Below are 536716 nucleotides of genomic sequence, written 5' to 3'. Positions count from 1 at the left end.
TCTCTTTCAATTCACTTCTTTATCGCTATTCTCTTTTTCCTTCCCTCTTTTCCCCCACCCCAAAGAGGCTCAGGACTTCGTGGCCTTAATTTAATATTTAAAATTAGGCATGAGGTTCCTCATCCTGCTACTTTCTGAAGACTTAAATGTGAAATTGTATCCAGTATTTTTTCTTACACAATACTAAAAGATGTTTTAATAATTTTTTGTTTGTGAGAAGTCAGTATACATCATTATTTTATAATCAAAATCTAAAATAAATGGTCTTTTATGCAAAAATTACAAATGTAGTTTATTTTTCCTTTCCATGTGGATAATGAGACATGCATCATGTTGTAGCAATTAGCTAACTACAGGGTCCAAAAGACCAAAGTCTTAAGTTTTAACCTCTGACACCTACTAGCTAGGTGATCCTGGACAAGTCACTGACCATCTCAGGGTCCCAGGCAACTCCCTAAGACTAAAACTTATACATGAGTTTCTCATCTGGAAGTTTCCACCTAGGGGTTTCCCCATGCCAATAAAATCACAGATAAAAATAGTAGATGAGGGTAGGAATAAATATTAGAAATATGTATTACGGATGTCTGTGTTCTAGTTCCTTGCTAAATCATACACAAAGTAAATTGGACACAGTCAGCCTTCTCTCATAACTTATGGTCTTTGCACAATGAGGAAAATAGCCTCAAGGGCGACCAGAAGTATTGTTCTTATATTGTGTAGATGCAAGAATTTCAGTTCACTTAATAGAGTTATGATTAAAAAGGGGGACATGGGCTGCACATAAGGACAAATTGCTGTCTCAGTTAGTGGAGATTCCACAAAAGAGGGATTTCAGTAGCTGTTTGAATGAAGGATGAAAAGAGGCTAAGAGATCTGGTTAAGTGAAGGAAAGGTTGGGATGTTTCAAAAATAGTGTACTACTTGAGCAGAGAGTTTGGAGGTAGAAATGTTATAGAAAGACTGTCAAAAAAACGTCAAAGAAATTGTTGTTTGTTGTTCATCCTTCATTCTTGAAGAGGACTGATGACAGCAGGAAGGTGATGTCTTGACTTGCAAGTGAATTGGATTTAAGTGAGGCAGAGCTGTGCATAATCATTGGCTTCACTCTCTCCTCCAGCCATCAGAGTCCACTGGCAAGACATAAGTCAGGATGACTGGCAATGGCCCCGGATGCAGTGGGAGACCATCTGAAGCAACACCCTTTAAGTAGTTAAAGGCTAGGTAAGAATTGAGGCAAATGAAGGCCAAATTTGCCTTCACAGAAGAATCAGTCTAGGTAGAGGAACTTAATAATAAACATATAAAAGAGAACGATCTGAGGAGTCTGGGAATATAAGGGATAGGCTGCTGTGAAGGGCTCCAATACCAGAAGATCATGCTAATCTGTCCTTTATGTTTCACATATGTCTAGAGAAAAGGGGAGGTTAAGCCTCAACAACCAATAGAGAAAATCATGGTGACTTTAAGGTAGAAGGTGATAGGTGGACAAATTCAGGACATCAAGTTGCACTAGTTTGAACTAGGGGTCTTCAGCCTCCAAATAGGAAGTCTTATGATGAGGATGAGGAGAAGGTGAGGAAGAGAAGGGGGGAGAGGGAGAAACAGACAAACAGACAGGCAGAGACAGACACAGAGAAGCAGAGAGACACAGAGAGAGACAGATAGACAGAGACAGAGAATGGGAAATCACTCATGGGGGGCTAGACTTAATCCATCCAGGAAAAATCCTCAATGACTTTTGGGTTTTTTTTCATGTGTATATAAAGGAAAGGGGGAATTTATTATGACGAAAGTAGATTATTTACAAAAGTCTAGGTTTTCAAAGCAAGACAGAACTTTATGCAGAACAGAAAATGTATTAGCAGTTTATCAAGTCAACCTCTGTGGAATATCAGCTAAAGTATCTATCATATTTCCCTTTAGTTTGAAGTTAATTAAGATAGAATATTATTACATAGGGAATATGACTTTGAAATTTTAACAACTTTTAAGGTGTCTGGGACTGAGGGCTGCTTTGTTTCCATTTGATCTGGCCAAAAAAGAAAAGGAAACAAATAAGCAAAGACAAACCATCACCTAGTGAACAGCCTTCTGGTTCAGAACTCTCTACCTTATTGATCAAGGATGAACAACAGGAATATGGGTCACCAGGAGTACATTCAAAGTTTCTTCAGTTTAGCAGAGACTATCAGAACATATACTCTGGTGGCACAACCTTGGAATACCTAGGATCACTGTCATGCTACAGTGAAGCATCAGAATAGGATTTTAATAGAGATCTCTACTTCCATGTTGACTGGCAAAGACACACCAGAGAGTGCTAAAGTTCTCGTAGGTTTAGGCAGTCTACAAACACTTACTTAACATAAACATAAGCAAATATAAAGATAAGGAAGAAGAGAGGAAAAGAGGAGGAGGAGGAGACAGGCACTGTGCTAAGGAGCTTAACAGGGAGACAATATGCAAAAAATTATGTACAATACATGATAATAGAATAGATTGGAGATAATCTCTGAAGGTTGAGAGTGGGCTGAGCAAGGCTTCTTGCAAAAGGCAGAATTTGAATTGAATCTTAAAGGAAGCTGAGAGGAAGTGAGGTGAGAGGGCATTCTAGGCATGGAGAAAGACTAATAAACTGAACAGAGTTGGGAAATAGAGTGCCTTGTACAAGAAATAACTAGAGAAAAAACAAAGAATAGCTAGAAAGGTAGTGCCCATGGATAGTAGATGATGTAGAAGGGAGAAAAATATAGAACACTAGCAAAGTGGAAAAAGCCTAATTGTGAAGGGCTTTAAAAACTCAATAAGATTTTATCTTTTAATTGTGAAACAATAGGGAGCCACTGTAATTGCTGAGTGTAAGTGTGCAATGGCAAGACCTGGGCTTTAGGAAAACCATTTTGACAGTTGACTATAGGATGAACTGGAGTGAAGAGGTATTTAAGATGTTTAAGGAAGACTAGCCCAGCAGGCAATTGCAGCGGTCTAAGCATAAGCTGGTGAAGACCAGCACCAGAGTGACAACGTCAAAAGAGAGAAGGGGATGTACTCAAGAGATGTGAAGGTAGAAATGATAGGACTTGGCAACAAATTGGATATGTAGGGTGAATGAGAGTGAGAACTTGAGAATGATGACAAGATTACAAACCTAGGTAACTGCAAGGCTGGTGGTACCCTCAGCAGCAATAAGGAAGTTCAAGAGGGGAAGGTTTGGGAAAGAAAGATGAGTTCCATTTTGGAGATGTTGCTTTTAAGATGTCTATGGGATGTCCAATTTGAGATACCTAATAGTAGTTGGTAATGCAAGACTGGACCTCAGGAGAAAGGTTAGGGCTGGATAAATAAAGCTGAGAATATTCTGCATAGAGATGATAATTGATAAGTGATACTGAGATCACCAAGTGAAGTAATATGGAAGGAGAAGAAAAGAGGACCTAGGAGCTGTGGGGGATACCTACAGTTGTCGGTCATGATAATCCAGTAAAGGATGTTGAGAAGAAGCAGACAGAGAGATAGAAGAAGAATCATAAAAGAGATGTTTTAGGAAAAACTAGAGAGAAGTATCTAGGAAAAGAGGGTAATTGGCAATGTCAAGAGCTGTAGAAGGTTAAGAAGGATGAGGACTGAGGAAAGACTATTGGACTTTGCAATTAAGAGATCCCTGGTAACTTTGGAAAGAGCAATGAATATCTGTTGCAGAGGATAAAAAAATAGAAAAATTCAAGCAGGAACTTAGCAAAATCCTTCATACTATAGAAGCACGCATCTAAATAATTGTGCTTCTAGAAAGACTAAATCTCTTCAGAAGTCTATGTGTAAATTAGGAAATGCTAACATTCAAAACTATGGGAAAATGTTTCTATGGGAAAAGATGCTGTCCCTAGGCAGGATAATGGAAAGCACTTGCCCAAACTTGAACTATGCCTTTCTAGAATATTCTAATCACAATTTGGTCACTGTGTCCTGCTACTTATGGCTTCATTAACCTCTTAACTCTGTATGTCCCTTGTTAGTAGTATACTACCCTGCCTTCACTTTTTAGCTGTGTACTATCTCCTATTTATTCTTTGTCTCCTCAAACTACGTAGGAGAAAATACATTGGCCAGTCATACTCCATTCTGGGGACAGAACGTGGCCATGAAATCTGCTGATGTGTCTGTCCATGGTTCACTTCTCCCCTTGTGTTATTTTCATTCAGTCAGTTCAGTCACATCCAATCTTTGTTATCCCATTTGGAGTTTTCTTGGCAAAGATACTGAAATAATTTGCCATTTTCTTCTCCAGCTTATTTTATAGATGAGGAACTAAAGCAAACAAGATTAAGTGACTTGCCTAAGGTCACATAGCTAGTAAGTGTCTGAGACTAAATTTAAAGATGAAGATGAATCTTCCTAACTCTAGGTTGAGCACTCTATCTATTGTGCCACCTAGCTGCCCTGCCTTGTGTACATAAGCAATAAAAATGATTTACCTAAGCCATGAAAATAAAGAATATTAAATTATTCCTTTGACAAAAATAAATTAGAATATGCCTAATGTTCAGTGACTTCAATGTAAAAGTCTGCTTAGGGGATAACAATGAAAATTAAGTTAGAAAATGTGGTTATCAAGTGATGAAAAATAATAATGAATGATGAAAATTAATTGCTTATACGTAGTGTTTTAATAATTATAAAGTTATTTTTCTCATTTGAAAAAGAACATACACTTTATAACACTGATTATCCTGGCCCCCATTGCCTGAAGACAATTTCATCTCTCCTCAGGGTTCTCTGGTGCCCTTAAAGAGATGAAGGTGTCTAGGATCTCTGCAAATGTCTCCAGCTCCCAATGACGGCATTCCCTCAAATACAGGGCATAGTCCCCTGTACCCCAGCTCCATTTAGCCACTAACAGATTAGCTTATGCAAAAGAAATACTTAATTCAAAAGGTATAAGCACAAATATATAAATGTCCTGCCCAACATGTGGGAGGTGTAATTCAAACCCCATACTACCTCAGTTTCTGAGGAGAATGGGATATGCTCAGAGTTCAACTCATCTCCTATTGAGCATAATATCTGTCCAAAAATCTCCCTTCAGGCTTAAGTTCTGGGTACCCTGGTTTCTCTGGGCTTCCTTGCTAGGCTGTGTGGCTTCAGTATCTTTTCCAGAATCCTGACTCCAAGGTTATAAGGCTTGAACTCCCTCATCTGGTTCTGTGAGGATCACCTGAAACTGAGACTAAACACCACAAAGTAGAAACAAACACCTCCAGGCCTGTATCTCTGGAGCTGAAGAAAAGCAGGGGAAGGAAGTTCACCAGCTTCAGACATGGCATCTATTCTGTGGATGAGCTGTAATCTTTGTCCTTTGGATGTAGCAGGAAAGAGTATTTAGGAAAGAGGCAAAGTCATAAAGAATGACTGTCTCAATCTGGTCAGTTCTAAAGATGCAGACTTTTCAGTTGTTCAGCCGGTCAAAGGAAGCTATGACAAGGAAGGGAATGCAGAGTGCTTCCATCCTAGCAGATTTGGGTATGCCCTGCCAAACCCTCGTAGAAATACTTCCAGGGCAAATCAAAACAACTCTGAGGTATGACATCACTTCTATCAGATTGGCCAACATGACAAAACAGGAAAATTATAAATGCTGAAGAAGATGTGGGAAAAATTGGAACAGTAATGCATTGTTGGTGGAGTTGTGAACTGATCCAACCATTCTGGAGAGTAATTTGGAACTATGCCAAAAGGGCTATAAAAATGTGTATACCATTTGACCCAGCAATGCCACTTCTAGGTCTTTATCCCAAAGAGATCATACAAATGGGAAAGGGACCCACATGTACTAAAATATTTATAGTCACTCTTTTTGTGGTGGCCAAGAACTGGAAATCAAGGGAATGTCCATCAGTTGGGGAATGGCTGAACAAGTTGTGGTATATGAATGCAATGGAATATTATTGTGCTCTAAGAAATGATGAGCAGGCTGACTTCAGAAAAACCTGGATAGACTTAGATATGAACTGATGCTGACTGAAAAGCAGAACCAGGAGAACATTGTTCTCAGTAATAGCCACATTATGTGATGACTGACTTTGATAGACTTATCTCTTCTCAGCAATGCAAGGACCTAAGGCAACTCCAAAGGATGCATAATGGAAAATGCCATACATATCTAGAGAAACACTGAGTCTGAATGCAGATCAAAGTAGACTATTTGCTCTGTGTTTTGTTTTGTTTTTTCTTTCTTGTGGTTACTTCCATTCATTCTAATTCCTCTATACAACATGACCAATGTGAATGTATGTTTAATAAGAATATTGCCTGCTGTCTTGGGGAGTGGAGAGGGAAAGAGAGTGGAGAAAATTTAAAACTTAGGGAAATGAATGTTGAAAACTAAAAAAAAAAAAAAAAAGAAATACCTTCATGTCAAGGGGTCTGGGCCTGCTCCAAAGGCCTCTTTACACATCTTCCCATTGGAAATTTGCCATCCCCAGCACGTAGTCAGGAGTATATTTTCTAACACAGTCCTCATGCCAAATACAGGTCTTCATGCTAAATTTAGACTAACTCTCTGTGGTCCCTAGGGAGGCATAAGCAAGGTCCATTTACTTACTTCCCCAATTTTGTACAGTTAAAGTCTCAAAATAGCCAGTGCTCTGTGATGATATACAATCCCACATGTACAGATGAAAATAAAAATTAGCATCAAATACAAAGTTCTTCAGATTCAAGAAAACTAGAGGCATCTTACAAAGTTTGCCAAGTATTTGTGCTTGATTTAGCCATCACTTTAAAGGACTTTTTTAATCCATAAGTGAAAGGACTGGTAAAACCAAAGAAAACCAGCTGCAGCAAAGTTGAAATTTAATACTGCAACCACACTTCCCTTAGGTATTCTTTTTGGTGATTCCTCTCACAAAAACACATGTACAGAACACATAAGATTCTGAAGGCAATCACAGTATAAATCTCCAAATGGTGGTGCTACATGCTTGGCATTTCCTGAAACTAAAAAGTGAAGTACTTTTGTAAATTCTTCCAATCCAGAACAAAGATCCAACATAATCTGGGGTAAAACATCTGGCAAAACTAGTTATTTTCAGGGAAGAGGCTTCACCGATTTATTGGTGAGCATCTTAAAGTCTCCTAGCAATATCTAGAAACTCCCAAATTATGAGACCATATTCTTCTTATGAATAAGATATTCTTATGAGAAGAATTCTTCTTATGAGACCATGTTCTTATGAATCCCCAAGGCTGAGCATAAAATTTTCTCTTCATATTAATAATCAGAACTCTTTTAGTGTCTGCAAAAAATAGGCTCCAAACTCTTTCTGTAATGACTACAATTGTGCAAAAGAATCTTTACCTTGATTATCCCCAGGATATTAAGGCCCTTTGGGAGACTGCTGAACAAATATTTTACATTCACCTCAGACCTCAAACTCAGAGCAACTAAAAGGTATCAATTTCCTGGCCAGCCAGGATAAGGCTTTCTTTAGCCCTTTAGCTACAGGATGCTCCTTGGGGTAATCATCTTCTCCCCCTAGGATTGTGCTATTAAGGAAATTTCATCTCTATATTACTGATTAGTGTTTAAATCCTGAACTTTGGTTCTCTGGATCCATGTGGTAACTGCAAGGCTGGAAATAGACGTTACTCAGGATCACTAGTGGCTGATCTACACTCTGGAAAGAAAACAGTAAGGCAGCCCAGGACTTCAGGTCCAGTTTCAGGCCTGCCTAAATAATCCCACTGTCATGTACTTGTAAGCTGCTGTTCCTGCTGTCTCAACAGAATTTAATAAGGGTAAACTGAGGTGTGGGCAGCTAGATAGTGCAGTGGATAGAGTGCTGGACCTCAAGTCAAGAAGATTCATTTTCATGAGTCCAAATCTGGCCTCAGACAAGTACTAGCTGTGTGACTCTAGGCAAGTCATTTAACCCTGTTTGCTCAGTTTCCTCAGCTGTAAAATGAACTGGAGTAGGAAATGGCAAATCATTTCTGTATCTTTGCCAAATGGCAAGACAAAAGTCAAAACCCATGATGCATCATCGATGTCTGACCAAGTTCTAAATGCTCCAGAGCACCTGCTTCAGCCACTTTCATGGATGTTAGAACAATTGTTCTTATCTACCCATTCTGCCAGAGGAAGTCTTAACATGCTTGGGGTAGATAACCCCCAACTGACTGGTGGGTTTGAGTTCTATTTATTACCCTCAATCTGGTTTAGCCTACTTGTCACGATGGTTTTACTAGGGTGGATCCTCCATGCATGCTATAGCTTCTTGGAGCCACAGGTGACAGCTGGGTGAATCAAATGGACATCAAAGGTGGACGAACAGCCCTGAAAAGGGCTTGGCAAGCTCTCACATTAGAGGTGCTAATACCCCCTGAAGACCTCATCCCCCCCCAACACATACTTCTAAACTTCGCTTATAGGCAAAGAGACGAAGAAATGCAGCTTGAGCAATCATACAGAATGGGACAGTAATACAGAATAGGATCAGCTGCGAACAAAATCAATTAAAATGATACAGAATCATTTTAATTTCTTCACTTCTTACTGCCATGCTGGAAAACAACATTTTTGAGAAGGAAGGACGAAAAAGAAGAAGGAGGGTGAAGAAGAGGAAGAGGAAGAGGAGGAGGATGTGAGGGAACTATATAATTAAACAAGCATTTATTAAGTACTGTGTGCAGAACAATGTGCCAAGTTCTGGAGGAGTTATAAAGTTTGATAAGGCATAGTCATTGTTGTGGTGGAGCTTGTTTGCTTGTATGTCAATGTTTGCATATTTTCTCCTCCAGTGGACTGTGAATTCCTTGAGAGAAGGGACTATTTTTTATCCTTCTTTGTATTCTCTATGCCTGGCACATAGTAGGCATTTAATGAGGGTTTGCTGACTGACTAGAAGATGAGTAGCAGCAATCAGAAATTATTTTTAAAAAACAGCAATGAATGATGCACTCATAAAAGAGTGCAGTGTTATATGTGAGATCTGGGGAAAAGAAAGTTAGAAAACTGTAGAAAGTAGGTAAACCCTCATTGAGAGAGTAGTATTTGAGTCAAGTTTAAAAAAATGAATCCCATTCAAAAGATGGAGAGATAGGTTAAGGGAGTTCCCCAGCACAGGGTATGGGATGGGAAAGTATAGTTTATACACATGGGTTGGCAAGTGGTTCAGGATGATTAGAAAGTATTCTCATATCTAGAGGAGAATAGTGTGTGATAACTCTAGAAGTGTAGGATCAAACAAATTTGTGGAAAATATTGAATGCCAAATTGAAGAATATGAGCTGCATCTAACAAGCATCAGGAGCCATGAAAGGCTTTTAATGAGAGGAGTAACAATTATGAACAAAAAGATTTCTTAGATAAGCAGTATGAAAAGATCAGAGTGGGGAGGAAGTGAAAACACTTTTAAGAGGTTGTTGCATTTTTTTCATATATGACTATAGATGGGTTTGATTTCTTCATCTGAAAACTGAAAACCTGATCATATCCTCTATTTATAAATTGAGGAATGAGTTATATTCTTATAAATTTGACTCAACTCTCTATATATTTGAGAAATGAGACCTTTACCAGAGAAACTTGCGGGAAAATTTTTTTTTCACAGTTATGATTACAACTGTATATTTCCATCCATCCTACTTTTTTCCTCTGTTTATACTTCTCTCTGTCTTCTCAACATTTCCCTCCTCAAAAGTGTTTTATTTCCAACTACTGCCTCCTGCAATCTGCCCTCCTTTCTATTAGACATTCCTCCTCCCCTCCTACTTCCCTGTAGGGAATACAATATATTTCACCCACTGAATGTGTATGTTATTCTCTCTTTGAGTCAATTTTAGTGAGAGTAAGGTTGTATCCATCTTTCCCTCTAATGTAAAAACTCTCTGACAACTCTTTTTGTAAGATAATTTACCCCATTCAACCTCTCCCTTCCCCTTTCTCCCAATGGATCCCTCTTTCTCACCTCTTAATTTTATTTTTTGGATATCATCCCATCATAGTCAACTCACATCTGTGCCCATTGTCTATGTAGACTCCTTCTACATTAGGATTATGTAGAAATATCCAAAAATGATAAAGTTCTTAGAAGTTATAGTTGCTATCTTCCCATGGAATCCATTATCTCTTTCCTGATGACCTTTTTCTACTTCTTGAGTCTTGTATTTGCACAGCAGAATTTGTGTTCAGCTCCGGTCTTTTCATCAGGAATGCTTGAAAGTCCTTTATTTCATTCATTGACTATCCACTTTTCCCTCTCAAGGATTATACTTGGTTTTGCTGGGTAGGTGATTCTTGGTTGTAATCCTAGCTCCTTTGCCCCGCAAAATATCATATTCCAAGTCCTCTTATCATTTAATGTAGAAGCTGCTAAGCTTTGTGTTATTCTGACTGTAGTACCATGGTATTTTAATTGTTTCTTTCTGGCTACCTGCAATATTTTCTCCTTGACCTAGAATTTGACTATAATGTTCATGGAAGTTTTCATTTTTAGATCTCTTTCAAGGGGTGATTGGTGGATTTTTTTCCATTTCTATTTTACCTTCTGGTTCTAAAGTTTCAGGTGAGTTTTCCTTGATAATTTCTGTGATGTCTAGGCTCTTTTTTTGACCATGGTTTTCAGGTAGTTTAATAATCCTTAAGTTATTTTTCTTTGATCTACATTCTAGGCCAGTTGTTTTTTCCAATGAGATATTTCACATTTTCTTTTATTTTTATTCATTCTTTTGATTTTTTAACTGTTTCTTGATGTCTCATATAGTCATTAGCTTTCACTTGCCCAATTCTAATTTTGAAGGAAATATTTCTTTCGGTGAGCTTGTGTGTCTCCTTTTCCATTTAGCCATATCTGCTTTTGAAGGAGTTCTCTTCAGCAGATTTTTGTTTATTTTACCATTTGACCAATTCTATTTTTTTAAGATGTTATTTTTTTTAGTATTGTTTTTGCTTCTTTATCAAGCAAGCTGTCGACTCTTTCATGATTTTCTTGTATCACTCTCATTTCTTTTCACAATTTTTCCTCTACCTCTCTTATTTGATCTTCAAGATCATTTTTGAGATCTTCCAAGAATTCTTTTTAGGCCTAATTTACATTTTTCTTTGAGGCTTTGGGTGTACACACCCCTAATCATTTCTTATAGCATAATAGTACTCCATCATCCGTTACCCAATTGATTGGCATCCCTTCAATTTCCCATTTACTGACACCACAGAAAGAGCTGCTATACATATTTTTGTACAATTCAATCATTTTCCTATTTTTTTAAATCACTTTGGGATACAGACCTAGTAATAATATTACTGGATCAAAGGGTGTGCACAATTTTATAGCCCTTTGAGTATAGTTCTAAATTATTCTCCAGAATGGTTGAATCAATTCACAACTCCACCAACAGTTCATTAGTGTACCTATTTTTCCACATCCCCTCCAGATTCTGTTATTTCTGAAGGGTGGGAGGTAGTATCTCAGAGTTGTTTCAATTTGCATTTCTCACTTGTGGCTCCAAGAAGCTGTAGGATGCCTGGTGATACCCCAATAAAACTATTTCATACATGGATTAAGTCAGGTGGAGGATAACTGACAGTACTCAACCCCATTGGGGAGTTAGGAGATGTCTACTACAAGCATATGAAGACTTTCCCCCAGTAGAACAGGTGAATACGAGCATTTGTTCTAATGGCCATGAAGATGGTAGAAGCAGGCACTGTGGAGCGCTTAGAGATCAGTCAAGCACTGAAGAGGCCAAGGTCATCCACTGCAGCCCAGGCCATCGCTAGTCCTTCCTAGTGGGTTTTGATGACTATGGAAGAGAGTGAGGCTGATGACTTTGCACATCTGTGTCTTATTTAAATCCAATTTACATGCAAGTCAAGACATCATCTATACTACTTTCCCATTTTATTATTTTACCATGTTATAATTTTACTATTTTATCTACATTAAAGTCCTGTGGTAACATGTGAATGATGAAGAAGCAGGTACAGGTACACTAGGGAGCCGTAGTCATAATCCTGCACCATGTGGCCCAGGGCATAGACCCATCTTCTGATTTGACTGAAGAAGCTGCAGTGGGATTCAGCAGCCCCTTGAACGTCATAGCAGTCTTTTTTAAAGGACCACACTCTTCACCTCCTGGTGCAAGTAAAGGGGTTCCTTAAAAATTGTTTGCTTCACCTAGCCTTAGCCTGCTTACTGCAGCAAGTGGGGATTTCACCTTGAGGCCAAAACACCAAAAAATGTATACAGATTTTTGAGAAGATGATTCTATTGACCATTGGTACATGGAATGTGCACACACTCATGGGCAACCCAAAATCCAGTAGATCTGAAAGATGAATAGCTCTTGTTGTAAGAGAACTCAGAAAGGTAGTTGCACCCAAACAGCAGCCCTGAGTGAAACAAGGCTGCAAATGAAGGCTAGCTTACCAAAGTAAGATCTGGATACACATTTTTCTGGAGTAACTACTTTATTGAGGAATTCAGTGAAGATGATGTAGGTTTTTCAATTAGCTCTAATGAAGTCAGCAAGTTTATATACCTCCCAAAAGGAGTGAGTGAGAGGTTCATAACAATACAGTTGCCACTTGCAGGTATATGCTCCCACCATGATGAACCTTGATAAGGTCAAAGAAAAATTGTATGAAGGCCTAGGGACCCTCCTCATCAATATGCCAAAAAAGGCCAAGCTTATAATTCTGGGGGACTTTAATGCCAGAGATATGGCAAAGAGCTCTTAGGAGGAATGGAGTTAGAAACAGCAATCGCAATGATCACTTGCTACTGACGACTTGTGCATCCCATGACCATCTCATGCCTTCACCAATGCTGTCTTCCATTTACCTAAGCACAATGAAATGTCATGGATGCACCCTTGCAGCAAGCACTGTCATTTAATAGACTAGTGAAAAAGGCAGACAGGATGTGAGAGTGATGAAAGGTGATGTGTGGTGTAAAGTACTGGTCTGCTTATGTAGATTTATCCTATCCAAGCTAAATATTCACATTCAAAAAAAAAGCAGCAGTCCAAGGCAAGACAGGTATCAGGAGACTCAACTTCAGTAGATTAGAGAAATTTTTCATGCATGAACAGTTTATTGCCTACCTAAAGAGAAAGTTGAGTCAACACAAAACAGTGGAGCAGAAAAGGAGTGGACAGCTTTCAGAGATTTGGTGTATAGCACCATATTTACTCATCTGGGTTAGAACACTCACAAGCTTTAGGATTGGTTTGATGAAAATGATTGGGAAATTCAGAAGCTACTAAATGCAAAACAAAAACTCTGCAGGGTCTACCAGCAAGATAGTTCATCAGTCTCTAAGGAGGCAGTGTTTAACTCCATCCAAAATAAAGTGCAAGCAATTCTTAGAGAAATGTAGGATTCTTGGCTCAGTAAGAAGACAGATGAGATTCAATTTTATGCTAATAGCAATTATCTAAAGAGCTTCTATGATGCCCTAAAGGTTATTTATGGGCCAAAGACCTATCGTGCATCTCAATGACTCAGGCCTTATGGAGCCACTTTGACTAGTGATAAGTGATGGTCTGAACACTTCCACAGGGCTCTCAACACACTGTCATAAGTGGCTAAAGTCATTGATTAAATAGTTAATGTTGACTATTTAGTTGAAGGTACCTGAGGTTGAAGTCAATCCCTCTCTAGTCAAACTTTCAGCTGAAGAAGAAGTAATGAATGTCATTAGTCCCCTTTTATGGGATTCTTACATTATCTCTTCTGGATCTATTTTCCAGGTCAGTTGTTTTCCCAGTCACATATTTCACATTTTCTTCTATCTTTTCATTCTTTTGACTTTGTTTTTTGCTTGTTTATTTCTTGAACTCTCATGGAGTCATTGGCTTCCACTTGCCAGACTGTAATTTTTAAGGAATTATTTTCTTCAGTGAGTTTTTGTACCTTCTTTTCCATTTGACCTATTCTGCTTTTAAGGGAGTTCTTTTCTTTAGTGAATTTTTGTGCCTCTTTTACCATTAGGCCAATTCTGGTTTTTTTAAGGTATTTTCTTCAGTATTTTTTTTTGTGCCTCCTTTGCCATACCTTTCTCTTTTCATAATTTTCTTGCATCACTCTCATTTCTTTTCTTAATTTTTCTTTACCACTCTTAGCTCTTTCTTTAGGTTTCCAAGAATTCTTGTTAGTTTTGTGTCCAATTTACATTTCTCTTTGAAGCTTTAGCTTGTAGCTCTTTTCACATTGTTGTCTTCTTTTGAGTTTTTCTTCATCTTCCCTTCCACTATATGGCTTCTTATGGTCAAGTTCTTTTTGTTCATTTTTGCCAACCTATTTCTTGGCTTTTGAATTATATATTAAAATTGGGCTCTGCTCAGTTGGGGACAGAGTGCCAAGCTTCAGGTTTTTTGTGTTACTGTTTTCAGAACTAGGTCTAAGGGTCTACAAGTTTTTATGTTTCCAAGGTGGTGTGACCCAGGGAGAGGCCAGTGCTCTCTTGGTTTTTCGTCGGGTCTTTACCTCTGAAGCTAAGAGTGTCGGCACTCCTCTCTGCCACGGAACTGTGACCAAGTCCCCTGCTCTCCTGCAGTTACAAGTGTTAATACCATCCCTGTCTTAGAGCCTACTCTCCTGTGACTAACTACCAGTGCTCCCTTCTGACCTGGAATTGCCACTCAGAACTGCATGTGGGCAATAGAGGTGCTGATCAGTACCAGCTGCACCCAGTGCCAGCAAAAGGGCCCCTGTAATCTCTTTCTGGATAGTTTTCCAACCCCCTTACCGTCTTTGGACTGAGAGTTCCCCAAGCTGCTGCTACCACTGTTGTCTCCAATGCTTACCAACTGATATTGCAGCCGCAGGTGTTTCAGACTGGACCCCAACCTGGTGTCACAGATCTTTCCTGCTGACTTACTAATTGTCTTAGGGTAGAAAAATGCATTACCTTGACCTTCTGCTGTCTCTGCCACTCCAAAATTCCATTTGAGGTGTTATTTTTAAGTTGTTTGGAGAGGAATCTTGGGAGAGTTCAGCTGGGTTATCACCTCTGCTCTACCTTCGATACCTCTAACACCCCTATTCTACTGATCTCAAATGAATTTGCCCCATCTGCCATTTCTTTGCCTGATTATGAACCATTAAACAAAGAACTCTCAGAGAGTGAAAAACTCTAGATAACAGAATACGTTAGACAGAACAAGAATGTTTGAGAGGTTTTATGTTCCTAGAAATAGCCAGTAGATGGCACCATTGGCTTCTGTAATGTGGTCTTGCTATATGTGCCTGTCCAGATAAATTGTTACACTCAAGTTCAGGCTGGTTTCTCCAAAAGCATATGGAATAATACAAGGCAATTGGTCAGTATGGCATATATGAAGGAGGAAATTTTTTTCATATTAAAAATAATTATTTAATTTCTGTGGGCATACCATAGATAAAATAGGAGGAAGGCATATGAGGTCTCTTTTTTGAATCTCAAAAGAGAAAAGGGGGACTTCATGTGAAATAGTTCTCAGTACCCTGAGAAATGAACACCTAAATTTAAAACCTAGGGAAAGTATAAATACGATCCAGGTAGACCTTCTATTCTATATCCAGTTCTCTGCTGGAGTGCTATATATTTAGAAATGAGATTAAGAATAAGAGAGTTCTTGTTGAAATATTATCTGGGGTGGGGAGGGGCTTGCAAAATGTAAACTTCAGCTACGGAGCACCTGCTTTATCTCTTAGCATGGTTTGTTAAGTAAATTAGACAAGGATTCTCTTAGGGAATCAAAGACTCTAGATGCTGACTCTCCTATAAATTCATGGTGATTTATTACTCAGATCATAATCTATTAACAAAGGAATTATATGACAGTGAAAGATGGATCAGTTTCTTTTTAAATTCATGGGGAAAATCTCTGATACGTACCTTCTTTGTCATGTTCAACAACCAGGAAATTTGTGGTTTTGTCACCCTCTCACTTCATTAAAATTCTATCATAATTATCCTGTACAATCAACAGTTATTTTGGAAAGAGGAGCAGTACAGTGCAGATACAATAAAGTGATTTATAAGCCTTTAGAAAACCCATATGACGAGGAAAATTCAACATTAGATGAATAAACTGGGTGCAGTAGCACAGGCCTTTAATCCTTGGTGATAGAGTAGGCTGAGGCTGAGGCTGGTGCCTAAGCTCAGGAGTTCTGAGCTACAGGAAAGCTAAAAGCCCACACTAAGTCTAATACCAGTAGGATGAGCCCCTGAGGGCAAGGGGTCACATGCTGTCTAAGGAGGAGTGAACTGGCTGAGTTCTGAAATGCAGTAGGTCAAACAAAGCTTATGTGTCATTGAGCTGTGGGGTTCGGCTGTGAGTGGCCAGTCTATCTCTAGCTTAGGTGAGACAGAGAGATGAGGGGAAAAAGAAAGTAAGAGGGGAGGAAGAAAGGAAGGAAGGTGTAAGGAAAGAAGGAAAGGAGGAAGGGAGAGAGGATGGAAAGAAGGAAAGAAGAGAAGAAAAGAGGGAGGAAGGAAATAAAGGAGAAAAGGAAGGAAAAAAGAAGGAGGAAGAGGTGAAAAGAAAGAAGGGAAGGAGGGAGAAAGAATGAAAGGAAGAGGGAGAGAGAGAAGAAGGGAGGAGAAAAACACTTTAGGAGAAGAATTCTTGCAAATTCTGTTTCTGTCTTTCTTTTTCTTCTTTCTTTCTTTCACAGACTTTGATGAGGCTGAAGAAAACTTCTAAGGGAAGATTTTTAAAGACGAGAATTTTGTTAGTTAGTTCTCTGAAACATATTACCTCTACCTAGGATTGTCTTTTAATATTTTTATAAAAGTTGTTTTAAAGTTACCCAAGTCTTTTAACAATTAGACTTAAGAGTTAAAGCTTGAAACATGCAGCTGTGCTATTAATCACCATTACAGATGCCAGTTCAGCTGGAGCAGGACAGATACTGGATCACAAGATCTCCCTCAAGTGAATAATATGGAAAAACAATTTATAAATAGCAAGAATATCCATTATCTGCCAAGAAACAAGAATTCCATTTGTGACCACACAGAAAGGAAGATATATCCAATAAAGATTTTTTGATGAGATAGGTGGAATCTTCATATAGCAATCATCAGTGGAAATATTGTAGTTTACTAGTAGACACTGAGGAATTAACTCCAACCTTGGGAAAGATCATTGTTTCCAAGCTGTAAGGGACCCTAGAAATTATCTAGTCAAATTCTTTCATTTTATGGATAAGGAAATGAGGGCCAAGAGTGTTACAGTGATTTCTCCAAAGCCACACACATAGTAAGTGGAAGAACCAGGTCTGAGTTCTAGTATCCACTTCATCTTTCAATTAAATGACTTCTCTAAGTTCACTAAGAAGAGGAAAGTAGAAACTGGGAAATTTCAGGTACCATACTGATTAGATGTGTGTGATGCATTTGATACAACTTAAACAACTGGTTTTATCCTTTTCCTAAAAGCAAACATACATGGCAATTGAAAGGTGGTTGATTGACCATTCCCATCTGCAAGGAAGAATTGTCATTTAAATCAGTCAGGATCCCCTACATACCAAGAACCATTCATTTTCTTCTTGTTCCAGAGGTGACAAGGAATCAGGGTAACTGGAAAGTTTTTTCTCCACTGTAGTGAACTCAGGTAGAAATGCCAGCCTGATCTTATGCAGCTTTCCTATCACATACACTCTTTCCAAACTCACTGTTTCCAAATTTGTCCCATCTTTTAACATTGTTTAAACACAAATGTTCATAGTCAAACAAAACAAATGTATACAATGGCCACATCCAAAAATAGATGCCTCATTCTGTGTCTTGAGTCTATTACCTCTCCATCAGGAGGAGGGTAGCATGCTTCATTAATGATCCTCTGGAATCATGGTTGGTGATTGTTGATGAGAGTTCTTAAATTTAAATCTTTTAAATTTGTGTATCTTTACAATATTGTTAATATACAAATTGTACTTTTGGTTCTGTTTATCTTACTCTCCATATCAGTTTTCCCAGGTTTTTGTGAAAGTTCTCCTTTCATCATTTCCTATAGCACAATCATATTCTGTTACATTTATGGACCATAATTTATTCAGCTGCATTTGTCTGGTAGCTAGGTGGTGCAGCAGATAGAGAGCCAGACCTGGAGCCAGGAAGACCCGACTTCAAATACAGACTTACAAGACTTAAGTGTGGATAAGTCATAACCTCAATTTACCTCAGTTTCCTCATCTGTAAAATGAGGATAATAATAGCACCTACCACTCAAGATTGCTGTGAGGATAAAATGAGATAATATTTGTAAAGCACTTTGGAAATCTTAAAGAGCTATATAAATGGTAGGCATCATCATTATTTACTCTCCTTTTGAAGGACACCCTCTTAGTCTATAGTTCTTTGCCACTATGCTAAAAAAAAAAAGCTTTTATAGTTTTCATTTTTTTACTTATGGATCCTTTTTCTCCTTGTTTGATCAGATAATAAAGCCTTGCAGTGGTATTAGTGGGTCAAAGGAAATGTATGCAGGATTTTTGAAGACATAGATGTAAATTGGCAGGACCAATTCCCAGCTCCACCAACAGTGTGGTGGAGTCCCTGTAGTCCCTCTAAAATTTGTCATTTTCCTTTTTTGTCAACTATGCAATTTGATGACTATGAAATGGAACCTAAGAGTTACTTTAATCCATCTTATCCTTTTTAATGGGCAGCTAGGTGGCACAGTGGATAGAGCACTGGGTTTGGAATCAGAAAGACTCATCTTCTGGCCTCAGACACTTTAGCTGGGTGACCTTGGGAAAGTCACAACACCATTTGACTCACTTTCCTCATCTATAAAATGAGCTTGAGAAGGAAATGCAAAACACTAGTTTCTCTACCAAGAAAACCTCAAACAAGGTCACAGGGAGTCACCAAAACAACAAAAATCCTTTCCAAATTCTACATTCTGTCTCTGGAATGTCCTCTCCCTGTCCCAGCTCTGCAATATCCGTCATCCTTTTGAGATATTAGCAGTCCTTCAAAATCTAGTTCAGGTGTGAAGCTTTTCTTTATTCTATCCAAACTGTAAATATCTCTACGTCATAATCAAAATTTCAGAGATTTAGCTCTATAGGTTAGAAGTTCCTTGCTCAAGATGACACAGGTAATAAGTAGAAAGGCTTAGATTTGAACCCAGGCCTCCTTGACTCCAAATTTAGTGGTCTTTCTACTGTATCATGGTATCTCCTGCCACCCTAAGGCTTCCTGTATTATCCCACAACATTTTGCCTGAACCTCTTCTATGCTCTCATCGTATTCTACCTTACTATAGTTTATTCATGAATATATCTTTCTTTCCTACTAGACCATAAGTTCTTTAAGGGAATACGCATTTGTCTCATTTTGCATTTTGTATTCCCCACAAGACTAGTATAGTTCCTTACATTAACAGATCCTATAAAAATATTTTTACAACTGAATTGGGGGCAGGGAGTAAAAGGGTAGGAATGGTAGCTTTGATGTGGGGTGGCCTGTACTCTCAAATAAGATTAAAATGTAACTGAGAAATATTTAACAAAATAATAGATATGCAATAAAACACAGATAATATTAAATATGTTGGTTTCTAAGTCAATATGTTGCCTGCAGGAATTCTTATGAATGATTTAATGGCCTTCCTTTCTATTTGAGTTTGACACATTGCTTTACAGAATAGATATATTGATGAACTAGGAAATGCCTGTGGCAGATGGACCTTAAAGAAGTTAAACAATTATGAAGTGCAAAATGGATAATTTTGGTTACACTAAAATGAAAAGTTTTTGCATAAATAAACCCAATGTAACCAAGATTATGAGGGAAGCAGAAAATTGGGAAAGAATTTTTGCAACTAGTGTCTGTGATGAAGGCCTCATTTCTAAAATATATAGAAAACTGAGTCAAATGTACAAGAATACAAGTCATTCCCCAATTGATAAATGGTCAAAGGATATGAACAGGGAATTTTCAGAGGAAGAAATTAAAGCTATCTATGGTCATATTAAAAAAGCTCTAAATCACTATTAATTAGAGAGATGCAAATCAAAATAACTCTGAGGTAACCGCATCACACCTACCAGATTGGCCAACATGACAAAATAGGAAGATGATAAATGTTGGAGAAGATGTGGGAGAGTTGGAACACTAATTCGTTGATGGTGAAGCTGAGAATTAATCCAATCATTCTGGGGAGCAGTTAGGAATTATGCCCAAGGGGCTACAAAAATGTGCATACCATATAACCCAGCATCTAGGACTGTATCCCAAAGAAATCATAAGAATGGAAAAGGGTCCCACCTGTACAAAAATATTAATAGCAGCTCTTTTTCTCTTTGGCCAAGAACTGAAAATTGAGGGGATGCCCATCAATTGGGGAATGGCTGAACATGTTGTAATACGTGAATGTAATGGAATACTATTGTGCTATAAGAAATGATGAGCAGGAAGACTTCAGAGAGGCCTGGAAGGACATATATGAACTGATGCTGAGTGAAAAGAGCTGAACTAGGAGAACTTTGTATACAGCAACAGCCACAGTGTGCAAGGAATTTTTCTGGTAAACTCAGCCCTTCACAGCAATGCAAGGACCTAAAACATTCCCACAGGACTCTTGAGGCAAAATGCCATCCATATCTAGAGAAAGAACCGTGGAATTGGAAAGCAGAATGAAACAGAATATTTTCTATAGTGTCATGTTTTGTTTTGTTTGGGTTTTTCTCATGGTTTCTCCCATTAATTTTAATTCTTCCATGCAAAATGACTAATGTGAAAATATATTTAATAAGAATGTATTGTAGAACCCATATAAGATTGCATGCCATCTCAGGGAGGAAGGGAGGAAGAAGGGGGAGAAAATCTAAGACTCATGGAAGTGATTGTAGAAAACAAATACATTAAAATAATAAAATCCATGATGCCAGTGAGCCTGTGAGATGCTGGTATGAACTGCAAAGGGGTTAGGAGAACATCTGTTCAGTCTGAACTGAGGTAGTATTCTCCTGACTCAATTTCCCCACTGAAACCTGACAGACTTTAAGCCTGGATGGATGCCATTTCACAATCTACTTCTGCCTGGAATTGACATGAAGTTAGGGAGATGTTGTTTCCCTGAAATGTCCCTACTCTTAATGGCAATTTGCTATAATCAAAAGTTTTGTAAACATAATACCAGATCTACTAAATAATAGATTGTTGGTAGGGGAACATCTGAGGTTAAGTCTAAAATTAAGCTATTAGGCTTAGGATTTTAGACCAACAACAATAAGTTAGGGTCCTTAAATTCTTAGTATTAGCATAGAAACAGACTGAGGACCTATAAGGTTAGCATACATAGTCATTATTATTTTTGTCTTAGTTGGTAAATGTTAAAAGAAAAATGGTTTGTGGTCTATATTGTAAATGCTTTAAAAGAAGCATCACATGACCAGAAGTTGGAATTGTTTTTTGAGGTGATATGTACTGTGTTCAAAATGATATTTTATTGTATTTATGTAAGTGCTGGAGCCTATTATTGGCTCCTTAGAGAAATCTTATCCCCTTGCTGGGGGAAATGAATAGTGAATTAATGTAAAATGTAAAAGCAGGGTTCTAGTGCAAATTTTTAAACATGACAATTGGCTAAAGTTCCAATTTTGATTTTGTAAGAGTGATAAGTATATAATGCTTAGGAATGGTAATCTAAAATTGTACCAAGGTCAGTTTTGTAGGAGAGTGGACATCTGGATTTCTACAAGAAGATAAAGGGAAGAAGATGAAGAGATGTTGTGTTGAAGACAGCCTGAACAAGCATCCAGACCAGAAAACATCAGATGATGTTCCTCCACAGACTGCTGAATGAGATGGAACTTCTAAATGAACAATTCATTAATTTACCTTGTTCTTTTGAATCTCTGTATCTGTACATATAACAAGGGGACTGTCCCCTTGTAATTTGTAAATGTTTCAGTCAACTTTGCTCCCTTCCCATATTCATATAAAGGGGAGATAAATGAAGGGAAGAATTCATAGAGGAAAGAAAGTGAGGAGGTATTGATTGGATTTAGGTATGGAAACAAAAATTTTAATAAAAAGAAAAGGAGGGAGTTTGTGGGAAACAGGAAGTAAGTTTATTTCTACACTTCAAGTTGATCGGGAGTGTGACCTAGTACAGTGAGGTGAAGGTCAGAAAACTACTGCGCGTGTTCAATAAGTTGTTTGAGGGAAAGCCTGAGGAGATCAAGAAGTTACATGGCCAGGAGATGACAGCCCGAGAGATTAAAAGTTCGGAATTCCATAAGGGTCCTTCTTCATCCTCACCTGGTCATAGTCCTTCCAGTGATAGAAATGATGACAGGTTGGTTCAATTTTTCATTCATTTACTATCTTCTTGACTGTTTCATCTGTGAATGTTTTTGTGAAGAAGGGACTCCTTTGGGTCTTGTATAAATTTTTCTACAGACTTATTTTCATTTCCATTGCTTTTCATGGTTTTATGAGGTTACACACACACACACACACACACACACACACACACACACACACACACTGCTTATTAGCAGTATGATAGTGTAAAGAGCACTGTATTTGTAATGGGAAAATCTGTTTGAATTTTGACTCTGCTGATTACTAATAGTATGACCTCGGGAGAAATCACCTAACTTTTCTTCATTACATTTTCTTAAACTCTAAAATTAGGATATTAATACTTGTATTACCTATCTCCCAGGGTTGCTTCTAGAAAAGCATTTTTTAAAAGCATTATATAATTACCAAGAGGTAGTATGATATAGAAAGTGGAATCAGGAAGTCCTGGGTTCAAGTTTGACCTCTTTCACCTAAAGGCTGTGTGACACTAGGCAGATCAGGTAGCTTCTCAGTGCCCTAGGGAAATCTTAGGGAATAAAGGTTGCAGAAGAGTTAGACTTTCTTCACTGGGAATTCTCTATACCAATTCAATCACAGGTCCAAGGTGTTCCAAAAGTCTTAGTGCAGTTTAACGTATTAAAGCTTAAAATTATACACACACACACACACACACACACACACACACACACAGCCCTCCCTCACTCGAAACAAAGTCAAGTGCAAGTCATAATATTATTTCTCTGATGACATGGTCTTCTTCGGCAATGAAGGATGAACACACACACACACACACACACAATGTGACGTGTATATTTGTCAGCAGTTATTATAAATACACTGCCAAAATGTAAGCATGTTCAAATTGCTCAATAGAATACAACTATAATCAACTAGAATAAGAAACAGTTGATATTAGTAATAAAAAAATGTTTATAAGAACACAATAATTAAAAGCATCTTGTCAGAAAGTGGTATTTCTGTCTTCCACAAGGCAACTCAAGAATCATCTTCAACCCTTCACTCTCACACAGTCTATTGCCAGGGTCTGTCATCTGTCCCACTGTAACATCTCCCACATACACCACCTTCTGTCCTCCGACACTGCCACCATCTTGGTGCAGGACCTCATCACCTCATGCCTGGAATATTGATTGCAATAGCCTGCTAGTTGGTCTCCCTGCCTCAAGTCTCTCCCCACTCCAATCTATCCACTGCTCAGCTGTCAAACTGATCTTCCTAAAGCACAGGTCTAATCATTTCAGCCCTTTTCCATAAATTCCAGTGGCTCCCTACTGCCTCCAGAATCAAATATAAAATCCTCTGGTTTTTAAGGCTTTAAATGACCCCCAAAGATCTGCCACCCCCTCCCCAGGTACTTTCAGTCTTCTTACATCTTTCTCCTCTCCATATATTCTGCAATATAATGACACTGATATCCTTGCTGTTCCTTGCACAAGACTCTCATGCCTGGAACTCTCCCTCTCTCTTTATCTTACTTCCTTGCTTTCATCATGTCCCAGCTAAAGTCCCACTTTCTACAAGAAGTCTTTCTCAGTTTTTCTTAATCTTAATGCTTTCCCTGAATTTAGATGACTACAAATTTATCCTGTAAATATCTTGTTTGTACATAGTGGTTTGCATGCTATCTCCCCTATTCAACTATGAACACTTTGAAAATATGGTTTTCAATAATTGAATAAATAACTAATTATTCACTGACAGCAATCTATGATTCCCTCACTCCATCCGGCCCAGTGTTCTTTTCATATGCCATGCTGTTTCCAGGCAGGTGACCATATAGGCAGCCTGGTAAGGTAAATCCCATCTTTAACATCACTCAAATCCTATGCAACATTTTGGAACCAAGGGCACTTCACCTATGGCTTGAGTACCCACCCTAGTATAAAATTGGGAGCTCCTACAGTCAAGTCAGGTTTAGAAATTCAATTATTACTGTGCTAATGAAAACACCTAAACACATCACAGCATAGCATTTTTTAAAACATTTCATTGAAACAGAAAAAGAAATAAAACAAATATTAAAAATACTCCGAACATGCATTTTCTAAATTAGTACATTCTCACTCCTTTCTTCCCCAGTACAATCTGAAAAGAAAGCTTCCCTTTGTCCAGGCTCCCTCCTTGGATTCTTCCTTCTTCCTGTACAAAGTTGATTAAGGAGCTAGAAAATAATATGCACAGTAACCATAACAAGGTAAATGGCAAGAAAATACTAACTATGTGAAATAATGCTGTGAAATCGTAACTAACAAGTTTATCCTCAAAGAAGACATAGGATGATGCATTTCCCTCTTTTGTAGAAGTTGGGGACAATGGGCATAGAGCACTGAAGATGTCAGATATTTTCAATGTATTTGTGGAACTATTTTTTTTCTTCTTCATGAGGGATGGTGTTCTGGGAGAGGAACATAATAAAAAATATACGTGATATAAAAAACAAAATATAAGAAATATTTAAACATTTTTAAAGGAAGGTTACGGATAATAGAACTATGCTACGAGACTTCAATTTTCAAAGTGAAGAAAGAGGAGTCTTCAAACCATAGGCCAATGACCTTGACTTCATTTCCTGGAAAAATATCAGAATATATTATTAGAAGGATAGTTAATAGATATTTAGAAAAGTAATTAAATTAATGAGTTAATCAAATGCTCTATGTCTCCAATTACTATCCTTGTGACTTCCCAGCCTAAACCATCCCTCCATAGTAACCATTCCTCTATGTACATTGTCTTCTTCCATTAGGATCTAAGCTCCTTGAGGACAGTTTCAGAAGAGCCTTTCCCCTAATGAAAAGGCTTAGGATTTGTTCTGTGAAGTTTGGATTCAGTCAAGGGGCCACACTTGAGGACCTAGAGGGTCATGTGTGTCCTTGAGGACAGGTCCACCCCTAGGCTCTCTTCTTTTATGATCTTCAGTTTATATTCCCATCCCAGAACCCTGGGTATGATTTGCTTAAGCTTAGGTTTGGTCAATGTCTAGGATTCTAGGACATTCCTAAGGTAAGGAGCAGAAAAGCATTCAATATAAAATATGAATCAGGTATGGTACAGGTATTTATTTCTTACACACAAAAGAAATGGTAAATACAAAACACAAGCAAACATTGAGAGAGACTTAAAACAAAATTCAGTACCTTAACTCATAACTACTATTACACTCTCTTATAAAGTTGGATGTAAACTTCATCAGACGATAGAGTAATTTTTAGGACCACTCACTAGGTACTGTTTCATTTCACCTTGGCTTTGGACTGCCCTCTCAAAAATATGTATCTTTATTGACAAATATGGAAAGGTTTTACATGATTGCATATGTATAAACTATATCAGATTGCTTATTGTCTCAGGGAGGGAAGAGGGAAAAGACGAAAGGAGGGATCGAATTTTGAGCTTAAACATTTAAAAAAGTTTAAAAATTTTTTAAATATATATTTTATTTATTTTTCAGTTCTTAGCATTCACTTCCACAAGAATTTGAATTCAAAATTTTCTTCCCATCTCTCCCTACCCCTCATCCCAGCACAGCATGCACTCCATCCTCCCCTTCCTCCAGTCTGTCCTCCCTTCTATTACTTACCCTTCTTCCATCCCCCTTCCCCTCTATTGTTCTTTAGGGCAAAATACATTTCTATACTCCATTGCCTGTATAACTTAATTTCCAGTTGCATTCTAAAACAATTTTTAACATTCATTCTTAAAGCTCTGAGTTCTATATTCTCTCCTTCCCTCTCCACTCACCCTCATTGAGAAAATAGACAATTCAGCATAGGTCATACATGTATGCCAATGCAAAGCACTTCCATAATAGTTATGTTGTAGAAGACTAACCACATTTCTCTCTGTCCTATCCTGCCCTTCATTTATTCCATCCTCTCCCTTGATCCTCTCCCTTGACCTGTCCTCTCACAATAGTGTTTGCTTCTGATTATCCCTTTCCCCAATTTTCTGTGCCTTCTATTATCTTTCCTCTCCTATCCTCTTCCCTCTGGCTTTCCTGCAGGGTAAAATAGATTTCCATAATCCAATGGAATGTGTGTTATTCCCTCCCTAAGCCAAATTCCATTAGAGTAAGGCTCAATTATTTCCTTTCATCTCCCCCCTTTTCCCCTCCATTCTAAAAGCTCTTTCTTCCCTCTTTTATGTGAGATAATTTGCTACCTCTCCCTTTCTCTTACTCCTAGTACATGCCATTCAACAATAATTTTTTTTTAGATATTCTCCCTTCATATTCAGCTCACCCTGTGCCCTCTGTCTATGTATACACACACACACACACCCACACACCATCACACACACACACACACACACACACACACACACACACACACATACATATATTCCCTCTAACTACCTTAATACTGGAAAAAGTCTCATGAGTTACAAATAACATCTTTCCATGTAGGAATGTAAACAGTTCAACTTTAATGAGTTTCTTAAGGAACTTCTTTTCCTTCTCTTTCCATGTTTCTCTTGATTCTTGTATTTGAAAGTCAAATTTTCTATTCAGCTCTGGTCTTTTCAACAAGAATGCTTGGAAGTCCTCCATTTTTCCCCATAAAGTATTATACTCAGTTTTGCTGGGTAGGTGATTCTTGGTTTTAATCCTAGCTCCTTTGACCTCTGAAATATCATATTCCAAGCCCTTAGATCCCTTAGAATCTGCTAAATTCTGTGTTATCCTGATTGTATTTCCACCATACTTGAATTGCTTCTTTCTGGTTGCTTGTAATATTTTCTCCTTGACCTGAGAACTCTGGAATTTGGCTACAATATGCTTAGGAGTTTTCCTTTGGGGATCTTTTTCAAGAGGTGATCAGTGGATTCTTTCCATATTTATTTTACCCTCTGGTTCTAGAATATTAAGGCAGTTTTCCTTCATAATTTCTTGAAAGATGGTGTCTAGACTCTTTTTTTGATCATGGTTTTCAAGTAGACCAATAAGTTTTGAATTGTCTCTCCTGGATCTATTTTCCAGGTCGGTTGTTTTTCCAATGAGATATTTCACATTGTCCTCCATTTTTTCATTCTCTTGGTTTTGTTTTATAATTTCTTGGTTTCTCATAAAGTCATTAGCTTCTATCTGCTCCATTCTAATTTTTAAAGAACTATTTTCTTCAGTGAGCTTTTGAACCTCTTTTTCCATTTGTCTAATTCTGCTTTTTAAAGCATTCGTCTCCTCATTGGCTTTTGGGGCCTCTTTTGCCATTTGGGTTAGTCTATTTTAAAAGATGTTATTTCCTTCAGGAATTTTTGGGTCTCATTTAGCAAGCAGTTGATTGTCTTTTCATGATTTTCTTACATTGCTCTCACTTATCTTCCCAATTTTCTTCCACCTCTTTTCTTTGATTTTCAAAATCCTTTTTGAGCTCTTCCATGGCCTGAGAGCATTGCATACTTTTTTTGGAAGTTTTAGATGTAGAAGCCTTGACTTTGATGTCTTCCTCTGATTGTATGCTTTGTTATTCCTCATCTGAAAGGATGGATGAAAATAACTTTTTGCCTAGAAAGTAACCTTCTATAATCTTATTTCTCCCCCTTTTTAGGCATTTTCCTAGCCAATTACTTGACTTTTGAATCCTTTGTCAAGTGGAGGGTATACTCTAGGCACCTGCAAGTTCTCAGTTCCTCTAAGGCCACACAATCAAAGAAGAGGAGTTTATTCCTCTCCTGGTCTGTGCTCTGGTCTGTGAGCAACCACAAGTATTCTTATCTGCCCAGGATCTACAAGTAGGTTTCCCTCTCCACAGTTATCACCAGCTCTACCATGCCAGCACTATTTCTCACCCCAGAACCACCACTCAGAACTGAGACCCAGATCACCCAGATCACTTTATTCCCCCAGGATCTTTAGGCCAAGGGCTCCAAAAGTGGATGCTGTTGCCTCAGTGGCTGCCACTGCCGTGGTGCCAGAGCCAGATAGCACTTCCCTCTCACCCAGGTGAAAGAGCTTTCATACTGACCGTTGAAGCTGTTTTGGGCATTTGTGGATTGACAAATCTGGGAACTGCACCTGCTGCCCATGATTCCATGTCCAGTAGCTTGCTCCAGTCCTGTCCACGCCCCACAGCCGAGGCTGGGCTACAGTCTGCTCTGCACTGAGCCTGGTGTGACAGACCTTTCCTGTTGATCTTCCAAGCTGTCTTGGACTGGAAATCTTTCACTCTGTCATTTTGTGGCTTCTGCTGCTCTAGAATTTGTCTAAGGGCATTTTTTACAGATATTTTATGGGTTATGGGGGGAGAGCTAGAGTAGGTCTGTCTTAGTACTCTTCCATCTTAGATCTGCCCCCTAAAATTGTTTTAACATTTAATTGGAGAAAATGAAATGTTTTTTCAAAAATCTTTTAAGTGGATACAAAAAATTATGTTTATTGGCTAATCACGCAAGGGCTGGAGTGCCTAGACCTCTTATCAACAGTCATCTTCTCCTATGCAGAAACTAGCCCTGACACCAGTTAGTTATAAACAATGGACATAGACCTCTAGACCTCAAACTTTCAAGGTCTCTCCCACGCTTGGATACGCATATCTTGAGAACGATGTTCAGCCATCTATTCAGGAAAAAAAATATAAAGTAGAGAGAGTAGCCAAGACCCAGGCCCAAGCATGCTCAATTGAGTACCCTTGCTCTATTGGCCATTTGGGAGTGATTGACGTGGCTCCTGGGGTAAGGGATCATCCTTGTCAGGGCAAGTTTAGAGAAGGAGAGCTTCGTTCTTTCTGTTCAGTATCTACAAAGGGATGACTCCTTGATGCTCAAAGCACCCAAGTATGTGTGTGTGTGCACATGCACTTGGGCACACACACACACACACACACACACACACACACACACACACACACACTAGACAAGGCAACTCTGCCAATGCCTTATTTAACCCCCAATTACACCTGCACCTAAGCACAGGTCTCCTAGAAAATAAATGTCTAGTTACGTAGCTCTGTTGCTTGGAAAAGGATACTTGCTTTTGTATAAGACTATCCCTCTTCCATCCCTCATTTAAGGCCAGCCTAGGTATTGGTGCTTTTAAATCTTTTGTCCCTATTTGAACCTGATTTTAAGTCCTAAGTGATCTTGACATTGCCACTTTATGTATATATTCAGATGTTAATATGAACTGGCAAGCTTAGAATTCAAATGCTAAAGCAGATCTTTGCCCCATCCTCACAGCAATTTGGCAGGCAGGCCAGTTAGTCTATATCGCTGTCTTTAATAAGATTTAAAATGACACCTCTGCCCTGACTCCAGAAACAGAGAAGCAGCCACAGTTCATGGTCAGCCTCCACATAGCACAGTAAGTGGACCATGAAACATCCTGGGCCAGCATCAGACACTGTCATTTAGAACTAAAGGAGATCTCAGCTGCAATACAAAGCTGGTGGTAGTGGGGACCCTGAATTCTCTGACCTATAAAATAATTTTTCTTATAAACAAAAGATAAATCAAGGAGAGAAAAACAACTTCCTTTACATAGACATCAATGAAATCTGGGTCAGCTACACTGGTGGTCCAGCCCATTCCAAATGCTGTGTTCACAGCAAGGAGTCACTGAGCGGTCACCCTTCATTTAAGAAAGAAACAGGGGGAAAATTTCTATGCTGCTTGTAAAGCTGCCTGGAGCAAATTTCTCACAGAGGAATCAATGCAAATATAGCTCACCACGATGAGAGCACTGTTTTTAAGGCCACATTTAGGGTCTGATATTTGTTGTCAGTCATAGCTTCATCTTTGTAAAAGCTCTCCTCACTGTTAGGTACCATTCCTGTCTAAGCATAAGGAACAAGGAGCTGGGGCACTACATTCCCTCTCTCTCCCCATGGGCTTCCTCTGTTCTGGACCCAGCTACATCCGCTGGAATGATTTAAGTTCTGTGGAAGCCAGAACTTAAAACAGAAACCTGGCTTCTAAGAGAGAGAAGATACGCTTGCATTTCTTACACTGTTTGGCTCATTAAGCCCCCATCCTGTTAGTTTGGTATATACTCTTTAAAGTTTAGGTTCTGTCTCATGTCTAGGTCTCCCCAAAATCAAAGAGTAGAAAGGTAATCAATATGAATTATCAGTCAGGCATGGGGAAGTATCTACTTCTTTCACAGAAAAGTAACACTAAAGAACATAAAAGACTCATGGTCCAGATTGATAGAGTAATTGAAAACAAGAGTCAGTAATAGCTACAATCTCTCAAGAAACTGATAGCTAAACCTCATCAGACCACTTAGTGGTTTGTGGAACTACCAATAGGCACGAGCAAATTTCACCTGGCATCTGCACTGTCCAAATAAGCTGTCAGCATTTTCTTGTTGGTAGTCAACTTCTGGAACGAAGAACTCTTCTGATCACCGTCAGCTACACCTTATGCCCCTCATGGACCACCAGACTTCTCATACTCATTAGGTCACCTCCAAGTCTGGACACATTCAGCCCTGAGCTAGTATTTGGTCACCTATCCAGGACAGAAAAATAGAAAAGGCAGTCAAGGGTCCAAGCGAACTATGGCGTATGACTGAGAAACCCTGCTCTACCTTGTGGGCACAGTCACCATGATGCCAAGATGGAGAAGTATCAATTGTAGAGGGTAAAACCTCTCAATGTTCTCACCATTCTCTCCCCTCATATATGTGATAATACCTTGAGGTTAAAGAAAGATAAACCTGGAAGCTGTCTTTCCTTTTTAAAGTTTCACTGAGATAACTGCTTCTTGCTCAGTGACCAGTGAGGGGGCTGATTTGTCATTTCAAAGCACCTATGTTTTTCAGTCCTGAGATACTCCACATGACCCAAAGGCAAGAAGGTTAGTTTTATTCATGTAGAGTGGCCTTCACTACCCCCTGGAATTCAAGAAGCTGCCAGAAAATGGATAATGGTTCCATAGTTATGACTTCATAATCAGAAGAGGTAAGATTTCTAAAAATGTGGTAAAGGTTTAGTATGTCTCCACCTAATTATATTTTACTGCGTTTGTGAGGGGTAATATCATATAAAAGGGCACAGGGCACAAGCATAGGAAGGAGGTACCTGGGTATGAATCCTGCCTCTGATCCCGGAATTATTAGCAAAATTCTCTGACCTATAAAATATGATTGTGTATTGTGTAGGTAAACTAACTGGGTCTATGACACACTCAGTGCTTATGGCATACATATTTTATTGCCACAGTGCTTGTAATATTCAAATATCCAGTCTGGCCTGTAGGGAAATTCCATTCAGACAAATGTACCCCTTCACTCTTACTTGTTTGCCCAGGGCCTACCACCAGGAATTGTCACTTAACTGATGTATTGACTGAACAAAGATACTCTATAAACGCAGGATGGGCTCCTAATTTAAAAAAAAAAAATGGAAGGGAATAAATTCTGCAAAATTTAGGCCAGTGAGCTTGACTTTGAATCTTAGGAAGTCTCTAGAAAGGATATTTAAAAACATTGTTGGTGAATATCTGGAAAGGAAAGAAATGATTTCAAAAAGTAAACTTGTTTTCATCAAAACAGGTCACAGCATATTCTCATTTCCTCTTTTTTTTTTGTAAAGATTACTAAACTAGTGGTTGAGGAGGACGCTATGAATACTGTTTAATCTAGATTTTAGCAAAGCATTTTGAGAAAGTATTTTATACTACTCTTGTGAGAAATATAGAGAGAATGGATTAGATGATAATAAAAATCACAGGGATATAAAACTGGTTAGTTGGCTGGACTCAAAGAGTTATTGTTAATGTCTCAACGTCAACTTAACAGAAGGTTTCTGATAGAGTAGCCCAGGAATCTATGATTGGCTCCATGTTGTTTAACATTTTTATCAGTGATCTGGATCAAGGCCTAGGTGCTCTGATCATTATATATACAGAAGATACTAAGCTAGGGATAGCTAGCACAGTGTATGAGAAAGTCAAGATTCAGAAGGATTGTGTGGGCCTCCCAGTAATGTCAAACTTAAATAGAAATGGATTCCTGTGCTTCACACATTGACTGTTCAGTTATTTTTCAGTCATGTCCAACTCTTCATGACCCAATTGGGGATTTTCTTGACAAATGTAATGGAGTAGTTTGCCATTTCCTTCTCCATCTCATTTTACAGGTGAGAAAACTGAGGCAAAAAATGACTTGGCCAGGGTTACACAGCTAGTAAATGTCTGAGGCCAGATTTTGCACTTAAGAAAATGAGTCTTTGAGGCTTTAGGCTTGGTGCTTTATCCATTGCGTTATGGCTGCCCACATATTGACTAAGACAAAAATTAATGTCATCTATGTCATATTGTATTATTATTTGTTTGTTAACTATTTGCCAATTTATCATGGGTTTATGACTTGACATCTCTGAAGAGTGTAGGGCTAAATCTACAAAGATGAAATGTAGGAGGGATATGTGGAAAGTCTTTTACCTGAGTACAAAAAAATCAGTCCCACAAAGACAAGATGAGGGGGGAACGGAGAGATAGCAGTAATTCTGAAAAGAATGCAGGAGGATTGTAGTATATGAGCAAGCTCGATGAGTCAGCAGTACCACGTGGCAGCCAAAGAAATTGATGCAATCTTGGAGAACATGAAGAAAGATGTAGTTTTCAGGAATAGGGAGGTGATAATCTCACTGTAGGGTTGCCTTTGTCAAATCTCATTTGGAGTATCTTATTCAGTTCTAGGCACTAGGATTTAAGAGAGACAATGATGATCTGGAAAGTGTCCAAAGGAAGATGACTAGGCTGGTGAAGAGCCTTGAGGTCATGAAATATAAAGACTAACTAAAGGAACTGAAGAAAATAAGACTCAAGGAGCCATAATGACTGCAATGAGGCAGAGAGATTCTACCCCCAGAGGGTGGAGTCAAGAGCATTGAGTGGAAGGTGAAGAGAATCAGATTTAGGTTTGACAGCCTGAAAAACTTCCTAACAGAGCTGTTCAAAAGTGGAAAGATTTGCCTCTAGAGGTGGTGGTTCCCTTGCATGGAGGTCTTCAAGAAGAGGTCAGGTGACCTCTTGGCCAGTGCGTTATGGATTCCTTTCATGTATGAGTTGGACTAGATGACTACTAAAGGTTCCTTCTAAACAAAGGTGTGTTAGGAACTGCTCAAACCAGTTAGCAAGAGCTAATTGTTTACTTTCAGTGGGGATATTTATCCTTTGGAGCTACAAATCAGGGCTTGGTTTATTGTTTTGTTGATTGTCTAGACTTTAAAAAGTGATGGAGAACTGTTAATAATGCAGATTAGGCTTAAAGTATGTTATGTGTACATTTTCTTTTTGTGGAGATCCAGCTGTTAAGCATTTACCAGTGTACCCCAGGAAAGACACACTTAGAAGCCCACTCTCACAAACAGGCTAAATATTCCTATGACTGCTTTTGCTGATGTCCACAAATGGTCTTGGTCATCTTCCCCCAAAGTCCTACCAACCTTCCAAGTATTCAGGGTTTCTGTTTCTTTTTCCTTCAACACTGAAAAGTAAAGCAAGAAAATTTCTTTCCCACATGAGCATCCTTTTCTGATTAAATTTTTCTTTCACTATACCTACAATATAGTTTTCATTTGTATAGTAGTTAGGCTATTGGTATAACCACACCAAAATGCTTCAAAGAACTTTCACACAAATTTTCGCAACCTTGAGAAGCAGTCATTACAGAGGTTCCCACTTTACAGAGGATAAAATTGAGAAGTTGAGTGACACTTCAATGTCTTAGAGTGATTTGATTTGGAAGAGGTCTTAGAGATCATTCTCATTATTTTATAGATGAGGAAACTGAATCCCAGAGAAGTGAGACAATTGACCCAAGTTAGAAGCAAAGCCAGAACTAGATCCCAAGTCTCCTGATTTCCCTAACCAGGAAATTTGGATTGTAAGATGTAGAGCTGAAACAGCAGTTAGAGCCTTATGATTATTCATTTTTTTCTTTGATTCTTTGCTCTTTGGAGCTACAACTTGTGAGGCTTAGATTTAAAAATACTACTTAAGTTTATTCAGTAACTACTGAAGCTGCAGTGATACTCTGATCCTTAAAATAGGCTATTCAGCCCACATAACAATCTTTTAAAATACATTGAATACAAGGTTTTTGAAACAGAGACAGAAAGTTATTCATCACAAAGTGAGTGGTTAAAATTGGTCTAAACCTAAATCTAGATCAGTCTAAAATTGGTATCCCATAAGGCTTTCTGTACTTGGTTCAGAATCCTAGAGCACTGTGTTCTACAACCATTGATTATGAACCACTATCAGGAAAAAATGTGACTAAAATATTAATCTTTTAAAATATTCTTTGTTACTTTTGGAAATCTTTGTTTAACACTAATAAAGTGACTCAGAGGGCTATTTCTAATGACTGTGTTTTAAATGATCAAAATGAAATGTTGCGAAATTATAAAGACCAGACTTGGCCCCAGATAAGAGATATGAAAAGATATCTTTCTTCATTGCTTTGCAGAGGTAAAGGTGGAGTAGGAGGAGAAGGGAGGGGCAGGCCAAGGGTATGAAATCTAATCTTCAATGTATTCATCAGTATTGCTAAATTTTTCTTTCTTCCACTTTTCTTATTTTTAAAAAATCTGTAAAAGAAATGAGAAGAGAGGAGGGGAGGGATACAGAAGGAAATCTAAGAGATATACAAACAAAATATATAAATAAAAATCTCTTTTAAAAAGAAAATTCTGGGGGCAGAGCCAAGATGGCAGAGTAGAAGGATGGACTTGTAGAAGCACTTCCCATATAACCCATAAAATAGCTGTAAAAAATGACTCTAAACAAATTCTAGAGCAGCAGAAGCCACTAAATGACAGAGTGAAAGAGATTTCCAGCACAAGACAGCATGGAAGGCCAACAGGAAAGATCTATTGCACCAGGCTTGGGGCAGAACACAGTCCATGGAGCACAGCCCAACCTTGGCTAGTGATGTGTCTCAGACAGGACTGGAGCAGTCTTCAGGGCATGAAATCCAGGGAAGCAGCTGTGGTTCCCAGATTACTCAATCCACAAATGTCAAAGACAGCTTCAAAGGTCAGTGAGAAAACTCTTTCACCTGAATGAGAAGGGAGCCGGGTCCTGCCCTAATCCTAGTCCCAGGGCCCCACCTTTAAAAATAGACTAACCCAAATGGCAAAAGAGGTGCAAAAAGCAAATAAGGAGAAGAATGCTTTAAAAAGCAGAATTAGCCAAATGGAAAAGGAGATTCAAAAGCTCACTGAAGAAAAGAGTTCTTTAAAAATTAGAATGGAGCAGATGGAAGTTAATGACTTTATGAGAAACCAAGAAATTACAAAACAAAACCAAAAGAATGAAAAAATAGAAGACAATGTGAAATACCTTATTAGAAAAACAACTGACTTGGATCAGTTCCAACTTGGAACAGATCCAGGAGAGACAATTTAAAAGTTATGGGACTACTTGAAAGCCATAATCAAACAAAAGAGCCTAGACATCATCTTTCATGAAATTATCAAAGAAAACTGCCCTGATATTCTAGAACCAGAGGGTAAAATAAATATTGAAAGAATCCACTGATCACCTCCTGAAAGAGATCCATAAAGAAAAACTCCTAGGAATATTGTAGCCAAATTCCAGAATTCCCAGGTCAAGGAGAAAATATTGCAAGCAGCCAGAAAGAAACAATTCAAGTATTGTGGAAATACAATCAGGATAACACAAGATTTAGCAGATTCTACATTAAGGGATCTAAAGGCTTGGAAAATGATATTCCAGAAGTTAAAAGAGGTAGGATTAAAACCAAGAATCAACTACCCAGAAAAAATGAGTATAATACTTCAGAGGAAAAATGGTCATTCAATGAAATAGAGGACTTTCAAACATTCTTGTTGAAAAAGACCAGAGCTGAATAGAAAATTTGACTTTCAAACAGAAGAATCAAGAAAAGCATGAAAAGGTAAACAGGAAAGAAAAATCATAAGGGACTTACTAAAGTTGAACTGTTTATATTCCTACATGCAAAGACAATGTTTGTAACTCTTGAAACTTTTCTCAGTATTTGGGTAGTTGGAATGATTATAAATGTATACACACACATATGTATATATATATATGTATATATATATATACATATATATATATACATATATATATATATATATACATATATGAGAAAGGGAGAAATGAAATGCGTCAAATTATCTCTCATAAAAGAGGCAAGAAAAACCTTTTTCAGTGGAGGGAAAAGGGAGTATATTGAGAAGCAAAAAGTGAATCTTACTCTCATCACATTTGGCTTAAGGGTGAGAACAACATGCACACTCCAATTGGTATGAAAATCTGTCTTATACTACAGGAGAGTAGGGAATAAGGAGATTAGTGGGGTGGAAAGGATGATAGAAGGGAGGACCAATGGGAGGAGGGAGTAAATAGAGGTAAATACTTTAGGTGAGGGACAAGGCCAAAAGAGAGACTAGAATAAATGGGGGCCAGGAAAGGATGGAGGGAGATATAGTTAGTCTTTCACAACATGACTGTTACAGAAGTCTTTTGCAAAACTACACATATATAGCCCATATTGTGTTGCTTGTCTTCTCAGTGGGGATGGGTGGGGAGAGAGGAAGGGAGAGAAGTTGGAACTTAAAGTTTTAGGAATGAATATTGATAATTGTTTTTACATGCTACTGGGAAATAAGAAATACAGGTAATGGGGTATAGAAATCTACCTTGCCCTACAAGAAAAGAGAGAAGATGGGGATAAGGGAAGGGAGGGGTATGACAGAAGGGAGGGCAGATTGGGGGAAGGGGTAATCAGAATGCAATGCATGGTGTTTTGGGTGGGGGAGGGGAGAGATGAGGAGAAAATTTGGAACTCAAAATTGAGTGGAAATGAAAGTCGAGAATCAAAATTAAATAAATAAATTGACAAAAGGAAAAAAGAAGATTCTGCATCCAAGCTTTGAGAATGTATAGATATGAGACTGTCTCAGTGACACTTTTATATTGCTTTCAGCAGTAAAAAGATATATTTAAGGGTCTTGATAACAGGATGGCTTCAGACTATCCTTACCCAATATTTCAAGGTACAATGTATACTTGGAGTGAGATTCATGATTATTAGGAGGCATATAAATTCATATTTCAAGTCATTTTCTGGAGAATCTCAAATGAGGGAGAAGGGGTTGAACTCATCCGATCTGATTAAATTATTACCACTCACAATGTGGCTGATAATGAGCATGTACTAAGAGCTGGAATAATGTCATCTATGCTATTGTCCCATCATTTGTTCCAGATTATTTCATTCCTATTATCTCTAATCATCTATTTCGTTGCAGGAAACTTTTTAATCTACTTGTCAATTGAGTAAAAAACTGGATAATATAAGCAGTTATATTATCCAATTATGTTGGTGTATATAGTATATAACAATATATAATCCCATGTAAAACCACTTAAATGAGCAGCAAGTTGCAATGTGATTTATCTCAAAATGCTGAAAGTGAATGTACAAAAACCCTTCTTCATTGTGGAACTCCCCATTCTTCCTTCAGGATAGTTCTCTAAGTCCTATAAATGATGTATGATCATTTAGCATGGAACCCATATAAGAGTGCCAATGCATTGTATATACTATTAGTAATCCTTAATTTTTTAAAGATAAAACATAAATATAAGTAGTAGGTCTAATATTTTCTTCTCATACCCCAATAGATAACTTCTTCCTCCCCTCACGCTATGGAAAAATTACTCTAGTATAATGACCTCCAAACATTTTTGATAGCATACCCCATTAGTAAAAAATTTTGAATGTGTACTTTTAATAAGTTCAAATCTGGCATCAGACACTTCTTAGCTATGTGACCCTGGGAAAGTCACAACCTCTGTTTGTCTCAAATATATGAAGGATTGTTTTGAGAAGCAAATGAAATATTTGTAAAGTGCTTAGACATAGGTTCTGTATAAATGCTTATTTACTTCCTTCCCCTAACATATGTATACTTACTAATTTATAAAACATCTACAAGTGCTTCTGTATTTTAAAAATTCTGCAATTTAAATGTAAATTATGTAATTTAAAAATTAAAATTAAAAAAGTTCAGATACAATAAAATCATATTTAATCCTAACTTTGACAATAGAGAGTCACTGGACTTCACTGACTAGGGGAGTGACATAGTCCAACCTTCTTTAAGGACAAACATTTTGGCAGCTGTATACAGGATGGATTTGAAGTAGAGAAATTTGAACCAGGGAGATCACTTAGGAGGTTGTGGTGAAGGTTGGAATAGGATGGTAACTGTGTAAATAGAAAAAAGAGGCCAAATGCAAGATTTGTTATAGAGATAGAAATGACAAGATTTTGAAAGTGATTAGATATGTGGGATGAGGGAGACTGAAGATGACATTAGTTTTGGAAGCCTAGAAAACTAAAAGGATAATGGTGTCCTTGATGCTAATAGAGAAGTTTGGAAGAAGGAATTAGGGTGGAAAACGATGTAATGAGATTTCCATCTCTCCATACTTGCTCATCCTATAAAACTCATTTTGTCTCACACAAAACAAAAAGTTAGGAGGTGAGGTTCTTATTCATGTTCACTGTCGTGGAGAGCAGATCTCACACCCTCAGTGGTGCCTGCTGGAGGCATGAGGACAAGAAGTGGGTAAATTGAGGGAGGATGGGGAGATGGATACAATGGTACTTACAGCTGTTACTAAGTTATAACTGGCTAGAGGAGCTAAGGAGTGCTCAGAATTGGGGGAGGGGCTGTTAGAAAACTTTCATAATAGAGGAAGGGGGCAGTAGGGAGAAGTGTTGGGAAATAAAGAAAGGTTGCTGTGGGTGTGTTGGAAGCAAGCCCCATGATTGGATACCAATGGGAGAAGGAGATGCAGTCCTTCCCACCCTCTAATTGATTGATCACACATCCTTTCAAGTCAAGTCACAGCCCCACTTGAGAAAACAGGGTTTAACAGACCCTGAAACTAATTACGTTTAGTGTTGTCTTCCTAAGATAGCCCTCAGATTTACTAGGGTCGTCTGAATCATAATGTCCAAGGCATCCTGAGTAGCTATTAAATTGATGTCAAGTTTGATTAAGGGAACCCAAACTCCATATACAGTAACTGAGGGTCACACTGTATTGCAGAAAACTTACAAGACCTATTGATTCCTCATGTATATGCTGGAAGAGTTCTAGTTCTTCCTTAGAGAACATAAGATGGTAGAAGAAGGCATTTGAGGTACAGTGGGAAATTCCAAAGCCCACAGCATGTCACTGATATAATACCCCTCACATGCTTTTCCAATCTAGAGATCATTCTAGTCAAATATAATACATATACATTCTGAATTGCTGTATGCTACTAATATATTGAAAAACAACAATAATAATAACAATGGTCCGTTGTTATTTATTTTTAGCTCTGGTGAACTGGGTCTTCTAATAATAAGGATCTTGTTGGACAGCAGGAACAGGAAGGCTCTGATGACGTGACAAATATCTAGAATTATCACCTCTAGCAGTGAAATCAAAGAATGGTAGAAGTAGTTCTAGAAATATTGATTTTTGACTTACAAATAACCAGTGTGTAAGATCATTGATTTAATACTTGAAATGGACTTTAAAGATTATCTAATTCAACCCCCTCATTTTACAGATGAAGAAACTGAGGCCCAGGGAGGTAAAAGGGAGAGGAAAAGAAGCCTCCAAGGTCAGAAAGTGTTCAAAGACTGAGGAATGAGAAATTTCAGTTAAATTATACCCTTCCCATACCCCATGACAGAAACACAGAAGCCCTTTGTGGGTGGGGGGTAGTGAGTTTGGGGGGTGGGCTTTAGGTATTCTTAAAGAATCTGTGAGTTTATCTGAGGTACCACATCATACCTATCAGTTTGGCAAACATGACAAAAAAGGGAAAATGATAAATGTTGGAGAAGATGTGGGAGAGTTGGAACACTAATTCATTGTTGGTAGAGCAGTGAGCTGATTCAACCATTCTGGAGAGCAATTTGGAACTATGACCAAAGGGCTATAAAAGGGTGCCTACCCTTTGACCTAGCAATATCACTTCTAGGGTTTTATCCCAAAGAGATCATAAAAATGGGAAAAGGACGCACATGTACAAAAACATGTGAAGCAGCTCTTTTTGTGATGACTAAGAACTGGAAATCTAGGGAATGCCCATTAATTGGGGAATGGCTAAGCAAGATGTGGTATATGAATGTAATGGAATACTATTGTGCTATAAGAAATGACGAACAGGTGGACTTCAGAAATACCTGGACAGACTCATATGAACCGATGCTGAGTGAAGTGAGCAGAACCAGGAGAACATTATAGACAATAACAGCCGCAGTGTGCGAGGACTGTTTTTGATATACTTAGCCTTTCTCAGTAATGCAAGGACCTAAAACATTTGCAAAGGCTTCATGACACAAAATGCCATCCATATCCAGAGAAAGAACTATGGAGTCAGAACGCAGAATGAAACAGATTATTTTCTCTTGTGTTATGTTTAGTTTTGGTTTGGTTTTTCTCATGGTTTCTCCCATTTGTTTTAATTCTTCTATGCAACATGACTAATGTGAAAATGTGGTTAATAAGAATGTGCATGTAGAATCCATATAAGATTGTATGTCTTCTTAGAGTGGGAGGGGAAGAAAATTTAAAACTTACGGAAGTGATTGTTGAAAAATGAAAATAAATTAATTAATTAAATTTTTTTTTAAATAAAGAATGTATGTGTAGAGCCCATATAAAATTGCATGCTGTCTTGGGGAGGGAGAGAAAATTTAAAAGTTATGGAAATGATTGTCGAAAATTGAAAACAAATAAATAAGTTTGGAAAAAAGTAATTGGTGAGTTTAGAAATGGAAGAAAGCAAGAAGTTGTAACTAAGAACAGCTTAGAAAAGCAAGTTTCAGGTTGGAAAGACTTTGGTGGGTGTGATGTGATGGTGGGACTTAGGACTCTGAGTGTCTGGTAGCTGAGGAAGAAGGATTTAGAAATGGTGGTGAGAGAACATCAAAAATCTACTTTGCCTATTTCAAAATTGTGCCCAGGGCCACAGTCCTGGGCATTATGATTTACACAATACTTGGTGAGTTAACCTGGGAACATAAATGCCTCATAAAGTATTAATTCTAGGGGGAAAATTGTCCCAGAAAAAACTTTTGGAATACAGCCTCTTCATAAATTTAGAAACTGCTTCAGTCTCCTGAGGCATAAAGCCACAATTAGGGTAGTATTGACGAGACTGTCCTCACTGCCAGGAACAGGTTAACATGGAAGTTTGGTTTATTTTTCTTCAATTTCCCCCTAACTACCACGAGGGGGAGTGCTTGAGCAAGGCCAAGAGCCCTCCAGATCCAAACTCAGTGATGGTGTCCCCAAATAGAGTTTGGCTAAAGGTGGCATGCTTAACTGGAATTCTTCAGCTTCAAACATGCAAGAAGTCACTGCCCTTCACTCACAGGCGAAGCTGCTCCATCCCCAAAGTGTTCTCAGAAAAAAGTGGCTGATTTCTTCAGTACACAGGTTAAATATATGAACCTTTCTTTTTATATTTAGAGTATGATATAGAACTAATAAGAATTCCCAAAGAGTTCAAAAAGTGTTACAAATAACTGTTCTCTTCAGTCTACCCCAACCGCACTTCAGCTTACTGGCAGCTTCCTTTCACTTTTAGTTGGTCCATTCCTTCTCACTCTCCCCTCACTTAACAACCAATTGTAGCTCCTCCTCTGGGGATACCCTCCCAATTCACATTCCTGGCATAGGTGAGGTACCTAGCGGGCAATCATCTCGTATTCAAGGTACTCGGTTGGTCCAAACTACTGAAACTACGTAACTCATAAGTCCCCATTGGGGTCTTTATTTTAAATAAAGTTTAAATATTTAAGTATTAAAGTTGAAATAATTAACTCAAAGCTAAAGCACTTACAAAGAGGGTACAAAATGAGTAGTAGTAATAAAATGCTCTCCCCATAAATCTGGGGTACACCTATCCACTAATACACATTGTACATATTAGTGGGGAAAGTGGTCACGCATAGAGAATTCACAGGTAAAGAGGAACAGGAGACCCTTGGGATCAAGGCAGCTCATGTGTCTGGTGCTGCAGGCTCCCAATGTCCTTCCTTTCATCATGGTGTCTTCATGCTGCTCTCCACTGAACCCAGCAATCTCTGCTGGGTAGTTCACTTAGGTAGACTTTCTGGGATTGTATACCTCTGCAGTTCAACTTCTGACTGCCAATATTAATACTAACTTCCTGTCTCTGTCACCCTGTCTGCCTCCTCTGCAGCTGGACTTTATGGGCCTGCTTTCTGCTGACTATAGTGTATTCTACTGGAGTAATTACAAGACTATTGTCAATTTGGGGGCAGGGAGATGAGGGAGGCAGAGAAATCCTCTCCTTCTTCACTGTGGAAGCTCACACTTTTAAAGTTTTTTTTTTTTTCCTACCTTAACTGACTTCTAGAGAGTATATGTGTTGGGAGAGCTGGCTGCCTGGTTCCAACCTAGGGAATATGACTGATCGTTTGGTCAGCATTGACTACCTGATCAGTAATTTCCATCAAATTGATTGGGACTTCTTCATACTTCTCAAAGAAATAATAAAATGTAAACACTTCTTTATAGTCAGTCAGCCAATAAACAGTTATTAATCACCTATTATATGTCAGACATTGTACTAAGCACTAGGGATACAAAGAATCACTAACACTGAATTGGAGCAGTTAGTGGGTGCAATGGATAGAGCACCAAGCTAGCAGTCAGGAAGACCTGAATTCAAATCCAGCCTCAGACACTTACTAGCTGGGTGACCTTGGTCAAGTCACTTAAACTTATTTGTCTCAGTTTCCTCATCTGTAAAATGAACTGGAAAAAGAAATGGCAAACCATTCCAGTGTCTTTGCCAAGATGTGAAAAACTCCAAAAGGGATCATGGAGAGTCTGACATGACTGAAAAACAACTAAAAAAAACTCTGAGTTGTCTCTGTTACCAGCCTTTTACATTCTACAGTTTCACTGAGTCCAAAGGAATTCAGTCGATCAAAGTCTTTGAATACACACTTTCCTCTCATCCCACTCCCAAACAGTACACAATGCAAACTTTTAGGGTTGATGGGCATTAAGTTTTACAGCAACAATTTAAATAGCATAGACATGAATGTAAACAGGGAAATAAAAACAACTCCCAGACCAGTTGTTTTGCCTAATAGCTGAGGAGGGGGAGAAAAGGTGTTGTGAAAAGATTGATTTTCAGGTTGGGAGAAGAAACAAATAAACATGACTTCTCCTTGGCCATAGAGGGACAGAGAAAAGTTGATATTCCTCATTAGCCCTAAAGCCTTAAAGTTACCACTTTACTCCTCAAAAGGTACAATGGACCGGAACAAGTGTAGTGGCCCTATGAGTGAAGACAATGGGAAGGGTGCAAGAGATCTGGAGAAAAAAAATCAATAATATTCAGCAATTTATTGGTGATGGAACTTGAAGGAAAGTGATAGTGTAATCTGTGATTGTAAAGGTGGGTGACTGAAAGGATAGAAAAAAGGAAGTCAGAAAGAGCAGTGTGTTTCAAGAAAATAGTAGCTAATGTTTATGGTGTTTAAGGTTTGCAAAGCAATGTACATATGTATCTAATTTATTCCTTATAACAATTTTATTTTTTGTAGAGGAGGAAACTGAGTCTGAAAGCTCTTAAATAATTTGTCCTGAATCACACAGCTAGCTGAGCAAGGACTTTAACCTAGGTGTTCCTCACTTCATTCACTATGCAATGGTTGCCTCTGTTTTGGAGGGATGGAGTGGAAGGTCCCTGTGGAACATTTAGGTGTTTTCTAGCAGATAGGCACAGTGTGAAAAGGTAAAGTGAGAAGTGAGGGCTGGATTACATAAATCTGGGAGTTATCTGCATAGAAATGATAATTGAACCCATTGGAGCTTATTAAATGAATTTAAAGAGAAAGAAGGACCTTGGTAAGAGTCTTAGGGCAGAAGTTAGACAGGGATCATGGATGATGATCCAAAAAGAATATTGATAAGGATGAGTTAGATAGGCAAAAGGAGAAACAGGAGAAAGCAAAATTATGAAAGCCCAGGAAGAAAAACATATTCAGAAAGAGGGTTAATCAAAAGGGTCAAACACTGAAAAGAGGTCAAAAATGATTTTTAAAACTCAGAAAAAGTAATTGGATTTAGCAATTAAAAGATTATTGGTGAGCATTTTCAGAAAAAGAGAGGAATTAGAAGGTAGATTGTAAGAAGTTGGAAGAGTTTGAGAAGATAGTGAGATGGGAGAAGGGAAAGCAATAAATATAAACAGTTTTTAAAAATTTATTTTGTGATGGTTGAAAAAAGACTGGGAGAGGAGAGAAAGAAAGGACTAAGAGAACTTACTTTCTGAAAGAACCAAGTTTGACTCTCATCTTGTAAGGAAACTCCAGTAGATTTCTTGAGTCTCTTCCTGAGAAGAAACTTTGGTATTGAAAGAACTGAATAGTGGGTTTATGTTTCCAAAATTGAAAAGTCAAAAATTGCATTGAGTTAAAGGTAACTTTGTCTATGATCTTTCCCATAGCTAATATATTATAAACATTTTTTTTTGGTTTAGAAACTAGGGTGCTAAGATATGTATGTTAAAGAGTTATGTTCTGAAAGCTTCATGTTAATTACTAAAATTGGAACATTATTCTCATGAATCAATTAACTTGAATTTCTAATTCAATATTATCTATGTTATATATTGAAGGGTTTACTTTCTTTTTCTTTTTAATTAATTATTTTTTTGTTGTCAACATTCATTTTTATAAGATTTTGAGTTTTAAATTTTTTCCCTTCTTCTCCCTCCCCCTTCCATAAGACAGTAATCTGATGTAGGCTATGAAGGGTTTACTTTTTCTCACACATATTGAAGCTGGTGGTACTTTTGGTTGTTGGAAGTTGTGAGTATTGAATTTAGGTTACTTCTTCTAGGAGTTTAACCATGTCTCCATGTTCTGGAAAAAAACAGAACAAATTCTATGATTTTCCAGTAGTAATAGAACAACCAAACATTCACATAATATTCTACAATAGCCCTTCACAGTAGTAAGCGATAAGTATCATTACTCCCATTTTACAGCTGAGGAAAGTGACTGAAAAGGAGTAAGTAACTTTCCCACTGTCTCATGGTAAACTTGGACCTAGGTGTCAAGCACTCTTTCCAGTACCACATACATCATAATGACTAAATACAAGTGAGTTTTGAGCCATAATTTTGAGTTTTCTGGCTACTATGGCATATACAAATATAATACTACAATATCATATGCTTGAGAAAGAGAAAAAGTCAGAGGATGGACTTTGGAATATAGAGTACTAGTGGTGCGATGACATCCCTCGCTCAGACTTATTTTATAGGAAATGGCAAAATAGGAAAGAGGATTTTTTTTTAAGCAGACCCATGAAGTGTCCTGGGGTGACCAGAGTATAGCTGTCTGAGAGGAAAACATTCCTGCCTCTTCATTGACTGAACACATTTCCTTCCTGACAAGATGTGGATTTGCAAACTTTGCCCTTCCTTTCCAGAGATGAATGTATTAGAAAGTCCAGTAACAGGCAATTTAGAATCAACTTTGCAGTTTGTCTATTTCTCCTGTCCCCTAAACTGAATCAATCAATAAATAATTCATTAAGCATTTTCTATGTTCTTCTTGACATCAAAGCATGAGACATGGTCTTATAGATCTCACAACCTAGTTAGGGAGATAAGAGTCACATGGGGGTGTAGAGTATAATTTCTACGTCCTTCTTGTCTGCCATAGTATCTGAGATAAGGTGAAATAGAGACAGCAAATAATAAAATATCAAATGCTGTGAACCCATAAACTCATCCGAAAACTCACTAAAGTCTATTTTCAGCCATGCTGGCAAAACCCCGTCTTCAATTAGAAGAGAATTTTCACTATGAATTCTCTCTGCACCCCAGGGAATAGTGTCTGAATGTGTTACTTGGCCATGTATGGGGAAATAACCAATTTGCTGAAGTCATTTATGATGCAGGATATCCTGTGTTTACTATCAAGGAAATACTCCATAAAGGTTTGGGATTTTCCTCCTTTTAATATTATTTTAAATTGAGATTTGTCAGCTAATCCAATGCTAGTAATCAGAATGTTTCCAGAAAAGGACAGTTGTAGCAAATCTCAATCTCATTTTCCAAATGGTTTGACACAATCCCTTCTTTCCAAGAGACAAGTAAATCATAAAATTCTTCAAAGATTCATTTCTTAAATATTGACTTTCTGCCCCATGAGTATGTAAAGGGTGCATGGTTGACAAATGCCATAGAAACATATAGTTCCTGTCTCCTTGGAGTTCAGGGTCAACCTATGGATAACTCCTCCCTGCATTCCTTTCTCCAAGAGGAAGATAGGTTCACTAAGCATATGGGGATGAGAGAATGGTAACAGTTTTCTCACCAAGAAGATAGAGGTCTAAAAGAAGTCTCTTCCAGGGCTTATGAGAAGGAAGGAGCCATGAGCTAAGTGCGTGGCAACATCAAGATCATGTAATGTGGAAATACTCATAGCATCAAGTCTATAAATCTTTTGTTGATCAATGATTCTCCTTGCTTTGGACTGTTAGTATGTAGAACAACTGAATAATGAGGCCCCAAAACTATAGAAGATTCCAGTTTTCTGAGTTAGGAAAAAAGTGATCCAGAGCTAGGTAAGTTGCCATTAAAAATATCCATGAGTTGAACCAGAATACATGAAGGTCCATAGAGAGTGAAAACATAATAAACCATTGTTAGTACTCATTTGGAAAGGTACTGTGCTACCTTGAAGAACTTAGAAGAGAATGATAGTAACCCAAACTCTATAGTCTAGGAGAATATAGCTCATTAATATCCAATAATATAGGGATGTTAATCCCTAATGAAATACCACCATGGAAAGTAGTCTGAATAAAAAAATCTCATGCATGTAGTAGTCAATAAATAAATTTTTTTGAATTGCATATTCCCAAAAGATAATTTCTGAAATACAGGATGAAAGGCAGGAGGTTTGAGGATTATAAATTTAGAGTTAGAAGGTATCTTAGAGACCAGGACTTTTTTAACCTAGGGTTTGTAAATTTGTTTTCTGAAAACATATTTTATGATGAGTAGGCAGATTTCAGAAAAACCTGGAAAGACTTACATGAACTGATACTGAGTGAAGTGAGCAGAACCAGGGGAACATGGTACACAGCAATAGCAACATTGTATAATGGTCAACTATGATAAACTTGGCTCTTCTCAACAGTACAGTGAATAACCCAACACAATTTCAAAGGACTCATGATGAAAAATACTATCTACATCCACAGAAAGAACAGATAAAGTCTGAATGCATATGGAAGCATACTATTTTTACTTTCTTTGTTATTTTGGTGTGTGTGTTTCCTTTTGCTCTGTTTTTTCCTTCACAACATAACTAAAGTGGAAATATGGTTAACGTGATTGCACATGTGTAAACTATATAAGATTGCTTGCTCTCTTGGGGAGGGGGAAGGGAGAGAGGGATAAAAATTTGGAACTCAAAATCTTACAAAAAATCAATATTGAAAATTGTTTTTATGTGTAATTGGAAAAAATAAAATATGATTTACACACATAGAAAAGAAAATATATTTCTAAAATAGCTATTTCAATAAAATGTGTTTCCTTTGCAATCTTTTGTATTTTGTTTCATTCATTTAAAAACGTTAATCACAGAGGGGATCCATAGACTTCTCTAGACTTATCAAAAGTGTCTATGATGCACAAAAAAGTTTAAAAGTCCTAAATCTAGTCCAAATCCTTGTTCTCAGGGGAAACTTGAGAGTCAGAGGTTAAGTAATTCTTCAAAGGTCACAGGAGTAGCAGGTGGTATAGGATTTGAACCCATTGTCTTGTGTTCATCCTTCATTGCCGAAGAAGACCATGCCATCAGAGAAGTGATGACATGACTTGCACTTGACTTTGTTTTGAGTGAGGGAAGGCTGTGCAGGTCACCAGCCTCACTTCTCCTCCAGAGTCATCTGAATCCAGTGACAAGATATTCCTCAGGATGACTGGAGATGAGTCAGTATGCACTGGGAGACCTTGGGCCCTTTAGGCCAAGGTCTTTGCAAGTACTCACTTAGGGTGAGGCAATGCCCATTCATTGAATAGGCCTGTTTAAGGAAGTAGCCAGGGCATGGCCCCTTTAATGAGGCCAAGAAAAAGAAAGACATCAGGCTGTCTTATGATGATAAATTACACCAAGTCTCTTCTATGAGATCTATGAGATTATATAGGAGTCATGCATACAATACCGTAAAGGTGACTCACTCAAATGGAACAAGCCCATTAAGTGGGACAGCAAAGTAGCATTGTATGTTAAGAAAATTTACCTGCATGGAAACATGTAAATCTGAAAGAGAAAGTATGGTGAAGAATATTTGGATAAGGATAAAAAGAGACGTGATATCATTGTGAGCACACAATGTGGCCTATCTGACTAGACAGAGGATATGGAAGATGACTCAGAAAGAGTGGGAGGCTCTCAAAATTGAAATGTTGATCATACCATTATAAGTCCATAGGATCAGTTACTTAATCAGCAAACATTTGTTCAGTGCTGGAGCTAAGCACTGGGTCTACAAAACCAAAACCAAAAGAGTATCTGCCCTCTACAGTCTATTGTAGATGTGGCCTAGAAAAGTAGGCCAGGCTGTGAGGGGCTTTAACTATAAAGCAGAGGGATTGGCCTTTTGTCCTAGAGGATATAGGGAGTGACAGAGAACTGCATCTTTAGGACTATCAACCTTAGCAGCTTTAAATAGGAAAGAATGGAGAGGGGAGAGACTGGAGAAGTGGTAACCATTAGAAACCTTCCTCAGTCATCCAGTCAAGACCTGATGGAGTGTCATATTTGACAACTGGTTGAGTGAAGGAGAGAAAAGAGTCAAGGATGATGACTCCAAGCTGACAAACTGGAACTAGAAGAATGGTGGTGGCCTGGACAGAACTAGGGAAGTTAGGAAAAAGGATGAATTTGCAGGAAAAGATAAGTTCTGTTTTGGACATTAAATTTCAGATGCCTAAGAGGCAGAAGGGCAGCTGAAATATGATCCAATCAAATTCTTTCGTAGATGAAGAAATTGAAGCCTAGACATTTAAAATGAATTGCAGAAGATCACACAGCAAGAAAGTTTCTGGAGCCAGGGACTGAACCCAAATACCGAGTCCCAAACTCACTGTTCTTGACTCTGCAACCACAGCATTGATGAATTCGGGGAGATCATGCATGAAAAGCCCTTCATAAACTGGCCCCCACCTGCCTTTTCAATCTTGTTGCACATTACTTCCCTTGGGTTCATCAGTTAGGGATGACTGACCAAGCTAGGGTATATAAATAGAAGGGAATGCTATTGTGCTGCAAGAAATGATGAAAGGAATGGTTTCAGGGAGCAAGTGTTTTTTTAAGCACATACACCAGGGGTGGAGAACCTGTGATCTTTAGACCACATGTGGCTCTCTAGGTCCTCAAGCATGGCCCTTTAGAATCAGTCAGAGGGTTGAGCTTGAGGACCCAGAGGGCCACATGTGACCTCGGGCCACAGGTTCCCCAGTCTTGGCCTATGCTGTGTCAGGCACTGTGCTAAGTACTGAGGATACAAAGAAAAGCACCTAGGTAATGTCATGGATGTGACCTCAGACACTTACTGGCTGTGTGACCTTGGGTAAGTCACTTAACTACTGTTAGCCTCAGTTTTCTCATCTTTAAAATAAGGACAATAATGCCATCTACTTCCTAGGGTTGTTGTAAAGATCAAATTAAAATTTGTAAAGCACTTAGCACAGTTCCCAGAACATAGTAGACATTTAGTTAGTTCTTCCTCCTTCCCTCTCTTCCTTCTGTCCTTCCTTTCTTCTTTCTTTCCTTCCTTCCTATTTCCTTCTTTCCTTCCTTTCTAAATTTTCTTCCTTCCCTTTTTCCCTGTGGTTCCTGTCACCACTTTCTAAATGGAAACACCTTTCCTTGGCCATGACTCCCTTTTGTGTTGTCTATCCTTATTAAAACATAAGCTCCTTGAGTATAGGCCCTGTTTTACTTTTGTATTTACATCCCTAGCACAGTAAGTGCTTCATTAATCATTTTCACTCATTCATTCACTCATTTATTCTTTTCTCCATTTCAAGTCTTTGATTTTATGAGTAGCTATTTCAAAAGCAAAAAGAATAAAGCTTCACATGTCAATTATTAATCATCTGCTATGTGACAGGTACTTTGCTAGGTGCTGGGGATAGAAGGTTTTTTTTTTTAATTAATTAATTCTAGGTACACAAGATACAGTAGGCAATGATTATAGAAATCTACTGTTTGCTAAACCCAAAGACCCCAGCTTCTGCGTAACACAGTATGGCAGAAACTGGCATTGACCAACATCTGACACCAGGTACCAAAATAAAGTCCAAATGGGTACACAATTTAGGCATAAAAGCTGATACTATAAAGAAATTAAGGGAGCAAGGAATGGTTAATCTATAATATTTATGGAGAATTTATGACCATAGAGAACATTATGAAATGCAAAATGGGTAATTTTGACTACATTAAATTGAAAAATTTATGCACAAAAAAGACAATGCAGTCAAGATTAGGAGGGAAGCAGAAAACTGGGAAATAATTTTTGCAGCCAGTATTTCTGATAAAGGTCTCACTTCTTTTTTTTTAAATATGTAGTGTATTTATTTTCAGTTTACAACATTCACTTCCACAAGATTTTGAATTCCAAATTTTCTCCCAATTACACCCTAATTTTCACCCCTAACCCCAGGACAATGTGCATCTCATCCAAACCTTCCCCCACTCCCTTCTCCCATTCCCTTTCCCTCTATTTTCCTGTAGGGCAAGATAGATTTCTATGCCCCATTGCCTGCACATCTTATTTCTCAGTTGCATGCAAAAACAATTTTTAATATTCATTTTCAAAGCTTTGAGTTCCACATTCTCTCCCTTTCTCCCTCCCCACCCATATTTATTGAGAAAGCAAGCAGTTCAATGTAGGTCATACATGAGTAGCCATTCAAAACACTTCCATAACAGTCATGTTGTGAAAGACTAACCACATTTCCCTCTCTCCTGTCCTGCTCACCATTTATTCTATTCTCTCCCTTGACCTGTCCCCTCACAAAAGTGTTTGCTTCTGATTACCCCTTCCCCCAATCTGCTGTCCCTTCTATTATCCTCCCTCTCCTATCCCCTTCCCCCTACCTTCCTACAGGGAAAGATAGATTTCCATACCCAAGTGAGTGTGTGTTATTCCTTCCTTAAGCCAAATCTGATGAGAGTGAGGCTCACTTATACCCTTTCACCTCTCTCCTCTTCCCCTTTTTCTTATCTCTTTCGAGTGAGATAATTTGCTAAATTCTACCTCTCCCTTTCTCTCCCAGTACATTCCTTTCAACAGTTCATTTTATTTTTTAGGTATTCTTTTACATTCAGCTCACACTGTACCCTCTGTCTCTCTCTCTGTCTGTGTTTCTCTGTCTATCTCTCTCTCTATATATGTATATACACATGTACACACATGCACACACATATATACACACATATATAATATACACATGTATACATACACATATACACAGACATATGGGGTAGCTAGGTGATGCAGTGGATAGAGTACAAGTGAAGGAGTCAGGAGGACCTGAGTTCAAATCTCACCTCAGACACTTGACACTGACAAGCCATATGACCTTGGGCAAGTCACTTAAGCCCAAATTGCCTCATCCTGGGTCATCTCCAGTCATCCTGATGAATATCTGGTCACTGGATTCAGATGGCTCTGGAGGAGAAATGAAACTGGTGACCTGCACAGACTTCCCTCACTCAAAACAAAGTCGAGTGCAAGTCATGTCACTATTTCTCTGATGGCATGGTCTTCTTTGGCAACGAAGGATGGACACATACACAGATACACATATATATATATATATATATATATATATATATATATATATATATATATATATATATATATACACACACACACACACACACACACATATATATATATAAAGATATATATATGTATATATGTGTATGTATGATACATACACACATACATACAACTACTCTAACTACCCTAATATTGAGTTAGTCTATTTTAAAGGTGTTATTTTCTTCAGTATTTTTCTGGGTCTCCTTTAGCAAGCTATTGACTCATTTTTCATTATTTTCTTGTATCCCTCTCATTTCTCTTCCCAATTTTTCCTCAGCTTCTTTCACTTGCTTTTCAAAATTCTTTTTGAGGTCTTCCATGGTCTGACACCATTTCATATTTTTTAGAGGCTTTGGATATAGGAGCCTTGACCTTACTGTCTTCCTCCAGTTGTATGCTTTGATCTTCCTCATCTGAAAGGTTGGAAGAAAATACCTTTTCACCAAGAAAGCAACCTCTATAGTCTTATTTTTCCCCTTTTTGGACATTTTCCTAGACAGTTATTTGACTTTTGAGCTCTTTGTTAAGTAGAAGCTGTACTACCCCAAATTTCAGAGGTTTTGTGCACCTATTTTCAGAGATATTTATAGGGGCCTGTAAGTTTTCAATTCTTCCAAAGTAGTATAATCTAGGGAGAGGTGTTAACTCCTCTCCTGTACTATGCTGTGGTCTGTGAGCAACTACAAGCACTCTTTTTTTGCCCTGGAACTACAAGTAGGATTCCCTCTCCACAGCTGCCATCAGTTTTGCCACACCAATGCTCTCCCTCACCCCAGGACCACCACTCAGGACCACAACTCAGATCAGCCACTTAATTCCTGTCTTTAAAATGAAAGTTTCAGGAGCAGTCACTGCTGTGGCAGTGGCTGCTACTATCCTGAGGCTGAAGCTGGGGTCAGACCACACTTCCCTCTCACCAAGGTGTGAGAACTTTCTCACTGACCTTTGAAGCTGTCTTTGGCATTTATGGGTTAAGATGTCTAGAAACTGTAGCAGCTGACAGTGATTCAGCACCCTGAGGCCTGTTCTAGTCCTGTCTGTGCAGTGCAGCATGGGCTACACTTCGCTCCAAGTAAGGTTCAATAGACCCTGTTGGCCTTCCAGACTGTCTCAGGCTGGAAATCTGTTTTACTCTGTCATTTTGAGGTTTCTGCTGCTCTAGATTTGTTTAGAGCAAATTTTTACAGGTATTTTGCTTCTGCTCTGTCATCTTGTCTCTGCCCCCAAAGGTCTCATTTGTAAAATATATAGAGAACTGAGTCAAATTTACAAGAATACAAGTCATTCACCACTTGATAAATGATCAAAGGATATGAACAGGCAGTTTTTAGAGAAAGATATTAAAGCTATCTAAAGTCATATGAAAAAATGCTCTAAATCAATATTGATTAGAGAGATGCAAATCAAAACAATTCTGAGGTACCACATCACATTTATCAGATTGGCTAACATGACAAAGCAGGAAAATTGTAAACGTTGGAGAAGATGTGGGAAAGTTGGAACACTAATCCATTGTTGGTGGAGTTGTGAACTGATTCAACCTTTCTGGAGAGCAATTTGGAATTTCCCAAAGGGCTATCAAGATGTACATGTTCTTTGACCCAGTGACACCATTTCTAGGGCTGTATCCCAAAGACATTATAAAAATAGGAAAAAGACTCACATGTACAAAAATATTTATAGCAGTTCTTTTTGTGGTGACCAAGAACCGGACATTGAGGGAATGCCCATCAATAGGGGAATTGTTGAATAAATTGTGGTGTATGAATGTAATGGAAAACTGTTGTGTTATAAGAAATGATGCGCAGGGTAAACTTCAGAAAATCCTGGAAAGACTTATACGAATTGATGCTGAGTGAAGTGAGCAGAACAACCACAGTGTGTGATGATTGATTTTGATAGGCTGAGCCATTCTCAGCAATGCAAGTACCTAAAACAATTCCAAAGGACTCATGATGGAAAATGTCATCCAACTCCAGAAAGAGAACTATGGAGTTGGAAGACAGAGTGAAGCCAACTAATTCCTTTTTTGGTTTATTTTGTTTTTTTCTCTCATGGTTTTTCCACTTTGTTATAATTCTTCTATCCAACATGACTAATGTGAAAATATTTTTGATAGGAATGTATGTGTAGAGCTCATACCAGATTGCATGCCATCTTGGGGAGGAAGGGAGAGAAAATTTAAAACTTATGGAAGTGAATATTGAAAATTAAAAATAAATAAATTGAAAAAAATAAAATTAAGCAATTCCTACTCTCAAAGTTTAGACAATGTGCCTCCATTAGTGAATGCAAAACTATTCAGAATGAGGAAATTCCTGCTCCAGGAATATTTATTTCTGTTTAGTCTTGACTGACATTTTGTGGCCTCATTTGAGTTTTTCTTCACAAAGACACTGGAGTGCTTTGTCATTTGCCAGCTCATTTTATTGATGAAGAAACTGAAACAGAATTGAGTGACTTGCCCTAGGTCAAGCTAGTTAGTTTTTAAGGCTATATTTGAACTCAGGTCTTCCTGACTCAGGCCCAGTGCTCTATTCACCTAGCTACCCCCAGGGATATTAGCATTCTCATATTAATGTCTTCCCCAACCCAGCAATATAAACATGTCACATTAGGATCTGGGACAACTCTTTTATCGTGAAGTATTAACTACTTCAGAGATAAAAGTGTTTCCTTTATCACGGGAAGAAGATTGAGTAGAATGATTGGGTACTACACAACTAATCCTTAGTTCCTGAAGGTCTCCCTTCCTATGGACGTGCATATAATTGTGTCTCCAACAGTTAGCACAGGGTCTGGCACATAGTAGGCATTTAGTAAGTTCTAGTTGACTGACAGATTGACTAATCCAGAAGGTCATGTGATGAGGAACCATAAGCCACAATAACACAATTTCCAGATCTTCTACCAGTACTGAGGGGACAGTAGGGGGAGGGTGGGTGCCCTTCTTTTACCCAGGCATTTCCAATCGCATGGCTGTAGAATTGGCATGTTCCTATACGCAAACGGGAATTTAACCACTGCTTCCTTATTTGGCTATCACTCCAAAGATAAGTAACAAGATAACCTGCAGAACAAGTCTTAATAAACAACTTAGCCTCCAGATTGCCTCTCATCCACATGTGCCCCATATGACCTTAAGTTTTACTTCATGCCTTGCACAACAGAATTAAACGTATATATATATACTCTAAGAATATTCTGAAATTCTTGCTCGGAAATTTGTTTGTTTGGACAAAATCTAAGGCTAAAGTTATCCCAGGTAACTAAGGCTTCCAACTTTCTCTAATTAATAACATGGATGTCCCAGAGGATTCCAAAGAACACAGAGTACATGTCTCTGGAAAGTAAGCCCCAGGGAAAAGAACCTAAGGTCATTATGGAAAACTCATCCCATATATTCTCACAGCTGTTCCTGAGGTCATTGGGAAGGGTTACAGGAAAAAAGAGTCACCCATGCTGTCAGTGAGATACATCCCAGTTCACATCGTTAGTGGTGTAACAGATGGTACCATCTGGTGGTTCAATTCAATGCATTAGACATTTTGTCAAATGCCCATAGTAAAAGGCACCATACAAGGTTCTGGGATAGAAAGGCCAAAACAATTCAACCCAGTCTTTGCCTTCAAGGAGTTTACACATTTACAATATAAATAGATAATTAAATTCAAGGTTAGATGAAAAAGAAAAAAGTGTTAATCACTGGAGTTGGTTGGTTGTCCTTTGTCCTCAGAGAGGATCAAATTGACATCACTGTGCTAGAGTCAAGTTTCAATGTGTCCAACTATGACTGATCAGACCAATATGAGCTCAGAATGCTCTATCACAGGTCAGGCACCCGTAGTCTGTACGAACATTTGGAGTGGGTGTAAGAAGATGTAGAAAGGCCGAAATTGAGCCTTGAGGGAAGCTAAGAATTCTAAGAAATGCATTCCAAGAATGAGGGATGACTTGTGCAAATATATTGAGTTAGAAGATGGAGTACTGAATTTGGGGAGCAGCTACTAATCAAACGTTTCTGCAAGTTAGAGTGTATGAAGTGGAATAATGAGGTATAAGTCTGGGAAGGTAAGTTGGAAATGTTCTGTGAAGAGCTTTAAACGTCAGTATTAATTTCATATTATGCTTGAAACAGTAGGGAGCCACAAAAACTTTTCAAGCAGGAGACAACCTTGTCAGGACTGGACCTCAGGAAGGTTATTTCAGCTGTATGGAAATTAAAAAGAAATTACTTATTTTAGGAAGCTAATGTAATATAGTCCAGGTGAGAGGTGAACAAGTGATGAGGACCTGAATTAGGGTATTTGCTCTATGAGTAAAGAAAAGGGGAATATTAAAAAAAAAACCATAAAAGATGAATAACAACAACACAACGCTCCATCCTGCCTTTGTGCCTTAATACTCATCATTCCTCCATGCCTGGAATGCACTCATGTATGGGTAGTGTCTAATGAGCTAGTTTGGGAAAATTATGAGAGGGAATAATATAAGATCCATCTGGAAGTATAGGATGTGAAGGACTTTAAATACCAAATAAAACAATTTGTATTTTGTCCCAGAGGCAATAGGGAGTCACAGCAACATTTTGAAAATCAGAGTGTCAAGTTCAAATACGTACAGATTTCTAGCAAAATAACTCTGGGGTCTACATGCTTACTAAGGACCCTGTGAGTAGCAGGAATGGCCAAGCTTCTGTAACAGAGTAGCCATGGGAACAACCTTTCTCTCTTTTACCCATCCTCAACTACCTTTGATGTAAACATCTAAAAAGCTACTCTTCTAAGATTTACAATAATCCTTTTTGCTTACTTTGCTATTCTAATTAAATATTTTTTATTGAAAACAAAAAGAGAAAAGGGGATCAACTTGAGATGGGCTGTGGAGGTAGAATAAGGAAAGCCTTGGTGACAGATTGAAAATGAAGGTTTAGGGAGAGCAAAGAGAGAAGGATACTCCTAAGGCTGCAAACATGTGTGACCTGAGGAATGGTGGCAATTTGAAAAGAAAAAGGAAAGTTAGGAAGAGGAGGTGAATTTCATGGAACAAGAATGAGTTTATTCCAAATACATTGAGTTTCAGATGCTGATGAAACATCTAGGTGGGGATATCCATTTGATCATTTGATCTCCAAGACTGGAGCACAGGAGAAATATTAAGGATTGACTTATAGATTTGGGAATTATCTGGTAAGATTACTAAAAGAGAGAGAACAAAGCAAAAAGAGGGACCAGGACAGACCCCTGGGGGATACCCATCATTAAAGGGTAGGAAATGGATGGTGAACCAGCAAAGGAGGTCAAAAACCTGTTTGATTGGACAAGCAGGAGGAGAACCAAAAGAAAACAACCTTTGTCAAGAAAGTCAAGAAAAGAGACAGTATTCAAGAGGACAGGGTAATTAAAAGCTACAGAGTTCAAGTAGTATGAACGTTGAGAAAAGATCATCAGATTTAATAGTTAATAAATTGTTGGGAACTCAGGTAAATTTCACTGAGTGGTAGGGCCTCTATATCTGTCTTATATCTCTCTAACTTGTCAGTCAGTCAACAATCATCTGACTGACAGGTAAGCAAGGTATGTAATGATTGCTTGAAGGGTTGGTGGAGTCAAATGAAGATTTTATGTACATACATACATACACACACACACATATATGAGAGACTGGGAATGTTTGTAGGCAGCAGAGAAGATAGACTGAAGATAAGAATCACAGAAGTTCTTAGAGCAGATGGGAAGGGATCAAGAACAAAAAGAGAAGTTAGCCTTTATAAAGATGAACACCACAGAGACTTGAGCAAAGGAGGAAAGGGTAGGTGAAGACAGTTTATCTTTATAAAGTTGGATGTGAGAGCATCTGCTGAGACAGAAAAGGTAGCGAAGGGATATGGGGGTTTGAAGAGAGAGGAGGTAGTCTAGAGTGGCATGATGGCCAATCTAGAAGGATTGCCATACAACAGTGAGAGCCCAATTGAGATATATTTATAAATATAAATTTATAATGAATGTATTAAGCATGGATGTTTGGGTGACTTCCTCTAGAGGCATTTAGTAGCATCAGAGAAGGAAAATTATTATCATCTATAATAGATTTTGTGTATATATATATATATATATATATATATATATATATATAGCTGATATAATATAATGATAGGTTTTCATCTATCATTGAGGATTGTCAAGGTGTAGAAGGCCGTCAATCAAGTGCAAGTGGCTAAAGGGTATAGGCCAACATATAAGAGAAACCATCAACTATGGAATAATAGACTGGGAGATCAGCAAGAGGTGAGGACAGTAAATGTGATGAAGATGAACAAAGTTAGGAAGGATGCAGCAGCAAAAGAGATAGATGGATATATTTTTATTAGAAAAAGAAATTTCAGAGTGGGAATTCATTGATTTGGCATTGCTGTAGATCCCTGAAAGCACAGGTCCTTGTAATCTTGTAATGACCTGACATTAAGGACCTCTAATGAATATCTTTCAATAATCTGATATATGTAAGTTATCTTTTCTTGTCTTTCTTTTTCCTTCCCCCTCTTTTTTTCTCTCTGAAGTCTTGGACCTTTGATTGCATTAAGATCCTGGAAGGTGGCAAATATGAACTTTAGTGATTATGGGATTGTGGGCTGAACTTCTACTGGTACCAGCTCCATAGCCTCAAACTGGTAGGAAATGAGACATACTCAACAGGTACCTTATGCATGGTGAGATTACTTGGCTCCCAACCTGAGTCCCTAAAAACCAGGCCCTCTAATGCCTTTGGTTCCTTTAGGCTCAGGATCTCTGATGGTTCAGAAACCTGTGCCAATCACATAACTTTCTTTAAAAAATATAGTACAATACCCTTGAGTCATTTTCAGGGAAAAGGAGGACAGGTGAACCATGGACACAGACTTATTGTCAATATATGCCATAAAGAATTGAAATCTTACATACAATGCAAAAATATCAATTAGGATTTGCTTTGCAATGTGTAATACTTATACATATATAGAAAGACAAGAGAGAGGCGAGCCTGAAAAGTAGGACAAAGGATGTCATGCTTCTAAGCCTTCTTTAACAAGACTAGTCCTTGTCATTTGCATAGAAAAGAGGGGGATGATGTAAGAGGTTAAAAATCATCCTAGGGACATTTGTGTAGCCAAGGGAGTAAAGCCTGAACTCAAATAGATTTCTGATCATAAGTCATAGGAGAACTAGGCAGACGCTCAGAAGGAGAAAATAAATGACAAATTAATCTAAAGAAGAATTCAAAGAAAAATTTAGAGAGCAGACATAATCTTAATCTGGGTCTATCTATTCACTTGAGTGAACTGGCTGGTTGAAAGAAAAGTTTTTATTACCATTGACTGACTGGCTCCCTATAAGAGAAATTAACCACAGCAATCCCCACTGGATGAAAGCCAAAATAGTATGTGATTATGAAGGGTTTTTTTCAGTTGTATCAGATTCTTTGTGAATCTTTTGAGGGTTTTCTTGACATAGATACTGTAGTAGTTTGCCCTTTCCTTTTCCAGTTCATTTTATAGATGAAGAAACTGAGGCAAACAAGGCTAAATGACTTGCCTAAGGTTGACCAGCTAGTAAGTATTGTAGATCAAATTTGAACTCAGGTCTTCCTGAATCCAACTCTGGTGCTCTACTTGCTATACCACCTAGCTCCCCATCCCAAAGATGGCGTCTCAATTGTAGATAGCTGAGACAGAGTAGGAGTGTGAAAGCTGTACTGCCTTCCTCTGAAAGAAAGATCACTAATCGCAACATTTCTAGTGGATACTGATCAGGGTATTAGTTGATTCTGAAGATAATTGGAAAAGCAGAGTGCAACACATGGTGAAGAGTTGGTCAAATACAGAGCCTAGAGAGACTCAGTAACATCACCAAAAAGCAGGCATCATTGCAGAAGTACGAAGTGACCTTCTACATGTGTGCTGTGACCACATGTTTCCCACATGTGTATACCCTATGTATGATTCCTTTTCAGATGCAGTCTACCATCTGAGTGTACATGTGGGAAAAGGAGCTTAAGGTTCATAGAAGGAATGCTTTGTTTTCATTTTATTACAGTGTTGTTTCATTAAATGCCTTTGTTTTTAACTGTATTTGCTGGCCAACTAGTAAAAGTAAACACATTGGTGGGGACTTGTGAACTTTGCTTTGGAGGATATCATGATTTATAAAGTTCCTAGAACTTGAGGGAGTTTTCTTGAGTAGCTTGGGTAAAAGGTATACCAGGTATTACAATACATGAGACAATAGATTTTATAAAAACAAAGCTCCAAGGGGATTGGCACCATACTTTTTTTTAACAGAGTTCTTGAATCATTTGGAATGAACTTTAGAGTTTATCTAGACCAGCATCTCTGTCTTGTAGAAATCTGTTTTCTATTATCTCTGACAGATGGTACCCAGCTTATGTCTAAATACTACCAGGATGGAGAGCTCACTATATACCTCAGTTCAATTATTGGATAGCTCTACTGTAGTTAGAAAGCTCTTTATATAAAACCAGAATCCATCTTCTCATAATTCTGTAACCCTACCCATATGTTCTAGATTGTCTCTTAGGACTTAGTCCTGAAAAAGCCATCTACACATGATATTTCTACTTCTGCTCCTTTCTCAAATCTTTTGCATTCTGGTCTTTGACTTAATCACTTCACTGAAATAGTTTTCTCCAAAGTTGCCAGTGATCTCTTAATTGCCAAATCTGAGGCTCCAAAGGAAGGTATGAGAGAGAAGAAGTATTATAGACTGATTACTAAACGCAAAGTCTACAGAGCCGTTATGCTGGCCTCATTGTTGTGTGCCTGCAAAACCTGGACGATATACCAGCGCCATGCCAGGAAAATGAATTGCTTCCATTTGAACTGTTTTAGGAAGATTCTGAAGATCATCTGGCAGGATAAGACACCAGACACTGAGGCTCTTACTCAAACTAAACTGCCAAGCATTCAAACTCTGCTTCAGAGAGTGCAACTTCAATGGGCTGGCCACATTTGCATTTCAAATGCAAAATATATGCTTTCCAAAAAGACTGTTTTATGGAGAACTCACACAGGGTAAGCATTCGCATGGTGGTCAGAAGAAGTGATACAAGGACACTCTTGAGATCTCACTTGAGAACTTTGGAATTGCTTGCTTGACATGGGAGACACTAGCGTAGGACCGCTCAGCATGGTATGCCTTTATCAGAGAAGGTGCTTTACTCTGTGAGCAAAGTAGAATTGAAACAGCTCAAATGAAATGCAGGACATGTAAATTTAGCGTATCCACCCCAAATGTTCACATGGACTATATGTGCCCGACCTGTGGTAGAGCACTCCATGCTCATATTGGTCTGATTAGACACAATCAGACATACTGAAACCTGACTCTATCATACTGATGTCATTTTGGTCCTCTTTGAGAATGAAGGACAACAACCAACAAACTGAGCATCTTCCCAAATTTCATCCTTCTTGACTTCGCTGAAACATCTGACACTGTTGGTCTCCTCTTAGACAATTCACTTCTCTTGAGTTTTCATGATAATACTCTTGCCCTTGTCAGGTCACTTTTCCTGTCTCCTTTGCAAGACTATCATCACTATCATCCTGGTCTCCCTATATCTACAAGGGCATACTCAGAGCTCTGTTCCAGTCTTTCTCATTCTTTTTTACACTTTCCTGGTGACCTCATCTTCTCATAATTTCAGCTATTACTTTTATACCATCAGTTCCCAAATACAGTCTCTGTCTTTCTCTCCTAACATCTAGTACCATATCACCAATTATATTTTATACCTCCAACTCCATGTCCTGTTGCCATCTCAAATTCAACATTTTCAAAACAAAACTCATTATCCTTCTCCCCAAACTCTCTCCTGTTCTTAATTTCCATATTCCTATTCAGGGTACCACCACTGAGGCAGGAACCCTCACCCTTCCCCATTCTACCCCATTCATCACCACAAATCAGGCTCATTTTGCCTTAAAAAGTATAGAAACCATTCCTGAATCTTGGCTGGCTCAGGGAACTCAGGTTGTTGACATCACTTTTTGGTTGCCCGAGTATAAAGCGGCCAAAAAGACCTACAAGGGTATTGGATCCTACTCTGCTTGCCATTACAGCCAGCCAACCCTATCAAGTGCTAATCAGCTGCCACACACAGGCAAGGCAAGAAGCTGAAGAGACAAGATGTCATGCTGGAGAGACAGGAGGCAGCATGTGCCATGCAAGTCAAACCACCATCTCCCCTCAGACCATGCTGGAGATAGCCCAGCACTCTGAATCCAAAGCCTAAGGAATAGCAATGATGACTTGCAGTGCCTGCAGTCATCATCCTTGGTAGATGTGGCCAGGCTACTGCTCTACTGATGACCCAGAAAAGAAACCTTTTGCCACCAAAGTCCTTGGCACTGTCACATGATTCAAAGCCAGAAAGTGATATCATTCTATCAGTGGAAATGACATGGAAGAAGAGACATCACCACCTGATTTCCTGCTTACATTCTAAGGACTATGGGACCTTTCCATCTGACTTTTAACTAGAACCTTGTCTCTAAGTTGTTTCCCTCATTTAGAATGTGAGATCCTTGAGAGTAGATCCTGTCTCACTTTTCCATGTATATCTCTAGCACTTAGCAAATGTTTTGCACATAGTCAGTCCTTGACAAATTAGGGTTTTTTTTTTCATTCATTCATTAATTCACACTATACATTCTAGTCAGACTGGCCTGTTTGCAATCATCCATGCCGGGCAATCCATCTCCTGAGTGTCTTTGCTTGAGCTTTTCCCTTCTCTGTGCCTGAAGTACACTCCTTCATCTCTGGTCTACTCTTCAAAGTTTAGCTCAAGTACCAATTCCTATAGAAAGTCTGCCCTGATCCTACCAATTGCTAGTATCCTGGAGAATGAATTTGCTGTAGGTAGCAAAGCTTGACTGATTTCCATGTGCTGCTGTGAATCTGAGAATGACTGGTGGGTGAACAAACACATAAAAAAGCTAATTTGTTCTACTGTCCTTAGTTTGGACTGGCACCCAACAGTGTTTTACTGACTGCTGGATCCTGTCACTTCAAATACAGAGGTTGTTTTTCTTTTTTTTGCCTACATTAGTTAATGAAAAGCCAGCCACAGCTTTTTGGTACCATAATACCATGGGGTGCCATCATGCATTTTAATCAACCAATGTCAGAGTTTGGTGATACTGGAAGTAATGATCAAGTTCATGGGGTAAGTTTCTCTTCCAGTGGGAACTGCCTTGCTTGGGTCAGCCATGATAGTACTCTATCAGGTGCTGATGTCTCCAAAAACATGATGATCGCAAAGCTGAAAACAGAGTTTCTGCTATTTTTGAGTGTACTGTTTGTCTATGAGAATAGCTAGTTGGCCATGATTGCTGCCCAATGCTATTTAATTATGATGATCATGACTCCAAATTAGACGTTCCAAAACTGAGTATCCAGTGAACATCTCTGCCACAGAACACTTCTGCAACATAGACAGGAGGGCCACAACTGAGGATCACAACATTCTTCTACACACACGACAACAAAACAATTGTTGCTCCACTTTTGTTTTTGAAGAGAAACAATGACATTATGGGATGATGTCTTGACTTTCACATGAATTGGATTGAAGTGAAGCAGTATTGCACAATGTTGTCAGCCTTACTCTTCCAAGGAATTGAAGTCCAGTGGCAAGACATAGGTCAGAAAGACCAGAAATGAACCAGGAGGCAGTTGATGACCTTGTGTTTGATGACTGACCAATCATTATCATTGGAACAAATTGTTCTTGTGTGCCCGTTACATCAGGAAAAGTCTTCATATGCTCTGGGAAGATATCCCCCTAACTCACCAATGGATTTGAGGCCTATCAATTACCTTCAACCTGGATTAATCTGTCTGCCAAGATGGCTTTACCAGGGGGGTAGCTGAGGACTAGCATCTCTGGTGTGAAGGCTGCTGAGCTCTTTTCAGGGCTGCTCATCCACCTTTGGTGTCCACCTGATTCACTCAACTATCACCTGTGACTCCAAGAACCAAATCAGTACCACCCAAGTATCTATCTATCTATTTCTTTATTTTTTTAACCACAGGCAGTTTCTTTATTGTACACGGTTTTAGAAAACAAGTATTTGTGTAGCGTGGGGAGGGACTCAGGACCGGATAGTCAACACAAGTATTAAGTCAAAGAATGGAGAGAGGTATGTACATGGTGACTAATGTAATGATACAATTTTAAAGTAAATTATATATGTGTATATCCTTCAGAATCCTCAGGAAGACACAGGTCTACTTCAGTGATGCAATTAATCCAAACATTTTTAGAATTCCCTATAGAGCCGTATAAGAAAATCCTTATCATTACTTTATAATCATCCCTCATTTTTTTAACCACATAAAGATTACTGACCTTACATAAAAGATTACCAACTTTACTCATTAGACATTAAACTCTGGCCATTTCAAGGGGAAAAAGTGAACTTTGACCTGTAAAAATAAAAACTTGCTGCCACTGACTCGATATCTATGTTTTAAAAGGTGTCATTACCTCCAAATCCAAATTCCAAAAATGTCTTCAACAATCGCATCCATCACTGGAGTCTGTGTAAAGACTCTGGAGATAAAATTATAAATGAATATTCAGAGTAGTTAAGTGCTGCTGCCTGCCTTAAAAAAAGTGTCATGTTAATTTATAGTCACACTCCATAAAAGGCAGCAAATCTGAATGACAATTTGGAGGAAATGTATGTAGATTGTGATCATTACAACAGAGAACCTTAATGTGTGAGAGATGGTTGTTCTAGTGGAAGTTTGAGCAGTTTTCGAATTGGTGAGGCTTCCAATTGCTGAGCAGTCCTTTCTCCAAGTTGCAAGGAGATCTTCTTGAAGAATTGTGTAGTATCTTCCATAAAAGAATTCAACAGTCTTATTGATCCTTGAAGTTCATCTATCACTCTCTCCATTCAGTTAAAAACCTCATTCTGGCTATCTAATATTTTCTGGTAGTCAGGCTTTGTGCTAAGGATTTCACTTTGTGAAGACTGAAGATACAGAGCAGGGTCCAATTCTATATCGATAACTTTGGCTTCCTCTAACATCCTGGATAACTCTTCAGCTTCTTTCTGGTGATGCAGCAATAGTTGACCCCAATTTGTACACTCCGAAGAAAGCCTGGCTATATATTCTTTTATCTCTGTCATTGATGCTTCCAAGGCAATATCTGTTGACTGCCCTTTTGATTCATCAAAGCATTTCTTTAAGGTACCATCATCTTCAAGTCTATTTGTAAAATGCTTGAATTCTTCAGAAATTGAAGATACTCTGGCTTTAAAAGTATCAAGACTGATGCTATCAACGTCTCTCAGAAAAGGTTCAAGTTTCTGTGCAGAGAACTGAAAACTGGAGAGTAGGAGACAGCCAAAGCGTTTGCTTTCAGCCAAGTCTATGCTGATAGATCTGCTGAGCTCTGTGATACCCTGATGAAAGGGAGGCAGTGACTTCCGATGGTTTGTTTCTTTCATACTAGACCTACGCCAGGACTGACACCTAGTTTTCTGATTGCTGTTATATTCTTGTTGGGCCATGTTCATGGGGCTGAGATCTTGAGTTTTTCTTGTTTCAGGGCTGTCCTCAGAATTCTTTCTTTTTCTTGAGACATTCTTAGTAGTATTGAGAAAGGCAGAAGATGCAGCACAGACTTCCAGAGACAGATGGCTTGATGTTAATTGATGATCTTGAGTCTTGGGAACCACTACTTCCTCTTCAGGCACTCTTGCTGCCCTAGTATCATTCAATGAAGTTGATCTGGGTGGAGAAACTTGGGGAATCTGTCCATCCAGGCTGGAGCTTCCACACCTCTTATCCCTGAGCTCTGAGTCCCCAGGCTGGGACATTGCACCAATGCCACCAGCTCCGAAATTCCCGCGCAAGGCCCCAAGTATCTATTTATAAAGTGAACAAACAAGACTACCACAAATTTTGAACCATTGGCATTGATGGAGCAATGAGAATTTGGGATTTCAAGACTTTAGAGTCTTTGATCCAGGGGTTATGAAATATATGAAGCTGAATTTCTATTCTCTGATATGATGCATACTTCACAAAATGAAGCTTCAGCATTTGCATGAAGAGAGGAAAGACCACAAGTCAGCACTGAGAAAATACCCTTTGCAGATGTTTAGTTTTTTTCTTTGAACATAATTTAGGAATGTATTAGTTTTTTTAATCAGCAGTAATGCTTTTTGATGGGTTATTTCATTTCATTCTTGACCAAAGTTGCTCTTTAAGTAGTTTATTGTGGGAAATTGTCACATTAAAGTGGTACTTTTGTATAAAATGCCAGTTAGAATTTTTTTAAGTGCAGGAAAAAAAAGAAGGTTGGATTTTAGTGGTCTTGAAGGAAGGTGAGATAGCTAAAAGGTGGAGGGAAGGAGTGAGTTTATGAATGAGGAAGTTAAAGTGGATTAACTGACTAGACATCACATCATATGAAATGTGATGGCAAAGGCCCAAATTAGAACTCATTTTCCTTGGATTTCCAATTTCTGTTGCTGAGAAACTGGTTGACAGGAACAGGATAGGCAGATTGTAAGACAAAAAGAGGTTTTCTAGATCAAGTTGTAGGGACTCATTCAAAACTAACCTTCTTCCATCCAATTCTTCTTCTAAGGGGTTGGGCTGTGTTAAATAGAGCAGGCAGAAAGGGGAATAAAGGCTAAAGAGAAATAAAGTAGATAGTCTGTGAGGTTCAATATAAATTAAGTTTACTTGCAGTCAATGTGTTATACTTTGACTTTTAGAGGGCTTCATGTTAGAGCCACTCAAGGACCTCTGTATTGCTATTCAATGACCAAAGCCCAAGACAACATGCTATTCAGGTGTTGTTGTTGTTCAGTTGTTTTCAGTTGTATCTGACTCTTCATAACCTCATTTAGGATTTTCTTGGCAAAGACACTGGAATGGTTTGTCATTTCCTTCTCCAGTTCATTTTACAGATGAGGAAACTGAGGCAAACAGGGTTAAGTGACTTGCCCAGGGTCACAAAGCTAGGAAGTGTCTGAGGCCGGATTTGAACTCAGAAAGATGAATCTTCCTGACTCCAGGAAGTCTACTCTAAATTAAGAAGTAAAGGTTTGTTTTAATCCTCTTTATAGTAACAAAAAAATCTGGCTGACCCTACTACCTAACTAGCTGTAGGTGTGTTGTAGATACTGAAAGTACAAGTTATTGGTCTGAACTTAATAGCTACAGAAATGTCAGATCATGAGTAATCGCTCCTTTTCAGTGTTAAGTATCCTAGTTTCAAAGTCCAATATGCACGTATGTGTGTCTGTGTGGGTATGTGTATATGTATATGATGTATATGTATACACACATACACACATGTGTGTATACATATACATATACACATGTGTGTGTGTGAGGCAACTTAGCATCATGAATATGGAGCCAGCCTTGAAGCCTGGAAGGGCTGCATTCAAATCCTGCCTCTGGCACATACTGGCTGTATGACCCTGTATAAATCATTTAACCTTTTGATGTTCTGGCCGCTCTTTAACACTGCATTGCCTGGATTTTCAAGAATCAAGATGGCAGATTAAGCAATAAATTGCCATAACTCTCCCATATTCACCTCCAAACAACCCCAAACAAATCCTAGAACAGCAGAACCAGAAAAAAGGCAGGGCAAAGCAATCTTTTAGTCTAAGAAACTTGAAAGATCATCAGGAAATGTCTGTCTCACTCAGATAAAAGGACAATATAGTCCAGGACAGCAAATGTCCCAGCAAGCCAGCAGCAAGTTCCACTTCAGAAAACCAACAGGAGATTCTGAGACCTGCTGTGGTGGAATAGGCAAATCCCAATATCAGGACCCACCACAGAATAATCAGGGGAAGGGACAGCTTCCAGTGTCCAGATCTCCATGTGCTTCAGCATAGTTCCAGGTAAATAGGCAGCTACCAGACCTCCAGGTGCTTCAGTGAAGCCCTGGGGAAGTGCAAAAACACCCGACCAGTTCTAGCATACACTAAACACCACCACTAGGACCCCAACTCAGCAGCAGGCAAGCTGTCAGACTCCTATGGCCTCCACCAGTGTCAGTAATGCTCTCCCCACCCCCTCAGAACAGCACCATACACGAGGGTCCCCTGTGGGCCTCAGGGCAACATCAATGGTGCACTAGGTAAACAACCAGGGCCTGAAATCCCTTGAACAAGAAACCTGAAACAGTGCCCCTTCCACTCTGGGAACCAAGCTCAAATTTCAAAGAAAGGAAAGCCAAAAGGCCAAAAAAGGTAAGCAAAAAACAACAAAAAAGAATCTGACCATAGAAAGTCATTATGGTGACAGGAAAGATCAAAAACTCAGAAGAGGACAACAACATCAAAATACCTATGAACAAAGCCACAAACAAAAATAAGAAGTGGTTGTAAGCCCAGAAAGAACTCATAGAAGAACTCAAAAGGAAGCTTAAAAATCATATAAGAGGTAGAAGAAAAATTGGGAAGAAAAATGAGTGATGCAAGAGAATTATAAAAAAAGGTTAATGCTTAGAAAAAGAAAACAACTGCTTAAAAAGTAGAATTGGACAAATGGAAAAGGAGATACAAAAATCCATTGAAGAAAACAACTTCTTTAAAAATACAATTGACTAAATGGAAAAGAAAGTACAAAAGCTGAGGAAAATAAATCCCTAGTTAGAATTGGGCAAGTGGAAGCTAATGACCCTATGAGATATCAAGAATCAATCAAATTCAAAAGAATGATAAAAATAGAAAAAAACATAAAATACCTCATTGGAAAAACAACTGATCTGGAAAATAGAGACAATGTCAGAATCATTGGATTACCTGAAAACCATAATCAAAAGGAGGATCTGGACAGAATTTTTCAAGAAATTATCAAATAAAATTGTCCTGATAACCTGCAACCAGAGGGCAAAATAGACATTGAAAGAATCCACCAATCAGTTCAGGAAAGAGATCCTCAAATAAAAATCCCAAGAAACATTATAGTCAAATCACAGAACTATCAGATCAAGAAGAAAATACTTCAAGTGGTCAGAAAGAAACAATTCAATATTGGGGAGCCACAATCAGGGTCATGCAGGACTTGACAGCTGCAACATGAAAGAATCTGAGGTCATGGAACATAATATTCTGGAAGGCAAAGGACCTAGGACTAAAACCAAGAATCACCTACCCAGTGAAATTAAGCATAATAATTCAAAGGGGAAAAATGATCAATCAATGAAATACAAGGATTTCAAGTTTTCATAAGGAGAAGACCAGAACTGAACAAAAAAATTTGATCTCCAATATCAAGACTCAAGAGAAGTCTACTAAGGGAAAAAGGAAAAGGGGAAAGAAAATATAAGGGATCCAATGTAACTGAACTCTTTACATACCTATATGGGAAGATGATACTTGTAATTCTCAAAAATTATAACACTAATAGTACAGCTAGAAGGAATATACATAGACAGAGGGTACAAGTATAAGGTGAAACATAAGGGATGAGAAAGAGGAGCACACTAGGTGTAGAAGAAAGGAAGAGATAGAATGGGGGTAAACTATTTCACATGAAGAGTCATGAAAAACTTACAACAGTGGAGGGAAAGAGGGCAGAGTCAGCAATGAGCATCACTTGAACCTTACTCTCATTAGTATTGGTTCAAAGAGGGAATAATATACTGAATCAGTTGAATAAAGACATTTATCTTACCTAACAGGAAAATAGGAAGGGAGATTAAGTAAAAGAGTGGCAGGGGGGACTGACAGAAGAAAGAGCAGACTGGGGGAGGTGGTAGACTGAAGCAAAACACTGGTGGTGTTGAAACAAGTAAAAGGAGAGAGAGGATAAACAGGAGGAAAAATAGGATGGAGGGAAATATACAGTTATTATAAATGTTAATGTAAATGGGATGAACTCTCCTATAAAATGGAGGCAGATAGAAGAGTGGATCAAAAAACCAGAATCTTCCAGTGTTGTTTACAAGAATCATACTTGAAGCAGAGAGACACACAGAATCTATTATGCTTTAGATTAAGTAAAATAAAAACAAGGGTGACAATCCTGATCTCATACAAAGCAAAAATAGACCTAATTTAAAGAAGTACAGAAACTATACCTTGCTAAAAGGTGCCGTAAACAATGAAGCAATATTAATATTCAACACATATGCACCAAGTGATATAGCATCAAAATTTTTTCTCAAATATGATTATAACTTCACTTTGGCTAAGCAACATTTTTTGAGGCAAATCTTAAGTGGCTTACGTGCCTTTCTACACATGTTCTAGTTCCTGATTAAATAGAAATCATAAAATCAAATTTAACATTAAAATCTTAACTTTCCCATCAATGCCAAATTTTACCCAAGGTTACCTTCCTCTAGGAAATTTAGACTAAAATTCTTTTCTCCAAACTAAAGATGTCATTGATTTATTCTCAGTAATTAATTCAGTTAATTGTTTTAATACTAATTGCTTTTACCTCATTTTGTAGTATGTCCAATTTTTCTCCTCATCACTCCTCTCCCCTCGCTTCCTAATACCTTGTATTCTGATTACTCCTTCCCTCAGTGTATCCTCCCTTCTATCACACCCCACCCTTCCTTTATCTTCATCTTCTCTCTTTTCTTGTAGGGCAAGATAAATTTCCATATCCCATTCTCTGTAGTTCTTATTTCCCAATTATATGCAATGAAAATTCTCAACATTCATTGCTAATACTTTGAATTCCAACTTCTCTTCCTTTCCCCCTCCCTCCCCAACCCCACTGAGAAGGCAAGCAATTCAATACAGACTAAATATGTGTTGTTTTACAAAAGACTTCCATTATAATCATGTTGTATAATACTAATCATATTGCTCTCTGTCCTACTCTATCCCTTCTTATTTTTCCCCCCACAATTGACCTTGTCCCTTCTCAAAAGTGTTTATTTCTAGTAACTCCCTTCTCCCATTTGCCCTCCATTCTATCATTCCCCTCACACCACTTGTCACCTCCTCCCCTACTTTCCTGTAGGGTGATATAAATTTTCATATCAAATTTAGTGAGCATGTTATTCCCTCCTTCAGCTACATGTGGAGAGAGTAGGTTATTTTTTCCCCTCTCCGCTTCTTCCTTTTCTCCCCCATTGAACATGATTTTTCTTATCTCTTTTGTGAGTTGTAGCCTGCCGTGTTCCATTTTTCCTTTTCTCTTCCTGGTATTTTCCTCCCTCACCCCTTAATTTTTATTTTATTTTATTTTTCATTGTGTGGATATCATCTCTTCTGATTCAACACACCCTGCACTCTCTATCTGTGTGTGTGTGTATGTGTGTGTGTGTGTGTGTGTGTGTACAATCTCTCCATCTACCTAAATACTGAGAAAAGATTCAAAAGTTATAAATATTTTCTTTTCATGTAGTAATATAAACAGTTCAGCTTTAGAGAGTCTTTTATGATTTTTCTTTCCTGTTCATCTTTTTATGTTTCTCTTGATTCTTGTCTTGGGACGTCAAATTTTCTATACAGATCTGGTCTTTTCCTCAATATGAATGATTGAAAGGCCTCTATATCAGTGAATGACCATTTATTCCCTTGAAGTATTATACTCAGATTTGCTGGGTAGGTGATTCTTGGTTTCAATCCCAGTTCCTTTGACCTCTGAAATATCCCATTTCAAGCCCTTCAATCCCTTAATGTTGAAGCTGCCAGATCCTGTGTTATCCTGATTGTATTTCCACAACACTAAAATTGTTTCTTTCTAGCTGCTTGCTTGATAAATTCAACCAAAAAAAAAAAGAGAAATAAATTAAGGAGGTATATAGAATGTTAGAAAAGTTAGATATGACAAACATCTGGAGAAAGTTGAACAGAGACAGAAAGAAATATACCTTTTTCTCAGTAGCACATGACACCTACACGAAAAGCAATCATATATTAGAGTATAAAACCCACAAAATTCTGGAAGTCAAAGGGGCTAGAATTACCTACCCAGCAAAACTGAATGTAATCAATGAGTGGGGGAAATTGATTTTCATTGACATAGAGGAATTTAATGCATTCTTGAGAAGCCAGAGCTAAATAGAAAATTTGACTTTCAAATATAAAACTTAAGAGAATCATAAAAAAGTAAACAGGAAAGAGAGACTGTAAGGGAGTTATTAAAGTTGAACTGTGTACATTCCTACATGGAAAGATGATATTTTTAACTCATGAGACCTTTCTCAGTATTAGGATAATTAGAGGGAATATATACATAGACAGAGGGTACAGGGTGAGTTGAATACAAAGGGATATCTAAAAAATACATTAAGGTGTGAGAGAGGAATGTCCTGGGAGACGAAGAAATGGAGAGGTAGAATGGGATAAATTATCTCACATAAAAAAGGCAAGAAAAAGATTTTACAGTAGAGGGGACGAGGTGGGAGGTGAGAGGGAAAGAGTGAACCTTAACCTTACTCTCATTGAATCTGGCTTAAGGAGGGGATAACATATACACTCAACTGAGTATGGAATTCTGTCTTACCTTATAAGAAAGTGGTGGGGGGGAAGGGGATAAGAGAAGTAGGGTGATGATAGAAGGGAGGGCACACCATTATGGGGCAGGAGGAGGGAAGAAATGGGGAGAAAATTTGGAAATCAAAATCTTGTGGAAATGAATACTGAAAACTAAAATAAATAAATTGAAATATGAAAAAAATATAAATTACCTAGATTAACAGATCAGGAAATAGAATGCCTAAATAACCTCCCCTTAGAAAAAAAAATTGAGCAAGTCATTATTGAACTCTTTAAGAAAAAATCCCCAAGGCCTAGCTTCAAAAGTGAATTCTACCAAATAGTTAAAGAACAACTAATTCCAATACTATATGAACTTTTCAGAAAAAATAGGTGAGGAAGGAGTCCTACCAAACTCCTTTTATGATACAAATATGGTGCTGACATCTAAACCAGGAAGAGTTTAAAAAAAAAGAGCTAAAAAAGAAAAGAAAAAGAAAATTATAGACCAATTTCCCTAATTAATATTGATGCAAAAATGTTGAAGAAAATACTAGCACGGCAATTACAGCAATATCTCACAAAGATTACACACTATGACTAGGTGGGATTTATACCATGAATGCAGGGTTGGTTAAACATTCAAAAAACTGTCAACATAATTGATTATATCAATAACAAAATCAACAGAAATCATATGCTTATCTCAATAGATGCTGTAAAAGCTTTTTGACAAAATATAGCACCTATCCATATTAAAAACACTAGAGAGCATAGGAATAAAGGGAGTATTCCTTAAAATGATACAGGAATACTCCCTTAAAATGATAAACAGTATCTATCTAAAACCATCAGGAAGTATTATCTGTAATGGGAATAAGCTAGAAGCCTTCCCAATTCAATTGGGGTGAGGCAAGGATTCCTATTATCCACCACTATTATTCAATATAGTACTAGAAACATTAGCTTTAGAAATAACAGAAGAAAAAGAAATCAAAGGAATTAGAAAAGGCAATAAGAAAACAAAACTACCACTCTTTGAGAATGATATGATAGTATACTTAGAGACCCCTAGAGAATCAACTAAAAAACTATTGAAAAAATTAACAATTGTAGCAAAGTTTCAGAATATAAGATAAGCCCATATAAATCATCAGCATTTCTTTATATGACCAACAAAGCCCAGTAACAAGAGATAAAAAGAGAAATTACATTTAAAATAATAGTTTTACTTGGTAGTCTGCCTGCCAAGACAAACCCAGGAATTATATGACCACAATTATAAAATACTTTACACACAAATAAAATCAGTTCTAAACAACTAGAAAAATATCAGTTGTTCATGCATAGTCCAAGTCAGTATAATAAAAATGACAATTCTACCTAAGTTTATTTATTTATTCAATGCCGCACCAATCAAACTACCAAAAAATAGTTTATAGAGCTAGGAAAACTAACAACAAAATTCATCTGGAAGAACAAAAAATTGAGAATATCAAGGGAATTAACACAAAAGAAACACAAAGGAAGGTGGCCTATCAATACCAGATGTCAAACTATATTATAAAGCAATAATTATCAAAACTATCTGGTACTGGCTAAGAAATAGAGTGGTGGATCACTGGAGTAGGTTAGGTACACAAGACACAATAGTAAATGACTGTAGTAACCTAGTGTTTGATAAACACAAAGACCCCAGGCTTTGGGATAAGAACTTGCTATTTGACAAAAACTGCTAGGAAAACTGGAAAACAATAGGGCACAAACTAAATATAGACCAATATCTTACACTGTGTACCAGGATAAGGTCAAAATGATTATATGACTTAGACATAAAGAGTGATACCATAAGCCAATTAGAAAAGCAGGAATAGTCTATTTGTCAAATCTGTGGAGAAGGGAAGAATTCATCACCAAACAAGAGATAGAGAGCATTATGAAATATAAAATAGATAATTTTGATTATATTAAATTTTTAAAAAAACTTTTGTATAACCAAACCAATGCAACCAAGATTAGATAGAAAGTGGAAAGCTGGGGAACAATCTTTACAGCAAGAATCTCTGATAAAGGTCTTAAATCTCAAACATATAGGGAACTGAATCAAATTTTTAAGAATTCAAGTCATTCCCCAATTGATAAATGGTCAAAGGATATTAACAGGCAGTTTTTAGCTGAAGAAATCAAAGCTATCTATAGGCAGATGAAGAAGTGTTCTAAATCACTTTTGATTAGAGAAATGCAAATTATAACACTACAAAGTACCACCTTACTCCTATCAGATTGGTTAATATGGCAAATAAGGGAAAATGATAAATGTAGGATTTAATAAATGAGAGGATTTGGGGGAAATGGGACACTAATGTACTATTGGTTCAGTTGTGAACTAATCCAACCATTCTGGAGAACAATTTGGAATAATGTCCAAAGGGTAACCAAACTGTGCATACCCCTTGATCCAGTAATACCACCACTAGGTCTGTATCCTAAAGAGATCATAAAAAAGGGAAAGGACCTACATGTGCAAAAATATTCATGACAGTCTTTTTTGTGCTGGTAAAATATTGGAAATTGAAGGGATGTCTATCAATTGGGGAATGACTGAACAAACTGTGGTACATGAATATAATGGAATACTATGGCGCAATAAGAAATGATGAACAGGTAAACTTCAGAAAAATCTGGAAAGACTGTACAAATTGATGCAAAGTGAAATGAGCAGAATGAGGAAAACAGGATTAGCAACATTTGTGCTGCTAACAGCTCATCTCAGCAACACGATGATCCAAGACAAGTACAAAAGACTCATGAAGGAAAATGCTATCCACATAAAGTTAAAGAACTGATGGTCTCTGAATGCAGATCAAAGCATACTGTGTGTGTGTGTGTGTGCGTGTGTGTATTTTCCTTTTGATCTGTATCTTCTCTCACAACTGTGACTAATGTGCAAATAAGTTTTACATGATAGCATATGTATAACCTATATCAAATTACCAACCATTTTTGGAAGTGTGTAGGGGAGTGAGAGAAAAATTTGGAACTCAAAATCTTGTAAAAACGAATGTTAAAAATGGTCTTGACATGTAATTGGGGAAAAAAATAAAATACTATTTTTGAAAAAGACTACATTGCACAAAAGGTACTGGTTTCCATTGGTTCAAAGACAAGTTTTCTCACCCAAGAATTCCTTATTACAATGAATTACAATTACACAGGCCTGGTTCCTAGCCTTTTTCTCAAGATATCCAGACAGACATGTATTAAAGCTTATTTTAGATATCAATATTTTATTTGTATTTTATTTGTATTGGTGGCATCACTAATTATGTGAGTTCTGAGGAGGAGTTTGTTGGAAGATAAATCTGCCATTCCATGTCCTTGGATGAACAATTTAATAACTTTTGGGGCATAGCTATAAATGACTTTCCAAAATGGCCATACCATTTCTCAGTTCCATCAACAAAATATTTGTCTTTTCCCCTAAAGGTTTTTCCACACTTGTCATTTTCCATTTTTGTCAAGGGGTTCTCTTGTTCCACAGGAGGAACTGGAAGGGAGACAAAATAGATTTGTTCATTGAAAAAAATTCTAAAAAATAAGTCTGCACTTGTATTTTTTTCAAGTAGGAAAACTAACACCTGAAATTATTGTAGCCATTTAATTTGAATTGCCAGGAGAACATTTGTACAATGATGAACAAACTCTTCCTTTTCTCTTCTCATGCTTCTTGTATTTCACCATCCCTTCCTCAAAGGTAGCATGTTACAATGTCTTGAGTTCTTAGTATGGAGTTGTTAGGACCAGGACTTCCTCAAATACTTATTGAGCCATTTGACCCTGGGAAAGTCAACCCTCTCTTTGCTGTTGCATCGTTGCAATCATGTCTAACTTTTTGTGAGTCCATCTGCGATTCTCAAAGATACTGGAGTAGTTTGCATTTTCTTCTCCCGCTTATTTTACAGAAAAGGAAACTGAGGCAAATAGGGTGAGATGACTTGCTGAGGGTCACATAGCTAGTAAGTGTCAGGCCAGATTTAAACTCAAGAAGATTCATCTTCATGACTCCAGTACTGGTGTTCTATCCACAATTCCACTCCTTTTAATCTCTCTAAACCTCAGTTTCATCATCTTTAAAATGGAGATAATAGCACTTACTTCCCAATGTTGTTGTGAGGATCAAGTGAGAAAATGCTGGTAAGGCAAATCTTAGAACTCTACAAATGTGAGTGGCTATCATTAATGTCTTCAATCAAGACTGTTAATATGTGAACTCCTTTGAAAGAGAGAATGAGAAAATAATAGCAATAAAATGAGACCAAAACATAAGTTAAATGACTAACAGCTTTGAAAGTAAGAAACAGTAACAAAATGAAGCTGGAACAAAGTCCTGCATTTGACAGGGCTGGGTAGTCTCACAGGCAGATCAAACCTTGGGTCTTTTTTCTTTGTTCTTTTATTTATAAACTAGAGGAGCAAGCTGCTCACTGGTGTCCTAGTAGCACAGGGCTCAGAGTGACAATCTCCCTCTCCTTGGGAGATCTCTGTACATAGTTGTGCCTACATCAGGATTTGCTCACAAGAGACAGATATTAATCCCTTGCGTCTAGAGAAGTCAATGACCATACCAAATACAAGGGGAAAGTGACAAAGAGACAGCAGTATCATGAAGTACAATTCTCGCTCAGGATTGGTGAAAGACAAATTTTCTTCTTCCCATTAGAATGTAGTGTGAGATGATACGATAAGTATAATAAAATTAGAAACTACAATCAGATGAATTTCAAACAGGTGAAGGGCCAGATTCAAAAGGCCATTGATGCTTTACTGTCAACATGACAGGTGTCCAATGGAGTTCCCTGGGGATGGAGGGTTTGCTTCATGCTGTTTATCCTATATAATAATACACTAGCAACTAAATGATGCAGTGGATAGAGTGCTGGACCTGGAGTAAGGAAATTTGAGTTCAAATTCGACCTCAGACACTTGTTTAGCTGCGTGGCCCTGGGCAAATTACTTTACTCTGTTTGCCTCTGTAAAATAAGCTGGAGAAGGAAATGGCGAACCACTCCAGCATCTTTGCCAAGAAAACTCCAAAAGAGGTCACAAAGAGTCAGACATGACTAAAAAATAACTAAGCAAAGTAATATGTTAGCAGGCAGGTGATACAGTTGGTAGAGCACCAGGGCCGAAGACAGGAAGACCTGAGTTTTAATCTAGCCTCAGACACTGTGTGACCTTGGACAAGACACTTAATCTCCATTTGCCTTAGTTTTCTCATCTGTAAAGTGGGGATAATAATAGCACCTACCTGAGGTAAGGATCAAATAAGGTAATAATTGTAAAGCACTTAGCTCTGTGCCTGGAATTCAGCAAGCACTTATATAAATATTGGGATTAGTATGCTCATCAGATTTGCAGATGGCAAAGCTGGGAGAATATAGCAAACACTAGATGACAGTGTTAGGATCCAAAATTACTTTGACAGCAGAAGTTTGGTTCTTGATCATAAGCGGTCTGCTTTCTGCCGGAAACTACCAGCACAGCCAAGGAAAACATGCCTTGCCAATACCCAGCATTGATATCAGGGCAAAAGAAAGAACTCTCTGATAAAGCTCACCCAATTGTTGCTTTGGGCAAGAGAATCTTGGCAGCAGATGAATCCACTGGTAGCATTGCAAAGAGGCTGCAGTTTATTGGAATAGAGAACATAGGGGAAAAACATTGCCTCTATAGGCAGTTGCTTCTGACAGCAGATGATTGAATGAACTCCTATATTTATAACACAAAAGTGTTATCCTTTTCCATGAGACACTCTACCAGAAAATCGATGATGGTCGTCCTTTCCTCAAAGTCAAAATGGAAAAGGTGGCATTGTGGGCATCAAGGTGGACAAAGGTGTTCCTGGCAGGGACCAGAAAAGGACTACCACCCAAAATCTGGATTGGCTGAATGAGCGCTGTGCCCAGTATATGACGGATGGAGCTGACTTTGTCAAGTGGTGTTGTGTACTGAAGATTGGGTATATTATACCTTCACCACTTGCCATCATGGAGAATGTCAATGTGCTGGCCCAATATGCCAGTATTTGCCAGAAGAATGACATTGTCTCCATTGTGGAGCCAGAGATCCTCCCTGATGGAGAATGTGATCTGAAGTGTTGTCAGTGTGTCACTGAGAAGGTCTTGGCTGCTGTCTACAAAGCTCTGAGGGACCATCATATATGTCCATCTGGAAGGGCCCCCTTGCTGAGGTCTAACATGGTCACCCTTGGCCATGTCTGTACCCAGAAGTATTCACAGGAGGAGATCACAATGGCAACTGTAACTCCATTCGCTGGACTGTGTCTCCTGCAGCCACTGGTATCACCTTTCTCTTTGGGAGTCAGAGTGAAGAAAATGCCTCCATCAACCTCAATGCCATCAACACCTGCCCCTTGCACAAGTCATGGGCCCTGACCTTTTCTTATGGCTGAACCCTGTAGGCATCTGCCCTGAAGACCTGGGGTAGAAAGAAGGAAAATGTCCAGGCTACTCAAGAGGAATATATTAAGCAGGCCATGACTAACAGCCAAGCTGCTCAAGGCAAGTGTACTCCAAGTGGAAAGTCAGGAGTTGCAGCCACTGAATCTCTCTTTATCTCTAACCATGCCTACTAAGTTTTCAAGGCCTTCCACTTGGGTGTGCCCTTACACTCCAGGCCATCCTTCATAGTCCAGGAAGAGGCTGAGATCCCAGAGCTTTGTGTTGACCTCTCCCATCACTCCTAACTTGGGTGATATTGTTGCTGTCTGGTGAATCTAGTGACCCCTCCTCAGCTCACTTTTTTCTAATAAACAACCATTGAACAAGGAAAAAAATTACCTTGACAGCTAGCCACAAGAGCATGGGGTTAAATCTGAAAAGATAAAACTGAATAGGAATAAATAGAAAGGATCCAGAAAGCTGACTTCATAAATCCAGACAGGGGAGATATGATTAGAGAGCACTTTATCAAGAAAAGATATTAGGGTTTTAGTTGATTGGAAGCTCAATGAATCAGCTGTGTGATATGGCAAACAGCATATTAATAAAAAACTGAATTCTCCTTTAGAATGCATTGAGAGGCCAGGAAAAAAAAAAGGTAGAATCCCTATTTTGCCCCAGTCAGGTCATATCTGAAATATTGCGTTCACTTCTGGGTTTCACAGGTGAAGAAGGGCACGGATAGAATTTGGAAAAAGCATAGAGAATGGCAACCAAGATGGTGAAGGATTTCAATCCATATCATGTGATGAATAGATGAAGAAACTCAAGATGTGTAATCTGATGAAAAGACTGAGGGTATGGGGGGAGGACACAATAGCTGTCTTGAAGTCTGAAGAGCTGACATGTATAAGGATTACATTTTTCCATTTGTGCCTAGACGACAGAAGCAGAAGGAGTGGGTACAAGTTAGACAGAAACATATTTAGCTTTGATGTCATGAAAAATTTCCAGACAGTTATAGGTAACTCTACGTGAAAAGGCTGTATCAGAGGCATTAGAGGTCTCCAAGCAGAGGCTGGGTGATCACTTGTCAGGTATGTTACACCGAGGGATTGCTTTCGGGTGCAGGTTGAAGATGGCCCCTGGGGTACCTTCCAGCTCTAAAATTCTATGATTTTGTGCATTGGAAAGCAAAGGAAATAAGTAACTCTAATTTGAAGGAATAATTCTATAAGGGAATGTGCCATACAGGTCAGAGAACGAGCTTCAAAGCCTGGAAGACTTGACTTCTAATCATGTGTCAGTATGACATCAGGAGAAATCATTTAACCTCTTTGTATTCTAGTTTGAGACTCTAAATTACAGAGATGTCCACTGCATTGGTAGAGGGAGTTTCTTCTCTCAGGAGTGCCCCATAGCTGTGAAATCAGATTAAAGTCCCTATCTTACCTGAATTCAGTACGAAGGTTACTCCCCAAATCACTTCCTAGTAAGCCACCCTTTTTTCTTTTCTTTTTAAAAAAATCTTCTTTTATTGTGATTTTGACAAACATCAAAAGTACGTTTCTATACGTAAAGAACAGAAAAGAAGATTGCAAGTGAAACTCTTGGTTTTTAAAAGAATACAAATACATATACATAGATGTATAATAATAATAGTTAGCACATATAGCATTTACCCTACTGTGCTTAGTGCCTTACAATTACAATCTCATTTCATCCTCACAACAACCCTGAGAGGTAGGTGATCTTATTATCCCCATTTTACAGTTAAGGAAACTGGGGTAACCAGAGGTTAAATGACTTCTCTAGGGTCACACAGCTAGTATCTAAGGCCAGGTCTTCATGACTCCAGGCCCGCTGCCTATCTTCTGTGTCACCCTGCTGCCCCTATATACATAATACACATATACATGTGTGTATATACATGATAAATACAATAACTAACATTTATGCATACATAATAAGTAGAGCAGCTAGCATTTATATGCATGTAACAAATAAGCAGTCAGCATTTAGTACTGTGTTTTCTCTTTGAGTTGGTAGCTCTGGATTTGGCTATGATACTCTTTGCTATGTTCTGTTGGGGGTTCCTTTCAGGAAGTGAATAGTGGATTCTGTTTTTATTTTGCCCTCAGCTTCTAAGAGATATGGGCAGCTTTTTGAAATATGTACGTCATCATTTGGCCATTGTTTTCAGGGGATTCAGTGTTTTTTAAATGATCCCTCCTTGACCCATTTTTCAGGTTTTTGGTAGTAGATATTTTACATTTTCTTCTATTTTTCCCGCAGTCTTTTGAATTTGTTCTTTTCTCCTTGTTTGCTTCATTATACTTTTCAAAGAATCCATAAATTGGTTTTCTGCCATTTCTTCAAAGCTATTTATTTTTCTTCCAATTATTTTTTTCCTCCAGAGCTCTTAGTTTATTTTTTTCCTCCAAGGCTCTGTTTATAGTTACTGTAATTCTTTTCTTACTTTATCTCTTAGGCATTTCAATGCAATCGTATTTCCATATTTTGTTAAGCATGTTAGGTTTTCTGGTATCTCCAGTCTTAGTTTTCTGACTGTGATTTTGTGCCAGGGTCAGTCTCTGACTCCTCCTGCACTTTCATATAGGGTAATGAAATCCTGTTTGATCTTATCACCAGTTTCTGGCACTGCTGGCATTAACTTCTACCTTCCCTGGCTTAGCTGTGCTCAGAGCACTGACTGCCTTCAAAACACTTCCTCTGCCCTCCTCCTCCCCACCCCAGCATCCCTGGGAGAGATCTCTGGTCTTCCCCTGCCCTTCCCACCCTGCTAGGACTGCAGGGCTCAAGTACTTCTGGAATGTTCCTAGTCAGGAGACTGACAAGCTTTGAGCCCATTTACCTAAGCTGGTATTGGCTTTACTGACAGGATTCCTCAGAGTCCATAGGCTTTTGACTTTTTGTGCAAAAGTGGGCTGACAGAAAAGCTTCCTGTTTTTTTTTTTCTTTTGGAGTCTTTGAACGTTATTTAATCTGATGCCCTTTTTAGAGCTTTGCTGGAATATATGTGGGATATTTGGGTTTCTTTATGACCTTTCATGTTTAAATGAAAGTTGTCCTTTTCATTAACAAAGGTAAATCTTACCTTTAACAAAGGTAAAGGTCTCATTTGAAAACAACCTTGCTCTTTCCTTATTTCTGTGCACATGTGATTTAATGGATACCATGGCAACACAATTTTGTGATACACACCAGGGAAAAAGCTAAAGAGAAAATTTGGTATTTTCTCCAAAAAGATGAGGTAGAAGCAATTCTCATAGGTCTTTATGTAGTTTGAAACATTGGATTACATTACAAAAAAAGGCTTGAAATCACTGGCTCTACATCCTATAGGACCTCTATAGAATAAAATTATTCCCCAAAGAGAAAATTCAGAAGGAATAAAAGTAGTTCACATCAGCTAATTAAATCCATCTCAGTAGGATTCTCTACTTTTAATAGAACTCAAGATTAAAAAAAAAGATTATCAACAGATTCTAAAACTGTGGCATTTCCACAGGCAAATAGTGAAAAAAAAAATAGTGGTGACAGTATACCAGGGGTAACAATTGGGATTCCATAAACAGTTCCAAGGGAGAATGATTTTAGGTGCCCTAACCAATAGATCTCAAATTTAATACATCAACAAACTTTTATTAAACTGCCATGTGCCAGGCACTATGGATACAAAGACAAATATAAAAGTCCCTGTCTTCAAGAAGCTTGCATTTTTCAGAGAAGACTTACCTACGTAAGTATATAACTTTATATACAAAATAAACACAAGATAACTTTTCAGGGGAGACAAGAATGAAAAGAATCAGAAGAGAATTCATGTAGGAGGTGTTTTTCTATGGGAACAAGGGAAAAAGAGGAGGTGAAGAGGAAATGTATTCTAGGTATACAGGAAGACCGGAACAAAGGTGTGAAGGTGGGAGATGGAGTGTTTGTTATATGTAAGGAACAACAAAGGGGCTAGTTTGGTTAGACATTTTAGTATGTAAAGGAGAGTAATATCTAAAAAGGTTGAAAGGGTGGGTTGGAGTCAGAATGTGATGGGAATCAAATGGTCAAACAGAAGAGATCATACTTGATCCTAAAGGCAGTAGGGAGCCAATCAAGACTATTGGCCAGGTCAGACCCATGCTTTACTAAAATCACTTTGTCACCTACGTGGAGGGTGAAGTAGAGAGGGAGGAGTCTGATGGCAAGGACACCAAGTAGAAGACCATTACAGTAGTCTAGAAAAGAGAGGGTAAGGGTCTAAACTAGGTTGCTGGCTATTTGAGTTCAGGGAAGAAAATAGACATGAGATGTCGTAGAGGTAGAAATGACAAAAATTTTGAACTGCCTGGATGTATGGAGTGAGGGAGCATGAGGAAATGAGGAAGACATCAAGGTGACATAAAGGATAATGGTGTTTTTAGAAAGAAACAAGGAAGTTAAGAAGAGGACTGGGTTTTGGGATAAAGATAATGAGTTGTGCTGAATACATTGAACTTCAAGAGAATTGTGGGTCATTCCATTTGAAATTCCAATACAGATGGTAAGACCAGAGTTCAAACGAGAGACTAGGGATGGATATATAGATGTGGAAGTCATCTGAATAGAAATGATAATTAAATCCATGGGAGTGATGAGGTTGCCAAGACAAGGAAGAAAAGAGAAGGCCCAGCAGAACCTTGGGGAGCATCCTTAGCTGCATGGTTCTACCCCTTGTCAAAGCTATGAGGACTGAGTAGCAACTGACATCAAATAGTTAAAACTTAATAGTTCTGGTTTTGAATTTCAGTCCAATAAGAGACAATGATATTCCCACTGTTCCTTGCATCCTAATTATGGTTAGGAATGTCAGGGGTGGGGAATCTTGATTTATTTAAATACGTTATTAATCCTCACAGCTCTTGCCAGCAGCTATGGGAAATAGCATCCAAGGTAGCTAAAATGCCTACTTTTTCCAGAAATATATGACTGTGTACACTGAGGCCCATTCTTCCCCTCTCTCATCCTCATAATACTGACAGGAATCTCTCCTCCTTCACCCCTTCCCAAAGGGTCTTTGGATACACAAGGGGCCAAGATGTCTCAATCTCTTCTGTTCAGCCATATGTCATCATTGACACATGGCCAAACCAAACTTTGGGGAGCAGACTCTTCTGTTGCCTCAGTGAAGTCTCACCATGTTTGCAAATCCACCCCACTACCCTCTTCCTCACTCCCCCTGTAGTCTTTTCCCACTATTCCTGGAAATGGCAGCTTTAAGAAACCCTTGTCTCTTGGTAAAGCTCATGTTAGGATTGCTTTATGACCCAAATACTTGATAGAGGAATCCAGGAATCTGCTTACACTCCTACACTTCACCTTAATGCATTTCTTTTTCTTTTCAAAGTATTTTAAAAATCTTTAAAGTTTTATATGTTATATTATTTTTTCAATTATCAAGCACTTGTTTTTTTTTCTTCCTCCTATCTTCCCCCTTTCATTAGGGAAGATGGGGTGGGGGTGAGGGGAGCAGGAAGAAAAAAAGCAAAGCCCTTCTAACAAATATTTCTCATCAATAAAAATAGATTCTGATATTGGTGATGTCCAATTAGTCCAGCACCCACTTCCTGTCAGGAGGTGGTAGCAATCTTTATTATTGGTCCACTGAAATCATGATTGACCATTGTGTTGATCAGACTTTGTAAGTCTAAACATTTGCTTTTCTTTTACAATGCTATTATAAATTATATATATATATTATACATGATAAAAATACACATATATAATGACATATATAAATTAGTTATAAATAATTCTCCTGGTTCTGCTCATTTCTCTGCATCAGTCCAAACAAGTCTTCCTAGTTCTCTGTGAAACTGTCTCATCATTTATCGCATTATTTTATTATATTAATATACCATAATTTGATCAATCATTCCCTAATTGATAGCCATCCTTCTTAGAGTTTCTACTTTTTTGTCACTATAAAAAGAGCTGCTATAAATATTTTTGCATTTGTAGGTTTTTGCCTCTTTCTTTGACTTCCTTTGTGTATAGGCCTGGCAGTGGTATTGCTGGGTCAAAGGGTACACACAGTTTAGTCACTTTTAGGGCACAGTTCCACAACTGCTTTCCAGAATGGCTGTTAAGTCATTTCAGTCACGGTTGACTCTCCATGACCTTATTTGGGTTTTTTTGGGCAAAGATGGTTTGCCATTTTCTGCTCCAGCTCATTTTACAGAGAAGAAACTGAGGTAAACAGGGATAAGTGATTTGCCTAAGGTTATGTAGTGTCTAATGCCATATCTGAATGCACCTCTTGACATTAGGGTCAACACTCTATCCTCTGCACCACCTTGCAGCCCCAATGAATAAATGACTACCAATTTACAGCTCCACCAGTAGTTCATCAATGTACCAAGTTATTTTTAGGAGTGAAGAAATAGGAACTAAATAAAACCAGGACACCAAATACAGTCCATTGCTTTCCTTGGAGGGGTTTTTAAAAAGCATTCTCAAAATGGGTGACTGATGTAAATATTATGACTCCAATGTCTTGTTAAGAAGAAACAGTTTCTTTGGAGGACTGCAAGGTTTAAAAAGAGAAAAAAGTATTACTGTTCAGAAAGGATTGTGCTTGTATTTTGATGGATCTGCAGTCTTGTGCACAGTGGAATTCCCCTTACTCTTAGAGTCTGTAGCTTACCCATGTCTCCTATTTTGTTTAATTCTTGTCCATGTTCTTCTCCAAATCCTTTACAAATTCTTTATCCAGTACACGAGAGGCCTTTGTTTAAGTCTTCCTATTTCACGAATCCCTATTAACTCACCATGGAAATTCAGAGACGTGATTTTATAAACAGTAGTCCGTATTCATAAATACAAAAGGGCTATGTGGGAATCTGTGGTAGTAAGCTGAAAATTCTGCCCAACATTACAGAAACATGGTTTCATCTCTTCAAGCACCATCTGTATCAAGTAATACTCTTTTGGGTCTCATACAGCTTCATGTGATGAGAAGAAAAAACAAGTTTGTTCACATCTACTTTATTTCCTCATTTTAATAGAATGTAATCATCACGGCCATTCCAAAAGTCTGAGGGATCAAAGTATGAGTATGCCTCAACTTGATGTTGTTGGCAAAGAATAAAGCTTTGGTAAACATTGAAGAAAGCAAAGCAGACCCATGATTTAACTTCTATCCTGAATATCAGTTCATTGACATGACATTTCTTCCCCCTTATCATGGTTGTTCAAATAGGCACAAAGTCAGAAATGGAGGGTCTGAAATCAGAGAATTTGAAAATGCAGAAAAGATTTTTAAAATTGCTCTAAAACCTATTGCTCTAAAATTAGGTTTCTTGGGACCGCTGATAACTACAACCACTAGACACAATTTTTATGGTGCTGAGAAACATTTGCTTTTTAAACATTGGGATGTTATATGAATATGAGTTACCATTATTTGCTGAGGAAAAATCTAGGAACAAAATAAACTAGAAAAAGGTTATTTTACTGCAGAGTCCTTCACTCATTTTCTCAGTTCTGTCAGATTACATCCCTCTTCATCTTTGAACAGGTTCTGAGACAAAGTAGAAGTGGCACTACTCTATAGTATATGTGTTTAAGGGCTAAGAGAAGCAATAAATGCTCACTGTGCAATTTTGCTGTGCAATTTAACCTTGTGACAAATGAAAAATCATTGCCTTACCAATTGCAATACATATTGCAATATATATCTTCTTGAAGACTGGAGAACAAATTCACTGGCAACTCACTTTAAAAAGAAACTCTGCTCTGAAACCTTCTGGGAAGCAAAAAAAAAAAAATGCCCCTTTAATGTATCATTTTCTTAAGATCAGTTTTCTAAAGAGGAATACACATAATGATTTATAACAGAAAAAGCAATGCATGGGGGAATGTGGTGAACAAATACTTTAATTGTTTGGCTTCCTAGATATCTGTCCTCTGCTACCATTTTCCCCCTTTTCCTCAGTTCTGTAGCCTGGACAAGATCTATGCCTCAACTAGTATTAAGACAACTGTTCTTGGCTTGATTGTAAGCTGGGGAGGCTAGCAGAGAAGGGAACCAAAGACAAGATGGGTAACCCCAGTACTTTCAGGGAAAATAGATCATAATTGTACAGTTATACTAATTCTATCCTGGTGAAATTCTACATGCTATAATGCCTTGCCTATACAATTATTTTTAAAATTAGGACTCCTCCTCCCCCAAAATATTAAAAACATATTTATTTTATCTAATTAGGGCAAAAGATCCTTTTCTAAGTCTCAAGCAAATCATCTATTCTGGAAGAACACTACACAAGATAAAGTTGATGATGAGTCATCCACAAAGGAAATAATAATAAATACACTAATATCTTGAAACACATAAAATATTACTGAATGCTGTCACAACTAAATTCTGTGAACCTGTGGGTTCTTTTAGCATGAAATAAAATGAAAATATTTAGCTGCAAATTTGTGTTAGTAATGAGTTTGCAAGCATAAAATTCAGAGGTTCACGGTGACAGCAGGTTGATACTTAAAAAAATAACTCATGAAAAGCATATATGTATAACCAATGGGAGTCATTTCTTTATTGCATTTTGCCATTTAAAAAAATGTACAATCTCATAACATATTCATCATTTTATTTTTGCTTGCTACACTAAAAACAGCCTTGCACCTAAGGACTAAATTGTTCCAACTACTACGCTCAGAAGGCTAATGACATATATTTCAGTTTACAAATTATTACACTCTTTCTTTTTGGCATTAATTAAAAAATCTTTAATACACACACCATGACATATACTTAAGTTTACAAATTACGCTCTTCTTTTTTTTTGGCATTAATTAAAAAAAAATCTTTAAAGTACATACTCGAGAGAAAAGTGGCTACTTACACCAGCACCAATCTAAAAGGAGCCTTTCTACCATGGCACAAGAAATTACCTGCACACAGACTTCTGGGGAAGAAACCATAAGAGAAATGGTAAATTCAGCCCAACAAGGTGGTCACCTTAAAGTGAGAATGATCTGACCGGCAAGAGGAACAAAGTACCGGCAAATCTGCTCCTTTCGAGATTGTACATGTCCTCCATTTTAATTCTATCTACATCTGTCTATTCCTTAAGCCATTAATTCATACACAGGCCATTTTAAAATGCCAGTTTCCTCAATCCAGTCAGACCAAATTGCTTCTGTTATAAATAAAAATATAAATAGAGGCACTTTAGTTAAAGAAAAAACAAAATCATCTCATTACGCATGCCCTCCCCACCCCACCCCTTGCACCCCCCAATTTTTAAGCAAAGTCTTTGAGCTGCACCTTTAAATCAGTTTGCAAACACATGGAAAGTAAGTGTGGGTATGCTCGGTCTTTGCTTGGTATTTATTACTGTTTTATCCCCTATTAAGAGTTTTACTTACAGTGCGTAGAAAATTGCTAAGTTGCAATAAGGAAAACATGTATAAACCACAGCTCTTGATAACTCTCAGAACAAAATTTCACAGCTTTCACACAGCACAGACACCTCACTGTCTGTGCTAAGAATCATAGTTTATGCAAATTATTTTTAAAACAGCATGTTTGTTATACAGTACATGTGAGAAAATGGCATCCTGTCCCCACTATGAAGCCCCTTTACATGATATATTCATTTTAAGGACCAAGAAAATTTAGTGCAACAGGACAAACTACTCTCTCCACAGGAAAACCAACCATAGCAGTACTGATGGAAAAACAAAAAATTTAACCACCACCCCCCAGACAAATAAATAAAACAAAAAGTAGTAACAGTCCTCCTCATATAATGTATAACTTAAGGATATTAAGGGTTGCTACATTAATGGTGAGCATCCATTTTTTTTATTTTCCAATTTTCTTTGTTTTTTATTAATTTCTCCCTGAGAGGTTTACTTGTTTTTGGACTGAAATTTTACAGGTAGCTTTACTTACAAAAAAATTCAAAATGACAACATATAAACAGCAAACCACTTCAAACGTACACAGAGACAAATAGGTCTTGGCATCTCAATGAACAATGCTAACATTTTGTGCATTGGTTAAACACGGTCTTTAGTTCTGACCTACATTTACAGAGGATGCAGTTCGTCCCACTAAATACAACATGTAATATACAACAAAACTTTAGGATCTCTCTCCTTCAGAGAATTCCTCTTTTCTGGTCTTGGATAGAAAATTTTTGTTTGGGGGGAAAATTTTAAATGCATTTTTGTGTTGTTGTAGTAATAAGCACATTCTGGTGACCTCATTCGTCAACAAGAGCATAGGTTGCAGTTAGAGAAACTGAATTGTTTTCAAAAGCAATTTAAAGGAATGAACATGTTGTAGAACTCAAAGGAACCAGTGCAGGGGCACAGATGATGTTCAAGTTTGGAATATTTAAAAAAAAAAAAAAGTTTTCCACTTGATGGTCTGCATGATTCAGTTTGTGTGCAAGGCATTCCTAACAAACATTAATCCCCTACTTATTCCTAACAAACAGACTGTATCCTCACACTGACTTTGGATACACAAGACTGGTCCTCGCAGTCACTTTGGAGGATGTACCAACATCAAATTGTCAAATGTCAAAAACCATTGTAAATCTAGATTCGTCAGCACTAGTCACACTAGTGTGAAGAATTTCAAAGTATATCAAGTGTGGAAACTATAAAATGATTCTTAATACTTTTTTCTTTCTTTTTTCTTTTTTTTTAACTATAAGGAATGTCTCTGTCATTTTTTTCTCAGTAGACAATGTTGTGCTTCTGAACAGTCACCAGCATTAAGGAAAGAAAAATAAAGCCACACTCAATGTAAATGTACACATGTGTACTTGCAGTACACAGAACACACACATACTTGTCTCCAGTCGCTCCCACAATGAAGATCTCTTTGTACATTTTATACATACATACAAACATACATACTTTCATTCACAGATGGGAAATACATACATACATACATACAAACATACATACTTTCATTCACAGCCACTGTTTGGATTACAAGGCAGTGTAATGAAAAGTTCTAGCCACTTCAAAAGACTGCTAATGAGCTTTCTGAAAAACGTAAAACGAAAATTTAGAAATTGAGTTTTGTGACTGGTCTCTCCCGGCTGCTGTCCGTCAACTGGTTGGTAATGCGCTTGCGATTCCGTTTCAATTTAGAAAGGTCTTTGTCAAAAACTTCGCCTGAGCGTAGAGCTGAAACAAGGTCATCAAACTCTCCTCCTTCTTCGCAATTCTCTTTTGTCTTTCTTGCCTTGCGTTCTTTTTCACGCTGTTCTTTGAGCTGTTAAAAGGAAGGAAGGAAATAAATATTTATTAAATGTCTACTATACGCCAGGCACTGCTCTAAGCATTTTACAAACATTATTTCGTTTAATTCTCACAACAACCTAGGAGGTAGGTTCTACTGTAATCCCCACTTTGCAGCTGAGGAAATTGAGGCAGACAAAGGTTAAGTGATTTGATCACTAATACTAATAAGTATCCGAGGCTGAATTTGAACTTAGTTCTTCTTGCCTCCAAGTCCAGCACTCTTATCCACTGCGCCACCTCAGTTACCTCTTAAGAAATATTTTTTTTAAATTTCGAAGGGTATGTATTGTTATTTTTGTATAGTATTTTATTTTTCCCCAGTTACATGTAAAACAATTTTTAACATTTGTTTCTAAAACTTCGAGTTCTAATTTCTCTCCCTTCTCCTTACTCACCCTCCCTCCATTCAGAAGGCAAGCAATTTGATATAGGTTATACATGTGTAGCAGTACAAAACATTTCCATATTAGTCATATGAAAGAAAACATAGACAAAACCAAGAAAAATAAAGTTAAAAAAGTGTGCTTCAATCTGTCCGCAGACACACCATCAGTTCTTTCTTTGGGGATGGATAGCATTTTTCATCATAAGTGCTTCAGAATTGTCTTGGGTCATTGTATTCCTGAGAATAGTTGTCATTCACAGCTGATCATTGCATAATATTATTGTTACTCTGTACACAGCATGTGTCACTTTGTATGAGCTTTTATAAGTCATTCCAGGTTTTTCTGAGAGCATCCTACTCATCATTTTTTATAGCACAATAATATTCCATCACCATCACATAAGGGGTATGTATCATATTTGAATTTTGAAGGGTACGTATGAATTGTATTTTGAAGGGTATGATTAAATTAATTTTGTTTTCTATTTTTAATGCAGATGAAAATAGACAAAATCCTTTGATACACTAGGTACACCAGCTATGGACAGCTATTGCTGCTAACCACCCCTATCTAGGCCAGGAAAAAAAGAGAAATTGTGATATACACAAGGTCTTATGGGAAGTCTGGGTAAAAACATAGATAGTAATGAAATAGTAAATTCCTCACTTTCTATGTATAAGTTGGGTCTCACAAGTGGGAATTAAAGAAAACCTTTAACTACTCATTTAAGAATCGGGGAATTGTCTCAGAACATAAGTAATTTTTTTTAAAACCACTGAACACACCCATAACAGTACAGGTTTTCTTCTTTTAAGGAAAAGGGCTGAATTATACAGACATCAGATGATGGTTGCTGAAATGGCCTTCTCAAAGCAAAGATCTCCTACTGCTCATGTCATATATTCTTTCAGCTTTTTTCCAGATTATATTATTCTTTTCCTTTAAGAATTCCCATAAGATTGTCTGATGGGGGGTGGAGGAGAGGAAAACGAAGCAGAAAATTCCTCTTACCTGTGCTTCCATACGAGCTCGACGCTCTTCCTCCTCCTTCCTTTTCCTCATATTTTCATTCTCTTGTTTAGCTTCGGAGACAGCTTGAAGGAACTGGTCGAAGATACCGAAGAACTCATCTGGCTGTATTTTGCCTGCCTCTTCCCCAAAGTGTTTCACTGCCTTTGTAAACTGCAGGGAGGAAGGATTAAAGTGTTTGGGAAGGTAATAAGACCAGTCCTATAACACTATCACTGGAAAGAATGAGCTTAAGGAGAGCCTTCACATGCTCTTCCACCTGAATAATCTGATGAAGTGAAGTGAGTGCAACCTTAACCTTCTGACAAACATGTTGGCTATAACTCTAATGTGAACACTTTAGTCTAACTCATATTTTCTTGTTTCTGTACATTTTGTCCCTGTACTAGGTTTGTACTCTGGGGAGAGGGAGCAGGGTTGAGTTTTTATCATTGCTAACTCCAAACCCCTAGCATTAGCTTTAGTAACCTAGTAGACATTTAATAAACATTTGTTGATTTCAGAGTATCTAACACTTTTTAGAACCTTTCATACCTTTACTTCAGGGGAATAACCATTATTCAACTCAATATTGTTTAACTCAATGGATTAATTGAACGGATTTTTAGTAAGGAAATATAAAATAAAGAAGTAAAATAGTGTGGGATGGAGCACTAAAGTATCATAAAACAATAGGGCAGGGAATGAGCATCTATATAGACCCTATCATGTGCCAGGCACTGTACTAAGGGATTTTTCATTAAAAAAAAAATGTTATCCCATTTGATCCTCATAAACAACCCTGTGAGGAAGGTGCTATTATGATCCCCATTTTGCATCTGAGGAAACTGAGGCAAACAGAAGGTAAGTGACTTGTCATAGGTCACATAGCCAGTGTCTGAAGCCAAATTTGAACTCAGGTCTTCCAGACTGCAGACCCAGCACTCTATCCACTGTGCCGCCTAGTAAGGTATAGCAAAAACAGCAGGGGCATTAATGACCACACTTAGTGGGCATGATTTGGATGCAGATCCAGTAAGACAGACTGAGAAAGAACAGTAAGTCAGGCAGGAGAAAAATCAAGAAAACATACATAGTGTTACAAAAACCAAAAATGGAGTGCCAGGAGTAGAATGTGGTCAGTGTTAAATGTTTCAAAGGGGTCATTTAATTAGAAAATAGAAACTTGGCCTTGGAAAAAAGTTGGGAGAATGTATCTCCCTCCCTTTACTGCAGAAGTGAGGGATAAGGGTATGGAATATTGTATATCCTGTCAGCTGCTTTTTTCCTGCTTTCTTATTCTATGTTACAAAGGATAACTCCCTGGGAAGGGAGTCATCTATTTCATGTTTCATGAACGTGATTTAAAAACAAAAGAAATCAAAAATATAAATTAAAGCTATTACCAAAAAAGAAAAGGGAAAAAAATCCAGAAAGAAATCACATTGTTCACACATGACACCTAGTTTTCCATTTCCTAAAGAGTTCAAGGATGTATCAAGATAGGTACAGGCAATCTATGGCTGAATCACTAAAGTACTAGAGTCTGGTAACTTCTAGCAGTCCTAAATAACCTCTTTATCTAGTAATCCCAGTATTGTGGAAATCTGGGCCCAAACCCAAACACACACCCATTCCAAAGTTGGTCCGGTGGATTGGATGTTGTTTCTTTAAAGATTAACTCCTCCACCATCTCCTGTCCAGTTGCATTTCAGAGCAGCAACAACCATTTGGGCATGCTAAGTTGACTCTGGCACACACAGCATTTGTAGGGGGTATGCAATGGAAATTAAAGCTGGAATCATGACTGCTGACACTAGCTAATTTCCAAATATGTGTCTGAGGAGCCAATAGATGGCATTGAGTCAGATGGTGTTGATAGCAGCAGTCTTGTGATAGGAGTGTAGTGTAGTGAGATAGGACTGGGTTTAATCTGAAGACCCAGATTCCAGGCCCTGCCCTGCCATTACCCCTTGTGTGACCAGGGCAAATCTCTTTACTTTCCGAGTCTTATTTTCTTTTTTCCAGGTCCAAATTCTTTGACCTTTTGCTATATTAGCTTTTTCCTGTCTTATCTAATTGTAATTATGACAAATTATCATGAATATTAGCCACAGATCTTCTAGTTCAGGGCTTCTGAAACTTTTTTCTACTGGTAACCCCTTTAGTGCCCACATGATCTTGGGCAAGTCTCAACTTCTCTCAGCATCAGGTTTATGGCACTGTGTGACCTGAGGGCATGTGCAGAACAAAATGTGCATGCTTTCTGTTCAGAACCAAGGCTGCAGGAAGTTGTGAGATGCAACACAGGCAAGGGCTGCTAGAAACACCTTGGATTTGTCACACATTTGGTTTTTAATTAATTTTTGATCATTATAGATCCAGAAACCTTTTATTGTTGCCAAACTTTTTATGACCTGCAGTGACCCACAGTTTAAGAAGTGCTGCAACTCTGTTCACCAGGCCCCAATATTATCTTCCTCCTTTACTAAAATTCTACTCTGATCCCACATTGTGGTATGAAGGTAACTCTGGATCCTTAAAGATTACGTCCAGGGTTAAAGGGTTAAAACTACACCAAGCTGTTGGGACCTCATACGACTGACATAATTTAATAACAGATGACTATCACATATACTTTTTCATTCCTCTCCAGGCTGCACTGCAGAATTCCTCTATCATTCCCCAGATTTTCAGTGCTGGAATCTACACATTGGAAGTATTTTCTCTAACTGGATGTTCCTCCCAGAACCTGCATTTAAGGAGGATGCTCAAGCAAGGTGCAGTTCATTCCTATTTAGACTGTACTCTGAACTTCTACTCCATCCCAGTCTGGCCACTCCAATCCCCCACCCCCTATCTAGGCATCTTTATCTCCCTTTTTCAGTTTCCTTTTAGGTGTCGCCTTCTTAAATAAGAATGCAAATTCCTTGTATTTCTTTCTACTGCTATTAGTATTTCCATACTAGTGCTCAACAAATAGTAAACTTTTATAAATGCTATTTATTACTGATGTGAATTAAGCCTTCTTCCTCCCTTCCACAGTTTGGAAGGAGTTCCTGGAGTTTGCTGTGAAAGAGTAGAGGTTATAGGATGATAGTTTGAGGGGGTCATGCCTACAGGCAGTACAGAGGGAATCATTAGCCAGAGTTTCACTTCTCTTTTTTCTTCAAATTAATGAAGAGAACAGTACAGACAATTTGCTAGAGAGAATAGGAGAGGATGACAGAGGGGTTGGCCTTGTGAAGAAGTTATTTCTTTATCAGAGAATGAAGTATGTGATGAGGAAAGCACAGAGGATGATGCCAAACAGTTGTAATGTAAAGAAAGGGGAAAGAAGGCACCTATAGTGAGTGGTCTGCATTTTCTCAATAAAGTATGAGGTGAGGTCCTTAGCTAAAAGGATGGGAGAAGGGCATGGTGTGGGAAAGCATAAGGAGAAAAAACAAAAAATTAAAATATAGTCTATGGGGAGGGGAAAAGAGAATTATTAAGGAAGGGGTAAAATGATTGCCTAGTATTGAAGGCCCTGTTGAGATTAGATAATATAAATTTGTAATATACACACACACACACACACACACACACACACACACACACACACACACACATATATATATGTATATATAATTTATAATGGACTTAGTTGCCTTAATTTTGTGGTTTCCTCTAGGTCCTTTCAACAAAATGTGAGCAAAAGCAGGGGGAGAACATATGGGTGGAATGATCCGGAGTTGGAGTTTGGTTAAGGTGTAAACGTAAGGACTGTACATGTATAGCCTATATTAGATTGCAGGCTGTTTTGGGAAAGGGGGAGGGAGAAACAAATTTAGAACTCAAAATCTTATAAAAGTGAATGTTGAAAACTATCTTTACATATAATTTGAAAAAAAATAAAACATTATTAAGTAGGAAAAAAGGTGTAAGCATAAATAGGACAAGGAAAAAAAAGATTTGAGAATAGAGGACAGGGTGATGTTGAATGGGTTAACAAGGAATAAGGTCAAGATTGGGACAGAACAGAAGTGGTATCAGCAAGGATGAAAACTTAGGAGTTTTGAGGGATGGACATCTTAGAGGTTCTAGAGAAGATAGAAGAATGAGGTAAAGATGAGAAAGTCTCGGTAGAAGTTGATAGGGGACTTTCAGGGACCTGGGGTTGTCTCCAGAAATTCATTTACTTAAAGTGCTTTGCAGGGAAAGTTCTATAGAAATCTAATATATAAATGAAAATTAAGCAGGATTATATCCAGAAATTATTGATTTATTTCAAAGTAATCAGAGTCAAAATGCTTTGTGTTCTAAAATGAAATGCTATGTAAATGCCAGCAATCTTGCAGTTAAGAAGACCTAAGTTCAAATCCTACTATGTGACTCTGGGCAAGTTACTTTGACTCAGTTTCCTTATCTGTAAACTGGGGATAGTAATAGCACCTAACTTTTAGGGTTGATGTAAGGATCAAATGAGAATATTTTTTAAGGACTTCACCAATCTGAAGTGATATTTTTATACACACACACATACATGCACACCCATGTGTAAGTGTACTACAAATTAGCTGTCAATACTGTTAATATAATATAGAAATATAGTTATGAAAAAAAAATTTTAAATCAAATTCATAGATCCCATGTTAAAAATGCTTGCTCTAAAATGACTAAGGGAAAAATGAACATAGCATTAAAGTTGTTTTAAGTTGCTTAGAGCTTTCAATCTATAGAATTAAAAAAGATTGTCAGTGAAGCTCTTTCCTCTGATCACTGATTTCAGGCCGGAAAATGAAACCAATCTAAGTTGTGTAAGTCTACTGATTTAGGGAAAGAATCAATTGTCACTTTCCTTCCTGCCTCATAGCATTTGGGTCATAGTCTTATCCCTGCTTAAACACTCTTCAACAGGATCAAGCCTGTAAATATCTCATAACAGAAAAGGGGATTGTGTTGTGTGAGACTTACCAGTTCTTTAGCTTCATTTAGAAGGTCTTCAACATCAGAAAAGCTGAAGCTGGCTACTGCAATGAACTGGCTAACGACAGAGACGAACTTGTCTCCAGGCTGAGACAGCTGAGATTTCTGGTATTCCAGTTCCTTAAACACACATAATTTTGTTCTCCATGTTACTCTTCAAAGTCACTGATAACCCTTTTCTTCTATCACCAATCCCAAATTTAACCAAACCTGTCCATGCTTATTTATTCACTTACATACTTTTCCCCACCCTTTCACACACAGAGATACTTTGATGTTCTGCTTTTAATGCATATGCATAGATAATGCCATGTCTTTCCATACAGTGGTTTTTTGACCTGGCATTTAAGGCCTTCCACAGTCTGGCTCTAAATTATTTCCAGCTTTTATTTAGTACTATTTCCCCTTAATGTAGTCTCTATGTTCTAATCATTTATTGTTCCTTAATCTCATGTCCCTTCCCCGCCCTTACTTCTCAATTCATTATTTATTTCTGCCATTCTTTTCTTTTGGAACGTTAAATCTCAAATTCTCTCCCTCCCTCTTTCTTACCCACCCACTGAGAAGGCAAGCAATGAGATCAATTATACATGCGAAATCATGCAAAACATACTTCCATATTAATCATATTTCCAATAAAAAGCCAGAAAAAGTGAGAAAATGATACTTCAATTTGCACTCAGTTCATCAGTTCTCTTGCTGGAGGTGTACAGCATTTTTTCATCAAGAGTCCTTTATTATCGTCTTAGATCATTGTATTGATCAGAGCACTTAAGTCTTTCACGGTTGATCATAATTCCTGTGCACGATAATCTAGTTCTTCTCACTTCACTTTGCATCGTCTCATAGAGATGTTGCCATGCTTTTTCTGAAACTATCCCCCCCTCATTTCCCACAGGACAATAGTACTCTATCAAAATCATATGCCACAACTTGTTCATCTATGCCCCAATTAATGAGCACTCCTCCCTGGATATATGAAGGTCTGGATAAGCTTTTCCTACATCTTTAAATACTGCACTATACTGAGTGGTAGATTGACACAGAGTGCTATAGAGCATGATGAATGGAATGAATACCCATATGAGGAGTCAGAGGAGTTCAGTCCTAGCTCTTTCATTAACTTGCTATATGAGCTTGGGTGAATTATTTTATTCCTGTGAGTTTAAGTTTCCTGATCTGATAAAATTATTAGATTGACTTTGATATCTCTTCTAACCGAAGCAAATTTATGAATGCCCTCCCAAATGGCAATTTTTTCCCCTGTAAAGTCTTTTATGAAGTGCTGCCTTCACAATCACCCCACTAAGCATATAGTTTCAGTATAATTCCCATTTTGTTAGTGGGAAAACTGGGGCTAAGTGTAATTCCCATGTTCTTGCCTACACCTTATAATTGTTTTAAGGGGGATGAGGTGCCTTCAGATTTTGAGTATGAGACTTTCTTTGCACCATACTATTCTGAAAAAGGGAGTGCGGCAATTCCAGGGGGAAAAAAAGGTTCTAATTAAGTAGAAATTCCATCATTAGAGCATTCAAATTTCCTTTCATCTCCTTTACAGGCCACATTGAATCAGCAGCTCAGACGCAAAGGACAGAACGTGCCGTCTTCACACAGGCCTTCGGGTTTAGGTTCGTTCCTTCATTACTATTCCCATGAAAGCCTTTTACTAAACAGAGATGAAACTGCAACAGCATCGGGCCATAAAACAAGATGATCTTCAGACTGACCCTTCTACAGAATGACCTAAAAGAAACTTCAGAAATGCCTTATGTGCTCATCTCCTGATGCCTGGGGCCACTGGGGCCAAAAGAAAAATATTTCACCAAATGAGGTCATCCTCTTTTGTTACTTAATTGAACAAAAAAATAAAGATGATTTGGGGGTTATGCACACAGTCTCTCCTTTTTCCTTTCAATGCACTCCCCTTATGTTATAAGAAAATAAACCAAAGGTTAGGCATTATGGCATGTTATTTATAATTAGATGTTAAGGATTAGGACTGGTGCTGTGATTTAACCCGTATGGGGAGTTCCCTGACAGGAACTTCCTCCACCAATGTAGGTCAGCATTTTTTCTGCATCTTATAGAGTATTGCAATGAGCACTGTGAAGTTTAATAAGTTATGCAAGGTCATAATACCAATATGTGTTGAAAGTGGGACTCAGACCCAGGTCTTTTTGCTTCTGAAGTCAATTCTTTATCCACTACATGCTGTCTTTCTTAAATAGATAAGTGTCTTCAAAAACCTGGGCAGCTACATGGTGCAAAGACTCCAGTGCCAGACCTGGAGTCAGAAAGACCTGAGTTCAAATTTGGTCTGAGACACTTACTAGCTGGGTGACCCTAGGCACGTCACTTAACCCTGCTTGCCTCAGTTTCCTCATCTGTAAAATGAACTGGAGAAGGAAATGGCACACCACACTAGTATCTTTGCCAAGAAAACCCCAAATGGGGGCATGGAGAGTTGGGCACAATTGAAACAACTCAACAACAACTTCAAGAAACTAAATTATTTGTACAAGTACAGCCTATATCAGATTACAAGCCATGTTGGGAAGGGAGGAGGGGAAGAGGGAGAAAATTTAGAACTCAAAATCTTATGGAAGTGAATATTGAAAACTAAAAATAAATAAATATATTTTTTTAAAAACCAAAATTAGTTTAAATAGCATAATTTTATCATTTCCTAAGATCCTCATCCTGAAGTGATTTCTTCAGCCTTGCAGTGTTGAAGAAATTTGAGTTTAACATTTATTACTGAGCATTTACATGCAGAACATTCCAAGTGAAGGGGAGATACAAAATTTCGATCAACATGGCTCCTACCCTAATGTGGTCTGGAATCCAGCTGAGGGACACAATATGTATATACAGAATAAAATAGTGTATAAATTCTTGGGATTATCTAGCTGAATGAGACACAAATATTTCAAAACTTTACTCCATGTTTGGTTCAATTGATTAATTATGCTTTGTTGGAGAGGGGGACTTTTACATTTATGGTATAAATAATACATTTTAAATAAAAAACTTTTTGAAAGTTCATAACCAGCAAGATGGAATTTGCTACCTATTCCTGACAGAGAGGATGGACTCAGTGCAAACTGAAATGTGTGTATGTGTGTGTGTGTGTGTGTGTATGTGTATATATATACACACACAGACACAGACACACATATATATTTGGATGGGAAAAACAAAGGAATCTGGTTTGCTTCACTAGGTGTATTTTTGATGAGCTTTGTTTTTCTTTCCTTTTCAATGGAGAGGGAGGGAGTGGGAAGGAAAGAAAGCAGATTTGTGTTAACTTTTAGAAATACAATTAAAATTTCATTGAGGGAGGCACAAGATGAGTATTACATAAAATTGAGATGAAACTGTCATTAATAAATACAATAGTAGTGCAGAAGGGAGATAAAAGGAGAAAAATCTTTCAAGAGGATGCAGCATTCAGATAGACTTTGAATAACAGGAATTAAACAGAAATCCAATCTAGAACTCAGGTCAGACTTTCATCCCAGATTTCTTTCCATAGTTCCACACTGCTTTGGAAAAAATGCTCTGCCCTCCACCCCTCTACATAAACATATTCTTTATCTCATTGCCAGATAAAAATGACTAGAACCCAAAATAGTGAAAATAGCTTAGGAACCTAACCAAGGAATACTCACAGCCTCCACAGCTTTCAGACCGCTCCTCAGCGTGTTTATTTCTTTGTCCAGCTCAGTCATGCTGTTGTAAATAGCAACACTTCAGTAAGAAATCCTTTCATAAACAGTAACAGGCAATGTTCATATACATCCGACCAGTTTACTTTATACTCCTTAATTTTTTCTATTTCAAGATTTCTCTCACAAAAAAAACTACTGGCAATAAAATAAAATCTGCAAGTGGCTCAATATTTGCTTCTTCTTAAACCCTTCTGATTTTTTTTTTTTTTAACAACCCACAGGAACACTTGTAGATTCAAACCTTGTAGATTCACTTACTGGATATAACTACAATCAACATTCTATCCACAATGGAGGTAAAAGGCTAATTTATGTAAGCCCCTCCATACATGGTGATGAGTATGCTTTGCTGTACTTGGCTCCCTTCATACAACTAAATAAAATGGGTTGAGTTACATTCTGTGCTCCTAAAGCTCAAACACTGCTATAATTCTAGAATTATAAATGTTACACTTTTCAATTCCAACCAAAATGAATTCTGTTGAGCTGGTTTTCACAAATTTTGTATGTAAACTGATTTTTTTTTTTTTTTGGACTTCTTCCTCAACTGTCTGAGTCTTTTACTAATGACTAGAGTTTTTATATAGCAGACTGGAGAATTTACCCACAAGTTTACTTCATTTAGACTATTTTTTCATGTTACTATTCCAGACTTTGCCATTTGACTTTTACTTGATAGTCAGTGATCCAGTCTTGATATCAAGAAGATCTGGGTTCAAATCCTGTTTCTGACACCTTCCAAGCTGCTTAACCTGGAACAAGTCATGTAACTTCTCAGTGTTTATCCAGGCAACTCTCTAAAACTCTAAGTTGTGGAGAAGGTATAGACCTGCTCTGGGAGAGGAAGTTTCCTTACTTGGTAGCCATAGGAAAGGTTCAGCCCATATCCCTAAAACATTACATACTCGGGCAAGAAATTTACTTTTACTCATTATGTCAAACTTGCAGCTTGATTGTAAGGAGATAAACGTGGTGACAATTTAATATAAAGAAAGAAAGCTCCAAAATAGAAAATATAAATGAAGGTTTGGAGGAAGGCAGTGAGAAAGAGCCAAATCTATGAATTTTCTGAAACTCTTTTGCTATAAAAGTTGTTTTCTTTGGTGGGTATTCCCTACCACCTCCCTTTTCAGCTTTGTTGCTGCTTATCACTAAGGCTTTTGTCTTGGGCTGAAGGAGGACATGGACAGTAATAAAAAATTAATCTTAAACATAGGCCCTATATTTGTTCAGCCACTGACTCTCTTCTGCAGGAGGACGCATAGGCCTGCCTGCTTGATTTTTCAATAATGTCCCCTCTCTCCATGTTATCCTAAGATATAACCGCTCTGGGCCTCCATTCCTTCATGAGGAAGTTCGTAACCTCTAAGGTCCCTTTCCATCTCTAAATCTATGTTCACAGACCAAAACACACTTGTTCCTCTATATATTTCTTTAAACAAAGCCACTGACTTTTTAAATGTCATTTTTCTTTTATGGTATTTGCTTAATACAAATTGGGATATTTAAGACTCCTTGAAATTAATTCTGTGAGTTTAGAGTAAATTTTTTAAAAATGGAGGGGTAATTGACAGCTTGAGTCACCATCTAATGATGCTTAAGAAAATTATAAAGGAAATAAAAAAACAACAGTGTCCTAGCTCTTCTAAGGAATGTTCTTGACCTTCTTCTAAGCAGTAGGCTTAGTGTCTACGCAACGCCAAAACGAGTAACTAAGGCTACACTTCATGGGTGCCAGAAACAAGGGGGCACAGCTCAATGTTTACATATTGGCCTCTGGAAAGCAAATAGAAGGAATCCCAACAGGCAAAGCCAGTGATTTCAGAGGATGAACTATTTTATAAGTGAGGTGCAAAACTAGAGAAAAACAAAGAGCCAGATCACTGCCACTGAACAAGCCCAGCACTTACTTCACTTTTGCTGCTTGTGGAATATCACGTAATTCCTCATTCAGATGGAGTACCTTGGGATATTTCTTTTCCACAATGGTTATAAGATAGTGCAAAAGGGTAATGTTCCTATAATGAGATCAGAGAGAGTGTTAGGAATGATCACCATTCACCCTTGATTCATAGAATTTAACTGTCTTTAGTAGATAATAAAGATATTGAATATATATACATACACATATGCATAATTCTATGTGTATATGCACATGTGTATGCACACATATATACACATATGTGTGTACAAACACACATGAAAAAACCACCCTTTAAGATGAGGTGTCCCAAAAGTCTTATTGTAGTTTGAAGCTATTAGAATCTCTAAGAGCAGTGTAGCTCCCACTCTTTCAAAAAGTTTACACTTCCTAAAAGGGCTGGACTAAAGTGTACTTTTCCAATGTAGTTATCAAAAAAAAGGGGGTTTGCTAGGAAACCTAATATTACGATGGCAGGATAAGTAGGTTAAATATTTCCCCTTAAGAACAAACTATATTTAAGGCTCCAGTAACCCAGTTGCATACAATTGATTTGCTATCTATAAATCATTCCTGTCAAAGTTTGCCTTCTACTTTTAAGATTCTTTCATTAAATACCTCTATTTGCTGCTGTCTGAGAAAGGCAAGATGTCCTAAAGTGACCTGTAGTTATGACACTGTGTATGTATTGGAAACTCTGCGATGATCTCATGCGTCAAGTAGTCCTAGGACGCAATTTTTTTTTTTTTTTTAGCTCCAAGACAGACCAATTGAATATGTAAGCAGCTTCCATGCTAATGGCTTGATGGGTAGCAGGGTAGATGGAGCACTAGACTAGGAATCAGGAGGACTAGATAGCAATTCATGTAACCTCTCAGGTTGCCTTATCTATATGATAAGGGGTTGGATTCAATTGCCTCAAAGATGCTGTCAGTCTCTAAAGCTCTTACTTTACATAAATTAAAAAGATGAGAATTTGTAACTCTAGGCCAGGTACATACAAAGGCTTTCCATACTGAATCATATAATCAGAAATTAATGTATAGGCTTCATGACTTTAGCTATATAACTAAATTGCACTTGAATTATAATTCATCTGTGCCTGTTAGAATTATACCTAGCAGTAGTCAGTCACACAATGATAGTAGTGGGCGATGTTTAGCTCTACTGACCCATTAGCTTATATGTGTGAACAATTAAGTTAGCATGTCTTGCCTAAAGATCTCAGGAGAGTTGCCAAGAGCACATAGACATATCTGGCCCACAGTTTGCAGGTTAGATCCTTGGGTGCTAAGCAATACTCTGTTAGCTCAGAGTTACCGTATGAACTTCAAAATAATATTTTAAAAGATTTACCTTTTAAAAAGTGATGATATGTTGAATAACAATGTATATGTAGAGCCAATATCAAATTGCACACCATCTTGGGGAGGAGAGGGAGGTAGGTAGAGAAAATTTAAAACTTATGAAAGTGAATGTTGAAAACTAAAAATAAATTTTAAAATTTAGTTATTAAAAAAGAAAAAAAGTAATGATTCTGTTTGATCCAGATACATCTGAATCAGTAAGATTTCACTATAGTATTCAAATAATGTTTCTACTAACATGAGTGAATAGACAGCTGGAATTGAAGTCAAGATGGATTCAAACCCTGCTCTGTTATTTTTTAGCTGGAGGACCATAGGCAAATGTCAACATCTGCAAGCCTCAGTTTTCTTATCGGCATAATGGGGATAATATTATTCACAGTATTCCTACACTTCACTGTGCTTTAAGTTTCAAATAAGATATAAAATGCCTTAAAATTTTTCAAATGTTAAATGCCAGGGATTATTATTATAATAATATGTAAGTCTGCCTCTCTCTCCAATTATAATCAGTTCAGATGGAAAGTATTCTGCTGGGAGCCAGAGTCTCATTATGTGGTGATCGCTGGCTCATGTCATTTTGACTATCCCAGTCTTTCTCCTTTCCATATTTTTCTGAGGTCCCAATAATCAGAGCAAACTGATCAGCATATGATAATGAATATGTATGAAGTACCTGGCACCTAACAAAGCACTTTGGATTTAATTTAAATTTTCTTCTTATTTCAAAGCCCAAACACATTTGTCAACATCATAAGGAATGAAGCAAATAATTACTTTAAATATTTTAATCATAATTTTGGATGATGAATGTCTATAAATCTTGATTGCATAAGATGTGGCCTGTTTATCCAATTTCTGTCCAAACATAGGCTCATCCATCTAAGCACTGATTCTTGAAGACTGGTAACGGAAGAAAAGTGAATATTGAACAGCCATAGACAGACAAATAACCCAATAAGTCTATGCTTTAGTTAAGTAGCCAATAACTTGACTTTTCTCAAAGCTTCCTTTCGTACAACATAGCAATGGCACTGAGTACAAACCAACCTACCATTTATAGGGAGTTCTTTAGTTCAAACTTCATGCCATAAAAAGAGCAAAATAGCAAGATTTGTTAAAACATATTTTAGACACATAAATCTTGCTGTAGTCTCACTGACATCTCATAGCTCCACATTCATCTCTCTTACATGCATACTATACTTTCAATTATGATCACTTGTGCATATGTATTAATTTCCTCTATCAGGCTGCTGACTGATTCAAAGGAGGACCTAATTTTCCTCTGCACCTCTCTAAGACCAATTCTTACTTCTACTCATCACACCCTGTAAGTAGCAGGTACTTATTACATATTTATGGAATAAATGAATGAGCATTAGACTAAGGAAAGGCAGCACATAGTGGAAGCTGCTGTATAAGAGGGATTTATTAGGAGCCAAAGTTGGGATTTGGTTTGAATTCTACCTGCTAGTGACATGACTGGATGTGTTTTAGTTTCATCTGTAAAATAAAGATAATACCTCTTGCCCTGTTTAATTCTCAGGGTTATTGCGAGGTTCGAATGAAATAACAGGTGCAAACCAACTCACTGAAGACCATGTAAGTATGAAATACTATTATTACGTAACATGGGTAAAAATACCAAGTGAAGGAAAAGTTGCTGAATTGTCTGTCCTTCAACAAACCACACCTTTCAAATGTGAACAGCGGGGATGTATCACCAAAATTTGAGATAGTTACAAAGACACTATAGCAATCACCTCTTCTAGAATGGATTTACAACGTGAGCTGTGTAGATCCAGAGACCTTTCCATCCCAAATGTTCTAATGGACTACTTGTAAATGACCTGGGGTAAAGACTCTCGAACTGATATTAGATTATTAGACTGATCAGCCACAGCTGGACACACTGTACCTTGACTACAATATCATGAAAACATTGGTTGCTTTGAAAATGAAGGATGAACAGCTTCTAGAGTTAACATTTGTGTGCTCCACATAATTACAACATATACAGAGGAGTGTAAATATACTAAAATATATTTTTATGTATATTTATATAATGTATATATTCATAAATATATTTATATATACAAATATTTATTTATATATTATATAATATATATAAAAATATACTAGAAATAATTTGGAGGTGGGGCTGTGATTCTCAACACTCTGTTTAATTCAGTAAGTGCTTGGTATCTATTAGGCTGGGCAGCTAGGTGGTGCAACTGGAAAGCATGCCAGTCCTGGAAGCTGGAAGACTCATCTTCCTGAGTTCAGATCTGGCCTCAGCTGTGTCACCCTGAGAAAGTCACTTAATCCTGTTTTCCCTCAGCTCCCTCATCTGTAAAATGAGCTAGAAAAAGAAAGGGCAAAACCTTCCAGTGCCTTTGCCAAGGAAATCCCAAAAGGGGTCACGAAGAGTCAGAAGCAACTGAAAAACAACTAAATAACAACAAAAACAAAACTAAATAACAACAAAAAAGGACTTTTTACTATGTTCAAGGCATTGCACTAGGAACTGGGTATACAAGGACAAAGCAAAGTCCAGTCCCTGTTCTCACAGTCACTTTCAGCTATACAATTCTATGGAGGTAGCAGAGGAGATATAATATATAAACAGATACGTATAAGCACAGTAATTTGAAGAGGAAGAAAGAACTAACAATTAGGGGCATCAGGAAAACCTTAATGTTGGGGGCAAGTTGAAGGAAGCTAGAACTTATAAGAGGCACAGGGGAAGAGGTAGCGCAGTTCAAGCACAGAGAACAGTTGGTTCAAAGACTGGGAGGTGGTAGATTGTAGGACCACAGAGCTGGAGGCCACCTATTTCAACTCCATTTTTTTCAGATAAGGAAATTGAGGCCTAGAAAGGTTAAATGATTTATCTAAAGACATAGAGGGTTAAATAGCACAGTTGGGATTTAGAATCAGAGGTCTTCAGATTCCAAACCCAGTGCTCTTTCTACTGTATCAGATAAAAATTGAAGTGTCCTATGTTACTATACTAGAAATATAACATATAGAGTATAGATATCCTAGCAATGACTGTTCACCAAGTGTACTAACTGTTGCTGTCATTCAGTCATGTCCAAGTCTCCCTGACACTATTTGGGGTTTTCTTGGCAAAGATACTGGAGAGGTTCGCCATTTCCTTCTCCAGCTCATTTTTCAGATGAGGAAACTGAGGCAAACCGGGTTAAGTGACTTACCCAGGGTCATACAGCTATTAAGTGTCTGAGGCCAGATTTAACTCAGATCTTCCCGACTCTTAAGTCCAGTATTCCACTCACTGCACCACCTAGCAATAAGCATTTACCAAGTGTATAACTACAGGAAGGGACTTATCTACTTCGTACTGCATACAATCATGTCTACATGTGAATTTTTGTAGCTTTAACAGCTAAGGGGCTTCAGTGGGTCTGTAATCTTAACATATGAATACACACACTAACAGGATAAGTCATAACCTACCCATACTATCTCATCTTGTTTCATTCTTGTTCACGTTTTCCCTGGTAAATCCTCTAGGGGCTGGGAAAATGTGGTCTAACCTATGTTCTGGATATCTTCATCCAGATCTTTTCACATCATGTTGGTACATGAGTTTATCAGGTGTCCCTTGCTCAGAAGACTAAGTATTTCATCCTCAATGAAGAACTCTGTTTTGGACTATCCAAAACAGTGCCCTGAGCATTGAACCTTTTTATTTTCCATGAATGAAATAGATAGTAGAAGACAAAAATTACTCAGAGAAAAATTTAAAAACAAGTCTCTAAGTGACAGCTTTCTCAGGCATCACAGGTACTTCAGGGACCAACCAAAAGCCTGGCCTCTTGGCTGTCTGCCTATATGAAATTATGGTCTGTTCCTGTGAGAAAAGAGCTTATTCCAAGAACTTTTCAACACGCAATCATTAGAAAACAGGTAACCTGTCCCTCAATCTCTATTATGAAAAGTGCTCCAAATCCCAGAGTTTAACAGTTTCCCAATTTCATATTCAATACTAGAATAAGCTTCTCAAGACACTAAAAATAAACTTCTCCTATCAGATGGTAGAAAAATTAAACAGAATTATAATGGACTTTCAACTCCAAATGGCAAACATTAGGGACTTCATGAGACAGGAGAAAATGGTTAACTTCATTTTTAAAGAATGTCTGCGTCATATAATATAAACTTGGCTTCAAAAGAACAATAATCAGCTGCTGCCTTTTATGAACAGATGTATGCAATAGGATTCCATCAAATGTGAATTAAAAGACTAGTCAAATGCCCCTGCTCTGTTATCATCACTATTAACATCTATTACACCACAGAGAAACTCATTAAATGATATCAATGAGATTGCCAAATACTCTGCTGAGAGTAGATGGTTACCAACTTTATGAGGGGGAAGGATATATGGGTGCATCTTATTGAGGTTTGTGCACTCAGACAATACTCCTAAACCACAATATTCAAATGAGTGTTCAATAGCATTAGAATTGTGGCAGAGGAAAGAGAAAGAGGAATGTAAGAAAAGTGAAGCCATGGAACCAGTCCTAAAGCATCTTTCCAATCCAGGTGAAGTTATGTAACACACATTAAAAGTGAAAAAAAAAAGGCAACTTCTACATACAATAATGAATTTAAAGTAATATAGTATAGGTACTGTTCATAAGGGTTGAGAGGATGGTCAAGTGAAAAAGAAGCTTTCCTGAGGGAAGTGGGTTTTGAGCCAGGCTTTGAAAGCAGAGAAGGAATGATGAATGATATTCCAGACTGGGGAAAACTCAGAGAGGGATGAACAAGCTATGTGTCCGTGGTAGCAGAGGAAGTCAGCAAACAGATTTCTGAAGTAAAGGTGAAAATATGGTTGAGACAGGCAAGAATTAGAGTTAGGTCTGAAACATCGGGTAAAATTGTTTGGAGATATTGGGCAAAGAAAGTGACTAAAGATCCTTAAGAGCAAGAAAGAAAAATGATAAAAACAGTATTTCAGGTGGAACATAATCAACAAAGGAAGACTGGCACACTAAGAGCCAGAAGGCAAGGATTCTGTGGCAGGAACCCATACACAATGTCAAAAGAACTTACATTAATGCTGTAACCACAAACAAGGTGTTGGCTTGAGAGACTAAGGAAGCAATATGCTTAACTTGGTGATGAACTGGGTGTAAAAGGTGGGTAGAGATAAAGCAAAGGAAAGAGTCAAGGGCTCTGCTTCTCAAAAGAATGACAAAATGGTAGTGCTTTTGAAGAGCACATGTGAAATCAGGAATTGGGAATTGTTGGGAGGCAGGAGTAAAGAGGACACATTAAGCTCAGTCTCTGTCATGTAGAGTTTAAAAATTTCTATGTAGAGCCATCTTATAACTAGTAACATGGGCAAATATAAGATGAGAGAAGTCTATACATTGAGATTTGGTAGTCCCCTGCACATAAGTGGCAATTAAAACCATATAAATGGATAATTGTTTTCAGGTCAGAGTTTAGAGAAAGCAGTAAGCCTTGCGAAATAATGATTAGGGTTAAAGGTTGAAGAGGAGCCAGGGGAGGAGACAGCAAAAAATGTCAGTGATAAATGGAAAACTGGAAGAATCTAGGATCATGGAGGATATGGGTCACAGGAGAGAGTATAAAAGGTAAAACCTCAAACCAAATATCAGAGGGTACTTACTTGTCGATGCTAGATTTTGTATCAGCAATCTTATTGAGGCTGGAGAGCTTGAATCCATATGCGTTGCCTCTCTGGCCTTTATTCATGTAATTTCCAAAAGCCAGGACTACTTCTAACAATTGCCGCAAGGCAGGGCTTTTCAGCACCTCCTTGGAACCAATTCGAATCGCTTAAAAACAAAAGACAAACTATATAGTTTCAGTGCTTCCTGTACTTCATCCATATGAACAAAATACTTTTTTTTTTTAAATCTGGACTATTGTCCTGTTAGTGGGGTATGTAGGTGGTGAAGTAGATAGAGTGCTGGACTTGGAATTTGGAAGACTCATCTTCTTGAGTTCAAATACAGCATCATACATTTCACTAACTATGTGACCTGGGCAAGTCATTTAGCCCTTGTTTACCTCTGTTTCCTTATCAATAAAATGAGCTGGAGAAAGAAATGGTAAACCGCTCCAAACTACTGGTAACTACTTTTGGAAATTTTAAAAGCCAGAAGAGGAAAATGTTTAGGGAACGAGGGAAAGGGGATAACGAAGATCACCTGCCAGTGCTATTGATGTCAACACTAGAAATACTACAAAATTTGATCTTAACTTTCTACCCCAAGCAGTGATTACCAAATGGGAGAACACCACTTACAGAGATGGTGTCCTCTATTTTCAAATTTATTAATAAACATTTTCTTGTCCTTCTGAACCAGATAACATTATCCCCAACCCAAAGAGGCAGATTTGTCTCACACAATGTTGCTAGTAAGTGTTAAGACTGAGATTTTCCAAAGGATTCATAATTTTAGACCTCTCTTTCAGTTATTTGACAGGCAGGTGGTCTTACACATATTTCAGATATTTAAAAACTGTGCATGGATTTTCTTTTCCTACTAGCATTATGGAGATCACAGTATTGCCCTTCAGAAAAAGACACAGGAATAGGACCCTGCTATGATGTAATTCATTACGTAGTTTCAGACATATGGTAGACTAAATCATGTACCTCTCCCTTTCTCTCAAACTCCCAACAAAAGTAAACAGAGGAAGAAGCTATAACACTGTTGATCCATGAGGTGGGTCCTGTCTCCTAGCACGATCATAAAAGGGTTCTACTGTCCTTGTAAACAAGTCTATCCATGGCAGAGTCACCAGGGTTTCTATTGCTTTCATCATAAATCAGTAAGGAGCTCATATTCACTATTTGCACTCTTAAAAAAAATGACACAAAATACCTGGCTCTGCTAGGAAATTGATAATCACCATCGCTTGTCTTTAGGCCAGACCTATTCACTTACCTTCAACTTTGGGTTTAACTTCAGCCACACGCTCCGCAAACTTCTTTTTGAAGTATAAGGATTGTAACCTCTGCTGATAATGGTTTATTCTGTAAAAGTAAACACAGGCTAATTAACATTTATTTGAAAGCAGTATGAGGACAGGGAAAGACTAGGGAGGGTTTGCCACCAGACATCCACAATGGCTCTCAGGCTCAGGTGCCAAAGGCAATCTGCCAAGTTTGCTTTGAGAGGATGTTTTCCCCACTGTGACCTGGGTTGGGGCAAATAGTATGCAAACCCCTCTGATCCAACAGAACTGAGGGTACTAAATGGTTTTCAGAAGAAGGAATATTAGCCATTGTCAAAAACAAAAGTCATCATCACACACGCAGAAGTTAGAAACATTTGGCCATTTCTTTTACACAGAGGGAACAAAAAATCATAATGCACTGCTGCATTAAGTAAGATGGGAAAATTCAGTAACCTGTGAATTACAATCTACTGTTTGATGCCACACAGAGTTATCTCTTGGCAAAGCTGTTTAGTGTCTTCAGTACGCCCTCATTACTCTTGGTCCTTCACCCTTAGAACCCCATTAGCTCAGCCTGCTCCCCAAATACACAGGACTTCTCTCTCCCTACCCATACTGTAAACATATAGCTGAAAAATCAATCTGTGTTTAGAGGACATCTCAAAAAGTCACTCCAGGTAACAATTTGCATTTTATCAATAAGAAAACTTTTGTTGTCTATATTAGTGAGTCTAATGGGTTGATTTCAGGCCTAGGAGGAGTACGACATACCCCAAATCATACTGTGTAGGTGACCAATGACTTTTCCTAACTATTCATTATGTATATATCGATATATAATTTGAGCCATGATAGTCAAGAATTTGGATGGGAAAAAGTAAGAATTAGGTTCATTTCTGTTTCTTAGGTTGGAAGAGGCTCCTGAGAACCTATGAGTGACAATGAACATGGATCTGAGCCTAGGGCCCACCTCCTGCTTGGTCTGGGAAGAAACCTCTAGAGTATCAACATTGTTAAATGTGATCCCACATATGTGAGAAAGGGTAGAGAGGGAAACATTATTTTAAAAAAATTCAGTAATGGTAGGGGAGAAAAGTGGTACTGACTGACATGGGGCAGATGTTTTGAGATTCATCACTAGCATGATAGGCAAGAGAATTATTTCTATGTTTTAAGAAAATAAAATCAATTCCAAACAATTTTGAAAGAGGAAGGATTTAGAGCACTGAGAGGCGTCAAATGGAATTTCCCACTTACATAGTCAAGCTGGTTCTATAACACGAATAATTTTACTCTAATTTGAACTCGTAAGACGATCTAGGTCTGCCTACAAAAATACATCCCTGCACTAAAAGCAATTATTCCTTAGTGAAAATATCACACTAAGGAGATAAGTGACAACTGAACTCATTGTAAGTAGGCTCAAACGTACCGGCTCATCTCAAAAAGGAACCTATCAGCTTTGGCCATCCGATCCAGCTCATGCTTGTGTTCCTCCAGTAGGTCAATATCACTTTTTTCAGGAACAAATTTCAGGAGCTAAGAGAAATACATCAAAAGACAACTTTAGAAAAATTTCTCCCCTACTTGCATTTTTCCATCTCTTACTTCCTTGAATTTCTGATATCCTTGTGGTTTGCATCATCCTTGACAGTCCTGACACTTATCCTCTAACTGTTTATAACGATAATAATAGACAGCATTTACACAGTTCTTTAAAGTCAGTATAGTACTTTACATCTCATCTGACTCACAAGTATGTGAGGTTTGTATCATCTTCCTCATTTTACAGATGAAGAAACTGAGGCCAAGAGAGGCATACAGACTTAGCCAGGGTCACACAGCTAGTACGTTTCTGAAGTGGGATTAGAACTCAATCTTTCTGACTCCAACACTTTTCTATTCATTGAGTCATTCAAGTATTTTCTTTCCAAACCACAGGGACTAGGTCTTGCTCTCCTGTATCTGACATAATTCTAGACCAGATAACAATAAAAAGTATTTGATTTCTAGTCACAATTTACAGTAAATGTTTAAAAAAGGGGGGGATGGAGTTTGTCATTCATAGAAGTCTCCAGCCATTCAATTCTGATTTTTATGATCCTGAATAAACCTTTTGAGATATTACAAGTAGAAATGGGTGTACCTCTTGGAGCATTTGCTTTGGAAAGAATTTCTAAATAATTATCCACAACTTTTTACATTCACACAAAGAACAGACATTAGGCAAGAGAAAAGGCTCTCTGAAAGCCTGTATAACTCCTTCCTTTGGAAACCTGTCATTATAGACCTAGTGCTCACTACATGACAAGATAACATGTTGGATTTTGGAAAAATAAAGGTGAAAAACCCAATCCCATCCCTCAAGAAACTTATATGTGCCATATCAAAGAGATATAGCATTTGTAAAAAACAAAGAAAAAACAAGGAAATAGATAATGAGGTAAACAACAAAGCACTTTAAGAAAACCTGTAGGGGAAAGATCATTTTCAGTTTGGGAAGAGGAATGCTCAAGGAAAGCTTCATGGAGTTAGGCCTTGAAGGAAAAGAAATAATGCAATAAGCAGATATGAGGAAGAAGTACTTAATAAACATGAAGAAAGGACTGTGAAAATGCATTGGGGTAAGTAAATATTGGATAAGGTAAAGGGATGAAAGTAGTATGAACTACGGCTAAATTGGAGTCATATTGAAGAAAGCATTAAATGCCACAATATGATGATTCTCATGGAAATGTTCTCTCCCAAATAAAGAAAACATTAACATCCCTTAAAAGGAAGAATAAATTGAGATCCTTTGCCACCACTTTTATTTCAGAGTGGCATTGTTGGTTTCATACTACAAGTCCCATGGGCAGATTCACTATCCTTTTCCTGTCTTACTATGCAAGGTTAAGTAAACTGCTGGTCTTTCTCCAACGTCTCATACCTGATGCTTTTGGAAGAGCTTTTGGCTGCTTCTCACATTCAACCCAAACATATGCACAGTCTTTCAAAACTTCAACAAATCACTTTAGTCCCTTTGCGCTATCTAGATCTCTTATGTTGCTGTTGGTTTTGTTACCACTGTGTTTAATTTAATATTCACTAAAAAAACTCCAAAAACTATGTATAAAAGAAGTTCAAAGTTTCATATAAAATGATTTTGTCTATTCTTTTGTATGTTTAAATGTTCATATTTGCTGTTTATAATAAAAAAGAAAATTTAATTTTTTGTGAATTTTCATCAGGGTTAATTCGTACCACTAAACTCATTGAGAAGACAAATGGCCATGTAAAAGCAAGCTTGTCTTCGTAAGAAAGGACTCATAAGCAAAACTTGTGGCTAAAAGAGCATTTTGGCAACACTTAGGTTTAAGATCTCTGTATGTAATCTAGTGGTTCACTTAGCTACTCAAAGGAACTGGTACTTCAATAAGTTTAGGACTTTGGGAGATGTTAAAAATGAATTTTCTAGAGTCTCTAGAGCTAGGTGAGGCAGCTAGGTGGTATGGTATATATAGCACTGAACCTGGATTCAGGAAAGCCCAAGTTGGAATTCAACCTTAAGTCACTTACTAGCTATGCGATTCTGAGCAAGGCACTTAAAAACTCTGTCTGCCTTAGTTTCTTCAACTGTAAAATGGGGGTAATAGCAGCATCCAACTTCTCACCTTGTAAGAACTACATGGGATATTTGTAAAAAGGACACAGCACATAGTAGATGCTTAATCAATGCTCATTTCCTTCCTTCTTCCCTCCCTCCCTTCCTCTCTCCTTTTCTCCCTTCCATCCTTCTGACAGGTACTTTTCTTACCAGGAAACATGGATTGCCAGGGCTCTTCATTGCAAATTGCTTCACCATCAGTGACATTAGAATCAATTTTCCCAACTCACTTATTTTACAGAAGATGCATCTGAGGCCCAACAAGGAAGTAAATTCTCTTTGCTTAAGGTCACATAGCTAATTAGTAGCAGGGCAGTACTTCACCATCTCAGCCTCCTAGCCTAGAGCTCTTTTGAACAGATAAAACTGCACTGATTATGTGTGTGCCTTCCACTAGGCTGCCCCCCCCCCCCCCATCCCCAACTATTCAGTGCAGAGTTGGTGACTATAGTTATAGCTAGATTTTTAGATACTCTAGTTCACATTTCCCAGTTCACATTTTGGGAAAAATTGCTTCTCTCCCCCACTGCCCACAGAATATAAAAATAAATATGGGGCTGTATATGTGTATGCATGCATAAGTATATACACATGTGCATGTTTGCATAGCCACATACAGGATACAAGCAGAATAAATAAACAGTGATTTGAGGGTGGGAGGACACAGACAAACAGAAGAGATCAGAAAAGGCCCTCTTGAAGGAGGTAGTAGCACTTAAGGTGAACCTTGGAGGGAGCCGGGGACTCCTAGCAGCAAAAGTAAGAAGGAATACCATGGGCAGGTGGTAGGAAGTCTTACATGAGGATTAAGCCAAGTAGGCCAGTTAAGCAAGAGCATTAGATGAATAACTAGCTTAGAGATATACAAAGACAGAATCCAAAATAGATTCTATCCTCAAAGAATGTTGTTACATTTTACTGGAGAATATAACATATACGTATATATATTTACCTCCATATATATGTCTGTGTATATATATGTATGTATACATATATATACACAGACATATATATGGAGGTAAATATATAATTAACTTGAGAAAGGAAAGATACAAGAAGGATCAGGAAAGACTTCCCATAGAAAGTACTACATAAGCTGAGACTCATGGAAGATATTAGAATTTCTAAGAAGGAGGGAGGGGGTGCATTCCAGGGAGGAAATGGGATGCCAAGTTTAGGCATTAACTAAGAAGCCAGTCTGGCTAGAATGTAGAGTGCATAAAGGAGACTAATAAAAAGTAAGCTTGGCAAGGTTGATCATTACAGTGCTGTGGATAAATGGTCTCAAGTTTAAGACTCCCTCCACTTTCAGGTGAGATGGAGGAAGCAACCTGCATGTTGCTCACTTTGAATAAGATTGATGAAGAGATAGGAACTAAGGAAAATTAAATATGTATCCTATTTAATGGGCATACAAGACTTATCTGGCAGAGAAGCAGGGTGGTAAGGAATGGGATGAGTTAGACCTGGATATATAACCTAAGGCGGCCTAAGACAAAACCTAGTCTGGAAAGCATGAGGTGAGAAAATAAGAAGCTTACGTAAGAGTAGAAGCAGAAATAGGAAAATAAAGAGGGAAGGAGAAAATTAGGGAGATGACAAAACAAAGATAAAGATAATTTCAACCACAAATTATCACAAGGGAACAGATATAAAATGTGTCACTTGGGCAGATTACATTTCACTGTACTGGTATCCTGACAAGTGTCTTTTTGATGTGTATTCTATTTGCATTTCATGCTCTTTTGGCAGGGTTTTTGAAATACTTTCACTCAAGGAAGAATTTTGCTGGATATAGTTTCACTGTAAATGGATCTTGTGGAATTTTAAATGGACTACCTTGTTCATAGTGGCTGAGAGTCTTATGATGAAAACAGCTTTGCAAATAGTCATTTTCTCAAGACAAGTAACTTTTTTATCAAGGAATTGGAATGCAGTATCCTCTGTAAAAGCAGGAGAGCCTCCCAAACCTGTTTATTTTTATTTGAAAAGATTGATTCATGTCTGTCAGGTCATAGCTCCATGCTTTGATTGGTAAGGGAAACTTAGAACCAAAAAAGCATTGTAGAAAACTACATTTTAGGTTCAGGAATGAACTTTTCCAAGCTATTCACACATAAGGAAGCCAGTGAACTTGCAATTACATTTAACCATTTGGCTAACTGACTCAAAACTTAAAGTTGGAAAAGATCCTCAAGATTTAGTCCAATTCTGCCATTTTCCAGGTAAGAAAACTGCCCAAGGAGATGAGGTAACTTGTCCAGGATTCCACAGGTTTTCTAATTCCAAAGTCAGTATTCCTTCTATTATGCCATCAGACATGTTAAAATTTCTCCAACTGATGGTTGTCAGAGCTTCTGTTTCTGGCATTTTCAGCCAAGGTAATTGCAGGGAGTGGTGGTATGCTGGGACTCTAAAGTCACAAAGGATGGGTGACTGTGACACCCATTTTTAAAGGCCAGGTCAATTTTAGGTGTGGCAACTTCATGCCTCTTTACCACTCCCTGCTGTCTTTTATGAAACATTTTATGATGGCACAATGAAGAACTAAAAATAAGGCACACATGCATACAAGCACACGGACAAGTATGCACACACACACGGGCGTTCTTACACACACACACACATGTGCACACACATACACAGTGGATGGAGCCAATTTATTTATATATTGTAGGCTCAATATTGAGCAGCATAAAACTGCTTCTAGAATGAAAATGCCTAGGTTGCTAACATAAAGTGCTAATAAGACCATCATGACAGCCTGGACATAAGTCTCACACATGTCAATGTTTAGGTGTGGGACAGGGTAGGAGAACATAGACAGCTAAGTCAAAATATCACCCATTTCTGCCCCCCATCCCATGCAAAGAAACTAAAGATGATAGTCCCAGGAGAACAAATCAGTAGCTTCTGTTGCTACCAAAAAAAAAAAAAGATAAATCCTCTTGAGAATTAAGTAATACATAAATCTGCTTACATAATGCTGATTTATTCCACTAACACTGATGCCTTAGAGCATTGAAGGGACTCCAGATTCTCAACTCTCTGCAACAACCTGGAAAGGCCTCCATTACAGAGTCAGTGTTATTGTGTCTCTTATTAGCGAATCAGCCTAAGTTCAGAGAAGTTCATTAGCCAGGAGGCTGACCACCAGATGAAATGTTTTTTTAAAGTTATAACAATTCAAAAAGACTGTCCACCAAGGCATGGAAGGTTTGTGATCGCATCAGGAAAGAGAGAGGCCCCATACTGGTGAAATCACAGATCTTTTGAACTATACAGCTCAAGAGAGCAAGACATGAGATACTCCTGTGAACCAGCAGTGTTCCACTACTCACAATCTAACAGGTGTTAGGTGACCTACAAAGGCCCCCTGGACTCCACGGCCACTTCAGGAATCCCTGGAAGTCCCAATTCTTAAATCTCTTTTTACAAACTAATAAATTTCATAGAATTGTGAATTTAGCACTAGAAGGAGCCTCAGAAATTCTCTAGGCAAACCTCTTCCCTTAAGAGATGAGAATGCTCAGGTCAAGAAGAGCGCAGTGACTTGACACAGTGTTCTATAGGTACTTAAGATAGTAACAGGGTTTTGAACCCATGTTCCTTATCTTAAAATCCAGGGCTCTTTTCCTTCCAACTTTACATCATCTGCAAAATTGATAAGCGTGCCATGTATGCTTTTTATAATTGCACAGCAATAGCACTGTGGAGAAGACAGGAAAATCTCATTCATTTAATAAAACAGGATAAATGGTAGGAGATACAAGGGATTTAATTTCTTATCATCCATCATTTTAAAGAGCAATGATAATAAATGTAAGGAAGCATTTGCGTAGCAACTTAAGATTTGCAAAGTGCTTTACATGCTTTGCCTGATTGTTAGAATAACCCTAGGATGTAGATGCTACCATTATCCTCATTTTACAGATGGGGAAACTGAGGTATGGAGTGCTCAATTGATTTTCTCAGGGTCTGAGCAAGATTTAAACTCAGATATTCCTGACTTTAGGCTCAGCACTCTATACACTGTGCCAGTTAGCTGCCTCATCTAGCTCTGAGTAGCATAACAAATTCATTTTTAACATCTCTTAAGGTCCTATACCTACTGAAGTACTGATTCCTTTGAGTTACTAAGTGAATCATCGTATTGTCTGCATGGATCGCAATGTATTCATTGTACTACCTAGTGTAATGAGTATGCTGAGGAAGTCTTTTACTAGAGTTGGAATGCACTTTGGTCCAACCAGCCCATCGCAGGGATGGACCTTTTACTAAGAAAGGTCAGATTTTCTCCATCTCCCAGTCCCTGTTGTAAAGTCCGGTTGAAACTCGTGCTGTGAAGTGCATGCATATGACTCACTTGTTCCAACATGTCTTTTGGTAGGTCTTCTTGTTCATCCATTGTTAAAATTGCCCGTTTGATTTCATCATTGGATAATTTCAGCCTATGGAAGAAAGATCACAGATTTTTTAAAATATCAAGAAAATTGGTTTGAATATGCAAAGTTAAGAAAGAAGATCTTTAGTCTTATGCCTTAGCTAGTTATGTTTAAGTAATTGTTTTTCTTTAATGAATTCAGGGATCCCTGAGCAAGATCATTTCCTGAAAATATTACATTTAAAATGGTATCTTGAAGCTGTTTTAATTTTATTTCAGGGCTTTATCTTAGAGAATTTTGCCACGGAAAACAAAACTTTTACGTTCCACCCATTAAGGTCACAGGGTTATTATTAACCTATCCAATGAACTTTAAAAAAAATCTTTATAACTACTTCAATATTAATTGGCTTTCTAGGTAATTTCACATATTTTACTTTATGCAATTAAAAACATTGTGAGAAAGGTTCCACAGGATTAAATGGATTAGAAAAGATATTCATTATTCAACAAAAAAAAAAGGTTAGGAACTCCCTTCTATTAGGTTTGAAGTTAAAAAATACACAGTTTTATTGTCCAAACTTGATGATTTTGAGACTAGGACACCACTTCTACATAAGGCCTGAGAAATGCACATAAGGACATGAATGGAATCTGGCAGCTTTTTGCTCATTTTCATCTTGGGTAATATTTACAGCTCCTAAAAATGAATTTTAAAAAATTAAAACCATGTTATCTTGTTAAGACCGAACATTAGGAAATTTTCGAAGCAGAGAATGATAAATTCATGAATTCAGCTTCTGTTTGCCCATTTGTGAATCACAGAGTTCTATCATCATAAGTTGACTTAAGATGTTATGCTTTGATTATCAATTTATGAAAGTTCTACCTGGCTCAAAATCCTGCTGTGAAATAAAAGTCATGAAGTTCAAACATTTGTGGAAATTAAAATACTCAAGTTTTGTTGCTATTAAGTCATTTTACTTGTATCTGATTCCATTTGGGATTTTCTTGGCAAAGATAATGGAATGGTTTGCCATTTCCTTCTCCAGCTTATTTTTAGAGATGAGGAAATTGAGGCAAACAAAATTGAGTGACTTGCCCGGGGACACACAGCTAGTATTTGTCTGAGGCCAGATTTTAACTCAGAAAATACTAAAGCAGGACATCTCAGATGACTAGTTTCAATAACACAAGCGTTAACAGAATTCGTGAAGGTGCTAACTGTTCTGTCCTGTTATAGACAAGGCATTGCGATCTATTTGCCTTTTTATAAGTCTAGTGAATTACTCTGTCATCTGTACCAAGGATCAAAGATTTGTACTTTCATAGGAAACTCCCAAAAAGGGATCATATTTGGGACTGGCCTTCATGGGAGAAAAAAGAGCAACCATACAACAACTCTTACAAGTTTGAAAGTAAATTTTCTCCTTTTAAGGGAGGAGAAAAATCCTGGTATTTGCAATATTCTCATGCATGGTATACATGAAAGTATTCACATGAATAAGATCACAGATCTCAAGTAACCTGATACTTCCTCCATCAATTATCCGGAAATGTCGCTACTTTTTAGGTTAATAATTAACACTAATACAGTATTTTTCATTTTTTCAAAGTATTAGCCCTCTGTACACAATACTGAGTTGCTATATAGGAAACAAACATTTCTTCTCCTTCTTTTCCTGATTTTCCTTATAAACCATCAAATCAGTAATGAAATCTTAAACCTTAAGACTTCACAAAGCATTTAATTCACATTTCTCATGGCTCAGTGGATAGAGTGCTGGGCCTGGAGTCAGGAAGACCTGAGTTCAAACGCAGCCTCAGATACTTAGGAGCTTTATGACTATGGTCATGTAACTTTACCTCTGGAGAAGGAAATGGCAAACTCCTTCAGTATTCTGTCCAAGAGAACTCCATAGACAGTATTGGTGTCATATGGTTTACAGGGTCATAAAGAGTTGGATATAATTGAACAACATATTTTATAATATGGCTATTTACGCATGTGGACAACATCACTGTACAAATAAGTAAAAATCTCCTTGAGATAAAAGACTGGTTTTTTTGTTTTTGTTTTTATTTGTTTGGTCCTTTTGTATCCTCTGTACTTAGCATAGTGCCTGGTACAGCGGTGGGGAACCTGTGGTCTTGAGGCCACATGCAGCCCTCTAGGCCTTCAAGTATGGCCCTTTGACTGAATCTAAACTTCCTGTGAATTCTGGATTAAGTCAAAGGGCTGCACTTGAGGACCTAGAACATGGGACCTCCTGGTTGCAGGTTCCCTACCCCTGGCCTGGTGTACAACAGGTGCTTTACAAAAACTAACTGACTACCTATCTAAACTTAGTGTCTCCTCCCAAACCCTACCTACCTGCCACTACATACCATATTCTATATTTAGGTACCTAATAATTTTTTTAAAAAATTAATTGCTGTAACCCAAAGAAATATATAAGAAATGATTGTGAAGCACAATCAACTAGACTATATAGATGAGCATCTAAGAAAGGAAAGACAAGGAAAGGAGACATAGGATTGTCAAAGGGTAGTCTAGGGTAGATAAGTCAGTGCCATGCTCAGTGGAGATTTCTCTGACTTTTGGACCAGATTTCATTAAAAGAGATAAAAAAAAAAAGCTCATAGCTTTTAAGCCAGAGCTGACATTTAATTCTATTTCACCCTTCAACAATTGCTCATGTGACAAAGTAGGCAGACAGCTGCATTTGTCAGTTCCTTCCATACCACCTCTATATCATTCTCATAATCAAAGCAGTGAAGCAGAGTATAAATTTATTTGCCTTAAAGAAAATGAACACACAACATCTCATTGTGAGAGCGTTTGTTAACAAAGAAAGCAGCAATGGCAATCCCATAGTTCTGGACCAGGACTGACCTTTTTACTTACCAGAATTCCCCAGAAATTCTTACCTCATCAACATGTTCATCAGATCATCATACTGGGAAAACTTTAAACTTAATGGCTAAAACTGAGCAGAGTTGGTATGGGCAGTCATGACAGGAAAACAAACTAATATATGTCACAGAAATGGGCTCAAATCAAATCAATGGACTCTGGAGAACTACTGTTATGTACACACTAATCAAGTCAACAAGCATTTATTAAGTGCTTACTTGAAGTCAGGTAATCTTTTCATGTTGACATACAGCAAAAAAGAAACACTCATTTTTGGAAGGAGGTAGAAAAGGCAGCTGGGCAGTGCAGTGGATAGAGTATTGGGCCTTAGAGGCATCTTCCTGAGTTCAAATCTGGCCTCAGACACCTTACTAGCTGTGTGACCCTGGGCAAGTCACTTAACCTATTTGCCTCAGTTCCCTCATCAGTGAAATGACCTGGAGAAAGAAATGGCAAACCACTAGCTGTGTGATCCTGGGCAAGTCACTTAATTCTGCTTGCCCAGTTTCCTCATCAGTAAAATGAGTTAGAGAAATAGCAAACCATGCCAGGATCTTTGCCAATAAAACCTTGGGGTCATGAAAAAGACTGAACAGCAAAAAGAAAGTAAAGGAGAAACAAGTCATTTAATTTAAGGAAGGTTTAACTTAATGAGAATCAACTGCATATGGAAATGTCTATAACCATCATTAATAGTGTTTTGCTTATGAGGAAAAAAAAAGATAGTTCTGTGTCCTTTTCACGCAGAACTAGAGAAACCCTTTTATGGGTTAGCTCTGGAAAGGCCTTCTGCTTTGCATTTAAAAGAAATGGAATCAAAAAAAATCAGAGAGTAAGAACAATAAGTACTAAATTTGCATTTCATGAGTTCCCCATATGGACCACAGAATTTCTTGCTTTTGAAATTGTATATATCTGACCTCCAGAGACTGTGTCTGGACTGAACTCAACCTGAGGAACAGAGAACAGTTTGGGTTTCTCTAAAAATGAGGAATACAGAACCACAAGAGCTCCAGAAAAGTGACCCCATCGAGTTAGACTTATAAGCACCCCTATAGCCTGCTGATGGAAGACAAGCAAATGCCAATGCTACATTAATGTGGATTGGTAGTCAGTTCTAAATAGAAAGGAATGACTTGGTGTGAGTGACAGCTCAAAATTTCTAAGCTTCATTCTTCTAACTTAATACATGGCCCAATTTCAAGAAGGCAGAAGATGACAACTTTTGAAAGAGTGTTTTCTGAATCCCCTTAATGCTAGTCTTTCCTCTTTTGATTTTCTCCAAATCATCGTGTTACAATTGCAAAATAACTTATGTACAAACAAAATTCATGTAGATATAGATATAGCTACATCTAAGATATACCTGTAGATATCTCTATATGATGCATGGATGCATCTCTATCTAAATATATCTTGTCTGTACATAGGTGTTTGCAATTATGTTTCCTAGTAGACTGCGAACTCCTTCAGAGTAGAGACTACTTTTGTGTTTCTTTGTAGCCTCAGTTCTTCACACATGGTAAATAAATTTTTGTTGACTTGATGGCTTACAGTTCAACTTATTTATAAAACAGGAAGATAAAAGAAACAGTTTCCAATGGTATTTCATGTACTTAATAGTTCTTGTTGGCCAGTCATTTCAATCATATCTGACGTAATGACCCCATTTGGGGTTGTCTTGGCAGAGATAATGGAGTGGTTTGTCATTTCCTCTCCAATTCATTTTACGGATGAGGAAACTGAGGCAAATAGGGGTAAGTGATTTGCCCAGGGTGACACAGGTAAGGGTCTGAGGATGGATTTGAATTTAGGTCTTCCTGGCTCCACTCGATCCACTCTGCCACTCAGCTGCCCATACGTAACAGTACCAAATGTTTTAATAATTTACCATGAGGGCTGAAATATAAAGGCCTAATTAAGTAAATGAGTCACCTCAGTGTTCTGCTCTTAGGTTTGTATCAGAGGTCTGAAATTTAAAGTAGCTTGATTCAGGTTCTTCTATTCTGTTACGAAAGTTTTCTTCCCAGCATCAGAATTGGAAAGGACCTCAGAGAACATCTAGTCCCATTCTTTATTCACTGCATGAGCTCTGTATAAAATCTCTGCAGGTAAGGTAAAGACCTGCTCTCCACCCCTATAAAAAAGTGAAGGGAAAGAGAACAATGGGGCACTTTTATGGTTTACTGTGCTCAAGTTGCAGATGTTAAGTTGTGCATCTGGAAAAAAAAAATATGGTAGGACACTTCATAAAAAGATATTTTATGTGGTTTCATTTTGCAACATAAACCTTGTTTCTAAATTTTTTTGAAAGCTGTTTTAGGCAAAGGCCAGACAAATAAATACTTGTAGTTTACCAACAGTTGTTAGTCACAGCTTTTCTCCTATCCACGTTCAATTCTTTTTTGATCTCTAATACTATAGAGATGACATTTCAAATCTATGTCAATCTCTTTCTGTACCTGTAAGTGATCATTCCCCTTAGAGAGGCAACCCGCTAGAAAGGAAAGGAATACAAAGAGCTTGGTTCAAATTGCCTTCTGTTACTTACTCCTAGTTAGGACCTTGGGTAAGTCACAGTATTTGTAGTTGAAAGGACTCATAGAAATGATTTATTACAGCCCCTGAAGAGGTCAGGACTAGAGAGTAGAGACTTTCCCAAGGTTACTCAAGGAAGACAAATGACAGAATCTGAATTTGAACCAAGTCTTCCTAAGTCCAAATGCAGTGTTCTTTTCCACCATGATGCTATGGGTCTTAGTTTCGTTATCTATAAAATGGTGGGTTGGAACGGATGATCTCTATAGACCTCTTCCAATTCAAACATTAGATGAACCTCCAGTGTAAACATGGCCTCACCTTCACTGCTTGTAGTCTCTTGCTAAAGATATTCTTTTAAGTTAGGGAGATGAAGTTACTTATGGATACAGTTTTGACTAATTATTCTCTATCTCTGGACAATAAACACCTTCAAGGGGTCACCAAATATTAGACATGCTTGAAAATCATACCTGGCACAATGCTATATATAGTAGTAGGTACATGATAATATTTCTAGAATTGGCCCCATCATGCACTATATGATACATACTCATTATTTTGTTCTGGTGGAACGTAGAAAAGTACACTATAGGAAATCAAATCCTAGGCTACTAGAAGAGAAAAAGAGCTAATGTTAAGCCTCAGGGTAACAAACTAAGTGAAAAGACATGAGATATATCATTCCCATAAGTTTCTGTCTCCAGAATCATTAATTTCTATTGATTTTTTTAAAAAAGTATTCCTCTTTTCTGTATCTTTTCTTTTAAACTCTATTAATGTCAGTTCAGACTAGGTCCTTATCACCTCTTTCCTAGGTTATAGCAGTAATCTCTTACCTGACACATCCTTGGCTTTACCTCTCCTTTCTTCAAGTCACCCTGCCCAAGGTATACCAAACTAACTCTCCTTAAGACACTGCTCTCTTGGACCTTGTGAACACAGTAAAACTGACAAGGCTACCTAAATTAATATACAGATTTTTGTTGTGTTTGTCCTTCATTGCCAAATAAGACCATGCCATCAGAGAAATGATGACATGACTTGCATTTGACTTTGTTTTGAGTGAAGGAGGGCTGTGCAAGGTCACCAGCCTCACTTCTCCTCCTGAGCCATCTGGATCCAGTGACCAGATATTCATCAGGATAACTGAAGATGACCCAGGATGCACTGGGAGACCTTGGCCCCATTAGGCCAAGGCCTATTCAGTACTCACTTAGGGTGAGGTAAAGCCCATTCAGTGAATGGGCCTATTTAAGAAGTAGTCAGAGGATGGCCCCTTTAATGAGGCAAAGAAAAATAACTTAATCAGGCTTGGAGGGAAACAGCAACAGTTACTACTGATAATCACTCTTAAGCCTGGAAAATCCAGAAGAGAGGGAAAGGGAAGGGAACTAGCCAATAAATCCCAAGTTACCTGGGCATCCTCTGGCCATCCAAATTTACCTTCATTTGGACAGGAGAAGGAAGAGGAGGGGCAGACAGACAGGAGAGGAGGAGATGAGTTACCTAGCTAGCTGGGTCCCCATTTAGGCAGCTGGGTCTACTCACAGGTTATTGTGTTTAGTGCTATGCTAAACTACCAAAGGGTACTTCCCAAAGCTGAACAAATTAATAATAAAATTCACTTAGAGAAACACTTAGATTTAGATCTTCAAGGGAAATGGGGAAGGGAGGGGAAGGAATAAAGGGGTACAAATGTTTCTAGACTTCAAATTATGCTATAGAAAATAGTAATAAATCTATTTGGTGATTTCTATTTTTAAAAAGTAGATTAGTGGAAAGGATTGGGTAAGGCAGAACAAGAAACAATTTAACAAAATATTAATGGTCACAGTTGGGGTGGGAGAAGAGAGCAGAGGAGAGGAGAGAATTCATCATCGTTATGATAAAGAGTCTTCTAACAAGGAATATAGGCAATCACTAAAGATAAGACAGGTAAGTTTGATTATATTACAATGAAAAGCTTTTGCATAAACAAAATCAATTCATTTAGACCAAGAGGAGAAACTGTTATCTATGCCAATTTGCTTTGCATTTTCTCTGATTACTGGTAATTTGGAACAATCTTTCACGGGAAGGATGGTTAATCATTTGCAATTCTTTTTAGAATTGTTTTTTCATATCCACTGGGGAATGATTCTTGGTCTCACATATTGACTTAAAGGAAATTGGCAGGAAGAGCTGGAAAAGACTTGTCAACCAACAAGCACTTATTAAGCATCTATTATGTGCCAGGCCACAGGGGCTACAAACACAAAGAAGGGAACAATCCCAATTCTCTAGAAACTTCAGACTTCAAAATCTCTTGGTCCAGTCTCCATAATTTGGCCCCATTCTACCTGTCCAATTTGACTTCTCACTACTTACAAACACTGCTTCAATAAGACTGGTGCTAATCCACCTCTGTACCTTTGCTCATACTTGTCTTGCCCCATTCCAAATTTCTTCTGCCTCTTTAAATTATACCATTTCAGGGAACTAGTCTGTTCTGAGGCTTCAAAGATTCATAAAGTTATATACTATAAACTGCTTTGGATCCAGATACATCCCTTCCCCGCACAGGTAAATCATCTACACCTAGAACCTTTCATTCTAGAAACTTACATGTCCCATGCATTTTTGATCATTGCTACCTTCCTGCCTACATATGGCTGCAGGAGCATAACATCTACCAAGGAACCTTTTCTCCCACAAACCTACCTTCTACCCCCAACCACACCACTTCTTTCCTCTTTTGCATCACTGAGATGTCTTTCTATAAAGGATCCAATCTAAGTGTTCCTGAATCCAGACAGGATGAATGAGGAGAGTTTGTAGTAATCTGAGTATTAGGCTGAAAGTGAGCATTTTGTATTACTATAGTAGTACAGAGATCATTCTCTTTTCAGGTTTGAATGTCCCCACCACTCCATTGGCTGAGTCCCATATGTAAATACCTGTCCTCATGAAAGACCTAATTGTATTCTTATCTTTATGGTGACTACAGAACTATATCCTTTGCCCTTAATTCTTCATGCCCACCTCCTATGCTCTTCAATGTCTCAAAGAAACAAGTCTTCCCATGCATAAGCTGAAACATATCCGTTAAAAATAAAAATTAAAACCCCATGCAAAATTTTAGCCTGACTGGCTGATCTACCCTTCTGTGGCAACCTTTATGTTTTCTAAAACAGCTATAAAGGACTGAGATTGAAATCCTGGATATCCTTTGAGATTTTACTCAAGTCATTCCTCTTCTAAGAGGGGACCTTTCCTTTCCCAGAAACCCTATAGCACTTAAAGAGCAATATCACTACTCAGTTGATACTTAATCAGGGACTAACTTGTTAAAAAATAACTTTCAAGTTTTTATTTTATTTCTCCAATAAGATAAGCTCTTTGTCTCCTGCTTCACACCTTATATAGAACTAAGCACATAATAGACCCTCAATAAATGTTTTACTTACAAAATACCTTTAACCTGACCTTTTTCTTCTGGTAAGTAAACTTTTAGATTACACAGAATTGTAGAAAACCAGAGTTGGAAGAGACTTGAAAAGCCATCCATTTCAACTAGAACCTAACAAGAATTTCACTCAAAATCCCTGCCAAAAGGAGTTATCCAACCTTAGCCTGAAAACTTCCAATGATGGGGAACACTCACTCCTCCAAAGTAGCCCATTCCACTTGGGGGAATTTCTAAATGTTTAAAACTTCTTCACTCACACAAAGCCCAAATCTGCCTCCCTAAAATTTCCACCTATTACTCCTTGTTCCATCCAGACTCAAAAGTCTGACCTGTCTTCTATTAACAGACTTCCAAAATACTTAAAAACAGCCACTATATCCCAACTAAGACTTTTTTCTTCTAGTCAGTCTTCTCTAGATTTCTGCCATTTTATCAATGTTCTCCCTCAAATGTCAGGACCATAACTGAACATAATTAATCAAGCATTTATTAAGCACCTACTACTATATGCTGGGCACTGTGATAAACACTAGCAATACTCAAAAGAAAACCTGATGAATTAAGAATTATTACTATTTGGACAAGCAGAATATGGCACATAGTTGTGTTATACAGTACCGAGTCCTTTTAATCCTAGAACCTTAGAATTGTAAGAATCTTCAGAGATGACTGATTAATCCAACCTGTACTTGAAACCAGAATCCCACCCGCAACATTTTCAGTTAATAATTACAGCACCTTTGCTTAAAGACCTCTAGTGAAAGAGACCTTATAACCTCCCCAATAGCAGCCTATTACAACTTCAGGGTAGCCCTAATATGTCACAAAAAGTTTTCCCTTCTGTGAGAATTGATGCTCCCTAAAGTGGAACTTCGCCTCTATCCGTTATTATGTCACAAACTGTATGGGTCAGATTTTAATTCATCCCCTTTGAAAATGACTAAATTTAAGTTTGACTACTTCAAGGGAGTATTTGTGGAGAGCTCCAATCCTAAAAAACACTTTAATCTGATACGTTTAGAGAGAATAAATTATACAGTATTAGAATATAACAACTTCTTTAAAAATTGGACAGGAAAAGTTATGAGTTTATCTCTAAAGCTCAGTAATTGTCTCCACTGGCCCCTGTTAAGTACAATGTGTCTGCAAGGAACTGGATCAATTACTCTCATAGGAATTTTAACCCTATGGCATAGAAATAAAAAATGACAGTAACCTTTTTGAAAAGTTTTAAAAATAATTTCTTCTGCACTTCAATGATATTAAAAATAAAACCCACAATGGACAAAATGTGGGGAAGAAAAGAATTAAAAGATTAAAAAAAATTTTCAAAAATCTTCATTTACTTCAGCATTTATATAAGAATACATTATTTGTCAGGGGCAGCTAAGTGGTACAGTGGATGGAGCAGTGATGTAGAACTCAGTTCAAATCCAGTCTCAGACACTTACCACCTGTGTGACCCTGGGCAAGTCATTTAACTCCTATTTGCTTCAGTTTCTCATATGTAAAAGGGGGAAACATTGAAGAAGGAAATGGCAAACCACTCCAGTATCTTTGCCAAGAAAAATCCCATACATGGGGTCACACAGAATCAAAAATGACTGAACAACAACATTATTTTTCAAGGGAGGAGGGGAACCTTAAATATATTCCATCATGTATATAAATTGTCTTAAAATTATTTTCAATGGTGACTTCCTGAGGAAAATTTACATTCTTCTTTAGTACAATAGAGACTGTGAAATAACCTCAAAGGGGCATTCAGAGGATAAAAGTGGGAATATGTGAGTTGAATGAATCCCAGGCGATCACAACCATGTTTTTCAATTAGACATTGAACTGAAATGTTCACATCAATTTTTCAAGTGTTACCAGATTAAAATTTAGCAATCTAAACTCATTTCTCCCACACCATGAAATAATTTATCTCTAAAGTAACAAGTAATAATAATCAGCCTTCGGTGTTACAAGATAGAGCATAAAATTAGCTCTTTGCATTACAAAGGTCTTTTCTCAAAAGTAGTTTTTAAGACCATATAAAAAAATTAATGAATTATTATTTGTATTCCTGAAAAATCCTCTTTATGATGTTAGTCTATATGAAGTTTTCATGGCAGAACTTGCCACCATGACTCCCCTAATACATTAAAAAAAAATTGTAGATTTTTAAAAATATTTCCATTACTCCTCACAATCACTGCAACAATCCTTAACTTGAATTCACATGAGGAAAGAAATAAGAAACCAAGCTGCTAAATGGGATAGCACAAGCCAATCGAACTATGGCTGAGGGAGAATTTGTAATGAGAATTTTCCATTTTCCTTTCCTCTGTTCAAGTCCTTGAAGACTAAATTTTAAAAATTAACATTTTAGTTTGGTTTGATCTTTCTAATTAGCAAACAAATAGCAGCAGAAGAAAATGTTAAAACAAAATGCCAAGAAGGAACTAAAGCTTGAAGGAATAGACCAATGACATTTAAAAAGCTAACATTCTAATATTTGTTGTAGTATAGTGATATAGCGAGCTACCCCACAAACATCTGTATGACAGGAAGATAAAAAGGCCAAGGAAAATAAACAAAAGCTTGGTTTTGTTATGTATATAACCTATATAAAATCACTTTTTGAATGTCAAGGATCAGGAGTGAGGAATCTGTGGTCTCGAGGCCACATGTGGCAAGGTGAAAACAAATTTCTATTTAAGGTTTTAAGTGATTTTGTATTTTTATACACAGATTATAAAGAAGTTTCAAATTCATCCCTAGTTGTTTCACAGAGGGAGGCATAAGTATCACTTACCCAAATTAGTATTACAACAGAGAAACAGATTTCTCAGCAGGCTTACAATTTTTAAAGTTTACAATGTATTTATATTTACAGATATAAACAGTTGTGAGTCACACACCAAAACCATTCACTGCACTGAACGGTTATATTACAAATGCTTCTTTTTCTCAATATTGACAATACCTTGAGAGAAGAATGTTGCAGTTCTGGGCCCTCCGACCATCAATCACTGAAAGTTCTTTCACTTTGTGTCTGGAACTCAATGTGTCATCAATGGCATCTGTTTCTTTCTATAAAGGGCATGATAGGAATCCATGAAAGTCAAACAATGACATTCTGACCACACACACACACACACACACACACACACACACACACACACACTCGTAAAAATAAGGTTTCCTCATATGTCAAAAGATGAAATCAGAAACAAAGACTACAATCTGGCCTTCAAATGAAAAAACACTGAAGAATGACACATTTTAAAAACTATTATTTAGAGGTACAGATAGTTTGTGATGACAATACGATCAAGCATAAATTATTAATGAGCATTTCCCCCTCTGTATATGTGTACTGGCCCCCCAAGCTCCCTCCCTGAGAGAACTGCCACAATGAATCAAGATCATTTCGGGTCTTCTATTGGCCACTTGAGACATGTGCTGTCAGTATTCATTCATTCATTCATGCTAGAATTATTTGCATCACAAACACCCAAAAGGTTGAACAATAAATCCTTGCAGACTATTTTACATGCACCAGGAGGTTACCAAGTATAACTGGCACCTTATCATCCTGGAACAGGACAGACTGTTCAAGGGATCAGTTCAAACTTTTGATTTCCAGAGCACATTTGTTGCCTACTCTTCCTGCACAGGTAGCCAAAGACATCAGGGATCAAATAAGAGGACAGACACAAGAAACACAGTTTTTTATTTATTTCGCCACAGTTAAATAAAGAAGTGTTAGAAGAATCGGCAGAAAGAGCTTATGAACGAAAATACGCAATTTTTACGTCATTAAATTTCAGGATCTGTAAAGGCTTTCTAGGATGTTTCAATGAAATGCAGGAAAACAAGATAGCTTTATTACTAAATATCAGTTTAACTTAAGAGGGAAAATGTTGAAGTTGCTTCAATTGTCTTCCAGGCATCCTGAGATTCAGAGCACACATGCAGTGTCTGAATGAATCCTGCTACAGTTAAGCATACAATTTGATTTTCAGCAGGCACTGCATTTTTGTCTACAGACAAACATGACTAAGAATTTTCAAGTTGGCTATGAGCCAGTTACATTAAACAAGACTTTTGGCAATTGTTCCCTTACCTGCTTGGAGTTACTGTTGATAAAGAAATCCTACAGCCATAGCAGAAGCATGGAAAAGGCAATCAAAAACATGCAGTTTAGTAGTCACAGAAAAAATCCCCAACAAGTCATCAAGTGTTCAGGAAAACTGGTAAGAGTTACATGATACGAAGGCATCTACCATCATCCCACACGCTGTTGGAACACGGACCTTCTTACATAGCTCCCAGTTCTTGCTCTCTCACCATCATCTAGCTCTTTCAGTGCTACCTTTCCTCAGTCATTTGGAAACCTTCTTTCTTCATTAAACAAAGTCTCTTTCATCCTAGACTTCTTTTTTATTCTTCTGAAAACCTAGCTCCCCCTCTGACAGACTTTGCATCACAGATTAGCCTTCCTAGTACTGGATGTGCCTACCCTCATGCTCCATGACACACTGGTCCAGGGGAAGGAAGAAGTATAAATACTCTTTGCTTCTCCTCATTGTCATTACCAGTAGCCATCATTCAACCTATTCACTCTGAGGTTTCCTCCATTTGTTGATACCACCTGTCCAGATCCATGTTACAGTCATCAAGTGGCTTTCATTCATGCAAAAGGAGGTCATTCTTCCTCCATTTTCAAGGAGATCAGGAGCTCAGAGTCTTCCTTTCTATCTATGCTTTGTTTTTGATAGCTACGTTATGCGTTGATTTCTCTTTCAATGCCCCATTCTCTTGGTACAGTCACCTTTACAAATCCCATGACTCACATCTTCATCCCACTTCAGTATCCTCATTGATGTTCATACTATGACTCAACATAGCTGAAGTACCTTCATTTCACTGAGCTTTGACATTCCTCTGGCTTATGACCTATGACTCAGTGAACCAAGAGAAATGGAACTGAGATGGGAACTAGGTGGATCTGGTTGAACAACTCGATCAAAAAAAGGATGATGTCAACATGGAGAAGGTTCTCTAGGAAACAGTCCTTTTCCTCATCCTGTTCCACAGTTTTATTAAGGGAATAGTTATCAAATTAGCAGATAGCATGAAGCTATATGCTGAACAAAATTAAGACTTTAAAGGTTCTCAATAAGATGAGACCCCTAAGTTTTCCACACATTATTCAATTATTCAACAAACATTTATTAATAAAGGAAACTGAACAGAAATAGATTCAAAGTCCTTAACTTAGGTCAAAAAGTCACCATGGCATAGAATGTGATTCTGACCCACAATTACAGCAATGGGAAGGATATACGAGACCTGTGAGTGCCTCTAAGAGATGAAAACAAAGAACTCTTAAAATGAAGGGAAGAAAGTCTCCAATAGAAAGAAACATCATTGGCATTGTTAGAGTCCATTTGTCTCAAATGTTATTCAAGGAAGCTATTACGAGAGATTAATTCCTAATTTAACATACAGAAAACATTTGAAGCAAGGGAAAATGGAAAATAAAGAGGTATCTCACATAAGGAAGTCATAGCTTTGGTTGAATTATTTTTCAAAGCTGGAAGGACTAAAACTTGGTTGTAAGAAGTCCATCGCAGTTTTCAGGCCAAAAACTTGCACAAGGAATATTTGCTCATTGTATTCCTTACGGTCTCATTGGTCCTGGCAATACTGCCAGGGTCAGTGAGCTGTTTCATAAAATTCCTCTAGTGGGAAGCAAAACGTTTATCCTCCTCCTATCCCACGCATCCAAGCAGTGATAGCTTTCCTAGAATAGCATTATTAAATGAGTCAATAACCAACAAACAACTTTCCCTCTCAATGATGTCAGTTTTCCTTTGTCCCTGAAGGAATAGCAGTTTTCCTCTAAATCCCCAAGACTCCCCTTCCTTTCCTTATAAGAGTGCATTCCTTTCAAAGGCAGAGAAAACTCCATATAGGAATGGGCCCCAATAGTTCCTCTTAAACTACTCCCTCACCTTCAGGAAGGACCACACCTACAGCACTTCAGCCAGATGTAAATAGATCCTTTGTTTTTCATAGGTCTCCAAAGGAGAAGCTTCTAAAAATTTCTGATAATTCATTTTCTGATGTAAAAATCTCACAGCAGGAAATCAGAATTCTAGCCCATGCTCTTCATGCTGTGTTCTTTATATGAAAATTTAAGCCCATTTTTTTCTGCATTTAGCACCATGCCTGGCACATAGTAGGTGCTTAATATTTACTGATTGAGTTGGTTCAGCTTTCAAGGCAGTTATAAATCAGCAAGTCATCATTGTCTATCCTTAATCACCAGCACATGAAGATGAAAAAAAAATGCTGCATCTATAAGACAAAAATGCTACCCTCTTATTTTCTCAGAAGATAATATACTAAGAGTGGGCACAGCTTCATGAGAAAGTATGATTAATTCTCTAAGTATTCTTTGCCTTTGAAGATAGTGACACTACACAATATAGCCTTTCAAATGTTCATTTGAAAACTAATATTAAAACGAATGTCTTCATCCAGATGCTAAAGATTCAATTTTTTAACTCTTCAATATTCTGATTCTTATGACAAATGATATGTTCTATACTAGGTCCCTACCCATCTAAATCTAGTTAGAAAACTAGACTTTTTTTTTTTGTTTGGCTACTCAGTGGGAACACAGGCAAGAAGAGGACATCTCTATGTACCCTGTCCTAGGGGAGTTGTTCATACAAGCTTCTACTGTAATAATATATGTACCATTTCATAAATATTAACATCCTCCTTGATGAGGTGCTTCAAATTTGTAATTATTTGTAAGCCTCAGTTCGACAGCAATGCATCACACTAAAAATGAACTAAAGTTCATACTAAATGAAAATCACATTTTGAACTTTTTGAAATATAAAAGTTAGTAGTATTGCAATCAGTTGTAAACAAGAAGAAATTACCAGTAAGTTCACCAAATGAGTTTCCATCACTATCTAAAAAGCACTACTAGAGCAGTCAATGGTATCTCTTGTGATACTTAGGAAGATATATGTTCCACAAAACTTCAGATGACCAAAAATGTCCACATCAAACAGTCCTTGACTGAACCTTTTGTTTTGCTTGTCAAAGAAAAGCTGCTCAAGCTTTTCTCTGTAATGTAAGATGTTTAAAAAACAACAAAGTCCTCTTTCCTTCTTTTTTTGCTACATTCTCTCCTCTAAATCTAGACCTTCATCCCTACCTATTCTCTGTGAGCTTCTAGGTCCAACTGCCTACATTGACCTCCACAGGTACCTCAAACTCATCATGTTAAAATTGAGCTGATTAACTTTCCCCCTAAACTTACTATTTCTTTTTGACTTTCCCATTTGTCTACAGCATCACCATTCACCCAGGCTCCCATGTTCTTAACTATTTTTTAATCTTTCATTTTTTCCTCCTCCTTTAACTCATATCCAATGAACTATCCATCGTCAATTCTGCCTCCACACCAGCTCTCATGGTCTACTCCTCCTTTCGAGTTTTACTGGAATCATCAAGTAGGCCCCCTCATTACCACTTATGTGAACAACTGCAATGACCCATACCAGACCTTTCTGCCTCTGCTCTCTCCCTTTTCCAAACAGTTCTCAGACCACTACTAGAATAATCTTTCTTTCCTATAAATATCACATCATACTGTTCTGCTCAGAAACCACTTACAACTTTCTATTTCCAGACAAGTGACCTTCAAACACCTTTGCTTGCTATTCAAGGACACCTATAGTCTAGTATTCTATCCCACTACCCACCTTTCCAACTTTTCTCATTATCTCCTTCCACATACTCTATGTCCCAGCTAACACAGACTAATCTGTGTCCCAACTCAAAGACCCCTCTCCACTCCATGGAGCTTTTCTCGTCCTTCTCTTGGAGGCCTATTTCTTTGGATCTTATCTAGCATTGCTTGTAATTCTTTGGGATCAATCAATCAAAATTTATTAAGCTCCTACCATGAGCCAGGCATCACAGTATTTGGCTGATATTTGAAAGAGACCTTAGAAATGATCTAGTGCAATCCCTCTTTTTTGTTTTTCTTCTTTACAGATGAGGAAAATAAGACCCAGAGAAGTTAAGTGACTTGTCTCAAGTCATAAAAGAAAATAAGAAAACCAAGGTATTGGGTTTCCTAGATTCTTTCCACTGACTAAATGCACTTATTATGTAATGTCATATATTACAATTATCTGTGTCTTATCATCTTACAATAGGCTATAAATTCCATAAGGATAGGCTCATATTTTATCCCAATGTTGTCTCTCCCCACAGCTGGCAGTGTATAATTTTGCTGCTGAATTCTGAACAGGGAACAAAATGGTCTTGAACATACTGCATTTACTACTGAGAAGTGCTTAAGTAGGGCACAAAATGATCATTCAAGAGTAGATTTAAATCACGTTTCTCTTGATTTGAATAAAATGACTTCAAGGAACTTTTATTTAAAATCATACTTTAAATGTTGATACTATTTTACCACTTTAACCACTCAGATCGGCTCACATCCTTAAAACAGGAGCCATAGAACAAAATGCTATTTGCAAGGGCCCATCTTAAAGATATGTGTTGAGGTAACACATGAAGTCACTGGATCTCTTTTAGTTCTTCCCATTGATCTCCAATTGAGATTAGATTCTGTCAAACCCACCTCCCTGTACTGATAATTCCATCATTCTGAAATCTTGTGAGATTTTTCTAAGTCTGAAGATTTCATCTGGTAGAACCCTCCCATTTTACAGAAAAAGAAAACAAGGGTCAAAGAGATTAAATGCCATCCCTAGACAAATAGTATGTCAGAAGAGGGATTAGTAGAGAATTCATGTGTTCCTGTCTCCATCATACAGCCTCTTTCATAGGTGACAATACCAAATTGTTCCTTTTCCTCTGTCTTTGGAGATGGAGGAAACTAACCTTTCACTATAAATCAGAGGGTAAGTGACCTGCTCGTTCCAAATAAATGAGTGACTACACCATGGGAAATTACATCTTTAACATGGGAGCAGTTTTCAAGGGTGATAACAATTAAGTGGTACTTGGCAAAGACTGAAGGGTAAATGAGTTCTGTCTTTGGTGCTGTTATTAATCAGAAAGATGTCACGAGGGCCAGAGGAGGATGATTCAGCTAATAAGCTTCCTTTAGAATATCTTAAATATTCTGTCACAGAAAGGGCCACTTATTTCGGTTCCTCCTGTAACAAATTTATTCAAGTGGTTTAACTTTCCCTTCTGGGATATTAAAAATTATATTTAAAAAAAATCATCCCTTCTCAAAAGCACTGTTTCAATTTCACTACTCATCTGTTTTAAAAGGAAAACCAGACTTAATTATTTAAGCTAAGCAGCTGTGTTGAAACTTCCCTCCAAAACACTGTCTCAAAATGTGCCAATGCCTCATGCTTGGAAGTGTCAGGAAATAGCAAGATTTACTCCCTCTTTCCAAGCTACCTTAGTGTTTAAACACATCAGGAGTTTTCTTATCTGGTCTAGTCCGTGACTACTACAGATTACTTAAACAGCAATTAGTTGCTATGGCAATTACCCAATTATAACACTTTCTCCACCCTTTCTTTTTACCAGATCTCACATACTGTCTGTGTACCCATCCCAGAGCTTTTTGGCACAGGAAGACATCATCCTACACCTTCTGCTGAAAGCCAGTTAATTACAAGTCTTGTAAACTTGGGCCTTTTAACCACCTGCCATTAAAATAAATGCAGCCCACATGCTCAGACATGAGGAAAACCATTATAAGTGTCCAGTACTTTTGATTTTTTTTAAAAACTCTCTTCTTGAAATTGCCAGGTAGTTGTTCATGCTTTTTGATCAAAACAAGCAGTCATTACAGGGGTCAGAAATGAAGATAGTACTTGGTATATCTAAATAGGTGCTGGGACTCTCTGAACTGTCCCCTAACAATATATCTGAGTCTTACTTCATTCTGTGATATTACCTTTTATGTAAAACAGCTTTTTATATAAAACCACCTTTTAATGAGATGGTCTGGTAACCAAAAAAAAAAAAAAAAAGTCGGTGTGTCATAATGGATAGAGAAGTAGCCTCTCTGCTAGGAAGGCCTAGATTCAAGTTCTAGCCTCTGACATATACTGACTGTGTGAGCCTGGGCAAGTCATTTACCATTTCCAGGCTCTAGGAAGCACTTTTAAGATTACAAGTTGACTTGCATTGCTAGAAGGAGGTTCCTTCACCCCGAAGTTCTTTATACCAATGAAATCACAGATCTGGTCCTTGACCTTACACTTTGGTAATCAAAATCACTTGGATGGTGTCTGAGATTTATTAAGCTATACTGAATTTGCTTTATAGTGACAGATATTATACAGTGGTATGGTATCCTCAGCATCTGCCATGTAATCATAAATAGCATCTGGATAAATGTTAGTTTTTAAATAACACAATTTCGTTTTATCTAAATTCGATGATTCTCTTGATTGCCAAAGCAGAAGGATATCTTTATAGTACATCAGAGAGATTGCTAATGAAGCATTTTGAACTCCAAGAGTTTAATATTTTTAGAATCAATGCTCTTTAAGAATTCATTTCCTTTTCCCTCACCACCTCTCTTGTTTATCATAGAAGTGCTCTAGTTTCTGGCTTCATGATTTGAAAAAAAGCAGCACCACTTACCACATTTCATTTAAATAATTTTAAGAGTTTCATCTTGTATTTACACAAAAATAAAAGAGTGTAACTTGGGATTGGAGAGAAGTCTTCTATTTATAAACTGAGAGGTATTCTTTCTTTATGGAATAATTCAAGGCATTTGATCTTTGGTGAATTGAAAGCAATATTTAAAGTGATAAACAAGGTAAATCTGAAAGAATCCTAGTTTATCTTCGGGTGGTTACTGCTTTGACTCCTGCAGCTTTCCAGATACCCTTATTGACCATCCTGGATAATTAAACCAGACCTAACCAAAACAGGAGATCCGCTGCACTCCTGAAGAAAACTGATCACCGTGTTGAATGATAGGGCCAGCAACTTATCTGTAATTCATCAGGAAAGCAATATGCTCTCAACTGAGCGGTCCCATAACTTCTACAATTACATTTAATTCCTCCCTGTATACATATTCCACAAGTTCATTCCCACTTAAGGGGCACCACGATTCCCTTTCTCAAGTCCTTTAGTTTTTGATAATTTCACTTATTAGTTCTTCTCAAACTGTTTGACTTTTCTTTTCTGAGCCTCTGCTTTTCTACTCCTTTGCAATTTTGTCATTCTGGCTTATGTTTTATGATTTAATACTAAATATTCATATTTTATCATTTTGCTCAAAACTACCTCCCAAACTACCTTGAAACCACTTTATTTCTACAACAACAAATAAATTCTGTTCAAATGTATTTGAGGTAAAAGTAGAAATTCCAGAATCTGAGTGTGAGGTGCTTGGCGACCATGACTACATAAGTCTGGCACAATCCAGAATGTAAGTTTTTGTTCTGTTTTGTTTTTTTACTAAGATCATAATTTTTGTCCTGTTGCTGTGACCAGACTACTTTCCTTTTTCTAATAGCAGCTTTGGCTTCTCTTATTCTGCACATTTAGTGTCTCCTTACTTCCCAGACTCTTCTCAACCCTGTTTGTCATTTGTAAGCCTTGATGACAAAAACTCTTTTCTCTCCATTTTTTTCTCGTCCATCTGTCTGGCAATAAATCTTCACCAGAATCCAGTTCCTTGATTTCTCACACACTTCTAACAGACCCCATCTGTTCCACCAAATATCCCAGCTAGGAGAGTCATTTGCTACATGCACAAATCAGCTTAGAGCCATGCAAACCAAGGTTTTCAAGAACTAAGTGCAAAACACTCCTCAATCTTTTGCCAGATTTCTCCTCCTTTTCATAGTCAAAGACCTAGAAAAAAATTCTCTATTCTCGTTGCCTCTACTTTTTCTCCTCTCACTTAGCTATCAATCCCTTGCAATTTGATTTCTAGTATCATTATGATTTGTTTGTTTGTTTGGCTTTTTATTTGCATTTTCTTTACTCCCACAACCTAGCCAAGTGTCTAAAACACAGTAAGGAGTTAATAAATGCTAGCTGACTGACTGGAATTCTGAGTGTCATACAACTGAAACTGACGTCTCCAAGATTGCCTATGATCTCTTAATTTACAAAATCTAATAGTCTCTTCTCAATCTTCATCCTCCTGATTTGCCCATCTCCTCTTTATTTTATATATATCCATATATGTACGTTTTCTCCCTTTATAGAACGAAAGCCCTGGAGGGCATTTTTCTCCTGTCCAACCAATCTTTGATATTTGACAACGTTTACCATCCTTTCTCTTCCTGGGTACATCCCTCTGGGTTTTCATGGTACTATTCTCTTAATTCTCCTTCTGCCTGTTGGATTATTTCTTCCCAATAAGTTTTGCTAGATGACCATACATGTTCCACACTGCTAACTGTATTAAAATCTCTTTTTTGGATCCTTTCCTACCTGCTCTCATTAGCACCCATAGATTCTATTATCTCTATGCACATAACATATATATATATATATATATACACATATATATACACACATATATATGTATATATATGTGTGTATATATATATGTATGTATGTATATATAATTATATTCAGTCCTGAGCTCAGTTCCTTATCACAAGCTATCGATTAGATATTTCCAATTGCATGTCCCCCGGACATCTCAAATTTGACATGTCCAAAACAAAAGTATATTTTTCCTCCAACCCATGCTACCATGCTTCCAGGCACACAGGGTCATCCACAATTAGAATCATCCATAATTTCTCATTTCCACTCACAGCTGCTAAGTCTTGTTTATTCCACTTTAATAGCATCTTTGGCATTCATCCTCTTCATTTTACTCACAAGGGCACTCTTCCCCATCTGAGTTCAGATTCACATCACCCATTAGGTTATAAGCTCCTTGAGGGCAGGGAATGTCTTTATTTTATTCATAGCTCTAGTGCTTAGCACAATGACTGGCACATGGTGGGTGCTTAGCAAATGTTTATTGACTGACTCATCGGCTCTCACCCGTACTATGGCAGCAGACTCCTAAGTGGTCTCTCTTCTCTCTAGTCCATCTTCTAAACAATGGCAAAAGTGACATACCTAAAGCATAAGTCTGATCATGTCACCTCACTGTTCAATAAACAGCAATGACTCCCTATTACTTCTAGGATCAACTGAACTTTTCATTGTGTATGGCATTTCAAGTGCTTCATAGCATGGCCCCAAGATATAGTTTATACTATTCACCTTCATGTACTCTATATGCCAGGGTGGGGAATCTGTAACCTCAAGGCCACGTGTGACCCTCTAGATCCTCAAGGGGAGCCCTTTGACTGAATCCAAACTTCACAAAACAAATGCCCTTAATAAAAGGATTTGTTCTGTAAAATTGGACTCAATCAAAAGGTTGCACCCCAGGACCTAGAGGGTCACTTGTGCCTTTGAAGCCATAGATTCCCCACCCCTGGTCTAGTCAAATCACCCATCTTAACGTCTTTCCCACATGACATTCCACATCTGTGCCTTTGCACAGGTAGTCCCTTGACCCCATGCTTAGGATGAATTTCCTCCTCTCCTCTGCCTCTTAGAATCTCAGATTTCACTCAAGGTTCAGATCAAATGTCACCTCTTACATGAGGCCTTTCCTGATCACTACCCACCATGTTAGTCCCTCATCCAATGGCCTTGTGCTTATTTTACATACACTTCAAGCATGATACATGGTCGATCACAAGAGGGCAAAGACCATTTCATTTCTGTCTTTGTATCTTCAGCGCACAGGGCCTGGTACATAACAAGAGCTTAATAAATGCCTGTCAATTGATTGATACAATGTGTGTTCCTTTTATGATTAACACTGTCCTACAGGTGGCCCATCTTCAAAAGTCAGAAATGCTCATGTTGCATAAATCGAGCATCTGCTTAACCTAGGCACACAGGCTCTTCTATGCATTTGTGTGCTAAGCTATGCAACAAGTAAATCTTTTGCAGAACTAAAGATGTTCAGGAATGAGGCTGCAGTTACTGGGTCTGAATTGATCTAATATTCCTTTCATTTCATGTTGTGGTGATGGATGATAGCCACAAGTAGTGTGGCTAATTCAGTGGCATCAGGGAACACATGTTTCTGCTTACCTGCTGTCTCTGGTAAGCTGAAAAAGTCCTTTCTAGGTCTTCAAGATCGAGGTTTTTAAATACTTTCAAATCATCAATTTCGGTCCATATGGTTCCTTCCAGTTTGTTCTGAAAGTATCAAGATGATAAAATGCTACATTTCCTAACACACCAAAAAAAAATTTCAGTGACAATTGTATTATAAAGATTGCTGCTGTATTGACTCATTCATTCTGTTGAATGTTGAAAATGTACTTATTGGTCTGGATAAACCAGGTGTCATTCATTCTGAGGTTTTTATCTCTTAAATCTCTGTGGAAGCAAGGCCATTGAATTCACACTGAGAAAATCAAACCATATAATAGTCAGGGTCATTTTCCTTTACAGTGAGAGAATCATATTGCCCATTAGGCACAAAATAAATGGCTTACCTCAGGGAGCTTTGACCAGTTGAAGGATTTCAGGGCATTTGTGGGCTGGGGAATGTTTTTCTTCTTGAGGGCCAGACCAAGAGGAGCACCTGGAGGTGGCATTATTCCTCCTAAAGGAGGAGGTCCTGGTGGGGGAGGAGGACCACCTGGAGGAGGTGGTGGGAGAAGATGACCTCCACCTGGCAGAGGTGGTGGTGGAGGGGGAGGAAGAAGAAGAGATCCTGGGGTAGATGGGGGAAAGGGACTGCCCGGCGCTCCAGGTGAAGGGCCACCAGGAACTGAGGCACAAACCGCTCTCTGTAAATGTAAAAGAGGAAAGGAAGGGTGATCAATAAACAATCTTTCAAGGAAGTTTGTTTGAAGTACCTTTTGTAGGTAACCGAATGGTATAGTAGATAGTGTCTGACTTGGAATCACCAGAGTTCAAATTCGGCCTCAGAAAAGTTAGCTGTGTAATCTTGGGTACATCACTTCTCTCAGAAAGTTTCTTGTTGTAAAATGGGCATAATAGTAGCACTTTCATACTGCTGCTGTGAGGCAACCTACATAAAGCATTTTGCAAACCTTATATCCTAGCTGTTATTTTAGGCTTTGGGGGCTAAAATGGAGATTCTATCATTATGTAATAAAATGTCGGTTAATATGAATTAAATATTTCCAAAGATCAGTAGATTAGTAATGATTAAAGTAAGTGAATAGACAAATCAATCTGAGATTTCTTCAGCATGTGGAACTCCTGGGATACAACTCCTTTTACTAAGAGCAGACAGGCAGAGTTATGAAGGGAGTACTCCAGAGTCACACAAACTCCAACTGAAAGTATCTGAATCTGATGCCAAACCTAGCACAGCATCCACCACACCAAACCCCTCAATATACAAGGTGTCTACAAAAGGTAATCACTGTGATTTTCCTGTGACACTTCTTGGATCATTCATTACGTTTTTGTTTCACCTTATATTTAACATTATAATGTCCATGTTCTAAGTACTAAGTCCTTGGCCCTCTTCATAACATTCTTCATAAATTTAGCTTTTGGTTTAAGAAAAAGGAGCCTGAATCTCATTAATGTGTATTAAACTTATAAAAACTCAACTGCAAATACTACCACCCTTTCTTTTTACGCCCCCTGCCCCAGTAAATTAACTTGCCTTTCACATTAACTATGTCTACCTTAAGGGCAGGGACAGTCTACACCTCAAGCTTCATAGTTATTGTGATGGTAAATAAGATGACAGTTCTTTCATTTTATTCCACTAACCAGAAATCTAGTTAGGTATAGATGAAAAACTCTGGACATCTACTGGATCAAAGTCAGATCTCCACATTTAACCATAAATGGAAAACTCCACAAAGTCCCCTCACCCTGCTGAGTTCTTGGAGCTGTTCTGTGAGGTCAGCCACCTGTTGCTTGACTTGCTTATGTTCAGAGGACTCTTTTTCAAGCTTTTCTTTCATTTTATTTAAGGTCTGCATCATCTCTTCTTTCTCTTGAGTCTTGGCATCACATTCTCTTTCTTTCTTTTCCAATTTCTGCTGCAGATCACTATGTTCTACAAAAATACAACATGAAATCATTTTGTCAAAGGGACTCTTTGAAATTATAGAATTTTATATTAAAAAAAAGTCATGTAGGGAAGATGAGAAAATATTTTCTATTTGCTGGTTTACTTACCCAATTAACATGAATCAGTCAGTCAACAAACACTTACTAAATGCCTTCTATATGCCAAGCATTGTGCTAAGCATAGGGATGCAATGAAAGGTAAAAGAGAGTCCCTGTTCTCAAGGAGCTCACAGCCTAATAGAAATATTCCCCTTGACTGTAAGCATTAATATAGTTAGTAGGACCATAGAGAGGAAGGATGGCACACTGGTTAAAGAGCTGATTTGAGGAATTAGGAAGATCTAGATTCACAGTCCTGGATCTGACATAAGCTGGTTGTGAGACCTTGGGCAAGTCACCTAACTTCTTTTTGTCCCTAAGTGCTAAGGCAGCAAAGTAAGCAAAGGACAGAGCACCAAGCCTGAAGTCAAGAAGACCTGAGTTCAAATCTGATTCCAAGCATTAGCTGAGTAACTCTGGACAAATTTACTTAACCTCTATTATTTCCTCGACTATAAAAGCAGGGATAATAACAGTGACCTACCTCACAAGGTTGTTGTGAGAGGTAAATGTTTGTAAACTGCTTATCACAGAATCTGACATACAGCAGGTACTTAATAAATGCTTGCTCCTCCCTCATCAGGCAAGTAAGACTAAGTTATGAAGCCAGTTCCAATCTGCATTGGCAAGGAGTTTTTCCTCATATGGAGTTCCCTGTATCTGTCATCATTGCAATTATAGGTCCAGTACAGAAAAGCAGCAAGACCCTTAGATCACTTAGATGTACATTCCATTTTGAAGAAGTCTTAAGTTATATCTGACTTATATAGCACTTTGAAGGTATGCAAGTCTCTTTTCACGCATCAGCCCATTTGCTCTTCTTGTGAAATAGGTTCCACAAGCATTATCTCTATCTTAGCCATAAAGGGACATTCAAGAGTGCTTTTGCCTCATGTCACCTGGCAGGGAGAGTCAGGTCTTTTGGATTTCAAGCCCAGCATTCCTGCCACTACCATCCACCTTTTGGCCTCTCCGTCCCACTAGAAAATGTCTCAAAAAAGAAACACTAAGAAAATTATGGGTGGGTGACGACAAATTAAGCACTCTTCTGTCAGAATTTGAACTCAGTAAGGCCTGAGGAACTCTTGAAAAGAACTTGAGGAAAAATAAATGCTTAATTTTGCAATGCAAAAGTGGAAACCAGAGAACTCCAATTCATAGGAAGTAGATTGCTGGGTTTCATCTAACAAGCTAAAGGACCCTCAGGAAAGTTTTTGCAACATGGAGAAGGACCGCTACTGCCAGACCTAGTGTTTACTCATTAAATTATTCTCTTTTTCACCACTAAGTTATCCTTTTCATTCCTCTTAAAGGGTTCCGTAGATGTTAAGTATCTTACATTGCAGGCAAACAGCAAATTAAAATGACAGAAAACAGCATGCTATATATTAACATTTCAAAGTCTTGTCAGAGAAAAACATAGGTAGATATTAGGAAAAGTTAATCATTATGATTTAGGTTGAAAATTTGATCCTAGCCAATACACATTTTCCTGGCTTCAGTATTATGTAATAGGTCTTTGAATTTAGAATAAGCCTTATTCAAATTACTGTGGCACCAGAAGAATGCTGAGCTTTGAAAGGGTGGTAGTTTTACTACACTCAGTGCTCTGGTCAGTTCAGATCTGACCTAGAACATTCAGTTCCATCCATCACATTTTAAGAAGGACGTGGACAAAACTAATTTGTGTGCAGAGCTAAGTAACGAGAACAGTGAAATTCCATGCCATACAAGATTTGGTTGAATAAACTTCGGGAGTTCAGCCTAGAGAAGACTCAGACAACATAACAGCTGTGTTCTGAAGTATCTTGGAGGTTGTCAGGTGTAAGAATTAGACTTATTCTGCTTGGCCCCAGAGGGAAGAATAAGAACCAAAGGGTAACAGTTACAGAGGTCCATCTGTAGCACATTCCCAGGGTCTATCTCAAAGTTTAAAAATGCTATTTTTAATCATTTCATTATTGTTTGCCTGCAGAATGTAATAACTCCACATAAGGAAAACTAACAAAGATGTCCACAAATGGAATGGGTCACCTTGGGAAATTACTAGATCCCTCTGCTACATGCCATCAAACAAGATCTGAATGGCTACTGGTGACATTTGTTGTACAGGAGAGTAATATTTTGGTTAAATCAGATGATCTCTAAAGTTAGTTCCTTCCCAGTTCTATGATAGTAATAATAATAATGGTTCACATTTATATGGCTCTTTAAAGTTTACAAAGCATTTTACATTTTGTCCCCACAACAACCCTGTGGAGTACTATTATCATTCTTATCCTAAAAATGGGGAAACTGAGGTTCAGAGAAGTCATTTGTCCAAGGTCCATTCTAGGGCTCAATAGTCTATAACTTGAATCTACAACTTGAGCCCAAATCTTCCTGATTTCAAGTTCCATAGTCTATTGAACCATACTACATACACATTGAACCATACATACTACATACACATACCATACTACTTTTCCCATGCTTTATTAAATTTGGTCTATAATCCTATTTTCAAATAATTTCCGTTTTCATATTTTTTTGTTTTGCCAACCTCCATTCCCCCCACCCCCAACTATTAAATTGGGAGATGAAAGTAATGATATCGATCAGTGACCTAGATTCTAACAAAGAATCTGATAGAGTGTGATATGTTCCACACTCTTCCTGTGGAGAAGATGGAGATGTGGAATAGATAATGCTACAAGTATCTAGACACAGACGTGGTGGAATGAATGAACTGAAGGAGTGGTCATTAATAGTTCAACATTTATGGGGCAGGAGGTCTCCAATGGAGTGCCTTAGGGATTTATGGTTGGTCCTGGGCTGTTGAATAGTTTTGGTTTTTTTTATTAATGGTACACATGGCATTCTCAAATCTACAAATTTGCCAAAGCTAGAAAAGACACAACACACTGGGGTAAGAGAATCAGGATCTGAGCATAGATTGACCAGCTACAATTTTGGATCAAATCTGAGAAAATGAAACTCATAGGGATAAATGTAAAGTCTTACAAATGGGTTCAAAAAAATCAATTCTGCAAGTACATGATTGAGGGAGCTATGATTAGATAGTAGTTTGGGTCTACCTGAAAAAGATATGGGCAGTTTGACTGTAAATTCAGTATGAGTCAGTGGTATTCTATAGTAAAGGAAAAAGTTAATGAGATCATGAGATGCTTTAAGAGAGGCAAAGTTTTCAGGGTTTAGGATATATTCCTACTCTTGCTATACTTTGCCCTGACCAGGCTTCATTTGGAATATTGTATCCAGTTCTGGATGTCATAGTTTAAGGAAGACATTGATAGTCAGAAGAGCATCCAAAGGAGAATAACAAGGAAGGTGAATGACCTTGAATTCACATCACATTTTAAAAAATTTTTAAATAAAATTTTATTTTTTCCCCAATTTTAAACTTTTTTTTTTACCTTGAGTTCCAAATTCTCTCTCTCCCTCTCTCTGGGAAGTCAAGTGATTGCCCATGGTTCACATAACTGGTATCAGAGGCAGTTTGTGCCAGAGGTAGTACTATAACCTCAATGTTGTTAATTCTGGAGTTATCTCTCCATCCCAGGGGTGGGGAACCTGCAGCCTTGAGGCCACATGTGGCTTTCTAAGTCCTCAAGTGTAGCCCTTTGATGGACCCAGAGGCCACACGTGACCTTGAAGCCACATGTTCCCCACCCCTACTATACCATGATGCCTTTCACATTATATATTTAAAAACTATGTACTTCCCCCCACCCCCAATATGCCATAATCTCCTATTCCCAAATTTCCCATTAAATTCTGTCAGAAGGAATCAGTTCTTCAGACTTCCTACTTACGGCTGAGATTCCCCACAGTCATTAAATTACAATTTGTTGAGGTCATATTGTAACATGTCTCCCCTCTGACCTCACTACATTCAGTGTTTCCATGTCCATACATATATATTATTTTGCATCAGAGTCCCTGCTACAATGTAAGTTACAAGAAGACTATGATTTAGCTCCATTGTATACCTCATCTAGCACAGTATTTTCCACTCAGTAAGTAATTCATTAGTGAATATTGTGTTCAGAGTACTGCGGGGTTTTTCTCTGTACTATGTTATGCTCTACTACCCAGAGACCATAAAGTTCCTTGCTTTCTATTTCCCTATTACCAACTATCCTTCCAAATCTTTTCTTTCCCCTATCTCTAAGAATTTCCTGTGTTCCCTTCATCATTCATTTTACCAACATCACTTTCTCCCACTCTCTCTTTCCTCCCTTTAACATCTCTCATTCCTTTTCTTTATCATTCTCATTCCCTTACATTCCACACCCCACATTCTCTCACTTGTGATACTAAAACATCTTCTGCTATTAAAACTTTTCTCCTATGTATATGTTCTCTTTCCTTTCTCCTTAGATAGTTCTTCTGTTCCTTTAACAACAAGTTTTCTGGTTTTCTAGTAGGGTTTACTATAAAAAAATTGAAAAAAAGAAAAGACCATCATTTATTTATGTACATGCAAACGCATGCGCATGCACATGTGCGTACACATACACACACACACACACACACACACAGACACATACACCTTCCAATCTGAAGATGACTGGGACAATAATATTTTTCACTGAGTAACTATTCAGAACCCTAGTGGTTCTACTTCTGTTTACTTAAATTGGAGCTAGAAGAATATGATAGAGGGTATTAGGTGCTCTTGAGAATCAGTTTGTCAACCACAAATTTAATTTGGGGCAGTTAATAAACTCAACGAGAGATGATTCATGATGAAAGAATAGTCTACTGAACATAATGATTTCCCTTTTGTATCCCTGGTGTTTAGCACAGTATTTTGTATACAGTAAATGCTTAATCAATAACCTTCTTCCCTTCCTTCCTCATTCCCTCCCTTCCTTCACAAAAGAGGGGTTAAGGTCAAGGAGGAGCTAACTTTGGACTGATTCTGTGTCAGTCACTCACAAAAATGGAGGCCACTATTTTGTTGATTTTATAAATGTTGATCCTTCCCCCTCTTTTGTGAAGGAAAAGGGAAAGGAAGTCATTTGATTTCTGAAGGATAATACCAATAATATATTCAAAATGCCAACAGCTCACCCACTAACGTTTTATGCCTCCCAAATCTCCCAAATTTACTGGCTTTCTATACTTAAAAAAATTATTTAAAGCTCATGTCAGATGAAGGTGATGATGCAGATATTCGGAGGCTGCTAAGACTTACAAGAGGCACTTTTACTGTCTCATTTGAAATATCACAGACAAGTCTGCCTCCTCCTCAGTACCTAACTGTCTTTTATTTAAACAACCAACAAAAAATCCTATCTAAAGAGACTAAGTGAAGGAGAGGCCCTGGGAGAAAGAGGGAAGGAAGCAGAGATAAATTGGAATTACTGAGTACTGAAAGGCAAATGCTAAATTGCTTTTCAAAAGAACTCATGTGAAATCTAATGAAAAACAAAAAAGGGTGTCAGAAATATGCCAGTTATAATAGCAGATTTTTAAGAAAAAACAACGCAAAGCACCCTAAAAACTCACAGGTTTAGTCATTCAACATACAAATAGCAACATATAACATCATAGCAAATTTACAAAAGAATTCATTTGTAACATTTAGAAATATCTAATTACATTTCAAAAGCTTCATTACCTTTTCTCATCCTTTCTGCTTGTTCTTTCCACTGTTTAACTTCATTTTCATTAACCAACCTATATAAGCAGAGCAAGATGTTTAATGCAGCATTCATTACTAAATAAAAATATATAAAAGTTTCCTTGTTAAATAAATATGTAAGGCCAAAGGCGTGTTAAAAATTCACTTTAGAGAAATTATCAAATTGCCTAAATTAAAATGAATGTGTAAAAGGTCTTTTGAAATCATCTATAATAGAGAGGCAATACAGTATAGTCAACAAGGAACCAATCTTGAAGCCAGGAAGACATGAGTTCAAGTCCTACCTCTGACACGCCATTGCTATGTAACCTTGGAAAAATCCCAACTTCTAAGTTCCCTATACCATTAAAATCACAAGTCCAGTTTCTGACCCCTTTTCCTTGTTAAAAGAAAACCTATTGTATTTACTAATATTTTGCAATGAACAAAGTACAAGTGTTATGTGTATGTTCATTAAGAGACCACAGTAAAAATCAGTATGGCATGTAAAAAAAAGTAAGAAACTTACATTCGTACAACATTTTTGACATTAAAGTTTTCTAAAGGAGTAGAATTGGGGTCCTGCCCTTTGTCATTCTGTATAACAATCTGTTGTACAATTCTATCTAGTAGCAGCCAGTATTGAACTGTGTTTCCACTTCTCTTGTCTAAAAGAGGAAGAGAAAGAACATAAAAGAAAAATTAAATGTGTAATTATGCTAACTTCTCATTACAGAATAAAAAACTGTCACTTCTCATGAAAGGGAGACTGGCATAGTAGATGGGGTGCTGAATTTGAAGCCAGAAAGACATGCAATTCCTGCCCCTGACAAGCATTCTAGGCTAGAGGTGTCAAACTCCAATAGATAGTAAGGGGAAGAGGATATTAAAAAGTATTTGTATTATCTATACCAATAACCCTTAAAGTTTTTGGAGGTTAGGGAATTAAAGATTTCCAGCCTGAAGGAACCCAATCCATCTTATAGATAAGGAAACCAAAGGTTGAATTGGCCAAGATGGTGACACCTTCTCTGGTGTTGCACTTTCCAACTTTCTTCTAAAAGGACTGTGAGGTATATATTCACTTTTAAACTTAATTATAATTTATTTATTTTTGAGATTTTCATAGTACCCTTTTAAGTAACTGAAAATACCTAGGGAGGGGGGTGTCAAACTATGACCTTAGGGCAAATTCCACCTTCCTCCATCCAGCTAAGAATGGTTTTTACATTTTTAAATACAATACAACTTTATTTTAAAATGTTTTAAAAAACCCCACTCAGTTTAGCCAACTATAAAAAAACAAACAGGTGGTGGCTCTAAATTAGATTGTCACCAAACCAAGATTGGAATCTCTAGTCTCTACTCAACAGATCAGGGCTATTTTGGAAAAGGGTCCCCTCTGATAATATCCAAAACATTAACCATATATTTTATAATCTTAGTCCACATGAAAATGGCCTCTACTCACAAGGCATTTGGAGACAGTGGTACAGGATAGACATGAAGTGAGGGTAAGCTTCACTATGAGTCAACCTCTTCCTTGTCAGCTCAAACATTTGTGTTGCACTTTTTGTGTCTATATGAACCTATTTCAAATAAAAAGCAAATCTAAGTCAAACATTCAGGTCCTCTGAGGCCATCTGGTATTTTTATAGGATTCCCTTAATGCAAAGTAACCAAATTTACATTACACAACTTAATTCAAACATTTTAGTACCAGGGTAAAACGAGACAGAGGGTGAGAGAGGGAAAAGAAAAAGAAAAGAGGGAAAGGGAGAAGAAAAGGAAGAAAAGGAGAGGGAGAGAAGGAGAGGAGGGGGAGATGGAGGAACAGGAAGACAAAGAGGGAGAATACATATATACATGCACACATATATTTATACTACACGTATGTCATATCTATATCAGAATCATCAGATATACACATATGTATGTATGTGTATATATACATATATACGTGTTGATTGCAGAACAAAGAACATTTCTCTCATATATGATGAACAAGCCATTCACCAATAATCAAAACAGTCATGCATATACACACCAATTCAAATCTTTTGGCAAATTCCAGCTCATCTTCATTTCTGAGCATTTCAAAAAAGTCTAAGTGCCTGACAAAATAAAATAAAATAAAAATTTCAAAGAAATGCAATTGAAAGTCAAAACATTCTAGGAATGCCTACAATTAATTGCAAAGGTTCAGACCCTGAACTTGGAGAGTGTCTAAAGTACTAAAAGGAATCAAGATAAATACAATCACAATAAAATTATAGAGAACATATACAACATAGGGATGAGATGACTTTTCCTCATTTGGGAAATACAGATTCCTCCAAGATTCCCTTAAAGAGAATACAAATTGAAGAAGGAAACCTATTGCCTAGAGTTGGCAGGAGGTCAGAGGACTTGTTTTAGAAACAGTGATAAGATTGTAAGAGACAGAGGACAAAAGAGGTAAAAGTGAGAACGATCAATACTTAATGGTTTAACTTGCCTGTCTAATGTCAAGTTTTCATGTTCCCTTAATTTATCTATTACAGGCTGAATTCCTAACATCAAAAATTCATATCGAAGATGAAGTCTAAAATCCAAACTTTCCTGAAATGAAACACAATTAAATACATTTAGAGTTTTCTGAATATGGACATCAAATAGATTTTGCTAAAAATTTTATTTAAATGCTATAACACAAAATGTTCATACCATTCCAGCCCCTTGGCTTAGTACTGCATTAATGAAGGACATGATGGCTGTCTTGAGGTTCACTTCATCACGGTATCGGCCTGTGCTTTTATCCAAGTCATTAATTAACGTCTGTCAAGTGCACAAATAGATAACAAATAGGGTGGAATCAGAGCTAGCACAGTATTAATCTCACTAAACTTGCTAGTACTTCGAAGCTTAAAAAAATCTAATTTTTACTTATTATAATTATATTGAAAGACCTTGTTAAAATTTAAGATATTTTATGTCCCTAAAAATGCTACTACATTTAAATCTGTATAGAAAATGCACATGGTTATGTAGGTAGAGATGTATTCAGTCCCTCAATTTCTGCTCTTTATGAATGGTTAAAAACAATGGTCACATCAACTTTTCCAAACTTGTTCCCTTAAAATCAAATGGATGATTGGGAGTTTCTCAAGGAAGATTCTTCCTTTTGAACAAATAGACAATATTTATTATAAATTCCATAGATAGTACAAAGTCCATTAAAAAAGCAATGTTGCAATTCACTAAGCCTGATATCTTTGATTTGGTCAGTGACAAGCATCATCTTTCATTGGGACCAAGACAAAAATGACTGAGAGAACAGGACTAGACTCTTAAGTGACATTAAGTATAATCATCTCCAAAATGGAAAGGAATAATTTATAGTCCTACTTTAAAAACAAGTCTATTTTGCAAGGATGTGACTTAGAGATAAATTAGAGACAACATACCTGAAAACGAGTTCTTTCACTGGCATACTTCTGGTAATGTAGCATGGCCTGCAGAACTTTTTTGTGACCCCCGGGAACCAGGCACACAGCGCCCATGATTTCCAGCACTGCCACCTTTGTCTTAATGTTTTCGGTGCTTAGACTCTGAGCAATTACATTAATACTCTCCGAATGCGCCATAACATGAGCCCGGCCTTGAGAGTTATTCATGAGCGCTTTTATACATCCAATAAGTGAGGTATGTATTTGAGACTCTGATGTCTCATAGTCCATGGTTTTTAGAAAGTTCAGAATACATGATAAACCATCTAAATCAATAAATCTGGTTACAAACCTGTCAGGAAAATAAACAGATTAAAATGAAGCTAGCCAAAAGTCCTTTCTGTTTGCTCCTTTCCCTGCCCCCAACACGGACACAGTTATTAAGCAGAAAATCTGTCTAATCCTTAAAATTTGACCAATATTGGACCTTTGTTCTGCTAGTTTTCACTTTGGATCCTCACCATTACTCACAGGTGCTCCATTTTTCATAGTAAGAAATTTGGACATTCCTCTATATGACTGCAACCTTCTATAATGCTTTTTCTTCCTGTATCTCACTTCTCCTAAATCTATCCTTTGTCCTCACTGAAGCCTCCAATTCTTTTATTCCTCAGGCCATTACCCCGTCTTCTGACATTATACTCTTCCCTTGCCAAACTTAACTCTATATTTAACCAATTAGGTTTCATCCAAAAAGGATCAAGTTAATGAAATATCAAAGAGAGTTTATTAAAATATCAATAATAAGACTATTCCATGGCCTAGACTGATGTCTTAATAGTGAAGCAACAGTACAGCTATGGAAAATCTCAACTGATGTACCTTCTCTCCTAATGACACTTAAAGATAACAAGAATCACACAGGAAATAGGAAGTTGTAAAAGAAATAATTAATTTTCCCCCCAGATTGTAATTATCCATTTAGTTCTTCATTATACCCAGTCTCCATGTAGTCTGGTATACTACTGAACCCTGCTTCTCTACTATTCCACTGCCTCCATATAAATGGTGGAATAAGAGTATTTATATATACCAGGCCATTTTAGTGCTAAATATATGGAGTCTAAATGGTTAAGCCATAGATATTCAAAGACCAGGGTACCAGTGGAGCCTGAATTTCTTCCAGAAAGCTGTGAAACATGGTTGTTAAACTTGTGTCCAAAGCATTCCATAACCCCTAAGCCTCTCAACTAAGACACTAATTCTTCAAAAAGTGTACCGGAAGACAGTTTCTAAGAGGCAGCAGAGAACATATAAATTTTTATGTATAGATTTATATTATATAAATTTATAAAAACTTATTTATATGTGAATATTGCTTTATATATGTATAAATTTCATGTATTTTATAGAGTGAGGAGGTATAAATTTTTAGCACCATTTCACAGTACATAAGTTTTATGATTAAAAAAAAAGGTTCAAACATTTGACCTAGAGTTTCCATGAGAACTAGCAGATGCAATTCCCTTGTCCACATCTCACCAATAAAGAAAAAAAAACTGACAGAATTGTGTACAACAATCCTAAGTGAAGAATATCCCACTATTTTTCATAAAATGAGTTTTCCTATTGCAGAAACCAAGACTGTACTTTGGGGGGCGGGGGGTGAGAGGGGAAGATGAGAAGTGAAGACACAGATGGACTTTATATCTTGCACTTATCTAGCTCTTTTTTACATTATATTTATTTGTATATGTATCATAGTTCCCTCAAAAAGGGTAAGCTCAAAGAAAGCAGTGACCATGGCTTACTTATATTAGTATAGCTGCTGGTGCCAAATGCTATGTACAGAAAAGGGGTTTAATAAATGTCTACTGAACTGAAAGGGAATTGGATGAATACGGATAAATGACTAGATAGTAGGGACAGCTAGGTAACATAGTGGATAGAGTGCTGGGCCTAGAGTCAGGAAGACTAACCCTCCTGAGTTCAAATCTGGCCCTTAGATACTTCCTAGTTGTGTTACCCTGGACAAGTCACTTAACTCTGTGTGCCTCAGTTTCCCCATCTGTAAAATGAATTGAGGAAGGAAATGGCAAACCACTCAGCATCTTTGCCAAGAAAACTCCAAATGGGGTCACAGAGAGTCAGACACAACTGAAAAAAAAAATGACAAGGAGGTGCTAGAACAATGGTGAGAATAGCCTTCTCCTACAGGACTTGTTGGATCATTTGGGATCTTACACTGACTTTTTCATATGCCTGACTTCTCTTCAAGACTATCTTTAGAAACTCTGAAGAGAAACAAGGCTGGATTAAGTCATTGGAAGACTTATTTTCATAATTTCTTCCCATAGAGAATGAATATATGATTAAGCAGCCCTCTGCCAGACACCAATCAACAGAAGGCAAGTTAGATCCTACCTAATTTATATTTCACCATCAGTTTCTTCATCTTACAAAAAGGTAATAATAATACTTGTCCTAACTATCCCCATAGGGTTGTTGTAGGGATCAAAGGAGATAATGGGAAAGTGCTTTGTAATCATAAACCACAGTCCTAACATAAACTATCTGATAACGGGTGAATGTTCTTATTTTCCAGTTATCTGATGCAGACCAAAGGATGGAGATCTAAAAGAACTTGATGTACCGGCTATGCTTGATTTTGAGCACCTGTGCTCATGAAATGCACCTGGACAATCCTCAATGACTATGAAACTCCACGGGAGCTCTTGGAAAATGGAGGGGGATGCAGTTTTGCAGTGAATGAAAGGCAGAAGAGATGAATTCTCAATACCAGAGAACCTCCTGCCAAGTGCCAACCCAAGGAAAGATAGGGAAAGAAAAAAACAGACCCGAGAAAAGAAGTACCTCATGGGTTTTGTCCTCAGTGCAGTCTTCAAACTTTCGATTGTTTTACTTCTTTCCTCCTCTTCTTCTTTTTCTAAAATTAGCAAGGATTTTCTCTATAAGGAAGAAAGTGAAACAGAGGTAGAATCAAAAGTTGGTTCTCCTTACAGGTCAATTAAATCATGACAAAGTCACAAGTCCCTAGCAGGGGTGACAGCTCTGCTATGGACTCGGTTGATGAAAATATGCCTCGTGAAAAATTTATAATCAAGATTTTTTTTCTAGATCAAATCCCATGGTAACCAACTCTAAGGACCATCCACATACTCCTGTTACATTAGGCTTCAGTCATTTTAAGAACTTTGTAAGGACAAACTACAGTCTCCGAAGAACAAAGATGAAGCCCAGTATCCATCTCTTGCCAGAGAGGCAAAGGTCTTAAAATGCAGAATGAGACATATGTTTTTGAACACAGCCAATAAATATAAGAATTTGTTTTTCTTTATTATGCTTATTTTCTACAAGGTATTCTTTTCTTCTTTTTCCTCTTTCTTTCTTTGTTTCCTTCTCTCTGTCACTGATGATTTCCTGTGGCTTCCATTTTGAGGAGTGACCCAAGCTGGAAACACTTCGTTACCACTCCTGGAGTACCTCTTTTTGTGTGCTGTCTTTTCTTTTTAGAAAGTAAGCTCCTTCAGGGTAAGGATTTTTTTTTCTTCTTATATTAGCCAATATGGCCAAGCACAAGGCTTAGTACATAGCAAGCATTCAATAAATGCTTGTTGCCTACCTGCCCTTGGTTAACAAAACTTCACTTTGCAGGGAGAAGAATGAAAATAAATGCTTTTTCATTGGAAAAGTAATAAAATTAAATATCAGTAAAAAGATGTTAGTCATAGTAAATATTTGAAACAAGTCAGAATTTGGAAATATTTTGTATATATGAAAATAGATACATAAAACATGCACCTGACAATCATACTGCAATGAGGATCTTCTGATTGCACAAAATGGAGATTAAATCCATAGTCAGATACTATATTTCTAGCCACTGAAGTCTAAAAAAGAATTCTACTTAAGACTGTGGGAATACAGGCAGCAGTCAAAAAAAAGGTCAAGAGGGTACCTGAGATCAGAGGGATTTTGTTACAAAAGTTCAGAGAGGTTCCTTTAGAGTTTTCTTTGACTCTTAAAGTCACTGAGCCCCAGAGGAAAGCTGGGGAAGTGAAAATACATATATTCAAATACGCTTGCTCTCTTGGGGTATAAAAGCTCTTTGTGAATAGGTAATAAGTCTCATTCAATCTTTGTACAGGGCCAAGTATACCATACAAAATAGATAAATTAAATTTAAATACTTTTTAAAAAATCAAAAGAATAGTTAAATTTGGCCTCATACATATAGTCCCCATGGAGGACTACCCTGAGGGTCACCTTCTTCACTTGAAGATGTTATTCAGGCAATGATACTTCTGGCACTACTTTTCAGGGGTTCTTTTGAGAGCTAACTCAAATAAATAAGCTGATAAATGACTCCAAGAATATGATAATTAAATATGCAGATCTATTTTTAATGCTCATAAGTTTGCAGACTTATTGACAGATCTGTTCCCTTCCCTTCCATTTTATAGGGTCTATTTTTTCGTTTTTACAAATGTTAATTCCCATTCTCTCATAAGCTCTTACTGACGCAATATAATCAATTACTTAAAGACTATGAAGCTACTAGCTACTATTTTTTATGCTTCAACTCAACCTATGCTGGACTAAATTCAGTTTTACTACTTTTATTAGTATCCTGAGAAAATATTTGCTTGAGGAAGAAAGAGGGAAGGATAGAGAGGACTTCACTTAATTTATGTAGATTTCAATAGCCCATATCATCTTTTCTTCTCCATTGCTATAGGCCACTTAAAGGATGAATATAATTGTTTTTAGTAAATCTGTGTGATGTATTTACGTACGCACATAAGTAGTGGCAGTGTCAAATTTAAATAATTTAAAGTCAGTAATTCAAAATAAATTTAAATAATTTAAAGCACATTCCCTGCTCCTCTTTAATACCAGTATTTCACTTCAAAATGGGGAAGAGATGAGACCTGAAGGAAAGGACTACAACCTCAGAATCCATAAAAATGGCAAATAATGTGACAGCAAATTGAGAAGACTGCTCTGTTATGTTATTATTTCTGTTAAAGCTGTCTTGCCAGTGATGCTGTCAGATAGCTAACTGTCAGTGTGTTACAGAAAATGAAATGTGCCCTGCAGAAACAACCACTGAATTCCATCACTGTTTCTTGAAGCTCATCCACTGGAAAATTCAACACATGTCTAGCCAAGAACATTTACTCTCCCCCACAACTGAGGCAGTTTTAGATACTGAAGCAACAACTCTGAATTTGTAGCTGAGAATCAATTTATTTGTGAAGATGACTTAGCTGTTCCTAAGACTGAATTGAACCCACAGAGTATTAACAAAAACAAGTCATTTTAATAATTCATTTGAAAATCAAATATCACAAGCAAACACTTTGCATTGTTGGCCATGAATATTGAATAAAAAATGTAACTATTTATTATTCTCAGAATCCTTAAGCTGAAAAGGATGGCTGAAGAAGAAATTTGCTCTTGCCTTGATGGAATTAGGGGCTTTAAGAAACAGTTTTTATTGACAGAGAATTTAGAACAGAGCATTGCTGACTTTCTCTTAACCCAGGATAATGGGTCCTCTTTTGTATACAGGAAGCTAATGAACTGACATTTAAGACACAACCTGTTCAGTACAAACACTCTGGGGCAGGAGAGGGTAAGGGATGAAGTACACACTATTCTAACATCTCTCTAGGAACAAAAGGATCCCCCAAAAACTCATTTGACAGTTTCAAAAGTTGGCAAGCTTCACGTTAAGAACTTGGTTTAAAACACAATTTTTCATGATTTGGGAGTGTTGGGACAAGCACCCAAGTCATTGGGACCCATGATTGCTTAAGAGATACTCATCTCCCAATATAAACTGCTACAATAATCAAATATGAATGTGTGTGTATGTATGTGTACGTGTGTGTACGTGTGTGTGTGTGCAGTCAGACTTTATGGCCCTTTATTCTACAATAACAAAATGTCTGGATTCATAAGCAATGGAGTAGCTGGCAGTCAGATGAAAGGAACTCTGGCAAAAACATTTTGTTGTCAATGCAGAACCAAGCAAATGTGTGAGCTATGGGCAACTGAGGCACTTGCCAGCTCTCAAAGGCTCTAATGACTACTCCTAGACTATGGAATGGGACTAAGCTCCTGTAAAAATTAGCTAGAAGTTAAGCAGTATTTCTTCAGTTTTAAATAAAACATTCCTTAAATATTCCTGTATGTAATACCATCTCTTATCTTGCATAATGAGACTGTATCAAGAATCTAGACCAAGAATGGTGCACATCAAAGCTACACAAGAAGGCACACACCAAACCTACACAGTTGAATTTACTATACTGTTCTTCAGTCTTGAAAAGGACCCCTAAATATGTTGTTTTATAAAGGATGAAACCTTCTTGTTATAAAGCTTGCATAAGTGTCACCATAAACTTCACTGGGAGCAATTCCATGCCCAATCCATGAGACATACAAGTAGGAAAGCAATAACACCACCACCAGATCTGAAGTCACTCTCCAGGGATGTAGGGTCCTGAAGGTTCTCTGGTCCTAGAGAATAAGCTCATTACAAAGACCTGTTTTATGTTTCTCCTCACCCACTCCCCACTAGTATTCAATATGAATCTCAGGTAGTCCTCAGATAAACCAGAGTTGTTTAGAGTTTTAGATAACCTGAACCAAAAGGTATAAATCTTATCTCGTATCCTCTGATTTCATAAATGTTTTGTATTTGGTTTAACAACATGTCAGAATGGAAAATGTACTGGATAGGGCAGGAATTTAACATCCAAGTCTTTCCTTTGCCACTTGGTTCTTAGGAACCTTAGGTTCTTGATGTGAAAAAATGGAAGATGGGAAATTGGACTAGATTATCACTAAAGCTCCTTTCCAGCTCTACTGTTTTACAGTACTATTATGACAGGGAGCTCCAGGCCTCATCAAGTCACGAAAAACTGATTCTCTTTGTTGTCTGGTTAGCATATAGAGCTGACCCAACCCATTAAAAGGCAGTGATGTATGTTCTAGGCAGGATAAAAAAAAAATAAAGAGGGAAACAGGGTAAACAAAACAGTGGATAACCACTTTAACACCTCTGATGTGTCCTTTGAAGTATCAATAATATTCAATTCCAAGATTTTGAATCAAGCACCATAATATTGAAAGCACTCATAAGAGTGTGTAATAGGTACCCAAAGAAATTGGGCAAGAAGCAGTGGGTGTTAAAGAATGAAGACATTTCAATATATTGCAAATTGTCTAATATAGGACTTAGCACTCATCTGTGCCAGAGGGGGCATAAAATAACCCATCTTTAATTTTACTTTGCCTAAAATTTTGAATAAAAATTCTTAACTACAATACTGAGTACTTTTTAAATCACAAAATTTAGCAAGCAATTTTAAATTCCTTAAATTTTAAATTCTTACTTATCAAAAAGAAATGTTCACTGTTGATGTTAAACAACATTGTCTTCATAAGAAAGCTATTTTCTATCCATTTCTTTTGTCGAGCCTAATCTGAGAATTATGAAAATCTTTTTTAGAAATATAAAATGTACAGAGCAATACTTTACTACCGTTCCCTGGGACAGGTGTAGAGACCTTTCTGATAATTACTTATGAATCTGTCACCCTGTTGAAGCCATAACATGCTGAAATCATTCCTTTCTGATCTTTTTTTCCCCCTCTTAAAAAAAAACAAAAAACACCATAATGGGGGTGAGGGGATTAATGATAATTGCAAAAGAAATAGGTTTAGTCTTCACTTTCTGTTTTGTTCTCCTTTAGCTTTTAGACAGGAAACCCTCAGAGTAGAGGCTTGGTCTTTTACTTCTCCTGGTATTGCTCACATTTGCCAGACTAAAAGTTTCATACACAATATTGTCATATATTATTGTATAATATTACATATTGCTATATATTACATTTAATATACAATGTACAACAGCAATCCACAAAGAGGAAAGCAGAACACGTAAAAATTTAAATCTTCTAAACTCTAGCAAAAATGTGAATAGTTCGTCTATCATACTGTAGTCTGTTTTAAACTTTTGCAACAGCAGCAAAATATTGAGCTTCTAAATAAGGGCATATGAAGATTTGGTGAGCGTAATGTTCAGAGCTTCAAATAATAAGAGTTATAGGTAGGAAAATGAGTTTAAAGATGACATTTCAATGGTAGAGAACATTTTTTTTCTCCATAGAGGATTTCAAAGATGCAGGGTGAAAATGGGAAAAGCAACTTTTACATAAGCTATTACAGAAGGATGTGTTATAAACTACAAATTGTCTGATAGGCAGCCACTGAAAAGCTGGAGTAGGCTGGGAAGGCAAAAAACTGTATTCTACAATTAGCAACCACAACATTTATTATTGGTATTTTCATTTAAGCTACCAAACATGAAAAGTTTTGCCAGAACATTTCTGTTGAATATTTTACACTTAATTAATAATATGCTTCTTCAGCTACTGTAAAACCAGAATGGAGACATCTACATGCTCAAAATACATATTTTGGGCAAGCTAAGTACATTGTACTAGGAATCCATGCTCCAAGAGGATTCCCAAGGACATTTCAAAACTATTCAGCTGACTTCTAATTTTGTCAGTCATCCTGACATTTCTATGTGGAAATATCTCCTGGAATATACCTGGAGAGTACGTTGGCATTCTTGAAAGAAGAATCTGCCTGCTTCTTTAGAGGGCAGAAGGATAAAAAGATCAGAAATCTATGAATGGATGAGACCTTAGAATTCACTCCAAGTAATAAAGGAAACATGAAGTATTAGTGTAAGAATTAAACCCAACTATATTAAAATTGTGTTAATTTCCCCAGTGTTGCCATGTATGCCAGACGAGTAGCCTCAGGGATGCAAGCTAAAGATGAATATAAACCAGATTTCAGGAGATTAAATTTCCTGTTATAATATTAAACTCATATTTTATTGCATGCTTTTACTTAGAACATACTGGAGAAATTATTTTACTGACTTTTTTTTTAAGAGGATCTTAACATGGGTTGTTGAAAGATAATGGGATTAGAATGTCTTACCCAAGTGAAAATCTTCATAATTGATTCTAGGCTATTTACTGTGCGTAATAGTGCTTTGGACCAGACTTGTTTTTCCCCCACAGTGTCAATAACACATAAAATGTACCTACAGCAGCCATAGAGTTTAGCTGATCAATATAGAACTCAGGCCAACTTGTAGCTCCCTTGTTTTCTTCCTGATCCTAAAAGGGGAAAAAAAGATAGCAAAAATTAGACAACAGGAGAACAATAATATCTAATAGATGTTTACATGTACATAACTCCAGGGCAATGCTATGAGATAATTCCTTTTCCAAAACATCCAAGTAATTTAGAGTAAAGCACATGTATCGAGCTACTAAATTGATCCTCCAAAATGCCCATCTGACTGGGAAGATGTTCCTAATGCCATCCACTCAGAGATATCTACAAATGTGCATAGCATAGCCCCTGAAGTTCACTTTCTGGTTCACATAGCACACTGAAATAACATGAATACATTTTAGATGGTAAATCAATTATTGTTGTTGTCTTTTGTTTTCAGAGGACCAAAGTGACATCACTATGTCGGGGTCAAGGTATAGTGTGTCCAACTGTGGCTAGTCATACCAATACTTGCTCAGAATGCCCTACCGCAGATTGGGCATAAATAATTCATAGCACCATTTGGAGTGGAGATGTCTCTAAATTTGTACACCATGTTTCTTTTGAGCTACTGCATGGTAAAGCCATAACCTGAAAGATGATTTTCAAATGACAGTCCCCTTAAGGCAATAAGTTTTATCGAATGGTCGAGTGGTCCCTAGGTTCTGAACCACATCAAGTACAATAGATTGCCTGAATAAACACTAATAAAACTATAAACAGAAAACTTGTCCTAAATTACACTTCATTTTCTCCATCATCACCACCACCACCGCTACCACCACCACTACCACCACCACCATAATCTACATTTAAATAGTGCTTGAGTGGTTTTCAAAGCACTTACATATAGTTTTTAATTAGTCTTCATAATTCTATAAATAGAAAAGACAGATATTACCACCATTTTACAAACAAGAAAACAGAGAGATATTAACTGATAAGCTTGTCACCTGGGTAGAAAGTGGCAGAGCTGAAAATAGAGTATTCTTTTCATTACTGAAGGTATTACCTACTTATTCCCTTGAGAAAAAGAATTTTTATATTGGTTATTCAGCCTCCAGGTGACAACCAAAAAAAAAATTCATTTGGAATTTTGCTATCCCTCAAATGAAAAGCAGTGAGTTCCCTACATCTTAGTAAAAGGTTTAAGGGAGAGGCATAGTATTAGATTGACTAAAGCAGATCTGGGGTTAGAAGTGAGCAGTCAAGGCCCTCATTGAGCTACCTGTTCCTAATCTTGACATAAATCCCAAACCTGCTTCAGTCTTCCTTCCCAGAGATGGAAACTAAAAATGGCCTAAGGATAACCTTAGTCCCTGGTGCTAGTGTGAACCACTGGGAATCACTGGGGCTAGGGCCTGAATGGGTGCTAGGGATGACTTAAATGGGAGTTAAATGCATTGGTCTATGGTTCCAAATAGTCCAACAATCATTTATATTATAGATGCATGTTTACACATAAAAGTTACATTAGTAAAATTATCTATCATATTAGAAAATAATACTACTTTTGGGGATTCCCGGTGACTAAAATCAGAAGTACAACTGGAGGTCTTCTCCAGGCTCAAGAGTAGCATACAAACTTATAGCTTGGAAAAATGGAACTCAGATATTCCTTTAGTTTGATACTTCTATATTTTTGTTTGTTTGTTTGTTTGCTCTTTTTAAAATATATTACTTTAACTTTTTTTTAAAAAGATATTTGTGTTCCTAATTTTCTCCCTTCCTCCCTGGTCCATTGAGAAGGAAAGCAATATGATATTATATGTATAAAATTATGCAAAACATAGTCTGATATTCTCAAAGAACAGTTAAATAGTTTCTATTAAACATTTGTGAGGGGAAATAGAACTGTGCCAATTGTTTACTATTTAATAATGGAGTAGTAGATACATTTATAACCTTTGATTTAATGGCTGACAATTAAGGGCAACACCATGAAGGAATGTGGCTAGGAACATGTTTTTACTATTATCATCATCCAAATCCAATTACGTATTGTAGTTATTTCAAGTTAGAGCATTTTATTCTCTTCTGACACGCCAGGCATATTTCATCAATAAAACACTTTTCTGGCCATTTTTTGGATCATGTCTGAATCTTTGTGACCCTATTTGGAGTTTTCTTGACAAAGATACTGGAGTGGTTTGCCATTTCTTTTCCAGCTCATTTTACAGAAAAGGAAGCTGAGGCAAATAGGTTTTTAGTGACTTGCCTAGGGTCACAGAGAGTATCTGAGATCAGATTTGAACTCATGAAGATGAGTATTCCTAATTCCAAGCCCAAGATCTATGTACTGAACCACATAGCTGCCCCTAAAACATTTTACTATAAATAAATCTTTTGAGACAGATCCAATCTGAGAGGGAGGAAAATAAGTTTCATATTGAATTATTATGCAGTCTCAAGTAAATGGGGTAAGCATATGACTATATTAAGCTGGTTAGCAAGTCTGTATTCAGAAAAGTCCATGAACTTTATTTAGAAAGTAGGTCCTAGATGATTGAACAAACACTAGAGAAATACTTTTGATGTTGGACTCCATTACACTTCAGACTAGCACTGGACACAATTTTTACATAAGTAAACAAAATGGCTGGATTTTTGGCCTAGATACCAGTCCATAGCCCCACCCCCTTTGTCTTTTTTTTCCCCTCTCTCCAAAGGATTACTAGATCAACTTCAACATTACTCGAGTATTTAAGAAGCCCAAATCCATAGCTATTCATGGGAGTTTGGAGATACAAAAGGATAAAATGGTGCTGAGCTGAGGCAAATTTCCAAAAGTCAACCAAAATCATTTGTACATCAGAGATCATGTGAAGGCCTGCCCAAGTTAAGCTCTACTAGTCATTGTTATAGGAGAGGCTCTAAACCAGGTAAGCAAGATGAGTGTCTGTACGGAGATTCCTTTACATGTTGTAAGCATGCACTAATCTAAACAGATTATCAAAAAGTTAACTAGATACTGTAGTCAAAACAGAAAAGAGGGAAGGGAGGGAACCCTCAGTAGCTGAATTGGAGGTTGCAAAACAAAATAAAGGAATTTGGAAGGAAATCTTAATATGACTTTCTCAATAACTTGCTTTGTTGAATGTGTATGTCCAATACAAATTCTTCATGAGCCCATGCCTTCCAAATTTTTTGTGAATGGCAAGGAATCTCATAACTAATGCCCTCTTAGAAATGACAGAAGTTCTATCCTTTTTCAGTTTGATTCTTTTCCCCTCCTTCACCTCCTCCTAAATCTCATCTTCCAAATCATCAATTCTCTCAAAATATCCATTCCTTTAATCTATCACAACCAAGGTGAGTGACTAAAGGAAGGAGGAAAAAAAAGACCATGTTTTGCCACTCAAATATGAAAATATTCTGGTCAAGTCTATATACACTCTCTATTTTTTGATTCAGGGAAAAGGGATCTATCCTTTAGGTTGGGCTTGGAGATTACCTCTCTGAGGAAGTATATTTATATTTGTCTAAAGAAATCACATAGTTGGTGTGTGCTGCCCCAGGGCTTAGATGAACAGATATCCCATTTTTATAGGGTTATGTTGTTCTTGCTAACTTTTGCTTAATGAATGGAAAAGTTCTAGCATCTTAATAATGTTTCTCTTTTTAACAAGTTTTATTGATGCCTTTTCTTTTTTATATCAGAGTGATCTTGGAATTTGCCCTTTCCCTTCCTCCTCTACCCAGTGACCCTTCCTTTATGTCAAATGGGAAAACAATTAAACAAAAGTAAAAAAAAAAAACATGGACTACATCTAACAATAATTTCCCACCTTTCTAAGGAAATGAAGCATCTTTGCATCTTCTGCCAAGAAAAGCTAAATCATAGCTGAACAATTTCCTTTTAGTGTTCTTTCCATTTCCTATATTACATATGCAGGATTCCTCCCACCCCCCAGGTTCTGCTTACTTTACTCTCTGTGAATTCATACAAGACTTCCCATGGTTCTCTAAATTTCTCATATCAATGAGCAGGATGATATCAGAAAAACCTGGACTTAACATAACTGATGCAGAGTGAAGCGAGCAGAATCAGATCATTGTATACAGTAACAGCAACATTGTGTGATGGTTAACTGTAAATGACATGGCTATTCTCAGCACTTCAATGATTCAAGACATTTCCAAAGGAATTATGATGAAAACTACTCTCCATATCCAGAGAAAGAACTGACAGTCTGAATGTGGATTGAAGCATAGCATTTTTTATCTTTATTATTTTATGGCTGTGTCTTTTCACATGACTAATATGCAAATTTCTTGGATGATTGTGCATGTATAGCCTATATCAAACTGTCTTAGGAAAGGAAGAAGGAGGGAGATAATCTGGAACTTAAAATTTTTAAAAAATAAATCTTAAAAAACTGTATGTATAATTGGGAAAAAATAAAATATCATTTAAAATAAACAATAAGTGAATGAATGGATGGATGAAGTTCTCATATCAAGCATTGTCTGATGGCACAATAAAATTCCATTATATTCATTTAGCTATTTTCTAACCAATGAGCAGATATTTTGTTTAGAAGGTAAGTAGGTGGTTTAGTGGGTAGAGCACTGGGTCTGGAATCAGGAAGACTCAAGTTCAAATTTGTCTTTGGACACTTACTAGCTTTGTGACCCTGGGCAAGGCACTCAACCTCTGTTTGCCTAAGTTTCTTCCTCTGTGAAATATGAGTGGTACCTACATCATTGGTAGGTGCTAAAACTAAACTCTTAAAAAAGAGAGATAATACTAAAATACAAGAATTTTCCCATTGATTAGAATTTCAGTGAGGAACAAATCAAATGAGTATTTATAAAGTGCTTAGCACAATGCCTGGCACATAGTAGGCATTATATAAATGCTTACTCCCTTCCTCCTTGTTTTTGAGTTCTTTTCACCACAAAGAACCATTATGAATAATTTGGAAAATAGATGGGAATTTTCTTTCTGTCCATGATCTGCTAGGGGCATATGTTGAGCAATGTGATATTTGGGTCCAAAGTTAAGGGAATTTATGTAAGTATATGAATGTGTGTATGTACATAGGTGCTGTCTAATTCCAAAATATTTCTCAGAACGTTTAGACCAATTCACAACTCCTCCAAGGGAGTTCCTCTCTTTCCATGGCTCCTCTACTACTGACTGTATCCATCTTTTGTCATCTTCCCAATTTGCTGGATATTAGGTGAACATCTTCAGAAGTTTTAATTTGCATTTATATCATTAATAATTTGGAATAATTTTGTATATGGTAAATATTTTGCAATTCTTTTAAAAACTATTTGCTCATATCCTTTGATCACTATGACGTATCTCTTTCAGCCAATGTACAAAATGCATCATTCTACACAGAAGTACCAGGTTGGTGGCAATACAGCATTACTAGCATACAGAGTGGTATTCACATCTGCTTATTAAGCCTTTTGTTCTCTATCACATGGTTGATACAGCCAATTCTCTTAAGAAAAATAAAAAATGCAAAGACCTATGGCTACTGCAAGAAAAAGAGTCACAAGAATTTACAAACAAATAAGCAAAATGGCAGTAATGATCAGTCAATATTCATGCTGATGAAACAAGTGAAAACACTAACATTAAGTGAATGCTACTGAAGTGATTTAAAAAATTTTTTAAAATATTTTAATAGAATTTTTGGAGAGACCATACCTGTGTTTTCATTAGTATAAGGAACAAATAGTGAGGAAACACCTTTTATCAATGGAACTCAGTAACTGCTCTTCTAGTCTTAAGAGAGTCCCCCTGTGGCACTCACAGTTCAAGTGACTTGTCCAGAGTCAACCAGCAGAGACTGGTTTTGCCTATTTTTCCTTGTTATAGGAAAAGGGTTTAGTAGTTGCAGGGAGAACAGAGGTATCATGGAAAGTCCCACTGGACTGATATGGCTGACGTATTTAACATTATAGTTCTCAAACTGGCATAATCATGTCCCTAAAAGACAGAGTATGCAACAATACAAAACAAAATAGCTCACACAGAGCCAAGAAGTGCAAGGACTTGAAGTCAGATGTTCTTGGCTCCATAGTTGGCTTTCTATCCACTATGTCACATTGCCTCTAGGATTTATGGTATATATAAATAGAATCCCATTTATGATTTATCTTAAAAATATCAGAACAATTACTCCTTTTCTATCATGTGATCCAATGAACAAAATTTAAAACCAAATGACTTTCTAAGGCTCTTCATATATACTGCTAAGAATTCCGCTAATCACTTACTTGTTTCAATTGACCTAGAATGAAGAAAAGAAAGAAATACCAGGAAAATCTACACAGGACACCCCAAAAGTCTTAGTGCAATTTTAAGACTTTTATAACGGCCACATTTCTGGAAATGAAAGCAAGATGCAGCAGAACTCAGATGAAAGGCAATGGAGACAATTTGTTCCCCCAAAAAGGATGATGAAACACAACTCTATCTTTTCAAACAATAGGTGTGTGAGGGAGGAGAGGGTGTTGGTGGCAGTAATAAATGCAGAATGTTGCACATGTTGTCAGATATGATCCATATTGATTTGGTTTTGCTTAACTTTTTCTTTGCTATATGTAAGGAAGGATCTGGAGGGTTTTGGGGTGGGGTTGAGGTTTCAGAAAAAGTCCCACTGGACTGACAGCTTATAGAGTTAGCACTTTGTTGGCTCACTCAGTCAAACAAGCATAGCCACATACCCAGCAAGCACTTCATAAGGCAATAATATAAAAGAAATTACTTCATCATACCTCATCATGTTTTGTCAAATCTTTGACATGTTTGGCATGTTTGCAATTTTTAGCCTAGCTGAATAGTAAATTAACACATTTTTAACATATTTATAAACTCTTAACACCATGTGGAAACCCAATCAAAGGCATCAACGACCTTTGCTGCCTCACATCTTGCTCCCAGATTTGCTGCTACCAGATCAGTTTGTCAAAATGGTAAGAATGCAGGTTTTGATATAACCTGTTCTTGGGAAAACTATCAAAGTGTGTTTATGACTTGCAATATAATGCTTAATGTGAGACTATAAAGGAGAACTCTGCTAGAAATCAGTATTTACTGATCAAGGGAAGTGATAGGCAGATTCTGGGATTTCAGTCGGGAAAATATTCTTAAGATAGGTAGGAAATACACTAACGAGAACAGTATTCATTATCTTCTAGAAGAAAGTTATTCTGTTTTTCCTTACTCATAGAAAGAACTAACAGCCATATGTGATGTTAAAATCATGTCAAAATCATAGGTTGAGGAAGTTGACTGCAGTTCAGTATTGAGTTGAAAGACTTGCAAAGAATATCGAAGACTGCCAAATTAGTATGAGATCCTTCAGTACATTTTCTACAATAATCTGCTTCATGAAATCAAAGTTTCTGGAGGGATCATATTTTCGGAGTGAGTCAATTTTTTTTTGTATCCCCAGTACTATGTTTCTGGCAAAGAGTAGGTACTTAATAAATCTTTACTGACTGACTGATTACAACAAGATTACAGGACAACATGCACAAAAACAGTGTCGGGCTTAAAGTATCTTCATCACTAAGATGACAGGACTGCAGGGCTGCTAAAATTTCTTCAGCTGTATTTATATTAAGGAACAGGGAGAGAGAGGAGAGAGCCCCTGGACATGGTGCCAGGACAATGAGGATTTCCATCTGACACCTGCTACCTGTGTGAAGTCATTTAACCTTTCATTTTCTCATATATAAAATGAGGATAATAATACCCTCAGTGCCTATCCCACAGGGTCCTTGAATGAGAATATATGTACAGTACTTTTCAAACCTTAAACATCAATGATTACTATCTGCATAAAACCTGAAGGAGAATCTCATAATTTTGTAAAGACATACTTATCAGAAAAAAAGAGGGAAGATAAATGCCAGTTAAATAAAGAAGGACTGATCAACCTAAAATTATTAGTCCTACAAACATGGCTTATTTGTGCAGATGTGATACTTTGTACTTTACACCTGCAATTTAGTCATGTATGGGAAATGATGAATGATCTAGTGCAGTTTCCTGTGTTTTGGTGATGGCAGGATATTCACGTACTCATCAGTCAAGGGTCTGCTAAAGATGGAAACATAATTTGCTTGAGTTGGCATGGAAGCCACAGGACAATGAAGTTCAAAGAGGAGATAAACGGTGTTACAGAATGAGCCATAGTTGTCCTTTGTCATCAGAATAAGACATAAGTGAACTTATTATGTCCATGTTCTTATACTCCATAATGTTAGTGGGGTTTTGTCTCCTCCTTATGTGTACATAAGCAGATTATTTTTCATTCTCCAAAATCTATCTATGGTGCCCTATAATCTTTAGTACAGTGTATCTTTCTTCCATGAAGCTCTTCATAAGACCCTCAATAAGGTAAGCTAGGTGGTACAACAGATAGCATGCTAGACCTGGAGTCAGGAAGTCCTGAGTTCAAATTCAGTCTTAGATACTTCCTACCTGTCTGACCATGGGCAAATTATTTAACCTTTGTCTGCCTTTGTTTTCTTGTCTGTAAAATGGGGATAGCAATGGTTTCTACCTCCCAGGGCTATTCTAAGAGAACCCAGACCTAAATTCCAGAACAATCCATAGACTTGCTAATTGAGAGAATACTTTTTTTTCCTTTGATTTTTGACCCGCTAGAAATTCATAGCAATACTTAGATTAACATAATTCTCCACTGTAGAAGATGTAAGAATCTTGGGATACGAGGATATCACTTAGAGGAAATCCCAGGAGACAATTTGGATCCCATTGAACTAAGACATGATATTTAGCATTTACATAGGACTTTGAGGTTTGCAAGTGCTTTACATATGCTAGTCTTGATTGTCATAACAACTCAGTGAAGTAGGGACTATTATTATCTTCATTTTCCAAACGAGGAAACTGAGGCACAGAGAATTTAAGTGACTTGCTCAGGATCACACAGCTACTAAATTTCTGGGGCAGCATTCAAATTCTGATCTTCCTGACTTCAAGTCCAGAGCTCTATCCACTGTGCCACCAAGCTGCTGCATTTTTATCAGTATTATTTATGTGATGTTGGGCTTCGTAAAAACTACTATCATTAACACTTCCTTCACATTCTTATCTAGCTCCTGAGCATCTGATATCATTCTTTTTTTCTAGATAAACTAAATAACATGCCACTTCACACTTGTAATATTTATAGTTGATAACCCTAACTCTAAATGTTATTTTCAGATATGTATGATGCTGCCAAATTAGAAGGGGCGTTCTTTAGTAGGTTTTTATTATCTGCTGGTAAGAGTTAAAAGCTTCCTTTCAGACTCAGGGCTTTCCTCCTGAGTTTACTAGTATTCCAAGTATTGAAATTACCACTAATGATCTAGGGAAACAGGATATTACTTAAGTAATGGCAATATGTTGAATGAATAATACCTAAAAATAGAATCCTGACAGGTTCCGCCACCCTGAAACAAAGCCTTGTGTCTTCTTCATGGGCTTTTCCATAATAATCTCCAGGATCTTGGCTGGCATTTGTCATCAAGGGAAAATACCAGGGTCCCTCAGTACTTCCTCCCAAATTGTTACCTGGACTAAATTTACTGAAGGAAAATATCTTCATAAAGCATACTGCTGCAGTTAAGAACAGATGGAAGAAAGGGTGAAATACAGGAACCTTGTGCAGGATCTATTCTAAACTGAGATTTCTGGAGGTGATTCTCTCTGTGGTGCACTGACAGGAGGGATGTAGTATATGCTTCAGAGAAAGGAATGATGATGATATCACAGGACCAAAGGCAAAAGGAAAGCTCTAGCATTTTTTCCCAGGCTATCTAATTTCTTATGAGTTTCTTTCCTCTGCCACCAAGTATATAGAAGAAACAACATCTTCACAATTACCAGTTAACCTGTGAAAGACAATTGGATTGGCCTAGTGGATAGAGAACTGGTTCTAGAGTCCTGATTTCAAATTTGGTCTCAGATACCTACTAGCTATGAGATAAAATCATTTAACCTCTTAGTTTCCTCATCTATAAAATGAGGATGGTACTTAGCACCTGCTCCTGAGGGTTGTTGTGAGGCTCAAATGAGAGAATATTCATAAAGTGCTTTGAAAACTTTATAGTACTTCATAACTCTTAGCTTTTATTGTTAATAACCATAGCAATAATAATAGCAAATCTGTTTAAAGTTATCCTGTAGGCAAATCTAAAGGATTCATAAGTCTATCATTCTTCCAGAATTAAGATGTGCCTGATAGTTCAATACACAAACATTTATTATGTTCAAATCTTTTTACATGACTATTACTACAGAAAAGACCAAAATATAGCCCTCAGGCAGCTTAGGAATTTAAGTTTCACTGTGGGAGAAACAAGTCAAAAATATAAAACAGCAATGAGGTACTGAAAGAAGAGCGCTAGGTTTGAAGTCAGAGGACCTGGGGTTGAATGTTGGCTCTGTTTCATTAGTCCGCAGCTACATTATCTTTAAGATGAAGGGATTTGAAGACAAAGAATCATAAAAATTATCCAACTCTGATGCCTATGACCGAGTATACACAGCAATCAGAAAAGGGAGAAAATGCTTAAAACACCAGGAAATGTTGGGCATGTTCTCCACAAACACTGGATACTTATTTTTATAGCACTGGCCTTTGAAAAGTTATAGAATTATGAGTCACCAAACTGAGTTTCTTCTATTCATGAAGATGAGAGAAAGAAATGAAGTGAAAGCTGGAATAAGGTTTTAATATGCTTCTGTAGAAAGTCTGCAGGCTATACTGGAACATTCATCGGGTCTGAGATCAGAACAATCACACAGTTACTGCCAAAACAGATGATAAATGGTATTACATAGCTTCACAAACCAGTCTCCTTTATCGTGAACTTCACCAAAGCAGGAAATGAGGTATTTTTGCTCATTTGGAAGGGGTAGAGATTGGATGCTGATTAAAACAGAAAAATTATATTTAACCTCTTAATATAGTCACTAGCTGAATTTTAAAACTAATACCATTAGCTCTTTTGCTCCAAAGTGTAATGACAATTAAAAAAAAAACTGCTCTGAAAATGTTCTTTTAATTTCCTTGTTGTTCTCTCCATCCCATTCCCTAGTGCTAACTTATTAAGTAGAAGAAAAGTCTATCCTTACTCCAATAACCTGTCATTTGTACGATAGATAAATCCATTTATGTTGGTCTGTAGACAGTCACATTCTAACATAAAGATAAAAATAAATCATTTGTATATGTAATGTGTATTTTTATTTGTATGCATTGTATCTTATCTCCCTCAATTACTCTGTAAGCTCTTTAATTCTCTGAGAGCAGCAGCAGAATTCATTTATCTGCCTCCCCCAGGGCTTATCTTAGCATGCTAGCACTTAATAAACATATAATGCATTCATAAATACAACAAAGGCTTTCTATTGACAACAACATGGTTTTACTTCAAGGTAGGGATAAGGGTGTGACCATGGGAATGAGATGGAGTCCAGAGGAGATGCTACTACTTCCTTTGGTAATCTATTTCTACACTCAAGGGTTAAGAAATTCTTAAAAATACTTGTTCTGGAGGTTCTAAAGAGGTAGAATGATAGGATGGAAAGAATGTTGGAATTAAATTCAGAAGACTTCCGAGTTTAAAATCCATCTTGGTCACAAAGTTGCAATATGATACTAAATAAATCACAACCTCATTGAGTCTGTTTCTTAATCTGTAAAAATAGAATAACAATCATTGTCCTATTTCCCTGTTTTTTTAAGCAAAGTGCTTTGTAAATTGTAAAATCATAGGAAAATGTGAGCTACTATTAATAATACTGGCATCATATCTAGTCTATGTGTATCTGATTACTTTAGATTTTAAACAGCTGATTTGTGTTTTTTTAACCAGCATATTGCTCACAATTTGATGTAAATTTTAAGCATCCTGTAATTCATTAACTAATTCTCTCCTGTCTACTCATTGCAAGTAATTAAAGTTCAGTAATAAAAAAAAAAAATCTGTTTTGCTATTTAAGACTGACTCCTCTTATTCTATAAGTTTGATAATAGTAACCAACTGTTCTCCATCAATACCTGTTTATATACTTGAAAATTTAAGTCAATGACCTCTCAACCTTCTTTTCCCAAACAGCAACAGTTCCCATTCAGCTGACCTTTCCTCATAGTTTTCATCTTTCAAATGTCCTTAATCCTATTTACAGCTTGCCCAATAAAGCCTCTACCTGTTACATGTGAGAACTGTAAAGGAGACCAGACACAGAGGCTGAACATAGGATTGTTAATTCCAAGCATGGAGGCACCTCAGAAATCTACTCATTTACAGATGAGGAAACTGAGGCCCAGAGACACACCATAGTGCTTTAGGACTATATCCTCTCACTGTAGTCTTGTGTGTGTGTGTTTATATGTCCCCAATAAGCACATGCATGTGCATTCCTATGTATTTTATGGATTTAAAGAACCATTCTAAGAAAGGGTCCATAGGCTTCACCAGCCTGCCAAAGGGACAGGAAGAAAAAACCAACACCATTAAGAATTCCTGCTCAGAAGCATTTCCAGCAGTAGCTATTCCAGCTCTTCTCAATTGTTCTCTTTCCTTCTCAACAGAAGACCTCTCCTAATCCAGGCAACTGGCGCCTGACCTTTCTTGTCTTCTCTAATCAAAACCTTGACCCTATCCACCATTTTCTCAATCTTTCCTACAGTCTTTGAGGAAGAGGTTACCCTTTGTGCTGCACCAAAGGTGAACTTTCACCCCAATCCCTCTTCTCCCTTATCTTCATTCTTTCCCTATCTACTGGCTCTATCCAGCTACTACAAACCCAAACAGCAAGTGTCTAAAGTCAAATTTGAACTCAGGTCTCCCCTACTCCAAGTCTAACAATCCATCCACTACACCACCTAGGTGCCTCAACAGTTGTTCAAATGAAAAAGACTTGAAGAGGGAGCCAGGCAACTTCTTGTACTCCAAGTACATCTAGAAGAGATGAACAAGGTCTGTGAGTGCCCTTGCATTGGAGCTATGACATTCCTGGGTGTTTTCAGTTCAGGAGTTCCTTTCACAGAGGTTACTAGTCAATTCTTTCTATTTTCTCTTTGCCCTATGGTTCCAATATATTCAGTTAGTTTTCTTTTATTGTTGTTGTTTCGTCATCTTTTAGCCATGTCAGACTCTCCATGAACCCCTTTAGGGTTTTCTTGGCAAAGACACTGGAGCAGTTTGCCATTTACTTCTCCAGCTCATTTTACAGATGAGGTAACTGAGATAAACAGGGTTAAGGGACTTGCTCAGGTCACACAGCTAGAAGTATCTGAGGCCAGATATGAACTCAGGAAGATGAATCTTTTAGGCCTGACACTATTTACTGTGCCACTCAGCTGCTCCTTAGGCTTTGAGGGAAAATAACATCTAGATTTTGAGTTTGATCATGGTTTTCAGGGAATTTTATAATTTTAAATTATCTCTTGACCTCTTTTACATGTCAACTACCTTTTTTTTTTTTTTTTTTTTTTGAGGCAATCTGGGTTAAGTAACTTGCCCACTAGGGTCATAGAGCTGGTAAGTATCTGAGGCCAGATGAATTCAGTTCCTCCTGACTCCAAGGTCAGTGCTCTATTCACTATGCCACTTACCTACCTGTAGAGGTTGATTATTTTTTACAATTTTTTAAAAAATCTTTAGACTTTGTGGTAATGTGTGAATCTGAGTTCTGTTTCCTCTGTTCTGTATTTTGAAGGAATCCTAGGTAAGGTTTTCCACCTTTATTTCTAAGCTATTTGTTCTCCTTTCATTTTTTTCTTCCCAAACTCTTATTTCTAATTTGATTTTATTATCTCTTCTTTCATTCCTTCTATTTTTCCATCCTTTTGGCCAAGCTCCTTTTCCCTCTGAGGCTCTGCTTGTAGTTGTCGGGCAGTTACACTCTTTTTCCGAGTTCACCTCTTGGGTCTTCTCTTAATTCACAGTGTTTCTTCATGGTGCCTCATGGGTTTTTTTCTTCTGTTAACTCCTATTTTCAGCCGCAGTTCCAGGTTTGAGATTTTGTGCTTGGTCAGTCTCCTTAACACCCTTGCATGGGATGGTTTGGTTCTACCACTTCTGGAGTATGGATGCTTCTGCCACTGTCAATTCAGATGAGATATCTGGGTCCCACCCTCCTTCAATGCTTAGTTCCTGTTACAATGTCCACATGGTAACATTGCAGATCTCTGTCCTCAGTGAGATTCTATTGTCATCTCTTTCTATGATCCCCAATCTAGAGTTAATTCCATTCCCTGCTGAGTACTAGGTGAGGCCAGCCTCAGGTCTTTTCCAATATTCTTCTAGGACCCCACCTACCCATCCCCTGAACTGGTTGCTAAGTGCTAACTTTGCCCTGCCTCCTCCTATGAATTCCAGTGCAACTTAAGTAGCACACAGTTGTGCCCCCTTTCCCTGTGCAGGGGGTTGGTTTCATCCCTGCTTCTGTTTCCATAGGTCAAAGTCAGGATCTAGCTTCAGGTCCCCCATTACCGGAGTTCATGATGGCTTGCTACTCTCTGCTTAGAGCATTGTCTAATTAGTTTCAGGTCTATTTGTTGGAGTTTATCCAGACATCCCTGGCTCAGCTCTTAATCATACCTTGGCTAATCCATTTGCCTACAGACCTATCCATACTGATTTCCCTGGTGACTCCTGTTTCCACTTCTGCCCAGTTTCCTTGACTTTATGATGGCTTGACTCTTCTGCCCATCTCTGCTGGTTTATGGATTTCTTTTTGTGCAGATCCAAACTGGAGAGAGAAGCTTATTTCTGATCTTTTGAATTTTATTGTTGATCTTTCTAGGATCAATTTGAGATATTTGCTAGGTTTTATATGGGACAGTTTCTCTACAACTTTTTGCATCATGATCTTAATCAAAAACCACATTGATAAATAAGCAAATAGAGCTCAAGATACCTTTTATTGTTAGGTACGTCATCGTTTAAGAAATTTCAGTTTAAAATCCAAAAGATTGTTAACAGATGCAGTTTCTGGCTTCAGGATGGGAAAAAGCTCCCTTAAACAAAAGAGTATGTTGTGATTGGAAATCTTTTAAAAGTGAATTACCTTTAAAGATAAGAACCACAAATACTTTCTTTTTGAAAACAACCACAGTCATATAGACAGAAGATTTTCTTGACTTTTTAAGAAAGTTATAACGGTTGTTGTCCAGTTCTCAAAGAGGACCAAAATGACATCACTATGTTGAGGGTAAGGTACAGTGTTAAAGTTATAATATTGTCTGTTGAACTTCCTATGACAGACACCAGTTATCTACCCCATTAACATTTGCTGATTTCTTTGGCCTTCAAAGTCACAAAAATGTATTTGTGTTCCTCTGTGTTTCTCTCCCTGTCTCTGCTATTCAATAAGGAAAAAGTTCAAGGAATTCATTCTGGGTGTTTGCAATATTTTCTCCTTGACCTGATAATTCTGGAATTTGGCAAAAATATTCTTTGGAGTTTTCATTTTAGGATCTCTTTAAGGAGGTGATTGGTAGATTCTTTCAATGACTATTTTACCTTCTGGTTCTAGGGCAATTTTCCTTGAAAATTCTTTAAAAGAAGCTATTAAGACTTTTTTTGATAATGGCTTTCAGGTAGTCCAATAATTTTTAAATTATCTCTCTCCTGGATCTGTTTTCCAGGTCAGTTGTTTTTTTCCAATGAGGTATTTTACATTTTCTTCTATTTTTTCATTCTTTTGATTTTGTTTGACTGACTCTTGAGATGTTTCATAGAGTCATTTGCTTCCACTTGCCCAATTCTAATTTTTAAGGAATTATTTTCTTCAGTTAACTTTTGTACCTCCCTTTCCATTTGGCCAATTCTACTTTTTAAGGAGTTGTTCTCTTCAGTGGATTTTTTTTTTCCATTTGGTCAATTCTGTTTCTTAAGGAATTTTCTTCAGTCAATTTTTTTCCCTTCTTTTTCCAAATTGTTGACTCTTTTGCATAACTCATTTCTTTTCCCAATTTGTCTTTTACCTCTTATTTATTTTAAACCCTTTTTGAGTTCTTCCAAGAAGGCTTTTGGGGCTTGAGACCAATTCATGCCCTTTGAGGTTTCATATATAGGCATTTTGACATTGTTGTCCTCAGAGTTCGTGTTTTGATCTTCCCTGTCTCCATGCTGGTTTTCTATAGTTGTGGCTCTTTCCTGTTGTTTGCTCATTTTAAAGTCTATTTCATGACTTTTAAAGTTGAACTCTGCTTCTCAGGCACAGGAGCACTGTCCCAAGCTTCTTGTGCTGGGGGGGTCTGAGTGCAAGTCACTGACTTTTTGCAGCAGGTGCTGGCAGCTTCCCCACTGTCCTGAGGTGGTCCAGTCTAGTTGCACCTGTTGGGCTAGGGATTCTGGGGCTGGTGGCCTCACACCTGGTCTGCTGAGCCAAGTTCAAGGGGCCTCAGTTGCTGCTGATGAACTGTGTTGTGACCAAGAGCCTCCCACTGCCTTGCCCTGACACCATCTGTGCTGGGCAGCATTCCCCTTTTACCCCAGTGAGACAGACCTTTCCTGAAGTCCTTCTAAGTTATCATAAGCTAGAAAATTGTTTCCCACCACCTTTTTGTAGATTTTGTCATTCCAGAATCTGTTTAGAGGTTTGATTTAATGTTGCTTCCAAAGGATACTGGTGAGAGCTCAGGCAATTTTCTGACTTTGCTCTGCCATCTTGGCTCCACCTCCCAAGTGATTCTTTCATGTCATTTTAGCCTTAGAAACAGTTCTCTCTGCCTTCATTTTGGCACATTTGAAGGAGATCTGGTTAGCTAAGTGTTACAGGCAAAATTATGTTATCAGTCAATTGGCCGATAAACATTTATTAAGTACCTACCTTGTGCCAGGTACTATACTAAGCACTGGGGATATAAAGAAGGAAAAGATAGTCTTTGTTTACAATCTAATGGGGGAAGAAAACAAGCAAACAAGTACATATGAACAAGCTATATACAGGAAAAACATGCAATCATTAAAAGAGAAAAGGCACTAGAATTAAGAGGTATTGGGAAAAGCTTCCTGTACAACATGAGAAATGAACACAACATGCTTTTCTAGGAAAAGTCACAGATCAGATCACAAGTTATTATTAGCAAAGGAGGAGAAACACTTGATTGAAAAAAACAACAGACTGGTCAGTCTTGCACTCTCAGCTTTACTTACCCATGTAGTTTAAGCTTACTTTTTTTGCCTTAGAATTTTTGCCTATCACCAACACATATTGTATGTTTTCATTGGCTTTAGCTAGGAACTTACTTCATATGTTCAGTATGTGTGAGAATTTCCCTAATTCTCCAGTTCTTAGTCTTAAAAGACTGAGAAATTTGTGATTTCATAAGTTTACCCACAAAATGAAAAGTTTACCTAATTCAACTTGCTTGGGATAAGCTTGGTTTGAAGGGTCTCTAAATTCATTATTTTCCAACTAAGAGGTTCTCTCTTTACTCTATGACTACTATAAGACTTGTAACTCTTCCTGACCTTAGAAGATGGAAGCACATGGGCAAATATCACAAGCTCTAATCAAACATTCTTTATCCATCCTGGTTTGCTTCAAATCCATCCAAATTTCCTACTTAAATATCATAAAGCATATTCTGATTTTATTAATCTGACTGCTTTTAACCATAAATATCCTTTTAGTCATCCAGCTACCATCCATTTATAAGTGAGGCAGATCCATGAGCCCCATGTGACTCCTCAAAGGATTTAAGTGAGCTCTTTTTTTGTCTTCCAAGTCACATAACAAATCCGAGCTGATGGAATAAGGAGTCATTGGATAGTAAAAGTCTCTGCATTCCAAGATATCTAGTGAAAACTGGCCTCTTACCAGTAAGACTAACTCATTTATCAAGAGATGGAACTCAGTAGCTAGTGTCCACATCCATTCTTTTTTCTAAAAAGCATCCCCCATCACCAGCACGTGAAATGGAATACTACAATGGGAAACTGTAAACTGGCAGGTTGAAAAATGGGCAGCAGCTGTTGGTCTGAGGTCATTACCCTCCAGAGGATGCTTTTTCCTCATGTGAAGGTCAGTAGTTTCCATGATTAACTTTCAATTATTGTCATGGGTGTAATAAAAAAAAAAAAAACCTGAAGAAAGAAGGAAACTTTCCCCTCTCTCAGTAACCTGCTCCCATTTTCTTTCCTTTCCTATTCCCTTGCCAATTCTTGACCTCAAACTTCATTCTATATTGCCTTAAGTGTAAGAAAAAAAAAATTCATAGCACAATGAAGAGGAGATCATATCTTCTGCATACGATATAATTCAACAAGCATTATTAAGAATGTAAGACACAAGATTTTAATAATGAGGCTCTGGCTCAAGTATAGTCACTCTATTTTTAAAAGAATGGCATTGTGACAACCTATATTGCTTCCAAAGTCAACACAACCTGATTACCTTGAAAATGATCATTGAATATTTGTCAAAAAAGTGTCACATACTTCCCTTTCATTCTTGAAATTTATTTTTGATAATACTCACAGAACATAAAACTCATTAGTTAGGGCAACCAGGTCATTGAAATAGGATTGTTGAGTGGTTAGATATGTATGGATAAGAAGTACTGCCACACAGTTAACATAAAGGAAGGAAATGACCAGAATGAAATTGTATTGATCATAAATTGATTACTCAATTTAAAGATTACAACTTGGTCTGATAATATCAAGGAGTAGACTGAGAGACAGAAGGAGTGAGCAATACATTTTTGGTTCCATTTACTATTGCTGAAAGTTCTCAAATATACAGCTTTTTAATAAATTATCTCCATTCAATTAAAAAACTGTGCTTCAATTTTTTATATTATTTTTTATTTTTATACTAAAAATATTTTATCTTAAAAATACTCTACAAAGGTATAAGGTCATAAAACCATATGGGAGGTAATGGCTTCATTTTATATAGCGAAAATCCTACAACTGGTGATATGACACACCAGCAGGGTCTCTAACGCTTTGTCTTGCTAATTTTTGTCACAGTTTTCCTGGTTCGGTTTCTGGTGTTCTCCTAGATCAGCTTTTGATAAAGCAGGAGATGGAACTGGAAGGCAAGGGGAGTTGGCAGGCAGGAGTATTTCTAATATTGGGCATGGGAAAATGGTGGGGGGGCAGAGAGAAACAAGGTAGGAAGGAGGGACAGAAAAGTAGGGAAAGCAGAGAAAAGAGAGATTCTAAAAAATGGCAGTGTGTACTTTTACAAAAGGTAGGCAAATCCATGGTGCTAGATAGATTTTTTTAAAGAAGAAGGTAGAATTTGGAAAAGACTATAAAAATCATCTAACTCAAGGCTTCTTGACTTGGGGTCTCCATGGATAGATTTCGGGGATGAGTGAATTCAGATGGGGAAAAATTTTACATCTTCATTTTCACTAACTTCTAATTGAACGTTATCATTTCCTTCAATTATGAATTTAAAATAACAGTATGTTAAGAAGGGGTCCATAGACTTCACCAAACAGCCAATGGGGACCACTACACACACAAACACACAATTTTAAATCCTTGTTTTATTTCAACCCACTTAACTTTATAGATTAGGAAACTGAGATCCAGAGTAGTAAAATTATTTTCCCCAACCTCATACTTCAAGTTAAGGAAAAGATTCAGCCATACGTTAAGCGAAAAGAGGGAAGAACACTGTTATAATGGTATATTCATATAACTAAAATATAAGTAGGTGGTATGTCAGATGCTTTCATCAGACTTTTAATATGAAGAACTGCCTCCTGGTAAAGTGTTTAATGAGAGAGATTTAAGAGTTCTAACTCTTATTTTTTAAATAATGTTATTTTTCCCAATTACATGTGAAAACAATTTTGAACTTTCTAAAAAAAAAAAAAAGTTTTTAAGTTCCAAATTCTTTTCCTCCTCTTCTCTCCCAACTTCTCCTTAAGATGGTAAAAGATTTGATACAGATTTTACATGTGCAATCATGCAAAACATATTTCCATATTAGCTAAGTCAAATTTAAAAAGAAACATCTATCTCTGACCTTTTTCTTGCTGCAATATATTTGCCATTTCTTCTCTGCTGGAAGTGCAAACATGGCTTCTCTGTGTTTGTCTGTGAGGTCAAGTTCATCCTAAGAAGAAAGGAGATGTCAAATGGTCAAAATATTAAATTCCAAGCCAAAAAAAGTTAAGCCAATATCAATAATTTGCCATGAAAGAAGACATTAATACGGTAATTTAAATCTCGAAAAGAACTTTAGGTGTATTGTATCACTAGAGATATTACGGATGCCATTCATCCCACAGTATTGTTAAGGAACTGAGACTCAGAAATTTAGTGACTTATCCAAGGTAAACAAGTGTCAGAGGTAGGTTCTGAACCCATCTCTCTACCAAGTACAAGAATCAAGTGTCTTTTTTATAATACTTCCTAAGAAAAAAGAACTTACCAAGTTTATTTAATTCATTTTCATTCACAAAACTTTTGTTAAGCTCATAATAAGTACAAGGTACTAGGGATACAAAGACAAAAACTCGTGTGCTCGTGGGTCTACTGTTCTATTCAGGAAAAGCAACCTAAATTAAAATACATACCAAAAAAACCTGTGGGACCACAGCTAACAACTGGAGGGATCAGGGAGAAGGGAACTGGAAAGGTCTCCAACAGAATGGGGAACTTGATTTACAGACTAGATTCCCATGAAACGTAAGCTCCTTGAAGGTAGGGACTGTTTTGTTGTCATTGTATGTCAAGGGCCTGGCAGACAGTAACCACTTATTTGTTACGTGTTGCATAAATGCTTTGAAGGAAACTAGGGATTCTGCAAAGAAGAGATGAAAAGGGACTGCATTCTAGCTATATGGGACCACCTGGACAAAAGGCACAGAGATCAGAGATGGAGTGACATTAGGGGATGCAGTCAACTTGACTGGCATGGAGAGTTCCTAAAAGGGCTGCTTTATCCAATTTCTCTGCACTTTATTTGCTTAAATGAGAGTCCTCCTGACTTTTAGGTACTGTGAGGCCAAGCAAAATAGGATCTTTTGCTGTTTTTGTTTTAGTATAATCAAGAAGTATAATGCCTCTGTTTGAATGTGATTAAAGAAGATCTGCCCCAACATGGATGGGCCTGCCCACAGAGGGAAGCTTGATTAGGGGAGCTGTTCTGTAGCAGGGTCCCAAGTACCTTTTGTTTTTTTCTATTGAGGCACTCGGTCAGTGTCATTCCCTCTGGTTCTGAAAAGTATATAAATACTCTGAGGGTGAGGTTTTACTTTGGGGCTTAGTTTGTGGAAGAAGGTTTGTGTGCCAGATGAGATGCTGGGAAGCTAAGCAGCACCCCAGCTTTGAAAACCCTGATGTTGGTGCTTCCCTCTCTGGTAACTATGGTCAGACAATTGGACCTGTCTGTTGATTTGTGATATATGTGATTGATTATTATTGATTATGGTCAGACAGGGGAAGCCATGTCTGTTGATGTTTGATTTCTCTGTATTTTCTCTGAAGTTCAGGGTGCTGACTCCTCTGAACAAGGTGAATGATATATGTGCTTGGTTAAAGTGATTGTTAACCCCTCAAAAGTTGCCTTTCCTTTTATGAATGCAGATCTAAGAACCTGTGATAGCAGGCCCCCTTGTGTATGTTGGGGTGCTTACTGACAGACACCTATTTGTTCCTCTGATGAAATTGAAAGTTCATTTTAAATCAAACCTCAGACTCCAAATGTTTACCTTATTTTTCTTTTTACTTATTCTTATTTCTCTTTGGTCATAAACAGTTACATGCAAATGAACTTGCAGCTCTGAAGGCTTCAACTTAGACCAATATCTCTTTGGTGTCCTTGTAACTGTTTCTTTACACACATTTCTCCAGCTTTCAATAAATAAAAGATAATTCTCTGCCTCTCTATAACACTAAACTGCTCCCACACAAGTGAATTATCATTCATTTGTTCATTCACATGCATAATGTACATTCACAAAGGAATTTGAGTCTTTACACTGTACACCAAAGTACACACACACACACACACACACAGTAACCGTGTACCTTCCAAGTAAACCCAAACACAAGTGTTATAATTACCACAATCCCACAACCATTATCCACCTTCAACATTCTAATTGCTAACAGTGCCTGGCACATAGTAAGCACTTAATAAATGCTTGCTGACTGTTAGACTATTTTTGATGTTAATTACTGTGGCTTTTTTCTTGTCTCCCCCCTTAGAGTCAGGAAGCCCAAGGAATTCCAGAATCTGAGTTAGAAGAAATCTCAGAGGCCACCTCATTCAACCCATACCCAAATAAGACTACCCTTTGCAACATACCTAGCAAGCAATCACTCAATCTCTGCTGGAAGATGTCTAGTAAGAGGTAACTCCCCACTTCCTAGGGGGACCCATTCTATTTTTGTGGATAACTGATAGCTAAGAAGGTTGATTTTCCTCATATCCAAGCTAAATCTACCTCCAGGCAATATTACTCTAAAGATCCTGATTCTACCCTTTGGAGACAAACAAGTCTATACCTCTTCCATTATAAGAGACTTTCAAATTCTTGAAGACAACTATGATCCATCTCTCAGGTCTCACCCAAGTCACAAGCAAGCTAAGTAGCTTTAGTTCCTTCCAGTAAACATCCTCAGTTCAACAATATGAATTCAAGATCTTTGATTCACTTGGTCATGAAATCATAGAAGAGAAGAACCTAGACACCAGTAAGTTTAACCTCCTCATACTAAGGATGAGGCAACTGAGTCACAGGGAGTTGAAGTTATTTGCTCATAGTCACACAGCTAGTAAAGGTCTGAGATGGGAACTGAAAACAGGTCTCCTTGACTTTGTCTCCCTGGTCACCATCGTCTGGACGTCTTTTCCAGTTTATGGATGTCTTTTCCAAGACCAGAAGCACCCAAAACTAAACATAGTACTCCAATGTGTTTTGACAACAGTATCATTCTACAATGGATCACTATCTTCTGTGTTCTGAACACTGTACTAATGTGGCCTAAATAACATTAGCTTATTTTGGTTGACATATCATCATCCACTAAGACCCCCAGATCTTTTCCAGCTAAATCATTTGACCATGATGCCTCTTATGCTTGTAAAGCTGATTTTTTTTTTAACCCAAGTGTAAGAATTTACCTTTACTATTAATTTTTAGGTTATTCATTTCAGCTCAATATTCTGTCAGGATTTTTGGTATAATTATCCAATGTCAGTTATATGAAAAATTGCAGTGGTTACAGAATGCTACTTTAGTGGAAGGCAAAGATTAATTGGGTTAGATAGTCACTCTCTCCTTTGAGTTCTTCCATGTGCTCTGCCTCCTCAGAGTTTCCGTCTCCCCACCACACCACTCTTTCCAGGTCCCCTTAAATTCTTTAGGTGTAGAAACCATCTTGTTTTCTGGTTCATATTCTCAGAGCTTGGCACAGTGCCTGGCACTGCATTCTTTCTCTAGAGTCTAGAAGAAGGGAGGAGAGGACAAAGAATTTGGTTTGGGACATGCTGAACTCAAAGTATCTTCTCAGTCTATGAGAAAACCATTTTACAAATTTGTACGAACATATAATAAAGAATACAGAAAGATTTAGTGATAAGCACTGCATTTCAATGACCACAGAGGATGAAGAGAAGGGAACAAGTATTTAATTCAGCATCAACTATGTACCAGGCAATGTGTTAAATGCTTTACAAATATTATCTCATTTGATCCTCACAACAATCTGGGATGATAGGTCTTATTATTATCCCCATTTTACAGTTAAGGAACTTGAGACACACAAATTAAGTGACTTGCCCAGGATCACACAGCAAGCAAATGTACGAGTCCTTATTTGAACTCAGGTTAACTTCAGAACCAGGGCTCTATCGACTCCTTCATGTTGAGTTAAATGTTGGTATAGCAATAATTCTGTTTGACGGTGACCTGGTTTGCTTATTATGTCTCATCTCTCTCAGGTTCTTAGTAGTAGTGAAAATTCCATCATTAATCAAAGGAAACAAGGAAAAAAAAAACCTCAAATAAATATTAGCTAACTTGAAAGTCACTCTAAAAAACTGACTTTCTCTCTGAAATAATTCCAAAAGAATATCAAAGGCTTGTTTTATATTCCTCAGTGATCCATATGCATATTCTCATCGTTTATTTGTTCAGTTGCTGAGCAGCCTAATTTTTATAGAAATACTATTAAAATGCCATAGGATTATCAGTATTTGAAAAGAAAAGTGAGATCTGCGTTGGAGGTCTAGCAAAAATAAAAATAAAAAATTCAAAGTGTGACCACCACATTAGTGGGCTCCATCTCCAATACAGATGAACTTAACCCTGAGGCCAACTGAATGACTGGTCAGCGTCTGCTTGGACCTGCCATTATCATGGCAAAGTCCAGCTGAGATGTTCACTCTCTCAATACCCCACCTCTTCCAAGTGCTCTACCTCCACAGAGTTTCCATCTCTCTCCCACCCTACTCTTTTGTCCTCCTTTTTTAGAATTTAAGTTCATTGGGAGAAGGAACCATTTTGTTTTCCAGCTCTAGTATTCTCAGAGTTTAGTACAATGCCTGGTACTGCGTTCTCTTTCTAAAGTCTAAAAGAATGGGGTGGAGGGTAAGGGAGGGAGGTGGAGATAAAGAATTCAGTTTGGGACATGTTGAACTCAAGCTGTCTTCTCAGAAGTGGAAAGATTGCTCAGTGGAGAGAGGGAATGAAGTCAAGGAGTGCTGAAGGATAAAGGTAGATGTAACTGTGTTGGGAACAAGTCTCACTATTGGCTACTATAGGAAAACGTCATCTCTCAAGCTAAGAAAGAAAAGGGAATACTGATTTGAATGTTGAGTAATCAGATCTTCAGCTGAAAAAAGACATTAGAATTAACTGAATTTCTCTACATCACTTCATCACTTAAGTCCTTAAGGAACCTTTTTCTCTCTCAATTTGCCTCTGTGTGGTAGTTGACTAGAAACTATAATTTTCTAGGTAGTATGACTTCTCTATCATGTTTATTAACTACATGCAAATATTTTCATCTTTGGAGATATAGTACCTGCTCCTGGAACTCTCTTTATACCTTCAGTTTTGCAGAAATATTTATTTGTGGAGAAGGATTGATTTTGCTTGTTCTGAAATATGTTTTCTAAAATCAATTAAAGGAGAATAAAACTTGTGCTATGAAAATAAAGCATTATCAGAAGGTGATATTTTTTTTTTTATTTTATGCCACGAATCCTTTGGAGTTGTAGTAGCTCATTGTATTGATCAGAAATGTCTTTCCTAGTTGATTATCCCCACATCAACTGCTATGCTAGTAATTATGTACATTATAAAATTTACACAAAAATCAAAATTTTTAGAAGAATGAGATAAATATGAGTTAGTATCTGGTCCTAGAGTCAATAGGGAGTCAGTGGAGTTTACTGAATGAGAAACATATCATCAGGCCTGAGTTTTAGGAAAGCCACGAGAGAGCTATATGGAAGATGGAACTGGAAAGCAGAGAGACTTAAATAGAGAAAGTAATTAGGCTTATTACATTAGTTCAGACAAGAGGTGACAAAAGTTTGAAGCATGATGGAGGCTGGTGAGTAGAGAGAAGGGGACAAATGGCAAAAATGTGGAGGTGGAAAATAACAAGATTTAGCAACTGACTGGATATGTGCGGTGAAAGACAATGGAGAACAGAGAACAGTGATGAGGTTGTAAACTTGAGTGACTAGAAGAAAGATGACAGTGCCTTTTGATATTCATAGGTAAGTTTAGAGTAAGAGTGAGTTGGCAGTGGGGAGAAGTAAAATAATATACTATCTACCTGTACCTGCTCATCTCATGTGACTTACTCAGTTCCAACCAAAACAAAAAAGGGGCTTCCAGGGATCTTATTCTAGAGTGTAAACCCAACTTTCTGAGAAGCACCTATTGTAGGCAGGAGGTGATCTGGGAAGCAGAGTTAACAGAATTTTACAACACACAGGTACAGCAATCGCTTGAGGTACCTGGGTAGTAGTTTGTAATCAAAGAGCAAATATTTATTAAGCCCCTTCCCCATGAGAGGAAGAGATGCACGTGTTGAAGACGCAAATATGAAAACCAAAATAATGTTTATTTGAAGTTACAATGGGAGAAAGAAATGCATATAAGTACATATAAAAATATGAACAGCATAAATATAAAGTGAACAGACACCAAAATGTACAAAGTAGCAAACGCAAGACAGTTTAGGAAGAAAGGCACTAGGGAGAGAGTTCATGCAGAAGATGATGAGCCTGGAGCATTCTTAAAGGAAAAGAGGCGAGTTGGTAAAAGAGAGTGCATTTCAGGGAATATGGAATCGTTTGTGCAAAGGCAGAAAGGTTAGGTAGAGTGTAGAAGAAGCAAAAAAGGTGATAGGAAGCCCCTGGAATCTACTGAGAAGTGGAGAAATATGGTCATATCTGTGCTTAAGAATGAATTTGGCACCAGTGTGGCGAATGGACAAAGGTATGGCGAGACCTGAGGCAGGGAGAACAATTAGGATGTTGCAACAACCCAAGCAAGAGGTGATGAGTGCTTGACTAAGATGGTAACTGTGAATCAAGAGACAGGATCAAATATGAGACATGTAGTGAAGGCAGAAATGGCAAGATCTGTAAACTGATTGGCTATATAGGGTGAAGGTGTTGAAGGAGACTCAGATAATGCTGTTTTTATGAATCTGGGAAACTGGAAGAATGGTGGTGTCTTTGACAGAAATAAGGATCTAGAAGTAGGGAAGTTTGAGGAAGGGAGGGGAAGAAAATAATGAATTCAGTTTGGGGCATGTGTCTTATTAGGGTATCATTTCAGAAGTGAGGAGTTTGCTCAGTGAAGAGAGAAGAGAAAGTGGGAGGGGGTGTTGAGGGATAAAAGTAACTGTTCTGGGACTATCTCACTGTTGGCTACCATTAAGAAAGGTGAGAATATCTCATCCTACCTTCCAACTGATTGGAGGGGTCAGGCCATGGGCCTCCATTTAATAAACATGTATTAAGTTCCTACTATGCTCAAGGCATTGTACTAAAGGCACAAAAGAGGCAAAAGTCAGTCCTTACCCCCAAGGAGTTTACAATCTAACAAGGGAGACAAACAAAAATGAACAAACAAGTTTTATACAGCAAAGTAGGAAATAATTAATGGAGGAAAGGAAGGTATTAGAATTAAAAGGGTTTGTGAATATCTTCCTGTAGGCCTTTGGTCCAAGAAAAATGGCCAAATGATCATCCTTTCATTTATAATTTGCTGGCCTTAGTAATAAAATGATTACTCAGGAAAAAAAAGAAAAAATCTTCTTGTAGAAACCTCTACTTTGGAGGAAACTGGTGTAGAAAATGCCCACAGTGATGGAACCATAGTTGCTTTTAAGTATGCAAGTAAATGTGTCTGATTTCACAGGAAGATTTTAGGTGATTTCTTATGGCCCCTTACATCTCTGAGTGTGAACAAGTAACTAGAATAAGAGAAGCTACCAAATTGGGGGAGTAGGGTAGGAAGAACTGACATAAATATATAGGTAAGCCATTCCTAAGAGATAAGGAGTCAAAGAATATGAAAATCTCATATAAATTGAAAATTTATATAATTGAAAATACAATTTGTCCTTTGCAACTTCCTCTGTTCCTTGTCTGCTAATGAATTTCCTCCATAACCATCCTTATACCAGTGATAGTTGGCTGTTCTCTGATTTGGTGATCTTTTATATTTAGATTACTTGTCCACTGGCTGAACTCGATTTTCAACTAAACTATCTTCCAATTCTTAGCAATTTTCCTCCAATGAATTATGTTTGTAACTTTTAAAAATTTTAATTTAGTTTTAAAAAAATTAATAAGTTTGTTTGTCTGGTCAGTTCTACTGATCTACTTTTATATTTTTTAACCAGCACCAAATAGCTTTAATGATAGTTATTTTATAATAGAGTTTGAAATGTGGTCATTCTAGGCCATCTCCATACCTCTCCCCACTTTGTCCTCCAATTTCCTTGAAATTATTCACTGTGCTCATAGTTGGATTATTTTAACAGGTCACTAAACTCTGTAAAGTAATTTCTTGGTAGCACTAAGCATGTAGGTTAACTTTTCCCCATTGATATAGCTAAACTATGAAAAAATTCTCTCCAACTGTTTAAGACTTCTCTCATTTCTATAAAGTGTGTTTTGTAGTTGAATCTATGGGTCTTGGGCTTTTTTTAAGTAGGTTAACTCAGATATTTTATATGCATTTTGTAATTTTACTTTGAATTTTTTTCATTATTGTATTCTGTTCATCTCTTTTTTACATCTTTTAAATTAGCCCTCAATCCCTATGGATTTGTTTTGCTAAACTGAACTGATCTTAGTTTCCCCTCCCATAGACTCTCCCCTTCACCCCTCTAATTATTTTTCCTTTCCTAAATTCTTTGTTTTTACCTTAACTAATTTTTTTTAACCCTTTCCTTTCCCAGCACAGATAAGACCATGGTAAGAAATGCTCTCTATCCTCATCTCACAATGATAGTTTGAATCATTCATTCCAAGAAATATTCATTTAATTCATTCTCCTCTTTACTCTTTTCCCTTTCCATAATACTTTTTAGAATATATCCCAATTTCACTGGCTTCTCATTTAGTTCTTTATTCGATGACCGAACTTTCAGGTAAGGATAGGACTTCTGAAAGACAAAAACAAAATTGTAATCCCTTATCTGTTTCACAACTGTTCATACAATTACAGATCTCCATGTCTCCTCATCTGGTTTGAAGACTCTTTAACTGAGAAACCTCTTCCCAGAAACATCAATGAATGATGGAGGAAGAGTGAGGTGTGAGGTAGACCTTGGACATCACATTCAGAACTGCTTTCAAGGCTTTTAAGTTACTACCTGCTCATGCTGAGACCAGTGCCTCATTCCTCAATGACCTAATTGATCTAAACTTCCTTCTTTCCTGTCTCTTCTCAGATTTATATAAGTCCACCTATATGTGGAGTTAAGGTGGAAGGTGGCTCCTGAGAAGGAGGAATACAACATAGAAAAGACCTCTTGGATTAATTACCCTTTCTTCCCCCAACCAGGGCCCATTTTTAAGTCCCCTTTGCATCTCTCTCTCTCTCTCTCTTTCTCTCTCTCTCTCTCTCTCTCTCGGGAAACAAGTATTCACCTTCCATGTATATGATCCAATTCCAACTCTAATACTGGAGGCTTGGCTCCTCAGTGCTCTTTCCTTTCCTTCTCAAAAGATCTTCAGGCAGGACAAGAAACTAAAAACATAAAACCTTACAGGTCCCACTCCCTTTCTTCTAGGGCCAAGATCCTATCTTCCTCCTCCCCTTACTTCCCCCAAACACATTCCTTTCTGTTTTCCTTTTCCCTATAAAAATTAGTCAGCCAATCAGGAAATGGGGGTACTAGTCTAAGAAACACAGAAATATTAATACGATTCTTCCCCTTTCTATCCTCCCAATTCTTTTGACATTCTCCCCCTTGAAGTCTGACCACAGATCTTTTTTTTACTTCAAAAATGAGTTTTAATTACTTTGATTAGTTTTATAAATACGAAAATACTGAACCAATTACTTAGTCTTTTGCTTGTAAAACCAAGTAAACTAGGAAAGTTTAAGTTAACAATCCCATCTCCAACAAAATCAGCTACTAAGACTTGCTGCAAACAAGGAAGTCATAGAGCTGGAGCAGTTTGATTTAACTTTGTCCTCAAGTGGACTTCTGTGTGATCCAGCTGTGGGGCCTTTTGGGCAAGAAAAGCATAAGGGTGATTGCTGCCCAGGAGTTCTTGAAATCTTAGGGGAAATCCTTGCTGACTGCTTTTAACTTTCCTGCCCCTCTCCTTTGACCTGCTCATATCTTCCTGAATTGCTTCTGATTGTCTTAGGAATTGCTTTTACCTAGGGGAACTGAGGAAATTTTTAGAAAAATGAATTTGGCGTTTGAATCCTTAGTCAAACCATTCATTGAACCAGATGCAGAACCAAAATCTAGACAATCAATTTTTCTTCCACTTCTACAAATGAATTTCAATTCTGCTCTTCTGTCCTTCTGGGGATCTACTGTCACTTGCTCTAAGTGCCCTGTTCTCTTTTTCTTTTCTTTTTACTTCTGAGAAGAATTTTCATCTTACATTATACCTGTTTTATCCTTTAAATTGGTCTTTGGAGCAGTCTAATAGTATAATTTTTCAGCCATTTCAAGAGATAGAGTGGCTGCAGCACTTTCTCTTTCTTCAGAATTGTTTTTGTGGGGGATGGAATTTCCTTCCACCAGTAATTTTTATTCATTGTATTTTTTGCCCTTTTTTCTTCTACTATTGCTCTACTAGATTTTCTGGGAGTTTTGTCACAAGTTCTTTCAAATCCCTTTTTTTAATCATTTGTGGTCAGTATTTTACTCTATCTTGTAAGTTTATACCTAATTTGAGATGGAGGGGAACTGGACTTATCTATGACTCCACCCCTCAACATCTTGCGGAAACCCATTTCCTTTCTGTTTTTAGTTTCTTTCCCACCATGGAGTTTTTCAGCCTCCTTTCTCAGGAGTTCAAGTCACGAAGTAGCAAAATCTCACAATTTCAGTAACAATAAATTTTGCAAGTAACCAGGAATAAAGACCTTTATAGATAAAGGGGTGTCAGTTCAAATAACCCCAGGTTTCTTTCAGTCACCAGAAACCAGAAGGAAGGGAAATAACACATTTCAAAAGTCAAAAGAGGTCAAGCTACATGATGAGTCTATTTGTCAATGAAAGTTACTTGAGGCATTTCTATAAAAAATGAGAGAGAATTCATACAATTATCAAGAAAAAGGGGGAGAGTAGGTAAGATCTATAAATACATAACAAAAAAAAATAGGATAAAGAAAGGAGATTCAATCTGACATCCTAAAAACTACTTCAAGGAGTGACATAGAGAGAATAAAGAAGTAATTTAAAAAGTAAAGGAAAATTTAAGAGGGAGAAGAATACCTCAAAATAATGTTACGGATAAAAATGAAGAAAGAAAGTAAAATGATTAAAGCAAGGAATGAAGGTACAATCACAGATAAGATAGCCAGGTTAACAGATCTAAAATAAAGATAAACAATCCTCACTAAGAAAAAAGTATACCATAAAATAACTACCAAAGTGGACAGAAGGGAGAACCTTGGTCCAAACAGATTTACAAGTGAGCTCTGTCAAAATCTTAAAAAGTAATACACCAATTATTCTCAAGTTATGGCAAATACTCAATGAACCTTTTTGTGACATTAAGAGAGATCACACAAAGAAAAAGAAATATAGGCCAATATTACTAATTAACATTAATGCAAAAACTTAAAATCCTAACAAAATTATAGTAATATATCTAAAAATATTCACCATGTCTTTAATAACTACTAAGTGCCTACTATATGCCAGATACTGGAGACATAAATAAGGAAAAGACAGACAGTCTCTGCTCTCAAAAACCTTACAATTTAATGAGGGAAGATAATGCTCAAAAGGAAGCTAAAAAAGGGGAGCAAGGTAGGGTGAGGGGAGCATAAGACACGATGCTCAAGAGGAACTGACCAACTATTAGAAAGTGAAAAGATTTCTGCTAAGTTCTGAGCCCTCTATAACAGAAAGCTTTGGGAGGAGTTTATTGCTCCATCCTCCAATCAGAGGAAAGGGGCAACTGAGGATGCTGAGAAAGTGTTGAGCATCAAAAGTCAGCCTGCATGGCAATGAGATTTCAGATGATCCTGGGCAAGGTGAATTTAAACTAGAAATATGAGAATGATTCAACATTGGGAAATCAACTAATATAATCAAATTAAAGACAAAAATACCTCAAACCACAAGGTCAATAAATACAGAAAAAGCATCTCAAAGTACACCACAGATTTATTTATGCTAAAAAAAAAAACAAAAACAAAAAAAAACCCCTGATTTTTGTGGATTTACTTTGTATCCTTCTTCTTCTGAAGCTATTAATTGCCTCTTTTAGTTTCTCTGATGAATTTCTGGGTTTTTCTAAGTAAATCATCATGTTAACTGCAAATAGTGATGATCTTGTCATCTGCCTGTTATTTTATTTTTCTCTTGTCTTACCGTTAAGAGTTTTAGAAATGTCAAATAATAATATGGAGAACGATTATTCTTATTTCACCCTTTTCTTTCTTAAGAAAGCTTATGGTGGTTTCCCCATTACAATAACATTAGCCTTTGGTCTTGGAGATATGCTTATTATCATACTAAACAATGGTCCATCTGTTTCCAGGCTTTTTAGATTTTATATAACATAGGACTTTGTATTGGACTCCACAGTGATGGAACACAATCCATGTCAAGATGAAACATAGTTCTGCAAACACTAGCTAAAACTGTGACTTGACCCCGTTGCGAAATTTGTACACATATATGCTTCACAATCACTTGTATTGAGAACCCTAAGTGAGGGGTTATATGCAGTTTTCAAGTTTCCATAATCTTTTAGTAGTATTAAATTCAAATAGAAATGGGGGCCATTAAAATGTACATAAGGACTTCTATGGGCCACATATTGACTTAGTTTTAAAACATGTTATATTCTATTTGTATTTATTATTATTAATATTTTCCAATTATATTTTAATTGGTTCAGGCTGCACTCAGCAGTGTTGTGGGGCTACATATTTGACACCTCTGTTTTAGAGTATCCAAATTTATATTAAAAAACTCTCCACTAAAGAGAAGACTGTATGCAAAGCTGTGTGGGGACACAAGGTAGGACACAAGATTCTTCTTATTGCCAAATATGCTGATTTTTTCTGTCAAAGTCCTTCAAAATAAGTGGTTGTGCTAGAAAAAGAAAGTGGCATTGTTCTTGGTGATAAAATGAAACAAATTCACTTTGCTTCATTTTTTGTCAAGTTTTTTGAAAAAAACTTCTTCCCAAAACTTGCAAATTGGGTGGATATTTTTGAAAAACTGGATATGCTAACCCAGAGGTATCTGTACTTTTAATTATCAGTAAAAAATTCTCTTATCATTAGAGAAACTTTAAGTATGCATTTCCATCCTATGTACATTTATTTTTCAATTATAAGCATATACTATTAGCCAAGAGGCAGTCATGACAGTAGTTGGAGAGCAGGACTCAAAAGGTCCTGGGTCCTATACAACACAAACAATGGTTGTATGACCCTGGGCAAGTCACTTGACCTTTTAAATATAGGCAATTCTCTAAGACTGTAAAGTTGCTGAGGAGGTGCTAACTGCATCCATAGAGGTAGTTTCCCCATTCAGCAGGTCCCTAAATTAATGCAATTCTAGGTCCGGTTTCTATCCCTATCCTGCTATTACATTAATGTACAATGTTTATTATAAAACATCCTCCCAAACAGGAAATTTTATTAAAATCAGGGGTGGGGAACCTGTGACCTCCTAGGTCCTTGGGTGAGGCCTTTTAATGGAGTCCAAGTTTTATGCAACAAATCCTTTTATTAAGGCGATTTGTCCGGAGGAATGTGGATTCAGTCAAAGGGCCTAGAGGGCCACATGTGGCTTAAGGGCTGCAGATTTCCCACCTCTGGATTAGAAACATACAAAACAAGTAACATATTAAATATTTTTTTATTAATTACACAGAAACCATTTTGCTCTTAAGAACAATTTAACTGAATAGGTTTCATTTGAGGATGGTAGTGGTGGAATTTCAGGAATGAAGAAGACTTGACAACATTGTTTGTTAGTAACTAGTAAATTAATTTGATTTACTTAACTAGCAAGTAAGAGAATTTCTTTTAAATGTACAAACAATAGGTTTCATTCATTCATTCACTATCAGTGAATATATAGTATTGTTTTGGGTTTTATTTTTTAGTTCTTTCTCTAGAAATATGTATTGACCACACAGCAAAAAAGGTAACCCAAAGTAATTCTCTCATTTCAACTCAGCAGAGTTTTTATTATAAATATTCCTGTTTACCTGGATCTGTTTAATGGATGGAATCAGATCTTAATTTTCCATTCATGCTTGAATACATTACCTGTGATTTTTATGACTGTGAGGAACAAGTACAGCCAGTTTAGCTGGACTATAGAGAACAGGACAAAAATATGAGGCTGGAGACCTAGGCTGGGGGCATGTTGTAAAGGGACTTAAAAGTCAAGCAGAGGAGTTTATATTTGATCCCAGAAGTAATAAAGAATCAGTTAAGTTTGCCAAACAGCAAAGTGACTTTGTCATACCTATGTTTTGTTTTGATCATATATCTCCTACTTTGGACTGAAGTACTTTAGAGAGCCCCTTCCCTAAACAGATCAATAAGAAGTCCCCAAATACACACTCTGATCAAGAAAGAGCATGACTGAATCAAAATTATACTTATGTTTCCTGATTTTGAAAAATTCAACCTTAAAATGAAATAGAAGAAAAAAATGACATGCTTGCTAATCACTTGACCAAGCTACAGGAAAAATTTCCATTTTATTTTTGAAGACCAAAATCAATTTAGTGCCAGCCATGTGCTAGGATACAAAGCCAGAAAAGATCCAGTTCTCCTCAAGAAGCTTATTTGAGAAACAATCCTTGCCTTCACAATGTTGATGTTCAAATGAGACTAGAATGAAATCACTTTGCAAACTCTTAAGTATTATCTAAGGGTAAGTTATTACATTTATTATTACTGGACACCCACATAATGTTCTTTTTGACAGAATGGCACCTATATGAGCATGTGTAATCTCAAAGGAATTTAATACCTGGAGTGCCGTTATCTTAACCTCAAGACAAAAATGAGGTGATAGAGATGGAAGAGAAAGCATTGTTAGTTATGAAAAGCAAGAATATGAGATAGGATATAAACAAATGAGGAAAATGTTCTGACTGATAAGGTATCATTGAGATGTTTCATGGAATTAGCAAACATTTTTCCACACAACAGCAAAAAACTAGTCATGCAGTGTAGTCATGAATAACTCAAACCTCTACCGAAGTCTAGGTAAAATAGCCTGTAGAAAATTTTATATTCATAGCAGAGGGCTAATGGAAAGCTAAAAACTTTATCTACTGAAGACTTGCAAATTTAACAGAGTGAATTAGAGAAATAACTGAATAAACTGTTTTTGAAGTCAGAAAGAATAAAAATCAAATACAGATCGCTTTATTTGTATATAAAACAAGTCTTGGATTTTTAGTTCTGAAGTATGTTAACAAAAAAGACTGACTTTAAAAATGTTAAGCCTATAGAAGAGGTGTATTTCTTCCAACATAGTTAGTCATGGCAAAAATGCCACAGTTTCACTCACCACCAACTGTGTAGCAATATATAGGCTACTATAGAGAGCTGACCCTGGAGTCAGAAAGACCTGAGTTCAAATCCAGGTTCAGACACATACAAGCTGTGTAACCTTGGGCAAGTCACTTAACCTCAGTTTCCTCAACTTTAAATGGGGATAACAGTGCCTACATCACAGGGCTGTTGTGAGGATCAAATGAGCTGATATCTGTAAGACACTTAGCACAGTCTCTAATACATAGTAGGTACTACATAAACGTAACTGTTGTCATTATGTAGCAATAGTCTCTATTACAGTGCATTGATATTTTGTTGTGTTTGTTAAGAAAACCAGTCGCCCTAACTCACCCAGGCTGGAAAGTGCTGCAGCCTCTTCTGGGCCCCCTCCTGACCCACTCCATTTCTGATGGGTCATTTTGTACCTCTTTATACAGCCTGTTGGTCCCCTTTTCTCAACGGCTCCCCATATTTGTGCTGAACTTAGCATAGGCACCCATTCAAGCTTAGGCCACTGCAGCTCAGAACTCCCAAGCTCCAGCAGTTCATTACCCTCACCCTCAGCCTCCCCAGTAACAGGCATTGTGACATGTGCCACCATTCCTGCACAATGTGTTTTCCACAAAACCAAAATTAACGAGAATTTCCAGAAGCATTAATTGAAAGTAATTTTATTATTATCAGTAGGAGGCAATGGAATACTGGGGCACAATATCTGCATGTGAAATTATATGACTTTCTTTAATATCTTGGTCTTCTTGCTATTATTAAAAACAAAGGATCGTATATTTAGAGGTTGGAAGGGACCTCAGAGACCATGTAGTTCAACCCCCTCATTTCACAGATGACCAAACTTTCCTCATCTGTAAAATGATGGGGTCTCTGTAAAATCAATGGTCTCTGAGGTCCCTTCCAACCTATAAATCTATGATCCTATGTTTCAAATAGTCAGATGTCTTCTCCCCAACTGATTGGCAGGAAATACAAGCTGTATCCAGTTAACACTGTTGCTGTAAAACTTGCAGACTTTGGATTTAGCTTTGTTTCTTCTTCAGTTTAGACTGGTATCTTGCTCCTTCGACCCTTATGTTACATCCATATAAGCTGTTTTCCAGGTCAGGACCTTGTCACTTTTGCCTATTCATAACTTTTTCCTTCAAAGTAAAGCTCAGGGGCTACCTCCAGGGAGAAGGCTTCCCAGATATCTCCCTGAAGAGATCATAAAATCAGAATCACTTCCCCCTCCAAAGAGCACTTTGGCCTTTGCTTTCATCACTATCTATCTTGTACTTATCTGTATAATCTGTATACTTCTCATCCATATTGGATTGTAAGCTTCTCAAAGGCAGGGATTGTGCATTTAAAAAAAAAAATCTTTGTACTAAAATGTCAAAAGGGACTTTTGCACATAGTACAGACTTAAGATCAGTTAGGTGGCAGGGTGGGCAGCAGGTTTCACAGGCGTACAACAATGAGGTCAATACAACAACTCTATAGATCTTTAGTTTGGTAGGCAGTCTGGGGCAAGTAGGCAACATAGTGGATAAAGTACCAGGCCTGGAATCAGAAAGACTAGTTTTCTTGAGTTCAAATCTGGTCTCAAACAATGACTGGGCAAGTCATTTAACCCTGTTTGCCTCCGTTTCTTCACCTGTAAAATGAGCTGGAGAAGAAAATGGTAAATCTCTCCAGTATCTTTGCCAAGAAAACCCTAAACGAGGTCCCAAAAAAATAGGACAAAACTGAAAAACGCATGAACAACAAAAGGTGGCATGGTGGACAGTGTTGGATTTGGAGTCAAGAAAGACTTTGGTTAAAATTCAGCCTCAGACACTAGCCCTGTGATCCTGGACAAGGCACTTAACCTCTCTCTGTTCATTCCTTCATCTTTAAAATAGGAATAATAATAGCACTTAACTCCCAGAGCTGTGAAAACAAATTAGTATTTTAAAAAGTACTTTGCAAGTTTTACTACATAAATACTATTAGTACTAGTAGTTGTAATAGTAGTAGTAATAGTAGTAGCAGCAGTAGTAGTAGTAGTAGTAGTAGTAGTAACATTTACTGAATTATGTTGAAAGACCACTTGAGAAAGTGTCATGCTCTAGCACTTAGAGCATTCTCCAATGTGAATCCTTTTTTGAGCAAAAGGCCAGACCAGTTTTCAAAGGATCCTAGAATTTTAGAGCTTTATCTATCCCTCCCCCACCAGTGTTTTACAGATAAAGGAAATAAAGCCCAGAGAGGAAAAATGACCTGATTAGGGGGTAAAGGAATAAAGCCAAGGTTTGAACTTGTCATTATTTTCCATGTGTAACAGGGTGTTGGAGGTCAGTGGCTGCTGGCTGGTAGAAAATCACTATCATTCCTCTCTTCAGGCCCCCAAGGAGCTGCCCTAACTTTCTGACTGACAGCCAGACTTTGACTTATAAGCTAACTCCCCTAATCTAATGGAGAGGAAGAGCAGAAGCCCTAATCGTCACATACCAGAGAAGAGGGCAAGCCTAGGGCAGCCATGCAAAGAGTCTGCAGCTTCCCAGAAGTCATGGAGGGAGCATGCCAGCCATGTGCCCTACAGACCTGGGCTATAGAGCAATGGCTATGTGAGCCAGTCATGCATCAGAATCACAGGTGGGTCTGGGGAAAATGTTTGAAGAGTTGGAACTAAGACTGGAGATTCCTTCATACTTCTCCATCCTCCTCTTCACATAAGGAGAGTTTGTCTTCTGTTTTAAAAACAGACACACCAAGGCAAATGTGTTTAACCATTACACTATTCAGTCAGTCAACAGGATTTAGTTAACATTTACTATGCCATTTATTCTGAGGATAGAAAGAAAAACAAGAATACACCGTACCATCAAATCACTTAACCTGTTTGCCTCAGTTTCCTCATCTGTAATGGCAAACCACTTCAGTATCTTTGCCAAGAAAATCCCAAATCATGAAGAACTGGACACAAATGAAATTGCTATTATATAAAAGATACATAAAAAATAGAAAGAGAGACTAGGAAAAGTCTCCTGAAAAAAAGGGGGGAGGGGGAAGGATGGGGTGGGTTAGGGCTAATTATTCAATAAAGCTAAGGATTCCAAGATGCAGAAGTAAGGAGGAAGAGCATTCCACACATTATTTTTACTGTTGTTTGTCCTTTGTTCTCAAAGAAAACCATGACCTCAGGGAAATGATACCATGACATGCAAATGAATTGGATTTAAGTGGGGCAGAGTTGTACAAAGTCACCAGCCTCACTTTCTCCTCTGGAGCCATTTGGGTCCAGTGGCAAGATATAGATCAAGATGACTGGAGGCCCAGGACACAAGGGGAGACCTTAGCCTATTTAAGCTAAGGTCTTTAACAGGTCTGCTTGACTGAAGCAACACCCCAAGGAAAAGCATATAGTATAAGTATACTAAAATACTTATAGTAAAAGTATAAGAAGACTGGAAAGGAAGATTGAGGCCAGGTTGTGAAGAGTAATAAATTCCTATATGGAATTTAAATTTGATCCTATAGATAATAAGGGGTCACTAGAATTTATTGATTATTAATAATAAAAGTTCACAGTTTCATATGTGATCAATCCTCTTTTTGTATAGTGAAATGTTCATATTTGTTGATATTTAAGTTCATAGGAAAAATGTGTAAGTCCTCCTCTGGAGGAAGGAGGGAGCTATCTTTATGCCTAGGCACAATAAGTCTTTTTGGGGGGAGAAATGGAGGGGTAATACAACTATGAATCTAATTGAAAAGAAGAAAATTGAAAAATGTTTCCAGAAAAGACAAAAATCTCATTAAAAGGTCACTGCTTATCTTTCATTTGCTAATCTTTATGCTCAGGAATTTTTATTTTCTGGCCACAAATGATATCTTGGCAAGGGGACCCAGGCAAACCTAGATCAGCACGAACTCATCAGCATTTAGAAACCAACCCAAAGCACATGTCCTTCAGATAGGAGGTGCCACAGGACCATCATCCTTTATGGAAGTCAACACATAGGAAGAGATTGTCAGTGTGATGAAAACTGCTATCATTCCTGATGATGACACAAAATCTCTTAGCCTTTAATTTCTTCATGTCCAAGTACTTTCTAACCTTTTCCAAAGCTAAAAAATGCCAACCTTTTCCAGAAAACAATGAACAGATTTGTCTCTAAGTTAGCTTTTGGACATATGGTTTCATTTATTAAGGACTGCTTTGTGTGAAGAAACAAACAGCTGGCAGCTGTAGGCGAATCGGTGAACTTACTGAGAACTGACCAGGAGAAAAACAGCAATTGGTAGGCAATGGTTGATTCCTCAAAGGGACAAAGCTCTCCCGCAACAAGTCAACAAACCAGAACTTTAGCTGGAAACAGAACTCATGGTATGAACATATTTTAATTCTTTTAAAAATGAAATTGCACTATTAGGGACTGGTGGGGAGAAAAATTAGATGAATGAGGGAAATGCACAAAGACAGTTTAGAGCTTAATTAAACACTTTAATACTTTGATCCATTTGCAGCCACACTGGTTTAAGCATATCTAACACTACGTTATGATAGGGATAGAGACTGGCGCTGCAATTTCATAGGTGTAGGCAACTCTGAGATAGTAAATTCTACCAATACAGGTTGGTACCTCCTCTGTAACTTGTCATCTTTGTTTCCTAGGGTATTGAGAAGTTAAGTGACTCGCCCAGAGTCACATAGCCAGGATGTGCTGGAGACAAGACTTAAACCTAGGTCTTCCTGGACTTGAACCTGGGCCAATTCAAAATAATTTCATTTGTAAAAGTAGTGTTAGTACTAATAGTCAACATTTATATACAGCTTTAAAATTTGCAAAACGCTTTTTGTGTGTTAGCTCATTTTGATCCTCACAAGACTTTTGTGAGACAATAATATTATCCTCATTTTACAGATGGGGAAACAGAGGCTGAAGTAAAGTGAATGAATTGCCCAGGGTCACAGAGAAGAATTTGAACTCAGCTCCTCCTGATCTACCACCACAACTAATATTAAATATTAAAAGGGATTTTTTTTAAGAGCCATGAACAGTGAAGTTTTTTTTACATATCTCTTTAAACATTTCTAGCCATCAAAATTTTTTTTAATTAGTGTGGTTTCGATAAAAGTCCTGGTGAAGTTATAGAAATGAAGCCACAAAGATCTTTTAATATCTATGTTAGTCCATATTAATATGAGAAAAGTCATGCAGGGTATCATATTTCTACAGTTTGTACATGGTAAGATTGAGCACTACTAAACTAAATGATAATTTTTTGAAAGACAGAGAGTCAAAATAGAACTCATCTGCGGAGGCCAGATAAAAACCAGGGAAGTTAGAGTTAAATCATACTTGAAGATGCATATTAAGCCCCAAATGACTACTTTTTTATATCTCTGGACAAACACTTGTATATTTTTTTAAAGCACACATTTATGATTAGGTTACCAAAGACATAAATCCTATTAAATAAACTAAATTAATATGTTTGTATTCTAGCTACATTCTCTCTGGGTGCCAGGTCTAAATTGTCATTGAAATGCTTAAGAGATTACCTAGAAAATTTTAACTAATATATGAGAATTACATTCAGAAGGGAGTTATAATTTCTTATCACCATAATAATTTCACAGTTGACATTACAGCATTCTCACTTCCAAATATTTTATATTCCTTTTCAACTCTCTTAATCTAATAAGGGGGCGAATGCACTCAGGCATTCAAGGCTCAAATGTATTATGAAAAAGCATCTACCACTAAGAGCAGTAACTAAGGTCAACAGTTTATAAACCAAGAAAAAAAGTAATCATCCATAGAGAGCTCTCCATCTGAAGTGCTTTACTGGGAACCTCATGAGGGAAAAAAAAAACTCTTGGAGCTTCATTTATATTGCAATGCATTTCTATGGATCTTAGAAACATAGGAGGCCCTCAGTTGGTCATTCTGTCCAGGTCCCGACTTCTGCTTCAGACAATCACAAGATTAGATTTGGAAGGAACTTCAGTGACGATGTAAGTCCAAACTATTCCCAAAGGGAATATCCCCTATATCACAGCCCAGAAGTAATTGACCAGTGTCTGATGAAAGGAAGGGAAACTCACTACTTCTAGAGGCAACCTATTCCACTTTTTGACAGTTGTTAAACACACACACACACACACACACACACACACACACACACACACACAGAATAAATGTGTCTTTTGATAACTTTCAGCCACTGTTCCCTGTTCTACAATCTAGGACAAAACAGAACACTTTAAATCCCTTTTCCCCACATAACAGCCTTTCAAATGCTTGAAAACAGATACCAAGTTAACCCCTCAATCTTTTCTTGTTCTTCATGTCCAGTTTTTTCAGACTGTTTTCATATGGCATGGATTTAAGGCTCTTCACCATCCTTATTATCCTCCTCTTGATGCTCTCTAGCTTACCAATGCTCTTTGCGGGATATAAGAGCAAATGTTTAACAGTCAGCTCTCCAAAAACAAAAATGCATAATATACTTTTAACTTGAATCTGCATTATTAGAATCTTCATCATTTTCTAAAGTTTCGACAATGAACAAAACTATAAATCAAGCTCTAATATGTAGTAATTGTCAACTTCTGAGATGCAAATACTAACAATGTAACAATATGATCTACATTGGCAGCTACCTGTAGCCCATCGCTGTCTGTGGTGGCTAAAGTTGATGTGGTCTGATCAGGGCAAAATACACTATTAATACAACTTTATTCCTGAAAGCTATACCTCTTCCATTGTAGCCCCAGATGGCATTAGTTTGTTTTTTGTTTTGCTTGCTGCATTGAACTTGTAGCCCACTATAACCATTGGATCTTTTCAAACCATGCCTCCATTTACCACCACGTTGAAAAGCTGATTTTTTAACCCAAATGTAAAGCATTTATCCTCATTAAACGTTATCTTATTAGATTGTGACAAATGCTCCGGTTTATCAACATCTTCTTGGAGTCTGACTTTGTCATCCATGTCTTGGCTTCCTCTTGCAGCTTGTGTCTTTTATAACTTTATCCATGTTATCAAGAAAAGTATTAAGCAGTGCAGAGCCAAGCCCAGATGATTAGGGCACTCCAACGGAGACTTCTTGCCAAGTTGACAATGAACTATTAATGACAAGGTCCAGACATTCAACCAAATTCTCTAATTGTATTATCATTTAGCCCACATCTTTCCATCTTTTCCCACTAAAACGGTATGAAATACTTTATCAAATGCTTTTCTAGCCAATCCAGACAAATATATTCTCTAGGGGACGGAGGCCTAGTGCCAAAACTAATTGATTTACTGAAACACATTGTAACAATAAGATTAAAAGTACAAGCAGATGCTTTGCCCCTGCCCCCATCCCCACCCAGAAAAGCAAAGTAGATCATCTGAATGTCAGCCTACATTATCAACCTATCCGTTGCTCTTAAAATCAAAACAGCTTTTTGTTTAAAAAGTCTCAGTCTTAGGATATTTTTACTCTCTTGATATTTGTCATTTATTGGCAATGCTTCACATTTACAGCATAAAAATTTACAAATACTTTCATTCAAGCCCATATCTCAAATTATCTACTTCCTTTTGTGGTACATTTACATATTTTCAGTTCTTTCCAAGCCTGTTCTATAAATTCATCGATGTGATTTATATATAAACACTGCAGTGTTAAAGGAAGATCCAGTCTACATTTTTCCCTTCTACTTCAGCTAATGTCCTTTCACTCAACAAAGTTTCCTTGTGACCTTGAGGACCACGTCTAACATAATTTTTTTTAAATTTTATGTAAATGGAGTGTTCTAAAAAATCACTCTATTAAATTCCAATACTGTCATCTGCACTAAGAAGTGCTTCCACACAACTGAGTCAATTAGGTGGCACAGTGGATAAAATGCTGGCCTGGGGTCAGGAAGACCAGACTTCAAATCCAGCCTCAGTCACTCACTAGCTATGTGAGCCTGGGCAAGTCACTTAAAATCTACTTCAGGTTTCTCAACTATAAAATGGGCATAATAACAGAATCCACCTCAAAGGACGGATGTGATGATCAAATGATATAACATTTGAAGACCCCTTAACACAGAGCCTGGCACACTTTATAAATGCTTATTCCATTCAATTATTCCAATTAGAAACAAGATTGATCTAACTCAAGGGTTCTAAAAGTCTCCCCTTCACTCCAAGATGTCAGGAGGTTCATAAACTTGGATGAGGAAAAAATTACAGCAGTATTTCAATATAATTATTTTTCCTTTGTAATCCTATGTACTTTATACATTTATAAACAATCTTAATAAAGGGTCCAGACTGCTACTATGACAACTCAATGTAATTATAATAGCCTAATTTTCTCCATTTAATAATTTGGAACTCATTAACATTCTAATTTGAAGAACACCACATTCAAGTTCTACGGTATTCTCAGAGGGAAAATTCACACCCAAATTTCCATTGCTTGTGTCCTTTCTGAGGTACTGTTTCAGGTTCTAGTCCTGGTCATGGTTTTAGTTTAAAAGTTTTTTCAGAGCATGAGGGAAAAAAAAAAATTAGATTGAGACAAAGGAAAAAAGCTCAGTTTACCTTAAAAAATGAGATTCTAATGGAACACAGATAAAATGAATGAAGCCAGCATTCCTTGTTACGTGCTTGCATACATCATTCTTTGTCCTGAGAGAGTGAGCACATAACTATGTTGCTAGCACAGGGAATGAATAAAACTGTACCGTACTAGATACTTGAGACTGATTTCCTCTAGCTCCTTTGGTTCCAAAGGGTTCACAGTACACTCTGAGTAATGAGGAGGTCACTGATGTAGTTTCCCAAGTGAATTAATTTGGTGCTGCTTATCTTCAGTGTGAATTCTTTTCTCTGACACTGATCAGCTGAATTCCTTCAGTCATACTGCATTCCTTCCTCAGCTTCTCCTCTCTTCAGCATTAAAAAAAAAAACAAACCAAAAAACACAACACAAAAAACCCAGACTTGGTCTATCACTTAAACCATAATTGTTATTAGCAAATTAATTTTACTTCTGCTGTTGCCCAACTGAAATATATTTCTACCAACAACCATTACTGCCTCCTCACTCCTATTTTTATTATCATCGTTTCATTGGCAATGGTCAGTAATAAATATGGCTGTTTCTTAGTACTTAAAATATCATTAATGAAGAGCAAGAATCTTTCAAAAATAAAAAAATAAGATGTACAATTACTGGGAGGTAAAGAATTGTAGTTTTTTCTTAGTATTTTCTTTTTTTCAATTTCATGTAAAGAAAATTTTTTAAATTCAACTTTTTATAATTTTGAGTTCCAAATTTTCTCCCTCCTCTCCCCTTCCCTCAGATGGAAAGCAATTTGATATAGATTATATATGTGCAAATGTGTAAAATATACTTCCATATTATTCATGCTATGAAAGAAGAAGCAGAAATAAAAAAATGAAAAAAATTAAGTAAAATAGTATGTTTTGATCTGCATTCAGACTCCATATCAGTCCTTTGTGAGTCTTTGGCACGGTATTACTGAGAAGAGCTAAGTGATTCATAGTGGCACAATGTTGCTATGACTACGTACAACATTCTCCATATTCTGTGCACTTCATTTTGCACCATTTCATGTAAGTCTTTCCAGGCTTTTCTGAAAGCATCCTGCTCATAATTTCTTACAGCCCAATAGCATTCTATGACATTCATATGTCACGGCTTATTCTGCCATTCCCCAACTGATGGACACCTTCTCAATTTCTAATTCTTTGCCAAGAATTTTACTGCTTAACAGACCAAAGAATTAAGAGCTACAAGCCAAATATGCTGAGTGACTAAGTATGGCAGTTGGGAGAAGGTAACCAACTTCAGATTCCATAGAAAACAGATGAATTATTGAACTGGATTCACATAGCACACTTCATACAAGTTACATATTCACATGGAGGTGCTGTATGGTACTAAGAATAAAACATTGCTAGGAACACTTCATTAAGTAATATTTTTAGAAATAACCCTTGAAAAGCAAAGATCATATGATCATGGATGGACAGATAAGAAGGACTCAGAAGTCACCTAGTGCAATGCCCTCGTTTAACAAAGAAGACCCAAGAAGGGTACTTGTCAAAAGTCACACAGACAATAAATATCAGAGGAAGGATTTGAATCCAGGTTCTCTGACTCCAGAGTCAGTTATTTTTCACTTTGTCCAAAGGAAAAATTAATTCTCTATTCCTTTTTTGTGGCTGCTATGCTACTCTGAAAATAGAGGAAGAGATAGTTTGGGCATGGGTAATAGTAAGGGAAAAACATACTACTTTACTATAACATTACATACTTGAATCATCAATAAATATTCTTCTCCATGGCACAGAAAGGTTTCTTTTGCCAACATTCAGACTGGGGAAGTCTTTTGAGCAATGACAGGTCTACCACTGAACACATAGGTATTGAGAGTACAATTATCAGAAGGTCTCAGGGTAACCAAAACTACAGGGAATCCAAAAGATTAACTAAGGATCTTTGCCTTTTGGAAAGAAGGAATAAAAGTGAGGCTAAAACTTTTCATTCCACTAGAGTATAGTTTAAAATGAGCACTGGCATTTCTCCATGAGCTTTTTCCATAGGTTTCCAAAGTAGGTAATACCACCCCTGGGGGGTACTAGAATGAGGGTTGGGGAGGCAGTAGTAGCCTTGGGTGCAATTGGGGGGCATTGAATAAAAAATAAGGGGGCAGTGGAAGCATAAGGAAAGTAGAGAAGAAAACTTTGAAAACCATTCGTACATGTATGAATCTGTTGCATAACATAGTTAAAGTTGTAGCAATCACATTATTTTCCAAATAAACACACAAAATGCAAGTTATAATTAATCAGTGGTCAAGTCTGCCAACAGGTCTTAACAAACAAGTGTTGGCAGGTATATTGCCCATTGTTGGGAAGGCCAGCATGCATTGGAAGAAATATGTGCATGTAATGATTTGTTTACATTACACTACTACATGGTTACATGATGTGATATCATATCAAAATTTACAATAAATTATTAAAGTGTGTCATTTTTTTAAAAAAAAATAATTTTTTGAAATGATGCAAATTAAAAAAAAAACTGCTAAAGGGTTAAAGAAAGCAGATTTCCAAGGGGATGCTGAGTAATTTTTATTTTTAAAGAGGGTGGCAGGCCAAATGAATTTGGGAACCTCTGATTTAGAGGATTACCAGAGACAGAATTTAGAAGGTGGTATAAGAGTCAAAGGAGAAGATCGGAAGGGAAAAATACACAGAAAATCATTGCTGTTGGAGGGATAAAAGACATGAAGAATTAACTTCAATTTGGTATAAGAAAAAAGGAGAATCTCTACTCACAGCTAACTCAAATCATCCAGTCTGCACAATGAGAGATTAGAAACTAAAATTATAACTTGAGAATTTCAATAGGCACACTCATGCATGGAATTTGGAATCAGATTAGTAGCTGTGACTTAGGGCAAGCTATACATGCCCAGAATCACACATTCAATTGTCCAGGTACAATCTCTGGGCCTCAGTTTCCTCATCCACAAACCAGAAATAATCCATAGCACTGCTATATGTTTCTCTCCAAATTATTTTATAAATAAGCCTATTTGCACACAAATGTTTCCATGCTGAGCCCTTCTCCCTTCCCCCATCAGACTAAAAACTTACTGACAGCGGGGACTATCTTTTCTTTCTCTCGCACTTAGCACTTAGCACTTAGGAGCTAGAACTTAGTTTATGTTTACTGACTAACAACTGAAACCCATTTAATAAACCATAAAGCATTAAATAAATTAAAGGTTTTCATTAATACATCTTATAAGAAAAATGTATGTTAAATAAGTGGTCACCGATCAAAGAGAGATGACAAGAAAAGCCCAAAGGTTTTTAGCAAACTATAAAATGAAATAGGAAAATTTCAGACACTACTGCCAGTGTCTGATGAGTACACTGGAAAATATGGAATTCATAGCTCATTGATATTGCTTAAGGATTTAGGTGGTTGAGTGAACCCTACCTTACCGAACCCTTCCTGTATAATTCATGCAGAGATAAAACTGCTATAGGAAAGTCTCAAGCAAACTTGGTGCCACTTTAAATACACACACGCACACACACACACACACACATGCACGTGCACGCGTGCACACAAGTACACACTTATCTAATAGAGCAGAGGAAAAGGCTTATAATATCAGACTCCAGTATGATGATTCAAAGTTTCAGAAGGCTAAATGGAGGTGAATGTCAAATCCTACATTAGCTACTTCATATGCGCATGTGACTTTCCTAAGAAGGAAGAAGCAAGGGTATTGGTGCTCAGGGTTTTATAAATTGATGGCTCCCCACTCAAAGTGGTAAAGAACACTGCAGTTCAGGAGGCCCAAGTTCAGTCCTGGATTCTAATCCATCCTAATTACATAAACAGACAATGCTACTTCTATAACTTTCAGTTTCCTCCTTTGTAAAATTCAGCCAATTAACTTTAAGCATTGAGGCATTGTGCTGGGTACTGGGGATACTATGAATCTTTAAAGTATATGGTACCCCTGTATCAAATAATACAGGATAACTTGAGGAGGAAGACAGCATTAATGACTGAATGGAGTGGGAATCAGAGAAGGCTTCTTGGAGTTGGCACTTGCATGAAGCCTTGAAGGAAGTTAAAGATGTGGGAGGCAGATAGGGGAGAGGGCATTGTGAGTAAGAAACACAGTCTGGACAAAAGGAAGTAGGCAGGAATGGAATGCTGTTTGGGGGAGAGCTAGTAGGTTACTTTGCCTAGGCAATAATATGAAAGAAAGGTTGGAAAGGTATATTGAAACCTGATTTTGGAGATCCTTAAAATGTCAAGTTGAGGAGTTGGCATTTTATTCCAGGGAGAGACAAAAGAGACTCACAAAAAGTTTCAGTATAGGTAAGTGACATGATCAAACCTGTACCTTAGAAAAATCCCTTTGCCAGTTACGCTGAGGATATATTAGTGAGGAGAAAGGCAATGAAGATGTGTAAAGAGCAGAGGAGAGAAAAGAGGAAGGCCAGAACTGAGAGGTTAGTTTTGTGAGTGGAGAGAAGGGGGTGGATTTGAGAGGCAATGGAGATGATTGTACTTGTACTACCTGACGTACAGATTTGCAGTACAGAAATCATGTTATGAACAGTCATCACAATGAACATAATCATAACACTTAAGAATGATCACTTATTTGTATGTCACCATACCAGAGGGTGTCACCTCTGCTGACCATAGATTTACTTAGTATGGTTGATGTGAATATTGAGCAACTTTTCTCCTTGCCTTCCTCGCTCTGCATCCCATGAAACAGCTGAGTCTTGTGACTTTAAACACACACTCCTCGCCTCAGCCTCACACATTAAAGCCATGGGGTTTGTAAAAGGGCTTGTGGTTGGTTCTGAGTGAACTCAAGCAGCAGTCAAGAGTCAGTTACTTACCAGAAAAGTTGCAAATCCCCAAACAGTTTGTCTTTTCAATGGTTTAGGACTAAAGCTCTGGTTTGGCACTAGCTTAACAACTAACAGCTGTAGGCAATGTTCTCTCAGAATTAAGACATCAAAAATCTAGAGCTCAGAAGATTTCCCCCTTCTGACTACAAGACAGTGCTCTGTCTTTGAGATTTACTCATCTACTACCAGGCCACCCACTTCTCCCAATCTCAGTCTATTACAGGTAGAGTGACCTAGAGGTAATATAGGGGATACTCTAAGAGTTCCTGCTGTTTGCTCAAGGGACTCTAATGCTCAGAAAATGTGGGTGCCATGCTGATAGAAAGGTACCCCCAAAAAAGCTTTTACAGAGCCTGAGGCAACACCTGATTCAACTTGACTATGGTTTTAAAACTCATTAAAACTCAGAGGGCAAAATGGCACTTTGGCTTAGGTTTATTTCTTTCCTTCAAAGGTCTAATATTTTAACTATCGCCACTTCCTTCCTCTACTTAAAAACAGTATTCAAAAAGTATAGTTCCTCCTTGTTCTTCAAGTCCACTACACCCATCACTCATTGCCTGTACTATACTGATTTACACTTCTATGCCTATACTTCTATTCAGATGGTCTTCTTTTAGGCAAAGATCTCTCTCTCTCTCTCTCTGTCTCTCTCTCTCAGCAGAAAGAATGTTGGATATGGAGGCAGGTGACCTGGTTTTCAATACTGGTTTTGCCACTTATTGCTTCTGTCACCTTGGGCAAGTTACAACCTAAGTCTCAGTTTCCTCATCTGAAAAATGAGGGTATTACACTAGGCAACCTCTCTGGTCTCCAGCTTAAGGTCCTTCTCTTCTATAGAACAAAAATGATTCCTGCCCCCACAAGCTAATAACATAAATAGTTCTCAATCTACGAACCTTTGCGCCTCATAGCACCAGGTATAGTACTTTCCATAATGATTGATCAGCATCCTGTTTCTACATTAATCAACACAAAAAAGAAGTGCTAACATCGCCTTGGCTGCTCCCTACCAAAATCCAAGTAAGAAGAGGAAACACAACTTTACTTAGATAAACCAACAACCTGTAAATATTAGCTCATTTGTGATGCCCTCAGATTGACTTATTTCTATTATTAACAGATTCATTTCATTGTATAGATCCATTGGATCAACATGGTTTGTTTGAATACAAACCTTTAGAAACCAGTCTCTATAACTTTCTTTTTCCTAATTATTACCTACTTAATGGTATTATATAATATTTGTTAATCACAATATTAAGAACCAAATTCTTTGCAGAAGGCATAATATGATCGAGGTACGGGAAGTTCTAGAACTAAAACCACTTTTTCTTTATCACAGACCAGGGCTTTAATGCCTATATATTTCCTTCTACTTGAGTTTTTTTTTTTTTCCTAAACAGACCAGAAAGACTTCAAAGGGATTTTTAAAAAGAAATTGAGCAATGCACTTGTATGATGGGACGAAGACAGATATCACTAAATGTCACTTATTTCAACACGCTGCTTCTCAAATAAGATAGTACCTAGAAAAAAAAAGTTAACTTCAGCAGTTACTGCTCAAAACCTATCATTATACTACATAATGATGCTAAGGTTATATCTTCCAAAGAGTTTCAAAAATAAGTTTCCTCATTTTTCTGTTAAAGGAAAAAAAAAAAAGAAAAGGAATGGTATGTTTAAACTGTCCAAAAAAATCAAAGTACATGGGAGGAAAAGGCCTTGGGCAATGCCCCAGGATGCAAGAAGAATGTAGGGTATTACTCAGTATTTTCAAGTCTCACCAAAGGTCACTATGGTTGGCCATAAGGGACAATAAGGCAGGATGCAATATGGTCTCCTCAAGGGCCTAGATCCATTCTATTATTTTAAAACAACTTCAAAACACTTAAATACATCTATTTCATCTTCCCTCTCTCTTCCTACTTTTCAAACTCAGTGATGAGGGAAAGGAAAAGAATGAAAGAGGATCACTTAGGGTAGGGTACTGCCATGGAGAAAGAGAAGCCAATAGGCATTGTTCAGTTTCCTTCTTGAATCCTCCTCCGCCTTACTACAGTGCTGATTCATACCCAAAACTCACCACAAGTTCACTGAACATAACATCCAATTCTTCCACAGGGGGCATGGGAAATGCAGGTTCCATCGTCTGAAGCGCAAAATTGCTGTCATTGCGTAATCGATATGTGATCTCTGGGGGATCGTTACTTTGGAAACAACAAAAGACGAATGAAATCCGTCCACTTCTTTTCCTTGGGGTCATAGTTAAAATTCTTTATACTTCTTGAATGACAACCCTAGAGAGAGAAAATGGGAGAAATGAGGACTCATATTCAAATGAGAAAATATATCAAACCAAATTACAGATATGCAAACAAGCAAGAAATTGTGCTAAAGTGCAGTCAGCTATATAAAAGAATAAAATAGACCTTTAATTAGATATTTTCAGGACAAATTCAAGTCTTAACCGGTCTTCCCAACTCCCATCTGTCAAACATAGAGGCCAATTTAATATTCCTTTGGCACTACTTTGACCATATTATTTCCCTGAACCAACTCAGCTGGGAAGATTTTTTTCTATACTCCCTTGCCCAAACAATTAAGGTCTCCCCCTTCCATGGTCTCCAAAGTGATGGATTGTTAATGAAGTCACAGGACCTGTGTTGGAACACCTTGAATTCTTTTTATTCAGAGCAGGTCAATTCCAATATGGCATCTGGGCCTTCAACCAATGGACTTCTGCTCATCTCAGCTTCTGGCATTTGCTCAGAAGCAAAAAGGAAATCTCTGGTGTATCTAAAATGCAGTTCATCTCAAATATTGCAGGTAACTGCTATACACTGCACAAAGAAACAATTAAGTAGCTACTTTGGATTCTGGAACAGGTGCATTTTGCTTAGCAAAGAATAAGCCATTCTATCAATACTATTTTTTTTTCAATTAGTCAGAATAGCTTACAGTGCCCTTTTGCAGGGAGGTGGGGGGGGGGACTCTTAAAATGTCATTAACTCAAAGAAAGGGCCCAATGGAGATCCTGCAGGTGCCCTATAAAAGAATGCTAGCTACAGGACACTAGAAAAACAGCCTATACATTTTCTATTATTAATACTCTACCACAACACAAACAAACCTGTTTTTAAGTTTTGCTTTTCCTTAACAGAGGTGAAGCTATTACATTCCAAGAAGTTTGTAGTGATCTTTTCAAGGTATTGATAATGAAATGGGCTTTCATTCTAGCAAACCCAATCCCTCAACTAAACCTCCATTCCAAGCAATACAACCCATCTTCAAGATGGCTGGCTGCGTACCCAAGGTAGAGCTATCTCCATCCAGACTCACCTTATCCACCAGAGGAATAAGACCTTATACATTGGCCACATGTATACCATATTCTAACACGTGAATTGTCAGCTTCTCACCCAAATTCTCACCCAGTGTTTCAACTCTATTCCTTCTAGCCTGCTGGGGAGATTGCTGTTAATCATCCTCAAGCCTTTGACTTGCAAAGTCCTGCTAAACTATCTCTCTCCAGTTAATAAAAATTGATATGTGTCATATTGTAGCAGAAAGGCTGTAGTACAATTTTGCTAACCCCTGGTTAACAGAGCTAAATGATTACCTAATGAGAGTCTAAGCAATGAAAGTGTTTCCATTCTAAGATTACTGTGCTGGTAACTACTACAAATTGGTTTCAATCTTGTCAATTAAGGTAACATTCTCTAAATAAGAGCTACATGTAGCATTCATTCAGGTTGAGAAGAGCTGAATGTGCCAAATATGAGTAGAAATTTTTTGTGATGGGCTTGCCTGTATTTGCAAGCTATGTTAAGAACTAGATTTGGGTGTCTACTTGCATTTCAATCAAGATAATCTTTCATGTTTAATTCTACAAAAATGCTCCAATAAAATGCTGACATCTTAACAATGAAATGAGGCTATTTTTTTTTTTTGTTACCCAAATGCCAGAAGGCATTTGTCTGATCCCTAGGCTTCCAGGAGCAATGTAAAGTTATCAGAGTGGTAGTGTAGAATGGCATTTATATAGCGCTTCACCAATTTACCAAATGCTTTTATTTTTATGTGCATGGTCTCATTTAAGCATCACAACAAACATGTGAGGTAGTGAAAAAGACAAGAGAAAGTCTTTGATAAAGGACAAATCTAAAGAAAAAAAGGAAGGCCATTTCAAACAAATCTGACAAAATTAATGCTGATATTCAAATCATAAACTTTTCTTTAAAAGATCAATATTTTAAGAGATGTTTGCCTCTTAGAGGAAAAAATACACTAAAAGATACCTAATTGCTTCCTTCTTCCTTTAGTATAGATAAATTTAAAGGGAAGAAAAAAGGTAAATCATGGGACCAAGAAGATGGCAAACTAGAAATTTTTTTCAGATTCCATCAATTCTCAACAATCTCTCAAAAAAGGAATTACATGTCAGACGTCGAATGAGTACAGCTAAATTCACAGGACAAAGAGAATCTAGCAAAGTAAAAACTTTATAACTTAACACTGCAAAATGCTAGTCTTTATGTTCACTCAGTACTCCTGTTCACATCAACCTCCAGTCTCCTGCAAATGATCACAACCAACCAACCTGCAGAATGATGTGCCTGCAATGGGATCCTCTCTTCCTGCAGAAACTTTGATGGAACACCTCAGCCACTATTGACACCCTCCTCCCATGCCTCCACAAGTGGTAAACATTTATTGGATTCAGCCACATGAGGAGAATGGACAGTAGTGGGGAGAATGAAATATGCTGCTTTCTGAGAGCAGCCCTAGGTTTGGAACCCCACACCCCATAAGGCTGCAGAAAATTTATACAAAACACCCTTCCCATTCTCCCCAATCCCGAGGGGGAAAAGGAATAAATTCTCATTCAACCTAGCCAAAGAAGGAAAGGAAGAGACAAGGAAGGACAGGGAGTCAGTATGAATGGTTACTCTGGAGTGAAACTCAGGGTTCCCCTTATCCTGTCCTCTGACTACTCAGGGCAGGGAACCAGGCCACTAAATACTCAAGCAAGGGAGAAAACAGAAACAGCTATGAAGCCCAACTCTAGGGCTGTATGTACCACAAAGTGGAAGGAGTCGGAAAGCAGCACCAAAATATTTATAGCAACTCCTTTTGTAGTAGCAAATAAGAGAAAACAAAATAGAAGTCTGGACTGTGGTACATATGTGTAATGGCATTCCATTACATTCTAATTTTCCAACATTTTTCTCCCATGTACTTTACTCTTGTGAGAAATTATGAATTTAAAGAATACAGAGAGAATAATACAGATGAATTTAAAGAACCCATGGAAAAATATATGAATTGAAGCAAAGTGAAGTAAGTAAAACAATATATAGAATAACTGTAACTACAAAAATAGGGGGGGGAAACCAATGAAACAATTGTAATTGAATACTGAGAAATTATAATGACCAAGCTTAGCACCCAAGGAAGAGATAGGAAAAGACTTGATTCTTTGCAGAGGTAACAACTATGAATGGGTGCCAATCACTGCACATGTCAGCCTTGATACATTGGTTAGTTCTGCTAAACTTTTTACCTTTCTGTTTTCTTCCCAGTTATGAGGGATGGCTTGCTGGAAGGAGAAAAGAGGAATACAGTGGGAAATGGAAATGAAGTGAAAACAAAAGCTAAGAATTTTTAAAGATCAAAAATGTGTTTCAAGTTGCACAAAGTGGACATAACAGAAGATTGAAAACTGTGAGTTTTGCAAGTTTCTAAAAAGCTCACTGATGTTCATTTTGGATTGTGATGATAGTATGTTAACCAAAATTATCTTATCAAGAGGAATTTAGGGAAAAAATGCTTTGCCTCTTTCCTAGCTCTTTCTATTCGCTTACACATTCCACATGTCTGGTTTTATTTCCCAAGAACATCAGATGCCAAATAAGATTTGGAAACAAAATAATACAACACAGTCTAAATAAGCTGGGGATAGTATAACAAGTACCCCCTAGAAACACAAAGGGAATTTTGTTTTCCTCTGATATAGTCACATCCTCTCAGTCAGGAAACTGTGAAAAGGCATTTCATAGCCATCATTCCCAATGGGGACAGTTCTTCCCACACTTGGTTTCAAAAGTATATTAAGGCACTTTTTGGAGTGGATTCTGGAAACTCCACTTAGCCAGAAGACACTCCTCCCAACCGAATGACTTCCTCAATGCAAAGTAGAAAAGTGTTATTGCCCTGTCAACTTAAAAAAAAAAAAAAAGTCTCACAAAAGGAGTTTCCAGATTATTACTTCATCTTGGTAGCCATACATCACTGCTAATATGACTACTGGCAATCAGAACCTTTCTACTTTCTCTACTTCAAGCAGTATTCCTGCATGCCCACAAACTCAAATAAGCCTTTGCCAAAGAAAGCCTTTATTGATGGTATCCTTTGAAGAAGTGTAGCATGCTCTTTTAGCACATGCACATACACACACACACACACACACACACACAGAAAAAAAAAATCCTGAGATATTACTGCAGAATTGCAAGCTATCGATGTACCATCATTCCAAGTTTCCATCTCAAAGACTGCCAGCAATTGTTCTGTTTAGCAATCTAGGACTTTAACCAAGAGCTTAGGATATAAATCCCCCAAAACCCAACATAACAAGATTCCTCCATGAGGAAGCTTGGGTTGGTCAGAGAGAGAAATTGGAATTGGTAAGTCAAGTCATGTACTCAAATTATCCAAGAGGGATTCCCCCCCACCCCAAACAGCCAACAGTAAGCTGAGTTTATGAAAGAAAAAAAGATGAATTTTGCAGTTTGCTACCCTGCCCTGTGATTGGACTCTGAATGAAAATGTTATTTTGAAAAAGTCCATAAAACAATCACATGTGCTCTAACTGCCTACTATATGCAAAGCATTGCCTTAGTCTCAGAGAGCAGTATAAATAGTAAATAAATCCCTGTCCTCAGGAAACTCTATCTAGTAGCCTGTCAAACACTTAAAAATAACTACCACAAAACCCAATCACCTTAGGATATGGAGCAGAAGGAAACTGAGGCCAATGATACCCAGGTAAGTTGGCCAAGTCCTCCAAGTCTGGTGCTCTTTCCCATTACAGCCTTGAAATGATACTGTTAACATAGTACCTCAATACATAAGAGAAGTACAGACAAATACTTTTCAGAATCTTAACTGGGGGGAAGGAACCAAGCAACACTTCGGGGAGGAAGCCTGCACTTCAGATTGGTCTTAATACAGGAAAAGGATGTCAGTAGAAAGTAAAGATATCTCAGATACATGCAATGATGTGAGCAAGTGAAGCCGAACAGGACTAAATACAAGGAATGGCAAATGATCTACTTTGCATAACACACACTGCATGTTTATGAGGTTAAAGAAAAAGCAGTGTGGTTATAAGATATAGAGCTCTGAATGCAAGGAAAAAGCTATTTTTTCCAAGTCCTTGTGAGAAGTAGCTTTTACTAGAGCCTTTAAGAGTCAGTGGAACAGAGATCAGTGAACAAGATATAATAAACATTTCTTTTAAAAAAAAACAATATTTTCCATTAGATGGGGAGTAGGGGTGGGAGAGGAGAAAAGGAAGAATTAAACAGTAATGTTTCAAATACTGGGGACACAATGGTTTGGTGCCACTAATAGAAGGAAGTCATAAAGGAGAGCAGGTTTAAGTCCCAAATCCTGGGGGCAGGGAATAGAAAGGGGGAAACTGAAAAAGAGGTCTGTAACAGAAATGCAAAAATCTATCTTTTCCTTTCAGGTTGAAGTTTCCATCTGAACTCAAAGACCTAAAATAGAGGGTTTCTTTCAAACATTAATGTTAATATTGAACAATTAGGTGGCACAGTGGATAGAACACTGGACTTAAAGTCAGGAAAACCTGAGTTCAAATTTAGCCTCTGACATTGACTACCTGTGTGACTCCAGGAAAGTCACTTAACCTTTGTCTTAATTTCCTCAACTAAAAAATGGGGTAAGTAATAGCAACTATCTCCCAGGGTTATTGTGAGGATAAAATGAGATAATATCTATAAAGTGCTCTACTAAATTTAATATGCTAGTTAAATGCTAAATATTATCATTATTAATGGACTATGCACATAACCACATGAGCAAGAGGACTCAGAGGTCTATTCACCTGGAAGGATTTGCTTCTTAACATGTTCTTAGTTTTTAATCTTTAATTCATGCTTTTTTTTTAAAAAAAAAGAATTCTCCTTTATTATAAAAACTAACTCACACAGCATTTGATATAACTCATAATATTCTTTCCTTATAAGCACTTATTTTAAATGGCAAATGATCTAGAAACTCAGAAAGGAAAATAAAATAAAATGGTCGTCATATCCACAGGGAAAGAATACTTATGAGTGAATGATTAAGCATTTCTTAAGCGTTTACAACATATCCCACATTGTGCTAAGCAATGCAGTTGCAAAGACAAGTAATCAAGACAGTCCTTGCTCTCAAGAAGCTTATATTCTAACTGGGAAAGAGAGATAAAGGGGAGTTCCAAGGTGGGGTGGGAGTACATACACAGCAGTGCACTTTGGAAATATCTGAGAAGGGACATGCAGGGCTGGCTCCAGGAAAGATTAGGCAAAAGCTTGCCTATCAGAGCCTGGGATTCTAGAGATGGTTTCCAGAATCTACTAGGAGGGGGATGAAGAAGATAAGGAGAATAAGAATAGAACACAGGGGATACGGTTTGTAAATACCTGGCAAGTGATGTGGAAGCTTATTTCCAGGCAAGACAGGGCAAAAAGCTCACCTACGGGAGTCTAAGATTTAGTGGGAGGGGGGAGAGGAGAAAAAAAAAAAAAAAAAAAAGGTTGGTCAGAGGACAATCATGTATGGCATAGAAATGGCTAGTTAAATGACCTGTCTTCTTAGCCACTATCCCCTTCTGCCAGTTCTCCAAGGACATGAGTACTTATTCATGATTTTCCCTGGATTCTTTTGGAATCTTTCCCTTCCTTGATGATCTGGTACTTGCAAAATGGGTACTGCTTCTGGCACAGATTTCTTCTGAGAGCATTTGGTTAGGTCCAATTATCTTCCCAACTTATTAAGCACCATTACATTTAACTAGGTTCAGATAAAGCCCTGTCTGACCAGGTTTCCTCACCATAGCACACCACACGCTATTTTTGAGAGACTCCAGTGACAAGCCACCCCTTGGGCACTTCTCTTGCTTCAGAAAATAGTTGATTATTATGAAGGAGATTTTGAGTGTTTGAAAAAAGACAACTGAAACAGTCATAGCCTATAAGTTTTGACACGGCTTACGTCTGGAATAGCTCTGACCTAGTTCTAGGGGAGAAGGACCAGGTCATATTCTTAAACTCACAGAACATTAAAACTTGAAGGCAGCATAGTGATAAGCCCTCTCATTTTTATAGATGAACACACTGACACGCAAGAAGGGGGTTAAATGATCCTCCTCAAGATCACACTATCAATGGCAGAACCAGCACTAGCCACCGATGTCACCTAATTCTCCAAATGTCAGCATTCTTCCTATTATAGCACACTACCTTGCTTGGTTGTTGAAAAAAAATTATTTGCTCCTGTCATTCAAGAAAAAGATCCTGTACAGGAGTATAAAGTCTGAAAATACAGTTTTGTGTACATTTATCTGCTGGACCTGGAGTCAGGAAGGCCCGAGTTCAAATCTATCCTTGGTCCTTATTAGCTGTGCGACCCTTGGCAACTTAGTCCACCTCTGTCTGCCTAGGTTTCCTTTTCCATAACATGAGGTTAATAATAATATCACCTCCCTCCCTCCTAGGGTGGTGGTAAGGATCAAGTGAGTTAATAACATTTATAAAGTTACCTTGCAAACTTTGAGGCACTAAAGAAATGCCAGCTAATAAATAAGCTAATATGCTTACTATTGTTATTATTTATTATAGGATTACGGCTATCATGCTTAAACCCTAACAATTGTTATGTTCTTATCTTCAATAAGCTTCTATCTCACAGTCATAAAAGTATATAATTATTGTGATTTTTCTGGAATAAACACAGAATGTCATTAAAATCCAAATTCACACATAGGTCTAGCACACGCAGACATCACAATTCAACCTGGTAAGTAATAAGAAGCTTTGGTGAAATAAAGGAGCTAGCTTTTCGAGAAAAAATAAGATTATGTTCACATGAAGAAACCTATGAAGGAAGATAATAATGAAAAAAGACAACTATTTCAGCAATAAAAATTCCTCTTTTTGATAAGGCATGTAACAATATAATATTTGATATCAATATAACCTTAACCTGCCTTTCCCACCTTATTATACATGCCTGCTTTTCACGTACTCCAAAGTCAAGCCAAAGTGCTTGCTTTGTTCCTCATACACAACACTTCATTTCCCCTCTGTGACTTTGGACTAGATTTCCACCATGCCTGGAATGCATTTTCTCCTCACTTCTGCCTTTTCGGAATCTATGATTCTTTCAACATTTATGTCAAGGACTGTCTTCTATATACACAGCCTTTTCTGAGTCCCCTTCCCTCCTCCACCTGCACTCCACTCCAAGCTCCTAGTAGTCTACCTCCCCAAATTACCTTATATTTGTATTGCATATTTTTATGCTATTCTTATGTGCACGTCATCTAACTCATTAGAAAGTAAGTTTTTTCAGGGCAGGGATGTTCCATGTTGCTTTGTTGACTGGTTGGGTTTCTGTCAAAGACATAAAACAATATTGCCAAAGATTCTTATTAGTGAGTAGGTTTGATTTTGACTTATACACAAGACTCATTATGTAACTTGGGAATATAATGACATTTGGCATTTATTTCAAGAAAAATTACAATTCTTTGCAAACAGAAAAGAAATGAAGACTAGTCCAGATGGTCCAATAGCCTCATGTTTACTCAAAACAAATAAAAGATTCACTAAATGACTTCTTTCTTTCATGTTTTTACACTCCTTTTATGCCAAGGCTATTTTAATATAATTGTAAAAGAAGAAAAAGAGTCACTATGTAGAACAAAGATTCTTGGTTAAAATTAAATTCGCTCTCTGGTAACTATTAGCAGACCTCTATCCTTTGTCTCATAGCAGATGTCAGCACTTTTCACTGAGGAAAAACTGATTGATGGACAAAATCTTATAAGATAAGACAAATCACTTGACTTTTTTTAGGCTTCAGGTACCTTGTCTGTAAAATGATGAGGTTCAAATGACCTCTAAGGTCTTCCAGCTCTAAAATCTAAGGCTCTAGAACTCTTCAACTGAGTATCACAAGGGTATGGTAAGAAGCAGGGGAAAGGAGAACAGGTTCAAATTTAAGGGCTGGTGTTAGTGAAACATTTCAACCAGATTCCTTTGCAGTGACATTGTTATGTATATCAGCAGAGCAAATTCCTGGAAGGAAGGCTGGTCTAGACTCTATAGCGCAGTTGTCATCATTAAATCAAGAGCTTTGTAAGGTTATTCAGCTTATCTACATGAGATAGGAAATTCTCAGTGGATTCTGGGGGAGGAGAGAAGCATTATTTAAAAAAAAAAACAAAAACAAGAATCTGTAGTTTCCCTGCATTTTGAAATACCCAAGAGATTTCATATTCTAAGCTAACCACTTCTACAAAAAAAAAAATTCCCATTGTGCATCTAAGCCAGTTTATTAATTACTGCCAGGAAGACAGCATTTAGGAAGAAGTGATTTTTCCTTCCTTTCCTCTCACATTTTTCTCAGTCACTAACTTCTTCATTTACTGATTTCATTCTTTAGGCCTGAAGGCATCATGCCTGTCTAGGCAATTTGTGAAACTGTCACCAAAAATAGGAAGAAAAAAAAAAAAGAGGGCAAAACACCCAAGTGGCTTGGTATGGGGGATCCCTGACTCTCCCATACTTTTCATCCCAGACACAAAACATGCTGGACATTCTCACATGTACACTGACACTGTTTGTAGTTGCAAGTGCTACACATGTTTATAGAAACCCAAGGGCATGGTAATTTGGGGGTTTAAAATTATAGCTGTGGCAAGTTGTTTACCAGGTTCAAAAACTCATGCATTCCTCAAAAAGGGATGGGCTATATTAGTTGCTTTGCTTCTTTTCCTTCAAAAGGTCACTGAAGAAAGAATCCTATCCCTATGTTAAAGGTGGTTCTTGCTTAACAGGCTTTGATCGCTGGAAAGTGAGGAAAACACAGAGCAATCAGTCTTGGTTGTGTACAGCAACACTACAAGAACGTAAAACTGGATTGGGCTACGTAAAATCCCTGTTTATAATCTCAACCACTCCTATCCATCAGTTCTATTACATTGAGGGAAGCTTATGAAAAATAAATCATAATGGAAATGAACTAAATAAATGAAGGTTGAGTTCAGAATATGACCATTTTTGTCTCCTGTTCCTTATTGCCTTAAACGCAGATCACTGAATCAAGAGTGCTTTTCTTGAGAGCATCTGAATCCTCTAAAAATGTGCATATAACCTGATTTGTGGCATATATTTGATAATTTATTATGTCAGCCTGTAAAATTAATTCTAAATGTATTTTTTAAAACTTTTAATTAACGAATTATGATGTTTTCTCTAAAGGTCCTCATTTAGTTCTTATCTGTATCAGAGAGCACTCTCTGTCAACACGAATTTCACTTTTTATCATACTCTCTCTGCAGTACAGTCCAAGTATTGTCCTCATTTTACATAAACAGTCTCTGAATGGCTTAGTGACTTGTTTAGGAACACACAGAGTTAAGACTGGAATCCAGCCAGGTATTCTGAACCAAAGATGAGTCTTTGCAGTAAGTTTCTTGTCACAGAGCACAGCTGAAGGTCAGGAAAAAACTTTCCCATATGTGGGAGGAAAATTATTTAGCAGAATCTTTATTATATGGGCTAGGTTACTTTTTTCCTCTTAAAATCAAGGGGGTTGTCCCCGAGATTTGTTTGGTTCAGGGGACTAAGGCTCTAGAACCTAAAACACCTTACCTATTCAGCTAAGGGCATAAAATCTGCCAGCCTAAGATAAATCAGTGGTGAAGGACCCACTTCTGTTCAAGTCATTACACACATTTCTACAAGGAGAAAAGAGAAGACACATCTACTAGAAACAATGGCGTAGCTTCGGTGACAATCTGTTCTCTGCTATGGCTAATAAAGACATGACTGGTTCTTCCCCTCCATCTAAAATAGCTCAAGTTTACCTGAGTTCTCATCCTACATATCATGTTATAGCAAGTCTTTTAACTTTTCTGGGCCTCTGCTTACTCGTTAGTAAAACCAAGACTTGGGACCCTTAGGTCCAGTTCTACTTTTCTTTGTTTCTTTCAGTACTCCCTGGATCTCTCACAAGGGTAAGTGTGATTAACACTGAACAAGTTGTAATATATGACGGTGGTGGAATACTACTGGGCTGTAAAAAATGATGAGCTCAATGATCCTAGGAAAACATGGACAGACTCACATGAAATAATGGAGAGAGAAATGGGCAGAACCATGAGAATAGCAATATTGTTTTTAGAACAACTTGGAGAGTTAATAATCATTTTGATTATTAAAAACACCTAAATTAACTTCAAAGGACCTATGAAAGAAAATACTATCTTCATCAGAGAAAGAACTGATAAACAGAAATATAGATTTATGTATGATTATATCTATATAGCTTATATCTATATCTCTATACACACATATTTGTGTCTAATGGTAGCTATCTCTAGGGCGGGGCAGGGAAGAAGAAAAAAGAAAAAAAGAAAGTTATATGATAGCTTTATTATTTATTTAAAAGGAATAGCAGGTTGTATATAATAGATTTGCAGTTTCATGCACAATCATCTTTCTATTATTCTACTATGTTATGGAAATACCTGTTTTATTTCTTAAGTTCAGAATAAAATAAAATGAGTGAATGAAAAACACAAAGTACCAAGCACATGGTATGCTGTATTATTATATCATCTTGTTCTATCTTAATTTATGTCATATAAAAGTTTTTATATTTTTTGTCATCAACCTACTTGGACTTACGACTAATTGAGCAAATTAACAAATGTTAAATTCCTGCTAGGTAGACAAAAACAAAAATAATGCTTGCCCTCATAGATTAGTAAATATAGGGCAATCAGAGAAAAGAAAGAACACTAACACAATAGCAGGTTGTTGTGTTCGCCCTTCATTGCCAAAGATCATGACATCAGAAAAATGATGCCATGACTTGCACTTGACTTTGAGTGATGGCTGTGCAAGGTCACCAGCCTCACTTCTCCTCTGGAGCCATCTGGAGCCAGGGACAAGATATTCATCACGGGGAGGGCGAGGGAATGAGGGAAAACTTCATAGAAAAGGTAATCCTAAAGGCTCAACCAGACTAGTTTCAGAGGAATATAGGAATGATAATACCTAGATTTAAGAAGAGTGAATTCTAGGCATGAGAGGAATCTATGTGAAAGCAGAGACATAATTACAGTAGAATGCCTACACAATTCAATAGAGTAATTTGGCTAGAAATAAAACTACAGGATGTAAAGCATGTGAAATATAGCTCTAATCCATCTTTCCAGACTGATTTAGGGAAGGCTTTAAATGCAATGAGGAGCTTAAATTTTATGCTACAGGCAATAAGGGAACACTGAGAATTTTTTCAGCAGGTGACTGACAATCATCAGATATCCCTCAAGATTTTGGCAGCTGTGTGAAAGGTAATTTGAGGAGGGAAGAGCCTGGAAACAGGAAGACCAATTAGGAAGTTATTGTAACAGTCCAGGAAAGAGGTAGTGGGTAAGGTAGTAGAGATATGGGGATGGATATAAGCAATATTGGGAAGACAGAATCAGTCAAACTTGGCAACTGATTGGATGGGGGAAGAGGAGGGAGAGAAAATATGATAAGTGGGAGAGAGAAAAATCAGGGATGAATCAGAGGTGGGGAGATACTGAGTCTGATGTATCCAGTGGGGAGGCAGCTGTTAACAAGTATACCAAGAAAGATATTAGGAATAGTCAACTGTGTAAGGACTAAAATTTTGGAAGCTGATGAAATGGAAAAAAAATGCCCAGAATGGAGCCTTGAGGGATATACCCTATTTGGGAGGTGGAAATGGATGACAAATGAACTTGCAGGAGGGAAAAGATTAAGACAGGTAGGATAAATGATAATTGGTGTTAAAAAAAAATGATGAATTTAAGGAGCCCAAGAATTAACTAAAGGCCACTGTAATTAAGATAGGAGAGGAAACCTTGGAAAAAGCAGTTTTAGTAATTAGGTTAGACACATGATAAAAGGTTGAGAAACAAGGAAAGCATGTCAGTCTTGTAGCATTCAGTGAGAAGAAATTAGACAGTGATTAAGGGAACTTTAAGATAAATAAGGTAAAGAACAGCCATTGTGGTTTGATAGAGATTCAATAGGGAAAACAATGCAGTAGTAATGGCCCAACAGAGATTAAGTAACAAATTTGCAGTAGACCCAACTGTCTTGGTAGGGTGACTTTCACCAGAGGTGTTCAAAAGTATGTGAAAAGAAATGAAAATGGATGTTGGGGTGACTGAGGATTGAGGTTTGGCAAGGCATGAATCTTAATAGAACGTGGCGGGGGCGGGGCAAGAGATTCGAGGATATAAGGATAGTGTAGGGTTACATTGTTAAGAGTGAAAACTCAATAGGGAGAAAAGACTATGCATTGGGCAGTCGTAAGAAATCAGAGAGGAAAGTGTAGGAATATCATAAAAGTTTTATGCTGATGTATCCAAGTTTACGTTATTTTCAGTATAACTAAATGCTTGTATAATTTTATCTAGTTGTCTTGTCTCTGGAAGTATCCATCTATGAAAGTGTGTATTCCCACACTCCTGAACGAGAAATTTCATTATTTTAATCCAGCACTTTTTATTTTCTAACCTCTCCCTCTATGTTTAGCTTTAATTGCTATAGTTCTAGAACGCTTTATATAATGGAATCCTATTTGTGCAGAGTGCCATAATTATGTCCACTGAAATGAAAAAGGTCATTGGCCCTACTGAAAAAAAAAATAAACCTAAACATATATATCGAAGTCTCACTAAAAAGTGGGGTACTAACCTTTACATTTTTTTCTTAGAATCTGTCTCATTTAGAGGAATCCAGTCTCTATGATGATGACAACTTCATATCAGACTACAGGCAAGGCAGTCACAGTGACCTATTTTAAAGTTAACCTATGAAAAAAATGTCTATGGGGAGAGAAATTTTGAACAGGCCTTGAAAAAAGACAGTGTTTATTTCTTTTTTTTTTTCTACCTTAATAAAGGACTTCAGATACGCTAAGGCTTTTGTCCTATTTTTATATATTTGCTCAACTGACTGTTTTGACAGTTACAAAATTTGCAACAAAAATTTAAGTTCAACTAAATCTTTAGCTTTCTTAAGGCTCTACATCTAGGATTATAAAATGTGTCAAAAGCTACTAATAGGCAATTCTGGGTACAGAGGAGAAAAAAATCGTGTTACAGTTGTATAAGAGTTTTGTAGGGTCATAGATTTAGAGAAAAAAAGAATATCAACAAGATCAGCTAATTCAACATTCTCCTTTTGCACATGATTGAATAATTAAGCCCCGGAGAGGTTAAACAACTTGCCTAAAGTCACACAGCTAAAGTGGCAAAGACAGGATTTGAATTCAAGTCTTCTGTCTCAAAATCCTATACTCTTTGACTACACCATATCACCTTAGAATTCTAAATGTAGGAAATGGCAAATGTAAAATGAGAGAGCTGAATTGAATGCTTTTCATTTCCAGCTCTAAATTTATGGTCCATACGGTTTAAGTTTAAATGACATCAACCACTAGAAGAAAAGAGGATTTTAAAAAAAATTTATTCTAAATTGATGCTGTCAATTATCTGACTCATTCAATTCTCAACCCTGTTACAATGTAACATGAATCACAGGGTTCAAGGATACCTGTTCTGCTACAAAAATACCAAAGTCCAGGAGTCTTTACTAACTTGTAAGTGAATATGTTTCAATACCTATATTTTTAGCAACCCATAATCCACACCCTTGCAGTTATATTTTCAAAGAAGCCATTGCAAATTTGTTTCTGGGGTTCAACTACAGCAATTTTGAGGTTTACCTCTGTTGTGAGGTTGGTTTGTTTGTTTTTTAAAGGAACCTTTTTGCCTGCTAATCATAGAAACTTGAAGTTATTACCCTCAAACACATGAGCATTACTTCTTCCTTACTTAATCAAGCAATATAACAAAAGAGCCACTTTCTCTATGCCACTTCAAACTTGCATTCCTCAGAGGAATTATGCACCACATATAGGGTACTTATAGCTGAATTCACAAAAGATGACAATCCAAGACCAAGAAAAATCCTTTAGGAATTTACAATAAGTCCCTCCTTGCACTAGTCTCTGGGGGCCAATGGCAAGAGAACAAGCAAATTCCCAGTGTTGAGCCAGTCCTGGCTCAAGGTGAAGGATGGCTGGCAGCTGCAGTGAATCCACAAGGACAACTTCCCTCCTTCCACAGGCAGCAGACTATGACTGTGCCCAGCCACAAGAAGTAAAGAAATACAAAAGGGATGAGAGAATTAAATGTGCTGCCTCTTATCTATTCCTGGCCTTGGGGTAGGGAAACCAACAAGGTTTCAGTGACTACCAAAACATAACCCCAATTCCCCTCACCCCACAAGAAGGAGCTAAAGCAAATTCTGCTTGACCTACATTAAGCCAAGCAGTCTGTAGCCCAAGTTCTGTCTGACTAGAAAGTGTAGAGACCCAGACTAGTGAGTCTTATAACCTGCATCATGGCCTGAAGTAGGTTTGCACCAAACTCTCTGCGGCCTACCTGCTGGCAAAGGTTCAGGGTCCAGAAAGTGAGTGTTGGAGGATTTTTTTTTTTTAAGTCTGAACACCTTGGGAGCAGGGAGGAGAGGGAGAGAAGAGAATACTAAAACTATGGCTTTTTTTTCCAGAGTGGGGGAAAGGAGAGAGTTTCATATCTAATATCTCATTTCATTGAACAAAGCCCAACGTGATATTAGAAAGGCTAAGGAGAAATCTAGCAAATTCTATTTCCAAGTAATAGATACTCTTAGCAGTTATATAGCTAAGGAAAAATATTCTGAAACTCTAATACTAGCAGGGACTACCAGCATAGTGAAAGAAGAAAGTTCTTTATTAGATTTTAATTACTACATGTGAATTGCCACAATCTTAATGCAAGTGTTTTAAAAGGCAACATCTCTGGTCATCAACAGGGAAACAAGAAGGAAGCTGATTTGATGCCCGGTAACTACTCCACCCTATTATGTAATTTTCTATATAATTAGTCATATGTGTGATAATTGCTTTATTGGGTAATTGGGTAGAGTTAGACACCAAGGACAGGGGCTACCTCCCTTGAAAACTATGCTTAGGAGAAGACCCAGGAAAAAAAAAATCTGCACTGAAATCTCACTCCCAGCTTTTGGACGAAGTCCAGGATTGTTCCCCTTAATGTCTGTATTTAGGCTTGTCTCTCTTGAAATGTTGAATTTGAATTAACAAGCAATTTTTCTTTCATTTTCTGGAAATCTCAGAAAATAGTCTCTCTCTTGGTCTCTCTCTACATAGCAGTTTCTGTCTTAGTCTGTCTCTATTAATATAAACATCACAAAAAATAGAAACTCACATGAGTATTCTATACAGTAGTGGGTCAACCTTGCTTTCAGAAAGAATTTGGGTTCATACCATGCTTTGCATCCCTAAGTTACAGATGATCTACATCAGGTGATAGATCCAGAATTCTTTTTCCCCCTGAAAAATTACGCACATAAACACAAACAACACACACAACCTATTAGAAAGGAGATGTAGAGTCTATGGCAAAAGTTGAACACAGGTTTTTCTGACTCTGAGCCTGGAGACTGATTCAGTACATCATACCATTGTACATACACACGTGTATACATATATGCATGTGTGTAATATGTACATGCACATATGAGTGTAGATATGTGACTGTGTATGTATGTATATAATAGGATCACAAATTCAGAGCTGAAAAGACCCATAATAGTATCACACACTTAGGAGCTCAGAAAAAACCTTAGACATTCATCTGGTCCAACTCCCATTTTGTAGATAAGAAAACTAAGACCCAGAGATATTAAGTGACTTCCCTAAGGTCACACTAGTGACAAATGATAAGGATGGAATTGAATACGAGATTTTGATACAAAATACTTTATATCATACTAAGTGTGTGTAAGCACATATTCATACACATACACACACTCAATCACTCACACTCTCTCTTGTTATGTATTGGGGGAAGGATTAAAAGGGGGTAGTCAAAATTCTTTAGCTAGGTAAACCCTACTTTCCCAAAGCTCAAGTTTCATTTCACTGTAGTTTTCAAATAGGGATATTCTCAGTGAGGCACAGTAAATCAAGAAATAGATCCAGGGCAGAACCAAGATGGTGGAGTAGAAAGATGCATATACACTAGCTCTTTCCCCACAGCCCATAAAATACCTGTAAAGAAAGACTCAACAAATTCTAGAGGAGCAGAAGACACAGAACAACAGAGTGGAGGAGATTTCCAGCCCAGGGTGACATGAAAGCCCGAAGGGAAACATTGCACCAGACATGGAGCTGAGCCCAGCACGGCATGGGGAGGAGGATGTAAGCAGGCCTTGGGGGCAGAATCCCCAGCCACAGTAGCAGCAGTTCCCAGATCTCTCAACCCACAGGTGCCAAAGGTCAGTGAGAGTTTTTTCAGCTGGCCAAGAAGGGAGAAGGGCCTTCCCATAGCTACAGCTTCAGGCAGCAGTGGCAGAAGCCTCATCTGGCAGCACATGTGGCTCCCACAGTGGCCCCTACAGCAGCCGGCATCCTCGTAAAGCCCCTGGGGGCAGCTGATCCTACCTCAGCACTGTGTGTGGGCCCTGCCCCCACCTAATAGTCCTGGGGGATTTGAGCAGCTGATCTTTATCTCACACTGAATGGCAGCCCTGCCCCTGCAGCTTATCTGAATCTCAGCCCCTAGTGCTGGCTTGCTGGAACTGGAGGCCAGATGGCTGTGGAGATGAAACTCTACTACTCAGATTCTGGGCACAAAAATTTCTTCTTGCTCCAAGACCAGTGTACACGCTTGATTGTGCCACCTTGAAGGAACTAAGATCTTACAGATAACCCCAGAGTATACCCTACTCTTGACAAAAGAACCCTAAAGTCAAGTAACTGATTGGGGAAATGTTCAAAAAAGGGGAAAAAAATAAGACTATAGAAAGGTTACTTTCTTGGTGAACAGATATCTTCTCCTATCCTTTCAGATGAGGAAGAACAATGCTTACCATCAGGGAAGGACATTAAAGTCAAGGATTCTGTATCCCAAACATCCAAAATAAATATTCAATGGTCTCAGGCCATGGGAGAGCTCAAAAAGGATTTTGAAAATCAAGTAAGAGAGGTGGAAGAAAAATTGGGAAGAGAAATGAGACATGCAAGAAAATCATGAAAAGCGAGTCAACAACTTGCTAAAGGAGACCCAAAAAAATGTTGAAGAAAATATCACCTTTGAACATAGGCTAACTCAATTGGCAAAAGAGGTCCAAAAAGCCAATGAGGAGAAGAATGCTTTCAAAAGCAGAATTAGCCAAATGGAAAAGGAGGTTCAAAAGCTCACTGAAGAAAATAGTTCTTTTAAAAATTAGAATGGAACAGATGGAGGTTAATGACTATGAGAAACCAAGAAATCACAAAACAAAACCAAAAGAATGAAAAAATGGAAGATAATGTGAAATATCTCATTGGAAAAACAATTCACTTGGAAAACAGATCCAGGAGAGACAATTTAAAAATTATGAGACTACCTAAAAGCCATGACTGAAAAAAAGACCCTAGACATCATCTTTCATGAAATTATCAAGGAAAACTGCCCTGAGATTCTAGAACCAGGGGCCAAAATAAATATTGAAAGAATCCACCGATCACCACCAGAAAAAGATCCAAATAGAGAAACTCCTAGGAACATTATGGCCAAATTCCAGAGTTCCCAGGTCAAGGAGAAAATATTGTAAGCAGCTAGAAAGAAACAATTTGAGTATTGCGGAAATACAATCAGGATAACACAAGACCTAGCAGCTTCTACATTATGGGAATCAAAGGGCATGGAATACAATATTCCAGAAGTCAAAGGAACTAGGACTAAAACCAAGAATCACCTACCCAGCAAAACTGAGTATAATACTTCAGGGGAAAAAATGGTCTTTCAATGAAATAGAGGACTTTCAAGCATTCTTGATGAAAACACCAGAGCTGAAAAGAAAATTTGAATTTCAAACACAAGAATCAAGAGAAGCATGGAAAGGTAAACAGGAAATAAAAATCATAAGGGACTCACTAAACTTGAACCGTTTACATTCCTACATGGAAAGACAATATTTGCAACTCTTGAAACTTTTTTCAGTATCTGGGTAGTTAGTGGGACCGACCACACACACACACACACACACACACACACACACACACACACACACACACACAGAGAGAGAGAGAGAGAGAGAGAGAGAGAGAGAGAGAGAGAGAGAGAACAGAGGGTGAATTGAATACGATGGGATCATATCTAAAAAAATGAAATTAAGGGGTGAGAGAGGAATATATTGGGAGGAGAAAAGGAGAAATGGAATGGGGCAAATTATCTCATAAAAAGAGGCAAGAAAAAGACTTTTCAATGGAGGGAAAAAGGGGGGAGGTAAGAGAGAAAACATGAAGCTTACTCTCATCACATATGACTCAAGGAAGGAATAAAATGCACACTCATTTTGGTATGAAAACCTTTCTTACAATACAGGAAAGTGGGGGATAAGGGGAAAAGTAGGGTGGGGGGATGATGGAAGGGAGAGCAATGGGAGGAGGGAGCAATTAGAAGTCAACACTCTTGAGGAAGGACAGAGTCAAAAGAGAGAATAGAAGTAATGGGGGGCAGGATAGGATGGAGGGAAATATAGTTAGTCTTACACAACATGACTATTATAGAAGTCATTTGCAAAACTACAATTATATGGCCTATATTGAATTGCTTGCCTTCCCAATGGGGATGGGTGGGGAGGGAGGAAGGAAGAGAAATTGGAACTCAAAGTTTTAGGAACAACTGTTGAGTATTGTGCTTGTATACAACTAGGAAATAAGAAATACAGGTAATGGGGTATAGAAATTTATCTTGCCCTATAGGACAAAAGAGAAGATGGGGATAAGAGAAGGGAGAGATGTTAGAAGAGATGGCAGATTGGTGATAGGGGTAATTAGAATGCTCAGCATTTTGGAGTGGGGGGAGCGGAGAGATAGGGAGAAAATTTGGAACTCAAAATTTTGTGGAAATGAAGGTTGAAAACTTAAAACAAAAAAAAAAAAATAAAAAATAAATAAATAAATAAACAAAAAGAGAAATGGATCCATAAGGAAAATTTGAGTTCAAGTCCCACCTGTGATACATATTGGCTATGTGACTATACGCAAGTCACTTAAGTTCTCAGTGATCCAGGAAAATTACTAAGACCTTCTAGAAGGCTGGAGAGAAGGTGCTGACTTCCCTTGATAGAAGGCACTTCCACCCCTTGGGAATGCCCTCTAGTAATAAATTCATAGGACCAGTCCCCTGTCCCTACATTTTATATTTGCAGGTTACAATTCCATTTAAATAGGCAAATGCATTAAATATAAATTACTGTGTGACCCTGAGCAGTGGAGTTCATTTCTCAATGCCCCTGGTAATTCTCTTAAAGTTAAGGTTATGGAATAGTTGCTTATATGTATTAGTAAAAGCCATAGGTATAAATAAAAGTCAAAGATGTAGTCCTAAATAAATAAGACCTAAAATTATGAAGAGGAAGCAAAATAAAATAAAACATCAAAAAATCAAACAAGTTTCAAAAGACTCTTGAATTTACACAGTTAACGCTTCACACTTAAGGTGACTGGAAGGAAGGTGCTCTCTTCAGATAGGACAGTTAGAAAGGCATCTTGGTTTGAGGGGAAGGATAACATGCTTGGTTTTATATACGTTTAATTGGAGATGCCTGTGAGACATCCAGTTTGAAATATTTTAGAGTCAACTATACAGAAATTATAATTAAACCCATAAGAGCTGATGAAGTCCCTAAATGAAAGATTGTTAAGAGATAAGAATGGTCAGGATTGAACCTTGGATCGCCACAGAGAGAAGACATAATATTGAAAATGAACTAGCGAAGAAGACTTTGCTGAGAAGGAAAGATCACATAGGAAGGAAGAAACCAGGAGGAGAGTAAAAAACATAAAGTACCCAGGAGGAAATAAACAGTGTAAATGCCACAGAGAGGCTAAAAAGTTGAAAGAAGCTGACTGAAAATTGAAACATCATTGGTAGTTTTGAAAAAGACATTCTAATTGAATGATAAGGTTGTAAACTAAAAGGCAAAGGGTTTCGAAGGGAGGTTAGAGAATAGAAGCAACAGGTAAAGACTTTTTTTTCTAGGAATTTGGGGGATGATGGGCTAGGTTGAAGTTTAACCACTATTACTGACTGTGTGTAGCTAGGCAAGTCAGTTCAATTCTTCAGGCCTCCATTTCCTCATCTATAAAATGAGGCCAGGGGAGTGGGGTTGAACTAGATTTCTGAGGTTCCTTCCAGCTCTAAATCTATGATCTCTGGCTCATGGTATGCAATTTAGTACTTGCCAAAATGTGTCAGTGGATTGTTGCCCAGCCATAGTTGGAATTCTGCTCTGTATAAAAATAGTCTCAGAACTTATCAGTGATAGCTCACATTGAACTCCATAAGAACTCCAACTTGTATAGGAGATGAGTCTCAACGAATTCTGTATCAGAGGATACAATCGGCCAGAAGGTGGACATTGCTTATCTGGTATAAAAATACATTTTATACCAGCCCTCTAGGCTAGTAGTCCCCAAAGTGGGAAACAGGGCTCCCTATGGGACCATGTCCTTAACTTCTCCTCCCCTTTTTTCACCCCCCCCCCTTCTTGACTGTCAAAGGTACCATCCTCCTAGTCATCAAAGCTCACAACCTAGGTGTCTTCCTTCATTACTCATCCTCTTACCCTCATATCTCATTTGTTGCCAAGTCCTATTGATTTGACCTTCATAATATCTCTCGTATATGACTCTCTCCCTTCTTACACTGAAACTACTCTAACACAGGTATTCATTAGTTCATATCTGGAGTACTACAGTGGCCTCAGCCTCAAGTTGCTACTCACAGTAGTCTATACTCCACTCAGTTGTCAAATCAATCTTCCTGAAGGCAAAGATCTGACCACACCACTAATCTATTCAACAAACTCCAGTGCTATCACCTCTACAACCACATGTAAATTCCTGTTTGGCATTCAAAGCCTTCAACTGCCATCCGAATCTTTTTACCTCACTTCCCCCACATACTCTGCAATCCAGTGACATTGGCTTCCTTGCTGCCTCTAGAACATCTCCAGATATATGAGGCTGAGGATGGGAGGAAGGATTTCATTAGTTATCCCCCATATATAGAATGCTGTTCCTCCTCATTTCTACCTCCTGACTTCCTTCAAATCTCAGCTTAAATTTCAACTTCTACAACAAGCCTTTCCCCATCCTCCTTAACACTGGGGCCCTTCTCTCTGTTGATTATTTCTAACTTGTCCTGTATATAGTTTGTATACAGTTGTTTCCATGTTATCTTCCCCATTAGACTGTGAACACTTCAAGACCACGGACTATCTCTTGCCTTTCTTTGTACCTCCCGTAGTTAGCAAGGCACCTAGCCCACAGTAAGCACTTAAGATATGTTTACTTACTGAGCCATCAATCAAGTTAATGATGGGAAGATGGGTCTCCTCTTCCCTATGTCGCAATAGCCAACTGTAAGGTTAGCCAACAAAACCTTCTGAGCTCAGTTTCTGTCTCTCAGGGCTCTCAGCCACCCACAGCCAACAGCTGTGCATGTGCCAAAGGGGAAATCCTGCCCCAATGCTACCACCACCCAGTTCACCTCAAAGCTGAGAGGGCCTGCTCTGCAATTGACAGCAGGAATATGTGGTAAGAGCCCCACCTCTCTCTTCAGTTTAAGTAGGACAGAGTTACACAGGATGAGAAGCCCTGGATGGATTGTGGTCTTCATGGCAGATGTCATTACATCATTTTAAACACACATACACACACACACACACACACACACACACACACACACACACACACACACACACACACACACACACACACACACACCCTTCTTCCAAACTTCCTTATTACTTTTGAACCTATCACCCCTTTCAATAACTTAAGTTCTCCCAGCTTTGGCATCATCTCCTGTGCCTCACATTCAATCTTTTGCTATGTCTTCTTTGTTCTACCTCCACATCTCTCTCAACTGGCTCCTTCTCTCTACTCAACCAGCTGACAGCCTCGTTCAATCCCCATCACCACTCACTTGTGCCATTTTACAAGAACCTAAGTGGTCTGCTGCCTCAAGTCTTTCCTTTCTCTAATTCATTTCCACACCATGCCATTCTCCTCTTTAATCAACTCCAGTCTCTTCTTATCGACTTTAGGACGAGATATTTCATCTTTTTCGATTTCTAATAAATACAGGTATATAATTTGTAAATCAGTCAGTAAATATACACGTAATGGAGGTGCAGCTCAAAACGATTTTTTTTTTACTGATAAGAATGCAGAACCAAAAAAGCTTGCACCCTAGCTCTAGACTATCTCATCACTGCATAACAAAGGGCATCCTTATATGCACTAACAACAACTTGGTGAATGTGAAGCAGCTGACATTGCTCTCTCACTGTATAATGTCTGCACAATGTAATTCCATTTTATCACCAAATAGCTTACACATGCAAAACTTCACATTACTTAGTGTCATTCTTAATGACAGGTATTTCCATGAGCTTATGTTTTAAAATAATGTAAAGATATACTCTATATAAAATGGGAAGCTAAATGACCTGCTGGTTTTTGGAAAAGATAACTCCATACATAATGGAAAATATAAATTACAAAAAGCACCATCAGCTTAATATATGCACAGATCCTTTTTGGTAGATACTCTGAATCAATACCTTTCAATACTCACTATAGAAGTCAGGCAGAAGTGATTGCACTGCAGTAAAGTTACCTGGGGAAGAATCTCCAAATACTTCCATTAAATTCTATTATGCTACAAAAGTTCCTGACTAATCTCAAGTGAGCAACATAAGCACAGTTCCTTTTAAAACTTAAGTCATCCATATGAAAGTAAGCCATTTGTGCTTTAGTTTTTAGGTCAGTACAGCATTCAGAAAATGTTCAAAATCCCCCAAATACACATGAAGTTCACTTGAATCCTTATTTATGTATCCATAATCAACTATAAAAAAAGGATCTTGCCAAACTTTGTTTGGATGCTTTCTATATTTCAATAAATAAGGCATTTTGTAAGCACTTTTCCCATATACACAGTTGACAACTTTTACCATGTGCCAGTACTTTCGTCTTAACCTAGGACTAAAAAACAAAACCAAAAACTGTTAATAGATACCAGAGGGTCCACGAACTCATATAGGAAAAAAAAAATTGCACCTTTATTTTCATTAACCTCCAAATGAAATTTGACATTTCCTTCAACTGTGAATATAAACAAACATCAGCTAAGAAGGGGTTCATAAGCTTCACTTCATTTCCAAAGGGGTCTATGGGGGGGCGGAGCCAAGATGGCGGAGTAGAAAGACGCACATACACATAGCTCCAAACCCACAACCCATAGAACAACTACAAAGAAGTAACTCACGGCGAATTCTGCACCCAGAGGCCACAGAACATTGGAGTGAGGGAGATTTCTGTTCCGGAGAGACCTGCAAACCTCTCGCAAAAGGTCCTTTGCGCTGCAGACTGGGCGCCAGGACTGGGAGCTGAGTACACCCCTGCCTCGGCCTCGGCACCGAGAGGAAAAGATCCGAGCGGGCTTCAGGGACGGGATCTCCAGTGGCCACGCAGGTCCCTCCACCCACAGAGGGACCTGCAGACCTCTCGCAAAAGGTCCATCACGCTGCAGACACGGAGCCCAGCCCAGACCTGCCGCAGCCGCGGCACCAAGAAAAGCAGATCTGAGCAGGCTTCAGGGACGGTATCTCCAGAGGCCGCACAAGTCCCTCCACCCACAGGTGACGGGGGTCGGTGAGAGAGTCTTTTTGGTGGGTCGAGGGGGGAGTGGGGTGCCCCCATGGCTCGGGCCCCCTCAGGAGACAGAAGCTGAGGGGCGGCGGCAGACTGGGGCTCCCCAAGCAGGCAGGAGCCTGGATCCATTGTTGAAGGTCTGTGCATAAACTCCCTGAGGAAACTGAGCCTGAGAGGTGGCCCTGCCCCAACCTGAGCACCTGAACTTAATCTCACACTGAATAGCAGCCCTGCCCCAGCCAAAAGCCCTGAGGCTGGAAGCAGCATTTGAACCTCAGACCCCAAACACTGGCTGGGAGGATCAGGAGGCGAGGTGGGTGTGAGGAGAATATTCAGAGGTCAAGTCACTGGCTGGGAAAATGCCCAGAAAAGGGAAAAGAAATAAGACTATAGAAGGTTACTTTCTTGGTGAACAGGCATTTCCTCCCTTCCTTTCTGATGAGGAAGAACAATGCTTACCATCAGGCAAAGACACAGAAGTCAAGGCTTCTGTGTCCCAGCCCACCCAATGGGCTCAGGCCATGGAAGAGCTCAAAAACAATTTTGAAAATCAAGTTAGAGAGGTGGAGGAAAAGCTGGGAAGAGAAATGAGAGAGATGAAAGAAAAGCATGAAAAGCAGATCAGCTCCCTGCTAAAGGAGACCCAAAAAAATGTTGAAGAAAATAACACCTTGAAAACTAGCCTAACTCAATTGGCAAAAGAGGTTCAAAAAGCCAATGAGGAGAAGAATGCTTTCAAAAGCAGAATTAGCCAAATGGAAAAGGAGATTCAAAAGCTCACTGAAGAAAATAGTTCTTTCAAAATTAGAATGGCACAGATGGAGGCTAAGGACTTTATGAGAAAGCAAGAAATCACAGAACAAAGCCAGAAGAATGGAAAAATGGAAGATAATGTGAAATATCTCATTGGAAAAACAACTGACCTGGAAAACAGATCCAGGAGAGACAATTTAAAAATTATGGGACTACCTGAAAGCCATGATCAAAAGAAGAGCCTAGACATCATCTTTCATGAAATTATCAAGCAAAGGGGTCTATGACACAAAAAAAACTTAAGGACCTTTATACTTGTGAGTGATTTTATGAGTTGTCAGCACCAAAAAACAGTTCATCACAACATGGCCAAACTTAAAGTTTGGAGATACTCCACAGCAACTAGGCTGGAAGACCACCTGAATGTCAGGCAGACCTAAAACATGGTAGGATCTGCTGGTGCATGTATTTTCAGTATCTGAGACTCTGATCATAACTCTGTCTGCTAAGTGAACTAGGCTAGTTTTTCCTTAAAAGACATTAAAACCACCTTGAAGAATTATCTCCATCCTTAAGAACTGTCTCTGGGAATTAAGGCTCAAACCAATTACCTTCCTGGCAGTATAAGTACAAAAAACCAATTTACTCCTATAGACTTCTGGTCATCTCACAGCATGTCCCATACAGAGGCACAGAAGCTGTGCCCTATTGACTCATGCTGTATCCTGTATGAATATCCTTTTCTTGCTACAACTTATTAAAACCTTTTAACTATTCAATGTTCCAGAAATGTCTCATTTCAATTCAATCTCAAACCTAAACTACCAGATTGGCCTAAACTAGGCCTGGAGATCCTGATTCAAGATTACCTCCACACATACAAATGTAGGATGTGGAAGCTTTAAATGCGTATTCGGCTATATACCCACGATTCAAAACTTAAAAGTTTTACAGCTCTTGATCTGGCACTTGCTAACACCACAGATAGCAGTGCCTCTCTTATTTGTCACATAGTCACCAATAGTTGCTATGGCCAAAAAAGTTATTATTCTATAACTATCCTAGTGAGGAGGGTCTCTAAACTTGATTAAGCTGATCTTTAGAAGGGAGAAATACCATCTATCACCGCTGTACATGGAGAGGGAAAAGTCTCTGTGCAAGGGACAGCTTAAAAGAGAAATCTATTGAGAATTGTTCTTGACAGGTAAATATAAAGGACAAGAAGGAAACAGGGCACAGATATTACCAAGCAGTTAACATTAGTAAACAGATCAATAATATTTCAAAACAGAGGCAAGTTCAAAACAATTACCCTTTGCTCTGAAATACTGGCTTTGATTCTACATTGGAATAGTTATAGTGTATGATGGATCCAAAGTGAGTCAGAGTTGGGGGGAGGAAGTTAACAACTTTACCAAAAAAATATTTTTAACTTTAAAAAGGTTCTCAACCTAGGAAAGTATACAGAGTAATGAGTCCCAAATATAGGACTTCAAGTTAAAAATAACTTTTTACTGGTACAAAAGTCTTTTCCTTTTTTGTATTAGGAATGTGTGAGAAGCCAGAATGTTCAAGATTAAGTGGATTTCCAGATTTCATTGAAGGTTAGTTCAAAAATACAAATGGCAGAAAGTCACTTAACAGTGAGTAGCAGATTTCCTTTCCTTCTGCTAACTTTTGCAAAAATAAAGGACAAACACCAGGATAGCAAGAAAAGTTCTGTCCCTAGGTTTTTTGTTTTGTTTTAATGAAGCAGATGGTGCCCATAAAACATCATTATATATGGCCTTAAAAAGAAAAACTGGGACTTTATTGGGAGATCCATCAGAAAACTACTACCAATTATCAGCAAGGAACTGAGAAGTCAAGACATTTGCCCAGAATGATACAACCAGTATATATCAGAGGCAGGACTCAAACCCCACTTTTCTAGAATTCCAGGTTCTCTCTTTAGCCATTAAGCTATTGCTATTATGCCATGTTAAACTGATGGGAAACTTTTTTCTTTAATTAGTGAAATTTCAACGTTATAAGTGTCACAGAAAGGTATGACACAGTGGAGGGAGTAAGGAAAGGAAGAAGAGAAAAAGGAGAGAAACAAGCATTAAGTGCCTACTGTGTGCTAGGCACTATGCTAAGCACTTTACAAATATTATCTCCTTTGATCCTCTAAATAGCCCTGGGAGGTAGGTGCTCTTATTATCCCCTTTTACATTTGAGGAAACTGAGGTAGAGATCAAATGACTTACCTGAGGGCATACTGCTAGTAAGTCATATTTTAATTCAGCTCTTCCTTACTCTGGTCTAGGATTCAGAAATGGTCTAGGATTCAAAAAGACATGGCTTCAAGTCCCATCATACTGGCTGTGTGACCTTGATGAAGTCAGTGACCTTTAATGGCCTTGGTAACTTTCTGAGAACTAATGAATAGTGACTAAAAGCAATTAGTTGAAAATAACTCCAACATTGCAAACTTGGGTGACTGGGAGGATTATGGTACCCTCAGCAGAAACGGAGACATAGTAAGAGTTGAGTTTGAGGAGGCAAGAGTCCTCTTTTGGATATTCCAAGTTCAAGGGGTCTACAGAATATCGTTTATCCAATAGGCAGGTGATGGAATAAATACATCTGGCAGTTGTCTGGATGGAGATAACGGTTAAACCCATGGGAGCAGAGAAAATCAGAGATTAGATGGAGAAAAAGAGAGAGGGAGAGAGGCAGAAAGGGAGGGAGAGAGGAGGAGTAGACAGACACAGAGGGGGAGAGGGCCAGTTTAATTCCAGTGGTAGAAATGGAAACCAGATTTCCAGGGAATGAGGAGTGGGAATAAGAAAGTGAAAGCAATGTAGATTGAGTGCAGTTTCTATGAAAGGGCAGAGAAATATAGGAAGATAGTTTGAAAAGATGTTAAGGTCAAATGGTCTCTTGAGAACAGGGAGATGTTTGAAAGCAGTAGGGAAGAAGTTCATAGAGAAGGAAAATGTGAAAATTAGGACAAGCCTACAGTTTCAAAACTATCATCTTTCCAAAGAATAATCTAGCATAATTTCTCACTTCAGAACACTACAAACATGCAGTTTTAAGAAGTCCAGGAAGTACAGGTTTATTGCTTCAGTAAAACATTAGATTAACTGTTTACAACTAGTTTACAACAAAGACACAAAAAATGAATTTCTCTATTTACTGAGAATGTTACATTTATCATTAGTATAACTGCATATCTATGCTATACGTACATCTACACTCAATAATTTGCCAGTTACCAATTCTAATTTTCCAAATAGCAGGTTACAGGGGTAGGGGGAAAAGAATAATTTTCTTTAATAAAAAGGGGGGAAAAAAGTAAGAAATTCTTGTAAATCTGGGATGAAAAGGGGGAAATGTCCTTAGACTTTAGGATGAGTTATTGATTCTGAGAGAAAGAACAAACAGAAGTTACAAAAGTTGGAAGTTTCCAGAGCACACAGTAGCAGGCAGTTTGAGAAATACAAACCCAGAATTTACCATATCAGCTTTCCCTTCTTTGCCAAATCAGGGTGAGAAGCTAACTATATGCCTCATGGCGAAACAACAGATTATTTTTTTGTTGTGTTTCAGGCTTAACTATGCATGCTACCGATTTGAGCAGTCAAACATGTAGTGATTAGAAAAAAATTAAACTACCAACAATCTACCAGAAAAATGTTACTAGAACATAAAATTATCTCATCAGACCTTGACCTACTGCACTTGGGCTTAGGAAGATCTGGGTCTGAATTTCAACTTACTTGTTTAGGAAGAGACCTGGATCTGAATGGTTTACTAGCCATGTGATCATGGCCAAGCTACTAATTTCTGAGCATGACTTTTCTTTGATAAAACAACGACAATAATGTTTAACTTACAAGACTGTTGTGAAGATCAAACTAGAATATACTTAAAGTGTTTTATAAATATCTGCCATTATTACCCAGAACCATTATGATTACTATATATCTAATAAAGACCTGTAATGAGAAAAATACATTGCACTGATGATACATGCTGTTTTCAATTTTTACGAAAATACTTGCCTTCAATCTGATATGTTTTGCCTCCTTTCTAAGCTGTTACATGCCACAAGTCCCTACTGGTATTAAGCATTGTCAGACAAATTTGGAACTAAAAGTTTCTCCCTAAAATGTAGCTGAAGGAAAAGTAAATGTTCTATAACATAATAAGCCAAGAAACTCATGTCCTAAACAATGTCTTATCACGCATGGAAAGACAACATAAAGGCATTAATCAATGCAGAGCTAGAAAGAAATCAAAGCTATAAGTACTTTTCTCTAGTTATAAACTATTATTATAAAAAATGATGACATACAATCCAAAAAACATGCAGTGCTGTACAATGCACATAGTTTCAGATGTTTTTGATCCCTTCAAAATCTAGTACCCTCCCTCTCAAATTATCTAGTATTTAATTACTTTGTAATTATTCTCTTCATATTTATTCTTCATATGCACCTGAATACACACATTTCTGTTTATTGGTTGGAGGGCCTAGACTGAGAGGACAAGTTTTTGCTCTAGAAGAATAACCTCCAGGGCATTCTCTTAATTATCCAATACTACCATTCCTATTTGAAAGAATGTCAATGTCCCCATGGCCCAACCCACTATCCTGGTAACTTTTCAAACCAAAATACTGCTTTGTGGCCACCACTGTCCCTTAGTGCTCTCTCCTTCACTCAAAATGTAAGCTCCTCTAGTGCAAACACTTTCTTTCATATCTATCTCCAGCCGTGTGTGCTTAGCACACAGTAGGCACTCAGTAAATGCTTTTTCATATATTTATTACTTTCTCAATGATTTAATACCTATTTACTTTACCCTCTTCTCTTTCACCCTTCGGGATTTTAAGATTCATGCTTAAATACTAGGAATATGATTATAAAAATTTTCAACCTCCTTAACTTTATGAAGAAGGGCACCAGGGGAGAGAAGGAATGATGAGAACAAAGCAAAGAAAAACTTTATAGAAGACAGTTTGAGTGTGTGAGAAGTAGCACAGTTTCTTCTAATCAACATTTTAAAGTTTTTAGACTGAAGAAGGTGCAGTACTGAGAAATGGTTGAATTCTAAAGCAAGAACATTTAGGTATGTGGCTGGTGAGGTAAAAAAAAAAAAAATCTAACAAATTTCTTCATTTCTACATCAATATATCCCATATCTATGTTTTCCCCACCACCACTCATACAGCTACTAACCTCAGTTGAAGCTCCCAAAGCTATCCATACCCCACCCCCCCCAAGAATGATGACTTTTTTTTACATTACATTCCCCATGGGTCTCCCTGCCTCAAGTCTCTCCTTTTTCCAGTTTATCTTCCACACAGTTGCCAAAGAGTTTCACCTGAAGGGCTGGTCTGACCACATCAGCTCCATACTCAATAAGTTATCACAGCTCTTTATTAGTTCAAGGATCAAGTGCAAACTCTTCACTTTGGCATTTAAAGCCTTTCAAAACCTGCACCCAACTTACCTTTCTAGTCATATTATGTATTTCTCCCTAACACACTCTAAATCTAAATACACTGGTCTTCTTGCAGTCCCTCAGATGTGCTACTTTACCTCCTTTCTCTGTGTGTTTGCACCTGGGTTTCCCCCATCCCTAGAATGCATTCTGTCCTCACTTCCATTTCTTGAAATCTCTGGTTTCCTTTAACACTCAGCTGAAGTGTTATGTTTTGCACGACACCTTTTGAGGTTCTCTCATCTGTAATTGTTCACCACCCCCCCCCCCCCACTTCCCTAGAATTCTCTAGATTTGTGCATTTTATATGTCCTTTGTGTCATGGGGATTCTAAGGTAGGGACTGTTTTTCTATTTTGTTTACAATATATGCATCTCTAATGCATAAAGCTGTGCTCAGCACAGCTTAATACATGTGGATTGATGGATTCCCAGAGGACAGAAACTCATTAGCTTTTGTGTTTCCATATCAAACACTAGCACAAAGTCAGATACAAAATAGGTGCAGGTCAATCCAATCAACCCTCAGCTAGCGCACCCACCCCAAATAAGCCTTTTTACTCTTCCAGGCTTTGGTCTTTTAATGCCGTTGCCTCCCCCTAAAATTCCCTCCCCACTCCTTTTAAAGTTTCATGCAAATACTAGTTCTTTAATTAAACAATCCCTTATAGTTCACCCCAAATCACTAGCTTTCCCCTACAAACTTCACATATTTTTGTCTCTATAATACACAATATCGTACAATTTGTGTCTTATACCCCAACAGCATTATCAGCTCCCAGAGGACAAGCATTTTGTTTAAACACGGCATCTCCCCTAACCTAAGCACAGTGTTCTGCAAATGGTGGATATTTTCAAAGTTGAGAGAATGCTCAGAGGATAACGCTGGGAACCGAGGTTGGATGAAGCTGGAGATATTGTTTCTTCTGAGAAACTTTCTCTTCAATCCTCAGCATCTCTAAGGAATAGGTTTCAGGCAGCTGTGTCTAAGCCTTGCCCTCCAGGGAACTTTACAGGTGTCTCACAACAAGGAATTTTTAGCTCCTTCCCTCTGGAATTATCAGGCTCAGTCTCAAAAATAAGTGTGGTGGGACAACAAACAAGTGTATGGAATTAGTTTAAACTTCGTGCCCCTCATGAACTTTTGAAAGAATACTTCTTAATACCACATTTGTTTCATTAAAGAAAAAAGATATCTAGAAACTTTATGCTATTCCTTTTTTTTACTTTATTTATTGTTTTAATTTATTTCACTTATTAATTTAATTTAATTTAATGATGATAATTAATTTACAAATTTATTTAATTTATTGTTTTAATAAAATAGATTTCACCATGCCTTATAATTAATCAACAAGCATTTAATTAAAGTGTCCACTCTGTCCCTGATCTGCTAACATTAAAATACTACGTACACACTAGCTATTGTAATTAGTTGTTATGTGCTCAAGGAGCACACATAGTGTAGCCAAGAGAAATAACATGCATCTATACTGGCGTACGGGGGAAAGGAAGGAGGAGGGAGGGGGTTGAGGGAAGGGGTAGAGAGAGGGGAAGGGAATGAGGGGGAGGGAGAGATAAAGACTTCCCCTAGAAGGAGTAACTTGAATAAGATCCTAGGGATGCTAAGATATAGAAGTGAGGATGGAGCTTCATTACAAAAGACATGATGAAAGGAGACAGTAAATTGTGTATAAGGAATAGTATGTCCAGTTTGACTTGAAGTGCCCATGGAGGAGAATAATACATACTAAGGCTGAAGTAGGTTTGAAACAGGTTGGGAGAGTTTAAAATGCCAAACGGAAGAGTTTATATTTGTCTCCAGAAGTAATAGGAAACCACCAGAGTTAACTGAGTAAAGGCTTGACTCAACCAAATTTGCACTTGAGGAAAATCATTCTGGCAGCAATGTGAAATATCGAATGGAGAAAGAAGAGGCTTCAGGCAGAGAGAACGCTTGGGAGGCCACTGAAATGTCCATGTAAGAAGTAAATCTAAGGCTGTGAAGGGCAGAGATAGGAACAGATGCAAGATGTTTTGAAGGTGGGGATGGGGTGGGGAGAAAAAAGGAGAAACATTTATATAGTACGACTACTAGCTAGCCTCTGTGTTAAGAACTTTTTACAAATATTATTTCTTTTGAGGTAGAAATATGATTTGGATACGTGGGGTAAGAGAATAGGGAGTTGAGAATGACACTGAGGTTGCAAATCTCAATGACTGGAAGGATGGTGATCCCCTCAACAGAAACAGGAAGATTTGAAAGGGTCATGGGCTTAATGGGAAAGATGAGTTCTATTTTGAACATACTGAGTTTGAGACATCTTTGATACATCCAGTGTGAAATGGGTAATAGTCAGCAAGCTGGTGACATGGCACAGGAGATTACAAGGAAGATAAAAACTGAAGGAATTAGAGAAGAGATCCTGGCCCAGAGCCTTGGGATATATCCATAGTTACAGAGCATGAGATGGATGATATTGCCATGGAGACAGAAGAGTGGTTAGTACGAGGAGACAGCCAAGCAGAAATAATGTTAAAAACAAAAACAAAATAGATCAAGCAGGAGAAAAGGGTGAGAAAGAATGACTGCAGGGATAATATGCAAGAAAAAACAGGTAATGGGATTGAGGGTAAATGGACAAAGGCTATCTCTTCATCAGAGATGGGAATAAAAAAAAAGAAAGAATAGGTATGATTACAAGAGGTTTTGCAATATAGATAAGGGGGAAATGATAATGACAATCAAATCAATAAATACTTATTAAGTACCTACTATGAACCAAGCACCCTGCTAAGTAGCGGGGATATAAAAAGAGAGAAAAGATAGTCCCTGCCCTCAAGGAGGTTACTGGGGAGACAACACGCAAACAAAAATATACAAAGCTAGCTATATACAGTATAAATGTAAAGAATTCTAAAACAAATCCATATTTAAAAAAACATTAAAATTTAAAACAAATCCACATTTAAAAAAATTAAAACAAATCCATATAAAAAATCCCTTAAAAAAAAAAAACCTGTTAACTTTACTGTAAAGTATAATGTACAGTACTGTCTCCCACTCCCCTCCACCTTGGTTAGGTACTCTGTGACTTCCTAGACTGGTTACTCCACCAAAAAAACAAACAAACAAAAAAAAAAACCACTTTTAAAAAACCTTTCAAGTGAAAGCAAACAGACATGTGGAAAGACCATCACTCCACCCCCACCTCCAAAGCCCCTTTGACCCAATGCGGGTTGGCTTAAGGCTTTTGCCCCACTTTTCCCACCTGCCCACCATAGATACCTTGGCCTCCATCTCTTTTCTGTGTCCATTTCTGGATCCTACATGTTCTTCCTCTTGATTCTGGCGAGGCCCATACTTGGCTGGCCCCAACTCCATGTGTTTCTTCTCCTGTGCTCTCTTCTCTGTCCTCCGCCCCCACAGGTTTTGGGGCTTCACCTGTCCTTGAACCTACCTGGCACTTTATCCCTTTTCTCCCTCCTTCCCTTCCTCTCCCACTTCTGTGGGCAAATTCACATTATGTGAAAAATCATTTTAGATAAAGGTCTACAGACTTATAACGAGAACTGAAATATAAAAGGAGAGGAGAAGACAGATCAGGACAGAACATCAAAACAGTTATTATTAGGTGGCATGATTTGGAAGAGGACCCAGCAAAGGAAATAAAGAAGTAGACAGGCAGGAGAATCAGGAGAGTGTGGTATTTTAAAAACCCAGAGAGAAGAAAGTGAGGATGATGATGATGTTAGCTAGCATTTATATAGTGTTTTAAGATGTTCAAAATGCTTGACATATATAATCTCATTTGATTGTCATAACAACCCTGCAAGGCAATTGCTATTATTAATCTCATTTATAGGACACTAAGGCTGAAAAAAGGTTAAGTGACTTGCCTAAGATAACACAACTAGTAAGCATATGGCACAGGATTTGAATTCAGGGCTTTCAGACTTCAAGTCCAATGCTGTATTCCAAAAGTGAAAGACCTCTCTTTTCTTGGTAAAGTACGAGCCAAAGGTATTCAGTTATGAGGAGTAAGGAGTAATATGGTAGCTTTAAGCAGAGAACAGGATCACAAATTCACAGATGGAAGAGATCTTAGAATCCATTTTACAGATGAAAAACTTGAGGCTCACAAAAGTTAAGTGACTTTTCCATGGTCATAGAGGGAGTAAGCATGATTTGAATATAGATTCTATGACACCAAAGAATATATAGCCACTGAAGGGAGTGGGATAAATAAAGGATTGCCTTGCTTCTGTAAGGGCTCATTTAAGCTTAGATAACAAATTTATGTGGACTCAGAGCAGCTGTGTGACTTTCAGTACATGTTTAAATATGGAGAAGACAGATGGCACAAGTAATTTAAGTTGGATTTTGTCAGCATGTAAGCAGTTATAAAATAAGAGAATGAAGGAATAGAGAACGCTATACAATTGAACTAGTTAACTTAAGAGTTAAGAATGGGCAGGAAGAAAAGTAAAAAACAGAAGTAATGATGTGGAAAAGTACTGGAGGGTGAAAGGAATGGGGATCTCAGTGAGAATAAATGATAGGTTAGGGAAAGACTGGATGATAAAAGTTATGACCAGATAAAGGAATGTCAGAGCTCTTGACCTTAGAAGTAAGGGGAAAGGAAGTAGTCATGGGAATCGAGTACATTGAGAAAAAGTGAGGGTGACTGAGTGAAAAATCAGGGTGTGTATTGAAGGAAGACTGAATCAGGTACTGAACTATTTGAGAAAAGAAGAAAAATCTAGGGGCTGGAAATAATAATAGTCATCAGAATCTGAATTGGGAGATAAATTCGAATAAAATGAACCTTAAAGGGGAAAATGTTAATGACAGATGGTGGCAGGTAAGTCTGGAAATGGTAGTGGGAAACAAGAAATCTTTCAATTCCACCTAGAAGACCACAAGGAAAGGTCTTAAGAAATAAATCTAATTCAACAGATACAGTTTACTACTATGATTTGTCTTGGGAATAATGGGAAAACTGTCTTATGTTGTGTGTAATTAGGGGTACTTTACAACATTGTAGTACATAGTATATGCAGTATATAGACATGGTAGCATGTATATGTAGTATATGCACATTGGAGCATGTACATGTAATATGTTTATATAGTACATACACAGTAGCATGTGTATGGAGTATATACATATAGTACAGACACATAATATACTTCTTGAATGCATTTAAGAAAATAATACATCTCAGTTTAAAAATGCCAAGGAGAACCAAAGCAAGAAAGAAACTAGTCTCCTTGTTAGAAGACTGCCTTTTGTCATAAATCATCCTCTTTCTGTTAACACTCGGGAACTAGCCTCTTGATTGCTGAATAGTGGAATAGACCTGTGGTGGGGTACATGACGTCCTGGCTTTAGATTTTATCCTAGGATCCTATGAGGAACTTCATCCTGGGTGTCACATCGTGTTTGACTGAAGCATTATTCTATGATGGAAACATCTTTTTAAAAAAATTTTAAAAAGTAACACAAAACCCTTAGGTGGTTAAATGGCTAAAAATACCTTGACAAGTGTCAAACTGTTCAGACAGAAAGCCATCCGTCATGTGTGGTTTTCCCCCTAAAGATGCACAACTCAAAGACTGAGCCAGTTCTCAAATAAATTGAGTTAAGACATAAGAACATGGCCTACATGGCAAGATCAGATGAGGGCTAGGAACATTTTTGCCTGCTTTCTGAAAGCAAACAGTCAGGACAAAGTGGGGGTGTTGGGAGAGTGCAGTGGATTAGGTGAAAAGTGAGATAATGGATGAAAGTCACACCACACCCTCTTGAAATACATGCAAATCAACTTCTGTACAATAAGCCCAACAGGCAATTTTTTGAAAGCATAACAGTGTCCTTAAGAAGATCAGAGAAAAGAAACAGCATATTCATTAGATTCTTGAGAAGATTACAGAGAATATAGATACACCTCATTTTATTGTACTTCATTTTCTTGCACTTCTCAAATATTGTGGGGGGAGTTGTTTTTAATTTGAAAGTTTGTGGCAATCCAGCCTGGAGCAAGTCTGTCAGCACCATTTTTCCAACAGTATATGCTCACATTGTGTCTGGATCACACTTCGATGTGCTGTATTGTGATGTGATGTGATATTTCATATCATATTACTATGGAGATCTGTGACCAGTGATTTTTGATGTTACTATTGTAACGTTTTGGGGTACCACGAACCACACCTATGTAAGACTTAATCAATAAATGTTGCATGTGTTTTGGCTGCTCCACTGATCAGCCATTTTGACCTCTCTTCGTCTCTGAGGAAGAATCTGAGAATCTCCTTATACCCTCAGACACAATAATATTGAAGAATAAATTTAGTGGATAAAGCAGCAGCAGGATCTGAGAGAATTGATTCCAACTCTGAAAGAAGTTCTATTGTGGATAAAATGCTATCAAATAGCATTGCATGCTACAGAGAAATGTTTTGTGAAAGGAAAAGTCAGCCAATTAATATGATGAACTTGATCGTTGTTTTATTTTAAGAAATTGCTATGGCCAATTCAACCTTGAGCAACCAAAATCCTGATCAGTCATCAACATGGAGGCAAGAAATGCCACCCAGAAAAATGATTAAGACTGATGAAGGCTCAGGTGATGGGTAGCATTTCTCAATCAATAAAGAATTTTTAATTTAAGTATGTATATTGGTGTCTTTCTTAAGACACGATACTATTGCACACTTAATAAACTACATAGTATAGTGTAAATATGACTTTTATATGTACTGGGAAACCAAAAAAAATTGTGCAGCTCACTTTACTGCAGTGGTCTGGAATCAAATCTGAAATATTTCTGAGGTCTGCTTATATACTAAGACCCTTTAACTAAGGTGAGAAAAAAAGTTGAAGAGACTGACAAATACTTCAAGACAACACAGAAAATTTTCCCATTGCTTAGCAAAGTTAATACAGAAATTTTGACATACAACACTTCCATAGGCTCACAGACTCTGAGTCAAATTGATATTTGTCCTAAATATAAAATGCCATGCCATAAACAAATGAAAGGAAAAAGGAAGATTACTTTCACAACTACAGAAAAGGGAGAAGTCTTTGACCAAGAAAGGATAAAGATGATCATAGAACATAAATGGGACAATTACGATCACATAACATTGAAAAGCTTCTGCATAAACAACATTCATGAAGTTAGAACTGGAAAGGAAACAATTCCTTGGGAGGAAAAATATCTTTATGGAAAATGTCTCTTGTAAAGATCTGATATACATGATATTTAGGAAACTGATACAAATGAAAAAAAAACAAAAAGAAAAAACAGGAGCCATTCCCCATTAGATTAATGATGAAGCAAAAACAAGGCAATTTTATTACTACTTTGCCAAGTTATATATTCTTTAAAAAGCACAGTACAAAAGTTTATAGCTTCTTATATAATGTACTCTAGTTTGTTGATGATTAAGTTTATAACAAAAAGCAAAATATAAAACAGAGAATTTGCCATACCTCTGCCTCCCAATCAAGTCTCCATCCTCAATTATCTCTTCAACCACTAAACCTTTAGGGTTGTTGTTGTTTTATTGTTGTTGTTGTTGTTGTTGTTAGTTTTACGTAAAGAAGGAAGTAATTGTTGAGGGGGTAGAATTAGCCCACAAGATTTGCTTGTCCATTATTGCCAAGGGGGTATCTTTAGCTATCTGGTGCTGGGAAGGTCATTCTGATCAAGTCTCAAAGATCTCAAGAAGAAAGGGGCAGAAAAAGTAGTCTTAGTATTTCATTATTACATGGCATTTTTTTACTGTAATTTTTTTTTTACTTATTTTATTGAACATATACATCAGTTTACCAGGTACCATGCACACTCCATGTATGAAGTGCCAATCTTGCCGAACAATTATTCCCTGAGATCACACTGGGCAGAGGAGGGAGGGGAAGTAGATATGCCATCTTCAATCTTGAGGTCATTCCTTTAATTTTTTTAAGACCAGGGTGCTATCAAGTTGGCAATTCACTCCTAAAAGGCCCTCAAGTAAACAAACATGTCCAATATCGTACCTCAAAAACTTCATTTCTCCCCTTGACCCTTTGAAACTAGGTGTATGAGAATACCTATCTATCTTGAGAATCCACATATGCTAATTGTGCCAATTAATGTTCAAGTGGTAAGAGCTGACTGATAGTTTTTGACAGTTTTATACTATCAAAGTTTTGAGTTGCTAGTCACTTGATCAAGTGGGCATGCCAGATTTAAGTCCTAACCAATGAACAGATTGTATGAGCGCTAAGCAAAGAGAATTTCAAAAACAAAGGTATAGAATAGCAAAGGGAAAGAATTAGGAGTGTGGGACGTAGTGAGTAATTTGGGGTACTTTACACAAAATACTCCATCAATTGGGAAAAGGTTCCATTTTTTCCTTTCTCCCAGCCTCTCCCACTCTCTTTGTGCCCTCTAATCACAAGGCTGGCAAAAGATATGAAGCCATTCAAATTCATTTGGCAAAAAGTAGGGTCTAAAAATCCACCCAGGACTACTTAGTACCCCCTTCCCAGTCTTACCTCATTAGCTACACTCATGTATGATGCCATTAGAAATATTAACTATCAATGATAGTATTAGAGGCAATAATGAACGTGTTTAAGTGAGAAGGTAAGACCTAGACAATTCATAATTTGGAACAAGTTATTATTCAAAATTGGACATAGCTTGCTCTATTCTAGCAACTCGTAAGACCTTAGCATAAAATGGTTATTGACCATGGATCAGAGCCACTCAACTAATAATTAATAATTATTATAACTAATAATTAATAACTAATAATAATTAACAACTAGGTACAAGGTACTGTGGAAATGCAAAAACAAACAAAAAAGTTTAAGTCATATTCCCACTATTAAAGGAACTTAGTCTAGTTAAGAATTTTAAAAAAATTGGAAAGCATTCCTCTTCAGAAGATGTTCTTGCCCCTTGAAAGAAACCTGGATTAGAAATTCAGGAAGAGGAATAAACTCTGTGAATAAGTACAGAATTCTAGCCAGAATGTCTCCTTTTCTGAGGAACCAAAGGAGGAGAAATTCATTGCATCATGAAAAGTCAATATATTTGTACATAAATAGCTGCTTCTACATCAGATGTCACAATAATTAAATATGACCAAAGCAGGGTCTCATGCAAAGATACCAGACTACAAACCATGTAGAGGAAAGCTCTGAGTCTGTGCCATTCATACTAAATGAATCAGAAGAACAGTCCTGGGACTTCAGATTGTGATACATCATCAAGAAAGAACAATTCATTCAGAACATTTCTGTGCATCTGAACTGAGCTAAATAAAGAATGCAGTCTGTAGTGTCTTTCCTAGATTTGTGATTCGTTTCTGAACAGTTGTAACTCCCACGCTTTACTACTGCTGCCAACCATTAGCTTCGAACAGATTTGAAAGCTAGAGAAAAGGGTAATCTAGTTCTCCCAATTTAAAAGCTAGAAGAGAGGGCAGTATAGTTTCTTGGGAGGCTCTGTTCTCCCAAGAAAAGATAAACACGGTCAATCAACAAAACATTCCAAGTCACTGTGCAGAGCAGTGGGGATAAGAATAGAAGACATGAAACAAACTACACTCTCAAGAATCTTACTTTGCTAGGGAACACTTTGTTGCCCTCGAGAAACGAAAGTCACCTGACCCAAATGAACTACTTTCTTGGGTCCTGAAAGAAATGGAAGATATGACTGATAAGTCACTGTCAATGCTATCTAAAAAATCATGGGAAATGGAAAAGGTACCAGAAGATCAGAGTATGGCAGATGTCCCAATTCTGAAAAGAATGAAAACGAATTTATAAAACTATAGGCCACTGAGCATGACTGGGGTAACTCTAGAAAGGAATAGTTGTCTAATATCTAGAAACATGGTTATTCCATAGAATCAGCATGGCTTCATCAACAACAGGTTATGCCAGACTCATTTCATTTCCTTTTTTGATAAGATAACTAAACTGGTAGGTAAAGGGAACACTGTGGTTAGATTTTACATAGAGTTTAGTTTAGCTTTAGATAAAGCATTTCATATTATTCTTGTAGATAGAGGAAGAGATTTGGATTAGATAATAATATATCCAGAACTGGGGATTAATGGGTTAATGTTAACATGGCATATGGAAAGCATTGTGACCCAGTGAAATACACTCTAAGGACCCATCCTTGGTCAGGTATTGTTTTCAATTTTTTTCACTGACCTGTATTTATGTATCTGTATGTATGTGTATATTTGCATATATATCTATACACACACACACACACACACACACAGAATATAAAATAAGCACAGGGTAATTAGGGAGAGAACTAGTAATGGGGGGATGGCTTTGTACAAGTGGTACTTGAGATGTATTTTGAAGGAAGAGAGTATTCTAAAGAGGCTGAGGTAAGGAAAGTACAGATATAAGGCGCAGCCAATGCAAAGACATGGATATTGGTGATTGAGTGCTGCCGTATATGAAGAACAGACAGAAGGTCCGTTTGGCTAGAATGGTGAGCGAAGGAGGTACAATAATGAACAATAAGGCTGGAGAGGATGAGGCCAGGTTTTAAAGGGCAAAGAAAAGAATTTTTATTTTACTCAAGAGCAGGTGCTCTTGGGTCCATGGGGTGCATGCACTTGGATATTCACTAACTGAAATTTAGCATTTCCTTCCATTTTGAATATGGGCAAACCAGAGGAGTATTAAGCTTCACCATAGTTCACCAAAGGGCAAAAGAAAAGTTTAAGAAATCCTGTTACAGAGGCAATAAGGAGCTACTGGAATCTGAATAGGGGAATGGACAGTTAAGGAAGAGGATGGACTGAAGTATAGAGAGATTTGAAGCAAGAAGATCAATTAGGTTGCTGATGTTCAGTCATGTCCAACTCCTTGTGACCCCATGGTCCATAGGATGCCAGGCCCTTCTATTCTCCACTATCTCCTGAAGTCTATCCAAGTTCATGTTCATCATTTCCATCACTCTATCTATACATCTCATATTCTGCCACCCCCTTTTCTTTTTGCCTTCTATTCTTCCCAACATCAGTCCTGTCTTCTCATCATGTGGCCAAGGTGCTCAAGCTTCAGCTTCAGCATTTGACCATCAAGTGAAAAGTCTGAATTAATTAGGAAGTTGCTATATTTGTCCAAATAAGAGGTGATGAGGGCTTTAACTAAGGTGATGGTTGTATGAGTATAGAAAAGATACAAGAGAGGGTTGTAGAAGGGGACAAAGCAAGATTTGGTAACTGAAAAGATATAGTCAGGTATACATAGCCAGATATAGCCAGGTAAAGTCAGGAAGACCTGGGGTCAGTCCTGTCTCTGACACATCAGTGTCCCTAGTAACTTAATAGTATATGGAGAGGGAGGAATGTAGAACAGCACAGTTGTCCATTCATTCACAGAGGAATCTATAACAGTACCAAGGTTGCAAACATGGGAGACTAGAAGAATGGTGATGCCATTGACAGAAATAGGGAATTTGGGCACGTAGTGGGTAATGAGTTCTGTTTTGGACCTAGCAAGTTGTAGATGTATCCAGGACAACCAGTTTGAAATGCCCAGTAGGTAGTTGGTGATTCACGATTGGAGCTCGGAGAAGAAAATCAGTGCTAGGAACTGAGAGTAAATTCTCATGTGGTCACTTAATTGGTAGAAGCTTTACACCATGAGAAGAGAGGAAAAATGACAAAGAAATTAAGCTGAGCAGGGGAGAAAAGGAAAAAAACAATTCCTTCTGGTTGCTATGACAAGGGGAAAAAAGTGTTCTTTTTTTCCTAAGGCATTAAAGGAAACTGGGCATATGCAAAGATGGTGAATTTAAATACTTACTCATCATGGTATTTTTTTGGCTTCCAAAAGATTTCATACCAGAGGCCAATTACAATAAAGTAGGATTTTTCAGCCACTTAGATAATAACTGTTCACCCTCTCTACCACCTGAGTTTTTGAAATATGGGAGTTAAATCCTTTCTCAATGTTCCAGGTTTAGCCCTATGCTTTGACAATACAGTGCTCTTTAAGCTATGCATGTAAACTATCACTACCAATATTTATCAATGCCAATATTCTCCAGAGCATAGTAACATCCTCCCTGCCTATTAGGCCTACAAATCTATGTTACTGAAGCCAAGTTATATTTGGTTCAGAAACATATTTTGAAGAATAAAATGCCTTATTTCAGCCAACTACAAAGAACATTCATTCTAACTTGCTGAACATAAATTTGGAACACTGATTCACTTCTGCTTAGTTTTAAGTTGTTTCAGAAATTGCCAGAATATGCTAATACATTTTTGTATCTGTACTACATGGAGTACATTGAGTTTCAAGCACCAGATATCAACTTGTATACACCTATGAATAATAAATGTGGGTTTGAGGTTAAGGGAGGGTGGTCTTAATTATAAATTTATAACTAGTAAACCCAAACTGTAAGATGAACCCCTACTTTTTCAATAGACTACTAAATCTCTGAAGACTTGCAAGACTGACAATTTATACCAAAATTAAGCATAGAATCCATTGAATAGAATGAGAATAGAATCCATTGAACAAATTAAAATTCAACAACATACTGTGCAGTCTTTGGTTAAAAAAAAAATCAGATGCAATTAGAACAAATGCTAATCTCAGGAAGCTTATGAATAATACACAGTAGTATGTAAGTATATATTTTGGAGAATATATTGAATTTTCTTTTGAAAACTGATATATCTGATGGAGGCAGGTAGCAGAGCCAACAGAGGGCCAGGAATAATCAGGAAGACCTGGGGTCAATTCTGTATCTAACACCTCAGTGCCCCTCGTAACTTATAGTACATGGAAAGGTAGTTTCAGGAAGACCCAAGTTCAAATTGTCCCTCAGAATTAACTGCATAATCCTAGACAAGTCACAATCTCTCTCAAGTCAGTTTCCTTATCGGAAAAATGTGGATAATAATGACACTTTCCTCCCAGAATTGCTGTGTGGATCAAATAAGGTATTTTTTTTTCAAATCTTAAGTGCTATATAAAAGCTAGCCATTATTAATTACAAATGGATTACTACCTACATGGATAGAGGGGAGTTTTCACACTGACTCTCCTACTCAAGTGAAATCAGAGATTTGAACAACAGTGGAAAAGTCTGATTATGCAGGATTTCATGATACTTTAAGTAAAATATTAGAACCACTCTGGGGACCCCACTCATCATTATAAAACTCCAAAAGTTGACTGCATAGCCATATCGATATATGTGTATTCTAAAAAAAAAAAAAAAAACTACTTTTTTAAAAAAATAGCGTTTTGCTCAAAACCAATCAACTCTGACAATAGAACAACAGATATCCCATGTCTGAGACCACCATGGCCTTCTAACTTCATGGCCTATCACAACGTGCTAATGTTGGATCAAAAGTTGTTTTAGTTTGAAGAAAGGAATGCCTCCAACACCTCACTCAATGCCAAAATCCTTTAGACCGTCTCTTCACTGCTTCAGTAGAAAAAAATAGCTTTCACATTTTCTCACATTTTGCCTCAAGGAGAAACCATCTAAATTCTTAATATTCATTCCATAGATTTACTAAGAGTTTCTAGGCACTGCCATTTCAAAGTCTTTACTCTTGATTATTTCCTTTTTCTTTCAACTATACTCTTCCTTCTTTTATTATTTCTCTGATCTACGTCTCTCATGATGAAGAATTGTCATAATGGATGAGGCTAGTTTGGTTTTTTTTGCCAAATTTTCACTTATCAATGCTTTTCTCCTCTTTGAAACAAGGATCTTACTCGAATGCTTCTATCAGTCATGAATGGAATTTTTTTTTTCTTACAAAGGTCCATTCCAGAAGCGAATATCTAGGAGTACTGTTATTCTGAGAGGCCAATGAGCCAATCTTTTTCAAAAGATTCTTTCTTCGGTGAAGATATGTCAGAGAAAAGCTGCCATTTGAGGATTAAATTAATTTTGATTACGTTCTCCATTAGAGAGGGAGAAGGAAGGAGAAGAACCTTCCTTGGATTGTCTCCATGTCTACAAATATTTTCCTCTCTCCTGGAATTGTGATTTAACAATACTGAAACAAGGAAAACACAAATTCTTCTAAATTTGCAAACGTAGTTCTCATGTCCTTGCTTGAATGAGTACATATAAGCTATTTCATTAATCAGATTATGTGATTGAAATCTGGAAGACACCTTTGAAATGATCCCAACACCCATATTTCACAAGTGAGAAAACTGAGCTATAGAGACTGCCCCAAATCACATATTTGTTAAATAAGAGAGCTGAGATTATATAATTAAAAGTCACTCTAAACAATATTATATGGTGATCTTTCAAGATTTTGATTAAGGATTTCCAACTATCTTCCTCCTCTTGAGATTCACCATTGCTCTCCTGATACACCCACCAACAACTGTGAGTATTTTATTTCCATGTCATTTTAATAATTCTCATTCTAGACAAAAGAAATTCACAAATTTTTATGAACATGGTATTCTACAAATAGTCCATCTCTGTTCCTTCAAAAACAGCTCTTAGAAGACCAAGGTTTCCTATTCACATCTGGGTATGCCTCTTGAGTCTTTCATATTCACTCACATCAGCCTTTACTTTAAGTTCAGTTGATAAGTCAATCAAAATGTCATGTACCACAAGACAACTCTTCATAGGTACCTTTTGTGGCATGGCTTATAGGATTACTGAGCATATGGATGACTAAGATTTGAAAGGCAACAGTGTATTTATTACATTTAATTTTCTAGTAGTTAACAGTATGTGGCAAATACTGAGAACTAGGCAGGAACACCAATAAATTTCAGCCTGATAACTAGCACTCTAAATATGAGAGCTTTCTCTAACAGACAATGAGTGGACATATGGCTGGACGATCTCACTCTTGACAATGAGGCTAAATAGAAGGACAGCTCACAGACACACCTGGAAAAGGCAAGAAAAGGAATTGGTACAATGGTTTTCTATCAAATACCCCAAGGCAACAGAAAAATATTTCATGGAAAATTTGATTGTCACATATTGAAGTATGGAGATAAAGATTTGCAAAAAGACCATTATGAAAGTGAGTGTAGCTAATGCACCAGCATTGGCTGCTGAGGATAATGTAGTAGAGAAATTCTATGAAGAACTTGAATGGTCCCAATTACATCAACATACACTGATGCTTGGTGATTACAATACAAATGGAGGAAAAGGAGAGAATAGAAAGAAATAAATGAGGATGTTGGTTCAGGAGAGTGTGAGAAAGGCCAAAGAATTACACATTACACAAAAGGCTCATGCTTTCAGATCATGAATGTTTTCTCTGAATAAAGAACTAGTAGGCAACAAATATCATAAAGAATGCACTAAATTGCATTTTGACAGGAAAAACTTGTTATTGGTAGGAGAGTTATCCTCCAGTCAATTTTCTGTGTATATTCAGACCCATCAACTCAACGTTAAGAATAAACAGATGAATAAATAAATGAAAATGACAAATAGGCAGCAGAAATGACTAACACTGACTATTAACAATTTTATTCTAAAGTTTAACCAGTGTAAATTAACTGCTTCAAGGAGTTCAAAAAGGCTAGGACAGCACTTTGGTCATCAAATATCTGATTTACATACCAAATGTGATGGCTTCCAAAGACAACAGCAGGTTAGATATGCAGTTTGCTTGTAAAATCTTGCCTGTAAGTTACAGGCTACACAAATAACAAACAAGTTTGTTCTTCAAGGATGGTGGAACCATCATAGCTGGCACCTAACATCACAGTCTTAGATGTACCTGTAGAGAAGGTTGAAAAAGGCAGAGAGGAAAGGTGGCTGAATTAGACTGGCTGTACACACATGAGAGGCACGTAAGAGTATTGAGGGACTGATATCCAAAGAATCTAAAGAAGAAAAAGATAGGAAGAAAAAAAAAATCTGGAACCTTGTTAATACACAATAAAGTTGACCAAGAGAATATCAATAACTATTTATCAATATGCCTACCCTCACATCTGTACAAAATCTTCATGACAGATAAATTAATCAAGGACATTCTCAGTGGGGATATGAGCAGTGAAGAAGTAGTCTTTCACAAGTGAAATTCCATAATTAACAGAAAGAATATAAGATCCCACTGTGTAAATTTATTGATTATGAAAAGAACATTCAATTCACTAAAACAACACAGCCTTAAAGACTCTTTCACAACCAAGTACCTCCCAATCATTCATGATTATTTGAAAGATCACATAAGTGAAAAATACCTATAGCACAAGTTATAATATACATTTAGAGAGATTCCCTATGGAGTTTGTCCAATGGTATGCAGAACTGAAAAGGGTAGTACAGATGGACAAGTTGGGCCCATAGTTGAAAGTTCCTTTGAGTGCTCCAATGAAGGCGATGCATACTATCAGCACTGCTATATATGGCAGCAAGACAGAGAATAAAAACTGTCCCCGAAGAATTAAAACTCAGTATCACACAAAGGGCAAGTGTGTGCATTGGGTGTGAGTAGGTTGCAATGAAGAACTCTAAAGAAAAGGAATAAAATATATTCGATGAATTATATCCTAAGAAGAGATGGGCAAAGCAAGAGATAACAGAGTGACAAAGTAGACCATTGAAACTTTCATCATGTCAGAAGAAAGTGAGGATGGCCTCTACTTGGTTAAGACCCATACATCCACAAGGCAAGCTTAACAAATAAGAGTCATCGACAGACAGGCATGGATGGGTTGTGATCTGAACCACTGGAGGGAACTTGCAAAACAATGAGACACAAGTCCATCTGAGTTTGGGTATTGATGGCCAGCACTCCATGTTAATCCTTTTTTTTTTTTTCCTAATACTACAGTGAATCCTTCTCTACAGATTAATAGGACTTCTCATTTAGAAAAATTGCTCATCATTCCAATCCCAATAATACTGCAAGAAAGGAATCACTCATGTATAAATTTCATAAAATGTGAAGATGTACAAAAAAGCATTTTCCTTATAATACTCTTATGGTAGAGGAATCCAAGTATCACTTTTGTTTCACTAATGAGAAACCTGAAAGTTGTGACTAGAGGGTGACAGGGTCACATACCTAATATAGAACCTCCCTAAGCTAGGAATCCTAAATCCAGATCCATTGCTTTCTACAATAGCATATTGATGATAATGGCCAGAATACAGAGTTGCTCAATTCTTACTTTGCTTCTGTTTTCATTGTCAAGATGACCTTTGAACTGAAAATGACATGAAAAAAATGGCAAACAGGAAGCAGGTCTCAAGATAAATAAGAAGATAGTAAAAATACCTAGTAGTCTTTGATGATTTCAAATCACCTGGTTCAGATTAACCACATTCTTGGGTCCAGATAGGACTGCTGAGTCATATCTAGATATCTAAAAGACTGTGGGGAAAAATAAAGAGGTAATCAAAACTGGAAAAAGAGCAAATGTTCCTTTTTTCCTTCAAAATAAGAAGAGAATCCACATCCAAAGAAAGAACTATGGAATTGGATCACAGAATGAAGCAGACCATTTTCTTTTGTATTATGTTTTGTTTTGCTTTATGGTTTCTCCCATTCATTTTAATTCTTCTATGTAACATGACTAAGGTGAAAATGTATTTAATAGGAATGTATGTGTAGAACCTATATAAGATTGTACACCATTTCAAGGACAGGGGGAAGGAGGGAAAAGAAATCTAAGATATATCGAAGTGATTGTCAAACACTGAAAACAAATAAAATAATTAATTAAAAAATAAGAAGAGAAAAAAGTAAGTCAGCTGTTAGGCAATGAGTTTGACTTCTTGTTAGGAAAATTCTAAAATGGATCATTAAAGAGATGGTCATCTAGAAAAGGAAATGAATTGGGATTACAGAGTCAGCATGGTTTCATTAAAGACAGGTCTTGCTGGACTTAACTTTTTTTTAAAAATGGGATTAGATTTGGTGAAGCATTTTACAAAATATTCCATACTATTCTTATGGAAAAGATGGAGATCTAGGCCAAACAATAATATGCTTACAGAAATTCAAACTTGTTGAAGGGCCAAAGTGTTCATAATTGGTCCAATGTAATTTGGCACATAGTAAGCCTTAAATAAGTGCATGTTGATTGATTGGCAATAGATCTCCTGGGCAATACTCCAGGCACCTGTGCTTGAACCCATGCTATTTTAACAATCTTTAACAATGATTTAGATAAAGGCACAGATACAACATTCACCACACTTGTCAATGGCACAAAACGAAAGGGGGAAGCTAACCTACTGGATACCAAGATCAAGATCTAAAAAGATCCTGACAGATTAAAGCAATGATCACTAAAACAAAGTCTTCACTTTTGTTCAAGACAATACCTTAAGACTAATGCAAGGCATTACCTTCAGGGAAAGATGGATGAGATGTATACCCTACCACTCATGTGCCTGAGCACACTGAAAGAAATCCAGGACTGAGGCTCTTCCCAGGTCCAGATGGGCAGGTTAGCCTAGGTGAGTGGAAGCAAAGTATTTTCAAAAGATGCAAACTGCTTGCTTCCCAAGGTGGCTCTTTCTCCTAACTTCTCATATCCCCAAGAGAACAACAGAGGCTCCTCAGCCCAGGATTTATATCAAGAAGAGCCCAGAACCAGCAGACATAATCATGGGAGCTGCAGAAAGCAGCAATCAGCAAATTCAAGAGATCAGTCAACAAACACTGATCAGTTACCTGCCATGTGCCACATAATTTACTAAGTGCTGGATATGCTAAAGCAAAAGATAGTCCTTACTCTCAAGGTCCCAGACTTCCTGGGTGGAGGCAGCTACCAAATACACAAGTCCTTGCAAGTAAGTCAACAAAATCAATGAACATTTATTGAGTGCCTACCATGTGCTAGGCACTGTGCGGAAGTGCTAGATATAACACTCTCAGATCAGCAACCCTCCTAAGACCTCTTCCAAACCCACTGGACAAGTTGGAAGCAAGTGAAGAAGCCCATCCATTCCAAACCAAGGAAACCAATACCAACCTGGGCATTTTGCCGCTTGCTTTATGCCCCTCATTGCTCCCTGCCTTTCAACTGAACCACCCCCAGACCTGAGACCTCACTTTGTGAGACCCCAACATCACAGAGAGTAGAAATTTACTAGGTCAATTACAACAAAAACTTTTCTATCGATGAGATGGATACAACTGAAAAATGAGTATCATTATTTACCTGACACATAGTAAGAACTTAATAACTACTGGTAGATTGACTGATTTTAAAGGGTAGTCAATGATTCACTTCTTCCACTTAGATTCTCATATTTTTGTTGAAGTATCTTTTTCAAGTATGATAGCCACTACAACCACATATCAAATAACCTAAATTTAGAACCTGATCTTCAAGTCACTGTATCATAATGTATTAGACCAAGACTTAAAAAAACAGTGCAGCACATCCAACTCATTGTCCTCACTTTTCTAATACTTTTGTTGAAAAAAACTTTGGAGTATTAAACTTACCCCCCAAAATTTAAATATAGTTTATTTTATTTTAGTTCATTCTTCCTAATTTTATTGTCATGTATAGTAACATATTATCTAATTTGAAGATAAATATTAATGGACCACAACCCAAAAAGGTTAGAGACTTGTCTAGAGAACTGGACTGAAACGAAAGTGAATTCTAGTCTGATAAATGTAAAAAGTCTTATAATCTGACTTCAAAACAATCAATTCTAGAAATACAAGATGATTGTTAGACTTGGTTAGACAGTCACTTGTTTGAAAAAGAGCTGGGGGGTCTTAGTATAATAGAGAAATCAATAAAATTAATAGGCTACACTAAGTGATGTAGCTTCTAGGAACATGGCAATAGTCCCTCTGCACTCTTCTCTATCCAGCTTGTTCAACATCTCCATCAGTGGCTTTAAACGTGATTGTGGTCCAGTAATGTGACCAGAACCAGATTTCAATATAACTGGGAAATATTTACCAAAAATAAATAAAAACACCAAGAACATTGGTAATGTTGATATAAAGTTAACAACGTCAATATGCAGCCCACAGGGTATCATTTAGTGGTCCATTTCTGCTTGATTTTGGTATCACTGAATTGGACTACAAGATACACGGAGATCCCTTCCACCTCTAACATTCCGAGATATTTGTGAGGCTAAATACATTTTCCAGGGCAGCTAAGTGGCGCAATGGATAGCACACCAGAATTGGAGTCAAGAAGACCCAAGTTCAAATGTGACCTCAGACAGCTTAACAGCTGTGTGACCCTGGGAGAGTCACTTAGCCCTGTTTACCTCAGTCTCCTCATCTGTAAAATGAACAGGAGAAGGAAATGGCAAAACACTCCAGTATCTATGCCAAGAAAACCCCAAAATGGGGTTACAAAGAGTCAGACAACTGAAAAACAGCTGAATGACAACAAAAATACATTTTCTACCACAGGATATAAAATACAGGAGAAGTTTCTAGAACTCTACCAAGAGCAGAAAATATGTCAAATGAGTATTCTAATAAATCTTAAAGAACCCAAACTGTTCAATGGTGACACTAGAGGAGGAAGCCAGCACTTTAAAATGATGCATTAGAGCTTTTTGACTTTTTCCTTCCCCTTGCAAAGAGACTAATCAGAGGCTGAACAGTAACACAAAGCAATGACATAGGCAGACCAGGTCCAACTCCCAGGCTCAGCAGGCAGCTACTTAACCTATCTGAAATGTTCAGCAATAACTGGGGATAATTTTCTTCTATTGCACAGGAAGATGCAGCTGGGAAGGAAGCTGTTGACCAGTGGGCAGGGACCCTTCCAGGAACATTTTCAGGCCCCTCCTCCTCAACTCCCCAATCACAAAAGCCCCAGTTATCCCAAGCTCAGGAACACCAGATACAAACATTAGCATCCTGTGCATGAGGCAGTTAAGGAACAACACAGAGAGAGCGTGGATTGTTGCTGTATCGCCAGCTGCCTGGAGCCAGCTGACCAGCATCCAGCTATAGTCTTTCAAATACTGACTGAACAGACCTTGATTCAGCTCTAAAGTTACAATCCAGTGAGCCACAAGGCTGAAGAAACACCAAGAGAAGGATTTTGGAAGAGATCTAGGGACATAAATTGAACATGTGGCAATACAGAACAGAAGGTGGAATTTTCATAGTATGAAGGCAAGACCTTAGCCAAATATAAAAACAAATAGTGAGAAACTCTCCAACCGCAGCAGCTGGAAAAGTCTCCTCCAAGAGATGACAACAATGAAAATTAAAATTCAACAAATTCTCATTAAGTGGTTATTATGCATCAAACATAGGGCTCTAGGCATGAGGGGGAGAGATGAAGATAAGTAAGACATGCTCCCTTAACTCATGGAACTTAATTTTGTGTGTGTGTGTGTGTGTGTGTGTGTGTGTGTGTGTAGAAATGGGGACCCATCCACAAAGAAATATAAACCCTAATATAAGTTAGATCCTAAGAACCTCAGAGGTATAAGGTCTTGTGAAGGGTGGGTAGAAAAGGAACAGTTAACAGATGAGAAATGAAGCTTTTCTAGGTAAATACTAAAAAGGTAAACTCTTGTTCTTTCCACACATGATACTGGACTCCAGGCTGTTACATGAACAAGACCATCTGTCTCTTGGCTCCATGCATTTTCTCTAGCTCTGTCCTCCAAGCCTGGAATGTTCTCCTTCCTCTATTCTAACTACCGACTTCCCTGGGTTTCTTTAAGTCCCAACCAAAAAAAACTGCCTTTTATTGGACACCTTCCCTAACCTCTAGTAATTCCAATGCTTTCCCTCTTTTAATTATTTCCTATTTATCCTGTATATAGCTACCCTTTGTATATATTTGTTTGTGTGTAGTCTCCCCCATTAGATTATAAACTCCTTGAGAGCAGGGATTGTCTTTTGCCCCTTTATTTCCAGCACCAGTGTTTATTGATTGGTTGATAGGCAAAGTTGGGAACATACTAAGCCAAGAAATAATTTTAATAACAAGAATGGTGGTCATTACCTCCTCCCTTTTCTATTTACCACTCAGATCCCAAAGGTAAATTATCTTTTAGTATTCTGGAAAGAAACTGCCATCCAAGCCAAGAATTAATAATATAAAGAAATCTCAAACTCAGGACTATTTCCCTAAAGTAGATCCAGTGTTGGTGACATGCTTTGACAACTAAAAGTACTAGATAGGCAAAATCTTGTCATTAAACCTCTCAATTCATTCCTTTTTATTTGTTTCTTAAAGACTTCTTTTTTCTTTATGGCAACTTTTTTTGCCCTTCCAGGTGACAAACATAAAGGATGTTAAAACTCTGAATCCAAAGAAATTTCTTTAGATATATTCACAGGGTCCTGTTCTTATCGTATCTTTATTACCCTTAAAGTTAATTCTCCATTATTAAATTGGAGAAGGACAGTACAAGGAAAAGGCAAGGAACCACCCAAACTCAAAATTAGTGAGTTAAATCTCATTACTAGACCTGTTGAAAATTTTGGTTGTAATAAATAAATAGAATAAAAAGGTAGCACCTAGTAACTAAAATACAATGTTCTTTTTGCATCTATAAATCAGAAAATAATAAACCATCTTTCATCCAATAGAAACAAAGCTGAATTTGCAGTCAGAGGCCTTGGGGTCAAATGCTGGCTGGTTCACCCCGCCTACTACCATAAGCAAGTTACAACCTCTCTGGGTCTCAGTTTCTTAATCCATAAAATGAGGTTAGATTATATGACTTCTAAGGTCTACCTCAAGCTCTAAAATTATGATCATGAGAGACATTTACTGAGAAGACAGTCAAAAGATACTGATATTGCTGGCAAGAAAAATAAAGCAACCTAAAAGACATTTTAAGCAAATTTCACCCCTTTGCTTAGTTAAGTCAATTACACCAAAGTTTTGAAACATGGAAAAAAAAATAAACAGTCCCACTTCTCTTACAAAGGCTTGCATATAAGCCATGCAGTTCTAGCTTTCCTGCGTCAACTACATTCCCAATCTGAATACATAAACTGGCATAAAGATACCCTAAACATCAAAGTGTACTTCTCAATGAGGGATGACTTTGGGAAGATCCCAGTGAGGCTGAAGTTGCCAAACCAGAATAAAATTTAGCTTAAGTATCATGCTCAGCAGACACCTTGACACCATATTGATTTAATAATGCTGATAAAGTACCATTGCAGAGGACTAATCACAGATGTTTCTGGTAGACTATAGTTCCCAGGAGAGGAGACCAAGAACTTCCTGAACTTAGGACAAATTGAGGCATGCTACAAACATAACTTAAGTTACAGCTCTAGTAAAAGAAAGACAAAAATGTACGAATATTTTTGTACAATTATATCAGTTACCAAGGGAGGTTGGATATGGATAGGAGGAATGGATAGTGATAGTACAAAAACAGAGACATATACTGAGAAACAGACACACACAGAAAAAGACACAAAGACACACACACACACACACACACACACACACACTCCACATAGAAAGGAATATCAATGAAATTTTAAAAAACTATACAAGAGAGCAAAAAAGGAAGTTAGGAAAGGGACACAAATAAGCATGGTGGTTTTGGGTAAAATTTAATATAAACTTAAAGAATTGTATGTAATAAAAGTTCAGAGCTGAGTTTCTTTTTCTTTTACATAGTGAAGTGCTCATTTGTTGATTTTTTGAAAAAGTTAATAATAAAGACAATTTTTAAAAAGGAAGGGCAATTTGGGAGCAGCTTGGTGACTCAATAAATAGAGCACCAGCCTTGGAGTCAGGAGGACCTGAGTTCAAATTCTACCTCAGACACTTAGCTGTGTAACCCTGGGCAAATCACCCGACCCCAATTGGCCAAAAAATTAAGAATTAAAAAAAGAAGGGTAACTTGCTCCTAACATTCAGGCCACCTTTGTACCTCAAAATTAGTGAAGAAATGCTATAGATAAAAAAAAAAATCAAAAAAAATAGAAATTTCACCCATCCCTATAGTCATTTATCTAAGAATGGAAGTAGATTTCTCTTAAAATTACAAGCTTCTCGTTACACAAAGATATGATCTTCTTACAGTCACATAAGATCTATTAACAGATCCATTTTGTCCTATGAACAGCAGTATGATGTATGAGACAGATCACTAAATGCAGGTGGGGGAAAAGGGAGCATTATGTTCAAGTCCTGACTCCTTCATAAATTGTGCAAACTTGGCCCAGAGGTTCAGCTTACTAATTTTATAGTAAAGATGACCTTAAGTCACGTACAACTCTACAATGCTATGATTTTTAGGTCTGACTGTATGAAATAGTGTTGAATACCATCCTTCCACAAAAATAATTTTCACCTCCAGTCATTTCTCCCATCTAAAAACTTTTGCGTTCATAAACTAGCTAACATTGCCTACTCCCCTATTTTACATGTACTTTGTATTTTCTTCTGAAAAGGAAGAGTTCATGCTTTAAGGAGAAGGTAAATGTGAAGACCATTAAAGTCCCTTTCATATTAAGGCTCCCTCACCCTGCTCCCTGTACCTCATACTGTTGAATCCAGTGACACTGGTCTCTGCTGTTCCTCATACATGATACTCCAGCTCTCTGCTCCAAGTGTTTTTACTGGTTGTCCCCCCATGTAACTGTCTCCCTCATTTCCATCTCCTGGTTCTTTCAATTCTCAGATAAAGTCCACTTTGTACAAGAAGACACTCCCAAGACCCCTTAATGCTAGTGTCTTTCCTATTGAGAATCTCCAATTTGTCCCATAGTTTGTTTGTCCAAGTAATTATATGTCTCCCTACTAAACAGTAAACTCCCTAAAAGCAGGGGCTGCCTTTTGCCTTTCTTTGTATCTCCAGTGCTTAGCACAGTGCCTCACACATAACAGATACTTAATAAATGCTGACTGGCTAACTAAATCAAGTCAACCATTTATTTATTTATTGACTTACTAGCATTTTTTTTTTTTGGCTGTCTCATATTGAACTTGTAATCCACTAAAACTCCCGGATCTTTTTTGCACACAAATTGCTGTCTAGCCACAACTCTGTCTTGTACTTGGAGATGATTTTTTTTGAACCTGAGCAAATTTTTCCCCATCAAAATCCTCTTAAAGTCTACAGATTCTCGAGCCTAGAGGCTGGCAAACTACAACCAGTGGGCCAGATCCCTTCCCACTTCCTGTTTGACCAATGAGCCAAATAAAGTTTTATCATATTTTAAAATGTAAAAAAAAAAATATATATTCTTAACTCTTGGGCTGTACAAAGAAAAGGGGGTTGGAAGTGGCCCCCAGGCTATAGCTTGCTGACCTTTGCTCTAGATTAGAAATACCTTTTTGGATACTGTCTCTCTAGCATCCAGTGATAGCTATGCCTCCCACAATTTTTGTCACTTGCAAATATGATAAGCATCCCATCTATGCCTTTATTTAGAAAAAAAAAATTGAAAAAGATGCTGAACTGCACAGAGCTAAACATAGATATTCTGGCTCTTGATGTCACTACTTCCTCCCCTAACGATGTCTTCAAATGATCCACTGTAATACCCCTGGTATCAGTCAGACTCAATGGTCTACAGCTTGCCTATTCTTTCCTTCCCTTTTTTGAAAAAAACAAGAATCAAAGCAACATTTACCCTTCCTCCAGCTCTACAGTGCCTCTTCTATTCTCTATAATCTCTCAGATATCCCTGGCAGTGGCTTCACCGTCACATCTGTCTGTTACCTTAGTACCTAAGAAACCCTAGACCAGGCAACTTGAATTCGTTAAGGGCCCTCAGGTACTCTTACCACTTCCTTATTTATCTTAGGTATCAACTTCAGGTTACCATTTTTATTCTGTTATTTCCAGTACATATTTATATGTTTATTTATAAATTATAAATATATATAACATATTATAACATATATTTAGATATATTATATAATAACAAATAAATTAAAAATGTATTTATAAATTATAAATAAAAAAATGATCAGCCAAACTCAACAATTTCTCCATGTAATTAATGATTCTGAAACAGCTCCCACTCCCAAAAGATTTTAGTAGAAACCTATCAGTCTAGGCTAAATGCAACAGAACTTCTAATCAACAACCCTACAGCCATCTGCAATAGTCAAAAGAATCATGGTCTAACAATTTCACACCACCATCAAATTAACCACTATTATATTTCTATATCACTATCCTAGTGATCTTGCATTAAATAAAGACAGACTTCAAAGAGTCATGTAATAATAGTTAGCATTTATATGGCATCTATACGAAAAAAACTTCAAAGGTTTTCAAAGTATTGTATCCACACCATCTCATTTATACCTCACTATAAGCCTGGGAGGTGGGTACTGCTGTTATCCACATTTTGCAGACAAGGAAAATGAAACCACAGAAATAACGTGATTTACCCAAGGTCACCAGCTAGTAAGCACCTGAGGCAGGATTTGAATTCCAGTCTTCTTGACTCCAAGTCCAACAGTCTAGCTGCTTCATAGATTACAGTTCTTTTTGACTTCAGTCAGCACTAGATCCTGACAGCTTTCCAGTTCTCGATCAATTGGCAATATTTGCCTAAGAAAGATCAAAAATCATAAATCATATCTAAGGGAGATAAGAGGCAACTAGGTGGCACAGTGGATAGAGCTCTGGATCTGGACTAAGGAAGACCTGAGTGCAAATCTGGCCTCAGACACTTATTAGCTGTGTGATCCTGGGCAAATTACTTAACCCTGTTTGCCTCAGTTTTCTCATCTGTAAAATGAACTGGAGAAGGAAATGGCAAACAACTCTAGTAGTTTTCCCAAGCAAATCATAAAAGGGGTCACAGAGTTGAACACAAGTGAAAAACCACTAAACACAAACAAAAGGGAGATAATGTTATTGGGAGAGGGGAGACAGAAAGGAAGAACCTCAATTTAATCAGAAAACTTTTAAAAAGTCATACTCACATGAAAAACATGTGAAAGGTGATGAGGTTGGGAGAAGGGGGAAGAATCACCCAAATGGCTCAAAGGAGACAGGAGGATATTCCACTAGTTGTGAAGGGAAAAAAAGATGACTAAAGTTTTTTTTCCTAAATCACCACCTAAGTCAGTTGTTGTCCTTTGCTCTCAAAGAGGACCAAAATGACACCACTATGTTGGTGTCAAGGTACAGGGTGTCCAACTATGGCTGATCAGACCAATACAAGCTTGGAAGGTTCTACAACAGGTCAGACACGAATAGTCCATACAGGTAAAAATGGTAAAATGGAAAGGGTGATATCTTTTGACTTGCACATAATTGTGTACATGAGGCAGAATTGTACTAGGTCATTAGCTTCAATCTCTACTCCAGATACTTCAAAGTCCAGTGGCAAGAAAAAAGACAAGATGACTGGCGATGGCTAAGAACACAGTGAATGACCTTGGCATCTTCGATCTCTAACCGAGCTCTAAGTGCTCCATGGTGTCTCCTCCTGTCACCTTCATGCCCCCCATAGGAAGAAATTATGCACATCCATCCATTCTGGCTGGGCAAGTCCATGTGCATGGGGTAGACACCTCTCTAACTCACCAATGGGTGTGAAACTCCTTGGTTACCTTAAATCTGGTTTAGACCATCTGCCAAAATGGTTTACCTGGGTATGGCTGCTGCACATACTACAACTTCTTGGAGCCACAGATGAGAGTTGGGTGGCAAGTGGAATGGTTTGGGCTAGCCTTCACACCAGAGGTTCTAGTCTTCCCTGACACCCTCACACCTCAGTAGAGGACATGTAATACAACTCAGTAGTCTTCTGCTTAAGGCATCACTACACCATGGTCAAGAAAGAAAGAAAAGCATAGCAAGCAATCTAGCCCAACCCCTCTCTCATAAGGAAGAGAGGAGGAACTTGGAAAAGGAACCTGCCTTAAGGGAAAAAGTGGGAGAAGACAAGTCACTCTGGGTACAGGAGGTTGAAGAAAATTAAGAACGCTCAGCTCATGTAGCAGGATTCTAGTGCACCAGGGTTGGAGTTAAGAAAACCAGAATTCAAATCTGGCCTCAGATACTTCTTAGATATATGATCCCAAGCAAGTCATTTATCCTCTGCCTCAGTTTTCTCATGTGTAAAATGGGGAGAGTCACTTAATCTCCTTGAACAACAGTTTTCTTATCTAGAGCAGAAATCAGACCTCATTTTCTTCATTTGTAAAAAGTGAAGGAATTCAGCTACATGATCTCTGAGGCCTCTTCCAACTCTATGATCCTACTTTAATATTCTCCTTTTTACAGGATGAGGAGCCAGAGAGGTTTAGTAACTTGATAAAGTTCCCTAGCTCTGGGAGCCAACAAGAAGGCTTTCTTCCTCTGATTTGCAAAAGGTATGTTGCCCTAAGTGAAAAACCACTCCTTATTTCTTCGAATTTCAATAATAATAATAAGCTCTAAACTTTAACATGTATACCTCTGGAACAGAAAACTTTTTAAACAGTTTGATACTATAGGAGAGCTTGTCCTAGAACAACAGAAGCTTCTTTGTCTCAGGTGCAACTCGAGTTAGATTTTGCATTCATCTATCTGCTTAATTCAGGATTTAAAAGTGTTGCTTCAGTAGAACAAAATCAGGAAAAAAAATTATTAATTTTTAGAATCTTCCTAAACCTTAGAAAATGCATTTATATATACTTTTTAAGATTATAATTTCAACATACAAATTCTCAGGTAAATATTATGTGCCAGCTTTTTTAAAAGTTTCTTGAAGTATTTATTCATTTAAGAACAGATTTTTGTAAAGCCTTTTGATTTCATAGAAATTATTGTTCACTACACAGAACATCCCTTAAACTTCCATAATAAAAGTCAATAGGGTAGAGATATAAACAAGAGAATTAATATTTACATATTTCAAGAACATATTTTTAATTATGTCTAAATGAGAACTAATTCTTTGCTATTAAGAAAAAAACCTGGACATTAATTTTTAGGCCCCAAACATAATATGTAGCCTGCTTCCCCTTTTTTCTTTTTCACATTATAGTTATTCCTGCAAATTTAGCTATTGGAAGCCTTGCAGACTTATGGTAAACCCTGTGGTCCATTTCACACCTTCCTCTAGAAGGTACAGTGACTATCCTTGGATCTCGATGCAAAAAACATTTTCTTTGGTATTTTGTTTTACCTCTTAAACCAATTTTACAATGAGTCACATCATTCTCAGATTTGAATGACTCCTAGGAGTAGGTATTTATTCATGGAGGACTAGGGGAGAATCAATTAATTAAAATGTCTTTTAGCCCAAATGACTTATCGTCTTTCCCAATGTATCTACCTTACTTCTTGCCAGAAGTTATAGAACAGAATTCTATTATGACATTCTTGGTCAATAAAAAGAGCTGATATATATATATAAGATTTGCAAAGCATTCATCTCATATGAACCACATGACAAAAGGGGGTGGTGGTGGATATTCAGGTATCATGATCACTTTACAAGTGGGGAAACTGAAGCTAACACCTTAAGTAACTTGTCCATGGTCATAGAGAGCCAAGATGGAAATCCGTGCTTTACCTGATTCCAAGTCAAGCACTCTATCCACCATGGAGCACTATGTTTATTAACTAATTCTGATATGTATTTGATTATATCCTCTAATGTAATAAGGTATAGTAAAATCCCCCCAAAACAATTTATGAGGCAGATGTTAATCTGAGCTTACAAATACAACATTATCATAATATAAAAGGGTTTCATTGTCTAGAATTTCCTTTAAAAAAAATTAGGAAACAGCAGGAACCAAGAAGGAAGCATTGACATCTAATGGGGTAAATTTCTTTCTCCCCATCCCCACCCACAGGACAAAAGAGAAACCCTTTATCCCAAACAGAGTTGGGCTGACATACCCCCAAGGTTCCTGAGCCATTAAGCCTTCCTCCCAGATCTGCCTTTCCAACCTACTACAACTCTCCACTCATCTGAACAAGCACCAGGTCCTAGAATTCTTAATTACAATTCTACTAAGAACTACAGTTTTTAGAACTACACCCTAAATAATCTGAACAAAGGTACGATCAAATAGAGAAGTGCTTATAATGATAAATGGATTTCCTTCAAAATATTCTGGGAATGTAACATTCTGTTCTAATAGAATTAAAGATGCATCTGCTTAAGGAGGGTGAAAAAACTGCATATACTTCCTGAGGTAATATTTAAACAAGAACTTCTTTGGCGAGCAACTTATGTCTACATTTCACACTTTATTTTAAGCACTTTATAATACTATTTGGCTAACAAAAAATGAAGAAAAAATTGGCAAATATGATTTACTGTTCTGACTACTGTAACAGCCTAAGGGAAATTAGGAGTAGGCTATGCTTTTAAACATATTGGAAAAGAAGCTTTATGTATATACTGTTTTGATAACATTTTCACAAAAATACATAATGGATATCACATATTCCTTTCTCACATAAACTACTCATAAATTTCTGCATCTCTACACCTTAAAATATTTGGAGTATTACACCCCCTCATCCTCCCAAGTATAAGTACGATTGAAGGGAAATAGTGAATATCATTAACTTCCCACTCAATATTTTTTGTCCTTTCAGAAAATTCATTGTTACAATAATTTTGGGGATTTATGGGATGTCGTATAAAAAGCCAGATTGCAATAATTCAAGAATTTCTGCTCCTGACACTTATTCTGGCTTACAGTGGACCAGATTTGGCCTATGAGTCTTAGTTTGCTAAACCCTACTCTAAATCATTCTAATGAAGTTTCTTAATTTGTTTTATTATACTTACTAAAGATATCATCACATGTGAAATATAAGACAGGGTATGGGGAGTGGGGTGGCGCTTGAATTCCACATTGGTCACTTGCTAATTATGTGACTAATTTCTTCCAGTTCTCAGTTTCCTCATCTGCAAAATGGGGATGGCATATAGAAGAGTTGGACTAAATGACTTTTCCCTAAGGTCCTTTCCAACTCTGATTTCACAGATTTCACAAAAGATTAAATCACAGGACATTAATCATTTTCAAAGAGATCTAGAATTTTCAATGAATTTGGAATGATCTTTAATTATTTCTATTTTTTCCTACAGTTAGGAAAAACTATGTAAAACACACTTAAGTTTCAACTGGTTCAAAATCAACCAATAATTCATGAATGGATATTTATCAAATGGATCCAAGTGGTTTATCATAACATGATTTTATCCATCAACAGATTTTAATGGTAATTAAAGGTGAAAATGGGATAAATCTCTAAATCTATTGCATTCATTATTTTCCCCAAATGAGGAACCATAAGAAATGAGCTCCCAATTTTAACAGGATCATAGGATCAAAGATTTATTTAATCAATTATAAGGGATCTTAAAAGATAAAGAAATAATAACAGGAGGCAGCTATGTGGTACAGTGGATACAGTATTGGCCCTGGAGTCAGGAAGATTCAAGTTCAAATCTGGCCTCAGACACGTGACACTTACTAGCTGTGTGACTCTGGGCAAGTCACTTAATCCTGACCGCCCCAAAAAAAGAAATAAGATCACAAAGATTAAATGTGTACCTAAGGTCACAAAGATAGTTAAGTGGCAAAGTAGGAATTAAAATCCACTTCTACTGACTCTAAATTCAAAGTGGGAAACTACATATCTATACACACATACATACACATACATATGTATACACATATGCATATATATGTGGGCAAGCACATATCCGCACATATGCATATACACACGTGTATACATATACACATGTGTGTGCATGTCTGCATGCGTACATGTGTCTATATGTACACATACGCATATTTATATGCACATGGACATATGTACAGGTTGCATGTCTATATTCATATATATGTTTCTTATTAGTACTTTTAAATTAAGGGATCTTATCTAGCACCACATAGTTATTTTACTTTGGAAAAAAAAAAAAGGAAAACTGAATATTCATCAAGATACATAGCTGAAACTACCTTAACTACACACAATGTGTTTCACTAATTACTTAATTCATTTTTTAAACTTATAACACTCATGTTAACTTTTTCTTAAAATAAAGGAAATCTTCAAGACCTGATTGTCAGACTTTCAGAGTGTGGATTCACACTCAAGATCAGCCAAGTCTATAAATCAGAGCTTGACTTATTGCTTTAATTATTCTCTAGACTTAAGGTAATGAAAGAAATGCTAATAATGCAGATTGGCCTTTACAACTTGTATTTATACATTCGCCCTCCCCCCCACCCCAGATTGTTAAATATTTTCCAGCACATCTCTGCTTTAGTACTTTCTCACCATTTTTCTTCTCTAGTGTTACAGTGTACAATTAGAGAAACAGAGAACAAAAAAATACATTAAATTTGACAACAGAAAATTATGTGTAACAAGAATATCAATTCCCATTTTTTAGTATTTTGAACAGTAAATAACATATATATGGACATATCACAGTATTCCAACAGTGAAAAAGCAGGAACTGTTGTTTTTTTTTTAAATTAAAGAGGTATAAGGACCTAGATATTTTGCAAAAAAGAAGCAACACTGGTTTCTAATAGTCTAGAGAAGAAGAGGCAAGAGAGGGGAGAGAGGGATGAATGAGGAGAGGGGAGGGAAAGGTAGGGAAAAAAGGGAAGGGGAGATGGAGAGAAAGAAAGAGAGGGAGATTGAGACAAAGGAGGAGGAAAAGGAAAGGAAATAAGCTTGTGATTTGCATTTTTCATCTTTTGTCTCCTTTCTCTTGGATATATCAGGTGCACATATTGTTCTGCTTGAAAATTTTGTCCAATCAAGATCTGAAGACAACCTTTTAGTTCAAGAAAAGGGAATGATTTGACCTTTAGCACCTAAAAACATCTAATATTAGAAAAGATGGGATTTAGGGTTACAAACTGCTGCTTATTAGTTTGACAGTACTCTTTGCATTCCTTTGCTAAGAGAGGCATGATGTATAGATGGAAAACATGAAATAACTTGCCTGTCAAAGTAAATAACCTTTAATTGGTAAGTTCTTATTCATCTATTGCATAATGTGTGTTTTCTTCAGAAACAAACATGCTATCTACAGTAAAAAACCAAGATCTGGGATAATAAAGAAGAAACCCAGGTTTCCGTTTCAGCTATGCCATGACACAGTTGTAAGATCCTGGACAAGTCTCTTAATCTCTTTAGGTCTCAGTTTCCATTTTTTTGTCAAGTGAGAGGGCTGCACCACATGATCTCCACTGGACATTCTAACATTTATTGAACTTATATCAGATGCATGTGAAGTGTGAGTGAATACCATTTTTCATTTATTTAAGCACCTATGTGCCAGACGCTTCTAATGATAAAAGAACAACAAAAAAAAGATGAAAAAAAAAAAAGCAATCTCTGCCTTCAAGGGGTCTACACTCTTTTAGGGGAGAAAATATGACATCTACATTCTAAATCTATGCTATCTGTGGCAGCCATTTCTTTTTGTCTGGGCTGACCAAAGTATTTTCTGGGGTCTTTTGATCTTTTTATTGCATCAACTAATCTACATGGGTTAAACTTCTAGAGCCAGTGTCAATGTCATTTCTGTTGTCCATTCCATTTGGGTTTTCAGTTACTTGCTTAAATAATTCAAGGATAACTCATTCCCACCTTATACCATAGCTTTTTAATTTAATTCTTCTTTGCTTTTTAAACTGATTTCCATCTTAGCTCTGACAAGTCAATAATCTGTCTTTAAAAACAGTTAATTCGAGTACATATCCTACATCAAAAACAAGTCTGTTAAAATACAATCTATTTCATTCTTCATGATTTTATTTAGCACTCACCATGTCCAGTACCTACCAATTCTTTTTTCGGAAAAAGTATTCATGACATAAAGGCATGAGGCTTCTATGCAATCTATGGCTTTGTTCTCTCTCATTTCTTCATTCTTTACCATGCTTTCTCCCTATTCTTACCTTTTCCCATCTTTGTATTTAAGTCAGTAAGTCCCGGAATATTTGATTTGATGAATCTTATACAGTTCTTCATGGAACTTCTCTATCACCAGCAAACAGTTGTTGCATGATTACAATTATTTTCATGGTGGTCTCTTTGCAAACTTTATTGTTAGTCTTATAAAATATGTTGACTAATTAAACTGTGAAATAAGATATCTTGTTGCCTCTCAGTGTAGGATAAACTCTACCTTGCCAATTCCTTTCCTTACCTCTTGAAGGAGCACCTACAAGCCTGTTTACATTAAGCTACCACCTTCCTTCTTCTAGTTTCATTTATTGAAAGTATACGAAAACTGATGTGATTCAGATCCCCCCAGTAACATGCTGGTCACTGGACAAGAATTTCACCTTTAGAGTACCAACAGTCAGTCAGTCAATAAGCATTTATTAAGCATCTACCACATACCAGGCAGTGATCTAAGCACTGAGGACACGGATGGACACACACACACACACACACACACACACACACACACACACACACACACACACACACACACACACACACACACACACACTGAAGTCCCTGGCACCTGAGTTCACAATCTCAAGTTCTCAACAGTCAAACTGAAGTTTAGTGATACTCCAAATATTGTGGGATTCTTAGTAGCCTTTGTCTTTTTGTACAGTGCCTAGCATGGTAGTAGGTGCATAATGTATATTAATTTATTTCTTGCAACTATGTTGTCACTGAAGAAGTAGAAAGGAACTGTACAGGATTGAGTGACATTTTTTTTATTTTTCCTTGTTTCATGTATTCCCTTAAACTCCCAAAAATTAATCCCCAGGTGGCCAGCCTTCTGATGAAATTTAATATGCATTCCCATAAAAAAAAACTGGATGGAGATTCACAGTTTCATATAAAATTCTTTTCTTCTTTGTATATGAAAATGTTTATTGAAGCCATCATAAAAGGAATTTTTAAGTAGTAACAGAAAAAAATACACTGAATCTTAAATAAGATAGGCAAGGAACATAGAAAAGTCATTACCTACCTTGTATTTCCTTTTAGTCTTTACTATATGTAATGGGGGGTAGAGGGAGGAACATACCAGGAGAATAAGTTGAAGGAGGGTAGAAGGCAGGGACAATGGCAATTACAAAATATTCTAATCACTCCAAACTCCATCTACTAAAACCATGGAAAATTCTAACATCCCTCTATCAGTAAATACTTCTATTAAACAGATCATCTAAAATTTTTCATTTAAGGACTAAAGTACTCAGGAAAACTGCTAACTAAATATGAATAAATTACAAATAGAAGGATTAATTTTGCTCCTCATTGTACTCACTCTTATTAAAAAAAAAAAATTAACACATTTTCCTAAGTTATCTTTCCCACCATATTTTCACTAGAAAGCATCTCAAATTATTTTCATCTTGAAATCAGAAATATTCAGGGTTTATGTGCCTATGGCATTTAATGAAACAATTTCAGTGTTGGAAGTGACTTCCAAGATCATTTAGCCAAACTTTTTCATGAATCAGAAACCTCTACAAAATCCAGAACAAGTAGTCACCCAGATTTAATGTAAAGGCAGGGAGGTGGGGTATGTGAAAGACTGCCTTTTCCCCAGGGTATTCAAATTTGGAAGACAAGAACATTTTAATCCTTTATTATCATAAAATCAACTCATTTCAGCATCCAGTTAACAAGAATTTGTTAAAATAGGAATCTACCAGATGGTAAATTTGCAGGCCTGACCCCATCCCCCGCTTCTCCTCCTCAGTTCACTAGCAGAGCTACATTTTCCTTCCTTCCTCCCCATCTCATGGTGTGTCTTCATCATGGAAAGGCATCCCAAGTTCTCCCTCACACTCAATTCAAATGGTCTTTAAAAACTGATGTAAAGGTGCCTATCACAGTGTTTGCTCCAGCAGCAAAAACTGCCAGGTGTACTTCTGATCCACTTTTGGACAGCACTAATACTTCAAAGAGGTTTTCTTTACAAGAAGCTTAGATAATGTATGTTTCTTTGCCTCTCTCACTCCTGTTTCAACCTAATGACTGCCTATTAAGTACCTGAAAATTGTCAGGATGCTGCCCAATCACATCTCCTCTGAAAGCCATCCCTAGTCTCTTATGCCATAATGCATAAGCTCAAGGCCTTTCACCAACCTGGGCACCTTTATTTGGATGCTCTCTAGACTTTCAATGGACTTCCTAAAGTAGGGCACGCAGAATTGAATACTATCCAAATGTGGTTTGATCCGAGGACAGTACTGTTACACTGTTGTTTCCTGTATCATATACACTCCCCCACCCCATTCCCCCACTACCATGTCTGGCTGCTAAAACAATGCTGCATAGTGGCTAGGGCTAGGGGGGCCAGCTATAGACTTGGGTTCAGGTTCCACTGACTATGTGTCTCTGGGAAGTCCGTTAACTTCTCAGTACCCCATGGCAACTCTCTGGGATTAGAAATTGTAGGGGAGGTGCCTGAATTGTTAAAGGGAGTTCCTTCCTCATAGGAAGTTCCCTATATCAATGAAGTCACAAGTCTAGTAATGAGAGGGGGAAAAAAAATCTCAATGCTGACTCATGTTCAGCTTACTAACTATTAAACTACCCAACTCTTGTTTGGATGAAATTCCAACCAACCACACCATCTCCATTTTGTACCTGGAAAGTTGATTTTTAAAAACTCACTTGTAAGAGTTTGCTTTTATTTCTACTATGTTTCATTTTATTAAATTTGGTCCTCTGCTCTAGCTGAATATTGCTTTTTGGATCCTGACACATTTAACACGTTAATAACTCTTCCTTGGAGTTCTGTGTCCTCTACAAATCTGATAAATATAACATTCGTGTCATCTGAGTCATAACAGAAATTTTAAACAAGACAAAAAGGACTGCTGGCTGTAGAGATTAAAGTCTCAATCAGCAAGGACAGCCACAAGAAGGAAGACAAGATATTAGTATCTTTATATGTCAAGCATGTTTTCAGTTAAAGAGATTCCTGGGCTGTGGAGACAGTATAAACAATAACAACCCAGAGGGAACCAAGTGATAAGATACAAGTGTAACCTAAGAACTCGCTCTCCATACTTTTCTAACTTATTCCACATGGAGAACTTGGAGAATTCTAATATAAGAAGTTCTCTCTATGCCACAATAGGCTCCTCTTTCGTAAACTAAAAGGCAAAGGCGGAGTTACGTTTTTAAATGTATGCTTGGTATTCAGAGGTGTGCAAATGTGAATCCTAGCAGTCTACATTGTCTCACTAGGCTATGTGAAAGTAATGAAAAACTCACAATAAAGCAGTTCACTGATACCTTGAGCTGAAATTACATTCTGAGGGTAGAAATGGGTAGAAATGAGGCATGGGAGAAAGGAAACTTCAGCTACAGAAAGGATGCTGAAATGAAATTAGGTCAAACCAAGAGCATATATTGTCTAAAATAAAAGTCAGTCTCCCAATGGGAGTTGGCATAGAAAGGCAGTGGGTACTAACCACAAAGAATTGTTACCTATTCTCCATCCCTGGAGGTCTGTTCCCCATCAAGTGGAGGCTGGATGACCACTTCTCACCGTTAGGGATGTTAAAAAAGAATTTTTCTTCAGCTATGAGTTGGACTAGGCAATCTCTGAAGTAGAGACGAATAAAGGAATTTTTCATCTTTTTAAGACATTAAGACAAACTTAATGGTGGTTGACTACACTTACAGCTACACACTCTGCTCCTCTACCTCCCTCTTTTAGTCCAAAATACAAATTCGTTCTGAACAAGAAGAGAAGTTATATATACAAAGCAAGTACCTCTTCCCACAAAAAGAAGGGGTGATGGGAGAGATACCTGGATGCAAAGTGAGCTGACCTATTCTAGCAAACAAAACAGTATCTTTAGTATCATCCCTAAACTAATCTATCACAAAAATTCAATTAATGGCCACTTGTTAAAAATTCCTTATTTGTTTGCCTTGATAGAATAATTATCACTATTATGGCATGGAACCAACCAATAGTTACTTCTGGCCACTCTTCCTCTCAGCAGGGCTTTCAGGCTGCATTATTTTCCAAATCATTGAACTCACCAAGAGAAATTAAAATGTGGCCAAATCAGATTTTATATCTATTACGTATAAAATACATAATATATATATTTTATATGTATACATATTTATATATAATATAATAAAATATGTCTACTATATAAAAACTAGATTTTATATCTAGTTCAAATCTCTTATTTTACAAATGGAAAAACTGAGGTTCAGAGAGATTAAGAAATTTAATCAAAGTCACACAGGCATGCAAGTAGCAGGTTTATTGCTAAAACCTGCTCCTGATGCCTCTCCATCACTCTATACTTCCTCTAACCTACTTCAAGTTGATTTAAATCACTCTCTTCTGTTGCACAACTTTTTTCAGCTCAGGCTTTTACTTCCTTGCATTTTTCCACAATCACTTTTTAGTCAGATGTCTCTGGATTTGGCACCGAGTTCATGGATTAGTATCTTATCTCAATATCCCCTCTACCAGCCTACCTGGTTTTCTTATCACTTCTCTGCTCTGTTATCAGGTCTCTATTTAAAAAAAAAATTTACTCCCTAAAACAAAAACCACAAAATACAGACACTGAAATGCCATCTTCAGTTTTGATATCCTGTGTACAGCTAACTTATCCATTTGCTATAGACAAATACCATTATCTACACTTAGCATTTCAAGCTCTCTTTTAAGAACTTCCTCTAGGGCCATTGCAATCACTGACATAATTTGGCAGTAATTTTCATTTAGAATAGCAAAACAGAACTCAAAAGTGTTTTTCCCCCAGCTTCTATCATCATTGCTAAATTAGAAGCAACTCCTTCTAATGAAAAAAGAACTAAAACTAAAAGCATGAATGACTGGCATAGAGATTTTGCTGAGTCATTTTTCAGTTGTTTCCAACTCTTCATGACTCCATTTGGGGTTTTCTAGCCAAAGATACTGGGCTGGTTTGCCATTTCCTTCTCCAGTTCATTTTACAGATGAGGAAACTGAGGCAAGCAGGGTTTAGTGACTTGCCCAGGGTCACACAGCTAGGAAGTGTCTGAGGCTGGATTTGAACTCTGTCTTCCCGACTCCAGGCCTGGCACTCTATCCACTGCATCATCTAGATGACATATAGAGTAAGTAATTAATAATGTTTGTTGATAACAAAATTTTAGCAAAGAGAGAGAACCAACACTTTTCCTGACCCAAACTCTACCAGAGAAATTATCCAACTCTCTCCCCTACTGTATCATTAATATCTGCTTATGAAAGCAAACATCTAGCACTTGTCTGACCTCAGGTTAATATGAGGGACCATATTAAAAGCTGGTTCTACTTATTACAACGTTATTGTACTTCTATCATAAGATATCATCTTTTAGATTTCCCATTGCCCCAAATACAAATGAGAGATTTGCACCCAGCAAACTACAACGGTTTCATACAGTTCCCCTCTGGACTGGCTTTAAGGATTTGATCAGTCTGTGTCCAAGGAGAACTCAGGACCCTGGCCTCATTAGCATGGAAGTATGCCAACCAGAATAAGAATCTATCTAAAAAAGGTGGGGCTCAGGGAGTAGGGGGTACTTTCCAGATTAGGGCTAAAAATTGCCTCAGTGGGAGAAGCAACCAGACCACTGAAACCACAGGTGTTTAACAGAAAATGCACAACTCTTTATGAAGAGCACTTTTCATTGCTTTTGAATTTATAAATGAATCCAAAGTATGAGATAACAATTTTTTGTTCCAGAATAGGGTATTGTTAACAATAGCCAAGAGCTTCTAGTGTGATACGTAGATTGTCAAAGTCTCCTTTGCCTCTCCTCATGTTGGATCATTCTAGTAATGATCATTCATCTTTCCCCACAAAGTAAGGGTTCTTAATCTGAAATCTAAGTATTTTATTTTTTTTTAAGTATTGTGACAACTGTATTCCAATATTGGCTTCCTTTGTAATCTTATGCATTTTATTTTATGTATCTGTAATGCACAGGCCCTTCCTGCATATGCTGGGGTGCTTGCTGTTACAGTATCAAAAACATTGTTTTGAAAAAGTGTCAACAGGTTTTTGGAGCAGTTTTTAGGTGACTCAGGGATAGAATTCAAGGCCTGGATTCAGGAAGACCCGGTTTATATGTGGCCTCAGACACTTACTAGTTGTGTGACCCTGGGCAAGTCACTTACCCCTATCTGCTCCAATTTCCTCATCAGTAAAATGAACTGGAGAAGGAAATGGCAAACCACTCCAGTATCTTTGCCAAAAAGCACTGCAAATCACAAAGAGTTGGACGTGACTAAAAGGACTGAACAGTGACAACAGATCTTGCCAGAGTGCCAAAGAGGTCGATGAAACAAAAAAGGGAAGTATCCCTGCCATATAGGAAAGTCTATTCTATGTCCTTTGCACATCTAAGAAAATCCTAAGGAGTATGTTACGTTTTATTCTTTGACCCAGCAATACCACAAGTACGTCTGTCTCCCAAGGTGATCAGAGAAAAAGGACAAAAACCTATATGTTCTAAGATATTTATAGCAGCTCTCTTTGCAGTGGCGAAGAACTAGAAATTGAGGGAATGTCCATCTATTGAGGAATGACTAAACAAGTGATGGTATATGATTGTGATAGAATACTACTGTACTGTGATAATTTGAGAAAGACATGGAAAAGACCTACATGAAATAATTAAAAGTGAAATTAGCAGAACCAAGAGAACAATGTATGCAGCAATATTTTTTGAATAATAATCGTGAACACCCAAGTTATTCTGAGTATTGTAAATACTCAAACTATAAAGGACATATGAAGGAAGACACTGTCCACCTCCAGAGAAAGAACTGATAAACAGAAGTATGAGTAGTATGGTTTTATACATATTTCTAAATCTGCATCAAATGGTGGCCTTCTCTAGCGTGGGGTGGGGAAAAGAGGAAAAGACAGTTCAAAACTTAAAATTTCACAAAATAAATACATAAAATTAAGTTTTAAAGAAGAGTAGAGGCTTTGAGCCGTTAGTTTCTTGAAAGCTCTGTCTTGCATCTTCGAGGTGTTGGAAAGTTAAATAAAAAATGAATGACTCAGAATGCCTGGTCCATTCAAAGAAAAATTTCCCCCAAAACTCCAAATGAAAGAATTTTAGCTTGTGGTTACTGGCCCCTATTGAGAGAAAAAGTTTACTGAAATAAGTTGGTTACTTCTCACTATGTAAGGTCAAACTTAACACGTGGAAATATGACAAGTAAGATAAAAACCAGAGGAGGTCTCGGTAGAAGTTACAAGCACTAGTGATTACCTCACAAATCAAACACCTAAGGCTCCCAGTGGTTACCAGCTTTTGGGGTAAGCTTGTGTACATGCTGATCTAAGTAGCTGCAACCTTTTAAAAAATGATTGAACAGCAGGCCAAGATTCTTCAAGCCAAAGCCACCAAATCTTTATGCCACCACAAAAAATATTTACAAAAGGTAACTTTCCTATATTTTGATAGCTATAATTCCAGCAATAAAAAGCAATTTGACAAACAGTAGCTTAAATAAAAACCACATTCACCGAAAAATTCTTAGCACACTAGATTATTCCACAAAGATAAGAATTGAAATTCCTTGGCACACCTTCGTTCAACTCTTTAAAATTACCAGCCAACTACATAACCAATGGAGCCATCTTCACCATTGACATGCCTCTCCCTCTGACTCCACTTGGTAATTTATATCCAGAACCATGGACCACCATCTCTAACCAAAAAGTAACATCAAATATCAAGTAAATGATACTGTCATTCTTCAGCACACCTTCCTTTACCACAGACTAGAAGAGATGGTTTTTTGACTGCCTAAAATGGAGAATACTAAAAACAAAATACAATCACTCACTTCACTCATACTTCCAGTGTCTTATGAGCCTTTAGTGGCCTGGCAAAGGTTTCTGGTAGACTCTGCCTCTTGTCAGCCTTCCATTGGCTTTCTCAGTGTTCTGTTGTACAACTTTTATCTGAGAAAACTGGTTAAATTCCAGGAAAAAAGTCTCCTGTACATCAAAATATCTATACCTAACTATGTATTTTTTTGTGGGAGTAAAGAACAAGAAACAAAGTAGATGCCCAATGATAGGGAAATGACTAAACAAATTGTGGTACATGAATATCATGGACTACTGTTCACTAAGGAATGACAAGATGAGAAATTCAGAGAATACATAACTTGTACTCACTAAGGCAGAGAATTAAATTGAACCAAGAAGACAATGAATCGCTATATAATTATAATGAACAGGCTTGGCCAGGAGAAGTTGAGAAAATGTTCCTCCCTCCCTTTTTTTTTTTAGGGGGGGTAAGGGATTGGGGAAGGAGATAGCAACTTGTGGATATGCCATATTTCATATTGTCAAATATAGAAGTTGTGTTGGTTAGTTTTGCTAAACTGCCTCTTCTCCCTCCCAATTCCTTCTTAAATCATCGTTACAAGGAATGGCTCATTGAGTAGAGTAAAAGGACATAAAAAACAAAGAGATAACAAAAATAAGGACTTTTTAAAATGCTTTTTCAAAGCTAGAAGACTGACAAAGGAATACAAAAAGCTTTTTTTAAAACTACAACTGTCCAAATTGGAGCATCAGCCAGAGGAAGTTCAAACTAGGAAAATTGCCTAAAATAATATTAACTGTATAGCTAGAAGGGTCCCAAAAGGTCATGTGGTCCAAGCCCCTCACTTTTCCGGAGAAGGCTGAGGCTCAGAGAGGTTAAGTAGATCCAGCCAAGATCATGCAGGTAATAACAGTGTAAGTGGCATTTGAACGCAGGACCTCTGCCACCAAATCCTATGCCCTTTCCACTGCAGCAAATTGCCTCATCAATGAGCTGAAATCAATTTCACCTAATGCATAGGGCAGCTCAGTTAGTCCTGATTCTGGATGTTCTGCCAAAAGCAGCATGGAAAAGAACTGAGTTAGGTGAAAGAAACAGAAATGCCATGTTTTAAATCCAGCATTTATCTAGATGTTCACATATATCTAGCCTGGACAAGTCACTTAACCTTTCAGTGACCCAGGTAACTCTTAAGACCATAAGTCATCAAACAGACACTGAACCACATTGGTAAAAGAGTTCCTCATCTGGGGAGCTCCTTACTCTGATGAAATCATGGGTCCACTTATTAAAATAAATGAGCAAATGCATGTGCACACATATAAAATTAATAAGTGAGTTGAATTTCTCTTCCCTTCTGTAACCTTTAATCAGTATTTTCTATATGATGTACATATTTCAACATGTATAGATAAATATTTAGCACATACATGATAGATGAATAAAGTTATGAAATGGCTATTTCATGACTACATGGTTTAGTGGACAAAGTGACAGATCTAAGAGTCAGGAAAACAATTAACAGACATTTATTAATTTTAGGAAATGCCAGGTCCTGTGCTAAGTAGTAGGAATGCAAAGGAAATAGTTCAAACAAACCCTGCCCTCATGGAACTTACATTTGGACAGAAGAGACAACATATATATAAAGAGGTATATATAACATAAGGAATAGATACAATAGGTTTTCTGGGTCATGCCTAGTCAAGGCCAGCCCAGTGATTCAGGCTCTAGGTTGAACCTCAAGGTGACATACTTATGCAGCATAAAACATTTAACACTAAGACCATATTTTTATTCAACCATAAAAAGGTTCAAGCCCAAATCACATGACCCAATTAAATCCTAAGGACAGTCTTCTAGCTTCTTTGAAAGAGAAACTGGTCCTACCTAAGCAAAACAGGTGCTACTCCTACAAGGTAACCTTAGACTACAGTAAGGTACTAGCAGGTGGTCTTCTAATGGGTGGGGAGGGGGGTGAGGGCTACAAAAAGCCTCCTGCACAAGGTGGAATCTGAACTGAATGCTAAAGGATTCTAAGGGGTGGAAGTAAGAGGCAAGGTGAGAAGAGACAGCATTTCAGGCAAAACCAGAGAAAAAGAAGCAAAGTCACATGTGAGAAACCACACTTCTATTCTCACTGTTAATGAACTTATACTATGAAAACCATTGCCATGGGCAAATAAGATGAATTTTGCTTTTTGGGAGAATATGAAATTTGGACAATTTTAAAATGCAGACAGTTTCAATTTACCAAAAGGGAAAAACTCAGCAAGTTGCTTTTAGGATCGAAGAACAAAGAAAAGGACAATAAATGAATTTGTTACACAGGCCAACACAAGACAGTTTCAGTGCAATAGAAAGTGTCTGCTCCTTTTGGACCCTGCTAAGTTTGTTCAATTTGCAGCTCCAGCTATTGTTTTAAAAATGTTTTCAGAAAGATTTAACTAAGCAGTCTTTGTATATACCATTCAGAATTTTAAAAACTGAAGTACAAGTCTAAGAAATTAAGAATTTTTTTTAATAGAGCTGGAGGATCACACTCCAGTGCTGTGGTTTTAAACTCCCATTTGCTTCCTCCCATGTCTTCTACAGGATTGTGCTGGCACAGGCCCATTTCCCTTCTCCAGATTTATCTAGTCTCTGTCTGATCTCAGACATTCTCTTTCTAATTTTTGAGTGAACTGCTCATTTAAGATATGATGTGCCCTCTTATTCCATAAAAGAAGAAAGTCACAGAAGTTGGTTACTTGATCAGGATATAGCAATTTAATGGTAAAGCTGAATTAGAACTGCTTTAATATGTTGTCCACTGAAAGAAAACCCTTTAAATTAGGTTATATATATATGTGTGTGTTCATCCTTCGTTGCTGAAGAAGACCATGCCATCAGAGAAGTGATGACATGACTTGCACTTGACTTTGTTTTGAGTGAGGGAGGGCTGTGCAGGTCACCAGCCTCACTTCTCCTCCAGAGCCATCTGAATCCAGTGACCAGATATTCATCAGGATGACTGGAGATGACCCAGGATGCAATTGGGATTAAGTGACTTGCCCAGGGTCACACAGCTAGTGAGTGTCAAGTGTCTGAGGTGAAATTTGAACTCAGGTCCTCCTGACTCCTGCATTGGTGCTCTATCCACTGCACCACCTAGCTGCCCCAGTTATATATGTAGTGCCATTTTAAATGAACAATTCGGTTGCATTAAAAATAGTTCATTTCTATAGCAGCTCAAAGTTTACAAAATGCATTCTTCAAAAGGCATTTGAGCATCTTGGTTGGTAAGTAGTACAAATAATATCTGCATTTTACAGATAAGGAAGCTTAATCTCAATTTGGCCATAATCAAAACTTGGATTGGAATCCAGATATTAGGATTCCAAACCTAGCACTTTCCCCAGAAGAGAAGACATTTTCATTAGTTATTATTTGGGGCCTACTCTTTTCCCAATCAACTTCACAGATGACAAATTAGATTAAAGACACTGAAATTTTCTTCAGTCTCACAAAAGAAGTACAAGCTCTCAAATGGGCTGTCTGCAACATTATTTCCTTACTTAGGCTATTGTCTTGAAGAATACAGTTCCTTACCAAGGCAGAGAGAGTAGACTGTTTAAAAACCTAAACATCAGGACTGGTTTCAATAATCATGTCTTCTAAAGCAATTTATAAATGGATAAGGACTTCAGGTGACACACACAGGTGAAAAAAACAAAGAGGAACGAAGGCTCAAATACAAGTCTCTAAAACTCCCATGAAAAATACAGTAGAGAAAAATTTCCTAGGGCAGATGGGGAAATGGGGGGAGGCAATTATATGAGCAGCTCGATGGGGGGCAAGCATTTGACCACGCCCACGAAGTCTTGCCTTCCCGGGGGCTAGCAAGCCAGAAACGAAGAAAACCGGGAGAGATATTAAGACTGTACTAACAGGGTTACCATAGCAACGGAATTCATCCTCCCCCTCCTTCGGAGAGGAAATTTCGCTTCAATTCATAGTCCAGCATCATTTTCCAAGAAACTACCAATCCAATTAACAGAGCAAACCAGTTGACAGGGGTAAACAAATTCTAAATATACTGGGTCGGGTCGGGTCGGTTAGGGTGGGGTGGGGTGGGGGTGGAGGTAACAGTAAAAATGGAAGGAATAATACTTCATTCGGGAAAGATCTAGGTGCTGGGTTAGGAAACAAAGTATTTAGGACTGGAAAGCCTTTCTGGTATTAGTCCCTTGACCTCCAACACTTTATCCAGAAGGGTGGAAACCTGGCCAGCTCAACACCACTTCCTCCTCAGGACATTCAGAGAATGTACCCGACAAGTCCCCGCGAATTCCCCGCGAAGAGACAGCAACAAATCACCCAGCTGAGCTGGTGCCTCCGGATGCAAGCTTGGCCCAAGTGCCCTTCATCTCGGAAACCGTGGAGAGGGCAAGGGCGGAGATGCGCACCGCCTTGGGGATGGGGACGGGAACAACCAGCTAGACAGCTCAGTGGCTGGCACCACAACCCACTGCGGTGGCTTTAACCACCATTCGTTTCCTGCACTGTCTCCCGCCCTCCCAGCTGTAGGGCTCTTCTGCCAGACTCATTTCCACAACACCCTGCCGTTCTCCACATACATAGTCTCCGACATTCTGCTTCGAACTTTGCACGGATCTCAGCCCTTAAGATTGGGGCAAGAAATGGTGATTTCTATTTGGAGATGGGGAGGGCAGGGGGAGAGTTAAACATTTCGCCTTCCCCACAGCCACTCCTCTACTGCTAAGAGTTCAGAGCAGCCGAGATAAGGATCCCTCCTTTCTCATAACCTACGCTTTGTTACCCCAGTCCCCCGACCACAGGTTGCCCCCGCAGCGCCCCCAGGGCGAGGGGGCATTAGGTGAAAGGAAGCGAGTCTTTCGGTAGCAGCGCTGCCCAGCAGCACCAAACAACTGGGGCCAAAATTTCTCTTGCCTCCCTCTCCCTTGCCTTCACTGAATCCCCGAGGTGAGGAGGCGCACTGGACATGATCAATTTACCTCGTGCAAAAACACATCTGAAAACACATGAAAGAAAAGGGGGGCGTGGAGGGATGTGGGTAACAAGCCTAATATTTTTCCCTAAATCCCCTTCTTCCCTGCTCGCCTCAGTTTTGCATTGAGGTGCAGCCATTTTTCCAACCCCCACCCCAGCCCAGGGGCAGTTAGACTTCTCAATCCAAGCCCGAAAGCCCAGAACTGTCTCGTTTCACCACCCACCCATACCCAACCAGAACGACGGGTTTAAAATTTACCTACTTCCTCCCGCAGCTTAAGGAAAAGGAGAGGGCGAGAGAGAGGGAGAGGGAGAGAGAGGAGGAGAGGGAAAGGCAGAGAGGAAGAGCAAACCCCGCAAACCTACCGCCCTTTCCGAGATGAACACGCAGTCTGCTCGCTTCCTCACCGTGCCCTCTGTGCCACTTAATGAATGAGAAGAAGCTGCGTCCCCTTGAGCTAGAGGGAGGGACAGACGTGCAGCGCGACGTTCCCTCCTTACCTGGGTAACCTCCGAATGCTGCGAAAGGCAGTTCGGAATACAATGGGATCCTTTTAAAGAGTTTCCCCGTAGTGGCTAGTATGTTACAAGCTCGCAGGTGACATCACTCCCAGCCTAATAGGATACAATGTAGCGCTGACTGCGCATGGACTTCCCGGCTGGGGCCCCGGAGAGCGCTGGGAATTGTAGTTACTTCCTAGGGATTCAGTCCCTGGACAGCTTCTCAGAGACTGGATGCCTAGGACTACACTTCCCAATGCAGTCCTCGGGAACCTCTGCCTCCTCCTCTCAAATCCTCCCTCACTTGGACACGCCTCCCTCCCTCTTCTCGCCCCCTCCTCATCTCCTAGGCTCTCCCCGTGGTCATTCAGATAAGGAAGGAGTGTCTTGGCGAAAGGGAGAGTAGGTCTAATGACCCTAATCTCTTTTTCCTGGACCTTTACTGTAACCCAATTTGCGACCTTTTGATCTCCCAATTAGACTTTTTCCCTAGTTCGTTTCCGGACTTCTTTGGGAAAAAGGGAGAGACATTTACTTGCCCCAGAGAGGGGGCATTGTCCACTCAGGAATCTTTTAGTTCCAGTCGAGAGAACAAAATAGACTCTCGTTCTATTCTCCATAGTTGAGGAATCAAAGGGTTCGATAGTTTTTTCTCTTAAACAGCGTCAGACATATGCTTACTCTAAGTTGATTTAAATGACCCCAAAATGCTGAGTTTCCTCTTCTCTTTTCTCCTTGGCCCCTGTCTCCTTGTCCCTGTATGCAAGAGAACAGGACCAAGCAGAACTCGGTGGAATCAGTCAGTAGAAAAAACATGGTGACACAGTCCCTGTGCTATTCCCGGGGCTTAGGTGGACTTCCCCATCTGCTGAAGTGCCAGTCCTTATTTCCCATGGTAATGTGTAGCCAGGCTTTTGTTCAATTCTGGAGGTAGTCTTATTGTTCTTGCTTTGAACTCCCTTTTAAAAACATTCTTAAAAAAAAAAAAAAAAACTTCAAATCAATTCCCCCTCCAAGATATTTCCTTTCTTTTTCTATCACTTTCCTTTTTTTTTATTTTTTAAAGCAAGTTCCTAATTCAAACAACAAAATCAAGATGGGGAAGTGCTAGAATTTAACAGGATTAAATGTCACATTTGCAATGAGATCATTTTGGAATAAAATTTGGCTAACCAAAAGTTAGAGAGCACAGCATATCAGAATTTAGCTGTAATAATAGTAATAATAATAGCTAGCTAGAATTTGCATAGCATTTTGTAAATGTCTTATTTCCCCCCTCACAACTAGCCTAGGAGGTAAATGCTATTATTATCCCCTTTTTATGGATGAGAAAGCAGAGGCAGACAGAAGTTAAATGACTTGCCCAAGATCACATAGCTAGGAAGAGCCTGAGGTCTGATTGGAGCTTGTCTTTCTGACTCCAGGTTCAGCACTATCCATCCATTGCACCACCTAGCTGCCACTACTTCAATATTTGGCTTCTAGGTTTTTAGTTCTTTACGTTTAGGTTCAATGCCTAGGATTTGGTGGGAAGTTAAATACTAAATCTTACTGAAAACTAAGAGGTTATTGATGAGCCTTCAAAATATATTATTATATATCCACTTAAAGAGGTGTTTCTTTGCTATAGTACAAAAATGTTGGGCTGCAAGATTAATGCAGTCATTCTAGCTCTATAATCCTATGATCCTATTTTTTTAAAAGATTTTTTTTTAACATTTGCTTTAGTCTAAAACAATCTTGGATTATTTTGTTTCCCAAAAGTCTTACAGCAGGTTGAAGAACTGCACCAAGACTTTTGGGACACCATGTATTTCAGAACCTCAGAATGCACCCCACATGTTCACAAGGACTATTTGTGTCCACCTTGTGGCATAACATTCCAAGGTCATCTTAGTCCAATCAGTCACAGTCCAACACACTGACACTTGACTCTTTTGATCTTCTTTAAGAATGAAGGACAACAATAACCTAGCCTACAAAATGGGCTGTGTCTTTTTCAGAAGGGGCTAATGGAGAAGTTTTCAAAAACCAAAAGAAAAGGTTCCAATGGTAATCTTGGTATATCAAGAGAAACTGAGGAAATTGAACCTCTTTTGGTGAATTTGTGGTAGCACAGGGAACACCACAGGATGGTCAAGCATGATTATGGTATGATCTACATGTTGTAAGGAACATCCAATGGTCATAGATATGTTCCACAAGAAGAGAATGTCCTCTTTTATCTCTAGTAATTGGCTAAAAGTTAAAATTTTCACGTTCAAATATTTTAAAGCCTCAGGAAAGCAAATTACTTATATGCTGAGGGAGCAATTTTTATAGAGTTTAATTTGCTTTAATATAACAGACACTTTCCAGCATACATCCAACACACCTACTCCACAAGAAAAGCACATTCACTTTAAATTGTCAATTAAAACTATGCAATAGCATTGTTTCAAATGATTGAAAGCAAATTTTTCTACTTTTGCACGTTACTGATTGTTTTTTATTTGTCTATTCATTATTGAATTTGTTTCACTTTGCTTTTCAGTAGGGACATATAATTTCATAGATGTAGGCAATGGAATGGAAATTTTACCAGTGCAAATTTCCATCTCATCTACAATTTCTTGCCCTAGAAACTAGGACACTGAAAGGTTAACTCAGTGGTCTTCAAAGTAGAAACTGTGGAACAATTCCAAGGGGAGTCATGGCTTGATCCCAAGGACTGTGTAACCAGTCAGAAGACAGAAAGATGGGTCATATCCCATTCATTCCTATGGCCAATACTGAGTCTGTCTTTAACATAGCTATACCCCTCACTCTGCCTTCAGAAAGCCTGCTATGACTTTCCAGATATGGCCTCAGAGGGCAGTTATAACTTAACCCAACCCAAGAAGGTAAAATTCTCTGCCTCCTCTCCACCCCACCCCTATCATTTCCATATTTTTCATCCCTCCCTCACCATTCCTCACCTTATTGCTACTGAAGGTCACCCCTTAGTGGTGGCTAAAATCTAAAAACATGACTACTTCCAACTCACATTCTCTATTTTTCATTTTTCCCTATGAAAGAGTAACGCAGAGTGAACTGGTATTGTTGAGTTTTAATTACATTATCTTTTCTCCAAAACCTACTCTTCTTCTAAACTTCCATTATTCTATTGAGGGCACACTCTTCTAGCCACCCAGGTTTGCAACATTGACCTTATCCTTGACTCATCATCTCTCTCTCCACAGATCCAATTAGTTGTCAAATCTTGCTATTTCTACCTTCACAATATCTCTCCCTTTTATCCCCTTCTCTCTACTCAGCTATTATCCTACTTCAAGCCCTTCTTATTTCTTACCTTACATTGTAATACCTTACAATGGTCTCCTAGTCTTCCTGCCACAAGCTGAGTTTGGCTAAAGCCACTATGGTAATTCAGACTTCAGAATGGAACAAAAGGAGACACTCAGAGATAATTAATAAAAGAAAGTTAACATCAGTATCAGGGGAAGAACATTCAGAGATGAGAAAGAATATTCAGTGAGGAAAGAGTATTGATTCATGGAGCTATTGCTTCCCTGTGCCCAGTATTGATCATACAGGTCTGTTGGTAAAAACCCTAATGGAGGAGCACTGTGGCAATTTTTGCCCAGGCTTTTTTTTTTTAGGATACCAGAAAACTACGTCAACAAGATAAGCCTATAGTTCTCTGTACTAATTAAGTCTCATTAATGGTTTCAATAACTTTTGAGGAAAAATTAGCCTAGATTGTTTAGGGCAGGACCTTTCATATTGCTCCTACCACAGCACTCCAATCTATCCTCCACACACCTTCCAAAGGAATTTTCCTAGAACACAGGAATGACTATGTCAATTCCCTACTCAACTCCACTGGAATTCTAGTGACTCTAGGATCACATTTTATTTAATTTTGTTTCATGTTTTTTAAAATTTCTTTTTTATGTACATACTTATCAATGTATCAATACAAGTATATCACGTATAAATAATTAAACACACACCTACTGCGTTTGTATGCCAAAAAATTATCACTGAAAGGAGTACATGCCCAAAAAAGTTTGGAGAGCACTGAATTGTCAATTGCCCAGAGTTACACATTAGAGGCAAACTCACAGAGGATGATGTCAGGGACAGAACTTGACTCCTGACTCCAAGAACTGTCCTTCCCCTAGACAGGTCCTCTCACTTATACAATATTTCCATTCTTAGTTCCTTGCCTTTGCACAAGCTCTCCGAAGCTTAAAATGCACTCCCTTCTTATCTCTACCTTATAGTATACCAAAATTCCTTCAAAACTTATATTAAGGCATATCTCCTATATGAGACCTTTCTTGACTCCTTCAGCTACTCGTTTCCCTTTTAAATTAATTTGTATTTTGCAGAATCATAGAATTTGAGAGCTGGCCATTTAGTCTGACCAATAAATGAACAAAACCTCCTATAAATATGTCCTGCAACTGTTGTCTAATTTCTGCTTAAACACCTCTAAGGAGGGTGAACCTTCTACCTCTCTAGTCAGCCTACTCCACTTTTAGACAACTCTAATTACTAGGAAGTTCTGCCTGAATCTGCCTTTTTGCAACTTACAACTATTGCTCCTGTAGGGTCAAATAGAACAAATTATATGCCTCTTTTATATGAAAGCCCTTTAAATAGTTTGAGACAGTTGTCCTATCCTCCCTGAATTATCTCTTTTTTATGCTATGCATCCACAGTTAATTCTATCCATCCATTTTCATTCCATTCTACCATGCTCTTCGGTCCCCTCTGAGTAATCTGTTCTTCAGGTTAAACACTCCTATATTTCTTTAATTGATTCTCGTATGTCAAGAACCATCTTGGTTACTTTCCTTTAGTCTAACTTATTAAACCATAGCACTCAGAAATGTACATGGAACTCCAAATGAAGTCTGACAAGGTCAGCATACAGTGGGATTATCAACTCCCTCCTGTAACTGGGTCCATCTTTTTCTGTTACTCATTTGCCTAAGCTTAGGGTAACATAAACCCAACAGATACAGCAAAAAACAACAATGCCTTGTGTTCATGGCTACATGGCAATTAGGTTTAAAAAAAGTGAGCTTGAGGCTCTTCCATCAGTTCTTCTTCCCCCTCACTTAAAAGCCACCAGGGAAGAAAGATTTCTTCTGTCCATGACTTGTACAGGCACATTAAATTCCTGCTTAGCAACCAGTTAAAAGACTTCATGATTTCTCTGTAAACTGTCAGGAAACAGTAAAAGAACAGCTCCACTACTTCCACTATTACAAACTCCCAGAAGTATGATCATGAAGCCTCCATGTTGTAGTCTGCAGGAGGCAGAAAATAATTGCGTATGCTATCAGGTCTATGTTTCCTTCTCTTTCCCCTACCAATCCCTGTTACAGAAGAAGTAGTAAAAACTCTAAAGAATGTGATAAAGCAGCAAAGTCTGACAAGAAAACATTAAGATGTTCCCTAGACTTTAGTCTCTACTGGACTAAGGGTGAAATATACATTTTAAAACATTTATACTCATATTCTGTCCCCTTGCTGAAGGATATATGCAATCATCAGAGATTATCCGATTTAGAGTCAGGAGGGACCTGCATTCAAATTCTCCCTCTAACTTGCTTCCTTGATTTCTATGATAGGGGATTTAAGACAGATAAATTTCTTGTTTGGTATCTTTACCTTTTAAAAAACTCTTCCCAATTTTGACTCTCCAAAAATCAATGCTCGAAAGCCATCAATTCTGTAAAAACATATTCCCCTAATTTGCAAAATAAGTTGTCCATGTATGCCAAGTCACTTTCCTTTTTTATCTAAAATATTCCAATCTTTGATTTCTTGTCATTGATGAATGTTATTGGACAATTCCAACTGGTATCCCTTGGTAAACGACTTATCTCTTCTTGGATACTTACAAGATGTTTTCTTTTACCAAATATCTCTAGAGCTTGAAGACTAACTTTCTAGAGAGTTAACCTTGAAACCTTGGATTTTTTCTCTGCTGACATCTTACCTATTCTACTGATACATACTCTGCTTTCTATTTTCAAAATATCCAGGCAGTTTTCTTGTATGATTTTTTGAAAATATAATATTCAGGCTTTTTGTCTCATTGTGTTTTAATAGGGGGCCAATAATTCTTAGTTATTATTATTAGTTGTAATTCTTAATAATTCTTGCCAAGCTCTATTTTCAAGGACCGTTAGTTGCTTTGGTATGTGTTCTTTCCATTCTGTTGTATTTTGATTTTGATTTAATGTTGCATGCATTTGTGCATTTTTAAAATTCTACCTTTTTCTATTCTCTTTTTCATTTTGTTCAGGGCTATTAAAATTTCAAATTTCTGTTACAAATCATCAATTAATTTTTTTTCCTTAAGTGCTCTTATTTTTCTCCCTATCTCTTCCTTTATTTCTTCTAATATGATTTTTAGCTACTCTGGAGGTCTTTCTGCTTGAAAGAATCTAATTGTAGTTTTGCAGAATTATCCCTTTCTTCTGGAGATTTCACCTCATCTTCCTTTATCTCATTGAATTATTTAATTATATTATGATCTCTTTTCTGCTTATTCATTTTTTCAGTCACTACTGGTTTTTCAGTGGAGTTTTCCTTGTGAGGTTTTTCCTCTTTTTTTTTTTTATTGTGGTTCTCTTACTTCATTTGACACATTCCTTTTTTTTGAGATGATGGAGATTTTGGTGTAGATATAATTCAGCTATCTTATTGGAAGTTCCAAGAAGGGTTTTAATACTTAGTTCTGATATTTTTTTAAAAGTCTGACTATTGCTTATAGAAAATGAGCATAATTCTTCAAAAATAATTCCTATGCCAATTTTTAGGTTTCAAAATTCTCTATCTACATGATGTGTTGTGTTGAATAATTTCTAGAAAATAAGATACTTTCTATTTATTTAATAGCTATGTGGTATGATCAAGGGTATGATCAGTGACATTATATGTAATACACTTAACGTATTTGATGTTCACAAGAAAAATATTCAGAAAGACGTGAACTGAATAAATCTAAGGAATTTTATCTATTTATAACCATGCTGAATCTTTAGATGAAAAAATAATCACTTGTTTGAAATTCTAGGATCTAGGTTCTCAGTCCCACAGTGATGTAAGTGAGGGTTTGTCATTAGAGATAAGCTTGTTCTTGGAGTCCTTAAGGTTACAAAGACAGCTTTGTAACCTTGCAACAAGGTATTTCTTATACTTTTTTGATTGAGACAGAGTCCAATTACCAAATTTCACTATTTTAATATAGAATTATATAGTAAAGTTCCAATACAGCCTAGCTGATCTAAGAAGGAGAATATGTATATAACATATATATTTATATATGTACGTAACATATATTACATTTATATAATATATATATGTATGTGTATATGTGTTGTACTTCACATTCAAAGATGGCTTGCACAAAAGGGATATACATTGAAGTTTTTTCTAGTAGTAGTGATGGATTTGAATTCATCTTCCCCAAAGTCTCCTTTGTCATAAAAGTTGTGGGACCAGAATAAATACCAGAATAAAATTAACTAGCTTATATGAAGATCAAATGAGGTATACGTGTATTTATCTAGAGACATACACATAAAAGCCTATACTTGCACTTGTATGTATGCATGTTTTTAATTTTGTGACTAAGTTAAAAATACATAAAATAATCTGTTCTGTCTAGCTTAATTTGTCTTTGTAAAGAGAAAATAATTTCTTTTGAAAATTTACTAATGTTTTTTCTAATAAATTTATAAACTGGCTACTGAGATCTCCTTCCTCACTACTTAATCCAACTAATCATTGAATAAGACATATCTAAGAGATTTTGGAGCTAGATGGCACAGTGGATGAAGCCTTGAGTCAGGAAGACTCAAGTTCAAATCTGGCCTAAGACATTCACTAACTGTGTGATTCCAGACAAGTAACTTGACCTTATTTGCCTCAATTTCTCATCTGTAAAGTGAGAAAGAAGTGGCAAACCACTCTAATATCTTTACCACAAAAATCCCAAATGGGGTCAGGAAGAATTGAATATAACTGAAATAACTGAGCAAAAGTGATTTTCAACAGAAGGGGAGGGAAGAGACACAAAAGACAGTTTTATAGATGACCTCAAATTTATAGTTCGGTCAATTTCAGATTCAAGAGTAAATCTTGTGTGACTAGAAATAGAATTGAGAGATTCACTTAAAACTATTTTTAAAGATTCCCGACTTACAATACTCAGAGAGCTATATTAGATGTTTGAGCTGAAAAGATGAATAAGAAATAGTCTTTGCCTTCAAAGTTTTTATAATTTAGTAGACAAGATATCTTAAGTGCTATAGGAAAGGTTCCCAAAAAATGTCCTATGGGAGTTTGAAGGAGAAGAGATCACACTTGATTGAGGCAGAGCAAGGAAGGTTTAATAAGGTGACTGAAAAAAAGTGACAGTTGAGATAGGACTTGAAATCTAGGTAAGAATTTGGCAGATAAATATAAGTATAAAGTGAAGGAGAGTGTTAAAAACAGAAGGAATACAATAAGCAAAGACACAGTGATAATAAAGCATTGGTTTTATTCAGGAGAGTAAATAGTCTAGCTTGGTTAGAATATAATTAGGGAAAGAGAGATAAACCTGGGAATGTATCTGGCAAAAGAGAAAGTGTTTTAGAGTTAGGGAATCTTACACATGCTTATTACAAAACTATTCCTATTGGAAGAGGTCTTTTTTTCTCCTTCAGGATAACCTCACCCAGAACTTTCAAGCCCAATTATAGAAGAAGAAGAAGATGTTAAAAATTAGTTATAATTATTCCCTGTGGTAGAACTTGATAAATATAACACTGCACATATTTTCTGATTTTCTATTTTGTGGAGGACAAAATATAATTTGTGGGTGGAAAAAGACAAATTAAAAAGATTAAACAATCCTCTTTTATTATGAATTACAGCCTATGCCTGCTCACACCCACATCCACATTTACATGCAAACATAGTTTATTAAAAAGCCTAGTGAATCCTTTGTTGTCTCAGCAGTAAGAGTACATTATTTTTAAGGAAGAGAGGGCTTTTTCTTCATTCTTATGTAAACCAACCAATTTAATGATTACAGAAATAATGGTTCAAAATAAAAGAATTCATTTGGATATTTGGAGCAGCCTTCCCATCCCAGACACAGTGAAGAAAAGTTGCTACAATCACTGGGTATTTTTATGAGATCTGACTGATTTCATTGTCAATCAACCTAATTAATTGGCTGCAGACAGTGAATCTGTAACTATAATGAGTCTACCCAAAGAATGATGTTTCTTTAATGATAACACTGAAAATAGTATTGTATGGTAATAGAAGTGTATGGTAATGAAAATAAGATTGTCCCCATTTTAAAGATGAAAAAGCTGAGGTTTATGTTAAATGATCTATATATAAAATAGATGATATGGGAACTAAATAATGATCAGCTGCCTCATTACCTTTCTCCCTCCATGCTGTTTCTTGAATAAAAGTCTGAAAGTAAGAGCTATCATGATTTATAGAGTATAAATCATCAGATTTGGAGTCAGGAAGGGCTGGGATTCAAATTCTACCTCTACTACCTAACTGGATGACCATAGGCAAGTTGTTTACTCCCTCTGAGCCTGTTTCTTCATCTCTAAAATAAGGATAATAATATCTATAGCATATACTTCAAATGAAACAATACACACAAAGTGTTCTAAAAACTTTAAAGTATTACAGAAATATCACTCATTGTGTTTGTCCTTTATTCTTGAAGAGGACTATAATGTCTGGGAGATGATCACGTGTCTTGCAATTGACTAATTTGAGTGAGGGAGAGCTGTGCACAGTCACCAACTTCACTTTTTTCTCCAGAACCACCTGGGTGCAGTGGCCAGATATCTCTCGGGATAACTGGAGATGGCTCAGGCTGCAGTGGGGAGACCTTGGCCCTTTTAAGCTAAAGTTTTTTAGGTTCTCTCTATGAGTAAGGCAAAGCCCATTCAGTAAATAGGTGTCTTTAAGAAGTGAATCTAGGGATGACCTCTTTAATTAAAAAAAAAAAAAATTAAACTGGAAGGAGAAAACTCTCAGGAATGCTGGCCAGAAGAGAAACAGTTGCTATTTTCATTCACTCTGAGCCAGGAGGGCCCAAGAAACTACCATTAAGTGGTGCTTGGGCTGGGACCTATTGTTGTCCAATACTTGAGATCCAGAGTGAAGTGAATTTAAGGCAAACCTCAAGTTTTATTGGCAATTAAGTCATATAGCTATGCTAAAAATTTACCAGATAACTTGGGAGAGGAAGGGGAGGGTCAGCCCTTCTTCCCCCAGGGAACAAAATTTAAAAACAAAACAATTCAAAACTGTGGTACTTTGCTTTTAATACACAATACTTTATTGATGGTTTTACATAAATGGTTAACTCCAAAAACAGAAGTAAAGATCCATCATGGCTTATTCATCTTTACCTCCTCTACATGCTTATTTCAGGGTCCTATGCAAAATTGGCATTAAGGAAGATTTGAATCATGTACTGAAAGAAACAATGGACTTCTGGAGTATTAGGAACCCTGAAAAGTCAGTGGCTGCAAAAATTACCAGCTAAAAATGAGCACGGAAAAGGAGAAAGGAAAAATCTTTCATTTTCCAGAGTTGTCTGACCTGCTGGGATATTCTAGCAACCAAATAAAGAAAATACACCTGAACTAAACCTTGGTCTCTACATACCAGCACTAGCATCTTAACATTGTTGTTGTCTCATGAATGCTATGTTGGTAGCCCACTAAACATCTGTTCTACGGATAGAGTTAGGTCCTCACTCTGAAGAGATGGCAACCTGAAACTGTCCAAGAACCATGGGAAAAGAAAACATCAAGTTTTCCATCTATTAACTGGAAACCTTAGTTATGTTTTGCTCTCAGATATTTAAGCATGAGAACTTTCTGTCAGGTTTTGACTATCTCTGTGACTAGATCATCTAGTTGTTACCATCATTCTTAATTAAGGCCACTTGTAGGAACTGAGTTCTAACGTTTGTCTAAAACAGAGAGCATATGCTGTTCAATTGTTTCAGTTGTGTATGACTCTTCATGATTCTATTTGGGGTTTTCTTGGCAAAGATGGTGGAATGGTTTGCCATTTCCTTCTCCAGCTCATTTTTTAAATGAGAAACTGAGGCAAACAGAATTAAGTGACTTATCCAAGGTCACACAGCTACTAAGTATCTGAGACTAGATTTGAACTCAGGAAGTCTTTCTTTTTCCAAGCCTGACTCTCTATCTATGTTGCCGCTTACCTGCCCAGAGAACACATAGAAATGTAAGAAATTGGGTGGGGGGTAGGGAGTTTGAAATGAAGGTGACTTCTACCTGGAACATGCACTTCCCCCAAAAGTCTGTCTTAATTGGCCCCAGATTTTTAAATGCTCACTCTGAATGAGGAATTCTCAGCCTTCCCTTTGTCAAAATTATCTGCTAAATTCTCACATTATACTTTATAGCTGAATCATCTCAGTTTATCTTTGCAAATACCTTTCCTGGGTAGTTTTTAAAAATTTATTTTAAGTTTCTTTTCCTTTTCAAACACAAAATCTCAAATGGATATTCCAATCTTAAAGTAGACACATTAGTGTGTTGTCAAGAGAGAGAGGAGAGAAATGGGACTAAGGCTTGTCAGTAAGAAAAATATGTGCTGAATATATTTTGTAGGGGTCTTCAGTAGAAGAAGTCAGATCTATCTAGTTTGCTGGTGGCTGAAACCTCTTTGTTGCAAATTGTCTTGGCAGATTTATTTTCCTTCATTGTTGGAGTTTGTTAGGTAAGAGTTCAGTTACACAGCAGGGCATGTTAGTGCTTACTTTCTGGATTGGTAGCTTAGGGATAACTTTGGTCCTGTATTACATGTGAATGCTAGGATGTGGAATTTCTCATGGAAAGCTACATTTCAGCACTTTATGGCATGGTATGTTTTCCTTTTGAGAGTATTTTCCCCTTGCCAAGCTGTGGCTTTAACCTTCACTGTTGGGTTCTCAGTGCCCTCTCCTTGTGTCTCAAGCTGCTAAAATAATATTTTGGAATGTCAGAAGACTAGCCACCCAGATAAAAAGAGAAAGGAGATATTGAAATGCCTTATTCTCATTTTGCTTTCCTTTGAATGACATGTTTTCTTCTCTGGGATTTCTTTAATTGATTTAGAAAATTATACTTATTTTAATGTAAACAGTATAAAAACAAGTAGAAAACCATTCCCATTACTTTTCACACATGCATAACAGCAATTCAGAATAATTCAGAATCACTTCCCATTAGATCCATTCAGTAAGGGAGATAAATGAGTTCTGCTTGAAGTTATGCCGCCCCAGGCTATGAGCCCTTAAGATTTTACAAGTTGGGCAGCTTTGAGTTGGTTGACACATGAATGAGAAATATCCAGAGAAACTCCAGATGTTTCTTAGAGGAATGCAGGGTTTTACCAAATATGCTTTTGTCTCTAATTCAATAATAGTTGGTCTCTCTGCAGAGTGCATCAGTAATTACCAGTATTATTTCATCATATCTGCATTAAACATCTGGATATATAATCTGTGCATGATTGTTTTCTAAATGTGAAATGATTTAGTTTTTTTAATGCATTTGCATCTAGAGCTTTCATATGACTTCAGTGTTAGTGGCATCTAGCATTTTTAAATGCAATCCCTTTCCAAACACAAACCTCCTTCCCAAAGTCCAAATTTTTAGAGATCAAGTGCAAATTGGTTTGAGATGTACAAGGTTGCTGCCTTCAATTCAATGAAACAAATTTGAAAGTAGTTCTCTCACCAGAGAAATCCAACCTTAGTTTCTTAATGTAAATATCATCAAAAGATAATGTATTATGAAAGGAAGAATTATTTCATTAAAAGAGCCTCAGTAGCCAATGAAATAAAGTACCTCTGGCTTTGTTTGTAAAGACAAAGTTTGAAGCATCTTACCCAAATTCTATCAAATCAATGAGAAGAACTAAAGCTATCCCACACTCATGTCAACTACAGGCATACGCCATTCAATTTCATTAATGGGTTTCAAAACATAGCATTAGGTCAATAGTAGGGGGGATGGTAATTCTATAATAATTAGCCAGAGACGGCTAACAGGATGGTCAAAGGGTAAGACTGCTGGACTTTCTGAATTAGGAAGTCCTCAGTTCAAATCTCACCTCAGACATTAGTTGTGTACCTAAGGCAAACTACTTAACCTCTCAGCATTAGTCTTTTTATCTGTATGAGACAGGCTTAAAAACACCTACCTCACAGGGTTGTTGTGAAGAACAAATGAGATAACAAATACACTGCTTTACAAACCTCCTAGCTCTATATAAATATTAGCTATTATTATTGTTATAGCAGGGATTGGCAAAGTTATACTGATAATTCATTAACAACATTCATTAATGGTATTATATATAATATATAGCTATATGTTATATATATACACACACATACATACATATATACGTAATTGATAGTTCATTAACAGTCAGTAGTTTCCCATGGATCTGGTTAAAGAGAAGTAGAAGGGCAAAGCAGTTTCTGATTATATTGGGGTGTTCACTCTTCCTTATGGTGTGTGGGAAGCAAAAGAGGGCAAGTGTTTTAGTGAATGAGTACTTGAAAAGGCTAGAAGTTCCACAATAGGGTAAAGGTACATGTAATCTATATATCATGTTGTCCCGGGCTGGCTTCCTCTTTTCTTTCCACTGACCTTAGATGAGGACTTCCTGATACCATGAGAGCAATGGAGACTAAATGGCCACTGTTAATGAATTTATACTGCCAGGTTTCCATAAACTGGATAACAACTAAGGCTATGGTTATAGTGATTTCTGCTACAACTATTTTCACCCATGCTATGTTCAGGGATATCAGTAAACAATGAGTGGAATCCTGAGAGAATAGGAGAAGAGATTCTGATATTGGAGGAGCAATGGATATAGCATGTGGAGTCTTTAGTTCTTGAGACTACCCACTTTTATGAATAATACTGCCAGGTAAGCTGAGGGGAAGAGGAGGGAGACCAAATGCTTTCATTACTTTCCCTACTTTCTCCTATTTGAGTCCATGATGCTGATACAGGAACAGATATCACCTTCTCTTATTCCATTTCCTGATCTGTAAGTAGATGTGGATATAGCCACATCGAAAGGTCTATGAAAGTAAGCAGAAAGAGGAGATACAGGAGCTAGATGGAGGTGCTTATCTTCACAATACAATACTTGATCTGTTTTGTTTTTCTTTACCATATGGGCAATTAACGATGTGGTCATGCAATGCCAAAACTCTGAATCTATGATTATAGGTGATTAAGAACTGAAAGATGGGAGCCCCAACAGATGGGATGAGTGCTGTTGGATTGGATCTAGACCTCATGTTTTAAGCTTTAACATTTTGAGTAACATTCTATGTCTTATTCTAGTCTTGTTCTACATAAATTCCAGACTCAGCAAGTAAAGGTTGAATCAAGATCTGGGTATGGTGGTGAATGACCAGATTAGATATCTGCAAGCTAACTATTCCCTGGTGGCCAGTAGAGATGCTGCAGACTTTTAAGAAGGTTATCCAGCCCAAGTGCCAGAGACTAACTGATGAGACCACTGGGATCATGGCTTAAGTAGAATGCTGCCTGGTAGGGAACTTTAATTGCATTTCCTCACTGAATAATTAATACAGGAATATACTATAATCCTTGATGTTAGTGTCTTTCCTCTCTTAGCATCAATTTATCCTTCATATACCTTGTTTGTGGACTTTCCTTGTTATACTCCAAATGGGCAGCACCTCAGTTTCTTTTTCTGTATTATCTTCTCCCATTAGAATATAAGCTCCTGAGGCCAGGGGCTATCTTCCTCCTACTATTTGTATATATCTTCTTGTATTTTGATTTTTTGGAACTTAGTACAGCTTCTGGCACATAGTAAATACTTAGTAAATGCTTGATGACTTGACACCTTGAGAGTAGAGCTGAGGGTTTTTGCCTTTCTTTGTACTCCAGCATAAGGCATAGTGCTAGGCACAGGTGGTACAGGGGATATAGTGCTCGGTCTGGAGTCAGGACACTGTTGTTCAGTTGTTTCAATCGTGTTCAATTCTCCATGACTCCATTTGGGGTTTTTTTGGCAAAGATATTAGAGTGGATTGCCATTTCCTTCTCCAGCTCATTTTACAGATGAGGAACTGGAAGCTAAGTGACTTGTTCAGGATCACACAGCTAGTAAATGTCTGAGGCCATATTTGAACTCAAGAAGATGAGTCTTTCTGGATTCAGGCCTGGTGCTCTGCCCACTGCATCATCTAGCTGCCCCCAGGAGTCAGGAAGACTGGATTTGAAATCAATAGTGCTAGATTGCTAGCTGTGCCTAACACTAGGTAAATCACTTAACCTCTGCTTGCCTCAGTTTCCTCATCTACAAAATCAGGATGATAAAAGCACCTACCTCTCAGGGTTGTTGTGAGTATTACATAAGATAATAAATTATAAAACACTTAGCATGGTGTCTGAAAAAGAGTAAGCACCATATAAATTTCAATCATTATAGTAGGTGCTTAATAAATACACATTGGCTGACTTACTTTAGGTTTATGGTAGGCAGTATTCCAGAATAGGGATGCTTGCACACTGCACAATTGCCACAGGTGTCACAAATACATTAATGATTATTGTAAAATGATACTGGTTGGAGCAATGTTATTTAGTGTATGTCTATACTTGAATACATTAGACTTCCAAGCCTCTTTTTTTCTCTATTATGGGCAAGTACATATCAGTTCTAGTCTATAAAGAGAATCAACGCACATGTACAACCTATATCTGATTGCTTACCCTTCTCAGGGAGTGGGGAAGGCAAAAGGGGAAGAAGAAGAGATAGGATTTGGAACTCAAAATGTAAAAAAAATCCAAATAAAAAATCATTTCACCATGTAATTGAGGAGAAAATAAAATAATTTTTTCAAAAAAGAGAATCAAACTTCATATTTAGGTTGCACAGGATGTGAGCCCCACCAACTCTGGGCTATGAGGTTGGTAGATAGAAGATTTCATTTCAATATAACTTTGCCAGTTTAGGGGTTGAGCTTCTGATTCAATAAAATTTAACAAATTAAATTCAACAAGAATTTATGAAGTAGCTGTAGTGAATACTACCATGATTCTGGAAGGGCTTTTATTTCTCTCTCAAGCAAAGCATGTTTCATAGCCTTTCATAGGCCTTTGGGGCAGAGGGAGATAAGTTTAGACTTTTTAGAGGTCTCAGATGTAATCTAGTCCAACCTCCTATATAGATAAGGAAACTGAGTCCCCGAGAATTTAGACAATGTGGCTAATGTCACGCAGGTAGTAATTAGCAGAACCGAGATTCAAATCAATATCTTCTAACTAAATCTTGCTGCACTCCCTGTTTCCATAATAGTGGAAAGTTGGGACCTGAGCAATCCATTTTATTTCTAATACATATTCCAAATAGAAAGAAACCAGCCAGAAAAAATGAAGAGGTGATAATATTAAATGAGCCAGTAATGTGGCCACCTAACAGGCTTCCTGTCTTTGCTTGGCGCACTTCTCCATAAATGTACCTTCAGAAGGGAGTTTGATTCTTGCTTCATCTCTAGTCTGTGAACCAACTCTCAGGGAAGTCTTGTCTAATGTGATTTACAACAGGCAGGAAGATGTTATGAGGTTACAAACCATATGTAGGCAGAACCAAACTCTAGTTCTTTTCCAAAATTTAACGTGTAAGTCAATTGTTTGGAACCGGGGATATAGTCTCCCATAACAGCAATACTGTCAATGGTGATTTGTTTCCCAGGTCAGTCCACAAATGCCTATTTAATCTATGTTAATCTATACATAGCAATAGTAAGAATAAGATAATAGTGAGTGAACAGTGATGGCATCTATATCCCAACAGTTTTATTTGATTAGAAAAAAAAATGGGTATTTTCACCCTCCCACCCTCATAGTTCACAGAACAATAATTATAAAAGAATTATAGCAGGATGCAACTATCCGGTAAAAATGTATATTTAAGCTCTGATGAAAAAGATGAGGCAGTAATAATAACAAGGTTCCACAGAATGAGCAATCAAAACCATTGTAATATCCCTCTTAATGTGCACTTTTAGAATAGAAAATGGACAACAGATTTATAAAAATATCTAAATAAAAATGTGTACAATATTAGCAAAATAGAGAGCCCATCATCACAAAGTTACTATAGACAGATTAATACTTCCTCATCAAAAATAAGGGTGGGGATTGATAAATGTTCTCAGACTACATGATAAACAGGTTCAAAATTTACTCAAATACTTTCTGAATAAACACCATTTTACAGAGAAAAGATTGATCAAAGATAGATCCTACCAGACGTAAGATAGAATTGATCTGATCTACCATTACATGAAAAAAGGGATGCAAGATTGGATTCGAAAAGCCCTCTACGAATGATATCTTCAGAAATTCAGCCACATATGTGTTAATAGCTGTAAAACAACCAGCTTTCCTCTCTAAAAATAAGTACCCAAGATGATGATGATGATGACGAAAATTAGCATTTATATAGCACCTGCTAAATGCCAGGCACTGTGCTAAGTGCTTTACAATTTTATCTCATTTGATCCTCACAACCACACTGGAGGGTAGGTGCTGTTATTATTCCCATTTTACAGATGAGAAAACCAAGGCAAACTAAGATTAAGTGACTTGCCCAAGGTCATACAAATATTAAGTGCTTGAAGAGAGATTTGAATTCAGGTCCAGTGCTCTATTCACTGTGCTACCAAGATATACTTTTGAAAGTTTAATATGCATTATGAACATGATCTTAAGTCTAGAAATCAACAAAATAATAAATCAAGCTTTGATTTGTAGCATTTGGTCATTTCTGAGGCATAAATGATCACACTGAAAATTTAGCAATTGGCTCTCCCTCTATCTGGCTTAAGCTGGTCCTAGCACACCCCTGAATTCAGTCAAAAATATTTCTTAACAAAGAAGAATCAAACAAATGACTGAGTCAAAAGAATTTGTTTAAAGAAATAATAGAGGTCATGATCACAAAACAATACCGAGTTATTGCTACCAGAAACTACAAGAGCCCAAACTTAGTGACCAATGGAGATTTTTTTGAGAAATGCTAGAACCTGTGAAATCACTTGAATTCCTTGATGAAATGGAGCTTCTTGGGCAACTTATGCAGCATTACTGTCTTTGTTGGGCAACTTAAGGTGGAAACAACCTGGATCTCAAAGATATCATCTATTAATAATTTCTTCAAGGAAGTTTTGAACCAGAAGCCAGAGCTACCACTCTTTCCATAGAAGAAACACTTTCAAGCTTTCTGCAGTGAAAAAAATCATGCATGTATACACCTCACTCTTTCAGTGTCACCCACATCCCACAAAGACTCAAATAACCAGTGTTGCTGGAAATGTTTCCTGGTGGTTTATTGTGTAAATAAATCTCTATTGCCTTAAAAAAATAAAGATTCTAAGCAGTTAGCACCTGCTTTATGTCTAGAAAGAGATAATCAAGCAGCCAAAATTATATACCAAAAGCCGATTACTTCAATAAAGTAACAAATAAAAAAAATCTCCATACTACAAATGTTTACTCCAAAATGTCCTTTAGAATTCAACAAACAAATCATACTAAAACTAGATCAATCTCACCGACAAAATGATGGCACATAATTGTGCAGAAGTAATATTGATTCACAGAAAAAAACCCAAATCATTAAAAATTTCTAAACTAAGTGAAATGAAAAGCTTTCAAAATATAAAGACACTAGAAGAAATCAAAACCACATGGGGGGTAGGATGAAATAAAAATCACATATACAATCTACTACTTTGTTGCTGTTCAGTTGGTTTTCAGTCGTGTTTGATGCTTTGTTTGGGGTTTGTTGACAGAGATAGTGGAGTGGTTTGCCATTTTCTTCTCCAACTAATTTTACGGTGAGAAACAGTGAGAAAACTGAGACAAACAGGGTTAAGTGACTTGCCCAGGGTCACACAGTTAGTAAGTGTCTAAGGCTGGATTTGAACTGATGAAAATGAATCTTTATGACTCTAGGTTCAGTACTCTGTCTACTGTGCCACCTGGTTATAAAGACTTTTAGAGTCCTAAAGATGACTTCTAGGTGGCTAGATGACTCAGTAGATAGGTGAGGAGTCAGGAAGACCTGAGCTCAAACCTGGACTCAGACACTCCCTACCTGTGTGACCCTGGGCAAGTCACTTAACTTGCTTGTCTTAAACCCCTGGAGAAGGAAATAGCAAACCACTATAGATGACTTCAATGAACCTACAAAAGATGATCTTGTATCATTACATTTTTAGTTGGTTGCCCTCCCAAAAATATTAATTATTTTATCAACTTGCCCAAGAGTTTGCTGGTTTGTTGAATGTTAGACGTAAAAGAACCATAGTAGGATAGAGCTTGTCCCAGGACAGTTTCTGTCTGAACTCCATCAAACAAAATGTGAGAATGAAAACAATTTTAAGAATTTTATATTCAGGGAACAAAGGGGCAAAGGAGGTTGGAGGAGAAAAAGAGTGTGTCGTTCCTTTCCCATGGAGATAAACTATATTATGATCCTCAGGAGAAGAGAGAGTCATTTACAAATCAGAAATTTGCAGTTCTGTGATGATATGTACAAATAAGCAACAGCAAGTAGGAAGGGAAAATTAAGATGTGAGCTTTGCTCACTTTAGCAGATGGGCTCACTAAGTCCCCCAAACCCAGAACTTCTGTGTCTAATGTTCATGCCTACACCATGTGTGAGGGGAACTGCAGGGGGACCTCCTCAAGTAAGGCCTTTTGACTGAGTTCAAGCACCACAGAACAAATCCCCTTAATAAAAGGATTTGTTCTGTAAAACTTGGATTCAGTCGAAAGGCTGTACCCAAGGGCCTGGAAGGCCACATGTGGCCCCAAGGCCACAGGTTCCCCACCCCTGGTCTAGACTATTATAAGCTAATCATTTTTTATTTTCCCAGTTTTACTCTTATGTAAAGTGGGAGTAAGGGAGGAATGGGGATCATGTCCTCTGAAAATAGGGGCAATATTCTCTTTGCAAAAAGCATCTTCCAGGGAGGAGTCTGTGCATGGGCTCAGCATGTGATAGTGTTGTGTTTCAGCATGAATTATAGTTGGATGAGTATGCTTCTAGCATGCCTCATTTGCAAATTAGGTCTCATGAGGGATGAAACGGAGATTGAGGGGAGGGGGAAGAGAAAAAAGAAGAAAAGGGAAAAGAAAAAGAGGAAGGAGAAGGGAAGAGGGAAGAGAAGGAGAAGGGGGAAGAGAGAGAAAAAGTCATGCAAATTAGAGTACTACTGTATCTCCCTAGTAGAAATGGATATGATACATTTTCTTTCTCCCCAACCCCACCCAGTTCCCCATAAGAAGCAATAAGTCTGTCTACAATACTCTAAAGTTGCCATGCCAAGACATAGTACTTTCAAGGTATTGAGGCTTTATTGTTTGTCCAGTTGGCAAAGAATGAAATACCTTTTCCATTCCCTAACCTGAAAAGCCAGTGGATACTTGTAAATGCTAACCTCTGAAACTGACTTACATTGGAGTAAAGCTGTCTTTGTCCCTTTCCTGTTATATTGAAGATACCAGGAAGTGCAGAACCACCATGGGTGGTGGGACTTTTGGGAAATGAGTGGTGACAGTGCTTGTTGCTTAATTTAATTCTTTGTCGTTTACTTTGCATTCTGTTTTAAGAAAATGTCTTTTACTGTAAGAGCTTGTGTTTTTCTCTGACTTAGTAAAGGGAGATCCAGTGGAAATGGGAGCTTGTGGGCTATGGATTGAGACAGATCTTAGCATCACAAATTTAGAGCTAGCTGTAAGGGACCTCAAAAGCCATTTACTCCAATCCTTTCATTTTATGTATAAGGAAACTGAAGCCTGGGGAGATTAATGTTTCACCTATAGAGCCAGAGGCAGAATTTGAACCCAGGTCTTCTGGCTGTAAAGCAAGACTTCTTTCCCCTATACTATGATGTTTCCATTATGACCCTTGAGTACACTGAGAGTAACCAACAGTGTTATCATTGTATGGTTGCAGGGGTAATCAAGTACTACACTCCTGTTTTCTTTTGGTACAGGCTGAGTTCCCCCAGCTATCAACAAGTTTTTAGGGACCAGTTTCTACTGAACTAAATCTTTCATTCATAATTGTGTTCTAGTGGGTACCTTTATGCTTGATTTCCCCTTTGAGCTACGGAATTCAAAACTTGCTATTTCTCTAAGAAAAGTGTGTAAGGTATCTTATTTATCCATTAACAGGCCACCCTTAATACTTATCCATAGTCATTCAACATACAAGAAACCAATAGCAGCATGATTCTATCCCCTGGATATTACACTTGCAAGGCTCATGCAATCGAGAGTATTGTCCCCAGATGGTGATAATTGCTATTCATTAAACATTTATTTTACAGCCACACTGGGTAAGAAAACTATGCAAAACATTAAAATAGACATGGTCCTGACCTTGTGGAACTTATAAACTAAAAAAAAATAAACATACCCACTTGACGCATTCCACAACTCTTACAGTAACCAAAATGGAGCTCAGTAGATGGAATTTTTCTCTGTTCTGTTATCATCTAGGCTTGAATGTGAAGGGCACAGAATTTGTTACAACAGTAAGAAAGCTGGTAGAACTTTCTCATGTGGCTTGATTAGAGTCATGTACCAGTGGGTTTTCATATTGTTGTTAAGTCATTTTTCAGTTATGTTCAATTCTTCATGACCCCTTTTGGGGTTTTCTTGTCAAAAATATTGAAGTGATTTGCCATTTACTTCTCCAGCTCATTTTACAGATGAGGAACTGAGGGTCTAAGTGACTTCTTCAGGATCACACAGCTAGGAAGTATCTGAGGGAAGATTTGAACTAAGGTCTTCCTGCCTCTAGATCTAGCGCTCTTTCCACTGCACCACCTAGCTTTGGGGTGTTTCATATACTCTAGTACTAATAGTTATAGTATGCAGAGCAACTCTCTTACTTTCAGTTAGGAGGCACAGAGGAGAGAGCTCTGGATCTGTAGTCAGAAAGATGGGAATTCCAATTTGACCTCAGACACTGGCTGTGTGACCCTGAGCACGTCACTTAGCCTTGGTTTGCCTCATTTTCCTCAATTGTAAAATGGGAATCCTAATAACACCCACCTCTCAGGATTGTTGTGAGGATCCAATGAAATAATGTTTATAAAATGCCTCTCACATATTAGATGCTTAATAAATACTTGTTTCCTTCTTCCTGGCAAAAGTTCTGGAGGCAACAAACAAATGCAGACTTATACTAAGACACAGAACCTCTTTGGAGCTCAGATTTTGTACTTCTAAAATCAAGGGACTGAACTAGATGGTTTCGAAGATTTTTTCTCAGTCTAAATCCAATGCTCTTATAATTTATTTAAATCAAGGATACCCCAAAGTCAAGTTTGAAGGTGCATGTGATTAATATAGATGTTCTTAGTATTAGAAGAGGTTACTAAACAGTCTCAAACAAGATTAACTTTTCTAATTATATAGAAGAGGTAGTTTCTTTGCATTCTAGGATATTTCATCTGTTTCCTCAAAGTTTAATTCAATTCAACCAACATTTATGAATCATCTATTACCTACAGAACCTAGGATACAAAGAAGAATATTTAAAAGAAAAACCCTCCTCATTTTCAAGGAGCTTGGAGTCTCCTAGGGAGGATGAGACACATACATAATAGCAAGAATACAAAGTAGAATACAAGGTCAAGACAACATGCCCGTGAGAAATTTGAGGGAGAGAACACTTTCAGCTGAGGGAACAGGGAAGCCTTCATAGATGATGTGGCAGCTCCATTGGGCCTTGAAGGGAGATATTTTAATAGGCTGATTGGATGGGGTGGGAAGGAGTAAGAAGAAAGTGGGGATCTATTTTGGGCACAGGGAATGATATGAAAAAAGCCTTGGAAATGGGAGAGGACAAGATAGGAGCTGAGCCATGGCAAGCAGTCAAGTTCGCTTGCATTGTAAAGTCTGTGAAGATTTGCAACAATAAAAACATTTGTATAGTGCTTATTTCGTGCCAGACACTATGTTAAGCACTTTACAATCATTACCTCATTTGATCCTCACAACAACCCTGGAAAGCAGGTGCTATTATTATCTCCATTTTACAGTTGAGGAAACTGAGACAAAGAGAAGTCAAAAGACTTGACCAAAGTTACACAGCTACTAAGTGTATGAGGCTGGATTTGAACTAGTGTCTTTCCTGACTCCAGGCCCAGCACCATATCCATTATGCCACCGAAACTGGAGTCAGACTTTTAAAATCAGAATAAGGAGTTTATAGTTTATTTATTTGATGATAATAAGATGTAATGGTAATTTAAGGTTAATGGTGGGTGGGGGAAAGAGTTAAAGATCTTCCTTGCCCATTAATAGACCTCAATACCTTTTGTTAATTTCTGTTGAGGCAGAGAGTTGATTCTGAAAAGTGTATAAATATTCTGAGGTGAGGTTTTACTTTGGGGCTTACTCATTGAAAGTGTTTGTTTGGCTAGAGGAGACTCTGGGTAGATGCTAAGGAGCCCCTTGACTTTGAAAACCCAGATGCTGATGCTTCTCTCTCTGATAACTATGAATGTATGTAATGGTCAGACAGTTGGATCTGTCTGTTGATCTGTGATGTATGTATTGCTAATGGTCAGACAGCTAGAAGCCCTATCTGTTGATCTTTGTTTCTCTGTTTGTATTTTCTCTGAAGTTCAGGGTGCTGATGTTTTCCCCTGAACTAAGTGAATGATATATGTGCTTGATTAAAGTGATTGTTCACCCCTCAAAAGTTGCTTTCCTTTTAGAAAAGCATATCAAAAAATCTGCATAGCAGACTTGTGTATGATGGGGCCCTTGCTGTTACATAAGGAATCAACTAAAAGTTGTGGAAAGAGGAGATTATGAAGGCTGGATTAGAGACAAGGGCAGAAAGAGCAGTTGGGAGATCTTTACAAGAGTAGAGAGGAGAGATGATGGTGGGCAATCAAGGTGGCAAGAAAGGCAAGAAAAGAATGATCAAGACACAATGCAGCCTCATGGCCAGATTTCTGAAATGGCAGAACAAGCAATAGTCTATGATAGTATAGGGTTAATGGAATATAAGATCTTCCCTGTCCATTAATAGGCCAATGTGACCACATGTGTTCCTTTTCTCCCTTGAACATGGGCCATGTTCCCAGTTCTAAAGGTATACACGTATTTCAATCACGGATATCTTGCTGCTTTGAGCTCTGACCCAGTTCACAACTGTGATACGTTCTGAGTCACATAGAACCCTGAAAGGTGGTGAGCGAATTAAGAGCTGAGGCTTGTAGATTTCAAGCTTTTCAGTGCTAAGCCAATCAGGGGCTGAGTCTTATATATTCTGAGAGGTTGACATTTTGTTTTGGGGCTCACTCCTGGGAAGAATGTATCTTTGTGATTTCCAGATGAGGCTCTGGGTAGCTGGTGTTAAGGGGCCCCTGGGCTATTAATGTAAATGTAGACCCATTGGTTCTCCCCCATCTGGTCATGTAACTTTATTTAACAGTTGGAGCCCTGTCTATTGGATTCTTTCTTGGATAGTCACTTCTCTGTACTTACATATCTTTATTTTTCTGCTTTGTTTAATTAAAGTAAGATTATTAACCTCTGACACTGTCTTTCCCTTAGAAAAGCAGATCAGGAGCCTCTGTTAAAAGCTTTCCTGTGTGCTGGTGTTATTGGTCTCACACTTCCACAGAAGCTGCTAGTGTCCTTACTGATACAGATTGTGACACACACACACACACACACACACTCACACACACACAATATTTTCCTCTTAACAGAACTGTGATGATTGTGGCATGAGTATTATCCCTATTTTACAGATAAGGAAACTGAGAGACAGAAAGGTCAAATGAATTCCCCATGGTCACTTAGCTAGTAAGTCTGAGGGTTGGGACACAAACCACAGCCCTTCACATTGAGCCCTTTTCATTATTATGTGCTGTCTCTTTGACCTTCCTCTCTGCTTCCCAAACCATATTCACCCCACCTTGCAGATTTCCCTATTTTTGTCATGGGTATATGTCCAGTTGACCATAGAAGCAACCTTAAATCTTCCCTTTTGCTCATCCCCCAGATCCAATCAATTCTGTTTGTCTCTTCCTTGTCCTGATTCCCAAGATCTTTCACATCTGCCCCCTTCTTTCCATTCACCAGCTTAATTCAAGCCCTCCAAACAACTCACCTGGAATATTGCAATAGCCTTGGACTTGAGCTCTCCACTATTCCATCTATCTTCACATCCTTGCCCAAGTGATATTACTAAAACACACATCTGACCACATTAGCTCTCTTCTTCCCCCAAACTCCAGTGGTTTCCTTTTGCCATAAGGATAAAATAAAAATTCTTCCCCTTGGTATGAAAGGGCTTTACAATCTGGTTATAGTTTATCACTCTAGGTTTATTACTTATTACTCCTCCTTGCTTGAAGTCCCAGCCTACTTAGGGTCCCTGAAATGACACATTGTCTGCCATCCATCAGCCTTTGCTCAATCTGTCTTTTCATGCTTAGAATGAAGTACTTCCTCATCTACCTTCCTTCAAAACTCATCTCAAGGGCTTCTTCCCTGATTCTCCCCTTCCCATGGTTAGGGTCTCCAACCCCACCCCTGGAGCTGTATTTACTTTGTATATATTTTGTATCTATTTACATGTATATATGTTATTTTCCTCTTACAAGGTACGTTTCTTGAGGGCAGGGATGGTTTTGTCTTTCGTCTTTGTATCCCTAGAACCTAGCACAGTGCCTGACCCAGAATAGAAGCTTAATAAACGTTTGTTTGCTGATTAATTGTTTAATTATTAGAGAATTAAATCTGATCTTCTAATGGGAAGTAGACTACTGAAAGAGGGAAAATGGTGTACAAATGTACTTATGAAGGTTCAAAGGACAAGTTTTTTTCTGCCTGCCATTTTTTTTCAGAACGTTGGCCCTAGGCTTGTCCATCTGACATATAAATGTTTTTCCCTTCAAAGAGAAAGAAGCACTTGTTAATTCCTCACCAGGGCAAGAAAGCCCAATTCATTTGGATGAATGGCCATTTACCTTATGATAGCTGGAAAATGACCTCATCCTGTGATCAATCAGATGTTCCATTTCCTCCTCCATGTGTCCCTCTGGGTACTGGGAGAAACTTTCCCCAAAATAGGGCTCTTGGACTTGCTTCTAGAAACCCTAGTGAGGCTGGTAAATGAGGTAAAGCTACTTTGCTCTCTCCCCACCTTCTCCTGTTTGTTGAAATTACAGTCAGTTTGCTGTTGTGGTTGTTCAATTGTTTCAGTTGTATCAGACCCCATTTAGGGGGTTTCTTGGCAAAGATACTGGAGTGGTTTGCCATTTCCTTCTCCAGATCATTTTACAGGTGAGGAAACTGAGGCAAACAGGATTAAATGCCTTGTTCAAGGTCACACAGCTAGTAAGTGTCTGAGACCAGATTTGAACTCAGGAAGTTGAGTCTTCCTGACTTCAGACCTGATACTCTACCCACTGTGCCACCTACCTGCCCTTGGATTCAGTTAGTTCTATTTTATACTATGAGGATGGGTACTATAACCTGCTTGATGTTCCCTGAATGAGACACTGAATCACTCAGCTCCAGGAATTTTTCTCTGACTGTCCTCCATGCCTGGAATGCTTTCCCTCTCCTGTTCCAACTACTGACCTCTCTGGTTTCCTTAAAGTCCCTATTAAAATGCCGCCTTCTACTAGAAGCCTGCCCTAATCCCTCCTAATTTCAGTGTTTTCCCTCTTTTAATTATTTACTATTTATCCCATATAGAGCTTGCTTTGTAGATATTTGTTTTCATATTGTCTCCCCTATTAGATGGTAAGTTCCTGGAGGCAGAACTCTCTTTTGCCTCTTTTTATATTCCCAGTACTTAGCACACTGACTGGCACATACTAGGTGCTAAATAAATGTTTATTGACCAATTGATTGAAAAGGAGAATGGAAGATAAAACTATTACAGAAGTTTTTCTTTAAATTGATATTTCATCTGTTAACCTTAATGAAATTACCCATGTTTATACCTAGAATGCATTGCTTTCTCTTTTTTAAATCTCTCTGAATTTCTTTTTTTTCAAGTCTCAGCTCAGTGTCACTTTTTTCATGATCCTCCTTCCTAGTATTAACATCACCTCCACCCCCGCCTAACGTTCTTTTTCTTATCAAATTACTTTGCATTTACTTCTCTTCATGCAGGTTTCCCACCCCCCCCACCTCCCAATAGAGTATAAACTTCTTGAGAAAAGTAACTATTTCAAGGTGGTTGTTTTTAAGAAAGTATTTGGATCACTAGAACCATCATGGTGATTTGAGGAAAGCAGGCACTTGCCTAACTTCTGGTTAAATGCCTAGAGCCTCTCGTAGCGCAGGGACTGGCACATAATAAGTGCTAGATAATTGCATTTTGACAATGACCAAAAACAATTCCAGAGGAATTCTAATCCCATTAGAAGATCATGGTGGAAACATGCTACCACCCATCCCCTGGTAGAGAGATGATGGACTTAGAATGTAGACTGAAATATATTTTTTTGGATAGGACCAACATGAGAATTTGTTTAGCTTAACTATACATAGTTTTAACAGGAGTCTTGTTTTTTTACTCAATAGAGGGAAGGATGGAGGCAAGAAGGGGAAAAGGGGTATCATCATAAAGATAAAATTTAAAATAAAGGCTTGTTGAAGACTTGACCTAAAAACTACTCTAGAGGAGCCCAGTTCTTCCACTTTTATTCCAGAAATGGAAAAAAAAATTAGACTGAATAATGACCAAGAAATCTGAAAAGAAGTAGTAATAAACTCCATTCATATCAGAAATATACAAAAAAGATTCAGGATATGCAGACATTAAAAAAGAGATACTTCCAGAAAAGTTCATATAAGCATCTGTAAATAGGCTAGAAGCTTGCAGCAGCATCTCTAACAATAAAGCCCAAGGTAAGTTGGGAAGCCCTGATCAAAAAATTGTGAGAGATAAGTAGAAGGATGGAAATGGCAGCACTCTGATTGGGGAAGTCCCTAGGAGAAACAGAAAGGCAGTGCAATCATGGGGAAACCTTAGGAGGAAAGAAGCAATAGCACCCCAACTGGGATACCAGAGGAGAAAAGAAGGACCATGGCAGTGTCCAGATCAGAGAAGTCTGAGAAGAAAGGTGGTGGCAGAATCTTGACCATGAGGGCCCTAGAGCAGGGGTGGGAGCAGAAGGGGCAGCACTGCCTGAATTCCCCATGAAGAAAGCCCCAGTAAGGATAGTAGATGAAAAGAAGAGCCAATAGCTCTGCTGCTAGTGCTCTGATTACAAACACTCCAAAGGAAGTGAAAGATGGAAACAGGAATGCAAGAAGCCTAGATCAGGACTAAACAGTGTCTTTGAATTCAAGAGTGTGGAGCAAGGTAAAGCCTAGTCCTGATGCAAAGTTTCAAATCAAGAATGGAGGCTGGAGATGTGAGTAAACAGAAGAAAATATCTAATACTATAAAGAAAGATTATTGATCCAGTAATTTCCAAGTAATAAACCCAGAAAAAGAGAATAACACCATAGTGACTATAAGCAGATACTCAGAGGGAAAAAAAATGGCTCAGGAACAAGAAATTACAAGAATACTTGAAAGAAATGAAGAAAGTTCTTTAAAAAAATGAAATGAGAGATCTGAAAGAAAAAAATGAAAGAAGAATAAATAGTATGGAACATAAGGTTGAGAGAAACAGAATAATAGAATGGACCAAATCAAACTCAATGATTATATGGGAAAATAAGAAATAGTGGAAGAAAATTAAAAGAAGAAAAATACTAGAAGAAAATAGAAAGTATTTGCTATAATAAATGACTAACCTGGAAAAGGTATCAAGGAGAGACAATTTAAGAATCACTGGATTCTCTAAAAACTATGAGCATACACAATCCCTCCATAACATGTAAAAAAAAAGAATCAAAACAAAATTACCAGACATAATAGAACCAGAGGGCATAGAGAAATCAGGATCCACTAGTCATCTCCTGAAAGAAAAATGAAAAGGGTAAACTCCTAGAACTGTCTGTCATAGTTAAAATGTAAAGTTTTCAGGTCGAAGAAAATATAATGAAAGGATAGCAGTCATGATCTCAGAAAAGGCAAAAAATAAAATAAATGTGGTTAAAAGAGACAAATACAGAAATTATAGAATACTTAAAGGTACCTAAGGCAGTTAAATGTACCTGGAGTAAGGAAGCTCTGAGTTCAAATTTACTTGTGTGACCCTGGGCAAATCACTTAACTCTGTGTGCCTTTTTTCATCTGTAAAATGAACTGGAGATGGAAATGGCAAATCAAAGAGTCAGAAATGAATGAAAAAATGATTAAATAACAGCAAAGGAACCAAATAAAGTGAGAGAAAAGCTTAATATACAGGCATCAAATGGCATAGTAGTTCTGTGCTTAAAAGGAAAATTTTAACTAAATAACAGAGAAATATCCAAACGACAAGAGTTTTGGACTCAATGTACTCCTTTCAGATGCAGACAAAGCTAACAAAAGATGAACCAGAAAGAAGTTGCTGATTGGAACTTTAGAAAAGTTAAATATGATAGATCTGTTATAATTGCTGAATGGGAAGAGAATAGGGCATTTACAATTTTAAGAGACGCATGATATTTTTTTAAAAATTGACGATGTTTTAGAAAATAAAAATTTCATGTTAAAACAACCATTTCTGACCACAATACAATAAGAAATTTTAAACAATGAAGAACTTTTAAGGAAGGGATTCAAACTGAAATGGAGAGCAAATAATTTAATCCTAAGGAATTGGTGAGTCAAAGAACCAGTCATAAAAGCAATGGATAGTTTCATTAAAGAAAATGACAACAATAAGACAATATTCCATAACTTGTGGGATGGAGTCAAAGAAGTCCTTAGGAGAAAGTGTATATCTGTTATACACTTTCATTAACACAAAAGAAAAAGATCAGATCAATGAATAGGGTATGTACCTAAAAAAAAAGATCTAAAACTAAAAAAGTAAATAAATGTCACCTAACACAAAAATGCAAATTATAAAATCAGTGATCAATAGAATATCAAGCAAAATACTCCACATTGAATTGACAAATAAGTTGTTTATAAAGAAAAACAAATAAAATAGATAAACCATTAGCCAAAATGATTAAGAAAAAAAGAGGAAAAACAAATTACCAATGTCAAAAATTAAAATGAATAATTTTAGCAAATGGAGAGGAAATAAAAGGATTTAGAAACTATTTTGCCCAATTGTATGCCAACACAACTGACAGTTTAAATGGAATGGATAAACATTTACAAAAATATGAAATGCTCTAAGAGTAGAAGAAGAGATCATTTAAACAACTTAGTCTCAGAAAAAGATATTGCTTAAGACATGAATTATCTCCCAAAGGAATATCCAGGAACAGATTTTAATAAGTGAATTCTACAAATATTCAATGAACAGTTCTATAACTTTTGTCATTTCCCATAGGGCAATGCTATTTCATTATATTTATATGATATAATTTTTCAGCTTTTCACCAGTTGGTACCTTTTTCAAGCCCTAAATGTGTTCATCCTTCATTGCCAAAGAAGACCACGCCATCAGAGAAATAATGACATGACTTGCACTTGACTTTGTTTTGAGTGAGGGAGGGTTGTGCAGGTCACCAGCCTCACTTCTCCTCCAGAGCCATCTGAATCCAGTGACCAGATATTCATCAGGATGACTGGAGATGACCCTGGATGAGGCAATTGGGATTAAGTGACTTGCCCAAGGTCACACAGCTAGTGAGTGTCAAGTATCTGAGGTGAGATTTGAACTCAGGTTCTCCTCACTCCTGCAGTGGTGCTCTATCCACTGCACCACCGAGCTGCCCCCAAGCCCTAAGTAACAGAGTAGATAAAGAAGGGGTCTTGAAATTAGAACAGACCTAGGTTCAACCTCCCTGCTAACACAAAGTGGTTGTGTGACCTCAGGTAAATTATTTAGTCTCTATGTATCACAGGCAATGCTCTATGACTAAAAGTTGCAGAGCAGATGCATTGGCAATTTTTTCTCCAGGCTGCTTTTCCCATCAGTGAAATTACTGATCCAAAAAATAAAAGTGAAAAAAAAATCAGTGATTTAGTGAGATAAGTAGTATTTGTTTGGTAGTGACTTCATTAAAATATTTCCTGGTTAGTGTTGATAGAGAGGTACTTTTAAAAAGTTAAGTATTGTAAAGTAACTTGTTTGTGAATCTCATGTAATTTTTTAAAAAATAATTAATTTATTTTTAGTTTTCAATATTCACTTCTGTAAAATTTTGAGTTCTAAATTTTCTCCCTCTCCCTTCCCCCCATCTTCTCAAGATGACTTGTAATCTAACACATGGGCTCTACACTTACATTCATACTAAAAATATTTTCACATTAGTCATCTTATATAATTTTTATAGCCATGATCTGAATTGCCTTTTCAAGCAAAGTGTAACCCAGGCTTTTGAGCACACCCAGTTTACCTAATGTAGAGCCTACTTCTGTCCCATACCACATAGGTGGGGGTGGGAGATCAGTCTCCTTTGATTGGCTGACTATGTCCTCTTTTCTATACCAGGCTGGCTTTCTCACTTCATGTGGAATCCTGACTCCAAGGTCACCATGGCTCAAACTCCTGGTCCTGTGAGAAACCCCTCTGCCACCTGAAACTTAGGAGGCAGAAACAAACACTACCAGACCAATTTTTTGGAGCTGGAGTAAAAAGAGGCAAGCAAGGGAAGGCACGTCCTTTGCCTCTCACTAGTTTAGGCTGGAGTCACAGAAATGAGCCAAATGAAGAGAATATGGAAAAGAGAGCAACTGGCTTGGTTTCACCGGTTCTTAAGATATAGGCAGCTAATCAAAGGAAGTCAACCCCACTCATGTGGTAGTAGATTCATCAGGCTCTATATTAGACAAACTAGATGTTCTCAAGAGCCCAGGTTATAAAAGTATCTTAGTGGCCCTTTGCCCATACACCAAACCATGAACACTGACAATGAGATGGGACAGGAACATGGAGATCTGAAAGAAACTGCTTGTAGTTTATGTTAGAGTAGTGGAATAGAATAATATTTGCAGTAATTCTCTGGGGAAAAAAGAGGGAAATAGTATCTCAGACCTCATTCCAATTAATAAGAGTTTTTTTTTTTAAAATGTTATCTTGTACACTATTCTCCAAAGCAGGAGTTGACTTTTGATCGGTGTAAAGCCCAACAAACATAGAAATATAAAGCTCTATTTCCATGTTTTCAGATAAATCAGTAGGAGGTCAAAGTGGCACTTTGTTATTTCAGGCTAACAAAGACCTGGATAAAAACTGCATTCCAGATGACTGAAAAAAAAATCTACTAACTGAAACCAGAAAAAGGAAAGGAATAAACATTTATATAACATCTGCTATGCCCCAGCCAGTGTGCTAAATGCTTTACAATTATTATCTCATTTGATCCTCACAACAACCTTGGGAGATAGATTATATCCCCATTTTATAGTGGATGAAACTGAGGAAAACAGAGGTTAAGTGACTTGCCCAGGGTTACGTAGCAAAAGAGTGTCTAAAGCTGGATTGAAACTCAGGTATTTTCTATCTCCAGGCTCAGCATTCTATCCACTGTGCCACCTCGCTGCCACAACCAAAAATATTACGTAACCACAGAGTGCTCCCCAAAACCTTTCTAGAAAAAGCTGTCTGCACTTACTGCCTCCACTTCCTTCCCTTTCACTCTTTCTTTAATCCATTTCCATGAGGCTTCTGTCCAAAACACTCAACTGAAATTGCTTTTTTCTAGGGTTACCAATGATCTAACTACTAAGTACGATGACCTTTTCTCAGTCCTCATCCAATCTGACCTCTCTGCTGACCTTCTTTTCTTCTCTAGGCTTTCATGACTCTGCTCCCTCCTGGTTTTCCCTTCTTTTTTCTTACTATTCCTTCTAGATTGCCTTTGTAGGCTAAACACTTAAATCATTATCTCCAATAGTGGTTGCTCCACTAGGACTTGTCCTGTGTCCTCTGCTCTCATTACAATCTTGTTTTTGGTAACCTTAGCAACTCTCATGGGTTTAATTATCATCTCTGTGTGGATGACTCACAAATCCATATATCCATCACTAGTTTCTCCCTTGAGCATCAGTGCCACATCATCAGCTATCTATTGGACATTTCAAAATGCCCCAGATGGGAATATTACCCTTCCCTATAAATCTACTGTTTTCCCTTACTTTTCTATTGTGGGCGCTACCATCTTTTCAGTCTCTCAGGTTCATCATCTCAAATTCTTCACTCTGGTCATTGTTACAATATTCATTACTTGACTCTTCACTCTTATGTCACATATCCAATAAGCTGCCAAATCTTGCCATTTCTGCCTCCGCAGTATCTCTCCTACATGACCCTTTCTCTCTATTTGCACAACCCCTATTTTAGTTCAGGACTTGATCAATTTCTTGCTTAGATTTTTGTAATGCACTCCTAATTGTTCTTCCTGCTCCAAGTCTCTACCTACTCCAGTGTATCCTCAGAACATCTGTCAGGGAGATTTTCCTTAAGCACATATGATCAAGTTATTCCTCTATTCAATAAACTCAAGTGGTTACCCAATTTTTCTAGCATAATGAAGGACTGGTAATTGGGGTCCCAGTGCTTGAAGCATGTGAATATGTTCTATAAGATAAACTTTGGAGAGAAAGACACAAGTGTTACATAGAAGAGCACTTCTTTCATCCTCGGTCTTCCTTATGCTGAAAAAACTAGCTTGAATCTGCCATTCCATTATTATATCCTGTCCCTCTTCTCCCTTTCATAGGCAAACTTGCAGACAAAGCCATCTACTTTCAATGCTCCCCCTCCTCCTTTCACTCACTTCTTAACTCTTTGAAATCTGGTTTCTAAACTCAACTGAAATTGTCCTCTCTAAAATTACTGCATGTGTGTGTCCATCCTTCATTGCTGAAGAAGACCATGCCATCAGAGAAATAATGATATGACTTGCACTTGACTTTGTTTTGAGTGAGGGAGGGCTGTACAGGTCACCAGACTCACTTCTCCTCCAGTGCCTTCTGAATCCAGTGACCAGATATTCATCAGGATGACTGGAGATGACCCTGGATGAGGCAATTGGGGTTAAGTGACTTGCCCAAAATCACACAACTAGTGAGTGTCAAGTGTCGGAGGTGAGATTTGAACTCAGGTCCTCCTGACTCCTACTCTATCCACTGCACCAGCTAGCTGCCCCTTCTCTAAAATTACTAGTGGTCTCTTAAATACCAAATTTGATAACCTTTTCTCAATTTTCAACCCTTCTTGATCTCTCTTAAGCAGTTGGCACAGTGACCACCCCTTTCCTATACACTACTTCTTTTTTGGGCTTGTGTGACTCTGCTCTTTCTTCATTCTTCTCTCTTCTATTTGATAGTTTGTTCTCAGTATAATTTTCTGGACTGTTAACTAGATTGTACCCCTTAACTACTATCCCAGATTCTACCCTGGCACTTCTTTTCTTCTTTCTCTTTCCCTTGGTGACCTCTTTAGCTTGATGGGTTTATGTATTATTCTTCACAGTTGGCTCCCAGATCTATATATCTAATTTAGTCTCTCCCCTGAGCTCCAGTCAGACGTTGCCAGCTCTTGGACATTTCAAGCTGAATGTCCCAAAAATCTGAAACATGTCCATGATAGTATTCCTTATCTTCTCTCCATAAATTTACCCCTCTTGTGAGCTTCCCAATTTCTGATGCAAGCATCACAATTCTTCTAGTCACAACCTCAAACTCATCCTCAATGCCTTAATTTCCCTCATCTCTCACATCAAGTTAGTTGTTAAATCTTTTTGACGATCCCTCAGAATATTTCTTGCATATATCCCTTTCTCTGAACTCATATGACCACCACCTTAGTTTGGCTTTCATCTCCTCTTGCCTGAACTATTGCCATAATCTTCTAATTGTCTTCCCTGACTCACCTCTCTCTTCTCTTATCTATTTTCCACACAGCAACCAAAACAATCTTTCTAAAGCACAGATCTTACCATGTCACCACCCTATTCAATAAACTCCAGCAGCTCCCTATTACTTCTAGGATCAAAATACACACTCCTTAGATTGGTATTTAAAACCCTTCTTATCCTGGATCCAACTTACATTTCCAGCCTTATACATTATTTCCCTTCACTCACTTGGTTGTTGAACCTTGCTATTTATTCCTCACACATGTGTCCATTTCTGTACCTTTGCACAGATTGTCTACCATGACTGCAATGCATTCTCTTCTCAATTTCTCCTCTTAGAATCCCTCATTTCCTTCAAAGCTCAGCTCAAGCATTTTATCTCTGAAGTTATTCTTAATCTCCTCAGCTGCCAGTGCCTTTCCTTCTCCCCTCCAAATTATGATTTGATTAAAAAATTTTTATTAAGTGCTTGCTATGTACAGGACACTACTCTAAGTGCTGAGGATACAAGACAAAGCCAAAAGAAATTCTTGCCCTTAAGCTTATATGGGGAGAAGAAGGGGAAGGGTGAGACAATATGCAAAAATCATATATATATATATATATATATATACATATATATATATATACACACATATATACATATATGTATATATATATATATGACATATGCAATACAATTGAAGGTAATCTCAAGGGGGAAGTACTGACATTAATAGTGATTGGGAACAGCCTCATGTGTAACTTGAACTGAATTTTGAAGGAAGCCAGGAGATGGAGGAAAGGAAGGAGAGCATTCCATGCATGAGGAAGAGTTGATTAAAAAAAGGGGGACATAGAGCCTGGAAGCTGAGTGTTGTGTTTGATTTTGAGGAACATCAGCAAGGAGAGTTTCATTAGATTATAGGATACATGGAGGAGAGTAAAGTGTATGAAAGGCTGGAAAGGTAGGAAGGTAGTTTGTGAAGGGTTTTAAATGCCAAACAAGGGATTTTGTATTTTATTCTAGAGGTAATAGGGAGTCATTGGAGGTTATTGAGTACGAGGATGATATGGCTACACCAGTGCTATAGGCAAATACTTGAGCAGTTGAATTAGAGATACATTGTAGTGCGGAGAGTTTTGAGGAAAGGAGAACAACCAAAAGGCTATGAAAACACTTTAGGTATGACTTAGGAAACAAGATGGCAGCTATGAGTGGAGGAAGGGGAACATATGTGAGAGATATTGTGAATGTAGAAGTGGTAAGACTCATCAAGAGACTGGATATATGGTGTGAGTGCAAGCAAAATTCAGAGTGTGGGTGACTAGAAGATGCCCTCAACAAGAGGAGTTGAATTAGAAAGAATTTGTTTGCCAGGAGCAGCAAGGAAAAAAAGAAGGAAAAAGCATAATAAAGAGGTAGGCACTGGTTTTACTTAACATCGTTATTCTAACTCTTCCACTGAGGGGAAAATTTCAAGAAAAGGTCTGCTCCTTTCCCCATTTTCTTTTCCTGGTGTCTATCCACTAACAGACCCTAGAATATGGATTGATTGCTTCTTTTCTCAAACACTCCTGGTATCTAAATTTTGCCTCAACTATAAAGAAGCCAGGGTATAGCTAGAAATAAACGCACATTTAAATTGAGGCAGGGAGCCAAATGTCTACCTAAGTGTTAGGTTTACTATAACTCCATAAAGTAATAGAGGAGGGAGCCATGTGGACCTAAGGGGCTATTTTATTGCATCTAGGTTTAAAAATGACCTAATTGTTGTAACAAGTTATGGTTGATTAAATCTCTGGAGACAAAAAGGGTAAGAAGGAAAAGTCAGCAGTAGCAGTAGTGGTGTTGGAAGCTATCTATCACTGATCACTGATCATCCAGTACCCATGGAAGGGACATCCATATCCACTCACTGGTGTTACACTTCCATGTAAGTTGTCTTATATTTATTTGAACTGGTGAGTTAATAAACATTCATTAAGCACCTACTATGTGCCAGGCACTATGCTAAATGCTAGGGATACAAATACAAACAAACAAAAAGACATTCCTTGCTGTCAGAATCTATAATGTAATGGAGAAAGACAACACGTGAAAGGAAGCCAAAAAGAGATGGGTCAAAATAGAGAGATAAAGACAGAAGGGAAATGAAGAGAGAGCTGAGTTAGGTGACCTCCTTAAATGGAGGTTCTTTGAGGAACTATCTGATCTGTTTGCTAATCAGAGGGAGCTCAGGGGCAGAGGACACTGATCAGATGTGAGTACCAGAGCTCATGGGATCTTGCAGGATGAAGAGATTCCTAGAAAATCGTGGAAAAGTCAAAGAAGTGCAGCAAAATGGGACCATAATGCATTTATTAAGTGCTTACCATGTAGTAGAGGTGTACTATGTACGATTCTGGGGATACAAATACAAATGTGAGACCAGTCTCTACCTCAAGAAGCTTACATTTTACTGGGAAGGGGGTGATAGTCAACATTCCTTCACAACTATATTACTGTTCTCATTCTCCCTTCCCAAACTACCCCATCAAAACAAGTTTCTCACTCCATCTGAGGATCATAAACCCTGTGGCTAATCTTGACAGCCATACCAAATTGATCACCAGTGTTTAGAAACTGTCAATATTCTTTTAAAAGTCTGAGGGAATTGTTGACAGCTAAAAGAAGGTGTGTGTGTGTGTGTGTGTGTGTGTGTGTGTGTGTGTGTGTGTGTGTGTGTGTGTGTGTGTGTGTGTGTGTGTGTAGCTTCAGGAATGTATCATCTATCATCCCCTTATCATCATCCCTAGGTTTAATATTTGGTAATGTGCTATAGTCTGCAAACATTTACAAAGTATTTTTTGCATAATGACTCTTTTGAGTCCCCTGAAGTTTCAGTTCTGAGCTCGTGATGCTCCATGATTCACAACTAAATAGCATGATCAGGAGAATAGTTAGTGGTATTTTTTAAAAAGATAGACTTTTGTGGTGGGGACCACATTCAGTATTTTTGAATGCTTTATGCAATTTCTTAAACACTATGTATCCCAATTCTTCTTATTCAACTCTGAGCCTTGTTTATTGCCCATCTGAAGCACTTAATTTTATCTGATTTTCCTTGATTCATCCAATATTTACTCTTTTCTTCTCCTGGGACTTTATATTTGTGTTTCTAAGTACTGTGATTGGAGGACTGAGAGGCAGAAAACTTGACTTCTAACTTTGTCATTCACTGGGTATGACCAAGAGCAAGTCAATTCCCCTTTCTAGACCTCAATTTGCTCATTTACAATATAAGGTGGATTGATGACCTCTGAGCTTTCTTATAGCTCTTCCTAGTCCATAATTTTCTTTTTCTTTGGATATGGAAGCCCCAAATAGCTAATGAATACACTTCCTTCCCCACACCCTAGTTTAAATGTAGCTCATCATAAAACACTTTTGGGTCTTTAGGGGGAAAACACTCTATAAATTATCACTTTTTCCCTTTACTATTTAAGGAATTCTTTCAACACCTTCATTTACCAAAATATTAAATTCCCACTACAAGAATTTCTTGGAAATGTCACTTTGTTATTCAGCTAAGAGGCAGATGTCACAAACTCCGTGCGTCAAAATGCTGCACATGACAATTGTAAGTGTTTTGATTTTTGCCCCAATGTCTTTGGCAGACATCTTCTTCATTGTGGGGATGAGGAAAACCTTTCATGGGTCAATTAGAAAATGTAAATCTAATCCATCTAGCGCATCCTGGCATGTTCATGATTTTCTCCTTGTTGTTGTTTAAAAATTTTTTTAATTTAATTTTTCTTTTCAGTTCCAAATTCTCTCCCTCCTTCCAGTCCCTATTCCAACCACTGAGAAGGCAAGAAAAATGATACTGTATACATATGAAGAAATGACTTTCTTTTGATGTTGAAAAGATAACCTAGCCTTTTTTCTTTGAAGAAATTGTTTATATCTACAATGAAATTAACTCGTGGCTTATTATGGTTATTAGTTTCCCCTCTACAGCCAAACAAAAGTTATAGCTTACTTCTTTCCCCTCCATAAAAGCACAGAATGACAATTTATTACTCTCCCTCTCCCTCTCCCTCTTCCTCTTCCTCTCTTTCTCTCTCTCTCTCTCTCTCTCTCTCTCTCTCTCTCTCTCTCTCTCTCTCTCTCTCTCTCTCTCTCTCTCTCTCTCTCTCTCTCTCTCTCTCTCTCTCTCTCCATCTCTCTCTCTCTCCTCCCTCCCCTCTCCACACCACCTCAGTTCTTTGATGAAAACTCAAAGCATGGAGACACTGGTGTGTTTTCTACTTGATTGGTAATTCTCAGAGGGATTCCAATGAGTGCCCCCTCCACTTCTCCCAGAATTGGTTGCTCCAGTGACAAAGTTATGACATTGAAAAGGCCTGCTTTTTATTCCCCTAATATGCTGAATGGGTGAGATCTAAGTAGTTAGACAGAATCACTAAATTTCAGAACTAAAAGTGTACCCATTTGTCACTTAGCCCAATCCATAATTAAGAGCAAAACAAAATCCTTCTAACCCTACCTGATAAGTGCTTATTCAGTCTTTTCTTAAAGACCTCCAATGATGGGGCTTCCATTACCTCCAGAGGCAAAACATTTCACTTTTGGATAGTTTTCATTGTTAAGAAATTTTGCTTGACATCAAGCTTTAATTTGCAGCCCTTCAACTTCCCATCCATTCCTCCCATCTGCCCTGTGGGATCAAAGAAGACTGGTTTAATCCCTCATCTAGATGACAGAGATCATAAATTGAGCGACTACTTTTCTGTCATGCACTGTGCTAAACCCTGGGGATACAAAAAAAAAGCAAGCGTAACAGTCCCTGCCCTCAAGGTGCTTACATTCTAAAAGGGAAAGACAAGACATAAAACAGGAGCTAGAAAACAGGTGGAAAAAGAGAGGACAGTGTAGCAGGACAAGAGGAGGAGTTGAAGAAAGCATGAGGGGAAGGTCCTGGGCTCTCAGGGCGGGAGTTGCCAATCTGGAGAAGAAGGCCTGCATAGTGACAATATGTCAGGAGAATATAAAAAGGAGACTGGGAAGAATTTGTCACATGCTGCCTGTCTCTTCTCCAGACTCAGCATCCCTTGTTCCTTCAGTTGAACGTCACCTTTCACAATGCAGTAGGAATTCTTACTCCCTCTAGGATGAGGAGTCTTTTTTTTTTTAATGCAAATAGTGTTTTAGTTTTTTATTACATGCAAAAACAATTTCCAACTTTCATTTTTTATAAGATTTTGAGTTCCAAATTTTTCTCCCTCTTACCTTCTCTTCCCCCTCCCCAAGATGGCAATCAATCTGATATAGGTTATATATGTGCAATCATGTTAAACATATTTCCACATTAGTCACATTGTGACACAAGAATCAGAACAAAAGGCAAACACACACACAACCCCAAAGAAAGTGAAAATAGTGTGCTTCTGTCTGCATTCAGACTCCATCCGTTCTTTCTCTGGATGTGAATAGCATTTTCCATCATGAGTCTTTTGGAATTGTCTTGGATCATTATATTGCTGAGTTAGGAGAGCTAAGTCAGTCATAGCTGATCATTGTACAATGTTGCTCTTACTGTGTACAATGTTCTCCTGGTTCTGCTCACTTTTCTCAGCTGTAGTTCGTGTAGGTCTATTTAAGTTTTTCTGAAACCCACCTGCTCATCATTTTCTTCATTTTCTTAATTAATTTTTAGTTTTCAACATTGACTTCCATAAGTTTTAAATTTTCTACCCCTCCTTCCCCCTTCTCTCCCCAAGATGGCATGCAATCTGATATAGGCTCTACACATACATTCCTATTAGACACATTTTCACATTAGTCATGTTTTGTAGAAGAATTTTAACTAATGGGAGCAACCATGAAAAAGAAGTAAAACCAAAAAAAAAAAAAAAACTTGCTCATTACTTCTTATAGAACAATAGTATAGCACAGCAGACAACGAATCCTTAACGTTTTTTGCATATCAATAATGCTTCTTTGGCTGTCTGATGAAACTTCTGGGCTACTTCTCTAATGTTTTTCAATGCTTTTAAAAAAATGCTTAAAAAAATGCTTTGTAATCCATTACAAAGGAAATTGATTATATAGAAATGCAATGATCAAAATACTCAAAATAAAACCCAAGTTCCCAAGCTTAAGAATCACTGCTCTAGGAGAACTGAAATATTCCATTTCAGCAGTGGCTTGAGAATCTTGATGGAATCCTTTCAGGGCTTTGCCTCATCTAGTTTGAGAAACACTAACAGCCAGACATTTTGAATTTCGATGAAAGAATAAAGAATAAGCCCCTTTGGCCACATTACATGTCTCTCCAAGAAGGAGCAGGTGAACCTAATGTAGACTGTTCCATCAGACTCTGGCTTGTTTCCAATACCTACCTTCCAACACACACGATGACATCAAGAAATCTTGGGAGACCTTAAAGAGAATGTGGTTTTTAAAATATTTTATTTTATATATATTTGTATATGTATAATTATAATATATCCAAATAAAATAAAATATTTCCTTCTTGTTTTTGAATTATAGTTACTATAGTTACCCTGAAGGCTTCTGAAAGAAGGAGAAAATGGAAGCTTTTTTTTTTTCAGGAATGCTTTGCATAGTATTTTCTTTCTGAACTCCAGTGGCATTTGGTGTCAAGTCAAGGTTGTAGATTTTAATTAATGGTTAAATAGGAATTGCAAATGAATCATAATCGACCACCTGACTTTAATAATCCACAGGCCCAGAAGGAGAAATTGAACACAGTTATTTTCTGACATATTGAGCAAGACACACCTCACAAAACTAATTAGGAGGTATTTTACATTTACCTCCCATTTTCAAACTTTATATTTATATTACTTTTTAGTCTGACCTAAATAAATACCCTTGGTGTTTTAGCCTACTTGGCATCATTTTGAGTAGCAATTTACACCAGTATTCTTTCTCTCGGTTTTTATAAGATTAGACACACAGCTTGTTATATCATTAGATAGGCTAAGATTAAAGAGAGAAATAAAGGGGAAGGACTTATATAGAAAAGGAAAGGTCTCACACTGAGCCAGAAAATTCGAACTCTTCACATTATTAGGTAAGTTTTTTTCCCTCAGTGGTCGGCATCTCTTCTAACCATCCATTAAAAACTCTTAATTCCCTCATTTCTGCATTCCGTTTAGACCACTGAGGACATACTAACTGGGGAAAGGAGATTAAAGCAGAGTAGGTTGGGCCAATCCAACAGATAGGTTAGTGAGACTCGATGGAGCCCACTCATTAGCACTTCTCTTCCCCTTGTTTTCCTGGAGTTCTGTCCTCTATTTTCCTGCCTTACTGCTCTCTTCTTGTTTCCTTCTGACCAGCGGGTAGGAGAGAAAAAGGGGAGAAGATAATGCCTTGCTTGACACCATCAGAGTCTGCATTTGGAAATGTTCTTCCTTTCCAGTGCTTTCACTTATGCTATTTGAAACTACTATTAAAGTATATGGCCAGTTACAATGGTTTTTGTTCAAATATGTAAGTACATAGTTAGAGATGGAGAGAAAGGGAAGCTAAAGCAAAGGAAGAAGAGAGTTCTCCTAGTTCACAATGGGATAGAAATGGAACAATTTTATTAGTTTCTGTGATTTTTAGTATTTCCCTAGACTGCCTTAAGAAAACCCGAGAAAGACTTAACAAGGAAACAAGAGGGATTTGGCGGGACTCTGCTACAACCCCCACTAAAACTCAATTGCTGTACATAGATCTAGATGAGGAAGTACCCCAAGGGCAGTGGGTATGGTAAGAATTTAACTAGGTGAGAGCAAGGAAACAAGACTGAAGGGGGGGAAAGTCCAGAAAAACAAGGTTGTAAATTAAGGGAGGGGGAGAGTCCAGAGACTAGCCCTAAGTCATGGAGACCCTGTTTTGACAAGTGCTTAAACAACACCAGGGATAACATAACATCCAATGTGGGGGGATAAAAGCAATGGCAGGGAGGGGTGGGGGAATGTGGTTCCTGTGACCTAATGAAACCCATACACCATGCTGTTATTAGAATTTGGGATAAGCCCTTTAGAGAGGTAACAGGAGTCCATACCATGTCAACTATTATTGGGTTCAATTTTGCATCATGGATCTTGATTTCTGCATCTTCTGTTAATTCTTGGTAAAGATATTTTAACTTGGAGGTGTCTCTGTGGAGAGCAAAATAGACTCTCTCCTGTCTTTCTCTTTCTCCAGGGAAAGGGGACAGAGCAGTATCCTTCCAAATCAGGCCTTTCTTCTCTTGTTAAGGGATTGGGGGAGGCAGTTAAGTGGTTCAGTGAGTCAAGTACTGGACTTGGAATCCAAGAGACCCAAGTTCAAATACATCCTTAGATAGTAGCTTTCTGACCATAGGTAAGTCCGTTAACTTCTGACTGCCTCTGTTTTCTCATCTCTAAAATGGGCATAGCAACACAGCAGATACTTCCAAGAGTTATTGTGAAAATCAAATAAGTTAATATTTGCAAAGTGTTTAACATAGTACCTGGCCAAGTTTAATAAATGCTTATTCCGTTCCTATAGCATATTGGGCAGTTCTCTCTCTCTCCCTATTTCTCTTTCCCCTCCTTCCTCAGTACCCTTTCTCCCCATTTCCTTCTGGTCCATTCCTCCATATTGCTGATTTAGCAAATCATTCCCATGTTACGAAAATAAGCTCAGTACTCTAGAGGTAAAACAAAACAAAACAAAGCAAAATATCCCCATCAGATTCAGCTTGAAGTTCTACCGATGGAAGTTTGGAACACCGAGGTAGCACAGTAGATAGAGTGCTGGTAGAGTCAGGAAGACTTCTCTTCCTCAGTTCAAATCTGCCTTCAGATACTTACTTAGCTGTATGACCTAGGCAAGTTATTTAACCCTATGATAGATTAGTTATAAAAATAGCAGTTCCTCATGTCCCCAGGTGGTACCTAGCTGCCAAGATGAAAGGTAACTTTCTCAGACAGTTGAATTTTGTAGCCAAATAAATCAGAAGCTTCTCCATTTGCCCTCTCTGGAAGTAATCAAAGTACACACAAGAAATATACATTTCTGGGTCAAAACACAGGTGTTTTATGTGAAGAAGAACAGAATTAGAATAAAAAGAACAGTTTAGAATATAAGTGGGAAACTAATCATAAACAGACAACTTATTATTCTCAAGCATGTAAAGGGGAGTGAGGCAGAGAGAAAGAAACTCAATTGGTTTTTTGGAGCTGATATGCAATTCAGTGCATCCACTTTCCCTGAAGAGGTATAACCAGAGGTGTGCTGGTACAAGCTCATAATGACTCCTAAGGGCAGATTGTTTAAATTTTCAAAAAGAGCATTTACTCGTTGGAAATTGAATACTCCAAACAAAGACTTGATTTATTGTTTTGTTGAGTGTGAATAAGTGAAAAAGTGGTAAAGAAAATGTTAATAATTCAGATTAAACTCAGAAGAGTTTCATATCTATGTTCCACCAACCTCCCTCCCCAGTGGTTAAATATTTATCAGCGCCCCACTGAACAGCTTCATAATTAGAAACTCAAGCCAAAAAAAGACAATCTTCTATGACCAGGGGCTGTCTCTCTATTTTCCATCTGCAGTGTTGTCTACTCTTCTGCTAAGCAGGTGCCAGGGAAGGGAAGGCACCAGCTGCTACTGCTCATCATTTTCCTCCTGGCTGCTCCAGCTGCATTCTCTCCTTCACACTAAATTCAAAATTTCCCATGGGGTTACATAATCTTTTCCAGTTTAGTCCAAACTGAACAACAGTTCTTCCATATTTTTGTAGGAAAGGGGGGCACTCTAAGAGGGAAGACTGGAACTACACCCACCGCCCAGAATTCTCAGCCCTTGCTTTTTTGGGGGTAAGGGGAGAAGGGGTGGAAGGGATTCATCTTAACCCATTCCAACGCTGGTTACAATATCAATTAGCATTATTGTCTTATGAGATCCTGTTCATCCTAAACAAATTCCAAACCAGAAGTTCCTTGGGGCTAACTCACAAGTCAGACAGGTGAAAATTGGTGTGTTATGTTGTGAGTCCCAAAGTCAAAGACTTTAGTGTAGCCAGTGAAATAGAAGTGGATGTTTGTTTTTTTTCCTAGAACTCCCTTGCCTTCTCCATAATGCAGAGAATGTTGTCAATTTGGTCTCTAGCTTTTCTTTCTCTTAGAAAACCAAAATGTACTTTTGGTAATTCTTGCTTCACATATTGCTGAAACCTGGTTTGCAGAATCTTAAGTATAATCTTGCTGGTATATGGAAATGAGTGCAATTTGAACACTTTTTGTCTTTCCCAGTCTCTAGGACTGGGATATAAACTGATCTTTTCCAATTCAGTGGCCATTGTTGAGTTTTCCAAATTTGCTGGCCTATTGAGGGAAACACTTTAACAGCATCATCTTTTCAAAAAATTTTTTTTCTTTATTTAATTTTAAATTTATGGAATAAAGCAAGCATTTCCATAACATAGTATAATAAAAAGATTGCACATGAAACAGAAAATCTATTATGTCCAACTTGCTATTCCTTTTAAATATATAATAAAGTTATTGTGTAACTTTCTTTTTCCCCTTTTTTCTTCCCTATACCTTCTCCACACTCTAGAGATAGCTATCATTAGATACAAATATGTATATGGATATATAGATATATGAATATATATGTAAGTAAAATCATTTTATACTTATTTCTATTTATCAGTTCTTTCTCTGGATGCAAATAGCATCTTCCTTCATATGCCCTTTGTGGTTAATTTGGGTATTTATTAAGAGTCAAAATGACTTTGTAGCTCAAAGTTCTTCTTAAAACATATTGCTACTACTGTATACATTGTTATCTTGATTCTGCTCCTTTTGTACTTCATTATTTTGTGCGAATCTATCATGTTTTTCTAAGATCATTGAGCTCATAATTTCTTATAGCACAGCAGTTTTCATCACAACTTGTTCAGCTATTCTCCAAATGACAGGCATCCCTGCAATTTCTAGTTTTTTTCTCCCATGAAGAGAACTGCTATAAATATTTTAGAACATGTAGATTCTTTTCCATTTTTCCTAATCATCTTTGAAAACTGACCTAGTAATGGTATTGCTGGGCCAAAAGGTATGAGCAGTTTGATAACACTTTGGGCATAATTCCAGATTGCTTTCCAAAATGATTGGATCAGTTCACAATTCCAATAATATATTAGTGTCTCAATTTTTCCACATCCCTTCCAACATTTATTGTTTTTCCCATTAATCATTTTACCCAATCTGATAATTATCTATTACTTCCCTCTCTCTCATCCCCTTTCCTCCTACTTTCTTGTAGGGTAAGAGAGATTTCCATACCTAATTGAGTGTGTATATCATTCTCTCCTTAAGCCAAATCTGATGAGAGTAAGGTTCATTTATTCCCTTCACCTCTCCCCTCTTCCTCTCTGTTGCAAAATATTTTTTTGCTTCTTTTATGCCCCATCCTACCTTTCCCTTTCTCCTTCTTCTAGTCCATTTCTCTCTCACCTCTAATTTTATTTTTAGGTACCATCCCTTTATATTCGACTCACCTTCTGCCATCTATCTATATATATATTCCCTCCAACTATCCTAATAATGAGAAAGGTCTCATGAGTTAGAAATATCAACTTTTCATATAGGAGTGTAAATGGTTCAACTTTAATGAGTCGCTTGTGATTTCTCTTTCCTGATTCCCTTTCTATGCTTCTCTTGAGTCTTGTATTTAAAAGTCAGTTTTTTCAATTCAGCTCTGGTCTTCTCATCAAGAATGCTTGAAAGTCCTTTATTTCATTGAATATTAATTTTTTTTCCTTGAAGGATTATACTCAGTTTTGCTGGGTAGGTGATTCTTTGTTTTAATCCTATCTCCTTTGCCCTCTGGAATATCATATTCCACACTCTCTGATCCCTTAATGTAGAAGCTGCTAAATCTTGTGTTATCCTGATTGTCATTCCACTATATTTGAATTGTTTCTTTCTGGTCACTTGCAATATTTTCTCCTTGACCTGGGAACTCAGGAATTTGCATATAATATTTCTGGGAGTTTTCTTTTTGAGATTTCTTTTCAGGAGAATATCAGGGCAGTTTTCCTTGATAATTTCTTGAAAGACTCTCTAGGCTATTTTTTTGATTGTGACTTTCAGCTAGTTCAGCAATTTTAAAATTCTCTCTCCTGGATCTGTTTTCCAGGTCAGTGGTTTTTCCAAAGAGATATTTCACATTGTCTTCTATTTTTTCATTCTTTTTGTTTTGTTTTTATAGTTTCTTGATTTATCATAGAGTCATTAGTTTCCATTTGCTCCATTCTAATTTTTAAGGAATTATTTTCTTCAGTGAGCTTTTGTATCTCTTTTTTCATTTATCTAATTCTGCCTTTTAAGGCATTCTTCTCCTCAATGACTTTTTTGAACTCTTTTCTCATTTGGGGTATTCTATTTTTTAAGGTGTTATTTTCCTCAGTATTTTTTTGGCTCTTCTTCAGCAAGCTGTGGACTCATTTTTTCATGATTTTCTTGCATCTCTTTCATTTCTTTTCTCAATTTTTCCTCTGCTTCTATTACTTGGTTTTCAAAATACATTTTCAGCTCTTTCATGGCCTGAGACCAATTCATATTTTTCATGGAGGCTTTGGATATAGAAGCTTTGACTTTGTTGTCTTCTTCTGAGTATATATTTTGACATTCCTTGTCACTAAAGTAAGATTCTATACTCTTGAGTTTTCTTCCCCACTGTTTGCTCATTTCCCCAGGCTATTGCTTGATTTTTTAACTCTTTATTAAGTCAAGGCATTGCTTCCATTGTGGAGGGTGTACTGTCCTAAGTTTCAGAGGTTATGTGCAGCTGTTTTCACAGATACTTCTAGGGACCTGTAAGTTTTCAGTTCTTCCAAAGTGATATGATCTAAGGAGAGGTGTTTACTCTTTTCCTGGTCTGTGCTCTGGTCTGTGAATGGCCACAAGCACTCCTTTCTGCCTGGAACTGTGGGAAGGGTTCCCTTTCCACTACTGCCACAAGCTCTACCACATCAGAGCTCCTCCTGACCCCAAGACTGTGACCCAGATCTGAATATGGGCAAACTAACAGAATCCTGCCTCAGTGCCAGCAAAGATATCTTCGTAATCTCCTTCTGATCAATTGTTTGATCCCCTTAATGTCTGTGGGTTGGGAAGCTGCTGCCTCTGCCACTGCCCCTGCTGCTGCAGGTGCCACCAGTGCTGTTGCTGTCCTGGTACTGTGCTGGAGATGAGGCTGTTCTGCACTTCTCTCTCACCTAGGTCTCACAGACCTTTCCTACTGACCTTCTAAGCTCTCTTTGGTATTTGTGTTTTGAGAAGTCGGGAAACTGCCTCAACTACCAATGATTCAGTCCCCTGAGACCTGCTCTGGGTTTGCTAGGTCTCAGTTTCTCCTAGTGCCCATGCTGAACTGCCCTCCTCTCCCAGTCTGGTACATAAGATCTTTCCTGTCAGGGTTGTTTTGAGCTGGAAATTTGTTTTACTCTGTCTTTCTCTAGGTTCTGCTACTATAAAATTTGTTTGAAGTCATTTCTACAGGTATTTGGAGGGGTTTGGGGGAGAGTTCAAACTGTCCCTGCTTTTACTCTGCCATCTTGGCTCCACCCCTCCCCCTAAGGGATGTTATTTAGGTCATAATTATATTTCTGATGGTTTTCCCTACTTTCTTCAATTTGTCTGAATTTTGCAATAAACTCATGGGGACTTCTGGGAGCAGTTCTTTTCGTGGTGGCAAAATATTGGAAATTGAGGGAACGCCCATTAATTGGGGAATGGCTGAACAAGCTGTGGTATATAAATGAGATGATGAACAGGCAGATTTCAGAATAACCTAGAAAGACTTGTATGAACTGATGCAAAGTAAAATGAGAAGAACCAGGAAAACTCTGTACATAGTATCAGCAGCATTGTGTGTTGATCAACTATGAATGACTCAGCTTTTCTGAGCAATATAAGATCTAAGACAAGTTTGTTGTTGTTATTGTTTTTCCTTCATCTTCAAAGAGGATCATGACATCAGGGAGGTGATACTATGACATGCAAATGAATTGGATTTAAGTGAGGGAGGGCTGTGCAAAGTCACCAGCCTAACTTTCTCCTCCAAAGTCATCTAGGTCCAGTAGTCAGATATAGATCAGTATGACTAGAGATGGCCTCCCACTTAGACTTTTAAAGTCAAAGGCTTAAAAACAAACCTAAAGATCTGTCATGATGATAAACATGAAGAATTCAAGGAAGCACAGGAAGATGCATAAACTAAAGCAGAATCAAGAAAACAATGTACATAATTACCACAATAAGGAAATAAACATTTATTGAAAGAATACCACAAAAAGGAGAGTACACATTGTATAATTATAGTGACACAGTTTGACCTGCAGAAGAAATGAGAAATTACCTCTTCCTTTGTTTGTTGAATAGGGGAACTATAGTTTTGAAACATTACATATTCTCCTGAAGTGGATATGATCAAAGAACATCCCTGGTAAGAAAGAATAAAAAAGGAAAAGAAAAAGAAGTTCAGCAAAATTCATTAGTATAAAATCCAAGACAAGTACAAAGGACTAACAAAGGAAAATTCTATCCATATCCAGATAAAAAAACTGATGGACTCTGAAAGCAGATCAAAGCATACATTTTTCATTTACTTTATTCTTTTTTGTGGTTTTTTTCCTTTTGATCTGTTTCTTCTTTTACAACTGTGACTAACATGGAAATATATTTTACATGATAGCACATGTATAATCTATATCAAATTGCCTACCATTTTAGGAAGAGGGGAGGGGATGGGGGAAGGAGAACAATTTGGAACTCAAAGTCGTGTAAAAACGATTGCTAAAAATTGTCTTGACATGTAATTGGGGAAAAAAATCTTATTAATAAAAAAAGAAGAAGATCATGATCTGAGCCATAGTCAGCTCCATGTCTTGTTTTAACTGACTGTGTAAAACTTCTCCATCTTTGGCTGCAAAGTATATAATCAATCTGATTTCAATATTGACCATCTGGTGTTATCCATGTATAGAACTGCCTTTTGAGTTGTTGAAAAACAGTGCTACTATGATCAGCATGTTATTTTGGCAAAAAAATCTATTTGTCTCTACCCTGCTTCATTTTGTATTTCAAGACCAAACTTGTCTGTTATTCTAATTACCTTTTCATTTCCCATTTTAGCATTCCAATCCCTTATGAAGAACATGACATCTTTTTTTGATGTTATTTCTAGTTGATGTTGTAGGTTGTCATAGAACTGAGCAACTTTGACCTTTTCAGCATCAGTGGTTGGAGCATAGATTTATATTAGTGTGATGTTAATGAGTTGTTCAGCTTGAATTGAAATAGCATTCTGGAATTTTTGAGATTAGACCTCAGTACTGCTTTCCTCACCCTTTTATTGACTATAAGATCTATTCCATTTTTAAAAGGGATTCTTACCCACAGTATATGTAATGATCACTTGAATTATATTCACCCATTCCCATCCATTTAAATTCAAGGACACCCAAGATGTCAATGTTTAATCTTTCCATCTCCTGTTTGATCACATCCAGCTTACTTTGGTTCATAGATCCCTATGCAATCGATCTTTATAGAACTGGACTTTACTTTTGTCACCAGATAGCTGAGCTTCCTTTTGGCTTTCACTCAGTCATCTCATTCTTTCTGGGGCTTCTTGTAGTAGACATCCTCCCACCTGAGTAGCTCATCTTCTAGTGCCATTTTTTTTTTTATCATTTTAATATTGTCCTTAAGGTTTTCTTGGCAAAGATACCAGAGGGGTTGCCATTGACTTCTCCAGTGGATCACTTTTTTTTTTTTTCAGAACTCTCCATTATGTCCTGTCTGTCTTGGCTAACCCTGTAGCTATACAGTACATAGTTCACAGTTTCACTGAGTTAGGCAAGCCCCTTTGCCACAACAAGGTAGTGATTCAGGAGGATTTATTAAGTACCTCTTATGTTTCAAGCACTGGGCTATGCTGGGAAATCAAAACAAGCAGCTGGGGGAATTGGCAACTCCCTAGGACTTATCTACTAACTCATATATTGTAGGTTATGACCTGCATGGGGAAAGGAGTTCCTCCACCAGGATCTCCTATAGAAAGACCATTGGAACTAGACTGAAATCTTGCTTCTGATACTTCCTGTATCACTGTGGACAATAACTTAACCTTCCTAGACTTTAGTTTCCTTAAATGTAGAATGAGGCTATTGGACTAAATGGACACTGAGGTCCTGCTGGTGGGTCCCCCTGCTTCAAATATCTCCCTACTCCAATGCATCCTCCATTCAGCCACCAAAATGATTTTCCCAAAGGGCAGGTCTGATCATCTCTAGCACCTCCATAAACTCCAATGGCTCCCTGTCTTCTCCAGATTCAAATACAATATCCTCTGCTTGACAATTAGCCCCCTCCCACCTTTCCATTCATCTTATACCTTATTCCCCTCCACATATTCTTTGATCCAGTGACATTATCTTCCTTGCTATTTCATAATCTAGACTCCATCTCTTGGCTTGGGGAATTTTCTCTGGCCATCTCCCATGCCTAGTATTCTCTCCCTCCTCTGCTCCAACTATCAACCTCCTTGGCTTCCTTTAAATCCCAACTAAAATTCTGTCTTCTACAGGAAGACTTCCCCAACTCTCACTTTTTTATTTCCAATTTATCCTGTGTGTAGCTTGTCTGTGCATATGTGTTGATTGTTATCTCTCCCTCATTAGATTTTGGGGGCAGAGACTCTCTTTTGCCTCTTTTTGTGTTTCCAGAACTTAGTACAGTGCCTGGCACATAATAGCTGTTTAATAAATTTTTATTGATTGGTAGATCTGTGATTCATGAACTTTTGTTGTATGCACAAATCCTTTGCTGTTGGTATATAAATAGTACTTTTAAATTTGCAGAGCATTTTACATACATTATCTTATTTGAGGCTCACAATAACCCTGTGACAATGAGAAGTCTTATTGTCTTTATTTCATAGAGTTTGGAGATCAAGGCTCAGAGAGGTTAAGGGCTTGTTTATAGTCAGCTATTAAGGATTACAGGTAATATTGAATTCAGGTCTTCCTGATTCTCAGTCCAGAATCCCATATACTTTATCTCCTGGCTTACTTTGTATCCCCTGCAGCAAAATGTTCAATAAAAAACTGACACATGATCATTGCTGTTATATTAGCCTTTAAGAAATCACCAACTATACTTCAGCCACATAAAGAACACAGCCCCTAGCCTTTTCTCTATAGCGCTACATGTATGCATGAGGTGTATAGGGTGTTCAGGGAAGACTGGAACCTCTGGTATAAGGGCTTGCTGAGCCCTTTTCAGAGCTGCTCATCCACCTGATTCACCCAACTCTCGCATGTGGCTCCAAGAAGGTGTAGCATATGAACAGTGGCCACACCCTAGTAAACCATATTGGCAGATGGACCAAACTAGGTAAAGGGTAATCAACAGGTCTCAAATCCATGTGTGAGTTAGGGAGATGTCTACCTCAAGCATGTGAAGACTTCCCCCAGTAGAATGAACAGATGAGAACAATTGGTTCCAAAGGCCAGAAAGACAGCTGAAGCAGGCACTAGGGAGGACTTAAAGTTTGGTCAGACATTGAAGATGCCAAGGTTATCCACTGCATCCTGGACCATTGCCAGTTGTCTTGACTTTTGTCTTGCCAATGGACTCTGATAGCTTTGGAAGAGAGAGGTTAATTATTTTGTGGAACTCACTTAAATCCAATTCCTCCGTGAGTCAAGGCATCACCTGTGATGTCATTGGTCCTGCTTGAAACAAAGGACAAACAGTACATATGGAGATAGTATGTAACTTTCTAGGATATTTCATTATATTAACTGCTCACAGAAAGCTTTTTTTGATATCTTCGATCTTTTTTTTTTTACTCTGGCAATGCTAAGTTGTAGTGGGTGAGTCAGGGGGAGGACTGAGAATTGTTAGAAGAGAATCCTGGCCCCTCTTCACATGACAACCACTGAATTGAAATGTATACTGGCTGCTCAAATCCTACAAAAATGCTCTTTATGCAGTGGGATAAGTTGTGGGAGAGAAACTGTGAAGATTAGATTATCTTCTAAGAAGACACATGGTGAAAGAAAACCCATGATGATAGAATGACATCAACAGTTTAGCCATTTTGAAATATGAACTTTCATGGAATACTGTGAATCCTTCTAGGAACTGCAAATCTCCTTGATCTCCCTGACTGCCAAGTTTGGGAGATTTTTACAATAAACACATAACATCCTACTTTCCTTTCAGGAAACAGGTAACCTGTAACCCGATCCTAGAATATTAGAACTTGTTCTTCATTTGATTTTTGAGCAGCGTGGTATGTGAAGGATTTGTTTGCCATCATGCCTCCCACAGAGGGAGTTTTACTTTATATGCTTTAGAAAATGTACCTACTATCCATCTGTCCTGAAGTTATGACATATACCCCCAGCTACAAAGCATATGTGGAGTTAGGAAAGCAAAAGCAACTTTGTAAGTTGGGAGGCCCCTTGCTTCCTGACTGGGGAAGCTTTCAGAGTAAAGAAATGAGGTTAACTTATTTGACCAGATCCTACATTTTCTTAAGACTCTTTATATTCAGAGGATTTTTCTGCTTTAGTGTAGGAAATAAGGTGACTAAATAGTGCTTTGGATGTTGAGCATGCACCTTGGATGCCAATATGCATAGCCTAAATTTTATGTACATTTATAACTCTACCAGGTTAAGGATACCCATCACACTCTTAACAACTTTTATGCTACAAAGGGTAGTTTAGTTGCCGACTTCAGAATAGTTTTGGTGAATCATCATATTCTTTGATTATTAGTTTGCTTGATAGAAGCTAGTTAGCATTTACTTTTCTATTTCTTAGCCAATGTCAAATAGTTTTGATAGTTACTATTGATCTGTTACTGCTAAACCTCCTTTTTTACATTTTTTTCATTATTTCCCTGGATATTCCTTTCTTCTTTGAAATGAATCCTGTTATTGTTTTTTTCTAATTCAGTAAAATAATTTTTGGTCATTTAATTGGGATGGTGTTGAATATATAAATTAGCACCGTAAAATTGTCATTTTTATTATATTGAGTTTTCTTCTTTTAACTTTTATATTTTCCAAATAATTTTTTATTAAGTTGTCTTTCCAACTACATCTCACCCAAGTAAGTAAATTTTGAAAAATCTAAAAATCAAACCTCTTTATACATATCTATGTAGTCTCACAGAACAAATTTCCACATTAGCCATGTCTGAAGATATATGTTTCATTCTACATTTTAAGTTCATCACTTCTATCAGGAATCATGATATGATCTCATCTTCATTCTTTTGGATTCATGGTTTTATCATAATAAGAATTCTAAAGTCTCTCAAAATTGTTTTTCTCTATTACAGAGTTGTTGTTGCATACATTTTTCTCCTGGTTCTGTTCACCTCAATCTGGTATCAGTTTGTAAAAAGTTCTCCCCAGTTTCCTCTGAAATTTTCCATGCCATCACTTCTTGTGGCATAAATAGTATTCCATTCCATTCACATGTCACAACATTGTTAGCCCATTCCCCAACAGGATAGCTCTTTAGTTTCCAATTTTTGTTGTACTACAAAAAAGTTGCTATAAATATTTGGGTACACATAGATCCTTTTCCTCTTCTTTGATTTCTTTGGGGCACAGGCATAGTAGTAATATACTTAGACCAAAGAAGATATGTAAGTTTGGTAACTTTCTGGGCATAGTTTCAAGTTTTCTAGAATGGTTGGACCAATTCACATATCTACTAATAGAGTACTAATGGGCTTGTTTTCCTAGAACTAGTTCAACATTATCATTCTCCTCTTTTTTCCTCTTTGAGTTTGATAAGTGTGGAATGGAGCCTCACACTTCCTTTAATTTGCATTTCTCTAACAGTGATTTAGAATTTTTTTAATTGGATTGTTGATAGTTTGAATTTCTTCCTTTGAAAACTTCCTTTTTAGGGTGGAGCCAAGATGACAAAACAGAGGCAGCAGCCCAGCTGAACACACCCAAATATGTACATACATACAGATAGGTAGATAGATAGATAGATAGATAGATAGATAGATAGATAGATAGATAGATAGATAGATAGATAATCAGTTGGGTATAGAAATCTATTTCACCCAACTGGCATGGGGGTGATAAAAGGAAAGGCAGATTAAAGGAGGCAGAGATCAGAAGCAAAACAATCTTTTGAAGAGGGATAGGAGAGGCGGGGGGAGAATGGAGTGGGGAGGAGAGGGAGAGACAGAGACAGAGAGACAGACACACACACACAGAAGCAAAAATTGAATAAAATAAGGTAGAGGAAACTATAGATAATAAATGTAACTATAAATGTGAGTAGAATGAACTCACCCATAAAATGGAAGCAGATAGCAGAATGGGTTAGAAACAAGAATCCAACAATATGTTATTTACAAGAGAAACACTTGAAACAGAAAGAAGCACACAGAGTTAAAATAAAGAGATGGAGTAGAATCTATTATACTCCAGCTGAAGTTAAAAAAAAGAGAGAGAGGAATAGCAGTCATGATCTCAGACAATGTGAAAGAAAAAATAGAACTAATTAAAAACTAATCAGGGAAACTACATTTTGCTAAAATGTACCATAGGCAGCTAGATGACTCAGTGGATAGAATGCTGTGCTGGGAGTTAGAAAGAAAGTTCACATCTGGTCTCAAACACTTACTAGCTATATGATCCGGGACAAGTCACTTAGCCCTTTTTGTCTTAGTTTCCTCATCTATAAAATGAGCTGGAGAAAGAAATATCAAACCACTCCAGTATCTTTGCCAAGAAAACCCCAAAAGGTGTCATGGCAAGTTGGATGTGACTGAAAATAACATAAAAGTTTTTTACAGCAAGTTCCTCTGATAAAACCCTCTTTTCTTAAATATATAGGGAACTGAGTCAAATTTACAAAAAAAAAAAAAAGAGCCATTCCTCAATTGATAAATTGATATGAATCTGATATGAATGAACAGGCAGTTTTCAAAAGAAGAAATCAAAACTACCTATAGTCATATGAAAGCATGCTCTAAATCACTATCAATTAGAGAAATGCAAATTAAAACAACACTGAGGTACTACCTCATATCTATCAGAAATGACAAATGTTGGAAGGGATAAGGGAAAATAGGTATACTTCATAAGTGTTGGTGGAGTTGTGAACTGGTCTAACCATTTTGGATAACAATTTGAAACTATACTCAAAGGATAATAAAACTGTGCTTACTCTTTGGCTCAGCAATACCACTACTAGGTCTGTACCCCAAAAGGATAAAAGAAAAAGTAAAGGGACCTATCTGTACAAAAATATAGCAACTCTTTTTGTGTTGTCAAAGAATTGGAACTCAAGAGGATGCTCATTAATTGGGGAATGGCTAAACAAGTTGTGGGATATGATTGTGATGGAATACTATGGTGCTATAAGAAATGATGAGAGAGATAGTTTCACAAAAAAAAAAATGGGAAAACCTATAAGATCTGATGCAAAGTAAAGTGAGCAGAACCAGGAGATTATTGTAATGATGGTCCACTGTGAAAGACTTGGTTACACTGTTCAATACAGTGATCAAGACAATTCCAAAGGATTCATGATGAAAAAATGCTATCCACCCCCAAGAAGAGAACTGATGAACTCGAGGTGCAAATCAAAGAACATTTTTCTCACTTTCCTCATTTTTCCTTATTTTTTGCAATATGGCTAATATGGAAATATGTTTTTGCATGATTTCACATCTATAATTGGCATCATATTGCTTGCCTTCTCAGTGGGTGGGAAGGAAAGAATTTGGAACTCAAAAAAATTTTTAAAGGAAAGCTAAAAGTAAATAAAAATATGGAAAAGAAAAAAGAAAACTTCGTATTTATATCCCTTGTCCATTTAATCTATTGGGGAATTACTTATTATTAATTAATTATTGGGGAATTAAAATTATAAATTTGAATCAATTCCTTATAAAATTTGGAAATCAGATCATTATTAGAAATATATTCAAATATTTCTCCCAGTTATCCATTTCCCTTCTAATTTTTAAAAATATATTAGATTTGTTTGTGCAAGAATGTTAAAATTATATATTATCAAAGTTGTCCATTTTATCTTGTGTGATCCTCTCTATGACTTGTTTAGTGATGAACTCTTCTCCTGTCTATAAATCTGAAAGGTTTATAATTGCTTTCAATCTCACTTTATTTGATTCAGATGAAAGTGAGGTTCATGGGATGCTGGCTCCACTGACCCTTTCATTCATGACTATATATTCTTTATTTTATGCACCTCTATTATGCAATAGCAATTTCTTTTTCCTTTCTCTTCCTTTCCTCCCTAGTATCCCCTATTACCCCTATCTTTTCTTCTCCTAAGGTCATTTAAATAGAACAAAGCTATCCTCAAACCCTCTGTCATTTTAACTTTTCTCTATGATCCTAGAAGATATTAGGGCCCTGAGAAAATATTCATTTCCTATACCTTTAGTAACATGTAAACAAATCACCTCCAAATATTCCCTTTCATTTATATAGATATGTCTTTCTATTCTTCTTTTGATATCTGAATTTCCATTTAAAAATATTTATTCAGTTCTGAAGTTTTTATCAAGGATGCTTGGAAATCCTCTATTCCATAAAAGATCCATTTTTTCCCTTTAAGATTATACAGGGTGCCCCCAAAGTCTTAGGACAGTTTTAAGGCTTTTTTAAAAAAGCTATTTAATAGCTTTAAAACTTAGCTAAGTCTTTTGGATCACCCTGTATTTTGTTTTGCCAGATGGATTATTTTTGATTGTAAACCTTTATTTCTTGTCCTTTGGAATAGCATGTATTCCAAGCTCTCCTCTTCTTTAGAGAGGCAGATGCTAAATCTTCTGTAATACTTATTACGACTCCTTGGTATTTGAACTTTTTTTTGGCTATTTGGAGTAATTCTTCCTTGACCTGGAAGCTCTGGGATTTGGTTACTGGGAGTTTTCATTTGAGGCTTCCTTCTGGTAGTCTCCATTGGATTTCTTCTCTTTTTACTTTGTCATCTGATTCTAAGAGTTCTGGCCAATTTTTCATTTACAATTTCCTGAAATACTGTATCCAAACTTTTTATTTTTCAGGTTCTCAAAGTATTTCCTCTTGGTGATCAGAGTTTTCCTTGGTTTACTCATAGTGGGAGGGTAAGGGTAGGTCCTATACTTGGGTCAATTTCTGCCACTGAATGGTGTGGACAGGAACTGCTTGATCTTTAGTGGGACAGTCTAAGTTCCTCCTTCAAAGGACTCCTGAGCTCCACCTTCAGGCTACCTCTTGTCTCCAATTCCAGGACCTCTCCTTACTGTTGGCTCCCCCTGGAATCTTTTTTCCTGTGGTAGTGGATTTAGAGCCTACTCCCATACTGGGCTCCTACCACAGGCTTCAGTGATTGCTCAGGTTGTCTTTAATTATTGCTTTTCTTTTGAAGCCTGGGTCACTGGTACCCCAGAACACCTTGAGGCTGCTTACTCTGTTAGACCAGCCTCAGAACGTTTCCAAAAATGCTGAACTAAGCAGCCTGCTCTGCCCTGAGGTTGCTCTCTGCTAGGCTAGATCCTGGAGATGGCCTTAATGGCACCGGACCAGCCTTAGGCTCTGTTTCCAGGAATGTTAAGTTGGTCCTTCCCAGGATGTTTACCAGTTCTCAGCCTTGACTAAAGTGGTCAGCATGAGTTTGGGGAAGGATGAGGCTCCTGATTTGCTTATTAAAGAGTGCTAGAACACCCTAAAGCCACTCTCCTGCAGCCACAGGCTTCAGGGAAGACCTAGGTCAGCTTGTTCTTGGGGCAGTAGAACTCAGGCTGAGAGTTCTTGGAATGCCTAGAAGGTCCCAGGAGTGCTGCCTACTGGACATGGTTCAGTGGAATGTCTATTCCAAGATCTCAGAATGATTCTGATGGTCTCTCTGTGGATTTCTATATTGTGCTGGGGAGTCTAAATTGATTCCCTCTTTGGCCAGTAGAGTGTTATATCTCTAATTTTCCATGGAGCACTTGCCATGGGATGCCATCTTTCCATGATCTTCATGTAATATTTTCAAAATGCTTTACATATGCCATCTTAGTTAAATAGACTCATAAAAGTCTTGATTTTCAACTAAGAAAAAACATTCACTCAATCATTTTCCTCCAGGTGTTAAAAAAATAATCAAGTACTTATGAAACTGGACAAATCTGCTAAAAAATATAGAATTAGATGAATATTCCAATATAAGATTGGATGAATCTGACTTTTAATAATATAGAACCAGATAAGCATTTCAAATCAGTGGAATAAACAGTTGCCCAATTTAATTTATATCAATTAACATTTACTATTTTCAAGGTACTGTTAGTGACATAAAGATAAAAAAAAACAATATTTTTTGTATGCTCAAGAAGCTTATAGGAGGGAACTGTTCCATGCACAATAACATGAAGTAGAAAGTGTAGAGGGGACAAAGAAGAGGTCCAAAGTGCATTAGGACAATTTGAGAAGAAAAGGAAAATTTTTAGAAGATAAAGGAAAGCTTCCTAGAAGTGATGAGAGCTATCCAAAAGCTATGGACAAAGAATAGAATTTTGACCAGAAGAAAATGTAATATATTCTAGAAGTGGAGGATATTTTACATGATCTGGATGTCAATGTGGCTAGAGTCTATAGTATTGGGAGGGGGAGTATTCTCTATTATTACTTGTAGTTCACCTTCATCTTCAACCACTATGTAACACCTACTGTGGGTTAACTATTCCAATTCACACTTCCATTGCCTAATTAGGAAACAGATCAGAAACTTGACAAAGAAGTATATTTGCTGAAGTTTCCTTTTTTTTCCCAGAGCAGATCAGCTAATTTGATTCTTCAAAACTGAGAAACCAACTAGGGAAAATTCTCAGTGATTTTCATCAATAGAGAGGAATTGATTACTTTGGAGGAAATGATGGGAATCCTGGAATGAAGTGACTACACCTTTATAGAATTTGTAATAGAGGTAGGAAAATTTATTATGTACTCTAGATTTTGGAAGAGCAGATTTCAGAGTGTAGAGGAAAAAGATGAGTAGGAAACTATGGACTAAAATGCCCTGGGGGAAGTCAACCCAGGAAGGATGGGAGATGCACAAGAATGAATTTCTGATGAGACAGAGGATGACACATCTAACAAAAAGAAAAAATAAGGTTTTTCAGAGAGACCAATATGGCTTCCCAGGGAACTTGCCAAACAACTTAATTTTAAAAGTAATGTACAGAGAAGATAAAAGCAAGACCTGATAACAAGATTGTGGCTTAAATGCTATACAGCTCAGAATGAGCAGAGGTTTATGAGGAAATCTAAGGATAATAGTATTTTTAAATTTAGCTTTGTTGGGAAAAATAAAAAAGAAGGGTCAAAAAGGGGGTAAGACTTTTGCTTGGTGATAATCGAATGACAATCAAAATTCAATTCAATAAACATTTCTTAAGTACCTACTATGTGCCAGAAACTGTGCTAAGTGCTGGAAAATAGGGAAAAGGAAGAGCTGCTTAATTTTTATTTTGCTTCCTTTATCTTTTGCCACTGGCCTTTCCAAAGGAGAAGATATGACAAAAATGATTTACAGGGAGTTGACAATTAAAGAGATGGTTAAAGGGTATTTAGCTGTCCTTGAAGAATTCAAGTCATCTGGCTTAGATGCACTCCATCCTCACATAACTACATCCTGAAAGAAATGGCACATGTGATTACCGAACTATGGGATAACACAATGTGTGAATATTTGAAAGATTATGGAAAGCAGGCAAGGAGCTACAAAGTTAGAGAAGGGCAAATGTCCCCATTTTCCAAAAAGAAATAAGACAGAATCTATAACCGATAGGGTGGTAAACTTTGGTAGAGTAAAGAAAGAACATTTTAGTAGTGATCATTAAAGAGAGGTCTGGTGAACATCTAGAAAGGGACATGGTGATCACCAAAGACCAACATGGCTTCAACAAAAGTAGATCCTGGCAGACTATAACTTAATTTCCTTTTTGGCAGTAATACTCAATAGGTAAAAGAGGAGAATTCTGTGAATATTCATTTCATTTCTATTTTAGCGAAGTTTTTGCTCAACTATTTGTAGCTAATGTTTTTTTTTAGTTTCTTGGAAAGGTTGCAGATATGGAACAAGGGGAAATGGGAGCAGAGGGGATGTCAATGGACACCCTACCTTTCTTTTAGCATACCCTAAACTCTGAGAGATTCCATACTTTCCCTGAGGGCAAACTATTCAGACTGCTTTTATTGTTTGACCCTCCCTTTGAAAGGAGAACTGTAATATATAAAAAAAAATCAAACAAGTGAGAGAGAGAGAGAAGCAAACAACTTGGAACAAATGCTGTGACCTGCTAGAGTACTTATATTGTCTCTGATTAATTCAAGCCATTTCACTCAGATGAGCTCTATCTTTGGGTATAGAAAGACCTGATGATATGATTTTCCCCACAGAGGGGAAAGTCACTGCAAGGCAGGTCTCATCATTGCCTTTCTTTCATCCCAGAGGGCCACTGGCTCTTTCTGACATTCTGTCCCTGACTTCTGGGTGTAGAGTTCAGCACATAAATGCCAGCTGGGATTCTGCTCTGGGTCTGTCCTCCCTTGTTCTCCACCTATTTACCAGGTCACAGCCTGTATTCTGCTTTTCTTATTTTGGCATCTTTTGCTTGCTTGTTTCTTCTTTCTATACAGGCATACCTTGTTTTATTGCACTTCATTTTATTGTACTTTGCAGATATGGCACAGGTTTTGTATTTGTTTATTTATTACAAATGGAAGATTTATGGCAAGTCTGTTGGTGCCATTTTTCCAACAGCATGTGCTCACCTCGTATCTCTGTGCCACATTTTGGTAATTCTGGCAGTATTTCAAACTTTTTCATTAATATTATATGCGTTATGATGATCTGTGATCAGTATTCTTTTATGTTATTATTGTAAATGCTTTGGGACACCATTATCTGCACCCATGTAAGATGGGGAACTAAATGGATAAATTCGCGTGTTCTGGCTGCTCCACCAACTGGCTGTTCCCCCAGCTCTCTCCCTCTCCTCAGGCCTCTCTATTCCCTGAGATACAACAATATTGAAATTAGGCCATTTAATAATCTTACAATGTCCTCTAAGTGTTCAAGTGGAAGCAAGAGTCTGTTGATGCAGCAAATGTCATTGTTGCCTCATTTTAAGAAATTGCCACAGTCACCCCAACCTTCAGCAACCACCCCCCTGGTCAGTTAGCAGCCATTAACACTGAGGCAAGACCCTCCACCAACCAAAAGATTACAACTTGCTGAAGGCTCAGACGATGATTAGTATTTTTTAGCTATAAAGTATTTTTAATTAAGGGATGTACTTTTTAAAAGACATAATACTATTGCACATTTAATAGACTACACATTATAGTATAAACATAACTTTTATATGAACTGGGAAACCAAAAATTTACTTTATAGTGATATTCACTTTACTGTAGTGTTCTAGAGCTTCCACAGTATCTCCAGAGTATGCCTGTATTCTATTTCAGGTCCAAATAGCAACAAAAATCATCATGGGTAGTTTGCCCTTAGGTGCAGTATGGAAATCTTTGGAGCCTGGAAAAGGGGCTTGCCTTCCCTTAGTCAGTTCTGTTCCTCATTCTATGTCCAAGCACCCTTTGAAGAACTCCAAAAAGATTGACTCCATTTGTAATGCTTTTACAAAAAAAGTAAAAGATGGAAAAGATGGACAACTTGGACTAGTTGACAGTATAATCTGATGGATCCAAAGCTGGTTCGATAGCCAGAGGTGTTGTGTGCCATGGCTACATACCAGGGGCTAACCAGTGCAGATACCCAGGAAACTGTGTTTGACCCTGTACCATTTTTTTAGCTTTATTTCCCCCCTGCCCTTTTTTACATTAATACATATTTATGGAATAAAACCAGCATTTTTACAACATAGTACAATAAAAAAGTTGATTGTATATGAAACTGCACATCTACTAAGTGCATCCTCCTAGTGCATCCTGGGTCATCTCCAGTCATTCTGATGAATATCTGGTCACTGGATTCAGATGGCTCTGGAGGAGAAGTGAGGCTGGTGACCTGCACAGCTCTCACTCACTCAAAACAAAGTCAAGTGCAGGTCATGTCATCATTTATCTGATGGCATGGTCTTCTTCGGCAACAAAGGATGAACACAAATCCTTTGTCCAATTCTCTCTCCACATATTTATCAAGTTGATATTCCAAAAGGGCAGGTGTGACCCTGTCACTGCCTTCCTCAAGAAGCCCTAGTGGCTCCCTAGGTTAATAATTCAGACTCTTGTATTTGCAGTTACAGTTTGGCTCCAGTTTCCTTTTCTAGACTTGTAATACTTTTTTATCCTTATGTACTCTAAGTTCTAGTCAAACTTGTCTACTGGATTTTCCTATATTTCTGTGTTTTCACATAGGCTAGTCCATTTACCTAGGGTATTCTTTCTCTTCTCTGCTTCCTAGAATCTCCAGCTTACTCTAAAGTTCAGCTCAAATGCCAGCTATCTCAAAAGGTCTTTCTCAATTTTTCTAGTTGCTGTTATGCCCTCTGAAATTACTTTGTATCTGCTTCATTTATATTTATATATCTATATCCATCCATACAGATATTCCACAAAATGTAAGCTCCTTGAAGTAAGAAACTGTTTCCTTTTTGTCTTTGTGTCCCCAGGTTCTTGCATAGTACCTGGCACATAGGTGTTTAATAAACGCTAGTTGAATGAATGAATTAATAAATAACCAAAGAGCTTACAGTTTAGGTGGAGAGGAGAAATAAGGCACATACATGAAGAACTTGGTTGTAAAGCTTAATGTGATATGTACCATAAGAGAAAAACAAACCACAGTCTTGATTCTGTTTTGCTAAAGCCCTCTCTCATAGGCCCAGACACATGTTTAAAATATGAATCCATTCCTTTATGTCATATTGGAAAATAAAGAAGCAACCTTTAGGATAGCAGAGAACTTCTTGACTTACTGAATTTGTAACTGAAACATAGAAATAATAGCAAAAAAAAACCCCCAAAACGAAAACAAAAAAACACTTCCATGGTCCTTCCAATTCTGCTCAATAAAAGTTGCTTCATAGCTTCATACAAGCAAATACTAGCTTATTACATGTTAGAGGACTATTTGATTTGAATTCAACAAGAAACCACAAACATGTGCAAGATGGGAATTCTGCTTCCCAAAATGCCTTGCAAGGATGTAGTTTAACTTGAGCATGCTTATGAATGTGAGAAGGTGGTTATTTGTATGTTTTCTCTCCATGGATTTTTCTCCCCTCAATTTATTTCTAGAATCTAGAAATGTAGAGACATTCAATTTATTGGGCATCATCAAGAAATGAATAATACAGCCAAGTTCTCATTGTGTTCTGTACACTGGATTTCTGAGAAATGGCACCTGGAAGGTGTCCTGAGGCATGGTGGTAATTGAGTTGGACACACCCTCGGTTTCTAATATCATCATCATCTAATAGAAATTATGTTTACATTTGAAAAACTAGTACTAGACATCTACAGGAAAGTTTATTCTAAAGCATGGAGAAAGACAGAAATCACTAGTGTCTCAGAAGTAAGGTACCAAGTTGCTTGCCCCTGTTTGGGGGTTGTAGGGACATGGCCTAGAGTAGGCAAAAAAGCTAGGAAATCTCTCTCTCTCATTACTTACATTAACTAGAAAAGTAACTAGGGTTAGCATTTTCCTCTTTCAAAGTAGTAGTATTCGTTGAAGAGTCAATCATATCAGTCATTTATACCTTAGTGTGAATTATGTTACCCAGCAAACTATCTTTCTTGTCTCTAACATCTTGTGAGAGGAAAGAAAGAGAAGAGCATTTTTGGAGCATGTAAGAGAAAAAAATGCAAGAGAAGCATGAGGACCCTGAACTGGTGGCAAGGTGGAAGCAGGAAGCCAAAAAGCAGAAAGAGACAATTTTACAGTTTCCCTGAAAATCCTGGTCAAAGCAACTGCCATATAGACTGCTGAAAAATCATTTGATTTGTCAAGCACTTCAAGAACTGGCAGATGTTCATTTAGTATGAGTGTTGGGGTATTTTCCCCTTGCCTCTCTCTTTCCTATTTTAGTAACTAGGGAAAATAAAGGATGGGTGGGGCTGGTAACTGGGAGAGAATGAAGAAGGCAGAAAAGAAAAACAGTTTATGGTGTAGAAACAGTGGCAGTACAGGGAGAAGAGAATTCTTTAAGAATGTACCTTCATATTTCACCAGGAAGATGTTTCTGCAAAGTTGGAAGAATTCTAGAGACCCAACTAAACCTGGCCAAATAAGCACGGTTCTTTGGGTGCAATGGAACTTTGAATGTATATGTGGGGTGGAAGGAAGGATGAAGGGGAGGGAGAAAGTCAGTTAGAGAGAAGGGAAGGGTTTTAGTAAGGGGAAGGATGAGGAGCAGGGAGGGAGAAGGGGAGAAAAATGGGGGGAGAGGAAGAAAAGAAGAAAGAAATGTTAGAAATATAGGGAATGGTGAACCCAACCATATGAAGACTTCCCCCAGAATGGGTTTCAATTTGTTTCAATGTCCATGAAGGTGGAGCACTTAGAGCTTGGCCAGACATCAAAGGTCACCCACTGCATCCTGGGCCATCGTCAGACATCCTAACTTTTGGCTTGCCACTGGACTTTGATGACTCTGGAAGAAAGAGTGAGGTTGACAGCTGTGCAACTCTGCCTCATATAAATCCAATTCACAGTCAAGTCAAGACATCACCCCGTGATATCATTGGTCTTTGAAAATGAAGGATGAACAGCAAACTAAATATCCAAAGGTTTTACTTCTAAACTTGGCATGCACGATCTCTATCTAAACATGTCAAATTAAGTAGGTAAAGTAAATACAACTTCACCCAAAATTTTGAAGTATGAGATCATAGGATTTAAGATTGAAAAGAACTTTAGTTATTATCCAATGGTGAAATCAAGCCGTTCAGAGAGTCAGGATCATATCTTAGAGCAATTATTCTCATATATATATATATATATATATATGATAAATTCATTATTCATACTTATTTTTAAAAAAAGAGAATATGCCTATTAGAAAGAATATTGAATAAGTCTCAGGATTAGCTTCTACTTATGGCCCTGTAACTTAATAGCTATGTGCCTATGGGCGTTACAATTCTTCTTTTACTTACCTGTAAAATGAGTATGTTATTTGTGTTATCTTCCTCATAGAATTATTGTAAGAATCACAAATCATGTTATCATGATAATCTCAGTAAGTCAGAGTGGGTTCTTTAAAAAAAGTGCATTTTCTCAGTCTTCTCTGGTCCTTGGTCCTTATAATAGCACATCATCCAGTTCCAATTGTTATAACCATTGTTGTATATTGTTTTCCTAGTTCTGTTTAATTCATTCTGTATCAATTCATATAAGTATTCCCCTATTATCCTGAATTCTTTATGTTCATTATTTGTTATGGTGCAGTAATATTCCCTCATGTTCACATACCACAATCTGTTTGGCCGTTTAAAAAAATTTTTTTTTTAAATTTAATTAATTTATTTGTTTTCAGTTTTCAACAATCACTTCCATAAGTCTTAAATTTTCTCTCTCTCCCTCTCCCCTTCCTCCCGGAGATGGCTTGCAATCTTATATGGGTTCTACACATACATTCTTATTAAACACATTTTCACATTAGTCATGTTGCATAGAAGAATTAAAACAAATGGGAGAAACCATGAAAAAAAAACAGCATAACACAAGAGAAAATAGTCTGCTTCATTCTGCATTTCAATTCCATAGTTCATCCTCTGGACATAGATGGTATTTTGCCTCAAGAATCCTTTGGGAATATTTTAGGTCCTTGCATTGCTATCAGAAACAGTCCTTGCACACTGTGGCTGTTACTGTGTATAATATTCTCCTGATTCTGCTCATTTCACTCAGTATCAGTTCACATAAGTCTTTCCAGGTTTTTCTGAAGTCCAACTGTTCGTCATTTCTTATAGCGCAATAGTATCTCATTACATTCATAGACCACAATTTGTTCAGCCATTCCCCAAGTGATGGGCATTCCCTTGATTTCCAGTTCTTGGCCACCACAATTTGGCCATTTCTAAGGGATGGAAATCTACTTTGCTTCCATTTCTTTGCAACTACAAGGGGATAGAAAAGGTTAAATGAATAAACACTTATTAAGCACCTACTGTTTGCCACATATTGTGTTATAAGCACTTTGTAGATATTATGTCATTTGATCCTCAAAACAACCCTGGAAAGCAAGTGCTATTAGCATCACCTTTTTACAACTAAGGAAACTAAAAAAGAAAAAGGTTAGGTAACTTGCTCAGGAACACATAACTAATAATATCCTGACCCTGGGTTCGAACTCAGATCTTCCTGACTCCATGTTCATCTCTGTATCTATCCACTTTGTCATCTAGCTGCCATGGATAGTGAGATACCAAGAGCTGCTGTGAATACTTTGTCTCTGTGACTCTTCTAGGTTTGATCTCTATGGAATTATATGCCTCATAGTGGAATGTTTGAGTCAAAGGATATGTAAAGTTTTGTGACATTTTTGGTATAATTCCACATTTCTTTCCAGAATGTTTAGATAACTTCACAGTTCCATGGTGCATTAGCTTTTCTGCAGCCCTTTTCACACTATTTCCATGTCTTATCATCTTTGCCAGTTTGTTGGAGGAGAGTTAAAACCTCAGAATTGCTTTGATTTGCATTTCTCTTATTAGTAACTTGGAGTTATGGTTGTTAGTGGTTTGTAATTCTTCTCTGGAAAACTAGTATGCAAAAAGAGCATTGTATTTGTAGTCAGGAAGACCAGAGTTTAAATCCTGCCTCAGAAAGTAGTTGTGCGATCCTGGACAATTTGTTTAATTTCTTTGACCCTCAGTGAAACATTTGTAAAAGAAAGTACTAGGACTCAGAGATCTTAAGTTCCTTTCTAGCTTTAAATCTAGACTCCTATGGTCCTGTATCATATGCTATATGGTATTCATTGCCCATTCAGGATTACACATTTTGTATTAATTCTCCATATATCTCAAATGTAACTTTTATCAGAGATATTTGATGCAAAGGGTTTTTTTTGTTTTTTATTTCTCCAAAGTAATTTATGTAATGACATCTCAATTCATTACCACTGTGTTCTGTGTAGTCACAGCCATACTGTGTAGTTTTTGAACTATTTTATTATGCTAGAAATGGGTTTGTTTAAACCAATGATAGATTTGGAAAACTTCCCTTTTTGAACTATGAAAGACAAATTTGTTAGAGACTGAACCTGTGATTTCATAGTGAAGGGAATTGTATGAGGAAACTCCCTTTACTAATTCATGTTGGCAGCTTCTCTGTCTTAGAGAGTTGCCCTAGAGCACTGAGAAGTTCTTTGTTTAAGGTCACATAGCCAGAATGTGTCAAAGTAAGTCTTGAAAGCAGGTCTTCTTGTCCGTGAGGCTGCCTCTTTCTGGTATGCCACAGATACTTACTATGGTAAAGGTTTAATTTAGACCTTGGTTCCCTATATATCTGTATCTATTATATAGAACACAATTTAAACCCATTGAAGGAATGCCTTTTGAATCCCAATACAATTGAAGGAATGTAATTCAATCCTATAAACATTTGGGAAATATTGTGGTTTGGATAGTAGTTTCTTTGCTTTTCATGGCCAAAGGATGAATCACCAAATGGTAATACCAGTATCATACCAGTATTAATGTTAGGGCCTGAGTCATGGAATCATCTAGTCTCTGAATAGCTAAAAATGAGTACAGGTAATGGGAGATGGAGAGGCATAGGGTAGGTGTGAGTCAGCTACAACACATTATGAGGAAAAGGAAAACTGAAGTAAAGGATACCATGAAAGAAATGTATAATTGGAAAAGAAAATACAATGACCATCTGCTGAGAGAATGAGAGATAACTAGTGGATGGCTTATGTGCTCCACTGGCACGTTCATGATGTCAAGAGAAAGCCCAGATTGGGGGGAACTCCTTGGGTGAACTTATGGAAAGACATTGATAGGAATGGCAAAGATGGATAGACATGAATAGCCTGCAATCTGTAATACTGAAGAAAACATCCACATTGATGAAATCACAGATACATTTGAATATTTGAGTATGAAATGCAATGTACTAGGCTAGAAATACAAATAAATAGTTCCTTTTTTTAAAAAAAAAAAGAGTTAGTCTAATACTTGGGTAAGGTGTATTAAAACGAATATGATGTGAAATAGAATGTGAAGAAAAGTTAACCAATAGAAAGAAATATGAGGAAGTGGAGATCACTTTTAGCTACGGGGGAAAGGAAGGTATCAGATAAAGCTTATGGCAGCCAGGCTTTGGGGAGCATGCCCTGTTTGCCAACCATGGAGGCCTCTATATTCCCTACCATGTGAGTGAGGGTAGTCTCCTTAAATTGGCTCCTTGAGTCTTTAAAACTGGTAAAACTGAGCAGTCATCCTCTTTTATGTTTCTCTCTTTGGTCATAAGAATGTTCCTGTGTTTTCCTTCCTGTTGCCCATTCACCCACAGCATGGATACCATAAACTAAACCAATGAGAGGGAAAGACTTCTTTCCCCTGTTCTCCCTCTTTTACCCAGGCTCTAAGCAATGGGCTTGGGGTTTTTGTTTCTGTTTTATATCATCTGTATTTCCCAATTTCAGGTGCCAACAGATACCCATTGGACTTGGGAGTTGGAGCCATGATGTCCTTGGTACCAGTACTCTTGGAGAGATGTTACAACCAGCCTTCCCAGTATGGGAACCCTGAAAAGTCTCTGTTCTTGGTATTCAAGTCAGAGCAGTGCTTTGAACTAAGAACTGTGAAGGTGTTTCATAGGAACTGAACTAAACTATGAATTTGATCCCCTTTCTTTCCCTTGAACCAAGGGAGAGGTGGGAGTTTATGTCTGGGGGAGAGTGAAAATCTAAACCTGACTTTCCAGGCACTGATGGCCATGGTAGTCAATGTTATACTTACACTAGGTCTTGAAGGAGTGGAGTAATTTCAACAGGCAGAGTAACAGGGTAGGAAACCATTCTTGATATAGAAGATAGTTCTAGGGAAAGTAGATTGAGAATAGGGGATTATAAATAGTCCAGTATGGCTGCAATATAGAAAATATGAAACTGGTGTAAGATAAGGCTAGAAAAACAGATTGGAGAGAGATTGGAAAAAAGCCTTGAGTTCTAGAATAAGCAATTCATATTCTCCTTAGGAGGCAATGAAGAACCATGGAAGATTTTTTTAAGTTGATGAGAAACATGATCACAGTGGTACCTTACGAAGATTACTCAGGGAGCAAAGTAAATGATGAATCAGAGAACTTTCCTATTGGAAACTTTCCTGATCCCTTTAGTTTCCTGAGTTCTTTCTTTCTTCAGAAAATTTACTAGTTACATAATCCATCAATAAACATTTGTTAAGTGTATCCCATGTGGTGAGTACTATGCCAAGCACTGGGGACACAATATGAGACAAATACGTGAACTTCCCCTCCCAAGAGCTCACATTCCAACAGGTAAGACAACACTCAAATAACTGCATATAAGACAAATTTAGAGAAAATGAAAGGTGGTTTCAGAGAGAGGGCAGCTAGGTGGTACTCTGGATAGAGTGCTAGGTTTGGATTTCAAATATGATCTCAGACACTCACTGGCTATGTGACCCTGGGCAAGTTACTTAACCCTGTTTGCCTCGGTTCCTTGTCTATACAATGAACTGGAGAAGGAAATGGTAAATCGCATCTAGTATCTCTGCTAAGAAAATCCTAAAAAGGTCACAAAGAATTGGACATAGCTAAAAACAACTGAACAATAATGTTCTCAGAGGGAAAGCACTCATGGGGGAGGAAGGGATAGAAAAAAGAAGAAGCAGAGAAGAAAGTGGGCTTACATATTGACTTCCCTTTTCAAGCAGAGCAAGGACTGGATTTCTTGTTGATTCTTCTTTATTTCCCAAGAATTTAGCACTATTCCCTGTACATAACAGTGGTCAATAAACTCATCTCAGATTGGATTGGGGTTACTGGAGGCACAAAGAGTGATTTGGAAGGTATTACCATAGCCTAGCCATCAAAACCCTAGATATAACTACAGGAGATCTTCCCATACCTAGCTGTAGCTCATCTGCAGGAGCAGCCCAGGTACCAATGGCTCTTGAGGGCCCAGTTGAAACAAGCTACAGAGGAATTCTTCCCTTCCCTTTGCCCCAGGTTCAGTTCTCACCAAGTGCTCAATTATCCTCTTTCAGATGGATCTCCACCTGATTTAGAGATAACCCCTGATCCCAGGGATCATTACTTCTTAGCCAACTGTGGGAGACATGTCCACTCTCACTGCTTAGAAGAGCAAGGAATCATCAACTACAGTCCTTCTGGTAAGATAATGGAGCACTAGGTTTTACCACCTACTTCACCATTGCTCCCTAAGATCTACTGAGCTTTACCATCTTCCCTGTCACTATGCCCTCTGGGGCATAAGCCCTTACTGCGCTGTATCATCTACCTTTCCCCTGTACCCTAAGGATTAATGCCAAGCATTCAAACTATGCTTCAGAGAGCACATCTCCGATGGATTGGCCATGTTGTTCAAATTCAAAATGTACGCTTGCCAAAAAGACTATTTTATGGAGAACTCACATGGGGCAGGCAATTACATGGAGATCAGAAGAAGTAATACAAGGACACTCTCAGGGTCTCTCTCAAGAACTTTTGATTTGACTGTGTGACATGGGAGACAATGGCGCAGTATTGCTCAGCATGGAGTGCCCACATCAGAAATGGTATGTGCTCTATGAGCAAAGCAGAATTGAGACAGCACAAAGAAAACACAGAATGCACACATTTGGAGTAATCACCCCAAATATTCACATGGACTATCTGTGCCCAACCTGTGGTAGAGCATTCTGAGCTCGAATTGGTCTGATGAGCCACAGTTGGACACACTGAAACTTCACTTTATCATGGTGATGTCATTTTGGTCCTCTCCAAGAATGAAGGACAATAACCAACCAAGCAATAACTAAGGATCAATGAGCCTTTCCATCTGTCTTGAAGTTGAACCCTGCTATATGTGTTGTCTCTGTTACTTAGAATATGAATTCTTTAAGAACTGGGCCAATCTTGCGTTTCTGTTTGTATCCCTAGCACGTAACACGGTGTTCTTGTGCTTTGTAAATGCTTTCACATTCCAAGAAGTGACATAGTCCTGAACTAGGATGGTTGTATTGGGAGTGGAAAGCAAGGAACAGATGTGAGATATTGTGGGAGTAGAATTGATCATACTCAGCAGATAATGCGATGTGAGGGAGAGGGGAAGGGAAGCCTCAAAGGTGATTTTGAGGTTGAGAGCCTGAGAGGATAGTGGAAGTTAGTGGGAGAGGCAGGTTTTGCGGAGGGGGAACAATAAATTTAGTTTGGAACATACAGAATTTGAAAGGCCATGTGTTTAGTGCTACTTTGGTAATGTAAAAAATGCTTTGACTGAGGAGTTAGTGCCTGTCACGCTAAGGGAAGTCCTATGAAAGAATGTGCGGGGGGTGGGGGGGGGAGAGGGAGGAAGGGAGAGGGAGGAAGGGAGAGGGAGAGGGAGGGGGTTCTCACCTAGGGAGTGGGAGCCAGAACCATAAGACAGACTGGGGGAAGTTGGGAGTCACAAGGAGTAAATGCCCAAAACAAGGAGTGGGGTTGTGTGACTATGCAAGAGGGCCAGGGGCAGAGAAGAGCTGCATTCTGAAACTATATTGACACACGAGACTGGAGCTATTGATTCTTTTATCTTCCTCATCCCTTTTCCTAGTCTTTTCTAGGGAAATGTGTCTGTCTTCCAGAAGCTTATCTCTGTCTCTTAAGAATTAGTTTACCTTAACCCCAATTGCCTTGCCTTGCCCCCTCCAAAAAAAGGGGGACATCTAGGTGGTGCAGTGGATAGAGCACCAGCCCTGGAGCCAGGAGGACCTGAGCTCAAATCCAACCTCAGACACTTGATACTCACTAGTTGTGTGACCTTGGGCAAGCCACCCAACCCCAAATGCCTTTCCTTCCCCCTCAAAAAATAGTTTGCCTTTTCTGCTTCTCTGACTTTAAAATGGGTTTTTATGATAAACATGGTTAAGCATTGCGTTGCTACCCATGTGCTGAACTGTAGTAGAAAGAGAAATAATAGAGCACCTGAGAAGGAATAAATTGAACGCCACAGTATCTGCCATCAGACTCTTCTTTTGGCAAAGGGGCTCAAAGTGGGATAAAGAGAATTATTGATGAATATTTATAACTTTTTAGAGCACAAAGACATACATTTTGATCTCTCTCTTTCTCTGTGCCTCTCTGCCTTTGTTTCTCTCCTTCAATTTCTCTCTCCCTCCACCCCCCAGACTGTGCTGTTCTTTGTAATGAAGAAAAATAAATTTAGCAAGAAATATATGTATGGTGACCATATCTGATAAATACACCCCCCTCCAGCTCCTCTGGTGAAGATGGTGATTTATTTTCTTTTCTCTGAGGCATTCACTGGTTTTTCTTTTCTTCTCCACTTTCATCATACAGTTATTTCCTCTTGTCTTATGAAAATCTTTGGGCTACCCTGTATTCCCTTAGACAATGATGTGTTTCTCTTCTCCCTTCTCTCTCTCTCTGTCTCTCTGTCTCTATCTCTGTCTGTGTTTGTGTATATGTGTGTGCACGTGCACACACAAGCATTTATTTGTTCCTACTCTTTAGTGAATTGTAAACCTGATGTCAGGTTTTCCAAACACAACTGAAGATTTACTTTTGGGGAGGGTGGATTCTCCTGAAGTTGAAGAAAAATCAGTCTTTCTTTTCTCCTCTCTTTAAAAAACAAAAACGATCATCATCAGAAAATTATCAGACTGGAAGGAAACTGTGTGAGGTTCTATCTAGTTCATTCCCTTGCCCGTAATTCAAGACTAAATCCTGTTCTTCATCATATTTTTCTTTGTGAATTCAAAACCCTACAAAAGAGTATCATTATCCCTATTTTTATAGCAGGGGAAATTGAAACTTGGGAGAGTTGAAGTAATTAGGTTGCAAAGCTATGAAGAAACTCCAGACTCTTCATCCAGTGCTTTAACCCACCTCCACCACACGCCACTACTATTACTCATGCTTTTTAAAAGCCTTCCCGTTTGGCTGTCATGTGGTCATTAATCAGTGAGGGTCTGTAGAACTGGTATCTCAATGAAAAGCTTCCTCTTGCCTAAATGACTGTTGTTAAATACAATTTCACCAAGTCCCCCAAACGACTAGCTTTTTTAAGTTCAAAGAGCAGTCACATTTTCTCTGATTATAGATTTATAGCTAAATATGCTCTACGTAGTAATTCTGTTTTTAGCCAACATCAAGATGAGTTGTGCCTTAAAGTAAATATTGGCCTTTGTTCCATGATATCTAGCAGTCGCACATATACTTCTGAAGAAATGGCTAGTTCTGTAACACTTAAGTGATCAGCTGGTCAATATGTCCCTGGATAAGGAGAGGGAGGTAGGCGAATTTGAGGAGGTCAAGAAATCTGCTTCTTTCTTTTCCTGATTCAATCACTGATTTAAAAAAAAATCATTCAAGTCAACTGTTGTTTGTTCAATTTATTTAACACAAAGCATTTTGTAGCTTATAACAAATCTTTTGCTCTCTCAGTACCTCTGTCTTATCTACATACTAGAATAACATACTCTTTACCAATTTAATACCCCAAGCACATATTAGGTGTCAGCTCTGTGCTAAGTACTCTACTCTGGGGTCAAAAAGTGAAAAATGAAATGGTCTCAGCCCTCAGAAAACTTGTGTTCTACTGACCTAAGGATTTTATTAAGAATTGCTTGCTTGCAGATTCATAATGCCATTGGTAAAGGTCCTCTCTCCACTAACACAAACCCTTCTACAGCCTTTTAACTTGTCCAGTTTTTGGCCATGTTTTCCCACAGAGCCTCCAAAGAGGATCCATATAACATGCTACAACTTTCATTCTTTTAATATCTCAGTGTACCACTGCCCTCATCTACCTACTGGGTGTCATTCTCACTACCCAACCAGATTGCCTCTCATTCTGGCCTAATTTCAAAGCTGTTTTTTAAACTGTAGTCTGTTTACACTCACCAATTCATCTCAGTTAAATTCAACAAGCATTTATTTAGGCACCTACTACATGTAAGGTACCACATGCAAGATACCATGTGTATTTCCATTGCCCAGTGGGACTAAATGAAATTGTAATTCTTCTATAGCCATATGGAAACATCAGTAGAATACTGATGTAAAATAAGTGGGTTTTTGCAGTGGTGGACAGTTTAGGAACACTGAAATTACTGTATAGTTTTCGAAATTCAGTCCAGGTTGATATCTTCTTCTCACTCAATTCTGGCTCATCACCCACCTGTAATGCTTATCTAACATAGATGTAGTCACTTTTATTTGACAGGATATTCATCCGGCTGCATGGCATAATCTGTTTTCATTCACTTTGTTTTTCTAGTGTGAATAATTATACTCAAATTTATTCACATTACTGTAGATTTCTATGAATAATCTTTGGCATGTTATGCATAGAATGTAAGTAGTTTGATGTCATCTGCAAAGGAGCATTTGGAAACCCTTTCCATCAATTGGAAATTTTTCTTCTGTTTAGACAGTAATTCAAGATACTTGTGAACATGTTTGTATATATACATGTACCACACATATATGTACATATACCTATCGGTTTATGTACATGCATGTATAACTAATTAACTAGATATATATGCATTTATTAACTTGATGTCAATTTACTTATTTACTTAGAATTTACATACAGTTACAATTTACTTACTTGATGTCAGTACTCAATAGGCAGTCAAAATTATTTTTTGTAGTGGAATCTTTCAGGGAGCCCTGTGCACACACACGTACATACACAACTAGTCCAAGGAAAGTGTACAAAGCTGTGTTTTGCTTTATTAGGACAAATACTTTTTTTGAAATTAGTAAATAAACACAATGGAGTCTTACATATTATAAATATCTCAGTCACTTAAGTGACTGAAAAGATGCAATCTTCTGAAGAAAATTACCTCCAAAACCTAGTATCCTCACATTTCCTTCATACTCTCAACACATGCATAGGATACTTCAAAAATTCATAGACATGAACAATTATAAGACCATAGTTGCTGGTATCTTTTCTTTAGATTTTAAACAGTTCCATCATCTGTGATATTTTCCATTGTTTTGTGATTTTTTTCACTTTGAAATATCTTAAAAGTTGATGCCTGAGTGCCTTTAAAATTATGTCACCACAAACACAGATTGCACCTGTAAGTACTTGGCTAAGCCCTGTCACTCTTCACAGCTTCGTCTTCTTAATAACCATTGCTACTTTCTTCCCATAGTACATCAGATACAAGGTCACTAGCCTCACTTCTCCTCCAGAGTCATCTGAATCCGGTGACCAGATATTCATCAGGATGACTGGAGATGACCTAGGATGCACTGGGAGACCTTGGGCCCTTTAGACCAAAGTCTTTGCAGGTACTCAATGAGGGTGAGGTAACACCCACTCATTACAACGTCAAGTGCAAATCATGTCATCATTTCTCTGATATCATGGTCTTCTTTGGCAATGAAGGATGAACACAATCCTGTGAGTAGACGCAGCTGGCTGAATGGGGACCCAGCTAGCTGAGTAACTCAGCTCCTCCTGTTCTGTCTGCCTCCCCCTCCCCTTCCCTCTCTTCTCCAAATGAAGGTTAAATTTGGATGTTCAAAAGATGACCAGTTGACTTGGGTTTTCTTTCCTTTCCCATCAATTCCCTTCCTTTCCTTTCCTGTCTTTTCCTTTCCCAAAACCTTATACCTGCTGCACTCTGAAGCTGGGACACCAATGGGACTCTGCCTAAGGGCTCTTCTGGACTGTCCTGGATTTACAGTGATTATCAATAGTAACTGTTGCTATTTCCCTCCAGCCTGATGTCTTTCTTTTTCTTGGCTTCATTAAAGGGGCCATGCCCTGGCTACTTCTTAAACGGTCCTGTTCAATGAATGGGCATTGCCTCACCCTAAGTGAGTACTTGCAAAGACCTTGGCCTAAAGGGATCAAGATCTCCCAGTGCATCCTGGGTCATTTCCAGTCATTCTGATGAATATCTGCTCATTGGATTCAGTTGGCTCTGGAGGAGAAGTGAGGCTGGTGACCTGCACAGCCTTCCCTCACTCAAAACAAAGTCAAGTGCAAGTCATGTCATCATTTCTCTGATGGTATGGTCTTCTTTGGCAATGAAGGATAAACACATCAGATACATACGTGAGAGAGGTCAAATGGAATGGTTCTATTATTGTGACAGACGAGAATAGATCATTATCATGATGATGGGATATTTATTCCATTTCATGCCTGTTGTCTTCCCAGTTTCATCTACAAATTCTCTTGAGATGATGGAGTTTAGCCAGATTTCATGCCAAACAAGTTCGTTTTTCTCTTCAAATGTTTTTCATCTTCTTGTCAAGCAATACTATTCTCACCCTTCCATCATCTTCCTCTGCAGTATTTTGTAAATGATCGAGTACTCTAAACTTGGTTTGCCCTCAAGTGTCATGTCTCACTATTTGGTGTGGAGATAAGATTTTGTTAGCTGAGGCAGTTTCTGGGGGTCTTTCAATCTTTACATTTTAACCACTCTTAGTTATTAATTAAAATTTTCCAAGAGATGATAGAGACAATCATTTTATTGTTATCTATTTCCCATTTTCCTAGAGTAATAGCTTGTTTGAAGGTCTATTTGGCACTATTGTAAATACATGTATCTTCTTATTTATATTTTTTTACATCCTATGGCATTTACTCTAATTTTCATTATAACCAGTTGATAGTCTGAATGTGATCAGACAGCTGATTCTGAACCAGTTGCTTTCAGTCTATGAAGGCACAGTAGATACTGGTAGGTAAGGATATAGTTCTTGCAGTAGGTGGGTCAAAAAAAGGTATTTGTTTGAGGATGAGAAATGCTAATCTTTCTTGTCTAGCACCTACCCTCCTGTGGTAGCAGCCTTTATTCCCCACTTTAGGTCCTGTCATTTTATAAAGATATTTGGTGCCCTCAGCCCCTGCTCCTTTGGGGATTTACCTTCTTCTTCTTCTTCTTCTTCTTCTTCTTCTTCTTCTTCTTCTTCTTCTTCTTCTTCTTCTTCTTCTCCTCTTCCTCCTCACTCTCTTCCTCTTCCTCCTCTTCCTTCTCCTCCTCCCTCTCCTTCTTCTTCTCCTTCTTGTCCATCTATCCCGTCTCACTGCCCATTCCCCATCTCAGAGAGCCATCCCTTATAAAAAGTTTAAGAAAAAGAGGAAGAGGAAAAAATTATCAATACACAAAATAATCAATGATCAATAACACAGAAAAAAATCTGCCAACATACCCACTCCCATGAACCTTCATGTCTGCAAAAGATTTGAGGGAAGATGTCTTTTCCTATATCTACTTTAAAACCAAACTTGACCTTTTAAAGTATGTAACACTCATCTGTGCTTCTGGACAGTAATTTTCAAAGACTTTATTATCTGAGTAATTGTGTTGCAATTTCTTAGCATTCTGCTTACTCATAGGAATGTTCATAATTGTGTAGCATAATTTTTGTAGATTTACCATCTACATTTACCGTGCCTTGCTCAGCTGTCCAAGTGATAGTCTTGTAGCACTCTTGTAGCATACATCTATAATTTTAAGTTTAATGCCATGAAGCCTTCTATTCAGCTAACGAATAAGATGTTGGATACTTTTCTGTGGCTACGTTTTGTTATAGTACATAAACTTTGAATTTAAAGTGACAACTTCACTGTCGCATTTGGCTGTTTCTTACAGAAAGGAGTGAAAAATAAACATAGACCTGAAATTCCTGAAAAATATGTTTAAAGTGAACTAGTTGGAAATATTTCTAAAATGTCTTAGGAAACAAAGTTTCCATGCCCAACCTTGCACAGAATTGTCTGGGTTGATTCCTTAAGTCAGATTCTTCCATAATAAAGCTGACTTTACTAATCCACGTCTTTTTTGTGAACTTCTTTGATAACACTGCAGAGTGTTATCTATCAGAGGCAACTCTTAACATTGTAAAGCCCAACACTGGCCACATGAGGCAACCAAAAAATCTGAAAAAAGGGTAAAAGTCAAGAGAATTTGATACTTCTCTTTAAATATCATCAAGAAAGCAGAAAAATAGACATAATTTAAAAATGTCACACTAGCAAATATCCAGGTTTCTAAAGAAATTAGCAGAAAAGAATGTTTCAAGGATATTTATTGGCATGGCAGGTGTGTGTTTTACATCTGATGAACAAAATATATTAAAAAATGAATTATATCTACCTATATATGGATAAAAAAATCCACATTAGTATATATTAGAGCAAGCAGTTAGCAATTTTGGTTCCTAGGGAAAGTATACAATACACAATACAAAATTGATTTCACAACTCTAGGGTAGCACTTCACACCTATCAGATTGGCTAATATGACAAAAAAGGAAAATGTTGGATGTTGAAGGGGAGTTGAGAAAACTGGGGCACTAACGCACTGTTGGTGGAGTTGCAAATTGATCCAACCATTCTGGAGAGCAATTTGGAACTATACAACTGAGCATACTCTTTGATCCCACAATATCATTGCTAGGACTGTATCCCAAAGACATCCCCCAAAAGGAAAAGGAACCTATTTGTACAAAAATATTTGTGGTCGCTAAGAATTGGAATTCGAAGAGATGCCCATCAGTTTGGAAATGGCTAAACAAGCTATGATATATGATTGTAATGTAATATCATTGGGCTGTAAGAAATTACAAGGATGATTTCCTAAAAAGCTGGAAAGACTTACATGAACTGATGCATAGTGAAATGAACAGAACCAAGAGAACATTATATACAATAAGAACCATGTTATTTAATGAAGAAACGTGAATGACTCAGATATTCTCAATGATACAATGATCCAAGACAATCCCAAAAGACTAATGATGAAGCATACTATCCATCTCCAGAAAAAGAACTGATATTGTTCAAATACAGATTGGAACATGCTATTTTTTTTGCTTGCTTTCTTTCATTTTTTCCTTTTGTTTGAGTTTTCTTATAGAAAATGACTGACATGAAAATGTTTTACATAATTGCACATGTACAATTTATATCTGATTGCTTACTGTCTCAGGGAGAGTGGTGGGAATGGAGGGAAGGATAAAATTTGGAACTCAAGCTTTAAAGAAAACTGGATTTTTAATGGTTTTAAATAAACTTCATAAAGCATAGTCATTTGAGCATGGTAGAGTTGGTAGGTAGGGAAGTGACCTCAGAGAGATCCCAGGTCACCTCAGAGTTGGTGCTGTGAAACCAAGTTTGACCTGAGAAAAACTCAGTTCGTGAATGGGGCAAAGGGAGGAAGAATGTTGTCTGGTAGCTTTCTAGTTTATTTATTTATTTTTTTGCTGACTAGGTGAAAAATTCAGTATTTCTACTTGCTGAAGTATAAGAGGGTCCTAGCTGCCCCATCCTAGTTATTGATTGAGTATCCACTGTAGTCCAAGGAAGACTTTATTCAGCTGGATATTAAAACAAAAGACAATTTCATCTCTGCTTACTTTTTATTGTGAGGCAGTTGGGGTTAAGTGACTTGTCTAGGTTCACTCAGCTTGTAAGTGTCTGGTAATGACCTCAAATAATAATGTTTTTGTTGTTCATTCATTTCACTCATGTCTGACTCTTTGTGACCCCATTTGGGATTTTCTTGGCAAAGATACTTGAATGGCTTGCCTTTCATTTCCTTCTCCAGCTCATTTTACAGATGAGGAAACTGAGGCAAACAGGGTTAAGTGACTTGCCCAGAGTTACACAGCTAGTAAATGTCTGAAGCTTGGTTTGAACTCAAGTCCTTCTAACTCCAAGGCCAAGGCTCTAGCCACTGGACTACCTAGCTATTCCTGCTTACTTTTAAAAATACTTTTAATTTTCTGATGATGACCTTTGAAAGTCTTTTGAAAACCTTTTTCATCCTTTTTCCCCCCTCTTTTCATGACTGTTCTCTTTTCATCTCTTGCCTCTCTTGCTCCTCCTATAAACCTTCTCTTTTCATTGGTAAGTCAAAGGCTGTGGTTTAGCATTTTGCCAATAGCTTCCATTTGTTATTATGAACTAGTACCAGAAGGAGTTTCACAGTTACATTATCTGGCCAGTTTATGAGGTGTGTTCAGTTTATGTTCTGCCTGTGAAGCATAGGATAACTTCCAAACTGTATAGAAAGCCTCATTAACTTTAAGAGAACGTATCCCTATGAAGCAAAACCTAAATTTATAAATAAGTTGCTATGAAGCAAATTCCTGTTGATTTTTTTGGTTCAGCCCTTAGTTTTCAAATGCTAAGAAGAATAAAAATATTAGTTTGTTTGACTTTATCTGTTAACAGATCCCCCTCTTAACAAACAGGGTTAAGTGACTTGCTCAGGGTCACATAGCTAGTAAGTGTCTGAGGCTAGATTTGAAATCAGGAAGATGAGTCTGTCTTCCTGACTCCAGGTCTGCTGCTCTAACCACTACACCACCTAGCTACCCTGTTATTCCCACCCACCCCCCCAAGGGATTACATGCATTTATTGGGTTGTTAGCCTATCTCTCTTCATTTCCAACTAAATTCTTTGTAAATAGTTCTGCAGTCATAAATCATTCCAACTGAATGAGGTCTGGGATATTCAGGGCTATATCTCATTGCTTGAACAAAATTCTTAATCCTTACAGCACTGTACTTTATCTGTGAGTCCTAAATTACTTTTGTCTCTCCTATGAAAGCTAAAGTTGGTGTCTCAGCATGTATGTATACAAGAACTTCTCATGTTCCTATTTAGGTTTGAGAGATTTCTTTACATGCCGAAAGACTAATTATGTTTATTTTTTAGGAGTCATGTGATATGGCTGGAATCCCAAGATTTCTCATAAGCATTTTCAATGAACTTGGGAGTCAGAACCATTTCATAAAAGTGAGAAGGAGGTCTTCCTTTAGGAAGTTGTCATACCACTTCCTCCTTTGGGGCAGATTAGATGATTTATCCATTAAAATAATACTTGAATAGCACACAGTTTAAGAGGAGATACTCTTTATTTTGAGCAAGACACATCTGACCAAGCCACAGAGTGTGCGCACTGAGGGAAGTGAGCATTTTTCAGTCTGAATAATATTTCCTTAATAGGGGTCAGAATTCATGGTCCTTTAAAAAATCAAGTGGTTAAGAGAAGTGGGCTCCATATTTTTCTAGTGAAGCAAAGTTATACAATTTGGTCGTATACATAAAAATAAATCTGCCCATGGTGACCAATTTCTCTTCACTGAAATGAGAGAACTCAGAACTCTCACTTTCTTGGCAAAGAAATTTTTATTTCATGAGGAAAAGGAAGAGCTACTGATGTATTATTGAACATGGGTTAAAGCTTTCAAAGTAACAGGCAGGCATTCAACAGAAATCCATTTGCCTTGGCTTATAGAAACAGACAATCCTGGGGGTACTGCTGATCACTGGGAAGAAACATGTCGGGGAAAGACATCCACTAGCCAATCAGGAGTAGGAGAAGTCAAATTGGTTTTAAAATGATCCAGTCTCCACTCAGCAGTATTTGATAACATCCAAGCCATAAAGATGGTGTTCTTTCTCCTTGTGTCACATGTGTTTGCTTCTTACACACTTACCATCTGTCTAAGCCACTATTTTCAGAGTGAAATTAATATTCACGAGATGCTCCAGAGTGATAGGTCTGGTAATAAAAGTCCTCTCAAGGGCTCAAGTGAAGTGTCTCATAGAAAAGGAACCCTGACATCCCATGTCTGGCTTCTGTCTTGGCATGATTTATAGGAGTGTTCTTTGGCACAGACATTTTTCTGATTAAAATCATTAGGAAGAAAATCAGTAAGGCAAAGAGCGTTAATTAAGTACTCATTATATATCAGGAACTGTGCTAACTGCTTTACAAATATGTCAATAGATGTTTACAACAACCCTGGCATGTATGTGCTATTATTATTCCCATTTTACAGTTGAGGAAACTGAAACAGTAAATTGACTACCCAAAGTCACACAGCTAGCAAGAATCTGAAGCTGGATTTGAACTCACATGTTGCTGACTCCAGGTCAGTGCTCTATCCATTGTCCCACCTAGCTGCCCATTACTATAGAAACTTTGACTCCAAGTTCAGAATTCCTCCACCCCTGCCCCCACTACGTATCAATTCATTAAATTCCATCATGTACAAGGTCCTGCGCTAGGCAGTGAGACAGTTACAAAGACTAATAATACATGGCCCTTAAGGACTCAAGAAGTTTGGGATCTTGAGAGTCAGTAATAAGAAAATCATGGGACTTGGAGGAAGGAGACCTGAATTTCACTCTTGGCTCTTAACCTAACAGCTATGTTTGGGCAAACATTCTACCTCACAAGAGTCTGATAAGGAAAATGCTTTGTAACTAGAAAACATCAATATTTCAGTTTAGCTCTGGCCAAATATGTCCTTGACTTTGCTGCTGCTGTGTTTTTCTCTTACTGGACCCTGTGCCCTCTCTGTCATGTGTCCAGCTCAAAGTCTCTCTCTTTCATGAAACCTTTCTGATTTCTTTGGTTAACCAGTCATCTGATGATCTCCTAGCCTTTGGATTCAATTTCTATTATGTGTGTGTATACATACATGTAGATACATATATGTGTTGTTCAGTTGTTTCAGTTGTATCTGACTCTTTGTGACCCCACTTGGGGTCCCCTTGGCAAAGATACTGGAGTGGTTTGCCATTTCCTTCTCCAGCTCAGTTTTACAGATGAAGAAACTGAGGCAAACAGGGTTTAATGACTTACCCAGTGTCATACAGCTAGTAAGTGTCTGAGGCTAGATTTGAACTCAGGAAGGTGAGTTTTCCTGATGCCAGGCCTGTTCCTCTGTCCACTGGTACACAGTGCCACCTAGCTGCCCATACATATGTATACATATATGCATAAATATGTAGCTAGGTGGTACAGTGTGTAATGGATTAGGATCTAGGAAAATCAGAGTTTGAATCCTGCCTCAAACACTGTGTGACCCTGAGTGAATTTCTTGACCTCTTATGGCCTCAGTTTCCTCATCTGTAAAATGGATAATAATTGCACCTACCTCATAGGGTTGTTGTGAGGATAAAATGAGTTAACACATATACAGTGCTTTGCAAACCTTATAGCACTATATACATGCTAGCTTATATATGCATATATATAAATATATTTGTATATACATATATTTTTCTCATGCCTCTTTTGATATAGTTATTTCTGAACACTTCTGATAGTAACAACTCACTGAAAAGCTAAATTGTACCTATCATCAGTTCAAAAGGAGTGAGAGAGCTCATTCCATGGTTTTCAAAACTAAATTTAATTCGCTAACCAGAGGTAATGTGTCCCATAATTCAATAAGTTCAGGGGACCCTCACTTTCTGTTTGTTTTTTTCTGCTTACTTCCTGAATGTTCATTTCTAAGAAGAGAAATAATAGTTTTTTTCTCCCCTAGAGGAGAGAGAGAAAAAAGTGTTCATAAGAGGGACTGATGGATGCTTCTCAAAAGTGATTAGTCATCTACTATGGCAACCAGGTCATCTTTTATAGTGGAAATATAGAAAACTCAATGCTGTTTGTAAAATGATTGAAGCCATCTTAAACTATATGCCACAATAAGCTCTAGATGACCTAAATATAAGGATCACATAGTAAAAAAATTAAGGAGAGTGAAAGGAGAAATTAAGGACTGACTAGGAGGAGATCTATAAGCTAAACAAGGAATAGAGGTGAGTAGAAAAGTTAAATGGTCAATAAACTTAAAAAGTTTTTGCATAAGCAAAATAAATACCATCAGAATTAGAAAAACTTGGAAATATCTTCATAGGTAATATCTTGGATAAAAGTCTGATATTCAAAATATATAAGGAATTTATATGAATATCTAAATGCATAGCCTAATTCATAAGAGTTCAAAGGATATATGAACAGGTAATTTTCAAAAGAATGTGAGCTATCAAAAACTGTATTAAAAAATGTTCTAGATCAATAATAATTCAGATTAAAACAGTTCCATAGTTTCCTCTCACATGCTATAGGGTTAATACTACAAGCGCTGCTATGGAGGTATAAGATCAATAACACCAGCATACAGGAGGGCTGCTAAACATAGGTTCTTGGTCTTCTTTTCTAAAGGAAAGACAGCATCAAAGGGGTTAGTACTCTTCCTCTTACTTTAATTAAGCAATGCAGATAAGTAGAAAGAAGTGAATATCCAGGAAAGAATCCAATAGATAAGGCTCCAACTGTCTAAACAAAGTAATAGATACATAATCACCAGACCAGCGAGCACCAATGTCTGGGTTCAAAGAGCCTGGAGGCTCCTTAACAAAAGCTACCCAGAGTCTCATCTGGCCAAATCATAAAGAAACATTCTTCCCATGAGTGAGCTCCAGAGTAAAATACCAGCCTCCCAATATATATGGTCTTCAACTAACAGGCTCAGAGCCAGAAGGAATCAAAATCCACATGACTCAGTGCCTAATTGGCTCAGCACCCATCAGGGCTCTATGTGACTCAGAATCTATCACAGTTGTGAACTGAACCAAAATTCAAAGCAACAAGACATCCATGATTGAAATAACTGTGTAACTTTAAACCTGGGAACACTACTCTTATTCCAAGAGAAAAGAGGACATGTGGTCACATAGACCTATTAATGTACAGGGAAGATCTTATATTCCATTAACCTAACACATGCATCATTGAATCATAGATTGACAGCTACAGTCATGCTTAGAGGCCATTTGTCCACCACTTTCATTTTGCAGATAAGGACACTGAGGCCCAGAGAAACTGTCACTTTTTTATTTTTCAGTTGTTTTTCAGTCATGTCCAGTTTTTCATGACCCCAATTTGGGGCTTTCTTGGCAAAGATACTGGAGTAGTTTGTCATTTCCTTCTCCAGCTTATTTTTACAGATAAAGAAATTGAAGCAAGCAAGATTAAGTGACTTGCCAAGGGTCACACAGTTAGGAAGTACCTAAGGTAAGATTTGAACTCACAAAGAAGAGTCTTCCTTCTTTCAAACCCAGCACTCTATCTACTGTGCTACCTAACTACCTTGAATCACTTACCCAAGGTCAAATCAGAAGTACTGTTTTCATCTAGCCCTCCTCAGACTCTAAATCTTCAGAACTGCAAAGGTAACAAAAGACCAAAAAGATGGGAAATATTTGTTGGACCATAGGAAAGCATACATAGTAACTCACTGTTGGTGGTAGCAAGTATTCTGGAAATAATTTGGAATAATGCCAAAAACATCATTAAAGTATAGATACTCTTAGACCAGTAACACTACTAGTAAGCCAGCAGGGGAAGAAAATAAACATTTAATCATACATTATATGCTAGGCATTTTGCTAAGCACTTTACAAATATCATCTCATTTGACTCTCCCAACAATCCTGAGAATTGGGTGCTATTATCATTTTATCAATGATGAAGTAAAAGCAAACAGGACAAATGACTTGTCCAGGCTCACACAACTAGTTAAGTATCTGAAGCTGAATTTGAAAACTCAGGTATTCCTGCCTACAGGCCTCACCCTCTGTCCACTGTACCACATAAAACAAACTCACATATGCAAAAAATATTTACACAACATTTTTTATAGCATCAAAGAAGTTAAAGCAAAGTGAGTAATGAGTAATTTCAGAATACCTGAACAAACTATAGTACTTTAATAGAATGGAATGTTTTGCTAAAAGAAGTAAAGAAGAGCAAGAATTCAGAAAAATGTGACACTTGTATGGACAATTGCAGAGGAAAGGGAGTAGGAGAATAATTGATCTAATGATTCCACTAATGTAAAGTAACATTTAAAGACTTCACAAGACTGATGGTGAAACATTTCTCCCCCCCCCCATCTTAATATGTATTTTATTTTCAATTCATTGAACCAAACATTTCCATAACACAGTACAATAAAAAAAGATGATTGCCCATGAAACTGAAAATCTACCATGTACATCTCGCTATTCCCTCCAAATATACAAATAAGTTATGTAAATTTCTTTTTTCCCTTTTTGTTCTCCCCTCTCCCAAACACAAGTAGGTATATATGTAAAATTTTTCTATACATGTAAAATTATTCTATATACACTTCTATTTACCTCTCTGTTTTATCTCTGTTTATCTCTTCCAAATTAAAAATAAAGGACATATGAAGAAAAACACAATTTGCATCTATCTCTCTTTTGAGAGTTAATTGCCTTAATTTTTGAGTTAATTGCCTTAACTCCCCACTCCATTTTTCTTATGTCACTTGGTACCTATTTTTGTGTATGTGTGTGTAAGAGAAATAGCTAGCTAGCTTCTTCATTTCCTTTTAGATCACTGTAGGGAGGGGATGATGCTGGGGATTAGTGGGAAGGACTTTACCAAGGCCTTGAGTGCAGAGGAGCGAGTCAACTAAGAATTTAAGCACCTACTGTGTAACAAGTACTGTGCTAAGCTCTGGTAGTACAAAGAAAAGCAAAATAGAATCCTTGATCAGAAGGAATTCACAGTCTAATAGGGGAGACAATATGCACACAACGGTACAAACAAGATATATTTGGATAAATTTGAGATAATCTCAGAGGGAAGGCATGAAAATTAAGAAGGATTGGAAAAGGCTTCTTGAAGAAAGTGAGACTTTAGTTGAGATTTAGTGGAAGTCAGGGAGGATAGGGTAGTGGCTAGGTGGCAAAATGGATAGCATTCCAGGTCTGAAGTCAGAAAGACTCATTTTCCTGTGTTCAAATCTGATCTCATACATTTTAGCTGTGTGACCCTAGGCAAGTCACTTAACCCTGCCTGCCTCAGTTTCCTCATCTCTAAAAGGAAATGGCAAACCACTCCAGTATCTTTGCCAAGAAAAGCCCCAAAGGGGTCATGAAGAGTTGGAAATGACTGAATAAGCAAAGGGAAGCCAAGAGGTGGAGATGGGGCTTTCTATGCATTCTAAACATGAGCAACAGCCTGTGGAAATGCTCCATGTCTGGAGATTGGGTGTCCTGGATAAGGAACAGTAAGGAAGCCCATGTTGTATCATAGAACAGGAAGGGAATAAAGTATTAGAAGACTGGAAAGGAAGGAAAGGGGTAGGTTATGAAGGTATTTGAAAGCCAAATCATGGATTTTATAATTGATCCTCAGGGTAACAGGCAGCCACCGAAGTGTATTTAATGGCAGGGAGAGAGGAGCATCAGACCTGAATTTCAGGAAGAACAACTTGACAGCTTAGAGGAGTATAGAGTGGAGTGGGAAGAGACTTGAGGCAGAAAGATCAACCAGGAGGCTACTTCAGTAGTCCATGTCTGGGGAACTGAGGACCTGAATCAGGGTGGTAGCAGTGTAAGAGGAGAGAAAGGGGTGAATATGAGAGATATGATGAAGGTAGAAATAACATGACTTGACCACTGATTGGATATGGGGGGGAGTGAAGGAGTGAGGAGTCAAGGATGCCATCTAGATGGCAAGCCTGGGTGACTAGGAGGATGGTGGTGCTCTACAAAATCATAGGGAAGTTCAGAAGGAGGAGGATTGAGGAGGGAAGATAATGAGTTCAGGTTTAGACATTGTGGACTTAAGGTGTTTACAGGCAGTGCTATATTGGTAAATGATTTACAAGTGGCTCTCTCAAAAAGTACTCACAACATGCTTTTAAGTTTTATCTGAATTATTACTATTTTCTCCATCATTTTTCTTAAGTCTAGACAATCAACAAAGCTATAAATCAAGCTTTGATTGTAACATTTGCTAATTTCCAAGGTATAGATTGCTCACACTGAAAATTTAACAATCAGCTCTCAGGAGTCAGTAAGAGCTGTTTCCATCACACTCCTATCTACAGAACATCTAATTCAAGATGTTAATGAGGCAAATGGAGATTGGGAGAGGTGTTGAGGCTGGACAAACAGAACTGAGAGTCATATATAATTGATTTTATGGGAGTTGGTAAGATCACCCAGTAAGAGAGAGAAGTGAGAATAGAAAGGAATACAGGACAGGCAGGGCAGTGTCCTCACTGTTAGTGGGTGTGATATGAAGGGGAGATTTCATAGCAGGATCGTAGGAACTCTGTCTATATACTCTAGTCCAGCATCTTTTCTTTTAGAGATGAGGAAATTGAGGCCACGAAAGACATGACTTACCTAAAGTCTTTTTTTAAAAATGTAAGAAACTTTATAAGAAACTATTGATATAATGCAGATATAATAAGTATTGTCATATTTCTGCAGAAAATTTCTTGAGTGATGAAGTAATATAGAGATGCTCTAAGACTGGAATCAAGGTCACTTGAATCTAACTTTACAGCTCTTTTCCAAATATGCCTTTCTGATAACTCTCTCTTACTTGTGGTTTGCCTCTAGTCTGGAAAGGTGTGTCCTGATTCTCTTCTCTCTCCCATCATGAGTCATAAGTTCCAGAAGCCACATTCCCCACCTTCTTGTGATTAAGATCTCCTTTGAATAATGTTCTTTATGTCTAGTATTGGGACAGTCAGCACCTAAAACTATAATTAAACTTTTTTTCCACCTGAGTGATCGGTGACAGGGCAGGGGAGGTGACATGGAAAACATTCTGACTAGGTACCATCAGAACGCAGCTGGAAAGGAGGAAGGCTGGGTCCCAAAACAATGAAATTTAGGGGGAATGATTTCACTTATTCCCTCCACACCAAGAAGTTTCCTGTGTATCCTACATGCTCTTATCTGCCCCTGAACAAGAGAGCCAGAAGTCTTCTTTCTGAGTAGATCCCCTCTCCCTGAAAACAGAATCCCTGCCTTCCTCTGCCTCAGGGGAAGAGGAGCAGCCAATCCCTTAGTAAGAGACAGAGGGAGAGGCCCTACTTTTCATTGCCACCATAGTACACATGTTGGCAGAGCCAGGACTGGCAGGAGATGAATGGATATTGACCCAGGGCAGCAACTTTGGATTGATGAAGGTGCCCTTCCTCCTAATCACTTTCTCCAACTATTTGACTTGCCTTGAAGACCTTTGATGTTCAATGCCTTATAAAACAGAGTTCTTGTATCATGTGCCAACAACCCTTTAACCCTAAGAATGGTGAAACACTTAGATTTGTGCCATAAGAGTGTAGGCATCTCCCCATATCCCTGATAGTCATACCATACAAGGGGGCTGAGGAAGAGTTGGAAAAAGCCAATGGGGATAGACCAAAAGAAAAGGAATTTGAAAAGAGCTTGGTGGCATTTGTTTGTAAGGTTGAAGGGACTAGTGAAGTTGATCTACCACCATCTCAGATCTGAGGGTGAAACCATTGGATCATAGATTTAGAGCTCGACATGACCTTTGAGCTCATCTTATTCCAGTTTTCTCATTTTGCTGATTAAGAAAATGAGGGCTAGAGAGGTTAAGTGACTTGCCTGAGGTCATATAGGTATTTAGTAGCAGAATTGGGATATGAACCCAGTTTCTCTGAATCCAAAACGAAGACTCTTTTGAACATATCACACTATTGTAAACCCAAATTGCTTCAGGGGAGAGAATGTTACTGCTGGCAATTCCAGCAAACCAAAGAGATCTAGGCTTTGACATGTGCTAGTTGGGACTACCTGGTCTTTGTATGTAGAAGGATAAAGCAAAACAGAATTTTAGAACGCTGTTTCCCTCCAAAAAATATGTATTTTTTATTACCCATATCTGATTAATACAACTGCTGACGGTAATGAGCGTTCTTTCACATAGTTCTGTTTAACAGCACTTCTAAATGGGAAGCTGACTTGTTGCCTACTAAACATTATGTTAAATTCCCAAGTCCCATAATATAACATGTTTTTCCAACTTTATTTTTAGAAAGAGATTCATACATTTTACTTTGAATTCATCTCGGTTCATTTCTGTGACAGTTTTGGAGTTATAAATCTCAGCCAATGGGTAAGAAATGATTCATTTCTGAACTACATTTTTCCTTTGAAGTTACCATTGACTCTATTAATAAAACAAATGCTATGAGATCTCCTTTCCTTGTGAAACCACAAAACATACAGTCATTGTCTGCTTGAGTATCTGAGGCACAATTAACTATGACAAATAGATTTCATTTTGCTGTGAATCCAAATGATTCAGGGAGGAGCCTGAGAGATTGGTCATAGGGTTACATTTAGGAATGGAAGTGACTTTGAACTATTTAGTTCCAACTCCCTTATTTTTCAAAAAGGGAACTCAAGGCACAGAATGGTGAAGTAACTTTTCCAAGGCCACCATGATTGAAGGTAGCAGAACTGGGCTTTGAAGCTAGGTCCTTAGACTCTAAATCCAAGGTTATTCTACTAATTACACTGCTTTCCCTGACCTGATGATTAAAGACATTTTATAACATAAGAAAGCTACAAGGATTTAATGGCTTTGGATGCTAGTGTATCATTAATGAAGGTCATTTGTTTTTCTGTTCAAAAACGTTAAGCCTTAAAGATCTATATGCAGTTTTTTCAGAAAGGTTATAACTCAAGCATCCCCTAAAATGCAAAACTACCACCCACCATCAAAAGTACGCAACAATCTTCATAAAAAATGAACCCATAATTTAGGAAAGAACCTTTCATAAAAAGATAAAATGTATGTTGAAAAATGCAGTGTAATTACTAGTACATTACTGCCATTACTAGTTTGCTAAGAGATGATAAATTTTCAAGAAGTTAGATAGCTTTTAGAAGGCACTGTGACAGCTAATGATGGGTTTCTATGCCTCACTAGGTAGGACTTTCATGTAAAGGGAAATATTTATGATTCATTTAAGACAGGATAAACTGGATGGAATTTTTGCTTCAGCTATGGAGAATGCATTCACACAGGAAAAACCAAGTGGATGGAGAATACCTGTTGTCTAGATCAGAGGGTCAGCAATTTGAGGTCAAATTCCCTCTAAGTTGCTTATTTCCATACTATCCACAAGTGAAGAACGGTTTTTACATTTTTAAATAAAATATAAAAAATATTCTTAGCTCATAGGTTGTACAAAAACAGGCTGAGATCAGATTTGGCTCACATGCTTTAATTTGCTAACTCCTGGTTCAGGCTGATAGATGTATTTGGATGGACATCCCATTGAATTCTCCCATCAGTGCATATGTGTTGTACAGATAATGTAGTTGAGAAATGAACTGGGCCCATAATTGAATAAGAGAGAGTGGGTCACATTGCCTTTGGGAAATTGTGCATTTTAAACAACCCCAACTTTGTCCCTGAAACAAAAACCCTGCTTTTTAACACCTTTATTTTTATACAGTTCTTATATGCCTACAAAATCTTAGAATTCTATGGCCTTCAAGGAACTAAAATGGTAGAGGCAGTGCAAAGCCCCACAAACAGATTGCTACATAATCTCCATGGTGAATTGCATACAAAAAGTAGTCTAAAAGGTATCAAAGAAATACATGACTGGAAAAGTAGGAGGGTCGGTTACACAGTGACAGTGAAGGGTAATGGATGGGTTACTACAAAATGTCAACAAACCTAGCATAAGGCCCAGAAAACAATGGGTAGAGCTCCTAAATCAGATTTACGGGAGAAAAAAGTCAAGAATCACAATGAAGAAGAAATGTTGGGTGGCTTGTGTTCTGTGCCATTAGAAGGAATAGTTTCACTAAATGAGAGTCACAGATCCGCTGAAATATTGAACCATGGTAATATCAACGCACACAAGAAAAATAATCCCTTGTACTGAAGGAAAGTTTGGGAAACTATCTTTGAAAGGGCTATGGGAAATATTGTGTTGGTTGTTGTCCTTTATTCTCAGAGAGAACTAATATGAAATCACTATGCCAGAGTGTATCTATGTGTGTTCGTCCTTCTTTGTCAAAGAAGACCATGCCATCAGAGAAGTGATGATATGACTTGCACTTGACTTTGTTTTGAGTGAGGGAAGGCTGTGCAGGTCACCAGCCTCACTTCTCCTCCAGAGCCATCTGAATCCAGTGACCAGATATTCATCAGGATGACTGGAGATGACCCAGGATGAGGCAGGTGGGGTTAAGTGACTTCCCCAAGATCATGTAGCTAGTGAGTGTCAAGTGTCTGAGGTGGGATTTGAACCCAGGTCCTCCTGAGTCTTGCATTGGTGCTCTATTCACTGTGCCACCTAGCTGCCCCTACTTGATGTTATACGCCAATGTAGAAAGAAGACTAAATCTAAATTTATGTTTATGTGGGCAGATCCCCTTTGTCCTTGACAGTTAATATGAAGTCTTATCCATGGTTGGAAATCAAGAATATTCTTATATGAGCAAGGAGATGTAGCATAGAGTACTCATACCTATTGCTTCCCCATAGGGGAAGAACAAAAGAAGGCAAAAGCACTGTGAAGAGAACTGTGTACAACTGCCAGTTGTTTGGGCAGCTAGGGGCACAATGGATAGAGGTCCAGGCCTGGAATCATCTTCCTGAGTTCAAATCAGACCTCAGACACATACTAGCTGTGGAACTTGAGCAAGTCACTTAGCCCTGTTTGTCTCATTTGCTCATCTGTAAAATAAGCTGGAGAAGGAAGTGGCAAATCACTCCAGTGTCTTCTTCAAGAAAACCCCAGATGGGGCCACAAAGAATTGGACATGATTGAAACAACTGGACAACAGCAGCCAGTTATTTGCATTGACTGATTTACTAACTGAACCACAAAATCATAAAATTTCAGAATTGGAAAGGACTTTAGAAGCAATCCAGCTCAAACCTGGGGTGGAAAATCCCTCTTCAACATCACCTACATGTAATTATCCAGCCCCAATCTGATGTCCAGAGCTGAGGAACCCACCAACAAAGGTTCTTCTTCATTTTTTGATAGCTCTAATCATTAGGAAGATTTTTTCCTATATATTGACCTCAAACCAGCCTCTCTGTTACTTTCACTTACTGTTTTAGTTCTTTTTGGTAAGGCAAGCAGAATAAATTTAATCCCCTTTCTATATGACAATCCTTTAAATACTTGAAAAGAGTTATCCTGTCCTTTTCCAAACTAAATATCACCACTTCCTTCAACAAATCCTTATATAGTAGTACCAGCTAGGTGGTACGGTGGATAGAGCACCAGTGCAGGAGTGAGGAGGACCTGAGTTCAAATCTCACCTCAGACACTTGACACTCACTAGCTGTGTGCAGTTGGGAAAGTCACTCATCTCCAGTCATCCTGATGAATATCTGGTCACTGGATTCAGATGGCTCTGGAGGAGAAGTGAGGCTGGTGACCTGCACAGCCCTCCCTCACTCAAAACAAAGTCAAGTGCAAGTCATGTCATCATTTCTCTGATGGCGTGGTCTTCTTTGGCAACGAAGGACAAACATACATATAGTAGTACCACTGTTACTACCAGCTGATATTTATATAATGCCTTCAGGTTTGCAAGTCATTTTGCATATGTTATCTCATGTGAATTCCATTGTTTCTAGCCACAATTATGACCACAAATGAACTAGGTCATTTCCTCCCAAATTTCCCTAGGCATTTTTACTTTCTTTTAAAAGATAAAATTTTTATTGATATATTTTATTTTGTTTACATCATCACAATTTTCTCCAGCATTCTTCTACTACCTCTTAACAGAACCATTCTATATAGTAAATTTTGTTAAATACAGGAAGAAAACGATAAGAAAAATCAGTACATCAAAAAAGTCTGAAAGTATTCAGTGTTTCATTTGTGGACCTCCTACATCTGGATGAAGATGGGATGAAAAAGTATCTTCATATATCTCTTCTTTTGAATCAAGCTCATTCTATGTAATTTTGCAACATTAAATTGTTCTTCTTGGGTATGTAGCTGTTTTTTCCCCATTTACATTGCTGTATTTATTGTTCATATTTTTTTCTTGACTATACTTACTTCACTGTGCATCAGTTCATGTAGATTTTTCCATTCTTAAGTCATAACATTAATCGTTTCTTATGCCATGGTAATATTCTATTACATTCATGTATCATTATGTTTAAGTTTTCTCCTATCAAAGGGCTTCTACTTGGGTTCCAAATTTTTGCTCTCACATAGAAGTCTTGCTACCAATATTTTGGTATATTATAAAGACTTTATTCTTATCAATGACATCCTTAGGGTATACACATAGTAATGTAGTTTTTTGATTAAAGGGTATGAACATTTTAGTCACTTTGGGAAATTTTCTATCAATATATAATTTAGACTTAGAATCAGGATCAACTTAAAAAAGCTTTACTGATATTATTTTTACTTTATGATCTTTATTATTTATATTATTTGTGTTCATTAGTAGACTGTTAGTATTTAGACAGGGGCTGGAGACAAGTCGCAAATGGGTTCTGGAGTTTTTTAGACCGTAACCTTAAGTGAAAACAATAATCTCTGTTTACAGTAGAGATAAATAATAATAATAGTTAATAAAAACAACAATAATGACATTTTCAGGGTCATTAAACAAGGATATTTCTGTTATGATATTATTCAAAGAATTTTGAATGATTTTCATGTAGAGATGGGAGACGTTGTTGAAAAAGAGTTGTTGCCTAATAGTACCAGATCTCAAACTATGTTCAATGCGGTAGTCATAAAAACTGTATAGTAAAAACTAAAAAATATAGAAGTTGATCAGTGGGACAGATTAGGTATACAATACCCAGAAGCAGTGTTCAAAAAAATCAAAAGGGTCTAGCCAATGGCCCAAGGATTCTCCATGTTGCTGGGAATGTTGGTAAGAAGTCTGGCATACATTAGATAAACCAACAACTCACACTATATATCAATAAAAGCTACAAATACATACATGATTTAGATCTAAATGGTGACATCATCAGAAAATTAGAGAAGCAAGGAAGATATTTCCTTTCAGATCCATGGATAGGGGAAGAGTTGATGACCATGAAGGAAAAGAAAGGTTCAGAGATGATGAAATACACATTCAATTACATAAAATTTAAAAAAAAAGTATTTCCACATAGAAAATAAATATGGTTAAAATCAGAATGAAAACAAGTGGAGAAAATATTTGCAGAAGTTTTATCTCATATGAGTCTATTTTGCAAGATAAATAAAGAACTGATTGCATTTATAAGAACAACTGACAAACGGTCAAAGGAGATGAACAGATAGTAGCCAAAGAAAGAAATCCAAGCTATCAACAACCATATGAAAAAAGTTCCAAATCACAATAAATAAAATAATGTAAATTAAAGAAACCATGAGATTTTATTTCACATTCATCAGATCAGCAAAGTCGATTTTAAAAATAAAAATGACAAATGTTAGAGAAACTGTGGAAAAACATGCACATTAATGTGTTTTGAAATTGGTCCAGAATTGGTCCTGGCATTCTGGAAAATAATTTGAAACTGTGACTTTTCATACCTTTTGACTTACTGGTGCCACCATTAGGCCTATACCCTAAAGAGATCAAAGAAAGAGGGGAAGGACCCATAAGCCCCAAAATATTTATAGCAGCTCTCTCTTGATCTTTTTTTGTTGTTTTTGCAGAGACAAAGAACTGGAAACTTAGGGGGTGCCCATCAACCGGAGAATGACTGAACAAATTGTGGTATATGAATGTAATAGAATATATTGTACCGTAAGAAATGACAAAAGCAACAGTTTCTAGACATACTTAAGGGAGCTAGAGTAAATAGAGAAGGCTGTACCACTCAAAAGGGAGCTTGCGAAGCTGCTTCTTTCTGTTTTAGGACGGGATCATGTGAGTCACCATGATTAGTGCCACGTCTACAGAATCTCTCACAAGTTCTCCTGTTACAAAGGCAAGCAATTTGAGCTCCATATTAAATGAAAAACATTGAACAAATATGTTATAACTACCTAGAGCTGATTCCTCAGTCAGCCATACAGCTAAAATCTCAAAATCATCCCTCAAGGACAGAGACCTGGACACCGAGCAGAGGCTGACAATGGAACAAATATAAAAGTATTGGTTGTGAAAGTTTGCCTGTGCCGTACTAATGTCCTGGAAACGCAGAAAGATCCAAAGCAGCCTTTGAAATTCAGGGTTAACAAGAAATGTGTTAAGAATACTTAAGAGGGAGAATATGAAAAGTAAGCAGAGTGAGGCAGACGGAGAGGCAGTTGTGACATATGCTAGCAATGTGACCCCAGGCAAGTCTCTTAACCTCTGAGTGCTCCATATGAATCTCTAATAGGCTGCGGAAAAGGCATCATCCTTTTGCATTCATAGATGAAGTTTCATAGGTCCAGTTTCTGTCACCATTTCTAGTAAAAGCTCCTTAAGGTTCGTAAAGCACTTTACAAACACTATTTCATTTTATTGCCACAACAATCCTTGGAGACAGGGGCTATTATTCTCATTTTGCCAATGATGAAGCTGAGGTAGATAGAGGCTAAGTGACTTACCCAGGATTACGCAGCTAGTAAGTGTCTGAGACAGGTTTTGAATTTGAATCATCCTGACCCTTGAACCTCCTAGCTAACAAAATATTTGTTTGAATTTTGGGGACACCCTTGTCTCCAGTGCTTAATTTTGTTTTATACAAGTACCCATACTTTTCTGAATGTGGCAAATTGACTGGGCCATTCACTTTTAAATGAAAGTTTTGGACTAGCAGAAAGGAAAGTGTTTGTTTCCTAGTGTACTCTAAACCCAAAATGGCATTGATTATATGATGACATCAACTGACCTATAATATTCTCCAAGAAAATGCCATATAGTCACATTCAAAGATGAAGTCTACTCCTACTAAATAAGTTTATCTTTTTGATCTATTTCAACATGCAAGAACACAATACTCTGGGTAGCTTGTCTGACTCTTGGGTTTCTCCAGCCCTTCCCTTTTCCATTGGACCTGACCTAATTCTGTTCTAATCCTTTGCCAGATGGCACTTATCATTAATTATTCCTACATTCCTATTGTGCCTAGGTTCACATTCCAAATGATAAAATGACACATTCAAACTAAACAGCATGACAGAGAGTTTTCAGAGGAGAAAGGAGGCCAACAGAATATTACTCATGGGGGAATGCAAGAGAGAGAAAAATGATTGGTCACTGAAGAGATAACTACATATGGACTGAAATTTTGAGGATGGCAAGGGCTACTTTGGAAGGAAGAACCAGGAGGAAACAGATAGGGCCTGAAATTTTGGCACTGAACCTTAAAAGCTTTTTTGGTTTTTGTACACACACACACACACACACACACACACACACACACACACACACACACAAACATACACATTTGTTTTAATGACAAATTTCTTTCACAGTCATGTTGGTTAACTAGATAATATCCATTCTTTTTATTCACAATGGGACAAGACTTTTTAAATGAAGCTAAGTCTGTCTTTCCTATTAAGCTGATATTTTAAAATTCAACACATGCTAAGTAACCAATAAAGGAATATTTAAAATGCCATGAGACCCATTAATTTTCGCATTAAAAATAGTGAGAGGATGTTCTTTAGCAATAATGCAATTTCCCTTTTTTTGCTCTTCTCATATTTTCTCCTACATTGTCTTTGACTAAACACAACTTAATTTGAGATGCACTTATGATGAAAGAGGGGTATATGTCATATATGGCTTGACCTAGTCACTTGCTGACCTGATATTCTTATCTACCCTATTTAACTTGCTACTACATTTTTTTTCTTTTTTACCATGAATCTTTAGCTATGGAAACAAACCAAACAATCAGAAACAAAAAACTCCAGACCTAAGGCATAGCAGGGAGGAGAAAAAGAATCATTGTTTAAGGACGACATCTTTGACTGTGCTATTTCTTTTGCTTGCAAATGCAAGGGACAAAACTGATATTTAACTTACTGGTCTTTCCACTTCTGTTACATAAGTAACATGACTGATGTTCATAGAAGATTAGAGAGTTTTTGGAGTCATGGAGTAAAAAAACAGGCTTAGCATGTTGTGCCTTTCATTTAAGCTCCTTTATTCACCTTTTTAGGGTAAAAAAGAAACTATGAATATGGCAAAGAGACAGATGTAGTGCTAAACTATGCACTTGGTTTCTAACTTTACCATTTTAACTTCTAATTAATTATGGTTTCCCTTCACTGGATAATAGTAAGTGCCCAGAGATGTACTTTCATCCAAGGGTTTGGATTGTAAGTAATACAAGCCCTTTTTATAGGCTTTGCTAACAATTGTGGTCAGATTGCTAGGTTTTCTGTGGGAACTAATAGGTTGGCAAATGAGGCCTAGGAGAATTGTAGGATTTGAATAAGAAGCCATATCACAGGTTCTCAGATCTGGAGATTCTTTTGGTGGTCAGGAGGAGAAATACTCCCTTAGCTGCTATGAGGTCTGCTTCACTTAAATCTGATTCATACGGGAGTTGAGACATCATCCCATGGTGCCATTGGTTCTCTGTAAAATAAGGGACGAACAAGATAGAACAGGACCTTTCCTACTTCAGATCTCCCTACTCAAATTTACCAGATTAAAAACTCACATGACTAATAAAGTATTGCTGCATTTCTATGATAAAGGAAGTTGTGAAGAATTAATGGAAAAAGAAAGTGAGAAAGCACTATGTATACTTTTCAAAATATCTCATTAGGATGAGGTCTAACATAGAAGGAAAGGACCGGAAAGAGATAGCTAGATATGGGCTAAAATTCTCGTTTAAAAGGAAAGTCCCTAAAAATGTCCCCAGTGATTTTTGGTTTCTAGCAACACATATATAATAATTTTTATCCGAAAAACCCATTTGGCTTATTATTTAGTGTTTTCTATTGTTAGGGATTGGTAAGTCAATACTTAAAGAAATTAATTCAGGCTATTTACTGGAAGGTCAAATACTGAAGCTGAACCTTAAGTACTTTGGCCACATAACGAGAAGAAGGGACTCATTGGAAAAAGACCCTGATGCTGGGAAAGATTGAAGGCAAAGGGAAAAGGGTACGGCAGATGAGATGGCTAGATAGCGTTATGAAAACAATGAACATGAACTTGAACAGACTTCAAGAGACAGTAGAGGATAGAAAGGTCTAGCGTGCTATGGTCCATTGGGTCATGAAGAGTCAGACACGACTGAACAACAAAAAATTGTTAAGAATACTGGCTCTGGAGTCAGAGGAGCCAGGATCAAATCCCTCCTGTGGTACTAGTTAATTGTATGACCTTGAACAAGAACCTTAAATTTCCTGAGACTGTTTCCTCAGGCTACATGGCCTCTGAGGCCCCTTCTAGCTCTGGTTTTCTGATCCTAGTTACCATTCACATTCCTATCTTGTATGTACAGTCCTATCTAGGGCAAAGCTTTGTCCAAGAGTTTTTAGAAGGGATCTGAAAGTTCTAATCCTTAAGTCTGAAAGTTCTAATCCTTCAGCTACATAGCAATTCCACTTAGTTGAATTAAAAGAAGACTTTATTAAATTAAATTTAATAATATTATTAATGTGAATATTTTATTTAATAATTAACAATATTAATTATATGATATATGATTATTTTATTAATAATTATTATAATATTAATAATAAATTTAAAATTAGGCTTTAAAAGAAGCCTAAGTAGGCTTCTTCCCAGAATCTTTCTTTTCCTCCAGGAGCCTCTTCTTGAAAAGAACTTGGAACCAAATCTCTCCTTTCATTAAGCTAGAAACCAGAAAACAAGGATCTTTCTTTTCCTAAACTAACTCTTTCTACTTTATCTCCCAGGAAAGTATAGAGAATGGAGTAAATTTTGTTGTTGGTCAGTTGTGTTTGGCAATTCATGACCCTATTTGAGGTTTTCTTGGAAAAAGACATTTGAGTGGTTTGTCATTTCCTACTCCAGTTCATTTTACGGATGAAGAAATTGAGGCAAACAGGGCTAAGTGACTAGTCCAGAGTCTTACAGTCAGTAAGTATCTGAGGCTAGATTTGAACTCAGGTCCTCCTCACTCCAGACCTGGTACTCTATCCACTGTGCCATTTAGCTACCCACATAGAGTAAATAATCTCTATCAATGAGGAAAGTCATGTGAATGAACTTGAGCCCTGGGTTACCTTCATTAAGCACTATTATGTGCAAGATAGGAATCTCCCAGATGCCTGATTTCTTTCTTGTGCAGCTGTGCCTTAGATAAACTCTTCCTCTGCCTGTCTCACCTCTCACTACAATCCCCATGGCAGCCTCCCAAGAAGTATATCAGAGGCTTTGCTGAGCATGTTCCCCACCCCATCTGAAATGAATTAAGGGCTACACTTTGATTGGCTTGCTCCAGTTGCAAAAATTGTTCATTATGTCTCTGATTGTCCCCAAACTCAATTATAAACATTTTGGGAGTTGGAATCCTAACTTAGGTTTCTTTGCATCCTTCCAAAGCACCAGCACAGTGTATTGGACAAAGTAGATGCCCCAAATAAGTTTGACTTGTTTTTTAGAGTATCTAAAGCTGCAAGGGACCTTGTTTTATAGATGATAAAACTGAAGCCCAAATAGATGAAATGACTACTTGTTTAAGGGCACGCAAGTAGTGAAAAAAACACAGCCAGTGCCCAAATCCAAAACCTCAAATGTGGAGTTCTCTCCATAAGACCGCCTTACCCCACACAGTGACATTATAGTACCTTTGTATGTGATACTATCATGTACAAAACAAAACTCATTAGCTTCTTTCTAAATCTGCCTCCTCTCCAAAATTCCCTGTTTCTGTTGAAGATATTACCATCCTTCTAAGTCACTCAGGTTCACAATCTAAAAGTGATCTTAGACTCTTTCTTTTTACTCACTTTGGCACGAGTGGGCAAGTCTTAAGAATTCTACTTCTGTAACATCTTTTCTCTTAATTCACAGGCCTACCATGCTAGATTAGGCCTTCATCAGCTCCTCTACTATAGAATTATTTTATAATTTAAAATAGAATTATTATGGAATTAAATATTATAAAATTTATAGAAACCTGAATTTGAATGCTGGCTCTACTGATTATTAGCCATAATAATATGGACAGATCACTTCATCTCTGAGACACCATTTTTTTTCTGTTGTAAAATGATGGAGTTGGACTAGGTATCTTCTCAAAAAATCCCTTTAAGCTTATTTTAATATTAATTAGTCTCTACCTTTCTCCAAAGGATCCATCACACAGCTGACAAAATAGTCTCCCTAAAGCACAGGTTCAGCTGACCATATCATTCCCCTGATCAAAAATCTTTAGTGACTTCCTACAAAGTCTTCAGCCTGGCATCTGAAGTCTTTCATAGTCTGTGTTCTTTCTAGACTAGGGCAGCTAGGTGGTTCAGTGGATAGAGCATCAGTGCAGGAGTCAGGAGAACCCGAGTTCAAATCTCACCTCAGACACTTGACATTCATTAGCTGTGTGACCTTGGCCAAGTCACTTAACCTCAATTGCCTCGCCCTGGGTCATCTCCAGTCATCCTGATGGATATCTGGTCACTGGAGTCAGATGGCTCTGGAGGAGAAGTGAGGCTGGTGACCTGCACAGCCCTCCCTCACTCAGAACAAAGTCAAGTGCAAGTCATGTCATTATTTCTCTGATGGTATGGTCTTCTTTGGCAATGAAGTCTTTCTAGTCTTTTTTTTTATTAAATTTATTTATTTAACTTTTAACATTCATTTTCACAAAATTTTGGGTTACAAATTTTCTCCCCTTTTATCCCCTCCCCCCCCAAACACCAAGCATTCTAATTGCCCCTATGACCAATCTGCTCTCTCTTCTATCATCCCTCTCTGCCCTTGTCTACGTCTTCTCTTTTGTCCTGTAGGGCCAGATAGCTTTCTATACCCCTTTACCTATATTTCTTGTTTCCTAGTGGCAAGAACATTACTCGACAGTTGATCCTAACACTTTGAGTTCCAACTTCTTTACCTCCCTCCCTCTCCACCCCTTCCCTTTGGAAGGTAAGCAATTCAATATAGGCCAAATCTGTGTAGTTTTGCAAAAGACTTCCATAATAGTTGTGTTGTATAAGACTAACTATATTTCCTTCCATCCTATCCTGTCCCCCATTACTTCTATTCTCTTTTGATCCTATCCCTCCCCATGAGTGTCGACCTCAAATTGCACCCTCCTCCCCATGCCCTCCCTTCTATCATCCCCCCCACCCTGCTTATCCCCTTATCCCCCACTTTCCTGTATTGTAAGATAGGTTTTCATACCAAAATGAGTGTGCATTTTATTCTTTCCTTTAGTGGAATGTGATGAGAGTAGACTTCATGTTTTTCTCTCCCCTCCCCTCTTTATCCCTCCACTAATGAGTCTTTTGCTTGCCTCTTTTATGAGAGATAATTTGCCCCATTCAATTTCTCCCTTTCTCCTCCCAATATATTTCTCTCTCACTGCTTGATTTCATTTTTTTTTAAAGATATGATCCCATCCTCTTCAATTCACTCTGTGCACTCTGTCTCTATGTGTGTGTGCGTGTGTGCATGTGTGTGTGTGTAATCCCACCCAGTACCCAGATACTGAAAAGTTTCAAGAGTTACAAATATTGTCTTTCCATGTAGGAATGTAAACAGTTCAACTTTAGTAAGTCCCTTATGACTTCTCTTTGCTGTTCACCTTTTCATGCTTCTCTTCATTCTTGTGTTTGAAAGTCAAATTTTCTTTTCAGCTCTGGTCTTTTCATCAAGAATGCTTGAAAATCCTCTATTTCATTGAAAGGCCAATTTTTCCCCTGAAGTATTATACTCAGTTTTGCTGGGTAGGTGATTCTTGGTTTTAGTCCTAGTTCCTTTGACTTCTGGAATATCCTATTCCATGCCCTTCGATCCCTTAATGTAGAGGCTGCTAGATCTTGTGTTATCCTGATTGTATTTCCACAATACTTGAATTGTTTCTTTCTAGCTGCTTGCAGTATTTTCTCCTTGACCTGGGAACTCTGGAATTTGGCCACAATGTTCCTAGGAGTTTCTCTTTTTGGATCTCTTTCAGGTGGTGTTCTGTGGATTCCTTGAATATTTATTTTGCCCTCTGGTTCTAGAATCTCAGGGCAGTTTTCCTTGATAATTTCATGAATGATGTCTAGGCTCTTTTTTTGACGATGGCTTTCAGGTAGTCCCATAATTTTTAAATTGTCTCTCCTGGATCTATTTTCCAGGTCAGTTGTTTTTCCCATGAGATATTTCACATTATCTTCCATTTTTCCATTCTTTTGGTTTTGTTTTGTGATTTCTTGCTTTCTCATAAAGTCATTAGCCTCCATCTGTGCCATTCTAATTTTGAAAGAACTATTTTCTTCAGTGAGCTTTTCAATCTCCTTTTCCATCTGGCTAATTCTGCTTTTGAAAGCATTCTTCTCCTCATTGGCTTTTTGAACCTCTTTTGCCAATTGTTAGCCTATTTTTCAAGGTGTTATTTTCTTCAACATTTTTTTGGGTCTCCTTTAGCAGGGAGCTGATCTGCTTTTCATGCTTTTCTTTCATCTCTCTTATTTCTCTTCCCAGCTTTTCCTCCACCTCTCTAACTTGATCTTCAAAATTCTTTTTGAGCTCTTCCACGGCCTGAGCCCATTGGGTGGGCTGGGACACAGAAGCCTTGACTTCTGTGTCTTTGCCTGATGGTAAGCATTGTTCTTCCTCATCAGAAAGGAAGGGAGGAAATGCCTGTTCACCAAGAAAGTAACCTTCTATAGTCTTATTTCTTTTCCCTTTTCTGGGCATTTTCCCAGCCAGTGACTTGACCTCTGAATATTCTCCTCACATCCACCTCGCCTCCTGATCCTCCCAGCCAGCGTTTGGGGTCTGAGATTCAAATGCTGCTTCCAGCCTCAGGGCTTTTGGCTGGGGCAGGGCTGCTATTCAGTGTGAGATTAAGTTCAGGTGCTCAGGTTGGGGCAGGGCCGCCTCTCAGGTTCAGTTCCCTCAGGGGGTTTATGCACAGACCTTCAACAATGCATCCAGGCTCCTGCCTGCTTGGGGAACCCTGGTCTGCCGCTACCTCTCAGCTTCTGCCTCCCAAGGGGGCCTGAGTTATGAGGGTACCCCACTCCCCTCTCGACCCGCCAAAGAGACTCTCTCACCAACCCCCGTCACCTGTGGGTGGAGGGACTTGTGCGGCCTCTGGAGATCCCGTCCCTGAAGCCTGCTCAGATCTGTTCTTCTCGGTGCCGCGGCCGCGGCAGGTCTGGGCTGGGCTCTGCGTCTGCAGCGCGAGGGACCTTTTGCGAGGGGTTTGCAGGTCCCTCTGGAACAGAAATCTCCTTCGCTCCACTTTTCTGTGGCCTCACTGCTCCAGAATTCGCCGTGAGTTACTTTATACAAATGTTGTATGGGTTGTGGGTTCAGAGCTATGTGTATTTGCGCCTTTCTACTCCGCCATCTTGGCTCCGCCCCAAGTCTTTCTAGTCTTAAGTAGTAATATATAACCTGTTATGATCTACATCCCAATTGAACTGGCCACCTTGCTCTTCCCTGAATTGGAAATTTCATTTACTACCTTTTTGCCTTGTCATAGACTGTACTCTGTGCTTGAAATACACTCTCTCCTCTGTTGTTTTGGAATTTCAAATCTTAGCTCAGCTTCTGCCTGCTTCTCACAGCCTTTTCTTTAGCCTCCAATGGAGATGATGCTCTCTCCCTCCTCAAATTAATTCATTTCTGAAATTGTTTATTTATATTATTATTTATAGATAAATTTATAAATATATTATTATATTAGTTACATAGTATTTATATGTAATTCAAAATTATTTATTTATTTAATTTTAGGTATTATTTATGTACATGCTATATGTAAGCTCCTTGAGGGTAGAATCATCTTTGAAGATTGAATTTCCACTCTAAGATACAGTGTCCTCAAAGCCTCATTTCAATTTCAGATCCTAATAGCTTAAAAATCTAGTGAGACTTTTGAGACATGTTGTATTTGTGTAGCTTAATGGAATGAATCTGAAAAAGCTCATTTTTTTTTCCTTTTTCATCAGTTACATTTTGAAGGTTGCTATGTTAGTGAGGTTCCTCTTGTAGGAGAAAGTCACTACCTTTTCTATGCACTGTCAAGAACACCAAACTTATAGTCAGATTTTACAGAAGTACTAAAGAATTATTTTATAATTAAGAACAGATTTACTATGGAATTAAATACTATAGAATTTATAGAAACCTGAATTTGAACATTGGTTCTGCTGCTTATTAGCTGTAGAACTTTGGACAGATCATTTAATCTCTCAGAGACACCTTTTTTTCTATTGTAAAATGATGAAGTTGGTCTAAAGTGTCCTCTCAGAAATACCTTTTAGCTCTAGGTATACAAGCATCAGTTTGTGCGATCTATAGGACTTTTGAGAACTAATACCGCCATCTACTGGTAGATAATAGATTTTCCCATCTATATTGTTGCCTGCTGCTGATGCCATGAACTGAGAATCAGTTTGCTTAAGGCTTTTTTACAAAACAAATGTAACCAAATTTCATAAGAGTTTATATCAGGTGTGAATTTGAATGAGTACAGGTTTGGAGGCCTGGGAAAGAGTTCTTGGCTTGTATAGACACAGGGAGTTAAAGAAACATCTGGTACTGTCCAAAGACTTTCCTATCTTAGGTCAGAAATATAACCTTTCTGAGTGTTCTGACCTGATGCAGCAGCTAAACTTTTTATATGTGCTGAATTTTTATCCTGTTTGACCTGTGAATGTAACCATGAAGTTGTTTCATTCAGAGAGAAAAAAAAGTGGAGATAGGGGATGAGGGTGGGAAGGGGAAATAGACCAATACAATAAGGAGTTCCCTGAAAAGTTTTATTAGGTTCTATTAGGTTTGGGCTCTCAAAATTGTTCAGTGTGTCATCCAAGTGATGTTCTGTTCACAGGACTCAGAATCGTGGGAGATTTAGAGCATGGTATAGTGGAAAGAAGGACAGATTTGGAGTGAAGGAAAAAGGATTCAAAAGCCAAGTGACCCTGGATAAGTCACTTAACTTCTCTGACCCTCAGTTTCTTCATTTGTAGAATGTAAGAGGTGCTGGAGAGATGACTTCTGTGGTCTTCTCTAGCTATAAATTTATAATATTGTAACTATTACTATTACTCTAGAGATATCTAACTCTCTGCTTTTGCAGATGAGACAACTGATATCCAGAGAAATCATGATCCACTTGAAATCACACAGTTTTCACAATTTCAGCGAGTATTTATTTGGCACCTACTTGGTGTAGAAGAGTTTTCTGGGCACTGGTATGAGGGTTGGGGTGGGGGAGGAAATTAAGATTAAATAAGGAAGTTAGTGATAGAGCCACTTTTTGATTTCCAGGCTAGTACTATGCTATCCCCAATATGTTTCAGATTGAAACAATCTCCGACCTAAAATCTGTAGTTAAAAAAAATAAGTTCAGCTCAGGCCACTGTCAGAGTTAATGGGAGCTTATATATGTTTTTTCTCTTTCTGAGGCACTGTCTCTACTAGGTATGTCAGAAATATATTTCAGTCATGCCCAACTCTTTGTGACTCCCCTTGGGGTTTTCTTGGAAAAGATACAGGAGTGGTTTGCCATTTCCTTCTCCAGCTCATTTTGCAGATGAGGAAACTGAGGCAAATAGGGTTAAGTGATTTGCAGGGAGTCACACAGTTAGTAAGAATCCGAGCCTAGATTTGAACTCAGGAAGAAGAGTCTTCCTGATGCCAGAACCAGCATTCTATCTACTGTGCCACCAACTACGTTTAAATAGTTAATGTTTATACAGTGCTTTCTATTTACCAAGCACTGTGCCAAGTGCTTTCTAATTTTTTCAGTTATTCTTCACAACAACCCTGGGAGGTAGGTGCTATTATTACTCCCATTTTACAAATCAGCAAAATGAGGCAAACAAAGGTTAAGTGACTTGCCCAGGGTAACACAGCTTGTAAGTGTTTGGGGCTAGATGTGAACTGAGGTCTTCCTGACTTCAGCTGGTGGATCAGTGGATAGAGTGTCATGCCTGAAGTCAGGAGTTCAAATGTGACTTCAGACACTTACTAGCTGTGTGACCCTGGGCAAATCACTTAACCCTTGCCTCAGTTTCCTCATCTGTAAAATGAGCTGGAGAAGGAAATGGCAAACCACTCCAGTATCTTTGCCAAGAAAACCCCAAATGGGGACATGAAGAGAACAACAACAAATTCCTGACTTAGTCTTGGCACTCTATACACTGCAGCACTGAGTAACAGAGAAGGTAGCTGAGAGGAAAATTTTCATCTCTTCCCAACTTCCCCATTTTGTTATTTAGTTTTGATACCAAATAACTAGGCTCCCTCCATATTTCCTGCCTAATGGTTATAGATCCTTAGGGAGAGGGAATTTTCATGTCTTGCTAGCACTGTTATATCATGTGACACAACATTAACAAGAGCCCAGAGGCCCTTTTCCATTTGCCTTGGATGGGAATTTTACAACTGGAAAGTTATAGTCTTTATTTCTTCACCTATCCTTAAGTGTGAGACATAACTATAGAGTGAGGAGACTGATTTTTTTTTTAACAAAAGCAGTAGAAGTTCTGTATCCAAATGAATGTTGACCCCTTCAAAGTAGTCCCCTTGGGAAACAGCACTCTTGTTCTCACAATGCCACCGTTGCTTGAATTATTTTTCCAATTGCTCTTTTGGAAATGCTGCAGTTAATGCTTCCAGTACATTCTTCTATATATCCTTGGTGTTGGCAGATCTTCATCTTTAATTTTTGGAAACAGCCACGTCATTTGAAGCAAGTCCGGTGAATAACACGGGTGATAAAACTGTGTAGTACTCTTTCTAGCAAAATGAGGTGCAACTCTAATGAAATAATGCTGATTTCCTTGTGTGACTTGTAAACTGCCTTTAAGGGCTCTTAAGTAAGGGGAGTTCTACTTTTAAGTAGAATTTATTTTATGAAGGGATGTTGGATAAAAATAGAGTGAAGACAAAAGGAGGTAATGTTGTCCATATTCAACCTTCTCCCTGTGTGGTTCCTCCCATGTACATATTCCACGAACAAAATCCAATTCTATCTGTTCTCCCTACTTCACAGATTCCTTGGTAAATTGGTTAAAGACATACATTCACATAAGGGAAGGAGGTAGCTAGTAGATTTTTAAACTTGCTTTAAAATAAAAATTGTATCTTTTTCCCAGTTCTTAGTTGTTAAAATGTGAACATTGCTATTAGAATGTAACCAGCATGATTACAGCTTGGTGATACAGTAAATAAAGCACTGGGCCTGGTGTCAGGAAGGCTTTAATTCAAATTCAGATTTTATTTACAAGCTATTTGACCCTGGGCAAGTTACAACTTCTATTTGCCTCAGTTTCTTTAGCTGTAAAATGAGGGTAACAATAACACCTCTCTCTCAGAATTGTTATGAGAATCAAACAAGATGATAATCGTAAAGTGCCTGACACAGAGTAGGCTCAATATAAATGCTAGTTATTATTATTTATTATTATTGTTATGTAATGGATTATTAAGATTCTGATGGGATACTATAAGAAATGATGAGTTCAATGATCATGAAAAATATGGATAGATTTGTACGAAATAATGAAGTGCAAAATGAGACGAACCAAGAGAAAATTATATACAGTAGCAACAATATTATTTTAAGAACAACTTTGAGTGACTAAGACATTTGGACTATTAGAAACACCCAAATTATCTACAAAGGACATAGGAAGGTAGACAATAGCTACATCCAGAGAAAGAATTGATAAATAGATGTAGAGAATGGTCTTACACATGTATGTGCACATATGTATATATATACATACATATTTATATCTAATGGCAGCCATCTCTAGGCTGGGGGGGCGGTGAGGGAAGAGGAGAAAAAAGAAAGAAAAATTACATGATATCCATTATTTATTTAAAAAGAATAGCAAGTTGTATATAATAGATTTGCAGTCTCGCGTACAGTCATCTTTTTTCTGTTCTACCGTGTTATAAAAATGCTTGTTTTATTTCTTAAGTTCAGAACAAAAGTTCTGAATAAAATAAATAAAATATAGTTCAGAATAAAATAAATAAAATTTCTAAAAGAGAAGTCGTTTCACAGAGGCTACAATAGCACATGTTACTCTTCAGGGAAGTCTTGATTACCATCTCAACTACTATTAGTCAAATCTTTCCAGCTCAATGGAGGATGGCTTTAAGGCATGTGTATCGGTCACAAAAAGTAAGTAATTCTATCGTCAGAGAACAAAATCACATTGCTAATAAGTGGGAAAAGGACTTGTAATAGGATTGTCTTGTAATTTTAAATTTGGTTGACCCAATAACCAGAGTATCCTTAAAATGAGAGGGACAAGCTTGCCCAGCAAGCAGAGAAAACTTTGTGTACTCTGATGATGTCAGAAACAGATAAAAAGGATCTGGGCTTTGTTTCACAAAGTCTAAGAGAGATGTATTAGAGCAGATTGCTGGTAAATGTTTAACAGTCAGCTCTCTGAAAAATAACACATGTACAAGGTAGTTTTAAGTTTAATTTTCGTTGTCATTTTCTCTGTCACTTTCTTAAGTCTGCACAATCAACAAAACATTAAATCAAGCCCTGATCCGTAGTGTTTGCTGATTTGTGAGGTGTAAGTGCTCACACTGAAAATTTAACAAATAGCCCTGAAAACTTTAGCATATCTTTGGATATAGAACAAAATGAGGGCCTTCTAGGGCTAGCTTATGAGGAAGACAGACCTATCTTCAACATAAATAAACTAAACCTTTTGTTAATAATCTTAATTATCCTTGGACCATTTCTATCTATGGGACTTTAGCTAACCTATAACACTCATGGTACATTAGAGAATAAAACCAGGTATAATGTAAGTTTGGGGAGGGGCTTGGAAATTATTTTGATGAACAGCATGCAATAACTCCAAATATCCAGCAGAGGGCATAGAAGAAAATGCTTTTTTAAGAACTATATCCATACTAAGGCTTTAAGTTTAGAAAATTATATTTAACAGCTAGATGTTGCTGCTTTAAGATAAATAATTGATTGATAAACTATTGCTGATAATCTCTGAAAGGCTTTAAGGAATAGGAAAGGTCCTTCAAAATTAGAGATGAGCAAATGACCCAATTTTCACAAAAGGAGAGAAAGTGGGTTCCTTAAACTATAAGCTAGCTCAATTTTCCTCCTGGCCAAGTTTTAAGAACATGTTGTTGCTGAGAGTTTGTGAGCATTTAGAAAAGGAAGGAATTGTTTATTACTGAAGGCCGGAAAAGCTTCATCAAGAATGATTTCTGCTGAGCTAATATCATTTCCTTTTTTGACAAGATAAGTAAGATAGTGCTGTAGGCATGGGAGACTTATATGAACAACATAGCAAAATTTAAAAAAAAAAAAAATTGGCAGGGAAAATCCCCTTCCTACTCTGTACACACAACAGTATAATCTCCCTAAGATTCCCAAGCCACTGATGGGAAAAGGAACATGTGGATGAGGGCACACATGTAGGCAACATGGAGGTCAATCTATGTTTCTGCAGCTTTCTGTCAGATAGAAACCCTCTCCACCCATCACACTATCATGCCCCCCAAAGATCTGCTGATGTTATTTACCGATCTGCTGACATCATCAGGCTGCTGGTTGTGTTCATTGTTGAGTTATTTGCTTTGAGATCACAGCACAGGTCTTCCAAGGTGCGGTCATCTGCTGAAGTTTCTATCCAGCTGCCCTCTTGGGGATCAGTATTTCTTTCTGTTTCCATCTGCTGGGTTTCTGCTGAATTACAACTACCTATGTGCTTTCTCCCCTTGCAGGGAGGTGGCCCGAGCATTTATTCTTAGTTGCAGGAGCAAATCTTTTTGTTTTTTTTAAGTCAAATATGCAACTGTACCAAGTCAGTCAGCATAAGCTAGCAGAACCTTCAGGCTTAGACTGTGTGGGTTTGGTTTTTTTGTTTTGTTTTTACTGTTCTGTTTCTTTCTCTGGCAGGAGTTCCTTGACCTTAGTCTGTTCCATCAGTAGAGGTGTGAAAATTCCTTCCAGCTACCATCAGGTCATTATCATTTTCTAGGTCCATTCACTTCACTTGAGGGCTATATTTAGTAAGGCTGAAAGGGTTAGATGGGAGTCACAACAATCAACTTTTTGTTGTGCATTTCTAGGAGTGACAAAATTGCTGTGCTCCCTACAGGGACTGTTATAAAGTTTAACATTTGGGAAAACAAAATCAGCCCTGTTACAGGAAAACTGAAGAGGACTAAAATAAAGGAATCTTCTACTTGGCCTCATAAAGCAATGGGTGTAAGTTGCATAAAGACAGATTTAGAATAGTTTTAAAAAATAACTTCCTAAAAAAAATTAGAGCTCTCCAAAAGCATAATGCACCGCCTTGGAAGACAGAGGGTTCTCTTATGGAGACTTTCAATAAGATACTATCTGATCACTTGTTAGCAATATTATAGGAAAGATATTAGGTCAGTTGCAAGTTGGATTATGTATCCTCTTAGATCTTTTCTAATTCTTGAATTTCATAATTCTTTTTTTTAAATGCCAGCTCATTTTATTTTTCCACATATTTATTATTATTATTTTATTTGTTTTTGGTGTTCTACAATCACTTCCATATATCTTAGATTTTTCCCCTCCCTCCCCTCCTTTCCCCTACCTCCCCAATCCCTCCCCGGTAAAGCGTACAGTTTTATACAGGTTCTACACATATATTCCTATTAAATACATTTTCACCTTAGTCATGTTGCATAGAAGAATTAAAATGAATGGGAGAAATCATCAAACAAACCAAAGCATAATACAATAGAAAATGATCTGCTTCATTCTGTGATCGAATTCCATAGTTCTTTCCCTAGATGTGGAAGGCATTTTGCATTAAGAGACCACTGGAAATTATTTAAGTCCTTGCATTGTAATGAAGTACTAATTCTACCAGAAAAATTCCTCAAACACTGTGGTTGTGGCTGTGTGCAAAGTTCTCCTGGTTCTGCTCCTTTCACTCAGCATCGGTTCATATAAGTCTTTCCAGGCCTCTCTGAATTTCATAATTCTTTTCAACAACAAATTGCAAACTTTGCTAACTAAAAATATTATTAAAACTCCAAATTTCTCATTTCTTCTTGTTTGTCCTTTGTTTTTGAAGAGATCCAATGACATCACGATGTTGGGTAAATAGTGAATGATGGTTGATGTCTTGAGTTACATGTGAATTGGATTTAAATGAGGCAGAGCTGTGCAAAGTTGTCAGCCTCGCTCTCTTTTCCAGAGACATCAAAGTCCTGTAGCGGGACAGAAGTCTAAATGTTATGCATAAAATGACTCATCTAACTTTGTCATACTGTTAGGTTTTACTGTTATATTAACACTTCATTAGTATATGAAACAGAATAATTTATTAAAATATTCAAATATTCTTAGGTGGGGAATTGTACCTGTTCATCTTTATAATTTTATCTATTACTGCTTGTCGCTATAGTTTATAGCTAAATTAAAATCTAAACACAAAGCGGGCACCTAATAATTCATATATTTCCCCTAGTTTACCAGCCTATATACCTACCGTTTAATTATGGAGTGAGTCCTCTCAGTAGTTATTCTCTTCCATTTATACTTAGCCAGAAAAGTAAAGAAAGAAGATGGCATGCCACTTCTTAACTGACCATCACAAATGGTTCTGGGAAATGTAGAGAATTTATTTTCAATGAACTACAGTTTTCCCTCCCACATCATGACTATCCCCATTGCAGTTTTGATATATCATGGGTCAGTATAAAAAATTAAGTAGGAATTTTTGGGAAGTTTTGTGAAAGCCACAGATAACACATGAGGGCCCATAAATGACACAGAAAAAGTTTAGAAACTCAGAAATGCACTATATGTATGATATTGTGTAATATCAACATATTTTATCTTTTAATACCATAACAATTCAGACTTCTTCTCTGGTAAGAAGGGAGAGCCAAAAAATTTTACATGGATATTTCTCATCATGGGGGAGCTACATATCAAAATTCCATGATGGGGAAGGAATAACTATATGTTTAGCCCTTTCACTGGGAGGACCTCCCCATTCTATAGTAATTTTGACATTCTCATCCGATTTATCTATCAAGTCCATATTCCACACAAGAAATATAGGATTTAAGGGTGGATAGTGACATTAAACATAATTTGGACAAATTTCACTTTCTATATGAGGAAAGTGGGTGCCACAGAGGGAAAATAGCTTGTCCAAGGGCACAAAAGTAGTAAGGATATAGCAATCCTTGATTCCAGCTGTTCTGATCCTAAGGCTACCATAATACCTCTCATAAAAGTATGAAACGCATGCTGGTAAAAGAGCAAGTCATGATCCAGCGTTTATGGGACCACTGTTCCAACTGCTGAACTAAGTCTTGAACCTCCCAACAGATTAAACTCTACCAGTCCAGAGTTTCTCTCTAGTGATCTCATCAACTTCTTTGGGTTTAGTGATCATTTCTATGTTGATGATTCTCAGATCTATATATCTAGTCCTAGAGTCTCTCCTTTTAATTTTATCTTGTATCACCAATTGCCTATCAGACATTTCAAACTAAATGTCCTGAAGACATCTCAAACTCAACATTTCAAAATGCTCTTTATCTTTCCCTGCAAATCCACCCCTCTTCCAACTTTCTCTGTTTCTGACAAAGGCTCTGTCATGACTCCAGTCACCCAGATTCTGGTTGGAATAATAATAATACCCTGGAATAATAATACTTTTATAAAAAGGGAGAAAAGGGCATCAATGAATCATTTGAGAAAACAAACAAAAGAAAGCAGAAGAAAGTCCAGAAACAGTCATAGACAGACAGAGCAGTTTAATACCTATTTTGTTAAATTTGAAATATGCCAGAGAGAAAGAGAAAGACAGTGACACACACACAGAGAGGGAGACAGACAGACAGAGACAGGGAAACTCATTTGTTACATAATAGAAATAATGGAAATTCATGACCTTATACGTACTTCTCTTTTCTTCTTTGTATATGGAAACGTTACTGTTTCTTGATGTTTGTCAAGTTAATGATAATTGTAAAAAATTAAAAAGTAGAATGATTAAAAGAAATACAAAGCGCTAAGAAATTTAGTGGATGAAGAAATCATTTCTGAATTGGGAGGATCAGGGAAGCATTCGTGGGATGGATAGCTTCTTGAGCTGGTAATGGTGGATATGTAGGATTACTCTAAGGAGAGATATGGGGTGGGGTGGGGAGACCATGGAAGACGTCCAAGAGGACTGGAGAGCATGAGCACAGACAGGAGCTGAGAAAGAACAGAATATATCCAGGGGATGGCGAGTAGACTGGTGTGCCTCAGTTTGAAGAGGACTATATGATAGGCCAGGGTCAAATGGCAGAGGGCTTTTGATGTCATCACAAGGAATCTGGTTTTTATTCTGTAGTCACTGAGGGTTTCTGAGCAGATATGTGATATAAAAGCTATAAAAAACTAAAGGTATAAAACAAACAACCCAAAAAAAGTGTGCGTATTCATCCTTCATTGCTGAAGAAGACCATGCCATCAGAGAAATAATGGCATGACTTGCACTTGACTTTGTTTTGAGTGAGGGAGAGCTGTGCAGGTCACCAGCCTCACTTCTCCTCCAGAGCCATCTGAATCCAGTGACCAGATATTCATCAGGATGACTGGAGATGACCCAGGATGAGGCAGGTGGGGTTAAGTGACTTGCCCAAGATCATGTAGCTAGTGAGTGTCAAGTGTCTGAGGTGAGATTTGAACTCAGGTCCTCCTGACTCCTGCACTGATTCTCTATCCACTGCACCACCTAGCTGCCCCTATCTCCTTCCCCCCCCCAAAAAAAAAGAAGATTATGTTAAACTTTGTCTTTGGTGCTTCTAGTCTTCCCCTTCTGGGCTCTGTTCCACTATGTCCCCATTACCTTCTACCTACTCCATTTTGATAAATGTGTCGGACTTGTCCCGAGTTCCTCAGGTCTTTGCAGACTGCTTTGATAAATTAGTTCACACGAATCTTAGAATATGTTGTACATAGGAATCTCATGTTGACTTGAATCCCTCTGGTCTTTGCTGCTTGCTTTGAGTAATTAGTTCCCATTAATCTCAGACATAATGCATTATATTCCTCTCAGGAGTGTCTGTATTTTCAAAGAAAAATACAATGAAAAGAAAGGATGAAGTTCACTCCAATACACTAACCATTTGTTCAGTGACTTCTATGTGCTAAACTCTGGAGATGTAAAAACAAGATGAGCATAGTCCCTTCCCTTAAGCAACTTTCATCCTCCCATGTGAGATATAACATAAATCTACAGATTAAATATATATATATATATACATATACTAAATTGAGGAGAGACAAAGCATTAATAATTCCCACTGGATTCCTGTAAGAGGTACCACAAAATCTGAACCCTGAGTGAAGCTAGAATTCTAAAAGATAGAGATGAGGAGGGAACACATTCTAAGCATGGGAGATAGTCTGTGCAAAGGCATGGGAAGCAATGTGAATGAAAGTGAGGAGGGGCACTATGAAGTAAGGGCAGCTAGATGAGGCAGTGAATAGAGCAACAGGAGTAGAGTCAGGAAGACCTGAGTTCAAAAGTGACCTCAGACACTGGTGAAATGCATGACCTTGCGCAAGTCACTTAACCCATTTGCCTCAGTTTCTCCATCTGTAAAATGAGTTGGAGAAGGAAATGGCAAACCCCTTCCTGTATCTTTGCCAAGAAAACCCCAAATGGGATCACAAAGAGTCAGATATGACTGAAATGACTGAAACAACCATCACTATGAAATTATCCTGCAAAGGAAGGTTAGATCTAGCTTGGAAATACCAAGTTGAAGAATTTATGTTTGTATTTGTAGTGGAAAAAGAAAAATGTGAAAAATTCTAGATCAAGGGAGTAACAATGGTCAGACTTGTGCTTTAAGAACATGATTTTTGGCTGGGAGTGGTAGCATAGGTACACCTATGATCCCTGCTAGTGGGGGAAGCTGAGGCTGGTAGATCACTTGAGTTTGGGAGTGCAGAGCCGCAGTAGGACCACAGCTAGCTGAGTGTTGACATTAAGTCTGGCACCAATATGGTAAGCCCCTGAGAGCAAAGGATCATCAGGCTGCGCACTATTGTGCTTGTTGAGTTGTTTTTAGTATGTCTGACTTTTAGTGATCCCATTTTGGAGTTTCTTTGGCAAAGATCCTGGAGTGGTTTGCCATTTCTTTCTGTAGTTCATTTCACAAATGAATGACTTGCCCAAGATCACACAGCCAGTAAGTGTCTGAGGCCAGATTTGAACTTTTAAAGATTAGTCTTCCTGACTCCACGCCTAGTGTTCTATCCACTGTGCCACATAGCTGCCCCCATCAGGCTGCCTCAGGAAGGGCAAATCAGAACTGGTTGGGGGGAAAAAAGAGTTAGTTAAAGTTTCCTGATCAGCACTTGGGTTGGACTCATATGTGGCTATTGTACTTCCAACCAGGACAAGATAGGGAGACTCATTTAAAAAAATTTTTTTCCTAAAGGAAAGACTTTTTTCCTCTTATAGTTTATAGAGAAGAGCAAAGCACAGTGAAAAGAGTTCTGGCGTTGGGGTCAGGAAGACTCCAATTCAAATTCCACAGATACTTGATGGTGTGACCCTGGGCAAGTCAGTTAACCTTTGTGTGCTTTAGATAAGTCCTTAAGACTTACTTAACTAAAGTCAGAGGTAGTTTGCTATCTGCATTTCTAATATGCCTGAAGTTAGGAGTGATCATATGAATACCTCCCTCTTCTTGAGACTAAATTTTCCATCTGGATGTTCTTTGTTAATGACACACATTCATGTAAATACTAATTATTGATTTTTTTCCTTTAGCTTTTGATACTAGTGAAAACTCCTCTACAGCATAATAAATACTTATGTGGCTGTAGGTGGTTACTCTGATGCTCTTTTGGAGAGTGAGTAGCCATGCATGAAGAACAGCCCTCCTGTGCCAAGTGGAAGTTTGCCCAAATGATTAGATAGGCTAAAACTTCTCAAGAGTTGGTAGCTGACAGTTATGATTATGGTCAGATAGCTTCCTGAGTGTCTCCAGAGACGTGGAAATGAAAATCTGACTTCCTTGCCAATGGAAAAATAATACATGGGCAGGAGACACAACAATAACAATTGATCTACTGCTAAATTCCTGGCAGTCTCAAAGATTGGCTTTGTTGGGGAGGCTTTATTTTCCCATGATGTTGAATTCCAAGGTCATCCTGAAGAGAAAAGACTGGGATTCACACAGAATTGTGGTTTTTTTAAAAAATAAATTCCTATTAATATTTTGTATCACCTATACTTCATAATATACTCCTCCCCTCTTTTCTCCCTCTGTTGATGTTCAGTAGATGCAGTCTTGTCCAACACTTCCTGATCCCATTTGGAGTTTTCTTGGCAAAGATAGTGTAGTGTTTTGTCACTTTCTTTTCCAGCTCATTTTACAGATGAGGACACTCAGGCAAACAGGGTTAATTGACTTGCCCAGGGTCACACAGTCAATAACTGTTTGAGGCTAGATTTGAACTTAAGATGAATCTTCCAGACTCTAGAGCTGGAACTCTATCCACTAAGCCCATCCTCTCCCTGTAATTCTTTATAACAAAGAATTAAAAAAGAGAAATAAAAATATAGCAGCATATCCAACCAATATGCATATTGAAATAACTGATATTTTATGCAGTGTTCCAGATGCATAGTATCCTACAACTTTAAAGATTCTTGGGGATGTACCTTGTCAAATCTTTTCTTTTGGGCAAACTGTGGTCATGATCACACATTTAATTTTGAATGTTTTGTAATTGTTCGTTCCATTTATGTTGTTTTAGTTATCATGTATATTATCTCTAGTTCTGGTAACTCCACTTTATTTTAGCTCATAAAATATTCCCATATTTATCTATATTTATCATATTCATGTTTTCTTATAACACAAAATTCTATTACAGTAATATTTTGAGACATTTTCCAACAAATAGGCATCCATTTGTTTCCAATTCTTTGCTACTACAAAAAGTTTTGTTATAAATATTTTGATGTACATGGGGTCTCTCTTTTTAACATTAGTCTTCTCGCCCAACTGTAAATTCTGAGTCAAAGTTTCAGACTTGTGAATTACTTTCTTCACATAATCTCAAATTGTATTGATTATTCCAATCTTTTGTCTTCTATGCCAGTTTTCTAAGTAAAATCTCAGAGTTGTTTTATTTTCAATTCTGTTAGAATTAATGATTTTCGATATTCTCTCATATGGTTATCATTAACTTGCAGTTTTTCTTTTGAGAGCTCTTTGTTTATATCCTTTTTACCACATATCTTTTGGGAAATGGTTTTTGGTCTTATGTATTTAAGTTAGTTGCTAATGTATTTTGTATATCAAATTCTTATCAGAGATATTTGGTATGACGATTTTCCTCATTTAACCTTTTCTCTTTTTAATCTACTTACATTTGTAAGATTTTATTCTTACAAAAAATTTCAATGTCAAATAATAAAAACTTGTATTCTATATATTACAACTTCTCTCCATCTCTCTGAGTCTCTCTGTCTCTCTGTCTCTCTGTCTCTCTCTCTCTCTCTCTCTCTCTCTCTCTCTTATCTTTCCATGATTTATATATTAGGATGATATTTAGCTTATAGGAAGAGTTTGGTAGAATGTTCCATCTTTCAACTCTTTTTTGAATAATTCATGCAGTTTTTTTAATCAATCTTTCTTTAAAAGTTTGATAGAATTTTCCTGTAAATTCATCTGGACCAGAGTTTTATTTTCCTTTGGTAATTTCTTTATACTTAATTTAATTTCTTTTTAAGAAATTGGATTAAGATGTATAGTTTGTGTTTTGTTGACTTGGATATTTTATATTTTTATACATTACCCCCTATTTCTTTTGAATGTCAGTTTTGTTGGCATATAAGAGTATATAAAGACGATAATTCTTTTTATTTCTTCTGGGTTTGCTGTGATTTTGCTCAACTTTTTTACTTTTGCTTCATTTGTGCTTTATTTCTACTCACAGGGTCAGGTAGGTTACATCTACTTTGCAGAGTTCTTGCTTATAAAGAGCATCTTGGGGCAACTTTTTATTCTAGTACAACTGGCTTAATCTTTCACTGGCCAAGTTCCACCCATTTGGCAGGGGCTGTAATGACTAACATCCCCAGTTCCATTTAACCACTTAACATCAGATTCGCTTTTACAAAATTAGCTTCTACTTCAAAGTTATAGTAAGAACAAACATACATTGTTTCTCCTCATACCCCACTTGCAAACCACAAAAGCATATGCTTCTCTACACCATTGTGATCCAAAGGAGAGTAATATTAAAATAGCTCATTTCCTGTGTAGCATCGGAACCACCAAATCCATGTTGAGATATGCCATGACTTCCAGATAAGACTGTGTCTCAGTTAATGCTATACTGAGGTACAGAAGGTCACTCCCAAAATTTGCTCCTTGCTTCTCATGGTATCAATGCTGCACTGGTAATGAAATTAGAGCCCTTTAACAATGGGATGCCAAGAGAGGCTCCACTCTCTTCATACCTTGGGGCATCAATGCTGTACTCCCTCCCCTGCCCCACTCTTATTGTTCATCTTCTTTCTCCTTATTTTGTGTGCTTTATTTAATGTCTTCTTTTACCTTCTTTTATTTAATCTATTTCTTCTCTTCTTTTGCCCCCTCTGTTTTTCTTCTCAGTTACATGATTAGTTAAAAACCTTCCCTTCTTTCTTCCCCTCTAACTTCTTGTTTTCTAGTTTTCTTTTTATTTCACCTTTTCCTATGAAGCTTTTCTTTGCTTTCTTCTCTTCATTAATCTTCTTTAATATATTCTGCACTGATTTTCTTCCCTATCAATCTATTCTGAAATTTTAGTCCCTGTTTCATGGTCTCTAAATTTGTTAATCTCTCTGTATTCCTCATATTGCTAAAATGTTTGAAGAATCACATTTGAACTCTCTCTTTTAACCAATTTTTATGTTACTATCCTCATAAATCTTGCCCCACCATCCTCTTTTTTTTATGTGCCTTATTCCCCTAGATTAATCCATCACAAGTTCTCCATCTCCCATAGCAGCCACATAGCCATGGGAATGCTCTTCAGTAGGATTAATAGCCCTCTTTTCATTCAATCTAACTTAGTCCTTCCCTTATGAATAAATGAATGAAGCATTTATTAAACCCTTACTATGTGCAAAGCACTGTGCTAAATGCTGGGAATAAAAAATAGAAAAGCCATACAATTCCTTCTATAGAGGAGTTCACATTCAAGTGGAGGAAGAAAGATGGAGGAAGGTTTTGGCTGCAAGTCGGATGGAAAGTCTCATGTTCCTTGGAGTACAGTGGCAGACAATAGTAATGCTCCTCTTTGACATCATTTCCACTAAAAAAATTGTATCAGTTTATGATACTGAATAACTGGACAGTGCCAGGGACTTTGGTGGCAGTAACTTTCTTTTTGGGGTCTTTTGCCTTGTTGTACATTTCATATTTTGTTGAGTGATTTTCTGCCTCTTTTTAATCAGGTTGGCTAAAGGTCTATCAATCTTTTTAAGTCTCTTCAAAGAATCACTTATTTTTGTTTATCATTTCTGTAGTGCTTTTGTTTTTCAGTTTATCTATTTTTCTTCTCATTTTTAATAACTTTTCTTTTGTGATTCTTTTAGGTTTGTTAGTTTTCTAATTTTAAAACATATTTGTACATTTGTTGCAAATGTTTGCTCATCAATATTTTTCTTTTTTAATTTTGTTAATTTGTATTTGTAAGAATGCAATTCTACCCCACCACAAAGACTGCTTAAACTACAGCTCAGAAATTTTAATGTTGCTTCATCATTAAATTTTCTTTCACTGAATTATTAATTTCTATGATTTGTCCTTTGACCCATTCATTATTTGGAATTTCATTGTTAAGTCTCCATCTGGATCTGGATCTTTTATTTTTTTCTCCCTGAGCTAGTTGCTATTTTTATGGCATTATGGGACATAAAGGATGTGTTAAATATCTCTGCCTTTTTACATTTATATGTAATATCTTGGTGTCCTAACACATTGTCAATTTTTTTTAAAGTAACATATGGTGCTGAGAAATATGTATATTCCTTAGCACTCCCTATTTAGAAGTTGCTTCATTTTTCTGAAGATATATGAAATGCTATATTTTATTTTTTCCATCTTTTTGCTAAATTTGTCCAAAAATAAGAGGACAGTAGAGTCTTCTGCAATTTTTGTATTTCTATTTATATGTTCTTGTAATTCAGTTAATTTTTCCTTCAAGAATTTAGACATTAAGGATTTGTGGCATATAAACTTTATATTAATATTGTCTTGTAGTCTAGGATTCTTTTCATCATGATGTTATTTCCTTGTTTGTTTCTGTTTTGTTGTAAAATTTTGTTTTATCTTTGCCTGATGGTAGGATCTCAACTCTAATATTTTTGGATTCACCTGATATGTACTAAATTTTGTTTTGTTTTATTAGACATGACAAAAAAAGTAGGGCACAAATAAGGTATTTAAGACAACAAATAGAAATTGTTTAGAAAAGGGAATTCAAAATAGACCTTAAAATCTTTAATTCCATGAAAAATAGAGACTGAAGAAGAAAAAATAAGTAGAAAGACTGCAACTCAAAGAATTTAAGACTAGAATAGGATTAAAAAGGTAAGAGAACTAATGAAAAATATAAGGAAATGAAATGCTTTTTAGAAAAAAGGTGCAGAATATGAAAAAAACAAAGAAAATAAGTTGAAAGGCACGTGAGAAAGGAGGATTTAACTTGACTTAACTTAACTTAAGGACTTAACTTAAGAAAAAAGAGCAACAATTTAGATATGCAGGTAAAAGGAAGAAAGCAAACAGAACTAATAAGATAAGCAAAACTTTGAAACTAAGAAGAGAGGTAACAAATGGGAGCAGGGATTGACAATGAGGTGAAGAAATCCTATGGGAATAATACTATTCTAAAGTCTATTAAGAGAAAAGAAAAAAATGTCTTTAAAGATGAAGAACAAAAAATCTTAATTCAGAAAAAATATTAAAGATAAATGGAGAACATAAAAACTTTAAATGTTGAGAGCTTAAACAATCCAATAAAACAAAAAAAGCTACATATTCAATAAGAAAACAAACCCCCACAAATCTCTTTTATGTCTTCCTCTGATGGTATACATTGTTCTTCCTCATCCAAAAGGATGGAAGAAAATACCTGTTCACCAAGAAAGAAACTTTCTATAGTCTTATTTTTTTTTCCCTTTTGGGGGCTTCCCATCCAGTTACTTGACTTTTGAGTCCTTTGTCAAGAGGAGGGTATAATCTAGGGACTTGTAAATTCTCAGTTCCTCCAAAGTGGCACAATCATGGGAGAGGAGTTTATTCTTCTCTTGGGCTGTGCTCTGGTCTGGGAACAACCACAAGCTTTTCTGAGAGTAGAATTCTCTCTCTGCAGCCTCCACCAGTTCCACCAGGCCAGTGCTCTTCCTCACCCCAGGACTACCACTCAGGGCTGAGACACAGATCAGTGTTCAATTTCCTCGGTCTTTAGCCCAAGGGCTCCAAAAAATGGATGCTGCGCCCCCTGAGGCTGGGGCTAGGTCAGGACCCTGCTCCCTTCTCACCTAGGTGAAAGAACTTTCTCACTGACCTTTGAAGTTGTCTTTGGTGTTTGTGGTCTGAGAAATCTGAGAATTGCTGCTGTGGGATTCCACACCTTGAAGCCTGCTCTGGTCCTGTCTATGCCGCACCACACTGAGCTATGTGATAGACCTTTCTCTTTGCCCTTCTAAGCTGCCTTGGACTGGAAATCTCACTCTGTCATTTTGTAGCTTGTGCTTCTCTAGAATTTGTTTAGAGTCATTTTTTACAGGTATTTTATGGACTGCAGGGGGAGAGCTTCTCCAGGTCCATCCTTCTACTCCACCATCTTGGCTCCGCCTCCCCAAAATCTCTTGTAGAACAATATAAGGATCACAGTCTCCCAGAAGAATATGACAAATCCCAAGGTCTGAACATGATAATAAAGAAAATAACATTAGAATTCTGCTTAGAATTTATTAATATAGGAAACAAAGCAACAATATGAATAATTCATGTGTCACCTCCAGGAAGAGGGGAGGGAAAGAAAACCAACTATTCTTCAAATTCTTAGGTACATGGAAGTTAAATTTAACAATTTCAATGACAATAAACAAATTCTATTAGTGATCAGGAGAAAGACTTTTAAATATAAAGGAAAACAAATCAAACAACACAAAATTATTCCAACATGATAAGAAACCATATGAGGGAATGCAGTAGAAAATACCAAAAAGCAAAGATGCTCAGACTGTAACACAAAATGACAAACTTGACCTAATCATGCACAAGAAAAGATGGACATTAAACAACAGAGAGGAAGTTGAAGCATTCTTTTTCCTTTTTATTTTTTAATTAATTAACTAACTTTTAGTTTTCAACATTCACTTCCACATGATTTTGAGTTTCAAATTTTCTCCCCATCCCTCTTCCCACTCACCCCAAGACATCAAGAATTCCAATTACCCCTTCCCCCAATCTGCCCTCTTTTCTATTACACCTCTCCCTTCTCTCATTCCCTTCCCCTCTATTTTCTTGTAGGACAAGCTAGATTTCTACACCCCATTGCCTGTATGTATTATTTCCCAGCTGCATGTTAAAGTAATTTTTAACATTCTTTTTTAAAACTTTGAGTTCCAACTTCTCCCCCTTCCTCCCTCCCCACCCATATGCACTGAGAAGGCAAGCAAGTTGATATAGGTTATACATGTGTAATCATGCAAAACACTTCCATAACAGTCATAATGTGAAAGACTAACTATATTTCCCTCCATCCTATCCTGCCCCCCATATATTCTATTCCTTCTTTTGACCCTGTCCCTCCTCAAAAGTGTTTACTTCTAAGTACCTCCTCCTCTTGTTTGCCCTCCCTTCTATCATCCTCCCCACTCCCTGCTTATCCCCTTCCCCACTTCTTTCCTCTAGTGTAAGATAGATTTTCATACTCAATTGAGTGTGCATGGTATTCCCTCCTTAAGCCAAATGTGATGATTCTTTCCCTCTCACCTTCCTCCTCCTCTGTTGAAAAAGCTTTTTCTTGCCTCTTTTATGTGAGAGATAATTTACCCCATTCTTTTTCTCCCTTTCTCCTTCTCCCGATATATTCCTCTCTCAGTCCTTAATTTTACTTTTTAGATATCATCCCTTCCTATTCAACTCACCCTGTGCTCTCTGTCTATAAGCATATAATCCCTCCAACTACCTTAATACTGAGAAAAGTCTCAAGAATTACAAATATTATCTTTCCATGTAGGAATGTAAACAGTTCAACTTTACTAGGCCTTCATGATTTCTCTTTACTGTTTACCTTTACATGCTTCTGATTATCGTGTTTGAAAGTCAAATTTTCTATTCAGTTCTGGTCTTTTCATCAAAAATGCTTGGAAGTCCTCTATTTCATTTAGTGACCATTTTTCCCCTGAAGTACTATACTCAGTTTTGCTGAGTAGGTGATTCTTGGTTTTAATCCTACCTCCTTTGACCTCTGGAATATTATATTACAAGCCCTCTAATCCCTTGATGTAGAAGTTGCTAGATATTGTGTTATCCTGATTGTATTTCCACGATATTTGAATAGTTTCTTTCTAGCTGCTTGCAATATTTTCTCCTTGACCTTGGAACTCTGGAAATTGCCTATAATATTCCTAGAAGTTTTCCTTTTGGGATCTCTTTCAGGAGATGATAGGTGAATTCTTTCAATGTCTATTTTACCTCTGGTTCTAGAATACTAGACCAGTTTTCCCTGATAATTTCTTGAAAGATGATATGATCATGACTTTCAGGTAGTCCAATAATTTTTAAATTCTCTCTTCTGTATCTATTTTCTAGGTCAGTTGTTTTTCCAATGAAATATTTCACATTGTCTGCTATTTTTTCATTCCTTTGGTTTTGTTTTATAATTTCTTGATTTTTCCTAAAGTCATTAGCTTCCATCTGTTCCATTTTAATCTTTAAGGAATTATTTTCTTCAGTGAACTTTTGGACTTCCTTTTCCTTCTGAACAATTCTGCTTTTTAAGGCATTCTTCTCCTCATTGGCTTTTTGGATCTATTTTGCCATTTGGGTTAGTCTATTTTTTAAGGTGTTATTTTCTTCAGCATTTTTGGGTTGCTTTTAGCAAGCAGTTGACTCATTTTTTTATGATTTTCTTGCATCACTCTCATTTCTCTTCCCAATTTTTCCTCTACTGCTCTTATTTGATTTTCAAAATCCTTTTTGAGCTCTTCCATATCCTGAGACCAATTCCTATTTTTCTTGGATCTTTGATGTAGAAGCTTTGAATATGTTGGCTTCTTCTGTTTGCATATTTTGATCTTCCTTGTCACCAAAGTATGATTCTATAGACTGACTCTTTTTCCAGTTTTTGCTCATTTCTCCAGTCATTTACTTGACTTTTGAGCTTTTTGTCAGGGTAGTTCTCTGCTTCCAGTGGGGGCAGTGGGGTATACTGTAAGTCCCTTGATCCCTACCCCCCAATCTGTGGGCCTAGAGTTCCAGAAACAGTCACTGCCTCTGCCCCTGCTGTGGCTGCCACAGGCTTCTCCACCTCCTGGGGCTGGGGCTGGAGCACTCTACTCTCTCACACAGATGCCACAGGTTTCTTTTACCACTGACCTTCCAATTTGTCCTGAGGGTTTTGGGGTTGCGAAGTCTGGAAACCACCACAGGTACCAGAGATTCAGTCTTCCCAATTCCTGTCCCAGGCCTGCTCAGGTCCCATCTGTGCTGGTGTGCCCCATGCTGTACTGTGCTCTGTTCCCAGTGCAATAGATGTCCTCCATCAATCTTCCAGGCTGTCTTGGGCTGGAGATTTGCTTCACTCTGTCATTCTGTAGGTTCTGCAGCTCCAGAATTTGTTTAGAGTAATTTTTTATAGGTATTTGGCTGGGCTTGTGGGGAGACCTCTAGCAAGTCTCTGCTTCTACTCCACCATTTTGGATCCACTCCCCTTTTTCCTTTTTAAAGATATAAACAGAATGTTGAATTTCCACACCCCTTACCCCAACACATAAATGTTAGTTGTTCATATATATATATATATATATATATATATATGTATGTATGTATGTATGTATGTATGTATGTATTTGTTGCTAATCCATTGATCTATAACTATAGACATGGACCTAGAGATATATGTATATATACATGTATACCTATACATACATGTATAAGGTATTCCTCAAAAGATAAGTCATCAAAGAATATGAATAAACAGTCCTCAAAGGAATTGCAAAATACTAACAATCATATGAAATAATGTCCCAAATCCCTAATAATAAAAGAAATTAAAATTAAAAACAACCTTGAACAACTGTGTAAATTGGCAAATGTGACAAAGGATGGGTCGGGTCAATGTTAAAAGAATTGTGGAAATATAGGCACACCAGGGAATTGTTGGTGGACCTGCAAATCAGTGCAACTATTTTTGAAAGCAATTTGAAATTATGTAAATAAAGTTACTAAAATATTGTTGTTTGTCCTTTGTTTTGAAGAGGACCAGTGACCTCATGGGGTTATGTCTTGATTTGTGCATTAATTGGATTTAAGTGAGGCAGATTTGCACAAATTTCTTAGCCTTACTCTCTCTTCCTAAGTCATCAAATTCCAGTGGCAAGACAGTTCAAGATGGCTGGTGATTGCCTAGAAGCAGTCTTCAATATCTGACCAAGCAACTAAACACTCCACAGCACTATTTCACTTTAATTTATGGCTGTTGGAACAAATTGTTCTCATCTACCCACTCTACCAGGGGAACTCTTCACATTTGGAGTTGGCACCTCCCTAACTCACCAATGGGTAATCCTCAATCTGGTTTAGGCTATCTGCCTACAAAATTTACAGAGGTGCACCCACTACTTATTCTATAGATTCTTGGAGCCACAGATGACAGTTGAGTGTCAGGTGGACAACAAAACTGGATGAGCAGCCCTAAAAAGGGCTCAGCAAGTCCTCACATCAGAGGGACTAGATCTCCTTAAATACACACACACCCCACTATAAGGCTAATACTCTAGGAAGGTCATTACTTTTTTTTTTTAAATGTTTTTAAAATTCAGTTTTGTATTCTTTCTTTTCCTCTACCCCTCCCCTTCCTATTGAGAATGCAAGAAATACAATATCCATGGTCATGGAAAACATATTTCCACGTTAGCCATTTTTTTTAAGCAAGAAAAAATTGAAAGGGGGGAAAGTCCTTCAATCTGCACTCTGAATCTATCAGTTCTCTATCTGAAAGTAGATAGCATTTTGAATCATTTTGCTGAAACTATTCCTTAAAGCATCCTATTATAAGTATTTATAGCAGCACTTTCTATAGTAGCAAAGAACTGGAAACAAAGTAGATGTCTATCGATTATGGAACAAATTGTGGTGCATGTGTAATGGTCTATTTCTGTGCTGTAAGAAGCTATAAATATGATGGCTTCAGAGAAGCATGGAAAGATTCATACCACCTCACTCAGAGTAAAACAAGAACTAAATAATATACATATGTATGTATTATATATGTATATATATTTTATATACACATATGTATATGTATACACACATATATGTATACACATATGTATGCATACATATGTAATATGCACATGTTCATATTGACTACAATAATGTAAAAACAATCACAAAATAATCAAAAGTGAATGTTACAAAATTATAAATAAAAATTTGGCTCTAAAAAAGAAATTGAGAAGACACTCTGACATTACACATTTGTAGGAGGTGGGGAGACCCACAGATCTGATAGACTACACACATTTTCAGATTTTTTCACTGCATTGATGAGACTTGACTCCTTTCTTTTTTTCTTTAAAAATATTATTTGCTATATGGGATGATTCTCCAGGAAGACAGGAAGGAATTTTGATTATTTTTTTAAATCAATAAATTTACTTTTAAAAAAGTTGCTTCTGTACATCCTGTTACTTCAGTTTATAAAGTCATTTTAATGCTGTTTTCTTCTCTTTCTCTTCTGCCAGATTTTCTACCACCAGTATTTTTGTTGACTAAATCTATTAATATCTTTTCACTTTTAGAGAACTTCTTATTACAGATTCAATTTTCATTCCATTCTGTTAAATGAATTTTAAAATTCTGCACTGAAAACTATAAGTTCTGCCTGATATTTATTCATAATTTTTTATTTATTTCATTTCTATTTTAAATTATTTTTGCTGTTCTCCCACTATCTCTTGAGAGTCTAAAAGATTTTGGATTTCTTCAGGCATTGCTTTACTCCTCTTTGTCCTTTAACTTTTTTTAAAAAAAGAGCTTTGAATTCTTTTTGAGGATTTAATTAACACCAATCCTTTCTTCTTGCTTTACTATAATCTTTTTTGATTTGTAATCTAGGTTTTGAGGATTTGGAAATGATTGATATTTCAGTTTGGGGGAGCAGATATTTTCTTATCATTCACATCCTCTTCCTTCCCTTTTGCTGATAGGTCCACCTCTGTTTGGATCTCATAGGCTGGCCCATTCTTCTTTCATTTGGGGACATAATGTTTGCTGATCTGGATCCTTCTTCTGAATATTGGCTAAGGGGGAACAGAATTGGCACCAATTGGGTTTCAGCCCCTTTTCTTCAGATCTGGTGTGATCACATATGATTGTACGCCCACCTCAAATCTTTCCTTAGTCCTCCTTCTTTCTTTCTCATGACTATACTGAATAAATCTTTACTGCTTTTTTGAGGTTGGGGATTTTGGTTGAGAACAACTCCCAAAACCTAAAATAGTTATAGAAAGAATTTTTTTAGGTCATTTGGCAAAGGAAAGAGCTGAGGAAATGTGTGGTTCCCTTATTTAGTCTTTGTGAAGTTATATTATATAGAGTTAGGAAAAGGGCATGAGGACATTTTAATATGTACCTTCCAAAGAAGAGCAGTTTAGGATGTATATCAATGGGTAAGCATAAATGGTTAATGTAATTTGGGGAATCCAAAACACAAGCTTTAGATCCAAAACAACACCTGAGTGAACCCAGAATAAGCACTGGCTGGAATCTAAGCATCTCTTACAGCCAGTCAGCTTCCCTGGAGGTCTCTGAGGTTGGCTTGACCTCTGTGGTAAGCTTTTGGATTAGATAATTTCTAGCCAAATCCAACTAAGTTCAAATAATATTGCTAATTAATTAGGTTTTCCAAATAATATAATATTTTCCCAAAGGACATGGTAGTTTGAACAATTTATGTTTCGGGGTTCCTAGCCAGGAGGTGGCCCCATTGATAAGGCAGAATGTTTTTAGTTCTTCTCCATCTTCCTTATTTATCTGAGCAGTCACTGTCTGTTGCTTGGGTAGGGTGGGGCAAAATTGTGCTCCCAAAATCTCTGTGGTAAAGGGAATAACTCAATGGACCCCAGGCTTATAAGGCAACTTGTGTCCTTGACACAGAAGCATGGAAGCTGATGGGGAATGTGGGTCTAATGAGGGTTTTGAGAATTAGAATTCTCAGGTTTTAATTCATAAGGATTTTATCTTATTGGGGGTTCTCTCTTCTTTCAAAGGATTTTCAATGGATTTGTGTATAACTACTCTAAGTGAAACATATGATTTCTTTCTCTTTTTTTTTTTTTTTTTTGGTGAGTGAAGGAATAGAGAGTTAAAGGGGTCTGGAGAAAGTGACTAATCATCCATCTTCCTCCTCCTTGTCTGGTCCCACATGGAATTGTGGTGGGAGAAAACCTGATAAATGGCTCAGAGAGATGCAATTATCATGCATTTGTTTTTAGAAACACTAAGTCATATATTATCATTTATGAACCATTCTTATGCCTGATGAGTATCATTTTGGAAAGGCAGCAATCTCTCTGTGGGACTAGGAATTGTATTCTTTTTTTTTTCTTTTTTTCCTGGAATGGAACATCAACAGCAGAGATTCAAAAGTCTGGCAGTGGCAAGGAAATAAAACAAAATAATGAAAGATCCACAATCATTAACATAGTGAACAAATAATTACAGGCCTAAAATAGACCCTGGAGAGATAACAGATGTTACTAGCAATTGAGAAGGAAACTGCCTGAGTATATATGTGAAAGGGAATATATCTTTGCCAATGCTAGGAAGAAAGGAAAATGAAAGCTGGCAATGCAACGATCTGAACATTGGTATTTTGAGTTTTAAAAAAAGCATATGTAAGGAAATAGGTTGGGGGGAAAAACCTCTCTTCCTTTGTTCCTTCATTTTATTTAAGAAAGAGAGAATCCTGTTTGGGAGGGAAAGATTGACTGCTCAACTCAAAGAGACCACCAGTTTTTTAAAGGCTCTTCAATACAAAATGGGTTTGGTTTTGTTTTCTCTTGGAAAATTGCCCCACATGAATCAAACCAAATATTTCTTTGATAACAGTCACCTGTCAGAGAAACTGAGCAGCTAACCTAACAAGTAAGGACATTTTGGGGCAGGAATTGAGGTGGGGACAGGGGAGGTGAGGTCTGATTCTGATCTAGAGACAGCAATAGTGTCACAGATAGAGTTAACCTTGAATAAGGAAGCCCCACCTCCAACACACACTGGTTGTGTGACCCTTGGCAAGGAACTTAACCTTTTAGTGCCCCAGGCTCTAAGACCAAAACTTAATTGCCAAGCAGGAACCAATTTGCATTTGTGGAAGGAGTTTTTTTTCCAGTGATTTCCCTCCGTGCATGAAATCACATAGATGGTTCTTCCCTACCTCTTCACACACACACAAAAAAAGAAAACAATCTTAGCCTAATTTAATTAATCCTAATAGGCTTTGCATTTTTAAGCTCTGATGCTTCACCTTCATTTGGTTACAGAATAGACATATTATTGTGTGGATTTAGTCATCATTTTTCTGCATTTTGATTAGAACCAGGGATTTGTTTTTTAGCACTGACTGATGTTTGACTATGGAAATGCAGTGCCTTAAGGTTCTTTTTTCCCCCTGAGTAATTATAAATTTGAATTCTTCATATGATGTTTTTCTTTCTGGCATTTCATATAGTTGGTCACACTTCTTTGATACTATCCCTTCTTGACTTGTATGATACCACACTTTCCTGGTTCTCTTTCTTCCCTGACTCTTTTTTAATTTAACATGCACTTATTAATTGATTTGAGCAATTCATCATTGATATTCATATTAAAATATATGCCCAAGCTTTTAAAATTTTTTATTTGTTTCATTAAAAAAGATGATTGCACACATAACTGCAAGTCTATTATGTACAACTTGCTTTTCCTTTTAAATATGTAATAAAGATATTGTGTAACTTTCTTTTACCCCCCCCTTCTCCCTTTTCCCACCCCTCCAAGATGCGTACATAAATATTTGTATGTTTGTATGTATGTATGTGTGTATACATATGCACATATATATACATGCACACATGTGTGTAAAATCATTCTATATATACTTCAATTTATTAGTCCTTTCTCTGGATGCAGGTAGCATCTTCCTTCATAGTCCTTTGTAGTTAATTTGGGTATTTATAATAGTCAAAATGACTTAGTTGTATTCAAAATTATTCTTAAAACAATATTGCTGTTCTTTCTATCTCTTTCTTTGTCTCCTTTTTCTCTTTCTGACTCATGAAAGTAATGCCAAGGGAGTGTGGCCCCCTTTTCTTCTTTTCCCTCTCTCTTGAAAATTTAATTTACTCCTAGAGCTATAAATATCACCTCTCTGAAGATGATTCATGTGTGTATTAAAAAGTTTTCTCTTGCACTTCAGACATCTTTCAACTAATTTAAAATCATCCACTACAAGCATGTATTAAGTGCTTACTATATGCCCATCACAACCATGCTGAGTTCTGGGGATACAAAACCAGACAAAATCAAGGTCCTTACCTTCAAAGTTTGTATTCTAATGGAGAAGACAACAATGTAAACAATTACGCACACATGAGTTATACACAATGGAAATTGAGATGCAATCTCAATGAGAAGGCACTAGCAGTGGGAGAGACCTGGAAAAGCTTATAATAGAAAGTGGAATTTGAATTGAGTCTTGAAGGAAGTCAGGAGGTTAAGATGAGGATGGAGAGCATTCCAGGCATGGGAAACATGGGTAGTGAAGTCACTGAGTTGGGTGATGGAGTATAATATGCTAAAAAAAAAAAAAAAGCCCATTTTCAATGGATATTTGAGTACACAGAGGGGAACAAAGTCTAAGAAGATTGGAAAGCTAGCAAGGGATCAGATTATGATGGACTTTAAAAGTCAAACAGAGAATTTTGTATATGATCCTTGAGGTAATATGGAGACATTGGAGTTGAATTGGGGGTGGTGGTGGTGTGTGACATAGTCAGACTTGAACTTCAGGAAGATGACTTTTATAGCTAGGTAGAGGATGTTCTGAAAAAGAGGAGAGAAATTAGGCAGAGAGCAAACCCACAAGTTATTGCAACAGTCCAGACTCTATCATGGTGGAAGATATGTGAATGAAAAGAGGGGGATGTATACAAGAAATGTTATGAAGGTAAAATGACAAGATTAGGAGTGCAAGTTGGGGTAAATATGAGTGAGGTTCACACCAAAGTTGTGTGCCTGGGTGGCTAGAAAGATGGTGTGCCCCATATAGTAACAGAGAAGTTGAGAAAGGAAGGTTTAGGGAGAGATAATGATTTCTGTTTTTGAAATGTTGAATTTGAGATATCTATGGGACATTCAGTTCAAGATGTTCAATAGGGAATTTAGCAAACATGGATTAAATGTCTACTCTGTGCAAGACATTTTCGGCTACCAATTGCTATTCTCCTAGTGCCTAGTGAAGTGCTTTGCATATTTGTTGTTTTTGTTCAGTCATTTCAGTTGTGTCTGACAAATCCCTACTTGTGGTTTTCTTGGCAAAGAAACTGGAGTGATTTGTCATTTCTTTCTCCAGTTCATTTTACAGATGATTAACTGAGGGAAACAGGGTCAAGTGACTTGCCCAGGATCACACAGCTAGTGTCTGATTTGAATTCAGGAAGATGAGTCTTCCTGACTCCAGGCCTGGCATTCTATCCACTGCATCACTTAACTGCCCTGTTTTGTATATAATATAGCTTAATAGGTAGGTTGAGTTTTTTAAATGAATGAAAAAATGGGTTTAGCTTTTAGGAAGCTGGAGGTTCAGAGATGACTTTAGGGTGAGATGAGGTATAGGACCAAATAGATATACATGCCATTGGTATTTAAATATTGTATCAATGTTAAAGAAATCTGTCATAATCATATTATTTCTAAATTCTAAAGTACTTACAGCATTCTTTTGAGAAATGATCATTCTATGATGTACATAGATTTCTGGTAGGTCCTAGTAAAGATTCAGCCAAAAAAATAACCCTTCATTTTAAGTTTGCTTTACGAATGTTTGAATTCTAATATCTAAAAGCTGGATCAGAGGCCAAGAGAAAGTCAAACGTGAAGAACGATATTAAGAATGCTATCGGGGAAAATTATAGCCAAGATAGAGATTTTCAAAGCATGGAGGGTCATCTAGTCCAAGCTCCTCATTTTCAGAGTACGAAACAGGAATCCCAGAGAGAGGAAGTGACTTATTCAAAGCTACAAGGTAATGAGGACCAGAGATGGGAAACAAACCTGTGTCCCATGACTATTCTTTCTGATGGACTGTTTCATGTGAATTTGCCCCACCTGTAGAAGAGTGTGTTAAGCCACTTTGAAAATTTAAACAAAAGGAAAAAAGAACAACGTTGATGTGTGTATAAAGAAAAATAATAGACTACATTTTAGCAATCACAAAAGCATTGATTGCAATAAGTTTGTCACTACGATGTGACTTGAATTAACTGTCTCCAGAAAAATCCCAGCTTAGAGGTCCACCTCATCAACCGTAACACAAAATGCATTTTTCTTGGTAGGGGGCTCAAGGATCTTATAGAAGGGTCAGAAAACAAAATTTCTTTGCCAAAGGATTTAATTTAACTCCTTTTGTTTTACAATGTTCCAGTGATATATTTGGTTCAAAAAATAATGAAATCCTAGAGCTGAAAGAAACCTTAGATGGAACCTATTCCAACTCACTCTCACCTGAGAACCTCATTTCACATTTCAGTGAAAAATCTGAGGCTATCTACTGAGTGTTCCCTATTCTCTTCTCCTCTCCTCATCTCATTACCCAGTTACTTTCCTCTACTCTCCTTTCTTCATCCCTCTAATATGAAAAATGGCCCTTCTGGCAAAGTTCAATTCCTCTCCAAGCACAGATGATCCCTTTCTATTTTGTCTTCTCTAACAGGTTGCCCTTTTTATTATTCCTGTTTTTCACTCATTTTCAATCTTTCCCTATCTACTGGCTGCTTTTCTACTGCCTACAAATATGCCCATGTCTCCTTCATTCTCAGAAGTCCCCTATTTGATTTGTTCATCGCCACTACATGGTCCTATATCTCTCCTCCCTTCCATGGCTAAACAACTTGAAGACACTGTCTCCAAGAGGTGCCTCAGCTTCCTTCCCTCTCCCTCTCTTAACTCTCTGCAGTCAGCTTTCTGACTTTGTGATTTAACAGAAATTGCTCTTTCCAAGGATATTAATATTAATAAATAATTATTGTTAGATGACTAATAAATAATGATTATAATAATTAATATCATAAATAATTTAATTAATAAAGCCTAATTGAATGGGCTTTTTTTCTCAATCCTCTGCAGCTTTTGACACAATCATTCACCCTCTTCTTCTTCATGCTTTCTTTTCTCTAGGTTTCCTTGTCACTGCTCTATCCTCCTTCTCCTCCTTCCTCACTCTCCTTTGCCAGATCATCATGCAGGTCTCACCTATTAACAGTGGGTATCTCCCAGGACTGTGTTCTGGTCTCTCTTCTTTTCTTCTGTACTATTTCATTTGATGATCTCATCAGTTACCATAATTTCAATTAGCTTCTCTATGCATATAATTATCAGATCTATTTGTCCAGCCCTGACTTCTAAACCTGTATCTTCAATTGCCTAATAGACATCTTGAACAGGATATTTTGTATGCAGAATATTATAACATAAATGCAACATTTCCAAAACTGAACTCATCATCTTTTCCTCCAAACCCTTCCTTCTTCCTAGAGCCCATCTTACTGTGGCATAATAATCCTTCCAGTCACCCAGGCTCATAACTAGGTGTTTGTCTTCTACTCTTTACTCAATACTGGTACATGTGGGAGACAGTTGATCAGATCTTTAAAAGCTTGTTCAAAGTTGTCTGTCTTCAAAAGATGTGAATTTTGAAACAATTTTACATTCCTTGCCATTGTGTTTCTGGGTCTCTTCGGTTATCTGTACAGGAGAGAGGTCATTCAGCTAGACAGAAATATCAGCATAACACTTAATGAAATTATGATAATAACTCCCCAATCTTGGAAAAGTCCTTAGATCACAGAGACTTTATGAATGTGGTCAAGTTTGGAGACTTTTAAAAAATGATCATGCTAGGACACTAGCTACTGAAAAGGCTATTATGAGGAATATGCTTTTTAAACATTGATTGAATTAGTGTACTCAGTACCTGCTGTTAGGTATTTGTGGTGGGTGTTATCAGTTAAAAACAAATTGTCTATGAGGAAATTTGGGGAATTCCATTAATTGGAATTCAACAAACATCTGTTAGATGCCTATTTAGTCCTATGTAGTCGAGGTGACTCTGCGTGTGCATGAAGTTGTAGGGGTTAATAGCAAAAGAGGAAGATCTGTGCACCCCATAAAGCAAGGTACCACAGCTGCCAGCTATTCACCAGGTCCAATAAAGAGCATCCAGAAGTAGCCTCAGGGCAGATTAGTGTTGGTTGCTTTGCAGGTTAGAAAATGACCTTGGGGGTGATAGGAAGGTGTATAAACTTTGAGAGGCTGTTTGGTTTGAGAGAAGTGAGGAGAAGTTTTGATTGTGAGAGTCTGGAAAGAGATAAAGACCTAGATTTAGATCAGGTAAAGAGAGAAATCAGTGTGGAGACCTCTGGTTAGGAAGCAATTTGAAGGATTGGCTTCTTGTCGTCAGTACTTCCTTTTCTAGAAGTTCATGAACCACCCCTTTAATATGTTCTGAAATTGTTCTAGGAATTGAAGCCAAACTCACTTGGCTTTCAACAAACACTCCCAAAAAATATATAAAAATTCACCCGATGAAATAACTATCTACAAAAACTGAAGGGATATACCACTATCCTTCCCAGCCAATCCAGAACAGCTTAAGAAGATGGCCAGAAACCTGAAGCACTCTGAGCAGGGACATACGGAAACTAGTCCAATCTCCAATAAATGGGACCCAAAGCCTGAGGGATCTTGGCTCTGGTCTGTTGGAACTGAAGTAAGAGACAGAGCCAACTCCTAGTAGGTGGCTGTGTAGCAGTTGGGTCAGGAAGTTTGTGTACACCTTAAATTTATCCAAGAACTTTAAAACCAACACTATTATTAGCAGGAGAGGGGGCCAGCTCCCATAGCATGATTGCCCAAAGAGAGAGACTTAGGAAGTCTTTAGGGACTCTCTAGAAGTCTTGAGACCACTGCAATCTCTGACTTCTCATCAGAGCCACAGCAAGGGAAGGAGCCAACTCCCTGTGGGTGATTGCTTAAGAGGGGGGAGACAGATATGATGTAGAGGCCCGAACCCACACTGATCTATTAGGAGATGGAGGCACAAGCCAAGAATTGCAAGAAAAATGGAATGTGACTTCACTTCATCTGTGACAAGGCAGAAGCAGTGTGCAGAAATGCAGTGGACCAAGTGGTGCTGGGACAAGTAGAGTCTACTGACTTCACCTAAGAGGGTGGGCTAAGATGAAACCAGGCCATGGCACAAAGCAGCTTGGCTTTTTCTCCTTCATGAAGAGATTTCATTAGTTCTTGGCTATAACAGGTATTTTCTCTCTAAAAAGAGATTCCTTGTCCCAGGAGCCAAGCTCATAAAACATAGAACAGCCATATAGGTTCTAAAGATTTCAAACCTATTTTTTAACCTTTTAACTTCCTACTCACTAAAGTTAGAATCTCTGTCTCCAACAGCTAATGACCTAGGATTAAAAAATCCTGCCTTCTTTCACATTATATCTTCCCTACACAGGAAGGCCCTTAAAGGGTATAGATATATCCTTTGCTTGGAGGAGGGGGTAAATAGAACAGATAAAAGGCTGAATAAAAGTCATAAAATTAACATGAAAACTTTTGATGTCTTTAAGGTCTTTTGATATCAAAACTCCTGAGGAAATCAGTAATATGGCCTTGAAGTGTTGAAATCCAAGGCCTGAAAGTTAGAAGATGCCAGGGTGTGGGATGTTTTTTAATATCTAGAATACCCGAAGTAAAAATGTTAAATGTTTCTTCTTTTTTAGAGATGCAATTATTTAAGTATCCAGCTCCTCTTCTGGAGCTTTGGGCAATTTGTATCTTTTAAAATAATCATCCATCTCATTTAGATTGTCGAATTTATGGGCATACAGTTGGGCAAAGTAATTTCTTATTATTGTTTTAATTTCCTCCTCATTGGAGGTGAGTTCACCCTTTTCATTTTTGATATTGGTAATTTGGTTTTCTTCTTTCTTTTTTTAATCAAATTGACCAAAGGTTTATCAATTTAATTGATTTTGTCATAAAACCAACTCCTGGTTTTATTCATTACGTCAGTAGTTTTCTTAATTTCAATTTTATTAATTTCTCCTTTGGTTTTCAGTATTTCTAATTTGGTATTTACTTGGAGATTTTCAATTTGTTCTTTTTTGAGCTTTTCCAGCTGCATGCCCAATTCATTGATCTCCTCTTTCTCTATTTTATTCATGTAGGCATTCAAAGCTATAAAGCTTCCCCTAAGAACTGCTTTTGCAGTATCCCATAAAATTTGGTAGGTTGTCTCATTATTGTCATTCTCTTGAATGAAGTTGTTGATTGTTTCTATAATTTGTTGTTTAGCCCATTCATTCTTTAGAATTAGATTGTTAAGTTTCCAGTTAGTTTTTGGTTTACGTTTCCATGGCCTTTGATTACATATAAGTTTTATTTCATTATGATCTGAGAAGGATGCATTGACTATCTCTGCCTTTCTGCACTGGATTGTGAGGTTTTGATGGGCTAATACATGGTCAATTTTTGTATATATGCCATGTACCACTGACAAAAAGTTATATTCCTTTATATCCCCATTCAATTTTCTCCAGAGATCTATCATATCTACCTTATCCAGAGTTCTATTCACCTCCTTAACATCTTTCTTGTTTATTTTTGAGGCTAGATTTATCAGGTTCAGAGAGGGGGAGGTTGAGGTCTCCCACTAACATAGTTTTGCTGTCTCTTTCTTCCTGTAACTCCCTTAACTTCTCCTCTAAGAATCTGGATGCTATACCACTTGGAGCATATATGTTTAGTAATGATATTGCTTTGCTGTCTATGGTACCTTTTAGCAGGATATAGTTTCCTTCCTTATCTCTTTTGCTTAGATCTATTTCTGCTTTTGCTTTGTCTGAGATTCAGATTGCTATTCCTGCTTTTTTTATATCAGTTGAAGCACAATGTATTCTGCTCCAACCTTTTACCTTTACCCCATGTGTATCTCCTGGCTTCAAATGTGTTTCCTGTAAACAACATACTGTTGGATTATGGGTTTTTAACCCATTCTGTTATCCATCTCCATTTTATGGGAGAGTTCATCCTATTCACATTCATAGTTATGAATACTATTTATGTCTTTCCTTCAATCCCCTTTCCCCTTGTTTACACTTTTAGTTCTCCCTTCTCCCTTCCTCTCCACAATAATTTTAATTTTTGACCACTGCCTCTCTCAGTCTTCCCTCCCTTCTTTCATCCCCCCTTTTAATCCCTTTTTCCCTTACTACTTCCTCCCTCCCTTTTAGCTTCCCCTCCCTTTTCTTTTTCCCTTCCCCCCCAACTTCCTACAGACCTAATTGTATTTCTATACTTAACTGAGTTTGTTGTACCCTCCTTGAATCCAATCAGATGAGAGTACCTCTCAAACAATACTCATCTCCCTCCCCGCTTTCCCTCTACTGTAATATATTTTTGTGCCTCATCCTATGATGGAATTTATTTTGTTCTGCTCCTCCTTTTCTCATCTCCCATTACAATCCCTTCATACCCTTAAATCACATTTGTTATCATCACATCATTTAATTTATACCCACTTCCTCTATCTATGTATATCCCTTTTACATTTCATAATAAATATACAGTTCTCAAGATTAACAAGTATCATCTTCCCTTATAGGGATGAAAACAGTTTGCCCATATTGTGTAACAAGTTCTTTTTTTCCCCCCTGTTTTCTTTTTATGCCTCTTTTCAGACCTGCATTTGAAGATCAGATTTTCTGTTGAGTTCTGGCTTTTTAATCAGCAAGGTCTGGAAATCCCTTATTTCACTGAATGTCCATCTCCTTGCCTGAAATATTATGCTCAACTTTGCTGGGCAATTAATCCTTGGTTGTATTCCCAGCTCCTTTGCCTTACAGAATATCGTATTCTAATTCCTTCTGTCTTTTATTGTAGAAGCTGCAAGGTCCTGTGTGATCCTGACTGTAGCTCCATGATATTTGAATTGTTTCTTTCTGGAGACCTGCAGTATATTCTCCTTCACTTGCTAGTTCTGGAATTTGGCAACCATATTCCTTGGTGTTTTTAGTTTGGGGTCCCTTTCAGGAGGTCAATGGTGGATTCTTTCAATGACTATTTTACCCTCTGGGTCTAGGACTTCTGGGCAATTTTCCTTGATGATTTCATGGATGATGTTGTCCAGACTCTTTCTTTCATCATGGCTTTCTGGTAGACCAATAATCCTTAGATTTTCTGTCCTGGGTCTATTTTCCAGGTCAGTTGTTTTTTGAATTAGATATTTTACATTTTCTTCTATCTTTTCATTCTTTAGATTCTGTTTGACTGATTCTTAATGTCTCATAGATTCATTAGTTTCTACTTGCCCAATTCTATTTTTTATCAGATTGTTTTCTACAGTTAACTTTTGTATCTCCTTTTCCATCTGTCCAATTGTTCCTTTTAAGGAGTTATTTTCACCAGTTATGTTTTGTAATTACTTTTCCATTTGTCCAATTTTCCTTTTTAAGGAGTTATTCTCTTCAGCAAATTCTTTTTTCATATTTTTAAAATCATTGATCAGTTTTAGTTCTATTTCTCTAATCTGGGTTTTAAAATCCTTCCTGAGCTCTTCCAAGAAGGCTCTTTGTGCTTCAGACCCATTCATATTCCCTTCTGAAGTTTCAGATGGGAGTACAGTCTCAATGCTGACCTCTTTGGTATTTGTGTTTTGGTCCTTTTTCCCATAGAAAGAGTCTATGGTCTTTTCTTTTCTGCTTTGCTTCTTACTCATGATAATAACCCTTTTCCTGGCTTTTAAGATAGATCTCTGTGTCTGTGATACAGAGAGCTCTGTCCCACAGATCTTGTGCCTAAAACTTGAGGTTTTGTATGTTGAGGCCTCTGGTTCTTTCAGCTAGAAACTAAAATGCTACAGCTTTCCTGGTGCTGAACTGGCTGGTGTTTGAAAGCAGAGGGAGGTTAGGTCTTTTTGGGTTTCCCGCAGTTACCCTGGAGCTAGCTCATTAAGTCTGCTCTAGTGTCTTCCCGATTCCACTGAGGTGCTGAGGCACAGCTGGGGTCCTGGTGTTGGCGGTGTTGGCTTCACCCTCCTGGGGTTCAGGATCTTCTCCTGGTTTTTTGAGGTGGGGCTGTCTGGGACAGCTCTGATCCTTCACTGGTTGCCTTTGGCCACAGCAAGAGGAACCCTCCTTAGAGATCTTTCTAGCCTCCCAGGCTAAGATGCTGTTTACCCCTTCTGCTGCTCCCACTGTTCCAGGATTTTTCCCAGGAAGATATTCTCTGGGCTTGTCAAAGTCAACAAGAGGAGGGAGATAGAAATTACCAATCACTCTGTATTCTTGACTTCTGGAACCACAACCTAAATGTTTCTTCTTTAAAAAGAATAAGGAAGACCACATTTGGGTTAAGTAGTGATGAGTAATAATTGAAGTTTAGTTAGTAAATTACTTAATTTGTAACTAGATGTTTGTAGTTTAAACATGACATTCAAAAAAAAAAAAACCAAATGATTCTTCCACTGCTTTGGAAAAGGGGAGATGGTTAAAGGATACAACGTAGATACAAAAGAAATTAATTGAATAAGACATATGTAGAAATTGGAAACAAGGGAGGGTAGGATAAATACAAATGTGTTCCATGATCCTATAGGAATGGTGTCAGCAAAGCTAAAATTTAGGATGAGTTGAGGCTGGCAAGGAGTGGTAAGCATAATAAAACAGAATTCTTTGAGTGTGTGTGTGTTTGTGTTTGTGTGTGTGTGTGTGTGTGTGTGTGTGTGTGTGTGTGTGTGCTGGATGTATATGTGGTGGAGGCTAAGGGAGATTATCAACAAAAATGGGTTATAACAGCTGTCTAGTACTAGGATACTGATCACGTATGATGGAGAGAAGACAGAACTACTCAATTCTTGCTTTGTTTCTCTTTTTTACTTTCAAAGAGTATAATCTTTTGACTGATTTTGATAAACTTAGCCTTTCTCAGCAATGCAAGGACCTAAAACAATTCCAAAAGTCTCAGGATAGAAAATGCCAACCACGTCCAGAGAAAGAACTATGGAGTTGGAATGCAGAGTGAAGCAGACTATTTTCTTCTTTGTTTTGTTTTTCTTTCTCATGGTTTCTCCAATTCTTTATGATTCTTCTATGCAACATGACTAATTTGAAAATGTATTTAATAGGAATGTATGTGTAGAGGCTCTATCAGATTGCACACCATCTTGGGGAGGAAGGGGGAGATAAAAATTTAAAACTTATGAAGTGAATGTTGAAAACTAAAAATAAACTAATAAAAAAAAGAGTATAATCTTTGGACTACAAAGGACAGATGAAAAATGGCCAGTGGGAGTTGGAGACCCAAAAGGTGTTAGGGAGAAAGGGAGTACCTAGCTATCCTTGATGAGAGGACATGCTGCTAGACTAAATCAAAAATGTTGTTCTGATTTTTCAAAAGTTTAAGAGAATGGAATATGAGAACTATAGTCCAGTGAGCTTGGCTTCAACTCCTAGAACAATTTCAGAACATTCTGAAGGAGTGGTTCATGAACATTTAGAACAAGAAGTACTGATCACAAGAAGCCAAGCAAGGCTTCATCAAGAACAGATCATGTCAATCTGAGCTTACCTTCTTTTCTGACAGTTACTAGAATAGAGGAATCCCACAGTTTGAGTTTACCTGGACTTTCAAAACATACTAGTTTTAAAATCCTACCATTCTTGTGGAAAAGCTAAAGAAATTTGAACTAAATGAGAACATTGTTATGTAGATCTGAAGCTGAAATTAAACAAGGAAAGACTACTCTTTGGGGCTTGGAGGATGGTCTTTAGTGTATCCCAGGAATCTATCCCAAGTACTTCACAATTTAACATTTTACCACTATATTAGATAAAAGCAGAAATATCACACTTATATGATCTGAATATAACAAAGCTGAGATAAGTAATATACCAGATGACAGAATAAAGATCCAAAAAGTTCTCTATGAGCTAGATCACTGGGTTGAATTTAATAGGATAAATCTGAATAGGAATAAATATGAAAATGTATACTTAGGCTTGAAAAGAATTTCACAAAAACAAGATGGGGTAGAAGGAGAACTGGAGATTGCAAACTTAATGGCAATGTAACGTGACAGATTAAAAAAAACCTAATGTGATCCTAGACTCCATTAATGGTCTTCCATTTTTCCTAAATATTTAATTTTTAGTATCTTTTTTTTAAAATCTATTTTATTTCCAAGCATATCTTCCCCCTCTCTTACCTAACTGGCTGTCTTTTGTAACAAGGAATCAACAAGAAAAAAAAACCCAACAGTTTAGCAAAAATAACCAATCTGAATCTTCCATATCTTTAAAGATAGTTTTTAATATAGAATATCATCAAATCATATCACACATATAGGGTTGTCAAGCTTCCAACAGCAAACAAAAGGAATGTTGTTATTTAAAATTATCATTTAGTGTATTACTAGATCACAATGCAGTATATCAGAGATACCTTCAGGATATTAAACTCTACGAGGGTGAAACTGTGAGATACGTTGCAGTACCTAAAGAGTCTGGTCTAGTTAGAGTCATGTGTTCATCAGAGGATCTCAGCCGGGCAGGGCTTCTGGTCAGTGTAGTTACTACAGTGTTCAGGGATTAGAGGAGCCAGTCTTTAGGGTACTCTAGCAGAGCAAAATAGAAAAAAGTGAAGAAGGAATTGGTCTGGCCTCATAGCACTTCAATTGACTCAACTAATCCTTGAGGTTGTATTTGGATTAAGACTTAAAACCCAGATTTTTAAGCAACTGGGCATTCACTGCTCATGGCTTCCTTTAGAGCCCACAACAGTGGGAACCAGGCAGAGACTCTCAAGTCACTTTAATATAAACTTGTTCCTCCAATCCCCTAAAAAAAATAACAAGGTCCAAGAGAAAAGGCTTTTCTACACATATTCTAAACAAGTTCTTCTTTTCAAGTTAAATTTTAAATAAATATGTAAAGGAGACTAATCTCATATTAATGGAGAAGCCATTGGAGCACACTCCCTTACCCCTCCCCCCAAAGAATTTTCTAGCTGTAGAGCCAAACAGTTATCTCCCTGCTTTATTGCCAAATTCAGTTTTGCTGAGGAGTTACATTTTCATCTTATTGGTCACCAAGCCTTTTTCTCTTCCCCAAAACCCCTTCCCTCTTTCTGGCCCAATCAAGGCAGGATTCTATAGAAGTGAGAGTCAAAAATTAATCCACTGGCTAGCCCGAAAACAACATAATAGACTTGTTTCTTTTGAAAAATCAACATAGAAAGTGCCCCTAAGAACAACCACTATATTCACGTCCTCCAGCCTCTAGAAAGTCTATGCCACTAGTTTATGTGAACTAGCTTCTGGTCTGGTGCCAAGTTCCCTCCCCCACTTTACCCTGACCCACTGGGCAGGGGAATTGAGAAATTCAATATTTCACAGGATAAAGGAAGTCCCTGGTCAGGAAGAGTTCAATTTACCTTTTCCATTAATATTATGAAAGTGGTATCCTTTGTATATTTGTTTAAAGTTATACTTGAAGACAAAAAGCCATTTAGATTCTGTGTCTAGGAAGGCCTTTTCTCTTGGGTCTTGCTTTTTTTTTTAAAGGGGTTGGGGGAGGAAGTAGTTTTACATTAAAGAGATTTGAGACTCTTTGTCCCTGGTTCCCAGTGAAACCAGCTCTGCAGAAAGCCATGGGTGACTCTAAAATCCAGATCAGCCTACTGCTGGTTAGTTATTTTACCTATTTACTATTAGGATCTCTGATATTCCAAGCCCTGGAGACTGACTTTGAGAGAGAACTGAAAACATCAGTGTATGAAATGAAAGCTGCTTTCCTGAGAAAACTTGATGATCTCACTCCAGAAGACGTTGAACAATTTGTGGAGGTAAGAGGGAGAAATAGGTGTGCTGGAGAGAGGTGGTAGTAGTAAAGTAGTAGTAGCAGTAGCAGTAGCAGTAGCAGTAGTAGTAGTAGTAGTAGTAGTAGTAGTAGTAGTAATAGTAGTAGTAGCAGTGGTGGTGGTGGTAGCGGTAGTGGTGATAGTAGAGGAGGGAAGTGGGAAACTTGGGAGAAAAAAAGAGAAAAACAAAAGAGGAAGAAATAGAAACCTTAGCTTCCCCCTTTGCAAAAGGGTAGTAGTGGAGGGAGTTGGACTAGATGACCTACAAGGTCTCTGTTGTTTTTAAATCTGAAATGGCGACAGAGATAAAATTGTTGGAGAATCAAGTTGTAGTAAAGACAGGAATATAGGAACTTGGGTCACTCCTGCCTGATTCCATCACCTGGGATATTCTGAAAGAGGAGGCTTAAGAGTACCATAGAACTAAAATTTGCCCCCGTTTAGTTTCTGAGTAGCAATATATTACTGGACATATTATTTTAATATTGCTGTTCTCTTATAGCCCTTGTCATGTGCCCTGGGTATCACTCTTCAGTCCTATATTCTAGAATGTGAAATTTTTTGGTTGTTGTTTTTAGAAACTCTCTTTGGGTTATCTGTTTGCCATCTAAATCAAACTGCAATCATTTTTTATGCTGTTTTGGTTAACATATAGCACTTGATTATTACAGGAAGAGGTCAAGGTTCAAATGGAAATCATTCTAATTTCAAGTCACCTTACCAAGAATGCCAGGTGAAATGACAAACAGGAGAGAAGCAGTAAACCCAGGAGATAGAAAGGAAAGCTAGGGAGAAAAAGTACTGGTAGGTACAGACATTTCAGGGTGGTCTCTTTAGATAATGGAAAAGAAAGACCAAGGAAGATAGCTATAAGATGGGACTTTAATAGCCACTCTTATTTAATAAAGAACAACCAATTTCCTTCTCAGCGTGTATTTATCAACACTCCTCCTCCAACTCCAAGAAATGTTAATATCCTCACAATAAGGGTGGAGGGAGCTGAGCTATAACTGTGACATTAAGTATCACAGGATTAAAATGTATGAATGAAACCATGTGATATAGTTGAAAGAGAGGTGGATTTAGAAGACCTAGGGAAGACCAGATGTGTGACCTTCAATAAAAACTTAACCTTTCCAAAGCTCTTTCCTCATCTGTAAAACGGAGATAATGCAAAAACTACTCTATCTCAGAGAGATGTAATAAGAAAAGCATTTTTAAAACTCAGAATACCACAGAAATGTGAGTGATGAGAACAAGTTGGGTTATTTGCTGTTGTAACCTAATCAATAATGAAAGGAGGAATTGCCACCTTTCCAGACCTAGTCAAATGTGAAATGTTCTTAACAGCTAATTAAATATTCCCATTCTGTAATGCATGTAAATATTAGAGTATCATGCTATCCTTTACAACCAAGGTTTCTAAGACATCCTACAATTTTTATTAAACTAGCCTCAAGTCTCTTCGGTTCAGGCAAAGGAAAGAAGATAGAAAACTTGAAAGAAAAAAATATCCCTGCAAGGGAAAAGGGAAAGATTCATTACAATCTTGACTGTATTCTTAAAATATTTATTTAACAATTATAGGCACAGCGTACTACACTAGGTAGTGTACAAAAGTTGGGCAGAAATGTGTCACAGCTGCAGGTTAAAGTAGAACAGGGAATCTAGGAAGTCGTCATCCACAAGGTGTGACCTACTACAGAGTGAGCAAGGCTCTCCCTAAGTGGGGAATCTATTTTGTGGGAGATATTTCAGGATTATGCCCCAGAAGGGTTGGAAAGAATGACCATTCACCACCATGATGCTTGTTACATGTGTAACACACTCCACTCTGTAATTCTTTGAGATATATGCATGAATATATATGTATATAAATATACAATATACATATGTATGTGCATATACATACATATATACATATACATGCACACACACATATATACATATACACAGGTACATGCACACAAAAGATACATACATACATACTCACATATATAGCGCATATGTATATATGTATGAATAGAATACCAGGCATGAAAGTCAGGAAGACCTGAATTCAAATTGGGTCTCAGACCCTTACTATCTGGGTGACCCTGGACAAGTCACTTCACCTTGCTTGTCTCAGCTTCCTCAACTGTAAAATGATCTGGAGAAGGAAATGGCAAACCACTCCAGTATCTTTGACAAGAAAACCCGAAATGGGATCAGGAAGAGTTGGGCACAACTGAAAATCACTGACCAACAGCTGGCACAGTTGATAGAGCACCAGGCTTGGAGTCAGGATAGACCTGAGTTCAAATTTGACTTCAGACACTAGCTAGCTGTGTGACTCTGGGCAAGTTACCTAACTTCTATTTGCCTCAGTTTCTTCATCTATACAATGGGGATTATAATAGCGCCTACCTTCTAGGGTTGTTGTGAATCAAATGAAATAATTATAAAGCACTTAGCCTAGTGTCTGGCATATAATAAGTGCTATGCAAATTTTAGATATTATTATTAATTATCATTATTATTTTTTGACCAGGCTAGTGATTCATGGATAGAGAGAGTTTCCAGTGAGTGACTTCTGTGTACCCAGATAAACACTTTCTTTTCAGCTTATAGTTTTACTGAATTGCTTGAGGCACTGAGAGGTTACGATTTAACCTGGCCCAGGATCACAGAGCCAGTATTTATCCGAGGTGAGACTTGAACCAAGTGTTCCTGACTTCACCACCAGCTCTCAAATCACCATGTCGCCTTTGGCTAATTTTGACTATGCAAATACAACTGCAGAAACGTACACTTTCCTCTGCCAATAGACCAGGTGGGAAATGTCATCAAAAGTAAGTGCTTAATTAGGGCAGAATAACAAAGTAAACCGTAAGGGAAAATCCAGAGGCAGAATCATTCTGCATTCTGTCACCTCACTGCCACCCCAACCAAAACATGAAGGTGTGGAGGAGGAAACACTTGTCAGATAGCTTATTCTCTTAAGGCTGCATTGTTCCTGAAGCAACTTTCATACCTGCATCTCACAGAAACTGACTATGCCTTGTTGATCTACTCTGTCTCTGCAATGCGATTCCTCTGGAGACATCATGTTTTTTTTCCTCTCCCAAGATGTTATTTACAGCCATCACTGACTGTTGTGGCAGCTTAATCTATGACTGTAATGTGGTCATGACTTATTCTTCCTTAAAGGTGGTATTCCTGATCTTTCACATGCCTGAAAGCTAATCAGTATTTTCATCTGTTTTGTTATTCAGGCATCTCCCTACCCACCTGGGTCAGCCTACTCTGCCTCAGTAAAAAGTCTCCTTTCTACCTTCCAGATTGGGTTGTAGAGGGTGAATTCCTTTCTTCTTTTTTTAAAAGTGAAAGTTGAAAGTTTATTTTTCAAATTTTTTCCCTTTACAGTGTTTTATTTTTTTCCTGTTACATGTATAGTTTTCTTCCTTCCTTCTTCTTCTTCCTCTTTTTCTTCTTCTGTCTTTCCTTTTCTTCTCCACAAAGCAATTGGAGTTAAATGACTTGCCCAGGTCACACAGCTAAATAAGGTAAAGATAGCTTTCAGCATTCATTTTTGTAATAGTCTGAGTTTTAAATTTTTCTCCCTCCTTTCCCTTTCCCCTCCCCAAGACAGCAAACAATTTGATATAGATTATACATGTACAATCATGTTAAACATATTTCCACATTAGTCATGTTGAGAAAGAAGAATCAGAATAAAAGGGAAAAATCATGAGAAAGGAAAAATAAAAAAAGACAACTGAAAATAGTATGCTTCGATTTGTATTCAGACTCCACAATTCTTTCTCTTTTTCATCAAGAGTCTTTTGGAAATGTCTTGGCTCATCGTATTGCTGAGAAGAGCAAAGTCAACCATAGCTGATCATCACACAATGTTGTTGTTACTGTGTACAATGTTCTTCTGGTTCTACATACTTCACTCAGCATCAGTTCATATAAGTCTTTCCAGGTTTTTCTGAAATTTGTCTGCTTATCATTTCTCATGGAAAAATAGTATTCCATTACATTCATATACCACAGCTTATTCAGCCATGCCCCAGTTGATGGACATCCGCTCAATTTCCAATTTTTTGTCACCACTAAAAGAGCTGCTATAAATATTTTTGCACATGTGGGTCCTTTTCCCTTTTTTATGATTTCTTTGGAATAGAGACCTAATAGTGGTATTACTGGATCAAAGAATATGCACAGTTTGATTACCCTTTGGGCATAGTTCCAAATTGCTCTCCAGAATGATTGGATCAATTCACAAAATCCACCAACAATGCATTAGTGTTCCAATTTTCTCACAGCTTCTCCAACATTTCAATTGATTCTTTTCAACTTCTATTTTGCCTCTGGCAGTTAATAACAAAGTTATGCAAGTTTTGTCATACATATCTTAATGAAGGGAGGGGTGGTTTGACCTTTGGAAATAACATATGCATTACTCTCTGGATGTAGTCCATATCTGCTCATGCAGTAGGAATGCACAGATACATTTCTTCCACAAATTATCTATCTAGTGCCATCCATCAGACACTAGAGTACCTTCAGAATTGAACTTCTCTCTACTCACCATTGAACTGAAGGGTTTAGGACTTACTTGATGTTCTCTACCATCATCATCTTATATCTTCTTGTAGACTTCACACAGGCAGCATGGATTGTCAGGACTGTTAAATATTTAGTTCCAGATTAATGCCTATACAAGGTAAAGACATATGCACCTATACCTCTATATTTTTCCAGTACCTTGAAATAGCTAGATTTAGCCCCAATTAGTGTAGATACTTTCTAGGTCTGGACATATCAGAGTCATGGTTTCCAGTTTATCAATGACTCCCCTAAGGATCTCCAGAAACATTATGACCTAATCCAAATACAGGTAATCCTCACTCAGCTCACTGAGAGCTAGGAGCCTCTACTACCCTAGAAGTCAACAGACATATTTGCTTTCAAGTGCCCATCACAAAACAACTAGCCTACAATTGCCACTTGGCATGTACTAGCCAACACTACAGAATATATAGAAGGCAGTGGAGTGATATGAGATGAGGAACAGGGAATTAAAAAAGCTCTCTAAGAGTTTCTTTTAGTCACTTACTTCGGTACAATATATATAACTTATTCTTAGATCCTGACATCTAAATCAGTATTAAGTATTGAAGGGAAGAGAGTGTGTAGTCAAGAATGACATCTGACTGGTGAGCTTGGGTAACTGGGCCCTTAATGGGGGAGCTGGAGATGTTAGACTAGAGATTGAGAGAGAGAGGTTAGGGATAGACAAGAGGATCTGAAAATCATAGGCATAGAAATGACTATCGAAACCATGGGAGCTGATGAGATCACCAAGTGAAATAATACAGGAGAAGAGAAGGTAGCCCAGGACTGAGCCTTGGGGGACTCCCACTGTTAGCAGGTGTGACCTAGGTGAATGAATATCCAGCAGAGGAGACAGAAAAAGAGCTTACAGGTGAGAGCAAGGTCATGAAAACCTAGAGAGGAGAGAAACCAGAAAAAGAGGGGGATCCATCATATTATAGGCAGAGATAGGTTAAAAAAAAATGATGAAGAGCTGGGAAAAGTCATTAGATTTGATAATTAAGAGGTTGTGGTAACTGTGAAGATAGGTCTGATGAGGTCAGAAGCCAGACTGCAAAAAGTTAAGAAGAGAGTGACAGGAAAAGAAGTGAAAGTATCTATTGTAGACAATCTTCTGAGTTTAGTCACAAAAGGGGGAAGAATGGGACAATAGCTAGTGGGGATGAATGGATCAATAGAAAGTTTTTGAGGATGGTGAAGAGTTTTAGGTAATAGCATGTGTGCGTTCATCCTTTGTTGCCAAAGAAGACCATGCCATCAGAGAGATAATGACATGACTTGCCCTTGACTTTGCTTTGAGTGAGGGAGGATTGTGCAGGTCACCAGCCTCAATTCTCCTGCAGAGCCATCTGAATCTAGTGACCAGATATTCGTCAGGATGACTGGAGATGACTCAGGATGAGGCAATTGAGGTTAAGTGACTTGCCCAAGGTCACACAGCTAATGCGTGTCAAGTGTCTGAGGTGAGATTTGAACTCAGGTCCTCCTGACTCCTGAACTGGTGCTCTATCCACTGTACCACCTAGCTGCCCCAAAAGCATAACTGAACATTAGTGAGAGAGGGGGGCTTATAAAGTGGGCAATCTTCTGGCAAAGACAAGATGGAATGGGATCACTTGTGCATGTATGAGGTTTGCCTTGGCAAGGAAAATGACCACTTATTCATGTGAAACAGAAGGAGGAGAGAAGCAAAAGGCATATGAGTGATGTGGGATGAGGATCAGGGGAAAAGAGGGAACTCTCTGAGATTTTCTGTAAATTCTATATTATGTAAACCATATAACTTATACCTAGATTCTGGCACCTAAATCATTGAGAAGTTATTATTTCCAAGATAAAGAACCTTTAGCATCTAATAGGGAAAATGAGTGAGTTGGGGACAATTATAGTAATCCAAGACAAATGCTGCAAGCACCATCTTAACCCTTCATTCTTACCAAAGGAAAGCTCTAGGATCATTTGCAAGGTTAGTAACATTTTCTAGGGATATGATGGGAATTAAAATATTTTCTTACCCTAACCCAAATATCAGACAGGTAAGGGTTAATGGTGACCGCTGAGGCATAAGCAAAGCAATTAAAGATAGTCTTGACCTATTAGCTTTAGGATGTGTCTGACTCACAAAAGAGGTAAAATAGTTCTGGACACTGCCATATGGGGAAGAGACCACATAGCCCATATAATAAGGGAAGACAGCCTAGCAGATAGCACTAACAACTACAAATATAGCACAGAAAGTGCCTTAGTGGAGAAAGCCTGACAGATGACTTTGCCACAACAACTGATGATCTAGTCCACAAGTGTGGCCCTTTGACTGAATCCAATATGTTCTGTGAAGTTTGGATTCAGTCAAAGGGCCACACTTGAGGACCTAGAGGGCCACATGTGGCCTCAAGGCTGCCCACAGGTTCCCTTCCCTGATCTAAGTAATTCTATGTATGAAGAAGCAACAAGTTGGCAGTGTTAGAGGAAAAGAAATATTCCAGCTGTATCACAGTCCTGGGGGTGTGAGTTGGCTAGGGTACATGTATTCTCTCATATATGTGTTTCTTGGCTACATAAGTTTCCTGGATTCATGTGTTCCACCTCCCATGTGGGTTCTCTATGTGTGTTTCCTTTCTCACACATGTCCTCTGGCTATGTATGTTCCTTATTCATATTTTTTTTTCCATTAGTGGTATGAGAATCTGTGGGAGGATGTGACCTTGTGTATAGGGGTGCATTGAGGGGGGATTGTCATGGCTATTTACCTTACTCTTCTGTTTTAAGTAAATATTTGTGCTTCACATTGTTGTATATTTTGGTTTGGCAAAAGAGAAACATTGGTCAGAAGGGTGGGCTGTGGTTTTAAACAGATGTTGACCCAAGGCCTTCCTTCAACCTGGGTATAGTTTTCAGGATTCCATATTTGGTGGTAGTTAGGGAGGGAAAGAGCTACAAATCTACAATACATCCTGAAAGTTAACAATGTGAATTGGACTTTGATGGATGAAAATTTTATAAGACTATTTTGTTTCTTGTTCTAGGTTTTTCAGTTATGTTAAGTTAAAGGTAAATGTTAAGGGCAATCTCATCTTAAATACAGGGCATTTAAATAGAGTGCAAGGTCTGGAGTTAGGAAGGCCTGATTTCAAACCTGGCCTCAGACACTTACTAGCCATGTGACCCTGGGTAAGTCACTCAACCCTGTCTGCCTCAGATCTTCATCTGTAAAATGAGCTAGAGAAGGAAATGGCAAATCTCTCAGGTATCTTTGCCAAGAAAACCCCAAATGGGCTCAGAAGAATTGGATATGACTGAACGACAACAGTCCTAAATAACGGTTGGAGGAAAGCAGTTAGGGTAGTCCCACCAGGATGCAAATAGCTCATTATAATTCAATCTGGGTTTTCTGAGAAAATGATTTCCATTTCTTTGGCTGACTCTAAATTAACCTTGCAAATGACTACACCTACCAATATATTATTCATCCCACAAAATCTATAGATATCCTGTTCACAGACTTTTAATAATAAAAACCTACTCAAACACCTTGTTCCCATCATTACCATGCCTTACTCTGATACACAGTTCCTTTCAGGGTCATCTCCCCTGAGGTAGGTAAGATAGCTAGCATTTTAGTTCAACTTTTAATGACCCTTCCATCCAATTTCCAAGAGCTATTTTGAGATTTAAATTTGACAAAGGCCTCAATTTTCCATTATTACCATAAAGGATAACAATAGAAACAAGAAATCAGGACTTTTATCTTATATCGTGCTTTGAGGTTTTGCAACTAATTCTCCACACAAAGGGTAGTGGGTGGCACAGTGAAGAGAGCGCCAGGCTTCGAGTTAGGAAGACTCATCTTCTTGAATGCAAATCTGGCCTCAGACACTTACCAGCTGTGTGATCCTGGCTGTCACTTAACCCTGTTTGCCTCAGTTTCCTCTTCTGTCAAATGAGCTAAAGAAGGAATGGTGAACCACTCCAGTATCTTTGCCAAGAAAACCTCAAATGGGGTCATGGAGAGTCAGATGTGATTGAAATGATTGAAAAATTCCACACAAAAATCCTGTAAATTCAGTAATATGATTATTATCCACATTTGATGAATAAGGAAGTCCAGGTTCTGAGGACTTAAGTGACCTGCCAATGACTTGTAGTGGGATTTGAATTCAGGTCTCTTTGTTGCAGATTCAATGTCCTATTCATTATGCCCACCTGATTCCTATAAAAATCACAAGTAGATTTAAATTTAAAGATTGCTTTTTTTTTTTTTAATTACAGAATCTGACTCATGCAGTCCGAAGAGGAGTATATCCCCTAGGAAATGCAACAGAGGTTGACCATAACAATTGGGATTTTAGCAATTCTTTTTTCTTTGTGGGCTCCATTGTATCCACAATAGGTGGGTATTAAACTTATTTTCCAACCACCCTGTTGAGATTTTCCCCCAGGACCATAGGAGCACAGGTTTGGAGCTGTAAAGGAAGTTAAAGTGCCTATAGTCCAGTCTTCTTACTTTATAAATCAGGAAACTCAAATGAAGTAAATTACTCAAGGCCATGAAGTAAGTGGCAAAGACTTCATTTGATTCTAAATCATCTGTCTTAAATTCAGTGTTCTTACGTGGGAACACCACCTGATTTAGCTTTGCCCTAGAAATCCTAAGGACAGATTTTCAAGAAAAACTGGAGTAAACAGAAATATGCAATTTTTCTAGTGACCATAGTGGCAGTAATTCACAAAACCTGTAGGGTGCCATCAAAAAATAATTGCTTTGAGTCAGCTGAGAAACTATTATCCACAACAATGATAAAAATAATAAATGGGAAATGGAAATGATATCTGAACAAAGCTTAATCCCCCCCACATGACAAATCAAACATTTCTTTTAGTCACTAATATGTATTTATTTCATGAAAGGAAATACTTGTATCTAATTCCTTGTGACATTATGATAGCAATATTTTTTATTGTGGATCTGTAATGTCATCAGTGAAGAAGAACTTCTAGTATGAAAAGTATCCTCACTACAAATAGGAGGTACGTCTGTTACTTGTAATCTTAGGAGGGTACTTAGAAGTTGAGTGACTTACCCATGGACACATAGTTAGCATATATTAGAGGCAGAACTTTAACCCAGGTCTTCCTGATTTCAACCCGAGCATTCTGGTTTAACCAAAGATTAATTAGAGTCAGTTCTCTGCCAAACATCAATAGTATTTTTGACTAATTTAATATATGATTCCACAAAAAGAGTATGAGATATTTTTAGCTATTTGGAGAACTTTAAGATGCCAATAGAATGAAAGGAAAAATGTTGTCTTATGTCATCTTTAGATAAGAATGAAGGAATTACTGTCTGTCTGGACCAAAATGGGTCACATATAAAGAATAAAAATGAGATTGAAATGGAAGCTAATTTGTTATTTGCTTTTGTTAAAAACAAAAAAAAAAAAAAACAAAAAAATTTATTGTGAGTTGGCTGTGATATATCAACCAGTGGCTGAGATTCCTATGGAAAGAACATGGCTGTACTTGAGCAAGTTAGCCAGGATGTAAAATCCATGAAAAGCTTTGGAAAAACAGCGATGCATGAAAACATTAAAGTGCATTATATTATTCCCAAACATTCAAGATAAATTTTGCCCTAGGGACACTGATGGCAGAAAATGAATTCTTAAAAGGGAGGGAACTGAGGGATTTTAGCTCTTTAAGTCAATAAATTAAAGGGAAAAAATAGCATGTGGAGTAATTTTCCCACAAGCAATGCCAAATCCACAGTTGCGAAAAAAGAGCTTTCAGTTAGTCATGTAACATGTGAGATAAAAATCAGTCCCCAAGGCTACAGCATAAGAAATGACCACAAAGTAAAAAAAGGAATTGATTTCCAGGAATAGGGATCTCCTGATTCAATTGTAACATACAGTTCTGTTCATGCTTAGATTTTTATTAGCCTCTTAGATATTATCTGGATTTTTGTGGCTTTTGTTCAGTCTTTTCAGTCATGTTTGACTATTTGTGTCCCCATTAGGAGTTTTCTTGGTGAAGAAGTGGAATGGGGTGTCATTTCCTTCCCCAGCTCATTTTACAAATGAAGAAACTGAGGCAAACAGGTTAAGTGACTTGCTCAGGGTCAGACTTCTAGTAAATATCTGAGACTGGATTTGAACTCAGGTTGTACTGACTCCAAGTCCTGTTACTCTATCCACTGTACCACCTAGCTGCCTTTTAATTAAGTATGCAAGGGTTATGTATTGTGGATATGAAAACAAAAACAAATTCTCCCCACTTCAAAGAGCTTATAAACTAATAAAATATGTCCATAAATAATTACAAGGGAAGAGATGATAATTAGAAGAAATGGAGTTCTAGACAAAGTTCTGTAAGAATATTCATTGAGAGAAGATCTATGTGTGATACATGTGAGCACAGATAAGAAAGGGGGAAAAAATGTTCCAGACTATAGTAAGCCCTAACAAATGAACTGTCCCAACAGCGTTTCCTTTTTTGTACCTGAGAAAGCCAAATGATCTTCCTTTAGATAGTCTTAGCTTGGAAAAGATGCCCGCCAGGGTATTTCAGGGAATTTTGAAATTGGTTTGTTTTCTCAATCTACACTATACAGTTACATGTACAATGTGTACATGTTAAAATAACAATATTTGCTCAATAAAAGTCATTCACAGACTTGCAGCAGCAAACAGACTGAGAGAACATTTATTGCTTTTTAAAAACCAGGTTATGGGATTCTATCTCCCAAGACAGCTGGTGGACAAATTTTCTGTGTCATCTTTGCTTTATTTGGAATCCCTTTAAATCTCATCTTCCTACACCGAGTGGGTAAGACGCTTTCCCTGTTATGTGAAAAGCTTGGAAAATGCCTTCAAAGTCAAGGAATGAAAGAGGTAATAATTATTCAGTATTTCCATGCATGTTTCTTATCTGTATTCTGCTTTCTGTAAGAAGTGTTAACTAGGACCAAGGTACTTGTTCAGAATAGGGGTACCTAATATAGTAGGTATTGAATTAATTAAGAAATATCAAACGTGAGAGCGTATTGCGAAATCTAATAGGTTCATCCATGATATTAATGTTTGCTAATATTAAACTTGCAAGGCATAAGCTACCATGAAATGTTAACTAATGATTCCTTTTAGGTCCTTAGCCTCCAATTAGGGTAAGCGGGGTAACAGGTATGTAGGAATGCTCTGATCATTTCACGGCAGAAACCCATAGAATTCAACCAGAGACTTTTTAAAGGAATGAGATTAGTATGCTTTATATCATATGTGCTTTTTAATGAAAATATTTAAGTATAAATATTAAATAGAGAAGTGTTAGAAAGATACCTAAAAAGTATATTTTTAAAAAAGAACATTGCAGGGAAGTAGTTACTTTGATATTCATTTAGTGGTGTGAAACATTTATTTAAAATGACAAATTGTGAGGAGCTCTCTGAGTCTCATCACTTGAAACATGGACACATTATTGGGGGAGAAGGGAGTGGTAATAATAAATGCAAATCTACCATCAATTGAATTAAGCTTAATTTGTTGGACTAAAATCAAATTTGATATCTTTCTCACTAAGCCTAAATTTTTATTCAGTACTATTGCTAAAATTTATTTTTAAAATTCACACTTGTACTGAATTATTTTAAGGTTTGTCAAGTATTTTCTTCACAATAGCCCTGTGAGTTGGGTAATGAATTATCATCCCTTCTTTACAAATGAAGAAATTGAAGTTCAGAGAGTTTGTAGCTCTCAGTGAATGTATTAGACTTGGTGCGCAAGCCTGATCAATATCCATTCTCTCCTGATAATCTCTCTCCTGACTTCCAGTCCTGCCTTTTGGACATCTCAAATTAAATGTCCTGCAAACATCTCAAACTCGTCTAAAACCAAATTTTTCTTTTTCCTGAAACCACCCCCTCTTCTCAACTTTCCTATTACAGTAAAGGGCATCATCATCATCTTTCTCCCAGGTACCCTGACCCACAATCTTAGTTTTATCCTCATTGCATCATTCACAATCACCCTTTATGTTCAATTTATTGTCAAATCTTATAATTTTTACCTTTATGACATCTCCCATATACATTCCCTTCACTCCACTCACATAGCCACAATGCCAGGATAGACCCTTCTTACCTCTTGTCAAGACTATGGCAATAATCTTTTAATTGATCTCCCTAAGTCTTTCCCCATTCCCATCCATATCTTCCTAAAATCCAAATCTGACTGTTACCTGCCCTTCACCCCCATCCCAATTAACTTTAATGGCTCCTAATTACTTGCAGGATGCTCTGTTTGACCCTTCACAACCTGGTCCTTTCCTACTTTCCTAATTTTCTTACACTTTACTTCTCAGTTGAAGACAAAAAAAAAGAGAACAAACACTCCCAGGTCCATTTCTCAGGGCCAAGGTAAAAGAGAAGTAAGTAGAAGAAATGTACCTTCCCTCTTACCAGTTCAGTTCATGGCATGGATGCTGAACAGAGTATATAAGAGCCACAAAAAGATTAAAAAGAGGGCAGCCAAAAGGTAACAGAGGCACTTCCAGAAAAGGATGAATGGCTCAGTCTTGCTAGTTTTAAAGGTGGAAGCCAACCAAAGGAGACCATCCCATCCATGTGGTAAGGGATCCAGAGGACTCCATGCCTGGTAAACTGGGCATGTTCAAAACATACCCAGAGAAACCCAGGTCTGGAATATTCTCCGTCTTCATCTCTGATCCTGGGATTCCCTGGTTTCCTTCAAGACTCACCCCAAACTCCACCCTTGCAAGAGGCTTTTCCTGGTCCCCTTCTCCCTACTGCTAATCCCTCCCACTCAAAAGACCTTCCATTTCCACTGTATATGTTGGCAAGTACATAGTTGTATGTTGTTGCATCCACTTGGATGTGAGCTTTCTGAAAAGAGGAGCCATGCTTTTTTCCCCCTTTCTTGGTATCTCCAGTGCTTAGTACAATGTCCCACATACAGTAAGTCCTTAATAAAACAGAACTGACTATACAACAGGGTCTCCAACTCAGATTCTTATTTAATTCAATTCATTCAGCAATTATTAATTACCTGCTATGTGCCTGGGATTATTCTGAGCCCTGGGGATTTGAATGTTTACAGGATCATCAATCTATAGGGAAAGAAACTTCCACTATCTAGTTCTATCCCCTCATTTTGCATGTAGACCTTGTTGTCCTTCTGCCAAGGACAAATACTGTTGGGAATAAAAGTTCCATACACAGGTCAGGATGTACATTTGTCAATATATTTAGCAGGAGTTCTTAACCTTTTGTCAAGGATTCCTTTGGGTATCTGGTGAAAACCACAGATTCTTTCTTAGAACAATATTTTAAATGCATAAAATAAATATATAGAATTACCAAGGAAATTTCAATTATATTGAAATATAGCTTCTCTCTCCCTCTCTGTCTCTTTCTCCCCTCTTCCTCCCTCCCTCTTTCCCTCTCCCCCATTCCCAATAAATTCATGGACACCAAATTACCAACCCCTGATTCAAGACAGTAAGAAATAGTGTTGTTTTTCTCCTCACATGCAAGAGAAACTGCCTCAAGAAGTGGTGATGCATACCAGATCTAAAGGATGAATAAGGAGGTTTAGTACTGGATTTGGAAAAGGAGTCCAAGTGGGTGACTCAAGATGCCCACAGACAGAAAATGAGATGCCCAAGGATTGCAGTGCGTTATTGGAAATAAGACTCAAATCCTAGTATTATAAAAGGAACCAGAAGACATAAAAATTCATAGCTAAATGCAAGGGAAGCTTTCAGGATCTCCCAAGAAAGGCAAATCAAGGAATGGGCTAGATTGGTTTCCTGATGTGCCCCAAATCAATTAGGAACATCAGTTAATGAGCTACTTGGTCATCTCACTTTGTAATCTTCATTCTAAACACAAATCACAGTAGATAAAATTCTACTTTATGTGACATCCTCTGTTGCAGAGAAGGAAAGTGTTGAGAAAACAGACTTGATGAAGTTGAAATATACTTTGATATTTGGTGATATCATAAAAGTGAATAGATAGTGAAAATTATGTTGGAAAATAAAGTTCAAGATCAAGAAATGAAAGAGGGCAATGATTTGAAGATTACTCAAAGCTTTCACACTTGTCCATTGTGCATAATTTTCAAAACTATCAGAAGGTGCTGAACATGTCAAGCACCGAATGAAATAATTTTAAGAAAGGAAATTGGCTTTATCTTAACTGCAGTGCAAAAGATGAGGGAGCTATATTTTTGAATAGCAACACTGCCACATAGGGATGGCAGTCATAGAAGGAGAACAGATGCTAGTTGGGAGCAGCTTTGATGCCTGGTATATATATGCCTAGTATATGCCTGGTGGCTCAAACGTGCCCAAGATGTGGACTCCAATTGAAGATCTCTAGAAATCGCTTAGAGTCACTAAAACTAATATAGAGTTTTTATCCAAAGGCTTGATGTGACACTAATAGGGGATTTGCTGGGGATGGAAGCTCAATTCCATGTGGACAGTCTCGGGCGGGTAAAGGTGGGAACTTCTAAATCTTAGAGTTCTCACGAGGCCCCCCAGGAAACAGCTGGGAATCGAGGTGAACCGAGCTATCTCGTGTATTTCCACCTCTTCCCGTGAGAAACGTGATGGGAGAGAGCTCTCCCCGCCCTCGAGATTGTCCCGGATCTGGGCACACCTATTGTTATCTAACAGGCACGGTATTCAGGTGCAAACTATGCGGCTGGAGAGCTTAATTAGGATCAGGAAAGCCTGAAAGCGCTTAGCTCGGGAGGGGCCCTGACCGACAGAAGGCCTCTCCTCCCTTTCCCTCTCTTCGCTCTTCCCTCCCCCTCTCTCCCCACTTACACTTCTGCTTCCAATCTCTTAATATAAGATCTTTGCCTCCTTGGGAGATTCCTCGCTCCCTCCTAAGGAAGAATTCCCCTGCACTTGTAACCAGGACCCTGAATAAAAGCTTAACCCTTGTTCGACTCTGGAAGGTCTCTTCTCTCATACGACTATCCGGTTTGGCCAGCCGAAGACCTGCGAGAGGTAAGGTAAGAAGACTCGGGTAGCCCTCAGGCCTCTAGGCCTGGCAGGGATTGCCTTGTCATCTGTGAGACAAGGTAGTGGGCAGTCATTTGGACCATTGGAATGACAGTATTCTCTGAATTGATCTTTTCCTTACTAAGACTGAGGAATGGAGGATGGAGAATCAAGAGACTTAATTCTGACCATGCCACAGCATAAAAGTGATTGGGCCAGGTCTCTCAGGTCAGCTAAACCTTATGAAGCATTCATCCTTTGGGTTGTGACTGAACTAGTCAAATTGGGTTTCACTAGAAGCTCACATTATCAGACAAGAAATGAGTGGTAATAGATGTAGAATTTCAGTCAGCTGTTCATGTGCATTTGTAATGGAGTTTAAGGCCACGGTCAAAGAAAATAATAAGTTATATGGCATGAAGACAAGAGGAGGATACTGTGTGCAATTGCAGTAAGATTGATCTATTTTGTTGAAATCAGGAGTCATTTGGAAAAAGAGAAAATGGATTGTTTAAAGGCATTTCCTTGGACTATTGCTGTCTTTTAAAGACATTTAACTTATGTATCAACGTCACTGTTTTGAGGCTAAAAGAATTCAGAAAGAATATTAGACAACAAATAGTTAATCTCCTTGTTGACTGGAAAGATATGGTAGCTAAAGGCAATACTGAACTACAGTTATAAGCTTATTTGCAAGGCATCATAGGGCATGATTCTGGGAGACTATGAACAGTATTAACTCCCAAAGAGAAAATAAGTCTCCAGGGAGCTTAACATGAGACACAACAAAGCCAAGAGCATTTGTGGATAAAACTGGACAGGAGACAACAAGCATAAGCCATAGAACAGAGCTGGCAGCATTTTTGTAACGTTCTGTTCTCATAGGTGATAATAGTGGAAGCACTACATTTAGACCCTTCCAAATGTATAGTGCTGTATGGGTCCATTAGTAGCACTTAAAAATATTAAGTTAGAAAGAGCAGCTGGATCTAGCTGAACACAAACAGAAGAAATCTATAATGGAGACAATTATCATTTTAAAGGTACTTAAGGGATAGATTTGCAGGATTTCTAAGAGAAGAAGATTCAAAAAGAATGGAAAACATATGGTGTTTTAATATATGAGGCAACCAAGAAGACATGAGCAACTACTGACTTGCATGCCTGCTTTGTGTCTCCATGAAATCTTTATGAGAAGGTTTTGTGCGTGTATTGGCAGGATCTTTGATGAAAATATGAGAAGAGAATAGGCAGGCTTCCACAGAGAGGTTTCCACAACAGATGACATCTTTATGGTTACATTGCCTACTGAGAAGTGTAGATCATATGAGACTCCTCTGGACCTGTTTTTCAGTCATTTGAAGAAAACTTGGTTTAGTAGAACAAAATATAGCTATGGGTACTTTCCTCAGACAACAACTCTCAAACGTTAGGTAGATAGATAGACAGATAGATAGATACATAGATAGATACGTAGATAGACAGACAGACAAGTAAGCAGGTAGGTAAACACAGATAGAGATGGAAATAGATGATGGATGGATGGAGGAGGAGAGAAAGAGAGACAGAGAGAGGGAGAGAGAGAGAGAGAGAGAGAGAGAGAGAGAGAGAGAGAGAGAGAGAGAGAGAGATCAAACATTTACTATATTCCAGGCACTGTACTTAGTCCTAAGAATATAAATGGAGGCAAAAACCAAGATAATCTCTGCCCACAAGTAAGCATGGCTGGCATGAGTACTTCCTCAAATTGTGGTTCAGGAATGAATTCACCAATCATAGAAGGAGGTTGTAGAGGTGTAGGCACTGACAGCTTGAAGATGCCTAATGGGGTAGAAGTCCAGGAGTCCAGGGAGTCATAACCTGAACTGGATTTGTAGTAAGCATGGCTGGCATGCAGGTTAGGGAGGAACTCATCAGAGGAGGAGACTAGACATGGCAGTGGTACCAGTGTGAAAGTGGCTGCTGAGGCAAGTTTCCAGAAAGAGATTTATAAAATCTTATAAGACTCCAGGAGAGATATATCTACAGAGATTACCATCTTCAGTTTCTACAGAATATTAATTTCAAACAAGGTTTAAAACATGGAAAATAATCTTATATAAGTTCCTTGCCAGGGCAGTTGGGTGGCCCAGTGGATAGCGTGCCAGCTCTGGATTCAAGAAGACTCCTCTTCCTGCGTTCAAATCTGTCCTCACACACTTACTAGCTGTGTGATCCTGGGCAAGTCACTTAACCCTTTTTATCTCAGTTTCCTCATCTACAAAATGATCTGAAGAAGGAAATGGAAAACTACTTTAGTGTCTTTGCCAAGAAAACCCCAAAAGGGGTCATAAAGAGTCAGATGTGACTGAAATGACTGAACAACAAAAAACTTCCTCACTAGAGTCTTGAAAAATATTTTACACAGAGTCCAAAGGTAAAAGAGATTCTGTGCTATGAAGTTCTTGAAATGCTTTTATTTGTATATGATATCATTCTAAATGCATTCAGTCCTGGAATACTACAAAGAGAGTGAAGTATAGAATAACGCAACAAAGATTTGCATAACCATTCATATCTGAAGTACAAAGTAGATGAAAAATACATATTGAAAAACCTGTCACAGACCACTGAATTAGTTTATGGGGTATCTTTATCCAAATCTATACCTATATCTAAAGGTTTGCCTTTATTTTATATGTAGATATTGCTATCTAGGTGTCTAAAGATATCTCTATTTGTCTACTGTTCACATTGGAAATATAAATATATCCAGTTATTTTGATAGAAAGGTAGGCAATAAGCACTTATTAATTACCTATTATGTGTTAAGTACTGTGCTAAGCTCAGGAGATACAAGGAAAAAAAGAACACTCCACCTTTACCCTCCCCATCCAAACTCCAGAAGAACAAATTTCAGTTCCTGCTCTCAAAAAACTCACACTGTAATGGGGGCAACAATGTGAAAGCAATTATGTATGAGATAAACTAGAGATAGTCTGAGAAGGAGATATTAAAATTAAGGAGGACCAAGAAATTTTCTTGAAGGTAGAAATTTACAACACAGTCAGGGAACCTAGGAGGTGGAAATGAGGAAAGAGAGTATTCGAACACTGGAGACAGTCAATAATAACTTTCAGAGCAGAGATGAAGCGTCACATTTGAGGACCATAAAGGAAGCTAGTGTCACCTGATCACAGAATATGTGGGAGTGAGCAAGGTGTAAGAAGAGTGGAAAGGTAAAAAGGGGGCCAGGTTATGAAGGGCTTTAAGAGTCCAAAGAAGATTTTATATTTGATCCTGGAGGCAATAGGTAGCCACTATAGGGGAACAGATATAGTCATACCTGTGCTTTAGGAAGATCATTTTGACAACTGGGTGAAAGATGACTTGGAGTAGAGAGAGACTTGAGTCAAGGAGATCAACCAGCATGAGGTGATAAGGGCCTGCACTAGGGTGGTGGCACTGTCAGGGGAAAGAAGGGGATGTATATAAGAGATATTAAAAAGATAGAAATAACTGGGCTTTACAACTAAATGGAAATGAGAGATGAGAGAGGATGACTTGGATTATAGAGTCTTACAGTCTTAGAGAAAGGGAGGTGACCTCCAACAGTCTCAGAGAAAGGGAGGGGTAGAGAGAGAGAGAGAGAGAGAAAGGAAGGAAGGAAGGAAGAAAGAAAGGAAGAAAGAAAGGAAGGAAGGAAGAAAGGAAGGAAGAAAGGAAGGAAGAAAGGAAGGAAGAAAGGAAGGAAGAAAGGAAGGAAGAAAGAAAGGAAGAAAGAAAGGAAGAAAGAAAGGAAGAAAGGAAGGAAGAAAGGGAAAGAAAAAGAAAAAGAAGGGAAAGAAGAAAAGAAGGAAGGAAGGAAGGAAGATAGGTTAATATAATGGATTGTGCTATGGCATTTTTCACAACGCCCTAGAGTAGCTTCCATAATAATCATACACTTCTATGTATTATACCTTACTTGAAGTTTATTCAGTGGAATGTTGAAAAAGAGAGCCAGAAGAATCTTACATGATCTACCTTTCTTGGAAGTTTGTATAACCATAAGGATGTCACAGAATTACAGAAAATTGTCTGTGGAAGCCTGTCTGTTTCTTTCTCATATTCTCCATCAAGGAATATGTTTCAGCAAACATTTTCATAAAGATTTTATTGACACAAGAAAACAGCCATATGAATCAATGGTTGCTGATGACTTCTTGGTTATCCATGTAGATATCCATAGAGCCTATTATACATCTTGGTACCTATCCTGGTAGGTACTATTGATGAACAGGCCCAGAATTCTTCAGCATGAAGAGATCAGATGACATTTGGGAAATTTTGCCATGCTTTTATTGATCCCAAAGTGTTCATTCCTGAAAAAACTCATCTCCTTAACAGTGCTACTCTTCTAGTAATGTTACATAGTAGCAAATCATGAAGCACTACAATCTTGGAGGGCAGCTAGGTGGTGCAGTGGATAGAGCACCAGTGCAGGAGGACCTGAGTTCAAATCTCAATTCAGACACTTGACATTCACTAGCTGTGTGACCTTGGGCAACTCACTAAATCCCATTTGCCTCATCCTGGGTCATCTCCAGTCATTCTGAGGAATATCTGGTCACTGGATTCAGATGACTCTGGAGGAGAAGTGAGGCTGGTGACCTGCACAGCCCTCCCTCCCTCAAAACAAAGTCAAGTGCGAGTCATGTCATCATTCTCTGATGGCATGGTCTTCTTTGGCAACAAAGGATGAACACAGACACACAATCTTGGAAGGATAAAAATCATGTCACTTTAAAGGCAGAAGACAGTACTGTAGTGGTACAGTAAAACCAGAACTGATTTTGGAATTAGATCTGGGTTCAAATACTGTTTCAGTTTGATTGATGCTATCTTTGAACAAGTCATTCAATTTCGCTGGACCTTAGTTTCATCAACTGTAAGATGAAGGGGTTCACCGAGCTGACCTCAGAGATCTGTCTTCAGTAGTGAATTGTTTATGAGAAGAATGCAGAAGACATCATCAGAGTCAAAGAGGGTGGCTGGTAATGCAACAAGAATGAATGGTAACATGCGTAGCTCCAATGTATGCTCCTCCCTCGAGGTCCTGAAAGAAATCATAGGGTTTCTTCAATAGGTTAGAGAGATTCTCTATGAAGGATTAATGTAAAGCTATGGGCAAGAAATGTACAGGTGAGAAGGTATGGGGAGGTGTTTTAAATCTATATCAATGGAATAAGTACCCACACCAATAAAAAAAGGAATCCAAAGTAAGCTTAAAAATTGATGTTTTAAAACAGAAAATACAAATGTCTTCATAGTATCTCTATTTTAGAAAATGCTAACAGAGTTTTTTTTCTGTTTATCATATTTTTTTCATTATCCTAATCTTATTCTTTATAGAAATTTCATAAATCTCCAATATCCTTATGGAGTCAGTTGAGAAGTTTAATGTGCTCTAACACTGCTACTTGCTGTTGAAGTTATCATTAATACTGCACATTATTGATGCCTAGCTGTTTCAATCATATTCGACTCTTTGTGAGCAACTTTTTGGGTTTTCTTGGCAAAGATACTGGAGTGAAATGGTTTGGCATTTCCATCTCTAGCTCATTTTACAGATGAGAAAACTGAAGCAAACAGGGTTAAAGTGAGTTTCTCAGAGGTTGCATAGCGTAGTGTCTGAGGTCTGATTTGAACTTAGATCTTCCTGACTCCAGCTGTGGTGCTCTGTGCACTGCACCACCTAGCTACCCCAATTATTCAATATACTGTACTGTTAGTTATCTTTCTTCTATCTATCTATCTATCTATCTATCTATCTATCTGTCTGTCTGTCTGTCTGTCTGTCTGTCTGTCTGTCTATCTATCTATCTCTGTCTGTCTGTCTGTCTGTCCGTCGGTCGGTCTTTCCAACTATCATGCCCCTGATGAGATAGCTAGGGTCATAGCTTTTCTACTTTTTCATATTCTCAATGACACTTTCATACAACAGAGGAGTCTGGACTTATGACTGAATGACAGTGGGGAATTCCTGGTATGAAAACTTCCTCACTGATGCATATTCCCAAATCTATGACTCAGAGATTTGCCTGTGTCCATTTAGAGGTTAATAGACTTGTCCATGGCCATTTAGTCAGTTTGTGCCAGAGGGAGGGATTGAATGAGGTCTTCCTGATTCCGAGGCTGGCCCTCTATTTGCTATACCATACTTCCTTTTGCCTTGCTCATAGTACAAAATAAATATGTATTTATGTAAATTTATATAAATATATGAATTTATTGTGAATCTACTTTATAAATGGAGAAATTGGGAACAAGAGGTGAAGGAGTTTATCCTTTATCATGCACTGAATTTTTAACAGTTGTAACCACAGATTCCACAGTTTGGAACTGTATCTACTGTGGTACCTCCTGCAGGGCAAAATTATTAGAAAACTACTTACTAAACCTACAGTTGATGTCACATCATTGTGGGATATCTAGTGCTTAGTAAGTTGTCCTTAACCTTTGGACGGCGTTAATAAATTTGGATATTTCCTCGCTTGATTATGTTTCTAACAATTAATAATGCATGGTAACTGAGGAGTCAGTAAAAAAACAAATAACTCTACATTGCTTCCCTCTTTATCATGCAAATGGTAATAATATGCCTAGTATTTACATAATTCTTTAAAATTTTTAAAGTACTTTTACAAATATTATCACATTTAATTCTTCCCCAAACCCTGGGAGGTAGGAGCTATTATCATCCAGATCTTACAGATGGAGAAACCAAGGCACAGAGAGAAAAAGTGCCTTGCCCAGGGTCACATGGCTACACAGTGACTGAGGCAGGATTAGAACTGAGGTCTTCCTGGCTCTAAGTCTTATGCTTTATCCAATGTTCTGCCTACTAATTCTGTGTTTTCAGACAAGAGGAAAAAACAAATTGAAGCCTGGGAGTTATTTCAGGAAAGTGACACTTGACCACTAAAATGAACAACATCCTCTTAAAATATATATATGATTGTCATAGCTCTTAATATAATGTCAAGCCTATAATGGGTGCCCCCAAAGTCATGGCTCATGAGAATGCATGCACCTAGTGTGTCAGTGTGCAATACATCCTGTCATTAGGACTATAAATAATTGTACCACAAACATTGATTCACTATTGGATAATTAAATAAGAAGCATATCTCTAAGCAGTTACAGACTAGAGAAATTAACATTTTTTTCCCTCCATTAGGTCTTAAAGATATCGGAATAAAATATGATATGTAAATTCAAAATCCTATTATTGACTTCATTGCAAACTCTAATCTCCTAGCAGAGAGCAACTATTTGAATCATGCTAGGTTCATAGTGAACTTAACTTTTTATCTCTTTTCATTTTTTCCTTAGAAAAAAATCAAATTTCTGACACTTCTGTTTTTCCTGATGACTGGAATCCTCATATTTCTCGGATTGCCGCCGATTGTCTTCCATTCAACAGAGGGCTGGACCTACAATGAAGGAATTTATTTTGCATTCATCACTCTAAGCACGGTTGGTTTTGGTGATTATGTAGTAGGTAAGGACTCTCATGTTCATATTTGAAGTAGCTTTTTCATTTAAAGCAGCAGATTGAAATAGTTTTTGAAATAAAGCGTCAACCTGAGATGCACCAAGTGTTTATTGGAGTTAAGAAATGCTAAAACTTAAACGTACACACACACACATACACACACAATAAAACATCAACAACTTCTCACAGCAGCTCATCAGTTTTATTCAATCCAGGCCCTCTTTATTCAGTTTTCTCTCTTTTATGGGAAAAGGCTAATAAGGAAGGAAGGAAGGAAGGAAGGAAGGAAGGAAGGAAGGAAGGAAGGAAGGAAGGAAGGAAGGGAGGAAGGAAGGGAGGAAGGAAGGGAGGAAGGAAGGAAGGAAGGAAGGAAGGAAGGAAGGAAGGAAGGAAGGAAGGAAGGAAGGAAGGAAGGAAGGAAGAAAAGGAACACACATTTATTAAGTGCTTACTATATGCCAGGCACAGTGCTAAGTACTTAAATATTGTTGTATCTGATTCCACAACTAGGAGGTAGGTGCCATTATTATCCCCATTGATGACTGAGGCAAGCAGAGGTTAAGTGACTTACCCCAACCCAGTAAGTATATGAGGCAAAATTTGCACCAACATCTTCCTCATCCAGGCTCAGCACTCTAACCAGTCCTAACAGCTGGAGGAATGATTCTCAAATCTTACGCTAGCTTATCCATACCAGCTACACAAAAAAATAATTGTAACAAAAATAGCAGAATCAGTTAAGCTATCTAGTTCTTCACATTCTGTCATTCTTGTTAGCATGAGGACTTTCAGGTGAGAAGTCTTTCTACCTACTCTGATCCATCCTTTTGACTCAGCAGATGAGGCCTAGGACATCTCCTATCCTAGGTTATAGATTATAGGTTAAGTGACTTGTCCAGGCAACTTGCCCCCAAAACATGGGTAAGATGTGTGAGGGATACGTACATATATGGAAAGACAGTCAGGTTCAAGTATCATCTCTGATACGCACTGGTTGTATGACTCTGGCCAAGTCATTTAACTTCTCAGTGTACTCAGGCAGTTCTCTAGGACGGTAGGCTACATTGATGGAGGGAATTCCTTAGCAGGCATTTCCTGTAAAATGAAATCAGACATCTAGAATAACTTCTAATGGGTGTTCTTGCTTCCTAAAAATAAGTGTGCAAAAAAAGGGAAAAAGAAGTTATGTTTTCAAGCAAACATCTACAAACCAAAGTTGTTAGCCAAGAGGTTTCATTTATAGAGGGGACATCCATACTGAGAGGTCCCTTTTTTGTGAGATACATATTGAGTGAGGGAAGCCACAAGACTGTATGTCAATGAGAAGCTTCCCTTCTCCAAATCCTCAACAGCTCAGGGATGCTTCTAGAAAAATATCATTTTTTTTGGTGTTTCATTGTGGTATAGTGATTACTCTTTGTTTGCAAAGACTATAACAGAATTTCAAGTATTCTTGTTGGTATCATGAGGTTGAAAAGATTTTGAGTATGGGCTCAATTACAGATTGCAGAGAGGCTTACCATCCACAACCTGGTGACGTGAAGCAAAACTTTGGATGTCGCCATCAACTGCTAAACAATGGCATTCCCATTGTAAAAGTTATTTTTTAACATCAAGTCTTAAAAAACTGAATATAACACCCAATTTCGATTTAATTCCATTCATAAAAGAAATCTGAATAAGACAGGCAACATGGTATAAAAGAAAGAACTTTAAAGTCGGGACGTATGGGTTTTGTTCCTAGGTCTGTGTGTAACTGACTGTCTGAAAAGTTAGTTAACATTAGTTAACTTAGTTTCATACTCTGTAAAATGATGGACTAGAAAACATTTATGTTATCCAGCTTTCTTTTTCTTATAGGAAGAGACGAATAGGGAAGGAAAGAAATAATTTGAAGAAAGCTATTTCTATGTGCTAGGCACTATGTTAAACACTGGTGGTACCAGTAAAAGCAGAAAGAAAAACAGTCCTGCTCTCAAGAAACTTATATTCTAATTGGAGGAAGTTGTTGTTCAATCATTTTAGTTGTGTCTAACTTTTTGGGACCCCATTTGGGGGTTTATAGGCGACAGTACTGGAGTAGTTTACCATTTCTTTCTCTAGCTCATTTTACAGATGAGGAAACAGAGACAACCAGGGTTAAATGACTTGCCCAGGGTCACATAGCTTGTAAGTGTATGAGGCCAGATTTGAATGCAGGAAGAAAAGTCTTCCTGACTCCAGGCTTAGCATTGTATCTACTCCTGAAAAGCATGAGGGAAGCAGGAATGGTTTTGAAGTAGAGCTAGAATTTTGAAGTCTGGAAATCAGGAATAGGGCCAGGAGGGGAATGAAGGCTGGCCTGAGGCCCTCTACAAAAGGGAGATTCCAGAAGAAACACAGCAATTGAAAAAGGGCAGAAGTCTTACTAAAAAAAATTCCATATTGAAAAAAGATTTCTCTCAGCTAAAAGAATCTTTGATGAAGTCCACAAGAAATTGCCAGCACTCAGGTGCCCAACCACGGAAACAGAACAGTTCTTATTTCTCATACTTGCTGTAAAGATTAACTCTACATTTTTGGTGTACCTCACATCGAGACTGCAGGAATATATTCTTCTACCAATCCCTGTCAGATATAACATTTGACAGAGGAACCTGACACCCCAACAATTTGTTTTCACAAACACCTTTGCAGAAGGATGAAAGGGAAATAATTTGTTTAGTTGAATCAACAGAACCCCTCCTGTCTTAGGATCCTAGATTTTAGAACCAGAAGGTAACTTCAAGGTCATTTAAAATAGACTCATAATTTTCATAATTTTGCAGAGGAAGAAGCTAAAGTCTAGAGATGTAGGGCTTGCCCTAGGTCACATATAATTGCTGTTCATACTTCATTTTTGAAGATAACCGATGACATCATGTGGTGATATCTTGGATTGTGTGTGAATTGAATTTAAGTGAGGTCACACAGCTATCTAGTTACTGGCTGAGTAACTATTCAACGTTTTCGGTAGGAGTCTACTATCAGTATCTTAAAAACACAGAACATAGCAGTGGCCACTAATCAGGACAGTGCAACCAGGAATTTTCCCCATGTGTTGGCATCTGGAAAAGTACATTTTCTCCCCACAGAGGTTTAGAGACAAGTATCTCTATGCTTTGTAGTCCTCTGCCAGTCAATGAGACCCTGATCCTTATCCTGACTTCTCCATGGTTCTTTTGCCATAGCATCCCTTCCCCATCTTGCCCTTCTCCTTCAACCCCATAAGTTAGTCTTTCTGGGGGCTGCTCTTATGCTATCAAATGGGTATACCTGGACTTCCTCTGACTACTTCCCCACCTCCCCCCCTCCCCCACTGTACTGTGTCCTCTTCAATTATGTCACCTTTCTACTATTTTTGCTCTGGGTGAAAGGAATGCTACTTATAGCTTTGCCAGGTGACATGCCACTGAAACTAGATACATATGGTTATAACATCTGACCCTTATTTTATTTTTCTGTTAGTTTGCATGCTGTGTGTAAACATAATTAAAATGTTCTTCTTGTGCTGAATTTCCTCTAATGTTTTCACTGTCTTAGTGATGGGTCAAGCATGCTGCTCACAAGCTGTTCCTGCCATAGGATCCCTGCAGGGTGCAACCTTTTATTAGAAAAGTACATAAGGAATGTCCACTTAGTGTGGCATCTTACATCATGGTGGTATAAGCTGTTAGTTTCAAATAGCTTTGGGGGAGGAGTACAACATATTAAATCTCTATTTTAAAGTACCCATCTCCCAAGTGAAGAATTTTGTGATTCTATTAGAGCCTAAATTTACTCAGTAGCCATGTGTTGGAAGCATGTATCCTTGCCTACCCTGGAGTGCTTTGTGTCTGGGAAACTTTAAAGAACTTTAAGAAAAAAAAATGTAGAGTGGTATATTAGAAAGAACATCGAACTCACAACCAGAAATGACCTGGATTTGAATCCTGCTGTTTGACTAAGGACTCATGATTCTAAACTTCTAGTTACCCTATGTGGAAATAGGGAGAATAATGCAGCATTATTGCAAGGTTGTTGTGAGGACTGAGAAAATGTATGCAAACTTTTATAAACTTTAAAGCAGATATAATTAATAATAATCATAATTAGTGCTATTGTTTTACTGAGCGAATCAGTATTCTGATGCCCAAATTATGAAATTTTGTAACGACAGGGAATAAAAAGGAATGATTTCACTGCTCTGGTAAGAATCTGGGTAGACAGGTTTAATTATTTTAAATTAAATGTCATGTTATTTCCATCTCTCCTTTCCACCCTCCCACCCCTTTCCTAATCCTGCTCTCCTCCCCCACTCCAGTTGAGGAAGGAAGAAAAACAACACCTCTGGTGCAAACACTTCTAGCCAGGCAAAACAAATTCCTGCATTGGTCTTGTCTCCCTCCCTTCCATCCCCTGCACAAATAATATTCTTAAATTTGTACTCTGCGTCTAACACATCTCAAGAAAAGGGTGGCATGTTTCATTCTGAGTACTCTGGAGCTACACCTGGTCCTGGTATTGATCAGAATTCTTAGCTGTTTGTGCTGGGATTATTGCTATTGTATAAATTGTTCTAATAATTCAGTTCATAATCATTCTGCATCAATTCATAAGACTCCTTCCATGTTTTCTGAAACCGTCATCTTCATCATTTCTTATGGTACAATAATGTTCTATTATATCACATTCAACTGGCCTCCTGGCTGTTCCCAAAAAGACATTCTATCTCTCTGCTCCTGACATTCTCTCTGTCCATCCCCCCACACCTGGAACACTCTCCCTACTTCACTCTAACTGACCTCCCTAGGTTCCTTTAAGTCCCAACTAAAATTCTGTCTTCCACAAGAAGTCTTTCCCATCCCTCTTAAGTCTAGTACTTTCCCTCTGTTAATTATTTACAGTTTATCCTGAATATAGTTTGCTTTGTTTATATTTGTTTCATATTTCTCCCTCATTAGATTAAAACTCCTTGAGGGTAGGAACTGTCTTTTGCCTCTTGTTATATCTCCAATGCTTAGCACAGTGCCTGGCATATTATAGGCATTTAATAAATATTGATTGATTGATCCAATACATATGTAAGTTGTTCAGCCATTCCCCAATTGATGGACACCTTCACAGAATTTGGTTTAATTTCTACAGTTAAAGCTCACTTTAACACCATTCACTCCATGTCAGAATTTAATATAAGGTAAGTCCCAAGATGGAAGTGGATTTAATGAAATACAAAAAAGAATTTCAATGTAAAGCTATCTCATCTGGGAAGTTTTTCACAGTCTCAGAATGTTATAGCTAGAGGGTATCAGGTTTTCCATGTATTATGAAAAGAAGATGAATAAATTTATGATTTTTCACCATAGGCAAGACTGAATTTTCCTTCCTCACATTCTATTGCATATAGATGTCTATATCTTTCATAGAAAATTCATTTATTTCTATTCTGTAGATTTCCTTAAGGCTGAGTTTCTATAAAGAGTGCACCCACAGCTTATTTCAATATTTTGATGGATGTACAATCTCATCAATGTGACTACTGCCTCTAACAGAATACATCTCAATCTTATTCTGCATTAATTCTTGTCCAATTGGAGAGGTAACCAGTCAAAATTCTAGAGGCCTCCTTAAAAATTTCTTACCATTAAGTGAAAATTGGTTTTTACACATGCTGCTCTTAAATTACCCTCACTCTCACTATGTGACTATCCCATCTCCTTTTCTAGTCATCCATGTCTCTAATAAAATCCTTTAGATGATTGTTCCAGAGTAATTCTTCAATGGTTAGAAAAAAATGCAGCAGTCTGTTCGCAACCATCATGCACTTCTCCCTTGTCCTTTGTGTGACTTTTAACTTTAGTTCTTTAGAGACTGATACTTCATCATTTGTGAACATCCAGCATCACTGGAAGTAATATTGATAATGAAAGATAAGCCTTTGTTTCAGGAAGGAGTTTGGGATCACTAAAAGCACTGAACAATTTTTCAAATGCAACTGAGCCTACTCTCTTTCAATTAGTCAATTATTCTTACACTAGTTAAATGGAGCAGTAATTAATACAGTACGTGCGTGCATAGAGGTGGAGAGGGCAGAGACAGAGATACAGAGACACAGAGAGATAGAGAGAGAACACAACTCTATGGATTGTCCATCCATCTGAATATCATTGTCTGTACAACGGACATTCTTCATCCATTTGAGTGTTCCTGTGTGAATTGTTAGGTTACTGAATGATTATAGATCTCTTTTAAGAGACTCAGCAATTCTCCAGGGCTTGATGCAATTAACACGCTGTCATCTTCGAAAAAGAGTGTCTGGGGTAGGGAATCCCTCTTTAATTTATTCCCTTCCCTGGACACCTACCATGACAATAGCAAATATCTATAACAAACAATAAGCTTCTCTGTTTTATGTCTCAATAATCAGAGAGTTGTTAAACAGTTATCTGTTGTGTCTTTTTAAGAATTTTGTTTTTCCTTCCACTCCTTCTAGCTGTTTTATGAAGAGATACTGCTCATAATCTTCCTCCATTCTCCTCTGTTAAATATTGAAAATGGATTTTTATTCTAAACAAGTGCTACCCTTGTCATTTAGTTCAAGTGTTTGCTGTCTAAGGGATTTTCTTGTCTTTTGTTTTTGTTTAGGTCTCTTCATTGTCCTGATTGGTTTACATTTTTTAGACTTCCTCAGAAAATGATGATAGAATATATTGTCAATTGTTTTCCTAACTATTTCTCACTTTTCGGTATTAACACTGTTTAAATAGGTCAAATTGGAGTTGCCAATGTTCCATGTAGTATCTTCTCATGTTGCCTAATTTGATGAGGAGTTTTGTCTTTGCTCCAATGAGTTAATATTCTGTATAGACATATAAATGTTTCAGAAATGACACATATTACAAACTAGTGATTTCCCAACTTAGAATATAATAAAAAAAATTTGTGATGTTATTCATTGTTCACCATGTATATTTCCCTATCTTTTTAAAGAAAACACTCATGATATCAAAGCTTCAGTTTTCTATAAAATTGAGTCTTTGACGACTCTTATTTGTTACTCCAAAGTCATATTTTTCAACATCTTTTTTGCTACTCTTCTTTATGCCCACATTTGCCCTGAAGTCAGTGAGTATTAAAATGTATGTTGATTTCATTTAGATTCTTTTTACCAAGTTTTTTCTGAGAATTTCTCTACCTCCCTATCTTCAATAACAGGTGTCGAAACATGAACTGCACTTCTCTCTATGTTGTTGTTTTGGGGAGTTTTTTGTTTGTTTTTTTGCAAATGCTCATCATAAGCACAGCAATGCCTGGTGAACCAGTATCCTGTGAAAGAGAATTTCCCACAGAATATGATCTAAAACCAGCAGAAGTCTAAGGTCAAAAAGAGAATGAGAAAAATAAATTAGCACTTATTCCAGTGCTAATAAAGTGGCCAAGGTTGGAGAAAAGAAATCCCACTAAATGCTGAGAGCCAAAGGCAAAGCCTTATTCCTCAGAGAGCTCTCTAACTAATGAGCTCAATCTCCAGGGTCTCAGAGGAGAAGTATGCCTTTTGACCATATATGCTGATGTGGTGTTTGTAGAGATGGGGTGGGAAATTTTCTACAAACTAGGTCTTGGAGGACAGAAATCTAGATGAGACAAATGACTCACTAGGCTCTATTCCAGTCTCTACCATTATCTCCCTTGTTGGTACTGGCTAAATTACTTAATCCCTCTGTACTTCATTTATCTGCTACAAAATGGAGACAACGAAATTCAACAATCATTGGTTTTTCAAAATCTCTTTGGATGAAAGACCCTATAATACATAAATACCAAAGATTATGGAGAGAACCAAATCCAAGATTCTTGCATTACATGTCTAGTGCTTGTTTAGGTCAACATTATGCAATGTTTATGATCTAACATGTGCCTGCAGACATATTGCATTACAAACACTTTTAACTAACTCAGAAGGACCAAAATTATTCAGAGTTCACAGAAGAATGGATTACTTTAGGCTAACCAAATGGTATGCATTAACTTAAAATGGCAGGTACGCAACTTTGGAAGATATAAAACTATTTGTATTATATGGAACATATGTCTTGATCCATTGGCTTAGAAGATTACTACTTGTGTTCTGTTGTGTAAGAAGAAAAAATTCACTGATTATTTAAGTTTATTTTCCCTTCAGTTTATTAACAGGGGTTAGTAAACCTTGGCTTTGATGAAATCATAAGTAAATTGCGTTTTCCCACCAGCTGGGAAGAATAGATTGTTAATAGACAATTGTTCTGTATGGAAACAGGATTTCCACCTACCCTTTCCAGAAGCCAGTTTATTAAACAACTGTGAGGAGCCAAAACTAGACTGCCCTGGGACCGTATGTGTTAATGCTTCATTTAAATAGATTTTGTGGATATGTTCTGGCTTGACAAGCCTCAGGACTCCACATGTATCCCAATTGTGTCTTTGGCAGACTCCTAAAACACACTCTGGATGGTTAATGTTCTTACTGACAACAGCATCTATATTTGAAAGGCCCCAGAGGTAAGGTGGGGAAGAGAGTGGGGAAATAAAACATATATAATTATGTTGTTGGTTATTTCATGAGATCACAAAGAGCAACAGAGAGCTTCAGTGATTGTGAAAATGATATTACTCCTTCACATTTATAGCTGCATTAAATGAAGCAGTGACCCTAAATCCAAAGCTGTCAGAACCTGAAAGAGCAAATAAGTGAAATTGTTAGGAATGAAAGCCTATGATATTGATGATGAGGAGGATGTTAACTGACATTTATATAGAAATGGAAACGCATCTGAATCTAGGATTACTTTTGTATGGGGTGTTCCCAGTGAGAAAATTTCCTTTACCAATGCAAATCCTCAATTGTTAATGCAGTTCAGAGTTCTAGAGAGTTGCCTCCAGCCCTGAGAGATCTAGCAACTTATCTAAAGTGACGTCCCCAATGTGAGTCAGACACACTCTTCTATTCCAAGTCTTCCTGACTTTAAGGCTGGTTTTCTATTAAATATGCCATACTTCTTGGAGACATTTATATAACACTTTAAAATTTTCCAAGGACTTTACATACATGATCTCATTTGAATACCCTAATAACTCTGTGAGGTGGGGGCTGTAAGGCATTATTATCTTTGTTTTACAGATGAGGAAATTGAGATTCAGAGGTTAAGTGATTTTGCCATGGTCACCTAGCTAGTGGCAAAAGTAAGGTTTGAACTTGGATCTTCCTGGGTTCTAACACTCTATCCACCATGCCTAACCGAAAGGATGTGTCATTATTCCCTTAATATGAACCTCTTTTGGAATAATTTTGTACAATATAATATAAATGTTAATGTGTACATGCAAAAACAATTTTTAACATTTGTTCTGTAAAATTCTTTAAGTTCCAAATTCTTTAACTCCCTCTCTTCCCTTCCCCCATCATGGAGAAAGCAAGCAAATTGATATAGGTTATATATGCACAGACATGCAAAACATATTTCCATGTTAGTCATGTTGTGAAAGAAAACAGATTTTAAAAAACAAGAAGAATAAGATAAAGAAAAGGTATGCTTTGATCTGCATTCAGAGCATTTTTCGTCAAAAGTCCTTCAGAATTGTCCTGAATCATTGTATTGTTGAGAACAGATAAATCTTTCATAGTTGATCATCATGCAATACTGTTTTTATTATGTACAATGTTCCCTTGTTTTTGCTCATTTCACTTTGCATCAGTTCATGTAAGTCTCCAGATTTTTCTGAGAGCATCCTGCTCATCATTTCTTATAACACAATAGTATTCCATCATAATCATAATACGTGTGATAGATTTATCTATTTTCATTTCTAAATTTTAAATTATCAGACAATAGGTAATAGAAAATTGATGGTCACATTGATATGTATCTGAAATGTTAGTTGTACTCTTTGGGGTACCCAGAGAAAAAGGACCCAAAACCAAGCAGCTGGGATCAATGTATTCCAATGCATCTTTTCAATCTGGGAATCAAATGACAGTTGTACTTAACCTCAAGTTGTAGGTAATTAGATTTCTATAAACTGAGTTATGTTTTCTTATTAATACACATTTTCTGTTTTTTAGAAACTTTCTCTTTATATTTATTGTTTTTCTGTTGGAAAACAAACAACCAGATTGATACTTGGGAGACTTGGGCTGTCATTTTATCACTGATACATTATTAACTCACAACATGACCTTGGGAAAGTCACTCACCTAATCTGAAAATCAGTTTCATCATCTATAAAATAATCTCTAAGGTCTCTTCTATCTCTTTAAGTATATGGTTAAATCATTAATTATCCTTATTTATTGCTGAATAGTTTCTAAAATCTTACTCTGATGGCTTGGGATATAAAGATGCTCCTGGATTATTGAAGGTATGCCAATACTGGTATAAGCTCTGGCAGATTCTAAAAACCTGGAAAGGCTTGGTCTGGTGATAGATTGCACGTTGGTCATCTGAGTCAATCAATTAACAAACATTTATTTAACACCTACTATGTGCTAGGTATTGGGGATACAAAGAAAGGCAAAAGATAGCTCCTGCTCTCAAGAAGCTCATAGTCTAATGGACCTGCAAGCAACTGTCAATTACGTACCAAGAAGCTATATTAGACAAATTGGTGGTAATCAGCAGAGGGAAGTCACTAGAATTAAGGGGAATTGGGAAATTATAGGAGGCAGGATTTGAATTGGGATTCGAAGGAAGCCAGAAAGCAGAAATGGGGAAGATGAGAATTCCAGGCATGAGGGACATCCAGGAGATGTAGTGTCTTGTGTGGGGAATAGTAAAGAGACCAGTATCACTGGAATACATGGGAGAAATTGAAAAGGGAAGCCAGGCCTGGAGTCAGGAAGATGTAAATTCAAATGTAGCCTCAGACACTTACTAGCTGTGTGGCCATGGGCAAGTCACTTAGCCTTCTTTGCCCCAGTTTCCTTATCTGTGAAATGAACTGGAGATGGAAATGGCAAAGCACTCCAGTATCCTTGCCAAGAAAATCCCAAATGGGGTCATGAAGAGTTGGCTACAACTGAAACGACTGAACAATTTTAAAGTGTAAGAAGACTGGAAAGGTAAGGGTGCTGGACCAGCTGATTTGAGGGTTATGAAAGGCTTTGAATGCCATATGACGATAATAATGCCTAAGTCTGGAGAGGTCATTACCAGGTTGGGCACAGGATGATGAATTTTCAACCACAGTAATCCTCAAAGCTCACATACTAATCATGGAAGGGTTGCATTCACCCCCTAAAAATGAGAGTTGCTTGAAGAGAAGGGTATGAAGAAAGAAACATTGACGCTAAAATCATTTTTTGTTGATTTACTTCCTTCTTCTAGGGGTACAGCCTGGGAAACAATACTGTTCCTATTATCGAGCCCTGGTAGCCATTTGGATTCTCTTTGGCCTTGCCTGGATTGCTCTTCTATTTAATTTGTTGACCAGATTTTTGGAAGACACAGAAAAAAAGATAGCTGAGGACCTCCACAAAATTGGAAAAGTAGGAAGAGAAAATGGGAGAAGTCTGAAAAGATTCCATTGTGCAAGCCCTTCACCTAATGAGACCTGACCACTGGACGCTAAAGAAGGTTCTCAGAAATTTACCTTTGAAACCAGTCGAAAAGGACAATGGAGAGGAGAAAGAAACTAGTTTTCTTTGTGAATCTGTCTTGTGATGCCTCTGGAAATGAAATTATATTGTGGTGTCTGGTGAGCTATGTTTTGTAAAAGGTAACTTTGAGGAGAAGATGATAGTCATATCAATTTGTGGGACCCCATTTTTTTTATCAAATCTTTTTGTACAAGCATCTATAATCACAATGAGGAGCATGATTACACTTGTAATTGACAGGACCCAATTCTACATGGTGGGCTTAGATATCTTCTTTTTCCATTTATACTTTAGTATTTATAAAAAAAAGGAAAACTCCTACAGATAGAATTGTTGAGATTTTTGAATGGGTGATTAACAGTTGAAGTAGAGGCTCTTCTAACTGCCACATATTCAGTAAGTGAAGTCACAGTAGTATATTACGCCATCATAGAAAGAGACCCTAATATCAAATTACATGCTGTCTTGGGCGGGGGGAGGGGAGAGATGGGGAGAAAATTTGGAACTCAAAATCTTATGGAACTGAATGCTGAAAATTAAAAATAAATAAATAAATTTATTTTTAAAAAAGAGAGAGATTGTAGAAATCACCCTCATTTTATAGACAAAAAAACAAACAAATCTGAGAACCAGGGAAGCTAAGTGAGTTGGCCAAGACAAAACAGAGAAGAGAGAAAGTTATAATTCATACTTAGGTTCCCATTCAATTCAACTCAACAAATATTTGTTAATTGCCTACTATGAACAAGGTGCTATGTTAGGCTCTGGTGATAAGGAAACAAAAGAGAAATTTTTCCCACCTTCAAGAAACGTATTCTTCTTGGGGAGGCAATTTTCAGGGTCCTGCTTCCATTCTACTCCTTTTCTAAGTACTTAAGAGGGCAATCTTGGTTCTACAAGAGATAGACCATTTCCTCTTCCTGTGTGGAAGCACTATGGTTGAATTGACCCCACCCCCAAGCTAAATTTGCCCAAGCATAAGGATTTCCAGACTGATAGTAGCTCATTCTCACCTAGGGTAATCTAAAGAGAAATCTGAAATGTACATTAATACTTATAGTGGTACCTCCTGAAAATCAAACCTATTATCCATGTTTCATAGATAGAAGATGAATATGTGATTACCATCCCCTTATAATAATTCTTTACCTCACTGAAAGAAGGCATTAAATAAACATTCAGTGGCATCATTATCTTCCAAATGTAATGATTCCCAAATAAAAGCACTTTGAAGACTCCAAATTACTGTGCCACTGTAAAGGATATTTGAGAAAAGGTGTGCACTTGCCATAGGTTCTTACTTCCAGTCCTTTGGTCATTGTTGACATCTTGCTGAATCCTCTGAAGTCCCTCCACCTATCGTAAAACAGAATCTCAAATTAAATGCATTACTCAAATAAAGGTCTGAGCAATGCAAGCAGGCCATCATGTGATTTCCCTTGAAGTATTCAACCAGTGATTATAGTAAGGCCTAACTTGAAGGAAAGTCCTATCTACCATAAGGCCAGCCACCCTGAATATTCAAGTGATTTTTTTTCCTTTCATTATCTCTTTCACTTCTTTTCATGATTTATTTTTTTCTAGAAGTATACAAAATGGTCCAAATACAGGACTGTTTAAGCTATTTGAATTTTGATTATAAAGAAATTCTAGAAATAAGTTTGAAGACTATTAAGATTTTTGGTGATGAATTATGTCACCTTCAATAACATTTCTAAGAAGCCATTTCAATAAATACTTATCATAACAGCAAAAGTTCGAAGCGTTTGCTTGCCCTGTACCTCGGAGTACAGAAATCAGTATCAGACATTTGGGGGCCTATAAACAGCCCCCAGATGCTCACCTCTTTAAACATCTCTTTACAGACTAAATGACCTATACATTGCATCATCCCCGTAGAGATAAACCAAAAGTAGAACTTTAAAGTCAGCACATGTAGCATATCCCAGGGGCCTGGGAACACTGGGGAGAAAGGAAGGTTTTGAGAGCTAAGGTGAAAGGTAGATTGGGGAGGGAAAAAATAATGCTAACTCCCTTTCATTAGTTGGGAAGAAAAGTGTGGAATGGAATCTGCAGATACTTCTACTCCTTGAGAAAAAGAAATGCATGAATACTCAGTGACAGAATTTTGCTGTGAATCAATTCAGCCTTAGAATGCAGTCCAGAAAAGGAAATCATATTTTCTTTTCGAAATTAGAGTCATTCCAAGGGTTCTGAGAGCCCTGGGCAGAAAAGATGAACAGAACCTTTGTCCCTCACTGCGATATGTAACCCCTTCTCTCCAAGTTCAGGAAAAAGAGGTGGCTCTTCTAGCTAAAGTTAACCTGTCCTCTACTTGTATTCTTGAACCTATTTCCTTCTGTGTCTTTGCTTTCTTGTGCAACTTCAGTCTCTCCCTTTCTATCTCTATTAATGCCTTTTCCCCAGCCTTGTGTGTGGGAGGGAGGGAAAGGGGTGATTGAGAGCATGGGAGGTCAAATCCTTATTAGCTTAAAAAGCAAACAAAACCATGCAGTTGACAGTTCCACCCCCTCAAAAGATTTTCCTGTCTTCCTCATCCCTCTTAACTACCCTACTCCTAGAAAGGGTACTCTATACTCAATCTCCACTTCCTTGCCATGTATTCACTCATCACTCCTGGCAAGATGACTTACATATCTGAAATAGATTACTAATGACATCCTTATCTCTAAATTAAACAACCTCTTTTCCATCCTCCTTCTCCTTGACCTCTCTGTGGTATTTGACACTGAGGGCAGTGTTCCTCTCCTCCAAGGACTTCCAAATCCCTGCATTCTCATCATTCTCCCCCCTAAATGGCTTTTTTTCCCCTCTCTTTCTGGCTCCTCTTTCCACAACATTCCATCCTAGGCCCTTTCCTCTTCTGTATTTACACTCTATTTCTTGGTGAAATTTTCTACTCCCACAGCCTCAATTATCACCTCTATTCAGATGATGACTCCCAAATCATAATCTCAACTCCCAACCTCTCTCCAGAGATACAGTTCTATATGTCTAACCATACGCTAGGTATCTTCAGTTGTAATTCTACATGTCTAAAACTGAATTCTTTTCCCTCACTAAATTTGCCCCTTCCCTTAACTTTCCTACTTCTATTAATTACACCAGGATCCACCTTTCAATTCACCCAGGCTCATTTTGACTCTTCTTTTTTCCTTATGCCACTTACCCAATGAATTTCCAAGTCCCATTGTTTCTGTCTGTGTGATATCTCACAAATTTGATCCCTCTCTTCCACTCCCACTACAACCAACTCTTGCCAACTCTACCTCCACAACTCTCACATTTGCCCCTTTTCCCTCACTTACATAGCCATCACCTCTTATCTGAATTACTACAACAAACCTCCCTGCTTCTAGTTTCTACTCTCTCCAATTCTTCTTCTGCCACATAGCTGAAAAATAATCTTCCTATGGTATAACTGACCATGTTATTTACTTGTGCTTTCCTATGGTATCTAGAACAAAATGGAAACTTCTTAGCCTAGTATTTAAAGGCCTTTGCAATCTGGGTACAACCTACTTCTCCTGATTTAATACTTTATGCCCCTTCCTACATTCTATGCACTGTTGATGGAATTTGAGAGGTTCAGGAACCCCAAAGACCAGGATTCCCAGACAGGGTCATCTGGAATGAATTCACAGACTCAACAGGTCTTTAAATCAAGTTGGCCAAAGTTTATTGACATGCTATACAGTGGGAAAATGTTCTTAGGGAAACCGATTTAAAAGGGGTACAGTTAAAGGTTATATATGATATTCTTTGGTAGAATTTGTGCCAAATATGCTAACTAGGTGATTCTGGGTGGGATGAGAGAGTGGTTAAGGAGTGTTCAGTTCTTAAAGGAACATGCACATTTAGTACCTACTGCATAGGCATTTTACCCAGAGTTCACTGGGAAAAAACTCAAGGAGGGGCACTACATGGAGGTATGATTTTAGGCTTGCAACATCACTAGATCAACTAGCAGTTAGGGCTGACTGAGAAATACCCAGGCTTCTCCCATCAATGTCTTGTTAGACAAGACAGATGTAGGGAGTATACATGTCTTAAGTCTAGAATACACATATTGAAGAGTCCAGGGTGCATATAATGAAGTAGAGAGTTGGTATAGATAGTCTACTGGGTACTATCTTTATGAGCTAGTACAAAGAAAAGTTCAAACTAATAATTCCTACAGTGAGATTTGTTACTATATCAGGGAGAGAGATAAGTACTTTGCTTAAGATAATGATATGAGTAATTGTTAGGCATAGTGTCCTTGGACTGGAGACAAATTGCCAGGGACAGTGTTTTGAGGTTATAGAGAGAAATGTGATCTTAGAATTGGGGTCTCAAGCACAGACACTTAAGCACCCCATCACTCTGAGTTTGGAATTCTGCCTCTTTCCTCCAGTGCTTTCATATATTGTTTATAGTGTCTTAGAATTTTTAGCTTCCTTCAAAGATTAATTCAAGTATTGCTGCTTCCTCAAAACCTTTCTGATCCCTCAATTACTCATGCTCACTCCTTCACATTGCTTTGTATTCACTTATCTGTGTTCATGTTATATCCCCCGGTAGAGCATAAGCTCCTTGAGGGCTGGAATGCTTTTTTCATTTTCTTTTTTTTCCTCTGTGCTCCTGGTACCCTTATACATACTGCATATTCAGTATCTAGGAAGGTGAATATTACTATACTTTTTGCTCTTGCTGTTCATTTGTTTCAGTCATATCCAATTCTTTATGACCTCAGTTGGGGCTTTCTTGGCAAAGATACTGAAGTAGTTGGCCATTTCCTTCTCTAGCTCATTTCACAGATGAGGAAACTGAGGCAGACAGAGTTAAGTGACTTGCCCAGGGTCACACAGCTAATAAGTGTCTGAGGCCACATTTGAACTCAGGTCTTCCTGACTTCAAGCTTGACATTCTATCCACTATCCCATTCCATTAGCTGCCTGTCGCTAAGCTTGTTGAGGCTTTCATCAGTTCTCAGCTAGACCACTGTAATAACCTCTTAAATCCTCTTCTCATTTCCATTTGAAATCTTTTTCAATCCACACACTGTACAAATAACCTTCATAACATCCTGTTACAATCATGTCACTCCTCTCTTCAAAATCTTCAGTGTCTATTAAATAAATTATATACTTCTGATCCTTAGATATGGTAACTAAGACACAGAGATTTTGTTGCTCTGACTCTATCCTACCTTACTAGCCTTATGTTATACTGCCTCCCTTCAATCTAACAGAGCCAAATTTGATTATTTTTCAGCTCCTTTTCCTTTTTGATCTGTCCCATGTGTGAGCCTTTGCTCATGCCCCCCTTGAAATAAGGAAGAAACTCCTTCCCTCACCCCAAGGATGCCTTCACCTCTTGAAATCCCTCACTTTTCTCAAGAGTTACCTCAGATTTTATCTCCATAATGAAGGTTTCCTTGTTCTATTCCCATTCATCTTCAATTTTGACAAAGCACTTTCCCTGAAATTCTTTGCACTCATCTCAGTCTCCCTTAAATTTTTTTAAATTAATTTTTTTTCAAGTAGGAAAAATCTGCTTTTTCTCCCTCCCACTTCCACCCCAGGAATTTGAGAACTCAGCCTCTCTTTATTAGAGTTATTTGTCCTTTCTGTTGTTAGTTCCCACAGAAATGGATTTACTTATAATGGTATCCCCAGCAGAAACCACAGTGCTTTGCCCATAGTAGTCAATTAATAATTGCTTGTTAAATTGAATTGATTTGTATCTTTTTGTTGAATGTATCCAACCCTTGGTCCTCCATAGACTGGTACCATTACTTTAAAGTTAACTTAAATTTTATTGTTATTGTAATATGGTTCCCATTTTTGTCTTTGTTTTGCCAATAACTCTTACTCTCTTTGTAAGGGGTTTTATGCTAAGGGAATGGAGAATTCTGTGTAGCACTATAATGTCACAAATACGAACAATATTTGTACATGAGTTCATATACATAGCACTCGTCCATTCAGCTAATTACTCGCATTTACATGATGCCACTTAATTATTGCAGGGAAAACCTTAAAGTTATGAATGAAAATGACAAAAATAAAAGAAACATCTTCCGAAGGCATTCTTATTGGAGAGGGAACAGTCATTAAGAGACTTTGGATTAGTTTGAGACTTTTTCTTCTGCATCTTTCCCCCTTTCACCCTGGCAGTCTTTCCCACCCTCCCTGCTCCATCCATCCATCCATCCATCCATCCATCCATCCATCCATACTGCTAACCAGAGATAGAATGATGGCCCTGTACTTCCTGAAAAAGTTATATAGACCCATTGCACAAAAAGAGATTTGAGATTTGAGGCCCCTGAGAAACACAGGGAAAAAACATTCAGAACTTTAGGCACTTCCTAATTATATTTGTACAGACACTTCTCACAAGTGTTCCTGGAGCTCTGCCAAGTAGGACAAACATCAGCATGTTGGCTTTCCAAACACATTAGGCTCTCACCCCTTCCTTATTCCTATTTCAGGACTGCTCACTAGTGATAGAGTGTGTGTTTGCCAGGCAATAAGACCTTCCCAGAAGCTAGGTTCTGAAAACATCTCTTCAGGTCTTTTGCAGATTTTGAGCCCAAAACAAAACCTTGAAAACACATTAACCCGGAGAAGTAGTCAGGCCTCCCAAATGTATAGCTAACTGACTAAATATGAATGAAGTTCTACATTAGAAAAGAAAAGAAAATAGCGCTACAGATAGATCCAGTGCCATCCCATTGGTCCACACCCAGGTGCTTTCCTAAGCCTATAATTATTAAACTGCTTATTTTGTTTCATTACAAATTAGCTATGGATGTACTAAAAAAGTACCATAGAATGGTAGCATTTATATACAGAAAGAACTTAAGAAATTATATAGCCTAACCTTTTCATTTTACAGATAACTAAGACCCATCAAGTTTTTATAACTTGGTTATAACTTGCTAATAAATGACTTAAAACTTCTAACACCTACTCTATCACTCCCTACTCCATCGTATTGACTTTGCAAGCAGAGACAATGGAGCATGTCTGCTTAACATGTAAACAAAGGCAGCTTTGGTGAAAAATCTGGTGAAAGAAAGGACTTTGATCACAAATGAAAGAATGACTGGGTATGTCTCTGTGGTATATCTGTATCTGGTCATACATAAGACCTCAGAACTGGGTCTGTGATAGAATTAGCATTTCCCTGATGGAACATCTTTCCTCCTACTCACAGCATGGGGAGGTTTTACCTAAAAGAAGACAAAGATGCCCCAAGGCCAGATCGATTTGTATGACTGATCTCAATTTCCTCAGCCCCTAGCCAACAAAAGGTTAAGTCTAGAGCAAAACTGATCTTGGACTTGATTGGCCACAGATTTCCTGATTTAGCTCTTTTGTTATCTAAAGACATAATAAGTCCAATCCATTTGGACTTCGTACCCATCAGATTTGGTATATTGCCAAAGATCATGTGAGAAAAGTCATTCTGCCCTATACTACTAACCAGATTCATTTTTATATAGAGATCAGAGGGTCCATCTAAAGCAGCTAAGTGCCACTGCATTTTTTGAATATCCTGGCTGGATTAAGGCAAAAAATACCTCCATTTGTAAATGTTCAATGACTTGGGAGTGTGTCATTTAGTCTAAACATCTAATGTGGTCCAAGAGGGTACTGGTGTTAAAACTGTGCTAAAATCTAAATGAAAAATTTCAGAAATGACAATTTGAGTTTGGAGATTTCAGATCTGGTCTAAGGCGTCATTGATTGAAATCTCTGTCTTGGCGTGAAGGCACTTTTAAAAACTTTTATTTCATTTTGCTGAAAAGCATTTATTTTTCTCTCCCTTCTACCCCCTCTCACATTAAAAAAAGAAAAAGAAAACCATTTTTAATAAGTATGTATAGTCAAATAAAGAAAATCTTCCATTACCCCATCCAAAAATGTGTCTTATTCTGCATTTTGAGTCTGTCTTCTCTCTGTAAGGAGATGGATAACATGCTTCATCACTGGTCCTCTGGACTTGTTATTGGTTTATGTATTGATCAGAAATGAGCCTTTTAAAATTGTTTTATTCTTTTCAATGCTGTTAATATATAAATTGTGCTGCTTGCTTCACTCTGCATCTTTTCATGCAAGTCTTTCCGGGTTTCTCTGAAGAGATCCCTTTCATCATTTCCGGTGGTACCCTAGTCCTCTATTACACCCATATACCATAATTTGATCAGCCACTCCCCAATTGACCTCCTGAATTTCCAGTCTTTTGTCATCACAAAAAGAACTGGAATACATATTTTTGTACAAATGAGTCCTTTCTCTTTCTTTGAATTATAGGCTAGTATTGGTACTGGTCATCAACAATCAGGGCCTTTTGGGGCAGAGTTCCAAATTGTTTTCGGTATGACTGAGCAGGTCCACCAACAGTGCAGTGATAATTCACCTGTTTTCCCACAACTCCTCCAACATTTGCCTTTTCTTTTTTTTGTCATCTGAATATAGGTATTTTAATAAACTACTACAGGATCATCAAGAAGAACCCTATTTCCCCCAAAATTAATACTACATATTAAATAAAATGATTCATGGAGACAAGTTTGTTTTATGAAATAACACATGATAAATTTAACTCAATGTGGAATCACAGATCCAGAAGTAATCTCAAGATAGCATCTGGTCTAGCCCTGTGCCTTCAGGAAGATTATTGTCTAAATCTTCTAGGACAGATAGTTGTATAAAGGCAGGGGAAAGGCACTATTGTATTTGTCAACTGGAACCTTAGGCTTGGCAGAAAATGAAATGTACTGTGCCAATTCTAATCATTTCATTAAATGCAGCCTGTCATTTTATGTGAAAAGATCACATAGTCACCTGTCATTTCACTACAAGAAGCTGTACTTTCTGAAATGTTACTTTACCTTCGAATTTAATGCTGAAATATGTGAATGTTTGCCTTGTGCTTCTAATTTGCCAAACAAATCCCAGTTTGTAATATGGATTTACTTGCTTTTCACGCCAGCTGTTTGGGGGAGGATCAGAGTGATATTTGAAAAGAAGAAACTTTTGAACAATTAGTTGAAAGCTCAAATAGCATAGAAAAGGATAATCACATTTGGAGATGAACAAAATTAAGCCATTTTGCCTATGTCCCTAGGTACTGCACCAAAACTGAATCTGTGTTTTTAAGCCTCAACACTTGTCCATCTATCTATTCATGTATGTGTAAGCATATATATGTATATATGTATGTCATATGTGTTCATAGCCTTTATGTACACATACACATGTATATACATATATAGTCTATGTATAATACATTCATTCATAGTATAGTCTTTATACATCTGTATGTATACACGTATACATTCCTGCATTCTTTAAACCACCACTACTTGTCTTAATGTGAAACATTCCTTCATCTCCTTCAGATAGTCTAATGAGCAAAAATATTAGGATGTTTTAAAAAGAAAATGTCTGTCTTCCTTCCTCATGCTAGGCCATGTGGTATTTAACTCAGATCAGTTCTTTTAATCTAAGATGTCATTTAAATTAATAGTCTCTTTTTAAAGTTAGGCACTCAGCAAAACGGCCCAGGACCAGAAGATCTTTCTTACTGAAACTATTAAATTTAATGGGTTTTTCAAAATGTCCGGATAAAAACCAATCTTTAATGCCATGTTCTAATTTAGAATTCTTATTAATAGCACAATTCTCTCCCATTGTCCAAGTAAAATTAGCCTTAAAATGAATGAATTAGAGACTACAGCAATAAGGTAGCAATGAATACCATGTTTATCATGTTTATGGTCTACCACTAATGATGGGGGTGGTGGCAAAGCACCACTTAGAAAATGAGTGAACAAATCACTTGAAAATATGGCAGGACACCATGCTGTCATCATAGCTGTCCAGAGAAGCAAAAGATAGAAGTCCTCTGTAACTAGAAGTAACAAAAGACTCTGCGGGCTAAATGTTGGGACAAAAGTCAGATGTCATACCAAGAACTGTAGAAATTACATTTCCTTGATGAACATACCATTAAAGTCTAGATTTCTTCTAAGTGGTACCTAGTTTTAGAGGAAGGTAGCAGTAAGTCCAATCTAATCCTTCACTAGGCACAGTCATTTCCAGTAATTCACCATGAAGGCATTCTTGAACAGAGAACATTCACCATCAACAGAAGCCCAGATTTGACAGGTGGGAATCTAAGTTATAAGACATGGGCTTTAGCTCCAGCTCTACCTAGCTGGGAGATGTTAGACATTGTTTCCCATCTTTGTGCCTCAGTTTCATCCCTTGTAAAGTAGTGATGATCCCTATCCCACCTTCTGCACAGACTCTCCTCTGTGTGTCGTCTTCTTTATTAGAATGTGAATTCCTTGAGAACAGGCTCTGTCTTGCTTTTCTATTTGTCTGCCCAATGGTTAGCACAGGATTTTTTTTTAACATAGCAAGTGCTAAAAGCTTTTTCATTCATTCATATGTATATAGATAGATTATATATTTAAATATTTATATGTATTTATACATGCAAGGAATATTCTATGTATGCACACATGAATGAATGAATGCAAAAGCAATTTTTAGAATTTACTATGAGGAAGATGTGGGAGACAAAGGGAAAGAGAACTTCCAAAACCAAGAGTTGGATGCATTTAGCCACACGTTACCTACGTCTGTGCTCCACTACCACCATCTCTAAATAAGGGCTCCCTCTTCCTATAAACTTGTTTATTTGTGGGAGACTCTACCTCAAGCTTATGGGGAGAATATTTTGTACCAACTATTCTTGTGTGTCCAAAACAGAAGTCATCATCTTTTCCCCTAAACCCTCCCTACACTCCTACCATCCCTGTTACTACAGAGGGTAAGACTATTCTCTCAGTCCCTTGGTTATGCAACTTAGGAGGCATCCTGGATTCTTCACTATTTCTCAACCTCCATGTCCAAACTGTTGCCAGGGTCTGTCAATTTTGCCTTTTCAATATTTCTAGAATACTCCCCCTCCTTCTCTCCTCTGACACTCTAGTGCAGACCCTTATTACCTCATGCTTGGACTGTTGCAATAGCCTGCGGGTGAATCTGCCTGTCTGAAGTCTCTCCCTATTCCAATCCATTATCTAGTCAGTCACTAAAGTGATTTTCCAAAAGCCCAGGTCCTATCATATCACCCCTCCCCCACCCTCCACTCAGTAAACTCCAGCAGCTTCCTCTAGGAGCAACTGAAAAGTGCTCTGTTTGGCATCCAAAGTGGGTCAGAACGTATCCCCCTCCTGCCTTTCTTGATTTCTTACACCTTAGTCCCCAGCTAACTGTCTTTGATCCAATGACAATGGCTTCCTGGCTTTTCACCAAGAACAAGATACTCTTTCTTTCAGCTCTCCACATTTTCTCTGACTGTCCCCCATGACTGGAATGATCTCCCTCCTTCACTCTGATTACTGACCTCCCTGGCTTCTTTAAGTCCCAGCTAAAATCTTACATTCTACAGGAAGCCTTCCCAATCCCTTCTTAATTCAAGTGCCTATTAATTATTTCCTATTTTCCCTCTATATAGTTCATTTTGTATATATTTGTTTGAAGGTTGCCTCCTCTATGAAACGCAAGCTCCTTGAGGGAAGGGTCTATATTAGTCTCTTTTTGTATCCTCATAAATTAGGACAATGCCTAGAACATAGTAAGCTCTTTAAAAAAAGTTGATTGATTAATGATGGTACTGTATGCCATTTACATATGATACCTGGGCTTTCCTGGATAGCATATGTGCCCACTGCCCCATGAAAATATGTGCTACAGCTCCTAGATAATTAGGAAGAAAGGAATATCCCCTTCATCCAAGGGAAGATGAAGAAAGAATCTCTTCAAGTGTCTTTGTATGCCCTAGGGATAGGAAAAGAGAGGAATAAAGGTCACAATCATTCTTATTAAAGTCTGTTGACTGAGCTCCTCTTCTGGACTCAAGGACCAATCCTCTTTGATTCAACCCCCTCCTTCTTTGGCCTTCACAAAGGTCAAAGGATTGGTGTCATCCCAAAATTCTCCCATGCTATAAATGTGTCCCAGGTAGCTGGGGAGCTCAGCCCAGCTCCACACATGCTCCATCGATTATCCCCCATAGACCCATCATCCCACATGTACCAGTGGATATGTTCCAATACAATCTCTGATATATGTGTAAAATAAGGGGGTAGGACAAGATGGTCTCTAAGGTTCCTTCCAACTCTAGAGCTACAATATTTCTCTTTCAATTAATTGGCTTTGCCAAAATACTAATTCCTTTCATTCTCAGCTACCAGAAGTGACTCCCTGGTTCATGGTAGGAGAAGGGGTGTATTCAAAAATAAAGGTGATGTAGAAAGAAAAGTCTATCATTAGAATCCATTTGAACAAAACTACCTGAACTAGTTGGAAGGCTTTTGTCCTCTTTTAAAAGTTATGTTCTCATTAGTGTGACAATTAAGTAGTTTAGAGGCCAAAGGCAAGTGAAGAGAAGTGGATAATCTAAGTCAGAATCTCCTTCGGCTGAATTTTCAACTAAAAGGCAAAATATCATTCACTATCCACCCCAATAAAGTACCTTGGTAAAGCTTTAAGGAAGACATTCTTTTCTACCACAAAAGGCAGCACAAGATGGTAAAAAGTAGGTTAGATTTGGCATCAGAAATAAATGAGTCTGATTTCTTCTCTCTGCCACTTACTACCTGTGTGATCTTAAGAAAGATTTTTCTTTTTTCTTTAGTATTTATTTACTTTTGATATTCATTAAAAATTTTTTTTGCATTCCAAATCCTCTCCATCCTTCTAGCCCTTCCTCCATTCATGGAGAAGGCAAGCGATATGATTCCAATTACATATGTGAAATCATGCAAAACATATTTTCATATAGCAAAAAAAGCAAGAAAAATAAAGTAAAAAAAATATATAAATGCCTCAATTGGCACTCAGTTTATCAATTTTCTTGGGAGGTAGATAACATTTTTCATCATGAGTTCTTTGGAAGCTCTAGGATCATAGTATTGACCAGAGCACCTAAGTCTTTCCCAGTTGATCATTACCAGATTGCTGTTACTGTATACAATGATCTCCTCATTCTACTTACTTCCCTCTGCATCAGTTCATATAGGTTCTGCCATGTTCTTCTGAAACCATTCTGCTTGTCATCTCTTATAGTCCATTCCATCTCACACATATACCACAGCTTTGTAAACCACTCCCCAATTGATGGGCATTTTCTCAATGTCCAATTCTTTGCCACCACAAAACAAGCTGCTCTAAATATTTTTGTGCATATAGGTCCTTTTCTTTTTTTATTGATCTCTTTGCAATATAGACCTAGTAGTGATATTGTTGGGTCAAAGGATATGCACAGTTTTATAATCCTTTGGGCGTAGTCCCAAATTGTTCAAGATTGGTTCAAGGTTGGCTCAGCTTACATTTCCATTAACAATGCATATTTTTCCACATTCCCTCTAGTATTTATCATTTTTGTTTTCTGTCATATTAGTCAATCTAATAGGTGTGAATTGGAAGAATTGTTCTAATTTCATTTCTCTAATCAATAGTAATTTAGAGCATTTTTCTTCTCATTATAGATAATTTTGATTTCTTCTTTTTAATATTCTTTGACCATTTATCAGTTGGGGAATGGCTCTTATCTTCTCTATATATTTAAGAAATGAGACCTTTATCAAAGAAACTTGCTATAAATTTTTCCCTTAGTTTTTCCTGTTTTGTTTCTAATTTGGAGTGCATTACTTCTGTTTGTACAAAACTTTCTTAATTTCACGGAATCAAAATTTTCCAGTACAATTTCTATGATCCTCTCTGAATCTCCTTTGGTCATAAACTCTTATCTTATATATAGATCTGACATGTAAAATTTTCCATGCTCCTCTAATTTGCTTATAATATTACACTTCATACCTAAATCATTTACCCATTCTGACCTTATCATGGAATCAGATATAAGATGTTGGTCTATGCCAAGTTTCTGCCAAACTGCTTTCCAGTTTTCCCAGTAATTTTTGTCAAATAATGAGCTTTTGTTCTAAAGCCTCAGATCTTTGGGTTTATCAAATATTAGGTTACTATGGTCATTTACTACTATATATTGTGTATCTAATCTCTTCCACTGATCTACCACTCTATTTCTTAGCCACTATCATATCACTTAGATACTTAGCACTGTATAATATGTTCAGAATCTGGTACTTCTAGGTCACCTTCCTGCATATTTTTTTCATTGATTCTCTTGATATTCATGAGTTTTTGCTTTTCCAGGTGAATTTTGTTATTATTTTTTCTAACTCCATAAAACAATTCTTTGGTAATTTAATCAACATGGCACTGAATAAGTAAATTAATTTAGGTAGAGTTGTCATTTTTATTATATTGGCTTACCCATGAGCAGTTACTGTTCATCCAGTTGTTTAAATATGTCTTTATTTGTGTGAAAAGAGTGTTGTAATTGTATTTATATAGTTCCTGGGATTGTCTTGGAAGGTAGACTCCTAAGTATTTTATATTGTCTACATCAATTTAAAATGCAATTTCCTTATCTATTCTCTATCTGAGTTTTGTTAGTAATATGGAGAAATACAAAGAAATAATATAAAGCAATTCTGATGATTTTTATGGGTTTATTTTGTAGCCTGCAACTTTAATAAAGCTACTAATTATTTAAACTAGCTTTTTAATTGATTTTCTAGTAAGTATATTTTGTAAGTATATTCTGTAAGTATATTTCAGAACCAGAGTGTAAAAGAGAAAATTCTCTCTTTTTTTAAACTGTTTGGCCAATTTTATTTTTTAAAGAGTTATTTTTCTTCAGTATTTTGTGCCTCTTTTACCAAGCTGTTAATAATCTTTTCATAATTTGCTTGCATCACTCTCATTTCTTTTCTCAAATTTTCCTCTACCACTTCTATCTCTTTCTTTAGTTCTTGTAGAAATTCTTGTTGGGATTGTGTTCAGTTTGCATTCTTCTTTTGAAGCTTTGGTTGCACCTATTTGCAGTTTGTTGCCATCTTATGGGTTTTTGTTTTGGTCTTCCCTGCCACTGTAATAGCTTTTTATGGTAAAGTTTTTCTTTGTTGTTGTTTATTGGCCTGTGTCTTCCCCTCCCTTTTTAAAATAGTATTTAATTTTTTTCAATTACATGTAAAGATAGTTTTCAAAATTCATTTTTATAAGATTTTGAGTTCCAAATTTTTTTTCTCTCTCTCCCTTTCCCTCTCCTCAAAACAGTAAACAATCTTATATGGGTTTTACATGTGTAATCATGTTAAACATATTTTATCATATTAATCATGTTATGAGAGAAGAAACAGAACAAAAGAGAAAAAAAACATGAAAAAAAACAAAACAAAAAAAATGAAATAGTAGCCTTTGATCTGCATTCAGACTCCATAGTTCTTTCTCTGGATGTGGATAGCATTTTCTATCATGAATCTTTTGGAATTGTGTGAGATCATTGTATTGCCGAGAAGAGCTAAGCCAATCATAGTTGATCATAACACAATGTTGCTGTTACTGTGTACAATGTTCTCCTGGCTCTGCTTACTTCACTCAGCATCAATTCATGTAAGTCTTTCCAGGTTCTGAAATCCACCTGCTCATCATTTCTTATAACACAATGGTATTACATTACATTTATGTACTACAACTTGTTCAGTCATTCTCTAATTGATGGACATTCCCTCAACTTCCAATTCTTTACCACCACAAAAAGAGTTGTTATAAATATTTTTGTACATGTGTGTTCTTTTCCCTTTTTATGACCTCTTTGGAATAGATATCTAGTAGTAGTATTGTTGGATCAAAGGGTTTGCACAGTTTGATTACCCTTTGGACATAGTTCCAAATTGCTTTCCAGAATGGTTAGATCAGTTCACAACTCCCCCATCAATGTATTCGTATCCCAGTTTTCCCACATCTTCTCCAGCATTTATTTTTTCCTTTCCTGTCATATTAGCCAGTGTGATAGTTGTGATATGGTACCTCAGAGTTATTTTAATTTGTATTCTCTAACCAATAGTGGTTGAGAGTATTTTTTCAAATGACTATAGATAACTTTAATTTCTTTCTCTGAAAACTTCCTGTTCATATCTTTTGACCATTTATCAACTGGGGAATGGCTTGTATTCTTATCAGTTTGCCTCAGTTCTCTATATATTTGAGAAATGAGGTCTTTATCAGAAACATTTGCTGTAAAAATTGTTTCCCATCTAGCCTATTTCTTGACCTTGAACTTTATGTTAACATTGGGGTTGGGGAGGTTCCATCCCAAGCTTCAGGCTTTTTTGTGCCGTTGTTTTCAAAACTAGTTCTGTGAGTCTGTAAGTTTTTGTTGCCTCCAAGTTGATGTGATCTGGGGAGAGGTATGGTCACTGTTCTCTTGGTTGTGCTCTGGTCTTTACCCAGGAAAGGCCCTTGCTTCCTTGAAGTCACAAAAGCTAGTGCTCCTTTCTGCCCTGGAACATATTCCAACTGAGAGCTCTTGTAGTTGCCACTGCAGATGCTTTCAAGGTCCACCCCTGATGTTGGTGCAGCATAGTTTCCAGGCCCACCCCTCCCCAGGTATCACAGACTTCTTCCAACCTCTTAAGCTATCTTGAGCCAGAAAAGAGATCTCACTCCTACCTTTTGTTGACTATGCCACTGCAGAATTTGACTTAATGTGTTATTTTAAAGTTGTTTGTAAAGGAATGTTGGATGACTTTTCTGGGCTGCTACCTCTATTCCACCATCTCCCCTAGCAAATTTCTTAACTTCACCTGGCCTCAGTTTCCTAAAATTAAGGGGTTGAATTACAACGTCTCTAAGTCTGTGGAGCTCTAAACCTATGTTTTTAACTTTTGAAGTTTTTCTATTGACTATTAAAGAAATACCAATAAATGAATGAGTGAATGAATGAATGAAACAGTATTTCTTAAACACTTACTACATGCTAACCACTGTGCTAAATGCTATATTAACCTTTTGTACTCATCTCTGCTACAGAGAGCAGTTGTGGCAATCACTGCCAGGTGTCTGCTAAGTATTTCTAATCCTAGGAGTGTTTTATTCCAAATTTGAGCATTCATTTAGCTAATAAAAGTTTTTCACACACTAATAGACTTGGTAAACCATGGCCACTAAAGGCAAGATGGCATAGAGCCCCTTCTTCCCCTCCATTCTACTCCTGAAAAAGGTTCTTTTAGGTGTCATTTCAATTACTTATGATTTGAAATATGTCTATCTGATTTAGATGAATTAGGGGGAAGAAACCTAAATCAGCTTGCCTTTTTTTTCCTCTACAAATTGCTTTGATCTGCTATGCTCCCTGCAAATCCTGCACACTCTGATTCCCTCCTCCCCCCCTTTTTTCATCTCACTTCTGCTTCCAGATGGAATACTTCTGTTGTTCAGCATTGCTTTGTCTTATTCTAATGAAAAATTCCCACTAGAAAGGCAATGAGCTGTAGTGAATACAACATTGGACTGGAAATTTAAGTCCTGCCTCAGACACAGTCTAGCACAATGACTTTCAGAAAGTCCCTTAAACTCACCAGACCTCAGTTTCCACGGGTATAAAATAATGTAGTTGGAGAGACAGTTTGCAGTGGAAAGAGTGTTAGATTTCAAGAGACCTGAATTTAAGTCTTGGTATTGACGCATAATAACAAAAGGAGGTAGCACTTATTTAGTGTTTTAAAGTTTGAAAAATATTTTTTTACAAATATCTCATTTGATCCTCACAACAACCCTAGGAGGTGAGTGCTATTATTATCTCCATTTTACAGATGAAGAAACTGAGGCAGGAAGAAGTGAAGTGTCTTGCCCAGGGTCACACAAGTTGTAAGCTGAGGCAGTATTTGAATTTAGGTCTTCCTGACTCCGGATACAGCACCTAGGTGTGGTGTGATTATGAACAAAGTCACATACATTTTCTGATCAGTTTCCTTATGTGTAAAACTTGCACTATCTACCTTACAGGATTTTTTTTGGTCAGTAAAAAATCCTTATCTAAATATGAGCTACTATCATTCCAGCTTTCAATTTGCATTACTCTGTAAAATATATTTGTGTGTGCACAGGATAAAGAAAAAGAAATAATGTCCAACATTTACATAGTACTTCACGGTTTGCAAACTGTTTTGCACATGTTATCTCATTTGATACCCAATACAACACTGGGAAGTAGGTGTTACTAACATCACGTTATTTCGTTAATGAGTCATTCAGTCGCGTCCAACTCTTGATGACTACATGAACCATAGAAAACCTCTACTGTCTCTCAAAGTCTATCCAAGTTCATGTTCCTTGTTTCTATGACTTGTCTATCCATTTCATCCTGTACTATCCCCTTTTCCTTTTGCCTTCAAGCTTTTCCAACATCAAGATCTTTTCCAATGAGTCCCATCTTCTCATTATGTAGCCAAAGTATTTAAGCTTCAGTTTCAATATTTGACCTTCTGGTGAATAGACTGAATTACTTTCTTTAAGTATTGACATTGATTTGATCTCCTTGCAGATGAGGAAACTAGACATGACAGATGTGATATAACACACCATGGATTTCATAAGTCATATTCAGTAAAGGCAATATGGTAAAGAGCCCCTTCCACTCCTGAAGAAGTTTTTTCTAGGTGCCTGTCATCTAAAGAAAGGGAATCCCTAATGTTTCTTAGAAGGAGTTATTCAGAAGCTTCCTGCTTAAGGAATTACCATCATTTGCCTTACAACTGGCAGGTGTCCGAGGTAGGATTTGAACTCAGGACTTTCTGATTCTAACTCTAGAACTCTATCCATTTTCCCACCTAGTTCATACTCATCTCAAGTCTTGTTTCTGCTGGCATTTTGAAGTACTGTTGCTTCAATTTATACTAGAAACACCTGTGTGACACATAAGGTAATGGGAAAAGCATTGGATTTGAATTTGGATTCCAGTTTCAACTTTTTGTGACTTTAAGCAATTCAGAGACTCTATGGGCATCTGCTACTTTTTCTTTTTAACAAAGAAGGGTATTTGAGCTAAATGCCCTCTCACCTGTGCTTCCTGACATGTAATAGAATTGTGAATAATATTATTGGAAATCCTTTTGGGTTGATCATGTAATGTCCAAACTATGCCTCCAGATGTCAGTATAAACTCAATCAACTGAGACGAGGACTTCCTAAATGGTGAGGTTTGTAAAGCTCATTACCCTAATTCTTTACATGAAAGAATATTTTTATTTATCAATAGTCATTCCTCTCAAATGTATAAATTGGCTTCTTATACTTGAAAAAATTCTTTTTTGTAAACTTTTTAGGTTAGTTCACAAATACATATATCTAATAAACACTGGGTAAGAAGAAAGCTTACTATTGGTCTCATTTAAGACTACAGTTGTTGACATACTCTAAAATTCACTCCCACTAAAATTAACATTGTGTATTTTTTAATAAACAAAGAGACCCTCCAAAACGATTAAAAGAAATTGGAAGCCATCTTCTGAAATTCTCTACACTCAGAGATGGAGTGTTATTGAGAGACATTTTTTATTGGTAAGGGAAAAGGAATCATAGTTATTTGGTGTCCATGGAAACCATTAAAAAATAAGTGGCCAGACAAATTGGCCCATGCTTATTAAAGTGGCATCTAAAAAGGGGTTAGCTCTGAGCGGATGTTGCTGGCTACTGGATGAAAAAGGATTAATTGATCCCTAACACCCAATGGTTGTCAATCAAGAGAAGAGCTCCTAATACTGCTTACTGACCTTAGGGGCTGAGAGACTGATGAATCCAAGGACGAAACTATTTCAAAGCCCTCAGTCTAAAAAATCATAATCCTTGTTGCCAAGGGGATCACTCTCCCTGAGCAGAGGAAAAGTGGAAAGAGAAAGAAACCCTTGATTTTCTAATGCAGCCAGAAGACATGTCGGAAGAGGTGCATTAGTGTACAACATATATGAAATATAATAGTATTTAGCGAGAATAAAATGAGCCTCCTACTGCCTCTGGGAATACAGTTGATGCTTGGCATTCCAAACCAAGAATCCAGGATTTCCACTTACTAGGAAATCTGAGCTTTTGTTTTCAAAGCAGCCTCAGAGATACCAAGTCAGTTGTTCTGTGTTTGATATGTAGATACATTTTTTCCAAGATTAGATGTGTTAGCTCTCAAGTGTGTGAGTCTTATAACACCCTCGTTGCCCCCTCCCAACCAATCCAATAATCTGTAAAAAAAAAACAAAAACAAAAACAAAACAAAAAAAAAACAAACCCAATCACTGTAAAATAAAGCATGCTGTAAGAATGGGGGAGGGAGGAGGCAGGGAAATTCAAGTGTTTGGGTTTTCTAGGCAGAAGGCAAGAGCACAGGGAAATCCAACATACCTCAAGGGATTTAGATGGTATATTTCAAATGTGAAGTACTTCCCATGTCATGGACCCTGAAATGAATTATTATGCATAGAATGTCATCCTGCACAGATGAGATGTTGGAAGAAGGAAATACTAAATGACAATGCTGGTAGTCCTTTTCAGATAGAAAACAATGTAAGGGTAAGCCTTTAGGTTTGGGCTGGCTATAACCACAATTGGGAAGTGCATAGATTACTCACTTACATAAGCGAGGTCCTTGATAGAGAGACCCTAGGCATTCAACCAAGAGGTGTAGTCCAAAGAAAACATTAACCTGAAAGCATTAACTAGTACAGAGAACTCTGTGCTTTATCCCAACAAATTTGGTGCCTGAGGCGCAGAATCTCCTGTTGGGGATGAAATGTTCTCTATCCAAGACTTAGAAAGGAAATACAAGCTATCCTATGAAAAGAGAAAAGTGTAAAGAGGGAATGGGCCATGCCCTGACTGCAGGCAGTAGGAAAGACAGTGGAAGGGGAACTGAATGGCTACAGGCTGGATCTGACACTTTTCTGCTTGGCCTATACATGTTTGCCTAAGGTAGAGCAGAACCCAGTATACTGTAACTTCCTCATTTGGCTGCTTACTGTGTCTCTGTGTCTCCGTACAAGTTCTGAGGGCACCCTTCCCAAAAGTAATAAACCTTTGCTTGCAGCACTCTGGTGTTTAGTATGCCCTTCCAGTCCAAACACCTATTGACTAGTAGGTGGAACAGTGGATGGAGCATCACGAAACCTGAGTTCAAATTCAGCCTCTGACATGGACTAACTGTGTGACCGTGAGCAAGTCATTAAGCCTCTGTTTGCCTCAGTTTCCTCAGTTGTAAAATGGAGATAAGATCAACACTTACCTTGCAGGGTTGTTGTGAGGATCAAATGAGAATACATGTGTAGAGTGCTTAGTAGTAGGCATGTAATAGGTACTATATAAATTTTTATTCCCTTCCCCTCTTCCTTTCCCACTGAATACGCAGCAAGAGGAGACAGTGACCCAGGCAATAAGTAATGTAGGCACTCTGCGATGGTGGTGAAATGTTTTATTCAGTTAGGGGCATCAGCTACTATTTCTGGTGATTGATAACTGAATGTCCAGGTCACTGGGGACTTGATTGTGGTCAGGGGGTTGGCTGATTGTGACAGGCTGGGAACAGCTGATGCCAAGCGCATGATCTGAGACATAGGCACCAGCACTCAGATGAATGGTTACACAAAACCAAGGGTCCTCCTGAGACCTGATGGAATGAATCTTCTCCCTGAATGTCAGGACACACCTTTGCAGACAAATGGAAGGCCTGAGGAACTGTGCTAATGGATCTGTAAGTAAGGTAACTGCTTAATAATGTACTTTCAAGCTTGCTTTATTGCATCAGAATAAAACAGAATAGATTTAGAGTATATATAGAAACCAGGATGATCACCTGAAGACACCAGCAACCTTGCAGTTCAGAGGACTCACTGAGTAGCTTGAACCTGGGCTTGCTCTGTCTGGGTCATCTACCAGGTGAGATGGAGGAGCACCTACAGGTACTACAAGTAGTAGATTTACATATTTTAAGGGGCCTGAATTGAATCTGTGTTTTGTATGATATTCCAATCAAGATTAAAAGGTTGAGTTCATAGTGTTGTAGCTCTTGAGATTTTCTCCAAAGCTTTTGGAGAAAGTACTACAAATATTAACTCTGTTTTAAAGGTGAGGAGACTGAGGATGAGAGATTAAGTAATTTTCCTCGAGCTAGTAAAAGACAAAGCTAGAACTTGAACCCTCCCCCCATTCCAAACTCCAGTGCTTGTCCTCTATAACAATGTATTAAACACAACCAAAGCAGATAAACCCTACCTAGGTTTTTGCCTGGATGTTTAACCCCTAGGAAATTACCTGTTCATGAAGATTTGTAAAGGAGGAACAAGGGCCCTCAGAAAGTCACCTAGTCTAAAATCTTTATTTTACAGATGAAGAAATAGGAGACAATGAAATCTTCCAGCACTTTGAGCCCAGACACGACAGAAGAAAGCAAGAGGCAGGAGCCTGAGAAATCAAAGTCAGAAACAAAAAAGACCTGATAACTCAATCTAAGAGTTCAGGAAGGAGTGGAGCCTGACTTTGGTACAACAAACCTATTCAGAAACTGAGGCAGGAAGTATGCATAAACAGAAGATACTAACCCCTATGAAGAAATATTGTGGATCAAGAGACGTCCTTCTTTCAAGAAAAACCCAAAAGCAGAGAGTAACTCTACCACAACTACAAGCAGACATTGGTGGTGGTGGTGGTGGTGGTGGTGGTGGTACCGGTGGGAGTACCTGAAAGAAAGAGCAAGAAACAAAAAATGAAATTACAATTCTAGCAATAAAAAAAAGTTGAAGGAAAATAAATAGCTTAAAACAGAAAGTGGAAAATATTACTGAAGTTATGAACTTCCTACAAATTAGAATGGAGCAAATGGTGCTCAATAATTCTAGATGAAAATAAAAAATATTTGAACAAAATTAAAAAGTTAAAAATATACTTATAATTATAGCAGCATGTAATTATATAATATAAATAGATAGTACAGTGTTGTACAATATAATGTTATACATAGGATAAAACAACATGACATGACATAATACAACACGGCATGATGTGACATGATATAACATGACACAACATATTGCAATATATTAATGTAATATAAAATAATGCAACATAGCATAATATAATGTAACATAATAAATGTATTATTTTAAAAAGTGACCTGGAAAACAGGTTAAGAAAAGTTAATTTAAGAATTCTTGGGGTAGCTAGGTGGCACAGTAGATACAGCACTGGTCCTAGAGTCAGGAGGACCTGACTTCAAATATGACCTCAGACACTTATTAGCTCTGTGACCTTAAATAAGTCACTTAACATCCAATTGCCTTAAAAAAAAAGTTAAAGAATTATTGGATTTTCTGAAACCCATGAACAAAACCAAGCGCTGGATACCATGTCTCAAGAAATCACAAACGAAAACTACCCAGATTTATTAGAACCAAAGGGAACAGCAAAAAATAGAAGAAACTCACTGGTCATCTGCTGAGACTCTAAAATAAAAACTCTCAGCAATGGTAAAATCCAGAGCTTCCAGGTCAGTGAAATAATATTGCAAGTATCCAGAAATAAAGACTTTAAATATTAAGGATTTACAGTCAGGATCATAAAAGTCTTTGAAGTAACCACCATGAAGAAGAGAAAAATCTTGAAAAAACTATCTAAAAAGAAAAAGGGTTATAAGTAAGAATAATTTATCATGCAAGACAACATAATCCTAAAAAGGAAAAATGGACTCTCAGTGAAATCAAGGACTCCAACTTGTCCTGATTTAAAAAAAAAAACAGATATGATTAGAAACATTGAAATGAAAATATGGAGTCAAGAGAAACCTAGAATGAAATGGAAATGACTAAATGATCGATGGTAAAGTTATTACATTCTACGAGGGTAAGGGAGACAAATGATCCTTTAAAATTCTAATATCTTCAAAGGTCACAGAGGGAAAGAAGATAAACATAAGTTCTAGCAGTGATAATCTTAAGGTAGTAAGCAAAAGGGAAGTAAAAGGTATATTAGGAAAGGAATGAGAAGAAACTGTTGCAACTTACTATGTATCATAATTAGGGTATACAAGAAGAATATACAAATGTAGAGAGAGAAGAGGAGGGAGTAAGGTATCACATGAACCTTACTGGACACATGATTTAGACATAAAGGGTGATACTATAAGCAAATTAGGAGAGCAAGGAATAGTTTACCTGTCAGATTATCTGAAATGGATAAAAGAACATTCATATATGGGCAGCTAAGTGGTATTGTAGATAGAGGGCCAGACCTAGAGTTAGGAAGACTCTTTTCCTGAGTTCATTGACTCAATTCTCTATGTATTTTAGAAATGAAGCCTTTTTTCAGAGATAGATGGTAAAAATTATTTCCCAGCTTTTTCTTTCCCTTCTAATCTTGGTTGCACTGGCTTTGTGCAAAAAAATTTTAATTTAATGTAATCAAAATTATCCATTTTGCATTTCATAGTGCTCTCTGTCTCTTATTTGATCACAAATTCTTCTGTTCTCTATAAATCTGACAGGTAAACTATTCTTTGTTCTCCTAATTTGCTTATAGTATCACTCTTTATGTCTAAATCATGTACTCATTTTGACCTTATCTTGGTATATAGTGTATTGGTCTATGCCTAGTTTCTGCCACATTATTTTCCAATTTTCCCAGCAGTTTTTGTCAAATAGTGAGTTCTTATCCCAGAAGCTGGAGTCTTTGGGTTTATCAAACAGTAGACTACCATAATCATTGACTACTCTGTCTTGTATAGCTAAACTATTCCACTGATCTACCACTCTATTTCTTAACCACTACCAAGTAGTTTTGATGATTGTTGCTTTATAATAGATCTGGTATGGCTAGGCCACCTTCTCCTACACTTCTTTTCATTGATTTCCTTGTTATTCTGAAACTTTTGCTCTTCCAGATGAATTTTCTTACTATTTTTCTAGCTCTGTAAAGTATTTTTTTGGTAGTTTGATATGTATGGCATTGAATAAGTAAATTAATTTAGTTGGAATTGTCTAGCTACACTACAAGAAGATATACAAGACACAGAAGAAATTATATCAATCAGACATCAGGGTCTGGCCAATGGGAAGAAAGTAGAGATAGTTAATTGAAAGCAGATTGATTCAGTTACAAATAATTAGTATTGATCACATTCCTTCTCTTTTACTACCCTATTTTTCCTACATAAAATGGAGATATAAAGAGGAGATAAAGGGAAGAAAAATAACAGGTTATGGTTTCAGGAAATAAAAAATTAAGCATCATAAATGGGAATGTGACTAGGATGAACTCACCCATAATATGAAATAGGGTAGCAGAATGATCAGAAAGCATAATCCAACAACACATGGTTTGAAAGAAATAAATTAGAAACACAAATATCCACACAAAGTTAAAATGAAGGGATGAAGTGAAATATATTATGTTTCAAGTGAACTAAAGAACCCACAGGTAGCAAGCATGATCTCAGATAAGGCAACGGTATAAATAGACATGGTTAAGAGAAATGCCCAGGGAAACTACATTCTTTCTAAAGACTCCACAGATAATGAAATAATGTTAGTACTTGATACATATTTAACTTGTCGCATACCATCTAGGGACTTAGAGGAATAGCTAATCACATCAAGGAGAGACCTAGAAACACTACATATACTATAATAGTTGGGGTCCTCAACGTACCTTTCTCAGTTCTAGACAGATGTGACAAAAAGAGAAACAATGAGGAAATTTAAAATGTGAATAGAATTTTTTAAGAGGTTAGATATGGTTGCTCTCTAAGATTACTGAATAAGGATAGAAAGGAATATACCTATACCTCAGCTACAAATTACACCTTTACAAAGACTGACCATGTTCTAGAGGACACAAATCTAATAAGTAAATGTAGAAAAACAGAAATACAAAAAAAGCATCTTTTACCAACTACAACACAATAAAATAATTAATCCAGGATCATTGAATAAAGGATTTAAACTCAGATGGAGACTAAATAATTTGGTTCAAACTTTGGCAGGTTAAAGAACAAATAATTTCAAGAAAGAAAATGACAGCAGTGTGACATCACATCAACACTTTTAGGATCTAGCCAAAGCAGTTCTTGGGGGGACGTATCTCACTAAAGGCTTTAACTAACAAAAGAAAGCATGTGACCAATGAATGGGGCAGATAATGAAAACACTCGTGAAGCAACACCAAAAAAAAGAAAAAAAATTCAGTCGGGAGAGATGGAAAAGAATGTTCCATTCAAAATAACTACAGAGTATATAAAATATTTGAGAGTTCACTTAATGATGTATGCAAAAATTATATCATCATATTAACAAAGCACTTTTTTAAAAATAATAAGACTTAATACTTGGAGAGAAATTAATTTCTCATTGATGGTCTGTGACAAGAATAAAAATTATGAGTGCCTAAGTGTAACACCAATGCGATACCCACAGCAGCTGCCATGAATATGCATGTGTATTTCCAGGGTAAATTCACAAAATATAAACTCTCTTTCTAAAAGATGAAAATGTATTCAGATACCAGAAAGTCAATTCCACCATGGTAACAAAGAAGTTTGTACACATTATCCAGAGAGGGAACAATGATATCCTCAAGCTTTCCCTCAGTTAGGCTTCCCCACAAACAAGGTCTCCTAGGCAAAATTCTTCCCTCTCTCACTCATGCTAGCTGCTCTGCCTCAGCTCTGCTTTGCTCTCTCCTAGCTCTGCCTCACTTTCCCTTCCTGTTCCACCCTTCTTGCTCCACCCATTCAGCGAACTCCTCCCACCATAGGTTCCATATGACTCACTCTCCATCACGACAGTCAGCTGGGCCTGATCTCAAAGCAGGTTCCATAGGCCTATGAATGGGTTGGAATGATCTTCCCATTCCATTAACACTACACTAAGTTAATTTATTTACCTAGCATCTTACCAATCCAACTACTAGAGGACTACTCTGTAGAGTTGTAAAAATATAGTGAGATTCACTTAAAAGATTAAGAATCTACAGGGAAGAGATGGAAAAAGGCATAAAAGTGGGGCGTCAATTTCAAACTACAAACTGCTATCATTAAAACTATTTTACTAATGAAAATATAGAAATTTTTAACAATAGATTAAGTGCACAAGACCTAAAAGCAATCACACTCAGTGGTTTTGTGTTTGACATACCCAAAGATGCAAAACAGTGTAATGATGAGTCACTTTGTGAAAAACTATGCCAAGTTTGCAAAGCAGTCTAATCTAAATCATACCACATACCACGATAACCTATAAATGGATGCATAACATAGATATAAAAGATTCCATTACAAATAAAATAGTGAAGGATGGAATATATACTTTCAAAACATACTTAATAGACATTCCATTTCATATGTAATCCTTTTCTGTTCTTTGTATATGAAAATGTTCTTGTTTGGTGATGTTTCTCAAGTTCAAAATTAAAAAGTAAAAAATAGCTTTTATAAAGCAAAGATAGAAAACATTCCAGAATATATCATAAGGAGAATAGGCAAAAGTGAAGTGAAGTATCAGGGGTGTGGAGGAGGGATCTCCTTCTCTTCTACTTTCTTAGTTGATTTTCTGAAATTTAAATTTATGACTTTCTACTTATTTCTATTAAATGTTATCTTCTTAGTTTTACTCTACCCTTCCAGCCTGTTGAGAATATTGACTGCCACTCAACATATCAATTATTTCTCCCAGTCCTTGTGTTATCTGCAAATTTGATGAGCATGCTTTTCATGTTTTCCTATAAGTATCTGAAAAATATTTGCATAGCCTAAGGCTAGGGACAGATCCTGATTGATATAGCTATTAAACATTACTCTCTATAAGCATTCATTTAACTGGCTATAAATCTACCTGAGTCTAATATCATCATGCAAAATCATCATGCAACTCTCATTTCTCCTGCTTGTCTAGGACATAATAAGAAATTTTTTAAAATGTCTTGCTGAAGTTAAGATCAAACATATATAACTAAAAGTGAAGCTTAAATCCTTTGGCCACATAATGAGAAGACTGGACTCATTAGAAAAGACCCTGATGCTGGGAAAGATTGAAAACAAAAGGAAGAGGGGATGGCAGAGGATGAATATCATGGAAACAAAGATGATGACCTTGGACAGCTTCAAGAGATAATGGAGGATAGAAGGACCTGAAACCCTTGAGTCCCTGGGGTCATGAAGAGTCAGACATGACTGAATTACTGCACAATAATAGTTTACTGACATTTTTCTTGAGTCTTTGAAGCTCATTTTGCTTGGAACTTACAAACCATCTGTTGATTGGAACAGAGGTTAGCAAATTATGGCCCACGTGCCAAATCTGACCCATTGCCTATTTTTGTATAGCCTGAACAAGCTAACAATGGTTTTTTTTGGTATTTTTAATAAACAAACAGCTAATAAAATAATAATAGCAACAAGTAATGTGAGCATTTATGTAACTCCTAGTATGTGCCAAGTGCTTTACAAATATCATCTCATTTGATCCTTACAACAACCTCTTCCATATTTCATCCCAGTGCCCTATTCACTGAGCCATCTAGATGCCCTTTAAAGTTTTGTTGTATTTAAAAACACACAAAAATGGCCCTTGGACTCTAGTTTGCTGACTCCTGGGTTAGAATAATCTAGTTTAGAATTCTGTCAGGAATCAGTATCAATCTCTCTGGTTAGTAGTTTCTGTAAATGACTTTTCCATCTTTTAAAAAATCAGAACATGTATTTGTTTCCAATCTTTTAGCACTTCTATTCTCCATAGTTCCTCAATGATTACTAAAAGTTATTCTATGATCATAGCTTCAAGTCCTTTCAGCTCTTTGGGAAGTTAATTCACCTGGGCCTAAAGACCTGAGTTTATTTAGAGTTCACCAGAAGTATTCAGAGATTTTCTTACTATTTAGGCCTGTATATGCTCTTTTAATATCTGAGCTCATTAGAGAGCACCCTGTGCACCAATATTGGTTTCTTTAGCTATCTCCTTCTTTTCCTCCTCATTGTTACACTAATAATTTAACTTCTTAGAGGCTCTCCTGAACCACCTTTCTTCATAGAGTCTCTGGCATATGATCACATCAATTCCCTAAATAGTTTTGAAGAGTAATTTCCTCATGCTTCAGGCCTGCAGTTGATTTACTTTGTAGGCTTTTTGTTTGTCCTTCATTTCTGAAGAGGACCAATGATATCAAAGAGTGATGTCATGACTCACGCATGAATTGTTGGATTTAAGTGAGGCAGAGCAGCACAAAGGCCTCAGACTCACTCTCTCTTCCTGAGTCATCAAAATCCAGTGGCAAGACAAAAGTCCTAATGACTGATCATAGCCCAGGATACAGTGGATGACCTTGGTGTCTTTGATGCTTGACCAAGTCCTAAGCAGTCCATAGCGTCTGCTTCAGCTGCTTTCATAGCCATTGGAACAAATTGTTCTCATCTGCCTATTTTTTGAGCTAAATCTTCACATGTCTGGGGTAGACATCCTTCTAACTCATCAATGAGTTTGAGACCTGTCAGTCACCCTCAATCTGGTTTACCTCCTCTCCTGAGATGGTTTTACCAGGGTGCAACTGCTGTGCATGCTACAGCTTCCTGGAGCCACAAGTGAGAGTTGAGTGCCAGGACAACGCCAAAGGTGAATGAGCAACCCTGAAAAGGGCTCAGCAAGTCCTCATACCAACATACTAGTGTTGGTCCTCCCTGAATACCCATACTTTGTAGATAGTGTCACAATGAAGGAACAGAGACTATTTGAAGCCTGCTAGAGCTGTGGATCCTAATCTACATGGGAGGGAGCATAATAACTGGCTCCCATTGTAGACAGATAGTCAGTTAATAGAAAAACTAGAAGTCTTATAAGAATCCAGTCTAGAGGTGGATGGGCTGGAGTCAGGTGAGACTTTGAAAGTGTAGATGAATTCAAAGTGGAGTATAGGATAGCAGTCAGTGGTGTAAGTACCAGGACTACTGAAGGGATTGGGCAGTCCTCACAAGACCCCAGAGAAGTACTTCCCAGACTGCTATGGCTGCTGAACCCTCTGAATGGGGCCTCCAGAGATCTGGAGGAATGAAGAGACTCAGTTACTCAGCTTTGGAATTTCCACCCTGGGACCATACTGTTTTGATTGGTGAGTGTAGTAGTACAAGCTCACATAGCCATCTAACGTTAGCTAACCCAACACTCTTGACCATGGTTCATTCTGGCTGACTTCCTGCCATGCCACTGTCTGTATCCCATGTGTCCCCACTTCTCCACCACTTACCATGAGAACAATGATTGCCATTGTTTCTGGAAAGGTCATATCAATCAGTGCCCCACTCATCAGGCACTACTGTGACTTTGCAGACTAAAAACCACTTTCCCGATCACTACTACCCATTGTTCTATTAAAAACAGAAGGTCCTTGAAAATGAGGGCTGCCTCACTTTTGTATTGTATCTCCTATAATTATCTCAACATCTGGCATAATAGCAAACTCCTAATAAATGTTAAGGGGTAGAAAGGATTTTTCTTTCAAAGAATGGGGCTAGGGGCTCAGTAAATGCATTGTACTAACAAAATTGTATTGTACTAACAAAAGTCTGTGTATGACTATCTGATGTTGTTATCTTTATGGTGAGTATAGGGGTAGAGATGGCATTGATAAATTCATGATTATGTCTAAGGCTATTGGTTTCATGGGACTCCTACTGGTCTTCCTCATTGACTGGTTCATTCCTTTATAGCAAACTCTAGTTCAGAATTTATTTTTATCTGGATGCAAAAGCCATTATAAAAGTACAGAATGCAAATGAATAAGGTTTAAATAATAGATGATATTCATATAATTCTATGAAGCTTACAAAAATACTTTACAAATATTATCTTATTTGGTCCTTGTAACAACCCTGGGAGGTAGAGGCTGTTACTACGCCCATTTTATACAGGCAAGAACTGAGGCAGATAGGTTAAGTGATTTGCCCAGGGTCATACAGCTAGCAAATGTCTGAAGCTGCGTTTGGACTCAGGTTTTCTTCACTAACAAGTCCAACACATTAGCCACTGAGCCAGCTAGCTTTCTGTTAGTAATGAGAGAGCAGGAAACTGCTGAGAATAAGCCATGCCAATTAGCCAGGCAACACTGAGGCAGGGGAGAAGGATGGAGTGAAGAATGAATAAATTCACCATGCCTCAATAATAGCAAACCAGAAACAATCAAGGAAACTAGCAAAACTCTGTCCAGGCAGATCATTCATTAAGAGAGTTGGTGAGGCAGAAAAGGTTCCAACTTGCTCACAATTATATGCATTTTGGGATAGTTGTGCCCTTCATTTGCATTTGGCTCTCTGAAGGCACATATTTGCACCCTGGGCTCCTCTCTTCTCTGTGGAACTCAAAAGCTCCCAGGCTTCCCCTATTCTGTATGGCTTCTGTTTCCCATGCTCCTTCCTTTTCTCCTTCTATCTAGGTAAAAAGTACACTTCCTAACAGCCTCCATGCTCATAGGGTGCTACACTGAAAATAAATTTCATTTACTTCACAAGTTTGCAGGGGTTCAAGATACTTCTTAAAGGCATTGGCATAATATAAAATAGAAATTTTCTCCAAATCACTTGACAATTAATTATTGTATTCTTGAAACAGTGTTTTGGGGAAAAAAAGTGTTGGGGCTTTTTTTTAAAGTGCCCACAGAGGCATATTATAGATCTTTTAAAATTTCATTAACCTTTGTTCATCCTGTGACAAATTCGAAGGCATGTGGGGTTTCCCTCTCAGTTGTATGTCTCACTTCTGACCTTGGAGTCAAGAAGACCTAGTTCCAAATCTTGCTTCTGATCATGGGCTAGTCAGAGTTTCTCTGAACCTCTCTAAGTCACACACCAAAGAATCATGGGCACTTAGCATATTTTTGGACTTTTTACTCATTACTGCCAGTGTTTTGTATTAGCCATAATCCAAATTAGTCATTTAGATGCTTTGATGCTGTACATGTGGCAGCTCAGGCATTTTCATCATAAAGGTACAGCAGAAGCAACTATAACAAAAATATTTACTGAACTTTACTATGTACAGTATACAAGTACAGGTATAAGACTTGATAATTTCTTTTAAGGGGCTTAAAAATCCATTTGAGAAGATAGAATGCGTATATAGAAAATATAAACACCAATAAGATATAAAATAATCTAGGTGGCCAATGAGTAGTACAGACAATAAATGTTTTAGCTTCAACAACTCAGAAACATAACGTTTATCAGACCAAATTGAATTGTAGTTTTTAGCAAAGAATAATGAGGGAAAGCTCAGACACCTACTAGCTGTGTGATCCCAGGCAAGTCACTTAATTCTGTCTCAATTTCTATGTCTGTAAAATGAACTGGAGAAGGAAATGACAAACTATTCCAGTATCTTTGCCAAGAAAATCCCAAATGGGGTCACAGAGAGTCAGACACAACTGAAACAGCTAAATAAAAACAAAATGAGCAGAAGGCAGAAAATGTGGGGATGTAAGGAAATTGAAAGAGAGGACACTGAGAGTTAGTTCTGTTGTTACAGTCCTTTATGTTCCATTGATTACACAACCTATCACAGTTCTGTTCCTGCCTCAAATATGTTAGTGAGAGGCCTCTTGATGTCAAATCTGACTCATTTGCATGGTGTTTAGAACCAAGAAATAGGTGAATTTCCTCAATGAAGAAAATACAATTTATGGACAGGCAGTAAAGGAAAAATAAATCTACCTACCCTAACAGCTGTCAAAATCATGACGGCTGAGGATGATAGAGGAGTGAGGGGCTATAAATCCAGAAATGGAAATCACATTTCTTTGGGAACAGAACAGTGTAAAAGCATTAAATATGGAGTTAAGTGGCCCAGAACACACTGTTCTGAAAGATACTTATTTTCTGTGTGACTTTGAGGAAGTTACTTAATTTGCTGCTTGGCCTCAGTTTCTTAATACGTAAAATGATGGAATTGGGCTAGATAGCTTTTGAAGTCCTGATAAGCTTTAGAGCTGTGATCCTGTGATTCTACTTATTATCCCCAGATCTTCCTGCATCACAGAGTCTCAGTTGGAGAAAGCTTTATCGGACCTTCTAGTCCAGCCAAGGATTTCCTTTATGATCACCACAACAAATAGTCATTCAGCTTTCATTTAAAAAGAGAGATTACTTATTTTCCTTATCTGCAAAAGGGAGGGAGGAATAATCAAATTACCTTCAGGACTGTAATGAGAAACATACTTTTCAAATCATTAAGTGCTATGCAAATTGACTTATTCTTTTCATCCAGTAGGCAGAAGACTTGCGATCTCATAAAGAGCAAATGTCAAAATCATTGATATGGAATTCCTCTCCAGTTTCTTCTCATTCCTACAGATAGGTAGGAGGGACATGATCTATTTCTTTAGTGAGAAAATTGAGGTGGTTCAATGTGAAATAACTCTTCTTTCATTCTCCTCATTTCAAACATCCTTCACTTTCTCCTTTTTCCCAGTTTCTGACAATTAGGTGACCTTCACTCCTTTCCAAGACCAACCTGTCTACATGTAACCTTGATCCTATCTCTCCCCATCTTCTCCAGCAGATTGCAGGTTCAAATATCCCCTCTGTCAAATCTTCAGTCTTTCCTTACCTACTGGTTCCTATATTATTGCCTTCAGATATGCCCAAGTCTCCCTCATCCTAAAAAAAAGAAAAGAAAAACAGAAAAACAAAAAACCTCCACTAGTCCATACCATCCTCTCAAGATTTTATCCTATATATCCTGCCTTTCTCAACCAAACTCCTCTTAAAAGCTGTGTACATTCACTGATTCTACTTTCTTTCCTACTCTCTTCTAAGCCTTCTGCAATCTGGCTTATGATATTTCATCACTCAACTGAAAACTTCTCTTCAAATTTACTAAATCTGGTGCTATTTTCTTACTGATCCTTTGCATTTGAAACTGTTGACTATTATCTTCATCCAATATACTGTCTCCTGGGTTTTTGTGACATTGCTTCAGAGGTGTGCTGGATCCAACTTTAACCCTGAGATTGTTAAACTTTTCCTACCTGACCATTCCTTTTTAATTTTCTTTGATGGCTTATCATCCATGTCATACCCCTTAAAAATGGGTGTTACCCCAAATTTTTTCTTAGATCTTCTTTTTCCTTTTATATTCTCTTTCTCTCTCTCTCTTTCTCTGTCTCCTCTCATCAAATTATATCCAGTCCTAAGTCTATATCTATATATCTATATATCCAGTCCTAAGTCTCTTCCCTGAGCTTCAGTCTCACATCACTACTTGCTTATTGGACATATCAGACTGGATGTCCTGGAAACATTGTAAACTCTACAAGTCCAAAAATGAACTCATTACCTCCCCCCACCCCAAACCTTCTCTTCTCTCAGACTTCCCTATTTCTGTCAAAGCCACCATGATCTTCATGGACTCCCAGTTGTCTAACTTTGCCTTTATCCTTAAGTCCTAACTTCTTCCCCTACATAGCCATTTACTAAATCTTGCTGTTTCTACCCCCATAACATTTCTTCCATTCAACCCCTTCTTCCTTCTCACATAACTACCACCGTACTTCACACCCTCATCACTTCTCACTGAAATTATTGCTATTTGCCTCCTATTTAGTCTCCTTGTCTCAAGTCTCTCCCCACTCTAGTTCATCCTACCAAAAAATAATGATTTTCATTAAGTACAGCTCTGTCCATATCACTTCTAATAAATCAACTCTTATGGTTCCCTATCCTCTCTAGGGAAATAAACTCCTCTGTTAGCTTTTAAAACCCTACGCAACCTAACCACAATCTTGTTTCCAGCCTCGTTGAACATCATCACCTCTCCCACACTCAGTAGTAGAGTCAAATTAGCCTTCTCTCTATGCCCTATATATGACACTGTAGCTTCAGTCATCATGCCTTTGGACTAGCCAAAAGTCATACTATATCCACGAATATCAACCATATAAATTATGCTGTGCTACAAAACTTATGAGAGAAATACTCTAACTAAACACTTCTATAGAATCAACATCTCTATACTGTATAGCCAACTAACAGTATCTAGGATGTCAATGATATTCCTCATTTTAATTGCTAATTCCATGGAATCCTACTTTGAATCATTACCCTGCACTTTTCCTCTGGGATGTGAATGTCAAATTACTATTGTGATGGTAATTTCTTAAGTCTAGTCTATTACCATTACCACTACACTGCTATGCAATTTCCACTAACGTTTATGGTCTACTAGCATTACTAAAAGTCACATAATTTGGCTCACTCTAAGAGCAACCTATGACACTTTTTGTCTTTTAACCACAACTGAATCATAAATGAATACTTATTTTCATCCAAGAAAATATTCCTTCAAAAGTAGTTTTCTCATGTTTATTTTCCTCCTTTTTATCAGGAATTCTGGTGGTTCCATTCTTGCTATAGTACTCATGGGGGCCCACCCTCACTATTTGTACCTTAAAAATGGCATATTCAAAGAATATTAGTTCAAACTCTTAATAGAAGGACTGGAATTTAAGAATACTTCAAATACTGAACTGCACAAAGCTGTGCAATGTTTTGTGTAGTCCATAAAGCAAAGAAAAATGAGAAAGGATGAAAATTTTTATTTCAAAGTAAAATTATGGGAAAAAATTGTATCAGTTAACATACCAGATTCTTCTACTGTTAATAAATGTGTATTAATTAATTAAATTAATTGTTCAATATTATTGAATTAATCATATACCTAGCCAATATCCCTTTGTGGTATTTGGGATGATGAATCTGAACTAAATGTTTTGATCATACTCTCACCATGCCTCAGGGATCATGATTACCTTCTTTATATCATAAGAGAGTACTCAAAGATAGTACTTTAAATCTGGCTGTCTCCTAGATGTGTGAAGACAATGGGTTACTGCTTTATTTGCATTTTTCACTATCACAGTCATCTTTGGCATTAAAAAAAGGATTCATTTTCCTTGATCCCTAAATGGTGCTGCCTTTGTGTTTCTCTTACTGAATGAATGGGTGCCCACAGCCCTCCTTGGGAATTTTTACAGGCTGAGACTTAAAATAGGATGCTTGCTTTGTTTTAAGCTAGGCTAAAACAGCCTAGACTTTGGAAGTTTGGCTACATGATACAGTATGGATAGATCACAAAAGAGAGCAGATGGTAAAATGTTTAAAGTTTCATTTCATCAGAAGGAAGGAGGTAGAGTGAAAGGAATCAGCTCATTGCTGGCTGAATTCAATGGATATTTCACATAAAGTCAAATGCCATATGAAATCTATTCCCTGGATAGTGCTTTCCATACTAGAAGAAGAACTGTGACTCTGGATCTAATGTCAAGCCTGAAATTAGAGGTAACTTAAGTGATGGGCTCAAACCATACACTCTTCCCTCTAATGGAGAGGCATGATTCTGGAATGGGGATTTTTAGGTCCAAGGTATTGTGTTCCCATGCCTTCTACTTTTGCTTCTGATAAAACTAGAGGGTAGCATAGCAATAGAAAACAAAATATGAATGACTTCCACCTCAAGAAGTCAAAAAAAATCTGTGCACATTCTGACATGGAATCTAAAGTCCTCATCTGTAACTATATCAAACCAGAGAGCTGATAAAAAGGAGGAAAATAAACATGAGAAAACTACTTTTGAAGGAATATTTTCTTGGATGAAAATAAGTATTCATTTATGATTCAGTTGTGGTTAAAAGACAAAAAGTGTCATAGGTTGCTCTTAGAGTGAGCCAAATTATGTGACTTTTAGTAATGCTAGTAGACCATAAACGTTAGTGGAAATTGCATAGCAGTGTAGTGGGTACTTAAAAAAAGTAAATATTTTTTTGTTTTCTAACTTCCCTAATTCAATCATACTATTGATGCTGTGCCTGATTTGGGGTTCTCTTGGCAAAGATACTGGAGTGGTTTGCCATTCCCTTCTCCAGATCATTTTACAGTTGAGGAACTGAGGCAAGCAAGATTAAGTGACTTGCCCAGGGTCACTCAGCTAGTAAGTGTCTAAGATTGGACTTGAACTCAGGAAGATGAATCTTCTTGACTCCATGAATGCACTCAGTGGCGACACTGCACCATCTAGCTGCCCATACTAACTACTGACAATGACATCATGGATGTTTTACACTAACCCCAGAGACATCAAATTAGGTCTGAAAAGCATAACAAACTAGAATACTTCTTCAAATTTGTAGAGGCTTTCTGTTTTGTATTTTGTCAATTTGAATAAAAGGGTCATCTTACTTAACAAGCAGATTTTCCTTCAGAGCTTTTGTGTCTACTCTACCTTGTAGATCCATTCCTGATAGCACTGATTTATACAGGCATATACCACCTAATGCCATTACTCGAGTGCCCAAAATATGAAGTTTGTCAAAACAGTGTGCCAAAGGACAGATAGTCTGAAAGTTCATTTTATTCTCCTCTGGTGCTATCAGCCAAATAGCATTATAGCAAGGTTTTGTGGCATCATGATGGGGTTTGGTTAAAATGCATTAACAACATTATAATGAGATGATTGGTTGGAACAAGAAGATATATTTCCATAGAATTGCCGTCATCTCAGGATTTCCAGAGACATTAACACATTGACTGTGGCTTTGGAAATTTTCCCTACCCCCCATTAGCAACTCTGTACAAGTTCAGGGACTAAGTCCACAAATGCTTCTGAATCCCCTTTTCAGCTGATGGCTGCTATCTGGCTTTCATTATTAGGGAGAGATAATATTGGGTTGTTCCCATTATCTCATAAGAGTAGTCTTAGGTATTTGGGAAATGTGAATACAAGAAAATTTAGGGATTTAGAGAGAGAGTAGAGTATTTATATAAATAGCAAAGATTTTCAACCAATCAATTTTAATATTAAGTCTTATTTTTGTGTAAGAAACAGAACTCAATAAAAACTCAATAGAAACTCCTGGATACCGTGAGAATATAAATTTACTCTTCTTTCTTGCATCAACTACTTTTACTTTCATGTGTTTAGCTAGTGAAGCACAATGGAGTCTTTGTTCCAACATGTTCTTAGCAAATGCTACCTAGATTTGCAAGAGGTTTCAACTCCCCATGACAACATACAACCCTTACCTAGTATTTCTAATGAGAGGAATGGACAGCTAGGTGGTTCAGTGGATAGAATATCAGGCTTGGAGTCAGGAAGACTAATCTTTCTGAGTTCAAATCTGGCCTCAGACACTTATTAGTTGTGTGTCCTTGGACAAATCACTTCACCCTGTTTGCCTCAGTTTCCTCATCTGTAAAATGAGTTAGAGAAGGAAATGGCAAACCAATTCAGTATCTTTGCTAAGAAAACCCCTAATGAGGTCAGGAAGAGTAGGACACAACTGAAAATGACTGAACAACAACAATTAGGGGAAAGTACAAATTTAAATAAGGGATGATTCAAAAAGTTTGTGAGTTCAACTTCAACTATGAATTCTGCTGTATCACAATCTTTTGCATTCTTTTTTCTCACAACTTCTAAAACAATTGCTTACCTCTAATCACAAAAATGTTGGGATGGAACATATTATTTGTTGCCTTTTCATTTTATGATCAGATGTTAGTCTTTTTATTTGAATTTATAAAGAATTTTCATCTATAAAATAAATGGATTACACTAGAATATCTTCAAGGTCTCTTCCATGGAGAACATTCCATCAGACTAGGCAACTGCATTCCCAAGTATTGACCACTGCCATGAACCAAGAGTTAACCTTAAATTCTCCAAAAGCACGGGTAGCAACTGAAGATCATATTCATTAGAGCTCTATAACAATCACTGATCCCCAAAAAAGTTGGAAAGAGCAGAACACAAAATTTTTAAGGTCAGAATTTCCTGAACAATTAAAGTGACATACAAAAGCCATAATATAGAGACTTATCCTAGCCAATCTTCCTCTTCAATGAAATCAGACCACCCAAGTGAGAAAGGAACATGACAAGCAGCTGTCAACAGAATAGAAACTATGCAGCAAAAATGGAAAGACCAAAGAGATGTCATGTGTTTAGATAATTTCCTTCCTCACAGTGGTACATACATAAATATAATCCTAGAAGTGGGAACTAAAAGCTAGATTGAGCAGCTGGAAATACAGACTACAAATCTACAGTCTACTTATCTTCTAATTTCCTCCCAACTGTTCACACTAATGTTTGTAGCAATACATTATGGAAACAGGAAATAGAAAATATTATCTTCAATATTACCCAAAATCTGGTCACAATCTGCATTGAAATGTGACGTTCTTATAAAGTACAAGTAGTGCCAAATAAACCCAAACCAACAACACTTAAATTTAAATGACCCTCTTATAGCTTTCAGGATAAAGGTACCTCCCTCGCTCCCTCTTTTGCTTACCTCTGACCTACATATCAGTGTTATACTGTTTGCATTCCACTATACCTTCCCACTCCAGAGGATATGGAAAATGTAAAGATAATATGGTAGCTATGTGAGACTGAAATTGGATAATCTGTGCATTTTGGAATGTGGTGATTGCAATCCCAGAGTCGGACAAATAGCATGCTGAATGTTCCAAGATCTTTATTTTTTTTCAAGGCTTTATGACACTACTTCTGCTGCTTGCAATGGCTGCCAATTGACTTTATGGTCAGAACTGGCAAAAGTGTTCAAATCAATGTGAAACAATTAGGAGCTTTCCCTAGAATACAAATCAACTCAAATGTTATTCATGATTTTTTAAAAAATGTTTACTTTCTTCCCTAGTCCCAAAATTTGCAGGAGTCAAGAAAATGAATAGATTGTGAGTAAGTGAGAGTGCACAGCACATCGAATTGTGCTTTTCAGTTCTTTATATGCAGCAGGGCCAAGTGAATAGACAGCTGGCCTTGGAGTCAGAACACCTGAGTTCAAGTCCCGAATCTCATATATACTAGCTGTCTAATCCTAGTCTAGTAACTTAACCTCTCAGTTCCCCCAGGATAACACTCTAAGATTATAAATTGTAGAAGAGTGGCAATATCTGGTGATAATGAGAGTTCCCTCCCTGAAGAACTCTTTATACTGATGAAATCACAGGTCCAGACCAAAACACTAACACTTGTATCATTTTTCTCAGAGACAATGAGAATATTCAGAGTATTGGAAGTCTGGGAACTGGATAGAGTTATGGTGTTTTCTCCTGGAGGGATTCTGCTCTCCTTGCTCTTGGAAGAGTCAAAAGTTCAAGATTTTGATCTAGCAAGACTGAAATCTGACAAGACTGAGAGAGTGTCCAAGAGACTTGACCTAGAGGATGATGGAGAATGATGGAGGCTAGAGCCAAACCAATATCCCAGTTAGGGATTCAATACTGAATTTTTCTAACATGGGCTGAGCTGTAGGCCAAAAAGTTTTTCTTCTCATGCCAAGAAAGATCCCTGAGAGCCAGGGAGAATTAATGGAGAAAGGATTGTCTAGACCTTTTTAGAACACAATCAGATTTTCAGAATCATGTGTCTATTGGTAAGACTAGCTTGGGGTCTCCCAAAGGAGACCAGAAAACTTTTCTCATTCACATTAGCCTCATCTACTCTCTTGCTTTTACTTGTTTCTCAGGGAAGGATGAAGGGAAAGCCAGTCACACTGCTTTTTTCTTTCCCTCTCTCCTTGTGGTTACAACCTGTGTGGCCACATTTAGAATAATTATCTTTTTTAAGCAATATTTTTAGATTTTTCTCATTATTCATTTGGATAGTTATTCAAAACTGTGCCAATTCAGCTTACTTGAGTCTATGAAGGAGCCTGAGACAGAAGGAGGATACTCAAAGAGGAACAGATTTAAATTATTAAATATTTAACATCTAAGTTGCTAGAGCAATGTGGCTGAGGGGTTCATGAGTCACCTATTCAATTAGGATAAAAATGCCTCAGAGGGAAAGAGAGAAAAATTCTATGAACCAGATTCTCCTGAATGAGAGCCAGATAGGGTAAGACGATGCCTAGAGGTGGCTAATTGAATGAGGCAGGGCAGCCATGATGGCTTGCTGAGTTTGAAAGAAAATCCACCCCCTTGAAACTGATTGAGCTAATAAGAAAGCATCCTCTCCATAAAAATGGATATAGATATAGACAGATAATGTGTGTGTATTTCCTACATATTCTCCCCACCAGCTCCTACTACAGTATCCTGCACATAGTAGTCTGTTAATAAATTTGTAATGAATAAACAAATGAATAAATGAACGCAATTGAAATTTTTAGTGAAGATGGGTTCCTTGTTAAAGGTCAAATGAGTCAACAACAAATTTAAACAAAAATCCTAGTACAATGTGGTGTGATGAACAAAGTTGTCATATACTTGGAAAAATGGGATATCCCATTTGAAGGATACATTGAATCTTGAATTGATAAAGCAAATAAAAGGAGGAAGACTGTTCACATGTTTTAGTAACAATAGCATTTCATATAATCTTAGAGCTGGTACAAGACCTTAGAGGTCATCTGTTCCAATCTATACCTGAACAAGAATTCCTTCTGCCACAAACCTAACAAGTGATAGCAGTCTTAGAAAGGTAGAGGTGGAAGAGAACATATAGCTCATGTAGTCTAACCTCCTCTTTTTGAAGATGGGGAAGTTGAGGCCCAGAGAGTCTAAATGACATGCCCAAAGTCACACAGGAAATAACTGTCCAAGCCAGGCCATGTTGTCAAATTCTTTCAATGAAGATGAACATGGCATCAAGGTCAGCTACCACACTGATGGTAAGTTCTTCAATTTGAAAAGGTTACAAGCCAAGACCCAAGCGGAGGGAGTTTGGTGCATGATTTTCTGTTTGCGGATGATTGTGCACTCAATGCAGCCTCCAAAGCTGAGATGTAATAAAGTATGGATCAATTATCTGCTGCCTCTGCTAATTTTGGCTTAATAATTAACACCAAGTAAACAGAGATGCTCCCTCAGCCACCAGCACACCATCAGTGGTGTGGAACCATCAGTTACAACAAATGGAAAAGTTTTGAACACTGTGGATAAGTTCACTTACCTTGGTAGTGTATTTTCCAGGGATGTACACATTGACAATGAGATTGATGCATGCATGGTCAGAGCTAGCTCAATGTTTGGGAGGCTCTGTAGAAAAGTATGGGAGAGAAGAGGTATTAGACTGACTACCAAACTAAAGGTCTACAGAGCCATTGTGCTGACCTCATTGTTGTATGCCTGTGAAACACGGACAGTCTACCAGTTCCATTCCAGGAAACTGAATCGCTTACATTTGAACTGTCTTAGGAAGATTCCGAGGATCACCTGGCAGGATAAGGTATCAGACACTGAGGTCCTTACTTGAATTAAACTGCCAAGCATTCAAACTTTGCTTCAGAAAGGACAACTCCAGTGGGCTGGCCACATTGTTCCAATGCAAAACATACACTTGCCAAAAAGACTATTTTATTGAGAACTCGCACGGGGCAGGTGACCACACGGTGGTCAAAAGAAGGTATACAAGGACACTCTCAAGGTCTCTTTCAAGAACTTTGGAATTTATTGTGTCACATGGGAGATACTGACACTGGACCGCTCAGCATGACGTGCCCACATCAGAAAAGGAGCTGTACTGTATAAGCAAAGCAGAATTGAAACAGTATAAAGGAAATGTAGGATGTATAAATTTAGACCATCCAGCCCAAACATTCACATGGATTATCTCTTCCCAATCCATAGTAGAGCATTCTGAGCTTGTATTGGTCTGATCAGCCACAGTCAGACACATTGAAACTTGAGTTTATCATGGTGATGTCATTTTGGTCCTCTTCGAGAACAAAGGACAACAAACATATATGGGAAGTACGCAGATGAATAAGATATAGTCCTTGCCTCAGGGATCTTATAATATATAACAGAATATAATAGAAAAGAGAAAAAAAAAGAATAGAGCAGAATACTAGGAGAAAAAAATAAGAACAAAGTAATGGAAATTAAAACATAAGTGAAAAAGATATGATGCTACGAAATCAAATAAGGTGACATATTGCTCCAAGTGGGAGTGAGCAAAAAATTGGCTTGATCCTTCAGTAAAACTGATATAATCACATTGTGTTCACACCACTGTGAGAAACTTGGGATATTAAAACTTGTGGAAAATGAAAATTCTTTAGTAAAAAAGGGTTATTTTAGTGAACAGAAGGAAATGGAATAGAAGGAAAAGCCTTAGGGAAAATTTCTAGTAACAAATTGAATTCTAGGATGTGCAAATGACCAAGCAGGACGAAAGTCAGTACAGGATGCAGTGAATGACCTTGGTGTCTGATCAAGCTCTAAACACTTCATAGCACCTGCTTCAGCTGCCTTCGTGACTTTGGAACAAATTGTTCTCATCTGCCCATTCTGGGGGAAGTCTTCAAGTACTTGGGGCAGACACCTACTAACTCAACAATGGATTTGACGCCAGCTGGTCACCTTCAATCTGGTTTAGCCTGTCTGCCAAAACAGTTTTTCTCAGGGTGTGTCTTCTGTGCACACTACTTCTTGGAGCCACAGGTGAGAATTGGGTGACTGATGGACAGGGTTGCTCATTCAGTGCAGTGGGTTAGTAAGCCAGATAGTAGAATACATGGAGGGGAATAAAGTATAAGAAGATTAGGACAAAAACAGGTTGCATAGAGCTTTCAATGCCAAACACATGACTTTATATTTGATAGGGTGGCAACAGTGAACAATAGCGTGGCAATTTGAGTATAATTGAGTAGCGGAGACAGGGATGGCATGGACAGACCTATCTTTAGGAAAATCACTTTCACAGCAGCTGGTTGAAGGATAGATTGGAGTAGGGACAGGGCAACTAGAAGTCTATCAAAATAGTCCAGGCAAGGAATGATGAGGATCTGAACTAGAGTTATCACTATGTAAGTAGAGAGGAAGGGATGTATATGAGAGATATTGTAAAGGTAGAAATGGCAGAATTTGGTCATAGAGTGAACATGTGCAATGGGGAAGAGTGAGGAGTTGAGAATGATGCTAAAGTTGTAACCCTAGGTGACTGGAAAGATAGTTGTACCCTTGACAAGAATAGACAAGTTAAAGAGAGAAGTTGGGAGAAAGATGAGTTCTGTTTCGAACATATTGAGTTCATATTTAGGAACATCCCATTTGAGATGTCCAAAAGATAGTTGGCGGTATATCGCTGGAACTCAGTAGAACACGAGTGGATATGCAGACATGGGAAGTATTTACATAGAGGTGAAAATTGAACCCATTAGGCTCAAGAAGAAATGTGCTGATTATCTGAATATTGGAAATAGGTTACCAGGTTACAAGAAGGATTGCTATTATTTGGTATTGATGATCATTATTGTACTACTTTGGTATTTTATTTCATGGTATTTATGTTTACTGAGTTTTCTGGATGACTTTGCTGATATGTACATCTCCCCCCTAAAATTAATATATGGTGTGCTCTCTAAGTTGTTTGATCTATACCATGTCTTAATTTACATATAGGGTCTATTCCAAGAGAAAATAGTGATCAGTAATATTCAAGGCTGAAAAGGGATTAAGATGGATGAGAATTGAGAAAAGATCATTCGATTTGTTCTTTAAAAGATCATAAGTCACTTTGAAGAGGGCAATTTTGGTTTAAAAATGAAGTGCAATGTATGTGTTGTTTTATATATTGAGAGGATGCAGAAGTTGAGAACGGTTGAGTCCTCACAGCAGGGTGGAGGTGGAGAGTGACTTCAGTTGATCTCAGATCTTTAATTCTTGTGAGAAGAGCCCCACAAAAGCTGGGAGCTCCTTTTGGAGTATAGTTATCGCTTCCATATCTCAGGGGTGGGGTTGGAAAATATCTTGAAAATCTACATATAGTTTTTTTGGCCCTCTTTTGGTACCAAAGAAGTCTGAATTATTATGGCATTAAAGGATAAAATACATTGATATATTTTGCGCATTTCTGGGTTTCTAAACTTGTTCTGTGTCATCTGCTGCTTCTGCAAAACTCCCCAAAATTCCCCTTTAATTTCTTACATTGACCCATGATTTACCAAAACTGCAATGGGAAAAGTTGCAATGTGGAAAGGATAACTATACTGTTTTCCTTTCAGAAGGAAATCTCTGGCTTTCCTCTTCCTTTTCTCTAAGTTTTCTCTTCTATTGATTTTTTATTTTCTTTTTTTTCTTTTTCTTTAATTGATTGGTTTGGGACAAGCCCTTGTTTAGTACAGAGCAGTAAGTAACACTCTGGTAAACTTTGTAAAATGCTGTTCATTGACTTTGCATAACTGTACTTAGAATTTATGATCTTTAGGCTCACCAACTACGGTAGCTCTGGGCCCTCCTTAAAGACTGGTAAGTTGAGACTGTGCTGAATGGACTACTGGAAGCCTTCACATGGCATCTAGGAAACCATGTATGTGTGATTCAGCACTTGGGAATGATATATTCCTGGCTACTTTGGACTATCTATGACTCAGGATTGAGGGACTTGAGATGATGAAGTCAGTCCTTTGTTGGTCAATGAACCCATCTACTGGCTCATTCTCTACTTCTTACAAACATGAACATCTCTCCCCTATTCTTGGAAACAAACAAACACAAGAAAAACTCATTTGATTCTGCCTTATATCTCTTCTGCCCTTTGTAGCTGAACTCCTTAAAAAGGCCATCTACAATAGGAGCCTCCATTTTCTCTCTTCCTATACTCTTCTTAACCTCTTACAACCTGGCTTCTGACCTTATCATTCCAATAAAACTGCTACTAATGAACAAATTCAATAGCTTGCTTTGTATATATTTGTATATGTTGAAGAGCCTATAATTCAGTGAACCTTTAAAAAGGGAGTGACTCTGACCTTGTCCTTTTTTTCTTCTTTTTCTGGTTGTGAGTCATATCAGCATTATTTTAAATGACTTTCCATGAAGTGTGAAGGGAATAGCAGCTCACTCTATCCCCCACCACACACACCAGGTAGCCATGCGCATGCACCCTCCCCAAGTGAGACTGACCCTGGATTTGGAGCTGCCTCTTCTGTTTTTCATTGCTGATCTTAGGTGAATGAATACTAATTCTGCAATGGATGTATATAGGATTGGAGGACCCCGCTGTGAATTTAAGAGGTGCACTTCTGGAGAGGGTGATCACTAGCTAGATCATTAGGTCAGTCTCTGGTCTGGTTTGAAAGACAATGAAAAGAAAAAGTAAAATGTTAAATGACTGCTATCCTACAAATTCCTTCATGTTCCAATGCTTATGACTCACCTTCCTAGCAGATTGCAACAGTGGTCGTTAAGTTACCAATTCCTTAAGTTTTATCAATGTGTGTTGCTGTTTTTGTGTCTTTTAGCATTTCATTTGTATATAAGAAATGAAATCTGTCTCATATCTGATTCATATTGCATCCAGTCATCCCTTCCACGTTGCCACTTTCCTCATCACTGTTTTTATATGTCTCAGGTTGGTAGAAGTAATTAAATGGCAAAGGTCAGCAGACAATGAAGTTTAGAAACCCAGAAATGCATAAAATATATGTATAGTATTGTATATCAACATATTTTATCTTTTAATACCATAAACTTATCCAAATTTTACAATAAGGTACTGTTAACAACCCATAAAAGGAAAAGAAAAAATTAAACTTCTCCTCTGTTACAAAGGGAAGGCCAAAAAATTTTATGTGGATTTTCCAGATCTCGGTGGTAGCTGGGGGCAGCGGGGGGGGGGGGGGGGGGGGAGGAGGGAATGGGACAGATACACCCCTAATACCCACGATGAACAAAAGGATAACTGTATTTAGCATCTTTCTATTCTCCCTTTTGTGGAAATCCTAGATTTCAGCCCACAGCTTAGCTATAAGTAATTCTTCTCTGAGACATTAGAGTGAGAGTGTGCAATGGGATAACTTTAGTGAGGTAAAGAGAGCCTAATTCCCCTAAGTCCAGGCTTGCCCCAGGATTGAACCTAGTCCAGATGATGTGCTTGAGTTCAGAGTAGAGAAAGGTCCCTTAGTGGAAAGGGAGAGGGCGGAACACCCCAGCTTCTTGGGCTTGTGGTTTTAAAAAAAATGTTAGGCATTCAAGGTCTCTTATATGCTCTTACATACCAAACATCACCAAACACATGGCAACAATCCCTAGGTTTTCACTTGTGGCAAAATTTTAGAAAATACTTGGAACACGTGAAATAGTTAGAATGCTATTTTTGGGTGGAAAGTTGATGTTGATAGCATTCTCCATCACCCCCAACTCCCCTGGGTTAACCATGCTATAACTTGAACTATATATAATGGCTATGTTATTCTAGCTTAGTTGCTAAGAGACCATGTCTGTTTATCCATATGGGGTCTGTTGCATGTTGATGTTCCTGGTATGTGTCTCCAGTTTTGGAATCATTCCTTACCAATACTTTTTTAAAGAAGAACAAAGGTATGTGTAATCTGCACCTCTGGGCTCGTAATAACAATTATAATAGCATATTTTTATTTTAATTATAATTATAAAATAATAAAATAATTATAAAAGCATTTATATGGAGCAGCTGGGTGACTCAGTGGATAGAGTACTGGGCCTGAAGTCAGGAAGACATCTTTGTGAGTTCCAGTCTAGCCTCAGACACTTGCTATGTGACCTTGAGCAAATCATTTCACCCAGTTTGCCTCAGTTTCCTCGTCTGTAAAATGAGCTAGAGAAGAAAATGGCAAACCACTATGGTATTTTTGCCAAGAAAACTCCAAATGGGGTGAAGAAGAGTTGGACGTGACTGAAAATGACTAAACAACAAAAATATTTATATAACACTGTAAGGTTTATAAAGTGTTTTACAAATTTCATCTCATCTGATCCTTACAACAGCCTCTTGACGTAGGTACTATTATTATCCTTATTGAGAAAATTAAGGCACAAATGATTTGCAGAGAGTCACAAAGCTAATAAATGTCTGACAGCAAATTTGAACTCAGGTCCTCCTGACTCCAGGTCCAGGTCTCTAACCACTGGATCACCAAGCTGACAGTCTCACGATCACAGAATTTCAAAGACTTTGGTAGCCATCTGATCCAGCTCATACTCCAAAGAATTCCCCCACTGTAAAATAGCCAGCAGTGGTCAGCCAACTCCTGCTTGCAGACCTCCAATTAGGGAAAACTCACCTGCTTCCAAGACAGCCTTGTCCACGTTGAAAAGCTCTAACTGTTAGAAGTTTTCCTGGTGTCAACCCTCTATTTGCCCCATTGATTCTTTTTCTGCCCTCTGAGACTAAACAGTGTCAGTCTGACCCCTCTTCCATGTGGTGATCATGCACATGCTTAAAGGCTTTTTACACAGAGCTTTTTCACTATTTCCTCCCAAGGTCTGGATAAGAAGGATATTGATGAACTTCAGAACGTCCAAATGAGACTAAACAGGATTGCGAACTTTGTGAGTCTGTCACATGCAGATCCGTTGAAGGGATGAAGGTTATCTATCCTGAGTTACAGATATGTTATGTTGGGTATGATGAAGAGAAAATCCAAATATATATACACACACACACAAATATATACATATGCTTATTCCCCCACATATATGGACCCATGGATATGTGTGTATACATATGTATACATATGCATGTGTATACATACTTGCAGATAGGTATGTGTGTACGGCAAGTATACACAGATGTGTGTATATATGCACATATATGTATTATGTATGTATACATGTCAGCTAGTCGTTCCATGGATACCAGACCTGGAATCAGGAAGACTCATCTTCATGAATTCAAATCTGGCTTCAGACACATTAGCTATGTGACTCACAGTAAGTCACTTAACCCTGTTGGCCTCAGTTCCTTATCCGTAAAATGAGCTGGAAAAGGAAATGGCAAACGACTCCAGTATCTTTGCCCCAAAAAAACCCAAAAGAGGTCACAAAGAGTCAGACATGACTGAAACAACTCAACAAAAACATGTATATGTACACACATGTGTACAAATGTATGTGCACATGATATAGACATATACATATGTGGATGGATAGATGGATGGATGAATGGAGGGGAAGGAAGGGGAGAGGAAGAGGGAGAGGGAGAAAGAAAAGTGGATTCATTAGCTGTTGTTCTTTGTATGTGACATTCTGTCTCCTGCCTTTGTACCCCATGAGCTCTGCTCCTTATAACCCTTAACTCTCTTCAAGGCTCAGCTCAAATTTTAGAGTTCCTTTAAACAATATTTTCTGAAGCTTCCAGTTGTTTGTGCCTACCAAGTTGGTGGGTTGTGTGTGTGTGTGTGTGTGTGTGAAATTTATATGTGTATATATGTTTGTGTATTTCATATTTAACTGAGTGCAAGGATTTTCTTGCTTTTATCATTGTAATTCCTAGTGCATGGCACATACTGGGTGCTTAATAAGTGTTTGTTAATTGATTGATTTCCTATAATAATACTAATTGACAACAAGGTAAAGTAGAAGGAATTCTAACTCTAGAGTCAAAGGACCTGGGCTCAATCTTTCCTGATACTTGTTACTTTACCACACTGGACAAGCCATTTAGCCACCTTGGCCTCAAGTTTCCTCATTTTATGATGATGGTAAAATAGATCACTTCTGAAACTCCTTTCAGATCCATATCTAAGATCCTATGACACTTATAAAGGGTGTTCCAAAAGTTTTAGTGTAGTTTAAAGTTTTTAATACCTTAAGACTATATTCATGCGGGGGGAGAGACAGTGGTTCACTCATACAGTTTTAAGATTTGTGAAGGGCTCCAAAACTGTTATTTCACTTGATCTTTACAACAACCTTTTGAGGTAAAGGTAGGTCATATAAGTCTTACTTTTCCCATTTTATGGTGGAGGAAACTTAGATCCAAGAGAGGATAAATAACTTTACCTATATGAAGTTTGCCTTCAAACCCAGTACTCTCCAGTGTGCATGTCCAGGGCTCTTATCACTCCCTACTTCAGGCTATCCAGTTGTTAGCTCTCTTTGGAGCATCTGTGAGTACAGTGCATAACCCATAAATAATCCAGCTGCTCATATAAAGAGGGAATGGTCACTGACCAACACATAGCATGACTTTGGATATTCCATTAAGAGATAACTTCCCTAGTGAGCAGAACCAGGAGAACATTGTACAGAGTAACAGCAACATGGCCTGATGCCTGACTTTGATAGACTTAGTTCTTCTCAGCAATGCAATGCTCTAAGACAAATCCAAAGGACGTGATGGACAATTCTATCCAATCCACAGAACTATGGAGTCTGAATGCTGATTGAAGCATCCTATTTTCTCTTTGTTTTTCTTTCTCTCTCATGGATTTTCCCTCATGTTCTGATTCTTCTTTCACAACATGACTAATGTAAAAATATGTTTACTATGATTGTACATGTATAGCCTATATCAGACTGCATGCTATCTTGTGGAGGGGGGAGAACAGAGAGGTGGAAAATCTGGAAGTCAAAATCTTATAAAAGTGAATTTTGAAAACTAAAAATAAATAAATTTTTAAAAAGAGAGATAACTTCCCTTCACCCTGGGATGTGTAGTGTGGCTGCTGATTTAGATCATGCTGAAGGCAGTTATTTCTACTACTGAGTAGCAGAATTTATTTACCTACCTTTTTTATTTCCCTCAACAGTAGCCCTCTATATAGTCTCATAGGAATCACATGAGAATTTCTTTGACCTGACATAACTGCTACTTATGAAAGAGTGAAGGAGGAATTATCACTGAGATGAGGCAAAGAATACCCTCATCCTATATACATGGGGATGCTGGGAGTTCTTAGGTGCCAGCTTACTGCTAATTATCCTTCATTTTCTTTTTTTTATAAATAAATTTATTTTTAGTTTTCAATATTCACTTCCATAAGTTCTAAATTTTCTCCACCTGCTTCCCCTCCCATCCCTCTCTTTCAAAAAAGAGCCAATTAGTTGCAGGATTACAAAAATTTGATTTATTAACCCAGTTGCAAAGTGATACACAGTTTTATTTGTTATGGTCAACTTAAAATATAATACAAATAATTATATAAAAAAATCCAAGAAAGAGAGTCAGAAATCCTTCTTCCAAAATGCATCCCTTCTCTTGTCTCTTTACTATGATAGAGATGAATTTGATTACCATTAATATGGGAGGGGAAGCAAAGCAAATCCATTGGCCAACTTTATGCCTAAAGAATAGCAGGAGAAACACTGCAACTCGCTGTTGTCACCGTGCATTTATTTATCCAAGCTGTTTCTCTGCAAGGCAGTATCACTTTATATCATACTTTCCTTCTATAAATGAAGTCCTTATTCTACAGCTGTCCAAAGTACTTACAATTTTTATTGGGACCAGAGTAAGTCGGTATGCTGTGAATTCCTGCCTTGTGGCTATTTGGTATACAAAAGTATATACATTGGCTGAGGTTCTGTTAGGCTGCATGGTGCCTAGTATCCCATGTGGAATTACATGTCCTATAGGAGACTGCTTTGAAATTCTAGTTTTAAGGCATGCTTCTCAGAGCAAACATAAATGGGCTGTGTGTATATTTACTGTACTTTATGACTCTGGTACATAAGAGCAGTATTGAATGTTTATGAAACCCCCATCCCCATGAAAATCTGCAGTATATAGTTGGAAACCATTTTGCCTTTACTAAATCCTCATCTCCAGCACACAGGTGCTTACATCAAAATGCCTAAGGACTTTAGTGGGGAAAGAAACCAAAAGGAAGAGTTTATAGCCACAAATATGTAATTTTCTTGGCTCAGATAAATCCATTTTATTTAATTAGGGCCTGAGATAGAAAGGGGAAAATGATCAGAACAGTTCTGCAGTCTCCCACCCACTATGCATTCCCCTTTAGCCTGACTAAAATGTGTCTCTCTCCTGTATCTTGCTTTGGACCTTTTGTTGTAGCAGTGGAAGCTCTTGAGAACTGATCTTGTCTCAGGATGCCCAGATCCACTTCATATCAAAAAAATCTGACTTGGCTGAACATTTGATTTTGCAGCTCACAAAGTCATCTCCTAGAACTGTCTACACATGTATATGTGTATGCACATGTATATTACATGTATGTGTATGTACATATGTGTGTTATCTGTGTGCGTATTTGTATATGTGCATATATATAAATGTACACACTATATGTACATATACATACATGTGGCAGCTAGGTAAAGCAGTAGATAGAATGCCTGACCTGGAATCAGAAAAATTCATTTTCCATAGTTCAAATAAAATTTCAGACATTTACTAGCTGTGTGACCCTGTGCAAGTCACTTAACTCTGTTTGTCTCAGTTTCCTCATCTGTAAAGCTAGAGAAGGAAATGGCAAACCACTCTAGTATCTTTGCCAAGAAAACCCTAAATAGGATCACAAAGAGGCAGACATGATTTAAAACAAACTGAACAACAGATAGATATAGATATGCACCTATATATATATATATATATATACATACACACATATATCTTATAGATAATATATGCATATACCATATTTTGACGCATAATCATCACACCCTGTTGTTTGTTTTCAGTGCAAAAATTGGTTTATAATCTTTCATTGTACAATTGTCACATTGTATAATTCTGTTCACGTCACCACTTAAAAGCTAAACAGAGTAGCAATGTATTCACCAGTGGCATATAGATTTATCTCTTGTGCATTGTGCGAGCTTAGAATTCTCAGCCCATGTGCATTGTCAGTACATTTCTGAAAGTCAACTTGTGTGGTTTGTTTAGAGCACTAAGGTATTGTCACTTAACCCAATGAAGAACCGTAGGTACAAGGAGAGTCAGTGAGCAAGCAAAGCTGCCATGAGAAAGTCACATGAATGATAAGACTTGCATCTTCCCAGTTAGCTAAACTTATACAATTCATCTGCCAGCAATAATACAGTTTAGTAATAAATGATTTTTAAGTAATACCAGCACAATTTGGCAAAAAAATTTGTATAAAATCTGCAATGATTATGTGATAAGATATGGTACATTCATTTTTTTTTTAGTTCAATATCCTTTCTTCACTCTAGCCCCTTTTCAACTCATTGAGAAGGCAATAATATGTTATACATTATAATGTGAAGTCATGTAAAATATGTTTCCATATTAATCATGTTGCAAAAAATCAAGAAAACTAAATAGCAAAATAAATATGAAAATAAGAAAAATATTCTTTAATCTGTATTCAGAGCTCATCAATTCTCTCTCTCGGGAGAGTTGAAAGCATTTTTCATCATGAAAACTTTGGAACTTTATCCATCAGAGTAGCTAAGTCTTTCACAGTTGATCATGTTACAATATTGCTATTACTTTGTACAAGGTTCTCCTGGTTTTGTTTACTTCCCTTTACATCAGCTATTATAAGTCTTCCCACATTTTTCTGAAACCACCCACTTCATCATTTCTTGTAGCACAATAGTATTCCATCACTCAATTTATGGACATCCCCTTACTTTCCAATTCTTGGCCACTACATAAAAGAGTTGCTATAAATATTTTTGCACATGTATGTCCTTTTCTTTTGATGTCTTTGAGAAATAGAACTGGTAGTGATATCGCTGGGTCCAAGGGTATATACATTCTGTCTTGAAATCCTCCCACTAACCCAACAAGAAAAGCCCACTAGCAACTGGTCCCCTCCTCATGGTCTCTCCAGATGGTGAGTGATAGAGAAGAAAGAGGGAAAGATATAACTGTTTTGCAACTTCTTGGCCCCAGCATGTTCCCAAATAAGGAAAATAGAATTTATTGTTCAGTCATGTCATACTTACTCAGTTTCCCACACCTAGTAAGAGTCTAAGGCTGGATGTGAACTCAGGATGATGAGTTGATTTGATGATGTCTTCATGATTCCCAACCCCATGTTCTAATCCACTATGCCACCTATGCCTCTAGCTGCCCAGAATAGAATTAAAACTTTACTTACTTTAAGAAAGCAAAATAGAAAGTTCAATCTTTTACTATGGGTCAACTTCATATGCTCCTCATACTCATAACTTTTCCTCTAGTCATTTGACTTCAATATCAAATATATAATATATAAATTCATCCATGTGGATACTCCCTCCGATAATTCACATTACTATCTATCTATAACTTCTTGTTCCGAGTTACTATTATTTGTACACACCTAAAATATCCCTACATAGGATCAACTCAACATGATGAAGCTCTTTGTCTAATTTTTTTAATCTGGTATAGATACTAATAGGACACAAGTACTCTCCATTGGTTATCCCTTACTCTGGCTACTTGACTGGCCCAACTTCTTTTCTGATCATATGACTTTCTGATGATGTGCTTCTCTACTCATCACTAAAAGGAAAACACATTGTTGAGGGTACACATGGGAGAAACAATGTTATGATATGTATTTCTTGAATTTGATTTTTTTCTTTAGCAAGGCTTGTTTCTTGGGAACTTTCTAACATTTTTTTCTTTAGAATTTCCCCCCATTTTTAAAAGGTGAAATCATTATCCATTGTTCAAACTTCTTCAGTGCCCTAGATTCTAATAATGTAACCTAAAAACTATTCACCAATGTAAATAGCACTTATAATCAGGAAAATTCAAACATACTCCTGGTTCCCAGGGCAACCAGACAAATCCAAATTTTATAATTTGAACATTTTTATGTATGTGTGATCTCTCCCCCCAACCTTGATACCTAAGGGCAACTTGTTCTTAAGCTGTTTTGTCCCTACCTTCCCAAAACAAAAAGTAGTATTAGAAATGAAATCATAGGAGATTTTTCTTTCCTTTCCTCATTTTCTTCCCTTTCTCTCCTTTCTCCCTTCCTTCCTTCTTTCCTTCCCTCCTCTCTCTCTTTCCCTCTGTCTCTGTCTCTCTGTCTGTCTGTCCATCCATCGTCCATCTCTCTCTGTCTCTGTCTCTCTCTCTCTCAATTTCTCTCTCTCTCTCTCTCTCTCTCTCTCTCTCTCTCTCTCTCTCTCTCTCTCTCTCTCTCTCTCTCTCTCTCTCTCTCTTCTCCTATCTTACCCAGGATGCAAGTAAAACAATCATTTATGGGCTAGATCCTATTACTGATCAGCAAGGGAGTTTTGACCTGTTCTTTTCCACTCATCAGCTTCCTTCTTCATGCTTACCAAATCATTGTTGGACTTCGTATGGATACTTTATGGACTTTATGCTCCTTGCTCACTAGCACAGAATTCCTAAGCTCAAGCAATCTACCAGTCTCAGCCTCCTAGGTAGTAGGGATTATAGGTGTATACCACCACACCCATTGTGGGAGATTTTTTTTCCAGTCATTCCAGAATCTCCAGAATTTGGAGGTATGGTGCAGATCAAGATCTGATAACAAAAGGAGACATTTTTCTGGGTGGCCCACAATCAGTACTGAAAACAGTAAAGGGGATAAGTGATGATTGACTAATGAACTTTTTTTAAATCCCTACTTTCTCCACTGACTTTAACTACTTCCCTAGTGATAACCTTGACTTAGAACTGGAAGGAACCTTAGAAATCATCTAGTCCAACTTCTTCATTTGACAAATAAAGAAAATGAGGTCCTGATAGATTAAGTGATTTGCCCAAGTCCCACAGTAAGCAAAAAGAACAGAGTCAAGTCTTGAATGTATGTTTCTGATTTCAAATTTAATCTTTCAGTCTGGACTAAAAGAGACCAGGAAGAGAAGAAAAGGGAAAGAAAGGAAAGGAAAGGGAAGGGGAGTGGAGGCAAGGGGAAGGGAGGGGAGAGAAGAAATAAGCATTTTTATATAGTAGTTACTACATGTTAGGCACTGTGCTAAGTGCTTTACAAATATTGTCTCATTTGATCTATATAACAACCCTAAAAGGTATGTGCTATTATTATTCCCATTTGACAGTTGAGGAAATGCCTCCGTCTCTGGGGTTTCATTTTTAAAAGCTCTGTCCACTGGACTAACAAGATAGGAGTTTGCTGAAATCACTGGAGGAGGTTATCTGAAGCTTTATGGACATAGCCATAGGAAAGTTTATCCCTAAATTTTTCCCCAGACTTTTACAGGATCTAAGACATAGTACTTTTTAAAGAAAAAGAAAAAAGAAAAAAAAGACTAAAAAGTAACCTCTCAGATAACCCAATTAGAAAAGCTCCTCTTTCTTCCTCACTTACCATAAACCTGAGAGCACTGAATGACATGGTAACAATAGGAAGTAGGGTGAGGGAATAGGACTCCTTCTACTTTTATTGATCAATCAACCTATAAACAGTTAGTTAGTATTATATTTCAGGCACTGGGCCAAGCCTACAGATACAAAAAGAGGAAAAAATCAGTCCCTGTCCTCAAGGAGCTTACCATTCAATCGGGGAAACAAGAGGCAAACAAATATATACAAAGCAAGTTATACACAGGAGAAATAGGGAATAATAAAAAGCGGGAAACTTTAAGAAAGGCTTCCTGTAGAAGGTAAGATTTTAGTTGGGACTTGAAGGAAGCTGAGGAGGTCAGTAGTTGAAGTGGAGGACGTTGAGTGTTCCAGATATGGTGGATAGCCAGAGACAATGTCCTGAGATAAGAGATGGAGCTCTTGTTCTTGGAATACCCAGGAGTTCAGTGTCACTGGATAGAAGAGTAAGAAGTTTAGAAATGTAGGAGGGGCCTAGATTATGAAAGGCTCTGAATGCCAGCCACACAGAGCACTTTGTATTTGCTCTTGGAGGTAATAGGGAGCCACTGGAGTTTATTGAATAGGGGACTGACATGATTGGATTTGGATTTTAGGAAAATCACTTTAGTGGCTGAATGTAAGATGGAGCGGAGTGGGGAGAGATGTGGGGCAGGCAATCCACTAGCAGGATATTGCAACAATCAAGGAGCAAGGGGATGAGAACCTGCAGGAGAGTGGTAGCAGTGTGAGAGGAGAGAAAGAGGTGTATTCTAGAAATGATGGAAAGGTGAAATCGATAGAACTTGCAATATCTTGGATATGGAGGCTGAGAGATAGTGAACAATCCAGAATGGCTCCTAAGTTGTGAGCCTGAGAGACTGGGAGAATGGTGTTGTACTCAACAGCAATAGTGGTGGTGGGGTAGGGAGGCTTAAAAGGAAAGATAATTGTACATATTGAGTTTAAGATGTCTGCTGGATATTCATTTTAAGATATCTGAAAGGCAGTTGGAGATGTGAGACTGGAGATCAGTAGAGAGGCTGAACCAGGAAAGTTAGATTAGAGGGTCATTAGCAAAGCAATGGTAATTAAGTCCATGGGAGGTTATGAGATCACCAAGTGAAGTAGTGTAGAGGGAGAAGAGGACCCAGGATAGAACCCTAAGGGACACCTATAGGACAAAGGAAGAGGGGAAGAGGGCCCACAACCTAGTCCTGAAGGATCCTATATTAGAGGTTGTGGTCTGGAAGACTACTCTAAAAAGGGACAGAGAAGGAGCAGCCACATCAGTGGGAGAAGAACCAGGAAAGGGTGGTATCTGGAACACTTAAGAGAGAAGAGAGTATAGAAGAAGAGTGATCAACAATGTCAAAGGCTGAAGAGAAGAATGAGGATTGAGAAAAATCCATTGGATTTGGCAATTAAGAGATTATTAGTAACTTTGGAGAGAGTAGTTTTGGTGGAATGATAAGGTCAGAAGTCAGATTGTAAGGAGTTAAGTTAAGACAGTGAGAGGAGAGAAGGTGGAGGTTCCTATTACAGATGGACTTTTTAAGGAGTTTAGCTAAAAAGGACAGAAGCGAAATAATACAATGGTTAGCAGGGTTGGAAGAATTAAGTGAGGATTTGTTTTTTTTCTTTTTTTCAGGATGGGAGAGACATGGGCATGTTTGTAGGCAGAAGGGAATGAACCAGTAGAGAGGGACAGATTGAAAATAAGTAAAAGAGTACATATGACAGAAAGAAGGAGATAGGATGGAATAGAATCACCTGAACAAGCAGAGAAGTTAGCCTTGCGAAGTAATAAGGCCATTTCATCATGTGAAACAGGATTTAAGGAGGAGAAAGTAACTGATGTCACCTGAGAGATAGGAAGCAAGGAAAAGTGGAGAAGAGGAAATTCACAGAAAAGAGCCTCAATTTTTTCTGTAAGATAGGAGGCAAAGTTCTCAGATGAGAGAGTTTGGGGAGGGGCAGCCATGGGAGATTTTGAGGGGAGATGAAAAGATTTGGAAGAGCATCTGTGGAGAGAGGGTGGTGAGTTGATAAGTGAGGTATGATAGAATCAGAGTGAAAAATTTTTTTTCTAAAGAGGTTTTGTTTTAAAGGAAAGATATCTATTAAATATTATTTGCTGTCTATGGGTGAAGAACAAAGGCAAATAAGCAGAAAACAGCTGGAAGGTATCTACGATAGAAGCCTTGAAAAATGCAGTTTCTGTGCCATCAGTAAACTGTTGCTGTGGGAATGCCAAAACACTTATTCCTGACACTGCGTCTTTCAGATTCTCCTGTGTACTGGGAACCCTTCCAGCTGTTGATCATCATCTTGTGTTCTTCTGAATTCCTTAATGTCTCAAGCCCCTTTTGTCAGCCAACAGTTTGGTTCGTAGGCTCACAAACAGCACAATGGTATTAAATGTCTGAACACCTAGATGTGAAATGTGGGTAACATTCTATGTGCAGTCAAAATAAAGAGTAATCTAGGAAGTTTCTAAGTGTAATACTAATTCACCTCGCAAATACTCACTTTCACACTCATATACACTTTATGAAAGAAGGTAGTAAAGCTGATGACCCCATTTTACTCTTTGCATACATAGTATTTGGGAACTTTTCTAACTACCAGGTATTAAGGATGGCATCTTGTCAATTTACTATTTACTTTCCAAAAGTTGCAATGTTCTCAGATTCTCTAATTTAGATTGACATACTAAATAAAAATGCCTCTGAGATATTCACTAGTGAAAGTCTCTGTAATGACCAGGAATTTCTATAATTCAATTTGCTGTAAATGAAAATTCAATTTTCAACCCATAGACAAACAATCAGAATTGCTTCTGGGCCCAAGAAACTAGGGCACTGAAACTTCTCTCTCCAGTAAGAGGCCCCTTTGCTTTGAACACTTGCAGGCTGAACTGTGTTCAGTTTTGAGAGAACCTGACCAATAAGGATTAGATTATTTTTTTTCTTACATCATTCAGCTAGCTATACCTTTGGTCACCCACATCCTGTGAAAAGTTTTTTAAAGCTTAGATTTTGACTCGTGTCTAAGATCTCCACAAAGTAGGTATTAGAAACCCAGGACTCATATGCTGCCTCAACCCCTGAAGAGGCACAAGGTTTCAGGCTGTGAAATGTGAGACATAATTATGGCTAGTGGTCTCTGGGCTGCTGCTGGGGGAAAGAGTGCCCTCCCTGTCAAGAAGTCAGCACCCTGAGACAAAGCCCTGGATGTCCTGCTCTAATTAAAATTCTGGAATACAGAAGAAATCCCATTCTCTTTTCTCACTACAAAAATTTTAAAAAGAATTTAAAATATAAAACAGAATCTACGTGTAAGATGAAATACTGGGCACTGAGTTTCAAAATCAGCATCTAATATAATCTTTTGGTGATTTTCTTAGTCTTACATGTTGCCAAGCGTTACCATGTTGCTTTAAAAATTTTATACCCATTTAAGACAGCCATTTCTAAAACGAAGATTGTTTTGGTTCTGCAGCATTTTATTTTTCTTCCTCCTTCCATATAGTTTGCATACATGCATTTGAGTGGGTGTTTAAAAAGTGAAGTGGAGCCTGCATAGGTTGTTATTGGTGTAGATCAGGTATGGCTCATTGACTTCCAATTGATTGAATAAATCCATAAGCATTTGCTAAGTACCTACTATGTTCCTGGTACTGCACTAGGTGCTGGAGATGCAAATATAAAAGTGAGACATTCTTCTTTGATGAAATTATATTCTTTTAAGAGAATAATAGTTTATTTTTTCCCAACTACATGAAAAACAACTTTTAGCATTCATTTAAAAAAATTTTTTTGAGTTCCAAATTCTATTCCTCCTTCTTCTCTGGAGAGAGTAAGCAATTTGAATTATACATGTGTGATCAGACAAAACATGTTTTCGTATTAGTCATATTGTGAGAGAAGATGGACTAAAAAAAAAAAAACCATGAAAAAATAAAAGGAAAAATAGTATGCTTTGGTCTGCATTCAGACTCCAACAGTTCTTTCTCTAGATGTGGATAGCTCTTTTCATCACAAGTCTTTTGTGATTTTGTTGGATCATTGTATTGCTGAGAATAGCTAAGTTATTCACAGTTGATTTTCATTACAATATTGCTGTCACTGTGTAAGATGTTCTCCTGCTCTGTTTATTTCACTTTGGGTCAGGTCATATGAGTCTCCAGGTTTTTCTGAAATCTACCTGCTTGTCATTTCTTATAGCACAACAGTATCCCGTTACATTCATATACCACAATTTGTTCAGCCAATTGATGAACATTCTCTCAGTTTCCAATTCTTTGCTATCACAAAAAAGCTGCAATAAATATTTTTGTACAAATAGGTCCTTTTCCTTTTTTAAAATTTTTGTCTTTTTGGGATATAGACCTAGTTATGCTATTGCTGGAATCAAAGGTTTTCACAATTTTATAGCCCCTTGGGCATAGATGAACTTATATTCTGATAGAAGTTGGCACATAAACAGATTGGCATCTGGGGATGGGAGCTTTGGACTGGGGAGCCGCAGAGGCAGTGAACTGTGCTTTAAGTAAAGATTGCCGTGCCATTTCCAGACGAAGTGTCAGGAGTGGTCTTATTGGAAGACTTTATTTTGAGTAAATTATTTAGTAAAAATTTCACAGGAAGGATTTACCAAGCGCCTGTTCTGTGCACAGCAAAAGGTTAAACTCTAGGGGAAGTACAAAGTTTAAATAAGACAAGTCTCTGCTCCTGAAAAACATCTTGTAACTATCTACCAATGCTGACAGCTAAATAGATACTACTGTGTGTTTAGACTAGTTTTAACTAGAGAGTTAAAAATCCAAGTGCCCTGGGGGGGCTGAGCATAAAGTCTACTAATAACTAGGATGGTAAGGTTTCCTGAAGGAGCCAGGCATTAAGAGGTGGGTAGGAAAGAGTTCAACAGATGAGAAGTGGGGCTGGGGGAGGGTAGAGAGGCCAAAGTGGAAAGTGTCTTATCTCCTGGTCCTGTTTAATAAATTCCAACCAGGAATTACTCCTACCATTCCCCCTTCTCCTCTCCTACTCATATGCTGAATGGGAGTTTTAGAAAGTAAGGAAACTTGGATTCCTGGTTTTACTACACATTTATTACCTACTCTCAAACTAGACCCTTGCTGCAGGGAGCCAATTCTTTTCCTTCTTGTTAATTGAGTTTTGGGGGGCAGCTAGGTGGTATAATGGATAGAATGATAGAACTGGAGTCAGAAAAACCTGAGTTCAAATCCAGCCTCAGACACTTACTAGCTATGTGACCCTGGGCAAGTCACTTAATCCCCTTTGCCTCAGTTTCTTCATCTGTAAAATGATCCGGAGAAGGAAATGGCAAACTACTCCAGTATCCTTGCAAAGAAAATCCCAAATGGGGTTCCAAAGAGTCAGACATGACTGAACAACAACTGAGTCTTTATCTTATTTTCACCTCAGCATTCATACAAACCTTCCTTTCTCTCATCAGGCCTTCTATACTCCTCCCTCCTCTCTCCTCATTCTCTCAGCTTATGATCTCACCTCTTTACTGAGATAATAGAGTCTACTCCCTGATTTCTTATGGGCTCTCTCTTCTGCCCTTCTACTCATTTTCCCCATCATCTCTTCCTTATCTTCATTTGTAATTCTTTGTACTTTACTTTATGCATTTAAAAACGTTACTCTGAGAAACTGTCCCTACACTTCATCTATTTGCCAAAGAAGTCCATGACACAAAGAATAGGTATGGTGTATACCTCTGTGCAGCAATTCAGGGACTAGCTCTAACTAGAGCAGAGTGTACCTCTTTCAGCTCAATTAGAGTGCCCAATATTGTTTCTAAATCCTATCATTCTTCTATTCCTACTTATCTCTCTTGCCTCTGAGTGAATGTCTGATCAGATGTCACTAAGAGATTCAGAATGCTGATGGTAGTAGGTAGGGAAAGTTATAAAGCACAATCAGGAGGTCTTTCTATGCATATGTTTAGAAAGATTTTAGGTGTGATTCAATTTGAAAAAGATGTGGAGAGGGGGTAGAATGAGATCCTTTCCTGTCCAATAATATCATATTATGCAGTATTCCTTGGAAGAGTATTCACATTTTAAAATGGCAATCATAGTAAGACACTTACAAGTACCATATTCTCACCCTCCCCATCCCTCTACATACACACCCAAAAGGCAAATTAAATTTCAATAAATGTGATCCTGCTAACCAAAGTGTCTGTGTGATTATTGAGGGCATGGTGAACACAGCAGTTATCAGGAAACTGTGACCTGGGGGCACAGGAGAAGCTATTATTCAGACTTGGCCCCTTGGGATGTTTCAGACTTCAAGTTATAGATTTTCTGCAGCAAACCATGGTGCTTAGTGATAGATGAGAGCAGCAGTCATTAAGTACAAAATGAAAGGGTTTTTATAGCCTCAGTAGCAGTGGCAATTCTATCTGCCAATATTATAGCATGTATCTACGAGTCAGTTAGTAATACAAAATGGAGTAAAACAATTTCTGAAAGATGAATTTTCATTTTTAAGAATCTTCTTATTTCAATTATGGCATAATTATGTCCAAATAATGGGTAATACCTACTAGTCAATTCACAAATCCTTTGAAGGGGTCCTAAAGACTTATTTATATAAGCTATATTTCCATAGGTGTTTTGCCTCTAGAAATTTGCATTTTGGGATTACAATGTTTCTGAAAGTTCTAACAAATTCTATAACTATAACCTCTTCATTAACATGCACGTTGAATCCAATGGAGCCAAAAGTAGCTTGCTTTAGTAACTATATCTGTTCCATATTTTTTTCATTGCTATCTTCCCCACCCTCTTTAGTTCACTAAAACCAGAAAATTCAATGATCATCAAGCTCCTAACATCTAAATCAAGCAGTCAACAATTACCTGACTGGACAAAGAGCAAAAAAGACATTATAGTGGCAAACAAAATGGAAATATGACTTGACAGAATATACTTTATCTGATGATTCACGAATCACAATAGACATCTATGTAGTAGTAGTACATGCCTGTGGTCCTTCTTACTGCTGATGCTGAGGCTGGTGGATTACTTGAGCTCAGAAGTTCTGAGAGAAGTACATTAAAGACAATTGAATGCTTTTGCTTAATTCGACACCAATATGGTGAGCCCTGAGGAGGGGATGGTGTTCAGGGTTGGGAGCATAGTGAATGGCTACTGTACTGTACTGTACTGAATGACTTGATGGGATAAAGAGACCCAGTTTCAAATTTAAAAAAAATTCCAATGTATCTGTCCTTGGTTAGTTACTTTGTTTAATCATTTTTTTATTTGTTATTAGTCATCCGCTGAAACCTGATTAAATTCACTGAAATATACAAGTTCTAGTAAGGATCTCTACAAAGATAATTTTTTGAAGAGTCTAAATCTAAAAAAGTCATAGAATGTAGTGTTTCTATATATTCCATACTTCTAAAGATTGCTTGAATATTCTTCAGTTCTTTGAAAGTAACTAACCAAAATAAATTCTAACAAACATACTTTATTCAGAGTTTCAAATTATTAGCTAATATGTTGAGTTTCAAAAGTTTGAAAGCTGATTCAAAAAATTAAAGTACTAATGTGCTAGTGGTGGACTTGTATGCTGATTCAACCATTACGGAGAGAAATTTGGAATTATGCCCAAGGTGCTATACAACCATGCATACTCTTTGTCTAAGCAATACCACTACTACATCTATATCCCAAAAGATATAAAACTGAAAAGACAAAAGACCTCTTTGTACAAAAATATTGGAACCAAGATGGCAGAGTAGAAGGACAGACCTATAGAAGATTTCCCCAATAGCCCATAATATACCTGTAAAAAATGACTCTAAACAAATTCTAGTGCAGCAGAAGCCACAAAACAACGGAGGGAAAGAAATTTCCAGCCCAAGACAGCCTAGAAGGCTGACAAGAAAGGTCTATCTCACTGGACATGGAGTGGAGGTCAGCCCACATAGCACAGCACAGCCTTAGCTGCGCAGCACCAACAAGAACAGGACTGGAGCAGGCCTCAGGGGGTGGAATCCTGGGCAGTAGCTGTGGTTCCCAGATTGCTCAACCCACAAACACCAAAGACAGCTTCAAAGGTCAGTGAGAAAGCCTTCTCGCCTGGGTGAGAAAGGAACGCAGTCTGGCCCCACCATCAGCAGCAACTGAAGCAGCAGCATCCATTTTTGGAGCACTAGGCCTAAAGACCCTAGAGGAATTGAGAAACTGATCTGGATTCAGCCCTGAGTGGCAGACCTGGGGTGAGGAGAAATGCTGACAGTGGAGCTGGTGGAGGCTCTGGAGAGTGAACCCTGTTGGCAGATCTTGGGCAGAACAGAATGCGTGTGGTTGCTCACAGACAAGAGCATAGACCAGGAGAGGAATAAACTCCTCTCCCTTGATTGTGCCACCTTGGAGGAACTGAGAACTTACAGGACCCAGTCTATACCCTCCTCTTGAAAAGGACTCAGAAGTCAAGTAACTGACTGGGAAAATGCCCAAAAAAGGGGAAAAAATAAGACTATGGAAGGCTACTTTCTTAGTGAACAGATATTTTCTTCCACCCTATTGGATGAGGAAGAACAATGCGTACCATCAGAGGAAGACCCAAGTCAAGGTTTCTGCATGCTTGCAGAAATATGCAATGGTCTCAGGCCATGGAAGAGCTCAAAAAGGATTTGAAAATCAAGTAAGAGAAGTGGAGGAAAAATTAGGAAGAGAAATGAGAGTGATGCAAGAAAATCATGAAAAGTGAGTCCAACAGCTTTCTAAAGGAGACCAAAAAAATGCTGAAGAAAATAACACCTTTAAAAATAGACTAACTCAAATGACAATAGAGGTCCAAACAGTCAATGAGGAGA

At 37.6% G+C, this 536716-nt stretch overlaps 2 protein-coding genes, 1 long non-coding RNA gene and 3 pseudogenes across 14 annotated transcripts; 3 read left to right on the top strand and 3 right to left on the bottom strand.

Moving 5' to 3' along the window:
* The first annotated feature begins 56305 nt into the window (after positions 1–56305).
* On the top strand, positions 56306–66307 carry LOC140517212 (actin-related protein 2/3 complex subunit 1A-like; annotated as a pseudogene).
* LOC140525364 (kinetochore-associated protein DSN1 homolog pseudogene) lies at positions 64686–66146 on the bottom strand (annotated as a pseudogene).
* An 11993-nt stretch (positions 66308–78300) lies between the features above and the next one.
* On the top strand, positions 78301–79401 carry LOC140525358 (fructose-bisphosphate aldolase A pseudogene; annotated as a pseudogene).
* A 9658-nt stretch (positions 79402–89059) lies between these two features.
* On the bottom strand, positions 89060–291846 carry DAAM1 (dishevelled associated activator of morphogenesis 1). 11 transcript variants are annotated; one of them, XM_072629341.1, is made up of 28 exons: positions 291480–291643; positions 221541–221658; positions 219688–219750; positions 213060–213273; positions 182309–182398; positions 162300–162371; positions 156013–156107; positions 153157–153490; positions 152417–152527; positions 152208–152311; positions 151758–151824; positions 151182–151299; positions 150240–150378; positions 149708–149766; positions 143778–143965; positions 142413–142709; positions 142003–142110; positions 131948–131977; positions 130805–130911; positions 118907–118991; positions 112327–112433; positions 110882–110970; positions 109594–109762; positions 102545–102652; positions 100575–100635; positions 96889–97020; positions 91936–92106; positions 89060–90509 (listed from the first exon to the last, which is right to left on the bottom strand). In XM_072629341.1, the coding sequence occupies exons 4-28, from the start codon at positions 213237–213239 to the stop codon at positions 90300–90302; spliced, it is 3231 nt and encodes a 1076-aa protein (XP_072485442.1). In that variant the 5' UTR covers positions 213240–213273; positions 219688–219750; positions 221541–221658; positions 291480–291643; the 3' UTR covers positions 89060–90299. The 11 variants fall into 11 exon arrangements, with proteins under 11 accessions (XP_072485442.1, XP_072485439.1, XP_072485440.1 ...); XM_072629338.1 differs by lacking the exons at positions 219688–219750; positions 221541–221658 and adding an exon at positions 270734–270872 and having other exon boundaries at positions 291480–291759; XM_072629339.1 differs by lacking the exon at positions 219688–219750 and having other exon boundaries at positions 291480–291757.
* A 78029-nt stretch (positions 291847–369875) lies between these two features.
* On the bottom strand, positions 369876–403487 carry LOC140525354 (uncharacterized). Its single transcript, XR_011974015.1, has 2 exons — positions 403173–403487; positions 369876–369996 (listed from the first exon to the last, which is right to left on the bottom strand). It is a non-coding gene; the product is annotated as an uncharacterized lncRNA (long non-coding RNA).
* Positions 403488–436595: 33108 nt separating this feature from the next.
* LOC140517792 (potassium channel subfamily K member 16-like) lies at positions 436596–472440 on the top strand. 2 transcript variants are annotated; one of them, XM_072629335.1, is made up of 6 exons: positions 436596–436686; positions 436942–437072; positions 445959–446079; positions 448416–448582; positions 460077–460245; positions 471597–472440. In XM_072629335.1, the coding sequence occupies exons 2-6, from the start codon at positions 437007–437009 to the stop codon at positions 471824–471826; spliced, it is 753 nt and encodes a 250-aa protein (XP_072485436.1). In that variant the 5' UTR covers positions 436596–436686; positions 436942–437006; the 3' UTR covers positions 471827–472440. The 2 variants fall into 2 exon arrangements, with proteins under 2 accessions (XP_072485436.1, XP_072485435.1); XM_072629334.1 differs by lacking the exon at positions 436596–436686 and having other exon boundaries at positions 436694–437072.
* The last annotated feature ends 64276 nt before the right edge of the window (positions 472441–536716 follow it).

The sequence above is a fragment of the Notamacropus eugenii genome, chromosome 1, assembly GCF_028372415.1.
Source record: "Notamacropus eugenii isolate mMacEug1 chromosome 1, mMacEug1.pri_v2, whole genome shotgun sequence".
NCBI classification, from domain to species: Eukaryota; Metazoa; Chordata; class Mammalia; order Diprotodontia; family Macropodidae; genus Notamacropus; species Notamacropus eugenii.
Note: the sequence above shows the minus strand (reverse complement) of the source record. Positions and strands in the feature narration are given on the sequence as shown.

What these genes read in the sequence shown, in the direction of transcription:
- DAAM1 (XM_072629337.1), bottom strand. Translation starts at nt 213,239, where the DNA reads ATGACCCCAAGGAAAAGAAGTGGACGGATTTCATTCGTCTTTTGTTGT. An exon ending in TATATTGCAGCAAGAAAAAG is followed by an intron (nt 162,372 to 182,308) that starts GTCAGAGATAGA and finishes TTCCCCTTTTAG; the next exon opens with GATCAGGAAGAAAACAAGGG. An exon ending in CAGCTTACCAGAGACAGCAG is followed by an intron (nt 131,978 to 142,002) that starts GTAAGCAGAAAC and finishes CTATGGCTGTAG; the next exon opens with GATTTCTTTATCAACAGTAA.
- LOC140517792 (XM_072629334.1), top strand. Translation starts at nt 436,878, where the DNA reads ATGGGTGACTCTAAAATCCAGATCAGCCTACTGCTGGTTAGTTATTTT. An exon ending in CTCCATTGTATCCACAATAG is followed by an intron (nt 446,080 to 448,415) that starts GTGGGTATTAAA and finishes TTTAAAAACCAG; the next exon opens with GTTATGGGATTCTATCTCCC. An exon ending in TTTTGGTGATTATGTAGTAG is followed by an intron (nt 460,246 to 471,596) that starts GTAAGGACTCTC and finishes TCCTTCTTCTAG; the next exon opens with GGGTACAGCCTGGGAAACAA.